Source organism: Microtus oregoni, unplaced genomic scaffold (assembly GCF_018167655.1).
Source record: "Microtus oregoni isolate MIOR12 unplaced genomic scaffold, Mior012 000061F_ref0000440, whole genome shotgun sequence".
NCBI lineage: Eukaryota > Metazoa > Chordata > Mammalia > Rodentia > Cricetidae > Microtus > Microtus oregoni.
In genome coordinates, this window is record NW_024543871.1 from 9,377,782 (window position 1) to 9,954,497 (window position 576,716).

At 42.5% G+C, this 576,716-nt stretch overlaps 8 protein-coding genes and 2 pseudogenes across 24 annotated transcripts in view; 4 read left to right on the top strand and 6 right to left on the bottom strand.

Moving 5' to 3' along the window:
- Positions 1–11,478, top strand: part of Gemin8 (gem nuclear organelle associated protein 8) — a 23,867-nt gene extending 12,389 nt beyond the window's left edge. Inside the window, exons 3-4 of the mRNA XM_041640034.1 lie at positions 833–1,289; positions 10,858–11,478. Of these exons, the coding sequence (XP_041495968.1) occupies positions 833–1,289; positions 10,858–11,114 (714 nt within the window). The 3' untranslated portion in view covers positions 11,115–11,478. The remainder of the gene's footprint in view (positions 1–832; positions 1,290–10,857) is intronic.
- Positions 11,479–64,542: 53,064 nt separating this feature from the next.
- Gpm6b (glycoprotein M6B) lies at positions 64,543–221,307 on the top strand. Of its 6 annotated transcripts, XR_005973258.1 has the most exons (9): positions 177,582–178,031; positions 186,673–186,792; positions 205,309–205,495; positions 208,176–208,332; positions 212,693–212,864; positions 215,570–215,643; positions 216,819–216,884; positions 218,284–218,414; positions 219,807–219,945. XR_005973258.1 is itself a non-coding variant. In XM_041640015.1 (8 exons), the coding sequence occupies exons 1-8, from the start codon at positions 177,971–177,973 to the stop codon at positions 219,954–219,956; spliced, it is 987 nt and encodes a 328-aa protein (XP_041495949.1). In that variant the 5' UTR covers positions 177,583–177,970; the 3' UTR covers positions 219,957–221,307. The 6 variants fall into 6 exon arrangements, 5 of the variants coding, with proteins under 5 accessions (XP_041495954.1, XP_041495949.1, XP_041495950.1 ...); XM_041640015.1 differs by lacking the exon at positions 218,284–218,414 and having other exon boundaries at positions 177,583–178,031; positions 219,807–221,307; XM_041640016.1 differs by lacking the exon at positions 219,807–219,945 and having other exon boundaries at positions 177,583–178,031; positions 218,284–219,419.
- Positions 142,822–149,924, top strand: LOC121439400 (annotated as a pseudogene).
- A 2,575-nt stretch (positions 221,308–223,882) lies between the features above and the next one.
- Positions 223,883–272,306, bottom strand: Ofd1 (OFD1 centriole and centriolar satellite protein). Of its 5 annotated transcripts, none has more exons than XM_041639983.1 (23): positions 272,110–272,306; positions 271,688–271,786; positions 267,949–268,149; positions 264,053–264,121; positions 263,941–263,971; positions 258,228–258,335; positions 255,461–255,597; positions 254,983–255,156; positions 253,018–253,124; positions 250,129–250,248; positions 248,636–248,709; positions 247,349–247,440; positions 245,891–246,080; positions 244,770–244,900; positions 237,450–237,561; positions 234,979–235,590; positions 233,981–234,155; positions 231,926–232,026; positions 230,009–230,122; positions 226,197–226,354; positions 225,434–225,586; positions 224,837–224,904; positions 223,883–224,007 (listed from the first exon to the last, which is right to left on the bottom strand). In XM_041639983.1, exons 2-23 carry the CDS (start codon positions 271,778–271,780, stop codon positions 223,965–223,967), a joined length of 3,063 nt encoding a protein of 1,020 aa, XP_041495917.1. In that variant the 5' UTR covers positions 271,781–271,786; positions 272,110–272,306; the 3' UTR covers positions 223,883–223,964. The 5 variants fall into 5 exon arrangements, with proteins under 5 accessions (XP_041495917.1, XP_041495915.1, XP_041495913.1 ...); XM_041639981.1 differs by having other exon boundaries at positions 272,184–272,286; XM_041639979.1 differs by having other exon boundaries at positions 272,059–272,235.
- On the top strand, positions 272,298–288,527 carry Trappc2 (trafficking protein particle complex subunit 2). Its single transcript, XM_041639984.1, has 6 exons — positions 272,298–272,469; positions 277,982–278,057; positions 279,848–279,961; positions 282,206–282,350; positions 283,027–283,112; positions 284,760–288,527. The coding sequence occupies exons 3-6, from the start codon at positions 279,869–279,871 to the stop codon at positions 284,856–284,858; spliced, it is 423 nt and encodes a 140-aa protein (XP_041495918.1). The 5' UTR covers positions 272,298–272,469; positions 277,982–278,057; positions 279,848–279,868; the 3' UTR covers positions 284,859–288,527.
- A 1,741-nt stretch (positions 288,528–290,268) lies between these two features.
- Rab9a (RAB9A, member RAS oncogene family) lies at positions 290,269–312,010 on the bottom strand. Of its 3 annotated transcripts, XM_041639974.1 has the most exons (4): positions 311,856–312,010; positions 304,160–304,244; positions 295,808–295,838; positions 290,269–291,320 (listed from the first exon to the last, which is right to left on the bottom strand). In XM_041639974.1, the coding sequence occupies exon 4, from the start codon at positions 291,287–291,289 to the stop codon at positions 290,684–290,686; it is 606 nt and encodes a 201-aa protein (XP_041495908.1). In that variant the 5' UTR covers positions 291,290–291,320; positions 295,808–295,838; positions 304,160–304,244; positions 311,856–312,010; the 3' UTR covers positions 290,269–290,683. The 3 variants fall into 3 exon arrangements, with proteins under 3 accessions (XP_041495908.1, XP_041495906.1, XP_041495907.1); XM_041639972.1 differs by lacking the exon at positions 304,160–304,244; XM_041639973.1 differs by lacking the exons at positions 295,808–295,838; positions 304,160–304,244.
- Positions 312,011–313,647: 1,637 nt separating this feature from the next.
- LOC121439449 (stabilizer of axonemal microtubules 1-like) lies at positions 313,648–315,075 on the bottom strand. The gene has a single exon (XM_041639945.1). The coding sequence runs from the start codon at positions 315,073–315,075 to the stop codon at positions 313,648–313,650; it is 1,428 nt and encodes a 475-aa protein (XP_041495879.1).
- Positions 315,076–318,879: 3,804 nt separating this feature from the next.
- LOC121439450 lies at positions 318,880–323,422 on the bottom strand (annotated as a pseudogene).
- An 11,269-nt stretch (positions 323,423–334,691) lies between these two features.
- Positions 334,692–338,311, bottom strand: Tceanc (transcription elongation factor A N-terminal and central domain containing). Its single transcript, XM_041640002.1, has 3 exons — positions 338,282–338,311; positions 338,075–338,193; positions 334,692–336,742 (listed from the first exon to the last, which is right to left on the bottom strand). Exon 3 carries the CDS (start codon positions 336,732–336,734, stop codon positions 335,652–335,654), a length of 1,083 nt encoding a protein of 360 aa, XP_041495936.1. The 5' UTR covers positions 336,735–336,742; positions 338,075–338,193; positions 338,282–338,311; the 3' UTR covers positions 334,692–335,651.
- A 22,733-nt stretch (positions 338,312–361,044) lies between these two features.
- Egfl6 (EGF like domain multiple 6) lies at positions 361,045–417,723 on the bottom strand. 6 transcript variants are annotated; one of them, XM_041639995.1, is made up of 12 exons: positions 417,345–417,723; positions 398,567–398,679; positions 393,045–393,137; positions 387,140–387,259; positions 384,305–384,424; positions 383,588–383,722; positions 381,120–381,242; positions 375,424–375,744; positions 372,518–372,595; positions 367,698–367,799; positions 363,882–364,150; positions 361,045–361,805 (listed from the first exon to the last, which is right to left on the bottom strand). In XM_041639995.1, the coding sequence occupies exons 1-12, from the start codon at positions 417,410–417,412 to the stop codon at positions 361,695–361,697; spliced, it is 1,653 nt and encodes a 550-aa protein (XP_041495929.1). In that variant the 5' UTR covers positions 417,413–417,723; the 3' UTR covers positions 361,045–361,694. The 6 variants fall into 6 exon arrangements, with proteins under 6 accessions (XP_041495929.1, XP_041495928.1, XP_041495932.1 ...); XM_041639994.1 differs by having other exon boundaries at positions 367,698–367,802; XM_041639998.1 differs by lacking the exon at positions 393,045–393,137 and having other exon boundaries at positions 367,698–367,802.
- Between the last annotated feature and the right edge of the window lie 158,993 nt (positions 417,724–576,716).

A 576,716-nucleotide genomic window follows, 5' to 3' on the forward strand; every position in this document is an offset into this window, starting at 1 on the left:
TCCCAGTTCAAAGGTACGGTTCATCGTGGCGGTAATATTGGATACAGTCGGGAGCAAGGGGTGAGGAATTCATGCTTCTGCTTCATTTACACTCTAGAATCCTTGCCAGGGAATGGTGCCACCTGGACTGGTCTTCCAGACGCAATTGACAGAATCCCCCACAGTTGAACCCAGAGATCTGATTCTAAATCCTGTGATGTTGTCAACACCAATCATCACATTATATAAGCCTCCATAACCTTTAGCTATAGTCCTGTGGGTAACTCAGGAAATATATTACATTTGCCCCCTGTTGTGGGTACAAACCTATTTGACACATTTTTCTTTTTATTTATGCTTAGTAGCATCCTTGTGGAAGTAGATATTCAGTATTAGTGTGGTGGTTTGAGTGGGAAATCTCCCCTGTAGGCTGGTGTAAATGAACACTGATCCCCAGTCGGTGACACTGTTTGGGGAGATTATTGAAGAATGTAGCCTTGCTGGAGAAAGTACATCACATGGAGTGGGCTTTGAGAATTTATAGCCTTGTCCCCCTTTCCGTTTACTCTCTAGTTTAGTTTATGGTTGAAGATGTGGTGTCTTAGCTTTCTGCTCAGGCTCCTGTGCCTGCTGCTTGCTGCCATGCCTCCCAACTGTAATGGACTAACTCTGGAAGCACAAGGCCCTCTTTAATGCTTTCTTCTAGAAATTGTTCTTGTTCCTGTTATTTTATCACAGCAACAGAAAAAGAAATGATAGCACTCAGTGAATAGCTGTTGGTTAGTCGTTTTAAACATTTGAAGATTCTCTAGAGGATGAATCATTTGATGTCTCTTATGTGTCCATTCCATAGACTTCAAAATGGAGAACTAGTGAATCTTGGTATTCTCACCCAGTATATGCAAGATATTGGCGACATTATCATCATGCAATGGTTTGGATGCGATCCCACCAGAATGTTTACAGGAAGTCTAGGAATTCCTGTTTCACTTCCCCATGGTTCTACCCTCAAGGAGTTCTTCCCTGGAACCCTGTTGCTTCTGAGGCTGGGCATCCTTGGAACTATCAAGGCCAACACATGGTCTGGCAGGAGCCTCCCTACAGTGTTTCCCATCTACAAAGCTCTGGGAAGCCTCTATATGATAGCAGTAGAATCCAGGCCACTACAAGAGAAGATGAAGCCCCATATGAAGAGGAAGAGATGGAGTCGGATTCAGATAATGAAATAGAATGTGACCTGAGCAATATGGAAATCACGGAGGAGCTCCGCCAGTACTTTGCAGAGACTGAGAGGCACAGAGAAGAGCGGCGTAAGTTCGGGCCTGTTACCTTGTGTTCTTTTGGCTGCCCTGCCATTTGCATCTCTTTTCTTCTCTAACATAAAAAGTTCTTAGAACTTTTTATTTATGTACAGTTAATCTAAATCTGGTCCTAAGCCCAGAAAAAACTGTGCTGATGTTCCTCAATTACATTGATCCAGAGTTTTTATATAGGGCTGTTCATTTGAGTTCCTAATGATACCTCTGCCATTTTTTTGAGCATTAGACACTCAACCAGATGGAACGTGCATGTATGTGCATGCCTGTATGCCCTCTAATCCACACAGCAGTCTCTCAAGGCATGGAACTCATTTTACAAATGAGAAAAGTGAAGGTTGAGGAGGTTAATTACACAGCTACTCATTTGCTGTTAGGATTCAGCTCTTCCTGACTGCACACTAGCGTGTATCTTTCTCTCTGCCATGCTTCTCCCTGACGCTACTGGATTTTCCAAATACTGTACTCTGACCATTTCTCAGGGACACAGCTCAGAGCTGGTCCTATATAGCTCCTTGCAGTGTAGAGTCAGTATGAACCTAAACAGAATAACAAAATGCCCCACAGATACAGCTTTCCTGTTTGGTCCACGCTACAGCTTACAGCATTACAATAAAGATCTTATCACTGTATGTTCAACAGCAGGAATTTTCCTATTTAACATTGGCAGTGTTCACTAGATCATTTATTATTGTTTCAAGTGCCCTTGAAGATTTACAAATACTTCTTTCCTATTACAACTAGTATTCGGTCTCAAGACACCTTTCAATATGGTCTCATTGTATATTTTATGTAGAATTTTCATTTGGTTGGTTTTGAGACAGAGTCTTCCTGTATGGCCCAGGCTAACCTGGAATTTCTGATCCTCCTGCCTCAGCCTCCTGAATACTGGGAGTAAAGATATGCACCACTAAAGCCAGCTCCTTGCCCAGAATTTTCTAATAAACAGAAAACTAGAAGTTTCAAAGTAGAAAAGTTTCATTTCCATTTTAAGATATCTGTGCCCTCTTAACAATAGATTAGCATTTATTGATCCCCAGTTGATACAAGGAACTAAGCAGCAGACTTTGGGTGAAAGATTTTTTTTTAGTATCTGTTACAATGAGAGGGGGGTCCTTTGTTTGCCCTGGCCACCCTGCTATCTTACACCCGAAATAATCACACAGAAACTGTATTCATTAAAACACTGCTTGGCCCATTAGCTCTAGCTTCTTATTGGCTAATTCTTACATCTTAATTTAACCCATTTCTATTAATCTGTGTATCGCCACATGACTGTGGTTTACTGACAAGATTCTAACCAGCGTCCGTCTCAGGCAGAAGGTCCATGGCTTCTCTCTGACTCTGTTCTTCTTCCCAGCATTCAGTTCTATCTTCTCCGCCTACCTAAGTTCTGCCCTATCAGGCCCAAAGCATTATATTCATTAACTAATGAAAGCAACACATGAACAGAAGAACCTCCTATACCATTTCCCCTTTTCTGTTTAAAAAAAAGGAACGCTTTAACATAGTAAAAATACATATAACAAAGCAGTTATCAAGCAAAAATTACAGTTACAATATTTATATCTACTTTATCTTTTATCATAACTAAGGAAAACTATAACTATAAATTCTTCAACTCCATCAAAGACTCCAGAAGGATATAATATTACCTAAGTAAACATGAAGTACATTATAAACAATTTCCAAAACTCTAGAATTGACAGAAACATCTTGCTGCCTGGGCAGTCATTCAAAGTTCTTCCGTACCATTGGGGCATCGATCGTCAGCCTACAGGTCCATAGTATCCAGCAGACTTTTCCACAAAGCAGGAAATTTCAAAGCCAGTTCTGCCTATATTGGCAGTTTTCAGTCACTTTCTTCTGTGTCCTGTAGAATGTTTCATAGACTCTTTCATGAAGCAGGAACTCTGAAGGATCATCTCACCTTTAGGCAAGTTCAGCAGTCATTTCTCTGCAGGTCCTGCATGTCCAGTGAAGCAGTCCAGGTAAGAGCAGTTTCTTGCCCTAATGGCTAACCACCTCCATAAGGAGTCTCTTCAATGCCCATCTTCCTTTTGAAGTAGCTTGTGCTGCCAGGAGCAGATGTGTCTCATTGTCATGAAAAGACCTAAATTTTTAAAACATTTATATGCCATATTCTGAAGGTCTCTGAAAAACTTGAAGAATACCTATCTGACTGAAATATATCTCTATACATCTAGAAAATCTAACTAACATGACTATAAGCTTGACTAATAAAGACGACTCTCTATTAACCTATATTTGTTAATTATACATTACATGTTTAAATGAGCTACACAATCACAATACCTTAAACAAGATCAGAAATACATATATATATAGCCGGGCAGTGGTGGCGCATGCCTTTAATCCCAGCACTCGGGAGGCAGAGGCAGGCGGATCTCTGTGAGTTCGAGACCAGCCTGGTCTACAAGAGCTAGTGCCAGGACAGGCTCCAAAGCCACAGAGAAACCCTGTCTCGAAAAACCAAAAAAAAAAAAAAAAGAAATACATATAACAAAATTGACCTTAAATTTGTATAATTTGTATAAGGTCAAAATCCATACTAATGCAAATTATTCATATCTATATCATATCCCCTTTAAATATAAACAAACAGTTATAAGCAATATTTGGGAATATGGGCATAGTTATTTTTCTCCAAACTTCTTCCTGCTATATTGGGGCGCTGTTAATCAAGTCTTTCATGGTGTATCCTGTGTGCTAGGTTCATCTCAGTTACCAGTTGGGCAAAGTAATTTTTTGAGGGTGTTCATGGCGACCTTTCAGGAGGTCTTGGTTCATGAAACCATATTGGTGTAGAAGCAATCAACAGGTTCTCATCTTCGGTGAAAACAAAAGAAGAACCTCCTTTCCAAAGCAACTTATCCTTAGATTCAAATTTGGAAGTCATGATACTTTATTAATATACATGCTGGTTTATCTTAGCAGCCCATATAATGAAATGTCTCTCTGTATTTAGCTCCTTCAAAGTCAAAAAATTCAAAGAAAACACAATAACAGACATAATTCAGACTCTCTGTGAATTTTCCATTTTTATGTGGCTTATTTTTCTTTACTCCTTTTAGTCTATAACTATCTGTACTCTGTCTCCTTAAAGACTTTACCCTCCTTTTTAAGCATTAACTTTATTTTATGACTCTCTATACCCTTTTCCTTCTCCCAAGCCTATCTAACACTGTGACCCATTTAGAGGTCTTTTATATCTGAATGTGTCCTATTGTGAATCTGTAATTCTTTACTGTCCAGGAGCACTTCTTAAAATGCTAAGGGCTAGAGAAATGGCTCAGAGGTTAAGAGCACTGTTCTTCCAGAGGACCCAGGTTCCATTCCCTGCAGTTCACAACTGTCTGTAACTCCACTTCTAGGGGCTCTAATGCCTTCTCATCTTCAGGGGCACCAGACATGCACATGGTGCACAGACACATATGCAGGCAAAACACTCATGCATAGTAAATAAAAAATAATAATTAAAAAAGAAACTATATCTAAACAACTTTGAAAGCAATACTTTGTTTTGCATAGAGTATGTTTCTTTTTTATTCTGTTTACCTATTGGGGGAATGCAGGTTAGAGAACATAGTTGCCAGAGTTGGCTCTCTTCTTCCACCATATGGGTCACAGGGACTGAACTCCTGTCATCGGTCTTGATAAATGCCCTTATCTGCCAAATCATCTCAGGAGACCCATGGAGTACATTTCTTTCCTTGGTCCCCAGAAATAAATTTTAGTTTTTCTCAAAATTCATACAGAACAGTCATTAGTCTAATTAAGACATATATCACAAATGAAGAGGTAAGGTGTTGGAGCATGTTCATATGTACTTGTAACACTATGACTTACAGCATGGGTTAGAGAACACAGGATTTTGCAAAATATTACTGCCAAGAAAAGGCAGGAACATGAATGAAAGTTAACATCCCCCATAGGAAAGAAAGCCCTTCAAAACAAATATTGCCCCTGTGGTCTTGGTGTTGTGCTGGTCAGGTCTTTATTAGATGTGATTCTATGGTGTATGTTGGCTCAAAACAAGGACATGTTCTCAAAGAACGTGATATTCTTAAATGAAGTTGAAATGAACTCTTATTTAAAATGAAGTGTAGAAGAGTGTCTGTGGCATACAGCGTACATACAGTTACTGACACAAACAAAGGGGCAGAGCCAGTGTCCAAGACAGTGGACGGACGACTGTTACAAGGTAGCTGTGGAGAACTGGAGTGTGCTCTGGACTTGGAGCAGTGCCACATCTATTAAGAATGAGAGAAAAGGTTAAGTCCACTTGGTGCTTAACTGCTGTGTTACTTTTACTAAAGAGCCCAGATGTGTTTGTGCATCTCACGGGAAACATGGGCTCCAAAATGTTCTGTATAGCCCATTTAAAGGATTTCCACTATTGTGTCCATAGTGACTGACCCTTTGGTCAGTGCACTAAGAACCCACCGCTTTCTCCCTTAGTCTGTCCTCTAGAAAACCTGGAGTATTTAACAAGGCTTATAGTCGAGTGTTTCCTGAGCTGTTTTGGTTTGGGTAATGGGATGAGAGTGTGAAATCACACTGACTGTGCACCATCCCACTTTATGCCTTCATCTCATTGGTACAGATGTTGCGAAGCTCAGAAAAGCAGCTATTGAGATGATGGATGTGGAAGGTCAGAGAAAGTGGAAGGGGGCGGGGTAAATGCACTTTCCTCATAAAAGCTAAAATGATGATTGCCCACTGACTTCAGGGTTACACTTGATGTGGAACAATGGACACAGAACAAGGACACCAATCAGATGACTGTGCTTGGCAAGTACCTGTGTTTTGAGTCTGTTGCTGATGAGCCAGAAAGGCATTGTTGATTTAGTCACGTCTGTGCTGTCCCTTGGTTATGCTAGCATCGTTAACTTTGGCAACATAGCAGAGAACTCTCATAAAGAAAGACATGTTAATCCTAGAAAAATGAGGAGAAATAACATTCCTTAACACTAATTATTGTAGTGCTTTGTCTCAAACTGTTCTGCCTTTGAGCTAATTATCTGTGGAATATTTAATGAGTGTTTTCCTGCTGTGTCAAATTTCCCTAAAGTCTGAGTAACTTCCTGTGATTATTTTTTCCCATTATGGATTATAATTATACATTAGTAATTTCTCTCTTTTAAAATCAAGTTTAATTGGTGGGGGTGGGGGGGCCGGAAGGTGTAAGTGTGTTGATATGATGCCAGAGCAGCCTGGAATTACAGGCAGTTGTAAGTCCCCTGCCTGGGTGCTGGGAACTAAACCTGGATCTTCTGCCAGAGCAGTTGAACTCTTAACCACGGAGTCATATCCCCAGTCTCTTGTAGATGCACAGACTGAGACAGAAACATGTCAAAACTCTGGACCCTAAACTTAGATGGAGTCCAGTGACATTTTCTTTTAAAATATATTAATGATTGGAGGATTATTTACACCCCACATGAAAATCCTTGTATTTGCTTTATAGGGTAGCTGTAGCAAATTACAGTAAATTTCATGATCAAATGGGAGAGGTTTATCTTTTCAAACCCAAAATCAAGGTGCCCTCAGGGCTACCTTCCTTTTTTTTTTTTTTTTTTTTTTTTGGTTTTTCGAGACAGGGTTTCTCTGTAGCTTTGGTGTCTGTCCCGGAACTAGCTCTTGTAGACCAGGCTGGCCACCACCGCCCGGCTTTGGGCTACCTTCCTATAAAGGCTCTGAAGCCTTGCTTGCCGCAGCTTCTGGTGTCTCCCAGCATGCCTTCACTTAGAGCAGTGTCACAGGCTCTGTCTGTGTACACGGCTTTCCCTGTGTGTCTCTGTGTCCTTTTCTGTCTCATATAAGGTCACTCTCATTAGATTCAGGGTCTGCCCTAATCTAGTATAATCCCATCAATCTCTTTAACTGTCTGCAAAAACCCTCTTTCCAAGTAAGCTCCCATTTTGATGCTTCGGTAGTAAGGACATGCTGTTTAGCCTGCTTCAGCCCTGTGTTGAAACTGCAATGGAATTTAAGTGCTGTTCTGATTTATAGTTAGTAAATTCCCTCGGCCAAATACCCTTAAATTAGTCAGACTTTCAGTGGCTGTGACAAAATACCTGTCAACCAGGAAGGAGAGATTGGTTTGGGCTCAGAGTTTCAGAAGGTTTAGTCCAAGATCAGTTGGATGGACTCGTGGCTTTGAGACTGAGAACAGGCAGAACACCAACTGGCAGTGGCTTGTGGGAGCAGCCACCTCAGTACATTAGCACTCCTGCCAATCATTTTATTCTCTCTGGGAGCCAGCCTGTTGCCACCCACATTCATGACAGATTTTTTTGGGTTTTTTTTGTTGTTTTTGTTTTTCCGAGACAGGGTTTTTCTGTAGCTTTGGTGCCTGTCCTGGAACTAGCTCTTGTAGACTAGGCTGGCCTCGAACTCACAGAGATCCGCCTGCCTGCACCACCACCGCCTGGCTTATGACAGATCTTTCTTCCTTGGTTGTTCATCTAGAAAAACACCCCTAGACACGTGCAAAGGGGGTCTTTACTATATCCTAGGTGTCCCTCAATGCAGTCATGTTGTTAATTAAGACTCACTATTACAACCCTATGAGAAAAAAAAATGCTGTGACATTGAGTGCTACTGTGTTTTGAGATTTAACATGACCTACTCTGTTATCCGTGCAAGGCAACCATTCAGCTGTGTCTCTGGTGTGATGGTGATGTCAGCTTCATTTGGATCATTCAGTTGAGCCTTCACCATAACTTGACAAAGGAAATGTGGAGGGTTACAGATGCTTTCTTTCCTTGGGAGAGAGGAAGAAGGCAATAATTAACAAACAGACTGGGCGGAGGCCTTTAAGCCCATTGTATCATACAGTTCTTGGTTCTCTAAGTCAGTGTATTCTAGATCAGTGTTTCTCAGCCTTCCTAATGTTACAACCCTTTAATACAGTTCCTAATGTTGTGCTGACCCCCAAGCATAAAATTATTTTTGTTGCTACTTCATAACTGCAATTTTGGTCCTGTTATGATTTGTAATGTAAATATCTGTGTTTCCGGTGGTCTTGGGTGACCCCTGTGAAAGGGCCTTGACCTCATGGGTCACAACTCACAGATTGAGAACTGCTGTTCATAGTATTTTCAGATACTAACGGATCATAAGTACACAGCCTGTTGGTGAGAGATTGATTTTGAACTAAATTTTTGAGTCTAAGATATAGCTCAGTTGGTAACCTTCTTGCCTGGGTTGCCCACAGCCTGCAGTTCCACCCTCAGCTCTGTCTAAACCAGGTGTGGTGGCACTTACTATAATCCCACACCTCAGAAGTGCAGACCATAAAATAAGAAGTTTGGAGTCAGTCACCTTGGCTACATTGCGAGTCTAGGCTAAGCCACTATTCCAATGCTTATTAAACACTGTCCCACCAGGCAGTCTAAGCTTACTTCAGAGTTCTGCCAAAAGAACCGGAAGTGACTGATTCTAGGACTGGGGAAGGGTAGTAAAAGAAGGGTGAAGGGTGAGCCCAGAGAAAAGACAGTCTCTGGCTGGGTTTCCACCCAAGCTCCCATATCTAAAACCCAGGGATCTCTATAGCAATAAGATGCAGACAGAGAGAGCTGTCACGTGCTTTTCCCTGATTCAGTTTTTTAATTTTTGTTCTTCCAGCAGAAGTGAGCTCAGAGGTGAAATGGCCATTTCCCCTGGCTAATTGGGGCCCAGTTCATTCACCATCATGTTCCTTTACCAGAACTCAGGTTTGGGGTATAGAATGTACATACCTCTGAGGACTGAGCAGCAATGCTAATGATTGAAACTTGGGAGAAAGACCCAAGTTTTGAAGCAAAATACTTGGTGACCTCTAATTTATTTGTGCAGTAGGCCAGTTTTTTGCATCTTCCAGTAAAGATCAATATACATCTCTTTTTTGTGGCTTCACGGGCTTTTGCCTTATTATATATTACTTCCACATGGGACAGTAAACTGCAGATGTTCTAGGACAACAGTGACCAGATGAATATATGTGGCCATAGCCATTTTTATTTATTTATGTATATGTGTGTATGTATGTGTGCATGTCAAATGTGCGGGGGTGCTCTCAGAGCATCTATGAAGCTTCAGTTCCAGGTAAGTGTGAGCTGCCCAGCTTGGGTGCGGGAATGAAATGTGGGCATGGTCTCCTTATACAGTTCTGGCTATCCTGGACTAACAATGGAGACCAGTCTGGTCTAGAACTCACAGCAGTCCACCTGCTTCCGCCATGGGATGGCTAGCATATTGAAAGGCTTGTTCCATCAGGTTTGTAAAACTCCTTGCCAATTCCAAGGTGTTAGTTATAAAGAACTAGATTTACAAGGGTGTCAGCGAATAGCTGTCTTCCCTTCACACTTGATTAGCTCAGTGCCATCTTCCCTTCCAGATACTAGGAGAGGCTGATTTATGCCGTTGTTTTATTCCCCTACAGCCATCTTGACTCCTAATCTCCAGGCGTTCCTCTTGGTAACAATAGCAGCTACAGACAATGTGCTTTCTGCTATCCATTTCCCTCCTGACAGCATCGCTTGCAGAATCCGTGTGAGCTGCCTCCATTTTACTCTCTGCAGCATTGCTTTGTTGACAATTTTATGTGGCTATTTACATAGGAATAAAAATTGTACTATTGGGACGTGTGGTTTAAACAAAAGTAGAAAAGGGGAAACAAATTGAATAAATGCTTACTTTACAGGAACTTACTAAATTGGCAGACTCGCAGGTTTCACCCGGGCTAAGCTGTGAAGTGACAAGTGAAACCCCACACCTAAAAAAGCAGATGGCTTATGTAGCAGATTCCTTGTGTGACAGGCGCAGAGGGGTCACCCCACATTCGTACCTCATCTGTGGCTGTAAGAACTGCTTCTTGGCTTGAGTTGTCAGCTCTGTGTGAAGCACTTGTCATGCCATACAAGTGTGGAGACCAGAGTTGGGACTTCAGCACCAGCAATAGCAGATGTGCGTGGCAGGCCACCTGTAATCCCAGCGTTTGAGAAGAGACACAGTCCAAGGAGCAAGCTGGCTAAACAGACTAGCTGCATCAGGGAGCTCTGGGTCCAAGGGACTGCGCCTTCCTTCGTCTATCCAGTGGATAGTAATTCTCGTGGGGGAACGTTACCTGAAAGCACACAAGGACTGCCTGCCATGCATGGCCCAGCAGATGGCCAGCGAAAGCCATGTGTTTTCATTATCTCTTGTATTTTTAAGGTCTGCTACAGAGGATTGGTGGATTGGAATGATGGGTTTCTTGGTGGTATTTTGCCAGTTCTGTCAGCAGCTAGAGGCCCCTAAGAAGTGAGCAGTGAGCTTCATGACTACTAATATAGATAACGAGAATCTGTAGGCCATGCCTCAGGATCTGAAAATTACCTCAGTGGTCCAGCAGGGTTCAAATTTACCACTGGAAAAGGCGACCAGAAGGACCTTAGGGGCCACAGGCGGCGTGTGAGTTATGGCTGCACATGAGTTGTGCCAGTGGCGGCAATACTCATCAGGTCCTCTCCTGCATGTACATATCTTTTATGGCCATGGTCTTATCCATCCCCAGGGCGACAGCAGCAGCTAGAAGCAGAGCGCCTGGACGACTATGTAAATGCCGACCATGGGCTGTACTACAACCACCACCGGTCCACAGAGCCTCCCTTAGAGAAGCCTGGGGAGCGGCGTCAAGCCGAGATGAAACGTTTGTATGGGGACAGTGCTCCCAAGATCCTGGCCATGGAGGCTGCTGTGCAGATGAGCTTTGACAAGTATTGTGACAAAAAGCAGCCAAAATACTGGCCTGTCATTCCTCTGAATTTCTGAGTCGTTGGCACAGGGACCTTGGGGAAAGCCTCCTGAACACAATTCCTCGCCTTTCCCTCCTCTGGATGTGTTCTCTTCATTTCTCTTGGACATTTTTCAGAGAAAGAGGCCTATATACCAACACAGTGGATAGGATCTGTCAGCCACTTAGAATTCTGTCAGCAGGAGGTACACTGTTGCCAACACAAGAAATGTCCCCTTTATATAAAGTGATAATCGTATATATTATACTGGCTCTTGATTAACTTCCTAATAGAGTTCAGTTCATGGACATTTTTGCCTAGAGATACAATGATTTGCATTTGTAATTTCCTTCTTTAAGCCTTCCTGGTTGTCACAAAAGCCTTAAGCCACATGTCATTTTTTTTTTGAGACCAGTTCTCACATAACCCAAGTTAGCCTCAAACTCTTAAATCCTCCTCCTTCCACTTCCCAACTGCTAGCTTACAGATGTGCACCCCATTCTGGGCTCTAATCCACATGTTCTCACTGACTGTAACCCTTTGGATCCGTCTGAAAATGATACAAGAGTACAGTAAGGAAAATGCCACTTGCTATTCAGCGAGGTGTCAGCCTACATGCTCTCTAAAAGGCCTGAGAGCAATGCTCTGGGCTTAGCAGGCCATGTGCTCTGTCTCCTAACTGCCTAACCCTGACTTTACAGCGTCAAAACAGCCATGGATGCTGAGTAAATAAATGAATTTGACTGCGTTCCAATAAAACTTTATTTGTAAAATACAGGCCATGGACTGGATCTGATCTGCAACTGCGGCTATAACAGAATGAAAATCACCCATCTGACATTCTTATTTTGTTTTCTGTTCAGACCTTGGATGTCAAACAGAATTAATTGATAGCAAGGAACAGGAATTCCCCAATCTGGTCACTTTTGCCACCTCTTGTTGTCAGAATGCACAGTTGAGCTCTTACTGCATATGGTAAATACCAATTTGATAAGCAAGGACATCTGTGAGAAGGAAACCTAAACATTGACGGTGCAGTCCATTTGTAGAAGCCAGCTACTTTTTAAATAAGTGATTAACAGTGCATTGCTGGGGGTGAGCCTGTGTTGACCTGAGAAGATTAGCACATCCATCAAAGGTAGGTGAAAAGACTTCATATCGATGTGTTTCTCCCGAGGAGCACATTTAGCTTCCATCCGGCCCCTGCCCTGAGACAAACATTCCTTTCAGCACCCCGGGTGTTTATTTGTTCCAAGTTCTCATTTTATTACTGGCTTTGCGATTTGTGCTTAGGTACTGTAGACAAAAATCAGAATTCACTTGCCCCAAGGTGACACAATGACTAACATTCTCAGTGTTCCATCTTTCTCCCTTTCCTTAGAAACTCCAACACCTAAATGATAATACGAATGTGACTCACGCACAAACAAGCCACTTAGTGTCTCAGCAGGAGATGCTTGGCTGAGAGCACAGCTTTTTCTGCCTGCCTCAGAGATGCTGCCGGGCCATTCCCCACTACTGGCTTTGTTACCTTCCTCTCTTGGTGCTGCTCTTTCTCTTTGATATGTGTGTCAATGCTTTCCTTTCACTGCTTTTGGGAAGACAATTGAGCAGTACCTATAAAACACAGTAAAAAGTAAGTCACACAGTAAAAAGTAAGTATTTATAATACACATTCTCTCTTTTGAAAATGCCATAAAATATCAAGGGGGATCCAGAATATAAAACTTCCAAATATAGAGAATTCCTTCCCTGTCCACTTTTGCTTCTGGATACCTCATGCCCACCTGTAATTTGTTCCTAGGACCATTTGTGATAGACTACACCTATTGCTGATCTCAGTAAATGGTTGTTGAATATATTGAGTATCCCTTCCAATTAGCTGCACTGTAGTCCTTTCCCTTAGGGAACTTGCATTCTAGGCAGGGACACAAACATGTACTATGTTAACTGCTGTGTGTCTGTACTGCTAGAGGCATCTGTAAAAGCAGAAGAGAGAGCTTAGGGCAAGGCAGTGGTAATATTTGCACCATAGTAAACTATGCCCATGTTCAGAGAGTTTGGAACAAGGGGAAGACTTAAGGTGAAAAAGAAGAGGGTCAAGTCAGCTATTTTGAAACAATATCCTCTGCCAAAATGACTAATAGCCAAAGTTATGTCAAAGTTGAAGAAACAATTGCTTTGTAGAGGTTAGCATAAAGGGTTCCATTTTGATGCTGACAGCTTTAGTTGTTTCTGCTCGCAGCAAGCTCCCAAACTGACACCATCCTAGAGCTACCAAGAGTTGTTTCATTAGATCAAGAGATGATCTTATTATATAGGGAAGTCCAAGGGATTTAAGAACTCCATACCATGAAAATCAAAAGCCAAGTATTAGAATTAATATTCTCTTAGAGCTGTTTTCTTTTTTTTAATATTTATTTATTTATTTATTATGTATACAATATTCTGTCTGTGTGTATGTCTGCAGGCCAGAAGAGGGCATCAGACCTCATTCCAGATGGTTGTGAGCCACCATGTGGTTGCTGGGAATTGAACTCAGGACCTTTGGAAGAGCAGGCAATGCTCTTAACCACTGAGCCATCTCTCCAGCCCCCTTAGAGCCGTTTTCTACCATAGTTTCAGGAGTTCATTTGGGAACCAGATGCAGAGACTAATACATATTGCATATCATACCACAAGGCCAGATATGTAACTCAGTTGTGAGATTGCTTGCCTAGCATGCATGAAGCCCGTGGTCCTATCCCCAACACTCCATAAACAAGGTGTGGTAGTGTGCACCTGTAACCCTAGCGCTGGGGAGGTAGAGGTAAAGGCAGAAGGGTCAAGAGTTCAAGGTCATCCTCAGCTACTTAATGAGTGTGAAACAAGCCGTGGCTATATGAAACCTTAAAGAACAAAAACCAATAAATCTGCGCAACGTGAAAGCATATAGAGTATTTCCAAGCCTATTATGGATTACCCCACAGCTAATCAGAACCATGGTAATTCAAATAGCATAACATTTCACACCTTTCAGATAGGCAAATTTTTGGCCAGGCAGTAGAAAGTCGGGAACTCCCACCAAGGAGTATAGAACCATATATTACTGCTGTGATGAAACACCATGACCAAAAGCAAGGAGGAGGAAAAGGTTTATTTAGTTTACTTTGTTCATCACTGAAGGAAGAAGTCAGGACACGAACTCGAGACCTGGGGCTAGAAGCTGATGCAGAGGCCACGGATTGCTGTTTACTGACTTCTTCCACATGACTTGGACAGCCTGCCTTCTTGTAGAACCCAGGACCAGCATCTCAGGGTTGGTACCACCTACCATGGGCTGGGCCCACCCCCATCAATCACTAATTTTAAAAATGCCCTACAGCAGGTTTTAATCTCAGCACTTGAGAGGCAGGTGCAGGTGGGTCTTTGTGAGTTTAAGGCCAACCTGGTCTACAGAGCAAACTTCAGAACAGCGAAGGCTACACAGAAACCGTGTCTCAAAAAACAAGAGAGAGAGAGAGAGAGAAGTAAATGCCCTCCAGCTTTTCCTGCAGCTTATCTTTGGGGTTCATTTTTTTAATTGCGGCTCACTCTTCTCTGGTGACTAAAGCTTGTGTTGACATAAAACTAGCCAGCATGGTCAGTTAGATTTTTTTTTAATTTCATATTTAATTTGTGGGGATTTGTGGCTCGGTTTCATGTTGCCCAATCAGACACCAAATTTGCTCTGTATCCAAAGATGACCTTAAACTCTTGGTCCTAATGCCTCTGTCTCCCTTACATCCAGATCAGTTTTCAACCCTGAGATTAGAGAGATGTTTATGCCCTGTAACAGACAGCCAAACGTCTCTGCATAAAGATGGCCTGCAGGACTTTAGCTCCAAGTGGGGAAGAACCAGAGTGCTAGAAGCCGTTTAGGATTGCTCTAGCGAAAACTTCTTAAATTCTGTTGTCCAGAAGGAGCAGGAGAGCTGGGAATGGTGAATCCCAGTACTGGGGAGGCAGAGACAAGTGGATCTCGGACTTTAAGACTCACCTGGTCTACATAGTGAGTTCCAGGATAGCCATGGCTATTTAGAAAGACCCTGTCTCGAAAAGCAATAAAATAATAATAATGATAATAGAAAAAATGAGCATGAGCTAATAATAATAAAGGAAGAGAGTGGGAAGTAGATAGACCTGGAGAGGGCTAGCCCTAGGCACTGAAGGGAAAAACCCAGGTCTTGCAGGTGTTGACACAGATCTCAGAGATGGTATGGTAGTACTTCCTCATCTGAGGCACTTGTCCAGTTCCTTTACATGGCAATGGGGGACTTGACTGATGGAGTGAACGAGCTTATGAAGGGAGGGAGGATCCTGTATTCTCACATTGTGATTCGTCATTCCAGGATCTTTATAATTGCGAACGCATGTGGGTTGGAGTGAACAACAGAACATCAGAAGCAGAAGTCTAAGACATGACTAGAAAGAGCGAAGGACAACCGCCTGCAGTCTCCAGAAATTAGACGTCAAGAAAATGGATTCTCCCCCAAGAGCGTCTCGAAGAAATGAAACTTTTCATATGCCTTGATGTTAGCCCTGTGAGACTCCATGCAGACTTCTGCCCTCAGGAAGCGTAAGAGGATCTGTCTTTGGCTTAGGTCATTACATTTGTGGCAGTTCTTCCAGAAAGGACAAACAGGAAATTGATATAGGAAGTGGGTGATTGATTGGTGATGCTATGTGCTGGGCAATTCATGTGCACTACATGATTCGATCCTAGCAAACCTCTGAAAATCAATTCTTTATTGCCCAGATAGAGAAATGAAGTCAGAGGATGTGGCCCCAAGCCGGCAAATGAGCCACATCAGGAGTGAAGATTGATCTGGGTTTTGAGTCTCTCTGAGCTCTTGCCTCTGGGTTACACTTTCCATCTGCAGATGGACAAAAAGATTTGAGGGAGCCCGAGCTTTCTGACATGGGAGACTGAATCTCTTGTCTGCACTGCCTGGGGTTGCAGAGTGGTTTGGATAGGCATTTGGTGAAAAACTAAAAGAGAAGTCTGAGGTCAAGGCAGAAACTCACCCACAGTGGATTTCGTGCAAGTAGAATAAACCATTTAGGATGACTGCAAAGTCGGAGAGGAAAGAGGGCCAACTGGGTAACATAAAAAGACCCAGTACTGCGAAGATAAGTGTCTGGAACAGAAACCTCAAAGCTGTTATATCAGTTTAAAAAAGCAAGATAGAACACACACACACACACACACACATGCTGAATGATTCCATTGATATGAAATGTTCAAAGTAGGCAAATCCACTGAGATAGAAAATGAGTTAGTGTTTGCCAGGAACTGGAAATTGGGTAATACTCTTGCTGGCAGGGTCCTGAAGCAGTCAGTGATGGACCCACATGGTGAAACACGGTGATTGCCCATGAGACCTAGCTAAGCTGGGTTTAGAGTGGACTTGCATGATCTAATCCATTCAGACTCCTAACCACCTCTTTAAGGTTCCAATATCTCTTAATATCTCATATGAAGGATTAATTTCTGACTGAATTGCAGAGGAGACAAGTTGCATTTGAACTGGAGCAGGTTTTCCGTGTTACACTTTGGACTTTGTGAGCAGCTGCTAAGCCTTCACAAAGGCCCGAACTGAACTAACCCATTTCCCACAATGATCTGCTTGAAAGCAATAACAGCACTGAGAATCAATGGGACCTACAGTGAAAGTGGCAGTGAAACAGGGGACAGAAGATAGATGTGAGAGATGGAGAAGAAATAACAACTCCATATTTCTAGGTGTTTCAGCCACTCAACCCATCAGAAATCTTGCTGGCTCTGCCTACATCTGCTATCACACGGCTGCCTCTCTACCTGCCTTAGTTACTGTTCCATTACTCTGAGGGAACACCATGATCAAGAATTTTATTAAAAGAAGCATTTCATTGGGGGCTTGCTTACAGTTTCACATTGCTAGTCCATGATCATTCTGGCGGGGAGGGAAGCAGCAGGTAGGCAGCCATGATTACGTAGCAGAGAGCTCACATTTGACCCACAAACTGCAGACAGAGAGTGAGCAAAATTGGGCCTGATGTGAGCTCCTCAAATCTTAAAGCCTATCCCAGTGACACACCTTCTCATACAAGACCCTACCTTCTAATCCTTCCCAAACAGCAGCACTAACTGGGGAACCAAGTATTCAAGCATATGAGCTTTGGGGGACCATTGTCATTCAAACCTTCATACTGTCCAAATGCTACTGTCCGTTTCAAATCGAGATTTTATTTCAATAGCTCCCTACCCACCCTTGCTTTCTTATAATCTGTTCTACACAAAACTCTCTGATTTGGTTGGAATGTAAAATGTCCCACATCGGCTCATGTGTTTGGACCTCTGGTCCCTAGGTCGTGATGCTCTTTTGGTGGATTGTGGTACATGTGGAACGTGGGGCCACCCTCATGGAGGTAGCTCAGTGGGAGTAGACTTGAAGGCTATACTTTTTCTGAGCCAACCCAAGTTCTCAGCTTCCTGTCATTAGGACAGCATTTTAGGAATGTTATTTATCAGCCTGTGCCTTGTGGGTGGTGTAGGATAGATGGTGATTTTTTTATAGGTGCCCCAAGTTGGAAAATCACCCTCCATCCTCAAATGGAATCTCCCAAAGCAAGGCAAAGCCTGAAACCCCACTGTTTTCCACAATATAGAGTAACTTAGAGCAGGGCAGAGTCTGATCTCAGTAGCCCTTGTCATCCATCCTCACTGAACAGTCAAGGAAATGGGAAAAGGTAGGAGTATACCTGATGCATTCTTAGCTGAGCAAGATGGTATATGCTTGTAATTCCTGCTATTGGGAGGTGAAGGTATAAGTAACCTCAGAAGTTCAAGAAGCTACCCAGGGATTTCAAGGCCAGTGTGGAATGTTTGAAGGAGGTGGGAGAAGAAAAAGAAACTAGGAGTCTAGACATCCTTTAAGGTGCATCAAAAGTAACATTGTTGTCTGCTGCGGAAGTGGACTGAATCTACAACTACCCATGCTGGAAGCTACCTCCCACGCTGGAAGCTACCTTGCCTAAAAGTCTGCTTCCTTCCGCTGCAGTAGGCATCCTGGGAGTTAATGCATTGATTGCCTACTCCGTTATCTAATCAGCCCACACACTGCTTGAATTTAGCACAGAGCAAACTCCTGTTTGTTTTTTTAACAGGAAAATCACCATCCTGAAATGACTTGAAGCAAACTGCAGTCTCAACAATTGCCTTTGAAATCTATAAGCTAAACACGAGGCTTTTCGGTTCTTTCAGTCAAGCCCCTGAAGGGCCTTTTCTCCCCAGCCTAAGCTTTTTTGTAATAAAGACAGCCAAGAAGGGAAAATCTTTAAAAAAAATGATTCCAATGGAATATTTCTGAAACATACTCTATTCAGTAGGAAAACAAAGTAGAAGAATATTATGGAATAAAGTCATTGTCTAAATGAAATAAAAAATACAAATGAGACAACTTCTCTGAAGGCATATTTAAAACATTATGGTTGAGCCTAGAGGTCAGGACCAGGACCCTATGGGAACCAATATTGTAGACTCTGACAGCATTGACTGTTCCTGTTCTGTGACTGAGACCCTTTAGAGCCAGTGTCCTCTCTTGTGCAGGACAAGTGGGAGTGCCCAAAAGTCACAGGAACTAAACAATGGGAAATTGGAGAAATATGCCAGTTCCATGACATTTGAGACAGCCTGATCCTAAGATGTGAATTCTGCTGTTTCCCAGAACTCCTGGGGCTAATAGGGCTCCCACTGCCCATGTGCAGACCCCTTCTCAGTGCTCCCTTTTCCAGCTGTCTTTTTTCCCACTCCAGAAGCAAAATCAATGACAGGTTATAGCTCAGGGCTGGTTCCCAAGAGAGCAGTGCTCTCCAGCAGAACGTTATTCAGTGATTGGAACATCTCCACTGTCCAGGGTGGTAGCCAGTAGCTACATATATCGCTGCCTGCAGTTTCCGGGTCACGGTTGCATATTTCAGCTGTTCAACAGCGTAGCAGACAGCACATCCATCATCAACCCCAGTTCTATTGGACAATACCGACTCACAGGCTGCACTGGTAACCAAACGTTGCATCAAGAAGCAAGCAGCTGGTACCGGCAGGATGGCTCAGACATTAAGAGCCTGTGCTGCTTGCTTGTCCGGAGGTCCTGAGTTTGATCCCCAGCACCCACCATGGGCAGCTGGTAACCAGCTATACCTCCAGCCCCAGGACATCTGATACTTTGGGCCTTGTGGGGCACGCACACTCACATGCACATGGCCACAAACAGGCACATGTACACAGAGAATTTTTAAAATGGGAAAACTAAAAATCTTTAAAGAAGCAGCACCAGCAAGGACCAGCAGGATGGCTTAGACAGTTAAGGTACCTGCTGCTAAGCCAAATGGCCTGATTTCAATTCTGGATACTCAGGTGATGGAAAGAGAAAAAGAAAGGAAGAAAGTAGTTGGGTGTGGTGGCACAAACCTTTAATCCCAACACTTGGAAGGCAGAGGCAGGCAGATCTTTGTGAGTTCAAGGACAGCCTGGTCAACAGAGGGAGTTCCAGGACAGAGATTCACAGAGAAACCCCGTCTCAAAAAGATAAAAATTAAAAGTAAAAGAAATAGAGGTTAAAATAAAGCCACGTAAAGATGAAAAATAAACAGAGAGTCTGGATACTATATGTTATTATGCTCTCTTTGAATTATTTGAATGATGAGGAAGGAGCAACAGCTGCTAAAAGATATTTGTTTATAAATGCTGCTAAATTAATCCAAGAGGTATTTTGAAAATACCTTGACTTCAAAATTGAAGTAAAAAGGTATGTTGCTTTGGAGAAGAGAATTTGCTTTTGTTTCCATAGGAAATGAGAGGCTGTAGATGCATTCTGAGTTAAGAAAAATCATGTTTGATCAAGGAAGACCCCCTGAGAAATCTCTGGTAGGAACAGATGGCCCAGATGTCTGAGTTCTATATCCAGAACAGATTCAAGATGCTGCGTGAGATGATCAAGACTCACAGGATACTCCAGTCATGACTTGATGATAATTATAAATTTTCTTTAGGTCTCCATAAGATTATCAGCACCCCCAACCAGCAGGAAGTAGCCTGGAAAACTACACCCACATTCCCCCCAAAATGGACTATGGATATTTTCCTCTGTTTAGAATATTGGTTACAAGTTGCTATGGATAATGGTCAGGAGAAAAGTTAAACAAAGGATGTTAGATTAGAGTTTTTGGTTTTTTTTAAAAAAAAAAGGGAAAGTGCTGTGGGACAATTGTCTTTTATCCTGTCACTTACATTATTTTTAATAAAACACTGATTGGCCAGTAGCCAGGCAGGAAGTATAGGTGGGGCAACCAGGTAGGAAGTAGAGGCAGAGCAATGAGAATTCTGGGAAGAGAGAAGTTTCATTCTGCAGTCATGACCCACATGCAGAGGAAGCAAGATGTGACTGCCTTGCCAAATAAGGTACTGAGCCACATGGCTAACATAGACAAGAATAATGGGCTAATATAAGTTAGAGTTAATAAGAAGCCTGAGCTAATGGGTCAATCAGTTTTATAATTAATGTAGACCTCTGTGTGTTTATTTGTGACTGAATGACTGTGGGACCGGGTGGGACAGAAAACCTCAATCAACAATACTACTTTTTAATATTTTCACACAACAGGCCAGCTGATAACTACACAAGTCTGTCAGGAGGACCAGGCTTCTGAACTTTATTTTTTTATGTAGCATCTTATTTATCTATTTGCTATTTTATTTGGTGTGTGTGCGGTGTGTGTGTGTGTGTGTGTGTGTGTGTGTGTGTGTGTGTGTAGAGGCCGGAGAACAACTTTCAGAAGTCTCTTCTCTCATTCCACCATGTGGGTCCCAGGGATAGAACTCAGCTGTTAGGTTTGACAGCGAGTGCTTTTACCTACTGAGCTATCCTGCTGAGGCTTCTGAACTTTAAAAGTCAAGAAGTACTTCTCTATTACTCTGTGTTCTGCATCTATTTGAGCTCTTCCTTTTATTATGAGCCCAGAGAGAATGGAAGGGCTTAAATTTGCGACTTGGCAGAAAGGTCAAAGAATGAAAAACCACCAAGAACAACATCTTTTTAAAAATGAATAGTATGAGTCAAAAATATGGTTTTAGCATGCAAGTGTGGATTTTCAAATAGTTTAGTTATTTTACTAAGGGAATAGTCAAATCCCATCTATTTGTTTCTCTGTGACTGGATATTGGCCTGGTTTGTGATTTTACCATTTAATGATAAATACGGGTCTCTCTTGTCTGTTTAACTGATGCTCATGAAGATGATAAAATCATGGCCACGTACAGTATCTGGATATTCTTTGATTCCATCTAACATATAAAATCTCCAAAACAACAAATCCATAGAGACAGAGTGGAAAAGAAGGGGGAAACAAATGCTAACGAATGTGGTGTCTCTTGCTAGTGAGTGGAAGGATTTGTTTACATAAGGGCCTCAGTCTATAGCCTGTGTGGGCTTCTAACTTGTGGTAATCCTCCTGCCTCTTCTTCCCAAGTGATGGAATTACAGATTTGAGCTATAACACTGAGTTCGGAGGTTTCCTTGTGAAATGATGGAAATATTCTAGAGTCAATTGTGGTAATTAGAGTTGCGAAGTCAGTGGTAGACACCATACTTAGTATGTATGAGACCCTGGGTTGGATCCCCCAACAATCCCCTAGAGAAAAAAATATGTGCTAATAGTTGCACAATCCTATGACTGGAAAAACCATCAAATGTTATAACGTAGCTAGCTGAGTTATATAGTATAAAATTATATGTAAATAAAGCTATCACTACAATTATTAAATAGTAACCAGATTTGGTGATACATGCCTGTAATCCCAGTATCGGGAGAAGGAGGCAGGAAGGTTAAGAGTTGAAAATTACCCTCTGCTAAGTTTAGTGTGCAAATTTAATGCTGCAAGAACCCATGTTTCAGGAAATAAAATATAAGAAAAAAACAGGGAAGATGGCTCAGCCATTCAAGCATGAGGACCCGAGTTTGATCCCTCAGAAACCATATAGAAAAGCTAGGCAAGGAAGCATGTGGTGATTTGAATAAGAATGACCCCAAAGGGTCATATATTTGAATAATTGGTCATTAGGGAGGGGTGCTACTTGACAGAGATTAGGAGGTGTGGCCTTGTTGGATGAAGTATGTCACTGGGGATGAGATTCAAGGTTTCAGAAACTTAAGCCAGGCCTAGTGTCTCTCTTCCTGCTGACTGTCGATCTAGATATAGAGCTTTCAGTTCCTTCTCCAGCACCATATCTGCCTGTATGCCACCATGCTTCCTGCCATGGTGATAGCAAACTAAACCTCTGAAATGTAAGCCAGCCCCAATTCAATATTTTCCTTTATAAGAGTTGCTGAAGTCATGATGCCTCTTCACAGCAATAAAACCCTAAGACACAGAATGTATAATCCCAACACTGGGGAGGTAGAGACAGGAAGTTCACTGGGGCTTGCTGGTCCTCAAGTCTAGCTTTGAACTCCAGGTTCAGTGTGAGACCCTGTCTCAAAAAAAAAAAGTTGGAGAGTTACAGAGTAAGAGACCCAACATCAACCTCAGGCCTACACACACACACACACACACACACACACACACACACACACACCTAAAAAAATAAATCGAATAAGGTAAGAACTACAAAGAAAGCATATCCATAGCTATAGAAGGAATTTTTTTTAATATTTTATTTATTTATTATGAATACAATGTTCTGTCTGTGTGTATGTCTGCAAGCCAGAAGAGGGCACCAGACCTCATTACAGATGGTTGTGAGCCACCATGTGGTTGCTGGGAATTGAACTCAGGACCTTTGGAAGAGCAGGCAATGCTCTTAACCACTGAGCCATCTCTCCAGCCCCCTATAGAAGGAATTTTTCTAATACTTCTGTAGATATGTAGAATCTTTGAATGTTGAAAATCTTCCTCAACGGTCCTGCTGAATGCAGACAATAGCCCCTCAGTTGTGTCTTACAGTACATTTCCTGTGGGTAAGTGTGAACTCTCCACCTGCTCCCACCCAGAACACAGCAACTGTTATCCATTCAAGAGGCTCTTTTTTAAGGTTTTGAGGGGGTTTTGTTTGTTTCTGTGGGTTTGGGGTTATTTTTTTTTTTTGGTGTGTGTGTGTGCGCGCATGTGTGTATGTGAGTGACATATGACTAGTACCCATGGAGGCCAGAAGAAGGCCCTGGAAACTTAGAGTTACAGATGGTTCTAAGCTACTGTGTGGATGCTGGGAATTGCACCCTCATCCTCAGTGCTCTTAACTACTGAGCCTTCTCTCCAGCCGCATCCAAGGGTTTCTATAACCAGGTTTGTTTTGTGTCTGTCCGCTTTCCATCACCATAACAAATCCCCAGAATAATCAATTTAAAGGGGAAAAGGTCTGTGTCGCTGACAGCTGCTAAAGTTTCAGTCTACACGTTCGCTTGGCCTCATGACCTTTGGGCGGTGCCCATAGCAGAAGCATATGGTAGAAAGACTGCTCATGTTGTAAGAAGCAAAGAGAATGCCAGCCATGATGACACATGCCATTAATCCCAGGCAGAGGCAGGCCAATTTCTGTGAATTCAAGGCCAACCTCATCTACATAGAGAGTTCCAGACCAGCCAGAATTACATAGTGAGACTGTTCCTCAAAAAAAGGAAGGAAAGGAGGGGGAAAGAAATAGAAGAAAGGAGGGAGGAAGGGAGAGAGGGAGGGAGGGAGGGAGGGAGGGAAGGAGGGAGGGAGGAAGAAACAAAAAGAAAGTATGCATACACCAGTGAGCAAACTTCCCCCTACTAGACCTCACCTAAGTGTTCTGCCATCTCCCTAGAATGCCATGGGCTTAACACCAAAACCAAACCTTTACATGGACTTTTTAAAATGCAATAAAAATGTTCAGTAGAGTCATTTATGTCATTTGTGCTCTTTATCCTTTACTGTATTACCTACCTACCTCCAAACAACTATCAATTTCATCTTGGAGCTAGGAGAGATCATTCAGATTAAGTGACTTCTAAGTAATACAATGTGTGTTAAATGTATAAAGCCTGTGTTTTATTCCTCTTACTCAAGAGTCACACTGGAAAAAAATAAGATAATGTCATCTCTCTCAAACTCAGTTTCCTTGTCTTCAAAACAGGGATAATACCGTAGCCTATCTAATAGAAGAGTTAAGATATTGGATGCTAATGTTCCAAGCCTTGGAGAATGATGGTTCTAAACCAGCCATGGTCCTAGTGATCCAGCTCTATATGATGACTTGTTAAGACAGATGATCCTTGAGTTTCCTTCCAATTCTGGATGGTCAGGAGAGTGTTACACTTGATAGAGCTTAACACCTGAATCACTCTGTCCACTCCTACCTTGTCCTATAAAATTATTAAATCCACCATGAAAGTCACTTGACCTGCAGCCTCAAACTTCTAAATTATGGCTCCTGGTTTCTAGAAGAAGGGTCCGAGGCATACCTTGCATGGGTGCAACATGGCTGCCTGTGTCTCCACGCATCGAAATAGTGTCCTGGGAAGCAGAGTGTCCATGACCCGACCCAATAAAGACAAGTCAGGACATCCCTATGTTCCCAAAAAGGAACTGAAAGCTGAGATGAGATCAAATCTAATAGAGCCTTGACATAAAGATAAAAGACAACTTAAAACTGTTTGAATTTACACTAGAAAAGAACACAGTCAGTTCTTTGTTACTTACTACTTGGCACTAATCCCAAGAAACAGCATTTGAGACCAACATATAGAAGGCACAATTTCTGGCTCATCGTGATTGTCCCTTGTATCTAATGTTCTTCTTCCCCTGGAGTAAATGTCATATTTGGTCTTAGCTAGGAGGTTAAGAACTGATCAGACTGAAAACTGATTTCTTTTAAAATGCTGGTTGCAGGGAAAGACTGCATTTCCCATTTCCCCTTGCTGCTAGTTGTGGCTTGTGATTACGTTCTAGCCAATGAGATGTGAGCATAAAGTTCCCATGGCTGCTGCCAGGCATCTTTGAAAGAAAGACAGCTGGCGCATGTACAGTAAAGCTTGTTCTTATCTCTTCCTTCTGCTGCCCTGAATTCTTATATAGTGCGTGGACCCTTGACCAAGCTTTTCAACCACAGGTGGGACATCATGCCCTGAGAAATGAACTGAGTCTGCCTCCTCAGGACCGGATGAAGCATAATAGCCGTATCATTTCTAAGTTACCCAGTCCTGACTTTTCATGGGAGGAAGTTTCATCTCCTTGAGCTGCTATGATTTGGTATCTGCAGTCTGTTACTTGCAGCTGTGCCTAATCAATTTTGATCAGTTGCCAGTCATAGTGTGAGAAAGCCCTTGTGAAGATGATGAGGATCTAGGCTTCTAAAAATGAAGGGAAGTGAATTGACTACTACTCTGGATTGTAAGTTCAAAGCTATCTAGGCTATATAGGGAGATCCTGTCTCAGAACAAAAAAATTTTGGATGTCCTTTTTTTTTAATTGTTTGTATTGAGCTATATATTTTTCTCTTCCTGTTTCTTCCTGTTTCCCCCCCATACCCTCTCCCATGGTCCCCATGCTCCCAATTTACTTAGGAGATCTTCTCTTTTTCTACTTTCCATGTAGATTAGATCCATGTAATTCTCTCGTAGGGTCCTCTTTGTTGTATAGGTTCTCTGGGATTGTGAACTGTAGGCTGGTTTTTCTTTGCTTTATGTCTAAAAGCCACTTATGAGTAAGTGCATATGATATTTGTCTTTCTGGGTCTGGGTTACCTCACTCAATATGATGTTTTCTAGATCCATTTGCCCTCAAATTTCAAGATGTCATTATATTTTTTCCATCGTATAGTACTCCATTGTGTAAATGTACCACATTTTCCTTATTCATTCATCAGTCAAGGGGCCTTTAGGTTGTTTTCAGGTTCAGAACAAAATTTTAAAAGTGGATAAAGCACTTGTTGCATAAGGACCTGAGTTTAAAAGTGGAGAAAACACTTGCTGCATCAGGACCTGAGTTTAGATCCACGGAACACACATAGAGCCAGACATGTTAGCACATATCTATAATCTCAGTGCCCCTATGGTGAGATGGGAGGCAGGGGCAAGAGAATCCCCTTAGAAGCTCACGGGCCAGCTAGTTTGCTGGACACCGAGACTGGCAAGAGACCCCGTGTCCAACAAAGATGGAAGGCAAGGACCAACATGCAAGGTTGTCTTGTGACCTCCACACATGTAGCTCTGGCACATGTGCACACGCATTCATGCACATGAAGAGAGAGAGAGAGAGAGAGAGAGAGAGAGAGAGAGAAATATAAAGAGAAACCGAAGCCGTGACAGACTGTGCCCATCACTGATTCCCAACTCCCATCCCCTGCCCACCTGTCCCACATTTATAGTAACTTGCTCTTTCCAAATTTTCATTTCCCTACAAGTAGTTAATCTCCTTTCTATTTTTGCTTAGGACCATTTCCTACGATATTTCAAGGGTCTTTTTTTTCCCTTTGAAGTACAGTAGAAATAGAACTAGTTGCCAAATAGAAACAACACAAGCAGCAGAGAATCTCATTATGCACGAAGCTCATTATGCAGGAAGTGAAACGCAAAGGGCATAAGAAGCAAGTTTCTGAAAAGAAACCATAAAAGGCATTGCTGCTCTCTCTTCTGTCACTCCCTTCCACATTCCCTGGGGTATGTGGCACTCCCTGCACAAGATTCTTTTTATGGTAGTCATGAACATATGTCATTTCTGTCTTAGAAGATAGTGTGTCTCTCTTGGTCACAAAAGACCATTGTTGCCCAAGTTATGAAGAGAAGAGTATTAATGCATCGTGTACATTTGCCAGAACACAGTTTTTTTATGTCATCTTTCCAGAAAAGAAATGGTTTTTGTTTTAGTTGGAAAACGAGAATTCTAACATATTATTTTGTATTTGTTTTTGTTTCATATAAGGAAACAAAATATACTCAGAAAATGTAGCTATAAAATAGTATCCCCAAAAAAGAAAGCTAGGAAAATTAAGAAAGGGCAATGGGGTAAATAAATGGAAAATGTATATGTATGAAAATCTCATGATGAAACTCATTATTGTGTAGGACCAAATCCTGAAGCCCACCATTGATTACAGGAGAAAACCAAGCTCATGATGCCCGGCAGCTTCCTGAAGTTCTTCATTCATACATCAAGGAGCTGGGAGCGCCGCGGATGTGCAACTAATCTTACTGTGCTGACATCGCTTATGTTTCCTCTAAGAACCCAAAGCCATCATAGAAAGAACAGCACAGTTGGCCATCAAAGTCCCCAATCCCAACACCAGACTGCAAAAGAGAGAGAATGAATAGATAACACATGTGCATGTTTTCTTTGTGCTTAAATAAAACCACTAACACGGAGAGAGGAAAAGAGAGAGCCTATGGGAGCCACTCCCTTCCCAGCAACCACAGGGGGTTCACTGGATCATAGTGTCTTTGTCCCTCTTCCCAATGTGGCCACACTGAATAAATTTCCCTTTTCTGTTTTCTGAAAAAAAAACAAGAAAGTCAATCAGTCCATAAAAATAATTATATATGGAGATGAAGATGCTAATACATTTCAATCCTGTTTTTCTACTGAAGTTTAAGAGTAAGTGTAAACTAAATGCAGGATCCAAATAACAGACATGCGAACATCAGCCTGATCACTGATAAGACGAATGTGACTTTAAATCACATTCCACTCAGCTGGTGTAGTGCTTTGCCTAGCATTCAGAAAGCTCTAGGTTGCAATTGGGAAGTGGAAGCAAGGGCGTCTAAAGATCAAGGTCATTGTCAGCTACACAGTAATTTTGAAGATAACCTGGGCTATATGAAATCTAGTGTCAACACACACAACACACACACACACACACACACATCTATGTTCAAATAGGCATTGTAGGCATTGCTATTTCTGTTTCTGGGGATCATGTCCCTCCTGTAAGCTCTTCTCTCTCAGTATCAGAAGGCTGTGTTTTTTCAGGCTAACAGTGTGATCATACCCTTACCTCCCTTGCAGATAGCTTGATCACGCAATTAGTACTTTTCTAACAAGAACCAAGCCAAACAATTGGGTGAGACTTCTTGGACCACTTAAAGAAAGTTTAATCAATGAAAAGTTGCTTATTTCATCCTTGCTTCCTTATTCCTGCTTGCCATTTGGTATTCTGATATAGTGGCTGCTGTTCCAGATGCCTCCCTGGCTCATGAGGCAACTTGAAAATGGAAGCATTTTCCAGGCGGATAAAGAAGGAAGGTATTAGAGTGTGTGCTCCTGGTCACCATGGAGGTGGAGCCACCATAGCAGCCAGCCCTAAAGTCCCATCTCTAGAATTATATTTAGTGATGACAGAGGGAAAAAAATCTGTCACTTTTAAACCACTTTTATTTAGTAGGATTTTCCTTATGGAGAACCACCTGCCTTAGGTCACCTGATAACCAAGGAGTCGATTCTTAACCCTAAACCAGCCCTCTCAGATCATAGTGTCTTTGGAGTTAATCATCTCCATGGTTGAATTGGGAAGTAGAGGTGTCGCTTTCATTAGGAGTTAATGATAACCTTTATATGGTCACCTGAATGTCAGTAAATACTTTATTTTTAAATTCTGATTCTAGCTTCCAATCTCTACAAAGTTCTTTCTTTAATTGTTCAGGAAGATCAAATTACTAGTGGTAAAATACCTTCATAATTGAAACATGATCCCAACTGCAGTTTGGAATGCTGTTGAATCTGGATTTGGGCTGCTATAATAAAGGTAACACATGCATCTCATGGAAACAACTGAGAACTATAAAGGGGCTATTAAATGAAAGGTCAAGTTTTCCCTACTCAAATGCGGGTCCAAGACCTAACACCCAGTGGTAACACTGTGACTCTTTCCAGAAAGTCTGCATATGTTCACTACATTGTCTTTATCCATGTATGACACACTGGCATCAGTTTACTCACAAATGGAAATATGTTGAAGTCTGGTTTGTATTCGCTGTGTCTTATATAATCTACTACATGATTACAGATGGATTGCAGGTTACATATCAAATAGCTATAGGGTACGGCATTGTATGGATGTGGAACCTTTTTATTAAACAGTATTTACTTATTACTGAACAATTCAGTTCAGGTTTGTTTTGCAGTGCTGGGGATTAAAATGCAGGACCCAGTGCGTGCTAAACAAGAATTCTACCACTCAGCTTGGGTTGCAAACTTGGTTTCTCTTTCCTTTCCTTTCCTTTCCTTTCCTTTTCTTTCTTTTTTCCTTCCTTGCTTCCTTGTTGTTTAAGAGCCCTTTATTTTGTGTTGGGGGCACATGTCACAGCATGCATGTGGATGTCAGAGGATAACTTGAGGGAGTTTGTTCTCTCCTCTCAACATGTAGCTCAATCCTGAAGATTGAGCTAAGGTCATGCATGAGTCGTAGCAATAAATACTTTTACCATCCCTCTAGCCTATAGTTTTGATTTTCTAACGGAGAAAATACTGTCATGTTCATCCTTAGGCATAAATCTTACTGTGTGGGTATGGGTGTGCTTTTATCCATTAAGCAAAAATGACCTCTATGATTTAGCTTTATCCACCCAGTTTTAATAAATACAAAAATGAATAAGCAAGCAGATATGAAGTTACACACACACACACACACACACACACACACACACACTCATTTCTTTGCTAAAGAACAAAAGTACCAAAGTGCATGAGGGAGGCTGATGATTTGGTTCAGTGGATAAAGGCATTTGTATCTGGCAACCTGAGTTTAATACCTGGAACCCAAATAAAGATAGAAGGACTTTAATCCTCTGACCTCTACACATGCACTGTAGCATGTACAATAAAAGTTATAATAATCAATAATTTTAGAAGAGAGGAGAAGAAAAGTGTCCCAGGGTGTGCTGACAGGAGGAGGGCTCTGTCTTTTGCCCTGCCAAAAGTAGTCCTGTTTCATGAATCAACGGAATTGTGGAAACGTGGCACTTCCTACAGAAAAGGGGAAACGAATCCCATGACCGGGGAAAAGTGCAGCATGGGAGGCTGGAACGAGACAGGAGTACATATTTAATTGTGTGTCTAAAGAAGGCTCACTGTGAAGTGTTGTAATAGGAGCGGCGGGGCTGCGTCCCATTCTTATAAACACTGCTTGGCCCATTAGCTCTAGCCCTTACTGTCTAATTCTGATATCCTGACCAACCTATCTCTAATAAACCGTGTAGCACCGGTCTTACCGGGAAAGATTCAGCTTGTCTCACCTGGCAGCTTGCTTCATCGCGTGTGTCTGCCCGGGAGAGGGGAGCATGGCGTATCTCTGAGCTCACTTCCTCTTCCTCCCAGCATTCTGTTCTGTTTACTCCTCCCACCTATGTTCTAACCAATAAAATGGGCCAAGGCAGTTTCTTTATTTTTTAACCAATGACCTTCCTCCATCAGTGAAGGTCACGTGTGCACAAAAGTGGGACGAGGGCGAGGAGCAGCTACATTGGTGCCTGAGAGAAGTGTGCTCACTAACAGTATACAGGCCCTAAGACAGGCATGTTCCTGGCCTATTCAGTGGACACCAAGGATACCAGTGTGACTGGAAAAGAAAGAGAGTCAGAGAAATCCCATAGAGTCTTGTCAGCTTTCCGGGGGACACTGCCTTGATGATGTGCTAAAGGACATTGAGCAGAGACAGGAAATTCATTCTTCATTTCAAAACATCCCATTGACTGCTAGAAGAAGCAGCATAAAAGAGCTTGGGGGTGTTGGGGCTGTAGCGCATTTGCTAGAGTGCTTACCTAGCATGGGAAAGGAAGCCTGGATTTGATCCCAAGCACCGTATTCCAGGCATGTTGGCACACATCTGGAATTCCAGCACTCATGAGGTAAATGCAGGGGGATCAGAAGCTCAGAGTCATCTTTGGCTACATAATGAATCCCAAGCCATCCTGTGCCACACGGCCACATGAGACCCTGTCTCAAAAAGATAAAGATCTAGGCGTTCCAGTGCATGGCTTTAATCCTAGTGCTTGGGAGAATAAGGCAGGCAGAGTTCTTGAGTTCAAAGTGGGCCTGGTCTACAAAGAGCTTTCCAAGCCAGCCAAAGTGATATAGTAAGACCTTGGATGTCAGTCCTTATCTTTCACCTTGCCTGAGAAGAATCTCTTGTTCATCCTGTGGATGGCAGGCTAGCTGACCTGTGAGCTTCTGGGGATTCTCCTGCCTCCAATTCCCATCTCACAGTAGAGTTAAAATGCTGACATTTACAGACATTCACTACCAGACTTAGCTTTTTCCTTTAGCTCTGGAGATTTGAACTCAGGTCCTCACACTTGCAAACAAGCACCTTACCTATTAAGCCATCTTCCCCGACCCTGTATCGCTGAGTCTATTTTTGACTGTATAAATTTCAACTCAACCACCCCACTCCGTTTTTATTCGTGTAGGTTCTTTCCACTTTTCTGCTGTTGTAAATAATGCTTTGCTGTTTATAAATAATGCTGCAGCAAAGACTTTTATGCATGAATTTTAGTCTCTTTTTCAGATTCATTTGCCCGAGGACAGAATACAGAGGTGGAATTAGCAAGTCAAATAGAGAACATGTTTTAGGCTTTTGATTGTCACTATCAAATTGCTCTTCAAAAAGGTTATACCTATATAAATTCCCCCAGGCTTATGAAAGTCATATACAACCTCAAAAGGGGGGAAAACCCTCATTTACATCATCCTCCTTTAAAAGGGGGGTCTTTTTATACTAAGAAAGTGCTAGAATTTCACACATCATATGCATGGCAGAGAGGGCGAAAACCAAGATTCTGCTCATGAAAGAGTCATTAGAGCTTTTAGAGCAAAGCTTCAGTTAAATTGTGGTACAGCTTGTGGATCATATGAAAGCAAGTGTGCTTTGGAGGCCTTGAAGCAGTCATGACTAAATATATGTGGTTGCTAAGATACTAAGCTGGAGGCTAGGAATTAACTTTTCACACCTTCTCCTCCAGTGAGTCATTTCAGGACTAGTCTTCTCCTCTTGTTAAATGGTATGGCATGGAAACATTTGGGACAAATTGGTGTTTGGCCAGAAGGGATAGAATTGCACAAAATGAGGACAAGATAAAAAATCGGAGGATGTGAATTCTGAAACAAAATGTTGCGCTGTAAGTCCATGATGGTCAGTCACATGATTCTTGGAATCAAGCAATGCATGATTATTACTCCTGGGCCAATATTATCTGATCTACCTCACAGAACTTTCATGAACAGAGCACATGCATGCTAATAAGTGACAAAGTGGTCTCAGATGTTATGACTGCGTTGAAGTCTTGGGCCCTCAGCTTTGGATACTCATACATAATGAGGGCCTCGGCAAAGGGTTGGTCTTGTCTTCTGTTGTAGCAGATTCAACAATCTGCTTCTGGGAGACTCCACTCAAAGGGAAAAAAATAGTGACTGAGATCTGAACCTCTAGTTAGACTGGCATTTCCTCAAGAGCAGGGGTCGTATCTTACTTCCCCACCTGACAGACTGTCAACAGCGCCTGGTGAGACAGAACAGCCTCAATCTCCGGACTTGTGTTGTAGCTCAGGATGAGAAGGAGTTTAACAGGAATTTCTTTGCTGCCTCTGGGCCTTCTGTCCTCCACCTTGTGTTTCCATCCCTCCTGGATTGCCAGTAAAGCGTGTCCCCCAAAGACTCTGTCCCCAAAGCACCCTTTCTATGCCTGTCCTGTGAGTGCTCCAAAGGTCTTTTTTTCCTGGCCGATTAGCCAGACTCTACCAGCCAATACTGATGTCTCCTTCCTTGGACCAATGTTGGTTTCTATCACAGGCTTCCAATGTGGGTCCCTGCATAAAGACATGGATGACGGGGCTGGGAGTCAATCTTGGTTCATAAAGTGCCAGAGTGCTTGCCTAGCAGGTCCAAAGCCATGGGTTCCATTCCCAACATTGCAAAAATACAGTGACAGTAGTGGTACAAGCCTGTAAACTCAGCGCTTGGGAGATGGAAGCAGGACAAGCAGAAGTTCAAGCTCATCTTTAGCTACTTAGCAATTTCAAGGACAGCCTGAGCTATTTGAGACACAAGACTGTCATGAGAGCATGCACGTGAGCATCTGTGTGTGAGAGTCATGCATGCATGCACATGTGCGTGACTCAGACACACACACACACACACACACACACACACACACACTGAGTACATTTTAAGTCTCAAGTCACAACAGGAAACAAATGCCAAATAAAAATGAAGCCATTTTGTATCTTACTTCCAGAGACAGTTTTAAGCCAGTCTATTTACATAGATACATTATTATATACCAACTGCTTTCGTACAAACTGATATCTAGTATTCCCTTGGTAACTTCAAATGCAGAGAATTGAATAACAACTTGAGGTTGCTGAGGCCCAACAGTAGATGCTAATTGTTGTGAGGTCTTGTATTTAAATTGAAAAGCAGAAGATGATTTTAAATGTGGTCTTCCTGAATTCGATACTAGAAACCTAATTTGATGCTTCTCGGGCATCTGGTGATCCTGAATAGCAGCATCCTTTCTAATAAATTTGAATGCCTGCGAACCGCCCCCAGAGATTCCAGTGGAATTGATCGAGGTAGGATATGTGTACATTTTAAATGTTCCCCAGGGGACTGTATATGCAGCCGGGACTGAGAACCAATGCTCTGAAGTGTCTGGGCCTAGGATGACTAATCTTTTAATTAAACCACAATGGGCTTCCAGGACGTGTATGTAAAATATCTTTCTTGCGCATTCTCTCTCTCCCTTTCTCCTTCCCTTTTTTGCTTCCTTCTTATCTACACAATAAATTGCTCTGAGATTTTGCTCTCTGCTCTTCTTCCACACAGTCCAAACCCAGAGTCTGATAGTTCAAATGGCAGTAAGCTGGCAATCGTTAACGTCCAGTAGAGAAACTGGCCTACAAAAGGATGAGGTAATGCAGTTAGCCTTCTACTTCATCTTGTTATGTGGGTGGCTTTATGGGAGAGAGGGCATTGGAGAGAACATTGGCATATGGGACTTTGACAAACCTTCGTGAGATTTCCCACTTGGAATAAGGCACTGCAGGGCGGGATTCCATCTGACTCCCCCCGCCACCCCACCCCCACCCCCGGTGGATGCCATGTGGCCAGGAAGTAGGCTAAGATACCCTAAACCAGTTCCCTCTTTTCCTTTTAAGTCTTCGGCTCCTTAGGAATTGTGATGCTTGGGTATCTCAGTATCTGTGACCCCAGAGGGCTTTTGCAGAAGCTCAGCCTTGCATGAAGGGAGTCAGTCGTGCTGAAGCTTTCACTGAGAGCTTTCGGCAAGCTGGGCTCATCTTTCCCATGGACCTCATCCTCACTGCCTCTTTCAGAAAGACAATCACTGAGCAGATAGTCAATGTATGTGGAAAAACTGCTCTCGAGATCCTCAGGACTTCAGTAAGCCACGGAAGCCCGTGACTTGCCTTTTGTCAGCTTCAGAAATGGTTAACCTCAAGACTCAAAGGCCTTGGAGGCTTTTGCCATTGGCCCACTTAGGAGTATGAGTTGTGAAGCCCAAAGACATAAGAGACAGAATTGTGGTGACACAGGTGCCCCTCTGGTATCATGTCGCTCCGAAAGCGACTTCCTGAGGTGTAATGATGAACCGAGAGGTCATAAAAGGCTTCTGGCTGCAGCGCTTCTTGGCAGCCACCTAGCTGGGCTCTATCCCAGGGTCCCTAAACTAATCATCTCCTTGGCAACCAGCATCAATGCAGGGATTCTGATGGACATAACTGCTGGAGGGGCTGAGTTGGACCATTTTCTCAGAGAATTGTGTTCTCCCAGGAGCAGATTCAACTGGTACTCCACTTGAATTTGATTGTTCCAGTCAGGGTTTTAACCATCCTGAAGATGAAAGTGAAAACCCAGGCAGATGGGGACACTTGTTACAAAATTGTAATGTTGTCTTTTATCTCAGTGCCTTGCCTCCATTTGCTCCCATTACCGGGTTTGTGCTGTTGCTGTATCTTGTGACCAATTGTTACAGTAAAGAAGAGTGCTGGCCCACTCATGGCTCCGTGGGTAAAGGCACCTGCTGCCAATCTTGACGACCTGAGTTCCCGCAAGTTGTTTTCTGACCCCCCCCCCCACACACACACAGTGGTGGTCAGGCAGCGTCCTCTGCACACACAAAAGAAATACATGTGATTAAAAAAAAAACTCACCTTCCTAGTCCTGGATGGAAGGGGGAGGACCTTGGACTTCCCACAGGGCAGGGAACCCCTACTGCTCTTTGGACTGGAAAGGGAGGGGAAGGGGGATGGGGGGAGCGGGAGGGAAATGGGAGGAGGGGAGTGGTGGAAATTTTTAATTAAATAATAATAATAAACAAAACCTTGAGTGCTATTTCCAATGCCCATAAAAATGGAGGAAACTAGTCTTAAGACATCTGCTAGAAGGTTCTGGAAGTAAGTTAATGGAAAGTGCTCAGAGTCAGATGTTTGTCTTCCTGCCCTACCCAACATCAACTGATTCTCAAAGACACATTTAATGAAAATCTAACAAACTAGATACATTTCTAACACGGGAACATGCCATTCTGCCTTTAGATAACAAGTCTTTTAATTCCAGGACAACCTAGTTCAAACTAGCTGGGGAGGGGGGAGCAGCCGAGCTCCAGGAGAGGCCTCTTGACATTTACACTCATTGCTGGGTTTGACATGTCACCAGCTTGCCAGCTCCCGATTTCTGTCATAGCATCAGAGTTTGGATTTAATCATCCACCAGAAATAAAGCAAGCATTCTCCAGGGTAGGTGGCTGTGGGGATTTAGAAGCTCTGCCATGAACTTTTAGAGAGCTGCGAGACAGAGCAGTCAGTGCAGTTTTCTATCTGTCTGACTCTGAATTTAATTCCAGGTGTATGACTTAGTGAATCCTGCATTAAGGAGATATGTAGACGTTGCTGACTGTAGTAACAATTCTTCCTTAGCACACTAGCTTTCGTAGGCATAGAAATCGCACCCAGGTCTCTGCACAGGCAGTCAGGATACTCAGGCTCTATCTAGCCTTGACCTTTCCACTCAGTTATCCAACCCTCAACACTTCTCTCAACCAGTCTGTCTCACTTTCCCTCTCCTCTGTCTGTGTACGTCTGTGCCTGTATGTGTGTCTGTCTCTCTCTCTCTGTCTCACTCGTCTCTTCCTCCCCATCCTTCCCCCTCTCTAAACTAAACAAGCCCACTCATACTAAATTTCAATGCTTCTCTACATAAATCCATTTTTCCCTCTGAGACAGGGTCTCCTGTATCCTAGGCTGACTTCAAACTTGCTGTGTAGCTGAGGGTGCCCTTGAACTGTTGATCCTCCAGCTACCCCTCCGAAGTGCCGAGATCACAGGTGTGCCTCACCACTCCCTGCTTATGTAGTAGTGGAGCTGGAACCAGGGCTTCATAAGCATGCTAGGCAAGCCTCTACCAACTGAGCTACATTCCTAGCTCCTGTACAATCTATTTCAAAACCTTACCAACATCTAAAATTCTGGCTGAATCCAAATGTCCAAAAGCCATTATACCAAATATTTTTAAATGAAATAAATGACGGATGTGAGTATACCTCAAGAGAAATGTGAGTTTAGCAATCACAAAGCCTGGTTTAATCTGCAGGGCCTTAGCTCCACCAGCCCCAAATCAGGAATATAAAGAAATGGGAAACAAACAAGAAAAATGTGTGTGTGTGTGTGTATATATATATATATATATATATATATATATATATATATATATATATCACTGCATAACTGGAGCTGTAGTTCCATTGATAGAGTGCTTGCATGAAACCCTGGGTTTTGATTTTATACATATATATGATTCCGGCCTGCTTTTTCTTAGCTCTATGGCCACCATATTTTCCTTTTATTTTAGTGAGCTGGATAGACATTTTTAAAAGGAAAAGGGGCAGAAATAGAAAGCAGAAGCACAGGAAGGAAAAAGGAGAAGAGGAAGAGCCAAATAGCGTAGTGGCAGAAGCTGCATCCCCCAAGCCTGCTGTTCCTTACTTCTGCCAGTAGCCCTGAGAGCTGTGACAAGACACAGCCCTGTGAGATCACGAGAGCCCACCCAGTAGCGGGTCCTGTTTTTAGAGACCCTAACCCAACTCACTCCAGCAAATATGTACTGAAACTCTTCTTCGTAGAAAAGGAGGGACAACCTCCATCCTTAGGACCTCGTGGGGAGACAGGGGAGACAATGTATTCCTGAAGAAACAAATTCAGGAAGGGAGACAGGGGAGACAATGTATTCCTGAAGAGACACTTTCAGGAAGTGGAGAATCTAGTTCAAGCCTAAGTGATAGAGGCAAGATGCTGTGGAGAACAAAAGGCTCCTTGTGGGCTGACAGAGCTGCGGGAGGGGTGTGGAGGAGAGGGTGGGACCCGATGAGCTTGAGGACTGGGTGGTCCGGGCGTGTGCAAGGGAGGCACTTTTTAATTCCTCCCATTCTTCATGTAGTAGTACTTGTATTATAGGTGTGTGCAGATACACACATGTGGAGCTCAGAGGAGAACTTTTGGGGAAGGACCCACTGTAGGCTGCTATGGTCCAAACCAGGTCATCAGACTTGCAACGCAAGCACTTTTACTCTCTCAGTCATCTTGACATCCCCAAATGCATCCTTTTTTTTTCTGAAAATGGCTCCAACAAGCATGCCACAAACCTTCGGAGGATAGTCTCCCATTTTTCTTCAGAAATTCTGCTATCATGTGTGTTTCTTTAAGACAGGGTGTCACTCTAATCTAGGCTAACCTGAAACTTATGATATAGCCCAGGCTGCCCAATAGTCACAGGAATCCTCCTGCTCTTCCTTGCTAGTTCTGGGATTACAGGCACACACCACCTGCCTTCTTCAGTTGTCATATTAAATCAACATGCATAACATGTTGTTAGTGAACGAATCAGCAGAGCTTTCCCAAAGGACTATTTGCTCAATGTTTGAAGAAGATTTCTGTGTCCTGTTAATGTAGGGCTCATTTTCTGAAAATGGTTTATTCTTTCTCTTTTTTCCACTAAGACCTCAAGCAGTTGGCAGACTCGTTCTCTCACTGGGGATTTTACATCGCTAGTTTCAAGATGATCCACTCATGTGAGTGATTTATTGCTTCTTTTTTCCACTCCTCCGTATCTGGCTTTCTATGTTTAGGTTGGGAGACCAGGGGGTTCAGAAGAGAGAAGACGAACTCTCGAATGTTATGGAGTTCAGTTTCACTTGGTGGAATGAGCTGATCCTCCAAGGCAGGAAGACAAATGGTTGGGCTTCCACTCTGGCGGCCAGTTTCTAAAAGATGCTCAAGAGAGCCCAGCATGGTGGCTCACTTTTACCACAATTCTCCTGCTTCCACCTCTGCTGATTTGAAGGCACCCTGGGCTATATAGCAGGGCCTCACCAAAAACCAGTGTAATGTCTAGACACACCACGAAAGTATGGTTTGAAGAAAGATCAAAAAGGCAAAGCCCTGCGGAATTGGGGCTGTAGTTCCATTGATGGAGCGCTTTTGTGAAACCCTGGGTTCTGACCCCTACCATCATATAATACTGGGTGAAAGCGGGGGGGGGGGAGTTCAAGGATATACATAGAGAATCTGTGGCCAACCTGAGCTACCTGAAACCTTATCTTTGAAACAACAACAGGCTGGTGTGCAAATGTTTGTAACAGCCTTAGTCATAGTAGCCTTGACCTGGAAGCAGATCAAATATCCGAAACAGATGAACGAATGGATAAACAAAGCATGACCTATCTGTACAATTGAATAGCAGGTGGCCAGCGAGAGAATGGGACTGATTGTGGTCGTGCTACAGCATGGCTAGATACTTTTTGAAAACTTCATGCTAACTGAAAGAGCCTGACACAGAAGACCACATTTTTAGCATGTTAATTATGTGTAATTATATAATAACGGGTTTCACATTGTTTTACTATATGTGTATATTTATGTTCAAGCTATATTTTATATATGTATATACATATGTGTATATAGTGTAGTTCGATCATATTTACCCCAATTCCCCTTATATGTTCCCCTCTAACTCCCACTGATCCCTTTCCCCTTGCTGCTTTCATGTATTTTTCTGTGTGCGCATGTGTGGTGTGAATGAGTTTCACTAGTGTTGCTTGTAGGAGCGTGGGCACGGGTTATTTACAGGAGTGTGGGCAGAAGTCTGTATTTGTGATGAATCTATTTAAGTGAAATATTCAGTAGAAGCAGATCTGCAGAAGCTTGAAGTATATTAGTGAGGTTTCTTTTTAAAACTGTATTTTTATTTTGAGCATATGTGTGTGCCTCTGTGTGCCTCTGTGTGTCTGTGTGGATGTATGGCACGTGCGTGTTTAGGAGGGCAGAAGAGGACTTGGCAGCCCCTGGAGCTGGAGTTACAGGCAATTGTGAACTACCAGCTGTGGGTGCTAAGATGCAAACTTTGTATTCTGGAAGAACATCACTCTCTTTTTTAAAATTATTTTATGCTATGTGTACAGGTGTTTAGCCTACATGTATAGCTGTGTACCACATTGGTGCCTGGTGTTCACCAAGACCAGAAGAGGGCATAAGATTCCCTGGAACTAGAGTTACAGATGAGTGTGGGTACTAGGAACTGAACTCAAGTCCTCTGAAAGACCTCTTACCTACTGAGCTATCTCTGCAACTCCAACAGGGGCTCTTGAGCACTGACCCATCTCTATAGTTTACGTGCTTTTGTTTTTGTAAACAAAATCCACAACATTTCAATTCTTTCCCTTCCAAACCCAACACTGACCCTAGGCTGATGTCTCCTGAGTAGAGAACTACGGTGGTGATTAAGCGCTACACAGATAACAGCAGGCAGCCAAGGATGTTGAGAACAGAGCGATAGTCTTCCTCAAGGAAGAGCGCACCTATTGGTTATCTGATACAAATGGTCAGTCCCGGGAACATACATACATTTATACATATCTGGGCTAAACAGGTTACATTTTTATGAAATATAAATGAATATACATATATATGTGTAGACATATATGCGCATGTAATAACAATGAAAAAGAGGTAATAAACTTGAAAGAAAGGAAAGGTATATGGGAGAGCTTGGAAGGGGGAAAAGGAGGGGGAAATGATGTAATTATGTTATAATCTCAAAAAATAATAAAAATTTCAAAAAATACATCCTTCCCCATTCCTTCATTACAGAGAAAAAAAATAGAGACTTTCTTCACCCTGGAATATCATATCATACAATGACCAGAAGGAAAAACCTTCAAAATGTTGTTTTTATTTCCTCTAAATCTTTGAATAAACTAATTCTTTTTTTTCCAGAGTCAGCCATAAAGATGTCTCTCTGTGTCTCTGCCTCTCTGTCTCTGTTTCTCTGTGTTTCTCCTTGGATCTGTTTCTCTCTCTCTCTCTCTCTCTCTCTCTCTCTGTCTATGTCTGTCTCTCATGTGTGGTGCATGTGTGCGTGTGTGTGTGTGTGTGTGTGTGTGTGTGTGTGTAATTTGAAGTCTAGGCACTGTGGATACCTAGTACGAACCACTAGTTCTGAGGACACTCACAAGCTGGAGAAAACAGCTTCCATCTGGGGGCCAAGCCAGAGTCCTACCTCTGGCTCCCACTGGGCCTTTTTTGGTAGCTGCAAATACTTGGTCCAATTACATTGGTCCAGGGTCTAGCATGATAGATGACTGATTATCAATCATAGAACTCAACTAAGATGAAATTGGGGTTCCTGGTTGGAGGTTCTGTCTTCCCTGACAGTGCTAAAGTCAGCTGCTTTGTACCTGGAACCCCAGAACTTTGAATGGGACCTGAAGTCATTCCAACTGCAATGTCTCGCTTGAATAAAATCCAAGACACCAAAAAGGAGGAAGATGCACGCCCCGTCTTCTAAAGAATCACTTCATCGGGCTGGAGAGATGGCTCAGTGGTTAAGAGCGTTGCCTGCTCTTCCAAAGGTTCTGAGTTCAATTCCCAGCAACCACATGGTGGCTCACAACCATCTGTAATGAGGTCTGGTGCCCTCTTCTGGCCTGCAGACATACATACAGATAGACTATTGTATACATAAAAAATAAATAAATATTTTTTAAAAAAAAGAATCACTTCATCTACACTTGAACGCATTGGCACAGGGAACCACTTCCTAAATATAACCCCAGGAGCACAGACACTGAGAGAAACAATTAATAAATGGGACCTCCTGAAACTGAGAAGCTTCTGTAAAGCAAAGGACATGGTCAACAAGACAAAACAACAGCCTACGGAATGGGAAAAGATCTTCACCAACCCCACATCAGACACAGGGTTGATCTCCAAAATGTACAAAGAACTCAAGAAATTGGTCATCAAAAGTACAATTAATCCAATAAAAATTGGGGTACAGACCTAAACAGAGAACTCTCAACAGAGGAATCTAAAATGACTGAAAGACACCTAAGAAAATGCTTGACATCCTTAGGCATCAGAGAAATGCAAATCAAAACAACTCTGAGATTCCATCTTACACCCAAAAGAATGGCCAAGATCAAAAACACTGATGACAACTTAGGCTGGAGAGGATTGGGATAAAGGGAACACTTCTGCATTGCTGGAGGGAGTTCAAGCTGGTACAACCCCTTTGGATATCAGTATTTCTCAAAAAATTAGGAAACAACCTTCCTCAAGACCCAGTAATACCACTTTTGGGTATATATCCAAAGGATGCTCAATCATACTACAAGGGCATGTGCTCAACTATGTCATAGCAGCTTTGTTTGTCGTAGCCAGAACCTGGAAACAACCTAAATGCCGCTCATCTGAAGAATGGATAAAGAAAATGTGGTACATTTACACAATGGAGTACTACACAGGAGAAAAAATAATGACAGCTTGAATTTTGCAGGAAAATGGATGGAGCTAGAAAACATCATATTGAGTGAGGTAACCCAGACCCAGAAAGATAAATATCATATGTACTCACTCTAAGTGGCTTTTAGACATAAAGTAAACAAGCCCCCAATTCACAATCCCAGAGAACCTAGACACTAATGAGGACCCTAAGTGAGACATACATGGATCTAATCTACATGGAAGTAGAAAAAGACAAGATCTCCTGAGTAAACTGGAAGCATGGGGACCATGGGAGAGGGTTGAAGGGGAGGCGAGAGGAAGCAAGGGGAGCAGAGAAATATATAGCTCAATAAAATCAACAAAAAAGTTAAAAAATAAAAGAATAAAAATAAAAGAATCACTTCATCCTTCGTAAGACAGTGTGGCCAGCTTCCTTTTAAAGTGGCCGGGAACTACTAGGGAGGAAGGTCTCTCTGAAGTGACCAGAGCATTCTCCAACCAGGTCCTGCCCTCCATGGCCAGCACCTACAGCATTCATTTATGCTAGAGAGCATTTGGAAGGAAGCACCAATTTCTTTCAGAGCCGATGAAAGCATTTGAAAAATTATTGTTGCTACAGGAAACCACTTAAAGAAAAACAAAACTAGCATCTTAATGATTTGTTAACACTGAGTGAGTATGAAAAACACAGGGTCGGAAATCAAATGACAGTGACCCTCCTGCTGCTCTTCCTGCTGCTGTGCATCAGAATAGCAAAAATCCTCACAATCTGTTTAGAAATCAGTCTCTGTTTTCTTTCCGTTTTCAGTCCTACGTAGCCCAGGTTGTCCTTGAATCTCTGAACCTCACCTCAACCTCTCACGTGCTATGATTGCGGGTGTGAGGAACCATGCATGGCTCAGAGAAGCAGTCTTGCTGGCACAAAGGATTGCAGGGCACCTTCCACAGCCTGTGCTGTCAGAAGGCCATGCTGATATCTCAGCATACAATGCTGGAAGAGAGGCATCCCCCTCCTAGCAATATCACAAAGCAGCTCTTGGAGCTAGTGTCATTTTTTTTTTTTTTTGTAGGCTGGAACTGGGTTGAGTAGGCCAGGATGCAGGGGAAACACATTATTACTCTGTCATGAAATCTAGATGAAAAATGTCAGGTTTTTGTGCTTGGAAAAGGTAAGTTTCTTATTTACACTTATACCTTCATAAACAAGGTACCAGTGGTGTCTCACCCTGAACTGCCTAGTAGCTGAGGATGACCTTGAAGTATTGACCCTCCTGCCTCACTTCCCTTATCTTAATAAACTCAAGCCAGGCGCACACCTTTAATCCCAGCACTTACTTGGGAGGCAGAGGCAGGTGGGTCTCTGTGAGTTCGAGACCAGCCTGGTCTACAAGAGCTAGTTCCAGGACAGGCTCCAAAACCACAGAGAAACCCTATCTCGAAAAACTAAAAAAAAATAAACTCACTGCCTCGGCTTCCCTGTGGCTCATGCTATAAGTCTTTGCAGCCTATTCAAAGATCCAGTTTTATCTGAGAGACAATCCCTGAGAAGGAAAGGATGTTCTCTGTATTTCACCAGCACCCTTGTCTCCGCCAGACCCACTGGATGAGAAATCCTGCCGGTGGAGTCCAGAACATTCCAGCTCCCCCTATGATGTGGTACAAGTCAGCATTTGATCAAGAGACTGGCAGAGTTTCACGTCTCTCAATGCCAGAAGTAGTAACTTTGGTAGAGTGCCTGTCTAGTATGCACCAGGCCCTGGGTTGGATCACCAGCACCACATAAACTGGATGTGGTGGTTTGAAGGAAAATGGCCCGAAAGGAGTGGCACTATTAGGAGGTGTGACCTTGTTGCAATAGGTATGGCTTTGTTGGAGGAAGTATGTCACTGTGGGCACGGGCTTTGAGGTTTTGTATACACTCAAGCCCTGCCCCGTGTCTCAGTTCGCTTCCACTAGCCTGCAGGATCAAGATGTAGTTCCTTCTCCACTCTCAGCTCCTTCTCCAGCACCATGTCTGCCTACATGCCACTATGCCCTGGCATGAAGATAATGGACTAAACCTCTGAAACTGTAAGCTAGCCACCCCAATTAAATGTTTCCTTTATAAGAGTTGCCGTAATCATAGTGTCTCTTCACAGCAATAGAAACCCTAACTAAGACGCTGAGTGTGGTCAACAAGCCTGTAATCATAAGACTAGGGAGAGAGAAACAAGAAGATCATAAGTTCAAGGTCATTTTCAAATATATAGCAAATTCAAGGCCAGCTGGGACTACATGAGATCCTGTCACTAAATATACAAATAATAAACATACATACTCACACATACATAATATATAATATAATATAATAATGTTCTAGCAGTGACTGGTGAGAATCAGACAAGGAAGCCAGAAACTAAAGGGAAGGGAGAGGAGTAGGAGGAGTAAGGAAGAGGAAATCAGAAAAAGACAGATGGAGAACAGTCAGTGACTATGAGTAAGACATGCAAAAAGCAAGGGGACAACTGCTGGGAGGCTCCGCCAAGGACTCTGTGGGAGTGGGCAAACGGCTTCACAGCAGCTGGTGGCTTCTGCCAAAGGCTTCTACCATGGCTATGCCATGACCCTCAGCCCCCATTTTGGCATCCCCTGTGTACACACTTGGCAGCTGACAAAGTGCCAGAGAGGGGTTCTGAATGTACGGAGACAAATCTTTCTATAAGAAATGAACACTAGACTTAGAACTCCATTCCAGAGCTCAAAGGCTTCATCTTGTGATAAAAACCTTAACGGAATGAGACAACCAAGAAAAGCACCATTCAATGCTAACCAAAAGGGGGCAGGTATCAATATTTTTATAAATACATGTACATAAAATTAAACCTATACCTCTTACCCATCAACATAGTAACATAAAGGAAACCAGAGAGAAGGCTCAGTAGGTAAGGGAGGGTGCTGCCAAGCCTGACACCCTGTGTTAGCTCCCTGGAACCAAATGGTGGAAGGATACAAACAACTTCCAAAAGTTGCCTTCTAACCTACACACACACACACACACACACACACACACACACACACACTGCCTTCTGAAGAAGCCATGCCTAACAAGGAAGATGAGATAGAGATCATCTCTATCTCTGTCTGTCTGTCTGTCTGTCTCTCTCTCTCTCTCTCTCTCTCTCTCTCACACACACACACACACACACACACTGCCTTCTGAAGAAGCCATGCCTAACAAGGAACAAGGAAGATGAGATCTCTGTCTCTCTCTCTCTCTCTCTCTCTCTCTCTCTCACACACACACACACACACACACACACACACTTCTGAAAAAGTCATGCCTAACAAGTAAGATGAGGTAGGGCCCTCATTGGGCCCTTCCAAGGTGACCCTGCTCAGAATGGGAAGATGCTATATAAGGGATAATGCCTGTACCACAAATACATATCAATGTATATTATATATTCATGCTTTAAACAACCTCTTAGGAGACATACGACTCCTCTCCCATTCTACAAAGACAACACCTACTTAGACAGAGTCAGGCCATGGAAAGTACCACATTGTAGGTAGTGCTAGAAGGGATTTTCAGCAGTTGAGCTTCTATCAAAGCAAACTGGCTATGGTGTGACCTCCCCCACCCCTAACTCTGCCTCAGCATCCTCACATCCACATGCGAACAGGCCTAATGCATCAACTGGTGAGCCATGGGCAGAGTCAGGATTTGAACTTCAGTCCACCTACCCTCAAAGCTTGCCTTCCCACTGATTCCATGAGAATCATTTCCTAACTGAGTGGGATGTGCAGGGGCCAACAGAGCAGCATCACCTCATCGCCCACCCTTCTTAACAGGATTTGTTACTTAAGCAGCTGCCCCAGCAGCAAAGTAATGGACACACATGTCAGGAAGGCAGACCCCAGGTCCCCACCATCAGAGAGGCTCAGAAAACCTGATCTTGGAAGCCACTGCAAAGGGGGCGGCTCTTCCAGAGAGGAGAGGGGTTTTGTAAGACCTCAATATGTTCATGCCACCCACACAGAGCCCCTTAGCACAGTGGAAATCAAATGCCTCATAGCTGCACGCCTACATACTTTTTTCATGGCCCTTTGCTTTGGTACAGAGATGTACATGCTCAAAGGTCGATTAGCATTGGCATTTTGTGCGATAAGCTTAAATCACAAAACCACTGTTTTCAGACCCATGCGGGGCTGCAGGGAAACACAGGACACAGGCAGGATAATAGGCATGCCATTCAATGGCAAAAAAGAACGCTGTGCTTCATAATTGCTTCGGAATCAGTAATTCAACAGTACAAAGGGAAAAAATTAACTGAGATAAATTTCCCTTTTGGGGATGTAATTATGATTATTCTAAAGCAATTATTATTCATTTTAAATATTGAGAAATTTCTCCCCAAATATGACCTGTTTGGTGATGGAAAGCTACTTCAATATAATTTAAATAAAGGATTTTGATTCTTTATGTTAAATTCAATTGCATTTTGAGAAATCAAAACAAGTATGAGGATTCTTGGAATTATGAATCACGATTACCTTGAGTTTTTTTTAAAGGACATTATGTTGGCTTACTGGCAAGCTAATGTTTCATCCTTGTGTGCGCTATGCTTTTATTTGTGACCCACAAAACACAAAGGATAATTTGAAACCCAGAACTAGGCAGGGGGACAAAGCATGAAAAGAAGTATGGTTGGGAGCAGAGAGGTAACAAAGAGGTTACTTTTCTCTTCCTTTGACAAGGAGTAAATAATAAAAATAAGTAAATAAGTATATGGAAAGAAAGAACAAAATGGAAGTGGCTACAATTCTGAAAGGGGGACTGAGTTAAAATGAATGCGGGGAAGAAAAAACAGAATAGCTATTCTTTATACGGCCAACACAACCCTTCAAGGGTACTATGGTTGAGAGACTTGGGCTCTTTTAATAGAGCCTGGTACTAGGTCTGTCTTCTCATCCACTAATTCATTCTTTCACTCAATAAGCATTCAATGAGAGCCTAATAACAGCAAGAGGAGGACATGGAGAAGAACTCGGCCATCTTCAGAGTCAGTCAGAAATGAGAACCTTTGCTATAACTTGAATATTTGTATCTGAAATTTCATATGTTGAAATCCCCAGGATAACAATATTGGAAGTTAATTAGTACCCCTATAAAGGGAGTCCTGTAGCCACCCTTAGTCTCTTCCACCACATGAAGACAGGAATGGAGAGATGGCTGTCTGTGAATCAAGAAGCAGTCTTCACCAACCAACTACTGCTGCCTTGAACTTCCAAGACAGGACTGTGAGAAATAAATATCTGTTGTTCATAAACCTCCCCCATCTGTGGTAGTTTATTAGAGCAGCTCAAATCAACCCTGACAACTTCAAATTCCTTCCACCTAAGTTCAGAATTTCAAGACTGTCAGTAACTAACACATTCCTGGAGTCTCTGGAACATTGTAGTCACCATCATCAGCCCTCTGGGCCACAGTGGATCAGGAGAACAGAATGGAGACCGGAGTATGGAAACCTTTACTTGAGGCTGCAAAAGTATCATAGAACAAAAACCCACTGGCAAAGAGGAAGGATGGAACATTCTCATCCCACACCAACAAAGACAATTGGCCTGTCACTGGCACAGACACCAAGGCACTCCTAAAAAGGCCATACTATGTGACATGAAAGCTTTCATACAGAATTTTCCACAGAGTCTTATTTCAATTATAAACTGTTTAGCCTATTAGCTCAGGTTCATTATTAACTAACTCTTTCAGGTTAAATTAACTCATAATTCTTATCTATATTTGGCCCCGTGGCTTGGTACCTTTTCTCAGTGAGACATTCTCATCTTGCTTCTTCTGCCTCTGGGTGACAACTGCATCTTTGCCTTTACTCATCCCAGAATTCTTCTAGTCTGCTCACCCCACCTATATTCCTGACTGGCTACTGGCCAATCAGCATTTTATTAAACTAATACAAGTGACAATTCTTTACAGTGTACAAGGAGAATAATCCCACAGCATTTCCCCTTTTTTAAAAAACAAGAACTCTGGAATCTACTTTGTTTAGCTTTTTTCCTGATTATCATCCATAACAACTTGTAACTAAAACAAAAACAAACATCCATAAATTTATTTTTTGGGAATGTGGGCATAGTTTTCTAAGCTACTTCCCTCTGATTTGGGGTGCTGATAAATTTATGGGGACCCATAGAAAATTTAGGATTATGGTCTAATCTTGAATGGAATATTCTGTGAGACTGGATAATCTCAGCCAGCTGTAAAGCAAAGGATATCGAGCCCATAGTTCATGATTCCTTAGCTTTCTGAGAGTCCAGTTTCATGGCAGAGTTAGAGGCAGGAGCCATGTTTATTGCACAACTCTGTAGAACTTCTAGGGTTCTATCATCACCAAGAAGCATGCTGCCTGCTGTTCATAAACACCATGTAAGTGTTGAGTGGCAGAACCTCTTAAAAGAGCTGCGAGGATTTTGTGGCTAACGCTGAGCCAGTAAGCCTCACTTAAAGGAGCCATGCCTCTGCTTGCCTCTAGCAAACAGAGCTTCCTGGAGAAAAGATGGTTACCAATAAACTGTGCTTGACTCTGTTCTTGTCTGTTTAGAATCCTTTTTTCTTTTTTATAAAGTTTTCTCATGCTTTATGTGGAAATTCTTGCCAAACGTTTGGGCACCATTTGTAGACAGAAGTTTATGAGTGTTTGAATGAACGTGTTTGGATGTTTACTGTTCATATGTATCACACCACGCGCATGCCTTGCTCCTATTGGTTTCTCTGGAACAGCATCACACAGCCACCATGTTAGTCCTCTGGAAGAACAGCAAGTGCTTTTAGCTGCTGAGCCATCTCTTCAGCTCCCAGAATTTTATTTTAATTATGTGTATATGTGTCTGTGATTCCGCATGGAGTCAGCTCCGCTGGAACTGGTGTTGAAGACAGTTGTGAGCTGCCTAGCACGGGTGCTGGACACCAAACTCGGGGCCTCTGGAAGAGCAATGCACACTTTTAACCTTTTGAATCATTTCTCCAGCCCTCAGAATTTTTATTTACTTTTGTGTGTATATGTGCGTATGTACACTCACATGCACACACCTTTTTGCGTGTGCGTACACCACTGGTCCTCAAAGGCCAGAAGAGGGCTTTGGATTCCCTGGAACTGGAGTTACAGGTAGTTAGAAGTTGACCGGTATGAATGCTGGGAATCAAACCTAGGTCCTCAGCAAAAGCAGCAAGTACTTTTTTTTTTTAACTGAAAAGGCAACCATTTATTTAGTTTCTGGAATAAATCATCCCGACTTTCATTTCCACTTCCCGAGGATGGTTAAGAACAGACAAACAACGGGAACTGTGAGGAATCACTTCCTTTCGCTGCTTGGCTATGTTAGACCACTCCAGTCCCACATTTCATTAGTTTGCTTAAGGAGATTGGGCCGACACACCCATTCCTTTAAAAAAACATCATTTAAAGAACACCAGATTCTTTAAATTTGCTAACTAATAACAAGGCCTCTAAAGGCCTTAGACTCATGGGTCATGATTAAAAAATTATAAAACTACAAGGAGTTGTCCAGTTATAAGAAGAAAAGCAAATAAAGTAAATTAGACATTAATCCAAAGTATTCCCAACTATCCATGTCCCTCTTTAACAGAAATCATAGTGGGCTCCCGAACTGAAAAGCAACTGGAATCATTGCGGTAACTACATGTGTTGAGCAGCAAGTACTCTTAAGCAGTTAGCCATGACTCCAGTCCTAGAATGGTACACTCTTTCTTGAAGTTCTCTCACCCTGCTTCCCACTCGTCACCTGTTTCTGATTCTCTGTTCCAGCAAAACAAACAAACAAACAAATAAACAAAAAAACCCCAGAACCTCCCCCCTCCCTCCCTCCCTCCCTGAGATGCCATGAGATTCCAATGTAAACTAGCATCAACAGGAAACAAAAGATTCACCAAGAGATGAATTGGAGCAAAAGTCTAAATTGCCAACAAAGGAAACATTGTAACTGCAAATGTCTTGTCATCAACTGCAAAAAACGAAAATCAGCCTTGATGCAGGGCTTCACCTAACTCTGCAGCTTCAAACACTTAAATGAACAAGAAAGCATGTGCGAACGATATTCTTCTCTACCAATCAAGAATAAGGACACGGGGGTGAGCAAGATGCCTCAGCTGGCAACAGTGCTTGCTGCAAAAGACTGGCAACTTGAGTTTCATTATGGAATCTACATGAAGTTGAGAGGAGAGAACTGACTCCATCACGTTGTCTTCTGACCTCCACATGCACTGTGACACACACACACACACACACACACACACAAATATTTTGAGACATGGTTTCTATGTATGGCCCTCCCTGGCTGTGCTGGAACTTGCTCTGTAGATCAGACTGGCCTCAAACTCAGAGAACCTCCTGCCTCTGCCTCCCGAGTACTGTGATCAAAGGTGTGCGCCACAAATGCTAGGCACTGAACTATCTATCTACATAGACTAGGCTGGCCTGGAACTCTCTATCTAGACTAGGCTGGCTTGGGACTCATCCCAGCAATAAATAATTTAAAAAGGGAAAGGAAGGAGGAAAGGAAGGAGGGAAGAAAGAAAGGAAGAAAGTGAGGGAGGGAGGGAGGGAGGGAGAAGGAGGGAGAGAGAGAGAGAGAGAGAGAAGAGAAGAGAAGAGAAGAAAAGAGGCTCAAAGGAGTTTCTGGAAAGAAACCCACAAGTGGCCTAGTCAGTGCTGCCTACTTTCAGTGGGAGAAGGACTGGGTATTGAACCTAAGACCTTTTGCATGCTAAGCGAGCACTCTACCACTTATATGCTGGAAATGTATGTGGGAAAGGAAAGTGTGGAAAAGCCCTTATGATTTCAGTCAAGCAGTCATCTATGAGCATTCATTCCAAAGCTAAGATACCACTTCATCCTGAGACTAAACATCTTCTGCAAAATTTTCTCAATGTGCCTCATATTTGCTGAGTTTCCCCACCCCCACCCCGCGGGGCAATCTTGGGCAATGTGTAGTGAGTGTGCTTATACAAACATTGGGTCGAGAGCTGAGCGTATTTGAAGAGAAAGAGACAGTCTCCCAGGATGAGGGCTTATGGAGTCATCACAGCAGCCTGCTGCCCACCCCCAACATCATTGCTTTTTTAAATCAAGCTTCTAGAATGAATAAGGATGCCACTCAACTTCCTGTCTGGCCTTCAGGAGGTGGAGAAGCAGAGCAACGAGCAATAACAGAGAGGAAACATTGTATCAAATGGCCTTGCTAGGGCAGCTCTTTGCCCTTGGTCACAGTGTGATAGGAGAACCTTCACCAGGACACTTGGAGTTCCACCATAAACTGCGGCATCGTGCTGGCTGTTCCTCTTTCCGAGGTTGGGAATGGACCTTGCTCACGCAGATTTTGGAAATCACCCTGCCAACAGGTGCTTTCACCAGCTGAACAGTTGCAAAAGCCTAGAACTCTGTGTGTGCTAAACAGAAGATGGCATTTTTCCACAACAGGAATTGTTCCATCCCTGCAGACAATGTGGAGAGATACGTGCTGCACAATTGAGGTAGTTGAAAACACCAGCGCCCAAAGCATGCTAGGCAATGGCTTGAGGTCAACCTAAAGGAAGAAAGAAAGCCAAGAACAGTAGAGAAAGATGGCAGAACAGTGAGCATGTCCAGGAGGAGAATCAAAATGGCAAAGGATGGTGTAGACAAGGCATTAGAATCTTTTTGACTTAAACGAGAATTTTAACAACTTTTTATTTTTAGGCTGGAGGTATATCTAATGGGCGTGTCTTAGCATTTGTGAGGTTCTGAGTTCAATCACTTGCACCAAAACAAAACGTATTCCAAACAGCACCAATTCCAATTCAGTGAACAAAGACTCGATGGTATGGTCAAAACAAACAAGATTCGTGCTCATAGGAAGCTTATTGTTTACTGCGTGAAACTGACAGAAAAAAAAGAATAGGAAAGGCAGAGAAGATGCCTCAAGTCTGATGATTTGATCATTAGAATCCAAAAATTTGCCCTCCAGCCTCTACATGTATGCTGTGGCACACGCAGACACATGGCATGAGCAAACACACACCCGTACACACACACCATCACCACCACCACCAACAGAAACAACAATTAGTCATTAGTGATATACTCAGTAGGATAATGGTGCGTACTCACAAGGTAGGAGAGAACCAATTCTCAAAAGTTCTCTAAGCCAGGTGTAGTGGTAAATGCCTCTAATCCCAGCACTCAGGAGGCAGAGGCAGGAGGATCTCTGTGAGTTTGAGGTCAGCCTGGTTTACATAGTGAGTTCAAGGACAGTGAGAGCTATGTAACGAGATACTGTTTCAAAAGCAAACAAAAAAGTTGTCCTCTGACCTTCGCATACGTACACACACACACACACACACACCCCACAAATTAATTGACTAATTATTAAAGGGGGCACAGTTCAGTGCTAGAGTTCATGCTTAGAATGAATGAGACACCAGGGTTATGTCCTCAGCACAAAGGGATGAAAGGAAGTCCGGGAGAGTCGAGAGAAACAAAGTTTAAATAGCAGTGAAGAGCACACAGAAATTGTACCCTTTGAGACAGAAAGAAAACAGGAATGTCCTGGTTCTCAGAGGCTCAGATAAGAAGTTACTTCAAGGAGACACAGCACAAGCATCCTGTCTTGCTCCTGCGCCCGTCATTTGTCCTTGAAAGAGAAATTTCAGCAATAGGGTGGGGGCACTAGGTTTACGGGGGAGGGGCTCCAGAGATTGGGAGGTGAGAAAAGTGTGCACACGTATGGGTGACTTTTCTGGGGTTTGCTAAGACGATCATATAGTGACGACAACATAAGGGGATCATCTCAAATGACCTGATTAAAAGTCATGATTCACAACCGACAAAAACAAGCAAACCAAAATGCACTGTTATTGCAGGAGCAGAGTCCTAGGGAAGGAAGAAATCAAACATTTAGAGAACTCAGAATGCAGAGAATGTTTTTTTGACAGGGCCTCATATATCCCAGGCTGGTCTCCACCTTAGTATATACCCCCAAATGACTTTGAGCTTCTGCTCCCCCTGTTCCCAACTCCCTAATGCTTAAATTACAAGTATATGCCACTATGATTCATGTACTGCAGATGAAGCCCGGGACTTTATGCTTGCTACTCAAGTACTCTATCAACTGAGCTATACCTATGCCTGAATTGAGAGAAGTGTTATAATTTGTTCTCACTACAGTCATGGTCTGATGGGGAACAACATACATTACATACTCATCTAACCCAAAGTAGAATTGCAGCCTTGGCAGGGTTTAGAAGAGGTACTTGGCACAGTGAAATGCCACTGTCGGCTGTCGACCCAGTGGACAGATCAGACAGGACTTCAGGGGCCAGGTGATCATCAAACTAAGCGCCAGATGCGGAGGGAGATGTAGAGAGACACAGAGGAGGTAGAAGTGCACAGAGGTCCTACACTGGAAGGTAACAGTCAGGGTGTAAGTAAGACTGGAACAGGAGAAGTCAGGGCAGGCAGCAGAAGATAAGAATTGCCTATAGGGCATGGCAAAGAGAGCTGAAAATATAAATTACTAGGAATATGGCTGTACACCCACCATGATGGCTGTAATGCAGAGGGCAGTAAATAATGAGGCAAGGAGGTAAAAACCTTACGACCTTTCTGTACTGACGATGAGAATGTCAGATGCCAGTGCTGTTGTCTAAGGCATCATGAACTTACCAAATGATCCAGCAGTAACAACAGACCCAAAAGAATTATAATCAGGAATTTGAACAGATCTTTGTAGACCGATGTTGAAAGAAGTATTATTCACAAGTAGCCGAAAGATAGATGTCTGAGGCAAGAAAATGTGTGACATTTATACAATGGAAAATATTCAGCCGTAAAAGTGGAACAGAGTATTGAAACATACTAGAGCGTGATGTGGTTTGCCCTTTGGCCTGCTGAAAATTCGCTAGAGCTACACAGTGTTAGTGTTTCTATCACAGTGTGAATATACTAAATGCCACCAAGTTTCACTTTAAAATATCTAACTCTGACCTGGTATGGTGGCGCACGCCTTTAATCCCAGCACTTGGAAGACAGAGGCAGGTGGATCTCTGTGAGTTCGAGGCCAGCCTGGTTTATACAGGAATTTTTAGGAGATCCAGGGCTATGTCGAGAGACACTGTCTGAAAAAAATAAATAAAATGTCTAATTCTATGGTATGTGAGTTTTACCATGAGAAAACAATAACAAAGAACCCGAAAAAAAAACATACTTTTAGAATGTTTCCAGCCTGAGACAATAGAGACTTCTATCTTGACCAGCAAGGTATGGATGTGCATCGAGAGCCCCTTCCTTGAAGACCAGCTTTGGGCAGTCCTGGAATGCTTGCCCCAGGATAATCCAGGATGCTGAGATACTTTTAAAACATCCCTGGAATTTTGTAAATAATGATAACTTTGACTTTTATAACAGTCAAGGAAGCTTTGGGTAGCTTGGAATGGTTTTTCTAAGACTTAATCTACACTGTGAACTGAAGTCCCCTCAAACACGCTGCACCCTACTTGGAGCCTTCAACAAAGGGTGATTCACTGATTAGAATTTAAAAGATTGTGGCACGGTTGCAAAATTGCAGGTCCAGAGAGAGTCAAGTTATCTTGGGATCTCTTTAGGCCCCTTAATAGCCTATGCTTGAGTTAACATCCCTGCAACTGCAGGTAACAATCCTTTCAGAACGTACAAACAGACCCCTTGCTCTCATCAGCTAAGAAAGTCATCAGATAACACGAGACCTGTAGCAGAGATTTCCCCCATTTTGCTATGGTAACCGCCTGCCTGATGTTCCCACTACTGTATTTTAGAAGGGTCTTGATACCAGTGAGGTGGTTCATTGCGGAAAGGTACTTGCTGCCAAGCCAGACACCCTGACTCTATTCCCCAGGATCTAGATGGTGGAAGGAGAGAGGGATTCCTGCAAGTTATCTGCTGCTACTAGCACACCACAGCATGTGTGCACGCACACACACACACTCACTCAAAATGTAATAAAAATGAAATGTATTATTTTTTAAAGTATCTCATGATTTGTTTTAACTGTAAAAATGAAACTGGGGTGTTTGAGGTCATCTGAATCTGTGTCCCCTGACCATGATAACGCGTATTTTGTTCCAGAATAAACTGGTTTATCTCCTTTGAGGTGACAGTTGTGGTTTTTGTTGTCGTTTTGTTTTAGTTTTTTTTTTATCAACATAGCAAATTCATTTTTTCTGGGCCATAGGAATCTATAGAAAGAATAAGAGATAATTTCCTGTTATCACGAGTAATCAGTTATATACTGGTTAATTTGAACTGCTAACTTGACACAACTTAGAATTTCAGAGAAAAGAGTCTTAACAGGGAATTATCTAGATCAGATTGTCCGGGGAGAATCTCTCTGGAGGATTGTCTTGGTTATTAAATAATGTCAGAAGACCTAGCCCATTGTGGGTGACACCATTCCTTAGACAGGGGATCCTGAACAGCACAAAGGAGGAGAAAGCAGCCAGGTAGTGGTGGTATACGCCTTGAATTCTGGCACTTGGGAAGTACAGGCAGGTGGATCTCTCAGTTTGAGGCCAGCCTGGTCTACAAAGCTAATTCCAGGATAGCAGAGCTGTTACATAGAGAAACCTTGTCTTGAAAAAAAAATAGAAGTTAGCTGAGAATGAGGAAGCAAGAACTCATTTCTTTCCTCTCTGCTCTTGACCGTGATGAAATATTTTACATTTCTGCCCTGACTTCCCTACAGTGATGGATTGTCACCTGAAACTGTAAACCAAGTCATTTTTTCCTTCCATAATTTGCTTTCTGCCATTATATTTTATCATAACAACAAAAATGAAACTAGAACAGGTTAAATATTTTGGAGCTGTATGAATGGTTCATTTTAAAATTTCATCTGCAGACGCAAGGAGATGCTGTCCCATTAGCTGTAGCCTCCATCCGGTTAAGCATGGTCATCGGCATTTGTTGCGAGTTCCTGACATGCTGCTGTGAACGGGGATCTAAACTCACACATGCGGGAAATTTGGCCATGGTAGAAAAATATGGAATATCACATGAAAGCTCCGAGAGCCCTGGAGACAGACATGGCCCAAACTGCTGGATTGAGATGCTCAATACAAACCACATTTTAAAAAAATGCTTGTCAATTGCTATGACTCACAGGAGCAACATGAGGTGACCTCTGTTTGAAAGGCAGGATCTGTTTTTAGTCAGCTTTGAAATCCAGAGCCCCCAGGCTGCTGCTCATTTTCCTATGCCCTAGTCCGTCTCACTTCTAACCTTGGACTCTGTAAGACCCAGTCACAGGATGTGACCATTTATCCCATCCTCTAAGCCTTAGCCCAGCTGGAGACCAATTCTAAAAGAGGACCCTAGGATGGACCCCTGGGAAGGAAGGCCTTTCACTTACCTCCTATAGCCCAGACCAGTAGTCCCACAGTCTGGAAACATCTCTAACAGTACCATGGCAGAGGACAGGGATGGGCCCTCCTACCTGTTCATAATGCTCAAAATTCTCCAGAGATGGCTAAATGTCTCTGGGGCCTCTGGAGGAGGGAGAGCAGGAGAGACTGCTGAGGGCAGGGTCACAAATCCCCTTTCGGTTGAGCTAACTCAGCAAAAAAATTTGCTGTAGCTACTTCCTGATAGTTGAGCAATGATTGTGTTCCTGTTTTTGTTTTGTTATTTTATTTGTCATTTTATCTCACCATCTGATAAACATCCTTTTGCATTCATTTTAACTTTAACAGTCGTTATTTACTGAGGAGAGTCTCAGAAGGGGACTTTAGTAGGTCAGGGACACTGAATATTTTTAAGTCTCTGATACACAATGCCAAGGGGCTTTCCAGAAAGCCTTGCCCAATTTATTCACCCACCTGCAGTGTATTTTGCTTTAATTTGTAAAGGCTTTGGTTACTTAACATGAAAGCATTAGTTTTATTTTAATAAAGCATTTAATAGGAAACTCAAACGTGTTGGTTAGTCCACCTTCTGCACTCTGGTTTCCCAAGATTTTCTTAGACTTTTGGGGTCAATTACTTGGTGAAATTAATCCACGACAGTTGCAAAGTGAGGGAAAGTTTCTATTAAAATGTGACTTCCCTTTTAAATCGTAGCATCCCATTGTGACTCCCACCAATATTTAGACAGCTGTTCTTTCTTTTCTGTAGTTTTAAAAAAAAGTCCAATATGTCTAAGCAATGAATCAACAGACCAAAGGGTTGACTATCACCTCAGTGCACAAACTTTCCAGTTCTTGGTCCTCAAGTAGCTCATGGAAGCAATAAACATGCTACTTCTGATTGGGAATGCCCAAAGCCTGTTCCGGTGTTTTTGCTATTTCCTAAAAGTCTGTTGAGATGTAGGAACCAACTAAAGGGCTCTTCCAAAAACCAGGACTTGACATGGATTCCTCTTGTCTTCACCCAGACCACCTTGACTTCCTGTCCTTCACAGGCCGCCTCAGGAGTCACCAGTGGTTGGTCGGAGTCACCAGTGGTTGGTCGGATTCCTGATGAAGAGTGCACTCAGCACTCAGGCGAAGGGATTACTCTGGTAATAGAAAACTGAAACCTGTGAGATCCCTGCTGCTTTATTGCCACACAAAGATAGAGGAGGAATGATTGTTCCCGTGGGATTGTGAAGAAAATGAGCCAGTGATCCGCCTAGCACAAATCTCTGTCCTTTTATGTAAAATATTATTAAGCTTTCTAGAGCAGTGCCTTGATCAAATCTTTCCTAATCCAATAAATTTCAATAGATGAAATGTTTGCTTCCTCCTCCCTTTCTCAACCCCAAAGCCTCTCTCTTCTGGCTTAAATGTCCCTTAAATGCACTATCTAGTGTTACTGTTTATGTAACCCTCTGTTCAAGTATCACGCTGTATTTCCAAAACCATAAAGGAACACAACATAAAATATCGGCCTCAGGAACTGCCTGGATCTTAGGGCTTTTCGAATACTTGTGTTGACAGGGAGATTCTTCTCTTTCTAAGGAAGCAGGAAGAATTTAAATGCTCGCCACTGTTAAACCATTAATTCGCCTAAAGATTCAGCGCAAGGCCTGAAACAGCTGGAACCTTTGGCTGGCACAAATCTGTGGTCTGCAAGAGCCTACCGCGGTGGGCTTCCAGGGATCTAGACAGCTGACTAACTATGGGCATGTCTAAATCTGATTCCACCCAAACTAACGGACGTCATCTGAGCTCTTCTAAATCACTTGTTACCCACAGGTAACTCCAGTCGGTGGTTCGTGTAAGGTCTTGTATGAACACGATGAATGTCCCGGAGTGATGTGGGAGCCCTAAACTTAGAACCCATCCACAGATGCCCTGATGAAATAGGTGATTCTAAAATGTCACTAGGATTGAGGCCCAATTGATTAAGTCACCACCTGCAGCTTGTTAATGGTACAAAAATGTCAGGAGTGTGGGTCGAAGCAGCTCTGCCCAAGGGCATCCTCGAAGCAGTGTTCCCATCCTCAGTTTCTTTATCTGTACAACGGGTAGTGGCTAAGACCTCAAGCCCCCCGCCCCCTTAACTGTACTAGTTTTCATCCGGAGCGAAGACTCACGCCCTCAAGATACTAAAATCCGATCGCCCAGCGCAGCCTATCTGGGCGCTGGGTCCGAGTACCCGGGGCTCCCGGGCGGGCAGCAGTTCCTTTGTTTCTGTGGCCTGCTTGCACCAAGCGGGGTAGGCGCTTTGTCTGCGAGCTGCACAACCAGCACGGAGGCCTGATCTTTCGGCGCCAGGAGACCCAGCATTGGGAGAACCAACACTGGGGAGAGAAGCGTTTGGTAGGCAAGGAGACCTAATCCGGTAAAAGAAGATCCATAGGGAGCATTTGGAAGAAGAGATGGGCCGACGTCAAGGCAAGAATTCGCCCAACAAGCTGAAAAGCAACATGAAGCTACCAGAAACAAGCGACCTCACAACGGGAGGACAAGAACCCCTTAATCAAGAGGAAGGAGAAAAGATTGACTTCATGAAAGTGATTGACACCCTTAAACAGCATGTAAAAAACGCCCTTATAGAAATGGATGAGAAATATAACAGAAAGTTTGAAGAATTGAATAAATCAGTGAATGATACCCTAGAAAACCAAGGAAAAACAATCAAACAGATAATGGAAACAGTTCAAGACCTGAAAACTGAAATGGAGGCAAAGAAGAAAACACAAACAGAGGGCCGTCTGGACATGGAAAATCTAGGTAAACGAATAGAGACTACAGAATCAAGCATAACCAGCAGAATACAAGAGATAGAAGAAAGACTCTCGGATTCTGAAGATACCATAGAGAAAATAAACACACTGATCAAAGAAAACAACAAGTCCAACAAACTCTCATCACAAAACATTCAGGAAATATGGGACACAATAAAAAGACCAAACCTAAGAATAATAGGAGTAGAAGAAGGAGAAGAAGGGCAGCTCAATGGTCCAGAAAATCTATTTAATAAAATTATAGAAGAAAACTTTCCCAACCTAAGGAAAGATTTTCCTATGAAGGTGCAAGAAGCATACAGAACACCGAATAGGCTGGATCAAAAAAAAACATCCCCTCGCCATATAATTATCAAAACACAAAGCATACAGAATAAGGAAAGAATATTAAGAGCTGCAAAGGAAAAAGGCCAAATTACTTATAAAGGTAAACCTATCAGACTTACACCTGACTTCTCCATGGAAACCATGAAAGCCAGAAGGTCCTGGATAGATGTACTGCAGAAACTGAGAGACCATGGGTGCAAGCCCAGATTACTATACCCAGCCAAGCTTTCATTCACTATAAATGGAGAAAATAAAATTTTCCAGGATAAAAACAAATTTAAACAATACGTAGCCACAAATCCAGCCTTACAGAAAGTAATTGAAGGAAAATCACTAACCAAGGAGTCCAACAATGACCACAATAACTCAGACATCTAGAGACCCTTCACCAACACAAAACAAAGAAGGGAAACACACAAACTCTACGACTAAAAAAAAATGACCGGAGTTAACAACCACTGGTCATTAATATCACTTAATGTCAATGGACTCAACTCACCTATAAAAAGGCACAGGCTAAGAGATTGGATAAGAAAACAGGATCCAACATTCTGCTGTTTACAAGAAACACACCTCAACCACAAAGACAGGCACCTACTCAGAGTAAAGGGCTGGGAAAAGGCCTATCAAGCAAATGGACCTAAGAAACAGGCAGGTGTGGCCATACTAATCTCTAACAAAGTTGACTTTAAACTTAAATCAATCAGAAGAGATGGAGAGGGGCATTTTATACTCATAACAGGAACAGTTCATCAGGATGAAGTCTCAATCCTGAACATCTATGCCCCTAATATAAAAGCACCCACGTACATAAAAGAAACATTGCTAAAATTCAAGGCAGCCATCAAACCGCACACACTAATAGTAGGAGACTTCAACACTCCTCTCTCACCAATGGACAGGTCAATCAGACAGGAACCTAACAGAGAAATAAGAGAATTAGTGGAGGTAATGAATCAAATGGACTTAACAGACATCTATAGAACATTCCATCCAAATAGGAAAGAATATACCTTCTTCTCTGCAGCTCATGGAACCTTCTCGAAAATCGACCACATAGTCGGTAACAAAGCAAACATCCACAGTTACAAAAAAATATTAGTAACCACCTGTGTCTTATCAGATCACCATGGATTAAAGTTAGAATTCAACAATAATGCTACCCCCAGAAAGCATACAAAGTCATGGAAACTGAACAGTCAACTATTGAACCATAGCTGGATTAAGGAAGAAATAAAGAAAGAAATTAAAGTCTTCCTGGAATTCAATGAAAATAAAGAAACAACATACTCAAACTTATGGGACACTATGAAAGCAGTCCTAAGAGGAAAGTTCATAGCACTAAGTGCCCACTTAAAGAAAACAGAGAAAGCTCACATTGGAGACTTAACAGCCCACCTGAAAGCTCTAGAAAAAAAAGAAGCAGACTCACCTAGGAGGAGTAGAAGACTGGAAATAATCAAAATGAGGGCTGAAATCAACAAAATAGAAACACAGAAAACAATACAAAAAAATCAATGAAACAAAAAGCTGGTTCCTGGAGAAAATCAACAAGATTGACAAACCACTATCCAAGCTAATCAAACGGCAGAGAGAGAATTTGCAAATTAATAAGATCAGAAATGAAAAGGGGGACATAACCACAGACACAGAGGAAATTCAGAGAATCATTAGATCTTACTACAAAAGCCTATATGCCACTAAATTGGAAAATGTAAAGGAAATGGATACTTTTTTAGATAAATATCATATACCAAAGTTAAATCAGGACCTGGTGAACAATCTAAATAGACCTGTTAGTCGCGAAGAATTAGAAGAGGTTATCAAAAACCTCCCTACCAAAAAAAGCCCAGGACCAGATGGTTTCAATGCGGAATTCTACCAGATCTTCCAAGAAGATCTAATACCTATACTCCTTAATGTATTCCACAAGATAGAAACAGAAGGGTCATTACCAAACTCCTTTTATGAAGCCACAATTACTCTGATACCAAAACCACTCAAAGACTCAACCAGGAAAGAGAACTACAGGCCAATCTCACTCATGAATATCGACGCAAAAATCCTCAACAAAATACTGGCAAATCGAATCCAAGAACACATCCGAAAAATTATCCATTATGATCAAGTAGGCTTCATTCCTGAGATGCAGGGCTGGTTCAACATACGAAAATCTATCAATGTAATCCAGCATATAAATAAACTGAAAGAAAAAACCATATGATCATTTCATTAGATGCTGAAAAAGCATTTGACAAAATTCAACATCCATTTATGTTAAAAGTCTTGGAGAGATTAGGTCATACCTAAATATAATAAAAGCTATATACAGCAAGCCGACAGCTAACATCAAATTAAACGGAGAGAAACTCAAAGCCATCCCACTTAACTCAGGAACACGACAAGGCTGTCCACTCTCCCCATACCTCTTCAATATAGTGCTTGAAGTTCTAGCAATAGCAATAAGACAACATAATGGAATCAAGGGGATTCGAATTGGAAAGGAAGAAGTTAAACTTTCGTTATTTGCAGATGATATGATAGTGTACATAAGCGACCCCAAAAACTCCACCAAAGAACTCCTACAGCTGATAAACAGCTTTAGTAATGTGGCAGGATACAAGATCAACTCCAAAAAATCAGTCGCCCTCTTATACACAAAGGATATGGAAGCAGAGAGGGAAATCAGAGAAGCTTCACCATTCACAATAGCCAAAAACAGCATAAAATATCTTGGGGTACATCTAACCAAGGAAGTGAAAGATCTATTTGACAAGAACTTTAAGGCATTGAAGAAAGAAATTGAAGAGGATACCAAAAAATGGATGGACCTCCCTTGCTCTTGGATTGGGAGGATCAACATAGTAAAAACGGCAATTCTACCAAAGGCTATTTATAGATTCAATGCAATCCCCATCAAGATCCCATCAAAATTCACCTGATTTTCGATAAAGGAGCTAAAAGTATAAAATGGAAGAAAGAAAGCATCTTCAACAAATGGTGCTGGCACAACTGGATGTCATCTTGTAGAAGAATGAAAATAGACCCTTATCTATCACCGTGCACAAAACTCAAGTCCAAATGGATTAAAGACCTCAATATCAGCCCGAACACACTGAACCTGATAGAAGAGAAAGTGGGAAGTACCCTACAGGAGCTGGGCACAGGAGATCGCTTCCTATGTATAACCCCAGAAGCACAGACATTAAGGGCAACATTGAATAAATGGGACCTACTTAAACTGAGAAGCTTCTGTAAAGCAAAGGACATAGTCAATAAGACACAAAGGCAACCTACTGATTGGGAGAAGATCTTCACCAACCCCACAACAGACAAAGGTCTGATCTCCAAAATATATAAAGAACTCAAGAAACTAGACTTTAAAATGCTAATTAACCCAATTAAAAAATGGGGCACTGAACTGAACAGAGAATTCTCAGCAGAGGAAGTTCAAATGGCCAAAAGACACTTAAAGTCGTGCTCAACTTCCTTAGCAATCAGGGAAATGCAAATCAAAACAACTTTGAGATATCATCTTACACCTGTCAGAATGGCTAAAGTCAAAAACACCAAGGATAACCTTTGCTGGAGAGGCTGTGGAGGAACGGGTACCCTCATCCATTGCTGGTGGGAATGCCATCTTGTGCAACCACTGTGGAAGTCAGTGTTTCGGTTTCTCAGGAAATTCAGGATCAACTTACCCCTGGACCCAGCAATACCACTCCTGGGAATATACCCAAGAGATGCTCTATCATATGACAAAAGCATTTGTTCAACTATGTTCATAGCAGTATTATTTGTAAGAGCCAGAACCTGGAAACAACCTAGATGCCCTTCAATGGAAGAATGGATGAAGAAAGTATGGAATATATACACACTAGAGTACTACGCTGCGGTAAAAAACAATGACTTCTCGAATTTTGCAGGCAAATGGATGGAAATAGAAAACACTATCCTGAGTGAGGTGTCCCAGACCCAAAAAGATGAACATGGGATGTACTCGCTCATAATTGGTTTCTAGCCATAAATTAGGGCCACGGAGTCTACAATAGGTGAACCTAAAGAAGCTAAGTAAGAAGGTGAACCCAAGGAAAAACATATAGTTATCCTCTTGGCTAAAGGGAAGTAGACCCAATTGCCGGGGAGAAAATTAGGATCTTGGGGGTGGGGTGGGATGGGGGTAAGGGGAGATGGGAAGAGAAAAGGTAGAAGGAGGGGGGATTTGGGGAATCAGGAGAATTGGGATAAAGGAAAGGTGGAGAGGGGAGCACGGAACCACAATTCTTAGTTAAGGGAACCACTTTAGGGTGAGCAAGAGATTTGACCCTAGAGGGGCTCCCAAGTGCCCAACATGAGGTTCCCAGTTAGTTCCTTGGGTAGCTGAGGATTGGGAACCTGAAATGACCCTATCCGAGAGCAATACTGACGAATATCTTGCATATCATCATAGAACCTTCATCTGGTGATGGATGGAGACAGAGACAGAGACCCACACTGGAGCACTGGACTGAGCTCCCAAGGTCCCAATGAGGAGCAGAAGGAGGGAGAACATGAGCAAAGAAGTCGGGACCACGAGGCGTGCACCCACCCACTGAGACAGTGGAGCTGATCTACTGGGAGCTCACCAAGGCCAGCTGGACTGTGACCGAAAAAGCATGGGATAAAACCGGACTCTCTGAACATGGCGAACAATGAGGGCTGATGAGACGCCAAGGACAATGGCACGGGGTTTTGATCCTACTTAATGTGCTGGCTTTGTGGAAGCCTAGCCAGTTTGGATGTTCACCTTCCTAGATATGGACGGAGGGGGGAGGACCTAGGACTTACCACAGGGCAGGGAACCTGGACTGCTCTGTGGACTGGAGAGGGAGGGGGAGAGGAGTGGGGGGAGGGGTAGAAGGGTGGGAGGAGGGGGAGAAGGGTGGGAGGAGGGGGAGGGAAATGGGAGGCTGGGAGGAGGTGGAAACTTGTTTTTTGTTTATGTTTTTTTTTCTTCTTTTCTTAATAAAAAAAATTATTAAAAAAAAAAGAAGCCAAAATCAAAAAAAAAAAAAAAAAAAAGATACTAGAATCCCGTTCCCCTCTTTCTGCACCCCCCCCCTCCTTGCTTCTCCGGTTTCCATGCCCCCTGCTCCAGGGTCGCAGTGAAAGCTGCTGGCTTGGCAATAGCGGGCGCGGCCACTTCCCCCAGCCTGGCCCTCGCTCCGGGCACACAAAGCCCCCGGCGCTGACGTCAGGGCCCCTCTCTGCACGGCCGGCCCCCAGGGCAGGCGGAGCTGCACCGCGCTCCCACCCCGGCCAGGAGAGAAGAGCCAAGCGGCCAGCCCAGCTTAGCCCAGCGCAGCCACCCCGGAGCCCGGCCCCGCGCACGTGCCCGCCAAACCTGCAAACTTGTGCCACCGGCTCTCGTGCGTCCCCGGGGAGCCCAATAGCCTGGAGCCCGCACCCCTCCCGCCAGTCTCCAACCATGGGTAAGTGATCGCGCTGGCCCCATGCCACCTCCCCGGCCACCACCACGGCCACAGCCTCGCGTCTGTCTCGAAGAGGGGCGCACCCCGCCCTACCCCCCAGCTCAGGTGGCGCTACCTGAGCCACCTGGGTCATCCGGTCCAGACCGGTGCGTGAGGGGAACAGAGGCCGTAGGTGGGAGGGGCACAGCGCAGGTGTCCGCAATGCCCAGGTGCTCCTCCCTGCCCCATCCATGGGAACGTCCCCACTCCAGCTGCACCCACACTGTACGCTGGTGCATGCCAAGCGCGGGAGCTAGAGAACTGGGTCCCGCGAGGGGTGGCAGGGGTGTGTGTGGTGGGTCGGGCAGCATGTCCAGGACCGCGGGCTCTTGTTTTATTTCAAGGGGTTGGTAGAGTGGCTTCTTGCCCATTTCCTGGGACGATCTCCCTGTCACCGAGCTCTCAGCCCTGAGTCCAGTCTTGTGTCGCCCTGCGGTCCTTCAATTCTTCTGAAGCCCAAGGAAACATGTCTGTACCCCCTAACGCGGGGATCTTCCAAGCTCCTTTCTCGGAACCCAGACCTTTGAAACTAGCGAAGTGGGAGGGAATGGGAGGGGACAGGATGGGACACACCACGAGTCTCTCTTTGTCCCTGGTTCCAACTGCCTAAGCGGAACCCCTGAGCAGGTGGAGCCGGTGAGAAAGTGGGTTCCAGTGCAATTGGGAAATGACTGCTAACAACAGTGAAAGACTCTGTTCAGAGACGTGAAAATCTTTCACCTGCCCGGAGGTGGGTGTTAGGCGGCGGGAGAATCCCTTCTGTCACTTCTTAACACCCCGAAATGCTGCCGTCAGCAACACGTCCTTAAAACCGGCACCATGGGGAGGAAAACTCAAGAGCTCCTTGGAAATAAGCCTTGTGCCGCGGCTCTCAGGGCTTCGTCTGAGAAAGGGGTTTCTCTCTGCTTCATTATCGTTCTCTAATGACAGCTCCAGCCACAGTGCCACGAGGACTAAGAAGGGACCCTCGGAAACGTTCTTAATGTGAAAAGCAGTGGGTTTAAGCACCGAAGGTTAAGAGCCAGGGCTTGGGAGTCACAAGCAAGCTCCCAGTTCTTGCCACTACACTCCCTCCTCTAAGTGTGTGGGGGTGGGGCAGCGATCTTTTTTTTTAAACTGATTATATTTGGGGGACGAGATAGAACGGAGGACACATCAGTTTCCACTTAAAAAGAAACCTGAAATAACTTTATATTTAAAGAATTTTAAAATATACAATGATCAAAATATGAAAGAAAAAATTTCATTCCAAAAAGTTAGATGAAAGCTAAGATAAGATTCTTCTAGAAAGAGTAGAACTGAGTGGCATGTAGCTCTGGTTCTTACTTCTTTCAATGTCCTCATGTGAGCAGTAACCAACAACTCAGTCTTCCCTTTTAAACGGGGTTCATACCCAAAAGTCAGCAGAGGGCTCTGGGGCAGCTTGGAGCTGCTTTAGCAATGCCTGCTGTCCAAGACCACTGCAGTTTCCCAGCCCTGCGGGGTGGATAGGGGAAAGCACAAGTTTTGCCGAAAGGAACTTCTTGTGGTGTTTGATCTCCAGACACTGAGATTCAGAAGTTGAATTTGAGCATTGGCTGAGCACACTAGCCTTCTGCACAGCGGTGTTTGAAGTACTCTGGTCTTTAGTGGGGGGGGGCTTTCTTTTTAAGTGGGCGTGGAAGTTCGCTGCAGTTCTCCCGAAACAAATATCCCGGCCAACACCCTGCTCTCAAGGAAGTACTTTGTGTCTTGGACAATTATTGGTTCTACACTGCAGTTGCCAATTTATGGTAATTTGCGCATACTTCATTGCTTCTGGCAGTAGCCTTGGTTTTCGTTTTGTAGTTTACATGAAAAAGCGAGCTCCCTTCATGCCAGAAAGGAAACATACTGACTTCCTTTACGTTCCCAGTAAATAAATACACTACAGGGCTGTTAACTGGCTTTCTTTTTCCAGATGTTGTTTCTTACTGAATGTACCCTTGTGAGTGCCCTATTTCAAAAAAGTGAGTGCTGGAAAATTGCTGACCATTGGCCCATTCCGTTGATTCTTCTACACACATCACTTCTTAACCTGGTATCAGTTACTTCACTGATAAAATAAATGAAATTTGTAAAGATAAATGCCCCTTTGGGTTTGCACTTTAAGCTATTTTTAAAAAAGAAAGAAAAACTTTTAAAGAAAAAAAAAGCAAGATAAAGAACAGTGGCCAGATATACGATTCCATCTTCAAAGAAAATGAGGTGTTTTGTTTTTGTTTTTGTTTTTTTGTTTTTTGCCCAGTCAATTGATTTTTGTTTCTGATCTGTTTTAGCTACCGTTCACATGTAATTCACACATTTTAAGCATACAAACTTGTAGGCTTTGATACAGAGTTGGGTAACTATTGCCCCTATTTTCACCCCCTCAACAAACCTGTGCCCATTAGCAGTTATTGCTCATTCTCTCCTTCCTCCAACCCTAGCAACCACTAACCTACTTTCCATCCCTATGGATTTAGCTCTTCCCGATGTTTCATGTAAATGAAATGAACCAATTAATGTTTGTACTGTATTGGACTATTCATTGACTTGGGTTATTGGGCACAATGAGAAGAGTTGGCGGGTTGTATAGATAGAGGACACCACCTAATTAAGTATGCTGTGACTAGTTCTTCTCCCACTGAAGGAGTGGTTCCACATGGCCCAATGTCTCTTATCCCTACCAGTTTTATTCTGTTGTATCTGATGGAAACCCATTTGGCCAACAAAATGTTGACTTTGTTTCTCCTCTCATCGGCTTGAAGACATAGTAATTAAACAAAATTCAATGTAATAAATTCTCAGAAGACTTTTGTGGAATATGGCTCATATATCTAGGGAGAAATGCTGACACTATTTCAGTATGTGAAGAGATCTGATGTCACAAACCATGAATGGAAATAATTATTTGACCCACTCTACTACTAGGGAATGTGTTTTAGTTTAAGACAGGCTGTCATTGTGTTTCCTAGGCTGTTTGCAAACTCATGGGTTCAAGTTATCCTCCTGTCTCTGCTTCTCGAATAGCTGGGCTCAAAGACCTCCGCACCCAGTTGACAGGAAATTTTTATGTTTATGAAATGAAATCATTTCACTACTACTTTAAAAATATTAAGTTATACATGGTAGCTCACAGTTGTAACCCCGGCACCTAGGAGATGGAGCTGGCCAGCATACGCTGAAGGAGAGCACTGAGTCCCACAAGCTGTCCTCTGACCTGCATGTGCTCATTGTGATAAGCAAATGCCACATGCCCATGCGCGCGTGTGTGCGCGCACACACACACACACACACACAGTAGATAAAAGTTACAAGAAAATCCAAGACTCCAAGCAGTCATTGAGACAGCTCTGCTGGGCTGATAAAAGAGATTGCCATACAAGTCTAACAACCTAAGTTTAATCCCTGGACCCCACATTTAAAAAAAAAAACTGGATTTGGTGGTATCTATCTGTAAATTCCAGAACTTCTGCCTTGAGATGAGAGGTGGAGAGAGGAGAATTGCCTGGAAGCTCAGAAACCAGGTAGACTAGAATACACATCAAGACAGAAACGAGGAAGATGTTGCCTCAACAAGATGGAAGCAGACAACCCACTCTGGAAAGTTGTCTTCTGGCTTTCACATGCATTTCACAGCAAATGGGTTCTTTCTCTCTCTCTCTCTCTCTCTCTCTCTCTCTCTCTCTCTCACTCTCTCTCACACACACATACATACACTTTAAAAAAATTTAATAATGGAGTATCACAAATCATCTGGAGATCCTGGTGAAAGGAAAGTGCCCTGGCTCAACCAGCCTGGGAACAGCCTTGGTGACATTTCTAAAGTCACATTGGCACTACCACTTCTGCTGCTGTTGGCCCAAAGCTAGAAAATAGAAAAAAAGCCTGGGAAAGTCAGGGCCCTGGTCCATGCCTCAGCTTACCCTCAGTACTGTATAATTAAGATACATCATTCTCACCTCTTCAACCTCAGTTTACTAGGAGAAAAAAAATCTATAAAATGACTTCCTTAAATCTTTACAAATCTACAAGTATGTAATTTAGGGGACAAACATGAGAGAGTAATGTTATGCTTGAAAAACAGGAGCAAACAGCTCCCTAATTGTTTAAACACTGTTTGGTTCTGTCAAGGCAGCAGCCAGACCTCATTTGTAGTTGGGTTTTATGCTGGCATCTTCCATGTGCCCGCCTACAGGATGGTGGCTGTTCTCCAAGGCGATGGATGGAGGAAGCCCCAAGGGTGCCTTCTTCAACACTTCCAGCTTTGGTGTCTTCCCTCTTGTCTCTACAGAGCTTTTCCTACCCCCCCTCCACACCCAGGCTGTGCCTCAAAAGGAAGCTGCACCCTGAAGACCCCACCATACAACATTTAGTTCTGGAAGTTGGCTCAGGATTTCAGATGCAATTGGAGACAAAAGAGTGGTGTACTGATGCATAACTGGGCAGGATATGGTCCCAGCATGTGCTAGGCAGCCTTCTGAAACCAAATGTCTCCTAAGGAGCCCACCCGGGGCCTCAGAGAGACTCTTTTCAAAACAGGCTGAAATTCTGAGTAAACCTCAGACCAAGTCCACTGAGAACTGTTTGTGACAAACAAGAAGCAATTGATTCTTTACTATATTTTTGCTCTAGCAACAGCTGTTGGCCAAACCACTTGGCCTCCCTGGGGGCTTTTTTTTAGAGGATAGTGACATCCGAGATCAAGCAGTAGGATGCTTTATTGAAAATGCCAAAGTGGTAAATCCTATAAAGGGCTGTTTCTGTGTCCTAAATGTTTTAGTTATCTTTAAACATTAATCTGCTGAGGTTTTGCTGGAGAGTCAAGGCCTTTCTTTGACCAAGACATCCTGATGGTGCTTGGGGTTCCTTAAAGTTTTCATCGTTGGCTTCTAAGGGCCAGTTTGGGATACTTTTAAAGTAAAATGTGACCTAAAGTTGCTCAAATCCAGTTTGTGTGCAGAATCCTTTCACATTACCCACCCACTTCCAATAAAACCTAAACAGTTTCTTGCCATTAATTATTCTGGCAACTATTTTCGAAGTGACTCATTTTGGACAAGACTTTGCAAAGCAATGGATCAGGTTTGAAAAGAAAGAAAACTTCCTTTTGAGACTTATATTTCATTTGTTTATGCAATATTAAATTAATTTGCATAATTATGATAACAAACCTAACTGTTATGACTACCTTTTGGGACAAAGACAAAAGACTTCCTAAGTACACACACTGATGAGAGAAATAATACTTATACTCTGGAGAAGATTCTAGAAGCCCAGTTTTGTGGACAGTAGTAAGTATGGTCTAGAAAAAGGAAAGAGGATGCAAGGTATTTTAGTTACCTTGTCTTGATGCTATGATAAAAATACCCTAACAAAAGCAATTTGAGAAAGGGTTTATTTGGCTCACAGTTTGATGGTACAGTCCATATGGTAAAGAACCCATGGCAACAGGAGCTTGAAGCTGCTGATCACATCCCCGCCACAGGAGGCAGAATGTGGGATGCTGGTACTCAGCTCACTTTCCTTTATATATATAGAATGATGCACTCACAGGTAAGGTGGATCTTCCCACCTCAACTTAATCTAGCTACTTCTTCAAGGATATGCATAGAGGCTATCCTAATCCTAATATCATACAGATATGTCCAGGGAGGCATGCCTTCTAGGTGAGTCAAGATCTTTTCAACACGACAATGTTAATCATCATACAAGGCAATGAAGTGAGTGGGGGTATGTAGGGTGAATGATATTGGTAAGAGCATTTCTATTGTATTTTGGGGCCATAGTCATTTGGATAATTGTAACACAATTGTACTGGTGATCATAGTCTCACACATTGATATATTTATTTTAATTATATGCCTCCCTTATTCAAAAAACCAACTGTTTCAAAGGCAGAGGTTATTCTATGTATTGTTGATGCTCAGTGTTAATTTGGATAATTAGCATATTGTAGAAGCTCCAGGTATATTTTTTGGAAAAAATATGAAGTTTATCATATAAGATTCATCTTATTAAGGATTGCCTGTAATAAACATATATAAATTATAAAGTATTCAAAATCATTAAAAACTATGATGAACCATATATTATCAAATAGCACAAATAACATCATAGTTTGGTAAAATTAATATTTGTATCACAGTATTTCATGGAGTAACAGAATTTTAGCACTGGAAAATGCCTTCATAGTAATTCCATTACTTCAGACATGCCCAGACACAAAAACAATTTACACAGCAGTTTGAATGTTCCTCCACTGTTATTGTTGTTCTTGTTATTGCTATTATTACTTTTTTTTACCTTTTGCTTTTCCTATTGTGATGTAAGATTTTCCTCCCTCTAGTGAAAAATCATTTCTTCTTGTCAAATGTTTGAAGTTCAGAAAAGCTAGAGAAGAAATACTTTCTTTCAGTAAAAAACATTGCCTTGAGAATAGAACGGCACCAAAAGTTTCACTTTTGCATTCTCAACAATGTTGGGGTTAAATCAGCATGTAGCACAGTGCCCTGCAATAAGCATGCACAGAATCAACTGGAAGCCTCTGCCTTCCTGTTAGTACCATAGCCTGACTGGGAGACTATTAAAGGAATGGGGGAGTCCTGCTCAGGTGCCCCAAGGCCTTGTGCTGTATCCTGAAACACAGACTCTGTTCTCCTATACCCAGCCGTTTTGCAAAAGCTGAAGATCAAGGGCCTGTAGGAAAAAAGAAAATGAATATTTAAGGAGGTGTCTGAGACAGAACATTCAGAGGCTGTGAACAGATAAGGAAAGGCAGGAGCCAGGACTGAGGCTGTTTTGTGGGTACCTTAAGGAAATAAGAATGGTCAGAAGTTGGGGAGTGGGGAGAGCTGAGCTGAGGCCAGACTACTTAGTGTTGTGCTTGGAAAGCAATCAATCATGACTCTGTTAGCCATAGAGAACTGTAAAGGGATTTTAAGTAGGCAAGTGACAGCTGAGGAAAAATGGCAGTCTCCCAAAGGGACTAAAAAGATGACCATTAAAACTGGACATGGCGATGCAATTCTGTAATTCCAGCTACTTGGCAAATGGAGGCAGAGGCAGGAAGGTGGCAAATTGAAGGACCATCTGGGCTACATAGGCAGTGTAAGGCCAGCCAGGCCAACTTAATGAGATCTTGTCTCAAAATAAAGTTAGTATTTTAATGAGGAAAGGGGATGGAGAGAAAGCTCAATCAATAAAGTGTTTGCCTTGCAAGCGTAAGGACCCGAGTTCAATCTGCAGAACCCATGTCAAGAAGCTGGGTGTGATCCCAAGGCTGGGAAGGTAGAAACAGGTAGGTTCCTGGGCTTCGCTGGCCAACCAGCCTAGCCAAATCACTGTCTCAAAAAACAAAATGAATAGTACTGAGTACCTGAAGAATGATACCATGGTTTCCTCTGTCCTTCACATACATACACACATGCACCTGCACATACATATGTTCCTATCACACACACACACGCATACACACACACATACATACACACACACACACACACACACACACACACACACACACCTAGAGGTGGTAGCTTGGGAAATACGTCAATGGGAAAGGGCTTACCTAGCATGCATAAGGCACTGGATTCCACCCCGCAGTATCCCCCAAATTAAAACAAAGCAAAACTAGAAAAGCTGCCACCAACAATAGAGAACGAGATTTCTTCTTATCTGGTTGCAAATTTCCAAATGAAAGCATAGACAGGGTTTTGAAAAGACTGAGACCCCGTTTCTTCTCTGAAGGTTCTAGGGGAAGCTTGCACTGAAGGTGTGCTGAGAGGAATGATGGGAAGGATGGAGCTACCCATGCAGGAGAGGTAGGAGTGAGCAAGGCTTATCAGTGGTATCCTAAAGTAACTGGACATAGCAAGGAGTAGGGGTGGGGAAGAATAAAAAGCAAGATTTGAGGTGAGATGGCTCAGCAGATGAAGGCACTTGCCACCAAGCCTGGCGATCTGAATTTCCTCTCCAGGACCAACATGTTGGAGGTTTGAGGATGGACTGTCTCAAGTGTCATCTGACCTCTGCACACGCAGCATAGTGTACACATACACATACAAACATGATGAATAAACGTAAAAAAATTCAAACAAGGAAAAATGATTTGTTGGGCTAACAGAGAGCCAGATGGGAGTGATACATTTTCGCTTATTATAAATGGGCGCAGAGAATCTTGCAAATCTATTATCTCCTCCCTTTCAAGGGCACAGAACGAAGTGTGAGCTGCCTGGGATGAAAAGCAATAAGGAGTAACTTTGCTGGGACTCCTTCATGATTTGGCATTGAAATAGAATACCATCCTTATCTAGTGACTTGGTTATTGTTACTTTTAAATATGTCTGCTGGTTTATCATAAAGGATTTCATAGAGCATGCATCTGAAGAAGTACATTGGGTAAAGTATGGGAGAAGACATGAGGAGCTTCCATGCCCTCTCTTGCTTGGTACACTAATGCCACAGAAACTCCATGGGCTTAGCTACCTAGGATCTATCTCCCTGTCTCTTCTTCATTGCTTTTTGTCTTTTCAAGTTTTTAAAAATTGGCATATGTTAATTATATGTAATAATGGGCTTCGTTAGGACATTTTTGTATGCATCTATGCGATTTGATCATATTCACATATGTCTCTTGTGCCTCCATCCCACTGGCGCCTTGCAGAATGCTTAGCAGCATTCCTGACCTCTATTCACCATATGCGGTGACATTCCCCTATTCATACCAACCAAATGTCCCCAGATGTCAGATAACCTTGATGGAATAGGGGCTGGGGATGGGGCCATACTGATAATGGTTTAAGAGTAAAAAGGGAGTGGAGATGTAACTCAGTTGGTAGAGTGTATTTCTTGAGTGCAGAAAGCTCCAGGTTCAATCCTCAGTACCTTATGACGATGGCACCTGCATATAATCCTAGCACTTGGGAGGTAGAGGCAGGAAGATCAGAAGTTCAAAGTCATCCTTGGCTACATAAAAATTATGCGAGCAGCCTGAGCTACATGAAATCTTGTCTCAAAAGAGGAGATAGGTACTGAAAACCTTTGTGCATCACAATATCAAAAACATATCAGAATCATGGCCTTACTGAGGACTTGGTAAACATATCTGTAAATCTGGAATCTCTGGTTTAAAAGGTCCCTTCTTTCCAGGGGGAATGCTTGCTTCTTGCTTCACACACACACACACACACACACACACACACACACACACAGAGAGAGAGAGAGAGAGAGAGAGAGAGAGAGAGAGAGAGATTAAGAAAGTTGGTTTTTGTTTTCATCTTTTTCTAGCATTACCAGAAAGGATTATACTGTAATGGGGAGCGTGGCATACCACGTGATCCGTGCCTTCCTTGAAGTAAAATGGCACTAGAAACCATCTCAATCTTGTGATGCCCTGCCCTCCCCCTCTCCTGGAGCAGGGTGTCTGTTTTACCTTGGTTACTTTGTCTAATGCATTAGTGCAACTTCTCACTCACAGGACTCTTATCTCTGAAGTTGGTTTTGCTTACTAAAGTTGTTGTTGACATTATCCTTGCTTCCAGTAAGTGAGAAGACGTGAAGGAGCTAATCACGACCTTAATTTGGCCTTTCCAAATTTAGACTTCATCCCCTTAGCTTGAACCAAATCTAGCCAGCTTAAGGCTTTAAGGCTGCCTTCCTACAGGCTGTCCTTAGAGTGCATAGTTGTGTCTTCATTATGTTTCCCAAGTAAAAGAGCTGGATACAAGACTGGCTTCGTGCTCGTTGCTTGGAGATCCTTCTCCTATAGCCCTTGGATCTTCCCTCCTACCCTCCAGTCTTAACCTACCACGGTGGAGGCTGTAAGTCATTGTTTCCCCAGAGATCTGATTGCAGTTGCAAAAGATGGCCAAAAAAATACAGAAGGCATATCAGAAGTGAAGATTGGAAGGAGCTTAGGAATTCTGTTCTTTTTTAAAAAATTATTATTTATGTGCAGCAGGTTACTGTTTTAGGTGGAGAAATGGGGCTTTTATAACCTTTCCCTGAAAAGGCTGTTTCAATGGTGGGCTTTCAAATTGGAGCTTGAATTCAGACATCTGTTCCTTCACACAGTCAGCAAAGAGTGGAGGGGTAATTAGCAAAGCAATGCAAGCACTTCAGATAACTTTATTGGATGCAGCCCCTTACTTCATATTGCTTCCTTTATTTTCTCACTTGACTTGCTCTGACCCATTCCATGGTGAGGAAAATAGAATCTCGAGGACTGAAGGCCTGAAACTCCAGTGTGTGTGAATTACAGCCATTTTGCAAAGCTGCTGTACTGGATTGCCGACACCTCTTTGGAGCCCTATTACATAGTGAGGGTTTGTCATAAACACTGTTTTGTAAGAGACATGGATATTACAAACTCGTCTGAAATTTGTTGCCATAAGATAGCCACGAAAAGTAAGTAGATCGTAAGTATACGAGTTAGATAAGTTTTTCCAAGTGCAGAATGTGGGGCTGGGCATATATCTCAGTGATTGAGTGCTTGCCTAGCCATGGCTTCTGTTCCCACCACTGAAAAGGGGGGGGGCGGCGGTCAGGCATGATCATGTACTTTTAAATCTCAGTTCTTTAGAGGTAGAGGCAAAAGAATCTCTGTGAGTTTGAGGCCAGCCTGCTCTGTATGGTGAATTCCAGGACAGCCAGGGCTACATAGTGAAACCTTATCTCAAGACAGAGGAGGGGATGATGGAGGGAAGGAGGTAGAGGAGGTGGGAGAAAAGGAGGAGGAGGTGGAGGAGGAAGAAGAAGAAGGAAAGGAGAAGAAGGAAGAGGAAGGAGAAGAAGAACAAAGAAGAAGAGGAGGAAGAAGAAAATTATTGGGAGCCCCTCAGAAGGTTCTCTCAAGGGCTCTTTCTGTCTTCCCCACCAAGGGTAACCACTAATCTCCAGCAGAATAGTTTTACTTGGTTTTACATTTTATATCAATTGAATAATAAAGTATAAATGCTGAACTTTTGTTCAATATTCACAACATTATTTTCAAACCCAGAAATGTTTTCTGTCCGTAAGACAGGCATGCTTCTAAATCATATGGTTAGAAGCAATTATGAAAAGCCTTTGTCTATAGAAATTTAGTAGAAAAAGGTATAAAGCATGGGTTTGTACCCTCTATTTTAGGTGAAAAACCCTACCACGGTAACCATGAGAGATCTTGGAACAACACTTGAAGAGAGATGGGCTGTTTGCATGGGAAAACACGATGGCTCTGAAGAGATTAGGAAAAGAATATATCCCCATGTGCCCTTCTCAGAGAGAAAGCGCGAGCTGAGGAGCTACACACAGAGAGGAAGCTGTCACTGCTAGGTTAGATCATTCAGGAAATGATCAATATGGATGCGTTCTGGCTTCAGGATATAAGGCTGTAATAGATGCCAGGGCCTCTCTCCAATGAGTTTCCTGAATAAGATGGAGTTGCAGGATGCGTCTGAATTATAACCATAATTCCTCAGAACCTGACGGTAATAGAGTAGAAGGCTGGGAAGTGGTCGAAGAGCTGCGATGATTTCTGATTTTCATCCCAAAAGTCAACAGGTAGAGACAGAATTATCTTTGACAAATGACTTCTTCGTGTGTTATTTGGACATACACATCTATAACCTGCCTGCCTCCCCTCACCGAGAAGTTTTATCTTCTTGACCACAATGAAGGTCAAGTACAATGGAGAGTTTATTGTCCCCAATTTTATCATGTCATCACGGCTTTCTAACTGAAGACTCCAGATAGTCTCCCACCAGGAACATGTGAAAATTTTAGCTTCGTAGTGTCTTCAGCTTTGGTGAAATTATATTGTCTTTAAATTATGGTAGGTATGAAATGGTATTTCATGATTTTTACATTGAATTTCCCTAGAGAGGTTTAAAGTGAGGGCTAGGTTCTTGGCTACTTGGGTTTTGTCTTCCATGCGTGTCTATGTTTTGGGTCCTAATCTTTAGGAAGGATGTGGTCAGTGTGTGTTTTTCCTGTGTATGACCCACCTTTAACTTTGCCCAACATGTCACACTGTACTGAGGTTTCAAGTTGTCATCAAGTCCCAGTGACCAATATTTCCTTTTACTACTTTCTAATCTGGGATTTTTATCTCCATCCTACTTAAAAATCAGTCTTGTCCCTGAGGTCAGGAAAAATGTTTTTCTGTCCCTCTGTTATTTTTTAAAAGGTTTTACAAATGTATACTTGAAATTTTCCTGTCTTTATCTGTCTCTGTTGCATGTGTGTGTGCAGACGTGTGTGCATGAGCACACTGCCATGCACCCCCCCCCCCCCCCGTCTGTGCTCTATGTGCTAGAAGCCAGTTTGCGAGCTTCAGGCAAGGGGCTGGAGGTTGAAGAAACACACGCAGAGACAGACCAACACACAGACCTCCAATCGCTGGTACAAAAGCCCATGGAGGCTTAAATACCCTGCAGTCAGTGGCCAACAGGAGAAAATCCCATCCTCTGATCCTCTAAGCTAGGCACAGCTTCCAGTGACTTCAATTAGAAGGCTCTAGACAGGGAAGAGCAGCTGAAGCCCAGGACTCAATTGGTCCCAACACACACAGAGATAGAGGGACTTCTATCACTTATTCCCTGACACAAGCTATTTCATGAATTTGGAGCTCACCGAGTTTAGCTTGGTATTTGATTTGGTTTGGTTTTTATTGGAGGAGGCAATTGGGCTGGAATCCTCTTATGTCTGTCCCACCCCTCCTTACCTCAGCATCAAAGTTCCAGATGGCTATATCATGCCTAGTGTTTAAAAATGATTTATTTACTTTTATGTGTCTGTGTGAATGCCTAGATGTATGTGCACTCAGAAGTCAGAGGAGGGAGTTAGTTGTATCTCCTGGAACTAGAGTTACAGAAGGAGCCACCAAGTGGACTTAGGTAACTGATCCCAAGATCTCTGTAAGAATAGCAAGTACTCTTAGCAACTGAGCCGTCTCTCCAGCTCACCACCTCATGCCAGCTTGGTATGTGCCTGCTGGGGATTTGAACTCAGGTTCTAATGTTTGCACATCAAGCAACTCCCCAGTCTTTTAGTCCTTTTTTTCCATAAAGATTTTTTTTTTTGGTATAGAGGCTGAAATGTACTATTTTATATAATCTGTACAGAAACCAACCACAGTGTGTAATTCATCCTTTTGTGTTGGTTTTATATTATGCATATATATTACATATGTGTGCATGAGTGTGTCTCTGTGCTAATATAAACAGCCTTGATTATATCCATTTAAAACAAGCCTGGCAATCTCACAGAAGCTTCTTCTTTTAGCTCTTATTCACTGAGCTATTCTTGGTCGTTGCCTCGAGAATTAGTTTTTCATGTTCCACAAACATACCTGAGTAGGATTTTGAGGGGGATTGCAGTAAATGTGCTGGTCGCATGTTCAGTGATTTTGAGTCTTCCCATTTGTGTACGTTGACCTCCATTTCACCTCCCAACAATGATGTCACATCCTCTTACGATGATCTGAAGGTCCCTCATAATATTTGTAGCTTCTTAAAAAGTGAATCAAATAAAGTCAAATCTAATCCCATGGAATGTCATGGTTCCCTTCCATACTCTTGCAGCTTTAGAAAATCCAGATAATGTACAAACTTAGTCAACTAAATGAATAAATTGTCAGTGTGGGAAAGCTGATTCTGCGTTACCAACATACTAGCCTGTTGGGAAGAGCTATGTGTGATAGCCGTGTGACAGTCTCCCTGCTTCAAGGCTTTATTTGTTGTTTTTAGTTTTTTGAGATAGTCTCATTTAGCCCAGGCTGTCCTGGAGCTTGATGTACAGTTATTTTTGGTCTTGAACTCTTTATCTTTTGGATTTTTATTTTTATGTACATTGGTGTTTGGCCTGCATGTCTGTGTAAGGGAATTGGAACCAGTGGAACTGGAGTTATAGACAGTTGTGAGCTATCGTGTGGGTCCTGGGAATTGAACCAGAGTCCTCTGGAAGAGCAGCCAATGCTTCCAACCACTGAGACATCACTCCAACCCTCAGTCTTAAACTCTTGATCTTCTGCCTTCACCAATAAATGTTGGGATTACACATGCGTACTACAATGCCTAGCTTTGAATGTTGTTTTTGTTTTTGTTTTGAGACAGAGAACTCATTTGGTAGAACAGGCTGACTTCAGAGTCACAGATATATGCCTGCCTCAGCCTTCAGAGTACTGAGTTTGAAGGCAGTGCCACTACTCCCAGCCATTGAAATTATTTTTAATGGAGCCAAGTGGAAATTTCATTGTCTCCCTTGATGTACACCATGTTCAATAAAAGGAAATTTTCTACATTCAACCTTTCCCTCTTTCTTGTATTCTGCATAAAAACTGGGAGTTAAGGCCCATATTTAGAGTCCTTGGGGTCTCAAACAAGGTCTCTTCATCACAAGATGATGAATTCTGTTGTAATGTGGGAATGACACTTTAGCTTTTAAAGTGTGACTCCACACTCACAGGCTCCTAGAGAAATCGTAAAACAAGTAGCTATAGTTGCAGGATATTCTCCACTGCCCACCAGAGCTCCTTTTCAGTAGAAAAGCTGTTTTGGATTCTCACTCTGCATGACAAGAGTTCTAAGTTCTTTGTAGAAATAACACTAATTAGAAAAATCAGCATGGCCAAGCAGCATGCCAGAATGGCCAAGATCAAAAACCCTCGAAAAACCAAAAAAAAAAAAAAAAAAAAAAAAAAACCCTGATGACAGCTTATGCTGCAAAGGATGTGGGGTAAAGGGAACACTTTTCCATTGCTGGTGGGAGTGCAAGCTGCTACAGCTGCTTTGGAAATCAGTAGGGTGATTTCTCAGAAAATTACAAAACAACCTACCTCAAGACTCAGCAATACCACTTTTGGGTATATACTCAAAGGATTCTCAATCGTATCACAAGGACATGTGCTCAGCCATGCTCATAGCCACATTGTCATAACTAGAACCTGGAAACAACCTAAATGCCCCTCGACTGAAGAATGGATAAGGAAAATGCAGCGCATTGCAGTACACAATGCAGTACTATACAGCAGAAAAAAAATCATTTTTTTTCTAAAATTTGAAATTTGTGGGCAAATGGACGTATCTAGAAAACATTATATTGAATGAGGTAACCCAGACCCAGAAAGACAATTATTATATGTAGTCACTCAGACATAAGGAAAGAAAAACCAGCCTACAATTCACAATCCCAGAGAACCTAGACACCAAAGAGGACCCTAATCTACATGGGAAGTAAAAAGAGAGAAGATCTCCTGAGTAAACTGGGAGCATGGGGATCATGGGAGAGGGTAAAAACGGAGGGGGGGGGAGGGAAGCAGGGAGTGGAGAAAAATATACAGCTCAATAAAAACAATTAAAAGAAGAAGAAGAAAGCAGCATATGTAAACATCTAAATAATAAAATAAAACTCCTAGGGGCAGCAAGATGGTTCAGTGGCTAAAAGTGCTTGCCACCGAAGCCTGGCAACCTGAGTTTAATCCGCAGAGCCCACTTCAAGGTAGAAGAGAAGAACCAACTCCACACATGCATGGCCTTCCATATAATGCATTTTTTTAACTTGAGAAGCAGAGGCAGGAGGATCGCTGTGAATATGGGGCCAGTCTAGGTTACATAGCATGATGCTGTCTCCAAAAAAAAAAGCAAAAGCAAAATCAAACAATGCTAAAAAGCTGGGAGTGGTGACACATGCCATGCCTGCGGTCTCAGCGCGGCAGACTCGGTAGTTCCCAGTTGGAAGAGAAAGGAAAAAAAAGGCAATTTTTCATTATATCTCAGCAATGTTCAAGTGTTACTTCAAAGTTCAGTAATGTTACTTGTGGGAAAAATGAAAATTTCATGGTCGATTCAAGATTACCTAGTTTCCCTAAGTAATTTAATGGAACACTTCTCCCAGAATATTTTATATAACCGTGTGCCCTGCTAAGAGGAGGCCAGCAGTTGGCCTGTAGCACGGACTTGATTTATTTCGGAAAGCAGCTTAGTCAGCCATCAAATGAGATTACGTGTGTGGCTGCTACCCATCACTTCATAGAAGTATTTCTAGTCTTCAACAAGGCCTCAAACTTTTACTTATTTACTTATTTCAAGGGCAACAGGAGCCACGAATGTAACTTTCCTAAAAGATAACATTGGAAATGTGATTTTTAAAAATTTTTATTTTGTTTTTATTATTTGGGGGTGGGATGAGACAGGCTTTCTCTGTGTAACAACAGTCCTGTCTGTCCTGGAACTCACTGTGTAGATCACACTGGCTTGAAACCCAAATGTCCACTGCCTCTTTAAAAATAGGGGACTGTTACTGTGTCATGCGCAGTGAAGATCCAAACCAAACTTGTGGATGCTTTCTGTGTTCATCTGTGGTCCTCCACTTACACACCTACCCGTGTTTAGATTTCAGCCACCTTAAAAGGCTGTAGCCATAAGAATCCATTCTCAGGGCTCACTTCTCTTATAATCTGTTTGCCATTGGACAGCTTCATAATATTAATATTTTACAATTTAAAATTGAAGTCGAGGGCCGTGGGTATCACTGGTAGAACGTATGCCAGGGGTACTGGTGGCCTTGGAATCGATCTCCAGAACTGCAAAATAAAAATAAATAAATTAAAATAGCGAAATAAATCAAATTGAATCTGGGCTAAGGGTATTCCTTAATGTTAGAGCACTTGTCTAGTATGTAGAAGGTCCTGGGTTCATTCCCCAGCACTGTATAAACAAATGGATAAATAAATAAAATGCAAGTATAGACTCAGGTGGGGTTCAGTGGTGAAGTATGTGTTCAGATAACACAAGACCCTAACTTCTGTCCATAGCACTATTAAGTAAGGACATATATAAGCAAGTTAAACTGAAGTCTGAAATTATATGTGAAAATTAGCTTCTTTTTGTTTTTTTGCCTTTCTATTTTAACTGTCAGGGGTTCGTGTAGACACAGAAGAATTACTTCTTTGTAATAGAACTACAGTTTCCTCAGTTTTAACATGGCAAATGAGATATTTAAAAAAAAGAAAACAGGTTAGGGATGTAGCTCTGTCTGCAGAGTTCTCACCTCGCATGCATAAACTTGGATTTGATGTACAGAACCTCATAAACATGGGTTTGGTAGAACACACCTGCAATCCTGGCAGTGAAGGATCAGAAGTTCAAGCTCATCCTCAGCTACTTAGGCAGTTCAAGGCCAGTATGGACTGTTATAAAACTTTTTTTTAAAAAAAAGGAATGACAGAAGAAGGAAAGGAGGGAAGTAGGGAGAGAGGGAAGGAAGGAAGGAAGGAAGGAAGAAGGGAGGGAGGGAGGGAAGAGAGACGGAGGGAAGAAAGGAAGGAAGAAAGGAGGGAGGGAGGGATGGAGGGAGAGAGGGAAGAGAGACGGAAGGAAGGAAGGAAGAAAGGAGGGAGGGAGGGAGGGAGGGAGGGAGGGAGGGAGGAGGAGGGGGGAGGGAGGGAGGGAGGGAAGGGAAGGAAGAAGAAAACAGCTTATGCCGAAGTAACTGCATCTTTCCACATAAACCCCACCCAGAAGTAGACATAGTCCCAGGTATCATTCTTTACTAGTAACAATGCCAGCCTACTCGGGCTAATTCCCCTGATCCTCTCAGGACTCTTACTATGAACATGGAACTGCGGCTTGTTTACTTTTGAGACAGAGTTTGCCTATATATCCCTGAGTGGCCTAGCAGCAGCTTATTTAGACTAGGCTAGACTTGAACTCCTTGGTGATCTTCCTGCTTCTGCCTCTTTAGTGCTGAGTTTATAGCCGTGTGCCACCATGCCCAGTAACAGCATTCTTTATGATTAAAAAAAAAAAGACAGGGGGACTGTGAGTCATGATAGCATATACAAATCCTTTGTACCCCTAAATATTTATGTATTATTTAACATTTTAAACCAACACTCACATAATTAACAACAATAAAAAAGATAGGGTAGAACACTGATGCAAACCAATTATTTTTCATTCATCACTGAATTCAAAGGTTTACCTTTTTATATTCTAAGAGCTGCTAATGAATAGTAGAATGGTTGGTTTAAGTATCAGGTTGCCCTGACTTTCCAGTTGCTGACGCAGCTGCTAGGCTGAACTACTAATTACACCGTTTTTGGACCTTTTAAAAAAATATACAAGTGTGGCTTTTTTAATTCAAATGTAGCCTAATTGTCCAACATGCTAAAAAGAGGGGGCGAAGCCATGGTCTCAATCTCACCCCGGCGTTCCTTCCAGCCACTTCTTCTTCTTCTGAAACTTTGTCCATGCTGTCATAGTTTCATTCTGATCAGTGTTCAGAAGACCCTGCTTGGAGTTGCCCTCACAAATCCCATCCTGCAGAAAGAAGCACAAGGGGCCACTCTCCCTACCGCAATTCCTTTGCAGAAGCAAAGAACTAAGGCCCTGGTGTCCATTCCCTGCAGATGCTGCTGTCTGCTTGGGGGCATACATATGGATACAATGTGTGGACATGCAGAGGAAGTTCTTTAGCTGGGGTGGGTCTCTTCTTTCCCTTAGAGTTAACGGATGCTTCTGCTGATGTACACAGTTGATGATAGGCAATATCTGCAGGAAAGTGTTCTCCCCATATATTTAGTTGAAATCATTAAATCTATATATATCATTTCCAAGTAATTATTAAATGGCAACTGCTTATGTCCATGCAGTTGAACGATTTCTAAAGATATTTATACCTCTTGTCAGTCAAGACCTAACAAAGAAGTGTACTTTCACAGAGACAGATTGTTTAGAAGTCTCATTTTAAATTACTCATACACAATTATTAACCAGTCATGAACAGTATTAGAAATGAAAATAATATTTCTCTCTGAGGGTGAAGAATAGAGAAGGATTAAAAGTTGATCCTCAGGCTGTTGAAATGGCTCCATGGGTAAAGGTGCTTGCCACCAAGCCTGCTGACCTGAGTTCGAACCCCAGGATCCATATGATGAAAAAAGAAAACCAACTCGTGCAAGTTGACTTCTGACCTCCACATGGGTGCTGTGGTGTTTGTGCCCCCCTAACACACACAGAAAGAAAGAGAGACGTTCTTTTAAGATTTAGCAAATTAAAATTTAAAATTTCATATTTCATCCTTGCCAGGTGGTGGCAGTGCACGCCTTTAATCCCAGCACTCAGAAAGCTGAGGCAGGTGGATCTCTGTGAGTTCAAGGCCAGCCTGGTCTACAAAAGCTAGTTCCAGGACAGGCTCCAAAACTACAGGGAAACCCTGTCTCGAAAAAAAAATCATCCTTATATGAAACAGCATGTAATTAGAAGCTTGTTCGTTAGCTAATCTACTTACATTTGTAGACATTTTTTTCTTCTTGTAGTGCGGAGAATAGAGCCCAGGGCCTTGTGCATGCTAGGCAAGCACTTCCCACTGAACCACATCCCCAGCTCTAACTTACTTATATTTGAAAGCAGGTACTTGCTCATAAAAGCATCATGGGAAAAAAATCATAAAACTCCATATTGTTCAGTGAGGAAAATCCGCAGGCATGACGAAGCACGATCGTAATATCCCAGTATTCAAGAGACTGAAGCAGTTCTATACCAGCCCGGTCAACAGAGGGAATCCAAGCCTCGCTTGGCTTACAGGAGAGCATGTGTCAAACAAGCAGGAGGGCAAACCAACTCTCTTCTTCCTTCCCACTACCATCTCTAGTCCACCTTTAAGGATCCCTGCCTAACCAGCGTGACACTATTTGAAGTCTTTATGAAGAAGAAGTTGATGTCTTTAGACCCTCACTCGAAGAGTTGTTATGTAGTAATAGGGGCGGCAGGGCTGCGTTCTCAGCACCCCCGGCCGCCTGCCCGGCTAGCTTATGCCCAAAATAATTACACAGACACTGTATTCTTTTAATCACTGCTTGGCCCTTTAGCCCTAGCCCTTACTGGCTAATCCTGTTATCCCGATCAACCCATCTCTAATAATCTGTGAGAACCGGTCTTACCGGGAAGATTCTAGCCTAGTCCATCCTGGGTCGAGCTTCATGGCGTGTGTCTGCCTGGGAGCTGGGAGTATGGCGTCTCCCTGAGGCGTCTGCTCCCGAGAGCAGAGCGGTGGAGTCTCTGACCTCACTTCCTCTTCCTCCCAGCATTTTGTTCTGTTTACTCCACCCACAGGGCCAAGCAGTTTCTTTATTGGCCAATGACCTTCCTCCATCATTGTTAATTGGTGGGTCCAAATAAGGAAGTTAGAGGGCTTGAAATGTTGAGGAAGTGACCAGAAAGGAAAGGGAGGTTTGCCTCACTGTACATCGGCTGCCTAAGGAACTAAAAGTTTTCTATGTTTCCATCTTCCTACCTATAAATGCTGCAGAAAAAGGTCGACTCTTGTCTTTACCCTGCCAGCTACAGCAGCACCTGCAGAGAAAGGCTGTAGCCAAGGCCCAAGCACCAGATGGCCACAGTAGCCATTTCGGGTAATGTTTCTACCTGTGTTGATGTCATCAAAGGCTTCTTTGAGGCATGGATTTCTTTGCTAGCCAGCCCCTCAGGTCTCCTGGTGCAGCCATTGCTTAAGGGCAATTTTAAGTGTAGGCTACGCACTTAAACCTTATAATCTTATCTAGCCTCTTAGCTTCAAAGTAGACTCCAGTAGTCCGGTAGCACAGACACTTGCAAGCACAGAGATTTTATTTATTTATTTATTTATTTAATGGGAAATGGGGGCATGTCATGACACACATGTCAAAATCAGAGGACAACTGTAGGGAGCCAGTTCTCTCTTTCCACCATACAAGTCCCTCTGATTATAACTCAGGTTATGAGTCTTGGATTCAAGTGCCTTACTTTGCCCTTTGAATTATCTTGCCGGCCCCAGAGGAGAAGTTATGATAAAGGTAGATGCAAAACAATAAAAATGTATTCAAGAAAGCATTTTTTTTTGGTGCTAGACTCCTAACAACTTATGACTGGCCTGTAGTTCTAGCACATACATGTGTATATACAGTTCTGCCGTCTTTTACACTGTAGCTGACCGTTGTCATGACCGTATTAACAAGTTTCACATTTTACTGATATCCACGTACTGCTCTTTTTGCAAGTGAACAATCTGCTGAAACAAAATATACAGCTGGGAAGAACCTGACCTTTCCAAAAGGGCATTTTCTGCATGTAGCAAATTATCATGGACAGTGTTGTGCAATTAGGAGAACAGAGAAGGCTGGGGATAAAACTGATAAAACCACAAGCTGTATAGGAGAGTCAGCCACATAGGTCGGTAGCTCCAAATGAGCCGACGAAACGTCAGCATTACACGGTGCTTCCTTCTTCATAAGCCTCTTGACACTCACTGGCATGCTCTAGGAAAATAAATGAGAGCGCTGGTAAGATGGCTCAGCCAAGAAAAGTACTTCCTGCTAAAGCTTAATGACTTAAGTTTGGTCTCCAGAAACCATGGTAGGAAGAGAGAACCGACTCCGATCTTAATTCAGATGCTCAGTGAAGTCTAGTCTCAGATGCTACTGGCTGATCCAGCAATCCATTTCATTCCTTGTATACATTTATCACCTGTGATGAGTATCTTGGGAGATCACAGAGACAGACTATATGTTATTATTCCGGTGGCAAGTTTGTAGTTAAATTAGCAAAGTGCATTTAGTTGATTTAAAAATATTACAGATTGATGGCTTGGAGAAAAGAGAAAGAAATCTCCCGATGTCATTTGTTCCTGTCCAGTGACCAGGTCTTCACTTAACTGGCATGTCACTTGATCATATGCAGTTTGGAGAAGTAAGTTACTTAATAAAGCACTGAAGATATTTAAATGGCCAGGAACGAAAGCAAAGGTAGTATTTAAAAAAAAAAAAAACAAACAAACTGCTGTCCATGTGTCCATGCCAAGTTAACAGAGTAAAACCACCTGAGTGGAGTGTTTCCTAAAAAGTAATAGACACGGCCATTGTGTCTTGAGTGTGACAGGAATCTTCAGCTCATGAGCCAACCCTGAAGCCACTGACTTTTCACGAGAGTCTGTGCAGTGCCTCATTTGCGCTTGTCAGTCTCTACCTCCCCTCTATTGTCACAAAGGTCCCTAAAACCTTAAATGCCCATTTAAGCTGGAGCTTCTTTCCACCACACACAAATTTATGAACAACTACATGTTCTTCTCAAACATATGTAAGCAGTAAAGAGTTCTGCGCTCTTTTCCACTCAGTAGCCTGGAATAGGTGCTGGCAGTGCCCATCTTAGGACAATACATGGGCTAATGTGGCGGGCATTGATGGCTCTGCCTTTTTTGCAGGACTGTTCTGCAAATAGCTGAGGTTTGACATTCATATTGTAGAAAAACAGTGAATCTTAGTTTGTGGCTCTATGGGTTCATATTGGTGAAATAACTATGTCCTACTTGGGACATATCCCTCGAGGGCAGCATAGGAGACAGATTCACTTCAGCTGAGAGCTTCTCTTTGCTCCACTTTGGCTGTTATGGAAACCTTTCATTGGCACTGTCTGTATTTCTGTGTTTACATCTTTCGAGCGACTCAAACAAGCTCCCTTGGTCACCGAGAAAATAAAATTATAGTCGTAACCTCCCAAGTCAGGCTTGGAGCCTACTGTAGCCTGCAGTGCCCTTCCTGTTCTGAACCCTTGGGGGGATGGGTAAGTGGAAGATGCACTTAATTAGACATATTGCAAATGCAGGAGAATGAGCTTTGACAAGAGTTTTGAAGTCCGGACAAAAGGACACTGCTGTTATGAGTCAACTTAATTTTCAAAGAAAATGAAATATACATGTGTATCAATTAAGAAATGAACATATGCACACACATACACATAAGGCGCATCTCCCCCCACCCTGTCATCTAGGAAAGGAATATATATTAGCTATTATACATAGATAATACATGGGCTAATGTGTGTTGCCTTCATGACAAACACAGCCATTGTTCACATATACATATATAATATGCATATATACCATACATACATCACACACATATATATGTATATATATGTAAATGGACTGAGCCCTTACTATGTGTATACACTATTCTAAATGTGTTCCTTAATCAGACATTGTAATCCTGACCATATTACACATGTGACAACTGAGATCACATAACTAGGAAATATCAACACCAGTCAGTGTTTGAAGGCAAGAACTCTGGCCCAGTTCTGTGGTCTTCATCTCCTCTTAGTGGAGGTAGTGCAGTTGATGCTATTTAATAGCACCATTGGTTTGGTTTGGTGGGGGTTGCTGCTCAGAACCGCAGGGGACCTATTAAGAGATGGGGGGTGGTAAAGAGGGAAACAGAGAACAGAGAATGCCCTGTCTCCTCCCTGAGTGCCAGGATTACAGATACACACCACCATGCCTGGTGTATTCAGTGCTGGGGATGGAACTCGGGGTTTTATGCATGCTAGGCAAATACTCTACCGACTGAATGAAAAGCCCCAGACCAAGAAAATACTTCTTTATGTGGATGCATTTGTAGTTACATTTAAACAGTTTTTACACTGTTTGTCATGGGGAGAGGTTTCCTGTGCACCACTGCCTGGGCTTGTGAGTCCTGGAGATGGGACTCAGACTTGGCAACCAGTGCGGTTGTCCAGAGTCATCTCACCAACTCTGTCATTATTGTGGATAAAAGCAAATTTTCTTTTTCTTTGAGAAACAGTCTTGCTATGTCAATCATGCTGGCCTTGAACTCTCAGCAATCCTCCTGCCTCCACCTCACTAGTACTGGGATCACAAAAACATCCCTTTGTGGATTCCATTGTAAAGATATTTTTCAACAACAGACCTAAGGGGAGACCTAAGAAAAGTGTCACATTTTGTCTAAGCAGTACTTTGCAGAATAGGATTTCCAAAGCAGGAAGGCATTATTGGGGTGGAGGGGCAGTTTGTTCCTAGATTACTATGGACTAAACCTGTGATTGGACTATTCAACCTTGCCTGTCTTGGTGTTGGTTTTCTCAGCTAGGAAAAGAAAAAGGTGCTAGGACACAGGGAGTGACGAATGTGTGTGGTTGCTGGCTGGGGAAAGCCTGGGGCTGGGAATCTCAACATCACAACCTATGGCAGTATTGCAGGTCAGCCAAGTGGTTGACTAGCATGAGGGACGTTCGCCTTTGTTCTATCCCAACACTTCTTCCAGCTCCTTGCAAACAGACTCCACCGTCAATGAGCACGCGCAGTAGGAATTGTTTTCTTTGCAAGAGCTCTTCATTGACATCGCTCCATTTTGCAAGACCAATATCCCAACCCTCAGCAGAGCCTGCTTGCTGATCTTGCCAGGCCCAGTACCCAGAAAAGCATGGAACTCAAGCTTGTTCAAACTTCTTGGTAGGATTTTCGTTCAACAGAGTTTGAGATGGGCCAGTGAGCAGTTAAACGGTCACAGAAAGAGAACCCGCTTTTCGAAGTGACATGGGAATGGAGATTTTAGGATAAAAGTCTAGGCTCTACCCCACACCCTTGACATACCAAGGAAAGAAATGAATAATGATAGAAAGCGAGGGGGGGTCACTGTGGCCACACTGGGAAGTGGACTAGGTAAAGAGGTAACGTGCCTGGAAGTGTCTTCTGGAGACTGACGTGAGTTTTGGACCTAACTAGAGAAAGAATTCTAATCAGGGGTGGGGATCTGCGTAATTAAGCAATCCCAGCCATCCTGGGAACAGATCCTTCCTGTCAGGTTATTTTCAGAAGTCCTTGGGACTACTTCAGGTTTAGGACAATTAGACAGCCTAGCCTCTCCATGAGGAACATACCTATGCAGAGTCAAGCAAGAATTATGAGCCAAAGTGAATGAGATGGGTAGAAAACGAAGGCAGAGGTTCGAGGTTTTCGTCCTGCATTTAGTTACCCTGTGGGTACTGGGAATCAAGGCTTTTCAGCAAAAGCAACTTCGCAGTTCCTGCTTCCAATCTGGTCGCAGCAGTGATCTTAAAGGGTGCAAATAACAGACATCGGCTGGCTTCAGTTGCTGTCTGTGCAATATGGCTCTCATTAGTCATTCCCATTTGAACTACTTAAAATGAAATGAAATGCGGTTCCCTGAACACATTTAAGGACTCCAGTGGCCACGTGTGGCTAAAGGCTACTAGACTGGACAACCAGAAACAGTACATTTGCATCATCATCAAAAAATGACACTAAGTGCCACTCCTCTCTGACAGTAGGCTTGCAATGGGAGTTGAGATGATTTTGTTTTAGCCTGGGATCGTAACGGCTCTGGACCATATCTAAGAAGCATTCTCAGCCTCGGAGTGCATATCTACACTATGACTGCTACTTCCACACCTTTGTGTGGAGCAATCCTGTGATGCCAATGTGTGGGTCAGGTGAAATTTTGTCTTTCGACTTGCAGATTTTCCAACCTGCAGCTTCATCATGCCGTCCATGTACCCAGGACTGATTTTCCCCTGGAGTGATTTGACTTGACAATGAGAGCAAATGCTCAGCCTGTATCCGACACAGTGACTGATGGAGTTCTTTGCATGAGAACAAAGGTGCATCCCGGCTATGCTCTGTTCTCAACTGGAGAACTTGGCGAATGCTAGTGCCTAAGTGTAGGTCCCACCCACAAAATATGGGTGTAATGCTCTAGGATGCCGCACTGGGCATGGGGAGTTTTTGCACGTGACGTGTGATACTGATATACAGCTGGGTGCATTGAGCTAGACTCTACCCAGTGATAAGGAGTGGCTGATTTTGAAGGGTGGCCCAGCCATTGCTTATTAAAAGGTTACATCAACCTGGATCGAGGTAGTTGCCGACTTTCACAGGATTCTGTCCAGATCCTTTGCTTGTTAGTTTTTTGAGATAGTATCTCACGTAGCTGAGGATGACCTTGTACTGCTCATCTTCCTGCCTCTGCCTCCTGAGTGCTGGGATTACAGGTATGTACTACCACATGCCATTTATCCAATACTGGAGATTGAACCCAGGATTCATGCATGCAAACACCCTGCCGCCAGTCAAACTGTAGCAATGCCAACACCCGATCTTTTTTTTTTTTTTGAAATGGGGTTTTTCTGTGTAACCTTGGCTATCCTGGAACTTGCTCTGTAGATCAGGCAGACCTCAAATTCAAATATCTATGTGCCTCTGCCTCCAGAGTGCTGGAATTAAAGGCATGTGACAGCATGTCTGGCTTTTTTTTAAAAAAAAAATCATTATTACAAGGTTTCTCTCTCTATAGCCCAGACTCACTTCAAACTCATGATCCTGCCCCTGCCTTCCAAGGGCTGGGTCTATAAGCATGCATCAGTACTCCTGACCCAGGTCTACATCATTGTCAGGGATGGGAATGCATGCCTAGCACATGGATTAAACCCAGGAATGATGACGACCTTAGGCTGAAAGGAGTACGCACTGGCTGACAGGTGCTAGAAGCAACATTGACAAGTTAGAAGGAAAGATGCACAGATCTAAAGGGAAACCCAAAAGGAATTTTTTTAAAAAAAAACAGCCTGATTACTTGAAATAAAGCCAATTGAACATTCCTAGGATATGGGCAGCTTAGTTGAACAGCTGTGTCCAGGGTTAGGTTCATTGACAGTTGCAGTAGTCGAGACAACCCTCAGAAACTCTTCCAGTTTTCCTCCAGGACGATCTGAGAAGTGTTTGGAAGTCTCCTGTGCTTCATTCTCCTCCCGCATGGAGTGGGAATAAGAAAAGACGCCCATCTCTTTCCATTATGGTGATAATTAGATGATTTGTGTAAACTGAAACTCCTGACCTACTCCCCCCGACTATGATTATAAACTCCAAAAGCCGTGAGCTCTGCATGCAGCTCATTTGTGCCGTGTTTGCCAAGTCTGCACAAAGCCCTGGATTCAATCCCCAGCCCCAAATAAACTGGGAATGGCCTGGTCACTCTTGTAATCCCAGCACTCAGGAGGTGGAGGCAGGAGGATTAGAAACTCATGGTCATTCTCAGCTACTTAGTGAGTTTGAGGACAGCCTGGGATGTGTGAAACCCTGACTTAAAAAAAAAATGAAACAAAGATTTGATTAGCATCAAGCTGGTCTTCATCCTTCGAAGAACAAAGAGCCTACTGAGCTAGCCAGCCGAATAAGTCATAGCATATATAGGAGTAGTGGGGTTCATGTTAATAGGGGAACTGAGTGAGAAGCAGATCAGAACTATGTGTAGCATCTTGACAAGTATTCTCTAGACCTACGAGTTCTAGGATAAAATGTTTTAATAACTTGTTACCATGGGAACACTGTCTTGGTAAATGGGGGTGGGCTGTTTATTCATTACTCAACAAATGTTTGTGTGCCAGCCATGTGCTTAGGAAACCGGATACTAACCCTTCTCATAAAGGACCAACATTTTTATTTGACATGTTTCTGCGGAAGACATTTCTAAGATTTATATTTCCACATGTATGCTTAACCAGATTTGATTCATGCAATTTTTTTTTACTTCAAAAATGAATTTCAAGTAGAAAATGTCAGGAGTGATGGTGTACCTGTAATTTGAACACTTAGGAGGGGGAAGCAGGAGGGTCAGGAATTTAAGGCAAGTGTGGACTATATGGGACCCTGTCTCAAAGGGGAAAAACACAGCCCAATAATAATGATAAAGCAATAATAATACTTTTAGATAGAGAAGCACAATAAAGGCATCACAGATTTTCTGTCTAGTCTTCACCAAGCTTCCCCTAACATTCGTTTACAAAACTGTAGAACGATGATCAAAGCCAGGAAATTGGCATTAGCACAATGCCTAACTAAGCCAAGATGTTTGTTTGGACACTAGCTTTTCTTCCAGCGGCCTTTTCTGTTGCAGCATGCAGTTGAGGCTCTCACATGACATTCGGGTCTCATACTCCCGCAGTCTCCTCCATCCCATGAGCGTTCCTCACTCTTTCTATGGCTTTCAACTTCAACTCTTAAAAAAAATAGAAAAGCAGACAGGCTCTTATGTAGCTAGTAGGCTGGTCTCAGGCTTGCTATATAACCAAAATTGACCTTGAATTTCTGATCCTCCTACCTCTACCTTCCTCAGTGCTGGGATTACAGGCATTTCCCTGCTCCATTTTATGCAGTGCAGGGGACAGAAGTCAGGGTTCCATGCATGGTAGGCAGGCACTATACCGAATGGGCTTCATCCCTGGCCCTTGACCTCAACTCATTTTGAAAGGTACAGATCAAGTATTTTGGAGCAACTCCTTCAAGCTGGATGTGCCCGATTTTTTTCTCATGGTTTGGGGTGTATGTTTGGGGGCACAAATACCACAGCGATGCTATCAGGGGACATGTCACGTCAGTATATCTCACTATCTCACTACTGGTGCTGCTAATCCTGACAGTTTACTTAAGGACACATCTGTAGCCTTGAGCTCGGTTTTTTTTTTTTTTTTTTTTGGCTTTGTATTTCAGAACATTTTATATTCACAGCAAAATGAAGAAGGTACAGAGATACAAATTGGGATTCATTTTTATAAATACCTTTAATAACAGACATCCTTTGTGTACCATGTTACAATATAAAAAATGACGTGGGAAATATTATGTCTGCATAAAAATGGTCTCAAATAGCCCATGCTTCTGACTCTTTGTGTGTCATTTTCATAATTTGCTTCCTTTCATCTCATGGGTGCTCTCAATATGCTTGCTTAAAGCTTTCCCAGTTCTGCTGCTGGCAATGATTGACAAAGAAGCTCCTCAAGCTGTTACAATTGTGTGCAGAGGGGGTAGGCTGTGCAGCCAGACTTCAGACAAGGCTCAGGAAAAGAAGCATGTTGACTTGAGCGTATTCCTTGAAGCATTTGGGTTTTTGCTTGCTTTTAAAATGAGTACACTGTTTACAGCCCATTTTATATTATCATCATTATCATTATTATTAATTATTAGACAGTGTCTTAGTATGTGACTGTAGATTTCCTAGAACTCAAACTGGTCTTGAACTCACAGATCTCTCTTTCTCCCCAAGTGCTGGGATTAAAGGTGGTATTAAACCATTTTAAAGTCTCACCAACTTGTATTGAAGTCTGAGTTTAAGGGTATGTGACATGTGACGAAGAGTAATTTACAGGCAGCATGGAAGCACATACCTGCAACGCCATCACTTGACAGATGGAGGCAAAAGGATCAAGAGTTCAGAGAATCTAGGCCACCATAGACTACTTGAGACTCTGCCCCAAAAGCAAGCAAGCAAACAAAATGAACTGAGTCAGACCAACCTAAATTAAAATTGCTGCTTTACCTCTCAGGAGCAGGTTCCTTAGCTCTCCAAGAAAAGCTCCCTGAGGTAGATGCAAGACTTAAAGAGAGGGCGCGAGTGGTGTGCTGGGGGCTACATGGCGATGCTTCTGGCAGGGACAGTGTAGCACGACTAGTGAAAGCCCAGAGACAGAAAAGTGAGCTTCAACTCCAGAACCAGAAAAGCAAGGCAGCTGAGCCACTACAGAAGCCTTATCTCTACCAAGGCAGGGCAACCGCAGACTAAGCAGACTAAGCCTCTCTCCTTTCATTTTATAGTCCCTCTAGTACTGGGATTGAAGATGTGGGACTCCCTAGGACTGGGATTAAAGCTGTGAGCCACCACCACCTGGATTTGTTTCTGCATTGATCTTGTGTAGTCCAGGAAGGCCTTGAACTCACAGAGATCCATCTGCTGCTGTCTCCCAAATCCTAGGATTGAAGGTGTGTGACACCACTGCCTGGCCTCTAGTGGCTTTAGCTTTATCTCTGATCTTCAGGCAAAATTTCTTTATCAAAATACAAATAATATACCGCTACAGTCTACTGCATATAGTACAGAAGTTCCAGAAGATTAGAATGCTATTGATGTGGGAGGTGTGTCCTGTGTTTGGAATTCCAACACTTGGGAGACTGGAGCAGGAGGATTAGGTGTCTAAGATCATCCTGGACTACAAGAGGGGAGTTTGAGGCTACCGTGGATTACTTGAGATCCTATCTCAAAACAAACAACAAAACAGTAATGGAGATAAAAAAATTTCTAAGGTCTAGTGACAGGTGTTATACAGCCATGTATCACCATTTGTGCTTGGGGTGAAGCTGGTATAAGGAAGCCTACCACAGGATATTGGATCGTTAGTTAAAAGCACTTGTTAGGCCATCTTGAAGACCAGGGTTCAGATTCCAGCATCCATGTAGCTCCTGTGCGTGAGCTATAACCCCAGTTAGAGGGGCAGGAGAATGGGGGCAGGGAAATCGTTATTTTACCTTCCTTACAGTGAATGCGCTTTAAACTACCATCGGCCTGGCCACTAAGGCCGCAGCCTGGGGGGAGTTCTGTTCCACCAGCCAATGGCTCTGGTGCTGCCACTAAAGGTTGTTTTAACTAAATGCGTATCGTTCTAATAAAACTTGAGATTCAAAGGCTAGGATGAAAACCTGTGGATTCAGATAGTCAGAGTAGCAACAGGCTAACTTTCTATCTTTGCTGGCCCTGAAAGACACTCCCTTCTTCCGGTCTGTGAGAGGCAAGCCTAGGACTCGCGGCCAGGTGTGGGGGTAGGTGCCGGCCTGTGTGAGCTGGAACTGCATTCAGTCTCCCCAGCCCTGGAATGCCAGCGCCTGAGCCGCAGCAGGCATCCCTACCCAGCACACTATTTCTGCTTAGTTTCTACTTAGGCTCAAAAAGGCTTGTCTATGTGCTCTGCTGTAAGGCAGAGCTTCTTTAAAGGAGCCATGTTTTTGGTTTGTTTTTTTAAATCACTGGGACTGCTAGCTTTATTTATTTACGGTAGTTTTTATCTTCTTTGTTGTTGTTGTTTTGGTTTGGTTTTGGCTATAGTTTTTTGAGAAAGGGCTTTTTGGTTTTGTTTCTGTAACAGCTCTGGCTGTCCTGGAACTTGCTCTGTAGACCAGGTAGTCCTGGAGCACTCAGAGACTCCCCTGCCTCTGCCTCCCGAGGGCTGGGATTAAAGGCGTGCGCTGCCCTGCTAGTTACTGTACTTTTCGTCGTCATTTTACAGAATTTCCCTTGTACTTACACAGCAAGAAGTTCACCATCAAATGGTGTGCCCGGCTAAGCTGGCAATAGCTTTACACACATTGCTTCATCTTCTCTTGGGCTTCGCTTCATCTCACACTAATCTGTTCACCCCGGTCCCAGGACCTTAAGGCTCTGCCTTGTATAGGCCATTCAGCCTAGTTGAGTAGTAAGCTGTAGCAGATAGCTTTAAGTAAATACACCTTCCAGTATCTGTGCAATGACAGTATTCGCAGAAGATTAGAGCATACAGGGTAAGGGCCCATCAATGGCAGTTTTGGTCTTTGATCTTATCCCATATGGCTCTTGTGGCCCCTTATGAGTTGATAGGCCACGAAAGGCTAAAGCAATTTGATTTACATCCTTCTAAATCTGCAAGTGGGTTGCAGAACTATTAGGAAGCAGTAACAGCAGAAGACGCTTGGACATTTCTTCCCTCACCTGTAAGTGCAGTTAGACCATACTCAACCTGGTAGTCTTGACTTTGTGCCCATCATTCCTATATTCTAGAGATATCTTCAGACCACAAAAGGACACTCCCCACCCATGACCCCATAAATACCATATAACTTGATTGTGGGGGCTCATGTCAATGTATCCTAGTTCTCAGGAGGTTAAGGAGGATCCATGGAGATCAAGACCAGCCTGAGCTTTACAGGCATGGACTTCCAGGTCAGCCTAGGCTACATAGTAAGACTGTTTTAAGCCCTTCCTCTCTTCCTCCCAATCCCCTTACGACCTAACATTATAGGAGTCATGTCTGAAGTATTCAAGATTTTTTAAATTGATATTTATGTATATATGTGCATCTGTGTGAATTTATGCTCTGTGTGTGTGTGTGTGTGTGTGTGTGTGTGTGTGTGTGTGTGTGTCAGAGGTCAGAAAACAACATCAGATCCCTTAGAACTGGAGTCACAGCAACTTTTGGTCCACCCGATGGGAGTGAGCTGGGATCCTGTGGAAGAGCTACAAGTGCCCTTAATTTTTAAACACCGAGTCATCTCTCTAGACCCCTGTATGAGGTTTTAAAAGCTTATTAAAATTGGTCTTTAAAGTTGACATGGAAATAATCTCACCACTGGAAAAGGCACATGAATTCAGGCAATTTTTCTTTTCCAAGAGATACTCTGGTTTTTTGAATACTAGATATTACTGATAAATTTCCAAAATATGAAGTTTAATGGGTTGGATATTTCTTATGAAATAAACCTCTTTTTAAAAAAAAAGACCACTCCATAATAAAGCTCTTGACTACCAGACATGAGGTCCTAGGCTCAAGTCCTGTTAGTGGCAAAAACAAAAACAATACCATGAAAAATGAACTAGATTGCTTCTTTGTCTAGTTAGTTTGAAAGATAGGATTATGTGATTGACTTGTAGTATATCCATTGACTGTAAAATTTCTTCTAGTCATAAATTGATAGTTCAGAGGAGTCTGTATAGCCTAGCTCTGAGAAAGTGTTGGTTTTTAAAATATGGACCAAATATTTGAAACCCAGCGGCCAATCAAAGCAAATTTGGCTCCCTTCCCCCTTAGCAATGGGAACATGGTGTCCTTGAAACAGCCGGACCTATAACTAGATTCCAGTTGAAGCTGAGCTTCCAGAAAGGGTCTTTAGAATTCAATTTGGCTATTAGCCCAGATTTACTCCAAATTGTAACAAGCTCAGCTTTGTATCCAGCATGCCCTGGCCCCCAACTTTGTAAGTGGTTAGGGGAGGGGAAGTAGGAGGAGGCAGTCAAACAAAAGACAAAAGCAGCTGCTGGGGAGAGAACCAGGCCGATGGGGGAGAAGAAAAACAGTTCCTCACAGCAGCTGTGCGCATTCTCACAGAAGCCAGCAGCCATGGATTTAGGTTGGATCACTGGGTGATTCTGACACTTTCAGGATGTTCTTTATCAGGGGGAAAATGAAATGCAGTCTGGATAGGAAGAGGGTGAATTAATACAGAGATGAAACTGTTCCAAGAGCCCGGTGAGGGTTAGATCAACACAGCTTTTACCTGCTTCCAAATTTCTGGGCTGGTGTTTACTATGAAACATGAAGGCTGGCTCCGAAGGCAATTATGGTTATGATTTTGTTTTCCTATCTTTTTAAGTGGGATCCCATTTATGTCATGAATAAAGGGTACACATGGCTCAAACGGAATCTTCTCAAGTCGAAGACCAAATGGGTTTTATTTAATTTTTATCTATGCCTATGAGTGAGTGTTTTATTTGCACGTGCATACACCTGGTGACTGTGGAAGCCAGAAGAAAGCTTCAGATCCTCTGGGTCTGGACTTGACAGAGGATTGTGACCCATGCCTTCTAACAGGTGCTGGAAATCAAATCCAGGTCCTCTACAAGAGCCGTAAATGCTCTTAAGCATTGAGTCATCTCTTCAGGTCCAAAGAGGGTTTTGCAAAAAAATATGGCCATCAAAGAGCAATGTGGTATAAATTGGGCAAACTGGGAGGGCATGCTGCACGGTCATACCCTTATTTTTTGGGACACTATTACAAGGAATAATCAAAATGTCTAGCTTTAGTAGAGTACTTGCCTAGCATTCAGGAAATTCCAGGCATAAACCTGGCAAGGTGGTGTGCGCCTGTGGTCCCAGCACTCGGGAGCTGGAGGCAGGGGGAGCAGAAGTCCAATATCAACCTCAACTACATTTAACGTTTGAGCCACACATGACTCTCTCTCAAATAAAATAAAGCTAGAATTATCCGATGACCATGGAAGAGGCTAGATTAGCTGGCTCTTCTTGGAAGTGCTTACTCATCTCCAAGGTTACAGATGGCTCATGTGCACGTAACACTGCTGTCACCATACGTCCTAGCACCACAGAGTCCTTCATTTTACAAGGTAGTACACATTGTCTCCTGGCATATTGCCACTGGGGTTAAATAAACAGAGTATTCAAATGAATTCGTAATAGAGCCACGTTTGCACAAAGCCAGACCTAGTGAAGGACATGGCACAACTTCGTATGACAAAGAATTTGACTTTTGTTTTCCTTGGTGCTGGGGTTGGTCCTAGGACTTCCGCATGCTATAGTGCTCTGCCACAGATCTATACTCCCAGGCACACAAGTTGTCTGATTTTTCTTGAAGGTATAAATAGGTTTAAAGTTGAAGAAGCCTATTCTGAGCCTTACTCCTTCTTGGGTTTAGAGAAAAACTGCATGAGTGGTGATCACCTGCTGTCTCAAGTTCAGAACTGATCAGGAGGCCAGGAGGATAGTTGAGGCCCTAAGAGCTTGGTAGGTTAAACCTTAGCAATCAGCTTGGTTTCTACAGACCTCCTAGAGTATCAGGATGGAGTCTCCCCTAGTCCTGGGGGTTCCGAGAGTTCCAGCTCACTGAATGTCCCTATGCCCCCCATGTATGACCCACTCAGCCTTCAAAGCACTGTGTGGGTCCCACTGCCCTTCCTCTGGCTCTGTTACCCCTGGTGCCAGTCATAGACACTCCCCACCCCCAGCCCCGCCTTGTTAAAATGGCATTACTTGCTTACATGTAATATTGAGGACCCAGGAAGACCATCAGCTCTCAAATTTAATGAGTCTGTGATTTGTTAATGAAAAGATCCCTTTATCCTGCACAGTGACACATTGATGTTGACCTTGGCCATCAGGATGACCTTAAGCCACCCTGACCATGCCGGTGTCTCTTCCTGGAAGCTGACCTCATGTTGGAGAAGGTCCAAGAGCCTGCACAGCAAAACCATAATGAGCAGGAGCTTAAGGGCAGAATGCTGATGTACCCATTCCTCTAACTATGTGCTTGGGAAGGGCCTCCCTTTATTCTCTCTGAACTTCAATTTCCTCGTAAGCAAATTGGGGATTGTACTTACTTGATAGGATGCAGCCAAGACTAAATAAGAGACTGACTCAAGAAAAAGTGGTTGGCCTGATCCGTGGAACACATTCAGTATTTGAGAGGTAGTATTTGCCTGGGCTGGTCAATAGTTGGATGCTAGGGTATTGCCTGATGTAAGTCCAAGTTCTGAGCCATGTGTACCCAGAGATGCCCCGAGAGCTCAATGTGAGAAAAACAGGTGGTGGTCTCTGTATCAAGGGACTCAGCTTGCAGAGTCACACCGGACAGTGGTATGCCAGGAGAGGATCCCCTGGACAGACTGATGTGATGTGACAAAGCATAAGGTAAGTCTGTCCAACACTCTCAGGATCCTCACATCTCTGTTGGTCATTTAGATGGCTCCACAATCACCCAGTAGAATATGTCTAGGAAGGTCTCACTTGGAAGGGGGGCTGGAGATAGTCACATTGGTAGAGTACTTGCCTTGCAAATATGAGGACCTAAGTCTGATTTCCAGAACTATAAAAAAGAAAAGAAAAAAAAGCCAAGCACAGATTTGCATGCCTATAATTCCAGAGCTGGGAGGGCTGAAAGACTGAGACAGGCAGACCCCTGGGACTTTCTGGCCATCAACTCCAGACCAGTGGCAGACCCTGTCTCAGAAAACAAGGTGGATGATATCTGAGAAATGATACCTAACATTGACCTCTGGTTTTCACATGAACCTATACGTGAGTGCACATAGACACACAGAGACAGGTCCCTCTAAGTTTATATCACATGTTCCTCCTTTTGTCTTGATTGAGCTGTATCTTCAGTGTGTTCTCTGAACTAAGTCCTGTGGGCTTCCTGTGGGCTCAACCTGTGGCACTGTAGATTATGTGGCTGAGGCACCAGTGACTCACAGGAATTATTAAGACCACTGGGATAAGGAGAGATGGGCTTCACTGTCATGGCCCAGCAGGAGCTGTGTGTGGGGGTCATGAGCCCTGACAGGTTCAGACAGGAACCTGAGGGTCTCTGATTTGCTGCTTGCCTTTAGGCAGCCCCTACAACCCAGCTTTCATGACAGAATAGAAGGCATGTTAGTTAGAGTAAGCATCAGAGATGAGACTTTTACTACCTCTCTGATCTTGGGCAATCCACTGACCCTCTCTATGTGCTTAGGTGACTGTCAAAATAGGGTAATTCCTTCCCTAAGCAATAAGTTAGGGTTAGGCTTAAGGGTTAATGCTTTGGGACAATGGTCTTGTATCTTATAAAGATTTGTCACTTGTATTTTAGTAAAATGCTGATTGGCCAGTAGCCAGGCAGGAAGTATAGGCAAGACAATGAGAACAGGAGAATGCTGGGAAGAGGAAAAGCAGTCTGAAATCATCATCCAGACACAGAAGAAGCAAGATGAGAATGCCTCGCTGATAAAAGGTAACAAGCCACATGGCTAATACAGACAATTATGGGTTAATGTAGGATGTAAGAGTTAATAAGAAGCCTGAGCTAATAGGCCAACCAGTTTATGATTAATGTAGACCTCTGTGTGTTTCTTTGGGACTGAACAGCTGGGGGACAGGGCAGGACAGAAACTGTATTAACAAATTAAGGGCTAGAGTTAGGGGTTAGGGGTTACAGTTAGGGTTACAGTGAAACAATGGTGATAAGTGATTTTATGAGCAAGCCACTTTCATTAATGGTATGAAAAATAAGCTGAGTCTACTAGCTCAGAGGGCTGAGATGGAGAAAGAATCTGTACAAGTTCTAAAATAATAATAATAATAAAGTCAATCTGCATTTATGGAATTAGCCTTTAGTAAGAAATTAAGTAAAGGTAAAAATTCATGTTTTGGAACTGGAGTATTTTTCACTTGTTTTTGAAGGCATCCATTAATAATGTGAGGCAGCTGGTCACATTGCATCCACAGTCAGGAAGGAGAGAGCAATGGATGCTGGTGCTCAGCTCATTCCTTTTTATTCAGTCCAGAACTTTAGCCCATGGAATGGTACCTCCCATAGCTAAAGTAGGTCTTGCCACCTCAATTAACATAATCTAAATAATCCCTATAGGCATGTACAGAGTCTTGTCTCCTAGGGGATTCTAGATCCTGTCAAATCGACCATCAATATTAGTCATGACATTTCCTCAGCCATGGCAATCCTAAGTCTAACAGAAAACCACACATACCCACGTGACATGGTCTTTCTGCTCTTACTCAAGCCTAGTGATCATGTCACAATTATAAACACAAACCAACCAATAAGTCTCTCTCTGAGAAGTACATACATGTAATGTAAGTCTGCATTGGCACCTTTGACTTCTATATGACAACTCTTTAGAAATTCCATGTAACAAAAAGCTCTTAAAATCAGAGGTCATCCAATGAATTTGTAATAAATAAAAATAAAGAGTTAGATAGATTTAGGCTTGCTGATCCCTTTCCTGGATGGGAAAGTTTCCTGGCCCTAGGCCCAGTAAGCAACATGTGTTCAGTACTTGATGGGTAGTTAGCATTTGGGGTTGGGGTAAGGCATCTAAATTTCAGTATCTAGTAAAAGTGGCCAAAGGACTGCTATGGGACATTGGTCTGGTATCCTGTCACTTGTATTATTTTTAATAAAACACTGATTGGCCAGTAGCCAGGCAGGAAGTATAGGTGGGGCGACCAGGCAGGAAGTAGAGGCAGGGCAATGGGAATTCTGGGAAGAGGGAAGTTTCATTCTGCAGTCATGCAGAGGATGCAAGATGTGACTGCCTTGCCGAAAAATGTACCAAGCCACATGGCTAACACAGACAAGAATTATGGACTAATGTAAGTTATAAAAGTTAACAAGAAGCCTGAGATACTAGGCCAATCAGTTTTTTTAATTAGTGTAGACATCTGTGTGATTACTTTGGTACTTAATGACTGCAGAAACCGGGCAGGACAGAAAACTCAGTCAACAAAGGACTTCAGTCAGGATCTCAAGATCTGCTCCAGAAGCAGACTTCCAGAATCCCCTGGATAAGCATGCACAAGTTTCTGGAGGTTGCCTTGTGACCTTGTCTATCTAGACTTCAGAACAATGGTCCTCGTTCCTGACAGATTTAAGGGAAGAGTGGAAAACAACTTAGATGGCTCTGAAGTTCCCTTTCGTAGCATGACAGGAAGAAAAAATTGGGCAAGAACTATATTTCAGACTCCAGAGAATGAATCTCCTTTTTAGACAAGGAAATGGGACATTCCAGATGTTCACACCAGAAAACTAAGGCATTTCGAAAGCTAGCGGAAACTCAAGGATGCAATGAAATTCTGCCTGGCTCTGTGGAAGCAGTCGATTTTCCCCACGCTTGCCTGTGTCTCTCAGCTCCCTATGCCTGGCATGTTTGTTTGCTAGTCGGTCTGTGTTTTCACAGCTGCCTTTGTGAGCACTTTATGCTGAGGCATATAGGACATTGCCTGCAAAGAGACAGGTTATAATTAAGTACTGCATCCGCGTTTGCATTCAACTCTTGGTTTTCTCAGCCTTGCTTAGGTAATTTCAAACTACGTTTTCTCATCCAGTCCTCAAAACAACCTCTTTGGAGAGTTAGATAATAAGACTCCAAGCAGGTAATGCAGGGGTCTGTCTAGAACCATCTCCTCAACTGCCTCCTGTGTTCAGCATATTGCATGACTTGGGGGTTTTGACTCTATGGAAACTGGGACATGGAATGTAATGTTACACACTGAAAGTGTCATGAAGAAAGCACATGGGCTTCAAGAAAGCTCTGCTTTGAGACTATAATTGGATCTGATTCTCAGCTAAAATATCCTTCAGAAAAAGAGGATATTTTCTTCTTATGGTATATCTGAGATTAAGAAATTAAGATGGGCATGTTGGCACAGGCCTTTAATCCTAGCACTCCAGAAGCAGAGACAGGGGAATCTCTGAGTTCGAGGCCAGCCTGGTCTACAGAGCAAGTTCTAAGACAACCAGAGCTACACATAGAAACTCTTGTCCTGGATAAAAAGAAAAAGAATGAAATTAAACAGCAACAGCTAAAAGATTTTAAGTTTTTTCACCACAAAGAGTACGAATTTGAGGGGATTATTGTTTCACTTGATTTGATTTGAACATAGTATAATGAACATTACAAGGGACCCTCATTAATATGTACACCATTTGTGATTTATTGACATCACTTACTTCAATACACCCTTACATTCCTATTTCGTAATTAATTAGCTTTTTTAAATAAGGTCTTGTGTAGCCCAAGTTGGCCTGAAACGCTAAATATAGTTGACGATGACCTTCAAACTCCTGATCTTCCTGCCTCTACTTCCTAAATGCTGGTATTACAAGTGAGCTCTCCCACCTTCGGTTTATTCTACCACCTTCAGTTTACTGAAGAGTCAAACCCAGGATTCTGTGTATGCTAGGCAAGTACTCTACCAACTGAACTTCATCTCTAGCTCTAGAGTGATTTTATTTTTTTTAATTTATTTATTTATTAAAGATTTCTGTCTCTTCCCCGCCACAGCCTCCCATTTCCCTCCCCCTCCCCCAATCAAGTCCCCCTCCCTCCTCAGCCCGAAGAGCAATCCGGGTTCCCTGCCCTGTGGAAAGTCCAAGGAACCCCCAGCTCCATCCAGTTCTAGTAAGATGAGCATCCAAACTGCCTAGGCTCCTACAAAGCCAGTACGTGCAGTAGGATCAGAAACCCATTGCCATTGTTCTTGAGTTCTCAGTAGTCCTCATTGTCTGCTATGTTCAGCGAGTCTGGTTTTATCCCAGGCTTTTTCAGACCCAGGCCAGCTGGCCTTGGTGAGTTCACAATAGAACATCCCCATTGTCTCAGTGTGTGGGTGCACCCCTTGCGGTCCTGAGTTCCTTGCTCGTGTTCTCTCTCCTTCTGCTCCTGATTTGGACCTTGAGATTTCTGTCCGGTGCTCCAATGTGGGTCTCTGTCTCTGTCTCCTTTCATCGCCTGATGAAGGTTAATATTCAGGAGGATGCCTATATGTTTTTCTTTGGGTTCTCCTTATTTAGCTTTCTAGAGTGATTTTAAAAAATTATCTAGTTGTGTGTTTGTGTGTGTGTGTGTGTGTGTGTGTGTGTGTGTTTCACAGGTGTGGAAGTCAGCAGACAACCTTTTGAAGTCAGTTTCACACCTTCCACTGTTATGGGGGTTCCAGGTATCAAACTCAGGTCACCAAGCTTGCACAACAATCATCTTTACTTTCTGGACCTTCTATTGGTTCTGAGAATGATCATTTTTAACCCAACCTATGTTGGTCACATTATAGCATTAGTGACTGTACAGGCCCCAAACTTTCCAATTAACTTCATGCTATTTAATGTTATTTTTCAAAATGAACTAAGAGAGACTCATTTCTTTATAGATGTTTTATAATGTGATGACATTTTACTTGTAATTTATCTAAAATCTGTACAAGAAAGAATAGCTCTATTTGCCAAAGGGAATTAATGACATTTAAAACCTGTAGCTGGGGATGGTGACTAATAAGAAAAGAGGAACACTTGCTGGGTGCCAGGTCTCCTTGGATATAGTTGCTATGTTGTGTCTTTATGACAACCCTTTTAGGAGATAAGTGAGAAACTGAGGTGCAGAAGTCATGACTGCTCAGAGCGGTGTGATCCCAGACTGTCCTCTGTCCCCACGGTTCTGCCTTTCCCATTCTGTACTTGTGTGTGTGCCCTCTGTGTATTGTTGATCACAGTTCATGTATTCAACAAAGCTAAATTGGCATCTTAAAAATTTGTAAATTATATTTATGATTTTATTGAAGGGAAACCTCATGGACCTTCATGTACCTGTGGAGGTCAGAGGACAACTTTTGTGAACTGGTTCTCTCCTTCTAACCTTGGTGAGCCCTAGAAATCAAGCTCAGGTCCTCAGACTTGGAGGTAGCACCTTTGCCCTCTAAGCCATCCTGCTAGCTCTAACTTGGCATCTTAGAAGACTTTGCCTTTTCTCATATTTTAAGCCATGTTTTAGTCAATCTACTGTTTCTTTTGTGGTGCAGTGAATGGAGCCCAGGGTATTATGCTTGCTAAGCAAGTGCTCTACCACTAAGCCATACTCCCAGACTAGCAACTTCACTTTAAATAGCAACATCTCAAGAAAGCACGAAGGCAAATACAATTTTATTATCATTGGTTCTTTTAAAAAATTTTTAGAGAGGGTCTCTTGTGTCCCAGGCTCTGCCCTTAAACTCACTGTGTAGCCAAAGATGACTCTGAACTTCTGGTCCTCCTGCCACCACGTTCCAAGTGTTGGGATTAAAAGCATGCACAACCATGCCTGGTATATGTGGTGCTGTGGATTGAACCCCCAAACCTCCAGGATGTTAGGCAAGCACTCTACCAACTGTTTATCCCTCAAACTGTCTTTAGAATTCCACAAAGTCTGAAGCAGTGGTTCTCAGCTGAGCACAGTTCATTGCCCAAGACCATTGGGTACCATCTGGTGATATTGGCAGTTGATGGTGGAACTCTGGGAATAGGGAATACACTACAGTGCTAGATAGCCTCCACCATAGAATGATGTGGCCCCAGGTGTCAGCAATATTGCTTCTTTTTTGAAGAGATCACATACTTATTCTCAATAACGCAGGACAGAATAACACAAAAACCACCTCTTAGGTCAGAGTCATCTTGTCCCAGCCTGTTGGTACCACATAGTTTATAGTGGTGAAACTTGGCAGTCACCATGAATAGATACCTTCGAGTGATTTAAAGTGAGAGAATATGCTAACTACAGTCTAAATAAACACAACTGATTAAGTTCAAAGGAAACCAGTTTGGGCAGCATGAGATCTACAGAGAGGCCTATGGATATTGCAGAGCTCATGTGGGTATCTTTGGGGAGAGTGGCTGCTCACTCCATATAGAATGTGCGTGTGGCTAACTGACCCGACTCTGCATCCATCAGTGTTGCTACTGGAGTGGTATGTGAGTGAGTCCAGCTGGACATTTTTTGGAACAAGTTTAGGACATTCCTTGGACTCTTGACTATGACTTGCAGCTGGGTAACCAAGTGGTGCATTGTTATGATCTGCAGACCTCAGATTCTCTGCAAGGATAGAAAGGCTCCAGAATTGTCTGTGGAAGAGTTTTCTCTTCCAGGAAATGACAAATACAGACCGATGCACAGAAGCCCATCTGCTTGTTAACAAACCACTCGGGTTCCCCCGGACATCCATATGACGGCATGTGGATGTTCCCACGCAGTGATAGGACTCAACTTTGTGGTCGAACCCTTTAAAACTACAACAGCAACAAGACATTGGAATAGCTTATCTAAAAATGAGTTGCTTGACAGCTTTCTTCTGTTCTAGGAGCAATTTAAGGGGCTAGGGCTGTGGATCAGCAGGTACATGGTTTCATAGCATACATGAAATCCTGAGTTTAAACCCCAGCATTGTCAAAAGCTAGGCATTGTGGCACACTCCTATAATTCTAGTACTTGGAAGGTAGTTGTAGACAGGATCAGAAGTTCAAAGTCATTCTCAGCAATTCAGCAAGAACACTTTGAACTATATGAGACCATGTCCCAAATCAAAACAAAAATCAACAATAAAAGAAGTGTAACATGCTATCACTTGCTCCTGAAATATATTTGTAAGTTAGCTCTAGTAGAGACACTACAGGACAATGTAATAATAAATCATTGTGAGCTAGAAAGTACCAATCCATTTGTGTAAAGGGGAAAAGAAGTGTTGGGTCATTCAAGATGTCTTTAAAGTCGGGCAGTGGTGGCACATGCCTTTAATCCCAGTACTCAGGAGGCAGAGACAGGAGAATCCCTGAATTCGAGACCAGCCTGATCTACAGAGCAAGTTTCGGGACAGCCAGGGCTATGCAAAGAAACCTGTCTCAAAAGAAAAACACACAAACAAACAAACAACAGAAAAAACCTTATTGACTGTGACTACCCATGGTTGGTGAAGCCATGGGTTCTAGAAGAAGCCATTTTGCTGCCACTTTCCTAAACCAATGTAATTTCTAGCTGGCCTTATAAGTAATTATCCTTATAGCCACAGGGAAGTGTAGGTCTCACCACCCATCAAAGAAGCTTCCCTTTGCAGTAGATGGAGAGCATTACAGAAATCCACAGCGGAGATGCTCAGCGCTAGTGGATGCAGCTATAACATAACACTTAACACTCAAGGCTCAGGAACGTCACGGAAGATGGGCAGAAAGACTGTAAGAACCGGAAGTTAAGGACATCTGCTGTGAGATAGTGTCTTCTACATATGGCAGGAAAGCTGTCCTTACAAAATCTCAAAAATATCGTCACCTAAACAAGAACCAAACGATGTCAATGCCAATCAACATGTCAGTACGGATCAGGGCAATCTCACAAGGCTCTGCCCTTAGATGAAGAGCTTCAGGCAGAACTGAAGTTCAACTTCTATATGAATGTAGAGGGAGAATCAGTCTTCTCCAGGGACAGGCTACATCAATAAATTATCTAATCCCAACTGGTCAGCACTAAATACATATACACATGAGGAGGACTAAAGGGATACAACAGGAGATATTTGTATGTGAAATAAAAAATAATTTATATAATAATTATATAACAACAATTAAAGATATGATAAATTTGAGTGGAGAGTATTATAGGGAGGAGGAGGGATAGAAATAATGCAAAAACAGTACTCCTGTATGACGTTTTCAAAAAATTAAATTTAAAAGACTAATTCTGTCCAGTGTCTACATAAAAGCTGAGCTAAACAGTGCATGCCGGTAACCTCAGCCCTAAAAGGGCACAGGCAAACAGATCCGCAAGCTCACTGACCAGCCACGCTAGCCCACATGGTGAGCTCCAGTTCTGTGCATAAATATAAGGTGGAGAATGCAGTCTGAAGTCAGCCCTCCATAGGAAAATGGGAACGTGTTCGTGCACACACACACACACACACACATACACACGAGAGAGAGAGAGAGAGAGAGAGAGAGAGAGAGAGAGAGATTTTAAATACACCCCAAAGTAGAATAACTAATACAAAAAAAACCTTAATAAAATAAAATAAAGTGCACGATTCCAGCATCTCTTAAGGCCAGTAGAATTTTAGAGACATGGCAAGAATGTGTGAGGCTTTAAGAAAATCTGACCTTTTCCTACCAATGAAGAATATATCTGTGGGACTGGCAAGATAAGCTATCTCAGCACATAAGAGTGCCTATGCACGCGTCTAGTGACTTGAGCTCAGTCCCTGAAACTCGGGTTAAAAAAACAAGAGCTGACTACACAAGGTTGTCCTCTGACCCTACCACACATACCATGACATGTAAACCCCCTCATGTGTGCTCGCATATGAGTGTGCGCGTGCACACACACACATGCACACACACGGAGTAATGGTACATGATTTTAAAAAATAAATAATAAATAGAACACTTAAGATTTGGACTAAGTGTGTTATGCTCCATTACAAGATAAAACACAATAAAACAAAATTCTCCTAACCATTGATTCTATCATGTGGAATAAATGTTTCCTATTTTTTTTGTTCCTGCAAGTCAAGTCAAATTCATTAGCTAAACCATCACAGTTACCCTTATTTAATATTTAAAGCTCTAGACCACCTTAGAAAGCTTATCTCTTTATACTTTCTATTAGAGAAAATCATATCAAACTGACAGTCCATAACCATTTTCTACACAGGAAACCACCTAGGATTTCCTAGGAGCCACTAGACTATTTAACACTGTATTCTTGTGTTTGTTGGTTAAAAGTAGCTCTCAGAAGAATGGAGGAATGGCTTGGTCTAGTGTAGCCTTTATTTCTATAGGACATAGTTGCCATGTCTCTGTCCCGTATGAAAAGAGCACCTTCACCAAGATTCCAGCAGGGGTGGCTCTTCTCCCTGTCTTCCAGCTACGCAGAAAGGCCATTTATCTTCTATTTTTAAGATAATTTAATTTATGTTTTATGACTATTTAATTTTTTCATAAGCATCATCTCAAAGATTTTTTTTTTTTGGTTTTTCAAGACAGGGTTTCTCTGTGGTTTTGGAGCCTGTCCTGGAACTAGCTCTTGTAGACCAGGCTGGTCTCGAACTCACAGAGATCCGCCTGTCTCTGCCTCCCGAGTGCTGGGATTAAAGGCGTGTGCCACCACCGCCAGGCTCAAAGATTTTTTTGTTTCATTTTGTTCTGTTTGAGACCGGGTCTCTTTCTATATGCCAGGTTTACCTGGAATTCAATATGTAGCCCAGACTGGCCTTGAATTCGTGGAATATTCTGTGCCTCAGCCTCCCAAGTGTTGATTAAAGGTGTGAGCCTCCATTCCCAGTTCAAGAGTACTTATTGAATTCTGAATTCTAATATTTTTTTAAACACTATTTGTATCACAGCCTTTCTGTCCCATTAGCCACATATGTCAAGATCTTGGCAGATACTTCTTCTAGAGAAACGGGGTTTTTGAGGTCTGGAAAATCCTTTTCCTTACTAGTCACTTTCCAGAAGGAGTTGTTAGTAACTGCCTATGATTTTTTTTTCTCCCAGAATGATAATCTGCTGGGTTGTGTCCCCTTTCCCCACCAGTTTTTGATCCATTCCAAAATACACATGGATTTGACCCAGGAATTTTGCTAAAAGAATATTATTCCTCTCTGGGGAAATGAAAGCTGACTGTTTCAACACAAGTTAAGTCAACTATAAATGAAGAAAAAAAAGTGCCAGAGCATCATGCTCAGGGGGAAGTTGGACTCATTCATTTTCCCGTGGCTTTTGCCAATGTCACACAGAGAGGCAGGGTCATAGCAGGAGACAATGAAGAGCTCACTGGCGCCCCCTGGGCTGTTGTGATTATGTGGGTAAATTCAGAAGCCCTAAAGAAGGCAAAACAAGGGCCAGAAGGCCCCAGTAGACACTCTCAAATTAAGATCTGGCCCGCAATGAAAAGAAAACCCCAAATGAAAATATTTGCATGGCAAGGAATGGCAGGCTCATTCTCACCAAGATGATGTTAACAGTCCAGGGAAAATATTGAGTGTGACTTACATTACTGTCATTATGTTCCCTAGGGCTGAGCAGTTGTCAGAGAGAAGGGAGAGGGAGCATGCGGGATACTCGCTTTGATTCTCTGTGTATACAAACCCCCATATTTGAGCAAATTTTTGTTTTATCCTTCAAATAGATTCAACGCAGCAAACCCCTTTATTCCAAGTGCCAAAAGTAAAAGTGAGGTGTTTCTGTAGCTAAGTGCCCTGCCTTGTGTATGACCAACCTTGGATCTGCTAAATTCTTTTAAAAAAAATTAAAAACATTTATTTACTCATGAATGTGTGTTCATGTGTGTTTGTGTGCATGCCACAGCAAATGTATGGAGGTGAGAAGACAATTCGGGTCTGTAAGTTTTAGTGAACATCCCGCCAAATCCAGGTGTGTAATTTAGGAATGAAGTCTTGTTAGAAAATGACTAGCTCATATCAGAATTTGGTTAACTGTGACCCATGGACGCATAATCTGGTCCACAATAAGTTTCTGAACAGTCTGTAAACTAAAAATGATTTTTACCTTTTTAAATGGTTGGGGGAAAAAATAGAAGGGTTGGGGAAATAGGTAAAGGCTCTTGCCACCAAGCCTGATGAACGGAGTTTGAACCCCGGAACCCAAATCATAGAAGGAGAAAAACAACTTCCAAAAAAAAAAATCATAGCCTCCACAAACACACCATGGCATGCCTATACCCCTGCACATGGGCGTGCCCCCCCCCACAAAATAAATATATAAATGTAATAGAAAGTTCAGTAGAAAAATAAAAGAATAGCCGGGTGGTGGTGGCGCACTCCTTTAATCCCAGCACTCGGGAGGCAGAGGCAGGCAGATCTCTGTGAGTTCGAGACCAGCCTGGTCTACAAGAGCTAGTTCCAGGACAGGCTCCAAAACCACAGAGAAAACCTGTCTCGAAAAAAAAGCAAAAATAAATAAATAAATAAATATTTATGAAGCATAAATTTTAGGAAATTCAAATCAAAACCCAGTGTCCATAGTAAAGTTATATTCCAACACAGGTCTTTTTCTTTTTTTTTTTTCAGTAATTCAAGCCTTTTTTGTTTTTTTTTTTAATGGAATCTTTGAGATCTCCCTATGTTGAGTGATCTGGTCTTGAACTCTGATCGTCCTATTCCAGACTTCTAATGGCCACCATGCCTGGCCAGTTCCATTTATTTGTGGATCATCTCTCTTTGACTGTGTTTTTGTCAAAATGAGAATGTTGTTGCTGTAATACAAGCCACATATGGCTCAAAAAAAAAAAATCCTAGTATCTTTACTATCTGGCCCTTTACTGGAACAGTTTGCTGGTCCCCGAATTAACTGATCCAGTTCGTGGTCACCTTATGTTTTATTAGAGAACTCTCCAAAGGCAATCGCAAATTACCATTTCTTGTAGACAACGGGCTGTTCCCTGAGCTGAAAAGTAAACGCTTGCTCTGAACAAGGCCATACGAAAACATAAAGACATGACTACAACTTCAGCCTTGAGTTCTTCAATTGTGTGTGGGTGTGTGTGTGGGGGGGTGTGTTTGCAAGCATTGACATAGACGTGCACATAGGAAGGCCACTCCAGTTTTGTTTCTTAGAAGATACCCATCTTGCCTTTTTTTTAAAAAAAAAAAAAACTTCTTTACTGTATACGTTTGTGTGAATGTGTGCTGTGTGTGCAGGTGCGTGTGGGCTCCTGTGCCTGCATGAATGGGTATGGAGTCGATAGATGGACAACAGGAATCCCGCTCTATCACTTACTCCTCTCCGACTGTAATTTGTCATGGAGATAGAGTTATGCTGGTTGCCAGCAAGCCCAGTGATCACCCTGGCTCTGTCCCCCACAGCACTGGGGTTATAGACATAGGTGACCATGCCCAGCTTCTTTCATGTGGGTTCTGGGAATTGAACTCAGCTAAGATTGACCTCCGTTTATTATGCTTGCAAGCCAAGCACTTCATCGACTGCGCTTTCTCCCCAGCCACTAATTATTCAGTCTTAATACGAAATATTCCAGCCCTCCTCACCAACACACTCATTATAACTGTTTTTAAACTTTGTCTCCTCTTGAACCCTACTATGATGGCACTGAGAGCTGAAAAAAAAGTGCCCAATTGGAATACTACCTCTTTCCTTCAGTACTATGGTCAAAGAGAAGGTACGAACTGGTATTTGGCAGGAAGAGGTTTTTTTTTCCACCTCTTTGAAGGTTTAATATTTTTAGCCTTAAACTCAAGAGAACTGAGTGATTATTTCATTCTTCTAGGCATCCTGAGAACTTCTGGAAAGTGGTGTCTCTGTCATGCATTAAAAGCCTTCAATGTGGTATGGTTTGTTTGTTTGTTTAGTAGCTATTTCCCCAGGAAATAATAGCTTTTACTATTAAGACAAGGTCTCCTTATGTAGCCCAGGCTGGCCCAGAATTCTCAATCCTTCTGCTTCAGCTTCCCAAGTACTAAGATTATAGACACTATAATCTTATAGTACCATGGACCAGGCTCAGGGAACATTTCTTGATCGCCTCTGTCTGCAAGGGTAGATGCTACACATGTCTTGGCCAACCCTGGGGTGAGATTCCCCTGAGCAGAGTAATGAGAACTATGGTTCCTGGCATGGTACTGTGCTTGGTAACTTCTCACTCCTCTGGATCAGGATGAGCAAGTTGTACCCATTATGCTGCGTGACTTGTTTTTGGAGAAAAGTATGCATCTCTGTGTGGAAAATTGTTCTTTCACATTTGCATGGATTTATCCGAATCTGCTGAGTGCAGTTGACTGCAGGCCCAAGGAACAGTAACACAGCCTGTGTGAATCTATGGCTAAAGATATTGCTGCACAGAAGGAGTTTCAGAGAACAGGACGGAAAGGAGACTTTATTCCATACGTACTAGATACACCTTATTTACTTAGGCCCCAGATTTTGTCAGAAGCAGTGATTAGTTCCAACCGTCTCCAAAGAAGCCAGACTGGGGACAATCTTGGAAGGCCACCTGGCACACTATGAGGGTGTATTGAACGTGGTCGCTAGTTCTGGAGAGATCTTAGTTACAAAGGATTCTGCCATAACTCACCAAATTAGTCAGTCAGCACCTCCTCACAGAAACTTGAAGGCAGCGTGAAGGTGCTGAAGCTAGAGGGTGCTTGTGTCTGCAGGGACATTCTTGAAACCCTTTTGCCGTGCCATCTTCACGTAACCACACCACCGCAGCCATTTTGAACATTTGTCTTTGCTTCAGAAAATGGCCCCGAGAAAAAGAAATTGTGTCTCTTATACCTGAAAGCTATGCCAGACAGCAGGCTCAAATGTTCCTTTTCCCGCCCCTGACAGGAAACGTTTCTTTAGTTCACAATTTGCTGCCCAGGTCTAGAGCACAGCCTCAGAAAGAAAAATGTGCAGTGCTTGGTAGGCAGAAATTTTTGCCCATGGACATTCACAAGGCTGCATTGTGGAAACAGAAGCCGTTCAAATTGTTCATTGTTCCGAGGCCCCCTACTTTGGCAGCCAGAAGCGAATTCATTATGCGGTGATTGGCATAGTTTTCTCCTGTTTATTTCATGCCATGGGTACAGCGATGCTGAAACTTCTTACTTGTCCTCTTACCTTTCCCCTCCAGCACCTCCTGCCGCTTTCCAAAACCTAGCCACAAGCTGAATTGTGCCTGCCTTTCCTGAAGTCACATGCACTGGTTAGGTGGCGATATTTTCTCCAACTCCAAGAAAAACACACTTCGTTCTCACATCTGGGCGAGCTAGGCGGCCAGTAAATATTTATTAAGCACCCACCGAGTTCATAGCAGTGTGCTGGGCCCCCTCTGGGGGACTGCGAGCTCAGACAAATCGTAAACACAGCACGTTTCACCAAAGTGTGGCCGCCTGAGCTTAAAAGGAAATTCAGAAGGCGCCCATTCACAGTTAGCAATTGTTGTTTTGTATCCGAGTTGTTGTCCGTAGCTGGAAAGTGAGATTAGCATGTCTGTCATAGTCTTCGTATGAATTCCAGAGCAGCCATTTCTGCCGTGGTTATGGGCGTTTGGGTCAGCGGGGTTCTGGTTGCCAGTTACCGTTCTGCAGTTTGTAACTACTTTCCAGGTCGGATGGGGAGGCTGCGGTGGAGGGATTGGTACACTTGTACACCGTGTGCTGTCAGTTGGGACGAGGTGGGATCACCTGGGGCCCTTTCGGAACTGCTCCTGCGTCAGGAAGCTGCCTCAGCAGGTTAAAGGCGCTTGTTGCCAAGTCTGACAGGCAGAGTTCCATTCCTGGAACCCACATGGTAGAAGGTGAGAGCCAACTTCTTTCTGCAAATTGTCCTCTGACCTCCACACACTTGCACACATGCTAAATAAATGCAATTTTTAAAAAGATAAAGAACTCCTGGCCCAGCTCCACCCTCAGGGATTCTGCATTAATTAATTCTCTAAAACAGTGGCTCTCAGCCTTCCTAATGATGCGACTCTTTAATACAGTTCCTCATATTGTGGTGCTCCCAACCATAAAATTAGTTTTGCTGCTACTTCATAGCTCTAACTTTGCTATTGTTATGAATCGTAATGTAAATATCTGATATGCAGATGGTCTTAGGTGACCCATGACCTCTGACAAAGGGGTAGAGACCCACAGGCTGAGAACCACTGCTCTAGTGCAACGGCATGGGCAGAAGGTAGTTTAGAAGTGCCTCCTGTTGGATCTAGGGATGGGGCTAGAGAATTAATCCTAGCACAACAAAACAGGGTGTGATGGTGCACACCTGTAAACCTGTGTTCAGGGATCCAGAAGTTCAAGGTCATCCTTGGTTGTATAGCAAGTTCAAGGGCAGTTTAGGTACCTGTTACCCTGAGATGAAGGAGGAGGGGTGGGGGGAATCTTGTGATTTCTTGACCATTGACTGGTTGGACCATAGACCATATGCTTTCTGATTCTAATCCAGAAGCATCAGGATGTCCTATCTTCTCATTAGAATCGGTGTATTTGCTTGCTAGCACTTACGACTTCAAATCACTGGCTTTGTGTTCCCGAGTGGTGCCTTTCCTCTCGAAACCATCACTTTCTGACAGCAGGCACCAAGTCTGCTTTGTTTGTCACAGGATCCCTAGTCCCTAGGAGCATTCCTGGGATTTAGCAACTGGCCCACAAATATTTGCTGGCTGGATGAATCCAGCAGTACATCTGTTAAGCTCCTTAGGGACGGGAACTCACTTACCCATGCATTTATATTTAATATCTCTGTCTTCTAAGCCCTCTGGCTGTGGGAGGAGCTTGGAGCTGGGCAACTTGTGGTTCAGTACTATTTCATTTCCATGACGTCATCTTCTGGAGACTGGCAGAGATTAGACTCACCTGGAGTAATTTATGCCCATTAATGCCCAGGCCACAGGCCACAGGCCACAGATTCTCATTCCATTGACCTGAGGGCCTGCCAACCATCCAGCCTTTATAAAGGAACCCAACAGATGCCAGGGTTTTGAACGGTCACCTAGCTCCGTGCTTCCTAGAGTGAGGTCCCAACTGTTTCAGGAAGATGTCAGGGCTTCTTTAAAACACCTGAGTCCCACACAGGTCCAGTGGACTTAGCCAGCGGCCTCAGGTGAATTGTTTGTGTGTTAAATCAGGGACACCTACAGTTCCCTTTCTTGTTAATGCCGTGCTGTTTTGGTTGGCCCGGAGAAGTGGAGGTCGGCTGGCCGCGCTGTGAAGGAAAATGTTGTGTATTTCTGGAGGCCACAGACACCGGCAATGCAAATTAAAAATAGTCCACAGAGAAAGAGGTATTGTTGCCATCTGAAGCAGTCGTGATTCTATTTTAAATAATTGGCTTTGGAGACAAAAGAGAAAAAGCATTTTTTTTAATTTGCCCTACTTCATTTCTAATCTCAGCTTGGAACACCATCATGAAACAGGAGAAGGGAAGAACCCAAATAGATTAAACAAAGTAGCCTTAGCCTAGGTAGAAGAAAAATAAGAGGCAAAAAGGGCCATCTTTTTCCTCCAGAGAGTAGAATGAATTTCCTGTTTGCTTTCACCAGAGGCCAGAACAGTGTGTGCAGAGCTCCCGAACAAAGCATGCTCAAGAAATGGCCGAGAGGCCTGAGTTGGAACTGTCAGATCCTGGCTTGGTGAGAGAACAGACGACAAATGGAGATCTTGATTTCATTCCCCAGGGCTAAAGGGAATGCGCACATTTCTATCCTTTGTGGGTTCCTGTGAAAGAGTTTCTGCATGTACGTTAGAAGATCTGTTAGGACGGAGAATATTTTTCTAGTCCGACCTTGTAAGCAATGCCTTTCTTGCAGAAAGTGGGCTTTGCAGTAATCCCCGGCTGCTTACAGAAATATTTGAAGACTCTAGGCGCTGGAGAGATGGCTCAGATGGCAAAAGTGCTTGCTACCTAAGCATGGGGGCTTAATTTCCATCCTTAGCAACCCTTGAAAAATATTGGGCACAATAACATGAGTTTGTAATCTCGATGCTGCTAAGGTAGAGATTGGTGGATCCCTAGCTTTCCCTAGTCTAGCCAGCCAGGCCGGCATGTTTATCGTCAAACCCAGAGTCCCACTAACAGACTATCTCAAGAAACGAGGTGGCTTGCTCCTACAGAATGATCTCAAGATTGACGCCAGCACCCCCCCACACACACACATCATGTACATACACCCACAGATATGCACACAGGAAAAAAAAACCCTGAAGCATGAGCACACCTTGCCACTTTTCCTTAATGTTGATTCCCATCGGGAGATGATGGGAGAGAGCATTGCAGTCATAGAAAAATGGCCCCTGAGTGTTGAAAGGGGTAGTCAAATTCAGGGCTGCCATGTCTGTTTTTCTGCCGGCCCTCATCATACATGTGAAATATCAAGCCTGCGTGTAGCATCAGCTACGTGAATGAGGGCTTTAAGCCTGGTAAAACACCATAGAATCATAGGAGGGCTTGAGAGAGATCACTTGGGAGCAAAAATGCTGCGGTCAACTGTGGGCTCTCAGTGACTGTTAGGCTGTCAGGGAGGTGAGCTGACTGTCCTGTGGTTGCACCCCAAGGGGCTCTGATTGATTGGACCTAGGGGTAGAGCAGCAGCAGCAGCAACAGGATGCTCCCCCAAGTGACTCTAAGGCAGCCAATATTGAGAATCGCTTCTTATACACCACTGCCCTTCTCTCCTCCATTTTCAGTTCCCAGGGAAGTAAGGTAAGAAGGGATAGCAAGCTAGTGATGGAGAGTGCCTAGTGACATCCTGATTCTCTCTTTAACCCCTTGTTGTCTTCACAGCCACCAGGAGAGAGATGCAACAGAGTTTGTGGTATAACTGAGACTGAGAAGATTCTGTGCTGTCCCCTCTAGCAGTCTCACCTCTGTCTTCCCTCTGGGGAGCCCCCAAGTTCCCTGGAAGGAGAAACCCAAAGACTGATCTCTTTTCCCTGCGCTCATGTCATTAGATTCTGACTTATACCAGAAACACAAGCACAAAACATTCACGAGTAGGTGAATAGGCATGCGCAGGAGACACTTGCTGGAAGATGAAGGGCACCATTTCCGGGGACACTGGCAGCCTAGCACCCAGCTCCACACCTTAAACGAGAAGAGTGAAAACTTCTGTATTGTGACATCATTTTCTTCAGTGATAATGGCTTGGGTAGAGACTGAAGGAACGGGGAGGAAGCTGTGTTCCATGTTGAGAGCTTGGTAAAGGAGTGACATCACCAGGAGAGTGATGGCTGGCTGGCTGGCTGGCTGAGAGCAGTGTGGCGCCTTGCCTGGAGGCAAGAACGGGAAGTGTAAGATTCGGAATGACAGGATTATATAGGGATGCTAACCGTTCTGGCCCCGTGATGTCAGCAGAGCTGGGAACTTATAAATAGTACCTATGTGTGAAGCATTTTTCACATGCTCCCGCAGCGCAGCTACATCCTGATACATCCTCTGCTGTAAACATAAAGATGGAGCAATGTACTAGGAACAGGCAACGTTCGCACATTTCTCTAGAGAAAAATGTTATGGACCCCAAGAGGATCGATTTAGCTCCTAAAGGCATCAGGTTAAATTAATCATTGATTAAATGGGGAACTTCGGGGTGAGCTTTTGCTTGCTAATTCATTAGCAGAAATTTGAATACATTTGCCTCCCTTGAATATGTTGAATACTAATTCTGCAACGTCTTTGCGGCTCATAACCCAGAAATCAAGAAGCATTTTATACTCATGAGTCAGAAAATCAGGAGGCCAGGGTAGACAGCTAGGTCAAATTTTCACCTCTGTTGCTGATTTAACAAATTACACATGTGATACAGAGGCAAGCATGTGAATTCTTTTGGTTTGTACTCACTTTCAGTTGTTTTAGTTTTCAAAGAAAAGAAAAACCTCATGTGTTTGTGTGCTTAGGGTTTGGGTTTTGTTTTTGTTTGAAGACAAGGTCTCCTGTAGTTCAGGCTGGCCTGGAACTCCTGATCCTCTTGCCTCGTTCTCCTGAGTTCACAGGTGTATGCCATCACGCTCAGCTCAAAAACCTCAGTTCTCACATTAGAAAGCAGAGAGGGTAAAAAACTAAAACCACTCCAAACTCAAGTAAAAGATCATGTTGGACTTTGAAGTATAAGACTAATCTCTTCTGGTTCACCAGAGTCAAACTTACACCCTGACTGTACTGAAGGGAATGGAAGTTTTGGACCCATAATAGTACACATTTATGGATACAATAGTATTTTGATAAAGGTTTCTTGTGTGTACTGACCTAATCAAGGTAGTTAGCATGCCCACCACCTCACGGTTTTACTAGGTATTTTGAAATTTCCAAGAAATGAAGTATATTTGTCCTATTGTATTATGGACAGGGTTTGTCATCTTGACACAAACTAGAGTCACCCAGGAAGAGGAACCCTCAGTGGAGGAATTACCTTTATCATATTGGCCCAGGTATATACCTGTGAGGCATGTTTTTTATTAATGATAAATATGGGGATGTCTAGCCCACTGTGAGTTGTGCCCTTTTAAGGCCAGTTAGTCCTGGGCTATATAAGAACACTGGTTGAGCAAGTCATGAAGAGCAATCCAGTAAGCAGCATTCCGCCATGGTTCTGCTTCAGTTCCTGCTTCTGAGTTCTGCCCTAGCTTCTGCTTGATGATAGACCTTAATGTGTAAGATAATTCAAATCCCTTTCTTTCCTGGATTACTTTTGGTCATGGTGTTTATCACAGTAATAGAAAGTAAGGTCCAACAGCCATTTAGTTTCAACTTCTAGACATTTATGTGTTTTCTGCTGTTTGCTCAGCTTTTCTTCTGTTTCTTCTCAGTGATGTTGGCTGAACTCAAGGTCTCCCTACATGTAGTTCAGGTTCTGGACATTTATTTGAACATTAAAGAGTTCCTTTTTTCTAAGCAAGTGCTCTCCCATTGAGCTACACCTCTCTCCCAATCATTCCTTTTTCTAAGATAGCAAGGATAACTAATGGGCTCTTTGGCAGTTGTGTTAACTAATATGTCAGTTTGGGATAAAAGTCCATGAACTTTCATATTTTAATGATGCCATATTTTTAATAAACCAATCTTCCCCGTGTACTTGAGGATGACAGTATACTTATGCCTGCTTTATAGACTTATAAGAGAAATAGTGCAGGAACTGGAGAGGTGGCGCAGTGGTCAAGTGCACTTGTTACTCCTTTAAGGGGACCAATATTTGGTTCCCTAGTGCCTATTTCTGGTTGCTCACAACTACCTGTAATTCTGTCCCCAGAGCAGTCCAGTGCCCTCTTCTGGACTCTTTGGGTACCTTTATACATGCGGTGTACATAAATGCATTTACATACACACAAACATAAAAGAAATAAAGCTTTTTCTTAAAGTGAGGACTGTTTGGGTCTCAGCATCCACACAGGTAGATCACAACTGCCTGTAATTATAGTTGCAGGGGGTCTAACACCCTCTTCTGGCCTCCCCAGGGACTCCATTCATATGCACTGGCAACACTCATGTGCACAAACCCCCTACTCCCACATGCACATCTACACATAATTGTAAAATGTTTTTAAGTGGTACAAATAGGTTATTAAATACCCTGTTCTGGGAACCCAAAGCCAGAAAACTAGACTCCTTCCCAAACAAATTACTCAATGTCTCTTTAAGTGAGATGACACAAATTATGTATACATACTCAACAGATGTTGTTTTTCTCCCTCTTACTCTCCGTGTCCTTCCCCCATAAAGATTTCAGGGCAGACCAAATGTTTTCCTGGATCATGTCATCTAAGCCTTTCTCCTACTTAGATCGTTTCATGTTTCAAATGCTATGCAGGCTAGACGTTGTATATTTCCTTCTGTCATTGATTTATATCTTTCTTTCTGATTTCGAGTCTTTGGCCAGGAATGCAACCTCAGTTATCTAATGTCTTGGAAAAAATTCATCCTACTTTATGATATGATGTATTATAGTTTATAACTCTAAGGATAACAAATGTGATACTATAGAGACACCATTTCTTATACTGTATTTCCCAGATCTTGTGTGTGTGCACATGCGCTCACATGCATATTCACATGTACCTCCATGTACCTAGAAACTGACTACTGATACCTTCCTCAGTCAATTTTCACTGTATTTTCTGAGACAGGGTCACTCACTGAACCTGGGGCTCACCTATTTGGCTACGCTGGCTAGCCAGCAAGTCTCCATGTCCCCAGAACTTGGATTACAGGCACCTAGCCTTTTATATGGGTTCTAGGGATCAAATGCAGGTCTTTGTGCTCGCTTGAAAGGCACTTTACTGAGCAATCCATCTCTTTAGCCCCAGTTCCCAGATATTTTAAGGGCAGTAAATAGAGACAAGGTCAAATCTACAGACTCTTGAGTTTTGGGGGTTTGCAGCATCTCTTGGTGGACCCTTAACAATATTTCCCCGTATTTAAGAACAGTGTAGAATTCTATTCAGGCAATTGAGTGTTCTCTGCTTGAACCAGATGAAAGCTAGAAACCTGGATTCTTTCATTTCATACATTTGACAAGTTAAAGAAAGCATAGTGAACTTACTTGGCATTCAGTATCAGGAGTAATCTGTGGCTGGAGAAATGACATGTTGAGTAAAGTTCAACATGACACAAGCATGAGGGACTTGTGTTCACATTCCCAGAACCTACATAAGAAACTGGGCATGGTTTCTTGTGCCTGTAACTCCAGCACTCGGTGGGCAGGGGTGGAGGTGGGAGGATCAGGAGTACAAGGCCATTCTACATAGTGAGTTCGAGGTCAACCTGGAATGTACAAGACCCTGTCTTAAAAATAAGATAATAATTTTTTTTAAAAAAAGATTCCCTAGCACAATGACTTGGTTCCCAGCCTTACAGATTTTTATTTTTTTGTTGTTTTGTTTTGTTATGTATATGGTGTTCTGCTTGCATGTCTGCCTGCATGCCAGAAGAAGGCACTAGATCTCACTATAGATGGTTGTGAAGCACCATGTGGATGCTGGGAATTGAACTCAGGTCCTCTGGAAGAGCGGGCAGTACTCTTAACTGCTGAGCCGTCTCTTCAGCCCCAGCCTTGGAGATTTGATTTTGTTCCTGCCACCTCCGAGCACTGCTCTTTTCACTCTCTCCCTCCTTACTAGGTTTTCTGATGAAACTAATTCAGGGTTTCTGTTACGTTTCCATGCCCCTGAAGACAACCTTGGGATCCTGTTACATTTGCTTTCTTGATTATCTCAATGGACTGTTCAAAATCTCAAAAGGGCTTCTTTCTAGAACAGTATGCGAAAGAGAACAAATGGCAGTGAGAAGCAGCTCGGCTGGTGGGTGTTCCCTTTAGCTTCCTCGAGACTGAGAGAGGGGTCCGTTTAGGGGAGGGTAAGGAGGAAGTGTCCTCTCCTGCCCTGTGACCCAGGCCTTTCAATGATACTGAAGTGCACAGCTGGAACTTTCCGACCCAAAGAATGGTCTTGCCTGTGCATACACATGAGCTCCAACCAGCTCTCCAATTTAGGAGTAGAGAGAGTCTTCTGAAAGCACCCCGGGGGCTTATCCATCATGCCAAAAGGGTGAGACAACATCATGGCATGTGCATGATGTCACCTCCCATGCTTCCAGACAACGGCCACACTCAGTGTCGGATATGCGGCACTCTGTCATGGCCACTTAATTCCCTTGGGAACAACTCTTCTCTTGTTCGCTGTCATCAGTTCTTTAGGTGGACAGTTTGGGATCTTGATCTCACACAAGCTGGCTTAAGATTCCTGGTGCATTTGAGTCGGCCCATGGGAGCCATCTTGACATACAGTAGATTGTTCCAGATTCCCCCAGAACATCTCTCTGGATCCATCTCTATTCGACTACATTTCATTTCTGTGTGTGCCCACATGCATCCAAGTGCCTGTGTGTACTCACATGTATGCCTGGGAACATCAGAGGATAACTGTCGGTGTTGTTCCTTAGATGCTGTCTGCCTTGTCTTTTGAGTTCCTGGCCTGGAACTCACCAAGTAGGCTAAGTTTGCTGGCAAGCACCATCGATCCTCCTGCCTCCCCACTCCGCAGTACTGAGGTTACAAGCATGCACTTGCTTTTTTTTTTTCTTTTCTTTCTTTCTTTTTTTCTTGCGTGAGTTCTGAGGATCAAACTCGGGTCCTCATACTCACAAGTACTTTACTAACTGAGGCATCTGTAGTCCGGTGAATGCTCTTACTGGACAGACTCTACACGTGCCTTGGAGTCAGCCCTGGCCCTTTGGGCTTGCATGACACTTTGATGGTTTTCCACCTGTACTCCAGCCATCAGCTTCTCAAGGACAGAGATGGGTACCACCAGTTCTCTGTGCTCACAGGCACTTATTACTATTTTTGTCTTTCTATTGTTGGGCTATTTTAGTAACAATTGGAAATTGCAAAAATAGTTTGTGGGGGCTGGGGGTGTAGCTCAGCAATAGAGCAAGCTCCCAGATTCAAAAGTTGTATCCCCCAGAACCTTCAGAATGTGTTACATGCACTCCGTGTTCTGTAGGTCTTTGTCAAATCTAATTATCCAGGGAATGGAGCATTCATAGTCTTTATTTTCTCTGATCCTTAATTTGTTCTCCTTCAACCCCAGAAAAGTATAGCCTTTTTCTTTATGGTAATGTTTTATTTTATTCTCAGACAGGAGCCTTATTCTTCATTTGTATCTGTTTACAAGCCATTAAAACAAAGACTTTGTCTCATAATATCTTCCTTAATCTCACACTTTTTGAATAAGAATAGCATTAATATATTTGTTGTAAGTTGCTGGCAGCTGAAGTTGAGATGTGTCATTTGCACAACCTGTGCTACTGAGTAGTCTCGTGTGTTGTTGCTCCCGGTGGAAAAGATGACATGATGAGCTTTGTTATTCAAAGCAGCCCAGTCGTCTCAATGTCGTGTTTAATTTTTAAAAGACAAAGTCAGTTTAATGAAATGAGAACGTGCTATTTTGGTGAGGGAAATTGTGAAGAAAAGGATACCACAGAGATGGTACTTAAACAAATGCATTTATTATTATTATTACTTTATCTCAGGTTTCTGAAACAAGACCTCACATAGCCCAGTCTGGCCTCAAACTCCCTCTTCATCTTTCTTGCCTCTACTTCCCAAGTGCTGAAATTAGAAGCATCCATCAGTGCTACCCTTAGGAACTAACCTTTTAAATATGTTAGTTTTTGATTATTTGTTAGTCAAAGATCTCTTGAGCATATTTCCATGGTCCTTACATAGGATGGAGCATCTCGTTGTAATCTGTCACTGGAATCTAGAACATGTGGCAGGCATTGTTCTAATTGGTCCCTTTAATCCTGAGCCTGCTGTATGCAGTAGATACTATCACACCTTTTTGAAAAAAATAAGAAGGAGTTAAAGAGATGGCTTATGAGTTAAGAGCACTGACTGCTCTTGAGGAAGACCTGGGTTCAATTCCCAGCACCTGCATAGTGGTTCACAGCCACCTATAACTCCTGTTACAGGGAAATCTGATGTCCTCTTCTGACCCCCAAAGGGACCAGGCACACCTGTGCAAAACATCCACACAATTTATTTTTGAAAAAATAAAGATGTTTTAAAAAAAAGAAAAGCTGGGCAGTGACCGTGCACGCCTTTAATCCCAGCACTTGGGAGGTAGAGGCAGGTGGATCTCTGTGAGTTCGAGGCCAGCCTGGACTACAAGACCTAGTTCCAGGACAGGCTCCAAAGCACAGGAAAACCCTGTCTCGAAAAAAAAAAAAAAGAAAAGAAAAAAGAAAAAAAAGTGAGATTATGTTTACATAACATAAAGTAGATCATTTTAAGGTGAAGAGTTCAACTGTGTCTAGTAGATACTGACAGTCTTGTACCACTCAAGTTCCAAGACATTTTGATCTCCCATAAAAGAAACACTATCAGTATTCTTTATTAGTAGTAGTAGTAATTGAATTTATTCATTAATTTTGCATCCCGACCAAAGTATCCTCTCCCTCCTCTCCTCCCATTCTCCTACCTCCCCTCCACCAATACCCATCCATTCCTCCTCTGTTTCTGTTCAGAAAGGGGCAGGCCTCATCTTAAGGCTAAGGAGACATATGCAGTGGATCAGTCAGTGGACTTCTTATGCCTGTGTGATGGAGTTCACACGGGAACCTGAGCCACCCTGTATCATTTTAAGAACACCAAGCTTGCAGTAGACAGTCGGCTCAGTGATTATGAGCACTGATTGCTCTTCCAGAGGACCCAGGGTTCAATTCCCAGCACCCACATGGTGGCTCACAACTGTCTGTAACTCGAGTTCCAGGGGATCAGATGCCCTCCTCTGGCCTCCAAGGGCACCAGGCATGCTTGTGGTACACAGACATACATATCGGCAAAACACCTACACACGTAGCATGTTTAAAACTTAAAGACCGTTACACTCAAATCTGAGCACTCTCTTGTATCTCGAACAGCAGCAACAAAGCACTTCCCTTCATAGTTGCCAATGCGAAGCAGGTGATGTGTCTTGTGGCTGCTAACCCTCAGAGTGACAAATCATCTTATGCTATTTGCAGGGGGAAATCGGGCAAACCCTTTTCTCCTTTTGTTTCCTTCCGAGTCTCTTTCTGCAGCCATCATATGGGGCGGTAATTCTCCAGTTCCTGGCATTTTGCCTCTGCGTCTGTCTGCATTAGAATTTTACCTAACATGTATATTTCTGAAGCTTTCAATACCTTCCCCATGGCTGGGGCTAAGTCAGTGCGGAAGAGTCCTAAAGGAGTGTGCACTCTGAGTCATAAGCTGAGGGCACTTGCTTGCCTTGCCTGGCTTTGGTTTTATACTGGACTTTTTACCGAGGTCAAGTTCAACTGTTTCCACTTCTCATTCTAGTTCTCTCTTCTCTCTGTCAAATCCTAAGGATCCTTTTCACCCCTGATTCTTTGTTCTGTTTCTCGCTTATTCCAGTCCTCACTCACATCCCCCCTGCTCTACTAACACCCTCAATGTGGGCAATCTTTGTCCACTTTCCTGTCTTCCTTTCTTTACAAATCTCCCACACCCACCTTTGGGTCTTCCCATTCATTCTGCACTCCCTGGTTTTTGCGTTGATGGCTTTAAAACTCACAATGCTAGCCCTGTTTTCTTTTTCACCTTCCGCCTAGGTAGCCATGCATCCTGGATACCCTGGAAAGACCAAATTTATTTTGCCCCTATGGAATTATTATTGAAAATATCCCTGTCACTCTCAAAAGTGACATATAGTGAGCTAGAGAGATGGCTTGGCAATTAAGAACACTTGTTCTTGCTGGGGACCTAGGCTCGGTTCCCAGTGCCCACGTGACAGTAAACAGCAACGTGTAATTCCAGTTCCAGGGAATCTGGTGCCCTCTTCAGACAAAACACCAACACAGAGAAAATGGAAATAAATCTTTGCTTTATTTGTTTAATGACTGATAGAGCTGAGCTGATGGCTTAGATGATTAAAGCGCTTCTGCACACATGAGGACCTGAGTTCAAAACCCCAGAACCCACATAAAAGCTGAGCAAGGTCAACTTCTGTGTGCGTATATGTGCATGCCTATAACCCCAGTGCTGAGAGGTGGTAGAGATGGGAGTATTGATGGGGCTTGCCAGCCACCAGCCTAGCTTCAGATTCAGTGAGATATTCGGTCTTGAGGGACTAAGGCAGAAAGTGGTGGTGCAATCCCTCTGCCTCCTAGGGAAGTAATAGAACAAAACATCCGATATCTTCCCCTGGGATCCCCACAAGGGCATCATCATACATCATCCCCAACCCCCACATGGTTATTTTCTGTCAACCTTTAAAAGTCTTTAAATGTTTAGATGAAGAATTCCAGAAGTTTTAAATTGGATTCCATTTTGAATAGTAGAATGAAATATTACATATAGTCTTGGACCTGGAAGGGAATCATTGTCTCCTTAGTATATTCAGTATCCATTATTAGGCACATGGTAGCCATTTTAGTTGTCAAAATAACTCTCGTGGTATCATAGTGTTTGTTTGCAAATTACTCTTATTTTCCTTAGTAATAATGATTATGGTATGTGCCAAAGAGAAACACTTCTTTAAAACAAAAGGTAAAAATCCTCAGCTCAGTCAGGAAAGACAAAATCCATATGCTGAGGTTGCTAAGATCTACTCTTGCCATGAAATTAGAAAGAAAGAAAAGGAAATTTGTATTAGCTTTGCTATCACACTGTAAACTGTAGAAGTTCTAGCCAATAGTGAAAGACAAGTCCTTAATTAAGATGGAAAAGGTGCTACACTGTATACAGGTCCTGTCCTGTGCACCTTCTGGGGAATTCATTGGCAGTTTGAAGCATGCGCCTGCTAAGTAAGGGACAAGTGAATGGTTGATGTACTTTGGCATCTTCTGAGCCCCAATTCTCCTAACAAAGTCCATAGAATGTGAAATACCGCAGATGGGGAAAAAAAATCAAACTTCTCAGTGTCTTCCCTAAAGACACTTGGGTTTTCTCTGTCTTAAAGGCTCCACTGATCATCTTAATTCACACACAAAAATGAGCAGTTATATTCTTAAGCTTTATATTGTCTCTGGCCCCTGGCAGATATCAAGTCAACATGTTATGCCCATGAAAATTAGTTCTACATTCAACTTGTCAGTAGAGAACCTTAGCAGACCCCACCTTAGCCAGGTGATCAAGGTGCATGTCAAAAGTAATATGAATCAAGAACACTTAATCAGTATCATTCACTCCTGATACCACGCGCTGCGATGTCAAAAGCATCCTTATTCTGACTTCCCTTCCAATGCACAACCTCAACCAAACAAGAGGAAATGTCACCTAAAGCCAGGGTGTGCCCAATCATCTTGAAGAGAGTCAAGGTCATAGAGAAGACTGAGAGACTGTCAAATTGACGTAGACCAAAGACACGTGAAAAGTAAACCCGGTGTAAGATCCTAGGATGAAAAGGGCATGCTACTTGAAGAACTGATAGCTGCTATAGTTGAGTTGATAGCGCTGTACCAAGCTTGGCTGTCTAATTATGAGGACTGTTGAATAGCAATGTAAATGTTAACGTAAGAAGCTCAGTTAGTAAGGGATTTATCAAAACTCTAATGGCATTTACCCATTGAGACAAAGTCTCACTTTCTAGCCCAATTTGGCCTTGAATTTGGAATCCCTCTTCCTCCCAGATGCTGGAATTACAGTGCTTGGTTCTGTTGTATGATTAATAAAAATGCAGAGACAGATATTGGGGTTTAACCTGAAGATTAGAAAAGCAAAGCAGCCAGCCACTGGCTCTTACCTCTACCTCAGACTGAAATAGCGATCCTGACTTCATGAATTCTTAGAATAGACTACTGAGAGCTGTCTCCTCTCGTCTTATACTCCTCTCTAGGGCCGGGATTAAAGGCATGCGCTGTTACCTCCTGGCATCTATGGCTAACTAGTGTGGCTGCTGGGATTAAAGGTGTGTGTCACCCCTGCCTGGTCTGTGAGGCTGACCAGTGTGATTGTTTTACTCTCTGATCTTCAGGCAAGCTTTATTTATTAAGACACAAATACTATACCACTGTATGGCTCTCTGACATTTTGACAACCCTCCTGAAAGGCTAAAGTGACCACAAAACAAAATAAAAGTTCTTTAAAAAATTGGAAGGGTCCTGTGTTCTGAGAGGAAAAAAAAAGTAAAAGGGGAAAGAATTGTCTCAAAATGGAAATTAAATCAGATAAACAGAGATCAAAAATTGCAGGTCCCACATTTTGTCACAATTTCATTTTTTAGCAATTAAAATAGAATTTATATGCCACATAATTCACCCATTTAACTTGTACAGTTCACCCTGTCTTTGGATAGCCACAAGGCTGTGTCCACATCACCACAGTCTAATCATATTTTTTTAAGATTTTTAAAATTAATTATATGTCTATGGTAGGTATATGCACATGAATGTAAGTGCTCACACAGCTCAGAGGTGCCAGATCCCCCTGGAGCAGATGTACGCCACCTGATGCGGGTGCTGGGAGTCAGACTCAGTTCCTTGGGAAAGTGGTATGTACTCTTAACCACTGAGCAATCTCTCTAGCCGCACCACAGTCTAATTTTAGAACACTTTCTTCCCCCTAAAATAGAGGGCTGGAGGTGCAGCTCAGTGATAGAGCACTTGTCTGGTACTCTTAAAGCCCCGAGTTCTATTACAAGTACCTCAGAAAGAAAAAAGAACCTCATTCACTGACATCCGACTTGCCTTCTCCACTTCTAAACAGCTATAAGCAACCGCTCTTCCCTTCCTGTCTTCGTGGGTTTTTTAATTCTGGGTGTTTAAGTAAAATCATATGTCATCTCTTGCATCTGGCCTCCTTCACTTGGCACAATGTTTCTTGCGGTTTATCTATGTCATGACTTCTATTTCCTTCCTTCCCATGGTTCAGTAATTCATTGTGTGGGTATATATGTACTACGCTCCATTTAGCCCTTGATTATGTGATAACTAATCTTTGTCTTTGGGACCATCAGCACAATGACCTTTGATCAAATTCTTCTGGAGAATTGTCTCCTAGCTTCCCATGCTCTGTGTGTCTGTTGTCTCAGAAGATAGATTGTTGGGGATTGGGCAGCTGCACATTTCCACATTTCTTAGCATCCTACCCAGTACTGCTTGCTGTCTTAGATACATACTTAACCACGTTGGAAAGTCTTGAGAATTAAGGTAAGAAATGCTTCCTTGGGGTTTCAGAAATGGGGGTGTGGGGTGTCTTATTTTACGTGCAAATCAATAATCACTTTGGGGAATTCTGCAGTGAATTGCTTTCTTGAAGAAGTGTGAGAAAGGAAAGATATCAGTTGCCCAGGAATGCTATTGCCAAACTTTGTGGAAACAGAATGTTTTCTGTGGAAACAGCATACATTGCTTTCTAGGTCATGGAATTTCCCCTCATTTGACCCAAGGGGTAAAGGAAAACTCTTATGCAACCATCATATTTTAAAAGTTAATCTTTTACTTGTGGGCTGATTAATAACCAACACCAGACAATTTTACCAAAGAAGAGATGACTAAGAGCCTATATTTTACTTTTAGCAAGAGTGGATTTGCATATCTAATTCATGTTCTATTAACGGAAATAAATGAAATGGAAGGGGGGAAAGCCCAGGCTTGTTTTGGAGCTGAGTTAAAAGTTCCATAGTTCCGTTCAGTTGTGAAGGCAATCTTCTAAAGTCGAGACCAGAATAAACCCTGGAAACTTTACTTAAATGTTGGCCCTTTATTTTCAAAATCTGGAATTTTCAGCTATTGTATAAAAGTGATTTTTAACACAAAGCATTTCCTGTCATTTCAATGACTCCTTCCAATAGTACTTTAAAACATACTTGCAAGCAATTTAAATTTCCATGAAGAATTTCTCACTTCCTGGAAGACTCTTCGCCCTACTTGAATTTTTCTCAGTGCTGATGCTTCACTTACGCACAAATAGAGACATTTCACAGAGTGTGGAGTTCAGGAGATAAAGTGTGCTGGGTACTTCTAATCCACCCACATCCTCTTCTGTATGGTTGCTAGACTCCTTGTTAAAGACAATACATATCCGGAATGGAACATGGATATCAGCATTCCTAATTGGGTTTCAATGTAAGCTTTGGTTGACCTTCTTGAGTGATGACACCATTTGAACTTACATAGATGTTTGCCCAAAATAAGCCCGTTCAATTGTTTTCTGGGGCTGTTGAGTCAGCCCCAAATCTTCTGTATTAATTACTTTTCTATCACTGTGACAAAACACTCTAACCAAGGAAACTTACAGAAGAAAGAATTTGTTTGGCTTCTGGTTTCAAAGAGGTGAGAGTCTATGTTGGGGGTGGGAAGTGTGGCAGCAAGCTGAGTTCTCGCATCTTCAACCATGAAGCAGAGATAGCAAACTCAAAGGGGTGCCGGTCTTTAAACTCTCAAAGCCACCCCGAGTGACATACTTCTGCCAGGAAGGCCACACCTCCTAAGCCTCCCCAAACAGTGAGGTCAGTTGGGGATCAAATATTCATATGCCCAAGACTATGAGAGACAACTCATTCAAACAACCACACCTTTTCCCCCACCCCGTTTTGAAATCATGCATTTAGTTCCTAAGACCCAGACATTTGTCCTCATGACATTCAATCTTTCTAGTCTCCCCATTTTCTGGATTTCCAGGATCCTTTAGGTACCCAGTTAATTTTGCAATGCCATAGGTTGGCCTTCCTTCTTGGCTTCAAATTCCCTGCACAGTTAATCATCAAAGTACCAATAATGTAATTTTAAACATCGATACATGTTGTGGTTTAGAACACTTGGTTCCCAACTGGTGGCTCTGTTTGGGAAGGTCCTGGAACTTTTAGCAGCAGCAGGGAGCCTTGCTGGATGAAGTATTCACTGGGAATGAGTCTTGCTGTTTTATAGTCCAGCCCCACTTTCTATTCCCTTTGTATTTCCTGAATGCAGCGACAATGTGGCCAGCCAATGTCTTGCTCCTGCCATCATGCCTTTGCTAGCCGCTGCCATGTCTTCCCTGCCATGATGGGATGAAACTTCTGGAAATGTGAGCCCAGATAAACGCTTTGCCCCTTCCATTGCTTTTGTCAGGGTATCATATCATAACAACAAGACAACAATTGAGGCACATAGCACACAGAAATACTGGCATCCCACTCAGCCACCTCATGCTTGGATCACTGCTTCCAGACACAGCTTGGAGATCTTTTAAGCAGCAATCTTCCTGAAGGAATTTCTTCTGAATTCTCTTTTGAACAGGGAAGCTTAAAGCTTTGGTAAAACCCTGACAGTGCTTAATCCTGATTGAGTGGAGCTATGCCTAGGAAAGATGGGGAGATGGCTCAGCCCATAAAGCTCAGTCCTTCATGGAAATACATGCTTATAATTTCAGTGCTGAAAAATGGGGCAGGTGAATCCCTTGGGCTTGTCTGCAGCCAGATTAGCCTACTGGGCAAGTTCCACATCAATGAGAGCCTCTGTTTCAAAGAAACAAGGTGGGTGATATCCAGGGAATGATTGCTGAGGTTGTTTTCTGGCTTCTACACGCACGTGTACACTTGGCTGTGGACACACATATGCATACATACACATTGGGGTGAACAGGTTTGCTTAGAAGATTTGGAAAACATGTGTCTGTCTATGTTTGTGAGGATGATTCCAGAGAGGATGCACTAAGGAAGAAAGACCTCCCCTGAATGAAAGCAGCAACCATTTTATAGACTGGGCGCCCAGATGGAATAATAGGAGAAGAAGGAGGAAATGCAGACATTTTTTTCTCTCTGCTTCCTGGCCACCATGATGTGAGTCTCTTTGTTCTACTGCACCCTCCCTTCATGATCTTCTGCCTTACCACAGACCCAGACAAAGGAGACTGGGTAGTCATGGAAATCAACCCATTAAATCTCTGATACTATGAGTCCAGATACCACCTTTATTTCCTTAAGTTGTTTAGTTCAGGTGTTTTGTACAGGAAAGAAACTTGACTAATATACTTATCCAAATCCCGATAGCTTGTCCCTAGAGTATTCCCTGAGCATAGCAAGGTAACCTTATCAAAAGAAACAAAGAGAGGCTGGTCTGGCATCTAATTTCACTGTACCCATTCCTAAGTACTCATACAACATTTCTCAAAAGTCGCTTGTAGACTGTTGGCTAGAATGTCTATCAAATTCCCTACTCTATGGCTGTTAAAGCATATATCTTCCTTTCCCTCTTGCAAATTGCAGGTGTTTTCCATGCCCCACTCAATAATATAGGGAAAGATTTAGTTACTTCCTTCAATGTCTTCACTGGAATGCTTAAATTTGTTCATATCTTCTAATCATTTTGAGACCTCAGATCTCTTTCTTCAATTAGTTTTTCCCTATTCTTTTCTGGCCAAAGGTCATTGTTTCTTGTCCAAGCAGACAATGCTTTTGTTATTTTGTTTTATCTTATTCTGTGCAACAGGTCCTCATAGAACCCAGGCTGGCCTTAAATTGACCTTGAACTTCTGAATCTCCTACCTCTTCCTCAAAAGCACTGATCTTACAGGCATCTATCCACCCGTATTCAGTTTATACAGTGTTGAAGGTCAAACTCGGGGCTTCATCGTGGTAGACAAGTACTCTGCTAACTGAGCTACGTCCTTGTTTGACTATTTATATTTGCATTTATTTTTAGGAAGTGGTCTCCTACTTCCCACTTTCCCTTCTTTGAGTTTCAGAGTGTTTGGTTTTATATTGAGGTCTTTGATCCTTTTGGACTTGAGTTTTGTGCATGGCGATAGATATGGATGTATTTTCATTCTTCTACATGTTGATATCCAGTTATGCCAGTACCATTTGTTGAATATGCATTCTTTTTTCCATTTGATATTTTTTGCTTCTTTGTCAAAAATCAGGTGTTTGTAGGTTTGTGGATTGATATTTGGGTCTTCAATTTGGTCCCATTGGTCCTCCTGTCTGTTCTTATGCCAATACCAGGCTGTTTTCAGTACTGTAGCTCTGTAGTAGTGTTAGAAGTCAGGGATTGTGATGCCTCCAGAAGTTTCTTTATTGTACAGGATTGTTTTGGCTATCCTGTTTTTTGTTTTTTGTTGTTTTTTTTTTTTTTTTGCTTTTCCAGATGAAGTTGAGTACCATTCTTTTGAGGTCTGTGAAGAATTTTGCTGGGATTTTGATGGACATTGCATTGAATCTGTAGATTACTTTTGGTAAAATTGCCATTTGTACTATGTTAATTCTACCTACCCAAGAGCATGAGAGATCTTTCCATTTTCTGGTGTCTTTTTCAATTTCTTTGTTCAAAGATTTAAAGTCTTCCACTTGTTTGGTTAGAGTTACTCTAAGATATTTTATGTATTTACATTTATTTATTTGCTTGTTTGTTTATTGAGGGTAGATGTGCCAAAGTGGCCTATAGAGGCCAAAGGACAATTTACAGGAATCAGTTTTCTCTTTCCATTATGTGGGTCCCCGGGAATCGAACTCAGGTCACCAGGCTTGACAACAGACACCTTTAGCCTTGAAACCATCTCACTGGCCCTGTTCATTCTTTCGGATTACAGTTTACCAGACGCTCTCACATGCATACGATCTTTACAATTACCCTGTGAGTCAATGGTTTTGTGGTCTGCACTTTAGAGAAATAAAGAAGCGGAATCAAGCATCTATTTAATACCATAGGAAGCTGAGGGGATTCTTCCAAGCCAGGAGGCCTTTTTGTGACAAAGTCTGATGCCTGCTAGCATTTTCACCACATAGCCTTTACTGCATGTGGCATATATTGCACTGAAGAAGGTTGTGGAAGCTCGTCTTTCTGACTTTCTTCCCTGAAATTCTTGTTTAACCTTTCATTCCTGCCATTTATAGAAACACGGTGGGGAAAGGTGATTACCACAAGACACTCCAACACTCCGGCCTTCCATTTGCTTTTCTGTGGGGCACTTTGATGACAGCATCTCCAGGGCCACACATCTGAGATAATTCAGGTCTCTAAAGCAGCTGTCCTTCAAGAAATTGATCCTGGGCCAGACAGATGGCCAAGCAAGTAAAGCCACTTGCTGTCAAGCTTGACTAGCCCAGTTCCATTTTATCCCTGAGACCCATATGGTAGAAGGAGAGAACTAATTACCCTGGGTTGTTCCATAAGTGCACCATAGCTCTCTCTCTCTCTCTCTCTCTCTCTCTCTCTCTCTCTCTCTCTCTCATAAATAAAGTTCAGGTACAAATTCCACATGCAGAAATCTATCCGGCCCACCTAGTACGCTCATCTTCCACGTCACTATGTGTCTTAGCTCTGAGTGATGTCTGTTGTGACATCAGTTGCAGATTTCTTTTTTAACTGGGGCCCTGAGTGAAGGACAGGGAAAGAATGATTGTGAAAAATTAATAATGATGAGGAAATTGATCCCAGGGGCCCAGGAAGCTGGCTAAGAGGCTAAAGTGCTAAGTGTGCAAATTGGCCCATGTTTGAATACCTTCCACACATGTAAAAAGTCGCAAATGGTAGCATATGCCTGTAATCTAAGCACAAGGGAGGCAGAGGTAGGAAGAGCCCTTGGGCTTGCTAGTCAGTCAGTCTGGCAGAATTGGTGACCTCCAGGTTCGGTGAGAGTTTCTGTCAGAAAATGAGGTGGCTGGACACGGTGGTGTTTTGCTTGCCTTTAATCCCAGCACTGAGCAGACAAAGGCAGATGGATCTCTTGAGTTCCAGGCCAGCCTGGTCTATATAATGAGCTCTAGGCTAGCCAGGACTACAAAGTGAGACCCTGTCTCAAATGAACAAGAAGTAAGGTTGGGAGTGTAGAGAGTGATTAAAGAAAATCTTATCTGTAAACTTTTGTCCTCCACCTGCACCCTCATGTATATTGGCGGGAGGAGACCTCCATCCACTAAACAAATTTGCTTTTTAAAAGAACCTTTAGAAGATTCTAAAGTCAAAATTATTCCCTTCAGAGCCCCTTGCCTGCACCACCTAGCTTGAGAAGTGTGTCTGCCTCCCCCAAAACAGCGCCCAAGGCACGAATGTGGCAGCGCTCCCTTGTCTGCCTTATACCAGAGGGAACTGGCACTATGTCAGCTACTCTGCCATTTTGCTAAATGAGACCCTACACAGACCTATTTCACTGGTTTATTGCCATCACTATGCAAGCCTTTTGAGAGATGGGCTGAAGGCTCAGAGGTCAGCATCAACTCTTCCAGCATTTGTCAAGTCTCTTGCTGATTCCTGTGGTCCTTTGTGCCATAAAGTGGGAAGTCAAGAGATAGGCCACCTTTTCCATATCACTTCATTGGTTCCATTGAAAGTTTTTCTTCTCTTTTGCTAACCTTGCTTTGCTTTCCAGAAAGAAATGGACCCTAGCCCACTAGTTTTCGGAGCAGTAATAAGATACCACAAAAAATTGCCTTAGGGCTGGGGAGATGACTTAGTGGATAAAGCAGTTGCTATGCCGTTGAGAGGACCTGAGTTCAGATCCCCATAACCCGCATAAAACCTATCATAGTAACCAGTGTCTGTAATCCCAGCACTCTGTGGTGAGATGAGAGTTAGAGTCGGAAAAATCCCCAGAGGCTCATAAGCCAGCTAGCCTGGGGTGTATGTAGCAGACCCTGGCTCGGACAAGGTAGAAGACAAGACAAGGACTAACACTCAATGTTGTCCTAACCTCCACACTATGGCACTTGCACGCGCACGCATGTACACACACACACACACACACACACACACAAACACACACACACACACACACAAAGGAACAGAGCTTATTTTAGTAAAAACTATGTGTAGCACCTACAAAACTGCAACCCAAGTACTTCCCCTCTTGCTTTTACCATTTCACTGCAAGCTTTAAAACAGACAAGGATAGACCAAAGGGAAATTGGTTCTTTGTTGTTTTGCCAAGGACTCCATCCCTTTCCTTTCAAAAACACCACATATCCTGGAGTTTTGAAAACTGCTATAATTGTCACAGGGCAGCTCATTCTCTGGGAATAAAGTGAGTGAATTTCCCATTAGGAGATCATGGTTAAAATAACCTATCGGTGCTGGGACCAAATAGAACTAGAAAGTGTATTCAAAAGCTGCATTCATTGAGGAGGGAGAAAGAACAACCTTTGTCGTAATGAGTTCTGGGAAGCAGCCAGCATGGAAAAGGGGCACACAATGGCCAGCTTGGTTGGCATCAGAATATACACAACCAGCTTGCTTTTGCATGTGGCATTGGAGCTCCTGTTTTTCTTTCCCCCTCTGAGGCCAAATCCTTGCGGTCTTCAAGAGAAATTTCTGCATTGTAGTGTGAGCTACCATTTTTATAGGAGATGGAAATAGTTCCTATGGACTAAGCAACTTAAATGGAGCTTGGCACATTTGTATTTCAAATGATTGTAGTGCATGGAGAGAGTATTTGTTTTAAACCTAGAAATGAGATAACTATGTTGATGTGAAACTAATTTTTATGGCTCATATTTTTTCAAGGATGACCCCTGGAGAAGGTTTTGGTGGAATTAATTATGTAGCATGTGAAAATGTGCAAGCTCCCTGATCATCAGAACGGAGCAGAGGCCATCAGTGCTGTCTGCCAAAGCAAGATCCCCTGTACTGGTGGGGTTGAGGGTGGGAGAGGGTGATTACATTATGGCTCAATGGCTTTGTGTGATTATTCCAATTCTTAAAGCAGAAGTCAAACAGATAGCTCTTAGGAAGGGATGGTCATAATTTTCTCATTGAATATTTTCCAGTAACTCTATAGTGTTCAGTGAGCCCTTGATAACTGAAGGGTATTAGTCTCAGTATTCTCCTGGAGACCAAATCCATAGATGCTCACGACCCTTATAAAATAGCATATTAATATTTGCATATAAGATGTTTAAGATTCAGTTCAGATGATATAGATGAAACTCAAAGTAATAGAATTGGTGTCAAGTAGAACTCAGTTAAGGGAGTGCTGCTGCCAAAATTCCCGCAAGATAAATAATATGCTAACCAGGCCTGTTAGAGATAAGAGAAATTATTTAAGCACTATTATGTAAATGCTTGTTCTGCGGGATTGACAGCCATTAGGCCCATCCCTAAAGACGACCATCCCTCTGACAGCCAGCTCAAGGAGGCAGAGCAGGTTAACAAATACCATTAATCCTGCCTGTTCTGCCATTAAGTCCCCTCATATCATGAAAAGCATAATTCTGCCAGGTGGCCAGTGCACCCAGGTAGCAAGTATTTGAACAGAACAACACTGGTGTACTAAAGCCATAATTCTGGTAGTCTCTTTGCTGTGTAAATGTTCCGTCTGGTCAAGCAGCTAGACTTGCAGTCTCCTGTCTCTATTTAAATTGTTCAAAGTGTAACCTGGACCAGGGACCTAAAAGACATTTAAGGATGACAGTTTATGTGGCATGCATAAGCCTAAAGTGCTTGTGTGTGTGTGTTAGTGAAATCTTTTATTCAAAGCCAGCTCTTCCTTGGACAGTAGCCACAGCTAACCACACACTTTATTTCAGTAAAGAGATTTTCCTTTATTAATTTCTAAGTGTAGAGAGTGATTTCTCCCTGGGAAGGCAGATTATTTCTATGACACAGGCACTAGAATAATATATGGCCCTGGGTTCAGTCTGTACCATAAGGGAGATAATATCTATATATCATATATGTCTGTCCCATATTCTCTGTATCACTTACAGTGCACAACAATGCATGCCCATATTCCCATATTCTCTAGATCATTTATAGTATACACTACTGCATAAAAGCCATGAAACTCATTCTGTAGTTTAGGGAATAATGATAAGAAAACTTGTTTTATTATTATTTACCAATTTGCTTATTTTGAGACAGTTTTATATATCTCAAGCTGGTCTTGAACTCTCTGTGTAACCTAGGATGAACCTAAACTGTTTGATCATCCTACCTCCAACCCAAGTGCTAATACTACAAGCATTCGCCCTTACATGCATTTTGTGTGGTGGTAGGAACCAAACCCAGAATCTTTTGCATGCTAGGCAACCACTCTGCCAACTGAGCTACATCCCTAGGCCTAGAACAAAAATTCCATCTGTGTTCACTACAGACAGAATTTTTTTGCATGCTCAGTTGCTGCTTGTTGGATCTATACATGAATATAGGGGGCTGGCTATTCTTGCATTTATTGCTAATGCTTCATATCATTTATGATGCCCAACGGTTACTGTTATGATTTAATGCTTTGAAAAATAGGCTTAGGCTTTAAGGACTGTACGTCCCGAGTGCTGGAATCACAGAGCCCAGTACTTCATGCATGCTAACTGAGTACCTACTGAGCTACAACCCCAGCCTGCTTCTCTGTGGCTTTGTAACGTCTCAATACCAGTAGGCACTATGCTTTTGACCACATAACAGTTTGCTTCATCTACTGACTTGAGAACACAACCTGAGAACATTGTGGATAATTGTCACCACTTCTGAGTCATGGACTACTGGAGAATCTACTGACTTTTCTTCCCTTGAAGAGTGTCAGAACAAATGGAAACAGAGTTTGGCTATAGTTTTTTCGGGACTTGTATGTATGAAACCTATAGTGGGGTCTTATTTTCTACATATATGCCCTTTATTTATGTTTTCATTTTTGGTATTACTATTTGCATATGCTTCAGTTAATCAAATCTGTTCAGGTTATTTTTTTAATTATCAAGTTCATTAGAATGCCATGAGGCTAAAAATAAATTTTTCTTATTTGTTGAAACATAATATAGAGTCCTGAGAGTGAGTTTGGAAACACAGTGTTCATTATTGACTTTTTAAGTACTATAATATTTTTCAGCATGATCGCCAAAACCAGAGTTAAGAGCCAAAATAATAGATATCGATCAGCTAAATTAAAAAAAATGTTTTATGTATATGAGTTTTCCCCTGTATGTATATATGTGTACATTGTGTTCAGAGCCTGCAGAAACCAGTACTGAGTACCAGATCCCCTGGAGCTGGAGCTATAGGTGATTGGGAGACATGGGTGACTGAATTCAGATCCTTTGCAAAAGCAGTGTGTGCTCTTTACCACCGAGCCGTCTCTTCAGCCTCTTGGTCGTCAGTTCAAATTTTATCTGAGTGATTTCGAACATAAAATCTAAACTAAAAGCATATTTATTTATTTATTTATTTATTTATTTAGGACAAGGAGTCACTATGCTGTTTAGGCTGGTTCTGAAGTCCCATGTTCCTCCCTTAGCCACCCTAGTAGCTGAGACTAACACAGGCACCAAATATAGCCAGCTGAAACAAGACAAAAGTCCCACTTCACTTAGAGAGGTGTACGTACGTTGAGAAGTTGGTCATTCTGCTGGTCTCATATCCAGTTAGGAGAAAACTTGACAGTTGCCAAAAATGCTTATCTGACAAGATCGAGAGGACAAAAGTGGATGATTAGCACACCAGGAACAAAAACTCTTCAATTCCTTCCTGCGGGATTTTCAGATATGCTTTTCTTAAGTGGCTCTCTTTAAAACTGCAAAACTAGCCAGACCTGTTGGTGTAGCCTTCAATCCCAGCAGAAGCAGGGGACTGCCTTTGAGTTCAAGGCCAACCTGACTTCTCTAGCGTAATCCAGTCCCTACCTCAAAAACAAAACAAACAAAAAACCCTCAAACTAAACAAACTCCTTTGTAGTGTTTATAGGAGTACTCTGCTTTTCCTGGGCTTCAGATGGGAACCACTTTTTAAAACTAAATCTTTTGCCATCACAGAGATTACTCTGTAGATAACCTCAGTGTGTACATATCTACATATTTATACCCAAACATGGACCTGAACTCTGAACCCCAGATTCCTTTCTATTTGAAATGAACGTCATCTTTTGCTTTTCCCAGAGGGAGTTCTGTAATATTTGTGAGAAGTGTTCTTCAAATCCACAAAACTCAAGTGATTCAAGGAAAGAAAGAAGTGGTTGGTGACGGGGGTGAGGAAACTCTAATATGGATCACCTTGTTTTTCTTGTCAGATTCCAGGCACAAAATCCACCTGGCCCAACGAGGAGGCTCGTCCCAGTGAAATCATTTTGTTTTATGTGTTAGCATGGAGGATGTCTGTTGTCACTACTTTTGTGATCTCAGTTGCCAAAGTGAGGAGACACAGATTTTGTTTTCTTAACCTGGGGCCTGCGTGAAGGACAGCGGTAAAAGAGAGAAGAAAGGAACGATGCGGCGTTATCCATTTCTTTCCGCCGCTGTGAAGCCTGATTTCCAACACCGTTGAGTACGCTGTGGGTGGCAGGATCGTGTGTGGGAAAGAGCTTAGTTATAATAGCTGACATTTATTGAACGCCTGCTATTCTAAGCACATTATATGTATTAACTCATTTGATCCCCATGACAACCACGTGGATCAGCAGAGTTCAAATCCTAACTCCTCCATTTCCTTGTGGTATAAAGTTGTGCAACTTCACTGTTTTGGGGTGAGCTGAAACTACCAGACCTGAGGGTTGGTGTTAGCATGAAATGAAAAAGCATTTGTAATTGGGTTTAGTATATGAAAGAATTCACTGACTGATGCAAAAGCACATAGAACTCGGTTTACACTAAGATTTATACATTAATGTTCATAGCAGCATAATTCATAATGCCTGCAAACTTGAAACTATGCAAATGTGATTCAAAAAGTGTAACTGTTCCTATGGCATATCAGTTCTATAGAATGCTACTGATCAATGAAAGGGAAAATCAGGGATCTGGGAAAGGTGGTGAGTTGCAGAAAGGCACTAGGGTACCATGCACAGAGGGAACTGTTTTGTATCTTGATTATTGTAATTATAACACTGCATATAATTACTAAGTTTCATTAAATTATACACTTAAAATAGGTGAAATTTAATGTATGTAAATTATACCCCAAAGCTAGAAGTTGCTACAAATTATAAAACTGCTGAACATTAGTCTTTCTTGTATTTTGGAAAAGGTGAATGAAAAACCTTAGAATGAATATTTTTTTAGAGACTGTTTGCATTTTCTAAAGAACTATTCATTTTATTTTGAAGTATCTGTGTGTGTGGTATGTGTGTGTGTCTGTGTGTGTGTGTGCCTGTGATGTGAGTACAGGTGCCTATGGAGACCAGAGGAGGGTGTTGCATCCCCTAGAGCTGGAGTTGCAAGCAGTCACGAGCTATCTGATGCGGCTGCTAGGGGTCCTCTACAAGAGTAGCATGCACTCTTAACAGCTGAGCTAGCTCTCCAGCCCTGTTAGAATTGTTTCTAAGGGGAATTAATACAGATGCTATTGAGACATCTCCATACACCAGTATACTATCAAAGGTGCAAAGCAGGAAGCCAGAGGGACGTAGAATAATCTGTATCCTTTCAGAAACTATAGGGAAGTTGCATCAAAACCATCATGAAATCCCATGAGAATTTCAGGTGTGTTGTTACTGGAGTCCTAGAAGACAAGACTGACTGGGCGTAGGGATAGAGGTAGACACATTAGGTCCAAAAAGGAAAGGCAGAAAAAGGATTGTAATCCTAAGTAGCTATGAACTTCAGAGAAGAAAGCAGACAGAATGATCGTGGCCACTACAAAAGATACTCATATGGGAAGGTGGACACTCCACGAAACCATCCTTACCTCATGCTAAAGTAGGAAATAGATGGTTTTGTGTGGTGTCCATGAGTACTGAAGCATCAGGGTACTATTTCTGTAGCACAGATGTGATGAGCATCTCATACAAACACGTTTTTCGAACCACTAGTAAATGGTGCTCCCTCTCCTCTTGACTTCTTTTGAATTGTCAGCGTCCCACGAGACCAATCGAGTTCTTTATGCCTTCTGGTGTACTTCTGGCTTCCGACTCATCGAAGATAAGCTCAGTCGCCAAATGAATAAAGTCACTAACGAATTATTTTTTTTTTGGTATTTAAAAAAAGTAGCCTATAAATCAGAAGGTTTCCTTATGGCATCTTCACATTAACACACACACACACACACACACACACACACACACACACACAAACAAACAGCTGTCTTCCTAAAGGGTATAAGAGATAGTTTATTCTGGAGCCATTTTGGTAACCATGGCCTGGGAACACAAATTGAGGTTACTACGACTTTTATTTTCCAACATGGAAGCAGTTTCGTGAAGTTTTTATAGTTTTAAAGAACAAAAAGAGTCATAGATTGAAAAAGCAAGCTAAGAGGTGCTACTGCCGCTTCTAGTAGTTTCCAGGCACTGCGGGGCAGCTGGGACCGAGCAGTCCTGAGGCTGTGGCAGCGGCTGCTTGGGAACTGGTATTGGTGAGGGATAAGTTAGCTGATGGCCAAATGGGGTGAGGGAGATCCACGCTGGCTCTTGAAGGAGTGGACAGATCCCACCAACTTCAACCACTGGCACTGGACAGAAAGGGATGCTTCAGATCGGTCCACAGAAAAGCTGAAAACTCAGTTCCTGGCAGTTCTAGTAGATGAGGAGGGCAAGCGTGAGGCAAACTTACTTTCTTTTATGAGTAGACCATCAAGCTCAACTGGACAGGTACCTCGAAGTCAGGAGTGCAATACAAAGGACCTGTGGAAGTCCCCAGTTTGTCTCCTGAAAACAGTGTGGATGAAGTGGAGATTAGTGTGCGCCTTGCCAAAGATGAGCCTGACACAAATCTCATGGCCTTAATGAAGGAAGAAGGGCTGAAACGTCTAAAAGAAGCAGTGGGGTTTCCATCAGCACCGTCAAAGCAGAGTTCACTCAGGGCAGATTTTGCCCACAGTGAATGCAGAGTCGGTAGGCCAGCACTAAAGACTGAGGTATGCCAGGCTAAGTCTGCTCCTTCAAAAAGCCAGGCCAAACCTGTTGGTGTCAAAATCCTCACTTGTGGCAGAGGCGGAGCGGCGCGGCCCGGCGGCCAGACGCGCAGAGGCGGAGCGGCGCGGCGGCCAGACGCGGCGGAGCAACACCACATACAGGAAGAGGCTTTCGGGGACCAGCGCAGCGGCAGACCCAAGCGGCGGGGACAGGCGTGCAATAAGGAGAGCAGTTCGCCCTACTACAATTGAATCAAAGAGGTAGGCTTTTGGTTGGCCAGGTCACTGGCACAAGGGGAGCCTGGTCCTGTCCTGAAGATCCTTCGGAGGGGTGAGAGGGTTCTTGGCCTGCAGCAGGAACCACGAAAGAGAGTGAGGGCATTTTGTAAGCGGAGCCCTTGGCCAGCAGGGAAACCTGATCCGGTTTTTAAAGGACCCATTGGATAGGATCAATAGGAGGAAATGGGCAGGCGCCAAGGCAAGAATTCACCCAATAATCCGAAAAACAACATGAAAACATCAGAACCCAATGATCTTACAACAGAAGTATTTGAACAACCTAACACAGAAGAAGTGGAAAAAATCGACTTTATGAAGATAATAGAGTCCCTTAAACAACATGTAAAAAATGCCCTTATAGAAATGGATGAGAAGTATAACAAAAAGTTTGAAGAAATGAGTAAATATGTACATGATACCCTGGGAAACCAAGAAAAAACCATCAAGCAGGTAATGGAAACAGTTCAAGAATTGAAAACTGAAATGAAGGCAAAGAAGAAAATACAAACTGAGGACCAGCTGGATATGGAAAATCTAGGCCAACGAGCAGAGTCTACAGAAACAAGCATAATCAATAGAATACAAGAGCTAGAAGAAAGACTCTCAGATGCTGAGGACACCATAGAGAAAATAAACGAACAGATCAAAGAAAACAGCAAAGCCAACAAATTCTCAACACAAAACATTCAGGAACTATGGGACACAATAAAAAAACCAAACCTAAGAATAATAGGAATAGAAGAAGGAGAAGAGTCACAGCTCAAAGGCCCAGAAAATATTTTCAACAAAATTATGGAAGAAAACTTTCCCAACTTAAAGAAAGATATTCATTTAAATATTCAAGAAGCATACAGAACACCAAACAGACTGGATCAAAGAAAAACATCTCCTCGCCATATAATAATCAAAACACAAAATATACAGGTTAAAGAAAGAATATTAAGAGCTGCAAAAGAAAAGGGGCAAGTAACTTATAAAGGTAAACCGATCAGACTTACACCTGACTTCTCGATGGAAACTATGAAAGCCAGAAGGTCCTGGATAGAGGTTCTGCAGAAGCTAAGAGACCATGGATGCAAACCCAAACTACTATACCCAGCCAAGCTATCGTTCATTATCAATGGAGAAAACAAGACATTCCAGGATAAGAACAAATTTAAACAATACGTAGCCACAAATCCAGCCCTACAGAAAGTAATAGAAGGAAAATCGCAACCCAAGGAATCCAACACTGCCAACACTGCCTATAATAACCCAGGCATCTAATGACCCTTCACGAGCACATCTCAAAGAAGGGAGACACACAATCTCTACTACCAAAAGCAATAAGAATAACCGGAGTAAACAACCACTGGTCATTAATATCACTTAATATTAATGGGCTCAATTCACCTATAAAAAGGCACAGGCTAAAAGATTGGATACGAAAACAGGATCCAACATTCTGCTGTTTGCAAGAAACACATCTCAACCACAAAGACAGGCACCTACTCAGAGTAAAGGGTTGGGAAAAGGTGTTTCAAGCAAATGGTCCTAAGAAAAAAGCAGGTGTGGCCATACTAATTTCTAACAAAACTGACTTCAAACTAAAATCAATCAGAAGAGACCGAGACGGTCACTTTATACTCATAACAGGAACAATTCATCAGGAGGACGTCTCAATCCTGAATATATACGCCCCCAATATAAAAGCACCTACTTATGTAAAAGAAATATTACTAGAACTCAAGGCAGACATCAAACCACACACACTAGTAGAAGGAGACTTCTCTCTCTCCAAGGGACAGGTCAATCAGACAGAAACCTAATAGAGAATTAAGAGAATTATTGGAGGTAATGAAGCAAATGGACTTAACAGACATCTATAGAACATTCCACCCAAATAGGAAAGAATATACCTTCTTCTCTGCAGCTCATGGAACCTTCTCAAAAATTGACCACATACTTGGTAACAAAGGAAACCTCCACAGATACAAAAAAATATCAGTGTCCACCTGTGTCTTATCAGATCATCACGGATTAAAGTTAGAAGGCAACAACCACGCTGCCCCCAAAACCCGACAAACTCATGGAAACTGAACAGTCAACTACTGAACCACACCTGGGTCAAGGAAGAAATCAAGAAAGAAATTAAAGTCTTCCTTGAATTTAATGAAAATAAAGGGACAACATACTCAAACCTATGGGACACAATGAAAGCAGTGCTAAGAGGAAAGTTCATAGCACTAAGTGCCCACTTAAAGAAAACGGAGAATGCATACATTGGGGACTTAAAAACACTCCTGAAAGCTCTAGAAAAAAAAGAAGCAGACGCGCCCAGGAGAAGTAGAAGACTGGAAATAATAAAACTGAGGGCTGAAATCAACAAAATAGAAACACAGAAAACAGTCCAAAGAATCAATGAAACAAAAAGCTGGTTCTTGGAGAAAATCAACAAGATCGACAAACCCCTATCCAAACTAATTAAACGACAGAGAGAGAACACGCAAATAAATAAGATCAGAAATGAAAAGGGGGACATAACCACAGACACAGAGGAAATTCAGAGAATCATTAGATCTTACTACAAAAGCCTGTATGCCACAAAACTGGAAAATACAAAAGAAATGGACATTTTTTTTAAATAAGTATCATATACCAAAGCTAAACCAAGACCAGGTGAATGATCTAAATAGACCGGTTTCTCGCGAAGAATTAGAAATGGTTATCAAAAATCTCCCTTCGAAAAAAAGCCCAGGACCAGATGGTTTCAATGCAGAATTCTACCAGAACTTCCAAGAAGAACTAATACCTATACTCCTTAAGGTATTTCACAATATAGAATCAGAAGAGTCATTGCCAAATTCCTTTTATGAAGCTACAGTTACCCTGATACCAAAACCACAAAAAGACCCAACCAAGAAAGAGAATTACAGACCGATCTCACTCATGAACATCGACGCAAAAATTTTCAATAAAATACTGGCAAACCGAATCCAAGAACACATAAGAAAAATTATCCATTATGATCAAGTAGGCTTCATCCCAGAGATGCAGGGCTGGTTCAACATACGCAAATCTATCAATGTAATCCACCATATAAATAAACTGAAAGAAAAAAACCATATGATCATTTCACTAGATGCTGAAAAAGCATTCGACAAAATTCAACACCACTTTATGATAAAGGTCTTGGAGAGAATAGGGATACAAGGGTCCTACCTAAATATAATAAAAGCTATTTACAGCAAGCCAACAGCTAACATTAAATTAAACGGAGAAAAACTCAAAGCCATCCCACTAAAATCAGGAACACGACAAGGATGTCCACTCTCTCCATACCTCTTCAATATAGTGCTTGAAATTCTAGCAATAGCAATAAGACAACATAAGGAGATCAAGGGGATTCGTATTGGAAAGGAAGAAGTTAAGCTTTCATTATTTGCAGATGATATGATAGTGTACATAAGCGACCCCAAAAATTCTACCAAAGAACTCCTACAGCTGATAAACAGCTTTAGTAATGTGGCAGGATACAAGATCAACTCCAAAAAATCAGTTGCGTTCCTATACACTAAGGATAAGGAAGCAGAGAGGGAAATCAGAGAAGCATCACCTTTCACGATAGCCACAAATAGCATAAAATACCTTGGGGTAACCCTGACCAAGGAAGTGAAAGATCTACTTGACAAGAACTATAAGTCTTTGAAGAAAGAAATTGAAGAAGACACCAGAAAATGGAAAGACCTCCCTTGCTCTTAGATTGGGAGGATCAACATAGTAAAAATGGCAATTCTACCAAAAGCAATCTATAGATTCAATGCAATCCCCATCAAAATCCCATCAAAATTCTTCACAGATCTGGAGAAGACAATAATTAACTTTATATGGAAAAACAAAAAACCCAGGATAGCCAAAACAATCTTATACAATAAAGGATTGTCTGGAGGCATTACCATTCCTGACTTCAAACTCTATTACAGAGCTACAGTATTGAAAACAGCTTGGTATTGGCATAAAAACAGAGAAGTCGACCAATGGAATCGAATAGAAGACCCTGACATTAACCCACAAACCTATGAACACCTGATCTTCGATAAAGGAGCCAAAAGTATACAATGGAAAAAAGAGAGCATCTTCAACAAATGGTGCTGGCAAAACTGGATGTCAATCTGTAGAAGAATGAAAATAGATCCATATCTATCACCATGCACAAAACTCAAATCCAAATGGATTAAAGACCTCAATATCAGTCCGAACACACTGAACCTGATAGAAGAGAAAGTGGGAAGTACTCTACAGCAAATGGGCACAGGAGACCACTTTCTATGTATAACCCCAGCAGCACAGACACTAAGGGCCTCATTGAATAAATGGGACTTCCTGAGGCTGAGAAGCTTCTGTAAAGCAAAGGACACTGTCACTAAGACAAAAAGACAACCCACTGACTGGGAGAAGATCTTCACCAACCCTGCAACTGACAAAGGTTTGATCTCCAAAATATATAAAGAACTCAAGAAACTAGACCGTAAAAGGCTAATCAACCCAATTATAAAATGGGGCACTGAGCTGAACAGAGAATTCTCAACAGAAGAAGTTCAAATGGCCAAAAGATACTTAAGGTCATGCTCAACTTCCTTAGCGATCAGGGAAATGCAAATCAAGACAACTTTAAGATACCACCTTACACCTGTCAGAATGGCTAAAATAAAAAACACCAATGATAGCCTTTGCTGGAGAGGTTGTGGAGAAAGGGGTACAATCACCCATTGCTGGTGGGAATGCAAACTTGTGCAACCACTCTGGAAAGCAGTGTTTCGGTTTCTCAGGAAATTCGGGATCAACCTACCCCTGGATCCAGCAATACCACTCTTGGGAATATACCCAAGAGAGGCCCTATCATACAACAAAAGTATATGCTCAACTATGTTCATGGCAGCATTGTTTGTAATAGCCAGAACCTGGAAACAACCTAGATGCCCTTCAACGGAAGAATGGATGAAGAAAGTATGGAATATATACATATTAGAGTATTACTCAGCAGTAAAAAACAAGGACTTCTTGAATTTTGCATACAAATGGATGGAAATAGAAAACACTATCCTGAGTGAGGTAAGCCAGACCCAAAAAGAGGAACATGGGATGTACTCACTCATATTTGGTTTCTAGCCATAAATAAAGGACATTGAGCTTATAATTCATGTTCCTAGAGAAGCTAAATAAGGCGAATCCAAAGACAAACACATAGGCATCCTCAGGAATATTAACCTTCATCAGGCGATGAAAGGAGACAGAGACAGAGACCCACACGGGAGCACCGGACAGAAATCTCAAGGTCCAAATCAGGAGCAGAAGGAGACGGAGCACGAGCAAGGAACTCAGGACCACAAGGGGTGCACCCACACACTAAGACAATGGGGATGTTCTATTGGGATCTCACCAAGGCCAGCTGGCCTAGGTCTGAAAAAGCATGGGATAAATCCGGACTAGCTGAACATAGCGGACAATGAGGAATACTGAGAATTCAAGAACAATTGCAGTGGGTTTTTGATCCTACTGCACGTACTGGCTTTGTGGGAGCCTAGGCAGTTTGAATGCTCACCGTACGAGACCTGGATAGAGGTGGGCAGTCCTTGGGCTTCCCACAGGTCAGGAAACCCTGATTGCTCTTCGAGCAGATGAGGGAGGGGGACTTGATCGGGGGGAGGGGGAGGGAAATGGGAAGCGGTTGTGGGGACGAGGCAGAAATCCTTAATAAATAAATAAATTTAAAAAAAAAAACTACTAAAAAAAAAAAAAAAAAAAAAAAAAAAACAAAATCCTCACTTGTACATAACTTTTTTTTTTTTGGTTCCTGTCCTGGAACTAGCTCTTGTAGACCGGCTGGCCTCGAACTCACAGAGATCCGCCTGCCTCTGCCTCCCGAGTGCTGGGATTAAAGGCGTGTGCCACCACTGCCCGGCTCAAAACCCTCACTTGTAAGATCTCCCTTAGAGAGACCTTCCAGATGTCACTGGACACGCTCTAAAGAATGTTTATCACCTAGGAGCCGGTGCAGGCCTTTCCCTAGGCTCCTGCAGCCTTAGGAGGTGTTCCACATGGTTGACGACAATGTCACGGGAGAGTTTACTGATCTGGTCCCTAAGAAACACATCGTTATGGAGTAGCAGTTTTAAGTCATGGCTAGAGGGGCACTTTGCTACCATCTCCTTGACCTTTGTTGGCAAGAACCGAGAGACAGAGCTGTGCATGGAAGGCCAGAGCAGCATCCCTGCTCCTGAGGAAGAGCAGATGGGGCAAGGCTGGCAGCGGTATTACTTTGAGGGCATCAAACAGACTTTCGGCGGTGACACTCACTTGTTTTAGGGCCAGCAGCAGGGTTCCAGCCTGTTTGACACTTCGGTCCGGCCCGCTTGTAATGGGCTTGTGATCACAGCATTGCACCATTCCTGGTGCTAACTTGGGGCTGGGCCCCCCTTCCACATACACCTTGGGTTTGTGCATGTTTTCTGCTGGGTGAGATCTGAGGGTGATTCCTCTTTTATGTGTACATACGCTAAATAAACGGAATTTTAAAAGAAGAAAGAAAGTCATAGATCATTAAAATACGGTGGTGGGTACATCAGCGAGGTGGGCATAGCCATGATGGGGGAAGGTTTTCTATGGGCCCAAGATACTGTCCGATGGCATGCTTGTTGGTGGAAGCTAGTATTTTGCTAAGACAATAGATGTCAAAAGGTTTCTATTAGTCACAGATATTAATTCTAACCCAGAGGTGAGCAAAGAATGGCTGTTCTGGAGGATAAGAACTAGCTGAAGGTAAGGTAATTAATACGTCTCTGGACGTTTCCCATCCCAGCCTCTCCACAGTACTAAAATTCTAATCAATCACTTTCTGCAGTTGCTTTCTTTAAAAAAAAATAATTTTTTATTGATTCTTTGGGAATTTCACATCATGCACCTAATTCTGCTCACCTACTGGTTCCTTCCATATCCTCCCCCTCACCCCTGCAGTGCCCCCACAAAAGAAAATTTTAAAAATCAAACCAAAACATAGTAAGCAAGCAAACACACAAACAAAAACAAGAATAAAACAGAACAACTACAAAAAAAAATACTGCTCACTCCTCCATTGTTCCCACCAATCCAACACCTCTTCGTGCATCCTGGTGGCACTGGGAGCCATGTGTCACATAGCACACCCTTTTGTCCAACCAGCTCGACTACCAAATGTTCCATGCAATGAGTCACTGGGCTGGTTCAAGAACACTGGTTTCTGGTACACCACCATCATTGGATCCTCACTGGAACTCCTCTGGGATAGCCTGTGGCCACCCCAAGTCGTGGAGATCCTTCAGGGGTTGTTCCACAGGACCAGTCCCTTCATGAGCTCCAGCAGGTCCTAGATGAGGGAGGGGTTAGGGTGGACCTGGCTGCAAACACAGTTTATTTTCAAGAGGTTTCCTTCACAATACATACATAGTTTTGGTTGACTGTTTTGTTTGTTTGAGTTCTTTGAGGCAGGATTTTGTGTAGCTCAGGCTAACCTCAAAGTGGCTATGTAGCTGAAGATGACCTAGAACTTCTGATTCTGCTGCCTCTACCACCCAGTGTTGGGGTTATAGACATGTACCACAATGCTTGGTTTATACGGTCCTGAGAATTGAACTTAGGGTCCCCTGCATGGTTAGGCAAGCATTCTACCAACTAAGCTATGTTTCCAGCCCCAATTCCTGACCTATTTCTTATGGTGTGCCCATACTGTACACCGACAGCACATGCAAGCACACATATACACACAAAAGGAAAAACACCTTCCTGGTCTGTGTGCTGTGTGCTTCGTTAAGGTGCAGACTCCAGAGGAACCTGGTATTGCGAGTCTCTGGTGTCCTTGCACCCCCCTACTGTCCAGTGGGTGCTCAAAAAAGGCTTAGTGAAAGAATGCATTTAGGTTGTTTCCATTGGAGATGACATGCAGCTGTCAGACCCATCTTATAAAATAAACCCAAGGGTTTCCTTAAGAGCTAGGAAGAGGCACTATATGGGGTGATGGTGTCATCACCAAGATACAAAGGAAGTAAGAGCTAGTTTATTCTAGAGCCAGATATGAATAAGCACGGCTGAGGAACATAGATGCAGGTTTCCCAAAAGCCCATGTTCCAATGTGGTAACATATCATGAAATATTTATAGTAACCAAACAAGAAAATCATAAATTAAGACTTTTGGCTTGGCATGATGGCTCAAGCCTTTAATCCCAGCCCTCAGGATGTAGAAGGCAGGTGGATCTCTGAGTTTGAGGCCAGCCTGGTCTACAGAGTGAGTTCCAGGATAGCCAAAGTTACGTAGTATGATCCTTTCTCAAAAACAAATAAACAAGAGAGATTTTAGCAAATAATTATTGCTTCTTTCTGGATTGTTTTGCCTCACTTCTGCAAGGCAGAATAATGAACAACTCCCATAGATGCCCTGGCCAATACTCCCCAGAACCCGTGAATCTCCTACCTTACACAGCAAAAAGAGACTTTGCTAGAATGTGATTAAACGTCTGACTGGGTGAACTGTCATTGCAGGGGTCCTGAGGAGGCAGGAGAGACTGAAGAAAACTGGTAAAGTGTGTCTTCCCAAGGCTTGAGTATTTTGCATTCATACCTTGGGCTCACCTGGGGGTACTGACTAGCTGGATCTGAAGGAAGAACTGTGGATGAGCAGGCAGCTTTACAACTTAATGGCCCTCCTGAGATGCAAAGTAGGTAGTAGGACGGGGATGCCCAGCCTGGCTGCCGCTACCCCTCCCCCAGACTTTGAATAGGAAGGCTGACTGATCCCTTCATTGTCTGGATTCTCTCTCCTTCATCACCTTTGGTCTACTTGACTAAAATATTAGAATCCATTGGGAGCTCCTTTTTAGAAGCATGTAGATAATTAGAAGATGTTTGCAGAGAAACCACAAAGACTTGGAGGAGAGCCCATCTGTGGGACAAGCAAAAGCTACAATTATCCCACCATAAGCAGAGATGGCTAAATGATGGTTTAATTGTGATATGTAAGAAACTGGACAGGCAGCAAGCAGGAAAATGGTAATTACCTATTAACAACGGGGGATCGCCACAAGGATCCCAGTGTTCAATGGGGTTCTTTGACTGACAGGAGACGCAATGGGCCCCGGTGTCCATCTTGTTGCATTCCTTCATTTGCTAGACTTTGAAACCAAAGCCAAGCATGACCCCCGAGGAGGTCATCAAATAATGACAGAGGATGCTCTAGAATTGGGGCTTAACCTTGTGCACTGAGAGAACCATCTCAGTTGGAGGCTGTGCTGTAATTATAAAGATTTGGGGGCTGCTCCTGGCTTTGGAGTGATTTAAAATAGAGACGGTCTCCTGAGAAGCTACCTGCTCTTGGCTTTGGTCACATGGGTTATACTGGTGGGGGAGGGGGTGCCACACTCATCGAGGAAATACTTAGAATTTGCGTACTTGATCGTGAGCCTGCTATTTAGTTATTTTGAATATTCTTACTAGCATTTTGGAAAATGAATGCATTGAACTCTTCTTCCTCCTAACAGTAAATGTAAAACAGTCCAAATGCCTTTTGAAGGAGACTGGCTAAATAAGCCATGGTTTAGTCCTGTCACGAATTTCTACACAGCTCTGAGAGTGAATAAGCTACCGGAACATGCAGCAAGACAGCAGAGTATCTCAAGAGAACATTTCATAGAATTCCACTTCTAAAAAAGCTTAAACTGAGCAGGCTTATTAGTGGCATTGTAAGTCCAGGTCAAGGGCTAGGAAAATGGCTCAGTGGGTGGACAAGCATAAGGATCGGAGTTCGAATCCCCAACACAAATGTAAACCACCCAGCATTGTTGTACTTGCCTGTAACCCTAGCATTTTCTATCCGTGCATGTAGTCTATTAAGCCTTGATGATTTCGGAGAACTAGGCATTCGAAATAGCTGCACCAATAGAGAATCCCTAGAAAAATACTTGCTCTAAAGAGAAAAATGCCTGTTCAGGAATTTGTGTATTTAAACCCCTACTTCCAAACCGAAGGCTATCTATTCTGTATCCTGCTTTCTCACTGAGCTGGTACAGTCTTTCATGAAAATCCCTGAAGCCAGTATTAGCCCTGTTCCCTCTTGGCCCTTTGTAGTGCTGAAGAATGAAAGAATGGGGTCATTTTCTCTCTCTCTCAAGCAGCAGCTAGCGATAAATAGTAATTTTGTTCGGAGACAGTTTTGTCATGCCGGGCACATTTCCCTGCGGCAGCCTGGAGTGAGCTGCGGTTCAGTTCAAATGGTGTGAAGTAGTTCAAGGCGAGCAGCTGGCCAATCAGAGTTGATCCCACGGAGCCATGGTTTGCCCAAAGCCACACTCACTTCCTGCCTTTGGTGATATACAGTCAAACTAACTGGCTGGCTGATCTGAAAAGACTTCACCTTGCTAGACAGTGCAGGGAAGATTTGGCATGGCAGAGCTATCTCTAAAGGGGAGTGTGTGTGTGTGTGTGTGTGTGGTGTGTGCATGTATGGGCACTTGTGTCTGTCTGTCTCCTTTACATAAGAGAATTTAGGTGATGAGCTATTCTCTAAAGGACAAGGACATTCTCCCCCTCATCACCAACTCCCTTGTCAAGCTACTTTAGGTTGCCTAATTGTGGTGTGGGTATGGTTGATGCTGAGTGCTGGCTTTCCTTCCTAGATTCTGGAACCTTGCCATGGGTAGGCAGAGGATGCCTGTGGGCCCAACCTGCCTCTTAAATGGGCTTCTCTGGGTAGAACTTTTATATAGGAGACACGTTTTCATTGCTGGGGCAAAGCATGCCAGGTATCACCTTTCCTGGGAGGGAGAGAGCAGAAGAAAGTCTGCATATGGGTCCTCCTCGTCTCTGCGCCATCTTTGCCCCTTAGGACCCATTGGTACGCCCTTATGCATTTGCTGTAATAAACACTGCCTGGAAGTTCAAGGTGCTGGGTCCTGTGAAGCCTTCTATGAAAGCATTGTGCATAGGGTAGTCTTGGGGACAAACATAAGAAACAGTGTTTCAGCTTTTCTTTCTCCTAGCACCAATGTGGTCAGAAGGTACCCAGGTGTGCCGCTGAGGAATCTAGAACAAAGTGGGGAATGGTGAGTCCCTTGGGATCACAGTCATAAATTCGCTGACTCGTTGATCCAGGAACCCCACTTTTCGATGTGTTCTGTACCCATTCCCATACCATGTGATGCCTATAAAATGTGAAATTGTAATCTCCATCCCCAAACTGTAGTAACAAAACACCAGAATTCTGTTTGTCCTGTGGGAGGTTAGGAGAATTTGGAAAGGTGCAGGCAGCTGTGGGAGAGTGGGGACAGGCGAAAAACATAAAAAGCAGGGTCCCCAGCAAGGCAAAGTGGTGCACACCCAGAATCCCTGGACGGAGGAGACAGATGCAGGATGCTTGCTGTCTGTTTGAGGCTACATAGCAAGACTTTTGTCTCAAAAACAAAAACCCAACCAAGCAAAATCAAAATAAGATATTCAGTAATAAATCTAGTATCTGATTGTTATCTACGCAATAACTTTTTTTTTTCTTTTTGAGACAGGGTCTGCTATCCTCCTGCCTCAACCTCCCAAATACTGGGAATACAGGTGTACCCCATCACATGAAGCTTCCGCTGTATTCTTTATTAGTATCATTTTGTCAGTTGTGCCAATTAGAACAATTTTAAAGACTAAATAACAATGGTTAAATGTAAGTGACATGTACCATCATCAAACTAGCATTCTCGGAGATAAGAAGTGCACATTTGCTTGACATGATGGAGCATACCTTTAATCCCAGCATTTGGGAGGCATAGGCAGGTGGATTTTTGTGAGTTCAAGGCCAGTCTGAGCTATATAGTAAGTCGCAAGATAACCAGAGCTACTTAATAGACGCTGTCTCTAAAGGGGGGGAGGGGTGTACATTCTTCCAACTGTTACCTATGCTTGTACCACAGCACATGATTCAGCCACCTGTTTTAATAACTAAACTTTTGTTGAAGCATGACCATGGCCACTCTTTCCATCTGCTTTTGTGCTAGAATTAATGGTAGAAATGAGAAGTGGTAACAAAGATCATATGGACAGCAAAATTTCAAATATTTCCTATCTGGTTTGGCATTTTTTTTATTATTTTGTTTTCATAAGAAATCGCCTATGTGCTCCATTATTAACTAAAGTATCATTATTGGATGTGTGCTTGTATTTTGTTGTTGTTGTTGTTGTTTTTCAAGATAGGGTTTCTCTGTGTAGTCCTGTCTGTCCTAGAACTCACTCTGTAGACCAGGCTTGCCTCCGACTCAGAGATCTATCTGCCTCTGCTTCTGCCTCCCAAGTGATGGGATTAAAGGCATGTGCCACTACTGTTCAGTGTTTTGTTATATTTTTAAACATTTTTTATTTTCATTTTAAGAACATTGTATTACACTTTTTATTGTTTCTATATATGTGTAGCGATTAGTGTGCCACTGCATGCACATAACGCTCAGAAGACAGCTTGAGAGAGCGGCTTCTTTTTTGCCATCTTGTGAGTCCTGGGGATTGAACTCAGATCATCAGGCTTGAGAGCAGCTTGCCTTTACCCACTGAGTCATCTCCCAGGCCTATTATTTTTTAGTCGTGTGTGTGTGTTCATGGGGTTGAAGACCAACCCTTCTGTCACTAGTTCCGTCAGCTAAACTTCACATCCTGCAGGCTCTACAACCTCCCAAAAGCGCACTACCAGCTGAGGACCAAGTGTTCAAAGCCATGGGCCCTCAGAGGGAGGGCATTTTACATTCAACCCAGAACAATCATGGTGTTGATGACTTTACCACTTCTATGCAAGGGGAATTGCTAGCTTTATTGTCTTAATATTACGATGACTGTTAGGAGAATCCAGAATAATCGATTGCACTTAGCTTTAAGCTGATTATACTCAATTGTTCAATCATGCATTTGTTTATATTTACAGTGCACTCATGCATACATCAGCCTCAAGGAAGTGACTCTGTGCCCAAAAGAACTGAGATTGTACAGCAATACATGATTATGTCCAAATGAATGGGGCAGGAGATTGGCGGTGCTACAGGCGTTCCCAGAATACTGGAGTTGTAAAGAAAGGACTGGGGGACATCCAGACAGCTCTATCCCTGACAATCTTTCTAATCAGCCCTTTTTTTTCTCTAATTCTGTTAGAACACGTTCCAAGAAACGATCGTCTCATTACTATACCAGCGCTTTACTTATTTCATTCACATCTGTTTGTATGCATCATTTTGCTGGTTTGAGACAGTGTGTTGCTATACAGCCCTGGATGTCCTGGATCTTGTTATGTAGTCCAGACTGACCTCAAACTCATAGTATGCCTCTTGCTGAAACTATAGCTATGCACCACCATGCTTGCCTGTGAATGCGTGTGTGTGTGTGTGTGCGTGCATGTATTTGAAATAGGATGTCATGCAGTCTAGTTTGGCCTAGAACTCACTGTGTAGCTGAGGATGCCTCTGAACTCTTAATCCTCTTGCCACCGCCTCCCTAATGTTAGGATTATGGGCATGAGTCAGCATGCCCTGACTTCCCTTTATATTTTTTCTTTCAACATCTTTGTCACTTTTTGCCTTTTGAGAAGTGGGATGTGCCTGTGTGTGCCCCGGAAGTGTATGTTGGATGTCTTTTGCAATCTCCTTCCATCATATTAAAATGGTGACTTATTGTTATTGTATTTGGAGGTTAGAGGACAACTTTGAGGAGTGGATTCTCTCCTACCTTGTTTGTTTCTTTGTTTGAGTTTCTGTTTTGTCTGCCCTACGATGTACCCTAGACTGGCTAGTCCGTGCGCTACCAGTTAATTCTCTTGTCTCTGCCTCCCATCCTGCCTCAGGAGTGCCAGGAATCCAGATGTGTGCCACTACACCTGGCTTTTTATAAAAGTCCCAGGTTGAATTCAGGTAGTCAAGCTGCACAGCAAGCTCTTTGACCCACTGAGCCATCTCACCGACCCCCACCTTATTTTCTTTCTTTCTTTTTTAAAATTTTTTCCTCCCTTATTTTCTGAGACAGGGCTTCTTACTGAACCTGAAGCTCATCAGTTTGGCTCCATCAGATGGCCAGCCAGCCCCAGGGACCCTCCTGACTCTGCCTCCACAGCAGGGCAGTAACAGGCCTATACCTGCAAGACCAGGCTATTTACATGGGTACTAGGATCAGGCCTTCGGTCTTCATGCTTGCACTCCAAGTGCTTTACCAAGTGAGCCAGCTCTCCTGCACCTTTGAACTTTTCTGTTAGGTTTCTGTATTACTGACATTCTCTTACACACCCTTTCTATCCCAGGGGAGTGCCCTTTCTGAGGTCCATTTAAATATGATCATAGGATTATGCTTTCATAAGCCAATAAGACTATCATAAGATAAGCCCCTCTCCATCCAGAATAGCCTCCACAATCAGAAAGATGAGTCCCAAGGCGAAATTTTGTGAGGCTGTTTGGGGTGTAGAAGAGCTGGTCAAGGGACATTCGTAAGATGCAACAGAAGTTGGAGTTTCAGGAAATGTGTTTGAAGTTCTTGATTTTTCTGGAGGGGGTGGTAACCGCCTTAATATCTTTGTAATGGCCATTGAATATTCATGTAGTTCTAGGCTTAGATATAGGAAAAAATGTAGGTGTTTCTTTTCTACTTCACCTTTGATGTCTTGAAACAAAGGTGGTTAAAAACTTGCAGCAGAGTCTGGGGGTGTAGCTCAGTGGGGGTGTATCTGCCTAGCACGTACAAAACTCTGGGTTCCATGGCCAGCACCATTTCAAAACAGAGTGATAGGAAATTCTAATGAACAATTAATATTTAAAACACTGTTTTAGTAAAGTTACTTGGAAAAGAACCTTGATAGACAGTGAATGTTAAAGTCATCATTTGGAGGGCCCTTTTGGCTTTACTACAAAGTCCAATATTGGGAATTACTCATTTGGCATGATCTATAGGGGCCATTTTCTAATGCAGTAACATTAATCTCCTTGCAGCTGAGTGGCTAGTGGATTAGCAAACACATTTCCTGTAAAGAGATGGCTATGGAGAGGGCCTGAGTAAATGCTGAGAAGGGGGCTGAATCGAACCATAATTCATATATTCAATCTATGGAAAATGAAATGTAAATGGGATTAGTACTGAGTTAGAATTTAGATAGGGCGTTTATACATCTCTTTGAGAAATAATACACTGGAATCTATAAAGACCAGAGATCCTTATTTGTTGAAAGGAGATTTTGAGAGACAAAGTCATTGGCAAATAATACAATGTAATTTCAGAAAATTTAACTGTAATTTATTTAATATGTTATTGATGATTGTTAGGTTTTTTGAAAATTACCTTTTCTTCCATTTTTTCCCTCATTTTTAGCATTATTGCAGATTGAACCCAAGGCTTTGTTATAAGAGGCAAGAGTTTAAGCCTCAAGCTACATCCACTGCCCCTTTAAAAGTTGGTGTGGCATGGGCTACTTAAGACGTTGTCTCAATAAAAAGTAGTGGAATGCTAATGACTTAAATAAAACACTCATAACTAGTTGGCACCTGCAATCTAAGTGACAGTTAATAATTGATGCAAAGAAAAATCAGTTTTGCACTCTCAATCTTTGCAGGGAAAAATAAACTCTACCTTCTGCATGTACTGGAAGCATTTGGACTGTTGGAAGAGGGAAGATGGAAGTCTATTTCTTGCCAACGAACAAAAATCCTGTGAGCTGGAACTTGGCAATTTTTCCTAAATAAATAGACTTGGAAGCCTTTCAAGTGCTCAGCTTTCTGCTGTGAAAAAAGAGACTATCCTGGCTAATAGCAGGAGACACTTGAGTAAATGGAGGCAAACTCGATCCCAGCTCTTGCTCTCTCGGTGTTGCTTCATGTTAAAACAATGGAGAAACTTAAATGGGCAGGCAAGATGGCTCAATGCATAAAGGTACTTGTAACTGTGCCTGACGACCTGAGTTTGATCCCAGGGACCCACATGGAAAAAGCTGAGAACTGATTCCCATGAATGCACACACACACACACACACACACACACACACTTCTTAGATACAACACCAGAAATATAAGGAACAAAGGGGATAATAGATACATTGGCATTTTTATCAAAATTTAAATCATTTGTATTGCAAATGATACTATCAGAAAATAGAAATGCAATCCACGAATTAAAAGAAAATATTTAAAAGAGAGTGAGTGTAGAGCTTGGCAGAGTGGCACATGCCTTTAGGGCCAACACTCAGGAAACAGAGGCAGTCAGATCTTTGTAAGGTCAAGGTCAGCCTGGTCTACATTGTGAGACCCTGTCTCAATAGAATTGAATCTATGAGACTTGCATCAAGAATGTATAAAAGGAGCTCACAATTGGCAACGCAGAATGAAAGTAAAAGATTTAATACAACACCCCTAAAAAGATACGCAGAGAAGTGCATGAAAACATGTCCTTTGGGACCCACAGAACAAAACCACAATGAGATATCACATCACACCTGCCAGAATCAAACATACAGAAAAGAAGTGTTGATGAGGGTGTGGAAAATTCAAAACTCTCACACTACTGGTGGAAATGGAAAAAATGTGTAGGCTAGCCACTTTGGAAAACAGCCTGACAGACTCTCAAATGGCTAAACATAGAGTTCCCATATGGTCCAAATATTCTTCCCACCTCTAGGTATATACAACAAGGAGAATTGAAAACTTGGTTCCCACAAAGGCTTATCTGTAATGTTAATATTAATGATAGCCCAAAAGTCAAAACTCAAATGAAGGAACAAAATTTGCTATGTACTGCAATGGAATGTGACACAGCAATCAGAAAAACATGCTAAGTGTGGGTGACCTTTAGAAATCACGCTAAGTGAAAAAAGATGAGAAATTATGCCAAGTGTAAAACGCCTGCAAGTGTTTTTTTTTTTTTAGTTGCATGTTAAGTGTCCAGAAAAGGCAATTTTATAAAGAAAGTATTGCTTCTTTGTGTCAGAGCTAGCAGGAAGGGTAGGGGCTGAGTGCTGGTGGGATTAGGCTTTCTTTTAGGGGGAATAAAAACATTCAAAATCAGATCATGGTGCCAATTACAGTAAGCAGAAAGCTGGGAATGTGTTCACAACAGTGTATACAGTTCGGTGAATTATAAGGTATGTCTGGACTACCTTAGAAAAGCTGTATTTGGTTGGTTTTGTTTAAAAATGGGCTCTGGCTCTAATCACACATCATAACCAGCAAGAGAAATAAGTTGGGTAAATGTTAATAGCGCATGAATCTGGGCTGTGCCCACTGACTCATATTTTAATGCAGGCATAATGAATCTCTAATTATTGCTCCTGTGTAGCTGAGGCTGATGCATTTGGATAGATCTTTTTGACCATGGACATAGTTGTTCTTTAATCAGGTCAATAAAACAATTGCTGCTGACAGATGGATGTGTTCCCTGTTCCACAGTGAGGTCGTGTAGGGCCCCCTGGGCTTCACAAACCATAGGTGGAAAATGAAAGCTACTTAGCAGCATTTCTATCTATTGAGCTCTAGGGATACAATGCATTAGATACATAAATGTGCACTGTATTGTTTGCCAAATTCCATCTGTTAATGAAATGATATTTGCTTAACATTTTTTGTTTTGTTTTAGCTGTGTGTGAGAGACAGACAGACAGAGTAAGCAAGTGAAAGCTAGACGACACCCTTGGGTGTCATCCTCAGGAATGCCGTCTACCTTATTTGAGATAGCATCTCTCATTAGCCCAGATCTCATCAATTAGGCTACACTGGATGGCCAGTAGGCCCAAAGATTCTGTCCCTACCTCTCCAGGGCTGGATTAAGAAATGGGCACCACCACTCCTGTCTTTTTTTATGTGAGTTCCAGAGATTAAACTCAGGTCCTTATGCCTGCAAACCAAGCACTTTAGCAACTGAGACACACAGACACGCACACACACACACATACACACACACGCACACACACACACACAGAGAGCCCTCTTCATTTGTTTTGAGATGGGGTAAAGAGGATCTTGTTATGTTACCCAAGCTATTACTGAACACCTGGATTCAATTTATCCTCCTGTCTCACCCTTGCAAGTATCTGCGACTATAGTACATGCCTGGATACTTAACAGTTCCCGGATAGAGATGATGGTGTGTGGTTATTTTGTTACATAAGATATAGAAATTACACGGTAATTTTCAAACAAAGGGCATAAGTTTCTATGACATGGCACCAGGGGGGGGGAACATAGAGAAATCTTAAGGAACTATAAGCCTGACATACATAAAAGATAATGCATTATAATGAGATACGTTGGGGGAACATAGACAATGAGAACCAAATCATGGTTTCACACGCACCACGACCCTTGAGTTGTACCTTGAAATTGAAGAGACATATATCAAGTTGGAAGGCAAGGAAGAGTGAGGAGAAAACTGGTCCAAGAAGCAGAGGCCAGAGGATGCACGAAGGTTAATTGTGAGGAGCCCTGGCAGTGGAGCAGACACCCTTGGTTTAGCAGAGAGGAGGGTAATTCATGTGTGCCACTGATAGACAGCCTGGTCTCATGGGAAATATTTTCATTGCAGATGAGGGGGAAAACTCCATGAAAATGTTTATTTTGGGAAAATAAAGTTTGATTTTTAGTTTCAGGTAGGCAATTGTGGAAATCGCAATTGGCCACTGTTAATGATACAAGTCTGAGGTCAGAGAAGGTAAAAGAAAGGAGTAAAGAGGGATTTGAACTATTGACCTCCTGGCCCACATCTCTTTAGTACTAATGTGGATGAGTTATGGTTGATACATCTTTTATAGAGAGCATGCATGAGCTGTATAGAGGGACATTGTCTACCTTGAATGGTTGTTCCAAACTATATATTATATGGTGGTATGGGAATATATTACTGCAACCACTAAGCAGATGTTGAACTACACCCATGGAAGTAGAAGCTAGCTAACTTCCCAATGCGGCTTAGCTGGTAAGTGGCAGAGCTATGATTCTAAAGTGTTGGGAGAAGCCGGGCGGTGGTGGCACATGCCTTTAATCCCAGCACTTGGGAGGCAGAGGCAGGCGGATCTTTGTGAGTTCGAGACCAGCCTGGTCTACAAGAGCTAGTTCCAGGACAGGCTCCAAAACCACAGAGAAACCCTGTCTCGAAAAACCAAAATAAATAAATAAATAAATAAAAATAAAGTGTTGGGAGTAAAGATGCCTTTGATGAGAAGGAAAGCATTGGGGTTGGGGTATATGGGAGGCATCTGATGGGGTTAGGGATCAAGAAGAGCAATGTAATCCCAGCACTAAAGAGAGGTAGAGGCAAGGAATAACTTTATAAATGTAGGGCCAGCCTAATCTACATAACTAGTTACAGGCCAGCCAGGACTACATAGCAAGACTATGTCTCAAAATCCCCAAATGGAAACCAACAAGATGGCTCAGCGGGTGAAGGTACTTGCTGCCAAGCCTACTGAGCTGAATTCAATCCCAAGGACCTACATGATAGAGAGAGAATAGCAATTCCCACAAGGTGTCTGCCTCCATGCACTGCGGTATGCATACACACACGTACCCAAATAAATAGAAGTTTTAGAAATTTGTTTTTCACCAAAATGTACAAATAACAAAAAGAGAAATGTGGAGCTGGAGAGACAGCTTAGCAGTTAAGAGCACTTGTTGCTCTTGCAGAAGACCCCCATGGCAGCTTACAGTTGTCTGTAACTCCAGTTCCAGGAGATGTAATGCCCTCTTCTGACCTCTGTTGGTACCAGGCACACATGTCGTGTGCATGTATGCATGCTGGCAAAACACCCATACACATAAAATAAAATAGCCTTAAATTTTTTTTTAAGGAATTAAAAGTGAACAAATCACAAAAAAAAAGAGGAATGGTTACGTGTTGCTCTTTGTGGAGGACCCAGATTCCGTTCCCAGCACCCACATAGCAGCTCACAACTGTCTATAACTCCAGTTCTAGGGCATCCAGTGTCCTCTTCTGATCACCGGGCATGTATGTGGTGCACATATATACATGCAGGCAAAACACTTGTACACACACAATAAATCTTCAAAAAATGTTTAAAGGAATTCAACCTTACATAGTTTGAGTTTAGAAGGCTATAATATATTTAAATGGAATAAGTATACGCATGTGTGTACAGCGTGTTCCCACGATTTTATGTACATGGGAGCACATGCGCATTCACAAATATGTTTATTACATATCAATGCATATATTTTGCCTATTTATGTATCTATGCATGCATATGTAATGTAAGTGCCAACATATATATACGCAGACACTTTCATTTAAAGATTTATTTATTTTATTGAAAATAGATTCTTTTCTCATATAATATATCCTGACCTTATCTTCCCTTCCCTTCACTCCTCCCAGACCTCCCCACCTCCCTTCTCCCCCAGATCTGTCCCCTTTGAGTCCCTTCAGAAAAAAAGCAGGCCTCCAAGAGACAGCAACGAAGCAAAATATTTTAAATCCTTTTAAATTCAACATATTCTAAGTTAAATTTATCTTTCCTGTCCTAATTAGACTCTTTATCTTTTCATTCCCATGTCAGCTGATATGTTGTGCACGTGGATGTGGGTGCATACATATACAAACATCTATGTGGCTGTTCGGTAAATAAAAGAATGGAATTTAGAAGAGAAATCTTGTCCTCAAATCTGGAGTGGAGGCGCTGGGGCCAGGAAGAATCATTTGACTCCATAAGAAAAGGTGATTTTGCGTGTCTTACACATGCAGAGATGGACGCTAGGGAAAATAAAGGGGGCAGTCCAACCAGAGAAGGTAGCCACGGGGAGGGGGAGCAGAATTGCCTCTCCATGGGTAGCTAGCTACTCCAGGCATAACTCAGCTGAAAGTGGGAGCCTAAGAGCCATCAGTGTTTGGCGAGGTTTTTTCAATATCTGATTGGCTCTACTCTGCACCGAGCAACACATGAAGACCACTGACATTCTCTCATAGAAGAGGCTAGGGAAGGTCATTAGACACTCCAGTCGATCCTTCCTGCACTTCCCAGCCATTAGTGTGTGATTCTGCACTAAATATATGTGTTGTCATGGTCTCTGGACATGCTAGAGTATAGAAATGTACCCCAGCTTTGCAGCTATGGGGAAGTCTCCAGCTTCATGAAGCAGCTGCTGTGAGTGCACCCCCCCCCCCCCCCCGCCCAGGCTTTGTAAAGAATGCTCAGTGAACTCACTGGATTCCCAAGTTGGATTGGGGTGCAATTGTACTTTGGGTAGCTGAGGGCCTGGACCCTCTGTAAAGGCGGCCACCCTTTTAAGGACTCCCTCGTGGTTTTGAGCTGCCATTAAAAGCTAAGAGGTCTTTAAAGAATTCATTCTGAGTCAGATAAATCTCCATTTTTCTCTTTTCAAACTGAGAATCAGTCCTTGAGAGAATTAATATTTCGTGGCATGGGCCATGAATCATTTCTTTTGCTAGTCCTAGAAGTTTATTTGATTGGCTTGCTTGTGTGTGTGAGCTCGTGGGGGCGGGTATATGCTCACATGTGGAATTTTAGTAACTGAAGAATAATGCATTCATGAGCAAGCAGCCATTAAGACAGGCAAAAGTGCTTCTCAACTGAAATTTCACAGGACTCATTGGAGGCTGTCTTTGCATTTGTCATGCGTACTTGTGGCATATTCTATGTAGGTCACAAATGTTAGCTGAATTCTCGGTTTGTTTTGGTAAATATTGATGGCAGTATGCTTTATGCGTGAAACAAAAATATAGGTTTATTGTCTTAATTGCAGTAGTTGCTAGTGTTATTTTTTTTAATGAGGGCTGGAGAGCTGACTCAACTATTAAGAGCATGCACTCTTGTTCTTCCAGAGGATCTAAGTTTTGGTTCCCAGTACCCATGTTGGGGGGGCCATAACCACCTAAAACTCCAGCTCCAGGTAATTTGATGTCCTTTTCTGAGCTACATGGGTCCTTACAGTCACATGCTCACAAACACACATACATATACACATAATTAAAAATAATAATTTTAAAGTAAAGCACTTGACTGCATCTTTTGGTTCCTTGGGTTTTTTTTTTAATTTATTTATTTATTAAGGATTTCTGCCTCCTCCCTGCCACCGCCTCCCATTTCCCTCCCCCTCCCCCATCAAGTCCCCCTCCCTCATCAGCTCGAAGAGCAATCAGGGTTCCCTGACCTGTGGGAAGTCCAAGGGTTTTATGTTCTGAAGAAGTTAAAAGCATGATAACTCTGCACTATGGAATTGGGGAGCTGCACTCACACATACTGTTTGGGTTAACGGGCCACATGAGTGAGAGAGATTGCAGTCCATAAGGCAGTCCAGTTGTCCTACTCTTTAGAAGTACACTTGATCTCACGACAAAGGACTTGCTTAGCCATTCATTTCGTGGAACATAGACCTTCTTTGCACAACACGCGACTGCAGCTTTGGCCCCATCCTTGCATAGGTAGCAATAAGGACCAGAGCCTGTTCGCTTCAACCCCTTCACTCTACAAAGAAGGCACTCACTTCTGCACGCGGGCGTTACTTGGTTGAAACTATAGATTTCGTGTTTTACTTAAATTAAGGCTGGCGTTTCTTCTGTTTGGTGATCTGTTTACTTGCATGGTGAGCATACTTTAACACTTCAAGTCACAGCCTGAGAACAGCAGTCATATTTCAAATGGTTGAAATTGTAGTGGGGTCAAGGAAATCAAAGTGAAAAAGGCAAGTCAGCCACCTGTTAGTGATTCAAAGTACCACCGGCCAGTGGGTGCATGCCCAAGCTTTAGCTCACACAGATCACAACATTGTGTGTGTGTGGGGGGGGTATCTATGGGTGCTATAAGGGGCAAGTTTGAGAGCCATATTAATCTAAGTAGCATCTTGCATTTGGTTCTGAGTCAGCTTTGGCATGGCCCTACTGCTCTAATTCAAATCACAGGAGCTTGGGGGTAGCAGCCAGGCGTGGTGGTGCAGGAGTGTAATCCCAGTGCTCAGAAGGCAGAGGGAAGAGGAATTCTTTCAAACTCAAGGTCATCCTGGTCTATATAACATATTCCAACAGCCAGGGCTATGCAAGGAGACAGACCTGTCTCAAAAACAAATTGAATGCAATGAAATCATGAGCACGTATTTCTATAGACTAATTTCTGGATTTCCCCCTATGAAACGTATTAAGCATGAAGGTAACAGGCTTGACAGTCATCTAATTTCTTTTTAATATTTTCACTAGTGCTAGCAGAACTAGTGGGGAAAAATAAGTTACATTTTCGCAACTAATATTAACTATTTTACATAATTCATGTGTTGACTGATCTGTCCTTGGGTGTGAACATGAGTTACCCAGAGCTTCCATCTGTAAACCTGGCAGAGACGGTACACATCAGGTCCTCTAACTAACACTCCAGATTAACACAGACCAGCTGCTGAACACCTGCTTAGAGATAAAACTGGTTAAAGAGGTTTAAATCATCACAATGGAGTCCTGTCATCCCAGGCCTTAAGATGCTGAGAGGCAGGGGGAGTGTCACAAAATTGAAGACCAGCTATGCTATATAGTGAAACTATGCCTCACAAAACCAAAACGAAACAGGGAAGGAAGTAAACATCTTAAATTCTCTAAATATATTAGTACTTCATTTTCTAGCTCAGTGTCATGTTTCTCTGTCAATCCTTGGCATCAAGTGCTTAAAAAGAAAAAAAAATGGCTTCAAACTCATATTTGGGTCCGGGATTTGAAGAATTACCCAAAACAAGAACTTGCTTTTTTGTTCTATTAGCCCAAATATCAATGAGTGTTTCTTCTTGGGCTGTATTCTTATAGCAGCTTAGATTCTTTGAGCACCTTATCATCTTAAATGCTTAGACATACTTCATATTCTCCTAAAGCAGCCATTCCCAGCTAGAAGCAGGCTAGCCCTGTGTGCTTCAGTAAAGCTATTAGCCTTTCTAACCATTTGCTCTACAGAAAGGCACACAAATGTGCCTAGCGACCTTTTCTTAACTGTGTACATTCTTTCTGTTCATATCCCACTGCCTCTGCCTTGTACTTGGCTTTGGTTTCCCTGAGTGGGCGGAAATAAGTGGGCTCTCAGCTGGGAGCTGAGATTTGTCCATAATCCAAGTTTGTACCCTGAGAGTAGGTGGACCAGGTGACCATTATCCATCCATTATGTTCTGGCGGAGGCGGGTTGACAAGCTCGGTCCTACAGCTCACTGCCTTTGTGAAAAAGCATTTCACACCCAGTTCTAGTCACCTATGCACCACAACAACTACCTCTCGTGGAGGGTTCCTGGGTCTCCTGGAAAGCCTGTAGCTTGCATTCATTCACTTAATCCTACGACGTGGTTTACCAGAGTTTTATTTTAAAAATAAATTGGCCAGCTGTAGTGGTGCACGCCCTCAATCCCAGTATTCAGTAGGCAAAGGAAGTCAGATCTCTGTGAGTTTGAAGCCAGCCTGGTCTACATAGTGAGTTCCAGGACAGCCAGGACTATCCAGTGAGACACTGTCTTGAAAATGACAAAACAAACAAAGATCATGGAGTATTGATTTCCAAAGATTTATGCTGTCTTTTTCACAGTGCTCTGCTTTGGCCCAACAGGGTTTGATTTTTGAAAAGTATTTTGTAGAAATGTATTAAACCTGGGTTTTGCAAAGAATGTATATTTGGGGAGGAATTCTCTTTACCAAGCATAGACGTCGTAGATTTGGTACTTGTGCCTGACTCCAAGAGAATGCTTGGTAACTATGTATCAGATAAAAACAAGAGCATTGGACTGTAGTCAAGAGAACTGAACTCTCTAGTTTTGCCTTGTCCTGACTGCAGGCTGGGGAAGGAGAGAAGAAGCTTACCTGCTCTTAATTTTTTGTTCCTGTTTTGGATTTTTGTTGTTGTTTTGTTGTGTTTGGTTTGGTTTGATTGGGTTTTGTTTTGTTTTGTTTTGTTTTGAGACAGGGTTTCTCTGGTGTAACAGCCCTGGCCGTTTTGGAACTAGTTCTGTAGACCAGGCTGGTCTCGAACTCACCAAGATTTGCCTGCCCCTGCCTTCCGAGTGCCAGGATTAAAGGTGTGCTCCACCACCGCCCAATTGTGTGAGGATTCTTTGTACATCACGTGTGTTTAAAATGAGATCAGAAGAATCATGCAAAGTTCTCACAGTTTTCTGTGAAGAAATTCTAAATTGATTCCCGTGTCTTTATTTCACATGAACAGGTGGTAAAATGAAGGTTTCTACCCTGCCCTCTCGAGGCTGGAGGTGATTTTTCCACATCCATGGCATAAACCAAATACAGAGATGAGTGATGGAGAGCTTAACACCTTACTCTGAATTGACAGCTACCGTCTCGTAGCCACTTTGAATGCACCGTCGCCTATTCTTTTTTCACTGGAGTTTATAACTTAGTGATGCTGCCAACAGCAAGCTACCCTCCCCCAAACATTTGCCGGGATTTCGCCAAATGCTTTGAAGTCAACACAGACGTCAGCCATCTGCCTGATTCTATTGTTATAAATCTGCATGTTGACAGCTTACTAGGTTAGGCCTCCACAGGTAGGGCTAGCTACAGAATTTTCAGAGCTCAGTGCAAACTGAAAATGTGGTCTGTTTGTTCAAAGTACAGAGGAAGCATCTGGAAATTGTAGCTTAATTGGTAGACTGCGTGGCATGTACAAGGACATAGGTTTGATCCCCAACATTGCATAAATTATGTGTGATTGTGCATGCCTGCAATCCCAGCATACCAGAGTAGAATACATAAGACCCCGTCTCTAAAGAAAGGATTTCAAGTCCTTGATATCAAAGGTTCTTTTTGAGATAGGGATAGGATACATGATGCATACCCACAAAGCTAGCTCTGTTTTTGTGATTTCTGACATGAAGAAATCCAATTGCGTTTGAAAAAAAATTGGAACTAGAGGCACATCTAATTTTATTGTAGATATGCAGGTGTTAACAAGTGTCCCCACCCCCAGCTTCCAGAAACAAATTCCATCTATCTATTAAAGAAGAAAAATACTCTTAGAGGCATGCTTTCTTTTAATCTCGTGGCTTTTTTCCTATCATTCCCACTTATGTATGAGGTATTCTATCCTTGGGCATCCTCTTCAGGTAGGCCTCCCTGGGAATGGTTATGGGGGTGGTTAGGACAAGATCAAAGAGTGGTCGAGGGCTGGGAGGGACTGAGGATGGAAGTGTCTGTAGAAATCTGATTTCTACAAGGGCCCAGAGGTGAAGCCGGGCATAGTGGCTCAAGCCTGTAATCTCAGCACCCAGAAACAGAGGCAGAAGGATTGCCGGGAGTTCCGTGTCAGCCCAGGCTAGAGTGAAAGCCTCAGAAAACAACCCTAAACTATAAAGTATGTGGGAGGCCCTCAAGGACAAGGAAAGATCTAGTAGGATATGCGATCACCCACTAGTCCTTCCTCTGCACCACTCTGCCATGGGACTGTATGACAGTAGTGGGAGCATGAAAACCTTCCAAAATAGAAATAGCATTTTGTCAGTACCAAGTAGGAGGCATGGTGAGGCTTTGCAGCATCGTGCTAGGTTAACAATAGCCCGGTGGAGGATGCTCCTGCATGAGTTCTTCCCATAGCTGATGGAAGTCAAGGCTCAGGCAAGGTCAGGTGACATCACCAGGCTGGGCATGGGAGAGCTGGCTAGAACAGATGGTGGGCAAGGATGTGGCTGTGAGATCATCATTCTGTTAGTGAGGTACCCAGGGCCGGGTTCTACAGAAGCAGAGAGGCAGGTAGAGTGCTCTGGAATACAACGTTTGGGGGAGAAACTAGTATAAGAGGCCTTTCTTGTTTTTTCTTTTCAGTATTCCTTTTGCGTTTGTTTTTCTGTTTGTTTGAGACAGTATCTCAAGTACTCCAGTCTGTAGGTAAGGATGACATTGAACTTGTGATCTTTCTGCCTCTACCTCCAAAGTGCTAGGACTATAGGTGTGTGCTACCCTGGCTACTTTATGAGGTGCTGGGGCTTCATGGCTTCATCTATGCTAAGTAAGTACTCTATTAACGGTGCTACATTTCCTATCCAAGAGAGCTGTTTCAAGAAAATTACCTGAACTCTTGAAGTTAAATAGTTCATGATGTTGAACACCTTTGTGCAAGGGCCCTTGTTTAGTTTTTTGTCTTTCAATTCTATCTGCCAGATTCCTGAATTCCCAGCATTAGCATCTGAGAGCCAAGGCTCTGCTCAAACTCTGGCCTTAGCCCAAGTTCCTTTGGTTCCCTCTGCTCTTGGTGTCTCTGTCCAAGGAAGATGGCAAGCCCTGCTTTCAATATTGTCCTACAGGCAAAACAAACGAAAGAAAGAATGAACATGGGTCAACTTCCCTCCACAATGCTGGCGCAGAGGACACCTGGCTCAGCAGTTCCCAGCATTTCACTGCTCTTGTAGAAGAGCTGGGTTCAGTTCCCTGAACTCACACTGTAGCTCACAACCATTTGTAGTTCCAGTTCCAGGGGATGTGATGCCCTCCTCTGACCTCTGGAGGCATGCCTGTGGTGCATGCACACATAGACAAAGCACGCATACCTTTTTAAAAATAAATGAAAAAACATTTTCCAAGAAATAAAAACAGGGGCTATGAATGTATCTCAGTTGCTGGAGTGTTTGCCTAGCGTACGCAAAGCCCTGTGCTCAATGGAAACCTGGTGTGGTAGTACACACCTCGATCCCAGTACTCAGGAGGTGGAGGCAATATCAGGAGTTCAAGGTTGTCTTTGTCTGTGTAGCAAGTTTAAGGGCAGCTTTGGATATAAGAAACCCCTTCTCAAAAAAAAAAAAACAACCCTAACAAAAAACAATCATCTGGCTCTCATTTTTTTTTTCATTTTTAATTAGATGTGACTGTCTTGCCAGGATCCACTCCCCAGTATACTGACATAATAAGGGTATTCTCTCTCTCTCTCTCTCTCTCTCTCTCTCTCTCTCTCTTTCTCTCTTCCTCCCTCCCTCCCTCCCTCCAGGAGCCTCTGATATTCTGAAAATTTAAGGTCTGTTAATATCCACAAGTTACCCAGACTCAGGCCAAGACCATCATCCTCCCACTATGTCACCTATTGGGACTGGTTGTCCCTCCTAAGACTATGGCATGGATGCTACCAGGTAATGGATGTACCCTTCTCCCCACAGGACAGTCACGGCCACCTTTTTTGAGTGCTTTGAGTCTTGGAATTGGATAGACATCCGTTTTCCTGTTTCCTCTGTCCTTGCTTCCATCTTAGAAGGAGAGCTGTCCCAGCTTGCCCCTATAGCTGGTGCCCACTCTCTTGTCCTCTTGATTCATTGTCCCTTATCCACCTCCACTTACATCTTAATCTTTTCCCATCCCAGCTGCTTTTGCAGATCCAGCATTTGGTGGACTTGCTCTTGGCCACGTTTTTTTTTTTCCTTTATCTGCTCCATCTCTCCCCTACCTTCTCGGAGTGCATGTCTTTAGTAAGATGGCCCACACTTTCCCTCTCTTCCTCACTTCTCAGTCCTCCCGTGATCCTTCTAAAAACTGGTTTCCATTCTAGTCTCTGTGATGCCACTGGCAAGGAAATTGGAATTTTCCGTTTCAGTGGTCTTTGCTACATCCTCCCTGTCTGACTGCTTTAACTGTGCTACGTCCCCCGCTTCTCAAAATTCTCTCCCCCTGCGACAGGCCCCTGTCCTGGCTCTTCTCCAATACCCTTGGCCTCCTCTGAGAGTACTTCTCCCGAGGCCCCCCTGAATTTAGGTGGTACTTGCATGGTGTTCTTCTCTGCGCCTTCTGCTTTGGCATCGCACCCACTCCCACTATAATTTGTTCTTCCCTGCTGCTAGCACCCAATTCTTCATTTCCAAATCCTGCCTAGACTGAGCAGTTTTACAGGCATCGCTCACATGGCTTCCAAACGTGATTGTCTTTCTCAGTCTCTCTCACCTGGTGGGAGGTGAGTCTTACATTATCTCCCAGGTGCCAATATACTAAAGGCTTAAGCGCCCAGTACCTGTGAAGGTACCATTATTGGGAAATAGTCTCTGTAGATATAATGAAGAGGGGATGTGGCCATAGTTGACTGGGGTAGGCCCGAGTCCAATGTGATTGGTATCCTTATAAGACACACAGAGAGAGCAGCGTGTGGTGACATGGTGGAGGTTGGAGCGTAGTATGAAGCCCAGGAAAGAAGGAAGGTCTGACCGACACCTGTTGGAAGCTGGCAGAGGTGAAAAAGAATCTGTCTCATGGTCCCTTCAGAGCAAATACAGCCCTTTCCTCACCTTGGCTTTGCACTTTTACCTTCCAGAACCGTGACAGAATAATTTCTATTGTTTAGAGCTATCCAGTTTATGCTCCGTTGTCATATCAGCCTTAGAAAATCAGTATATCCCCTGATCTCCTTGTGTTCCCTGTGCTCTCCACACTGACTTCCCCCATCTCTTGTCTTGATGCTCAGTTGGTCCTTTCTGTCCTAGCTGGGGACTGAACCTTAATCGTTTCCCTGTTGGTCATAGTTGCCCTGACTCTGGTCTCCTATATGTACTTCAAATTCCCCTCTCTGTACTCTTTCAAAAGTAGTTTACTGTGTCCCAACCCCTATATGCCTGCTGCACGTTTGAATGCCCTGGGTGAGATTTTATTTTTTTTTTATTTATTTTTTTTTCAAGATGCCAAAATGGACTTTATTTTTTTTAATTTATTTATTTATTAAGGATTTCTGCCTTGTCCCCACAACCGCTTCCCATTTCCCTCCCCCTCCCCCGATCAAGTCCCCCCCCCTCATTTGCTCGAAGAGCAATCAGGGTTCCCTGACCTGTGGGAAGCCCCAGATCTGATGCCACCACACAAGCTGACTAACCAGTCACAGCATCTGGGGGTGGGGTCTATTGTTAAACCCTCCCAGGTGACTCCAGGGTACAGCCAGCCTTTAGAACCATTGGCTAATAATGTTAAAGTAACCACAGAAAACTAGATTGAAGGCAGTGATTTCTGGCTGGGAGTGACTTTCCTCCCTCAGAAACACACATCTAATGCGTGGAGGTCAGGGACCATCCTTTATGTCCAGGACATCACCCCAGGAGAGAATGACCCCATGCTAAGTGAGGCTTAGCTGACAGCGAGCAGCCTTGATTTGAGAGAGAGGAAGGAAGCCACAACACTGAAATCGACTTTGAGATAGAGGTCACCCATCCTACTTCGGAATGCCACAGCGCCCCCTGTGGGGAGCCCATTCCTCAACTGGGAATGTGGTAACTGCCCATGCTGCACCTGGTGTCACCACGTCGAGCCCTAGGCTGTGCATCCCAAACTTATTCTTACCCTCTGTTTGAACATGTGGTTCTGTGAAGTTTCGTTGTCGCTGTTGTTGTCTTTGGGACAGATGAGCTGACTGTTGCCAAACTCAACAATTGCTGTTTGGGCAGCTCCTGAATCTTCTAAGGAGGCTACTGCCTGATACTAAATGAACAGCCGATGAGGCTGGAAAGGAAGGGGAAAACTCTTACTCTCAGCATTGTGGACATTAGCCAAGGGTCTACTTGGGAACAACCTCTGCCATTAAAGAGAACTACGATGGGTGATGGCTCACCCTTACAAAGATTCATCTTTTTTTTTTTTTGTGGTATTGAAAATTGAAGTCAGGGCCTCGCGTATACCAGGCAAGAACTCTATCACTGAGTTATGTCTTCAACTCAGACTTCACAATTTTAAAGTCATTTTACTTCATGTCATATATGTGGATGTCTTGCCTGCATGCCTCATGCATTCCTAGTACCCCCAGAGGTCAGAAGAAGGGGCCAGATCCCCTGGAACTGGAGTTACAGATGGTCATGAGCTGCCATGTCAGCTCAACTCAGGTCCTCTGGGAGAATAGCTAATGCTCTTAACTACTGAGTCATCTCTCCAGTCCCTAGCTTCACAATTTCTCACGAGTGTTCGGAAACATCATCTTATCTGATCTGTACTTTCAGCTTTCCTGTGAAGTTCAGCAGATAGATATAGGGAAATAATAATAAGTAATGAACTCAAAAGGCATTTTCCAAAACTCACATTTCATGAAAAATAAGAAATTCAATGATTTTTTAACAACCAAAGGTCACATGTGCCAAAGCACACACAGAAGTCAGAGGTAAAAGTACAACTTTCTCTCCTTTCACCACGTGGGTCCAAAGAATCCAACTCAGGTTGACAGGGCTGGCAGTGAGTGCTCTTACTCACTGAACTAATGTACCAGCCCTCTTGATTTGTGTGTGTGTGTATGTGTGTGTGAATATGCTTGCATGCGTGCATGCGTGTGTGTAGGCGTGTCTGTGTGTGCTTTCATGTATGTGTGCATGTGTGTGTGCTTGCATGCATGCGTGTGTGTGCTTGCATGCATGCATGTGTGTGTATACGTGTGTGTGTATGCTTGCATGCGTGCATGTTGTGCAGACGTGTCTGTGTGTACTTGAGTGTGTGCATGTGTGTGTGCTTGCATGCATGCGTGTGTGTGCTTGCATGCATGTGTGTGTGTATACGTGTGTGTATGCTTGCATGCGTGCATGTTGTGCAGACGTGTCTGTGTGTACTTGAGTGTGTGCGTGTGTGTGTGCTTGCATGTGTGCATGTGTGTGTGTGTGTGTGTGTGTGTGCACGTGTGCGTGAGCATGAGCAGAGGGCAGAGTTCACCGCACTGGCAGCCCAGGCTGGTCTCAAGTTTTAGGAGCATCTCTGTTGTTCACAGGGCTCAAAGAGATCTTTGAGCTCAAGCCGCCATTTCATATCCCGTTCGTTCTATATATTCAGCTTTTCTGTCAAAAGAAATATGGATGCAAACCTCAAAAGATATTTTAAACATGAGTTCTATTTTTTTCTTCTTGACAGGATCTCTGTTGCTTCTTTCTATTCTTTCTGTATCATATGTTTTAGCATAAAGATCTGCGAGGTTTTTTGAAGCTGCTTGTGAGCTGGTGCAATGGGGATTTCCAGAAGCGCCGTCATAAATCATGGTCCTAACAAAAGTAAAATTGTAAATAAGGTAAAATCATGAATTGCTTATTTACCTGTAGAAATAGACATTTTGCCCAATGGTTTTGATTTGTCACGTTATTGTAGAACAACGGCTGTCCTTAAATTTAAAATGCCTGTCATATTTTTCCTTTTCACTTGTATTAATATTAAAATAATGTTCCTAAGGAGGTTCAGTGGTAGGTGCCTCCCCTTAGCCAGACCCTGTCTCTTACATAAAAAGCTATTAGTCCGAAGGAAGAGCCAAAGCAATTAGTTTTGATAGTTCTAAAATTAAATGACTTTGTTAGGCACTTTATAAAAGATCCACCAAATTGTTACTCACGATTATACTTTTAATTTTCAATTACATCCATTGATTTCACTATATGTACACACATGTGTCATGATATGTATGCAAAGGTAGGAAGATAACTGTGGAAGTCAGTTCTCTTCTCCGATCATGTGTGTCCTGGGGACCAAGCTCAGGTAATACCTGGTAACAAGAGCAATCTTATGGACCCACAAGGAAAACTTTTGTATGCTGTATCTTTCTGTCTGAATAGACCTAAGTTGTTCTTACACAACATGTCTTAAATTGTCCCATTAGTACACACTGTAAGTTTTCCCATGGAGGTACCCCCTCCCCTTTCCAGAGGCTGAAGTTTTGTGTGGTACATTTCCAATCCCTTCACATGGAGACAATATAATTGGCTGAAGCCATATTTCGGGGGAATAGCTGAGTAGCTGCGTGTGGGCGTGATCTTCAGGGACAATGGCTAAAGTGGAAAGTGAGATGGAAAATTAAAAGAAAGTGTCGAAGCCGGCCAAACTGGTTTTCAAAGTCTTTTCTTGTTCAGCACAGCAGAAATGTTGAATCTAAAAGGGCGTGAGAGATTATCTAAAACCAAAGCTTTAAAGGATCCGGCTGCTACAGGATTTTGATTTGGGATCTTCCCACATTGTTTTGAGGTACTGTGAAAAAGCCCCAGAAAACTCAGACTGGTTTTAGGAGAGGTGGTTTCCAATTTTTCTTTTTAAAAAAATTGTGTGTGTGTATGTGTGCACGTATGTATCCGTGTGTGCGTGCACACACACACACAAACACGTGCATCTGGAGGTTATAGGACAACTTGCACTAATCAATTCTCTCCTTCTACCATGGGGAGCCCAAGTGATGGTCAGGCTGGAAGCAGGCACTTTTACCTGTTGAGCCTTTAATGTTTACTCGCAGGTGGTGTCAAGCAGACTGTGGTGGGTCCAGGATTCCCTTAATCTGTGGTCATCAACAGTTATCTTTGTAGGTGACTTTAGTTTCGAGCATTTTTCTAGTCGGGATAATGAAGGTGAGTGCACTAAATGCAATTGTAAAATGTCTTTGAAACTGGTAATGTTTGGAAACTTGTAATCAAAATAAAAATTTCAATTCTTATGGTGAGTTAAGTACCCTCTTAAGATTTTGACTGAAGAGTTCTAATGAATAAAATGCCATGCAGATGTATTTTTAAAAAAAAACTTTCGAATTTCATCTTAGAAACCACCAAAATATCAGTTAGACACACTTTCAATATACTGAATGTTGAATAAGCATGGGTCCCTTTTTAGAAATTGGGTTTAAGCTAAAATTTCTCACCTATTAATATAAAGAAGTCAGTTTTAATACTGAATTGCTCTGTTGCCATTTTAAATCTGTTTGGAATTTCTTCCCTCTTGCAGACTTTTATTCTCTTGTCTTTAGTATTTTTTTTAAATCAGCCCATCTAGTGATTTGTGAAACATAAGTTTTTTTGTTTTAAAAAAAAATAGACTAAGGGCACATCTTTTGAAGATTCTTTGCCAGGGCTTGCGGATAAATAGGATAAAAAAAAATGATGCCCCAGAAAAGGAAGGCATAGGATAGGAAAACAGGCGTTCTCCTGAGAGATAACATATAGTGTGGCCTGACCAAGTCACGTGGTGGGAGGGGGCTCTTTTCTTTCTCCTCCACATCCTTTCCTCTGATGTCACAAGTCTATTATTTCCTGGGAGAATTAATTAGTATTCATTGGGTTGCAGTTGGCAAGAAGAAAGAAGGGAGGAGAGAGAGAGAAAGAGAGGGAGAGATCTTAAGAGGGAGAGAGCAAGGAGGAAGAGCTTGGTGGGGGAGCAGGACCTTCCCGGGGTACACTGGGAGTGGGGGCACAGAGTGGCTGTTTTATAACTGGGATCCTCGGTGACGTATGGTCGCCTGCTCCTTGGCAGCTGTCTTTATGGACCAGTAGGCAGAGCGAAATTGACGCTGACAAGACTTTTGCATCTTGGATGGCGCTGTAATCTACTGTAGTGAAGAACAGAGCCTCTCAATCAGACGGGTGTAAAGAAGAGAGACGGAGGGGAGTCCAAAAGAAAAGGAAGAGGAGGGGGAAAAGTGTGTGTTGGGGGGAAGCAGGGAAAAGCATTTTTGGTGGATGGTATGAAGCCAGCCATGGAAACTGCAGCCAAGGAAAATACTGAACAAAGCCAAGAGAGAAAAGGTACCCAGCGCTCTGACAATAGCCTGTTTTAAAGCTTTTCACTGAGGGTGCTTAAAGGGGGTTATCTAGGTTTTATCTCTTGTAAAAACAGCTCTAAAACAATACCCGGTGGTGTGGTTTTGTAAAGGGTGGGTTTTGTCTTTCTCCTGGGGGCTAATGTTAAATTAATAGTGTAGCTTCTCTTGTATTTCTGTTGCAAGTTTTCCTATGTAACATGGTATTTCATAGAAAAATGTCTGTAGTTTTTCACCTTGGGCTGCTGGAGTAGGAAAATTGTCTCTCTCTTTTTGGTTTTTACTAAAACGATTAATCACAACTTAGGTCCTGTGTTCTGCATGCTACATTCAGGGATTAGGGGATGCGTTGTTCTGTGCTGATGCTAAGGAGGAACTGGAGAGACATGCATGATAAATATACTTTGATTCCAATAATGCCGGAGTGATTTAAATATGCTGTAAGTTTCTTATTCTAACATGATTGTTCTTTCCATGTATGAGACTATGACATGTAATAATCATTTATAGTCAGAGCTTGACATCAGCTTTGTCCGCTAGCACTGACAGGAGGGAAGAGGTCTTTTGCTAATTGTGACTTAAAGAGTTGGAGGAAGAAAACTGTCCAAGGGTTCCAACCTTTAAGGAAGTCTCAGACCAAGTCACAGTTTTGAGATTCCGACTTTGGAGAAATTGACGTTATTGCACCAAGAAAATGGCAGAAACGAGACGCTATGCCTGAGGTCAAGTTTGATGCCCCGTAGAAACAGCTCAGCCACTGTTAGGTTAACGGTGTCTGGCTCCGCTGTAATTGATCTCTTCACTTCAAGATAAAAGCTGTCATATAATGTACAAAAACATGTTTTATAACTGCACGGGCTCAGGATTAAAAAAAAAAAATCTATCACGCTAAGGTTCTTTCTCACGGCTTTTACACTCAATTGCAGTCCCTAAATAATAGTAATTCTTCAGCCCCATTTTCTTTATGAATATATGGGTTGAGCCACCTGAAATTGTTGCTGTTGACCATTTTAAACACGAAAAGCCCATCTATATGCAGGTCAAGTTCACAGCACATTGGGATAAGGGCTGCTTGTTTTCACACAGATTTTTTTTCTGCCTATCTTAATATTCCATATTATATCCATCCTAAACAGACCAATTTCATTTTGAAAATCTAATTTTAGAAGCCTGATACAATTCACAAATTTATCATTTAACCACTTTAACCTACAATTCAGGGGCAACAAGTACATAGCAATTTAATTTTCAAGTTGCTACTTTAGTGTAATTCTTATATCAGGCCTACCCCTCCCCTAACAAAAGGCACTGTCTTTTCTTGAGTATGATTTTTTTTCTCATTTTTTTCTAATCTATGTGAATGGTCAAATAAGAGAAACTCGGGTATATTCATCAAGTTTCATTTCCACTACAATTAGATAATAAGTCGATTGCATATGTGATAATGTAGTAGTATCCCGGAGGAAATGTACCACAGTTCAGAGCCTTTTTCTTTTAAAGTGGATGATTTTCCTTTATGCGTGTTTTTGTTGTTGTTGTTGTTAATGCTATGTTTGCCTGTGGCAGATAAAAGCTCTGTGACCTCTACGAGACTGTCTGTGTCCGCAGAAATGGATCTTTTTTTTCTCTCTCAAAAACAGAAGGCATTCAATCTTTAGTACACGACTGTGTGACCTGTTCCCTTTTGGTCTCAGGGATGGTCATTACATGGCATCATCTACATATTTAAGGGCAGGTCTACAGGTTTCCACTGTGTCCCCAGTATTTGAAAACTGGCTAGCTATCCTTATAGCGGCACAATTAGAAGCAAAATACCATTTTCAGAGGAACTTTAAAGGTGACCAGGATTCATAAACACCAGTTGTTAAATTAGTCAAAAATGGCAAGCTACTAAGCTAAGGTCACATGTGTGGTGCAAGTTTGGATAAGAATCTGGGCCAGGAAGTTTATTCTTAATCTGCAGCAACAAGGATTGTGATGGCTGTGTGGACCCCCGCTGGAAGCATTCTGGAAGATGACTGATCTTGAGTGGGATGCCCAAGTTCATATGCTAGCTTCCCAAAGTCCAAACTCGCATAAGTACATGTGTCATCCCCTAGTCTGCTGACCCATTGTTATAAAACAGTAGCCACAAATGGTCCTGTGTGCTTATCTCTTCTGTATTCCTTCAGATGTGATGTTGGGTGTCTAAAACCTATGCTTAGCTCATTGACATTAACATTTACATACTTAACGATATTACTTATAAAATGAACTGTGTAATTTTTGGAGCTTGGAGAATCTTTTTCTTCTTCTTCTTCTTGCTTGCAAGACTTCTTCGTTCCTAAATGTTATTTATCCTCTACATTTTTCTTACTCACAGGTTTGTATGCATATGTGATTTGTGATTCCCAGTGTTCCTCTTTCCCACTGGTTTTCAGTTGTTGGTGACAGGGGCGTTGCCTGTCTGTTAATTTGGGGTGTTGTTGCCCAATGGCTAACACCCCACAGCTTGTGAAGGAATAGCTTTGGATAATTATTACGGTGTCTATGAAGAATGGAAGTTAAACTAAGACTTATAAACTGACCTCAGCTTTTGCTGGTTGGTCTCTGTTCCCAGAGAGAGTTTACATAGGGGAACACATCCGAGCTATTGCAACTCACTAACTGCCACCAAGAGATCTGTTTCTTTAGAAACTCAATCAGAACCGCTTTGTTCTTATTTCAGACAAAAATGATCCAAGTCTTAACAAACAGGAAAGCGTTTGTGTTTTTGCGGTGCTCTCATAGTGTTATCCCAGAATGCTGCTGAGCAACCAAAATTCACACATCTTCAGGGGTAGACAGTAGTTTGCTTTTTTTTTTTTTGTTTTGTTGTTTTTTTTTTTTTAAAGAAAGCAGGTTTTCTTGGATGAGTATAGCAAATGCAAAATTATTGCAAGTGACAGGTTTTAGTAAAGTGGCAGAATTGAGTAAACAGATTCAGCAAAGATGGAACGAGCAGAGAAAATGAATAAGGCAATTAAAGGAAGTGGATGATGGCTCTGCTAATAAAAAGATGGAAAGATAGGTTTCCATTTGTTTCTGTGGAGTATCACTTAGCGTCACTTCATTTGCGAAAACAGATGTGTCTGGAATTGCTGGAAGCAGGTCACTATGGGGGAGAAAAACAATTGAATCCCTCACAACTCTGAAGCTCTATGATGGGGGAGCAGTATCTGTGCTGAAAATTATTTTTATTACATGTAGGAAATTGGAATCTCCCAGAATAATTATAAGCAGGCTAGGTCAGTTCCTGTAAACCATTGCTGAAATCAATCCCAGAATCCAAGTATCAAATTCAGTTTCTAGCCATGTAGCAAGGGAGAAATGTGGTAAATTGGAAATAATGTTTGACTGAAAGCAAATTGAAGGACAGAGTCGGAATCCAAGACGAATTCGAATCAGTGACTTGTTTACAGTATTAACAGATTCATTGTAATCTTTCTGCTTTTTTTAAATTTAGCAAAACATGTGCATGTTGGCTCTCCATTTTTTGTTTAGAAGAAAAAAGCAATTCTCTGGAACATTTAACATGTTAACATTATTTTGAAGGACCCATGACATTCGTCCTGACATTTGCAAACTTGTTTATATGAATGTGATACCAGGAAAGTTTTAGATGCTGTTATTCTCAGTAAGAGTTTGCCAAGGTGAGCATCTGAAGCGATGGGCCTGGGGAACAGACTGTAGCAAAAAGAGGCTGTCCAGATGGTGGGCGACATATGTCGTAGGTATGACATGGCATTCTTTGATGGTTAGGGGAAGGGAAGGGTTGTGGGTTGTTTTTTTTTTTTTAAGAAAATTAAAATGTGGAGAAGGATCTGAGCAAGTTAGTCTGGCTGTCCCATTTCTGTTATCAGTTCCATGAACACACTTTCACAACTTGGCCATGTTATTTCTCCCTTGAAATTGAGCATAAACCTCCATTGTGCCAGTAAGTTGGAAGATCATATTTTTCTGTTACTTGGGAATACAGATCAGGTAAGGGTAAGAGATCTTAGCGACACCATTTCTTAGTGTCACCATTTCTTAGTCTTGCTGTATCCAAGGCCATGCAGAACAACCAGTGCCTGCACGATGTCCACTCCCCGTCACCAGGACTGGGGATGAATTGGAGCATTCCAATGACACCTTTTTCTTCTTTTTCCTTTTGACCAAATACGCATCCACATGAGCTAATTGGTCAGGAGAAGGGGAGACTCTGGGAGGGAGGAAGAATGGGACACACACTGGCTTTTGAGACAGGGAGGCTCCACTCCCAGCTTTACAAGTGTTCTTTGTTGCTCGCCATTTGTCAGTCATTTATTCATTTCATAATATGTGCCTTTGAAATCGCATCCTTCCTCCTGTGCCCTCGGCTCCCGCTCGAGGAGTGAAAGGCTGCTCACCCATTTAGGCATCATTAAAAGTAGCATCACACGGCTTTTATTGGTCACAAATAAGCAAGGGCAATGACGGAGACTTGTGATCCTCAGCCATCTCCATGGTACTTCTCCTAAGAGAGTGAATAAGAGACAATCAGAGAATGCCTTGTTTACAGGCTGATTTTATTAATTATATTAACCACGTGTATACCAAGCCCTACCTACCGTTTGATGCCAGGGCATAGTGAACCTTTCATACAAAAGGCCAGGTGGCACATTTTTTTACCCTTCCCCGCCACAGATCTCTGCTTTGCCTGCTCACTTCTGCCATCCTAGCATGAAGAAGCAGCCACAGATGTATGTGCCCAAGGGCATGTAACAGTGTTCCAGTCAGATTTTCTTTTTTTTAAAAAAAAAAAAAGATTTATTCATTATATACACAATGTTTCTCCTGCCTGTACACCTCCATGCCTGAAGAGGGCACCAGATCTCATTACAGATGGTTGTGAGCCACCATATGGTTGCTGGGAATTGAACTCAGGATCTCTGGAAGAGCAGCCAGTGCTCTTAACCTCTGAGCCATCTCTCCAGCTCCCAGTCAGATTTCTTTACCAGATGAGATGGTCTGCAGCCCTGTCTGGTATTCTGGCAGAACCTTGTCTTTCCCTTCACACTTTAGCTAAGGGCTACAAAACAGACACTGACAAGCACAGCTTTGGAAAAGACCTCGTTCAGTGAATATGGCCTTCCTCGCCAGCCATATTTGTCACTTGGTTGTTTCCAGTGATCATTTGTAAAAGCATTCCAGCCTGGCAGTCACTTGTCCCTATGTCATATTGTCAAAGTTAATGGGGGCTACGGAAGGGAGTAAAGACATTGCTTTGCTTTCCTCGGTTTCCCATTATTGATGTCATGCTCCCACGTTGGTGATGACCACTTACAATCATATGTGTCTCCATGAGCCACCATAGCCACCATCATGTATTCTGCTTGTATGTGGAATAGGCCATTTCCTCATACTTGCGCATGCCTAGACTCAGCAAGGCGTTTGACTCCTAGGTGTCTGGATCCTGTCCTTGGGATTAAAGTGTGTAGTCTGATGTCACGAACACTGCAGATAACTCTGTGTTTAATGTCTCTGCTTAAGTTTGACTCAAAAGCGCAGCCTAGAAGTGAGTTTCCTTTGTCTCATATCTAAAGATTTGCTCTTGTAAAAGGGCTCTCCCGGAGTATTCGTCCAAGGGATTGGGAAACGGCTGTGCAGTTGTCTCGTCTCTAGATCTGCTGTGGTCATCGCATTTTCCCACTCTATGGAGCATCTCCAGAAGGCATAGCTGCCATATTTTTCTCAGAGAAATTGTCACAGTTTGGGGGCTAGAGAGATGGCAGGCACAGTGGATGTGAGCACTTGCTGCTCTTGCAGAAGATCAGGATTTGGTTCTCAGTACCCATATGGTGGTGGCCCCTTCTGGCCTCTGTGGGCTCCAATTTGCATGTGGTGCACAAATATACATTTAGGCATGCGCATGTGTGTGTGCGCACACACACACACACAGAGGTTTTTTGTTTTTTTTGTGTGTTTTTTTTTTTTTATTTTCGAGACAGGGTTTCTCCGTAGCTTTTTGGTTCCTGTCCTGGAACTGGCTCTTCTAGACCAGGCTGGCCTCGAACTCACAGAGTTCCACCTGCCTCTGCCTCCTGAGTGCTGGGATTAAAGTCGTGCGCCACCACCGCCCGGCTACAGAAGCAATTTTTAAAAAAACTTGCAGTTGAATAATCCGTGTATTTCCATTATCTTTGCTCCGTGGCCACTGCCTGAGTGCCCAGAGAGCTGCAGACATTCCCATCTTTGTGAGGATATGAGGACAGGGCATACACAGGCCCTCGGAATTGCAGCCACAGATATCACACACACACATTTATGCGACAGTGTTCTTGTTAGACTTTAGTGACTAAGAGAGCCATCAGCATGTTGTGGGTCCGTAGCGCCCTAGGGTGTCTTTCACTTTCAATGAAATATGCATCCAGCAATCATTTATTGGGAACCTATTGTATGCTGCACGTATAGAGATAAAATTTAGAACAAGATGAGGGTTGTGGGGGTAGATCAATGCTATAATGCATGCCTCGTATGCACGAGGTTCTTCGGGGTTCGGTCTCTAGCACCCTCCCCCACACTCACAGAAAGAAAAGAAGAACTCCTATCAGAAGAGATTAAACTGCTTAAAATCTCTTTTTTTTCTTGAGAGGTCAATATGAAGGGCTCACGGTCAACTTTCCCAAAAGGAAATCAGCTTATATTAGGTGGTGACTGGACCCTGTGATCCTTTTCACTAGCCTGGTTAGGCTTCTTTCTAGCTTGAGAATTTAGCATAACCTTTATCTAAGAGAATGGCTTTGAAAAATTAGATGAAGTTTTTATTTGTTTTGCTTGGGTTTGGGTTGTACCAAGGCCCAAATGCAGGGCACTGCCTGAGCATGCTAGGCAAGTGCTCTAGTGTTGAACTATCCCCTCAGTTGTGAAAATCAGAGGGCAAATTCCAGGGAAAGTAGTGTTAACAGGGGACCGGGACTATTTCTTTAGGAACCGCAGAAGTACTGCTCACTCCCACATGGAACTTAGAACAGCTCTCATTGGCCTTAACTTGAGAAAGGAGGAAAAGATAGAACTTCTCTAGGCCCCAAGAAGGATGGGGTGGGGAGCAATTGATGCTAGGGTTTTGAAAGTGCGCCCTCTGGAGGCTGATTTTCCAACTGCATAGCCAGCTCCACCTCCAGGTTGTGTCCCTGGGCAAGAGATGGGCCTCTTTTTGAATTCCATTTTTCCCTTGTCAAGACTGAATAATAATTTCCTAGGGTGACTATACCTAGTGCAACAGCAGGCATTATGTGTGTAACACTAGGACTAGCACACCGTAAGCATCCCATAAATTATAGCTATCATTGCTATTGACAGCCTAAACAGAAGCAGCAAAAATAGCTTCATTGTACACTCTGTTCTTACTTGGGAACCTTTATTTACTTAATAGCTTTTGGTGCTAGAAATTTAACCCAGAGCCTTACATATGCTACGCAAGTGTTCTATCGCTGTACTACGCTCTCCCAGACCTTCTTATTCCTTTTAAATGGGACACTTTTATCTGATCTTCAATCCCAAAGGGCCTTCTCTAAAGCATCACTGACCAAAGTGTGTCCCAATCTCAAGTAACGCTGGGAATTTTCCAAGACTGCTGAGTGGGACTGTGATAGTTGTAAGGCTTGGTATGCTTTGTGGTGTCTCTGGTGAGGGTGGGCATTTCCTAGCCTCGCAGTGTGGTTATCATCTGGTCTTCAATGATTTGAGGCGCCACACAGAACATTAGAACCTCATCTTCTCATGGAATCGTTACCCACATCAATGCCAAAGACTTTTTTTTTTTAATATTTAAGATTTTGTAGTACCTCAGAGGATCACCACTTCACACATTTTATGGAATTTATAGGCATGGATGGCCCACAGTGACATTTTTAGCTTCTTAAGAGTTTCAGGATTAGAATTCAGGTAACTGTGACAGGAAGCCTATATTCCATGCCAGACAAATTAAAACATATTGTTGTTGTTTCTCCAATTCCCTAAGAAGCAGGAAATCTATTACCAGATGAAGACCTGAGGCCTGGAAAACCATTTGTTAGCATAGGAAGAAGCAATTCCTTCCCTAGAGCACACTGAAAGATTATTGAAATAGAATCCAATTCAGAATATTCTAGACTCTGTGATATCTTGAAATGAAAATGAATTCAACAGGCCCCAGAGTCATTTGCCAAAGTTCTAGACTAGGAACTGGGTTCCATGATGGAGAGTGAACTACTGTTCACTTTTGCTTGTGCAGCTGGTCTTAGTTACAGTGTTCTGTTGGTCTGAATGGAAAGAAACTTAAAGTAACACATTATGAGAAACCACATTTTTACCGTGAATTGTAGCATCCCCAAATGAAGATTTTAGGGGAGGGGATAATACAGAAAATCGAAATAAAGAAAATGTTGGTGATTTGTGTAAACTTAAATTCAAAATTGGAGGACAAGAGTCCAACCGATTCTGAAGCTTATGTTGAACTGATAAATTGAATCTGAAGGGTTGCATTTTGATAGTGTATTTTTAACTCCCCGTTTTCCTTTACTACATGGTAAGACAATACATAGAAATGCTGATAATAGAATCGTTGCTGGAGATAGACACTGACTCTTTGCCGCTGAAATTGGCAGTGAACAGCAGAGCTGAAATGGAAATTGGCAGGTACCACTGGATGTACCCAGGCTCAAAGAACCATCAGTACCGTCCTGTGCCAACCCTGGGGGACAGGGCTGGCCCCTTGAGCAGTCCAGGTAAATACAGCCTTGGGGTGAATTCCAAAAACAACTCGACTGTTATCTTGATTGTGATTTATAATGGCTCTTTCAGTTTGGTGATATTTTATGTTTTGCTTGGTGCATTCATTTGTTGACATGGGTGTGGGTGGAAACGGCCCTTTAATAATTTTTGAATCATTTTCATTTTTTCTTTCCCCCTATCCATTCCAGCCATCTTTCTCCACCTTCTTCCCACCTTCCCTCTCTTTCCTCCACCCACTTCTTTGTATCAAAGGAAACAGTGTACAGTGAGCTATGCCCTTGGGCTAACCACAGACTTCCAGATGTCTGACTCAGTAACGGGGGAGGAGGTCGGTACGTATCCACCACAGGGATCAGAGCTGGGTCAGGATTTCAAGGAGCCTCGCCTCTGAAGGTCTTGAGAACTCCTGCCTACACTCTTCAGTGATGCTGCTTTGTACCACCCTCCATTAGCATCAATCCATACTTTCGGGAAAACAAAACTCAAAGACTGTGAAATTAAGATCAGACAGCTATGTATTAGAGGCCCCACCAGATAGATCCTTTGAGTCCAGTCTCCATTTTCCTTGCACATGAAGGACACTAATCTCGGTGGCCATTAGGGGGCTATGTCTGAGAAAAATGTCAGGGATGTCAATTTGGAGATTTGAGATGGAGAGGTTACTGAGTAGTAGGAACTTCTCCATTCCCTATTCCCAAAGCCCAAATGTGTCTTAATGTTCAGCTCAATTAGCTCAAGGTAGGAAGGTAGCTTAAGCTACGTGAGATGTGATACAAAGGACCAGTGACCGGTCAGATAAACTCAAGAGTAAGCTTAAATATTGTGCTATCAGCCGAGCAGTGGTGACTCACGCCTTTAATCCCAGCACTTGGGAGGCAGAGGCAGGCTGATCTCTGTTGTGTTTGAGGATAACCTGGTCTACAGAGTGGGTTCCAGGACAGCCAGGGCTCTTTCATACAGAAACCCTTATCTCAGAAAAAAAAAGTATTGCTATCATTTTGTCTCAAGGTGTGATGTCATTTCTCCCAACTGAGGCATGTACTTATTTCAGGGATCAACCAGAAATGGCAGTAGTAGGGGTTGGGGTGGTGTCTCAGTGTCAAAAGCACTGGTTGAACAATCATGAAGACTAGAGTTCAGATCCCCTGCACCCACGGAAAAGCAGATGGAAGTATGCATCTGTCATCCCAGTGGGAGAGGTGTAGAGACAGGTGGATCATTGGAGCTCAAAGCCAGTTGGTGAGCTCTAGATTTGGTTAAAGACCCCGTCGCAAAAAAAAAATAAGGGAAAGAGGAAGATTCCCAGCATCAACCTTTAGTCACCATTTGCACGCATGCACCAATGCATGCACACACACACACACGCATGCACACACACCTAAAAAGACAACAAAGAAATGGTAGTGTGGTCAATGACTCTAGAAAGAAACATCTTGAGGGATAACATAAAACATCCTGTTGAATGGTTCTCTTTCCTTTAAGACCTAAAATGAAACCATGCGGCTAATTATCATGAAATCTGATTTTAAATTTAGCTCTATGTAATGCACTCCATCATTCCACATAGGGCTGTTAGGGTGGCAGCTGTTGCTGCTGCTGCTTCTCTTCCTCCTTCCCCTTCTTTGAGACAAAGTCTCCTGTATTCCAGGTTGTCCTTGAGCATCTGAAGGATGATCTTGTGCTGGGATTACAGGTGTATGCCACCACACTCCATTTGCGTGGTGTTGGGGATCAAACCCGGGGACTCATTCATGCTAGGCAAGCCTTCTACCAAGAGAGCTATAGTCCCAGCCCATAGGTGTTTGTTTGTTCTGTGTGTGCCTATAAGGTAAAGAAGAATGGATCAAGCATCCTTTGGCACAACTCCTTCAAAGAATGTGGTGGTGAGGGCTGGGATCTTGGTTTGGAAGTTGCTGTTGCTATTCTCTGTAATACTACCATACAATGGATTCTTGTTCAGCAATGAAAAGGAATGAAGGACCGTTACACACTGCGACATAGCACACATGTAAAAGAAACCAGACACAGGAGGCCAAGCACTGTAAGACTCCATTTGTATTGAGTTTCCAGAACTGGTAACTCCTTAGAGAGTGCATGCCAGGGACTCAGGGAAGTAGGGAGTGGAGATGAACTAGAGAAGAGCACCCAGGATCTCTCTCGGGTGATGAAATGGTCTAAAATTAGATTGTGGGGATGATTATACAGCCCTGGATTAATTCAAAAGCACTGAATGGTAGCATTTAAAATAGATGAGAGCCTCACACAGTGGGCTACACACCCATAATCCCGGAAGTTGGGAAGCGAAAGCTGGATAATTACCACCAATTGACTACATAGTTCCAGTGACATATAGTAAGACCTTACCTTTTAAAAAAGTGATTTTTCTAGTATATAAGTTATACCTGAAAGCAATGTTTGCTTTGTTTGACCATACATACCCCATCCCATTAGATATATGTAATTCAGGGGTAAATGAGAAAGGAGTATTGTTACCCACTAGGAATCACAAGCTTCTGCTTTTGAAACAGGATATTTATTTTAAGAATAAGTGTTGGCAAGATGGCTCAGTGGGTAAATGCACTTGTGCACTTGCTACCGAGTCTGAATAACCCTAGTTCAATACCTGGAACCTACATGGTGGAAGGAGAGAAATGACCCTGCAATTTGTCCTTTGACCACAGTGTGTGTGTGTGTGTGTGTGTGTGTGTGTGTGTGTGTGTGTGATACAAAAAAACCAAATAAATATAAAGGACAGTTTAATGACACCAAGGCAACTGGAGATCTAGACAGAGCTTTGGGTCATTCCTGGACACCAGACACTAAGCTGTGTGGTGAAAGATAAACACTGTCATCTTCCTAGAGGACAAGGTGCCTCTGTCCGTGGCTCTGGAGCAGTCTCGAGTTTTACAGAAGAGCACCATGTGTGTGCTTTTCATCTGGAAGTCCAATCTCTAAATGCAGGGCCTTTGAAGCTGCAGTTGTAACTGAGAAACAACAACAACCCCCCCCCCAAAAAAAAAGTAAGGCTTCAAAGACTTTCCTTAAATTGGTTTTTGGGGAACCCTGATGAACTTGGGTTTGGAGGGTGCTGCTGTTCAGGGCAATGCCATCCCACTGGCAAGGTCTCACTGCCACTGCAGGCAATTGAGAGCCCAGCCCATGAAGCTCCGTTGGCCATTAACTCAAGGTTCAGCACCGAGGAAGTTGAGTCCAACCCCAGTTTGCCATTCTCCCCTCTGGGCTCCAAATTAAAAATTACTATTTTTTGAATTGTAGGCATAATGAGAGGTTCAGGCTGCTCATAGAATCAGGTTGTCGGTGATATTGCAAAGAAGAATTCTGGGCGCCGTCAGGCTCTTGCCTGCAATAAAGAAAATCTTTGCACTTGATTTGAACATGAAATTTTAAAGAATGATCTTCCAAGATCCTGAAGTGGTTTGTATGTATGCGCTGTTTTAACTTTCATATGCATTTACATCAATCCTTGGCTTCTCTGGTGCTAAATAGATGTCTGAAGTCCCATTTGTAACTAGAGCGACATTACCCCGGACAGTGTAAAAGATGATGGATTAGGTCACGGAGGGAGGAAACCTGGCGCCCAGCCATGTCTTCATCTGCCCAGGAGATGTCTCCCTGGGTTTTGTTGGCTCCAAAATCAACATAGTTTTGCCATCCCACACTTAAATTCTAAAGCAGATGGTATGAGAAGGAGAAACCAAGAATTCCATATGGCTCGTGTGTCTTTTCTTTCTTCTTTTCTTTTTTTCCCTTTCCATACATAGTCGCAGTTTCTTTCCGGGGTGGGAGGGGGACAAGGAGGTGTTGACTGACCTGGCTGACCAGGAAGTCTTTGCCAAAGAAAAATGCCTCTCTCACCCATACAGTTACTAGCAGAGACCACCTTACCCCAACTTCATGTTTCCCACCAGAAAAATCAGGTTCAGTCTTTTGCATTGATTCCTCTCCCATAGCTTTCCTTTTTCTTTCTTTCTTTCTTTCTTTCTTTTTTTTTGACTGTAACTTCTACAGAAGTTACATTTTTAAGACTTGGTTGTTACTCTTACCATTACCTCCCCACCCTGCCGCCCCCAGACAGGCTCTTCTGCAGCCCATGCTGGACCTGAACTGTCTATGTAGATGAAAGTGACCTTGAACCCCTGATCCTCCAACTTGAACCTTTCAAGTGCTGCCACAGTTTTGTTTTATTTCATTTTATTTTTAGTTCCTTTGAAACAGGGTCTGACTATGTAGTCTTAGCTGTCCTGGAGCTCTCTATACAGACCGTTCTGACCTCAGACTCGTAGAGATGCACCTTCTTTTGCTTCCCAAGTACTGGGATTAAAGGCATGTGCCACCACACCTGGCTCTGTGATAGTTTTAAATCCATTTTTTTCCTTATGAAGACACGTGAGTAAGAATGATGGACGGGGAAGTTGTGGGGAGCTTGGGGGAAAGACACAAGTGTATCCCATCTTCCTCAATATGTGTCCAGGATGGTTCTTCAACACAGGCTGCAAACTAGCCAACTAAGAATGGCTGTTTATCTGTAAATCTGACGTTTGGACTTCAGTCTGAGAAGTAAAGACCTCCACTTACTTCACCAACCTCCAATTCTTTTTTCTGAATGTTGGCCGGTGGTGGCTCCCACCTTTAATCCCAGCACTTGGGAGGCGGGTCTCCGTGAGCTTGATGCTCGCCTGCTTTACAGAGATAGGTCCAGGACAGCCAGGGCTACACAAAGAAACCCTGTCTTTAAAAAAAAAATCAGCCAAATGGAAACTACTCTGATGCTTGGATTAAAATTCCATAGGTAAATCCAGATGTCCAAACAAGGAGCATGACCTCTTGTTTGTGTAATAGGATGACGAGTGTCGGGATAGGCAAACTTGAGGATGGGTTGGTGCCCAAGCTAGGCAACTTGCATTACCGAGAATGGATCCCTAAGTAGCTGTGGAGGGTTACTGAGAGTGAGTGCCTGAAGGCACCTTGAGGTCACTATGGTGATTCAGTTCACACTCCCAGAGGCAGTTCATCTGCCCCCTTCACTGCTGACCTTGGAACTTCTCCCTCAGGATCTGCTTCAACCTGACATGGGGGAGGGGTGCTACTGTCCCTTAGGACCACACTTTCAGAACTTAAGGATGTATGGCCACTCTGTTTTAGGGTCGTATCTTCAAACACTTTAAATGTATCTCAAGAGAGAAATCCCTTTCTTACTATTTTGACATGCATCAGGAACATGGTACCTGTCTTGGGTGGGGTTTCCTCCATCATTGGAGGGGGTGGGCATGTCGTGTAGGTTCTGATGGCACTTGTCACTCTGTTCCCTAGAGTGTAGGTAACTGTAGCTTTCTGAGTGTGTACATCAGAAGCTGGGGAAGCTCTCTGCCTATGATATGCTTCTAGCCACTTGGGGTTTTCTGGTTCAGTGGACGTGAAGACGATGAGAGCATATCGTAGCTCTGATTCACTCTCTGAAGTCTTCTGCTTTCCGGGATTTGTTTGCTTCTTATTTTTATAAAATGATATCTGTTGTACAGTAACTATTCCATGGCTTAATTAGAAAAAAAACTATAATTAGTCATAAAGAAAACTCTCCTTGATTGTTTACAAACATTCCAATTTGGGGCTGCTATTTGGCCAGTACGTGTGCGGCACTTGTTTGTGTCACAGTGGCCCAGTGAGTCCCCATGGCATCAGCTTACCTGGCCTCTTACTCTTGTGTATGCTCCTTAGCTTAGAGTAGGCAAGGAAAGAAAGTAAAAGCGGGGAAGACAATCAGCCCTGGATGCCAATCTGGAGCTGTCTGTCAGGCACAGCAGATAGTGTGAGGACCACAGCTTAGATCAGACAGAATGAGCTTTGCGAGTAGTGGTCTCTGCTCGCTTACTCCTACTGCTGCTGCTTCACAGTTTTTTTTTTTTCAGTGACAAATATTTCATTTTGCCTTGGCATCTTTTGACCCTCTTGGAGGTAAGGGGAGCTATGGCTACCATGGCTGGGAAGAAAGCATTGGCAATGTGAGTCATCCCACCTCTTCCTGCTGTGTCCTTTTGGTCATTCCGATTCACTTCCAAATAAGTCCCACACAAAACCAGTTTCTGGGTCTGTGCCAGGATGATACTAAATGGAATGCTCCCCCTCTCAAGAAGTCGTTTCGATAGGTTGAGCCTTTCTCTAAAACTTATGCTTAGATTTTATCTAGACATTTCCAAGGAGTGCTTTTGCCCTAGGAGAGTAACGCCTGTGAAGAAATGCCTGCCTAATAGGAGACACATGGCAATAGAACTCTCTCACTTTCCCTTATTTTCCTGTGCTTCCCGTGCAGTTTCCTGGGGGAAACTAATGGAAATTTCCATGGGGGGTTTGATACCACCCATTGTGTTTTGATAAAATTGTATGTGAACCAGTCATACCCATTACAGATGACCTGTGGCTACTTGCCCATAAGATAGATAGATAGATAGATAGATAGATAGATAGATAGATAGACACATACATACATATATACTTATGTACGTATATATACACACATTGCTTTAAAGTGGCAATAACAAGCATACATCGATGCAGCAAAATACCTGATAAAAGCAGCTTGAAAGGGTTTATTTGGGCTCGTGATTTGAAGATGTAGACCAACCGTTCTCAAGCTGTGTGTCAAGACCCCTTTGGTGGTCAAATGACCCTTTCACGCAGACCACCCAAGACCATTGAAAAACACAGAGATTAACATTATGATTCATAACAGAAGCAAAATGACAGTTAAGAGGTAGCAATGAAAACATTTTATGGCTGAGGGTCAGCACAGCATGAGGAACTGTATTAAAGGGTCACAGCATTGGGAAGGCTGAGAGCCGCTGGTGAGGCCATCATGGTGAAGAAATCATGGTAGCAAAAACATGAAACAGCTGGTCCCATTGAATCCCTAATGGAGGATCAGAGAGAGTTAAGCGGGTGTTGTACACGTTTTCTTTTATATTCAATCCAAGACTGCAGCCCATGGGATGTTGCTACCTTCCCACCTCAGTTAACCTAATCTAGAAACCCCTGCACAGCCCTGCCCAGAAGTTTGGCTCCATGATGATTCTGGATTCTGTCAAGTTGACCATCACCCTGAGACTATTTCAAGGGTTTAAGTCTTTGCTTCCTTGTGTACTAAGTATGATGATATTTTGTCATGCCCAAAGATCACCAAGCCCTCTTTAATCCCTTCCTTGTTGCTCCCTCCCCAAATCAACCTCTGCTTTGCCTTCTCTCTGGATTCCTGTGCTTTTCCTAGAACGGCCTTACAAACATGGCTTCATGTAAGTTCTCTTGCCCTTTCTCATTCCATTCCCACAAACTGGCATGTGACATTGATTGCTTAATAGCTCTGTGGCTTTGTCTGATTTTCATCCTTCCTGCTTCCCTTGAAGACGCCCTGTCCCCTTTGAATAAAACTCAGCAAGGCGGATTCTGCCTCCACCCACTGAAGACTTCAGCTTTGCACCCACTCGGGCCCAGCCCACACACCAGTGCCAGATGACTCTCACAGGCACATCTCTGATCATGTCACTTGCCTGCACACAAACCTGCCCCCTCTCCTGCTTGCAAATGAAGCCGAAGCTCAGGCTGGCTTGACTGCCTCCTACAGTTGGAGGAGGGCCCACCTGCCTTTCTTTCCAACTTCTCCTAACACTACCCTGGTGTCCTTGAGAAACTCAGCTAAACCTTGGCTCCCACACCACGTTGAGACAGCACTCCTTCCCCAGTGCCTATCATGGAAACATATGTGCTTCCCAAGGCCTAGCTACACAGTCTATCCATAGACCCATTTGACAGTAGCTCACACTACCCAAGGACATCTATCCCGTACCTCCCTCCCCACGTCCCTATGCTGCCTCTCTTCTTACTCTCATGGAAAGTTCTGTACTTGTGTGTTACTCCCTCACCATTCACTATTAAGGACCAGTGTTGGGAAGGGCTAATGAGTGTCTTCTTTCTTGGATTTATTTCCCAGCCTCCGAGCTACATCCTCAATTCAACCTACATATTAAAACAATAATGAAACCCATCCTATGTTATCCTAAATAGCATTTTCAAAAGATATTTAGTGAGAAGAGTAAATACTGTTGTTGTTTTTGTTTCATCTTTCTAATATGGGACTTAATGTGAGGCAGCTAGATTCTGCCTCTGCCTCTGTATTCATTCAGTGCTATCTTGGCTTCTCTTGCTTTAATTTAGATAGATGGAGAAAACTCCATCTCACACAGGTATGAGGTTGGAGGAGAGTTTCAATGGCCTTTTAAAATAATTTTGGAATTTGAAATTCTTTTCTGCCTTTGACAAGATTAACCATCAAATAGCAGTTTCTTTGTAAAGGAATATCTTATCACACTTTCTGCGTGGTGCTCAGAGGACAGCTTGTACAAGCCATTGCTCTCATTCCACCGTGTGGGCCCCAGGGATGGAACTGGGTCATCAAGCTTGGTGGCAAGCACAACTTGACCCATTGCTTTATCTCCCTGGCCTAAGTAGTAGTTTCTTAAAGAACGGTTCACAGTGTGACATCTGAAACCATATCGATGACCCTTTTGTATCCCGATCTATTAAAATTCATTGCTGTAACCTGGACTTTGATTGGCTCTTATATTCAGAAATGTTTTTTGTAAAGTTACACACTTATTATTTGGAAAACACTAGCAGTGTGTATGTGCTTATGTCTGAATTCCCAATATTGACACATTTTATTAAACCACATAAAATCCCATGTCTCCATATCACTGCCAAGACTTCATCCTGAAGTCGTCTGAGCTAAGGAAACTGTCATTCTCACTGTGGCAGGTACAAGTTTCCCCAAGTTCATTGGCAATGGATACCATCAGCTGCTTCCTTTGAAATGACAAGCTGTTCGCTTAGTTCACTTCCCAGAAAATGTCTTCCAAATAACTATGTCTGAGTAACTACAGCCTGTCAAAGCTTCTTTCTAGAAAATGAAAAACAGCGTTCCATGAGAAAAGGTGCTAGGTGGGTTTGTAACACAATCGAACCAGAATTTCCCCAAAGGTTACGGACATCCGGTGATGTGCGATGTCTATCCCAGCGCTCTGCGCTTCCTCCGCATTCATGGTACAGAACGTTCTAATAGGCGGTCTCGGGGTTGTGATTAAATAAAAGTCCCATATTTTAACATCTGTGGCACTGTAGATGGACGGACGTCTGCTTTGTACCGAGGATGCTTTGGCACGAAACCAGCTCCGCAGTTTGCTTTCTCCTGCCGCGATGCTGAGTGCTGAAGAATGTGCTTACTGCACTTCGGAGCCGCTGCCTGCTTTCTGCTGCGGCATCAGCGCTTTTCCTGCGCAAAGGTCACTAGAGCGGCAAAAGTAAATATCGCCTTCGTGATGTTCGAGAGTTTGGACCCCGCGGGCCTCCTGAAAGGGCCTCACAATCTCTCAGGGCTCAATCTAGCTCCTTTCAAAAGCTCTACCTTCCTGGCTTGGTCAAAGGGTGGGGGTGGGGGTGGGGAGCTGGCAGACGTGCACCAGAGAATCTTCTGGGAGCTGGTCAGAAAAACAGCAGTTTGCTTATCTCCGTGGAATTACACAGACTGAAGTGTGTGTGTGTGTGTGTGTGTGTGTGTGTGTGTGTGTGTGTGTGTGTTGCGGGGGATGCACTTGTGGATGCCAGAGGACAATTGCAGGTATCATCCCTCAGGTACCACCCATCTTGTTATTTGGAGAAAGGTTTTCCATTCATCCTGGCGCTGTCCTAGTAAGCTAGCTAGACTGGCTGACGAGCAAGACCAGGGGAGCGGCCTCTCTCTACCTCCGCAGCACTGAAATTAGAAAACTGCACCTCACATTTTCACATGGCTTCTGGAGATTCAACTCAAGGACTCATGGTTGAGCGGCAAACCCTTTACTGCCTGAGCTTTCTAGCCCCTAGACAGAGTTCTGCATGGAGAAGTGTGCCAGCCGCTGTTTTTCTCCAGTGGAGCTCTGAAGGCTCTTCCCAAAAAGGGTCCGGTGTAGTTATCCATAGGCTCTGCCTTCGGGACTTGACTTAAACGAATGTGGGCGACCATGTGCTAATAAAGCTTTATTTATGGGTGCACAAGTTTGAATTTCATATACGTTCCATATGTCACAAAATATTTTTTCAAGCCTCCCCCTTCTGTCCCATTTAGACAAGATTGGGCACACTTAGGGGTAGTATGAACACAGAACAAAGGAATAGCCCAAACTGGCCTTGAACTTGTAATCTCACTGCTTCATCTTCTTTGTCATTTGGTTTCTGTCCTGTACTACCACAACTGGCTATCTAGAAATGCAAAAATCATTCTTCATTTGTAGCTGTAAGAAGAGCAAGCCAGATTTGCCCCATGGGCCAGTTTGTTGGCCTGTGTACTGTATCCTTGGTTTTCCATTGAAATCACTGGGAAAGCGGAAAGGCTCGAACAACAAACTCTGCAGTTTCTTATCAACAGGAAATTCCAATCTAATTGATCCAGGCCAGTGGAGCCTAGACATTAGGATTTCCAGATAGTGCTAATGTGCTAGAAAGAGCAAGAGCTGCTGTTCTAGCATGCTAAAAAAAAAAAGTAAATTTTATTGTAAACATTTTTTTTCTTTAAAAAAAAAAGAAGAGATGGATCAGCAGTTAAAAAGCATTTGCTACTCTTTCAGTGGACCCAAGTCTAGTTCTAAACATAGATATCAGGCAGCCTACAACTACCTGTAAGTCCAGCTCCCGGAATAGATGCTTCTAGTCCCCATGGGGCACCTGCACTCACGTGTACATACATGCGTGCATGCATGCATGCATACATACATACATACACACATTTTTTTTAATCTTAGACAACTGGTGAAAAAATCAAATCCTAAGACCAAGGTTCCAGCATTGTAACCTCAGAGCCGGGTTCTTCACCCTTAGCATCAAGTGCAGGCACCGCCCTCCAAGTATATGAACCCCAAACTAGCTCCAGACATTGCCCAGTGACTCCTGAGGAAGAAGAAGGCCCCTGGTTGACAGGTCTAAATAATGTGACTTTTTGTTTAGAATATCTCAGGCATTCTTCTCTTGGACTATATTGACATTCAGGGCCTGATAAGACTCTGTCGTGAGAAGCTAGCTGTCTTGTACACTATAGAATATTTACAGCATCCCTGACCTGTACCCACTAGATGCCAGTAGCATCCCTACTGCCAGCTGTTACAACCTAAAATATCAATAAACTGCCAGATGTCCCCCTGGGGCACAACCATCCCCTCTGAGAATGCTATTTAGCATCCCGGAGGCTTCTGCACACTGTCGTTAACTGTGCAGGATTTTAGCTGCTTCCATTTCCCCGTAGCTGGTGGTCTGAACATTGCAAAAATAACTCCTTTCCTTTTTAATTTTGTATCTTGGTAAGGGGGCAAGGCATGCCCTGGGTAGAGGGGAGTATGGTGTATGTATGTGTGTGACATTCATTCCCTGGGGAAGAATCTGAGCCCTTGTTCCCGCTGGCCCTCCTTCTGAGCCAGCATTAAATCTGCAGCCAAGATCATGGATGACTTGGGCAAATCACTTGGCCATTATGAACTCACAGCCATGGCAACGGCCATCAGCAAGCCCGAGGACAAAAGGTGTTTTATTCTGTTGTTCTGCACAAAAGGTTCTAGGGATGCGGGGGACAAATGGCCATTGACAGTGAGAGGCATTGATGTGTACTTTTTTCTCATTTCTATGTGCTTTATATTTAAACTGTCTTAGACCAATAACAGTGGAGCTTTTGTGTGAATCAAACCTAAAACTATCTTTACACAGAGACCTCCTAAACAAAAGCTTAAGATATTAGCTCAGAAGAGGTTTGGGAATTTGGTGAAAGGGATTGAGAATTACTAGTAAAAACATGTTTGAAACCCTGGCATTTTTTTTCATTTTAATATAAGATCACAGCAATAAGAACTGTGGGGGGCAGCGCTTTTCTTGTCCCTCCGGTTTGTGGTAACTAATATAATGAATGCTGATTTGAAGCTTGGGAAAATTCAATTCTGTGGGTTTGCAAGTGTACTGAAGCAAGACATTACTCTTCCTTAACGAGCATTGGTTTTTCACAGCCTGGTCCTCTGCTGATACAGAACGCCACCCCCATACTTCAAAACACTTGCCTGGGACTTCCTAACCGGGAAGCTAGGCTGAACCTGAGGCCCACTCCCTTTGCCGGTATGCACACCTGGCACCTTGGTGGGGGTGAGGGGTGCATGTAAGACAGCTTTCTTCAGTGGTCCCAGATCTATTGTTTCAGCCCCTGCCTGCATCCGGGTAAAGGTAGTTTTAACTGTGAGCAGTGCTGAGGCTATCAGGGCTTCCTTGTTTCCCAGAAAGCACCGGAGTTGCAGTCTTTCAAGACAGCAGAACAATTCAGAACATTTTCATTTTGTTTTTCTTCCTGGGAGCCCCAAAACTAGCCATTTGGTCTAGAAGTGGCTAGAATGTTGTGATCAAATCCTAGGAGGCCTTTTTTTTTCAGGGGGTGAAGTTCCAGGTGCTATGTGAAAGTAGGCATTTTACGTGGTCTCAGAATACCACATCTGATCCAGAGGAGATGGAATTGCTGACTTGGATGGCTTCTCCAGCCTCTGCATACCGCTCCAGGAAGAGGGGGGGCTCGCTTAGCTGATTGGTAGAAGCTACCCCCAAGATTCTGCATAGCTCTGTCACTCCGAAATTCCCCACTTCTCAAAGCTACAGTTGTTCCTCCCAGAACCACCCTGTGCAAGGCACTTCCAAATAGCACACGTTTCCTCCCTCTCCCTCTGCTCCTGTATCACTTCTTGGCTTGGGGGCTAAGAGTAAGGGAAAGAGAGTGCAGCCTGGACCGGCTTTGAATTCACACTTCTACTACAGCTTCCTGAGTGCTGGCATTAGAGACGTCAACTGCTAGGCCCAGCTCTTAGCTCTTCTTGACCCCTGGAAGTTTTTGTTGCCGTCCAGTAGAAGCTGTTGGCCTCAAGTTTAGCGTTGCTGAGTTGCAAGTCATCTTGCATGACCCCGATCTGTTTCCCTGCTCTCAAACATTGAATGGCTCTGTGTGATTCTGCGGATGCTTTTGTTGACACAGAAAAGCAGCTGTTACCTCAAAGTGAGAGCTCATTCTAGAAACGAATGTGACTCACCATGTCCCAGGAACACAGATTCAGACCCCTAAACACTACATTCCAACATGGTAATAGTTTTCATTTTTTTTTATAGTAACAGAACCAAAGGGTTTTTTTTTAATACGTAGGTGAGGCTGGACTGTGGTGGCACACACCTTTTATCCTAGCACTCAGGAGGCAGAGGCAGGTGGATCTCTGTGAGGCTACAAGAGCAACTTCCAGGATATGGTCCAAGGCTACGTGGAAACCCTGTCTCGAAAAACAAAAAAGAAAAAACCCAAAACCCTAGGTGAGAACATCAGACGGACAGATGGCAGTCGAGGGTCCGAGAAGCTATCTCAGTGCTTTGGGTTGGTAGAGGCTAGAATCTAGTTGTATATTTCAAAAGGATCTACCTAGTAAATCATAGAGGGAAACATTATATCAAACACAAAGGTGGCCAATGACAGTTAAGAGGACTAAAGATAGACCAGGTTTATTTGGCTTTGGACCTGCAACATTCCAGGTCTCTACAATCAGGGAAACTAATCAATCAGTCAGTAGAATCTTTGTCTGGAGTGGGGTGGGTGGAGGGCTTTTGAGACAAGGTCTCACTCTGTAACCCCTGACTGGCCTGGAACTCACCATGTAGGCCAGGCTGATCTTGAACTCACAGAGATCCCCCTGCCTCTGCCTCCTGAGTGCTGCAATTAAAGACGTGTACCACCACACCCAGCAGGAATCTTTTAGTACATTCAAGAATTAGTAAAGAGACCTGATGGCCCCTACATGATCAAGCACCTATATACGGTTATGTTCTTACCACTCCAGCTCTCGGTGAACTGTCTCTGGCTCATTTCCCCCTAGTGGTCTTTGAATGGACCTTGTTCTCTCCCGCCACAGGATTTTCCTTCATGTTCTTCTCACTCCCTGGATCACTCTCCCTCTCCATCTTTCCCTCCCTTTACCTAATTCATTCTTGGGTTTAAGTTTGAGACACCATCACTAATCACCTCCTGAAACCTGAGTTGTCCCCACTGTTCCTTTTCCTCACACTTTTTCATTTAAAATGGTTTAATGACTTCCTCACCCTCCATAAACTGCAAGCTTCAACAGAGTATAGATCACACATATCTTAGCTCACCACTGGGTCCCTAGCACCTAGCACAGGACATGAAAGGCATTCAGTAAACACTGTCTACCCTTTGAAAGGCATGGAATAGCTGGCCAGCCTTGATTTGGTCCAGGATCCTGCCTCACAACAGGTCCAATAAATAATACTGTATTCCAAAAGACCCCAGCACTTGTAATAATGGTCAAGGGAAGGGACTTCTTCAGTTGGAGTGAAAGCCAAGCTGTGCCTTCACATAGACCTATGCTATCATAGCTGCTTCTTCAATGATTTAGAAATTCTACCATTAGCCAAGGATAGTTCTTCATAGCCTGCTTCCACCATCTTTATATGTATATTGTTCCATACACTCTGTCCAGTTGTCTTGTTTCAGGCAGAAAGCTAAATTTCATCTTTGTTCTTCCTCCATCTTGACCAAAAGCAAGAACTGTTTTATGGAGTTCGAGTTCATTATGGTCGAATTTGGCTTGGCGTAGAAGAAAGCAGCTGGAACTGGCCCAGTAAGGAACTTGTATCAGGGTAACTGACCTCAAAGTTAGGCTTCCAAGAGTGTTGAGGGCTTCTATGGTAGGTGATATAGGTACGGTAGAGAGCAATCCAATTAGGAGTAGCTGGAAAGTCACCACACAAAGAATTTTAGTTTTTTAGATAACTGGGCAACATAGCTAGATTAGGTTCTATGTCCACCTGTAGTAGTATTCCTTATCAGTTTTTTTCCCATGTCACATATAAAAACTTTCTAGTTGCATTGTCTGGTAGAGTCTGTAAGAGTTGTATCTGTGTGTGAGGAATAGAGATGATGAGTGTGTGGTTTCAGTTTGGAGGGAGTCATGGTTCCCAGCCACAAATGAAGCCGTCTGCTGGAAATGCATGCTGGTCAAGATTGGCATTCGCTGATGTGGTTGTGATTTCCCCCAAGTCCCTGAATCCCTGGTTTCCCCTGCTGTGACAAGGCTAGATCCACAACACTCAGTAGATGCTGTCTCTAAGAGTGAGAAATTGCAAAGAAACATTAGCCTTGATCGAGTGTTGAATTTGGGACTGAATGCCATTGTTCTTATAACCCCACTTGTGTTTTTGAGCCTGGGAGCAGCTGTGATAGTTCCTTTGAAAAAAGGCAGAATACTCTAAGCCTCTGGATGAAAGAGCCTTTGAAAGCAGCCACGGTGGATTTGGGAGGTTGTGCTCCATTGTTAAGGGCTGAATGAATATGCTATACTGTAACACTTAAACCTAACTCCTAATGGCAAGAAAAGATGTGGCTTGTTAAAAATATATGTGCACCCAAACTATCCCGAAATGAAGGAGCGCTTTATCAGGTTATATATCATGATCATCACATGAGTGAGGAAGCCATTGCTGTACAAACCTTCCTGCCCCATCTCCAGTATGAATTACTTTCCCTTCTGGTTTCCCCCCTTCCTCTTCTCTGCTTTCTGCCACTGGTCCTCCGGTAGTCTGTATCCTGACCCTCGTGATGCTACAGTTCTGACTATGCACCACTAGATAGCTGTGAATGTGATTCAACACAACACAATAAAAGTTACTTGAAACATGAGGGTTTATTAAAAGTTTGTTTTGTAATTCAGTTGTGCAATTCTTGAGTGTGAGCTTTGTAAATGACAGGCTTGTGTTGTGGTGTTCAAAGGGTGCATGTGCCTGAGCGAAGTTTATTCTCTGATGCAGTATCAGACTGATCTTGAAGGTGAAAGTATCTTATTTTGGATGTGTGTGCCCAGTGCTAAGCACAATGCTTGACACTCACCCACTAAGTCTTCAAAAGTACCTCATGAATGAAATCCAAGGGGATTTCATTGGGTTCAGTTAGGACCCAGTTCATATTAGAGACAAGCAAATAAATGGTAAGTCTGAATTTTGTGATAATGAAACATGGTATATGTGCAACGTCCATTATGGCAGCCACTAGCTCTGGTGGTTACCCAGGGAACGTGGCCAGTGTTACTGGGGAAATGAAGTTCTCTTTTCACTTCATCGTAACTCGCTTAAATTTCAATAGCCACATGTGTCAGTTACTGCTTGCTCAGCTGGCACGGTCCTGCAACCATACAGCTCTAATAAAGGCCAGATACAGCAGCAAGCATCCACCCTGTCCTTCATGTTATCATAGAAACGGAGAATAGGAGGGGATGGATTGTTAATGATCCAAAACACATTGCTCTATCTTTTCTTTATCTTTTGGGACAGATCAAGGCCAAGGATGTTGTTTCTTTTAGTTTTAGGAGGCTGGAGAGAATTTGCATTCCTTCCACTCAATCCCCAAGAAAGTCATGTATCCAAAAAAAAAAAAACTGAACAACTCCAACATCCATGTTCATGTTCACAAATCTCAAGTGTCCAGACTTCTTTAAGGAATTAACTTGCTAATGAAGTTGGAACCGTATCATGCACTGGCTCTATTTTATGAGGCTTTGCATATCTGTTTCAAAAAGTTGGACCAGCCGGGCGGTGGTGGCGCACGTCTTTAATCCCAGCACTCGGGAGGCAGAGGCAGGCGGATCTCTGTGAGTTCGAGACCAGCCTGGTCTACAAGAGCTAGTTCCAGGACAGGCTCCAAAACCACATAGAAACCTTGTCTCGAAAAATCAAAAAAAAAAAAAAAACAAGCAAAAAAAAAAAAAGTTGGACCTTCCTGAATAAAACTGGTTGTCATTTTGAAATAGGAGGATGCAAGGCTCCTTGGGAAAACCCTGATATTTTGCATTTTCTAATGAGCTAAAGGGCAGTTTCAGAAAGCAGAGCAGCCAGTCACTTTCTGTGGTAGAGCGAAATGAATGTTGCCTTCACATGGTTCTGCTGGCTTTGCCATCCCTGAATCCTATGAAGACCATTTGATGGGAAGCCTTTTAAGTGGCTTAGTGCGCTTACCCCGAGCTAATGAATTGCCCTTAATTGCTGTTGAGCATGTTAATGCATTTAAAGTTGAATTTGCTCTGACAGGCCATTTACTGGAGGGTCTGGATAATATAAACATGGATGGGAGGTCAGAAGTGCTACAGACTTTATCCCCAAGGCCAGCACTGTGATAACTAGAAGATAAATGTCTCTAAACTAAAAATGTTACCTGGCCATGGAGGTCAGGCAGACCTTTATGAAGACCTTTATTTCAAGGAAAAGTTTCTCTAAAAAAGAGATAAAGGGACCAGATAGTTTGCTCAGTGATTAAGAGTACTTCTTGTTGCAAAGGGCCTGGTTTCCATCTCCAGCACCTACAGGGAGGCTCTTCACCTCCTTTGGCACGAGGCATGCAATGCACAGAGGTATATGTACATGCAGGCAGAACACTCATCCACATAAAATAATAAAAATAAATCTCGTTTTAAAATTAGATAAACGTCTCACCTTCTCTATACCAAGTGTGAAGTCTGACTCTGTCTCCTTCATTTCACTTCATAGAGTCTCATTTTGTCCTTTTCCTCCCCTCTTCTGTTTCTTTTTTTCCCTTCAACTACTTAAAATCCCCTACTGGGTTTGGGTTTCTGACTCTAAGCATGTGGCATGTGTGTTAAGATGAAAACTGGGGAGGAGGAGGACTGCAAATGAATTGCTTGTACTGCCTAGGTTGGAGATGGGAAATTTTTATTAAACAGCTGAGGTAATTTCTGGTATCATTTGGAAGCAAACTTGGGTGGACCCTCTTGGATGGATGTTGGCGACTTAGTACTTCAGTACCTTTGAGGCCCTTCCCGAAATGATCCCCTTGGTATTTTTCCAAACCTGGCAACAGTCTAATTACCACATTGGATTCTTCCAGGCTCCCAGGACAACAAGGGCTTGGGGAAAGCCATCAGGTGCTACAGCAGTAGATGTACTTGAAACCCCAGAAGGCTGGATTTCGAGAAAACCGGACTGTGGCTTCTCTTCATGGAGACACAGTGGCTCTACAGTCCTCTCCTTTGTCTTTCTCAGTAGAATGGGTGCTCCTATTATCAATTGGACAGGTGCCCCTCTGCCTCACAGTCAGTCAGGAAGCTCTCAACTTAGGTTATGTCTCATAAGTGACAGTTGATGGCTGTCAACTCACTACTTTGGGAGACTCTGAATTACAGGTGCACTTTCCTTAGGAGTACCAGGGTCCTCACTCACAGAATGTGATACCATGGCAACTGCCCCTGTGGTCCTTGGGGTGTTCACATATTAGTCATAGAGCTGAGAAGGGTGATGGAGTTAGATATGTATATGCAAATGGTGGCGTTCATGAACACCAGAGGCATCCCTGCCCATCATGGTCGCCTTTTTCTCCTTTGGTCTAGGTTGCTTCGAATGCTGCATCAAGTGTCTGGGGGGAGTTCCCTATGCCTCCCTGGTGGCCACCATCCTATGCTTCTCGGGAGTCGCCTTGTTCTGTGGCTGTGGGCATGTGGCTCTCGCGGGCACCATGGCAATTCTTGAGCAACACTTTTCTACCAACACCAGTGACCATGCCTTGCTGAGCGAAGTGTGAGTATCCTCTTCCCTTTAGACATGTATTTAAGATGCAACCATCTCAGTGTTTTTTGACAGGCTACCCTGACCTCGAGCAAAAAATCAACACCTTTGATTAAAGCTTGCTATATTCAGGTAGAAAAAGTCCACAAGGGATTGGGATGTTGTTGAGCTGGTAGAGTATATGCTTCCATGCACAAAACACTGAGATCCATCCCCAGCTCTGCAAAGACTGAGCATGCCTATATTCCCAGCACTCAGGAGTAGAAGCAGAAGGCTCAAAAGTTCAAGTTCATGGTCATATTTATTTGTATACAAGAAATTCTCAGAGAATACTTTTTTAAAATATTAGAAGTTCAAAGTCATAGCAAATTTGAGGCCAGTCTTGGATATGAGACCCTGCTTCATGGAATAGAAAGGAAATGGGGGGGGGGATCCATGATACAAAAAAAGGAAAAGGCCAAGAATGTAGTGGGTATTTGAGGCCCAGGGTAGATTCTCCTTTGCATATGACAACGTGTACATAGTCCACACAGCAGTGGTAGATGTAGGGACTGTAACACAGCGACAGTTGTCATTGTTCCCATGTAACAATAACCCTCTAGTTTACCCCCTGAAATGGATGCTCTGTGGAGGACTCACTCAAGTCTAAGTCAACAGGAACAGTATTTCCACATCAATTCCATATCTGAGCAGGAGATCTAAGCCCAGAGCATCCCAATGCAGCAAAGGGGAAGTTCTGGAAACAGCACTGGCCCTCTGTCTTCCTACTCTGCAGTGATTCTCAGGGGAAGCTCAGCAGGTCTCAGGCTTGATTTCATGACTGCAAACGCCACTGCCATATGTACTTGCTGCAAGTAGCTTCCCCTTGCTCGATTCCTTGGGTCTTTTTGTTTAAGTTCTGAAGGTTCCATGTTTGTGGGTTGTACTTGTGAAATAACCGTCAGAGTGGCAAAGGCATAAATGACCATTTGTGGGATCACGATGAAATGACTTTTAGTTTGGACATTGATGGTCTTGCTATGGCCTTGACTGCCCTTGGCCCTGCTTCTGCCTCCAAATACTGGGATTACAGGTATCAATTACCAGGCCTGGAAAACTTCACATTTTAAAATCTGTTCACGAATCGCATCTAAAGAAACGAGCAAGGATGAGAAAGCTGCATTGGGGGGAAATCAACCCATACAAATGTGCGTAACGAATGCATGTGTGGAGGGCTGGGGCCATAGCCTGATCAGTAGCATGCTTGCCTGATATGTGTGAAGCTCTGGCTTGGATTTCAAAGCACTCCACAAACAAGGTCCACACACCTGTAGCGCCAGTGCCCAAGCGGGTGGAGGCAAGAGGACCAGAAGTTTAAAGTCATCCTCGGTGTTGAGGCATAAATATGTATTGGAGCCAGATGAGAGTGGCCATGGCTCAGGAACACAGATGTAAGGTCAGCCCAAATTCCATGTCCCAGCATGAAAGCAGCTTCGTGTTTTATAGTAACAATCAAGAAGGTCACAGATCAAGTCACTCTTCAAATGCATTGATGCAAACATCAGAGAGGCAGGTTACAGCAAAGCAGCGACCCTCTGTTGATGGCCTCAGGGACTATCTGATGGCACTTGTAGCTTTTGGTTGGTGGAAGTTAATGCTCTACCAAGTTAAGACATTCCAAGGATATTTTTTTTCTTTTTATCTGTTAGTCATGGGGCGTTAGGTCTGGCACAGAGGTGGACAAAGAATGGCTATTTGGGGGGATTAAAGATAACCCAAGATAAACTGCAATTAGGATCTGGACCTGTCCAAAGTCACTAATTACTAACCACTTAATAAGCCTTGTAGAAGCTCCAGTTTGAAATGGCAGTATCTTTCTGTGAACCTTTGCTTACATCAGTTATGTAGCAAGTTTAAAACTCATCTGGGATACATGCCATCTTGTGCTTTCTTGAAAAAAAAAAGATGTACAGAAATCTACAGAAAAAAATATCAGGAAGGGAGTATTAACCCAATTAGCTAGTGATCTTAATCCACGGCTCTCAAACTTCCAAGCAAGTTTACAATCAGCCCATGTCTCACTGCAGAGAAGCTAACGAAATCTCTTGGAGGTGTTGTCCAGGTACCAGTAGCTTCTGAAACAACCCAGGTGATTTCAGGGGGAGCCAAAGCCTGAAGATCTGCCAAAGTTGGGAATGAACTTTCTGTAACTTGCCTGTAAGGGGACAATCCCAGCACTTGTGTAACAAAGATCTGCACAGATTTCTCCTTAGAGATACCCTGAGGGCTGACTTAGGTATTTTCTCAGAATAGCATCAACTACCAAGCCTGGTTGGGAAGCATTTTGATATGTTTGGAAAAGCATGCTGTCTACTGAACCAGGGTTCAAACACCTACTTTGGCACTGTGTGACTTTGAGTGGGTAGCTTGACTCCTCAGTGTTCATGCTCCCTGTAAAAGGGAGATATAAACATCCATCACACAAGACTCCATCAAAGGAAATGCTTGCCCGTTGCTTGAGAAGGCTGGCTATCTCGCCCACAGACCTATCATGGAAAGACCTGGGCTGCTAGAATGGGCAGAGATGTCCCTACGGGCTGCTCTATGGGCTGCCCTATGGGCCTTCTGAGGCCACCAGACATGGCACAGGAAGGGTGTCTCGTGTCCCTACTCCACAGTGCTTCTCACGTTTGCAGCCATCTTCTTTTCACAGGATCCAGCTGATGCAGTATGTCATCTATGGGATTGCATCCTTTTTCTTCTTGTATGGCATCATTCTGTTGGCAGAAGGCTTTTACACCACAAGTGCAGTGAAGGAGCTGCACGGTGAGTTTAAAACAACTGCCTGTGGCCGATGCATCAGCGGAATGGTGAGTACTAAACCTGGGTACTCGGCAGAGCCATGCGTGGCTGCGTTTCTTTCTACTAGGAAACTAGGAGCTGTTCAGGGAGGGTCCATGACACAAATACTGTTCTTACCAACATAGCCATAGGGATTTGAAAACCTTTGTGTTGTTGAGAAAATTTGTGACTGGTAGTATTAAGCCAAATATTTCCCTTTTGCCGGGCTCTGTTCTAGAGGAAGATAAATCTTCAAAGCCAGGGTTAAGAACTGTTCAATCACGAAGGTAAAACTTGACATATGGTAATGCGCATGTGTGTGTTGCCCTGGGAATCAAACCCAGAGCCTTCTGCATCCTAGGCAGGTACTGTACCAGCGAGCTACGTCCCATCACTTATACAGGTTTTACACATGATATATCCCTATCCAAATGTTGCCCAGACAGCTGGACGTGTCGCTAGTTATTGGAAGAATGGTCAGATGTAGAGAAAATATTTGGAAGTTGAGAAAAGTACTAATGCTGAGGAAGAACCGTGAGGCATGATGTGGGCCCTCCCAGGAGGAAAGCATCAGCCCGCAGGCCAGGGCTGTGGGCTTCCTACTGTATAGTAGTGATGTGATTGCACCCCACTGCAGGGGAGGTGGAAGATAGTACTAGGAAGGGGAAGATGTGGGTCTGACTTCCAGCACCAGGGTAGTCCGCTGTTCACAGCAGTTTCTGTGAAGGAGACATGCTGATTGGGGTGGAATTCTTTGTGACTTGACGATCTGAACCTGGCCATGAATGATATTATAGGTGTTATTATATTAAGTTTCTTAAGGTAAATGTGGGGCTGGTGGGATGGTTCAGTGGGTGAAAATGCTCACCGTGCATACATACTATTCAGCCTGAGTTCAAACGTGAGAGCGCACAGTGGAAGGAGAGTGGGCGATGGTAGGGTTTGGTGCTATTGGGGTGGATGCTGGTAGGGGTGGGTGCTGGTGGGGGTGGGTGCTGGTGGGAGTAAGTGGCACCAGGCCAAGGGACAGGAGCACTGAAGTGCAAAATCAGGAAGGGCTTTATTAAAGCCAGAGCAAAACAGAGGAAATTGCTTCACATGAGATCAGGAAAGAGGAACCAGTGTGAGCAGGGGAGGCTCAGAAAAGTCCAGTCCCATGAAGTCTGAACAGGAAGAGTGGAGGTGATGGGAAAGACCACCACTTGGAGGAGGGGTAGGGAGCCAACACAAATGAGCCTTGAATTTCAGGTTGGGAATGGCATCGGTAGGCAAAGACAAGTGGGGTCGTGACAGCATCAACTCAGTAATCCTCAGATCTGGCCAGTCACCTAGTGGTATGGAAGAGGAATTTGGGAAAGTGAGGTTGTAAGAGGCCATCTCAAGATTCAAGTGAGGCAGACCGCGAAGATGCCAACTGGACCCTGACATTGGAGTAGAGGAGGGGATCTGGGTGTGGTCATGGGTGGGATAATGAGAGGAGGAAATGAGTGACAAGTCTGGCTCCAGTACTATGCTAAGGAGCTGTGTGCCATTAGGGTGGAGAGAAATTGGTCGCTTCACTGTGACCCATGGGGGCTTACTACAACCTTGGAGGATCACGTGCAGTTAGCCAGTGTGTCACCTACAAGCTTGAGGCCGGGGCTTCTGAGAATGGCTGGGAGTTACCTATCTAAAACTGTGAGCAAATTTCCATCAAGGTTTGTGGAGGAGTCCCGAGGTACCTCACCATCTCCTGGGTAGGTTCAGAAGCCACTTACAGACAAATAATGCCTCTGAAAGTTCAAGAAAGAAGGAGCCAAGGAGCTGGATGCCTGCCAAGGGTCCAGACCATTTGCTGTATCAGGTCCAGTCTGTATGTCATTCCTTCCATTAATGGCCTTCTCACCATTATAGGAGCCCACCTCCTGAAGGCTCTTGGCAAATGGTACCTGAAGATGCCTGGACAGCCTACAACCTTGCCCTGACCTCCATTCTGCTAGTTCTGTCCAGGTGGCACCACAGTCGGATGGTTGTGCCTCAGGCTCCTGCTTTCTCTTGTGCCACTGTCCTCCCACAGGGACCAGCCAGACTTCACTTCCCTCAGCATAAGATAAGGCCATGAACAGCCTTACTGAAAGGAGATAGCACTGTGGCCACTGTTAGGGACGATATGGCTGTGGCCCCGCCTCAGCCGTCTCTTTTGGCTGGTCTGGGACCTGAGACTTGCTGATTAGAGCACACTGGATAGGTAGTGGACTCCGGGATGTGCCTTTCTCCGACTGCCCAGCACTGGGGGTACAAGTGTGTACTACCACACTCGGCTTTTTATGTGGCCACTGGGGACCAAACTCAGGCCCTCACGCTTGGAGCAGCAAGCACTTTACCAGGTGAACTATGTCCCCAGCCCCGCTTCAATTTCAAAAAGGCTTATATTTATTTAGTGGGGTGAGGGCCATAATAGCATATATCACATATATATCACATGATGCATGTATGGATAGCAGACGGCCACTTGCCAGGGTCAGTTCTGTCCTACCTTGTGCTTTCTAGGGTTTGAATAGGTCACCATCAGGCTTGGTAGCAAGTGCCATCTTACTGGGCCCCCACTTCGGTTTTTAAAGGCTAGATTGACAGGGAAAACAAGCTGCAGGGTTGCTGGTACTGCAGCAGCAGCAGCAGCAGCAGCAGCAGCAGCAGCAGCTGAGGAGCAGAGGAGGAGCAACTGAGGAGATGGTACTGCTGTTTGCTGAGGAAGACCTTGCTTTCCCCAGACCTTTATGGGAAACACCTACTTGCCTGGGGCGGGGAGGCTACACAGGATTTATCTTGTTGGGAGGAACAGCTTCCGGAGGGTGCATTCTACCAGCATTGGTGTGACCTCTGGGACCAGGACCCTCTGTAGGAAGTAAAGACTCACCAAGGTCAAGAAACACCAGCCCCTTCTCAAGTCCCTGTGGTGTTATTAGAAAGCCCGTGAAGGGGCATCAGTTTTCTGTGGCTAGGGAAAGAACAAGAAAACCTATTCTGGAACAGGCAGCTTGGAAGCCTTAGGGAGGAAGAGGAGGTGTGACCCTGAAGTGTGTTCATTTGAACAATTTTAGCAACGCAGGTGCTTCAGAAACTGACAAGGTCCTTGAAAGAACAGGACAATATCCTGTATCTGCAGTTTCCCAGGGTGGCCAATAGGGGGCAGAAGTTTGAACCTGATGTCCAGGTCATTCTCCCTCTGGAGACTCTCCTATGGCATAAAGTTAGGTGAAGATGAAATAGAAGAGGAAAACGAGAATCTTAACAGATTCATTGTGCTCATGACTGTTTGAGACTTTGGTCAAAGTTCAAGATCTAATACTTCTAGTAAGTTCTCTGGATCAGGAACTAGCAGAGTTCCTTTGGAGAGAAGACTCCCTTGGTAGTTGCTATTTTCCCAGACCCACAAGCAAGGTAAAACAAGGAGAAGTACTGAGAAACCCACACAATGTTGTGACTCCGTGACCTCTAAAGACATCCTGGACCTAGCCCACATTTAGTAGGATGCTGGGAGTTTTCAGAACTGATGTTTTGAAAGAATATCTCATAGGCTGGCCCAAGTGTGCTGGAGTGTGAGCCCAGCTTTATGCAAAGTTGAGGTAGGAAAATCAAAAGTTTAAACAACTTAATGAGACCATTTTTTCAAAATAAAAATATAAAAAGGGAACTGAATGTTTATCACAGTGGCAGAGCATTTGCCTAGCACATACAAGGCCCTGTTTCAATTCCCAGTACAAACACAACACAAAAACAAACAACAACAAAACACAAGCCTCACTCAGGCCCGGGAACTAACTAGCTGGAGGAGTAACATCACCTCTTGGGTTCTCACGACCTGGATTGTTACAAGAGGAATAGGAGGGGCAAGAGACATGCTCAACTGGACGGTCTTGAGTTTGAAACTCATAACAGTATAGAAAATACAGGCAGGGGGATCCAGCTTGGAATCCTACCACTGGGAAGGCAGAGACAAGAGGATCCCTGGGGCTCAATGGCCAGCTAGGCCAGCCTACTATTTGGTCTGTTCCAGAACACTGAGATACAAAAAACAAAAAAAAAATAAAAATAAAAATAAAGGAAAGCACCTAAGAAAGAGGAAGTCAAGTTTCTCCACAAAGTGGGGGGCTGAGAAAGTCTGCAGGTCTCCTCAAGCACTGGGGCACTGCCACGCTAGATTCTCCTTGTGGGGCTTGACAGCAGTGCCTCCCCTGCTCCTCCATGCTGAGCAGATGTTTCTTCCTCACTTGCATAGCCAGGCCAGGTCCCTGAATGCATCTTGTATCCCATGGGTCCCACACTGGGCAGAAAAGTGCTGCCCTTCCTCTGAGATCAACCTGCCCATATCAGCGAGATTCTTTCTCCCTCTTCTTCTTTTCTACCTAGTTCGTTTTCCTCACATATGTGCTGGGAGTGGCCTGGCTGGGTGTGTTCGGGTTCTCTGCAGTGCCCGTGTTCATGTTCTACAATATATGGTCAACCTGCGAAGTCATCAAGTCCCCACAAACCAACGGGACCTCCGGTGTTGAGCAGATCTGTGTGGATGTTCGGCAATATGGTACCTCCTTTCAATCCTGTCCCCGTTACTCCTTCATTGTCTTGTGCCTGTGTGGGGGTTGTAATTAGCAGGTAGACCTCTTTTTCGTTATCATAACACATTTCCTGCCCTCATGAATTCTTCACACTCTGCTCTATTTTCTGGAGGCAAGAAGCCCGGGACTTGCTAGAGGATGTTATTTGAGATTTGTAAAAATATTTTTCAAGAAGCTGGGTGGTGGCGCATGCCTTTAATCGAGCACTTGGGAGGCAGAGGCAGGAGAATCTCTGTGAGTTCTAGGCCAGCCTGGTCTACACGAGCTAGCTCCAGGACAGGCTCCAAAGCTACAGAGAAACCCTGTCTCAAAAAACCAAAAACAAAAAAATTTTCAAATTAGGTGCATACTTTAAAACTAAGTCTTTCATAACTGAAAACTACTTTATATAATGCAGTTCAATAAAAAAAAACTTTTAGATACCCATTGTAAGAATATTTTTCAGTTTTTCTTTTCTGCCTTCTTCTTGTTTTTATTCTTATCTCACTATGTAGTCCAAGCTGGCAATCTGACCTTGAACCCATAGCCCCCTTCAGCCTCTTGAATGCTAGGATCCTGGCATGTGCTCCCTTGCCCAGATCTTTTCACTATCACTTTTCACCTAATACATTTGCAAGCCTGGCTCTTTAAAGGGAGTCTTTTTTACATGACCAATTGCTTCAACTTATCTGTACTGAAAGAAACATAAAATGCAGATGTATTTCAGAGTCGCCATGATGGACTCTGGGAGAGCAGCGTTCGGTAGTCAAAAGCTAGCTCAGCTAGTTTTTTCTCACAAATGGGATCCTTGGAGAAATCCTCAAAGTCACAGAAGGAGCCACTGGGACCTCTAACCAATTAATTTGGGTGGAAATTGACTTCCTTGCTGAGGAAAAGCCACATCCTAAAGAGGGAGTATAATTACTGCTCTAGATAGGATGGTAGAAAATGTGTTCTTGCCAGAAAACAGGGAGGAAGAGAGCTTTCCATTAGAAATGAATACGGAATGTGTCCCGGACAAAGATGGCGCTTTCATTTTTACATAGACTTTCTGATGGGGCTTCTTCTCAACATCTTATCTTACAGCCTGGTATAAAACCTGCCTAAAAGTACCCACAATAGATCTCTTCTCACAAAGATTCGGCCTTAAGATAGATTTAAAGGGCCTTGGGCTCGTTTCTAAAGTACTCATAAAGCTGGGTGTGCTGGCACCTGTCTATAATCATAGGTGTCAAGAAGCTGAGGCAGCAAGATTGCCAGTTCCTGGCCTGCCTGGGCCACCGAGTCAGACCCTGCTTCAGAACATCAAGTTTCCCTAAAGGAATATGTGCAATAATCTCTGCGCTCCTTACAAAGAACTCTTGTTGCCATGGTAATGATTTTTTTTAAAATCCTGTCTCTCCCCAGCTGGTTATTTTTAAGAGTACTTGTTTGAGTTAATATTAGAGATGGGAGAGAATGAGGATTTAACAAAAATCCCTTACGTCCTGTGAGAAGGGGAAACCGAGCCGTACTTAGCATTTAAGCACATCCCATGTATTAAAGAGGGAAAGGAACAGTAACCCAGTGGGCAGTTGTCACTGCAGAGAACTCAAGAGTTACAGCTGGAAGAGTCCACCCTGTGCTCCTGTGGTCAGGACATGTGACCTAAGCACTACTATCATGCTTCATGAGGGGGTTTCCCTGCAAATTCAATTCACTACAGAGTAAAAAAAAAAATCTAGGCTTGAAAATGTGGGCCAGGCATGGCGATGCACACATTTAATCCCAGCATTCAGGAGGCATAAAGGCAGGCAGATTTCTCCAAAACCAGACCGGTCTACATAGCTAGTCCCTGACCAGCCAGGCTACGTAGATACACACCTTATCTCAAAACTAACTTAAGATAGATACATACTCTATCTACAAAACCAAAATAAGCCAGGCAGTGGTGGTGCCTGCCTTTAATTCCAGCACTCAGGCAGAGGCGGGTGGATCTCTGTGAGTTCAAGGCTAACCTGGGCTACAAAGAGATTCCAGGACAGATTCCAAAGCAACACAAAGAAACCCTGACTGGGGGCGGAGGGAGGGACTAAAATAAAATCTGACACTTACAAATACCAAACTCCATTGACAAGGTACAGTCTGCTGGTGAAAAATGCCCAGCTGTTGAAATCTCACATGGACTAGGGAGAGTGTCTTTGTTCTTGCTCTGTTGCCCATATAGAGCATAGAGCATATTCTTGGTTCCTCATTGCCTGAACCTCAAATACAAGGTACCTTGATTGAAAAGGAGCATAGCTAACAGCTGTAATGAATCCAAAGTTGAAGGCCGGGCGATGGTGGCGCACGCCTTTAATCCCAGCACTCGGGAGGCAGAGGCTGGCGGATCTCTGTGAGTTCGAGGCCAGCCTGGTCTACAAGAGCTAGTTCCAGGACAGGCTCCAAAACCACAGAGAAACCCTGTCTCGAAAAACCAAAAAAAAAAAAAAAAAAAAAAAAAAAGTGGAAAGGTCTACTAACATGAGGTGAGCTGACACTGTAGCAAAGTGGTTGAATGTGTGTAGCCTGTGCAAGAACCCTAAATTCCATCCCTAGCATTGCGGGTGGGAGAGACCACCACTAGCACAACAAAACTAAAGCAGCCCGAATTGAAGTCAAGGCGCTGGGTACTACATCTTGTGCTCATGGTCTGCTGGGGTTCGCTTTGCAGGTATCATTCCTTGGAATGCTTTCCCAGGCAAAATCTGCGGCTCTGCCCTGGAGAACATCTGCAACATGAACGAGGTAAAGAAGCCACAGTCCCAGCACCCGACACGTGCTGATTTACACCTTGAGCTGAGAAACAGGGCTCTAGATGGTAATCAAAGTGCTATGAAAGGCAGGTCTTCCATGTGAACTGTTGAACTCTGTGTAACCATCACTCTGCTTTCCACTGACAAAATTAATGTTCACTTCATATGGTACAGTCCATTTAGGAAGGATCCTTAAGACCGTGAACTTTTATTCTCTGCAATAATTTGTGATCCCAAACCTAAAAATCTGAGGAATGATTTTTAGGAATATTTTCAGAAAAAAAAACACTTGTCACAGGCAAATTTAGTTAATTCTATTTTTTTTCTTTTTAAAAAAGTCTGTGGCTGGAGAGACGGCTCAGTAGTTAAGAATACCTGGTGTTGTTCAGGAGGATGCAGGTTCAATTCTCAGTACCCATACTAAGTAGCTCACAACTCTCTGTCAAATTCCAGTCCTCCAAAGACACCAGGCATACATGTGGTGCACTATTAATATATATGCATACAAAACATCCATACCCACAAATACAATTAAAAACAATAAAGTATCCTAAATTTGTGTGTATGTCCTATATTTTAGTAAGAGAACAGAGCTAATCGTTTCTATTTCCAGAACAACTTGTTCTGAGGCCCTTCTTTCTTCATTTTAGTCCTTATTTTGCAACATACCCTAACACTCTGAAATCAAACTTTCTTTAACACTATTTGTCAGCTGTGGGCTTACAACTGGTTATGAAACAAAAATCTTCAATGCACTGGTGAAGTGTATATATCTAAGAAAACATTGACATCTGTTTGGAAAGCACCAAGTTAGAGAAACAACTGGCCTCTACCCTATCTGACTTGTCCATTTGTATAGCCATAGCATGCATTGTTGGCTCAGTGCAGAGCCTCCTAACCTTGGCTGTGCATTGCAGTCATTAAGGAATCACACTCCATCCATAGTTGAGGCCCAGACCTTCGCTATTCCAATGTGATTGATCTGGGGTGCAGCCTGAGAATCAGAAAGGCTTGAAGCTCCCACAGTGATTATAAATGAGCCAGGGCTCCAAGGACATTTGAGCCTATACCCAGGCTAGCAGCCAAGAGCTGTGAAAGAGAGGAAAGCAGCATGTAAGGCCCTTCACTCCACACAAAATGTTCATGGTGTACCCTATTCTTTCCTAGTTCTACATGTCCTATCACCTGTTCATTGTGGCTTGTGCTGGAGCTGGTGCCACCGTCATTGCCCTGGTGAGTAACTATCCCAGAACTACCCTAGTGGAGCACTCCACCCCCTGCCTCCAAACCAGATTTCCCTTTCAGCTTTTACCAGGAGAAGCAGCAAAGGATCCGTGTGTTCAGCTGTGGCTAACTGTTCCCTCTGTAAACTTACCCAGTGTCTAGTTTGCAGGAAGTAGCTGCTTTGGCACCAACTGATGCAATTTGAACACTGGAAAGAAGAGGGTACCAACACCTGCTGACTAGGCATAGCCTTATGGCATTTAGCAATTATTCCATGGCTTCATTCATGGACAGACTCACGTGAGGCACTGCCCATTTCTTTGCAAAGAAATCTGGACTTCTAAATAGAAATATAATATACATATATAAGTGATCTCCTTATGTGCAGAAATAATATTCTAAAAAGTCAATTCAAATGCTAAATTGTATATATTGAACACAGCATGTTGGGGAAATACCGAGTAGCCTCTGGATCACATTATTCCATGTAGATTTCAGTGTAAGACACCTTAGTTAACTCATTACTACTGACTTCAAGGCCAGCATTACTATCATGCATGCCTGGATAAAGGTTCTGTCACACACATTATCTCTGGATGGCACTAGCACACCTTTCTTAGGAGCTATTTTAGCAGAACTGGCACCAAATAGTATGCTTGTTTACAGTGTGAGCACAGAGAAGACAAGGAAGCCTCACCTCAGTAGACTTCAGCTAGAACTGTGCACACCAGAGGACTCAAATCTTAGCTGCTCTGCACATGGCCAGTCATGGGGGATGAATACTGTTTTGGGGGTTACATATTATACCATGTAGGTGAACTTGGAATCTGCACATAATGAGAATCAACTTACAAGTAAATGGGCTTTCATGCAGGTATGTGTATAACTGGTGGTGGTGGTGGGCTTGGTTTTATGACTTGTAGAAAAGTAATTTAAGATCAGGAGAGCAAGGAGATTTCAGCCGCTTGAGGATGGCTCATCCCCAGTTTTCCTAACCATTAAGTCATTCCTTCCCATGAAATCACCATGGTGACCTGTTCTCTTGGCTGAGCAACAGGCAGGAAGACTAATTGCTGCTGAGCAGGCAGTTTGGGAAAGATGAGAAGAAATAGGGCAGTGAACTTCATCTCTCATACTGCTGACCCAGCTCTCTATCTTGTTAGTCTTGAAACACATCCAAAGCTTTTTAATAAGCTTACTGAGGGCAGAGCCAAGGACTTACATTATGTATGTGTGATCAGAAAAAAAGTCATGCGCAAGATGAGAAAAACCATCTGCTTTGATTAGAAGGTGGGGAGAAGGCCCTTTACCTGTGAGCTGGCACGCAGGCCTGCCCCAGTTTAGAGGTGTCGCGCCATCAGCCCCCACTGCCTGTATCTTACTGTCCTGTTTTGTTCTCTTCCACCAGCTGATCTACATGATGGCTACTACATATAACTTTGCGGTTTTGAAGTTTAAGAGTCGGGAAGATTGCTGCACTAAGTTCTAAATTGCATAAGGCTGATAAGGAGCATTAGAGAGCTCGCTCGGCTCTATAGCGTGAATATCACTGACCCTCCAGACTAAAGCAGAGTCTAGCTTTCTGCAGTTTGGCTACAGTAACTTGTAAATAGCTTCAGTTAACTCACTTTGCATGGTAGACTAAATAATATGACTTACTGTAAGTGGATGACAAAAGAATGGGGTCTAGTTCCACAGTTTGAAAAGGATTGTAATTTACTGACACTGGTGAGCATCCTTTGAAAAATAATTTTCTTGAACTTAAACTTAGAGCACTATCTCTAAATGAAGTATTAACACCGTGAAATACCTGCATTTTCCATTATTCTCGCTTGCTTGATAACCAGCCTTAATGACGGAAAGAAAACAAGTGCTGAAAATGGAAGTTATAACCTAAATTTCATTTTGACATACTCTTTTCTAGAAAATATTTTCCAAGTATATTTTAAATTCCATTTAAGAGGTTTTTATATCCATGGTTCATTCATACCAAATAAATGCCCTTTCAAGTAGGCCATATAAATTTGAAGAAGGGTGTCACCCATTTGATTTTTCTAAAAAATGATTACATATTTCTGGTATAACAGTCACTTCTTCAGAACCCACAAAACTAGTAATTTCAAATTGTGAATAGTGACTGTTCCCTCATAACTAGGTTCTTACGTGGCATGTAGGATTTTAATGGGAAGAGAAGTTGGGTCCAGATCTGAAGGTCTCATCTATGTTGAGAAGGAAGTATGATATAAGAAGAAAGTATGGCATTTAAGGAAACTGAGCTGTGTAGATTTGTTTCAGGAAATAGGAAAATACACAGGAAGGATGTGTCTTGTCACATAAACTGTAAAGAATGACAAGGACTTTTATGTGAAATGAACTTAGAGGAAATGAAGTAATGGCAGTTATAAAAGGAAGAATATGGGTTTCACTGCGAAAATGTGTAAACATATAGACTGCATACTTTCAATTTTGGTTTTAACATTTAATTTTTCCATGTTAAATATATAGTTCTATAATTACTCAAAATAAACATTTTTCACACTTGTAGGCCTTTGGGGGATTTTTTTTTACCCACAGACAAGTCTTTATCTTACATTTTTAACCTAAAAAGCAATGTTTCTGAACCTCTACATTTGTCTTTAAAATTACTCTCAAAGTGGTGAAGAGCACTGCCTTGTATTTCATTTTCACTTCTTAACAATAACTCCGGCCATTTTATTCCCAAGTTTACTATATTTGCATACTAACTTTTCTTCAGCCTCTTAGTGTGAAGCCAACTAGTAGAGCACCCTGTGCGTCTGCCACCCTGCTAGCAGGAGAGCATTACTAGTGAATAACCCTCGCCCCGCTCCAGCTGACCCGTCTAATCTGACTACCAGCTCGCTTTGCCTTCTCACATGCTCACTAGCCATCATGCTCACCCTTCTTTTCCAGATCCACTTCCTCATGATACTGTCTTCTAACTGGGCTTACTTAAAGGATGCAAGCAAAATGCAGGCTTACCAGGATATCAAAGCAAAGGAAGAACAGGAACTGCAAGATATCCAGTCTCGATCAAAAGAACAACTCAATTCTTACACTTAAAAGCGTTTGCCAGAGTGTGTCAGCCGACGAATTTACAGCTCTGACAAATCATCAGACAGCTGCTCTGCAGTACAGATGTGTATCCCACCAAACAAATGTAGACATACCAACATTTCACTGTCTGTCTCAAGCTGCTGGGGTGGATCTCTAGGAAAACCTTCCAGTGGGTAAATCATTTTCTTTAGAACAAATATTGGAGGTTTCATGTTAGCCATTTTAAAAGGCAACACTTTTGAAAGAAAGACCGTTCGTCCTTTGGAAAGTCGTGGCATGTGCCCATGACTGCTACAGCAGTTCTAACACAGGCTTACATCATGCTTCTTGATGCGGACCTGTGGCATGCCAGTATCAAAGGATGTGACTCTAGATTTTCATATGCCACCTGTCCTCAAGCGTTATCAAAATAGAATTGGTGTGAAGTTCATTTCTGATAGCTGACCTTTATTAACCTTTGATAATGTCATTCCTTCAAACCTGTAAAAATTAGCATCCCCAATGTCTCACTCATTCATTTCCCATGCCACTCAGAAATCTTAGTAATGCTAAAATGAGCTGCAATTATGCTAAATTTATCAGTGCAGAAGCTGGATTCTGACTCGAGCTCTGCAAAGTCAGCTTTATAGTAGCTCACATCGTAACAAAATGATAGTGACGATTCGGTGATCACCATTCTTGTTTGGAAATAAATGTCAGCTCTGCCTTAATATTTGCTTTAAATTTTTAAGAATTTATACTGTAAGCAGAGACCCAAAATCCCTTCATAAAATTCTGTTCCATGAATATTTTTCTTAAGAAGTGTTACCTTGTTAAAATGACCACCATTCTAAACCATTTTTAAGTGGTCTGGATAGTGAGTTTACAGTTTCCTACCAACTATCTAAAACCTAACTGCAAATTGACCACAGACCTCCTACTTTTATAGACTTTAATACATAAGTAATTTAAATTAGGATTGGTATTTGTTTTCTTATCTAAATCTTAATTTCCTGGAATAATAATGTTTGATGTTCAGCAAGAAAACTGCTTGAGTTTAAGCCATTTTCAAAAGAAACTTGCCTTCTAACTCATTGTGTTCCAGAATATTAAGTGACTAATAGGTACTGGGTATTAGTGATGGTAAGTTTTGTGTTGTTCTTTCTGGAATGATCCATACATATAACTGTGGGGTGCATCAGTGCTTTTCAAAGGGGCTGCATACTATAGGGTTAACTATGTATATTCATGTTAAGAGTTACCTTGTGGTTAGGCTGTTTCCTGGATTTTAAAACATATACATGTGCAGAAATGTATTCAAATGAAAGGAAGCATACCTTTATCAAGATGCTATTAAAATCGAACATCAACTATCGTACTTCATTTGGACTTTTTTCTTTTGGTCAATGCCGAAAAACGCCTATTTGGGTTCTTTTTAATTGGGAGACGCCCTCTTCTGTGTAGAACAGTTGTTCCAAGATAGCTTAGTGTTTTGTTTTCCTGTTGCATGACAGAGTCCATATTTTTTTCCAGCAGTGGAGGTGCTGTTAGAGTCCAGTGTTCTAGAAGAGGCAGTGTCTAAAGCCTAATTTTACTTTTCTAATTCTGGTAGCTATTGCCAGGAATTAATGAACGTTTTGTTGAAGTAGTCTAATATTTTTTATGTAAAGAGCATTAAATTTTGCTATGTATAAATTTTTGTAACCTAACAGTGAATCAATATTTTCTATCAGTGCCAAGGGCTTCCTGTAGTTCTATTCAAGTGTTACAATAAATATTTGTAGATAATAGTCAATACTTGTGTATGCTTATTTTAAAGATCTATTTAGGTGGAAATAGTTGTGGATGTACTAAAGAGTAATGAAATAAAATTATAGCTTCATTTGCTTGCCGTTTTACCATACATAAATCCTATCTTTCTCTGTTCGCAGTATGGTGTCATTTTTAAATAATATACATCAAGATTTCACACGGGAGAATGCTATGGGTTTTATTTTGCACACACATACAAATCTGTTTTTAGCCTGAACAATTTGAGAAATATTGTAACCTACTGAGCCCTATTTTATATAAAATGCTACTAGTGGCACTTAAGAGGTCTATGAAAGGCACAGGATTTTCCTAACTAGTTTCTCCAATAAAAAGCTATCCGCCTATAGGATTAACACATGGCTTAATCTTCGGCAAAGTAGAAATAATGGGGGAACCTTAATAAAGGTCTATTTGCTGGTGACTCATTTTCAACCCCAAAGTCTAGGGGGAAAAGATCTATTTGGGACTAGAATAACAACTCATTCTAACAGTTATTCTTTGAAGCAGCACTACAGTTGTTACTTGAAATTTTATTCTATAATTTGAAAGATGACTGTCAGTATGATTATGCATTTTGATTGTCTACACCTGACCTTTCTTAGTGAGACCCAACCTTTGGCAGCATGGACACAATAACATCTCTATATGAGGTGTTGATTCTGGATCACTGCCATTCATTCGTACTGTAGAACAATCAGGAGCCCAAATGCAATGAAATTTGTCTCACTTAATACCTTCTGCTTAGCTTGCATTTTGTGCCATTGGATAAGCCACAGGAACCTCCTGAATAAACTCTAATGGTTTAGCAAAATCACAAGCAGTCTTAATTGACAGTAATTCCAGACAAACATAGGAACCTCCAGAAGGCACAGGTTTTTTCCAATTACCTCTTGTAAAACATTTTACAAGATAAAAATGAGCCAGGCGGTGGCACACACCTTTAATTTCAGCTCTCAGAAGAGGCAAGCAGATCTGAGTTCAAGGCCAGCGTGGTCTACAGAGTGAGTTCCAGAACAGCCAGGGCAGTTACACAGAGAAGACCTGTCTTGGGAAAAAAAATGAAGTAAAAGTTACAGGGGAAGCCTACATACTTAAAAAATCAGTAAGTCCACTCATTATAAGTAAGGGTCAAGGATATTACAGTAAAGATGATGGCTTACTCCTACTACAAAATATCTTAGACCAGGTAACTTATAAAGAAGGAAATTTGGTCGTTTTGTTTTTTGTTTTGAGACAAGGTTTCTCTGTGTAGCTCTGGTTGTCCTGGAACTTACTATGAAGACAAGGCTGGCCTCAAACTTAGATCTGCCTGCCTCTGCCTCCCAAGTGCTGAGATTAAAGACATGCACCACTACCACCCAGCTAAGTTTGGGGTCTTTTTTGTTTTGCTTTACAGTTCTGGAGACTTGAGAAGCTGAGTAACAAAATGCTGGCAATTTCAGTGGGTCAGGCCTTGGCTTATACAGCGATCAAGTTCTTGGTACATCTGGAAGGGACAGCTGCTGTCTCCCCAAAATCTGAGAGGCAAATGGGCCTACAGTGAGGTCATTTATTCTATTTAAGAGGGTTCTGGTTTCATGCCTTGATCATCTCCTAGAAGCCCTCCTCCTAATATTATCACACTAAGGTTTAAGTTCCAACATATGAATATCAGCAAGTCCTACACATTTAACCACAACAGATGGCAAAATATCACTTATAGGCATTACGATGGAAAAAAAAATTGTGTTCATGTCTAGGGGGAAAACTCTGCTGGATGGATGACTTCCTGTTTTACACATCAGAGCCAAAGTACAGAGCATGAGGCACTCAGCTTAAACTTAGCAAAGGCAGGCCTGGGAGCAGACAAGCTAAATTTTCAAATAGGTGGAATAGGTGTAACTTAAGACAAAACCAGAGAGGGGAGTGTCATTTTAGTGTAATGAATAAATTCCATAGCTAAAGAAAGGAATGTGAATGAGCTGCGTGCCTTGAAAGGGAGGCAGAGGCAGATGAATCTGTGTGAGTTCAATGCCAGCCAGGGCTTCAGACTTGTCTCAAAACAATAAAAAGGATGGTGGAAGGGTTCAACTGTTACTGTTGTTTCATACATTATGGTACCAAATTAAAACCACGTTAAAAAAAATCACTACACACAAATATTTTATTGACAATTTTAATTACAGAAAAATAAGAATACTATTACATGACTTCTTGTATGTAAAAGCTAGACAGCTAATGTGATTACCAGATGTCATCTTGTTCTTCATGAGAAAAGTCTCGAGAACTAAAAAGAAAAATCAGATATTTAAAAAATTCATTCCAACTTCTAGATCAGTTGTTTTCAACCTGTGGGTCATTATGGGGGGAATGTGTGGTGAGGGGAGTTGGTGTCAAATGATCCCTTCACAGGAGATGCCTAAGACTAGCAGAAAATACAGGTACCTACATTATAATTTATAACTGTATCAAATTAGTTATGAAGTAGCAACAAAAATAATTTTATGATTGGCAATCAGCACAACATGAGGAATAAAAAAAGATGGCAGCATTAGGAAGGTTGAGCATCACTGTTCTAGACCATCACAATGTTCGTACTGTAGGATTGTATCAGGGCCAATTTCAAAGAAAATCACAATGTACTTTTAAAAGCCAGTATTGTTTTCATTGTGTTTTTTCAATGCCGGGTGTCATGCATCCCTGGCTGGTCCCAAACTACATAACCAAAACTGACCTTAAATTTCTATTTCTCTCGCTTCCACCTCTGGGTGTTGGAATTATAGGCATGCAGCACCACACCTTCTTTAAGAGGTGTTGGAGATTGAACCCAGGGATCCCCGCATTCTAGCTAAACACTACTAAACTGAGCTAAATCTCCATCCCTTTTAAATTAATTATTTGAGAGACTCACTACGTAGCTCAAGTAACTTCAAACTCTTGATCTTCCTGCCTCAGTCTCCTGAATGCTGCGTACACTACCATGCCCAACTTTCAAAAGTCAGTTATTTTTACTGATTCAGTAATTTAAGGCAAGCCCAACTACTTGATAATTTTTAGCTGACAAAATGAGCAATAATGGTTCGCCTGAAGGACATAATGTTTGAGGGAAATCATACCTTTCATCCTTGTCACTAGGTGCCATCGTGTCCACTAGTGAGTATTCTATGGATGATTTTTTTGAGCTCTTCCACAGGATGGGGAAAGAAGAATTTTGAAACAAGTTAAATGTCATGAAACAGAGGCTTTTACACCTGATCTTAGCAGAAACCCAAGAATTGGTACACTTTGATTTCTCCAATTATTCTGGAAATATATATAAGAGCCTAATAAAAGGCCTCTTTAAAGTCAAATTTAGCAAGCACATCAAAATAATCTAATGCATGCATTTTCAATAATCATAATTCAGATGGAATAATTTTTCACAATTCATAACTCAATGATACATCACTACTGCTTGTTTTCAAATAAGACATCCCAACTGATACAAAATGACAAATCAGAATCTTTTCAATGTTTTACCTAAACCAAAACCAAAATTTTGTCAACAGTGTAATATATGTTTAAAGATTCATGGTTCCATTTCAAATATTCACTTTTTAGCCTTTAATCTTTTGTCTTCAACAGAGAACACATGTTCCAAGGTGTTAGACTAAGCCTCCCCAGTGACTACCCTCTGTTCTGCCACCCCACATTACTATCCATAGCACAGGCACCTTATCTGCATTTGATTGCTCCTGTCTCTGCTGGATGATTTTCATGTATTTCTCTAAAGGATTTTCACCAGGAGCTGATTTGTCTTTCTGTTCTTGAACACTTTTTTCTAATTCTTCTTCTATTTCAACCTTCAGTGATTCTTCAATCATCCTCTGGAAACAGGCCAGTGCCAAAATAAGAAATACATGAACATGTTTTAAAAGCTTCTCAGTGTCTACAAATCATAGTAATAGGATCCTTACCCTGGAAGTACAACTTGCATACCAGAGAAATATGTATATATGTGTATTTAAATGGAAGTCACTGCTACCATCAGACAAATTTATCATTTCAAGGAAGGAAGGGTAGCCAAAGAAACATTTCTAAGGCATGTTAAGTGGCCAAAGTAATCCATCTGCCTAGCAATAAAATCAGAACATGGAAGGCAAGGAGAGAGGTAGACAAAGAAGATGTGTGTGAATAGAAGTCACTGAAGACTGACTAGAGGCACCTCCTTGCCTTAGCTCTTCCAGGCTGGATAGCTGGCTGTGTTGGAATATGTGTACAGGGGAAGTTACACAATAGATGAGAGTGCATGGGAGCGACTTTTCAAAACTCAGATGCTCAGAAGGCAAGCAAAACAAGGAGAGGAGAGGGAATGCCTTTCAAGTTACCTGCTGCTTCTTTAACCTCACAGCACTACTGGCTCAATCCCTGAGCTCAACGTACTTGCTGAAGGTGTACACTGGAGAAACTTGTACAGGGATATAAGTGACACATTACCCGCTCCTGCTCCAGTTTTTCCAGCTCTCTTCTTTCCCTCTCTAGAGCTTCTTGCCGTTCATACTGCCTTTGTTCTTCTCTCTGCCTCCGTTCTTTCATGTGCAGCTCCCACAGCTGTTGTTCTCCTTCTTGTTCTCTAGTTTGGCTCTGACCAGCACCTAACAGGACAAAAAAAAATGAACCGAGTAGCTGCCAATATGATTTTTCACATTTGGTCTTCTGCAGGCCTGCTTGATTTTCTACTGATTCTGATGACCTATTCTAAGCTGTTGCTCTATTTTATTGTCTTCCATCCCAGACTGACCCATAGCAACATACCCGACTTTTACTTTCCTGGATATAAACCAGCACGCCACAAACAACCTCAACTGTTCTCCCTCCATCCCATATCCTCTTCACTCATCTCTTCTCTCCCTGCTTCAGCCTCTCCATAGCAAATCCTGCATTTCTGCCTTCACATTTGAGTACAATCCTTCCTCTGTCTTCAGAATCATTAGCCCCTATTTCCACAACCATTTAAAAACCCTTTCTCCTTACTCCTAAAAAGATGCTCAAGTCATTCCTGGCCCAAACAAAATAGAACTCCCTCCTCTGCTTCATCCTTGTCACCACTCTAGCTATGTCACTAGTTACATCTCTATGCACTGAACCTGGTCCTTCCTAGGGACCATCTTTTTTCAATTTTTATTGTACAGCTGGTTTTGCTTGCACATGTGTCTACCATGTGGATGCAATGCCTGAGACGAACAGAAGAGGGTGTCAGATTCTCTTGGACTGGAGTTACAGATGGCTATGAGCTGCCATAGAGTTGATGGGAATCAATCCTGGATCTTCTGGAAGAGGTGGCAGTGCTTTTAACGACTGAGCCCATCTCTCCAGCCCCTCCCTAGGGACATTTTAACCCCCAATTATTTCCATGTTTTTCTTCATTCCCAACCATTCTCCCCAGCCTCACAACCATGTTTTTAGTGGACTTTCTGTCACAGGCATAGAGAAATTCCACAACACTAGCCTTCTCCTCCCAAAGTTATACTGTTTTTTTTTCATCATCTTTGTCTAGATAGGCCACAAACACACATAAGTATAGCGCTAGCAATCCAAGAATCTGAGTCCATACATTCAAGGGAAGGCCAGGCAACATACTTATCCCATGTCCACTGAGCCTCCAGGGCTTGTGTGATTGTACAATTCATCTTGCTGCTATAGAGACACTTCTTCTGTGAGGTCCTCCTTACCCTCCAAGTGATACATAAACATGCCAGTGAGTTACTTGCCAGTATCTTATACCTTCTTTCTAGAACATCATGTATGTTTATTTTTCCCCACTTCTATTTCTTCTGAGCAAGGCCCGTTGTCCTAGCTAGAGTTTCTACTGCTGTGAAGAGACACCACAACCACATCAACTCTTACAAAGGAAAAACTTTTAGTTGGGATGGCTTATATTTTTAGAGCTTAGGTCCATTATCATCATGGTAGGACATGGTGGCGTGAAGACAGACAGGGTGCTGGAGAAGGAGCTGAGAGTTCTACATCCTGACCCATAGGCAACAGGAAGTGAACTGTCACACTGGGTGTGGCTTGAGCAAATATGAGACCTCAAAGCCCACCTCCACAGTGACACACTTCCTACAACAAAGCCACACCTCCTAATAGTGCCACTCCCTATGGGCTTAGAGAGGCAATTATATTGTCCGCTCCCTTTCCATCCTTAAGTCTCAATTTCAAAGATGATGATGCTGGCCATTCTTTTAGCTCTGGCCCATGACCTACATTTTTCACTCAAACAATGCCAATCAGCGACAATGTCACAGGTTTACCAGAGGACTTCAGACCCTTATTCCAAATGCTTAGCAGGAATGGAGTTTTGCTGACAAGAGAATGGCAGCACAGATCTGTCTGTCTGTCTGTCTGTCTACCTACCTACCTACGTCATAAAATTAAAATAGCAGAGATTCACACTTCCACAGGCACAACTATCCTGTCCCTCCTTGCTGATGGAGGAGAGGTTAGTTCAAATGGTTCTACTTTCCCAAAGGGAATAGCAATAACAAAATAGGACTGTGGCTGAAAGAGAGGAAAAAGAGGAACCAGAAGAAGATGAAAAGGGGAAAGGGGAAAGAGAGAGGAAGTGCAGAAACTTCTTTGGGCACAAAAGCCAAGACCAGAGGTATATGTATTAGGTACTTCAAGAACACCACATTTTGACCTTCTTTGTGCCTAGATGAAGAGGCAGAGATGAATATAAGAGAATGTCTCAAGCGATCAACACATACCCATGCTCTTACTAATTATTTAAAAAGCCACCAATGTGGTCTTCTATACATCTCAAGGCAGCTACTCACTGATTCCCCTTAGCTATTATTTTGGTTCCTTTCCTCAGTTCTGTAAACATGGCTGCTGTACCTTCTGTGCCTTCTATCAAGGGCATGTGTGATGGTCTGCTGGACTCCTTCACTGCACCCATCCCCTTTTTTTCCAGAATCTCCATTAAGGCAGGAGCTTGGTTTGGCTTACTGATTGTATCCTGCCCCTAGGCAAGTGCCCAACAGAGAGAAGGTGCTTGGTTGAGTTTAGTTAAATGAATTACTTTCCAAAGCACACTTACTCGGCAGTGAGTATAATCAAAATCACTTGCTCCTTTCAATAGTTCCTCATCTTCCTGAGTACTGTGGCTTAAACCAAGAAACTACTATGGAGAGACTGCGTGTGTGGGTGGGTGGGAGGTGATGCTGGCGTCCCTGTTTGGACAGCACTAAGAGGCGGCTTTAAGTAAGACATTTCCTTTCAAGTTTGAGGCCAAGAAGAAAAGGCCTGGCTGTTGGGTGGGCTGAAACAAAGCACAAACCTCCTCTCAGTTCTTCTCTCTGCTCCCTCTACCACCTGACAGAGAAGTGGAGAAGCTGAAGAAGAGAAAGAAGCATTGGCCAGGCAGAAGTCTGATGACCAGTGACAATGTAATGATACCAACATTTCTGAAGATTGAAATATCTATCCTAACTTATGACATAGGGGAAGTAAGACACCCAATACTAAAATGTTGTGATTATACTAAAAATATAAAATGATACTTGACCATTAATTCAGGTTTTTACCACAATTTCTATGGATAAGGTTCTTTACGAAACAATTTTGGCAGAAGTCTTAAGGGAAAAGCATAATTGCATTGTTCGACTCTGACAAAGTGAACATTTTTTAAAAAGACTTAATGAGAAGTCTTACTCTCAGGTTTCCTTAGCAGTTTGTACATGGCCACATAGGAAGACTTCCTTCAGAATGTCATTAATAATGATAATACCACAAGCCCAAATCTCTGAATAATGTTTATGAAATTCCGATAGGGCCAGAGAGATGGCTCAGCAAGTAGATGTACTTGCTACCAAATCCAAGTTTGATCAATGACAACTGACTCCCACAAGCTGTCCTTTGACCTCCACAAACAAACGCACAGAAACAAATAAAACCCCAAACAAACAAAGGAACAATTAATGTTCCTGGAGAAATGGCTTGGCAATTAAAGTGTTTGCTACTCTTCCAGAGAACCAGCATTTGGGTCCCAGAACCTATCACTAGGTAGCTCACAATTGTCTGTAACTCTAACTCCAAAGAGTCCAATGTGTTCTTCTGGCCTCCCCAGGCACCTGTACTCTCATGAACATATACAGACAAACACCAGTGTACACAATTAATGAAATAAATAAGTAAATGTAATAACAGAAGAGCTTTAGAAATCGGGAAACAATTTACAGAGTACACAAATCAGCGTGCAACATGTGGCTATTGGTTACTGATAGTTTAAGAAAAGAATCACTTACCTGGGCAGTCATATGAAATTGGTCTGGAAGACACAGTAGCTGCAGCAAGATCTATGCTAGGCATGTCACCAGCAGGGTAGAGTCCTTCTGCTTCAAACTGTTCTGGCTTGGTCCCTGCATTCACATGAGGTGTAACTAATTATGCATGAGTCCTTAGTAACAGCAGAAAGTGAAAGAAGGGCTATGTAGTGCAGGGATGGAGGGTGCTTGAGGGTTGGGGAGTAGTGGAGATAGATCTAACCATGGAACACTAAAGCTGCACTAAAAGCAAATGGGGGCCTTCTCCCACAGGGGTCTTAGTACAACCACTTACAAGATGCTCAACTTTCAAAGTTTCTTTCTATTTTAAAAATGATATTCAGTTACAAAACTAGATTCATCATTCAACAGAGAATTCATTTTGTTTGCAGATAAAATCCTTTGAATTCAATTGTAATATAATAAATTCAATTTTAATAATTTGAATTCAGTATTAATATTTTAATGACCAAAAGCAGTCAATATCCTGGCACAGATGAAGGAGGGATTCAAAAGCCCCACTACTTAACTGAGGAGCTTTGGTAGCTGAAAGCTACTGGAGTAGGGAAGAGAGGTTTCTTTTTAAGGGAAGAGGCTCCTACTAAGTTGCCCCTGCTCTAGTGGATGACCCTACACCCATGCACATATGGACAACTCTGACTGGACTCACTGGGTTATGAAGCTGGGAGGGAGACATGACAACAGGGAGTCAGGAAGAAGTTTGAGGGGAGTAGGCAGTGGCTATAATCAAAATACATTGTATATACATGTCTGAAATTCTCAAAGAATGAAAAAATTTAATGAATTAACAAAGTCTATTAACTAGAGTTAAAAAATTCACAAAATTTACTAAAGCTTTCCATTTAACTATGCAAAATGATTCTTTCAGATTTGAAATGAAACAACAAGCCCAAATGATAGAGCATATACAAATGTAAAGAATTCTCAAGCTGGAAAGAGTCTCAGAGGTGAAGGACCCTATACCATCCAAGGCATGGTTATAGCTAGGCCACCACTTTCTTGTCTCTCATCTTAATTTTTGTGTGTGCATGTGGCAGCCAGGTCAATGTTTGGTGTCTTCCTCAATCACTCTCCACCTTACTTTCTGTGAGAGAGTCTATCACTCAACCCTGAAAGGTCAGTGATTTGGCTAGGCTGGCTAGCCAGTGAAGCCCCATGCATCCTGCTGTCTCCAGCTCCCCAGTGCTGGGCCATAGGAGTACACCACTGTGCCCAGCTTTTATGCAGGTGCACTTTACAGACAGAGCCATTGCCCCAACCCCTCATTTGAACATTCTTTCACTTCCATTCTATCAGTATAAGCTAAAGAAAGTATTTCATTCCACAGAAAAGAAAAAGAATGAACAATGAGAAAATTACTTATTTTTTTTAAATTGAAGTAACCCCAACCTTGAAATATTAAAAATTCACTTTATGGCCTTAGTTTTAACTTGGAAACTATGTTATACCATTTTTTTCCAAAGGAAACTCAAATGCAACCTAAAATTCTTTGTGACAGAAAAATGAATCAAGGCTGGAAAGATTGCTCACCAAGTAAAGATGCTTCCCAATAAGCTTGACTACCTGAGTTCCATGCCTGGGACCTGACAAGAGAACTGACTCCTACAAGCTCTTCTCGGATCTCCACATGTGTCTATAATTCCAGCGTGACTAAAGTGGGATGGAAGGCCAAGCCAGGAGACTCTCTGTTAGTTAGCTCACTGGCTGTATAGCTTGGCATACCAATATATAATGATGAATAAAAACACCCTGGCCTTAAACAAGGTGGAAGATAATGTATGACATCTGAAGTTATCCTCTCACCTCCACACAGGTGCCACAGCACATGTATAACCATGCACATACATACACACACAAAACCTAATATTCAAAGCTTACATCTGAAAGGTGGTCCATACTCCTCATTATCTTTCAAAGATTGTTTGTCCACATTTGAAAATTCGCTTTTGTCTTGAGTTTCAGTTTGTCTTTGATAAAAGCTGGATTGAAAAAATAAAATACATGAATATAAAGTGTTACTAACATAAAAGCCAAGAGAATAGAGTGACAAAAGTTTTTTGGTTGCTGAAAATAATTTACAAAACTTCCAATTTTTTGGGAGGACTGGTTCTCTGTGATAGGCCTAGAACTCACTATGTAGCCCAGACTGACCTCAAACTCATGGTAATTCTCCTGTCTCAGTCTCTTGAATGTTGGGATTATAATAGGGATAAGCAAGCATGCTCTTGAAACTCATTTTTTATTGATTTATATAGAATGGCTCTACATGCCAGAGAGATGGTTCAGTAGTTGCTTTTCCAGAGGACCTGGGTTCAATTCCTAGCTCCCATGTGACTTTTCAAAATAGCCTGAAACTCCACGTCCAGGGAATCTGACAACCTCTTCTGGACTCTGCAGGCACCAGGTATGCTTATGGTACACAGACATAGAAGGAGACAAAATACCCATGCACATTAAAAAATAGTAATAAAAATGGCTCTAGGACCCAGTTGTAGTGTGTGTGTGTGTGTGTGTGTGTGTGTGTGTGTGTGTGGTGGGAGTGAGAATGGCTCCAGAGGACTGAGCTTGCCACCAAGCACTGTTCTTGGCAACTAATCTATATTTACTCAGCCACGTCCCTTGTTACCACCCCACGCCCTTAAGTAGTCACTGTTCCATTTAACAAAGAATATTGTACTCTCAATACCATTCCTCAGGTAGTTTTCCACTAACCACAAGACATTTTCTCAAAAGACAAATTCCATATGCCATCAGCACGAACCAGCTGAAAATGTAACTCCACAAGCCCAACTATGTGTCAAAGTGGGCTGACTTTTTTACTGTAGGCCTCCATGCTCTTTTAGGCTTGCTCATAAAAAAAAATTCAATACAAACTCTGCATGGGGACTCAGAAAGGCAGACAGGCTGGAAGAGCACTACAAGTTTGAAGCCAGCCTGGGCAACATAACAAATGAACCTGTCTGAAAAAAGAAGTACAACATAAAAATATTAAAGAATATAAATGCTCTAGGATCATGATTGGTCCAAATTGCAGTTTTCAAATCTGAACAGGTGGCCATTCCTAAACATCAGGTGCCAAGCTGGAGCTCAGAAGCAGGGACTCGGATCCCCTGCTGTGGTCTTGCCACTGAATCACAGACTCAATGACCCACTGTCCTAGTTCTAAAAAACATGCATGTCTTTCTACTTTGACAATCATACCCTAGAGCCCACTTACTTCAGAAATTATTTTAATGATACACAAACTGAAACCTTGTTTATCTTTAAATGCCAAAACATTTTTTGTTGATGTTTGTTTTTGAGATGGTCCTGGTAGTCCTGGAACTTAATATATAAACCAAGCTGGCCTTGAACTCAGAGATCTATCTGCCTCTGCCTGACTGCTGGAATTAATGGTGTGTGCCACCATACCCACCCTCAAAACATATTTTTTTTATTTATTTATTATGTATACAATATTCTGTCTGTGTGCCTGAAGGCCAGAAAAGGGCACCAGACCTCATCACAGATGGTTGTGAGCCACCATGTGGTTGCTGGGAATTGAACTCAGGACCTTTGGAAGAGCAGGCAATGCTCTTAACCACTGAGCCATCTCTCCAGCCCTCAAAACATATTTTTAAATGATATTTTGATATGTGGAAGTTCTCCAGTTTTAAAAAATGAGCCAAATTTATTTACTCTCACAAAGTTTATTTAATTTGTGTATCTTTATGAATTAAATTCATTCACAGACCTATAAATATTTTTATTTATATAATTATTTGCCTTCATAATTTAGATTACTTTTAAAGATCACAAATTATTTTATAATCTAACTGTAAATTCCAGATTGCCACATGATCTTTAATATTGCCTTAAAAGGCCAAAGAAGTGAAAGTCAAAACAGTAGGTCAGTAGCGTAAGTCAAGAGAAGCTGATGAGAAAATAACTTACCAGGCATTTTTCTGTGGAGCGCTGGAGAAAGAAGGATCAGAGAAGCTGTGCCTAGATGGAACAGGTGATGGCTGGGCTGTTGTTCTGTCAGGACAAGGACTAGAGGAAGCAACATGTGACCCAGCTGCTCTGTCAAGACAAGGGCTGGAGGAAGCAACATGTAGTCTACCAAGACCTACGAGGTAGAAGGAATTGGAGCAAGTATGTCACAAACTGCATAGAGAGGTATCAAAGTGGTTTTTTGGTTTTGGTTTTTGGAGACAGGGTTTCTCTGTAGCTTTGGAGCCTGTCCTAGAACTCACTCTTGTAGACCAGGTTGGCCGCGAACTCACAGAGATCCACCTGCCTCTGCCTCCCAAGTGCTGGGATTAAAGGCATGTGCCACCAATGCCCCACTTCAAAGTAAATTTTTAAAAGCTCTATTAAGTTGAAAATAAATCCTATGCCATCCTTGAAAATAGCCAAGCTTGATGTATGAGATCCATAAAGGCAATGATTCAAGATGATTCAAGCACCAAACTCAAACTGTATAAGCAACATGGAACATACAAATCAGCAAGATAAAGGCCATGTTGTTCCTGCAACACTTTTTTTTTTTTTTGGTTTTTCGAGACAGGGTTTCTCTGTAGTTTTGGAGCCTGTCCTGGAACTAGCTCTTGTAGACCAGGCTGGTCTCGAACTCACAGAGATCCGCCTGCCTCTGCCTCCTGAGTGCTGGGATTAAAGGCGTGCGCCACTACCGCCCGGCTACCTGCAACACTTCTGTATGCTAAAAAAAAAAAAAAAACAAAAACAAACAAACAAAACTCTAGTCCTTAACACCCTTTGTGCTTCAAGTTCCACACCAACCCCATGACATGGGAAGGCTACCATTGCTAACCACGGTATGGCAAGATGAGAATACCAGCACTGATGGAGCAGGCTCCTCCAAGCTATCTACTCAGTAAACTGCCTGAGTCTAAAGCATCTATGTCACAACCCTCTGGACAGTGGCTTACCTTCCAGATACATTTCATTATCAAGGCTTCTTCTCGATTTTGGATGGGGTGTAGAGGAGAGGCGTGTGGAGGAAGAGGTCCTGCGATGCCGTGAAGCTACACTGCCCATGAACGCTCTGGACACGTCACTCTTTTCTTCCTTCAGCACGTCCACAAGAGGCTGTTCAGAGACAACTCTGTCCTCTGCAGAAACACATCTGTCCATGGAACTGGAAGCTATGCTTCTGAGAGCTCCTAGTGAGTATACAGATGAAGGACACTTTGCTGGCTGAGGACTCACAGTAGGATTCCGAGTAACTCTTCGATGGTAATTTCTGAAAGCCTTTTCCAAGCGTTCAGCCTCTTGCTCTAGCTCTCTCACTTTGGCTTTAGTGCTACTGGCTAAGAACTCAAGGTCAGAGTCTGGGGAACCAGCCTCTGTTGCTGTATTTGCATAAGGTAAGACCCTTGACATAACTGCACCTGCCATAACCTTGTTCTGTTCAAGAGGTGCATTCAAGAAATCCCCACTTGTATCCTCATTGTGAGGTGCCATCTTGCCACTCACTAAACCACTCAGGGAATGAAGGGTCAAAGACTGCTTTGGATTTCGGAACACTTCATTCTCTAAGGCTGCAGGTCACAAAAAGAAAATATGAGAAATGAGAAGAAAAAGCTGTGAATAAAATTAAATTATGCTCAAAAATATTTTTAAAGTAGTAAGAAGAAGCTTGTACATTAAACAGTTTTTGAAGCCATAGTCATAACTATTAACATTGACTGAAAGCTAACTTCATGTCTCAAGCCTTTATAAACATGATATAATCTCACAATATGTTAAAAATGAGTCTGAAATACCTACATCTAGATGAGAAATAAAAATATATAATTTTCTTGATACAAAGTAGCCAGATCCGAACTGTAGTATATCCATCTACTAAATATTGTTTCATGAATACTCACACATTTGACTCCAACATAGTTTCCCCCAAAGCTTAAGTGTCAGATAACCTGACCACAAATTCTCACTGCTCTCCACTTAGAAAGGGGATAGTCTTCCTGAGATGGGGGCTACATGGTCAACAATTCCTAGAGATGCTGAGATTTTCTAGCATAAATCTTGTACCTATGCTGCCTCTTACCATGCAACACTTCCTTATGATGCTACAAAGACAAGTGTGCAATGGGCTAAGTCCATGTGTGTGGACAGCAGGAGGGCCCTAGTTTCGCTGATCTACTTCCACATTACAAGACTCCTATATTTTCAGTGGCAGACAGTCTGGCAAACAATTGCTAGTGAAAAATGAGAAACTGAAAAAGAGTTTCGAAATGAAAAATGAGATAGAAATAAAACCAGTGGTGGTGGAAAGAACAAGGGACTTAATGAGAAACTTGAGTCCAAGCTGGAACTAAGGAAGGCTCAGGTCAAGGAAGGATGAAAAACAAGCTGAATGGGCAACAAATACACACTGGACCCAAAAGCAACAGAAGAAGAAAGCAGGAGAGAGTGAGAAACATCCACAGTAAAGACATAGTAACAAATCACTAGCAGTAAGTAGTGCCTGAGGGGCTTTCATATACCAGCTCATGCCCAATATCCATTCCATCATTCCATCGTTGCTCACTGTGGCCCAGGAGATACCATTATCCCCACTATAAATTAGGAACTTGAGAAAGTTCTAAAGTGTTATGCCCGAGATCAAACAACTTCAACTAAAGACCAAAACAAAAATAGGTCTCCAATTCTGAAAGTAATTCTCTTTGCACCCAGCTATCCTGTTTCTCTTATATATTTACACACAGGTCTACTGAAAACTATATAAAAATATGGGAAAATCTGTTAGCCTTATCAGGGTCACACACACACACAAAAGAAAGAAAACATTGGGGCTGGAAAGATGGCTTAGCAGTTAAGAGCACTGACTGCTCTTCCAGAGGACCCGGGTTCGATTCCCAGCACCCACATGGCAGCTCACAACTGTCTGAAAATGTAGTTCCACGAGATCTGACACCTTCACACCAACAAACATAATAAAATTAAATAAATAAATTAATAAAAGTTTAAAAAAATAAAAAAAAGAAAGAAAGCATTGAGTTGGCAGGGAAATAAAGAGGATTAAGGCTGAAAGGAAGATATACTGACAGAAGGGAGAAGCTGGAAAAAGGAGTAGGATGGATATGATCAAGATACTTTATACAACTATAAAATATTCTAAGCATACTGAAAAAGAGCTGGATGCAGTAGCACACATCTGCATTCTTATTATAACAGCAGGGAGCTCACAGGTTACCTATCCTGGAAGGCAGTGCAACCATCAAAACAAGAGACACATTGCCTCAGCAAGGTAGAAGCAGAGAACCAATTCAGGTAAGTCTTGTGATCTCCACCGGAATGCCACAATATTCTGGTGTTCTATGTGTCTGTTTCTCTCTTTTTATACACATACCCAAACACAATTAATAAGCAATTTATTTTTAAAAGAGTCTCCAACCTGTCTGAGTTTGTTTTAGTTGTGATTTTAAATCAGCAACCTGAATGGTTAACCTTTTAACAGAAGCATCATAGTCTAATATCTGGGCCTTTAAATGTGTAGAATGTTCAATCTGAAAAAGAGCCAAAGAAATAAATACAAACCAATTACAGTTTGCTTCAGAAAGAAAATTTCTCTTATTGTGCTTCTATTCTTTGTTTTGCCAATTCGAAGAAGCATTTACACCAAAAACCAATAGGAAGAACTCTATTAAAACAACATCCAAACAAGTTTTGGTTTTTTGAGACAAGGTCTCTGTGAAGCCCTAGCTGTCCTAGAATTCACATACACACCTGCCTCTGCCGCGTGAATGCTGGGAGGAAATGTGTGTGCCACCTCCCCCTCCTTCCCTTTTCTTTTTTTTTTTTTTTTTAATAATTTTTTTTATTAAGAAAAGAAAAAAAAAACATAAACAAAAAACAAGTTTCCACCTCCTCCCAGCCTCCCATTTCCCTCCCCCTCCTCCCACCCTTCTCCCCCTCCTCCCACCCTTCTACCCCTCCCCCCACTCCTCTCCCCCTCCCTCTCCAGTCCACAGAGCAGTCCAGGTTCCCTGCCCTGTGGTAAGTCCTAGGTCCTCCCCCCTCCGTCCATATCTAGGAAGGTGAACATCCAAACTGACTAGGCTTCCACAAAGCCAGCACATTAAGTAGGATCAAAACCCCGTGCCATTGTCCTTGTCGTCTCATTAGCCCTCATTGTTCGCCATGTTCAGAGAGTCCGGTTTTATCCCATGCTTTTTCGGTCACAGTCCAGCTGGCCTTGGTGAGCTCCCAGTAGATCAGCTCCACTGTCTCAGTGGGTGGGTGCACGCCTCGTGGTCCCGACTTCTTTGCTCATGTTCTCCCTCCTTCTGCTCCTCATTGGGACCTTGGGAGCTCAGTCCAGTGCTCCAGTGTGGGTCTCTGTCTCTGTCTCCATCCATCACCAGATGAAGGTTCTATGATGATATGCAAGATATTCGTCAGTATTGCTCTCGGATAGGGTCATTTCAGGTTCCCAATCCTCAGCTACCCAAGGAACTAACTGGGAACCTCATGTTGGGCACTTGGGAGCCCCTCTAGGGTCAAATCTCTTGCTCACCCTAAAGTGGTTCCCTTAACTAAGAATTGTGGTTCCGTGCTCCCCTCTCCACCTTTCCTTTATCCCAATTCTCCTGATTCCCCAAATCCCCCCTCCTTCCCTTCTACCTTTTCTCTCCCCATCTCCCCTTACACCCATCCCACCCCACCCCCAAGATCCTAATTTTCTCCCCGGCAATTGGGTCTACTTCCCTTAGCCAAGAGGATAACTATATGTTTTTCCTTGGGTTCACCTTCTTACTTAGCTTCTTTAGGTTCACCTATTGTAGACTCCGTGGCCCTAATTTATGGCTAGAAACCAATTATGAGCGAGTACATCCCATATTCATCTTTTTGGGTCTGGGACACCTCACTCAGGATAGTGTTTTCTATTTCCATCCATTTGCCTGCAAAATTCGAGAAGTCATTGTTTTTTACCGCAGCGTAGTACTCTAGCGTGTATATATTCCATACTTTCTTCATCCATTCTTCCATTGAAGGGCATCTAGGTTGTTTCCAGGTTCTGGCTATTACAAATAATACTGCTATGAACATAGTTGAACAAATGCTTTTGTCATATGATAGAGCATCTCTTGGGTATATTCCCAGGAGTGGTATTGCTGGGTCCAGGGGTAAGTTGATCCCGAATTTCCTGAGAAACCGAAACACTGACTTCCACAGTGGTTGCACAAGATGGCATTCCCACCAGCAATGGATGAGGGTACCCTTTCCTCCACAGCCTCTCCAGCAAAGGTTATCCTTGGTGTTTTTGACTTTAGCCATTCTGACAGGTGTAAGATGATATCTCAAAGTTGTTTTGATTTGCATTTCCCTGATTGCTAAGGAAGTTGAGCACGACTTTAAGTGTCTTTTGGCCATTTGAACTTCCTCTGCTGAGAATTCTCTGTTCAGTTCAGTGCCCCATTTTTTAATTGGGTTAATTAGCATTTTAAAGTCTAGTTTCTTGAGTTCTTTATATATTTTGGAGATCAGACCTTTGTCTGTTGTGGGGTTGGTGAAGATCTTCTCCCAATCAGTAGGTTGCCTTTGTGTCTTATTGACTATGTCCTTTGCTTTACAGAAGCTTCTCAGTTTAAGTAGGTCCCATTTATTCAATGTTGCCCTTAATGTCTGTGCTTCTGGGGTTATACATAGGAAGCGATCTCCTGTGCCCAGCTCCTGTAGGGTACTTCCCACTTTCTCTTCTATCAGGTTCAGTGTGTTCGGGCTGATATTGAGGTCTTTAATCCATTTGGACTTGAGTTTTGTGCACGGTGATAGATAAGGGTCTATTTTCATTCTTCTACAAGATGACATCCAGTTGTGCCAGCACCATTTGTTGAAGATGCTTTCTTTCTTCCATTTTATACTTTTAGCTCCTTTATCGAAAATCAGGTGAATTTTGATGGGATCTTGATGGGGATTGCATTGAATCTATAAATAGCCTTTGGTAGAATTGCCGTTTTTACTATGTTGATCCTCCCAATCCAAGAGCAAGGGAGGTCCATCCATTTTTTGGTATCCTCTTCAATTTCTTTCTTCAATGCCTTAAAGTTCTTGTCAAATAGATCTTTCACTTCCTTGGTTAGATGTACCCCAAGATATTTTATGCTGTTTTTGGCTATTGTGAATGGTGAAGCTTCTCTGATTTCCCTCTCTGCTTCCATATCCTTTGTGTATAAGAGGGCGACTGATTTTTTGGAGTTGATCTTGTATCCTGCCACATTACTAAAGCTGTTTATCAGCTGTAGGAGTTCTTTGGTAGAATTTTTGGGGTCGCTTATGTACACTATCATATCATCTGCAAATAACGAAAGTTTAACTTCTTCCTTTCCAATTCGAATCCCCTTGATTCCATTATGTTGTCTTATTGCTATTGCTAGAACTTCAAGCACTATATTGAAGAGGTATGGGGAGAGTGGACAGCCTTGTCGTGTTCCTGAGTTAAGTGGGATGGCTTTGAGTTTCTCTCCGTTTAATTTGATGTTAGCTGTCGGCTTGCTGTATATAGCTTTTATTATATTTAGGTATGACCCTTGTATCCCTAATCTCTCCAAGACTTTTAACATAAATGGATGTTGAATTTTGTCAAATGCTTTTTCAGCATCTAATGAAATGATCATATGGTTTTTTTCTTTCAGTTTATTTATATGCTGGATTACATTGATAGATTTTCGTATGTTGAACCAGCCCTGCATCTCAGGAATGAAGCCTACTTGATCATAATGGATAATTTTTCGGATGTGTTCTTGGATTCGATTTGCCAGTATTTTGTTGAGGATTTTTGCGTCGATATTCATGAGTGAGATTGGCCTGTAGTTCTCTTTCCTGGTTGAGTCTTTGAGTGGTTTTGGTATCAGAGTAATTGTGGCTTCATAAAAGGAGTTTGGTAATGACCCTTCTGTTTCTATCTTGTGGAATACATTAAGGAGTATAGGTATTAGATCTTCTTGGAAGATCTGGTAGAATTCCGCATTGAAACCATCTGGTCCTGGGCTTTTTTTGGTAGGGAGGTTTTTGATAACCTCTTCTAATTCTTCGCGACTAACAGGTCTATTTAGATTGTTCACCAGGTCCTGATTTAACTTTGGTATATGATATTTATCTAAAAAAGTATCCATTTCCTTTACATTTTCCAATTTTGTGGCATATAGGCTTTTGTAGTAAGATCTAATGATTCTCTGAATTTCCTCTGTGTCTGTGGTTATGTCCCCCTTTTCATTTCTGATCTTATTAATTTGCAAATTCTCTCTCTGCCGTTTGATTAGCTTGGATAGTGGTTTGTCAATCTTGTTGATATTCTCCAGGAACCAGCTTTTTGTTTCATTGATTTTTTGCATTGTTTTCTGTGTTTCTATTTTGTTGATTTCAGCCCTCATTTTGATTATTTCCAGTCTTCTACTCCTCCTAGGTGAGTCTGCTTCTTTTTTTTCTAGAGCTTTCAGGTGGGCTGTTAAGTCTCCAATGTGAGCTTTCTCTGTTTTCTTTAAGTGGGCACTTAGTGCTATGAACTTTCCTCTTAGGACTGCTTTCATAGTGTCCCATAAGTTTGAGTATGTTGTTTCTTTATTTTCATTGAATTCCAGGAAGACTTTAATTTCTTTCTTGATTTCTTCCTTAATCCAGCTATGGTTCAATAGTTGACTGTTCAGTTTCCATGACTTTGTATGCTTTCTGGGGGTAGCATTATTGTTGAATTCTAACTTTAATCCATGGTGATCTGATAAGACACAGGTGGTTACTAATATTTTTTTGTAACTGTGGATGTTTGCTTTGTTACCGACTATGTGGTCGATTTTCGAGAAGGTTCCATGAGCTGCAGAGAAGAAGGTATATTCTTTCCTATTTGGATGGAATGTTCTATAGATGTCTGTTAAGTCCATTTGATTCATTACCTCCACTAATTCTCTTATTTCTCTGTTAGGTTCCTGTCTGATTGACCTGTCCATTGGTGAGAGAGGAGTGTTGAAGTCTCCTACTATTAGTGTGTGCGGTTTGATGGCTGCCTTGAATTTTAGCAATGTTTCTTTTATGTACGTGGGTGCTTTTATATTAGGGGCATAGATGTTCAGGATTGAGACTTCATCCTGATGAACTGTTCCTGTTATGAGTATAAAATGCCCCTCTCCATCTCTTCTGATTGATTTAAGTTTAAAGTCAACTTTGTTAGAGATTAGTATGGCCACACCTGCCTGTTTCTTAGGTCCATTTGCTTGATAGGCCTTTTCCCAGCCCTTTACTCTGAGTAGGTGCCTGTCTTTGTGGTTGAGGTGTGTTTCTTGTAAACAGCAGAATGTTGGATCCTGTTTTCTTATCCAATCTCTTAGCCTGTGCCTTTTTATAGGTGAGTTGAGTCCATTGACATTAAGTGATATTAATGACCAGTGGTTGTTAACTCCGGTCATTTTTTTTTAGTCGTAGAGTTTGTGTGTTTCCCTTCTTTGTTTTGTGTTGGTGAAGGGTCTCTAGATGTCTGAGTTATTGTGGTCATTGTTGGACTCCTTGGTTAGTGATTTTCCTTCAATTACTTTCTGTAAGGCTGGATTTGTGGCTGCGTATTGTTTAAATTTGTTTTTATCCTGGAAAATTTTATTTTCTCCATTTATAGTGAATGAAAGCTTGGCTGGGTATAGTAATCTGGGCTTGCACCCATGGTCTCTCAGTTTCTGCAGTACATCTATCCAGGACCTTCTGGCTTTCATGGTTTCCATGGAGAAGTCAGGTGTAAGTCTGATAGGTTTACCTTTATAAGCAATTTGGCCTTTTTCCTTTGCAGCTCTTAATATTCTTTCCTTATTCTGTATGCTTTGTGTTTTGATAATTATATGGCGAGGGGATGTTTTTTTTTGATCCAGCCTATTCGGTGTTCTGTATGCTTCTTGCACCTTCATAGGAAAATCTTTCCTTAGGTTGGGAAAGTTTTCTTCTATAATTTTATTAAATAGATTTTCTGGACCATTGAGCTGCCCTTCTTCTCCTTCTTCTACTCCTATTATTCTTAGGTTTGGTCTTTTTATTGTGTCCCATATTTCCTGAATGTTTTGTGATGAGAGTTTGTTGGACTTGCTGTTTTCTTTGATCAGTGTGTTTATTTTCTCTATGGTATCTTCAGAATCCGAGAGTCTTTCTTCTATCTCTTGTATTCTGCTGGTTATGCTTGATTCTGTAGTCTCTATTCGTTTACCTAGATTTTCCATGTCCAGACGGCCCTCTGTTTGTGTTTTCTTCTTTGCCTCCATTTCAGTTTTCAGGTCTTGAACTGTTTCCATTATCTGTTTGATTGTTTTTCCTTGGTTTTCTAGGGTATCATTCACTGATTTATTCAATTCTTCAAACTTTCTGTTATATTTCTCATCCATTTCTATAAGGGCGTTTTTTACATGCTGTTTAAGGGTGTCAATCACTTTCATGAAGTCAATCTTTTCTCCTTCCTCTTGATTAAGGGGTTCTTGTCCTCCCGTTGTGAGGTCGCTTGTTTCTGGTAGCTTCATGTTGCTTTTCAGCTTGTTGGGCGAGTTCTTGCCTTGACGTCGGCCCATCTCTTCTTCCAAATGCTCCCTATGGATCTTCTTTTACCGGATTAGGTCTCCTTGCCTACCAAACGCTGTCTCTCCCCAATGTTGGCTCTCCCAATGCTGGGTCTCCTGGCGCCGAAAGATCAGGCCTCCGTGCTGGTTGGGCAGCTCGCAGACAAAGCGCCTACCCCGCATGGTGCAGGCAGGCCACAGAAACAAAGGAACTGCTGCCCGCCCGGGAGCCCCGAGTACTCGGACCCAGCGCCCAGATAGGCTGGGCTGGGCGATGCCACGCGCCAAAAGAGGGCAATGGGGGCGAAGTGGGGAGGGCTCTGGACGGAAGCTGGGTGGGCCAGGAAGAAAGAGGCAGCACCCGGGGAGTAGAGGCCCTGCAGAGAGCCCAAGCAGGACAGGGGGCCAAGAAACCCCCGAGCTCCCCGTCCCAGGCTGGCGCCGTGGGCCAGAAACTCACCCCAATGCTGGGTCTCCTGGCGCCGAAAGATCAGGCCTCCGTGCTGGTTGGGCAGCTCGCAGACAAAGCGCCTACCCCGCTTGGTGCAGGCAGGCCACAGAAACAAAGGAACTGCTGCCCGCCCGGGAGCCCCGGGTACTCGGACCCAGCGCCCAGATAGGCTGCGCTGGGCGATGCCACGCGCCAAAAGAGGGCAGTGGGGGCGAAGTGGGGAGGGCTCTGGACGGAAGCTGGGTGGGCCAGGAAGAAAGAGGCAGCAGAGAGCCCAAGCAGGGCAGGGGGCCAAGAAACCCCCGAGCTCCCCGTCCCAGGCTGGCGCCGTGGGCCAGAAACTCACCCCAATGCTGGGTCTCCTGGCGCCGAAAGCTCCCTTTTCAATTTAAGTCTAAAAACAGCTAGCTATTCTACTGCACGAAGACAGCAATTACAGAGACACAGTGGATGTGTGTATGCCACAAAGCAGGAATCAAGAAACTCATGGTGGGAATTACCAGGACCTCTGAGAAGTTTACAGCTAGATGAATTTACTTTTCATTCAGTGCTATTATAGGAATATAAAGTCAGAAACATCAGAGAATTTTCTCATATGAGAAAGGCTCCTTTGCAATGTTGGGGGAGAAATTCTTTGTATTCAAATAAATCTGATTTTCGCTGGTGTGGCACATTGAAAGGTTCTATAACTACTACAAAGTAGACTGGCATAATACCCACAAAAAGAAGGAACAAGACTCACTTCACTCTGTAGTTGTTTCTGCAGGGCTTGCCTATGAGTTTCAAATTCCTGATGTTCCAGTGCCATAGCATGTTCTGCTTTCTGTAATTCTTTCTGAAAAACCAAAAGCTCAGGAGGTGGCTGAGTTATACCTAAGGTTTAAGAAAAAAAAAGAAAAACATTCCTAGTTATTATCAATCTTAAAATTGCTTATTTCACTTTTTAAAAAAGCAGTTCTTTAAAGAGGTTTAAATTTTCCTTTCTTTGTACACATGCAATTAATGTTCTACCACTTCTACTAAATGGCCTAAGAACAATCCTGATTCACAAATTTCAGAATAAAATCATTTAATTCATATTAATATAACTTTATTCCTCCAGGAGCCCTCTAAGTTAAAGAATTCTTTCAAATTCTTAAATTAACTCAATAGCCTATCTCTTCCCTCTACCACATGCAGATGATATTTTAAGAAAGAAGTCCCTATTTGTCACCAGTCAGTGCATGTCCCTGGTTTCACCCCATCTGAACAGCAGCCCATGGCAGTCAGGCTATAGAAATAAGGCTGATGGTACTCTCCATTTGGGTCACCCAAGAACCCCATTAATAAAATGTGCCTTTGTAGGGTAATTATAAAGGAGAAGGTAGTAGAAACAGAGCCACAATGTTAGTGCTCTATAAGGACTAGGAGGCTTGGGAGAGGAACAAGTTTCCAGAGGTACACTGAGTAGGCACAGGCACAGAGGACTAATGGGAGGCCTCCAGCAGTGACTGTGAGTTCTCTTGTCTGAGAAGCACAGTATATAAGCAGTCCAGACTGCTGGACCTGGAGATCAAGGCTAAGAGTAGAAATAACTATAATTCAACCTCCTCTCCCGGCCTCGCTCCAAGTGCTTACTGGCTCAACCAAGGCAATTAGTCAGAGGGCTTGAACCCGGAAGTCACACACAGAGGCAGCTATTTAACAAATATTACTTAAAATGAAACTACTAATTATATAATAGCAAGCAAAAAGAAAGCAGCTCCAATGTAAGGATCTTAAAAGATTCTCCCAAAGTAAGCTTTCCTTACAGATACGAAGTTGTTCTATAATCCCCACCTAATGTAAGTTACAGAAACAGACAGATCAGAAAAAAAGACATACGGTCTAGGAGACGTAAGTTCTCATTCCTAGTCTCTTCCAGTTGCTGTTTAAGTAATTTATTTTGTGCCTGAAGCTCCACTTTCTCTTCTTTCAGTAATGGGTAATCACTCATCTCTTTCATCTTTTCATTCAGCAAGTGGTTTTGTTTTGACATTGCCAAAAACTGGGCTTTGACAGACTCTAGCTCCAGCTAAAATTGAAAAAGGAAAACTTACATCTAAATAACTTTCACAGCACTGTAAAGGTAAAGGCTGGAAGGCTGTCTGAATCTAAGATCATAAATGAATGACAGTGACTACCAAACAGAGGTCAGGCCTTCTGCACTGGTGATAGGCCAGAGGAAGCTCAGAGTCTGTATCAATAGACCTCTGTCCTATGAAGTAATGAAAGAGTATAGAGTCAATTCTCAAATGCTAGCAATACATCAGCACAACTTAACAAGACATTTTTAAAACATGAACAGATAAAAGGTGGAAACAATCTCTACTGCTGTGAGGTGCTTTCCTTTCCTTAGGTGTCCCATATCTGGATATGAAAGCCTACACAAATCTCAAGGCTGCAAAGGTAAATTTTAACCTATAGTATCTACTTCAGTTTGGGTTTTTGTTGTTTGTTTTGTTTTAGACAGGTCACATTTAGCCCTGGCTGGCCTGAAACTCAGATCTGCCTGCCTCCTGGGTGCTAGCATCAAATGTGTGCAGCACTACACCCAGCTACAATCTCCTTTAACTACTTAAAGTTTTAGTTTTGGACATTACATGACAAGCATACCACTAAAGATAGTATAGTATCAGTGGTATGTAAAAATTTTACTTTGTCTAAAGACAGCCTGTAAAAGAATGATGTAGTGATAGAAAATTGTAATAGCTACCAATGAAAAAGAAGAGGCTAAGATAGAAGCTAAGATATGCTCGCCATCTATTATGGGTAGTTCACCCAACTCACCCAAAATTCATGCATTGTTAGAAATATCGCCAAGATTACACTCACATAAAGGCATATAAGCAGTAACAGAGGGAGGTACTATTCGAGCAGCAGGACTCTTAGATACAAGTTCTTTTCCTATGTCCCTATGTGCCTTTGCTTGAAATTAGAGCCTACTGCATCAACTGAATCTATCACCTTCTTAGTCATAAAATAATCAGTTCAAACACGTCAAAAAGGCCTATGGGGCTGGAGAGGTAGTTCAATGTTAAGAGCACAAACTGCTCTTCCAAAGGACAGAGGTTTGATACCTACACACCTACATGACAGCTAAGAACCCTCTGTAACTCCAGTTCCAGGGGACCTTATGTCCTTTTTCTGCCCTCCATGGGCACTATACACACAGGCAAAGCTCCAATGCACAAAAATAAAAATAAATAACTCTCCAAACACCCCTATGTTCTCTGTAAATAAAAATAGTATTAAACCCTTAACATGTCATTAAAAAAACTAAAAAAGGAGTTTTACAATTACCTCAACTTCTTTCATACGATTTACAGATTTAGTGAGGTCTTCCTTTTTTGAATTAATAAGTGTGAGTTCCTCTTGCAAATGAATTGTTTTTTCTAGGGAATAAAAAAGAACCAATTAAATAGTGATTTCCTACTGAACACAAAAAACATTTAATAATTCATGGTCACTCTATGAGACCTAAATAACTATTGCTGCATAGTCTAAAGCAACAAGTGTATAAGTCAAAATTTAGTGGGCAAATAAGAAATAAATCCCATTACCCAGTGAATGATGAGTTAACATGTGTCATGTATGTTCACATGCCAACCAGTTACTACACCTGGGAAGGGTATGGGATCTGCTAACGGCATCTACTTTCTTTAAAAAGCAAAGATCTGTAGTTTTCCTTCTGTAGTTTTTCCTTCCTCTAACACAAGTCTATGCAGATAAATATCAAAAGAAAATTTCACAAATCTAAGTACACAATAGTGTTATCCTACAAGAGATACATCTGCTTCTATAAGACATGAGCAAAAGGAGTCACACAGTTGGTATCTAGTTAATAGCAAGTAAGCAGTTTCAGTTTATTTCAAAAAATGTTTGAAATTTCCAAAGTTCATATTCTTTTCACAATTTCTCACAAATATCTTAAAATGTAAAATATCTGAAAATTAAAAAATTATTCAACTTTCATAGCCTCAGATCTATGTAAACTTGAGAGCTTAGGAAGTATAATGACATGTATGAAAAAAACTATTAAACCTGGTCAGAGGACAGAGAAAGTAAAATTTTCTATAAATGGGGCTGGAAAGATGACTCAGTGGTTAAGAGCAGTGGCTGCTCTTTTAGAAGACCTGGGCTCAATTCCCAGTATCCACATGGCAGCTAACAATTTGTATCAGCTCCAGGAGATCCAATGCTCTCTACTGGTCTCCACAAGCACCACATGCACATGGCACACAGACCTATGTGCAGGCAAAACACCCATACACATAAAATAAATAAATCTTAAAAAAAAATCAATGAAGAGCCAGTGAAATGGACTGGTGGGTAAAAACACTTGCTGCTAAATCTGACAACCCAATTTCAATGTTAGAGACCCACGTGGTAGAAGGAAAAAAACCAAGTCCTATAAGTCCTCTGATCTTCACATGCACACCATAGCAATACATCCCCTCCCTCTGACAAATAATATGTAAATAAGCATTCTGTAAAAAGCGAAAGCTGTATTTAAGAATATAAAACAGATGCAACTTAGAAGGATAATAACCTATATCAGATCTAAAATAAGCCAGCCACCCAAATCACCTTTATTCTTCCTTTCCTCTTCTAGTAGTTTATTTGTTCTAGCAATGTAGTCATCCTTTAGTTCCAGTTGGTATCTGAGAATCAGAAAGACTGAAATGAGGTCCTTGTCATCTCCCTGAAAAAGATCACTAACCCTAAGGAGCTTATCTAAGGGTGCCAACATGGCTGAGGAGAAACTTCAAAAGTTCTAAGGCCAGGTAACTGAATTCTAAACATCAAATGTCCAGTAAAACCCTGCCTCTATCCTATAAATTTGGCCCCAAAACTTAATCACACAAAATGAAGAGTGTTATCATAGGGTTACTGAAAACAACTCCATTTCAACTAGTCTCAACTGGTCTCAATTGTTACAGAGAGCATTAAAGGAAACAAAGCAAAGCTTAACTAGCACATAACAGATTTTACATCCCCAGAGATAGCAAGGCAGTCAGTCACTTGTAATCTGCCTGCACAAGCTCCCCAACCCCAACCAGGATAAGAACTTGTGCTCTTAGAGTTTATGTGCAACTGAGATACTACTGGTATTTTATCCACATCAGCAATAGCAAAAGGGATGTTTCCATGAAATTTTACTTATTTTCTTCAGTTGTCACTAGTCAGAGATGGATGAAAAGAAAGACAAACCCTCCTGTGATGAACATCCTCCACCCCTACATTTGCTAAAACCAAAGACAAATATTAAAGGCTATTAGACGGAGCATGTACAGCTGCCACTGAGAAAAGCTGCCATACAATTGTCTTTGCTCTAGGATTCTATTCACTGGTACGTAAAATTAGGACTAGAGAAAAGCTAAGGTACCTGGGCATAATGGCACACATCTGCTATCACTGAAATTGGGAGCCTGGAGTCAGGAGAGTAAAGAATTTCGAGTCAACCTGGACTACATAGCAAAAAGCAGGAGGGAAGGAGGGTAGACCAAAGTAACCATAGCTGTCATATTTTCCCTCCCCTGTATCATCTTTTGCTTTATATAGTTCACTTTAGTTCCTTTTGATCCTGGATTTACAGTGTCTTGAGGGAATACAAAGCACATACATGTTCACGATCCAATTCTACCTTAGTAATTTGTAAACTGTTATTAATATGAACGTCTCAGTGGCAACATGAGAAAGATGACTAAAGTGATTAGAATTCCAATTTTACAGCTAATCAGCTACACAAGCTAAGCAAGTCATATGGTGCCCTAAAGTTAAAGGGAAAAAGTATACAATATAATACATATTTACACATGTAAGGTTAAAGTAAATCACAAGCCTTCACAGCCAGAGAAGCTATGAATAAAAGCATTTGATGTAATTCTCTACACTGGATGCTTTAAAAACCATCTTAACTCAAGTACGCATGAAAAAGGTTTGATTTGTCATAGAAAATAGATTTGCTCAAACACTAAACTTTGACATGTAAATATTAGCCGTATATACATCATCTTTTGTTCACATTTTTACCAACTTAATTTAAACATACTACTTCTTTAAAAATGCCAAACAATTACTTTAAAAGTTCAGTTTTGAGCTTCTGATCATAAGTCTCCTCAATGTTCTTCAGATTCTGTTCCCGTCTCTGAAGTGCCTCAGCCTCACTTTTATATTTTTCTTCTTGGAGCTTCTGGGTCCTGAGATGAATAAAAAACATATAAAACAAACAAAGTACAATATCTGATGTAATAAATTTGAAGAAAAATATCTGCATGACAACAGACTGAAATATATGTAACTGTACTAATAGGAAGTGAAAAAGACAGAAGTCTTCCTATATTTTACAAACTGACCTAGTTTACAATATATCAGAACTAGGGAGGGAGCAGGATAGGGGTCTCTGGCTTAAAGAAGCAGGAAGGAATCAAGCCAAAGTACTTCCTTATAGGAGCTAATTAACACTTAAAAACTGGCTAGGAGGGCAGTGTAAAGGCACTTGTTGCCAAGCCTGAGTTCAATACCCAGGATCCACATCTTCATGGTAGAAGGAAAGAACTGACTCATCATAAGTCGTCCTCTAACCTCTATGTGTGCACTGCTGTGCTGCACATTCACCCAGTCACACACCAATAAACAGATTCATTTTAAAATTAAATACACACAAAAAAATAAGCAAACTGGTTACATCATGACCACAGTGCCCCATGCCTATAATCTCAGCACTAGACAGCAGAAGCAGAAGGATCATTTCAAGTTCAAGGCCAGCCTGGTCTACATAATGAGTTTCAGGTTGGCCAGGTTTTAAAAAAGTGAGACTATATCTCAAACTAAAGCCTATCTAGAGATGGTAAGTGGTCATAATCAATTCAGGGGTGAAGAAGGATGTTATAAAAGCACAAAAAAAAGTTATCTTATATACATAACTTTTTATAATACTTATTACAACTGTTGTATCTATTTCACTAGCCCATAGATACTCAAGGTAGAAGATAAGCTTTCAACATTTAATAATCCATTGATTAAATATGAAGAGAGGGGATGGAAGAAGGGATTTAAGGAGGGAGGGAGGGAAGGAAGGACCATATCCTTGCTATACGTTGACTCAACAAGTTCCTCCTAGTGAGGTTAGATGAGCAGTACTGGCAGTTCTCCACTTTCCAGAGTGCTGCAGAGAACAAGCCATTCTGAAAAGCACTACCCAAAGCTCACTGGTCTAAGAACTGGGTATAAACTCTATGTATCAGCACCAGCACCCTCTGCTGGCTAACCTGGAAAGGCATGCACCAGCAAGTACACTTAATTTAGCCGAATGCTTAGGAGGGCAGAGCAGGAGTGGAGGTAAAAAAGTTAGGTAAAGAAGAAATCAAATGAACTGAGACAGTGACAAGTTCTTTAATGCACTAGACTCCTAGAGTACCTATTGAGTGCTAACAGTTGATTCTAATGGGGAAAAAAGGTTATATGCACACACTACAGGTGGTGGGCTTGCTAGCAGTCCCAGGTAAAACTGAAGGATGAAGCATCCTGAACACTTAGAACATGTTAAGTAGCACCCCTGCCCCCATCACAAGAAATGGTTCCATGACAAGCCAAGTTAAACCACATTTCCTTATTGGAGTACAAAGTGGGTAACTGGAGCAGGCCAGGATGCCTGAAGTTCAGCTACATATAAGAAACTATCAGGTATGATAACTGAAGGCAGCTGCAAAGCAAAGTATATGCTGAAGCATTAGGAATACCTCCAAGTTGTCTAGCCTCAAGGCAGTCTGATAGAAATATTTCATCACGGTGCCCAACTTGTTATCTAATAGTTTACAAATGATGGAGGAAGGTCATTGGCTAATAAAGGCACTGCCCTGGCCCATTTTATTGGTTAGAGGATAGATGGGAGGAGAAAACAGGACAGAACGCTGGGAGGAAGAGGAAGTGAGGTCAGAGACTCGAAAGCTCTCCTCTCAGCAGCAGACGCCTGAGAGAGACGCCATGCCCCGCTCCCGGGATGAAGCTCCGACCCAGGATGGACATAGGCTAGAATCTTCCCGGTAAGCGCACCTTGGGGTGCTACACACAGATGATTAGAAATGGGCTAAATTAATATGTGAGAATTAGCCTAGAAGAGAATGGGCCAAGCAGTGTTTAAAAGAATACAGCGTCCGTGTAATTATTTCGGGGCATAAGCTAGCAGGGCAGGCGGATGGGGTGTTGGGGACGCAGCCCCGCCGCCGCCCTTATTACTTCATACAAAGAACTCCAAGCTCGCCTCCCTACAAGCTGTACCTTCTAAAGCAGTTGATATCACCTTCACAGCCAGGACTCTCCCTGGCAATTTTGCTTTGTTTTGTTTTGTTATTAGGTGGGGTATCAACACAATGAGAAATAGCTCTACCCAAGTCAGACTATTGTATTTCCTTTCTTTGAGTACAGAGCATGTAAATGTAGCAGGCCTGAAAGTCTGATTCAAGAATCCAGGCTGACCTAGAACTGACCATGGAGCTTGAGCTGGTCTTAAACCCCTGGAAATAACCCTGACTCACCCTTCATAAGTGCTGGGATTACAGACATACACTACCACACTAGGTTTCTATTTGGCTGGGGAGATGGCTCAGTAAAGAAAGTGCTTGCTGTACAAGCATAAGGACCTGAGTTCAGATCCCCAATATCCATATAAAAGCCAGAAATGGTAGGGGTGATCAAAGAAAGGCATGGATGCACAGAGCTTGTTGTTCAGTAAGTCTAGACAATCAATGAGCTTCAAGCCAATCAATGAAAGACCCTGTAAAAAATAAGGTGGTGATTGATAAAGATGTCTGACATTGACCTCTGACCTACATAGGCACATATGGGTGAGTATACTTGCATATACCCTTGCAGATATTACACACAAAATCTTTTGGAAAAGGCTAGAAAATTTAAACATAATACTTAGTACAACTTTTGCACATCCAAAAAGAACATGTATTACTTACAATTCAAAAGCTTCAATTCTTTCCTTCAGCTCTGCTTCTCTACCTCTAAGCAAATCTATGTCATTTAGTAGAAGTTGTCTTTGAGCATAAATTTCTTTCGTTTCAATCTGCATAGGAAAGCATTTATTATTAACAAGCAAGCAAAATAAAATAAAAATACTGAAAGTTACAGATATTTAGGGTAACAATTTCTCCTTGAAGAGATTTCATCAAGATTTGCTTTTTAAGTCTATATTATAGTTTGCATAAAAATGTACTTTCTTGTAAACAAAATTAGTCCCTCAATGAATGATAAACTACACTGTGCTATATTCCTAACATCCCTAGTCTAGTTCTTTAACAACCCTCATATTCCCTTACTCAAAAATTTGATAAGTTCTGAATCAGCAGGAAAAACATTAAACATGTGCAGTCAGCAATGAATTCCAAAATAGAATCTCCATGGTGATTGAGGATGGTGCCTAAATGTTTCAGTTTATGGGTCATCCAGTGACCATCCAGTGAACAAAACAACACCAGGAGCAGAAAAGTTCCTTGTCTTTAAGGATCTCATAATTTGGTTGAGGGAAAAACAATCACATGAGGATGTAATGATCTCACACATGAAATATATAAAGACCACATGCAGGAAAAACACCTGTATGAGATACTCAGTGAGCTGGGGAAGAAGTCACTGAGGTGACATGAAGAATAGTACAGCCTTAACAGGGAGAGATGTGGACAAGCATCCAAAGGCATGGTATCTTCAACACTTTCATGTAATATTAACTAAATAGGGATCTAGTCAGTCACCTATGTTGAAGATAAAGTTGTTAATCTAAACATAACCCAGTATCTTAAACATCTATGCTTATTCTCGTAGATGAAATTAGTCCATTTCTCAGATATGCTAGACACATAGTAGAGGGGTCCTATTTAGTACCAGATAACAGGTCATATTTCTGTCATGTGTGTGGTCGTAGTGATACAAAAATAACAAATGCATCATCCCTTCTGTAGATTGTCATTTTTCAGACAGCATCAGGTCAGGATCAACACAAGATCCATATGTGCATAATAAACACGTAAAACCTTAAAAAAAAAGAAAGAAAGAAAAGAAAATTCCGAGCAATGATGAACTCTAGGGGGAAGCATTTCTATTTTGAACATTTTCTGACAACTGTTCTGGATGCACACTGAAAAGAGTACTCCAAGTCCCGTTTGGCTGAAGACACGCTCTTAGCAAACAGGTTTTCCTGAAGGAAATCTCTGCCTGCAATGTGACTGGGCTACTCTGAACAGCCTCTCAGACCCTACTCCTAGATCACTCTGAGACTGCCATATATCCTCATTTTCCCCAGAATGGGGGCCCCTCCCTTTCTTTCCTGGTTCTGTCTTTTCCCTCTTCATCCCCTAGCAGAGCCCCAAGGTCTTTAATTCTTGACGCTGTCTTTCTCAAATCAAGTGAAGCTTGTCAAAACAGCATTCCTCAACTGCCGCTACCTTCCCACCCTCAAGGAAAGGGAGGAACAGGTACTCAGAAATGATCAATCCTCCCCAGAGTCAGAACAGAAACCTCTTGTCCAAGAACATGGCTTGCTCTTCCACTTTCAAGTTGATGCCTCAGTTGGGTGTTGTAATGGTAATATCCTCTCTGCTTTAAAGAGCTGCTCCCCCTTGTCCAATAGTAACTATTTACTTCCAAGCCTCTCCCTGAAGCCCTCTCTCTCTAATTTGCCTAACAAGATAGATGCTGTTTGCCAAGTGTCTCCTAATCCCAGGATGGACATTCACTCCAGTTCTTTCTTTTCTGCCCTGCAGAGCAAAGACTATGTGGGCTTGTCTGAATTGTCTCTCTGCACTCTTGACTACTACAGTTCCAACTGCTTCTCTAGAGCCTTGTTCTATCAGCTGTCCTTTCTGGATCGTAAACGAAGCCACTAACAGCAAGACATAGCCACCCAGTAAATTATTTCCAGATATTACCTCTCGGTGCTTTTTAATTCTTTCCAGGGTGTTTTTTTCCTGAGAAATGAGGGCTTCATTTTTAGCTTGACAAATTCTTTCAAATTCATTCCGGAACTCAGCCATTTCTTTTTCAAACTTTCTTTTCTCTTCCATCTTAACTTTTGTTATTTCAGTTTCTCTAAAATACTTCAACTATGAATGGAGCACATAAACGGAAAAAAGTTACTAAAAAATAGTAGAAATTCACTCTTCATTAGGTTACTAAATAATGTTCTGTCCAAATACATCTTTAATCCATTTTTAGTTTTATCTCATTTACTGTCCTATAGGATTTGGGCAAACATGTGAACAAATGACATCAATGGAGAGAAATGTACATTAACGGTATAGTACTCTACTCTTTAATAAAAACTTTCAGATATTTCCCCACAAGATTAGGACCGTAGAAGATAAGTGAAAGTAGCTCTCATTAATAGCAGCAAGAAGTACAGCTTACCTTTTGACACATTTCTACCTGAAGCTGGTGTTGTATTTCTCTCTTATATTCATTTAACTTTGTCTCTAAAGATTCTAGCTTGGGACGGTGAGGAAAAGCATCTGCAAATTGTTCATCGATAAGCTGAAACTTCTCAGCTATTAAAAAAATAGCACAGCCAATTAGGAAATATAAAATCAACTCAGTCAAGTATGCAAGAGGCCCAAAGCAGACTATACTAAAAGGGAAGTGTAGAGATGCCTGCTACCTACTTTGAAATATATTCAAGAACCATATAAGTCTGGATAAGTGGAGAGATAAGTGATAAACAAGTATAATTACAAATGTCACAGCAGCATCTATGCAAGCAAATAGTCTCTCTAACAATGTTTCAACTGTTCTGAATGTTTGAAATGTCAATAATAAAATGACAAGTATAAATCAACCTCTTCTCAGTTTCTAAGTGCAGAGACCTTTGGACTTGGATTAAAGTTGACACATGATCAAAACAAGGATTTTAAAAGTATAAAAACTATGTACTTTAACTCTTGCATTTTACAGGTAAGGAACAAAGAGTTTGAGTAACTTCCAGAGGGTCAAGCAACTACTATACAATCAAGCCCAACTCAAGGCCTCATGCCAGATCTCTTTCCAGGAGGCTCTTGGTCCTTAAACCAACCAGATAGCCAAATCAACCATGAATCAGAGGATAAACATGAATGTAGAGTACAATCGCATGCACAACAGCACATATGGGAAGAAAGAGATAGCAGGAGTAGATTAAAACATCAAGCGTTTGCAGCAGGCATAATTGTGAGCATGTTTTCCAGCCACTTCACTTATTTTCCAATGAGCCATAACCACACAGTCTGATACAGGACTTTCCAGCCACATGTAGTCACTGAGTATTTGAAATGAGCCCAATCTGAGCTGTGCTCTAGTGAATATAAAACACTAGATATCCAGGAATTACTACAAAAATGTACATAAAATATCTATTAATATTTTTATACTGAGTACTTGCTAAATATCTTGAATGTTTTGGGTTAAATGATTAAAATGAATTTCACCTGTTACTTTTCATTTTTTTAAAATGTACCCACTAGAAAATTTAAAATTTATCTATGTGCTTTGTAGTACTGGAAAGCTCTCCTTTGCAATTAATACATAATGTGTTGCTAATGGTATTTAAACTATACTTAAGGGCCTAGTTGTAGAATATATCTTTGTAAATGATGAATTCCTTGTCTTCCTACAAGTTAAAGGCACTACTAAGTGAGGACGAACCAAAAAGGTGCGTAAGCACATCACTATAAATAACTGCTTTCCAGCTTTTTTGACACAAAACAAAAAGGTAGTGTCTAGTTTGCTTTCTATTGCTGTGACAAGCACCATGACCAAAAGCAACCTAGAGAAGAAAAGGCTTATTTTCAGCTTTTATTCCAGGTCACAGTCCATTACTGAGGGAAGTCAGCAGGAACTCAAGCAGAAACACAGAGGAATGCTTATTGCCTTCTTTCCTGGCTCATAATGCCAACTTTTATATACAGCTCAGGGCCCCTTCCTAGGTGACGGTGTTGCCCACAGTGGGCTGGTCCCTCCAACATCAATCAAAACAATTCTCCACAGATGTACCCATAGTCCAATCTGATGGAGGCAATTGTTTAATTGAGGACCCTTTATATTTAAGGCTAGGTTGTCTCAAGTAGAGTTGATAATAAAAACTAGCTAGCACAGGTAGAAGGATATTATAGAAAGGCACAGAGTATAAAATCTCTAGGCCTTGGACCAAAGACCTTGAACTCTACCCAAATGGGAGTTTCCAAATTGCTCTCCCCTCTGAGGACCTCAGTTTCAACTATTAAGTGAAATGATGAGACAATGACTTCTCTCTTTGCAAAGCAAACAGTTTGTAACAAACTATGGTGGTTTGAATAAGAACACCACCCCCCAGGCTAATATATTTGAATGCTTAGTCACCAGGAAGGGACATTATTTGAAAGGATAAAGAGGTGTGGCCTTGTTGGAGTAACTGTGGCCTTGCTGGAGTAAGTATGTCATTCAGGGGGGGCTTTGAGGTTCCAAAAGCCCAAAATAGGCCCAGTGTCTCTCTCTTCCTGCTGCTTGTGGATCTGGATATAGAACTCTCAGCTACTTCTCCAACACCATGTCTGCCTATGTGCCACCATGTTCCCTGCCATGATGATAATAGACTAAACCTGTAAGCCAACTCCAAAAAAAGAAATTCTTCACAACACTAGAACACTGGCTAAGACACATACTAATTTAATGGCTATAAAATAAAGTCAGAGAAGACATGAGATGAGTTTCCTAGTTAAGACAGATTAACTTCCACATGTAAGGAAGAACCTGGTCTTGGGATCCCTATATGAATGATCAGTATAGCCCTGCCATTCAGGATATATTATGAGAGTGGAAAGCAATTCCTGGTACATCCAGCAACATAATTTCAGACAAAAATGAATCTCCTTGTCACCTACATACAGGTAGCATTTTTCCAGATCAGGGAAAAATCACATAGTATGATAAATACAACAATTTTCTTCTCCCAAAAATAAAACAGGTCAAGGGAGTTGGTAAACATCTGAAAATATCAGTATTCCGAGGAGGCAGAGGCAGTACAATCAAAAGTTTGAGGCCAGCTCTGTCTACACAGTGAGTTCAAGTCTAGCCAGGGTTATAAGTTGAGACCCTGCTTGAAAAAATAATCAGGCAAAAACAAAATAATAACAAGATCCCCAGTAAAATTGAAGAAGGCTATAATTACCTAGGGACACTTTGCTAGGAAATGTGTCACTTGTTTGCGTTTCCACGTCACAGCTCTCTTTAGTTTGATGATATTCTGCCAATTCCTTTAAGAAACTCATAAGAAAACCTATAAAAGCATAATACATAGTTTTGTTTCAGAATATCATTCAACCATTGCTTTATTGCTGTTTATAAGTCTTGCTTTATAACATCATTTGATTACCAAGGAAAGGTCCTTCCAAGCATGATATAAACCTTAAAATGAATACAGAAATTGCTATAACCACAAAAATTATAAATTTATATATGTCATAAAATAAAGTCAAAAGACAAATGATATACTGGAAAAGATTCTGCAATACTGAGAGGCTCATTATAATGCCAAAGAACTCTTAGCAATCATCAAAACAAAAAATAGGAAAAGGCCTGGACAAAATTCACAGAAAGAAAATTTACATGGAAGATAAACATAATCACCTTTTAAATATTAAACAAATGCACAGAAACTCATAAATAAATATAAATTAATAACATAAAAGACATTTTCTACATAACACTGTGAAGATTAAATCACTGGTGTCAAGTGTTGACATGGGGAAAGCAATTTGTCAGTGTCCCTATATATTTCAAATGTTCATTATTTTAACCTAGTTATTTTGAGTTTACACTGCTGTACTAACTTTTGATAAAGTCACAAAATGTGCATGATGCACACTTATTGCTTCTCATAGCGAAAAACAAATGACTGAGTCTCCATCAATAGGGAATTAAATATGTTTTTAAAAACTGGCCTAAACAAGGTGCTGCCTTAGCGCAGTAGGCACTGCGTCGGTCTCATAAAAATGATCTAAACAGCTAGGCAGTGGTGGCACATGCCTTCCTTTAGTTCTAGCACTTCGGAGACAAAGCTAGGCAGATCTCCATGAGTTCAAGGCCAGCCTGGTCTACAGAGTTAGTTCTAGGATACCCAAGGCTACACAAAGAAACTGTCTCAAAAAAAAAAAAACAAAAGCTTCTCAGTTTAAGTAGGTCCCATTTATTCAATGTTGTCCTTAATGTCTGTGCTTCTGGGGTTATACATAGGAAGCGATCTCCTGTGCCCATCTGTTGTAGGGTATTTCCCACTTTCTCTTCTATCAGGTTCAGTGTGTTCGGGCTGATATTGAGGTCTTTAATCCATTTGGACTTGAGTTTTGTGCACGGTGAGAGATATGGGTCTATTTTCATTCTTCTACAGGTTGACATCCAGTTGTGCCAGCACCATTTGTTGAAGATGCTTTCTTTCTTCCATTGTATACTTTTAGCTCCTTTATCGAAAATCAGGTGTTCATAGGTTTGTGGGATAAAATCCGGGTCTTCTATACGATTCCATTGGTCGACTTCTCTGTTTTTATGCCAGTACCACACTGTTTTCATTACTGTAGCTCTGTAATAGAGTTTGAAGTCAGGGATGGTAATGCCTCCAGAAGATCCTTTATTGTATAGGATTGTTTTGGCTATCCTGGGTTTTTTGTTTTTCCATATAAAGTTGATTATTGTCTTCTCCAGATCTGTGAAAAATTTTGATGGGATCTTGATGGGGATTGCATTGAATCTATAAATTGCCTTTGGTAGAATTGCCATTTTTACTATGTTGATCCTCCCAATCCAAGAGCAAGGGAGGTCCATCCATTTTTTGGTATCCTCTTCAATTTCTTTCTTCAATGCCTTAAAGTTCTTGTTAAATAGATCTTTCACTTCCTTGGTTAGATTTACCCCAAGATACAAAGGCAACCTACTGACTGGGAGAAGATCTTCACCAACCCCGCAACAGACAAAGGTCTGATCTCCAAAATATATAGAGAACTCAAGAAACTAGACTTTAAAATGCTAATTAACCCAATTAAAAAATGGGGCACTGAACTGAACAGAGAATTCTCAACAGAAGAAGTTCAAATGGCCAAAAGACACTTAAGGTCGTGCTCAACTTCCTTAGCAATCAGGGAAATGCAAATCAAAACAACTTTGAGATATCATCTTACACCTGTCAGAATGGCTAAAGTCAAAAACACCAAGGATAACCTTTGCTGGAGAGGCTGTGGAGGAACGGGTACCCTCATCCATTGCTGGTGGGAATGCAATCTTGTGCAACCACTGTGGAAGTCAGTGTTTCGGTTTCTCAGGAAATTCGGGATCAACTTACCCCTGGACCCAGCAATACCACTCTTGGGAATATACCCAAGAGATGCTCTATCAAATGACAAAAGCATTTGTTCAACTATGTTCATAGCAGTATTATTTGTAATAGCCAGAACCTGGAAACAACCTAGATGCCCTTCAATGGAAGAATGGATGAAGAAAGTATGGAATATATACACGCTAGAGTACTACGCTGCGGTAAAAAACAATGACTTCTCGAATTTTGCATACAAATGGATGGAAATAGAAAACACTATCCTGAGTGAGGTGTCCCAGACCCAAAAAGATGAATATGGGATGTACTCACTCATAATTGGTTCCTAGCCATAAATAAGGACCACGGAGTCTACAAGAGGTGAACCTAAAGAAGCTAAGTAAGAAGGTGAACCCAAGGAAAAACATATAGTTGTCCTCTTGGCTAAGGGAAGTAGACCAAATTTCCGGGGAGAAAATGGGATCTTGGGGGTGGGGTGGGATGGGGGTAAGGGGAGATGGGGAGAGAAAAGGTAGAAGGGAAGGAGGGGGGACCTGGGGAAACAGGAGAATTGGGATAAAGGAAAGGTGGATAGGGGAGCACGGAACCACAATTCTTAGTTAAGGGAGCCACTTTAGGGTGGGCAAGAGACTTGACCCTAGAGGGGCTCCCTAGTGCCCAAGATGAGGTTCCCAGTTAGTTCCTTGGGCAGCTGAGGATTGGGAACCTGAAATGACCCTATCCTAGAGCAATACTGATGAATATCTTGCATATCATCATAGAATCTTCATCTGGTGATGGATAGAGAGAGAGACCCACACAGGAGCACTGGACTGAGCTCCCAAGGTCCCAAGGAGGAGCAGAAGGAGGGAGAACATGAGCAAAGAATTCGGGACCACGAGGCGTGCATCCACCCACTGAGACAGTGGAGCTGATCTACGGGGAGCTCACCAAGGCCAGCTGGACTGTGACCGAAAAAGCATGGGATAAAACCGGACTCTCTGAACATGGCGAACAATGAGGGCTGATGAGACACCAAGGACAATGGCACGGGGTTTTGATCCTACTTAATGTGCTGGCTTTGTGGGAGCCTAGCCAGTTTGGATGTTCACCTTCCTAGATATGGACGGAGGGGGGAGGACCTAGGACTTAACACAGGGCAGGGAACCTGGACTGCTCTGTGGACTGGAGAGGGAAGGGGAGAGGAGTGGGGGGAGGGGGAGAAGGGTGGGAGGAGGGAGAGAAGGGTGGGAGGAGGGGAAGGGAAATGGGAGGCTGGGAGGAGGTGGAAACTTGTTTTTTGTTTATGTTTTTTTTTTCTTCTTTTCGCAATAAAAAAAAATGGTCTAAACAGTTGAAAGGACTTCTGCTCCATCACCCAAGTTACAATCTTTTATCCCTCTCTACTAAAGATGTTAAAATTCTATTCCCCCAACTGTAACTTCTTTTACATAAGCAGAATCATACGGAAACCTCACAACTCCCCCTTATAAACACATCACTCCCCTATCTACAAATTATACACAAATTATCTAAATTCTCAGTCACAGAGTCAGTTCCTTCTTTCCACCATGTGGATCCTGGGGATGGAACTCATATAGTCAGGCTTGGCAACAGGCTCCTTTATATGCTGACCCATCTCGCTGGCCCAAATTTCCCATTCTAACAGTGAGAAAGTTGGCTCTTACTATCTACTACCTATAGACTTAACTGCAATTTCACAATTATTATTAAGTCCTTCCATATAAGTAACTATCACCTACATTACAGTCCAATTCCTTCAGCTGCTAGGCTCCACTAATTTACAATTATGGAAGCTCAGCCCTCCATAAGCCTAAGTGAGAACATTATAGTAACACTGTTTGGCCACAGTCTACATCTATCCAGAGATCACCTAATATCCTAAATTTGAGTTGTAGCTCTCCTTGTACTGATTTTTGCCAAAATTAACAAAATGGTTAGCAAAGAGCTCTATCCAAATTTTGGTACTTGGATGCTTAACACAAATGCTACTCCGTTTCTCTGACTTCCAGAAATGTTACCACATTAAATAGCTACTAGTCAGAAGTTTTTTGAACCAGAAGCATTTAAGTACATTATGGACTCATGGGCAACAATCTTTTAAGGCTATTACAATTATCTATAGTAAAGTCGATTATTTCTAAATATTGCTTCAAATTCTAAATTTCCTTCTCAATATTTTGGCAACAACTATTAGTGGCATAGTTTAGGACAGTGCTTTATAATATGGCAGCCATGTGGGCAGCTGAATTTAAATTCAACTAAAGCCAAGTTCACTGTTCAGTCACAATAGCCCCATTTCAGGTACCACATGAACTTAGTGACCACCTCATGAGACAGTAGAAATAGGCATCTCCATCAAAACCAGAGTTACACTAAATAGCACATGGCCTTGAAGTTCAGAATGTAGGGTCTATCTATTCATATACTTAGCAGTATGGGATAAAAGAGAGTCATTTTTATTTTGTATAATAATTCACTTGTATGTCTAAATACACTTTATTTTGTTGTACAAACTTATCTAGCTTTACCCTTTGCGAGCTGTTTCACTCTGGAATGTGGGGTCAGTTGCCATAATAAAATTCAACTGGGATGATCTATGTTGTAGGAAGCCTAGAACATCTTGTAAGCCAATTAACTTACTGCAAACATCACTTCCAAGAGCTCTGGCAAAAAAGTCAAAAAGTAATGGCTAGCTGAAAGTAGACATGCAAATGTTTGTTCATTAAGTTCCAAGCTTATGAACTTTCTACCAGAGATGACAAATCAAAAATCTAAACACAAAAGGACCACTGTGACATGTCACAGGCTACTTAAAAAAAGACCAAGAGATTAACTATCAGTAGCAGCTAAGTTGCCAGTTTATGTTCAAGACACAAAGCCTAATACCAAGTCTAAAGTATGGTTTGGCAACCTTAGTAATATCAAAGCTAGGGTTGAGGTAATTCATCAAGAATGTATGAAAGATTAACTATCAGTAGCAGCTAAGTTGCCAGTTTATGTTCAAGACACAAAGCCTAATACCAAGTCTAAAGTATGGTCTGGCAATCTTAGTAATTATCAAAGCCAGGGTTGAGGTAATTCATCAAGAATGTATGAAAACTTAACTTACAAAAAAGCATTAATATTTTAAAGAAACTGATACATTTAACACTTCATAAATTACATTTGAGGGGGATATCTAATATACAAAAATAGCTAATGTTACTAGCTTTTTTTATGGGGCGGGGAGCTATTAAGCAAATGTTCTAAACATTAAGTGTTCTGTAAAGAGTATTTTTCATTTGCTAGTTGGGCTCTTGAATACTGTCTGCAGTGTCCTTACTTGATTATCAAAGACTTATTAAAAACATAGAATGTGGGGAAATAAGGTATCTTTATCAAAATAACATATGAACAGTTGCTTATTTAAAAGCAAGCCATGGTCAGCAAGGAAAATCAAATGTTCTGATTCTACTTAACTTTCCTATTCTTCTCATTAAACCACAAGTTTTATATTTTTGTAAGAAAAAACATATATAAAAATCTTGCTATTCTCCACAAAAATGAAGTCTCCTACCTTTTTGGTTTTCTTTATCAAATCCTGAAATCTGTTAAAAGAAAATATTTTACCTTTATTAAATTACTCACTTATAAGTAGCAAATCAAAGTTGCTCATGAAACACTCTTACCAGTGATTTGTACAGACTGGATGAGGGGTTGATTCGAATGAGCTGTAATAGATCCTGCATAGTAAATACCTTAAAGAGAGAAAAAAAGCTTAAGTATACAAATTTGTCTACCAATAAGTTTAAATGATATATTACTGAATATAAAATTAAGACTCATTTCGATTTAAAATAATATTATATATAATTAACCTAGTAATGCAAAAACAAAGCTTTTATGTTGCCAACAAGTTACAATAAATATAATGAGGTCAGAAGGATCAAATAATTTGTTGCTTTTTAAATTACATCTATTTATTTTTGTGTGTATTGGGAGGAATGAACATGCTATGGTGTATATGTGGAGACCAGAGGACAATTTGCAGGAATTAGTCCAATCCTTTTACCATATGGGACCTAGGACTCCAATTCAGGCCATCAAACCTTAATAACAAGTGCCTTTTTCTGCTAAGCCATGATGCCAATCCAGATAAAATTTTTTTTTTTTTTTTGGTTTTTCGAGACAGGGTTTCTCTGTGGTTTTGGAGCCTGTCCTGGAACTAGCTCTTGTAGACCAGGCTGGTCTCGAACTCACAGAGATCCGCCTGCCTCTGCCTCCCGAGTGCTGGGATTAAAGGCGTGCGCCACCACCGCCCGGCTCAGATAAAATATTTTTAACCAAGTAATTAACCTCCAAACACTAACAGAAATGAAAGAAATCATGAATGCCTTACAGATAACACTCAGCTATTTGGTGAACCAGGGGATTTATGAATGAATTTCAGGGTCCTTACAGCTATATAAAAATGTGAATAAACTTCAGCTTTTATTATTCTAAACTATGAATGACTATTGTGTACCTGAAATAGTTTTAATCACACAGCTATTCTTGATATACATATTTCTACTATAGTATGTATTGTGCACTAGCTCTATCCTTAGGACACTGAGAAAATATATTTTCACATGGTTTCCCTTTAAAGAAGCTCTGGTTGGCATTTACGTTATTAGAAACAATTAATGATATGAACTGGTTTAATTATTACTGAGAGGGTCCCTGCAGGTGTCATACTGCACAACGCGATCGGAATGAAAACCCGGTACAGACTGACTTCGCTGACCTGGATCACACTTAGAGAAGTCTAATAACAGGTAGTTTATTTCCAATGTACTTAAGCCCAGGATAATTTGGAAAAAGTTTCCCGGTGTGATGCAATCTCTGATTCAAAAGGAAACACAATTACATTGAAACTCAACTCAGGGCACATGTCGTTTCTTCCAAGAAGATAGGTTCTAAAAATATACTACCTGTACTTAGCCTTAAGGACCTAAGGGTCTGGCCTGGTCTCTACAGTCCTGGTTGTAGGAGCTTGATATGGCATGGCCCAAAAAATAATGTAGATCACCAGGCCATCAATCACTTGCAATTCTCAGCTTTCTGGATGGAAGAATGTGTTTTTCATTTTTCCCATTAGAAAGACAATCATGTAGACTTAACATTCCTGGTTTCTCTGGAGATCAGTGGGCTCATGTACCTTCATGTCATGCTTCCAACATATTACTATAATTATATAGCTATCACACAGTAATCAAAATTGTAAAATGTGTCATAAGAAAGAAGATGAGCTAAAAATGAATTCTTGTTTTAAGACTTGTTTTAAGACAGGGTCTTACTATGTATACCTGGTTGGCCTGAGACTCACCAAGCTGGCCTAAAACTTGGGATTCTCCTGTCTGTCTAGTGCTGAGAATACAGATGTATGCCACCATGTCTAGATTAAACAATAAATTATTTATGCTGACAAGTTGAATATAGTTAATAAAGTATACCATATTTGTTCATCAGAATACTAACATTGCTCTTATTTCTTAAAACTTTGAGACAATTGCAGAACAAACAAAAACAAAGACACACAGAGAAAACATCAGGAATGAATCCTAATGTAAAACATAGACTTGATTGACAATTTGGTGCCAATTTGGAATCACTGACTACAATCAATGTATCCCAAGATGAAAAATGATGATTGTGTAGGACTCTGTGCATGTGGGAAAGATAAAGTATATGAAAACTATTTTCCACTCAATTCTGCTACAAGCCTAAAACTATTCTAAAAACAAAATTCTATTTTAGGTAATGTACAAGTATTGAGAATGTCTGACTTTAAAATAATTAATAAAATGTGACTATAATGTTCAACAGTGACAAGAATTAGTTAAAATCATTAGAGTAGTAAGACGTAAGGAATGTGCTACTATTATAGATTTTCTTAAATTATGTATTTTGCACTTCTCTTATGCAAAGCAGAGAAACACCTGCAGCCATCTAAATGAAGAACATGTTAGAAAACAAAATGTTCATCTTGGGCACTAGGGAGCCCCTCTAGGGTCAAGTCTCTTGCCCACCCTAAACTGGCTCCCTTAACTAAGAATTGTGGTTCCGTGCTCCCCTATCCACCTTTCCTTTATCCCAATTCTCCTGTTTCCCAGGTCCCCCTTCCTTCCCTTCTACCTTTTCTCTCCCCATCTCCCTTTACCCCCATCCCACCCCATCCCCAAGATCCCATTTTCTCCCCGGAAATTTGGTCTACTTCCCTTAGCCAAGAGGACAACTATATGTTTTTCCTTGGGTTCACCTTCTTACTTAGCTTCTTTAGGTTCACCTCTTGTAGACTCCGTGGTCCTTATTTATGGCTAGAAACCAATTATGAGTGAGTACACCCCATATTCATCTTTTTGGGTCTGGGACACCTCACTCAGGACAGTGTTTTCTATTTCCATCCATTTGCATGCAAAATTCGAGAAGGTTCCCAGTTAGCTCCTTGGGCAGCTGAGGATTGGGAACCTGAAATGACCCTATCCGAGAGCAATACTGACGAATATCTTGCATATCATCATAGAATCTTCATCTGGTGATGGATAGAGATAGAGACAGAGACCCACACAGGAGCACTGGACTGAGCTCCCAAGGTCCCAAGGAGGAGCAGAAGGAGGGAGAACATGAGCAAAGAATTCGGGACCACGAGGCGTGCATCCACCCACTGAGACAGTGGAGCTGATCTACGGGGAGCTCACCAAGGCCAGCTGGACTGTGACCGAAAAAGCATGGGATAAAACCGGACTCTCTGAACATGGCGAACAATGAGGGCTGATGAGACACCATGGACAATGACAGGGGGTTTTGATCCTACTTAATGTGCTGGCTTTGTGGGAGCCTAGCCAGTTTGGATGTTCACCTTCCTAGATATGGACGGAGCGGGGAGGACCTAGGACTTACCACAGGGCAGGGAACCCGGACTGCTCTGTGGACTGGAGAGGTAGGGGGGGGGAGAGGAGTGGGGGGAGGGGGAGAAGGGTGGGAGGAGGGGGAGAAGGGTGGGAGGAGGGGAAGGGAAATGGGAGGCTGGGAGGAGGTGGAAACTTGTTTTTTTTGTTTATGTTTTTTTTTCTTCTTTTCGCAATAAAAAAAAAATTAAAAAAAAAAAAGAAAACAAAATGTTCTGCCCTGCAATGCTATTTAGAAGCAACTCACCTTGGGCAAATCACTTCACCTGTCTACATTCTGCGTCATCATTTGTAACACATGTGCTCCCTGCAGTGTACCTAGCACAGTGCCAGTTTCACAGCGAACATTACAGAAACAGCAGTTACCAGTCTAACTTAAACCACATGGACTGTAACATCACTTTCAACTCCAAAACATTTTGTGATTCCACACACCACTATTTTACAAAAGACTGAAATACTAAAGCATTAATAACAGTCACATTTGATAATCATTTGTGCACGGATGACATAAATCAAAGATGAACAAGAAATGAAGCTAGCCAGTCAAAAGACAAGCAGAGGAATTAGATACCACTTTACGGTTATTAGAGGAAGAAACTGTCAAGAGAAAATTCAAAAATACCAGAATTTACCTTTTCTTTTGCCAAACCACTTTCTGGAAAGAACACAGAAAGTGAATATTCATAGCCACATCTTTGTAAGTGATCTGCCACCAGCGAGTTAGAAGCGCCTATTAGGAGGGCACTCCCTTCCACTGAAATGGACGGAGGCTTCACTTCTCCACTCAATACAGGATGCATCAATTCATGAATTAGCTGTTTTCGGAGTTGTGTCTAGTGAGAAACAGAAAAAAAAAAGAAAGACAAAAGGAGATACATTTTACCAGAATAGAAACACACACAGATCTGCCACATTAATTGAATTCTTTCTTTCACTTTCAAAATGAATCTAGATCCATGGGCAAAAAGTAGGAAGCACTTCTTTCACAATTTATCTTATCCCTAAGTGGGCTTGAACAAAAACTTTCTCTCCCCAGTTCCTACACCCACCATCCATAGACCATAATTTGACATCTCAAAAAGCAATTTCAGCTGTTTATGATGAAGAAATTAAGCCATATGAAAAATTTTGCCACTTCATCTCAACTGTGGATTGTGGCAGTCTACGATTCAAATAAACTGGAAAATTCAAGATCATCCTTGGCTCTATAAATAGTTCAAGACCAATCTGGGCTACAAAGACCCTGTCTCAAAAAAAAAAAGTAGTTAAAAGTATCTGTTTTATAATCGTGGGAATTGAAGTTTAGATTCTAGTACTTATAAAACAAGCCACCTGGGTGTTCTGCCAACACAAGGGATCAGATAGCCTGTTCTGGTCTGCCTGCATATACAAACACACACACATATACATGCACTCAGGCAGACATATATAAAATAAATCTTAAAAATATACAGTAGTATGAAAGGGCACTTTTCACAAAATGGGACGGAAACTCAAAGTATGAGAGAAAAGATTTGTGTCACACACATCTCAGAAATGGATTAACTAGACCAAATATAAACAAATGATTTGACAAGTTTCATTTAATATATACCTAAACTGGATATAGTAGAAGATGCCTGTAATCCTAACACTAGAAAGGTTGGGGCAGGATGATCCCCACAAGATTGAGGCAGGATAGTGAGACACTGTCTCAAAAAACCACCAATTATGACAAAACCCACAAAATAAACAAAAACACCCTATACCTAAATGACTTTGTAATTGACTATAAATACAAATTCATATCAAATAATAAAACAATATAAACTAAACCACTAAAAATTCTATAAAATTTAAAAGTTGTAGCTTAATCTATATCAGTCATTGAATTTAGAAAGTAAAAATTAGGGGCTGGAGAGATGGCTCAGAGGTTAAGAGCATTGCCTGCTCTACCAAAGGTCCTGAGTTCAATTCCCAGCAACCACATGGTGGCTTACAACCATCTGTATTAAGGTCTGGTGTCCTTTTCTGGCCTGCAGGCATAGACACAGACAGAATATTGTATACATAATAAATAAATAAATAAATAAATATTTTTAAAAAAGAAAGTAAAAATTAGCTAAGTTTGAGAAAATGTCATCCAGTTGGGCTAATAAACTAAATAGCCAGCCATGCTATAGCTGGGAAGTGAACAAGGGCTACAGACAAAGATACCCATTGGTCAATACCAAATAAAATTGAGATGTGAGGTAAAGGACTATCAAGTCTAATTTGCAATGTGACATAACCAGAAATGAAAAGATTCTTCTATATTATAGATTGATAAAATGTAATCAATCCAGGTGGTTGAATCCAGTATCATTAATGGGGGAGTGAGTTGACAAAAGATAAAGCCTTTCTAACATTTCAAATGAGAGAGCTGGGGAGAGGGCTCGTTGCTAAAATACTTGCTGTGCAAACATAAGAAGCAGACTTCAATCCCTAGCATGTACATCAAAAGCTAGGCATAGTGCTGAATGTTTGTAATCCCAGCCCCAGGGAGATGAAGACAGGAGGACACCTGTCTTTATTCACCTTGATAGCCAACCAGCCTACCCTTATCAGTGATCCTTGATCACAAAACACAAAGTGGATGGCTCATGAAGACAGAAATATGCAAATATGCATATGCAACTACATACACAGGAGCCAGAACACACAAGGGCACACATCCCCAAAAGTAAATATTCAATGACGTGAGAATAAAAAAACTTAGTTTGACTATATAAAATTAGGCATCAATATTTTAAAAGCCAAATAGAACACAAATCAATAGATTCTATTAAGAGAGCTCTTAAAATATTATCACCCTAACCATTCTCATGGAAAAACAGATATAAACGGGCAGAAAAGTACAATGAACTTAATAGTCAAAGAAATGATCGAAGCAATGAGATTTTTTTTTTCAGTGTTACACTGTTAGAAGGTGTCAGGGCAACACTGAAATATATCACCAAACTGCTTGTGAAATATAAACTGTAAAAACCATTTCAGACCCAGATACATACACTGGTAAAAATGTTCATACCCCAGGGCATAATGGCACTGGCCTGTAATCCCAGCACTCAAGAGGCAGAGGCAGAACATTGCAAACTGGCCAAAACCTACTTATGTCTCTTTCTCAGAAATGGGATTTCTCTATGCTAGACAGAAAATGACAGGCACAATAGATCATGTGTAGACTTTAGTAGAAGCTAAGCATTCAAATAGTAGAAAGTTACCTGTGTGATGTTTGACTAACCAAGATGAATCTGTTGCCGCTAAAAGCAAGGATTTCAAGCAACTTGAGCAAACAAAGAAAGGCTCATCATATAATGTAAATTTTAAAATGATACATACACCTTATACCAGTTTATGGTTATCAAAGATGATTCTCCCTTCTGCTTTCTTTGTATTTTCTATACAAGTCTTACGTATTTTATGAAGTTAATAAAACAATAACAGTGGGAAAAAAAATCAGGCTCGCCTTTCCTTAATTTCCAATTCTAAATATAAAATGTATTTTTGAAAGGCATATTGTAATGAAATACATTGAACTAACTCTTCCACACTTTGCTGTTACCCAAATTTAAGGTGCACTAGTACATATTTGCTACTCACAGTAAATGTTCACTCTAATATATTCTATTTTTATTTAATATTATTGACACAGGGTCTGACTACGCAGTCATGACTGACCTGAAACTGGCTAGCTGGCCGAGGCCGCCCTCAAATCAAGAGATGTGCTTGCCTCTGCTTCCCAAGTGCTGGAATTAAAGAAAAGCATGCGACAACACACCTGCTACCATTCCAGTATAGATTTAAAAAAATCCATTTCTCAAAACTGTTACACAATAAGCAATAACTTCTTCATATTTGTCTATGTAGTGTCATCAAGAGACTCTAAAACCACCTATTCTGAAAAGTGTACATCTACGGAATTTCTTGTTTTTTAGTTAGCAAAGAAATAACAGGTTTCATTTTGTGTACACTGTTGTGCTCTGCTCATATTCACCTTCCCGTCACCCTCCCCACCCTGTCCTGTCCCCACAATTGTCCCCCTTCTGCTTTCATTACATATACATAACAGGATCAAATCTAGATTGTAAACAAGATTTGTAACAGCACCTCAGACTTATTACAATGTTTTCACTATATACATGCTATGTGCTACCTTAATGTTGGTTCAATAAATCTATTATATGGTTTTTAAGACGACTGAAACTCAACATTTTCAAAATGTAGCTCACCGATACAATCTATATTTTAGTGATTTTGGAATCCAAGCTCTGGCTGAATTTAAATGTGGAACTACCTACTGTCAGAGGTTACACTGGTGAAACTAAGGACAGCCATGCCTACATCTGATACCTTAAGTGTGTCCAGTATACCCCGATCCTTAAACGTCTGGTACAGCTTTTTGCGCAGTTCATCTTGACTCAACACATCACACTTGAGGGACATGGCGGACTGGAAGAGAAAATGATGAGTTACCTAGCGGCAAAGGAGACCTGGATTTCAGAAATCAGACCAGTGGCCTCCTGGAAAGCCCTTAGATGCTTAACGGAGCTCTAACGAACATAAACAAGGGACTTGCTTTCTTACAGACCCCTGGGAAGTGGCAGGTGGAATTACCTGAGCCATCGTTATCTGCTTCCTCCCGAGCTCGCCCCTCTACGGCCAGGCTCCGTGGTCAGGGCAGGCCGCGGGTGGAGAGGGAACCCCTGACCTCCGAGACCAACCTGTTTCTGGGGACCCGGGGGAACAAGGGAGCTGAGCACTCAGCCCATTACCCTGGGATGCAGGCGCACTTCCTCCTGCAGGGCGAAAGGGTGGGCGGGGCCGTGACCCAGGAGAGATCCCGCACCAGAGAAAAAGGGAGACCAGAAGCGGCCGCTCAAAAGACAGTTTTCACTGCACCACAGCTCGCCAACGTCGCTCTCTCGCTGTCTGCCGCTCCAAAGCACCGGACAAACGTACCCGCCGCGGGTTGGAGCACTGTGACGCACGCACGAGCTCACGCCGGACGCTCCCGCCACGTCTCGCGAGAGTATGGCCCCAGATCTCGCGTGAGTGACTCTGGGTTCCCCGGCTCAAAGTACCAAGCGCGGGTTTCCTAGGCGGGCGTTTCTGCTGTTGGCGTCTCCCTACAGGTAGGATTTGGAGGTAAGTGGAGGGCGGGTGCTCCGGGTCCGCGAGGGACGTCCCTGACCCCGCGTGACGCGGATGTTGTGTTGTACCTCTGTCCTGCCCTGACTCGGAGCATCAGAGCCAGCCTCCGGGGCCGCTTAATTACAGTTCTTCCAGTAGACACAGCCCCGGTTTCCACGTGGAAACGACCTCCACTCTCTTGGAGGCTTGGCGTTCTCGAGGTCAGTCAGTTAATCCAGTGTGTCTTTGCTGCAGTGCCACTGCAGTGGTCGGTTCCCATGAAATGCCAGTAGTACCCTATCTCCGCACACACGTGTCTCCGGACTCTTGACAGATGCTCTCAGAAGCAAAAATCGCATCTTGTTGAGAACCACAGAGTTTAATTTTATAGGAAAGAAAAACCCACTGTTTATGTGCTGTGAGAAAGATAAAGATGAGCCAAGTGCCCAGGATGCCTAGCTCAGATTATAAAGATCCGGTCGTGGTGGCTCGTCTGTAATGCCAACACTGGGAAGACTGAGACAGGAGTATTGCTTAAAGTTCGAGGTCAGTTTGGGCTATGATGTGCCTAAAGAAGAAAACGTAAATCTGGGACTGGGGAATGTAGCTCAATTGGTTAAGTACTCGCTTGTCATACACAGAGGCCTGGATTAAATTTCAGGCACTGCATTGAAAACCAAAAACCACAGTATTCGTGGAGGCAGAAGGATCAGAAGTTTAAGATTATCCTTCACTACATAGAGAGTTGGACACCAGTCTAGCATAAATGAGACCCTATACCAAAAAAGAAAAGAAATAAGGCTAATTGGAAAGAAAAGAAACCAGAATCCCCAGAAGCAAGAGTGAAAACCATTACAGCCAGTAATGATGACTAAGAAGTCTTGAGGACGGGATAGTTTAGCAAGAAAGCTGATTGCAGGTGGAAGTGATTGAGGACATCTCTATGGGGAAAGTGTGATTTTATTTTTCAGTGCCTTGACTGGTAGCATTTGGATAGTGAACAAAAAAAGATGAGCATCACAGGAAGGGGGGAATAGGCAGAGGACTAATGCCAGGGCTCACTTGGGGCCCTAGAGATTCTAGCCTGGCCCTGAGTTATGTGCTGGGGGTGTTAGGTATCTAAGGTCTATGAAGATGCTATTGGGTCATTGTTAAAGCTAACAGCACAAAGGAGTACAAAGAGTTTTGATGTGTAGCTGTACAAAAATAAAAGTTGAGGGGTGGCAAGAATATTTAGCAGACTATTGGAGTTGAACGAGCTTTGGTTTTTTTTTTCATTTTTTTGTTTGTTTTGGACAATTAAGAAGTTGGAGTGTAAATGATGAATTAAGGATGCACACAGAATTAGGGACAGCATTTAAGCGTGAAGGATCTTGAGTGGATATAGTCAAAGTGAGTTTGAAGTAAGTAGACTGGCCCACTCCAGCAGAAGTGAACAACAGGATTGAGAAGCAACATAGGGAACAATGTAGGAGGACCCATGTTGAATACTGGTACATGATTACATAGCTGAGAGGCATTAAAACTTTTGAGCAGAATAGTGAAATATATTCTAAAATGATGCTGATGTGTTATGAACACTGTTTTAAAATAGCATCAGTGCCCAAAGATATTTGAACTCTTCTCCACTGTCTTTGATCCCCAAATTAAAAAGAAGTAGATTTAGTGGTCTCTAAAAGTCAACCTACACTCACTTGGGAATGAGGGCATTGCTTCTGACTTTATAGGGCCATTTTCCCATTGGAGATCTGTCAGTAGTGTTCATATAGCTTCTCATTGCACCAGATATGTTCCGTGTGACACCAGTTTAGTTTTACAGCCCTTATTCATTTGTGGAACAAATGAAGTTACTGCTGTCAGGAGCACAGGGAAGTTTCTAGATACTGTAGAGAGATGTGCTATAAAAATGGATGGCTTTGAACTGGGGTGTGTGAATTTTATCTGTATTACCTGTAATTTAAAATGCATAACTTGGAAAGGATTTCTAAGTTCATCCTCCCACTTGCACTGACGGTCTAACACCATCATGCATTTTAGCGTCCTACTAACTGCAGATGACAGCTCTGGGTTTGTCCTCTAGAGCCATTTAGAATAAGTCTGTCAAGTCCAGAGTTAGCAAGTGCTTGGCCTCATGCACATTCTGTACCCATAGCTGCCATGAATAATTGATCCCAGTCATTCACTGCTGACCACACTGTTTCTCAGCACCAACTCCTGGCAGTCATACTATCTGATTAGGTTTCTGCCCCCATCCTAACCCCTCACTTTGAAATAGGGCCTCTCTGTGTAGACCTGGCTGTCCTCAGTCTCATGTGGATGGTTGTGTTGGCTTAAACTCACAGAGCTCCACCTGTGTCTGACTCCCAAGTGCTAGAATCAAAGGTATATGCCACCACACCCAGAAGTGGAAATATCTTTTATTCCTTAATTACCTGCTAATAAGCTCATAATAGCTGTCTTGTATTTGAATGTGGTAAGTTACCTTCAAGTGACTGAATAAGTGTTAGGCATGGTAGGTCAGGCCTACCATCTGAGCACTCAGGATACTGAAACAAGAGGATCATGAGTTCAGAGCTGATCTGGGCCACAGTAAGATCCTGTCTCCAAAATTAAAAATAAAATAAAACCTTATTGGTCCAAATGCCTATGTGGACTAGGTTAAGGTCATTCTCGAAATCTCCCTGGAGACATTGTACCATAAATTGACATAGACACTCAGTGTTCCTGGGTATTAATGCTAAGTCATCTGTAAGTCACCCCTTATTCAGCAAATAATGAGTGCTTGCTGGCCCTTTGGCACTGTTGTAACCCTGGGGATACCATAGAGAATAAGAACAGTGTGTCTGTTCTCATTGAGGGTGCCTTTCTATCACCAGTGCGTTCTTACATAGATACTAAAATAACCCAGAAAGTTTGCTACCCACCTGCTACATTTCCTTTGCAAAGCAGAACAGTTTGATGTTGTTTGTTATTAGTTTAAGCAGAGAATTTGCATGAATAATAACTCGTTTTAGTGGTGGTGGTTTTTTGTTTCATTTTGTTTTTTTTTAATTTATATTGAATGAGCTACTGTACAGAAAAGGGTCCTAGCATGGTATCTGACCAAAACCAGCCAGGCAATACCTATTTGTGTTGGTGTTTTTGTCTCTGGATATACCCGGTTATAGCTGAGGACATAACACTTTTACCTGTTTTTGAAAATAGGAATAACATTTACCTATCTCTTAGCATATAGAGCCTTTCTGTGCCTATGATTTCTTTATTGTCACGTAACAATAGATGTAGATTTGTTGCTCTAAGCTATATAATTTGCCAGGACCTGAAGACTTGTTTGAATTGAAATACCTAGGTCTTGAAGTTTGCATTCTGCCCAGCCTGGCTTGTTACTGAGAAGTCACGCTTTGTAACAGAAAATAGAAATTAAGCAGATTTTCATCTTCAATTATTTCAGTGTATACATAGTGCTAGAAGCCCTGCTTTTCCTAATGGTGACCTACAAAGGCATTTGCTTTTCTTAACATAGTTTACACACTTCAGTTCTTTTTGTTTGGTTTGGTTTTGGTTTTGATATTTCGAGACAGGATTTCTCTGTGTAACAGTCCTGGCTGTCCTGGAACTTGCTTTGTAGACCAGGCTGGCCTTGAACTCACTGAGATCCATCAGGCTCTGCCTCCCAAGCACTGGGATTAATAGTGTGTGCCACCACTGTCTGGTTTTGGTTCTTTTTTGATTTTGCTCTTTTCTGCTGTGTTGTCTTTGAATCCATGATCTGCCTGCCTTAGCTTCTCCAGTGCCAGGATTGCAGTGCCCGGCTTAATCTCTGTATTTGAGGTCAGCTTCAGGGGTCTCCAGGACATTGAAGAAAAGGAGCAGACACCAAGGGGAGGAGGGGTGCTGGAGAGATGGCTCAGAGGTTAAGAGCACTGGCTGCTTTTCCAGGGGTCCTGAGTTCAATTCCCAGCAACCACATGGTAGCTTACAGTACATGCCAGAACACTGCATACATAATAAATAAATAAATATTTTTCAAAAAAGAAAAGGAACAGACACATACATTGGTCAACATAGATACTTTTAAGCACAGCTGTTACTTTGTGCTTGTTTGTTTGTTAGTTCCCATTTTGAGATAAGATCTCACTACATAATCCAGGCTGGCCTCAGAGCCACAGTGGCTCTCCTGCTCCAGCCTCCCAAGTGCTGGGGAAACAGGCATGAGACAGCTTGTATTGTTTTATATGTTGGAACTCTAATTAGTAGTACTTGTTTTGTTGGTTGAGAAGGTGCAGAGGTTTTATAAAGTTTAGAATAGTTGATCTAAAGTTGAGCTATTCTGTATTAGAAGTGCTAGCCCCACACAGATACTTAGTTTAAACCAATAAATTAAAAATTCAGTTCTGCAGTTAAATTAGCTACATTTCAAATGCTTACTGGCTTCCATATTAGACTATATGGTTGTACAACATTTTTACTTTGGCAGAAAGTACATTAGTGTGGACAACATAGGTTTGTGTCACCTTTGCCCAGTGACACCTTTATCCAGTGCGAGGTAAGCCTGAGAATAGTTGCTAAAAGGTTGTAGGTGAGTCTGGATGCTGCTGCATGATTTCTCTTACATATGGGGTTTAGGTTGAATAACATTTGCACATAAAAGTAGAAGTGGGGACTATTTGAGAGAGCATATTAGTAAAAAGGAAGCAATGAGAAGGTGGTGAGGAAGTGGGGATGATTGAAGTGCATTGTGCATGCATGAGGATGTCCTAGGAAAGCCATTGTTTTGTGCATTTAATATGTTCCAAGGGAAGGAAGCTCCGTCTCACTGCCCAGATGGATAAGTTGTAAGAGAACCCTCATGTCTGTCTTTTGGTTCCTATTTTTATCTCATGCTATCCTTAGACACTTTGCTTCTTTAGCATCTGCACATCCCATAAAGGACCAAGTGTGGGGCATGATGTGGGTTATCTTTCTTGTGCATGCACTTCCTTCTGCTGCCTGCAGGCCCCCTCCTATGCTGTTGCTGCTTATATGTGTGCTGAGTAAAGCAAATCCTTCACTTGACCTACTGCAGACCTACAGCCTTGCAGCCTATTCTAGCAAGAATTCATGCTATAATTGTTTACTTGGTTCATATTCCAAGCTCTCTACCTTTCCTTTTCTCTGCAACTACTACCAAGTATCCCTAGCTTTGCATAGCTTTTCTGTCAGACCTGCTTATCTTTGTTACCCACTTTTATTTTTGGGCCCTTTTCTTATCTAAATACTTCTGGCTGTGTGTGCTAGATAGTCTCTGTTGCCGATGTTCAGCTCTTTCATTGAAGGGCAAAAGCAGTTTTTAGACCATAGTAAAAGAATGCCCGAGGTTAAATTTTTGCCTGCAATCTGCAAGTGTAGACCCCTGTCCCAGCTAATGTTCTAAATCTTAACTGTGTCCAAAGAGTCTCTTACTTGTCTCCCACAATCGTAGCCTCCCATTTTAAACTAAAAGTACTAACTTTGACTTGCTTTTTCCTTCATTAGGAAATACGTTTCAGATTTCTTTGGATTTCATTGATTTTTGTTCTGTGTGAATCAGCAAAAGACCCAGAGAGTCTTGGTGAGTTGTGATCTCTCATGTCCTTAGATATCCAGGAGGCTGGCTAGGGGTTGACTAGATCCCCACCCCAGGTTGAGGAGTTACTAGTTGTCACATCCTAGTGTTGTCAAATATTCTTGAATGTTATTCTAGATAACACTTAACCAAGCACTCATTGTTAGCCAGACATCCTCCTTTAGAATTTCATGCTTTACATATGTTGGACTGTGTAGGAAGCTTCCTACAAGTATCAGTAAAGTAGCTCTAATATTACCACTGTTGTATAGATGAGGCAACAGACACTGGCGCCTGTGGTCACATTGCAAGTAAGAGTCAGAGCCTGGCTTTCTCTAAATCCAAAGCCCTTGTACTGAAAGTACAAACATACTAAGATCCACCCATCTGCCAACCCAGCTTTCTGATAATTTATGTTGAAAGCCATGGAATAGAGCTGGTGCAGTCACTTGGCCACCAAACCTGACAACCTGAGTTTGATCCCTGGAACTCATGGAGAGAGATGACTGACTCCCATACACATGCAAGTCATGGCACGTGTGCACACACATCCAGACACACACACAATAAATAAATGTAAAATTTTTTATGTAAAACCATGGAATACTTGGTTTCTGCCCACCCTACCCAGTTTCTGTTAGTTTTGTTTGTTTTTGTTTTGAGATAGTCTCTCTCTTTTATGTAGCTCTGGCTGTCCTGGAACTTGCTATAAAGAAAATTTCTGGAAATCACAGAGATCTACCTGCCTTTCCCTACTGAGTGCTGAAATTGAAAAGGCTTGTCTACCATACCCAGTAATCTGTTTCCTAAATTAGTGTATTAGAGACACATAGGCCCTTGCCATTTAATTTGTAGCATACAAATTAAATTTTCTGATAGAAAGAAGACAAATGCACTGTATAATTTGTAAATAGATGGTACATTATCTCTTCTATGTAAAAATGGTCTGTGGTATAGCTGGGTTTTAGCTTCCTCTGAGGGGTACCTCCTGAACATTTCTGGGGCAGCTAATTATTTCCTTTGCCTTTTCTACTTTTTATTGTACTTAGCTAATCAACAACCTCTTTTAGTGTTTCCAGGTATTAATATGAACATTAACCAGTATAGTACAACTTAAGCTCAACATACTCCATCATATACAAAGACCCTTGAGTTGAATATTTCAAATTTTTCAATCATGAGAATACTTATGATATACTACAGGTTTCCTATTTTCCTTCAGAAGATACAGTACATAGTACATTGGGTTCTAAAGGACACATCACAGATATTTAATGTGTAGAAAGATATGTGCCTATGCTATATACCAGAAAGCAGACCATGTTGTCAAATTTAAGTAAGAAAACTTTTTTTAAAAAAAAGTAAGCCAGGGGGCTGGAGAGATGGCTCAGAGGTTAAGAGCATTGCCTGCTCTTCCAAAGGTCCTGAGTTCAATTCCCGGCAACCACATGGTGGCTCACAACCATCTATAATGGGGTCTGGTGCCCTCTTCTGGCCTTCAGGCATACACACAAGACAGAATATTGTATACATAATAAATAAATAAATATTTAAAAAAAAAAGTAAGCCAGGCGGTGATGATGCACATTTTTAATCCCAGCACTCGGGAGGCAGAGGCAGGCAGACATCTGTGAATTTAAGGCTAGCCTGGCCTATAGAGTGAGTTCCAGGACAGCTAGAGCTGTTACATAGACAAACCCTGTCTCGGAAAAAAAGGAAAACTAGAACTCTGTACTTTATGTTAATCATTTTAGGTCTTGGTATTGAGGACTAAAAATATTATTTAATTTGATTAGGAGTTTTTTATATTGAAGACAATGTCTGGAAGCTTCTACTTTGTAATTGTTGGCCACCATGATAATCCAGTTTTTGAAATGGAATTTTTGCCACCTGGGAAAGCAGAATCTAAAGTACGTATGCAATCTAAATTTCATAAGAATTTTTATGTTGTTTATAATGGTATGAAATAATAGTGTTTTAGAACTAAAATAGATCTAGAGAGATAAAGCCACTGAGATACAGCAACAATTAAATAAGGCTTTCTCTGGAGTTCCACGGACTGTTAGAAACCAGCTAGGGAAGAAATGTTGCCCACTATGAAATGCTTCTTAAGCATAAAGAAATGTACCCCACCTGTCAGGGGCCTGGAACAATTTTGTTGCCTCAAAATGCCACAGTAGTCCATTCAACAGCAAATCTTATTTTTCAGCAGAACAGACATAGATCAGTTTACACCTGAGGATTGCACTGCTTACATTGTCCCCATTCTGCTGGTACCCAGGCTATATCAGGAAACTCTAAAAGCAACAGCAGGGGTGACACTTTCTTGTGGGAATGGTTCCAGAGGAACAAACTTTGGTTCAAGAATATGATGCCCATCATTCAGAGTAAGCCAAGGAGTTGGTTTTTTAAAGTCATATATATATGTATGTGTGTGTGTGTGTGTGTGTGTGTGTGTGTATTACAATCTTAAGTAGGAGATACTTTTCAACTATTCAAATTGTACCAACAAAATAACAAAGAAATTTGTTTATGGTATTTTCTGCCAGTTATCGGTTCTGTTATTTCAAAGCTTTGTTTTTAGGAAAACACTTAAGCTTTGTTTCGAGGCAGTGGCAGCAATTGCCCTGTGCCAGTTGCCACTTAAATCTAGTTTCTGTGTACTCCAGAGACCTATTAGGTAGCAGCACATGAAAACACCTTCTAACTTGACATGGTCTTAGCACTCTCTTTGGCTGCCATTACCTTCTTAAAGCATCTCCAACTGGCCTCCAATTAATGGATGATTCTCTGTCCTCAACCTCCTTCATGCTGAGATTGCAGGTATAAGGCATCACACACAGCGAAACTTTTTCCGAGGACATCAAGAACACTGGACTAGAGGCCCACTCTACTCCAGAATCGCCTCGTGTTAACTAACCACATCTGCAGTGACCCTCTTTCTAAGTAAGGTCACATTCTGAGGACCATATGAGTTTCCTCAAGGAGAGACTAGCAGTGGCTCTCAGCCTTGCTAATGCTGCCACCCTTTAATACAGCTCCTTCAAGTTGTGGTGACCCCCAGCCATAAAACTATTTCATTGCTACTTCATAACTTTCATTTTGCTACTGTAATGTAAATATCTGATATGCAGATGATCTAAGAAGATCTCTGTGAAGGGCTTGTTCAGGTTGAAAACTGCTGCTCTATACTATATAGAGTCTATTTCATAGCAGGTAGCTTTTTGAGAAAAGCACTGTGAAAGAGAATTCTATAGGAGTAAGACTACATCCAGGTTGGGAATGTTCTCTACATTATAGTGAGTCATTCCCTACCTTCTTTTCAGTTAGGCCATTTTGCCCACGAAAAGAACACTCCTGATTGTGATAGGATTGTTTCTGCTGTTAACAGATGACAATTCACAGTTAAGGCTGAATATGACCTCCCCACCCCCAATCCCAGATCCCCAAACCATGTAAGCTCTTGTTCTGCAAGAGGCCTATCATAGGTCTTCACAACTGTCTTTACTGTTTCTGCTCAGGAAGCCTGGCTCTCCCTGTTGCCTCCAGCCCTTGAGGCCCCATATGCATGTTATCCCTTTGTAGCTTTCCTTGACATCCATTTTGATCTGGGAAAAGTGCCCTCTTTGATCCACATCTGCATCACTTTGTGTGTTTCTCTTCTAAAAAGATATGGGCTTCTGGAAAGTAGGCTCTGCCTTATTTTCCCCCTAAAAGTAGTAATCTCTTTACATATGATTAATTAGTTATAGAATTTGGTAATTGCCTTCTCCCAGCATTCAAAATATAATGTTTTAATAGTCAAGACTTTATTAATTGGCTCTTCCTGTTATGAGTGATAGATATCAAGATGATAAAAACATAATCTTTTATATCTCATGATACCAATACACATAGTAAATGCTAAGACTCCTCCCCTAAGAAAAATATGTATGTACAGAATGAAAACCAGGCATTACACCTGTATTCCTAGTACCTGGGAGGCTGAGGCAGGTTCAGGAGCTCCAGACCATTCTAGGCTACATAGTAAGGCCATATCTAAAACAAGAGAAAACACACACAATACACACAGATTGACAGAATTTCAGAATGAATTGTCTGTGGTACCAGTGCCATATGGAAATGTACATCTTTCTCCATTCTCTGTCATTTAGGATGATCACCGTCATCTGAACCAGTTTATAGCCCATGCTGCTCTTGACCTTGTGGATGAAAACATGTGGCTTTCTAATAACATGTACTTAAAAACTGTGGACAAATTCAATGAGTGGTTTGTATCGGCATTTGTCACTGCAGGACATATCCTTTCCTTATGTTATTGTTTGCTTTCTGTTGCTATTATAAACATCATGATCAAAACCAACTTCAAGAGGAAGGGGTTTATTTAGCTTGTACTTCTCAAACTACACTCCATTGTTGAGGGAAATCTGGGCAGGAACTGAAGCAGAGACCATAGAAGAATACCGAATGCTGGCTTGCTCAGGCTTATATTCATCTACCTTACTTATACAGCCTAGGCCCACCTGCCTATGGATGGTACTGCCTACAATGGACTCAGCCCTTCTACATCAGTTAGCAGTTAAGAAAATGCCCCTCAGACGTTACCACAAATACTTAGCCAAAGGCTGAGTTAGAAAACAAGAACTTGAAACGTAAAGGCAGTCTCTGATTTTGAAGACTTCTAAGAATCAGGCTGCCATGAAAATTTTTCACTTACATTTATTTTTTTTTGTAAACATGTTCAGCCAATAATTTTAAAACTAGGTTTATCTTAACCATACCAAGGGCTGTTTTACTTTATTTCCTAACTTTAAAAGAGTACACTCTCCTTAAGCTAAATTGACTTTAAGCCAGTTTATGTATTCAGCTTTGCCATCACAAAACACAGTTTATGTGACCAATGTGAAGGTTATCTTATCAGATGATTGTTTTTAATTTTTCATTTCTAGTAAAGATTGTGCCTTAATTTTTTCACATATGAGATTTATTATGCTTCATGATGTGAGGCAAGAAGATGGAATAAAGAACTTCTTTACTGATGTCTATGATTTGTATATAAAGGTATGGTATACTCTATAATTTAAAATAATCTGATTTTTTAAGTGAGAGGGCTAGAAACAGTCCAGATTAAGGCATAGAAGAACATTTCTCTTATCATTAGTAATTCTGCTTTAGTGTTGTCTAACATATGTTATGAAGTCCTTATATTAGCTAGGGAACTGATGGATTTTAGCTTTATGTTAAAGCAAAGTATTCAAACCCTAAATTAAAAGAATTATAAGGCACAGTGGCAGATGTCTGTAATCCCAGCACTTGAGAGGGTCATGAGTGTGAAGCCAGTTGGGCTACCCAAGAATTTGAAAGAAAAAAAATGACTTCCACTTAATAGCAGTATAGTGAGACTATTTTAACTGAACCTATTTGACATTTACCATTTGTTTACATAATCCAAAAGGCCATATAGATTAATCCACATAATGAATACAAGGTAGATTCAAGATCCATGTTAACGTATATAGGTCATATCAATCATACTACCATTGGTTAGCTGCGAGTACTTTTTTTTGTTTTTTTTTTGTTTTGTTTTGTTTTGTTTTTCGAGACAGGGTTTCTCTGTGGTTTTGGAGCCTGTCCTGGAACTAGCTCTTGTAGACCAGGCTGGTCTTGAACTCACAGAGATCCACCTGCCTCTGCCTCCCGAGTGCTGGGATTAAAGGCGTGCGCCACTACTGCCCGGCAGCTGCGAGTACTTTTCAAAACAAAAATACTGGAATACAGAATTCCTGAAGAGGTGCCAGGTAAGGTGATGCATGTCTATGATCCCAGCACTTGGGAGGTAGAAAGGGAAGACCAAGAATTCAGACCCAGTCTCAGATATTCGGTGAGTTTGAGGCTGCTTTGGATTGACCCTATCTCAGACAAACAGGTGTGATAGTTTACACCTAAATTCCAAGCCTTACCACACAGGAAGGATTACAGTGAGTTTACTGCTAATCTGTGTTAGAGTTCAAGGCCAGGCCAGGTTACAGAATGAGTTTGAAACTCTGTCTCCCAGAAAAATTTTCTTTAAGGAGGCATTTTGTTGTTTGTTTTTAAGATTATTGCTGATTTGCCTATTTGTGGGGGCTGGGGAGAGGTGGCACCTGCCATGGTTTACATAATGGAGAGAGTTCAAGGTAGCTTGCAGAAATCAACTCTCTTTTCACCACTCGTGTCCTGGGGATAGAAGCCTGGTTGTCAGCTTGCCTTTAGGCACTGAGCCATTTTATTTTATTTTATTTTTGAGATAGTCTCCTGTAGCCCTACCTGGCCCTGAACTCACTGTGCTGCTAAAGCTAGCCTTGAATCCTGATCCTCCTGCACCTCCCATATGCAGAAATTGCAAGGGTATGCACCCACACCTGGCTAAGATGTTAAAATTTCACAGTGGGTGTCCTTTGAGAAGCCCACACAAATGCCATGGGTGTGCCTTACTTCCTGGGTGTCTCTTTCTCCTTAGCCCTCATGATTACAGTCTATATTTAAGTTCCCTTTTAACATCCCAATTCTGTTTCTAAAAAAAAATAATAGAACACTTTCAATGAGAATTAAAAATGAGACCCAGACTTTTGTCTTTGCTAAATTTTAACTGAAAATGTAAATTTCTTTAGCAACTGTAATTCATGAGCCTCTTTGCTTTAAGAGGCTTACTAATACCTTCTTTTCTAGTTTGCAATGAATCCATTTTATGAACCCAATTCTCCTATTCGATCAAGTGCATTTGACAGGAAAGTCCAATTTCTTGGGAAGAAACACCTTTTAAGCTAAATGGAGAAAAACTCTGAAATAAACAGTATCACTGTCGTGGGCTATACTCAGGAATGTGTGCGCTGTAAGTAATTTGAAACAGCCTAGTACTTAAAATTGTACATTGTTTTCATGTTGATTATCAGCATTAATATTTGCTTGTCGAGTGTTATTTATAAAGAATTCTTTACCAGTAATTTAAACATTTTTATTTAAAAGCTTGAGAATGAACTTTTGCCTTTCCTGATTGAGATAATTTGATCTTAACTTATTAAATTCAAAAGCAAATGTCATACTTAATATTTGTTAGACTTAAAACTAAAAGCTTCTGCAGACATGAATGAAATTGAGTTATTAATACTTTTAGAGATAGTCTTTTTAAATGCATAATACACTACAGTACCAAGAAGCTGAAGCAGAAAGCCTCTGCCATACCAAGTGTTCCATGCCTACCTGCCTGTCGGGCTGAGAATAGTGATCGTGCTATGACTCTCTAGCCTAGACCCGTGTACACTGCATCAGTTACAGGCCACTGCAAAATGTATTCCCTCTGTTACCTTATATTCCTGTTTCCTTTCTCTTAATAAACTAAAAGTTGAATGTACTTGTATCTGTACTTAAAAATGTAATAGAGCTTTGGTATTACTAATAAAAGCCTGAGTTACACTGACATTTGTACTTAGCCTTTTAGACAGTATACAGAGCGGGAGGTGGCAGGTGTGGCTTCTATGAGAAATTGGTTTGATTTTACAATAGTATATATGCATGGAAAATCAAGTAAACCAACTTTCCATGTATACACTGGGAGACTTTTCCATTCTCATTTTTGAGTAAGCAGTTCTAAGTCTTCTTGGATCTTTTTGTGAAGTTGTTACCATCGCTCTTTGAGTTCTTAAATAAAAACTTACATTCAAGATTGTAGTAGTTAGATGCCTATTTCTAAAATCCAGCCCAACACCAATACTTTTTAAATCCCATTTCCCTACTGATGTCTGAAAACTAATGTGGTAGGTACATCTCACCCACAGATCACCTCTCAACTAGCTGTCAAAGGCACAAGAGGTGTTACTCAGTAGTTAAGAGTATCTTCTGTTCTTGCAAATGACCCAGGTTGGCTTCCCAGTACCTAGGTGGAGCAGTTCTAGAAGGATCCAGTGACTCTGGCCTCCTTGAACACCTGTACTTACAGGTACATACTATTAAAAATATTTTTTTAAAAATTTGAACAATGCTAATAGGAGAGACCCAAATATGTACTTATCATGTACCACTTGTTTCACCCTCAGTGAGCACAGAAGCCACACCCAGGAAGGTGCTATAATTCCAGACAACCAAACAGCATCATATTATAGCATGAAGTCAGGGTGAGACTTGGTTTCTAGCCCCAGAGAGCAAAAAGGTACCTTGCAAAGAGCCTTCCTTTTCTTCAGGCTTAGGAGGGCAAGATGGGAGCTAGGACCATTCACTTTGTGTGAGTATATTGCCAAATTTAAGTACAAATTTTCAGTGTGACTGTCAAGTAGCTCAAGGGGAAGGAAGTCCAGCAATGACTGAGACTTCAGTGTTCAAACAGAAAAACTGCATTCCAGCCATGGAGCCGGAACCTGTGTAAGGGGTAAAAGCATTAACCTTATCTGACAAAGCTTAGATCTGATAGGTGATGTCCCTACCAGATGTGAAATTTTATGTTGGCACAAAATTTATAGTATACATTATACTCCAAAGGAGATCCAGATAAAAATACACAAACCTGTTTGTGTCCTTTCTGTAGCTGGAAATCCCTAGGGTACATCACTCAGTATCACCCATGTTTTTGTTATTTCTCATATATAGGCATCATTATGTCTTTGTCCGTGCTACTACCTGTGGCTTTTTAAAGCTTTTTATTCATTTGTGTATGAAGTTTGGAGGGAGAGTACATGTGCCATGGCACAGGGTTTCTCTTTGTAACAGTCCTGGAACTCACTTTGTAGACCAGACTGGCCTTGAACTCACAGAGAATCTGCCTGCCTCTGCTCCTCAATGCTGGAATTAAAGGCAGAGCCACCAACACCTGGGGTGTTTTAATTTTTAAGACTCTCATACTTCCTAGACAGTCCATATCATCTCAGAAACCACAGACTGGCTAGACTTCCCCTTTTACTAGGAACTTGTATTGGTCCATTTTTTTCTATTTAACACTTTACTGCTGTTGGAGAGAACATGGATCATAGTGTTATTAATATGGAAAGTTAGTGTAGAGATTAAGACAGTTTAAAGACAAGGAACATCTGGGATGTTTTCATTTCAACTACAAAGCTTCTCAGAAGGGTAAAAAGAGCATAAATATTTCTACTCAAATAGCCAAATGCAGCTTATCTGTTTTCCAAATTCAGTATGTGCCTCTTAGAACAGAATTTAATCAGACCGCTTTGTTCCTACACAGCTTACCCTTAGCTAACTATGACTCCTGTAATGAAAGTCAAACACCATATGGTGACTGCCAACAGGGCCTCCCTCTGCAGGAGCAGTGAAGTACAAGTTCGACACAGTTCCCTCTATCTGCTTTCTTCCTGGGCAGCTGCTTGTCACTTCCACCGCCATACATAACCTGCTTGGTTTCCCATCTTGTGCTTTTCTGCTTTGTCCATCTTTGTCTAGGTAATGCCAGCCAGCCATCACTGCACCCGACTTTATTCAAACAAAAGAAAAACTCTACCTTCAGCTACCTTTTCATTCAATGTTAGCTATAGTTTAATGCCAAGGCTAGCCCTTAAGATTTTGTTCTCCTCTTCCTCATGGTTTATACAGTTGGAGCATATGTAATTATGTTAGCCAGTATTCACTTACTTCTTTAACACAGTGTGAAGCTGGGTACTCTTTCTCCAGATATAAAACTTTTCTTTTATCACTGCTTGCTCTAACCTTTTGAAAGCTGACTTTGAAAACCAACTAGTATAACCTTCAGTAGTAAACTGAAAGTTATGAATAGTTTTTAAAGTTAAAATGAGGTGGGGTTTTGCATACCTGGAATCCTGGTATCTAGAGATAAAAGCTAAGTCAGGGCTTTAATGCCAACTTTAGCTACAAGAGATCCTGTATCATCAAACAAAAGCAAAAACACTAAGACATTCTATCTACAAATAAAAATACTGCATGGTCACTACATGGTGAACTCAGCAGCTATGATTACTGCATAAAATTTGGTCTGTTGACAATCCATTAAAGAGGGACTCATGAGCCCCACCCCTCCCTGAGATTCTGTAGGCAGTTAATGATTCCTTGGGGAAGAGGAGTCATATTTCTCAGTTGTATAGGCACTGGTAAAGTTGCCCATGATAATGTAAATAGCTATGTTCAAGAAAGTAGCCCTAAATGTTTGTTCACGCACTCGCTTGTGCATGTGTCTGTGTGTAGTAAAAGATGAATAGGCTGAGTTATGTCCCCCAAAATTTATGTTGAAACCTTAACCTCCAAAACCTGTGATGGTGTTACCAACTTAACACATCTAAAAATTATATGAGAAGTCTTAATAGCATATCACCTTATGTTGAAGTGAGAAGACTCACCCACCCACTGTAGGCAGCAGCACCATTCCCTAGGCAAGGATTCACTCAACACTGGTGTGGGGTTCCCAGGAAACTCAGGAGAAATAGCTATGGCTGTATTCTCCTTCATATCTATAATAAAATCCTTCTCAATCATACCTTGGATTGGTCATGTCCTCATTTCATTCACCAGGTGCTCATAACCCAAGAGGGCCATATATGAGCTCCCTTCCAGGGATTTAGCCTCTCCTAACAGAACCAAGCTGCTGATTCGACTTTTCTATATATGTGGACCATTTACTTCTGCTGATTTCTGCCACCTACCATATTTGATTCCAAATTCTAGAGACTACCTCTTCAGCCATGTTTTCAACTAGCATGCATATTTTCATTGCTCTTTCCTGACTGTTCTCTGAAGCTCCTGCCAACTGACTTTCCTGCCATGATGAACTACAGCCTAGAACTGTGAGTCAGAATAAACCTTTTCTCTTTTCAGTTGCTTTTGTTAGAATATTTAATCACAGCAACAGAAAAATTAAAAAAGACAACCTCGAAATGTGACTACCTTTGAAGAACTGATTAGGCCATTTGGGTGGGGATCAATACAACCCTTTTTTGTATTGAGACACGGTTTCTCTGTAGCCCTGGTTTTCCTGGAACTCACTCTGTAGACCAGGCTGGTCTCAAACTCAACTGAAATCCACTTGCCTCTGCCTCCTAAGTGCTGGGATTAAAGTCCTGTGCCACCACTGCTGAATACAGCTCTTAACAGAGGATCAGGAGTTCAAGGCCAGCCTAGAATATGTGAAACTATCTCTAAATCTATCCTCCATCCAGCTACATGTACGTATGTACCAACATAAATATGTGTACAGTTTGAATTGCTCCAAATTTAAAGTGTTCCCATATGGCAAAAACTGTCCCTATTACGAAGTTACTTTCAAAAACTTAAACTTACTGCAATGATTTGTTTCCTCCTAGTTTCCAATGGGTGGGGTCAAGAGAGACATTGATTAGTTTCTCACATTCTATACCCTCCCCCAATCACCAGCCTAGCAGTTCACTCTCCTACTCCAGTATGTCCTTAATTATCATGGGGAAGGGTCTTACTCATATTATACCAGCAGTCAGTCTAGGTTATGATTGATTTGCTTCTCTGGGCCAGGACTGTTGTCACTGATACCACATGTGAAATCAACTCATGAAAGAATTTATGAGAGGAGAGAGCCTCTATTGAGAAAATGGCTCAGCAACATCAGACAGGCCTATAGGGTGAGGAGGGCTCAACCCATTGCGAATGAGGCCTGGTGGTCTTGAGTTCTGTAAGAAAGCAGGCTAAGCAAGCCAGGAAGCAGAACTCCCTCCGTGCCCTCTGCATCAGATCCTGAATTCCTGTTCCTGTCCTGACTTCCTTTGATGATAAACAGTGAAGTGGAAGTATAAACCAAATAAACTTTCCTTCCCAAGGTGCTTTTTTGGTCATGGTGTTTCATCACAGCAGTAGTGACCCAACTAAGGCAGATCATTGCTGCAAGTTGTCTTTTTTAAAATAAGTTTCCAAAGCAAATCATTAAATAGTGATAGAGAGGATACAAAAGAAATACCTATGTAGATATGGTTGCCTTCACCCTCAGGAAGTACAATCCTGGGCTGAAGATAAAGCTCACCTGTCATGCATTAGATGCGGCAGCACAGGCTCATGCTTGTAATCCCTCACTCAGGAGGTGGAGGTAAAGCCAGAAGTACAAAGGTCAACCTAGAATACATGAGAATCTTCTAAAAAGCTAGCCCCTATGTTGGGAAGGGGATATGTGTGTGCCACACAATTTAATAAATAAATGTGAGATAAATTCTTACAGAGATAATGAAGTCATCAAATCAAAAAGCATCGCGACATAAAGAAATGCATTAGATTTTAATCTTTAATAGTATTATAGGAATTTACTTCCCTGGACCAAGAATAGAATGCTAATTACATAAAAATATACACATACAAAAGTAACTCTCCATTTTCTTGTGGGGAAAAACAACCTAAGTGTAACTTCTAGAATATTCAAGGCTTTTGTTTGAATTACAGTTCAATTCTTGGTCATCTTATTAGCACTAATTTTAAATTAAACATTAGACAACCATTACGATTTATAAATGTAAGGTGCCATTACCAAGTAAATAGATTTCCTCCAGAGTGAATGTGTCCCTTCCCCCACCAACTAATGAGTCAGCAATCAATATTCGTTAGTTGAATTTTATTAATAGATGAACCCTCCTCTCATGTGGGTGTGGGTGTGTTAGAATGCAACGACCATCTCTTTAATGACATCAACAGCAAGATGAGTTTGGCTTGGGCTTTCGGTGCAGATTGACTGTGTCTGTCTGAATCAGGTGATCTGACCTATCTTCTGTAGCCAGAACTCTTCGAACTGCCTCCTCAAAGGCAGCTGCAACATTGGTGGAATCTTTTGCACTCATTTCAAAGTAAGGATAGTCGCCGTTGTCCCTGCACCAGGCTTGGGCTTCTTCCGTAGACACCTGCCGTTCATTTATATCAATCTTGTTGCCCAAAATCACAAAAGGAAAGCTTTCAGGCTCTTTCACATCTGCATAATATATGAATTCTTTCTTCCAGTTGCTCAAATTCTGGAAGCTTTGTGAATCATCAACGCTAAAAGTAAGCAGGCAACAATCAGAACCTCTGTAAAATGGTGTCCTCAGGCTTCGGAATCGCTCTTGACCCGCCGTGTCCCAAATCTGCATGGTAACAAAATGTCCATCCACCTCCAAATCTTTATTTAAAAATTCCACACCTATTGTGTGAAAGAGCTGGGCATCAAATTTATTGGTTACATATCTGTTCATAAGAGAACTCTTGCCAACTCCACCATCTCCAAGAAGAATTACTTTAAAAAGGGACGATTTTCCTGTCATTATTAATAGTATGAGTTTTGACTTCAGAATCCTGTTTAAAAAAAAAAAGGTACCACCATTACATGCCTTTATACTGTAGCAATCCACAAAATTCTAACAAAATCAGCATTTAAGTGAAATAAAAATGCATAGCCCTGATTCCTCTTTGCAAAAGAACTACCTAAATAATGAGAACTGTTATTTACTGTCACTTAAGACATGTTCCGACCCCTATCCATTTTCATTATTCCCTAGAAATAACAGAGAAGTCTCACCCTTGCTGACTGTGAAGCTGGACTTGAGACCAAATATAACCTCAAAGACCTTTCTCTGAGCCATCACCTCCAAGCCCCAGCCACCCTAAACAGATAGAGGTGGCAAGCATGCAAAGTCCATAAATTTCTTTGAAGTTAACAGCCCCTCAATCCCCAGTTCACTGATATATGTTCCTACTGTCCTTCCCCTTCTCACTTCAGATACAGGCACTATGGAGCAGGAAATTCAGAGCCTTCCAGAAGCTCACTGATTCAGCTAAGAAATAAAAATCTATCAACCACAGACTACAAAGAGTTCACTGTCTTCATTGGAAATACTATTTTGAGTTGTTAAGATCAGTGTCAAAAGCATGAGCATAAGGCTCAAACTCATCTGGGCAGCTCCAACTCTTAGCCAATGCGTGCCCACTCTGGTGGGGGAAGTGCATACACATATAAGCAAGCATGGAGGACAGAGTTCAATGTCAGATGTCTTCCACTGTTTTTATTTTTGAGCAGGGAAGTAGAGTTTAAGACAAGGTCTCTCACCTAAAGCTCCACAGATTTTGCTACACTGGATGGCCAGCAAACAAACCATACATCCTCCTGTCTCTGCCTCACCAGTGCTGGGATTATAGGTACATTTCCATACTCAGCTTTATACATGGGTACAGGGGATGCCGACTCAGGTCCTCATGTTTCCAAAACAAGCACTTTAGCAACTGAGCCATCTCCCCAGCCCCACATGACATTTATGTATAAAGTAAAATGAAAATCAAATCAGGTGAAAATGTAATTATACATACCCTTTAAAGAAGTCCTGATGTAGAATTTAAAAACTTTCATACACTACAGGAGTCAGTCAGGGGAGAGGAGTGATACTTCTGATACCTACGACTGATGGCTACATCTGAGTGCTGATGGAAAACACTGTCCCTACTTGATATATTGTTTTAATTCATCGTAAAAAAAATTCAAAGCTGGGCAGCTGTAGCATAGGCCTTTAATCCTAGCACTTGGGAGCAGAGGCAGGTGGGTCTCCGTGAGTTCAAGGACAGCCTGATCTATAGAGCAAGTTCTAGGACAGCCAGAACTACACAGAGAAACCCTGTCATATACAAAAAAATAAGCATACAAAAAAACTTCTGGGTGGGAAAACACATAAAACCTAGCCTCACCTTTACCAATTATCAACCTAAGGCAAATCCTGATTGCTCGTTAACTCCTATTCTCCTTTGTTTCTACTTGAGTTGAAGCAAAATCATCTAATATGTAAATACTTAAGATTTAAGTATCTGTTAAGTATATTAAATTTTATGAAAGAAAATTAAGTTTCTTATATGAGCACTGTCAAAAATATTTTTACCTAATAATAAAGGCCCAACATGGGCCTAGCTATATGTGGCTGTTGAGCACTTGATAAGTGCTTGGGAGTTGGCCTTTGTGCATGCTAAGCATTAAAAAACCTGCTACATTTCTGTCCCCATTTATTTTCAGCTAATTTAAATGGCCACATTTAAAAAGCCCTTAGCTGGGGCTGGAGAGATGGCTCAGAGGTTAAGAACATTGCCTGCTCTTCCAAAGGTCCTGAGTTCAATTCCCAGCAAACACATGGTGGCTCACAACCATCTGTAATGGGATCTGGTGCCCTCTTCTGGCCTGCAGCATACACACAGACAGAATATTGTATACATAATAAATAAATATTTTTTTTTAAAAAAATCCTTTAGCTATATTGGACAACAGAGTTCTAAAATAAGAATAGTCATTAGTTTGTCATGAAAGCGAATATTGTTGACTCCCTCAGTGGGAAAATAGTAGAGAAATGAAGAATAATTGCTTTATCTACTAGGATAAATTTCTATTACCAGTGTAGTAAATATTGTCTGTCTTCTTATTAAATGTGAAGGTATCCAGTATTACTGAATACTTTTGTAACATAAAAGAATTCTGCATTTCTAACTCTATGTTCTACTATAGGTTAAAAAAACAGCTTAGTGAGGGAAATCAAGTCAGTAGAAAAAATTTAATAAAAATGATCAAAGAACTGGGTGGTGGTATATATTATGCCTGTAATCCCAGCACTCAAGAGACATTGGCAAGAGAAGCACAAAGTTGAAGCCATAACAAGCCAAACATATCTTATGTTTATCCAGTTTCACAATTATATCAAGAGGCGCTGGCAAATGACTGACCAACCCCACCTAAGTTTATGTAAGCACCCTCGAGGATGTCCACAGTACATTGAAATCATGTAATGATGTATTTCTTAGAATGTGTCCCCATTGTGCTGTATTTCAACATAGGGAAAGCATCTGAAACTTGCCCAAAATTATTAAAATTATTTAATGGTTTATTCTCCAGACTTAAAGAACCAAACTCAACTTTGACTTGGCCATCCCACAACTGCTGTGTTGTTTCCTCTCAGATTAAAACCTAACATAGAATATTTACGAGGAGGTGAAATACCCCCACAGAAGCTCACTAAGACAGAAATTAAACAATTTGGAATAGTTTAGGAAGTCCTTGAAACTCACCAGATTCACTAGGACCCGAGAGAGAGAGAGAGAGAGAGAGAGAGAGAGAGAGAGAGAAGATTAAAGAAGCAGAGCCTAGCTAAAGTGCTTAAAACAATAGTTCTCAATGTGTGGGTTAGAGGGTACAAAGTAGCAACGAAAATAACTTTATAGTTGAGGGTCACCAAAAGGAACTGTATTAAGGGGTTGCAGCATTAGGAAGGTTGAGAACCACTGGCTTAGAAGAAACAAAACGTGGCAGAGCTGCCTAGAAAAGGCTCAGATCAACCTAAACACCAGGAATGGACACTCCAACCTGTTGTGCTACCTGCAGGCTGTGCAGTGAGCTCCAGGCAGGTTTTCTACCTTTCACAAGCTGTCATCAATGATGGGAAAGGGATTCAGCTGTCTACGTGCAGCATTTCCGCTCCTTTAAATAACCAATCAACCCATATTCCTGTAAGAACTCCAGTAAAACACACTGATTCACCAAGCTAGTCTTTAGCGTCTGTTGTCAATTCCCTATCTAGGTGAGTGGATGTTTACTTGCAGGAATGCCATGCAACAACTCACTGTCTATGCCTTCAACCAAGCACACACTGCTCCCTCACCTAAATGCTGCTTCTACTCGCACCCCAAACCCAACTGCTGTGCCCTCAGACCTCCTCAGCTTGGTCACTACCTCTACTGTAAACTCTTTCCCATCACCCCCATCAATGTTGTTCCTGTCACAGTTTTTAACTGACAAAAAACACAAAAGCTCCACGATCTATTGTGAGAGGAAGACAGACTTACATAATTGTAGCGATCCTTTTTGTCCTAATTAAATGGGATTTTCTATTCATGACATTTTAAAAGAAATTTACATTCGCAAATTCCACACACCAGGTAATATTTTTGACATGCACATTGACTGTTTGGGGGCTCCCAGACAATCCTACTTGGGAATATAGGGGCCTTTGCTAACATTATTAATACACACCACCTCTTTGATTCTATCCTTAGAGCTGTACACAAATACACATGGTGTTATAAGTATATAAACCATCTTAGTCCCAATGATATTTAAGAGAAGCCAACCTCACTCAATCCACCTATTAATATAATCACAGCACGCTTATGGACATAAAAATGTTTCCTGTTCTTTTCAATTTGTGTGTGTGTGTGTGTGTGTGTGTGTGTGTGTGTGTGTGTGTTAAGTGTGTAAGGGGGTGGATGCCCACAAAGGCCTGAAGAGGGCAATATAGTCCCTTGAGCAAGAGTTGCAGGCAGTTGTGAGCTGCTTAATACATGGGTGCTGGGAACCAAACCGCAACAGTACAAATACTTTTTTAAAATTAATTCATTTTTTTGCTCTATTTTCCTGACAGGGATTCAGCTCTGGCTGTCCTTCTGTAGACCAGGCTGGCCTCGAACTCACAGAGATCAGCCTAACTCTGTCTCCCAAGTGCCAGGATTAAAGGAGGGTGCCACCACATCCAGTTTAGTACACACTATTAACCACTGAGCCCCACTATTCTTTTCTAAAAGCAGTAAAACCTTTGTGATTTCTTTAGCATAAGCTAAAGTAATAAAAAACCTCCTACCATGTAACTTTAAAAATTAAGCTAAAAGTAAATGTAATATAAACTCTGATATTCCACAGTTGGAAAGACTGTCTAAAAGCAATAAACTAAAAGCAATAATCTTCATCAAGTTTTACAGCTAAATTCTACAAATAAAGACCTCTGAATAAAAAAGGCTTAATAAGGTAAGGTCATGAACCTTACCTTAGTAGTTCAGTTCAAGCATCATTATTATCTGCAGGAAAAAAAAATCAAAGCTCACATTAGTGATATACGTTTGTTTTGATGATTTTTTTTCTTCTATGGCGTTACAGATTGAACCCAAAGCCTTGTATATGTTAGGCAAGCTCTACCGGTTAATTAGATAACCCCAGCCCTTTTACTACTTTTGAGGTCAGGTCCCACTACATTCCCCAGGCCGGCCCTGAACCTGCCCTGTAGTCTAAGTCGGACCTTGAATTTTTAATCCTCCTACCTCAGCCTCCAGAGTAACTAGGATTGCAGACCTGTACCTGTTTCATAATTCTAAGTGTAAAAAGAATTAACTGTAAGAAAAATAAATTTGACTATATCTACATTTTTAATTTAAAAATACCTAAATGTTATCTATAATCTACCTCAGCTTAAAAAAAAACAGCCCTACATCAAATACTGTATTCTAAGTACTGTTTTTCCTCTGTCGAGAGTTTTACCTGCCCACCCTTCTTTTCTAACTTTCATATGCAGACATAGCTATAAAATTATACTGGGAATTATGCTTGCCCAAATTTTATTTAGGTGGCTGAGAACCATGTCCCAGATAACAGGAAAAAGAGGAGACAAGGGAGAAAGAGGCACCAATATGATCCATAGAGTTAGACCAAGATCTGGAGGTAGTGCAGTGTCATGAAGCCACTGGGGAGCTAAAGCAAAAAAGCAAAGTCTTCCTTCCATGCATGAATGAGAGCAGTGGCCGGAGGGAGAACATGTTCCTAGACCAACCAAGCAAGGGACACAGCCTAAGTGTGGGCAAACTTAATTCCCTGAAACCAAATGGGAACAACAGGGTCAGCAACATCTACCTCCAAGGGCTACTCAAACATTTACTCAGATAACTGCACACAGTTTTCACCAGTTCTAGACTTCCTAGAAAAGTGTAGGAACTTTCTATGGAATGAGACCATGAAGTCTCAAATAGGCAATTTTACAGATAGTTTTATGGCTATAAAATGCTATAAGCAGAATAAATTATATGCAGACCTTCATTAGGAAGCCAAAGAGCCCCACACTCACACACCACCTTCTAAAAATATTTTTTACTATTTATATGTATATGTGTTATGAGTGTATGTGGGGGAGGGGGAGTGATGGCTGAGGCCAGAAAAGGAAGCTGGATCCCACCAACTTCACAAGGCCCACAGTACAGTTATTGGCAGTTATGAGGCAACCTGACACAGGTGCTAGGAATTGAACTCAAGTCCTCTGGAACAGCAGCAGGTGCTCTTATATGATGATCCAGTTCTCCAGCACCTCCACCACCATCACCATTTTTAAAAGAAAGGGTATTTTTGTGAAAATTGTATATAGCAGTCCTTAACTTACATATTCAACCAATTAAAACATGACTCTTTAAAATGCCAACATTTAGGATTAAGGATAAAACAGCAGCTAGCACTGATAGAGCCCTGTATGCCATGTGCCCTGTGACCCCACATTTACTTCTCAGGTTTCTTATCTGTGGTGGTTTGAATGAGAGCAGCCCTTACAGCCTACATGTTTGATGCTTTGTCCCAGTAGGTAGAGCTGTTTGGTAAGGCTTGGGCAGTGTGGTCTTGTGGAGGCAGATATGTTCCTAAGGGTGGGCTTTGAGATTTCAAAAGTTCAGCCATTCTAGTTAGTCTGTCTTTCTCTGCTTGTGGATTAGATAGAAGTTCTCAGCTACTGCGCCAGTGCCATGCCTAACTGCCTGCTGCCATGATAGTCATGGACTCACCTTCTGAAACTGTAATCAAGCCCCCAACTAACTGCTTTCTTGTATAAGTTGCCTTGGTCATGGTGTCTCTTCACAATAGAACAGTATTTAAGCTATAGCTTTTCCTATTACTGCCTATGATAGGCTTGAGAGCTTACTATATATGATGCAAGATCACAGCTAGTAAAACAGTTAAGCTGTTAATATAGCAGAATACTCCAAAGCCCAAGCACTTAACCCACTGGGCTATTTCAAGTGCAACTGCTTTTTTTGGGTTTTTGTTGCTGTTGTTGCTTTTTGTTTTTTGTTTTTGAGGGGCTTACTGTTGTCGCTGTAGTTATAAAGGAAATAAGCAGGTGGAAGCAGTAAGTCTTTTCACTTCTTCATTTTATTCCAAGGTCTGCACAAGAACAAGTTAATTCAACAGAACTAGTAGGCTACTCTGCCAATATGCAACATAAAGTATACCTGAGTATGCTATGGGTTTTTTTGTTCTTGTTGATTTTGTGAGGTACAGTCTCGTGTAGTATGGGGTGGCATCAAACTCAGTACTACTTAGCTAAGGATGAGCATAAAACCTCTTGCCTCTACCTCTGGAACCAAGATTATAGGTGTGCACTATCATATCCAGTTTTGTGAGGTGCTGAAAATTAAACCCAGGGCTGCATGCATGCTAAGTGAGACTCTACCAACTGAGCCACACCCCCCAACCAAATATACTGTATTTTAAAAAAAATGTTTTAAGTGAAACCTGAGTCAAAGTCTGCAGTGTTCTTCATTATCTCTACAGAAGCCTCCAGTTTCCTAAGATGGGTGAAAGCAGATTTCCAGCACATATTTAGACAGCACCTATTATGCACCACACATTAATGATGCAAACCACAGTTCTGCCCTGACAGTAACACCTACATGAAGTCCCAACTATAGCAGGACCTATAAAGAACAATCTGATGTGCTTCTTGACATTAAGAGAAAAAAAAACCAACCTACAGTCCACAACCCCAGACAACCTAGACAACAAAGAGGAACCTAAGAGATACATAGGAAAGATACATAGGATACATGGATCTACACAGGAAAGAGAAAAAGACAAGATCTCCTGAGTAAATTGGGCATGGGGGGTGTGTGTCACGGGAGAGTGTAGAAGGGGAGGGGGAAGGGAGAGAGGGAGGGGAGCAGAGAAAAATGTATAGTTCAATAAATAAAAACAATAAAAAATAATAATAATAATAGGGTACCCTTCCAACATTTCCCCTGGTGAGGGATACAATGTAAAAATGTGAGGTTCCCTTACTCAGGCCTAGGCCTTGCCTGTCGGTATCTCACAGAGCAGTGTGATGCCAGCCACCATCAGGACTTTACATACAACATGACCCTACAGTTGGCTTGGAAACACACTTCAACTGCTGAGCTGCAGTTAAGGAAAAGGTATCTTTCAGTACCAGAGAAAACCAGGTTGTGTTACACTATGTTGATAAGAGTCTGAATGTACATTTCTAGTGTGTTATGTTCCAACCACAGCTCAATGACCATTTTAGCCACACGATGCCTTTAGGAAGCAGCCTTATTTAACCAATGTCTGACTCCAAGAGAGAGGGTATCTGATTCAGAAAAGAAAAGAGCCAGAACCAGGACAATGGACCAACACATGCCAAGGCTCTGCCTAGGAACCCTGGTGCTGGCATGGACTGGGAGACCATTAGGCAGGTGAAGAACTAAGTTGACTGGGAAGATGGGACTGAAGGTAGGGAATCCTGCATAGAAGGATTTCTGCCTAAACTTTAAGATTAAGAAAAGCCACCAAAATACCTTCAGTAGTAGAAGACTCGGTAAGATAGAGCCCAGAAAAGTAACTCGCTACCACAGAAACAAATAAGCTGCAAGTGACAGGTGGGAGAAGACCTCAAGTGGAGCCAGGATGGAAACCTCACAATCTGTCACACTGCCAATAGTGTCAGCTGCTCTCAAGTACGAAAACTGAGGTGGTTGTGTCTTGTTTGATTCTCCCCTCTCCAGTAAGATGTTCACCATAAGACTTCCATCTTCTTGTTGCTCGCCCCCATCCCCACCCCTTTTTCTTACATCCACTTAACCAATGCATCTAAACCTCACCCCCTCAAATACTTCCAATTCCAACTGAACCTCTTTAGATGCTCCTAACATCTGCCAATCAGAATTTAGTACTCAACATGTCTACCATGCCTTCTAATAAAAATGAGATATGCTTCTTAAAAATATTCAAACAACACAAACATATACCATTATAAAAATGCTCATATTTTCTTCTTGGTTGTCAACTTAAAAGGTCCATATTATTCTACAACCACCTTCTCCCAAAATGAAAGAAAAAGAAATTTTGTTTTAAAAAGGGTTTAGCTGAGCCAAGTAGAAATTATTTTCCTAACTAAGGCTGCTGGAGAGATAGCTCAGTGGGTTAGAGCACTACTGCTACCCAACCTCCCAAGTCTGCCCCAGTATCTGTGCCACTCACACTCCCATCCATGCAAAACTCTCTCTCTGCCTCCAGGGGATTGGCTATCTTTCCTTGGGCTGTGATCTTGGTCCAGGAGGCACCTTTCTACCATAATAGCTACAAAACTCAGCCATCAGAGGCCTAGCTCAGATCGCCTCATCCAAGAGGCCTCCATGACACCTTTGTCTTCTTTGTACTGTCATTCCCACCCTCACCTTAATTTTTCACTTGCTTACAATGCTCCCAGTTGCACGTCTGTTTTCCAGTTTACAATGTCAACTCCCCAGGAGGTACACAAATATCTATGCCATTCATTCATGTGGGGGTTAGTTTTATGCCAACTTGACATAAGCTAGAGTCATTTTGGAAGAGGGAAATCTCAGCTGAGAAAATGCTCTGTCTAGACTGGCTTGTGAGCAAGCCTGTGGTGCAGTTTCTTGATGGGTGATTGAAATGAGCTAGCACAGCTAAGTGTGGGAAGTACTACCCCTGGGCGTGGTGGCCCTGGCTGCTATAGGAAAGTAGGCTGAGCAAGCCATAAGAACAGTAAACAGCAGTCATCCATGGCTTTGTTTATCAGTTCCTGCCTTGATGTGACCTGAGTTGTAAACTGAAATAACTCAGTGTAGGTTAATTTGGTATGGAGGCAGATGGGGAAATGAGCAGTGATGAGAAGTTTTCTCCCCAAGTTGTTTATGGCCATGGTATTTAATACAGCAATAGAACCATAATGAAGACATTTGTCCTATTTTTGTCTGCCACATTAAATAAAATGTTCTGTGCATGGTGAAATGCAAATAAATACTAGAATAAATTATTTCCTTTTTATTTTTGTTATTCTATTATTGTTTCTATCTATACTTACATACATGTAAGTTCTTCCTCTTATTTTTGATATCCACTAAAATATGAGAGAAAAACTTATGCTGGCAATTCTAATGAGAAAATCAGTTAAGACACTATTTACAGATATCAGCAAGGAGTGGGCATGCACATGCTGAAAATCTAGCACATTCCTCTATAAGGTACTAAAGGGAGAGCAAGCTCCTTTTGGTAAACCACTTCGAAACTTCAAAAACTCACACTCCCTTTGCGGCTTCTCACTCCTGAATATTTTAATTGAAATTTATCACTCCTGATTTAAATTTAGGAAGGTTCTTACCTCTCCCCAAATTCACAAGTTCCTTTTGCATTCATTCACCCTGAATATACTAATTAGAGACATAGCTACCATTTCACTTAATTTCATAGCTTAAGAAGCTGAGCTTCGGGGCTGAAGAGATGGCTCAGCAATTGGGAGTACTGCCTGCTCTTCCAGAGGACCCAGGTTCGGTTCCTAGTACCCACATGACAGCTCACAACTACTCTGTAATTCCAGTTCCACAAGATCTGACACCTTTACATCAATGTACATAAAAATAAAGCTAAATAAATTATATAGAAAGAAGGTCATATTTATTTAAGAAAAAAAAGAAGTTGGGCTTCAGACAGTGCAGGGCAGCACATGCCTGTAAAACAGTGAACTCAGGAGTTGAAGAGCTTAGATCACAAGTTCAAGGTCAGCCTGGGCTACACAGTGAGCTCAAATTTGACTATGAGAGAAGGGGGGCGGGGGAGAGAAAATGAATGAGATGCAAGCCAGGGAAGTCAGGAAGTCTAATGGATGCCAGCTATATAGCAAGATAACAAACCAAGCAGAAACAAACAAACCAGAACTAAGGAAAATACCACAAGAACAGGCCAATTTGGAGGTTTAAGATTTGGCTAGGTTGTGCTGGGCAGTGGTGTGGGTGGTGATGGTGCACACCTTTAGTATCAGCACTGGGGAGACAAAAGACAGGGAGATCTCTGTGAGTTCAAGGCAGGCCTGATCTACAGATCTAGTTCTGGGTCAGCCAGAGCTGTTACACAGAGAAATCCTGGGCGGGGGGAAGGGTCAGGTGCAATAGGAGTATCTAGCACTGACTACTACCTCACAGAAAGGAAAGGTAAATAAAACAAAACAAAAAAAAACTGGAAATCAAAGCATAAATAGCCAGCACTCGAGGGAGGCAGTGGCAGGCGGACCTCTGTGAGTTGGAGGCCAGCCTGGTCTACAAGAGCTAGTTCCAGGACAGGCCCCAATGCTACAGAGAAGCCCTGTCTTGAAAAAACAAAAATGTAAACCAAAGCATAAATAAAACTACCACTGACAAAGCACATACTCTATTTAAGTAACTCATTTCAGTAAGTACGCTTTCTGGAAAATGAAGCATCTAATATAAATATACATTAATTTTTCATTAAGAGCACTGCTGTAGTTAGGTATGGCAAGAGGAGAAAAGATTCAATTAAGCAACTAAATAACAGATAATTCAGAGCTTTCTGTATTGCTAGAGATGTCCAGCAAACCACATGTGGCCAATGAACATCTGAAATGTGGTTAGTCCGCTTAACTAACTGAATAACTTCATTTTCATTAAAGCATTCCACAGCACTAATGGCTACTGTATTAGACAATGGAGGTCTACAGTGTGATGAATGAACATGAGAGGGCCAACCCCTAGAATCCCACGTGGGCTCAAGATAAGTATAATCAAAGTGTGAGAGGAACCTGCATGCTTGAGCTTTATACTGGAAAGATTAGAAGAGCTTGCACCACATTTGTGGTGTGGTGTGCCATGTGTATGTGTGCACGAGGGCACTGCACAGAGAAAGCACAGAATAACCTTGGATGTCATCCACCTTATGAGACAGGATCTTTCATTGCCTTAAACGTCCACCAATTAGGCTAGAGAGCCCCAAAGATCCTCCTGTCTCTACCTCCTAGTGCTGGGATTACAAGTCTTTGTTACCAAGCCTGGCATTTTTGCCTGGGTTTTAGAGATCAAATTCAGGCCTTCTCGCTTGCCACTAGGCCTAGCATTAATTTTTAGTGCATTTTATTTATTTACTTGTGTGCATGTGTGTGTGTGTGTCACAGAGGACAATTTGTGGTTCTTTCCCTCTACCACGTGAGTCCTAGGCATAAACCTCAGGTCTCTGACACTGAATCACCTTACTAGCCCATAAAACAATGCTCCCCCAAAAAAGAAAAGAGTAGGCTAGTTTAAGGCTGTTTCTTCAGACAGGGCCTCTTTATGTAGCCGTGGCTGTCCTGGACTTCGCAATGTAAACCAGAGACAGCACAGAGGTCCACCTGCCTTTATTTCCCTGATAGTTGGGATTGAAGGTGTGTGCCATGATGCCCACTGTCAGGTTGAATTTTAAAAGGCAAAATGAAAACAGAAAGAAACAGTGGAAAAGCCACAGGAATAATGGGAAGTTGGTGTGGTATCCCAGACCTGTAATCTTTACGCTTTGGAGGCTGAGGCAAGAGGACTGCAATTTTGAGGCTAGCCTGGGCTACAAAGCAAGACCCTATCTAAGAAAAAAATACTAGGAATTATGGCTGAGAGTTTAAAGAAGAAAATTAAATTATGAAAAGAATGAATTTAAACATGTATATTGGAAAAATAAAATCAGCAAAACACAAACCAAATACAATCTATAACATACTAAAGTGACCAACGTAATTTGTCCTGAGTCCATTTTGTTTGCTTAGACAGTTCTCAGCCAAGCCCCCACCCTCCCTAACAGTCACGTCTGCCTTAGCAACACATTTGAGATTTTCATGGCCTTGACCGTGGTCCAGATGTATTAACTGAAATAATTGTCATATTATGCTCTGCCAGAAACGAAAATTTCAAGCTTACTCTGACCCTCATCTAACTTTGATGTGGGTTATGGTACACTACCTCTGAGTTTCAACACCAAGAGACTTTGAGGCGTGAGGCTGCTCTTGGTCGCTGACTAATGGTATATATAGTAATAGCAGCTGTTTTAAGACTCAACTAGATTAGAGGCTCGGAAACTCCACCTACACACAAGAGAAGTTGTAAGCAGTCCAATGCCAGACATGTAAGGATCTCTTCTTAAGTTCTGTTTACTGGATGTAACTGATACCTCTCCAGTGGCACCCAGTTTAACCCTACTGAGATGCTGGAATGGACTCTTCTCACAGGAAATCTTCCCAAGCTTAGACTTCCTCTACCCTTCACTGCCTAGTTCCCCATCTGCCTCCACACTAGATTAACTCTCCAGAGTTACACACCTCCATTCCCTGGAACATCAGCGAGTCATCAGGAAATGACCATTAGCCAATCCAATGGCTTCTTTCCACTTCTCAACACGGGGCCCTAAGGTGAATAGAAGAGTGAAAGGGTGCTTTTGGTTTTGGAGGGATGGTTTTTGTCCCTCCACCTGTGGCCATGGTAACACACAGCAATATCCTTGAAGATGTGCATGCCACAGAATCTTAGAAGGGTAATCAAGTTTTCCAAAACAACTAAGGAAAGGGAGGCCCACTTGACAAAGTATCTTGCTAGCACCACACATTTACCCAGAGGCAAGGTGGGATTCTTTGTGTCTTAAACAGGACTAGTCAGTCCCCATTAATGCCTCAATGAGGCCTAAAATGCACATGACCCTCTCCCTCTTGAAAATGTTCCTAAAATAGTCCATGAAACTATTGACAAGAGGCTGCCTCTGCTTCTCACTTATATCAGTTTTCTTCAGCCCGGTGGCTCCCTTTCTCAACAATCTTTCAAAGACTAATCTGAGGTTGAAGTCCACACATCTTCCCACTAGTTATAAACACCAGTGATTCCTGAAGTCCACGTCACTCTCACACCTCAGGGCCACACAAAATTTCCAACCCCTTTATCAGGACAGTACTCAAATTTAATATGTCAAACCATGCTATTTATCCAAGACCTCTCTCTTCTGTCTTATCTACCTGAGTCAACCTTACAAAGAATTCTGTCTACTTCCCTCCCAACCTATTAGCCATTGTCTTATTGAGTTAACTATCAAGTGCTACAACTACATCTTAACAGCTGCTACTACTACAATCTATGACGTATCTGCCTTACTTTCTTTTCCTGTGGCTATAATAAAATATTCTGAGTAAAGCTACTTAAGGAAGAAAGTTTTTGACATACAGTTGAGGCGGAAGAAAGAAGGCTACAGCCCACCATAGTGGGGAAGTCAAGGTAACCCAGAACCTGAAATGACCCATAGCTCATCACAATGAGGAGCATTTATACAACTCAGGATCCCAACCAGAAAATGGTGCTCCCCACACTAGAGGGCTCCTCCCACCTCAGTTAGACAGAGGCCCATCTCTTAAGTGGCCTCTCCATTTTGTCACAGTATCTGAGACATGCCCCTTAAAACCTCCTGTAGATCAGACACCATCCCCCATGCTTCGCAGATCAGCAGAAAGCTAACAAAGACTAAATACCATCTCCAGGCCCAAGTAAACATGGTTAAGTCAAAAGTGTTATCCTCACCCCCACCAAATGACAGAAAGGACTCAAAAAAAAAACACAGCCAAAAAAAAAAACTAATCTAGAGACTGGGAAGCTAACCCTACAGTGGGGGCAGTGTGAAACTCAAGAAGAACTGACTGACAGGGAAAGTCAGCCACAGGACTAAAACGTACCGCTTAGCTCTCCAGCAACTTTCCAACCACCTAGATAGGTAAAGGCTGAAAGCTAGATCACTCTGGGAAAGAACAGCCACCCCTCCAATCCTCCCAGCACACTCAACTTCCTCAACAAGTGCATATAATAGAAAATAGCGAGAAAAGAGGTTGCAAAGCAGGGATGGAGGGGCAGCCTGCATAGGAAGCCTGGCCTGTGCTTTCCTTTGCAGTCCCTGCTCTCCTCAGGCCAGCAACCCAACTACCAGCATTCCCAAACTGCAAGTCCAGAGGAAAAGCTTTCAGACTGACTGGAAGGGGAGTGGTAGGGAATTAAAAACCAACTTTAACACCTTGTTTCCTTACCGCTAAACCCTTAGGTTTGTAAACACTAATGGAAAACACCAACTTCTAATGCTATGGTTCCTAAACTATACGGCTTCACAAGCGTAGGGCAGGCTACTCTAAATGCTTAAAGGAAACAGATGCTGGCATCCCTATGGTACTGTGTTCAAGGGAGTTCACAATTTCAACACCACATTGCACACATTCCTTCTGATGACATAACTTTGTGAAGCTGAGTTTGCCCAGGATCACAGAAAAAAAATGAAAGGCAGATTAAAGAATGGCAGTTGTCTGCTGTTCCAAACTGTTTTTATTTTCCAATCTTATTTAAGAATATTAGAATTTGACCAGGTGGTGGTGGCACCAGCACCCGGGAGGCAGAGACAGGTGGATCTCTGTGAGTTAGAGGCCAGCTTGATCTACAAAGCGAGTTCCAAGTCTGTAACACAGAAAAGCCCTGTCTTGGGGGGCGAGGGGAGATAATAAAATTCACTCCAGATTACTCTGCTTTCACCAACATGCAGCCCCATAGCAAGGTCTTTGATTTGACTTCCTGCTACACTGTGTATGTATTTCAGGTACACTTACCAGATCAAATATACAAGCTTGAAACCACAGACTACAGCAACAATGTAAGCTAAAGACAGCAAGCAACTCAGAGATTTCCACTTGGTTTTATTCTACTTTGTTTTGGAGACAGGGTCTCATTTTGTCCAAGCTGGCCTGGAACTTCTTTTGTTGCCAAGGATGGTCTCTAAGTCCTGCTCTCCTGTCTCTGTCTCTCAAATGCCTGGATTACAAGTGTGCACTACCCTCCCTGGCCTTGTGGCCCTGTTAGAATCATTCAACACTACGACCTTTTGGCATTCTACTTATCAGGATGTTGAAATAAGTGTGAGGCCTTTTCACATTTCTCTAACACTGCTAACACAGCTATGAGCAGCAACCTCCTGGAAGCTCTCTTAACTTCTGTACCCGAGCACCTAATCCAAATCACAAAAACCTGGGATTTTTGTAATCACAAAAACTAGTTCAAGCCGGGCGGTGGTGGCGCACGCCTGTAATCCCAGCACTTGGGAGGCAGAGACAGGCGGATCTCTGTGAGTTCAAGGCCAGCCTGGTCTACAAGAGCTAGTTCCAGGACAGGCTCCAAAGCTACAGAGAAACCCTGTCTCGAAAAAGTCCAAAAAAAAAAAAAAAACTAGTTCAGTCCTTATTACTGTTTGACTATTATTTACCCTTAGATTAAAAGAAATGCCGTCATAGAATGAATGCATGCAATCATTCCATACTGTTTCCCCAGTCCCTGTCAACACAATGGCAAGCATTTATAATGCTTTCAGCCTAAGACAAAAGTGGAGTCTGTGTCCACCAAGTATGAAGCCGCCTGCCTGCTTTACTTCTCTACACTTCTTCTGAAACACGCTCTCTCTACCTCATATAGAGCTGTTATCTTACTTAACACCTTAACTACATCTCCATGTCCTGTCTGTGTCTCCAATGTAATGACATTCTACAGTCTGAAATCATCAGGGTCAAAAATTAAGAAACCAAAGTGGAAAAATCCAGAATGTGGAAATACCCAAAGCACATCACAATATGTACAATATCAAGAGTCACATTGAGAAACAGATTTCTCCTCCAAGTTATCTAACCAGCCCAGGCACCCTGAGGCAAAGCAGGCTTGGAACTGCTACAGGCCTGCCGGATACCCCTATCACCACCACCCACATACCTAGGTGGCTCCAGGTGTCCTGCTTCAGGAATCCTTTCATTTGCTTCCTGACTTCCCACCAAACTTCCTGAGGCGTTTTCTGACTTCAGTTCCTCCCCTCCCCAACAGCTCTTTAATAAATGGTCTCTGTGGATGACCTGGTAGTTACAAACCCTATTTTCTTACACTAGCTTTTATTATCTACATAGCTTTCAACTTAGCCTCATTGGGCACCACTTCTAATTGGCTTATTTCCTCCTGCTGCTTAACCAACAAACTGCCCAGGGCAGAATTATGTGGCAGCTAAATATTTGCTGTCGTTACCTGATATATATATATATATATATATATATATATATATATATACACACCTGTAGGTAGACATTAGGAAGTAATGTATCTTTTTACAAAGAAAGAAATATAAGTGACCTAAGTATGCGAGAGTAGCAAGACAAGTAATGATTGAGCAAGACTCCCTGGCACCAAGTCCTCTTGACCCTTCTCAGAAAAACAAAACAAAACCCACATACCTTTTTTAGAATGCATATACGGGCAATCATTTTCAGGTGATATGAAATTCAACAATCCTGTTCCCCCCCGCACACACACACCACAGCAGAGAGCATCTGGTAATCAGTAGAGAAATCTATATTCACTAGCTTAAAAACAAACTGTGCAGAGGCAGGAGTCAAAAGCCAAAGATACAGAGCTGGGGCGAAGGCTCCATGGGTAAGCGAGCATCCTGTATAGGCAAGAGGCCCCGAGTTCAAATCCTCAGAACCCACAAAAAAAGCTGGATATGGTCTCATAAACACCAGGATTACTGCAGGTTACTGACCAGCAGCCTAGCTCCAGGTTCAGTGGGAGACTGTCTCAACGGAATAAAGGTGGAACATAGAACTGAACACTCCGCATCCCTCTCTGGCCTTCACACACACGTGTGCATCCATACCATACATACACATACATTCTCACAACCACAAAGCAACCTAGTGACCATGTGAATGTTTCCCCAGGAAATCCTAAAGAGATTTAACCCTGCACATGCGCGAGTGCATGCGCACACACACAAACCCATTCCAAAGGCTCACCTAACAGTAATAACTGACGCTAGAACGGAGCATCATGAAAGGCCTAGTCTCAGACTCAGACAATCATGGAAAAAAACAGGCTGAAAAACACCAAAAAGAAAATTACTCGGCCTGGAGAGATGGCTCAGCAGGTAAGAGCACTGGCTGCTTTTTTAGAGGATCTGGATTGGATTCCCACACCCATGTGACATTTTATGTCCATCTGTAAACTCCAGTTCCAGGGGATCCATTACCCTCTTCTGGCCTCCATGGGCACTACAAAAGAAAGTACCCAGGACACACATGCAGGCAAACACCTATACACATAAATACAAAAATAAATAAATCTTTAAAAAGAAAATTTTGCAAATGTTATTTTAAATTTTTATCATTGTATTTCTTGATTTCAACAATAAAACACCTGTCTAACTATTATCTACTGAGGCTAAATTTAAGCCAGACCTTATGTAAATTAAGAATAGCTTCTCCAGGCAATAAGACAGTGAGCTGGATTGAGCTGCAGGCCAGCCTCTTGGTCTACTAAGTGAATTCGCAACCAGCTGAAACCACACAGTGAGACCCTATTATGGAGAGAAAAAAAAAGACAACTAATTTCTGGATGTAGTTTAGTAATCACGCACACGCCTAATTCAACTGTACAAAGCTTTCGAGAGCCCAGAAACTATTTTCCACTTCATCTAAGTCTGCCCAGGAAAGAATGTCATGAGACAGGTACTCCTTCCTGTGCTGGGTGTGGATGTGTTGTTTCCTTCATGAGCACCTGACCTCTGTTCCCGACTAGTCCAAACAACAAATTCTCTTCTAGGACCACGCCAGAACCTGGTCTTATGACTGTGACCAGACTGCCAGCTTCCCCACTACTCTTCCTTCTGGCCAGCACCTTTGTACCAGTGTCCGACAAGCAGTTCAGAAAATATCTGTGGATGAATGGAATAATGAAGAAACAGGCTTACTAAGTCCATTGAAATGGTTCCCAATAGTGTCAAAGTTTTTGTCACTTTTGTCTTAGAAAAAAAAAAGGATTCCAAAACTTCTGTGGTAGTGCATCCCTGTAATCCCAGAATTTAGGAGGCTGAGGCAGCAGTTCAAAGCCAGCCTCCGATAATGTACAAAGTTTGAGGCCAGCTTAAAAATAAATCAAACGAAAAACAAAACCATGAAACCAAAAAAAAAAAATGAATTGTTACCAGGTATTCATATACCTCTTAATAAAGAGAATTTTCACCCAGGAAGCTTTTAAAATAATAAAAATGCTGTCCTAAATAGTAAAATAGACACTGTGCTTAAAGAACTATAGAAGCCTGGTGTGACCTGGAATGTGAACCAAAAATGCTTCCAGACATTTTTCAAATATCCCCTGAGAAGATAAAGTTTCCTCCCGGTGCAAACTACTACTCTAAAATGCCCACAAACATACTTTGAAAATCAGCACTGCTCCCTCACTCCCTAGGTGACCTTGGAAAGGAGATCTAACCCTCCCAGGTCCCAGCAGATTCATGTCTGTAAAACAGAACCATTGCTTTGCAAACACCAAAAAAAAAAAAAAACAATTCATGTGATATAGAGTAGGACCTTCCAATAAATAGTAAGAAACTGAAGGAGGTAAAAAAAAAAAAAATTCGAGAACTAAAAGAACTTCAGGCCTCCAGAGTACTATAGTATAAAATGGAAGTGGTTGGATAGGGGAAAATGTAAAAAGGATCTCTGGAAAGGAGAGAATACCACCAATGTATTTCCGTCTCCAACAATGGATGTTCTAGTTTCCGCTTGTCTATGCTAACCTTCCAGAAAGTAAAGCAAAAATGTCCTTAAATCCCCAAATGTTCTAAGTCAATAAGCCTCCAAACCATAAACGTTTCAGTACAGCAAGAGACTACAATCTACATGAAAACCCTGAAAGCAAGAAACTGCCACACCACTGTTAGACATGGCACCCTAGTGTAAGATACTTTGGAGTTCTACACAATTAGTGACAACTTCGACCTGAGATGATAAAAGACAAAGAAAAAGCAGATTACTTAAGTCCCTAACTAAGGGAGGAACTGGGAATTGCGCTCAGGTGTAGAGAACTCTTGCTTAGCAAGCACAAGGCCCTAGGTTTGATCTCCAGCAATGGAAAGAGAAGAGTATAGAAACGAAAAAGGAAAATAGTCCTTAGTTGAAAACCCCGGGTTTCCTTCAACTCGAGTTGAGATTTCAGGCAGTGTAGGGATTGTCCACTGCAGTGGAACTAGCGAGGAAAAAAAAAGACAAAAACTTGTACAAACAAAACAAAAACCAAATTCAGTCTGTTGATTTTGAGGACGTGTGAAAAGATTGGTCACGTGCCAATCTGGAAACTTGCAAAAAAGTTATTCCTCAAAAGAAATATGATCACGGGATGTGTCATCACTTACAAAACAAAACAATAATACACACACCAACCATTTGGTCAGCACTTAAAAAGTCTCATCTGGTCTTTTCACTCAGCAAGATGGAAGAAAGGAAGAAACGCGATTCTGAAACCTCTGCCAAGGTCTGAATCAGACAATGTTCCCAACCGCCTACATGGTCTTTGCCCTGTCTTTATCTTCCAAGCTCCCTTACCTGCGTGGGCCAAAGACATTAAGTAAATGCTCAACCGAGTAGGATGTCAGAGGTCGCCAAACTCAAATAACACGAGCGTCCTTGCTTTCCCCAGCATTAGTCAGTCACTCTGGCGCAAGGTTTGGTCTCGTGTGCGTGGGTGTCCCCGTGTTGTTAGGGGAAAGACTGGTGTATATGTGTGTACCCAGGTGTTTGCGTATTTGTACGTGTGCGCATCTCTCCACCATCCAATTTCGAAGTGTTTGGGGGGTCTGAGTTTGGGGATATCTCCCTCCCGGGATGTTTTGTGAATTTCTCTTCCTCTATGCGTGTGGGAGGGTGAGGGTGTGTGTGTGTGTACGCGTGCGTATATGCCCCGAGTGGTTGGGTGTGTATCCCTCTTCCTATGTATTTGAGTGTGCGAACCCGTCTTTCCTCCTGCATCAGTCATCAGACTGGGGGACAAACCGCCCGTGTTACCCAGCAGTCTACAGACCCGCGCCAATTTGGCGCGCCCCTCGCCCTGGTGGCCCTCGGCTCCTGCCCTGCGCGCACCCTTAACCAGCTCCGGCCCGGCCCGGCCCCAAAAGGAATGCTGATCCCCGCTCACCTTTCAGCCACACACAGGACGCCCCGGGAGCTGTTGGCCAGCCCGCCTGGGTGCAACCAGGGAAGAAAGGGAGCCAGAGACACGGAAGGGAAGAGAGCGCTAATCAGCCCAAGCTCCAACAGCTAGCGACTTGAGCAGAAGGACCAATATGGCGGCCGGCCGGGGCGGGGCCGAAGCGGAGAGGCGAGGCCTGAGCAGTGGGGCGAGGGGGCGGGGCCTGAGTCGGCGGGGCGGGGCCTGGAGTGGTAGAACAGGACCCGGCGCGGGGACGGGGCCTGCGTCTGTGGGCGGGGCCATGAGCTGAGGGGTGGGGCCAGAGGCTGGGAGACTGAACCCTGAGGCAAAGACCCTGATGCTGGTCCCGGGAATGTAAGGACAAAGAAGACTGGAGCCAGAAAGTCTGGAGTCTGCTCTCCCAACCGACTTCTTTGCAAAATCGCAGTTTTCCTTTGTGCCAGCTGCTGCCCTGGTCTTCTGCCTGCATTTCTTCTACCCTGTTCACGAAGTAATAGCTACTTTTAAGTTTAAAGTAGAAAGCGATCATACAAGCACAATGGCATAACAGTATTGCACTATTAAAAATGTGCAAATGAGCAACGAACAGGGAAATGAAAAAAGAATATGTTTGGGAGATTATAGAAAAATAAAAGTTTTTCTAAGTTTTTTAGGTTTATGTTTTCTCCTCCCTTTATTCCAAGTTCCTTTCTACCACTGCCCCCCCCCCCCGCATCCAGATCAATCCCTTCTGTTTCTCATTAGAAAACAGTCTTCTAAGGAATAAAAATATAATACAGCAAATCTAACACATTGGAATAGGACAAAAGAAAAGGAAATAACCCAAGAAAAACGTAAGAAATAAATATTAACTCCACTAGTTTACACACCCAGTAATCCCATAAAAACACAACTGGAAGCCATGATATATACACAAAGACCCTGTAAAGAAAGAGAAACATGAATAAATAAATAAAATATACAAATGAAATTTAAAAATTTTACCACATACAGCTTAGTAATTTTTTCTTTTTGCTAATTTATCTACACCAAAGCTAATGTATTAGTGGGCTAGGCATTACTTTTATGCATATTTTATGAGGTTTTTTTTCTATTTTCAGCAAGGAATACAAAAACATCTATACATTCTCAGTATTCCAAACCAAAGCAGTACTTGTGTAGTTTGCCTAGAAACTAAGGTGAGCATATTTCTTGCAGTAATACAAATACTAAGATACATTTTAAGTTGGATAATTTCACTATGTAAGTACCAGAAATTTGATCAGCCTAAGAAAGAACTAAAGGGCTTAGGGTATAACTCGGTAGTCAAGTATTTGCGTAGACTGTATCAATGTCTGGTTTTAATCCACACACTACGAAAAATTTTAAAGAATTAAAAAACAAAAATGAATCATCACACCATTTTACTTTTTCCCCAGCATAAATTTTATTATTGACACTTCAAGCTTTTCAAATGATCACATTAACAAAATACACCTAGATCAGAGAAATATTTTCTTGAGACCAGCTTTGATTTCATAAGCACAAAGCAAGGGGCATTGGTGGGGCTAGGGAGGTACAATACAGGAAGGATTAAGAGGAGTCAATCAGCTGGTAATTCCATGCTATTTTTTAGGTGATTCTTATTTCTTTCAAATATCCTGAAGTTGATGATAAAGTTTGTTGTCTTGTTTACATTGTTGTTTTCATTTTGGGGAATTCTTTTGTGTCCAATTAATAATCCTCAGTTGTTTGCTTTTAATAAACTGTGCAAATTCAATTGCTAAACAACCATTTCTCAATGGCAGGCTGGGACTGCCATCTCTCTCTGGTTAGGGCATTCCGCATCACCAAAGCCACGATGGTTGCTCTGTTGAGAAGCAGGCCTGTAAATTCTATGCCCGACAGCATCCACCTCCTCAAAGATGTAGCCAGGGGGTTCAGAATATGAAGCTGGGCACCTTTGAATTTCCTTCGGAGTAAAACTGGTAGAATAGGTGGTCTGGCCTTCTACTGGGATGTTTACACGAAGGCCGGACCAGGAAGGCTTGCAGCTTTTAGTATTGACAGGTGTATGGGCCACATAGTGGGCGCGATTGGTGGTCATGTAATCCATAGGCTCATCAAAGAGTTTCAGCTGGGGAGGAGGTTTGAGTGGCTCTCTGCGGACGTTGGCCCACTGTTTGTAATCCTCTTTGGTGGTGGTGGAGCCTTCAAAGCGGTCGCTCTTCTTTATGTGGTAGACTGGCCGGCAGGGCTGGGCAGGAATACCATTAGTGCACTTGAAGTCAGCTTGCGAAGTTGTTAGAAGATCCATCTTCCCTTCAGGTGGGATATAAGGGATAGGCTCTTTGGGGACTATTTGCGGTGTTGGCCAAGCTTGGAATTTATCTCGAAATTCGGTGTTGGTTGGAAAAGGTATGTCTAGCCCAGAGTACTTGGACACAGGTTTCCAGCTCTTCGCAGGCTCCCCCATCAAACCCTTGTAAGAATCTTTGTGGGTGGTAAGGCCGTCAAAAGGGATTTCACATGGTTTATACTTCTCCGTCTCGGACACATACCGTTTCTCCAAAGGATGGGCCACATAGGTCGATTTGTAGCTTGTCATATTCTCCAGGGGAGCATTACAGAGCTTTGGCACATTTGGGGGTTTGTAATTCACCATATCCACCAGATCTTTTATGGGGTAATCGTCCTGGTGTGTGGTTCTATGATCGAACCTACAGGACGAAGGACAGTATGTTTCCTGTGGACGAAATGGAGGTCTCCTTTGCTGGTTCCAAGGTAAATAATGGGCTTTGTACGTAGGCACACTCTCCATTTTGTCGGTACACGGCTGTCTGTTGTCTCGAGGTTTGATGGGGCTCACTCGACTGGCAGGATGGTAGTTGTAGTGTTGGTTATACGTTGTGAGGAAATCCATTTCATCTTGGCTGGGAGTGAACTTTTCGGGAAGATGGTGTTTCACCGATACGATGTTGTGACGCCCAAAGTCTCTCTTTGTTGTAGACAGGCCTTCCATTGGTATAGTTCCTTTCTGGTACTCCACCTTAGGTTTGAAGGGCTCTCGGGGCATGTAAGATTGATAGGTAGGATACTTCTCGGTGTATTCGGAGAAAAAACATGGTTTCTCTGTCTTCTCATAAATCTTGGTGGCGGGATGTGGGCAATGATGCTTGCCACAGGAGCAAAGGTCGCAGATGCACTTTCTGTTTATGAGTGCCATTCTCCTGACATCACCTCACATCATATATCCGGGCATGAGCCTCTACAGGGTCCCCCAACCGGCCCGGTGGGAAGACCGCCAAGCTTCAAGAGGCTTGGCAGAAAGAGGTATCTTCTTGAAAGAAAACAAGCGCCCTGCTGGCACAGTTCGCTAGCCCTGTTTCCTTCCCAAAGTTTGCCTTGCGCGAGCGCGAGCGAGAACCACACCCTGCGGGAAAGGATCCCCTCCGGCTGCGCAGCACCTAGCGGTGCAGCCTCTGCTGTGGCCAGGACCAAACAGCTGAGTGGCTGACCTGGTCTCCTAAGGCCTCCGGAAGCCACGGGGCCCAGACTGGGGGTCCTCTGTGACGTCTCTGAGTACTGAAGGGGTGGCAGTGCTGTCACAAGGACTTCTTATGAGGTCAGGATTTTCATTACCTCACTGGCAGGCCCTTGACAGGAGTTTCCCCGCATTGGCTCTTGAAGAAAGATGGAAGACGGGCTGGCTGAATTTGGAGAGCTCGGGAGCTCTCAAGTTAGTAAATGCATAATCACATGTAAAAAATACACGGCCAGCACACTGGGTGGCACTTTCTATCAAGCATGGTCCACCTTCTTACGGAAACTCACTCCTTGACTTCCATTTACCTGGCTTTCAATACAGGTCCCAATTCCTTTCGCTTCAGGTGTCTGTTGTCTGTTGCAATTCCTTGTATTATTTTTAGTCTGTGTTTCATCAATGAGCAAAGTTTAGAATTTCCAGTGTGGAGCTAATAGGATTAAATGAAAGTTCTGACCCTCAACCATTATTGAACATTCCCTTGTATGCGGATCCCCCAAATTCCATAGAATGGTTGATAGTGGTTGACAACTAGGGAGTTAAAAGTCACTCATATGCGTGCTCTGTCAGCTTATCCGTTGTCCAAAACCAGAAAGCCTGACGTGAGGGGCCAACACAACTTGTACCTCCCACAGGTTTGAGTAAGCACCCCACCGTTCCAAAGCCTTCCAGGGCCTGCAGCATAGACATACTCACTTCCCTTGAAGTGAGTTTTAGATTTGCAGGAAGTGAACAGTCAATCCTCATTAATACTTACTTGTTCAACAAAGCCCCCATTATGCTAAGTGCTTATCTGAGGACAGAGCAATAAAGGGACACAGAAGAAATTGGGGGTGGGCCATGCACCCAGCACCATCTTTCCTTCGAGAGGACTCAAAGTCTATACAGTTCGGCTGGCTTTAGTTTGGTGAATAAACTAAATGCAGTCCTTTTCCTAGGAACGCTTAAAAAGGAGTGGAAGAGACACAGCGAGCAGCTCAGCAAATGTGTAGCTACAGATAAGACTGAGGGCCTTGGAGGAAATAAAAGATGCAATAGGTGGTCATGCAAGGCAATGCCACTAGAGAAGGCATGCATGAGGGTTGACTCCTTTTGGAGCCCTGAGGATGAGCAAGCAACAATAAAAAGGGCTCTGGGAAGAGAGCTACAAGTGAAGTATATAGTATAAAGCAGTTTCCCAAGAACCTGGGCCATAGCAATCCTAAATGAGAAAGTGTGCAAACTATCACTGAAGCCTCTTGACTGATGACAACTTAGATTGCCCAGGAAAGTCAAAGTCCTCTGTTCAATACCGACCGCTGCCCTCTCCCCCAACTGGCAGAATGGAACAACATTAAAATTCATAAATGAAATGAAGACTTTTATCCCATTGCTGATTTACCAATGAGTATTAGTTATAAACTGAACTTAATCTTAGAAGGGAGATTGCTACCTGAATGTTGTGGTTACAATTACAAAAGAAGGATATTGGGTGTAATTGCATTTGAGTATTTATAAGCAAAAGAGCAGACGATACCCACAAAAAAAATTTAGTTGAATTAGTTTGGCAGAAAGATTTTGGGTAAGTTTTACTCAAGAATTGAACTCTGTTATAATATTCTTTTGAGCGATAAGAACTATTTTTAAACAAATTTATTAATTTCTATTTTATGTGTTTGAGTGTTTTGTCTGCTTGTATGATTGTGTATCACATGTGTACGATGCCTATAGAGGCCAGAAGAGGATGTCAGATCCCCTGGAACTGGAGTTCAGGATGGTTTTCAGCCACCCTGAGGGTGCTAGGGTTCAGACCAAGGTCCTCTGGAAGAGCAGCCTGTGCTCTTAACTGCTGAGCCATCTCTCTAACTCCACGTAGACACTTTTAATGGTTTTAAGAACTTTTCTATGGTTTGAACTCGGGGTCTTGCATACATTTGGCAAGCACTCTACCACTGAACTACACACCTAGCCCTCTTTTTGCTTTTTAGTTTGAGGCAGGGCCTCACTAAGATGTTCTAGCTGCCCTCAAAGTCACTCTGTAGTGCAGGCAGATACTGTAAACCTCGTGCCTCAGCTCCCCAGGTGTCTAGGATTAAAGACCTGCACCTATAAGCTCAACAAGGAAAAAACATTAAAAACAAACTTTGGAAGTCTTTTCTATGGCATCCAAGTGTAATGTTCACCTTAGATTACAATGGTTATTGCAAGATAGGAAGCCAGTACCTAGCAACTATTTCTTTTAGAAAAAAAAAAGTCATCCTTAATCTACACAGACATAGCCGAAATGTCTGTGCTTCTCCAAGTATTCCCAGAGCCTTCCTCTTTTGCCCTCCCCTCATCACTCTGTGTGGATATACCATACCTGTTAGTGCCTATCTTCACCATTTTGGTGCGGGAGCTGAGGCTGCTGTTGGACCCTAGTGTCCAATCACCGAGGAGGAGGAGTCGCCCCAAGAGACCATCTCTCATCACAGCCGATGTAAAAGCATGAGGATTTTATTAATTCTGTCATGACAGGGTCTTCCAGCAGTCAGGAGGCTAGAAGACTCTGAATGTCTGGTACAGGCTATTTTTAAAGGGAAAAAACACAGAAGGAAGGGGTGTCTGGGGGTTGTTCTTTAACTATTATGATTGGCTTATTCAAAAAGGCTATTACCAATAATTGGCTGGAGAGTGGTTGCCAGATCAGATGAGGTAAAGGGAAACTTCTGAGGGTCACTTTGCCTCTTCCCAGGGACTAAGTCAAAACATCAGTAACTGAGTCAACACCTAAGGGTTATCTTGCCCCTATTCAGGGAGATGGAAAGTTCCCAACATCTCAGTACGTGCATGCATAGCTGTTATGTCCTTGGTTCCCAGAGGAGGAGGGGAAGTACTAAGAGTTGTCAGAAATGGCTTCAGAATTGTCTTAAAGTTCTACACTGCTATCACACTCATATTCCCAATCTTTTTTTTGGGGGGGGGGCAGGGCACCAGATTCTTTCTCTGTATCCAAGATGACTTCCAACTCAAAGCAATCCTCCCACTTCAGACCCCCAACTACCGCGATTATAGGTATGCACCACCACTCCCATCTTCATAGTGCCAACTTCTTATCCGCCCCCCATCCTCCTACCCTCAACTTCCCTCCATCCACACTGGAGCATAAATACTCCAACCTCATAGACAGCTTGGTTCAAATTGCATCCAGGCTCAGCAGAAATAAAATCCCTGGTTAGAAATAAGCGGTAAATCATTCACCCTACTTGTCTAACAGCAAAGAAGGAACCTTCACTGGTGCAAAACACAATCTGGAGTATCCCTGTCTTATATTTAGTGTCCATTACTCAATAAAGATCATCAGACATGCACAGAGGAAGAGAAAAGTGGCTAATGATCAAAAGAAAACAAAGCAAAAGGATTTCCTACATTAGGATAAATATGTATGTATCTCAGCAGTTTAAAGTGGGGGGACGTACTGACAATTCAATAGATATTAAAAATAGGGGTCTGGCCAATAGGCAAGCATTAGTTGGAGTTCAGGAATCCTGCAGAGGAGGAGGAGACAAGAGGTCTGTAGGAGTTAGAGAGGTCAAGGACACCACAGGAAGGTTCACAGGATCAATTAACCTGGGCTCATGGGGGCTCGCAGAGACTGAACCGACAACCAGGGAGCCTGCAAGGAACTGACCTAGGCCCTCTGCATATATGTGACAGTTGTGTAGCTTGGTCCTCTTGTGGGACTCCTAACAGCAGGAACAGTGACTGTCTCTGACTCTTTTACTGGCTTTTGAGACCCTACTCCTCATACTGTGTCACCTGGTCCAGCCTTAATACATGGGGAGGTGCTTAGTCTTACTGCAACTTGATATGCCATGTTTTATTGATATTCACGGGAGTCCTGCCCTTTCCTGGATAGAAACAGAAGAGGAGGGAACTGGAGGGTGGGAGAGGGGAGGGGAGAGACTCGACTGGGAGGGGATGTGGAGGAGAGGCTGTGGCCAGGATGTATAATAAGTAGATGAATAAAAAATAAAAATCAATAAAAAGAATAGGGGTCTTGGGTATAACTCAGAGTAAAGTAGGAACCTGTATGTTTGAGGCTCTGGGTTCAATCCCCAGCATCTCCCCGCCCCCACCACATACAGTATAGTTAAAAATATGCATCCAATAAAATTCAACAACCACTCATGATAAGTAAACCCTCAGCAAACCAGGACTAGTTGGGAATCCTTGAACCTCATAAAGAATATCTACTTGAAACCTCTGCAAACATTATCTTTGATTAGAATCTATAAGCAGGCCTTTTAAAGAATAAAAAAAACAGAACTGTCTGCTGGCATCAGATTTCTCAACACTTCCTGGGGGTGCTAGTGCACAGAAGTAAAAAGGAAGTATGAGAATTGCAAAGGGATACATTTATTTATACAGGTGATATGGCTATGAGCCAAACGAGTCTATGGGAGATGTCTGAAAGAAAATGGACCCCATCCCCCACCCCCAAGAGAGTGGCTCTAGTAGGAGGTCTAGCCTTGTTGGAGTAGGTGTGGTCTTGATGGAGGAAGTGTGTCACTGTGAAGGCGGGCTTTGAGGTCTCCTATATGCTCAAGATACCACCCAGCATCAGAAACCACTTCCTGTTACCTGCAAGTCAAGATGTATTAACACTCAGCTCCTTCTCCAGCACCATGTCTGCCTGCACACTGCCATGTCCCATCATGATGATAGTGGACTGAACCCCTGAACTGTGAGTCACCTGATTAATTAAATGTTTTCCTTTACAAGAGTTGCCATGGTCATGGTGTCTCTTCACAGCAATAGAAACCCTAATTAAGACAAGCATTAAAGAGGCTGGATAGATGGCTTGGCAGTTAAGAGCACTAGCTGCTGTTCCAGAGGATCTGGGTTCAATTCGCAGCACCTACATAGTGGTTGAAAATCATCCTTAACTCTGTTGTCCTATTCTGGCCCCTAAGGGTACCAGGCACACATGTGATACATAGGAATACATGCAGGCAAAACACTCATACACAAATAAATCTTAAAAAATAAAATAAATAGTTCAACAAGATGGCTTGGTATAAAATACTAGCAAAACTCAATTCCACATGTACAACTAACAAATGCAGAAAACACAAAAATTTGTAAAGACACCAGTTCTTTTGTTTGTTTGCTTGACGTTTTTGAAATGCGGTTTCTCTATGTAGCTCTGGCTGTCCTGGAACTCCCTTTGTAAACCAGGCTGGCCTTGATACTAGAGATCTGCCTGCTTCTACCACCCAAGTGCTAAGACTAAAGGCTTGTACCACCACTGCCCAGCAAAACACCAGTTTCAATGAGAAGATTATAAAATCTTAAGACCTAAATCCAATACTAAAAAAGGTTCAGTGCCTCTGTGGACCGGATCTTGGTTGTCCAAATCATTAACCATTAAGGATACGAGTAATTATCTAAATTTAAATATAAAATCATCTTTGGTGGTGTATGTCTATAATCCCAGCAGCAAGAGGAGGATTAGTCCAAAGCCATCAGCTACATAGTGAGTATAAGGCCAGACTAGGCTATATGAGACTTTGTGTTTAAACACACACACACAGAGATAAACACATGACACATGCATGCGTGTGTGTGTGTGTGTGTGTGTGTGTGTGTGTGTGTGTAGGTCAGAGGACAGTCTTGGAGAGTCAGTTCTCTCCTTCCACCATGAGGGTTCCAGGGATTGAATTTGGGTTGCCAGGCTTGACAGCAAGAACCTTTAACTGCAGATGCCTTGTCTTTAAAATAAAATGCACTTAAATATAAATCAATTAAAAACTGAATAGTAAAGTGTAGTGGTGCATGCCTTTAATCCCAGCACTTGGGAGGCAGGGACAGGCAGATCTCTGTGAGTTCGAAGCCAGCCTGATCTACATAGTGGGTTCCAGGCCAGCCAGGGCTATGTAGAAAGACTGACCTTTCAGAATTCATTTCCTTGAGCATATCACTCTCTATTGGCTAGTGACTACTCACTTCTAAGTGAAGCTATAAACAATGTCTATCACTGTAGGAAATTCCACTGCCTGGCACTGGACTAGAGGCTATCCCTCTAGCAGAGAAGTTCTCAATTAGAATACAACAATTCATAATATGTCTGGGGGGGATTGGTGTGAAAGCTAGAGGTCAGGCGATAAAAATGAAGCACAGAGAACAGGCTAAGTGTGAAATCCCCCAGTGTTATGAAATTGTGTGAAAAACATATATTAGAAGTAAGTTTTTATCACATATTAAATACACAAATGTTATACCATATGGTGTCTGTATTTGGGAAGGGGAGGAAAGACGTTTAGGGGGAAAGACTGATCCAACTTACTAAGAATTCCTAATTTTAGTCTTCACTAAATATGATGGTTTTAGTGAGCACTTCATTGCCAAAAATATATAAAACTAGAGAAAAATATCGCTATTTCCTTTTTCTCCAAGGATAGAAAGATCTTATGACTTTTATCTTAGAGATAAGAATATATTACTTTTAAAATGCCAACTTTTGCATGTGACTAGTAGAAAAAAAACTGTAAAGGTTTATTTCTTGGTTTTAGGTTTTTATTTTTAGACAGGGCCTCATTATACAGCCCTGGCTAGCCTGGAGCTCACTATGTACAGCAGGCTGGAACTAAAGGTGCTCACCATCATGCCCTCCCCAAAGTAATTTTTGACACAAAAATTTGAAGGGGTGTAATTGTAACATGCACATGTTAAAAGTACCTATGTAAATTCTCCTAAGGTACTTGAACTAAGTGTCAGTATAAGTTCCTTTTATTAGTAAAATATGGTTTACATTTTGAGTTAAACACACACCAGTCCTGTGAAAATCAGATATAAAAGGTGGTCATGTAACTTATGACTCCACTTTTTTTTAATTTATTTTTTCACTCTACAGTTTATTGGGTTTAGAACTGGACCAAGTCACACGTATACAAAACAAAGCATACTATCCCAAAGCAGAGTAGGGACTAAGGGCTGGGGATCTGTTACTGGTCTTTGGGGGAGTTCTGAGGGGAGGGGTAAGCAACCTTCCCACTGCAGAGGTGTGGCCACAGGGTAGAAAGGAGAGGGAGCCACTTGGCTTTGGTCACAAAACTCAGGGCCTGGCACTAAGCTGGGACAGACAGATGGAAGAGAAGCCTGAGAAACCACCCTGCCCAGGAAGCCAGGGACTGTCGGCAGTCCCACTGTGGCGGGTTCAGACCTATACTCAGGGGCTGCTGTAAAGGAAAGGCAGCAAGGCAAGAGGGAGGAAGGACACTGACGAGTGGTCACTGGGGAAAAGGGTGGGTGGGGAGGTGGGCCACCTGCCACTAGGCAGCTAGGCACCCACCACTTGGGCCAATGTATCGCACCGCTCTTGCCGGTTTCATCAACTGTGCCTTTGCCCTGCTTTTCAATGACAATCTTGTCAGTCATTGCAAACTTGCACTCAGACACGCCACTCAGGTAACTCTTCATCACTACCTGGCCTGACACAGGGGCACCTAGCACCTGCCCCTGTGGGGACATAAGCAGGTCTATGCTCTGCAGAACATCTAGGAAGGCTTCATTTCGGCGATTCTTGATGCCTTCCCGCCGCCAGCCAGTCTGCCCAGTCTCTTGGCTGACGATCCGGGATTGTTCTTCTTTTGTCTGATGTCGACTCTTGATGCCCTGCTGAGTGATGAAGGTGTTCAGTGTACCTGTCTCTGAGTTCTGTGGGTAGCCAAAGTCCAGCATCTCATCCAGCAGCTCGTATATGAGCACAAAGTTGTTCTTGATGGTTTCTTCACTGATCTTGCCAAAGTAAGCAGCCATTCCACCGCACATCTTATAGAGGAATTCGAAGACCACATTGACATTCTGCTTGGTGACTGCTGCGGACCGCTTAACAAGGAAGAAGCTGGTGCAAGCGATGTTTGTGACAGGGCTGCGCACCTGCTGCCGTGCATGGATCACATTGACCCCAAAGGCATCCACTGCATTCCTCCCTATGTCATCCCTGTAGACCCGGGAGATGTTTAACACCCCCCCCCCCGTGATTATAGATGAATAAACCTCCAATCATGGTGGCGGCTCAGTCTCTGTGACCCATTGCTCTGTCTCTGTGACCCATTGATCTGAGAACAGACCTAGAGTCAACAGCCCTCAAAGACCGGCCTGGCCACTCTCGGATCCCAACATGTCTGTCTGCCCCCTGTCTGCTCGCCTCTTTTTTTTTCCTTTTTTTTTTTCAAGACACAGTTTCTCTGTATAGCCCTGGCTGTCCTGGAACTCACCTTGTAGACCAGGCTGGCCTCATCTCAAACTCAGTGAGATTCACCTGCCTCTGCCTACCTAGTGCTGGGATTAAAGGTGTGTGTCATCACTACCCGGCTATGACTCCATTTTTTTGTGAAATGCTTAGGTTAGGCAAATTAGAACCAATATATATAAGTCAAGATTTATAGTTAGCCAGGGGGCAGCGGCACACACCTTTAATCCCAGTACTCAGAAGGCAGGGGCAGGTGGATTTCTGACTTTGAAGCCAACCCAGTCTATATAGTGATTTTCAGGACAGCCAGGAATACACAGAGAAATCCTGTCTTGAAAAAATGACCAGCCAGGGGTCTGGAGAGATGGCTCAGAGGTTAAGAGCATTGCTTGCTCTTCCAAAGGTCCTGAGTTCAATTCCCAGCAACCACATGGTGGCTCACAACCATCTGGAATGAGGTCTGGTGCCCTCTTCTGATCAGCAGTCATACACACAGACAGAATATTATATACAAAATAAATATTAAAAAAAACAAAAAAAACCCCTGACCAACCAAACAAACAAACAGATAAACAGACAACCATACAAAAAAGATTTATAGGTGTCCGGAACTAGTCGGGGGAGGGCAGGTAACTCGGATGACTGTTACCCGCTACCAGACTTCTTGGGAAATTAAAAGATTCAACAATCCTTTCTGGTAATTGACAACAGCTTTGTGTACAGTGGTTTTAACCCACCGAACTAGATTTAAAAAACTTCACATGAACATTACAAACAACCCATAACTTGAAAAGTAGTGTTTCGGGGGCTGGGGATGTAGCTCAGGTGAGAATGTTTACAAGGCCCATGGCACCTGTCCTTCGCACCACCCAAAGTAGCCACGGTGTCACAGGCCTGTCCTCCAAGTGCTTGGGAGGTGGCAGCAGGAGGATCAAGGTCATCCTTAGGTGCGTAGTGGATATTAAATGGCTAACCTGAGCGACACCAGACCTGTCTCAGAAAAGTAAAAAGAAAAAGGAAATTGTGTGTGTGTGTGTGTGTGTGTGTGTGTGATTTAGGAAGATATATTTTCAAAGAACTGCTTCTAAATTTGTTGACTTATAGCCAGGTAAAGTCTCTCATGAATACTAACAGCTAAGTTACAGGATCCTCCCACACATTCAAAAAAAAAAAGAGAAAGAAAGAAAGAAAGATAGATCACCAAACATTTTCAGTCTGATAACTTCTTCCAACAGCATTCCTCATTAAGTAATTTGCAGGGGTTTCTGGTGAGAAAAATAATGAACAAATGGCTTGTTTTGATTTGGTTTTGTTTGTTTGGTTTGGGGTTTTTTGTTTTGTTTCCAGACAATGTTTCTCTGTGTAGCCCTGGCTATCCTGGAACTAGCTCTGTAGACCAGGCTGTGCTTGAACTCACAGAGATCCACCCTTCTCTGCCCCTCCAGTGCTGGGATTAAAGGCAGGCACCACGAGCCAGGGGCTCAGTATCCCAGGCAGGCCTTGAATTTGCTACGCACACGAGGCTGGCCATGAACTTTTGAACCTCCACTGCCTAAGAGATGGTATCATTGGCATACACAACCATTTCTGGCTCAGGAATTTTCACTTCTGCTGTTCTCCATCTATTTCTGTGACAATGCTCTTGAACACTTAGACAGTAACTATATTAGAAAGGGTAAGATTATAAAACAATTGCAAATTAATTTATATTGGTTTGGAAATATGTGACAGAAGACTATAATATGTGTGTTTACTCAAAGTTTCTACATGAAAAAGAAAAGCAAAATGTCCACCGTTTTCTAAGTCTCCATTCTTTCGAATTGTTTTGCCTGCCACCACGGCCTGGCAACACTCATTTCTTGAGTGTTTTCTGTATATTCGAAACTATTATAGGGGATAGGAATGGACTGCGAGCCAAAGAGGCAAATCTCTGAGCCACAGAGTTTACAATTAGTGAAAGAGACAGGGAATCATCAGTATTGGTGATGAAGGCATTACATTTAGATGGTGAATAAGCTCTTTGAAATCAATCAGAAAATGTAGTAGGTGATACAGGAAATGGTCGGGGAAAGCAAAAGGTGGCAACACTCATTAAGCTAGGACTTGTGAGAGGTAAGTCAACTCATTAGAATTCTGGAATAAGAGCATTCCAAGCCAAAGCAACAGCTAGTGCAAAGGTCCTGTGGTAGGTGTGTGCCTGGCACAGTCGAAGAGCAGCAAGGAGGCCAGTCTGACTGGTTCCAGTCCATAGCAAGGTATATGGGAGTGGTGGTGGTGATTTAGTTAGCAAGGTGCTATAGATGGTTGTTGGCTCTAAAAACCAAACTTGGGTCTTCTAGAAGAGCAGCAACTATTTTCCTTATTCGAGAGACAGAGTCTCACTCTGTAGTCCTGGCTGTCCTGGACCTCACTCTGTACACCTAGTTGGATCAAACTCACAGAGATCCTCCTGCCTCTGCCTCCTGAGATTAAAGGAATGCGCCACTATGCCTCGTTTCAGCAAGAGATTGCTGAGCCATCTCCCCAGCTCCATATTAAACTTGGGCTTCTCGATATATATATATATATATATATATATATATATATATATATATATATGAAGTATAATCAATAAAATGGAATTTTCTTATTATTAGCAAACTATTGTGAAAGAAAGCAAGGAGCCAATGTGGGCTCCTTGTCAGAGTTTTCAGTTCAAGTAACACGAGGCAGCCAGGGAGAAGCAGGAGTTAGAAGACTGGAAGGTGGATTTTAAACATGTTAGGATGGTTATTACACATCAGTGTGTAAAACTTTCAGACAATTCTGAGGCCATTACTGAGCCCTCAGTCTTAGTACCTTAGTGCCCCCTCTCCGGGAATCTAACAGCTATACAGGCACGTACTGAATATCACCCTATGTCCTTGTGGATATTCTCCAAATAGAGCCCCATTCCTAGAATTGGGACAAGATAACCCACAGATGTCCACAGATGTTTCGACTCTGTCCCTGGAAAGGGGTCAGAATGACCCCCATCTGGCAACTGCTCTGCAGCCCTGGCTCAGACCACTTGTTATTAGAAGTCCCCTGAATAAGCCAATCCTACTAGTTGGAAAACAACCCCCGAGTTTCCCCCCCCCCTTGTTTCTATGGATTTTTGCTTTAAAAAATGGCTTGTAGCAGGCATCCGGGGTCCTTGGCATTGAATGCTATTGAATGTTAAGTGACCCTACCGTGGCAGAATTAAAATCCTCTTGCTATTACATCAACTGAGGTGTGAGAGTATATTCTTGGGGTGACTCATCCTCAGTAACTGGACTCCAGGGTTCAACTAGTGGAGAGTTCTCAAGTCGGCCTTTAGATTTATGGGTCTGGGATTAAGTGGGGAGATGCAGGCCTGGGAAAGAGTGGTAAGTCCTAAGAGTTCTAGAGGCCAGGGAATTAGATAAGATCACCAAAGGATGGTTTGACAGAGATGAGATAGCAGGCTCAAGATGTGGGGCATTCCACTGCTGAAAGGTCAGGAAAGCAAACAACTGGCTGAGCTAGAGTAACTCAGGGAAGGGAAAAACAGAAGAGCAACCTGCTCCAGCCATGAGGAAAACTATTCAACAAAATGAAGTAAAAACTTCGGGTGTTGGTCCAGGGCCGGTACCTCATTTCAGCACTCAGGAGGCTGAGTTTGGGGGAGTTACATGAATTTGAAGCTACACAGTAAATTTCAGGTCAACCTCTGTGCTGAATAAGAGATCCCTAACACACACACACACACACACACACACACACCATTCATACATACATAGAGATATTTGAAAATACATATGTACATACATGAAAACTATCAAATGCTAATGATCGGTTTCAAGGCTAAGAATTGTCCCTTGACGTCATGGAGGGTGGAGGCTGTTGGTGACTTAGGCACGTGGAAAGAATATTGTCAGCTAAGAACCTCCATCCAAAGGGTGGGGGGGGGCACATTCCTTGTCTGTCGCTGCGGACAGGCAGCCTCTCACGGAGTGAATCCATACAGGCACGACTGAGCACTCGGTAGGTCTGGGATGGAGCCTGGGCCTCTCTCTACTTCTTTCCAGCAACCCCAGGGTCCACAGTGTGAGAGCTTCACTGTGGCGGCCTGCGTCTGCAGTGTTAGGTGACAAGGTTCTTTGGTGAACATAGATCTAACCAGGAACATAGAATGCCAATGGATTGCGTTGGTTCTAAAGGATTTTCTACTTTTCCAGGGCTTATCCTGGTGTGCAGAGGCCTGGTGTGGTAGCACACTCCTTTTATCCCGGCACTCAGGAGGCAGAGGCAGCTGGATCTCTGTGAGTTCGAGGCCAGCCTGGTCTACAGAGTGAGTTCTAAGACAGTCAGAGCTACATAATAGAGAGATCTTTTCTCAAAAGTGTCTGGGGCGGGGATGGATCCTCCACTAGGCCTGTGAATCTGGGTGCAAGCAAGAGGGTCTTCCATGCAGAAACTAAATGCCAGGGCCCAGGGAACTAATTATCCTGGCAGCTTCAGAGGTGCTGGGAAACTTGGTGTTTACCTGGCAGGGGTCTGGCTGTGGTGGCCCTTCAAAGCCCCCATTGAGGAAGATTGTCGTTATTTCTCCTCTGGCATGTATGGATAATTGGGACTCTGAAGGCTCAGAAATATCCGACAGAAGTTCCACTTTCCTCTTAGCTAATCAGGTGTTTTGTTACCAGCTTTATTGAAACAGAGTTCATTCATCGAAAGCATGCAAGTCAATAATGACCAGCCCTATTCATAGAGGTGCGTGTCCATCTCCACAATCTAGTTTGTTTTTTCAGGTTTTGAGCTAATTAAATGCATTCATCTTTGGTACTGGCGATTGAACCCATGAGCATGCAATTCACAAAGGCCCCAAACCACAAAATTGTATAACTTAATGGCGTACCATGTGATGTTTCCATATGTGTTTTAAGTGATGAAATCAGGTTAGAATTATGTATTTTATTAAGCATTGCATTTTTTGAATAAAAGCATTCAAAATCCTTTCTGTAACTTAAATATTTAAAACGTTTATTAATGTATTCATTGTGTACGCGCATGAGCTCCACAGCAGTGCATGCAGGTCAGAGGACAGCTTGCTGGATCACTTCTTTCTCTCTTCTTTATGGGCTCCAGGGATAGAACCCATGTTGTCAGCTTGCTTCGCAGCAAGCACTTCTACCTGCTGACCCACCTCATTGGCGCTAACACAGTGCCAATGCAACAACTCAATGGGTTCTGAATTTGTCTGTTTATTTGCTGATGTTGCAGATTGAACGAATGTAGGGCCTCATGTATGCTAGTAGCTCTACCACTCAGCTTTGTCTCCAGCCAGTAACTTTTTTTTTTGAGGAAGGACTCCTGGCTTGAACTTGATAAGTAGCTGAGGATGACCTTGAACTTCTTATCCTCAGCTTCTACCTTTGAAAGACTTGGATTACAGGTGGGTGGCACCATGCCGTGTTAATGTGTTGCTGAGGATTGGACACAGAGCCTCGTGTAGGCTAGGTAAGAATACTACCAACAGAGCTACATCCTCAGTCTTCTTGTGGCTTTTCAAGGTAGTGCACAGTTGCTATCTGTAGTTACCCACAAGGAAATGGAAAACAAGACTTCTTTCTCTTGATTACAATTCAGTACCCTTTAATACTAATACAATTTTAGGGCTTTAATACTAGGTTTTTCTTTTTTGGTAAAGATTTATTTATTATGTATACAGTTTGTCTGCATGCATGCCTGCATGCTACAAGAAGGCATCAGATCTCATTATAGATGGTTGTGAGCCACCGTGTGGTTGCTGGGAATTGAACTCAAGAATCTGGAAGAACAGCCAGTGCTCTTAACCTCTGAGCCATCTCTCCAGCCTTTTTTTTTTTTTTGATTTTCGAGACAGGGTTTCTCCATAGCTTTTGGTTCCTGTCCTGGAACTAGCTCTTGTAGACCAGGCTGGCCTCGAACTCACAGAGATCCGCCTGCCTGTGCCTCCCAAGTGCTGGGATTAAAGGCGTGCGCCACCACCGCCCGGCTTGTTTTTGTTTTTGTTTTTTTGAGACAGGTTCTCTCTGGAACCCGCTACATAGACCAGGCTGGCCTGGAATTACAGAAATCCACCTAGCCTTTGCCTCCTGAGTGCTGTGATTAAAAGCCTGTGCACACCAGGCCATCACACATTTTTATTACTTCTGAAACATCGTGTGTCACTTCTATCTCATTTTAAAATATGTTCCCTCAAGATATACAGAAACTTCCTGCTCAACCCTTTGTGAGGAGTCTGCTGTGAGCAAAAAGTCCATCTACTGAATGGAAACAATACTGCAGAAAGAGACATTTCTGCCTGAAAAGATGCTAAAACTAAGACAAGCCTACCCAGTGGCCTCATGAATAGCAAGACATAGCCCACTTAAATTGCGGGATCAATCCTTTGCTGTTAGACATGAGTGGATACAGACTCCAGCTTTCTTCCACTGAGCCGTGCCTGTCCGATATGAATTATGGCCAATGCAGATTGGATAAATGCCATACTGTGGTCATATTGTGGCCAAGGAAGGAAAGTGAAACCACTTTTGTAGTTTGGGATCCTCCATCATTTAAGGCAATGGTTCTCAACCGGAGGGTCTTGATCCCTTTGGGGGGTCGAGTGGCCTTTTCACAGGGGTTGCCTAAGACCACTGGAAACAGATATTTTCATTATGATTTGTAACAGTGCAAAATTACAGTTATGAAGTAGCAACAGAAATAATTTTATGGTTAGGCATCATCATAGCATGAGGAACTGTACTAAAGTGTCACAGCATCAGGGAACTTGAGATCCACCGATTTAAGGAGAGGCACAGTAGGTGGAGTCCAGTCAGAGGACTCAGGGCCTCATGGGTACTCTTGGAAATTTCTTAAATTTTTGTTTCAATCCACAAAGGCAAATTTGGTGAATTATGATGCCATTTGGTATCTTTTATAAGCAGCTGCATCTATGTTTACATCATTTCAGAAGTGGTTATATTTTGAAGATAAAACATGGTTTCTAAATGAATAATATTTCAATTTGCTTCTTACTTCAGTAACTCTTCCATGCCTGTTTTAGATTTTCAGAAATGTGTCATTATTTGAAAAGGATTAACAGGGCTAGGGATGTGGTTCAGTCAGTAGAGCATTTGCCTAGAATGCACAAAGCCCTGGGTTCCATCTTCAGTACCCCATAAAACCAGGCATGATGGTATATGCCTGTAATCCTAGCACTGGGAAGGTGGGAACAAAAGGATCGGAAGCTCAAGGTCATCTTTGGTTATGGTTTCGTAGTGTGGTCAAACCCTGGTCTACATGAGAAGCTGTCCCAAATAGTAATAGTGATGATGATGACAATGACAAGAACCTTGAACTGATTCTCATATTCAGGTTTCGTTTTATTATTTTTTTTTCAAGACAGGGTGTCTCTGTGTAGCCCTGCCTATCCTGAACTTGCTCTGTAGACCAGTTTTAAACTCAGGGATCCACTTGCTTCTGCCTCCCTAGTGCTGGGATTAAAGGTATGCACCACCACTGCCCAGCTCATTTTCATTTTTAAAGAAGGCAAGAATATACATCCAGCCGGGCGGTGGTGGCGCACGCCTTTAATCCCAGCACTTGGGAGGCAGACGCAGGCGGATCTCTGTGAGTTCGAGACCAGCCTGGTCTACAAGAACTAGTTCCAGGACAGGCTCCAAAAAACCACAGAGAAACCCTGTCTCGAAAAACCAAAAAAAAAAAAAAAGAATATACATCCACGAAAATTCATATATGAACTTTGAGGCCAGCCTCAGCTACCTTGTATTCTATTTTAATTTTTAACATTTTATTCTAAAATCACTTACTTTTCAAAATAGCAGATGGCCACATGATGTCACAAAAAAGGATTCAAGGAGGTTCCTGTGTGTCAGAAGAGTTAGTGCCTGGCAAGGCAAAATGTGTAATCCTTCCAACACCAAGTTTCTGGCAGTGTGTGGTAGCATCTTTGGCCACCTCACTTTAAATATGAATAGGATTACATGAGGTTGCCATTGGTTCGTCCATCTGATTGTGGCACTCTTCTGAGACTAAAAAGTTACTGCTTACAACCTGGGTGCTTACAATAAGTACCTCTGAGAGACATAAAAAACTGGGGCAAAATATTTTACATTTACTGGGCATTATAAAAACAAAGCAATTTGACCTAAAAGAGGAAGGTCCAGACCCTTTGAGCAAAGGCAATGGAGTACTGCCAGCCACAAGCTTTCTGCCTGGCACTTAGAAATGGTATCTGGAAATGAAAGAAGGCTCTCATCACAGGAAATACCCAGGGAAGAGACAGAGCCACAATTGTACTCAGTTCTTCACGTTAAAAAAGTATGGACAAAGGAGACTGATTCGGAAAAAGCCATGGAGAAAACCTTCCCACATTCAGGTATTAAAATGGATGTTTTCACCCTATGTAGTTACCATGGAGACTGGGGCACAAGCTGACATTTTGCACTGTTATTTGACTATTGGCCACAGGGAGGAAATTTTTGATTGGACATATTTTATGAAACAGTCATTTGCGAAATTGCTAAGGGTTTCATCAACTATCAGGATCCAGACAAACCATTCTATACTTTTTTATTTACAAAAATTTATGCACATTCGAGTTTTGTCTGCATGTACATCTTTGTGAGGGTGCCAGATTCCCTGGAACTGGAGTTATAGAGTTATGAGCTGCCATGTGGGTACTGGGTATTGAATCTAGGTCCTCTGGAAGAGCAGCCAGTGGTCTTAACTGCTGAGCCCTCTCTTCAGCCCTTTCTATACATTTAACCATTGTCAATGGCCACTTAACCGATGTTCCCACATCCATCCTTGTTTCTCTCATCACTCAACAAAGCAGCTACAATCATCTTCCTAAAAGACACTCAGGGGGCTGGAGAGATGGCTCAGTGGTTAAGAGCACTGCCTGCTCTTCCAAAGGTCCTGAGTTCAATTCCCAGCAACCACATGGTGGCTCACAACCATCTGAAATGAGGTCTGGGGCCCTCTTCTGGTCTTCAGGCATACACGCAGAAAGAATATTGTATACATAATAAATAAATAAATAAATAAATAAATATTTAAAAAAAAAAGACACTCAGATTCCATGACTACAAATTGCCTAGCTTTAGTGGGTTTTTTTTTTAAACACAAACCACCCTATCCCCCCAAAGTCCTCATTGTTATCATGACCTACAACGGAACTCATGAACTCTTGGCTCTTTTACACTGTCTCTCATTTACATAAGCTGTTCCTTATAATCAGGTACCTTCCCATCTTGGCATTTTCAGAGTCGCTCTTTGTTCCTGTAAGGGTAATTTTAAATTAGAACCTACCCTACCAGCAACTGTAAAGAAACTCCTCTTTCACACCATTAATCCCAGCACTCAGGAGGCAGAGACAAGCAGATCTCTGTGAGTTCAAGGCTAGCCTGGTCTACAGAGCTACAGAGCTAGGACTACAAAGGCTACACAAAGAAGCCCTGTTTCAAACAAACAAACAAACAAATAAACAAACCCCTCCCTCCATCTCCCTTTCTCTCTCTCTGGGATAAGACAGAATGTAAAAGAATTATCTATACTCAGAAAATGTAACTGTCTCGCTGACCAAAAGAATAAAACCAACAGCACCATTTCCCTAGTTGCAAAACTAACTGACAAAGCTTATGGGAAGTGAGGAAGACTGCACACATTAAAAAAAATCTTGGAGAATAAGAGTTTTTTTTCCATTTCAAGTGCTTTCATTTTGGTAAATGTAGCTTATAAAATCTCAGTATATAATACTCATACATAGATACATAGAAAACCCAAATACCAATACTGACTTGAATAAATTAAGCATGGTTTTCATGTGCTGTGTGTAGTCTTGCACAACCAACATTTAGGTTTTAAGGTCATTCCAAGTCACATGAAACCACACTTTGTGAAACTTTTGAGTTTTTGATGACTCTATAAGTTTCTGTTTAAAGTACTAACACATTGCATTATGATGAACAGTCCTGGAATGCAAAATGGAGAAAATACAACAAAATGTAACTCAGACTTGACAGTCTCAAGTTGTTTTCTTCAAAACATATGAAACAAAAATGTCTGCTAGTTTTATGCATCCATTGGGAAACTGTCATAAGGAGGTAAAAAATATACCTAAAGAAAAGCCTACAGATTCCAATGAAGGAATATTGGGGATTTAGAGGAAAGTAACTGAAGAAAACATGTGAACGTACGTGGAACTAAGAAATAAACTCTTTATTATGATAAAATCAATAAATGGTTTACACCCCAAATTACAGCACTCCAGAAATTAAGGCTAGCCAGTCTGAGTTTCAATCTAGCTTAGGCTACAGGTTGGTACCAGTCTTATAAAAACAGAAACTACTCATGAATGTCTGGCAAACAACAAAAGATAAAATGGATATCTAAGCACTTGGTAAACTGAAAAAGGAGTGCATATCTAAGCTTCTGTGTGGATGCATAAATTTTTTACATGTTAAAAAATCAAAACCCCAAATAACATTCTATCATTTTTAAGGAAGAAAATTAGCCATAATCATACAAATGGCTTGCTGTATTTAAGCATATAAATCAGTAAACACTGTTTAGAAAGGCCTTAGAGGAATGATTTCCTCTTCAGTTAGTAGGTAAATAAATGTTGATAAATTCAAAGGTTGAGGGAGTGAACTTCCTCTGACAACTAGTGCCATTTTCATATAAGCAGGATTTTAACACACATGACTTTGAAGAAATGAAGATTCCTAACATCAAGAAACTAGTTATCATAAAGACTTTATGAAGAGCTCACACAAAGAAAAAAATAAATGCACAGCTCATTTAAGTGCAAAAGCAAGCTCTAAGTCAGATTCTAACTTACAGTGCAACTTTTCATAGGTTAAGAGAGACATGTAAAAATGAGAAAATTAAGGACAAAAGAATAAAACTCTAATCATGTAAACTTAGAGGCTCCAAACACTATTTGCTTAGCGCCCATTTCCAGGAGTAGACTTTTTCTAAAGTCAGTATCAAGTCATTCTCAGACTGTGAATACTTTAGTTTTGACAGTGTTTCTCTACATAACCCACGGGTTTCTGCCTTAGCATTCGCAGTGCTAAGATTACAAACTTGAATCACCACAGTGCCTTTTTAATATTTTTTGAGACAGGGACTTTAAAATCTAAACTGCCCCTGAACTCATTTAAATCCTCCTGCTTCATCCTCCCTAGCATTTGGATTACAGCCATCACACTTGCGTCATAAGGAAGCTGAAAAATATGAGGCAGACTACCTATAGTTATGTAACCTGGTTAAGTCACTGAGGCTCTGTGGGCCTCTTTCCTCATCTGTAATATCTCCAGAATAACATTCATTTCTTCAGAACTATAGAAAGGTTCAAATGAGACTATTTACATGCAGTTCTCAACTCTAACTGCAACTTAAACTGAGAAATAACCAGAGCAATGTTGATGCCTGGGTCCCATGCCATAGGTTCAGACTGAATTATTCTAGGCTTGACCCTTGGCACCTGTATACTTTTAATGCTCTCCAGTAAACTCCAATGTATAGTCACTCCTGAGAGCCACAGGCCTGTAGCAATATCAGTGCTTCTCAAGGTATCTCAGAGGATGATCTGGGGATTCTGCCAAGATGCAGATCAGGATTCAAAGGAGTATAGGGTCAGAGTCTGTCCCTCTAGCATGTTCTTAGGCCATGTGGTACTACATTGCCACTCTATAAATGGCCACAAAGTACAGAGTGATAGTCTTCTACTCTTCCAAAACAACTTTTAGCAACAATGACCTTAACTTTGGCAAACAACTCTGGTTCCTTGTTCCAAGAACTGGAGTAGAACAGTATACCCAGCCAGGTGTGACAGCGTACACTTAATATTCCAGCACTCAAGAGACCGAGGCCAGCTTTGGCTACATAGTGAGCTCATTCACAAACCAAAATCCCAGACAAAAAAATAACGGTAAGATTCTATAAAAAATGGGCACAAAAGGGTTATACATGTAAAACATATGACCCTGAAGGGATTATATACAAATTACAAGCACACCCAGTTGTTATGGTACCACTGTTCCCCACATTCATTACAAATGACATAGGTCATTTGTTCATCTGGGTTTGAATTCTGCACCCAAACTGGAAGGAAAAGTGTTCCTCTGGCAATTAAAGTGACCTTGCAGTTGTATTCCTCACAGCGCTTGCACTTTATTTTATCTGTCTGTGTGCCGTCAACTGTGTGGGGAAGGTGATGTTCCTGAATACTGGCTTCTGTGTAGAAAGCTCTCAACTGCTTCAGTTCCTCATTTGCCATGTCCAGGACAGTCATTTCAGCAAATTCTCTTGTAGACATGGTTCCAGACAGCAGGCTTTGTTGTAAATGAGAGTTCCTGGGGTTGTTCAAATTGGCAACTTTGCTTCGAATACAAGTTTTGCATTTTTTGATGTTGCTTGAATAAAGGGTAAAAATGTACTCTTCAATTTCTCTTGCAAATCTCTGCCACAAATGAGTTTTCATGCCATTTGTGGAAAAACGAGCTAACGCTGTGTAAAGAAGCTCTACGCATTTAGATCTAAGAGACACTAGGGGATCTTGTAACACACTTGAGCTCTTGCTAGTAGATTCAGGGTTAACATCCCCCAAATATTCTTCATTAATTTCCATTTGAGTGGTGCTACTTTCAGACTCAATTGCTGCAGCGTGCTTTTTTTCAGCATCTTGAGATGCCAGCCTAGAGAGAGAACTGCAGAGACCTGCTATCTCATCATAACTAAAACCTGATGCCCCATCCTGGCTCACCTCCTGAGAAACTTCTGCATGTTTTTCTTCATTAACATTAGAAGGGAATAATTTAAGGCTTTCCTTTGTTTTGAGGTGTGTACTCTTATAGAAAGTTCTCCACTTTGCCAGCAGACACTTGGCCTTCCTTTTCAAAGCCCTGGAGGGGCAGTTTTTGAGGACTCTGTATACAGCTCTGACTAACTCTGTTTCCTGGAGATGTTCCTTAGACACATATATCATTTCAAGTTCAGTCAGATGTTTGCCAATATCCTCAAAATACCTTTTAGCCACCAGCTGCTCAATCAGGGAAGCCTTGGCAATGATACGTTTTTTGTCAGACATCTTTACAGCTGCAAAGAAAAAAAAAGATGGTTCAATCTTTTTAAGTTTGCCTTTACTAGTTGCAGCTCTTGGAGTGTGAACTAGCACTTCTGCCAGTTATCCATGTGATGTTTTCTGAAAGAGTAATGTGATATAAATGGGTGTGGCAGATTAGATAATACAGCAATGTGAACTAGTCAACTTTCAAGACTTCTATTCTCAATAGCAGAAGGGAAAAAATGACTGCAAAGTTTCAGCAGAACATTCAAAGACTTGATAGAATATCAGCTAAACTTTTCCACCTCCACTGTACAAGATACTGTACATTAGTATCTTTCTAGATTAAGATTATTCAGGAACCTAGCATGTGTACACCTGCAATCCCAGCACTTGGGATGGAGACTAAAAGAACATGAGTTTAACACAATATTTAGATACAGAGAAAATTTGAGGTTAGCCTGGAATGCATGAGAACCCTGTCTCAAAAAAAAAAAAATCAGTTCATCTTGGGTGGAATCTGATAATCATTGGGAATAAAATCATGCTCATTTAAGCAACCATAAGACAATGCTGAGCAAACACTGGGCTATTTTCTCCTCATATTCAGTTATGAGACTGATATACCTAATGCCTTTATAATCTTTGTACTGATATTTTTCTGAATATAAAGAAGGAAATAAAAAAGAAATGGGATACTAATGTTGGAACCAATGCAAATAAACAGATACTACAGGTTGGGAAGCAGGTCTGGTGAACTCTGAAAGTCAGCAGGATACAATGTGCTGACATTTGAGCTGTTGGAAAAACAGAGTCACATCCAGATGACCCACTTATTCTTTATTTGGAAATACTTTTAAATTTAGAGAAAAGTTGTGAAAAATAAGAATACCGGTATTTCCTTTATGCAAACTCACATGCCATATAAATGTAGTTTTAAAAATCCCCTATTGTGGGGTCTTTTTTTAAGTTTGAAGAAAATTATTTTCTTTTTTTATAATTTTACATGTATGGGTATTTTGCCCACTTGCATGTATATCTGTGTACCATATACATGCCTGGTATCAGTGGAGAACTTGGGCATTTGTTCAGTTCTCCAGCCAATTCTGATTTAAACCACACACAAGAACTGACCCCTCCAACCTACTTCACCAACAGGTTGCCATTAGTTCCAAAAAGAGTTGTAGTCTTGCTCCTGGACTGAATACACAGAACCTCTCTAACTTCAGACTTTGTTAGGTAAGTCCTATTATATAAGAACCCATTAAAAACACTGCAGTGTACAATTCAAATTAGAAGCTTTTATGATTGTAATGTAGTAAATGTTGAAATGTATACAATTCCTGATATTCTCGAATACTTACCTCTTAACAGTAGGAGGCAATGAACATTTACTGAGCAAGTCTACGACGCTATTCACGCTCAGGTTACCTCAATTTGCACAATAAGTCTGGGAGGTAAATTTCATCTAACAACAGAAAATCTGTGAAAAACACAAAATCACTACAGTGTTCTCATGTTTACCATATTTAAGAACATTTTTTTCTACAGTTCCCACAAAGAAGTAGTACCTCTTTTATTCCCTTGACTACAGCTTCCGAAGAGTTTACGAGATTCTTTCTTCTGTTAAACAAGTGACAAAGCGTCCAGGATGCTTCCTCTCCTTTCAGCGTGTGAGCTTCAATTCTAGTCACTATATTAGCAACTTGCTTGTACTCATGTACTGTATGTAAGTCCTGGAAGACAAAGTCCACCTCAATTCCTGTTCTTTAATAAAATCATTCAAAAATTTTCTATCATAAAACTAGAAAGGGGATAATGAGAAGAGGGCAGGGGAAATGAGAGTAAGGGAATCCATCAGAGGGGGAAGAGAACATGGAGAGGTAGTGGGTGATGGAGATAAATTAGAATAAAATATAGTGACTTCTACAAATAAAAATGCCATAGAAAACCTATTCTGAGCTGGGTGGTGGTGGTGCACACCTTTAATCTCAGCACTTGGGAGGCAGAGGCAGGTGATCTCTCTGAGTTCGAGGCCAGCCTGGTCTACAGTGGGAGTTCTAGGAAGGCCAAGGCTATAGAGAAACCCTGTCTCGAAAAACCAAATCAAGCCGGGCGGTGGTGGCGCACACCTTTAATCCCAGCACTCTGGAGGCAGAGGCAGGCGGATCTCTGTGAGTTCGAGACCAGCCTGGTCTACAAGAGCTAGTGCCAGGACAGGCTCCAAAGCCACAGAGAAACCCTGTCTCGAAAAACAAAAAAAAAAAGAAAGAAAAACCAAATCAAACCAAAACCAAAACAAACAACTCCCCCAAGACCACAAACCAAACCAAACCAAACCAACCAAACAACAACAACAACAAAAAACCCTACCATTCTATATGGTAACAAAAAATTTTATTTTATTTTTTTTTAAATATTTATTTATTTATTATGTATTCAATATTCTGTCTGTGTGTATGCTGCAGGCCAGAAGAGGGCACCAAACCCCATTACAGATGGTTGTGAGCCACCATGTGGTTGCTGGGAATTGAACTCAGGACCTTTGGAAGAGCAGGCAATGCTCTTAACCTCTGAGCCATCTCTCCAGCCCAACAAAAAATTTTAAAATCCTAGATTTCAAAAGCCACTGTGGGCTAATCAGGTAGGTCTTAGCAATCTCTTGGATATGGACGCTGAAAAAAGTCTAGTTCCTGGAAGTGAGGGAGTATTAACAAGCTGACTAAGTTTACTGATCATCCTGTACCTCTTCAAAATGGGGTGACTCTGCCACCTTGGATTAGTATTCAAATTAAATGAGATAGTCCCTTTTTCTGGAACGCCCCAGACAGGGTTTCTTTTTTTTTTTTTTTTGGTTTTTCGAGACAGGGTTTCTCCGTGGCTTTGGAGCCTGTCCTGGGACTAGCTCTGTAGACCAGACTGGCCTCGAACTCACAGAGATCCGCCTGCCTCTGCCTCCCGAGTGCTGGGATTAAAGGCGTGCGCCACCATCGCCCGGCTCCCAGACAGGGTTTCTGTGTGTAGCACTTCTGGCTGTCCTGGAGCTAGCTCTGTAGACCAGGCTGGCCTTGAACTAACAGAGATCCACCAGCCTCTGCCACCCTAGTGCTGAGATTAAAGGTGTGGGCTACCACTGCATGATTTAAATGAAACAGTTTTAATGACGGGCTTAATCTTTATAAAGGGACTGACAATGATATGAATTTACAATAGAAAGTTTAAAAATTTGCCGGGGGTTGGCAAGAAGGCTCAGTGAGTAAAAGTTCTTACCACCAAGCCTGACCATGTGTATTCAATCCCTAGAACATAGCAGAAGAAGAGAAATGACAAGTTGTCCTCTGACTTCTACATGGACAACATGATACATATACATTCACACACAATAAATAAAGGTAATTTTAAAATAAATAATTTTTCCAGGCATACTGGAACACACATTCCTAGCATTCAGGAGGCTAAGACAGGAGGGGGGTTGTCAATTCCAGACAGCATGAGTTTATAGTGAGATAAAAACCATTTTTTGTAATTCTTTTTATTATGTATACAATATTCTGCCTGAATGTATGCTTGGATGCCAGAAAACGGCACCAGATCTCATTACAGATGGTTGTGAGCCACCATGAGGTTGCTGGAAATTGAACTCAGGACCTCTGGAAGAACAGCCAATGTTCTTAACCTCTGAGCCATCTCTTCAGCCCCCCTAAAAACCAGTTTTTAAAAGATTTAATATGTATCATACCAGATGTTGTTCCAGGACAGGAGGTCAGCAAATACTTTCTGTAAAAGGACAGATAGGAAACACTTTAGACTTCTGGCATGGGGACTTTTCAACTCGGCTACTTTTGTAGAAAGCACAACAGACAGCAAATACTGAATGGAGCTGGAGTAATGGCTAAGCAGTTGAGTGTGTAAGGCTCTTGCAGAGGACCCGAGTTCAGTTTCCAGCACCTACGTGTGATGACTCACGACTGCTTTTGTAACCCCGGCTTCGGGAAAATCTGATGCCTCTGGTTCCCAGTGGCACTGGCCCTCATGTGCACACAACCACACATCTATCTACATACAGTAAATATAATACAACACACGGCTGGGACTGGGGAGAGGGCTCAGTTGGTAAACTGTTTGCTGTGCCATGGGGACCTGGGTCTGGATCCCCACATCCACATAAAAAGCTAGGCTCATGGTGCAAGCCTGCAATTCTAGCAATGGGAAGGGAGAGATATGTGACTCTTTGGAGTTCACTGGCCAGTCTAGTGGAACTGGTGACTTTCAGGTTCAGAGACAGTCTATCTCAAAATCTCAAAAACCAAGTGGGAGGGACAGTAATTGAGAAAGACATCTAAATTGAACTCTGGCTTCCAGGCAAGCATGGGGGAAAGGGAGGAGTGGTAGTGCTGAAGATGAGGCTAAGTTTGTAGAGTGCTTACCTAGCAAGCACAGGGGCCAGAGTTTGCCCCTCAGCATGACATAAAGCCCTAAAGCCCGCGTGGTGACTCACAAGAGACCCTGTTTCAAAGCAGAAAATGGGCAGTGTGTATTTGGCCACAGGACATTGTTAATGCCTTTCTTAGAGCAATCCTGTCCCACAGAAAGATTTCAAGTCACAAAAACAATTTTTCAAATTGGATAGCAATCGTGTTAGAAAACTGATGGAATTAATTATAATTTTACTTGGCACAGTATATCTAAAATATTTTTTCCTTTAGAGAAATGGGATGCTAGGGATCAAACCCAAGGTCTTTTTTCTTTTTTTTTCATTGAGAAAAAAAAATTTCCGCCTCCTCCCAGCTTCCCCCCCTCCCCCCACTCCTCTCCCCCTCTCCCCACTCCTCTCCCCTTCCCTCTCAAGTCTGAAGAGCAGTCAGGGTTCCCTGCCCTGTGGGAAGTCCAAAGTCCTCCCCCCTCCGTCCTGGTCTAGGAAGGTGAACATCCAAACTGGCTAGGCTCCCACAAAGCCAGAACATGAAGTAGGATCAAAACCCCATGCCATTGTCCTTGGCTTCTCAGCAACCCTCATTGTTCGTCATGTTCAGAGAGTCCGGTTTTATCCCCTGCTTTTTCAGTCACAGTCCAGCTGGCCTTGGTGAGCTCCCAATAGATCAGCCCCACTGTCACAGTGGGTGGGTGCACCCCTCTTGGTCCTGACTTAAACCCAAGGTCTTGTGCACACTAAAATGTGCTCTACCACTGAGCTACACCCAGGTCACACCCCAATACTGTCCTTTCAAAATCTGATATCAACAGGTGTTTTAATTTTTGTGTGTTAATAATTCTCAAAAACTCTGATGTGCTTTACATTTATAACACATTCTAATTCAGATCAAATTTCTTGTCAGTTGGAGTTCAGTCCCAGAACATATGATGCAAGTATAATGCTTATACATTTTTACTGTTAACGCTTGAGTATGTGTATGCACACATATATACATACAAATATAAAGCCTGGCGGTGGCAGCGCACGCCTTTAATCCCAGCACTTGGGAGGCAGAGACAGGGGGATCTCTGTGAGTTCGAGGCCAGCCTGGTCTACAAGAGCTAGTTCCAGGACAGGAACCAAAAGCTATGCAGAAACCCTGTCTCGAAAAAAAAAAAACCCCAAATACATGTGTGTGTATGTATGTATGTATGTATGTATGTATATATATGCATGCGCGGGCATATATAAGCTTTTACAGTAAGAGTAGGGTCCTAGAATGTGTTGCCTGGATGTAATTACACGCTTGGAAGTATGGAATTATTATGGGATGGGCGTACACACATCTGCACCAAAATAGCCTAAACGCGAAGAAAAAACGCCAGGAATGCTCACAGTGAAAATTTCCAGAAGCTTAGGGAACAAACCAGCAGGAACCCATCCTTTAAGTCTTTAAATCTCTCTCCAGAACGACAGAGAAAATCGAACCTTCTAGCACTAGGTTAAACCTAACAGTCGAGCTTTCCAGAAAGGCCTTGGCCCTGAGGGAACAGGAGAACGGGGTGGGGGAGGGAAGCGGGGGAGGAATCGCTGGCAGGGGCATTGCTATGTTTTATGCAGCCGCAGCCGCATAAGGATCCAGGGCAAGGGAGAGGGAGAGGACCTGGCCGGCCCAGAGACTCCGGTGGGTGGGGTTGAATACTAAACAAAGCCAGAAGAAATCCACCCCCGGGGGACGTCCCTGAGACCTAACGACGAGTAATGGCGTCCGAGCAACCTTAGCTACCTAGCTAAAAGGGAGGAGGGAATTCAACCTTAGAGCCGCCCGGGCAGAGGGCGCGCCGGAGCGCCTCTGCGAGCGGGGATGGGCTTCCACTGGAAACCGGAGTTAGCCCTTCAGCCGGGGGCCGAACTAACGGAAATGGCGGTAGGCCAGTCACCAAAAACCGCGCTCGCCGCTCTAACGTCCTCAGCGCCGCCGGAAGTGCAGGAGCCGCCTCCGGAGGGAACTTCCGGGTCTTGGGGCCGGATGACGTAACCCCCACCAGCCCTAAACATTCCCGCGCGGGAACACGGGCTTGGAACCCGGGCTTGGAACCCGCCGCTGACGCGCCCGGGAAATAGCGCGTTTGCAGAGCGATCCAGAGCGGTGGGGGGCGGGCTCCTAGCTGTGCCCCGAGGGAGGGGCTGAGGCCCGTAGTGAAGCTAACCCAGCCGCCATTTTTCCATTGGCAAGGTTTGCTGATGGTCCCTCCAAATTATTCTCTTTATTTTCTGTCAAAACAGTAAAACAGACGAACAAAACAAAAGCAGGCGGACTGTGGTGATGGACGCCAGTAGGCAAATGCTGAAAAATAAAAACTGGGACAGGAGGATCTCGAGTTTGAAGCCAGCCTGAGTCAAGCTCTTTAAAAAGGCTGAATGCGATACTCGCTTCCCTAAATAAATAAAAATAAAAACCCCCACCAGAACAATGAAATAAATTATGAGTGGCGACCTGTAATAATAAGCATTTTTTTTTAAAAAAAAAACTAACTCATCAATAGAAAATAAAAATGGTTGAACGTGGTGGCCTATAATCCAAGCACTCCAGAGGGCCTAGCACAAAATGGAGTTTGTTTTGTCCCTTCATTAGGAGACTGTCCACAAGTTCAGGACTAGCCAGGGTTACATAGTAAAACCCTCTCTAAATAAATAAAAGGCAGCAATTAGTCTAACAAGCATTGCTCTGTTGCTTGCATCAGATGAATGAACGAAAGTAATAAACATTCATTAGTCATGAGCATCCTGAATTCACCTGTGCATACTGTTAGCCTGCAAGGATTCATTCAAACTAGTGGTGATCGAACTAGAGAATGTGGCGGTCTCCTTTGTCAACCTCCAATTCCAAAACACTTTGGGGGAAAGATTTCTGGAAGCAAACTCTCCTGTTCTGTGCACTGGGTACCTTCAGAAAGCAGGGTGCTTCTGTGATGAATGGAATAGATTTAACCTTAGGAGAGCAGGGCAAGCGACTCATGCTGGTAAGGATAGGGGATGCCTGATTAGTTTTGCTTTGGATTATGTTAATATCAGGGTATGATTACAAAAGAATCTTGGTTTTGGTTTGGTTTAATACAGAATCTCGCTCTGTAGTCTAGCCTGGTTTAGAACTCACTATGTGGTCAAGGTTGGCCTCAAACTCAGGATAATCCTCTTGCTCTCCAAGTGCTGAGACTATGACGGTATGCCACTCTACCCAGTCTAGAAGTCTTGGTTTTTGCTATGGTCCGTTACTCTCAGAAAATAGCCCCATTTGATGTGAAGCTCTCAGAAATTATTTGTGTTCGACAAAACATCAAGGTCTTGACTGTTGTTTTGACACACCTGGGAAAAGGGAGTTTCCGTTGAAGAACTGTCAGATTGGCCTGTGGATGCATCTATGGGGTCTTTTCTCAGTTTCAATTGCTGTAGGAGGACTCAGCCCATGGGGGGGGGGCAGTATTAGCCTTAGGCCTGGGCTGTGTGTGAAAGGGTAGCTGATGTGAACATGGGAGCAAGCCAGTAAGCAGCATTTCTCCACAGTTTCTGCTTCAAGTTCCTGCCCTGACTTCCTTCAACCATGGACTGTAACCTTAAAGATGACATAAATCCTTTCCTCCCCAAATTGGATTTGGCCATTTAAGGAAAACTATCTGTGTCCAGCTCAGGGTTCCTGGGACAAAGTTCTGAGCAGTTTATTTGCCCCAGAGGGACAGAGGGCAGGGATAAGGGACAAAGACAAGAGATAAGGACAAGGAAGAAGGGGAAGGGAACAAGGGAAAGGGGGCAAGGGTATTTGCCCCAGAGGACAAAGGACTGCCTCTAGACAGAGAGGAGACAGATGTGGCATGTGGCACATAGGCAAAAGGCAGTTTATAAAGGTGAAGGGGGAAACCCCTGTTAGGATGAGGTGTTTAATTTTAAGTGTGCGTGTTAATTAGGTGAGCCATAGGGGGCTTTTGGTTGCTGGACTTCAATACTTTCATAGCTGGACAAGGAAGTAACCAAATAAGGAAATAGACCTTTGTGGCCAGCTTTAGGAGTGTAGTCTCTTTGTAACTTGGGAAGAAGGGCAAGGCCTGCCAGAACCATGCTCAACATGCTCAAGCTGGCCAGAGACCCTTCAGTCTCTGTGCCCATCACAGCAACAGAACCCAAAGTCGGATGTAAGCCAATCAGATTTTTGCTGAAGATCTGACAGCATGGGCTTGTAGGCAGAGGTGGGTAGTGTAGAATGGGGAACTGGGCCAAGCACTGAGGGCGATTGGATATCGAGGGGCAGAGGCTGTGGGTCAATTCAAGTATCAGGACTCTGCTTAAGGCCTAGGAGAAGTTTTAGGAGCCTGACTTTGAGTCTGGTTTACAAAGAATCGTTATCACTCTTTTACTGGTGAAGGAGGTTCAATCCCCAGTAGAGCATTAAAACCCCAAACCAAACAGTTCTATTAAACTACTAAAAACTTCCCTGAAAAATTAGTGTAAAACCTAAAAGTTAGTTCAAAACCTGCCAGTAGCACCTTCAGGGACATTATAACCAACTTCTTATGGCCCTGCTATACTGAGGAGAAAAAAGGCATTACTCAAAAATGTAAAAAACAAAGCCAGATATAACCCAGACTCTCCTCTGGTGTGAAGGGGGGAAAAAACCCTCAAAACTAAAACACAGTATATCACCTACAATGCCAGCTATAATTACCAGGAAGAGCTGCCATGGTCACTACAGTTGCCACCTGGGGCTATTATGTGTTTAGATACAACTTAAAAGTCAGTTCCTCAGTTATGCTGCCCCGATGCTAAGTTCTCAGCTACTATAGCTAATGGGTACTGTGATGCATATTTAGCACAGATAGACAACAGGTCCATCACTGCAGAAAGATCTGCTGAACAGTCCTGGCTTGGCTCATCTGGAATGACTCTTGAGATAGGGATTCTCTGAGTAGCTCTGACTGTCCTAGAACTCGCTCTGTAGACCAGGGTGGCCTTGAACTCACAGAGCTCTGCCTGCTTTTGCCTCCTGAGTGCTGGGATTAAAGGTGTGTGCCACCACTGCCTGGGAGGGCTTTGGTGTTTTTATTTGAAGGTTTATTTATTTTGATTTTCTGCATATCAGTGTTTTGCCTGGTTGTGGATTTGTATTTACGTGAGTAGTTGGTACCCACAGAGGGCATCAGTCCCAGATTCCCTGGAACTGGAGTTGCAGATGGCTGGGCATTGAAACTGAACCCTCTGCAAGAGCTGCAAGTGCTCTCAAGCAAGCAAGCCGTCTCTCCAGCCCTGGGTCTTTGTTTAAAGAATCATCTTTCAGCTGTTTCAATACTCTGAGATTCTCTTGGATAAATTTGATTCCGTGCCGTGGAAATTCCTTTTCAATTCAAATCAGGTCTCTGAGTGGCAACGTTGATTTCCTGAGCTCTCATAGACAGCCCCTTCCTGTAAATTCCCAAGGAACGGAGGCAACGATCCTTCCTAGGGCCTCTCCAGAGGCTAGTGTTACTTATTACTCAGGGAAAGGTTGCAGATGTTGTCCATGGAAGGAAGTCAGAATAACGGCATCTTTAGGGGGTTCTAAGGTGGTGACTGACGTTCATTTCCTGATTAAACACTAGGGCCAGGCTTTGAGCTTAGCTGGGGATATTTGTAAAGGTCAGAGAACATAAAGGATTGGATTTTTTTTAAAAAGAGCTATTCCCTTCAAATCTCAAGAGCTGCAGAATAGCAGGAAAAGGCAACGAGTAGAGAAACACAAACTTCATGATTAGCTGCTGCAACAGATACCTCAGACATACAGAGGTCAAAGGACACAGAAACAGTGACTCTTCCAGGAAAAGTTACTTTTCTGCAAGATCAGACTGTGGCTTGATGGAGGAAGGTCATTGGCTAATAAAGGCACTGCCCTGGCCCATTTTATTGGTTAGAGGATAAGTGGGAGGAGAAAACAGGACAGAACGCTGGGAGGAAGAGGAAGTGAGGTCAGAGACTCCACAGCTCTCTCGGGAGCAGACGCCTCAGCAGAGACGCCATGCCCTGCTCCCTGGCAGACACACGTGATGAAGCTCGGACCCAGGATGGACTAGGCTAGAATCTCCCCGGTAAGCACACCTTGGGGTGCTACACACAGATGATTAGGAATGGGCTAAATTAATATGTGAGAATTAGCCTAGAAGAGAATGGGCCAAGCAGTGATTAAAAGAATACAGTGTCTGTGTAATTATTTTGGGGCATAAGCTAGCCATGTGGGCGGCCGGGTGTGGGGGACGCAGCCCTGCCGCCCCATATTACTACAGTGGCTAGCTGGTGAGCCAGGCAGAGGCAGGTGGATCTGTGAGTTCAAGGATAACCTGATCTACAGAGTTCCAGGACAGCCAGGACTACATAGAGAAACCTTGTCTCGGAAAACCAGACACAAGTGATTCTTACCTAGGAGCTGAGGAGTGGGGAAGTGGATCCTACATAGTCCTTTCTCCAAGCTCAGAAGGGTAACTGGATTTCTGGCTATATTAAAATATACAATTTATATACAATTGAAAGTTCACAAATAACATTTATTTATTATTGCGTATGTGTGTGGAGGTCAGAAGAGGACAACTTGTGAGACTCAGTTCTCTCTTTCTACCATGTGAATTCCAGGAATCATACTGGTGGTCAGGCTTGGGGGCAAACACCTTTACTGCCACCACCACCGTGTGTGTGTGTGTGTGTGTGTGTGTGTGTGTGTGTATGTTCATGTGTATATATAGCATAGGTTAAAGACTTTTCACCTTTTTGTTTTGTTTTTTTGATACAGGGTTTCTCTGTGTAGCCTGGCTGTCCTGGAACTCACTCTGTAGAGCAGGCTGGCCTCAAACTCACAGAGATTCACCTGCCTCTGCCTCTTGAGTGCTGGGATTAAAGGCTTGTGTCACCACACCTGTCTAAGACTTTTCACTTTTAAAAACTGTGTTAAGTGATTATTTCATTGTTGTAAGCCCTTTATTTTGGAGGCAAGGTCTCACTCTGTAGCCCAGGCTGGCCTTGACTGCACAGTGATCCCCCTGCCTCAGGCTCCTGAGTGCTGTGTTTTAGGTGTGCACCAGCAGTTCTGGTTTGATACAACCCTTTCACATTTAACAGTCACAGAGTTGAGATTTCACTCTTCTCTTGTTGAGAACTAAATGCAGTAAAGTGGATACATCTTAAAGTTCTATCTTGGTAAAATAGTGTCTTCTGGATGAAGATTTGCGCTCAGGTCCTTCCCCTCAACCACAGGATGAGGGCTATCTGACCTCTGCCTCTGAAGATCTGTATAGTCTGTCTTCACCTTATCAAAAGACAGGCTTACAGGGCTGGGAAGGTGAGTCAGTGGGCAAAGTGCTTCTTGTACAAGTGTGAAGACCTGCATTCCTGTCCTCAGCACCTCTGTAAAAGCTAGGCATAGTGCCACACATCTGTCACCTCGATGCTGGAGGTGGGGCCTTGCCTAGTCACTGAGCTCCCCGTTTAGTGAGTGACCCTGTCTCCAAAAGTAAGTTGGAAGGGCCGGAGAGATGACTCAGTGATAGCAGAGAACCCAGGTCCATTTCCCTGCTGTTTGGGAAGTTTGGAACTTGCAGAGTGCAAGCCTTGCTAGAGGACGTACGTAGGTCACTGGGGGAGGGCTTTGAGGGCTTATAGACTTCGTTCTACTTGCAGTTGGCACTATCTCCTTTCCAGGTGTGCTTTAGGTGTGATCTCTCTGCTTCCTGTTCCTGCTGCCAAGCCTTCCCTGCCATTGTGAACATCTACTCTTCTGCAGTCATAAGCCCGAATAAAGCTTCCTTAGGATGAGTTTGGTTATGGTAGCTGATTACAGCAACAGAAAAGTAACTGGTAAACTCTCAGAGCTCATGGAGGTCAGGCTGAGCCTCAAACCAATGAAATTACAATCTCTCGGTCAAAATCTAGTCATTGCCATGTTTTAACAGTTCTACTGGACATTCAAGATTGAATGCCACTACCTTCATTTGTTGTGATTCTGCCCTTAACTTCACCCCAAAGTCTTTCAAGAATTACTGATGGGGTGGGGGGAGCCTGGAGAGATAGATAGCTCAGTAGCTAAGAGCATTCGTTGCTCTTGCAGAGGCCCTGGGTTTAGATGCCAGCATTCACATGATAGCTTGCAACCATCCTTAACTTAAGTTCCGGAGGACCCGCCACTGTGGGCGCCAGGCATGCGCAGGGTATGCGTACAGAACAAGCAGGCAATACATTCATAGACATAAACTTTAAAAAGAAAACCACTGTTGTAAAACATTAAGAGTTGACAGGCAATGCACAAATCCCTTAGAGCGCAAAACATAGGACACATTCTTCTTGATACTGAGTTAAGATAAACCTAGAGATGCAAAGTCTCACCCCCACCCCTGCAACCCCCTTTGGGATTTCATTAAGAAGCCAGTTCACCCCTGGAAATAACTCACTAAAAGCGCCCTTGGTGTGACACCTCCCCTAATTGAGCTCTGGAGGCTCTCTTTACACCAGAAGAACTTTTCCTCAACCAGAAGCTCCCGGCTCCACCCCTACAGATGCAAAGTAGAACAGAGGTAGGTGGGAAAGCCCTGAACTGGAGAACAGGAGCCTACTCTGGCCCAGCGGAATTCCAGCATGCTTCTCCACGGGATAATGAGGGGAGACTAGAAATCAGCTGCGGCTTGCTGCTTCTCTAACTGTAAGTTTACTAACAAACTTGACTTATGCCGCCTAGGCGTTAGGGGTGTGCGTGGCTTCCACATTCTATCACAGGGCAATTTACAGTGAGAAACCCGCAGGGGAGCTATTCAGGAAGAGGACAGAGTGAGTTCAAGATCAGCTTAGTTAAGGTAGTGAGACCTTACATTCAATTTTTCAAAATAAGGTTAAAAAAGAGGGCATGATATATGGTGACATGCACGAGACCCTAACCAATCCCTAGTCAATCACAACATTTAATAAATACGAGAAAAAAGACCCAGTTTTAGTTTTGGAATGTCCAGCTGGAGAGATGACTCAGCGTGTAAAGGCCCTTGCTGCCAAGCCTGGCAGTCTGAGTTTGGTCCCTGGAGCTGACATAAAGGTGGAAGGAGAGAACCTACCCCACAGAGTTGGTCTCTGGCCTCTACGCGGTCGCCATGTTTGTTGTCAATTGTTTGAGCTGGTACATCGCCTGGAATGGATAAGCCCGCGAGTAAACCATTTGCATGATGGGATCTAGGTCGTGGACTTTGATGGGGCAGACCCAGCTTTAAGTTTACCTTTTAAACTGTTGGTCAGGGTATCTGTTTACCTAGGTAAAGAGCTCCTGACCTCAGCCTCCTTTGTGACGTGACCTTTCTTTCTTTGAAACAGGGTCTCTTTAAATTTTTTCTCCATTTTTTTTTTTGATTTTTCGAGACAGGGTTTCTCTGTAGCTTTGGAGCCTATCCTGGAACTAGCTCTTGTAGACCAGGCTGGCCTTGAACTCACAAAGATTGGAACTTCACGTGTAGCCAAGGGCGGCCAGGAATTTTTTTTAATCCTTCTTCCTCTACCTCCTGAGTAGCTGGGATTACAGATATGTACCACCACCACCACAACACACACACACACACACACACACACACACACACACACACAATTAAGTATATTTTAAAAGCATTTCTACTCTCATCTAACATTAGTACTTACATCACTCATTTTGTTCAAAGGTCTGACCTTCCCTCTGGCCAGCAAAGAGAGAAGAGACCTGTGAGTCAGTTTCTTCAGTGCCTTCATTTTACGCAGGCCTTCCATTTTTTCTCTTTTGTTCTCCTCAAGATCAGTGTGGGCGGAGAGGAGGAGGAGAGAGTGTACCATTTCTTATTTGATTAGAGTGTGTGCCTGAATGGAAGCGCCACCCCACAAAGATAGCTGTGTCTGCTTCATGACCCTGGAAACCATGCATGGGACCTTAATTGGGAAAATGTCCTTGTACTTAAGCTACCATAGATTGATGGCAGCCAAATAAGCAAAGAAATGATGAAGGACCCATAGATCTGGCTTCAGTCATAATCATAAGATAAAAATTCAAGAGCACTTTTTTTCCCACAATTTTGTTGCTAGACATTATTCAAAGTACCCAAAATTGTCAAGAAAATTAATCAAAACTCCGTTTCATCAGAAAGATGTAGGAAAAAGTACAAGAAGAAATGAGGCAAGGAGATGCTATTTCACTTAAATACCTCCTCTTGTCTGGTCCGTTGACTGTCCCGTTGCTATTTAGAAATCTGAGCCGAGGCCCAGCATCTGGGATTTGATTCAGTCCGTGTGGCTGGTTTCCAGGACTACAGACGGCAGCCAGCAATCCCGATCCCAACGTGTGGTCTGCTTCACGGAATGGCTCACTTACTTTGGTCGCTGGGCTCTCCTTTTAAAGGGAGGTTGTTTTGTAACAGTTTTTTCAAACAGCGAGTCATGAGTGCCACAGGGCAAGGGGCTGTGCTTCCTTATCTATCTGACTATCTTTCTTTTTTTCTAAACCATGTAACCTCATGGTACTTTCTCCCAGACTGATAACTGTATGTTTCACCCATAGCCCTCACTGCACGCCTGGAGCCAGGCAGTCCCTTCATCGGGAAGAAAAAAAAAAGATAAAGAATGGCTGTGTTCACTGCAGTCTTTTGTGGAGACACGTTTGGCCAGAAGTGTACTGTTCTGATTCACAGGGTGAGAGAAGTGCTTCTCGGCTCGCCCTCATTTTCTCCGCCTGGTCTTCTGGCTAGAATGGACAAGGTCTCATTTCCAGCTTTTTCATGATGGGATCTAGGTGGTGGACTTTGATGGGACTGAGCTAGCTTGCCCACTTTGTAAATGGCTTCTCTGGTGCTTGTTTACCCTAGGCAGGGGTGGCTCCCTGACCGCAGCACCTTCTGTGACTTTTCTTTTTCTTTTTGAAACAGGATCTCAAGTAGCCCAGGCTGGCCTTGAACTCCATACATAACTGAGGATAACCTTGAATTTCTTATTCTCTTTTTTTCCACCACCCAAGTGCTGTGATTACAGGCATGCACCGCCATGTTCAGTTGATTTGGCACTGGAGCTGGAATAAAGTTTCTTGTATGTTAGGTAAGGATTCTATGACTGAGCGCCAGCCACCCCCAGCCAGCCCCCTTTGAGGATTTGGACTTTTGAGCAGAGTACCGTGGAGGTTACATTACCGTGGGGCAAAGATGACTTCCTTAGCAGGCCATTCCTACAACGGCTCATTGTACTGCTTCTCCCACTGCAGTTAACTTCCAAGGCTCTGCCTAAACCCACACACGCGCACGCGCGCGCACGCACACGCACGCATACGCACGCACGCACTACTGTCCTTGCTGTAAGTTCCTTGGGGTCTGTTTCTGTTGCTTGCTACCAGTCCACACTGACGCAGCCTTTTTGTGTGGCTCTGGGATTCCAGGACAAGAAGATATTGACGTTTACCACGGAGCAGCAATTTCTCTTTGGATTAAGGCATTGGATGCTACTTGTATGAACTATTACTCAAGAGGAGTTACACTTGAAGCTCTTCTCTTCTTCACTTGTCAGAGACCAGTCAAACTCGACATGGAACAAGTAAGCCATTAGTAAGGCTGAACTGAGAGAGAATGAGAGATCTGTAAGACTGGGTTAGAAGGGGGTTGGGACCCAGAGAGAAGCAAAAGTTCACGAAAGGGAATGGGAGGCATATGGAGAGAGAGAAAGAGAGAGAGAGAGAGAGAGAGAGAGAGAGAGAGAGAGAGATGCATGTAGATGCCCATCTGATGGTGTCTGCCGGGTGGTCGTCATGCTAGGACAGAGACTGCCACCAGGGGGTGCGGCAGTGAAATCTGAGAGAAGATTACAAATGCTGCAGTTTGAGAGTCCTGCTCTCAGCAGGAGAACGGTATGACTATAACTGACACTCATCTTGGGAGAGAAAACACTTTTTTCTCTTCCTTTTGTCTCCCCCTCCCCCTCTTACTTTACCTCTTGGCTTTTTTTTTTTTTTTTGAGACAGGGACTCTCTGTGTAGTCCTGACTGCCCTGGAATTCACTATGTAGACCAGGCTGGCCGTAAATTTACTTGTCTTTAATCCCGGCCTCTGCTGGGATTAAAGGCATAGACTGGTTCCCCTTTAGCTTTTAGAGTCAGTGTCCTGTAGCTCAGGCTGGCCTTGAATTTGCTAGGTGGCGAGACTAACTTTGAACTTCTGATCCTCCTGCCTCAGTCCCTTGTGTGTTTACAGGAAATTTTAGAAGGGAAAACAGAATACAAAAGGGACTCTAAACACTTCTCTGCAAGACCAATAGATAGGGAGCAGATGAGAGCTCTAGATTCCTATCAGTGGGATTATTTCCCTGGGCCTCAGTTCCTCTTGGTATTACACTGGTATTCCTGACTAAGTAGCCAGATGATGTCCAGGGCCCACTGGTGGGGGACCTGGGGACACATTCCCAATGTAAATCGTTGGTTGCTGGATTATATATGAATCTGCGTGTAACTGGAGTCGCAACCTGCCTGGCGTTGAAATGTGGATTCACTCCAGGTATTTCAATCAAGGAACAAAATTGCACATACATGACATTTTGACAGGGGTTGGGTTGGGAGCAGAAAACTTTCGTTTCTAAAAGCAATTTCTACTGATGTATTATATTACATACATAGAAAAGTCAATGCATGAGCCATTAAGTGAACTGTTCAATACTTTTCACATACTGAACATGCCCACTCAGAAGCAGAAATCACGTATACATGCACAAATATAGAAACATACATACATACACACATCCCACACACCCCTCAAACACTAGAGTTACTTGTTTTCTTCAAGTTTCCCTGGTGGTCCCTTCCAGCACCTTCCCACAATGGTAAACCCCAATTCCTCTTCCATTGATTAATTTTGCCTGGCTTTGACCCTTCTACAACTTATAAAGCATAGAACACACTTTCTGACTGCACTTGATGTGTGCTGCCTTTTGGAATTTATTTTTATTTTATCATTACTGTTTTTGAGGCAGGGTCTCATTATAGAGCCCTGGCTAGCCTGGAACATGTCACGTATTCTACCCAGCTGGCCTTGTACTCGGAGATCCTCCTGCCTCTGCCACCCGAGTGTTGGGATTTAAAGTGGGACATGACATCCAGTTGGGTGCTCCGTTTGAAAGGTCGACCTGGGTTGCTGTGAGCAGCATTGGGCTCGCTGTTCGTTCTCATGGCTTCATAGCATTTCATGGGACGACGACAGCAGTTTATCCATTCTGCTCATGATGGGCATTCTGGCTGCGCAAGCTGTCCACTGGGGCTGTGACCAACTGGTGCTGCTGCTATGCATTCCTACTGTGATAGAATTCAGATTTGTTAACACTGTTTGGGGGGGGAGCATAAACGGTGCATAAATACAAGTTCACAGCGCCAAATCTGTATGGCCTTTGTTCCAGAAAAAGGTGAATTCAAATGAGGTTTGAGCCACACGGTCAGTGAAATCAGTATGCAGGCTCTCCAAAAAAGTTGCGGAGAGGGAAGAAGTAACTATTTCTTACTTGGTCATATTTAATCCAGGACCCTTCATGCTGTGGGACATGAACCCAGAGTAGGAGATTCTATGACAAATGGAGGAAACATTAGCCTAGAAATGGAAAAGAAATCCTTATATGATGTTCCCAAATTGGCTAAAGGTATATACATGAGAGAATTATTTTTCTTTGACTTTTCACTTGTAACTTTGCTATCTTTTTGTCATGCCCTTACTGTTTTTTTATTTTTTGTTCTTTTTTATTGATATTTATTGAGTTCCACATTTTTCTCTGCTCTCCTCCCTGCCTCTACCCTCCCTCCTTCAACCCTCCCCCAAGGTCCCCATGCTCCCAGTTTACTCAGGAGATATTGTCTTTTTTCTACTTTCTACTTCCCATGTAGATTAGATCTATGTAAGTCTCTCTTAGTGTCCTCATTGTTGTCTAAGTTCTCTGGGATTGTGTTTGTAGGCTGGCTTTCTTTGCTTTATGTTTAAAAACCATCTATGAGTAAGAACATATGATAATTGTCTTTCTGTATCTGGGTTACCACACTCAAAATAATGTTTTTTGCTCTGTCCATTTTCCTGCAAAATCAAGTTGTTATTTTTTCTGCTGTGTAGTACTCCATTGTATAAATGTACCACATTTTTCTTACCCATTCTTTGATAGAGGAACATTTAGGTTGTTTCCAGGTTCTGGCTATGACAAACAAACCTGCTATAAGCATAATTGAGCACATGTCCTTGTGGCACAATTGAGCATTGTTGGATATATACCCAAAAGTGGTATTACTGGGTCTTGAGGAAGACTGTTTCCTAATTTTCTGAGAAATTGCCACACTGATATCCAAAGGGGTTGTACCAGCTTGCATTCCCACCAGCAGTGCAGAAATGTTCCCTTTTCCCCAAAACCTCTCCAGCATAAGTTGTCATCAGTGTTTTTGATCTTGGCCATTCTTACAGGTGTAAGATGGAATCTCAGAGTTGTTTGGATTTGCATTTCTCTGATGACTAAGGATGTTGAACATTTCCTTAAGTGTCTTTCAGCCATTTTAGATTCCTCTGTTGAGAGTTCTCTATCTAAGTATGTACTCCATTTTTTATTGGATTATGTGATCTTTTGGTGTCCAATTTCTTGAGTTCTTTGTATATTTTAGCGATCAGACCTCTGTCTGATGTGGGGTTAGTGAAGATCTTTTCCCGTTCTGTAGGCTGTCGTTTGTCTTGTTGACCATGTTGTTTTCTTTACAGAAGCTTTTCAATTTCAGGAGGTCCCATTTATTAATTATTTCTCTCAGTGTCTGTGCTGCTGGGATTATATTTAGGAAGTGGTTTCCTGTGTCAATGCGTTCAATTTTATTTCGCACTTTCTCTTCTATAAGGTTCAGTATGGCTGGCTTTATGTTGAGGTCTTTGATCCATTTGGATTTGAGTTTTGTGCATGGTGATAGATATGGGTCTATTTTCATTCTTCTACATGTTGATATCCAGTTATGCCAGCAGTCAAGTGTAATTCTGTTAGGTCTAACTTTATATGTTACTTGGCCTTTTTCCTTTGCAGCTCTGAATATTCTCTCTTTACTCTGTATGTTTAGTGTTTTGATTATGATGTGGCAAGAGGACTTCTTTTTGGATCCAATCTATTTGGTGTTCTGTAAGATTCTTGTATCTTCACAGGCATATCTTTAGGTAGGGAAAATTTTCTTCTATGATTTTGTTAAATAAATTTTCTGTGCCTTTGAGTTGAACTTCTTCTCCTTCTTCTATACCTATTATTTGACCTTTTCATTGTGTCCCATATTTCCTGGATTTTTGGGTTAAGCTTTTGTGAGATTTAATGATTTTTTTTAACTGATGAGTCTATTTCCTCTATTGTATCTTCAGCACTTGAGATTCTCTCTTCCATTTCTTGTATTCTGCTGTTCATGCTTGCATCTGTGGTTCCTTATCTTTTTCTCATAATTTCTGTTTCTATAACTCCTTCGGCTTGTGGTTTTTTTTTATTGTTTCTATTTCAGTTTTCAAGTTCTGAATAGTTTCTTGTTTTTGTTTGATTTCTTTTTCTTGGTTTTCTTTATGTCAATTCCTGATATCTTTCAATTTTCTGTTTATCTTTTCTTCAATTTTTTAAGGGAATTTCTCATTTCATCTTTAAGAATTTCAAACATTCTTTTGAAGTTATTTTTTAGATCATTTTCTTCTGGTTCATCCATATTTGGTTGTTCAGGTCTTGCTTTTGTAGGGTCTTTAGGTTTTACTGGTGTTGTGTTGCTCTTTGTGGTGTAGTATGTGTTCTTACCTTTTCTACTCATCTTTTCCTCTAATAGGTGTGGTTGGGGCTGTCTGAGATTCTGTTGAATAATCTTCTAGGTGCCAGTGAATCCAAAGCTCAGATGGTTGTTCCTCATGGTACAGTCGGTGTCACAGTTCTAGTTAAGGTTGGTTATACTGTGTTCCTGGAGATAGCTCAGCACTCCTGTGCTTTGCTGTGCTCCCTTGGAGTTTGCTGTTTCAGGCCTACTCTGGCCTTGATTGCTGGCTTTGCCCCATTCCTATAAATCCTCATCTGGATCCCCTCCTGCAGAAGTCCCTGGCTTGGAGTTGAACCTGTTCTGGTGGAGATGGCTGACTCTGGATCTGGTCACTGCCTCAATCCTGATCTGCCAGTGTCCTGGGACTGGGTTGGCTTCTGGGACTGGATTTGCTCCTGGTGGAGCTATTTGCTCTCTGTCCTAGGTTCTGTTCCATTCCCATTCTGGTAGAGATCCATATTCAATCCAGAGATTGACTCTAATGCTTCAGTGTCCCAGGACTGGGTTGGCTTCCGGGACTGGATTTGCTCCTGGCTTCTTCTCCGGAATGAGCTTGTCCCCAGGTAGCTCCTTCTGAGCCACTCCTGTGGAATTTGTTGCCCCAGGTGGAGTTCCTTGCCTTGGGGCAAATGTGGCTTGAGTTACTGGCTTTTACGTGTATCTGTAAATCCCGGTCTGGATTCCCTACTACAGATGTGCCTGGGTTGGAGTTGGACCTGGAAAGGTTTCTGGCACCAGTTTACTGCCTTGGAGGTCCCATACTCGGTGTGTGCCTAGACCAGCAGATGACCTTCCTAGTCCCTCAGAGGTCCCAGCACATTCTGACCAGCAGAGGTTCCAGGTTCCTACCTATTCCCTTTGATGTCCCAGACCAATGCCTGGACCGACAGAGGTCCTGGCTCAGGCCTACTACCTCTGAGGACCCAGACTGAAGTCTGGCCCTGCCAAGATCTCTGGTTCCTGCCTATTCCCTTGGAGGTCCTAGGTTCACTCATGCCCAGACTGGCAGAGGTCCTGGCTCAGGCCTAGTTCCTGGGAGGTCCTAGACTCATGCTCAGACCCACCAGGGTCCTGGCTTAGGTCTACTTCCTTGAAGGTCCCAGATTCGTGTTCGGACCCCCAGAAGTCTCTGGCTCTGGCTTCTTCATTCTAGGCCACATCCTCACCACCACACTATCCATCTCCTATGGCGTAAGTTGTTAAGGCTAGAATTTTTTGAAGCCTCATTATGTCAAGAACATAATTCCAAAATGCTTGTAAACAGCCACTCCAAATCTAAGCTCTCATCTTCCACTGGAAAAGGATATCTTATTTATAAATTTGTAAAAAACAAACCTGCCAGGCTCTGAACAATGCCAAAGTCCATGATAACATACCATTTTATGATCAGAAAGAATACAGCGGCATCTACACAGCACAGGGTATTTTGGATGGGGAGAGAACACAACTTTTTGGCATTTGTGATCATGGTCTGTCTGAACTGAAGAGAAAGGTGGTTGAATACAGTTTTATGTTGGCACTTTTTATTTGTTCTTTTTGTTTGTTATGTTTTGTTTTTTGAGACAGGGTTTCTCTTTGAAACAGCCTTGGCTGTCCTGGAACTTGCTCAGTAGACCAGAGCTGGCCTCAAACTCACAGAGATCCCCCTACCTCTGGCTCCCCACTTCTGGGATTAAAGGTGTGCACCACCAGGCCGGTTTTATTTGTATTTTCTAAACAGGATCTCATTTGTAGCCCAGGCTGGTTTCAAATGTGCTGTGTAGCTAAGGATGACCTTGAACTTCTCTCTCTCTCTCTCTCTCTCTCTCTCTCTCTCTCTCTCTCCCTCTCCCCCCTCCCTCCCTCCCCCCTCCCTCCCTCCCTCTCTCTCTCTCTCTCTCTCTCTCTCTCTTTCTGTAGCTTTGTGGAGCCTGTGCTGGAATTAGCTCTTGTAGACCAGTCTGGCCTTGAACTCACTGAAATCTGTCTGTCCCTGCCTCCCGAGTGCTGGGAATATACGCGTGCACCACCACCACCTGGCAACCTTGAATTTCTGATCTTCCTGCCTCTTCTCCTATCCTGGGATTACAGATGTGCTGAATTTATCCACTGCTGAAGATTGAATTTAGGCCTTTATGCATGCTAAGTAGAACTCTAGCAGTTGAGCCACATCCCAGCCTCTGCCGGCAATTTAGATATTATACAGTCTAAGCACGAGAAAGCCTCAGATTTGTCAAAGGACTTAATCTCACGTGGAACCTTTATACTGGGGCTCGGGAGTAGTGGTGCACTTGTTCAGAAGAAGCAAGGCCCTTGGTTCAATCCCTATAATGGAAAGAAACAATTAAATAACACTCCACTACCTAATACCAACGAATTGAGAGAAATTTATGAACGCTCAATAAAAGCCAGTTTTTTAAAACAGACATGTATCTTGCTATTCACTATCTTTGCTTCTATTCTGTCTTGGGGCAGAATTAATAGTGTCAGGCTGAAAGCATTTATATGAAATGATGCTAAGTAGTCATTATTCAATTCAGCCTGTAAATTTCCCCCAGACTCCTTAGTATTCTAAAATGCAAGACCATTTGTTAAAAAGCCTGTGAAGCATAGTAACAAATTATAACATGATAACATGTTCGCGAGTGTTCCGGAAATTGTAAATGCCTTCACTTCATGTGTGTTTCATTTTGAAGAAGTTAAATCACCTAAGTACTGTTTTAAAGTCCTACTGGCACAGACTTTAAACAGCAGGCCTGAGTTCCAGGAAGGTCTGTTCATCTTCCCTCAGAGAAAGCGAGCCCTCTCCCAGGAGCACAAGCCTTGTTTTCAGTGTCCTGGAGTGGTAAGGAGCCAGTGTTCCTCTAGTTGTCATATTCATCGGCTAGATTCCAGAGAGTGATGAGTGGTGGGGAATATTAGTTTCAGGTGTGTGACTTTTGTTTCCGCTGCATTTGTTTAACTCTGTGAAGCTGTGTTACCCTGCCTGTCTACAACACCTGGTGGGTCTAATAAACAGCTGAATGGCCACTAGCGAGGCAGGAGCCAGGATAGGGGGGACTGGCAGAGAGTAAGTACAAATAGAACTGAGAACGAGGAGAACAAGGAGCAAGAGAACGAGAGGAGGACTCCAGGGTCCAGCCACCCAGCCACTGAGTAAGAAGGAAAGTAAGATATACAGACGTTAGAAAGATAAAAGCCCATAATTTAAGATTAAGAAAAGCTGGCAAGAAACAAGCCAAACTAAGGCCAGGCAATCATAACTAAGAATAAGCTTCCATGTGTGATTTATTTGGGAACTGAGTGGTGGACTTCTCAAAAAACCCAAAAGAGGCCGGGCGGTGGTGGCGCACGCCTTTAATCCCAGCACTCGGGAGGCAGAGGCAGGCGGATCTCTGTGAGTTCGAGACCAGCCTGGTCTACGAGAGCTAGTTCCAGGACAGGCTCCAAAACCACAGAGAAACCCTGTCTCGAAAAACCAAAAAAAAAAAAAAAAAAAAAAACCAAAAGAGTTAAAACTTGGACTACATATGAGTCTAATGGCAGGTGGCTAATCTGTATGAGTGTCTGGTGCTCTTTGCACAAACGCATTGTACTGTGGGTTTTTTTTTGCCTGTACTGTCTTTTCAGGGATATGTGTACAGTGAACAGCTTCGGAGAATATACACAGTGTCTTCCTGGAAGACAGATTTAGCACTCTTTCTCTCTCTTTCTTCACTCCTCTATTGAACAAGGTCTCCTGTAGCCCAGGTTAGCATCAAACATACTGTATAGTCAAGGATAGCCTTAAACTTCTGATCTGCTGGGGTTACAGGCAGGCAACACCACTCCCAACTTATGAGGTACAGAGGATTGGACCCAGGATTTGGGGCATGCCAAGGCAAGCATTCCAGCAAGCCGCCTAAGCCCGTTTTAAGCAGTTTCTGTGAATACAAAGTATCTAAACAGAGAAAAGAACCAAAGTTATGTTTTCCAGAATCACACACATAAGTAAACATAGAATCACTAACATATCCTTTTATCTTCCTATGACATAAGGTGATTAACTGGTTATGATTATAAAAAATTAAATATGCAAGTTTGACTATAAAAGAGCAGAATGAGCCATTTAGCCAAAAAATGGTTTAATGTCATTGTTTCCAAGAAGCACCTTAAAAGTTAAACAATTAAACATTTTAAAAAATGATTTACTTTATCATTTTATGTGTATGGGCCAAAGTGTACCCATGTGTACCACACACATGTAGGTTTTCATGGAGGTCAGAAGACGGCACTGGATCTTCTGGAACTGGAGTTGCAGATGGTTGTGAGCTGCCATTTGGGTGCTGAGAATTGAGCCTGGATCCTCTGCCAGAAAAGCCTGTATTCTTAACCACTAGGCCATCTCTCCAGCCTCCACAACTAACCATTTATCTGTACTATTTTTTCCTGTTGCTGTTATTCTAGAAATGTAATTTAGAAGAGTCCATAAGCTCACATAGGAAAAACAGATTTACTAGGTAGGGGGAGATGAAGTGGTATTTCCACATTTTATGACATACTGTGGAGAATTCGGAAACACAGGAGAAGGAAGGCACAGTGGTGCGACATAGAAAGCAAGTCTTAGTATGTTTGAGACAAGAAAGAAATCTTACGGTATTTCTGTTGGAACATTACACACTTTCAGCTTATATTTACAAATGGAAGAGTCCTATGATATTATATAAGAAGAAACCCCAGAAAAAATGGCATAAAAAGCCACATATAAAGAGGTTATAAAGAAGGGCAGTGGGATTTAGCCCTCAACAGATAAAAAATCATCTGGACACAAGCCTGCCACCAGTAAGACACCATCCACTGCAATTTCTCCAGTCTTGCCTTTGCCACGTTCTGCTTCAAAAATGACCTAGTAATATAGAGAGAATAGAAGGTTACTTCAAAACAGTGATGTCATCGGACTATTGAACAGCTCTTAGCACAGACTAAATTTGTGTCTCTACTGTATAGAAATTGCCTTTCATATTGACTGCATAGCAATATCTTGGCTATATAAGCAATATGTTTCCCACATGTCAACTCAGAGTGAGGGTTCTGTTTAGAGAAGACAAGGGTCACAGCTAACTCTGGAGGATTTCTCAAAGTCCTGTGTCTGGTAGTGGTGTCACCCGCCTTTGATTCCAGCCCTCAGAAGCAGGAGGATCTCTGTGAGTTTGAGAACAGCCTAATCTACGCGGTGAGTTCCAGGACAGCCAGGGCTATTACACAGAGCAACCCTGTTTTGAAAAAAATAAAAAGTCCTGCTCTGTAATTCAGAGCAGGAAACTTTTGGAATTTACATTTAAGGAAAAAAATCTTTGTTTACTTTTAAGTGTGTATGTATGTGTGCGCGCGCGAACAGATGTTCGTAGTGCAGCCAAGGATGACCTTGAACTACCACTCTTCCTGTGTCCACCTCTGAGTACTGGAATTGCTGGCACGCCCCACCAGGCCTGGCTTATACAGTGCCGGGGACTAAACACAGGGTTTTGTGCATGCTAGGCACTCATTCTACCAACTGAGCTACACCCTAGCCCCTCTCTGTTCTTCTCCTGTGTGATTTTTGACCTTTCTCTCTCAAGAACCAGCTCTTGCCAAGGCCCTCCAAACTCAGTAACCTCTTGATCATTTTATCCTATTTGTTCTTTATCAAGTTCATGAAGCAACTTCCTCTTTGAGCAGTTGCCTTTTCCTTTATTAAGCCTACTTCTACAGTAAAAGATTAACTCAGCAGGTCTGAGTTACCCAAAACCTGAACATTTGAAAGACAGTTTTGTCCTTGACTGCTTACTGAGAGTCAGCTTCTAAGCACTTGAAACTGCTTGGTTAAAAGTATTTTTGTTTACCTGTAACCTTTCGCCAAGCCAGATGGTTTATGCTCAGAATGTGATTTATGATGGGGTCCTTGGGTTATATGATATCAGTGTAGCGTCTGGAAATGCTGAAGAGTGAATAGCTAAGGTCAGACATGCCAGCAATCCTGCGGGCAGACTGGTCCACATTAGCAACTTTGAGAGCTTGGAGAGCTAGCTCAGTGATAAAGTGCTCGCCTTGAAAGCATATGGCCTGAGTTCAGTCCCTAGAACTCATTTGAAAAAGCCCTGTGTAGTGATGTGCACTTGTAATTCCAGTGTTGAGAAAACAGGCAGGTCAATCCCCCAGGCTTGCTGGTCAGCTACTTTGTCAGACTTGACAAGTTCAAGGCCTGTCTAAAAGAAACGAGGTGTACAGGGCCCAAGGAACAATACCTGAGTTGGCTGTTCTGTGGCTTTCACATTAACATACAGACATGTACACACACACACACACACACACACACACACACACACACACACACCATTGGATGCCAAGGCCTGGTGAGCTTCCCTGATGTGCAGTACTTTGTGAGTTCTGTCATTTGTCAAATGTGGATGTTGGGAGAATTAAGATCTGCTCAGGGGTTTGTTTACTGGGCAAAGAAAGCTACAAGCTTCTGCCTGGTCATTCCTGACCCCTGTGCTTACATCCCATTTACTTCTTGCTGACTTTAATGTATATAAACCACAACTGAAGTTTTTAACAGCCTTTATCAGTTCTATTACACCTCCTAAAAGATCATCCCCCCCAAGAGTAGGAATTCCCCAACAGCCACCCCTTCAGTTCAGTTAAAATAACCTTAAAATAATCATATTCTGGCTGCCACTTATTGAGCTAAGTTCCATAGAATGAACGAGAAACCCTTTTCTTGCTTGCTTATTTGTTTTTAACTTATCCAAGCATGCATAGCCTGCTTGGCATGGAACATAGAAGGGCCAGACACACCAATAGGTTCTTTGGGAAGCACTGGACAAGTACCCTCATTAGTCAGGCCTATCTTTGTACTCCTGAGACCTAGCGATACCACCAAATACTTTGTTGAATCACTGAAAAAGGAAAAATGCAACTATGGGATTCCTTCTCCACTTACACTTTTGGTAGTAGTATCAATTCCTTGGTACAACTGGATTTTCCCTGTTTTCCATCTCTTGTCCTCATTTTTCGTCTCTTCCCATGCCAGGGCATTGTTGCTATTTTTCACGAACACTCGAAGTTTTCCTACTTTGTCTCCAGCCAGCCGGTAATCAAAGAGCAAGCAGAACTTGCTTTGGGGTGTCAAGTTGGGGAGGAGAAGTTTCAGTCGGCCAATATCCTTCTTGTGCCCCGCCAGTGCCGGGACGGCCATATAGTAACCAATAGCTTTAAGAGAGCAAAAGACCGTGAGAAAGGGTCTAACTCTACTACATAAACAAACTAGAAAAATGAACAACCGTCTCCCATAGGACATGCTGAAGTCCTTTCCATTCGAATGGAACAGTCATGCAAAAGTGAGTCCTATGGATTAGAGAGTTAAAATCTTTTCCTATACAGAGAAGAGCTCTAAGGGTCAGAAAGCTGAGGAATTTTCCACATTCACAAGCAAATAAGAATATAATGGAATGGTCACTTAGCCCCTGAAGGTAATTTGCAGCTAATGAGTTCCAGAACATTTCCACTTTGAGTATTTGAATCTCAATGCATTTTCCACGGAATCAAGGCTAGGTAGGGATTAGTGACTTGTGTTGTTACTGATACAAAGCACTCTAATAAAAGCAACTTAAGGAAGGATTTATTTTGGCTCACAGTTCAAGGATATGGCCCACAGGGGGTGGTGGTGGTGGTGGAGGAGGAGGTCATGGCAGCAGGAGTTTAAGGCAGCCAGTCACATCGCATCCACCGTCAGGAAGTAGACAGTGAACACTCACGGTCAGCTCGCATTCTCCTTTTTATCCAGTCCTGAATCCCAGCCCAGGGAATGGTGGTGCCTCCATTCTAAGTGGATTTTTCCATCTCAGTTTAAAGCTAGATAACCCCACATACACATTCCAGAGGCTAATCTACTCTAGATAATCTTTCATAGGTATGTTTATCTCTTAGGTGATGTTAGAGCCTGTCAAGCTGACAATTTTAACCATCACAGGTATGATGTCCAGCTACTTAGGTGGATCCAGAGAGAAATGTCTCATAAAAATATACTTGACCTATATTGTTCTAATGGCTTCTTGAGGCTCAACCATATATTTTCTTCTATGTTTGCAGGACTTCTAAGTACCTTGTAACCTGGGGAAGTGGACTTTCTGTCTATCTCTATTCTTTTCATTGTGACTTTGGTGAATCCTAAAGCAACTTTTTAAGAATTATTATTTTATGCATATGGGTGTTTTGTCTACATCTATATTTGTACATGTACGTGCCTGGTGACCTAAGGAGCGAGGAGAGGACATTGAATTACATGGAACTGGAGTTACAGATGGTTGTGAACTGCCATGTAGTTGCTGGGATTTGAACCCAGGTCCTCTGGAAGAGCACCAGTGTTCTTAATCCCTGAGCCATTTCCCCAGACTCGGCTAAAATAACTCTTACACAGCAAGGTCTGAAGAAATAATTCAAAAAAGAATTCCCAAAGTTGTTGGGAGGAAGACACTGGGGATGGTGTGTAGTATTCTGGTATAACTTCTGGAGATGCTTGCAGGACCCTGGCTGATGCTGCCTTAGTCTTCACTGGATCTAGACACTGGTGGGTCCTCTTCCCTAGCAAAAGCATAGTTCTGCTAGGTGGGCAAAATGACCCTTGATAACAACTATTTGGAAAAGGAGAATGCTGACATACTTAAAATATTTCTGGCCATATACGAAATCTTTTCTGTAAATCTACCTAAGTGGCCAGACTTGCATTCTCCTGTCTTTCTGGCTCTGTTTAAATTATTTAAAGTGTAACCTGAGGCTGGGACCTGAAAGAGACTAAGGATGACAGCATATGTGGAATGGTAGCCTAAGGTGCACATAAATTAGCAAACTATGCTATTCAAGGCCAGCTTCTCTTTGGAAATCAGCCAGAGCCAGACATGTGCTAAGAGTCTTATTCTTTATTTATCTGCGTGTGCGAGCACTGATTTCTCACTGGGATGGTATATTATTTCTACAACAGCTGCACCACAGTCTGTAACCACTGTAACCGCAGTGGCTAATATTGATTGTCAGTCCAACAGGCTCTGGAGTCACCTAGGAGACAAGCCTCTGGGCACGTCTGTGAGAGATTGTCTAGAGTAGATTAGCCGCTGGAATGTCTACGTGGGATTATCTAAATTTAAATTGAGGTGAGAAAATCCACTCAGAATGGAGGCAGCACCATTCCCTGGGTTGAGTCCAGGATTGGATAAAAAGAAGAAAGTGAAGCCAATCTGAGCATTCATCAAGTTAAACTCCAGGATGCCCAGTGGAGTTTAAATTTCAAGTAAACCGTATGTTTAAGACTGCTAACAAGTCTATGTCAAATGAAGGCATCCTGTACTTTATCCAGTCACTCTATCAGCTATACTCTTGCTTCTGTGACCTCTTCAATCCCAGCTAAAGGCTTGCCTTCCAGCTTTCATCCTTCCTTGAAGCCCTCCAATATTATCAGCTCATTCCATTTTTTTCTCATCTACATTTATCTCTATAGGGGAAGACAAGACCGTCTTGAGAACTGATGGACATGTCGGAAGAGAGAAGGTGTGATGTGAGTGCCTCAGATGCTGAGAAGCCGGGGGGGGGGGGGATCATTTGCAAATTGGGTGTTTGCAAATAGAAGACATCTCACTGATGAGAATTCAATGCAAGGCAGTGCTGACTAGGTGAGCTGTCAGTCTGGGACTCCCCATGCGCTATAGCTCTGGCGGCACCAATGTCTGCATTCACATGATGGTAGAAAGGAGGAACTCATGTTAGTTATCAAGACAGTTTCTCCAAAGATGTATTATCTCTTCTTAAAGTTGTCCATTGCCTTGATTCTTTATGGCTGGCCCACCAGAACAACTGCTGTGTGGGATATATATTCCTTCTACCCCAATTACAGGCTCTAACAGGAATTCTTGGTATAGGATAGCAAAGCTTTCTGGCTGCAGGTATGGGCATGCAATGAAATATCTTCAGAAGGAATTTTTCCTAAGAAAGGATCTTTTAACCCAAGGCTGAGCCTGTACATCCCCAAAGAAATACGATTATACTAGCGAGGAACGGAACTCGGAGCTGTTTAACTGTTGTTGCAGTTATATGGCCAGCTTTCAGGAGAGCAGGATTCCATATATGTTCCACATTGTGTCTGCAAGTCAAATACGTCATCCAAGGGGAAGCCAGGGCCTGTCAGTAGGTCTGAAGCAGACATTACAAAAGGCAGGAAGTTCATGGCTCAGCGCTAATGGTGAGAACAATCCAAGGCCAGGTGGTCACAGAGATTTCTTAGGTAACCCAAAGGGAAGCTGAGTCTTGGAGTTTAGGTTATTAACTTGATACTCATCGTGGTTTTGATCCTTTGAGAGGTGACTCTACTATAGCTCCAGTGTAGACAGAGGTCCTATTATCTTTAAAGATTTGCTTCCTATCAAAACACAACATAAAAACTACAGAGGACTGTGGCTGGTTAACTGGGGGAAAAAGGAGATCTCAGAGACATCCCCACCTTCCTCTCTTTCCCATCTCCCTCTTGTTCTCTTAGAAGAGGGTAAATATAAAAGAGGGATGCTGGGACACATTTCCTGGGTCATAAGATAGGGGTGAAGAGGAAATAGATGCTACACCAGTTACTCATTCATCAGAGGCCACCTCAGAAGGTCAAAGGTTCCCAAAGATGACAAACAGCCATGATCTCAGCAGTGACAGGAATAACCCTACAGTAGCAACAGCCTTCTCTCTACCTCTCCGAGAACTTGTAGCAGTGAGATTTAAATACCATTGTCTCGGCCAGCAGGATTCCAGTCGAAATCATCTTCTCTATCCTGTTTCCAATCACAGACCCCGTGATCAAAGCTGCAGTCAACTGAGATGTTTAAGTCTGCTAAAAAAAAAAAAACCCACAAAAGTATATTCAGAACCATTAAGATCATCACAAAAGCAGCTCATTTGGAGCTCTGGAATGCTGGGATGTCATGGGTTTAGCTGCACAGAATATAGATCGTGACAATTGACATGCTTGTAGGGGTAGTTTAAGCCAGATGCACCATCTTTAGACTTTGACATTTTATGAGTATGAGGGTTTTGTCTGCATGTACATCTGTGCACAACAAATGTGCCTGGTGCCCATAGAGTTAAGAAGAGGACATTATATGGTTAATTGTATGTATATTTTGTCACAGATGGTTGTGAACCAGCACGTGGGAGAGAATAGAAGCTGGGCCCTCTATAAGAGCAGCAAGTGCGCTTAACCAACTGAACCACCTCTCCAGAGCCCCTATTTCGAGTAACATCTGTATAGCCATTCTCAGCAAATTCTGTTGTAATCTCAGAAAATAAAACAAAAGGAACCAAAAAGATGGCTCCATGGTTAAGAGCCCAATGACCCTCATTAGTGAAGCAAAACAAAGAATATAACTGGTTGTTCATAAAATTCAGGCCAGAGTTAAAGGACAGAAAACAAGTGTCTGTGGAGCGCTCAGCCATAAAGCATCGAACTCACAACCCTTTCTACAAGGCTCAGGTATTTTGTAACAGTGAGGACAAACTGGCCAATACACACATCAAACCAGCATTTCCCTTGACCTACATGAGCTCAGAACCAGATAGTTATGAATAGCCCCTGTGCTCTTAAGGCAGTGACTCTCAACCTTCCTAGTGCTGTGACCCCTTAATACAGTTCCTCAAGTTGTGATGATGTGATGACCCCCCAACCATAAAATTATTTTCATTGCTACTTTATAAAGTATAATTTTGGTATGAATTGTAATATAGATATCTGTTTTCTGATAGTCTTAGGTGACCCCTGTGAAAGGGTCATTTGACCCCCAAAAGGGTTGTGACCCACAGGTTGTGAACCACTGCCCTAAGGTCTCTGAAATTATTCAAATGATCCAAACTTAAATGGTTCCCCTTGCCCCTCCCCGTTGACTTTCCTTCTACATAACCCTTATGGACCTTGGTTGAGTTTTCCACTAGCTCCTGATCTTGCTCAGTGTGTCCCCTTTTCTTGTGAGTGTACGTAATAAACTGTTGTCTCAATGGCATAGGCCTCATGTTGCCACTTAGTCACCTCCATTAATTAAAATCTAACAGGCATTTCATGATTCCAACATTCCTGTTAGAAATTTATCAGGGACATATTGCATCAAATAGGCTGACCTACTGGCAGTTTCTAAATTGTATTTTTTCGTTTGTTTGTTTGCTGTGATGGCAGAATGACTGTGTAGTGCAGACATAACAAAGGAATATGAGCGGAGTCAGCTAGTGCTAGGTACTGGTTTTGAACTTTTATGTAAAGCAGAGGTCTGCAAGCCAGCACTTTAGCCTACTGTCTACTTGTTCCTTTACTCTATAAGGACAAAGGAAGCTATGCGCTCCAGAGACCATATGCCTTACAAAACCTCACGTATTTGCTCTCTGGCCCTTACCACAGAAGAGTGTGCTGACTCACGATGTAAGATAACCAGGACAGAGCACTGTGAAAGAGGGCAAAGACCAAGACGTTTCTGATTTAAAGCTAAGGCAGCCCCCTTTCTCTCCAGCATAGCCCTGACTGGCTGAATCTCACTACATAGAGCATAATGGTTTCCCACTATATAAGCCCACTTGTCGCTGCCTCCAGAATGCTGGCATTAAAGGTGTTGATGATCATGTTAGACCAACCTGGTATTAAAACTTTTTAAATTACATTTTAACTATGCATGCGGGGGTCAGAGGACAGTCTGTGGAAGTCAGCTCTGTCCTTGCCCCATATGGGTCCTAGGGATCAAAATCAGGTCGTCAGGTTTGGTGGCAGATGCTTTGACCTTCTGATTCATCTTGATGGCCCATAAGTTTTGCTTTTTCTCGACTCATTGTAATTTGCCTTTTTTCCCCACAAAGCCATGTCATCTAATTTGATTATTGAAAATATCTGTCATTGGACCCTCAATAAATCTAAAACTCCTAAGTGGCTTATCCAGGCTCCACAGATACTGAATGCTGGAACTGAGTCTGAACCTAGATCAGGCTGAGATCCATGACTGTCCATTTTGCAGAGGCCCAAGTTTGGCTTTGGGGTGGGGCAGCATTGACGGGGGACAGGATAGCCTATCAGAGGCAGCATGATAGGCATCTTAATGGGAAAGGGGCTCTCTTTTAGAACCTGGAGAGGAGTTCCGTTAAGAGAGATGGCCTAGCACACATCCCAGCACTCAGGAGGCAGAGGCGGCTGGATCTCTGTGAGTTTGAAGCCAGCTGGGTCTGTAGAGTGAGTCCAAGGACAACCAGGACTACACAGACAGACTTGTCTCAAAAAACAAGAACAAACAAACAAAAACCCAAAAGGACAAGAAAAAAGGAGGCACCCTAAAGTACAAGAGATATAGCAGCCATGGCAGCATGTGGGTGGGATGTTCAGAGGAGCAGAAGTCTTTAGAGAAGCCCCCTTGGGTGCCTGATAGTGGTGGCAGTGGTGGCACACCTTTGTAATCCCAGAACTCTGGAGTCAGAGGCAGGCAGATCTCTGTGAGTTCAAGACCAACCTGGTCTGCAAAGCAAGTTCCCAGACAGCCAGAGCGACACAGAGAAATCATGTTTCAAAAAACGAGAGGGGAAAGGGAGAGGGAGAGAGACACTCTGGAGAAAGGGGCTAGTTTGGCTTTTATGTTTTTTTTAACTGATAGGAAGTTTCATACCATGAAGTCCAATTCAGCATATCCTATGTGATAAAGAACATGGAAGAGTTAGGTCCTGGGTAAGACTGTACTTTATTGGCTGTTAGGCCAACAACACAGCATGGCATCATAACTCTGACCCAGAGGGAGAGCTGCAGGGATATATGCCTGTGAGATCTGGCCTCTTACAGTGCCTGACCGGCATCTTAATGGGATCAGCTTCTTAAAGGGGCAGACCCATGATCTAGGCTCTAACAAGTAGAGTAGGAACTAGTTGGAAAGAGGAATAGAATCAGGCAATAGGGATGAAAATGATCAAAATACTTTATAAGCATGTATAAAATGTCCTAATGAAACTCATTATGTATAATTAACATATGATAATAAAAACCTTTAAAAATGACCTACTATTTAAACACCGGTGGTTAGGGGTAAAGGGATTTCCTTCTGGCCTGATATAACCATCTTTTATCATGGAGGAAAGGATGCTGAGCTAACCAACAGAGTACTTGGTCCTGTAGTTATGACAACAAAATAAACAGAACAATACAGTGATGAGTGGGTCTATAGCAATAGTAATACAGTCGTTAACAGTCCTTAGTAGCGGGAGGGGGTCACTGGACTCTCACCTAGGATTCCAGCCACCTACTCCCTCTTGACCCCCTCCCTTCAGCTGCACATAGTCTTGGGAGACACTAGAGCAGATAGGACCTGAAAAAAGGCAGGGCTCCATGATGCAGCTTTAGTGATGTCATCATCATCTTTGTTGAAATGGGACCTTTCAGTGACACACTATTTCTCATTCACTCATACTTCTTTGAAGTAAGCCTCATAAGCTCGTTGTTTTACCAACTTAGACGGGTGGGAAGGTTACTTTGGTCTGTTATTAGTGCCACCTCTAGAGAGAATGAATATTTGTTTACTCATGTCTCCCCAGGGAGAGTAATACACACTGGTTCTGCACCCTGTGGTGTAGCGAGGTTTCTCTTGGTTGCTTACACTGAAGCAGTAATTTCGGGAAATGAAAGATGATGCAGGAGTGAGCACGGACTCTCTAGCTGCTTTTCTCTCCCTCCCAGGGGCTGAGAAAGTATGCTGTGCTGTGTTCTTGAAGCCCCTCCCCCTCATAAGGTAAGTTGATAGAGCTATCTAGAGCCTGTCTCCAGGCTGGCGTGTAGGCCAGCCTCAGCTACATCATGCAGGGTGAAGCTGGACTTCCCAGCTCCCAAACCTCTAAGAGTCTGAAATCCCCTTTGTTCTCCAGCTTTAAGGGAAGGCTCTTTCTTCCTTCAGGGTCCCTGTAGCCATGATGCTATTCTCTCCTGAGTTGAAAGATCTCTCCCACTTCATGGCTCATCTAAGAAAGGTCTTCCTGAAGGGTGATCTCATGTCAGCTCCTTTCCTTGAGTCTGCTACTGTTTTAAATTATAGAATACTTAGAAAGAAGCATTAGTTACTGTGAACAAAAGTTCCGGAAAGGAGCCAAACCAAAGGCTACTTCAGTGACTGAAGATGTGGATTCAAATTTACGTTTGCGCTATTTTTAGCCCCTTTAATAACCATTCATTGCCAGCCTCCATGTCTGACCTGACATCCTTGTGACTATCAGGTGAATCCTTCTGAGATGTATTAACTTAGCAGACTCCCAGATTCTGTCAACCCCAAAGCTAAAATGTCATCAGATAGTGTCTGGGGCCTATAACAGAGGTTCCCCCACTTGGCTGGAACCTATCAACCTGGTGTTCTCATCATTGTGTCTTGAAAATGATTTGATTTGTGACCTTTGTTCTTTACCGTAAACGTCTAGGAAACTGTTGCTCCACCGAAACATGATGGTTGAGGCCCCTGAAATCTCTGTACCTAGGCCGGGGTTACTCATCATTTATTCTCTTTGAGAGGAGAGCTGTGGCTTTTTTTTTCTTATTTTTTTAAAAATCATTACCTTTGTGTTCCAGTTTGGAATTTAGTTCTTTTCTTTGGACGTAAACCAGATCCAAATCCTCTGCTTCATTTACCTTAGCTGATAAAGAACCTTGATTAGTTAAGAAATAACCAAACTCCCACATGCACCAAAGAGTGAACTTAGTGTCAGAACCTAGAAGGTTTTGTCATGGAATATGATGGCAAAAACGGGTTAGATCTCCTCCTCCCTACCAGTTCTCACCCAGTTTCCTCCCCTGGAAGACTGTTTTTTAGAAGTTCCCTCGAGAGAGTGCAACATTCACACTCCGGACTCACCCTTTCTCACCAGGTTTTGGAAACTCATTTTCTTGAAATTTTCCTTAGTAAGGGGGATTGTGCGACTGGTCTACTGTTTCTGACCAAGATGAACCTGTGTCTGCCTAGTTCTTGATTAATTCCACTTGGTTTTTGTGTATGCTCTCACCAGTCAAACAGCCACGAATACAAGATAAAACGGAGTACCCAGAAAGTAGGAAATTGGGTCTCAGTGTGGGGATTTGGGGTTAACACACAAACTGTCTTGGAGGGGCTGAGACCTATGGTGGGTTCTGTATAGCAACCTTTGCAGCAAGGATATAGCAAACAGGTGTATCAGCCAACCATTTCATGCAGAAAAACCAAGATCTGTGTTGTAGTGTTTTGCTGCTTCTGTAATCTTTGTATTTTGGCTTAAAATTCCTTTTGACACAAAATCTCATTATGTAGCCTTCGCTGGCCTGGAACTTGCTATGCAGACCAGCGTAGCCTTAAATGCAGAGAGATATGCCTATCTCTGCCTCCTATATCCTGGGACCAAAGGTGTACATCAGCAGGCCTGGCTATTTTGGCTTTTAAAATCATAAACATACAGCTGTGATAGTCTCTTTCCATACAGTGAGCCTATGAAAAGTGCCTTCAATAAATAAAAAAAGTGAGGTGAGAGGGACTCACAAGGCCTCACCACTTCCTGAGGTTCTATTGGCAGTTAACAGTCACTGGGAGAGGGGAGAGGGAGAGACATTTTCTCCAGTGGCTTTACCACTGGTTAGTAAGTTGCTCCTATAACAATCCCTTCATCTTCCCTCTAGTGACTGTTGATGTTCTCCCATAGAAGGAGAAGGTGGAGGGGGGTCATTGGACCCTCACCTGAGTTTCCAGCTGCTCCTTCCTACACCTCCCTAGCGTTTGTATATACTTTTGCCCTAACTGTATGCCCAGCGGTCTTGATAGAGTATACAGGTTGCAGGTGGATAATTGATGTACTCCATCTATGTGCTATGGGGCAGTTGTCATTGTGCAGAGATTTGACTGAATGGTAGTGTGGCTGCTTTGGGGTCACTCACTCCTGTAAGCAGCCCATCGCTCATGCTTAGTAAGTAAGCCCAACAGACTCATTGGTTACCCAGGATAGACTATAGTCCAATCATCCTTTGTGCTATTGTTGGGGTCTTATAAGGAGGGGTTGTTTATATCTCCCCTGAGAAGAAACTCAGATGCATAATGGGTTACAAAAAAAAAAGATATGAGAATAAGAAGGAGACTAGTTGGGAAGAGGTAGGGGATCAGCAGGAGTAAAAATGGGACAAGAGAGTATAATATGACAAAAATATATTCTATACATGTATGAAATTTCATTTGTATAATTTATATAGGCTCAGAAAATCATTTTATTTGAGACAATGGTTTGTTTGTTTGTTTGTTTTTTTTTAAATATCCCTGTCTGTCCTGGAACTCACTCTGTAGACCAGGGTGTCCTCAAACTCACAGAGATCCCTGCCTCTGCCTCTTCACCACAATGGGCATCATAAAAACTTTTCAGATGCTGGGTATGGTGGCACACATCTTTAATCCCAGTACTTGGAAACCGAGGTAGGCAGATATCTGAGTTCAAGGCCAGCCTAGTCTACATAGGGAATTTCAGGCCAGCCAAGACTACATAGAGAGATCCTGTCTCAAAGGAAAAATAAAACCTTTTAAAAAAGAAGTAAAAAGGGAGTGTTTGGGAGATCTGGTGATGAAGGTCTCTGATTTGGTGGGTATCCTGCATGAAAAGTCTGGCGGCCATACAGCTATGCTTTCTGGGTGTTGGCAGGGAGGGGCTGTGCCAGACCGGAAGCACCCAAGTAAGGGAATAGGACAGGACTTACCCTCCTGTTTTCCAGAACAGTAGTTCCTGTTTAAAACCCGTGGAAAAATTCTCTAGATCTTACCTAGGCCCTTGTTTCTAAGCACTTAAGGGCCAAAATCTTCTCCTTTTTCTAGTTTAAAAACATTTAATCACATGTTCTTCATATGCTGATCCTAACCCCAAATGTATATATGTCTATATGTGTATATATGTATATATGTCAACAGACATAAGTATGGGTATAGTATAGTATTTAGAAATAAGACCAAGAAAGGGTAATATTAGGTGAAGAGAAGGACAGAATACAGGCGAAAGGACAAGTGATGAGAAATGACACATGAGTCATGAAAGAGAGGATGTAAAGCTATTTTGTCCTAGTTTTAACTCTGTTATGTTTTTTCTTTTTTCTTTTTTTTTTGTGGCGGCTACGTGAATAAAAACGTAATTGGTAGTGAAACCCCAAGTGATATGCCACAGCTTCAGAATGGCCATGATAAGTGTATAGAGTTTGGGACTACACGAATGTTTGAGTGGCCTCCTCAAAATTGCTGTGTGATGTTTTTATTTGTGATATAATAAAGTGATTGTATTAAGCATTTTTTTATATAAAAAGTTTGCATGTTTCAGACTCGGTACACCGAAAGGAAGCTAAGCCATCTTTCTTTTTTTTTTTTTGCCATCTTTCTTAAGGCAGAAATTGTTTACTCTTGTTTGTTGATTTGGCATGAGGAATTATGTTTGTTTTTGTAGAATGCAAGAATAACAAAAGCAATACTTACAAAACACATCTCCTCGAAGGTTTCGCTCCTCTTCTACCTCGTTCTTTAGGACTTCGTCTCTTTTCTCTTCCTCAAGTCCCTGTCTCTTTTTCTCTTCCTTCCTTTTTTGTTCTCCATCAGAATTCCCACCCCTGGAAATGTTCTCTTCAGAGCTGAAAGGCAAGTTAACCTTAGGGATACGTGTAGTGGTGGGTCTTGGGGTGACATTTTTAAGCTTCACCTTTTTCTTCATATTGTGCTTGTGAGCCAGTAACTTCTTGATTCGATCTTTGATGGTCCCAGGTCCTCTGAGGATTTCCTTCACAGAATTTTCAGGAATAACTAAACCAAAAAGTAAGACAGGAGACTAGGCATTTGATTGAACTCATGCTTGAACAATCAACCATTTTAGAAGTGTCAAGGTGCTTCCAGCCCCAGATAAGACCTCTATAACACCCCGTCCTAATCTCAGGGAGCATCATGGAAGAGGGGATGGATGCCGTGAAACACTGTCCTTCGGACATGACATGGCTATTGCACTTACGAACTCACGGTAGCTATGGTAACCTGCACAAGATGGATCCTATCAATATTCCATTACAGATGGAGGAGGGCCTTATGAGGCTCCATCTTCCTGAAGAGGTGTTGGCAGTTGATGGTTATTGGGGGAGTGTATGTCATTTTCTTCAGTGGTGTAGATATTGGTAAACTGCCCATGCTTCAGTAACTACCTCCATCCCATGCTCATGCAAACACCTCTAATTAGTTAAACTCAGTCAGCCACCACCCTTCCCCTAAGAAAAAACAAAGCAGCGACAACAACAGACTGAAATTAGGAGGGAGACTTCAGATAAAGGGGTTCAGCAGGAATGGCATGAGAGGCTATTGGGGGCAGGGTCAAAAAATGACCAAAATCTACTAGATACATATATGAAATTGCCAAAGAATAAAGAAAATAAATTTAAAAATTATCAGGCTTGATAGTCATCATTGCTGGGCCACTTCTAGCTGTACTTCCTGTGTCCCTTGCAACATACCAACTTCGCAAGTGAAAAGCACTGATAGACAAAAGAAGGGGTAAGTGTCAGAATTGCCTGTCTTTAAAATTTGGCTACAAAATGGGGTCTGACCGGTTCTGGGCGTAGTCACGACTTTCTAAATCACCAGAAAGATTCAAAGATTCTTACCCTCCAGGAGGCTTTCTGATAAAGAACAAAGATACATTCTTGTCCCTTCTCTTAAGAGTTACTTCAAAAGGGGCTTTCTGATCAGCTGGAGAGGAAAACACCCCTCGGAAGGGCACTCTAGTCCAGAGTTTTTTTTTTTTTTGGATAGCTTTCTTTGGCTGTCCAGGAACTGAAGATCTGGTTGGCCTTGAACTCACAGGGATCCCCCTGCCTCTGTCTCTCGAGTCCAGGGATTAAAGGCACGCGCCACCACTGCCCAGCAAATAATGGGTTTTCATTATGGCATTTTCACTCTGTCTCTGAGACTTTTTTTTTTTAAAAAGCACACACCGGAGAGATGGCTCAGCCACTAAAGGCTAGGCTCACAACCAAAAAGCACATAATTTACTTTAACATGCTGGCCAACCCAACTGGTCCTTTAGTACATTGTCCACTCTGACCCTGTGAAAGCATTTTCCTCCTTGACTGCCCTTTTGGCCATTGCCCATTCTTAGCCCCGATAGTGCCTCATGTTATTCTGAGCTAAACCCCAGCTGTCTCTACACTACACTGTGTGTCTTACCTGAATACGTTCAGGGTCAATGATAAAGACCAGGGAGCCAAGAGAAAGGCCAGAGCTAGACTTTGGTAATGGGGAAATACTAGCTAGTGTAAAAGAACTCAGAGGCAGAAAGGGGCTGCTTAGGTGGATACTGTAGTTTTGTAGATGGGTGAATTAGTGACTTGTCCATGGGCGCTTGGTTAGCTAGCAGCAGAGGGAGGACTTGAGAGCAAAGCACAAGAATTCCTTCTATTTTCTACCATGTCCACGATGGGCTTATTTCTATGTTAAGGCTAACAGTTCTTTTTCTCTAGACTGTCTCACGTTCCTTGAGATCTGTGATTCAAGGATATATGTCCCTTGTTCTACGAAGAAGTCAAACTGATGTTAAAAATAAGTGATTAGTGTTTTTAGAAAATTTCGTTTTTAAAATATCTTTGTGTGTGTGTGTGTGTGTGCGTGTGTGTGTGTGTGTGTGTGTTCACATGTATGAATGTGGACATAAGCATGCCATGACGTGTGTGGTGGTTATAGTAGAACATCAGGTGCCTTTCCTCTCCTTCCACCTTGTTTGAGACAGGGTCTCTTGTTGTTTGCCACTGAATATGCCAGGCTAGCTGGCCTGAGAGTTTCTGGTAAGTGTCCGGTCCTCAGTTTCCTGGCTTACTATTGTACAGATATGTGTCTACTATTTCTAACTTTAATGAGAGTTCTGGGGATCTGAACTCAGGTCCTCAGGCTTGTATGCCAAGCATTTTACCCACTGACTTGTCTTTTCAGCTCATGAATGATTAAAGAAACATATTAGGGCCAGCAAGGTGGCTCCATGGGTAAAAGCTCTTGCCTCACAAGCTTGGCAACCCGACTTTAATCCCCAGGCCCCACACAAATGCAAATGAAGGGCACTGCCGCCACAAGATTGTTCTCTGACTGCCACACTTGCATCAGGGCATGTTCACCCCGTGCCACATTTCAGGTGCATGCAAACAATAAACAGAAATTTAAAACTTAAAAGTACTAATCTTTAAACCAGGTCTGGGAATGTAGCTCACTTGCGAGCATACTTGCTTAGCATGTATAAAGTCTTGGCTTTGCTCCCCAGCACTGAATGAATTGGGTGTGTTGGCACATGTCTGTAATCCAAGCAGGAGGTTCGAAAGTTCAGTATGATCCCCAGCTACACAAGAAGTTTATGGCCGACTGGGAATAAGAGAGATTCTCTTCCAAACATATAAATTGAAACAAACAAAAACACTCAAAGATACCGTGAAAAATAATCAAACATATTTTCCAGTGTTATATTCTGGGCTTATGGTTAGCACAATATGTGGACATTTGTTTATACTGTAACTATTATTTCATTTAGTATTAAACAATATTAAGGGATAAATGCTGCTATACCTATTTTTGCACATGTGGTAACTGAGCCATTGTCAGTCAAATACTTGTTCTCAGTCAACAGGTATGAAGTCAAGGCGCTAGGAGTCAAGCCAAAGTAATCGTATTCCGAAAGCTGTGCACATGGGTGCTAAAAATTAGAAGTTTGTTTGACACAATAAATGCTTGTGTTGATTTATAATTTTAATGCACTTGGCTACAGTACAGAAAGCAGGGGCTGCAAACAATGCCATACAATTGTGCTACCTCATTAAGCTCTCTCTCTTTCTCTCTCTCCCTTCCCTCCCCCTCCCTTCCTCTTCCTCCCTCCTGCTCCCTCTCCCTCTTTCAGATAGGACCTCATATAGTCCAGGGTGGTCTCAAACCTACCATATAGCCAAGGATAACCAGACCTTTTAATTATGCTTCTATTTCCTCAGTGCTGGGATCACAGGCGTGTGCTACTACGCCCAGTTTATGGAGTACTGGGGATGGAACTCAGAGCCTTAGGCATGCTAGGCAAGCACTCTACCCCAACTGAGCTACATCCATGGCCCCTCTAGGCAGTTATTCCTAATTCTTCAATTCTTAGCCATGGAAGTTAGGAGATCGTCATATAGAGGTGAATTGCCCTTTTAAAGAAACAGTTATTTTCTTGGGGCTCCTGTTTTCCTGCATGGCATTTTTGCAATTATCTTTATACAATTTCACAGTAGAACATCTGGCCCTCAACAGGGGGTTGAGATGACACTAATAACAATACTAACCACAGCAAACTTTACTGAGCGTCTATTATGTGGCCAGCCTGATGAAGCTTTCTCCATACGTCATCTCATTTCAACCCCAAGACAAACTTCTCAGAAATGTATTATTCTTAGTTTGAGCTACCTTTGGCACATCCCCAAAGAAGGATTTGGGTATAGGTGGTTTATTTGGGGTTCCAGAAGGCACAGTAGGGGAAGGACAGTGAGTCAAAGAAGGTATCAGGCAGCCCAAACTATATTACAAGACTTTATTTCAAAAAAAATAAGGAAAAAAGTAAACAAACAAACAAGGCCAATGAGGTGGCTCAGCTCTTTAGAGGCTCTTGATGCACAATCCTGGGTTAATCTCCAGAGTCCACAAAAAGGTGGTTGGAAAAAACTGAGTCCAGAAAGTTTCCCCTGACCTCCACATGCATGCTGTGGTATGCATGCTTCCACAAACACCATGCACGTGCACACACACATACACACACACACACACACACACACATATAATAAAAAGTAACAATAATAAAATCAAAACCAACCAAACAAACAAAAATACAATAAAACAAAGCAAAACAAAAACAAGTCTAGTTATAAGTCTAGCCAGGGTTACAAGAAGGATAAATCTAGTAGTTGCTGGTATTGTTATTATTATTATTATTATTAATTATTTTATAATTATTACAGCTATTCTTGATCTTATGAAGCCCAGGTCAAACTCCCTATGTAGCCAAGGATGACCTTGAAGTCTTTATCCTCCTGCCTCCACCTCTTAAGTGTTGGGAGTACAGGCATGAGTCATGCTGACTGGTTGGCTTTAAACACTGCAGGACTCTGTTTACCAGAGGATGGCATGCACTGTGAGCGTAGATAGCTTGTCCTGGCAGGTATTTCAGGTACTCCCTGGGGTTCCTAGTATTCATTGCCACCATCACCAATCATCACCATTACTACTGCTAACATCATCATCATCATCATCATCATCATCATCATCATCATCATCATCATTTTGGCCCTTGAAGTCTGCCACTTCCAAGTTGAAGTAGTAAGAGGTAGTATCTAATTGCCTGTGCCTCTTTCCAAGGTGCGAAATATCCTAAGGGCTTGAGTTAATACCCAAGTACCATAAGATGGTGGAATCTCAGTTTGCCTGGGTCCCCACCGCAAGTAAGAAATCTTCTGAAGCATCTCTTTATACAAAGTACTCATGGGAAATCGCTTTTCCTGTTATTCCAGGTTAACAGCTGTGACATTTTCTAGTTGGACATCTGACTTATACATTTATAGTTTAAACTTACTGTCATTAAAGAGTTCATTGGTTGTTCTACACACACACACACGAACATAGGCTTTAGGATGACAAGAAGAAATGACAAGAACAAATCCTAGTTTGTCTTGTTTGATGTTCTGAAAAAAATCCTGACGAAAGTATGTTGTGACCAGAAAAATAAGATGTATTGTGTGTTTGTGTGTTTTCCTCCTAGGATTTATTTGTTTTTGCGACAGGGTCTCCTGTGTCCCAGTCTGGGCTCAAAATCATTACGTATTAGAGGCTTAACTTGAATGTTTGAGCCTCCTGCCTCCACCTCTTGCAAGTGCTGGGATTACTGTGCGCGTTTATTCAGTCCTGGGGGCAAGGCTTTGTACAGGTTAGGTACTCTATTAATTGAGCTACATCCCAGCCCGGGATCTTTCAGTTCTGTGTCTATAACTTTTGTGAGTCTCAGGAGTACAGCCCAACTAGGAAAAGACACAAGGGTGATTCACACACACACACACACACACACACACACGGTGGGGGGATCTGGAAAGAATGCTTTGGGGGGGCCAGATAGGAAATTTTCATGACCAAATGCTACTTACCAGAGCACTGAAGTCCATTGCCCCTATATCCCTGCTTGCATTTGCACTTGAAGGATCCTGGGGTATTGAGGCAATTGGCATGGAGGCTGCACACATGGGTATTCAGAGCACACTCATTTATATCTGAAAAGGGGAACATTCCAGTGAACAACTTTATGATAAAAGGGCTTGCTGAAAGAGTAGCCTTTTCACTTGAGCAACTTCGAGACCAACCACTCAACACCTCAGCAAACTAAGTGCGGCCTGAGAATGGAGAGGTGTTCAAAACCAGAGGCCCTTTGGCCCAGAGCCCTGGCTTTGCCTGGCGCCTGTCTGGTATGTAGGGAAGGTGCATGCAACTCACCTCCCCCGAGCAACTTCACGGCCTGCTTATTATTAATGCTATTGAAATCTGCTAAGATGTTTGGAGTTTCTTCTTAACATCTTCATCTATGTAATCTGGAACTGAATAACACTATCTGGAAAACAAATGCTAGATTTTGGATGGGTTTGCTTTTCATCCTTGTAATCCGAAAACTAAGTAATGATATCAGAAAATGAATTCTAATTTTGGATGGCCTTTAAACTCCTCACAAACAAAAAAGACGGGATCAGCCAGGAACCTCTGACATCATCTGAATTCACGGGCATGGGCATTTTGCTTAGAAGCTGCAAGGGGAAAGGGTCAGGCTGGTTTGAGCTCGCCTGTTGGATTCAGCAGTGGAAAATTGGCCAGATTCCACCCAGGTGGGAGCTGCAAGTGCTCTACTCTGCGCCCCATGTCCTGCATATGCTTTTGTAGATGTAAGCAGACAGAACAGTGTATTGTTTTGAACTCAGTCATAAAAGGAGCAAACCCGAGATTTGCTTCCTTGTGCAGCTACGTGGATTCCCAACTTGTTGTGTGGGGAAAGTCCTTGCAGTGTCAGGGAACTGGGGAATACTGTACCACTGTCATTTGATTGCACGACTGGCTGGGTCAACAGGAGAGGGTGAAGAAAATTTGAGGGAATAACCACCGAGGCCTCCCAAAATGCTTCAAAAACCAGCAATGGGGTGTTGCCCCACCATGAAGGTACAAGACATGTCCAAAGAAGCCCTAAACACAGGATTTAAATCATTTTCTCCACTGGTTAGCTTTCCATGTCATGTGGAAACCTTTGTCACCCATGTTATGTGAATAGAGAGCTAGAGGTAACCCACATTTCTCTTCACTATAGGACAATATATTAAGGACAACTGCTGTGGGATATTTGTACACTGTGTGAAGATGTATTGCTGGGATTGGTGTAATAAAAAGCTGAACAGCCAATACTAGGCAGGAAGTATAGATGGGACTTCCAGCCAGCGAGAGCTCTGGGAAGAAGAAAGATGGATTCGTCAGCCAGACACGGAGAGGAAGCAGGAAGTACAAGATTGAAGGGAGGTAATGCTATGTGGCAGAAAATAGATTGAGACAATTGAGTTAATTTAAGTTATAAGAGCTAGGTGAGACAAGTCTAAGCTAAGGGCCAAGTTTTCATAATTAATAAGTTTCCATGTTGTTATTTGGGAGCTGGTGGTCAACAAAAAAGCTCTACAGGCAATGGGTATGCAAGACCCCACAAGCTCTTGAGGCTTGGGATCCCTTCCCTAAGAGATACAAATGTTTGGCTTCATACAGATGAGACTAATAGTTGACTAAGAACAGTGTTAGCAGAGACTGAGTTTGACACTTGAGCTATGGGGAGGCCAAAAGAAGAGGAAAGGACACGTGCCTTTTCATAGAATTTTCCTTTTAAAAAATGGATGCGTGCGTGTGCGTATGTGTACAGATGTGTGTGTGCCTGATGAAGGCCTTGACTGTCCTCCTCTATAATTATCCACTTTTCTTTTTGAGGCAGAGTCTTTCCCTAAGGCTCCTTTTTTTTTCTTAGATAGGCCGGAGCCAGCAGACCCAAGTGATCCTCTTGTCCCTGTTCCCTAGAACTGTGGTTCAGGTGTTTTCTGGGAGAGTTGGCTTATTATGCGGTTGCTGGGACACAAACTCAGGTCCTTGCGTTTGTAGACCAAATACTTGTAACTATGGACCGAGCTCTCCAGTCACCTTCATACATTTGTCTAAAGCCAATAGAAAACATTAGGAACAAACCCCCAAAGTCTTCTTAATCTTACAGCAAATATAAATATTTATTGCTCCCATTCTTGGATGTGTAATTGGAAACAGAAGCAAATATAAACTAATTGAAAACTTACAAAATTATAAAAAAAGATCTCACAGGTAACATCTCAATATATTTGCCTCCATAATAATTATATTCATTTGTTTAAGTCACTATGGACCTAGCTTCATAATTAATTTCACTGGGGTTACCTAAATGCTGCAAACTTAATATCAAGGTTTTCTGTGTTGTCTACCTGGCCAGTATAGTAGATTGAACGGACATAAAAAATAGCTGTAGAGAAAGCCGTGGGGCTCGGGGGCAAGGAAAAAAAAGTCACTATCTTACCTACGCAATCATACCGGCGACTGACATATTTCAATTCAAAACCAATGTGACATTTGCAGTAGTAGCTTCCAAACGTGTTCACACATCTTCGATTGGAAGGGCAGATGGCTTTCCTGGAAGCGCATTCATCGATATCTAAGGTATAGGAGCAGAAGCTGTCAGTGACTGCAGGAAGAGTACTCCAACACATGCGCAGGTACTCACCTTAACCCCCAGCATGCAATGCTCAAGCACATGCAGCCTCCTGGCCTAGAAAACTGATTATCTAGTGAAAAGTGCCTATGTCACTTGTTCAGGAAGTATTCTAGGTTTTTATCAGGCACACGCACAGCTCTTTAGTTCACAGGTTCACATCACTGTGCCTGTCTTTCCTTGGAGGTGTTTCCTGGCTATAATGTCATTATCTATATTCCCCACCCCCAACACGTGTATCCTAGATTGGTCTTAGACTGGCTATGTAGCCAAGAATGACCTTTAACTCCTGGACACAGCAGAACTTGGACTTCCCATTCTTGTGGCGTGAGTTTTCCCTTATAATAAGCAAAAATATAATTGTTTATCTTAAGCTGGCCTGGTTATTTCCTGAATCAAGTTACCTTATACAGTATCTGTTCAGCACAAGCCTTGTAATGAATGAAAATGGAGTTCAGTGGAGGGAGAATGGAGGGGAATGAAGAGGAAATGGGAGAGGAATAGAGGCTATGCCTTCTGTTATACCTAGGCACACTCTTCCATTTGGACCCAGGCGGAGGCCAGAGGATGGACACACACATCGTGGCCCTTCCTCTGTTTCTTCGCAGCTGTACTGGCAGTTTGTCCTGGCACATGTCCTAGAGTCTGCAAAAGTAGACAGAGATTAACTAAGGAAGTCTCTCCCAATTCTGTGATGTGAATTGTAATATGTCTTAGGACAGGATTCATGGTCTGAGTCCCAAAAGGAAACCCACAAGGAATCCGGGCAAGCGTGTTGTTGTGGTGGCCCCTGGGGTGAATCTCACTCGTGGTTTGTTTCATGGAGTAACACATTGCACTTGACTATCTCTAGACAAAACCTATAGCTCTGAGTGCAACCCTATTTCTTTTTATTTTTTTAATTTTTTTAAGATTTATTTATTTATTATGTATATGGTGTTCTGCCTGCATGTGAACCTGCACCCCAGAAGAGGGCACCAGATCTCATTACAGATGGTTGTGAGCCACCATGTGGTTGCTGGGAATTGAACTCAGGACCTGTGGAAGAGTAGTCAGTGCTCTTAACCTCTGAGCCATCTCTCCAGCCCCCTGCACCCCTATTTCTTAAATTGCAACATCCTCTTATATTTCTCAGACTGGCCTTGAACTCACTTTAGCTTTAAAACTTTTTTTTTTAAATAATACTTCATCAATTATTTGGGAATTTCATATCATGGACTCCGATCATACTTCCCAGTCCTCCCAGGTCCTCCCCCACATCCTTGTAACCCCCCTCCTCAAGAAAGAAGAAGAAAAAGAAACAAACCAAACCAAAAGAAACCAAGACTCCAATGAAGTTGATTGAGATAGGGTCTCTGTTGCTTTTCTACTATATACTCCAGGCTAGCTGGCCTGGAAACCTCCAGGGATCCTTCTGTCTCTGCCTCACAGCTTCCTGAAGGGTTGCTGGAATTATAAACCCTTGTGCTTTTTGTTTTGTTTTTTACTAGGGTTCTGGGGATTTGAACTCGGGTCCTCATGCTGGCAGGTCAGGTGCTTTTACCTCCTGAGCCATCTCTCAGCTCCCTCAAAATTTCTTATATTCTCTGACCATTGACCACAACCATGATTTTGGTAAATATACTCCATCCACCCAGCTCCAGAAAACACTAGTCATCTAGAGGGATCAAAGACAGTGAAATGGGCCAGGAGGAATAAAACCAGCACCCAGGAAAGAGGCCAAGGACATGGTTTAAGCTCTAAATGGAGAAACAAAGATAATCCTTAGAGGGAAAGAAAGAGTGTGTAGGGATGGAGACCGAAGGTGGGAAGCAAACACCTACTGATGGTTATAGTACTCATTTCTTTTCTTCTCTTTTTAGTTATCTTCTTTGAAATGTAATCAGCAAAATTAACATTACTCTCTTTCCATTTGGGGAAAGATATCTCTTTGGCATTGCCTGAGTTCTACTGGAAGGTTTCAGATCCATTAGCATCGATCTTTTTAAAATAAAAGTTCAAAGCGATGGCTGTAAAAGCCTAGATAATGGGTCCTCTTTGGGGAGGCATAAGAGAAAAGTTCTGGCCAAGTTCTAATTGGTGGTAGTCACAAAGGTGCTGTACAAGAATTCATTAAGCTATCAGATTGTTTTGTGTGGGCGTCTGTTTATGAGAATAAGGATATTTGAAAAAGACACCGTGAATGTTTGTGTTATCTCTTAGGCTTGTTTACAACGGGAGGATCTGAGTACATGGTGAGAAGGGGCCAGGACAGAGAGGAGCCAGGAGCAGTAGGCAAGACTAGATGAGATGACCTTGGCAAGCCTGGGGTGGACTGGAAGCCTACTTGACTGCAACCCTAGGAAGCTGGCTGAAGGCAGCAGGTTTATGTTTGCTGGGGGTCACAGGGCAGAAGAAAAGGAGAGGGCAAGAGGGGAGGGAAGGCATGCAGGGAAGGTGGGTTTGCTTTTCAGCTGCAATGTGACACTTAAAAGCCTCTTCTCTCAAGAAATGAATGGATGGAGACTCCCACCCTCCCACGGAACCCGGGTCTCTATCACAGAAAAGCTTTTCTTCTCAGGAATGTGGGTCAGAATGCACTTCCAACGAGACACTCTAATCTCAGGGAGTAGGGGCGTGAGAAAGGTAGCTGGTGGGAAGGATTGATGGCCTGGGATGATGCAGACATTTATCACCTCCCTTTGCTCACTACATCTAGTTTCATGGTGAAATCCAACTCGTCTCTACACACAGAGCTATGTAATTGATTTCCCCCACCCCCTTGAGTCTGTATTTTTCATTTATAAAATGAGTATCTAGAAGAAACAAGTCCACAGAGACAGAGGAGGCAGATTTGTAGCTGCTAAGGGCAATGGGGGTGGCTGCTAATGGTGATGTTCATGACCATTATTTTTTAGAGGCAGAATCTCATGTATGCCCACGTTGACTTCAAACTTGACTTGTAACTCAGTTTGACTCTGAACTAATTTCTTATTCTCCTGCCTCCACCTGAATGTTGTGATCACAGGCATGCACTGGCATGCCATGTTTGTGTGGGGCTCGGGATCAAACCCAAGGATTTTTACACGCCAGGCAGGCCTCTACCAACTGCGCCATATCCTCAACTGTAGACATATTGTTTTTGAGAAATGTTTCACTATGGAGTCCTGTCTGGCCTGGAACTCACTGGGTAGATGAGACTGGCTTCAAACTCACAGAGCTCTGCTTGCCCCTCCCTCTCAGATGCTGGGATTAAAAGTGTGCACCACTACACCAGGATAACCTTAAATATGTTTTTTAAAAGGTGCCCAAGTAAGTCCTTTCCCACACACCGACTACCAAAAGGCAAGCTTTTCGCGTTGAGTGGCTGCTGAAACTTACGTGCACATGTGGAGTCGGGTAGAAGCATGTGGCCACTGAGGCAAAAGCATTTGTAGCTGCCGTGCGTGTTCACGCACCTGTGCTGGCATGGCCGGGGTTTGACTGCACACTCATTCACATCTGCAGGGCCAGTCAGAAAAGGGAGGAAAGTTAACGAGAGTCAGAAATCATCCATGTGCGAGAGACTGGATGCCGATTTTCAGAAGGACACAGGCTCCCTGCTTCTATCCTTTCAAACTGTCAAACGTCTTTCCACTTGGAAAGATTGTTGAGGATGTGGAGCAAATAGGGCAATCATTCACCATTGGAGGGAATGGAAAGTATTACAGGTACTTTGGAAAACTTCAAGTTAGAAAGAGACCTACCTATGAGCTAGCAGTTGCAGTCCTAGACATGTTCCTAATAGAAATGCCTGCTGTCCTTTCACACCAAGAAAACACACTAGCATATGTATAGTTCATACTAGCGTATGTATAGTTGGAGTGATTCAAATACACCTCAACAGGATAGATATATGATAAGTATGTCGTAAGCAGTTAAATAGAAGAAACTACAACTATAGGCAACAAAAGAAGATTTTCACAAGCAGAAATTGAGTAGAATAAGCTGAGTATCACCATTCTACTGTGATAGAGGAAGTAAAGTCAAGATATGCTTTTCTCTATCTGTCTGTCTGTCTGTCTGTCTGTCTATCTATCTATCCATCCATGTATCATCCATGTATCCTACCTGTCTCTATCTATCTATCTATCTATCTATCTATCTATCTATCTATCTATCTATCTATCTATCTGTCATCACATGATAGCCCAGGCTGGCCTTGAACTTGAGGCAGCCTTCAGGCTTCATCCCCTCCAGTGCTAAGGATCACAGGCACAAGCCACCCACCACCATCCACGGCTATGCTTTTCTTGTTGATGGAAGAAATACTTAGATGTGTCAGAGGCAGGAACTGTTGAGTTTCTGGTTTTGTTTTGTTTTAATCTGGGTTTCAATTAGAAAGGTATTGTGGCAATTTATCACATATATTTTTTATGAAAACATTTAGTGTGTGTGTATGTGTGTGTGATCTGTATGTGAGAGTGTGGGCACATGGTTGCCATGGAGGTCAGAGGAAAGCTATCAAGTGTCAGTTTTCTCCTTCTGATGCAGGTCCCAGGAATCAAACTCAGGTTAGCAGGCTTGTACAGCAAGTGCTTTTTACCCGATGAACCGTCTCACTGGCCCAAGTTATACATTATTAATACATGTACACTTCTATATGATGCTACTTAAAGAGTTAGAAACATCAAATTTGAATATTTCTGTTTGTACGACTTCCTAAACAGCGCATGCCAGGGAGCATTGCTGTGATTTTGGTTGACTCCAGACTTACACCCAGCGTCATAGCTCATATCATTCTAGAGAAACCCTGACAGGCAGTTGGTAGTGAGGTTGCAGCATATTTAATTGCATGTGAAGGTGCACATGGGGTGTTTACAGAGCTACATGTACATGATCTCAATTGTAGATGAATCAACAACCAAACAGAAATGTGTAGGGGACAGAAGCCCGGGGTGAACGCTCTCAATGCTAGCCATGCTTGTGGCTAATCAGTTTGTTCAAAGATGTCTTTTTCCTGTGCTTCTTAGTATATTTCGTTAAAAAAATTAAAGACTAACAATAAATAACATTTTTAAGAAAAGAATAAATAACATTTCTTTTAAAATAAGAACATGATAAAGGAGGTGGGCTGGGGTGTAGCTCAGTTAGAAGCATGCTCACCTAGCATCCACAAAACACTGAGTTCAATACCTAGTGCCACAAAATCCAGGCACGGTGGTGCCTGTAATCTCAGCACTCAGGAGGTGGATATGGGGGTGGGGTGGTGGGGGAAGATCAGGAGTTCAAGGTCATCCTGGGATACTTGAGACCCTGTCTCAAATAGGAAAAAAAAGGTACAGGAGAAAAAACTGTTGGAAGACATTGTGATGAAAGGATCTGTGTTGTCTTTGGCAATCTGATTGTGGAGGAGGACTCATAGCATAACTCCCATCAGGAAGAGACAGAGAGGGGAACAGCAGCAAATTCCACAGAAGAGAAGACAGTTCTGAAAGGCAGCAAGCAGAATGCGCCCTTGAAAAGTGAATCAAAGGCTCTTCCTGCCTTTGGAAAGTTCTGTGGATGCAGATTTTCTTTTTCTTTTCTGTTTTTAAAATAGTCTTTAAAAATTTTACATACCAATTCCAGTTCCCACTCTCCTTCCCCTCCTCTCGCTCCCCCACCTTCCCCTTACCTCCCCCCAAACCCCCCCACCCCGCCCCGTGGATGCAGGTTTTCTATCACCTGAAGAAGCTTCCTTCTCTATTGCTTGTCCCCTCGACCCTACCACCTCCCTTACACAGTCCAATCACCGTATTGGTTTTTTTAAAACTTTCGTTTATTTTATTTTGCAAAAGTGTGTGCATGCAGGTGTGCGTGTGTTCATGTGCCTATATCATCTCACTGGCCCCCAACTCCACCCTCTTTTAATAGGGGAATTGAAATACGTTGACTGGACATAATGGAAAACCCAGTGTATCCCATCATTTGGCTTCAAGTTCTCAGTGACTCACTCATGTCCTAGAAAGAGGATTTTTGGGAAACACATTAGTTGAGGCCTGAGGCCCATTGCCATGAGTTGTTTTTGAACACGTTGCCATGGGGCAGGGGGACTGTCAGGGGAAGAGAGAAAACCTTAAAACTTGAGCCAACTGGACCACTCTCTCAATGTTGATATTTTACTGGAACTTGAGAACTAACATGAGAAATAGGTCTTCTAGTGCAAAGGGTTCCAGAAGCGATCTAGCACCTGGTAAGAGAGATCTAATATGTCTAATATGAGATTTTGCCGATGAACCTGGATTCTCAGTGTTTGCTGTGTGTGCGGCTTTGGGTTCATGAGTATGAATCAGGCCAGCTGCCATTCCCAGGCTTTGAAGACAGGAAGAGAGAGTTCAGCTATTAGGCTAGGTTGGCCAGCCAGTGTGCCCGAGATTACAGTTCTTTCTCATCACACCCAGGTCGTTTTGTATGTGGCATTTGGATCTGAACTCTTAACTGCTGAGCCTTCTCTCTGGCCCTCTGGAAGTTTCTCACGAGAGCAGTTAAATGTGATTTGCTGGTTGTGCTTGACCTTATCTCAGGATGAGGGGCACTTTGTTGAGGCTCTCTTTCTGTAAGGGTGGCTGAACCTCTCTTGACATCTGAGTCCAGATCATTCCTTTATGTGGGGCTGATCTGTACTGTGGGTATTTAGGAGAAGGGATGGGATTTGTTCAATAGATACTACTAGCAACCCCTTCCCTAACTGAGCTCCAGCATTGGGGGGTGGATTTTGTTCACTATAATTCCCACAGTCTTGCAGCATCAACATTTATTGCCATTTGGACCAAGCTATTTTTGTTGGTACAGGGCATTTCTGGGCACTGTAGAGTGCTGTGGTGGTTTGAATAGGAATGGCCCCCATAGGCTCATATATGTGACTGCTTGGCCATTAGGAAGTGGCACTATTAGGAGGTGTGTCTTTGTTGGAGGAAGTGTGTCACTGGGAGTGGGCTTTGGGGTTTCAAATGCTCAAGTCATCCCCAGTGAAACTCTCTCCTCCTGCTGCCTTCAGATCTAGATGTAGAACTCTCAGCTACCTCTCCAGCACCATGTCTGCTTGCATGCCACCATGCTTCCCACCATGATGATAATGGACTAAACCTCTGAAACAGTAAGCTAGCCCTAATGAAATGTTTTTCTTTATAAGACTGTGTGGTCTTGGTGTTTCTTCATAGCAATAGAAACCTTAACTAAGACAGATGTGTAGCCAGTAGATGCCAGCCAACAGCACCTCTTCTAAATGGCTTTCAACAATGCTGTCCCTTGGGTATGGTTCCTGAGTTTGGCAACTAAAAATATAGGACTATCAGTTAAGTTTGACTTTTAGGTAACTGGTATGTCTTAGCATGCATACGTCCCATACAATTTTACTGCATAAACATACTATAATAGAGTTATTGCTTATGTAAAAGGTAAAATGAGAGTGGACCTTATAAAATGATCTAACAGCTCTCTCTACAAGACAGAACTTTTGTTCTAGACTTTTCTTGTTTGTTTGAGACAGGGTCTCAGATAGCCCAGCCTGTTCTTGAGCACATAACTGGCTTCAAACTCCTGAGCTCCTCTACCTCCCATGTGCTGCGATTATAGTCATGTGCCCATACCTGGCCAATGTTCTAGATAGTAAAGTAAATCCTTAATTAGCACCAGATAAATAGATTAAGACAAATATCATAAATTAACTTTTGAGATATATCTGTTGCTGGGCTGTAGGTAAAGTGCTTGCCTAGTGTGTACAAAGTCTTGAATTCCATCGCCAGCATTGTATATACTGGGCATGGTAGCCCATACATATACTCCAAACACCTGGGAGACGGTAGCAGTAGGATCAGGAGTTCAAGATTCATCTTAGGCTATATAGCAAGCAAATCTGTTTCAAAGCAAAACAAATCAATGTGGTGTCACATACCTTTAATCCCAGCACCCAGGAGGCAGAAGCTGGCAGATCTCTGTGAGTTCAAGGTCATCATGCTTTACAAAGTGACATTTAGGATGGCTAGAGGTACATAGTAAGACACTTTCTCAAAAGCAAAATCAAACCCTCTCAGAAATGTATATGCTGGGATAAAAATATGCACACAATTCCCCAGTTCCATTTTTAGATACATATCTCACAAAAGCAATCACTCCAGACTGAATGGCCGCGAGTGGATAGGAGTAAAACGTTTGATGCATTGTTTGGAGACAATGTAAATGGTGATGGTAAGAAAGCATTTGCTTCCTGAATGCCAAATATCTTCACCCTAAGAACTGGGATAATGACGTTAAGAAGTTTGAGCACTGTGCATGCTGGCAGGTAAGGGTGCCCAGGAGAAATACTGATGCTTGGAGGGTCCTGGAAAAAGCCTCTGAAGATGGAGAGCAAACTGTTAACTTTGGTTCTAATAAGGGTTTGGGGTAGAGCCTCTCTCTGCCCCACCCCCTCAAATGGGTCTCATAGATGCCAGTCTGGTCTAGAAATTGATGTGCAGCTGAAGATGACCTTGAACTTTTCTGAGCATCCCTGACTCCACCTCTCAAGTGCTAAGGGTTACAGATGTCCATCACCATGCCTGGTTTTTATGCAGTGCTGGGGATTAAACCCAGGTCTTTGTACATGCTGGGCAGATACTCTACCAACTAAGTTACATCACTGGCTCATCCTTTTTTATTTTTATAGTCTTATGAATTGTTGTTTTTAATAAAGAATGTATATTACCTAGATAATTTTAAAAATAATAGTTATTTTTAACAAGGCCCTTTGTTGTGGGATCTCGTCTTTTATTATTAATAAAGAAGCTGCTTTGGCCAATGGCTTAGCAAAGTAAAGCCAGACAGGAAATCCAAACATATATATTAGGCAGAGTCAGACTGCTGAAGTAGAGGAGAAAGACACCAGCCAACCACCGAGGAAACAAGACATGGAGAAAATGAGGTATACCACAGCCCCATGGTGATATACAGATTAATTATAAATGGGTTAATTTAAGACATAAGAGTGAGCTAGGAATACTTGAGCCATTGGCCAAGCAATGTTGCAATTAATATGGTTTTTGTGTGATTAATTGGGTCTGGGTGACTGGTAAATGAAAGGGCAGACTCTGATTATAGCCTTTTATTGCATATTTTGAAAAAAATCAGAAGTTTCACACTTAATTAAGGAGAGATAGCTGAAAACTCTCGTCCTTAAACCATGTTATGTTCAAGATTTGACTACCACCCTGTAAGAAATTCAATACCATCTTTCCTCCCTGAACCCATTGTAATGGAATTTGTCCCAGGATCCTGGTGTCATACTGACCTTGACTGCAGGTCTTCCCGGTGTACCCTGGAAAGCATCTATATTTATTCAGTCCTACACACTCACCGAATTTGCATCTGGGCTCACACACAGCTGTGAAAGGAAAAGAGATCCTGAAAATGGTTTACGCAGTGATAATGTGCACAGGCAGGTTGCCTCCTACATGGTAGAGAAGTCTTTGGGAATGGACTGAGAACCTGTTTCCTCTCTACTCTGCTTTGACCTTTCTGACACTGGGCAGGGATTTCCTTTTGAAGAAAACAAGCTCTCACACCCACTATGCAGCATAGGTAAAGATATTGTACTCATTTACTTAGTATGGCCATGTCTCCCCTACCCCCAGACCACACAGCCAACCATTTCTGAATGTCAACCCAAAATAATAATAAAGAAAGAAGAGTATTTGAGAGAAAGACACATCAGAGTAACATGGGCAAGTTGTTCCCTCCATTCCAAGGTCCCTCCATTTCTTGTCATTGTCTCTTCCCATTTCTTAAGTATTTCTCTATTTTTCTTTCTTTGTGTGTGTATGTGTCTATGTTCACATATGTGTGGATGTGAGTATACATATATGTACTTTAATGTGAAAGCTAGATGACAACCTTTTGTGTCTTCAGTTGGCATCTACTTGTTTCAAAAAATTTTTATTTATTTGTATTTGGGTGCCAAGGAATGCATGTGCCATGATATACGCAGGGGAGCGGTCAGAGAACAACTTGCCGAAGTTGGTACTTTTCTTCTACTATGTGGGTCCTGGGGACCAGACTCAAGTTTTCAGACCTTGTGGCAAGCACCTTTACCCATTGAGTCATCTTGCTGCCACCCAAAACTTGTTTCTTGAGACTGAGCCTCTCAGTGGCCTTCAGGACCACATACTAAGTTAGACTGGCTGTCCAGGGAGTCTCAGGGATTCAGCTGAGTCTGCCTCTACAGTGCCAGGATTGCAAACATGCACAACTCTACCTGGATCGATCGATCTATCTATCTATCTATCTATCTATCTATCTATCTATCTATCTATCAATCAACATGGGCTCTGCGGATCGAACTTAGCTGCTCATGTCTTTGTGACAAGCACTTTACTGTCTGAGCTATGGGCCCCAGCACTACTTAGTTTTCTTTGGGATGACCAAGACAGTTTTAGTGTCGTTTGTTATCATTAAATCTGAATAGCTCACTCTGATGGGCACTCAGAGCATAGTGAGGATGGCAGTTATAGAAGCCTAACCCAGGCAGGATTTGTTTTCCTGTTGTGAACTTATAAAGTAGGCATTTGTTAAGTCTTTCTTCAGTGAACAAAATGGTAGGCTAAAACAAGAGAGCCAGAATGTTGTAGCTGAGTTGGGGGTAAGGAAAAAATGATCAAAGATGATGGCAAGTTTGAATCAGGCTCATGGGAAGGAGATGAGCAAAATGAGCGTGAGAACTTCTGTCTATTGCTGTGTTCTCAGTGTCTTTGGGCAATCACTTAAAATTCATTTTTCTCCTGAAGCATTTTATATCATTTGTGACTATACTACATATGGGAAAATAGATGCGTCACATGCAAATATATGCCCCACACAAATGTATCCTATATATAAAAATATGCAACTATACTGCAGTCCTAGGGGTAGAACCTGGAGTCTTGTGTATGTTAGTCAAATGGTCTACCACTGAGCTACAGTCCTAGCCCTTGTTTTGTTTTTGTTTTGAGACAGGGTCTCTCTTTGTAGCCTTGAACTCATGATCCTTCTACTTCTCCTTCTTTAGTCCTGGGATTAGAGATGTGTGCCCAGAACACATATTTTTTTCAATAGTGAATAAAGCAATAGACATAGAAATTATAGCAGGGAAACATTTTGGTCTTGAACAAGTCATAACTAAGAAGATAAGGAGAGGAAAAAAGCTCGCCCAGCAAAATTTTTCCACTTCTAGAGACTAAAGAGATGGAATTTAATTTTCAGTGTCTCCTGTTATAAACATGGATTTGGCGATGCAGCTTTAGGTTCAGGTGTTAGAAAAAATAAATCTTCAATTGTTTTTTAAGGCCCAAAGACATGTGATTGCTCCCTGGAAGCTCATTTCCGATGTGATCCAGACAGGAAAGCCCAGAATGAATGCCAGATAGCACACAGGAGAAATGGTGAGCCATAGCCTTGCTTTAAGGTCGGAGCTTCAGAAAGATGTTTTCAATTTACAGTCGCTTTGGATCTGTGACCAGAACAGCCAATCCACCAAAGGGAAATGCAGTTTGTGTCTAAAACAGCCAGAGGCTGAGGCCCACTTTGCACAAAGACAAACTCTCCTCCTCAGTTCTCCTTCCCCCGTTCCTCCATTTGCAGTTTTTCAGCTGGAATGTGTCCTTGGCCAGCACTTCATTCCAGGTCACTAGAGTGACATATATTTTCAGGTTCATGATGCAGACTTGATCAGACTCCACCACTGACAGAAGATTTAGACAGGGGCAGAGGCCAAAGGCTGGGGGTGGGTGGGCTCCAGTGTGCCTGGGTGCAGGTAATTGAGAGAAACAAAGAGTCAACAGTAAATGGAAGAGAAGGTGTGTGTGGACTGGGAACTCCCAGCCAGGGTCTGGTAGTGCTTGTTGGGGCAGGTTATTGTTGTTGTTGTTGTTGTTGGTGGTGGTGGTGGTGGTGGTGGTGGTGTGTGTGTGTGTGTGTGTGTGTGTTTTGCTGTATAGGCTGAAGTCTGACTTAGGGATAAGGAACCTAGGAAGAGGGAAATAACTATCCCTGTTATTTTGTGCTTCTAGGAACATATGACCTTACCAACAAGAAGGGAAGTGCTGGGGTGGGGATGGAGCTCTGTTAGTACAGCACTTGCCTAGAGCTCAGAAAGCCTTGAATTTGATCCCTCACACTCCACAAACTGGGTATGGTGGTGTGTGGCTGTAATCCTAGCACTCAAACAGAAGGATCAGGAGTTCAAGATCATCTTCAACTATGGAAAGAGTTTGAGGTCAGCCTGGGTTACATGAAACTCTGGAAACCATCTTCAGCTTGCCACATCCACATACTGAACATTTTTCTTCAACTCTCCCACCGGGTCTTAGCCTTTTGCTTCACATTCCTCCGTGCTTGTGATATATAAGATGGTGATTGGCTGGGTATACTGTGGCCAGACTACTCTGATCCAATTGAAGAACATCCCTCGCACAAAGCCAGGTTTCACTCTCCTTTACTTGCCAGGGGTATGCTGGGTCTGATCGAGTTTTATGGCAATAAGTGTTGAGGTTCGTGAGAGTGTAAAGAATTACAAGTCACATGTCTCAGGTGACTTTTACCACTTTCCACATGACTGCCTTCAAAGAAGAATGTTTTATGCCATTTCTGGGTAAAGAACAAATCTATGTTTAATACTCCTATCACCTGGTGCTTTGAAGGACAGAAGTGTGACACGAACTATTGCATTTTTTTTCTGTGTGACAAGCAGTTAGTACATGCTTTAGTGCCTCGACTCTGCACCTTCTGGGGGATATTACCCTCTCCACATTCCAGGGGAGGAACCAGAGCCTTAATTAACTTCACTACCTTCTCCAAGTTTACCCACATCAGTCTAGTGTATGATATCTTTGATCATAACACATTAAATCAGGCTGAGGACTGAAGCATGCTAAGCAAGCATTCTAGCAGCTGAGCTACATCTGTCTGCCCTTTTAATTGACACAGGGCCCAATGCTTTAACTTCCTCTAACTGGATGGACAATGATGGTTTTCATTCTTCCCTTAGCATCTCAGCACTCTGGCTATTCCATTATGAAGAAGCCCTGATGGCTGAAAGTTTTGAATAACAGGGAATGTGTGGAAACTGTACCCATGTCTTCTGTTGTTTCATAGATTTCAGATATTATCAAGTTCTGTCCTCCTCTAGAGTCAATCTATATAGTTCAAAATCTTGTATGCATTCTTTGACAATTTTTAACATATATACAATGGATTTTGATCATAGCAAGCTTCCATTACACCTCCTCTTGTCTTCTTCCCACTCCCACTGAACCCCTTCTTCTCCCCCAAGGGTCTTCCTTCTACTGCCATGTCTTTTGCCTTTTTAGACCCTGTGGTGATTTGAACAAGGGTGGCCCCCACAGGCTCACATATTTGAATGTTTGCTCCTTAGGGAGTGGCACTACTCCAGAAGGACTAGGAGGTGTGGCCTTACTGGGATAGGTATGGCCTTGTCGGAGCAGGTGTGTCACTAGGGGTGAACTGTGAGGTTTCAAAAGTCCAAGCCTGGCCCAGTGTCTCTCTTCTTGCTGCTTTTGGATCCAGATGTAGAACCCTTAGCTCCTTCAACACCATGACTACTTGCATGCCCTCATGTTCCACCATGATAAGGAATTAAACCTCTGAAACTGTAAGCCATCCCCAGTTCAATGCTTTTCTTTTATAAGCATTGTCTTGGCCATGGTGTCATTTGCAGAAATAGAATAGTGATTAAGACTGACCTACTGAGTTTAATTAGGGTGTTTTCATAGACATGGGTAGTTATGGGAATATTAGCTGGGGCACAGGAAGCTTACCAGTGCTCACTCTATTGAAAAATAATGACTTCTACCACCCTAGCAGCTATTAATCTAGCTATTTGGACCAGTTAGAATAGAGGGGAATTGGATCAGAGACAGGCCTATGAGGTGATAATGTGATTACTTCTAAAATAGCTAGCATTTTTTTAATTTATTTATTTATTAAAGATTTCTGTCTCTTCCCCGCCACCGCCTCCCATTTCCCTCCCCCTCCCCCAATTAAGCCCCCCCCCCTCAGCATTTTAATGCACTTATGGAACATTCAGACAAGTTATTACCCCATTTAACAGACAATATACTCATGATCAGACATTTGAGATCAGAATTCTACCATAAGGTAATGAAGTCTATCCCAGATAATGTAACCAACTGCCTTGGAGAAACGCAGGTTTGATGGTTCTCTATCACAAATATTGGTCACTTCAGAAATCCACATAAAAATCAACACAAGACAGAAATCTGTGTTGATCTCAGCTCTCAGAAATCCTCTGGAAATTATTATAGGTCTCTCACATAAGCTTCTAACACAGAATCTGAGAAATCATGCCTTAGTCTGTAATCTGCACAAAATAATACAAAAAAAACCACAACACATTTGCAACCATGCCTGTGCCTGCATTTCTTGCCCTTAGAAACTGCTCTTAAGGAATTTTAAAATGGGAGTGGCATATTACTTGGCTATTAGACTAAGACTAATTAATTAAAATGTGTATTTCACTAGAATTCATTTGGAAAAACCATAATTAGAAGGAGTTAATTGGTATGGTTTTGACCATCTCAGTTTCTACAGATTAAATCAAACCAAAGCCAAACCAAACCCCAGTTACACTTACTCAGAGAGTAGCAGAAATAATGATGGACAGGAGTCTCCTAAAATAACTCCCATCTAGCATGATAATGTCAACCATTCTAGATGGGACCTTGATAATATTTTGGTATTAGTGTCACAGATTGAAAACTGACCCAATCACAGGGTGGTCTGAATTTTCACAAAAATTACCTTCACATACTCCCTTGCTGTTTCTTTTCCAGCCATAACAGCAGGCCTTCTTAGTTCCATAGCGACAGACCCCAGGCTGGCGTGCCAGTGCTGGCAACCCATAATCCCTTGGACTGTGGATAAAGAAGCACATGTTAGTATTGATTGAACAGAGATAGCCACAGAGACTCTTCCTTGCTGCAGGAGCAGCAGGAAAGACGTTAAGTATCTGTGTGATTTCCACAGACCTGAGGGAAGTGCTAGATTTTGCAGGGGACAAAGAATCTGAATTTGGGAGTTGGCAGCCTGTCTTCTATCCCTTGCCAGCTTCCCTCTAGTTTTTGGCCATTTCCTTTTTGCCTAGGATTAAAGAAATTGGTTACAGAATCTATAAAGGTAGATTGCATGAAAGTGACCAAAAATGGACATTTTTGAAACTGGTAGAATGCCACTTCTCCAATCTGCTTTGACTGGGCACAGTGGCTTCGCAGTTCTGATTTGTGTCAGTGACTCACTGGCTAAGTGGCTTTGGCTCAGACAACAGCTCTGTACTTTTACTTCTTGGGCCACCTGGGAGTCATTGAATGGTCTGGAATCGCCATACACTACGGACTGTGGGAGACCATTCTGCTAAGTCATCTCAGGTTACAGAGGAGGGAACTCCAACAGCATACAGTGGAGGCATGTCCCCAAGCAGAGCCAGGTGCTACGGATTTAAACTTACTGTGCTTCATAACAGCCTCTTGGAAACACATTTTGCTAAACACTTAACTATTGAGCAAGAACCAGCAAATATTTTCTCAAAGGGACTTGAGGAAAATATTTCAGGCTTTGCAGGCTGTAGGTTTCTGTCTATGTCCAAAAGCAGCCATAGGCAATAGCAAACAGATGGGTGTGATTGTTCCAATATACTTTATTTCTGGGTTTGGGAAGCTGGTTAAGTCAGCCAAGTGTCTTTTGTAGTCAAGACTGGCCCTGAACTTGCGGCGTGACCAATGTTGACTTTGAACTTCTGATCTTCCTGCTTCCTCCTTCCTACTACTGAGGTTACCTGTGTGCAACACCATTTCTGGTTTTGGTTTCTGTGTTGCTGAGGATTCAACTCTGCGCTTCCTGAGGGTCGAGGGAATTATATCCACATCCCTAAACATAGTATACTTCTATCCCACCATCAGCCATTTGGAAATGTTAAAACTGGTTTTGGCTCATATGTTGTATAAAAACGGGGTCACCTTGGTTTGTGGGTTATAGCTTGCTGACCCCTGATCTGAAAAGTGAGTTCCTGCCTCCCAAGAAGAGCCCTACGTGACACTCCCAGGTAAGAAGTTCCTTGCCTGTTTACCTACTTGATGTCTTGGGCTTGGGCAGGACTGATACCAGGATAGAAGAAAAGTCATACAATTTATGGAGGGCTACATTTGATATTCCTCATGCATATGAAATACAAGTGTCAAACCATTTCTTGAGCTCTTTAACAGATAAGCAATGCACATTTTACCAGGTACAGGATTGAATACATGCTAGTTTGGAGTATCTTAGTCCAAGCCAGGCAGTTAAATGAGCTTGCCCATTTCTCTCATGATCTGCTTTTCCTACAAACTTTATCAGAGATAAAAAGGTAGAGTTTGGGACATCTCATTCACCAAGAGCACAAAATGTGAGAGAAAATAATGTTTTGCAAGACAACTTTTCTTCCATTTAAAAAGTTTTTCTCTTATGTGCTTTGGTGTTATGCCTGCATGTATTTTGTGTGAGGGGCTGACTGTCCTGGAACTGGAGTTGTACACAGTTGTGAGCTTCCACGCGGGTGCTGGGAATTGAACCTAGGTCCTCTGGAAGAGCAGCCAATGCTCTTAAATGCAGAACCATCTTTCCAGATCCCCACCTTTTTATTTTTAATAGGAACGCATAATTCAGCTACTTCGAGCAAGTTTCTCTGCACCTCTATAAGACTGATACTGAAGGCTGGATGATTTTTGTGTGTGTGTGTGAGGTGACTATTATGGGCATTCTAAGATATTTAGTAGCATCTACAGTTGCTGTCTATAGTTGTCAATAGCACATATCCCCAAAGTTGTGACACTCAATAAAACACCTCCAGCTTAAATGAGTGTGGTGATGTACACCTGTAATACTGGCAATCCTATAACAGTCTGTAATGAGAGACAAGAGATTCATAGACCAGAAAGAGATACACAGCAAGTTCCAAACTGGCTAGAGTCATAGAGCAAAATGCTGTCTTAAAAACACAAATGACTTTGCCAAAAAAAAAATCCCCCACAAGGCAAAAGTGTCTTCTATTAAGTACCATTACTTTAAAGTAAAGTGTTGTTGAGCTTTTTCTGTGCTTCAGGCTCTTACTTGGCCACACGGATGGAGTAGAGGACAAAAAAGAGCCAGCCTTTGATTTTTAGTTCACAGCCTATGGCAAACAGATGCACTAGAGTATAGAGCAGCCTGGTAGCTACCATTCAAATGCTTTGAGAAAGGGCTGTTGCCAGTGCTCAGTACTGCACACATGTCTAGTTAAGTGGAGTGAACACTAGGCTAGTATTCCATCCCTGCATCCACAGACCTGAGAAAGACCTTTGACTGAGAAATATTGCAACTATATGTCATAACCAAGTCCATATCTTCTTAATGATTCTACGAGGGGTAGGTACCTTGCTCTTTTTTTTTTTTTTTTTGGTTTTTCGAGACAGGGTTTCTCTGTGGTTTTGGAGCCTGTCCTGGAACTAGCTCTTGTAGACCAGGCTGGCCTCAAACTCACAGAGATCCGCCTGCCTCTGCCTCCCGAGTGCTGGGATTAAAGGCGTGTGCCACCACCGCCCGGCGGTACCTTGCTCTTGACCCACAACTTAACTAATAATGGGCAAGGAAGACACTGTAGAACACTAACACAAACGGTTACTGAACATAAAAAGCTGTTACTCCATACATGATGTTATGAAAAAGTTTTGATTTTAGCATTTAAAAAATTGAGATATGACTCACAAAATACAAGATTGACATGTTAATGTACATGTTTCCAGTCAGTGAGTTTTGGTATTCTCATTATATTGTGCACATACCACCTAGTAACTAATTCTAAGACATTTTACTCACCCCAAAAGGAAGTTATTTCTTTTTTCCTTTTTTAATTGATTTTATTGAGCTATATATTTTACTACGCTTCCCTCTTCCTCCCCCTCCCCTTCTGCCCTCTCCTATGATCCCCATACTTCCAATTTACTCAGGAGATCTTGTCTTTTCCTACTTCCCATGTATATTAGATCTATATTTGCCTCTCTTAGGGTCTTCTTTGTTGTCTAGGTTCTCTGGGATTGTGATTTTTAGTCTGGTTTACCTTTGCTTTATGTCTAAAAGCCACTTATGAGTGAGTACATATGTTTGTCTTTCTGGGTCTGGGTTATCTCACTCAATATGCTGTTTTCTAGATCCATCCATTTGCCCACAAATTTCAAGATGTCATTATTTTTTTCACTGTGTAATACTCCATTGCGTAAATGGACCACATTTTCTTTATCCATCTTTCAGGTGAGGGACATTTAGGTTGTTTCCAGGTTCTGGCTATGACAAATAATGCTGCTATGAACATAGTTGAGCACATGCCCTTGTGGTATGATTAAGCATCCTTTTGATATATACTCAAAAGTGGTGTTGCTGGATCTTGAGGAAGGTTGTTTACTAATTTTCTGAGAAATGGCCATACTGACATCCAAAGGGGTTGCACCAGCTTGCACTCCCAATTGTAATTCTGATAGGTTTACCTTTATATGTTACTTGGCCTTTTTCCTTTGCAGCTCTGAATATTCTTTCTTTACTCTGTATATTTAGTGTTTTGATTATTATGTGACGAGAGGACTTTTTAATTTTTGGATCTAGTCTATTGGGTGTTCTGTAAGCTTCTTGTATCTTCACAGGCATATCTTTCTTTAGGTAGGGAAAGTTTTCTTCTATGCTTTTGTTAAATAAATTTTCTGTGCCTTTGAGTTGAACTTTTCCTTCTTCTATACCTATTATTCTAAGATTTGACCTTTTCATGGTGTTCCATATTTCCTGGATATTTTGGGTTAAGCTTTTGTGAGATTTAATGTTTTCTTTAACTGATGAGTCTATTTCCTCTATTGTATCTTCAGCACTTGAGAGTCTCTCTTCCATCTCTTGTATTCTGCTGTTCATGCTGTGTCTGTGGTTCCTTATGATTTTTTCATGATTGCTGTTTCTATAATTTCTTCGGCTTGTGGTTTTTTTTATTGTTTTTATTTCAGTTTTCAAGTTCTGAATAGTTTCTTGTTTTTGTTTGATTTCTTTTTCTTGGTTTTCTTTACGTCAATTCCTGATATTTTTCAATTTTCTGTTTCTCTTTTCCTCATTTTTTAAAGGGAATTTTTCATTTCATCTTTAAGAATTTCAAACATTCTTTTGAAGTTATTTTTTTAGGTCATTTTCTTCTGATTCATCCATATTTGGTTGTTCAGGTCTTGATGTTGTAGGGTTTTTAGGTTTTTTTGGTGTTGTGTTGCTCTTTGTGGTGCAGCATGTGATCTTACCTTTTCTATTCATCTTTTCCTCTAATAGGTGTTGTTATGGTTTTGGTCCCTTTAAGAGACAAGCCACGCCCACTCCCTCCCCCATCTGCTGAGGCAGGCTGATCTTCAGCTTCCAGCCTGAGCTTGCTCTCTTTTCCATCTTCCTCTCAGAGAGGCAGCTTTGCTTCTGCCTCTCTCCCCACTTCTCCGCTTTCCCCCTTCTCTGTCTCTTTCTCCTCTTCTCTCTCTCTCTCTCTCTCTCTCTCTCCCTCTCCCTCTCTCTCTGTCCTCCCTTCACCCTTCCTCCTCCATAACCCCCTGAATAAACATTCAACCTCACCCTGCATGTCGTGTCTATCCATGTTTCTGTCTTCTGCCCGCCCGCCATGTGTCTCCCTGCCTGGGACCAGCCATTGCTCGGGGACCAGCAGCCGTCTCTGCCTGGGGCCCACTGCCTGCTGCCACATGGCCCGCCACCATTGCCCTGAGATCAACAGCCATCTCTGCCTGGGACTGGCTGCTCCCAGGGACCGCTGTCTGCCGCCATATAGCCTGCCACCATCGCTCAGGCCACCGCTCTGGGACTGGCTGCTCCCAGAGCCTGCTGCCTGCCACCACATGGCCCGCTGCCACCATTTGGGACCTACAGCATTTCTGCTGCCTACTGCCGCGGGGATCTTGCAACATTTTTTAAAAAACAATATTAGGTGTGGTTGGGGCTGTCTGAGATTCTGTTGAATAATCTTCTAGGTGCCAGTGAATCCAAAGCTCAGATGGTTGTTCCTCATGGTACAGTTAGTGTCACAGTTCTAGTTACCTCGTTGGTTACACTGTGTTCCTGGAGATAGCTCAGCACTCCTGTGCTTTGCTGTGCTCCCTTGGAGTTTGCTGTTTCAGGCCTACTTTGTTTGGCCTTGGTTGCCAGCTTTGCCCTGTTTTGTAAATCTTGGTCTGGACCCCTCCTGCAGAAGTCCCTGGCTTGGAGTTGAACCTGTTCTGGTGGAGATGGCTGACTCTGGATCTGGTCACTGCCTCAATCCTGATCTGCCAGTGTCCTGGGACTGGGTTGGCTTCTGGCTTCTGCTCCAGGTGGATCATGTTTGATCTCTGTCCTAGGTAGCTGGTTCTGTCCCACTCTGGTTCTGGTGGAGATTGCTGAATCTGAGTCAGGTCGCTGGCTCCATACTGATCTGCCAGTGTCCTGGGGCCTGGGTTTCCTTCCTGACCGGATTTGCTCCTGGCCTCTGCATCTGGTGGGGTTTATTTCCTCAGGCCCTTTCTGTCCCAGCTAGCTCCACTCCTGTGGAATTTGTTGCCGAGGTGTTGCCTCAGGCAAATGTGGCCTAGGTTACTGGCTTTTACCTGTATCTGTAAAATCCCGGGTCTGGATTCCCTCCTGCAAAAGTCCCTGGGTTGGAGTTGGACCTGGAAATGTTTCTGGCTCCAGTTCACTGCCTTGGAGGTCCTAGGCTTGAGTGTGCCCAGACCCACAGAGGACCTGCTCATTTCCTCAGAGGTCCCAGAGTCAAGCTTGGACCCACAGAGGTTCCAGGTTCTTGCCTATTCCCTTTGATGTCCTAGACCAATGCCTGGACCCACAGATGTCCTGGCTGAGGCCTATTTCCTCTGAGGACCCAGAGTCATGCCTGTCCCACTAGCTCTTATAACTTAATTTAACTTGTTTCTTTTCATCTGTGTTCTACCCTAGGGCTTTTTACCTTTCTTTCATCCTGTATGTACTATTTTCTTGCTTCTTCCATGTTTGGCTGGCTGGTGACTGACTGACTGACTGGGCCCAGGTATGTCTCCCTTTTGCTTCTTCATTCTCTCTTCTCTCCCCTCTCATCACCTAAATTCTTCCTCCTACTTATTCTGCCTGCCCATCAGCTCCATCTATCCCTTTGCTGCCTAGTTATTGGCCATTCAGCTTTTTATTAGATCAATCAGGTGCCTTAAGCAGGCAAAGCAACACATCTTTACATTGTTAAACAAATGTAGCATAAACAAATATAACAATGGGAGGGGAGGGGAGAGAAATATATAGCTCAATTAAAACAATAAAAAACAAATATAACACATTTTTTACCTCACAACAGGAGGTTGAGGCAGGAGGACAGGAGTTTAGTGAATTCAAGGTCAACCTGAGTGTCCTAGTTAGTATTAGGATGTCAACTTGATACAAGCTAGAGTCATCTGAGAGGAGGGAACCTAAATCAAGAAAAGGCCTCCAGTCCTGAGTTCAATTCCCAGCAACCACATGAGGGCTCACAACCATCTGTAATGAGATCTGGCGCCCTCCTCTGGCCTGCGGGCATACATCAAGGCAGAATGTTGTATACGTAATAAATAAATAAATAAATCTTTGAAAAAAAAAAGAAAAGGCCTCCATAACTGTAAAACATTTTCTTATTAGTGATTGATGGGGAAAGACCCAACCCATGGTGGGTAGTGTCACCTCGAGCAACCCTGGGTTCTATAAGAAAGCAGGCTGAGCAAGCCAGGGGAAGCAAGCCAGTAAGAATTATCCCACCATGGCCTCTTCATCAGCTCCTGCTTCCAGGATCCTGCCCTGTTTAAGTTCCAATCCTGACTTTTTTCAATGATGAAAAGTGATGTGAAGGTGTAAGCCAAATAAACCCTTTCCTTCTCAACTTTATGGTTATGGTATTTCATCACACCAAATGCAGCCCTAACAAAGACACTGGGACATATGAGGCTTTTTCTAATACGAAACCCCCAAGCCAACTAACCAAACCAAACAAAAAAGGAGAGTCTGAGAAGATGGTGCAGTTGGTAAAGTACATGCTGTGCAACCCTGAGGACCTGAGTTAGGATCCCAGCACCTTTATTAAAAATGTCAGGAGTTGTGGTGCATACCAGTAACCCCAGAACTGGCAGGCAGAGATAGGTGGATCTCTGAAGCTAGCTGACTCAGGTAGTCTGGATGATTTGGTGAACTCCCAAGTTCAGTGAGAGACCTGGTCTCAAAACATAAGATGGAGAACAATAGCTACTTAGGGACTTATGCAACAGGAATTGTACTAGACACTGAGACTATCAAAGGTTATAAAAGACCAAAGAACTTAGAGCCTAGTGGTAACAATGGATAAGTACAATAATTGTATTCTAGTATATGAACTGTACCAAAGGGTGGAGTTCTCAGGAGCTAGGGGAATATATAGGAAGTATTTGGTAAGAATGGGTGAGTGATGGGTTTTCTAGAGGAAATGAAGGAAACAATATGAAGTCTGTTGACTGGCAGAACCTAGCCTGGCGAAGTGGGAAGGAGGCTGGGGGAAGGAAAATGTTTCAGGAAGAGAGAATGGCTGATGCGAAGGATACAGCTACTAAGATCATGTGGACTGGTGGCTGGCAAATTTGAGCCTAGACAAAAGCATGTCTTTAGCATCAGGAGGATGAAGGGAAAGCTAGGAGGCATGGTGATGGAGAAGGGGTAAAGAGATAAGCAGGAACCAGAAAGAAAATGTTCACGGAAAACATTTTGTTGGTTGTGAAAGCATCAGAGAGTTCTAGAAAGGTTTTAAAAAGTGAAAAACAGTAATGATTTTGCAGTAGAAGTGTGGGTATTTTAATGAGCTCCAGTCATTTTTGCAATGGTTAGATATGAAGTAAAACGAAAGAAGATAGAAATTTGTTTAAATATGTTCTATGTTAAACGCCTAATTAGAAACCAGTACAGCATCTCCGGTGTAGGTGGTCAAGCCTATCTTCTATGTACAAGTCAAAGTCAATTAGTCTAGATTGGAAATAATACTATGCAGAAATACCATGTGGGGTTAATGAGTAGAAGAATTACCAGAAGATGCCATTCACATGGTGTTTGCACATTTACGGAGCTCCTCAGAAAAAAATGCTTTCTAAAGCTTTATTGCTTTCACATGCCTGACCAGGCACAATGGGGAACCCAAGAAATCTGAGGTATATTAATTTGTCTCATATTATCATTTTGATGATTAAGTGCCACTCAAAGAATGTTCCAAAGTGCTAATGGCTAACACTGGGGCCATCAAAATCTTGTGAAAAAAAAATCAGGATTCCTTCCCTACTACAAAAGATATATCTTCCATCACAAGTGCAGCTTAGCAGTTTAGCTCTGTAGGAAGATTATAACCTTAGACCCAGGCACAGTGACCCAGGGCTGGAATCTCTGGAAGCCTAAGCAGGACAAGCATGAGTTTGAAATGAACCTGGGCTATATAGTGAGTTCCAGAATAGCCTTGACTAGGCAGGGAAACATTGTTTCAAAACCAGTAAAAAAACATTAAAGCTGGAGAGATGGCTCAGTGTTTAAGAGCACTTGCTGCTCTTGCAGAGGACCCAGATTCAGTTCCCAGCATCCACATGGTGGATCATACTAACTCTAATTCCAGCCCCAGATGATCTGATGCCCTCTTCTGACCACTGGAGGGACCAGGTACTTAGGTGGCATACATACATACATACATACATTCAGACATAAAATTCATACGAAAAATAAAATAAAATCTTTAAAAAAGTCCAGTTTTACTTTCACTTATTTAAAAATGCAGATGAGGGACTGGGGACATGGCTCAGTAGATAAAATGTTTGAGGTTCAGAGATTTGGATCCCGAGAGCTTAAGAAGAAAGACAGGCAGGCATGATGGCTGCTTGGAAACCTAGCACTTGAAATCTAGAGAGGGCATTCCCAGGGCAAGCTTGCTAGCCAGACTACTCAGACTTGGCAAGTCCTGGATTCATCAAGAAACCCTGCCTCAATAATTGCACCCACACTCATGCCCAGCCATGTGCCCCCACATTGCAACCATGCATATATATATACACACACACACACACCACATGCATACAAATGCAAAATGCAAATGACAGTTTCTTAAGAATTAACTCGTGATTGAGAATTGCATAATAGATCCTGATACTTAGACAGTAACACAAATCAAAGCATAATAGTTTGGCCAGTGGCTGTTCCATGAGTAATAGCAATATGTCCTCTGCACATGTCCTGATACCCTGAACGAGTACTCTAGGAATAAACCACCCGAGGACATAAAATATACCAGAGGAAAATGAGCCAATAAACTAGCAACATGCCTTGTTATTAGGGCGAGGTCTGTGCATTCAACAAGTTTGGAGAATACACTTCAAAGGGCCAGCCACAACTGCCATTTTACTGGTTTAATCATCAGATTCTACATCTGGCCATGAAAATGGAAAAAAAATCACTTGAGTGAAAAGTGTTTGTAGGTAGAATTGCTAATAATTAACTTGCTGATTTATAGATTGTCATAGGAAATTGATTTATTGCATCAAGAATCCAGTTCTGTGTTTTGTGTTGCAAGTTTCGAAAATGTACATGTGCATCTATTTAAAATTACAGAAAGAAAGAAAATTGTTCAACTACTTATATTTAAGTGGAAACAATATGGTTTGGGGGAAGGAAGGAATCCAGGACAAGCAGGCATGACATGCATGATGATAGCGCAGTATATGGCTTGGAAACATGAAATTCAGAGTGCTCAGAAAAACAGCTTGTTTTACTTCTCCCTGGTGTCGAATGGCATTTCAAGGTAATATTAGCAAATAACCTGAATTATTTTCCCAGCATCCTCTCCTCCTTTTTCACTCTAACTTATCCATCATTAATTCAATAATTCTCCTACTTGAATACTGAATATCTAGTGTATTGCAGGTAATGAAATCACCCCCTCCCCCCGTGTGTGGGCTTATCTGTGCAGGTACCTGTTGAAGTCAGAGTTTGGCATTGAGATGTCTTCCTCTCTTGCTCTTCTTCCTTATTTTTTTGAGAGTGGGTCTCTCACTGAACCTAGTCTTCCCCGTTTTGGCTAAACTGCCTAGCTAGTGACTCTCAGGGATCTATCTGTATTCCCTACCCTGCACTGGGGTTATAGGTGTGTGCCATTCTGCTCAACTTTTTGTATGTGGTTGTCAGGAATCTGAACTCAGGCCAACATGGGATCTGAGCTCAGGCCCTCATGCTTGTACAGGAAGCATTTTACCTAGCCTGGACGGGCATGCCACCCCCCTCATCCTCTGTCCCTTCATCCCTTTCCTTTTCCCTCTCTTTACCTTTCCATTTCTCTCTCTTCCTAAACAATGTTTATCAGGTATAAGACCCAGAGGACCCAGAGAATCTAGCCTTGAGGCAGGGGAACGCCAACATGGGTGATCAAGTCTTAGTGGAGAGCAGGCTTGAAGCACAGAGAGTTTGAGCTAAATGCTGACTTTCCCAGAATTCCTTTAATGCATTATACACATTGCTGTCTACATTGATCGCATTAATCAGAACATCACTGTCTCCGCAGCTGGAGTCAATTTAGAAACGTTCCAAGGATTGTGTAAGGAGTGTAGTATTTCTGCACAGGATTCCTTATTTTCTGCAAAAATAGAATGTGCCAGGATCTTTAGTATGCTTGCTGCTGATCAGTTTACAAAAAACATCAGAAAATTCTCCAAGTCAAATTGAGAAGTTACATTTCTTTTGCTGTTGTCTACATATATTTAAATGTTCTATAAATCAAAGTTTTTCTAAATACAGATAACTAGGGCAAACAATGGGGTGTTTCTTTTTTAAGATTTATTTTTAATGATGTATATTTGTGTGTGTACATGTGAATACAATACATGCAGAGGCCGGAAGAGGCTGTTGGATCCCCTGCAGCTGGAGTTATAGGCCGTTTTGAACTATACAATGTGGTGTTAGGATCCAAAGTGGGGTCCTCTGTAAGAGTAGTACATGTTCTTAACTGCTGGGCCATCTCTTCAACCCATGAGAGTATTTTTTGTTACTGATTTTTTTAAAAAAAAATCTTTCACCTAGTATGACAAGGTCATTCATTGTATATAATTGGTTAAATTAACTTTTGAGTTGTCATCCATCTCTGTGTTTGAACTCACATGTGACACATGTGTGCACAAATCTCTGTGTGTGCATGTGGAGGCTAGAGGACAATCTTAGGTGTCATTCTTCAGGAGCTGTCTACCTTATTTGTTTGAGACAGGGCAGCCCACTAGCATGTAGTTTTCCAGTTACTAGCTGGCTGGCTGGTGAGGTCTAGGAGACCACATGTCTCTGCCTTCCCTGCACTGGGATTACAAGCATGTACCAGTAAACCCAGCTTCTAAACTGTGGGTTCTGGAGATGAACAGGTCTTCATGACTTCAGTAAGGCAAGTATTCTAACCACTCAGCCCTCTCCCTAGCCCTGAGTTCTCACCCATCCTTAAGAGACAGTAAAAGTTCAGGTTCCCCCAACGCCATACCACTCTCTAGATACATACAGGCTTAAGATCAAGAGCTCACCAAGCTGGTCCTGGGGATCAAACTCAGGTTGTCAGGCTTGACCCCAAGTACCCTTACCCACTGAGCCATCTCATTGGCCCTGAAATCACACTTTGATGTCAAGTACACAAAGTTGGGATCAAAAGCACTAGGAATAGAACAGTCACCTAGGGAAAGTATAGATCAGGAAATCCAGAACTTTGCATCTCACAGAATGGAGCCTGGTAAACAAGGCAGAGGAGTAAACAGCATAGGGGAAAACAAGTCAGAATGTATGGGGAGGGGGTTTTGAATTGTATCCGCAGACTCTTTGATATTCCTTCTTGCAAAAGGTGAGGCTTGCTCACCATGCTGTGATGGCTGGGTTCTAATGAACAATGAACTGTGGGAGTGATGGAGGGTAACTTTCCTGATGAGGACACCAAAGGCACTGTGACTTCTACCTTGTTTCTTGGCTGCATCAGAAACTTCGGGGTGGGGGTGGGGCGGGTCAGCTTACACACTAAGGACAGTCATGCCACTACTGGAGGAGTGCCCACATGGAAAGGATATGAGGCTTCCAGTCAACCACCATGAAAGTGTGCCATCTTGGAAGCAGATCCTCTAGACAAGGTCAAGCTTGCAGATGACAGCGGCACTGGCCAAAGCTTGCTTCCAAGCTTGTGACAAACCTACCTGCCTTTCTGCTGTGAACCTAAAATTGCTCTCAATAAAAATAAAGTCCATAAAAAACAGCCCCAAACCCCAGGGCAGCTAAGCTGCTTGGATTTCTCCATCTACAAAAACTGTCTGAGACAAAAATATTGTTTTAGTAAGCTTTGAAGCACTCTGTAGTCCAGTAACAGAGAGCAAGGAGATATGGCCAGCAACCGAGTAAGAGATATACCGAAGAGCGAGCTGATGATGTTTGCAAAGGTGTTCATTGCTTTTGGTATATTCGTGTTCTAATCATGCACTCATCAAATCTGAGATGCCAAGGACTATGAGTACATGGCTGGTGCACCCGTTAGGAAAGGGAAAGGATGCTTCAGATTAAAGGATGGCTCATCATCATAATGACAATCCTGAGCAGTTTTGTCATGATTTGGGGCATGAAAGTCATGACTGGGTTCTACTGAAAAACGGCAGAGCCTGCAATGGCCTGCTTTACCCTCTATTACTCTTGGCATGAAGTCCAAGCTCATTAGCTTGACATCCTAGCTTTCTTGAAGCCTCCCTTCTTTGGTTCTTGACAGATACTGTGAGTTCATGACGACCAGTCTACCCTTTGTACCTGGAATGTGTCTTTCTTCCACATTCTTCTTTTATAGGCATATATCCATCCATTTATTACCTTATTTCTATGCAAAATGACCATTGATTAAACTCTGACTTCCTTTCTCCTCATTTTAAAGCTGATAGATGCACATTCATCCGTTATGATAGTTCAGATGCCATGTTCTTTTCTTTTCTTTTCTTTCTCACAGGATCTCAGGTATTCCAGGCTGGCCTTGAACTTGCTATGCAGCTGAGGATGACCTTGAACTCCCAATCCTCCTGCCTTCACCTCCTGAGAGCTAGGATTCCAGGTTTTCAATACCACACCCAGTTCATGTGATGCTGAGGCTCCAACCCAGGATTTTGGGTACGCTAGGCAAGCACTCACTGAGCTACATCCCCAAACCCTGAAAAAAAAATTCAGATAGAGCTTCTCTGTGCAACAATCCTTGCTTTCCTAGAACTGCTTTGTAGGGCAGGCTGGCCTTGAACTCACAGAGATCCACCTGCCTCTGCCTCCTGAGTGCTGGGTAAAGGCGTGAAATTTATTTTTTAATTATGTCTTTTATTTTGGGGGGATTAGAATATAATTATATCATTTCTCATTTCCCTTTCCTCACTCTCAGTCCCATATACCACTATTTGCTCTCTTGCTCTCTTTAAAGTTCATGGCCTCTCATTTCATTAATTGTTGTTACATGCATATAAATATATTCCTAAGTATAATTTTGTATTTTGTGTATACACAATATAAATAAGTGGTATAATATATACATATCTGTTCCTCTGAAACTGCTCACTTATTGTTTATGCACAAGTAACATTATTTGCCTTTTTCATCCCCTTTCCTTGGTCTTTTTTTTTTTTTTTAAAGTTTCTTTGGTCTCTTCAGCTGACAAAGAAACAAAGAAAGACATTTTTTTTTCTGGCCCTACGAAGTGCTCCAGTGGGGGCGGTAGATAGATATGTATCTCTGGCAATCAGGAGAATGTTTGAGCATGCCAGTGTTCCATTAATGTTGTTGAACTGGACCAAATTAATTTTAACTCCTTCTGGACTCTGTCTTCATCATTACAATCTGGAGATTTGAAACAGTTGCTCTCTGTGTGTGGTATATATAGTCACACACATATATGTGTGTACACATGTGTGGCTGGCGTCTTCAGTCACTCTGTAAATGAGGATGCTTTTTAAAAGACAGAGTCTCTCACTAAACCTGGACGTCACCGATTCTGCTAGGCTGGCTGACCAGCAAGTCACTTCAGCTTCTCCAGTGTGGGGACTGCAAACATGCAGCCCTGTACCCCAGCTTTTATGAGGACGCTGGGCAGGGAACTCAGGTCCAGGTCCCCATGTTTGCGCAGCAAGCACTTTACTGTTCCCCCCCCCAGTCAAGTCCCCAGCTCTAAAACATTTTAGGTTGTTGAAACCAATACACTTGAACCTGTCTGGGAAATCATCTAATAGAACTAATCAGTACTACTGATCCCTTTGGACAAACTCCTATACGGAGTAGAAAGAAAGATTGAGCTATTTGTGAGAGACACCGGGAACTTGAAACCTGACACTTCTTTACTGTGACATTCTGAGTAATTCAATCACATACCCTTTTGTAATTTGGTTTCCGTAAAACCCATACCACCTCAGGGCACCTGTCTGCTTTGCTTCCGCTGTCTCCCCGAGGGTTTGTGTTCTAGAAGTTGTTAACAGGAGAAGACAATCCTAAGGGGTCTCCTGACTCTTTAGCCCAGTGACAAACAGGTACATCACAGTAGACAGAGAGCTTCATGTACTCTTTCTCCCCCCTCCACCCCCCGAATTTAAAATTCATTATGATTGCAGGTGTGTCTGTATGTGGCTAATGTGTGTGGGGGCTCCTGTACCACGGTGTGGATGGAGTGGGGGGTGAGAGGTTAACTCTGTGGAGTTGTTTCTTCCCTTCCACATTTATGTGGTCTCCGGGATTGAACTCAGGCCCATAGACTTGCAAATGCTTTTTACCTACTGATCCATCTCACTAGTCCCCTGCTTCATTTCTTGACATTCAAGAACCTTTGCTGTTGACAGGCGTCAGTTTTTCCTATGGACATAAAAGGCAGAAAGCACAAGAACCTTCCACCCCAAATCCCTTATTCACGTCACCAGAGCCTAACCTTTGCTCATTTGCCTTTGGACACACAGGTCTGATGCTCACGTCCAACTGACCCTGCACAGGATTAAGTCATAGTGGTCACTTGCTTTTGTCACTGTCCCTTCCCTTCCTGCTGTAGCCTTTCCTGTTGTCCTTTCCTCTTCCCTTCCAGAGCACCCCAGGGGTCCAGCCATGTCTTTCGGCACCAAGATTGCCCCTGAGAGAAGATGATGGGAATATTGGGAGGATGGAAAATGTCCCTGGATCATGATGAAGGAGACTTTACAAGTGTGGACAAAGTGTTTTGAGATTTTCTTGGATGTTCCACACACGGGCTTCCTATAATCACAGAGGGATTTTATAATGGGAGGAAGACAAGAAAGAAGGCAAGGTGATAAAGGAAGGAGAGATGGGAATTATTTCCACAAGCTGAGATGCTCAAAAAACAAGGCAGATTCTCCTTTGGAGCTTCCAGAAAGGACTAACATTACCAACACCCCAACTTTAGTCCCACAAGACACATTTTAGTCTTGTGACTTCCAGAACTGTAAAGCAATGCATCTGGCTTTTTTTGAAACAGTGAAGTTTGTGGGTTAGTAGTATTGGAGACCTTTCCCTACTAGGGTTCCAAAAAGCTTCAACTCTCCATGTAGCCTGTGGTTAGCAGGAAGCAGTCCCCTTGGCACGAACCCCGATGTCCCTTCCTCTCTTACACATTTTTACTTGAGTTAAATAGGGAAAAGTTGTGTAGCAGATATATATTCCAAGTAGAAATTTGCTTCAAATTTATGTTCAAGAACAACACTGTTAATAATATATTTATCCTATGTGCCCAAAGGAGTGGAGTGTTGGAACTAGAGTTCTAAGCAAATCTTTCTGACCAGCATGCCTACTGGAAATACAATAACCACATGTGGCCTGTCTGATTTTCTGGTAGCTTTTAAAATGAGAAATAAATAGTAAAATTAATTTCATTAGCATACTTTATCCAGTGTGCTTTATCTACAATATTACAATCTCAACATGTAACCAATAAAAAAAAATCAGTGAGCTAGTTTCTATTCTTTTTCCCTCTATACTAAATCCTGAGAGCCCAAAGAATATTTTTTATTTACAGCACTTCTTACCTTGTACTGGCTACATTCCTGGCACACGGTCACCATCACGTTTGCTGTTGCATATACAGTAGGTTCAGGGCATCTTAAACAGTCCTGATACCCAAAGGGCATAAAAAAGTGCAAGCCAAGCCAAATTCTGATGTATATAAGAAGGTTAATATATAACTAATGAATTATTCATTAGCTCAGTGGTCACTGCTACCTCGACACTAAGCAGCGCTTAAAGAGGCATATAGTTTTCCAGGCCATACAATTGTGATAGTGTTTCAGTGAAAAAGAATCTGTACTTTCTTATCTCATTGCTTTTTAAGACAGGTTCTCAAAGGCTTTATGTAGCTGAGAATGACCAAGATGGCTTGATCATCCTGCTGCATCTATCTCCTCTCCCACTCCCAGGGCTGGGATTACAGTCACGCACCGCTACACCTGGTTTATTCCGTGCTCAACCTCGAACCCAAGACTTCATGCATGCTAAGCAGACACTCTACCAAGCGGCCTACCTACATCCTCAGCTCCCTTTTTTGTGTTTTTAATTAGAAATCTGTATGTGCCAGCTATAGGGTTTTTTTTTCCTTGTAAATTTCAGTGAAACATTAGGGAACAACTAGCATGTAGGGACACCTCTTTATCCCTCAGTCTGTGCCTTGCCTCCTCTGTAAATGCCCCCCCCCCAAGATGGAGTCTGGAGCTAAATAAAGCTGGCCCTGGGGCAGCTCCCAAAGTGCCTACCACTTGACATTTCCAAGCATGTGGAGCAGATCAGCAGCACAGGGGCAGCGAACCTGACACTGTGAAACAAGCCCACTTAACATCTTGAAAAGCACTGCACGGCAGACCCTTCACACAGATTCTTCAGGCTAATATATATATGTTTCTGGAGGGGGGATCCTTTCAGCTTTTAATTTAATTTGGAGGTACTTTGAAAGTGGATCTTCTAGAGAGGCTTTGCCTGCTCCTAAAGAACTGTTAATCTCATCGCCACGAAGCACTTGGTCTTACTTGAGCCAGCTCTCTAACAAAACACAACCCTTCAGCCTTCAAGGGACCTGCGATTGGGTAAATTGCATCTGCTTGCATTTTTATCACGGGAAGGAAATTGAAACTTGCAACCATACAGTCTAAGAACCTGGTTTGAGGGTTGTTCTGTTTGAACTTCAAAATCCCCTAATACCGTGGCAGACCCTGATGAAAGAGTTTTTCCTGTAACTGAAAGTCAGGCTCACCTTTAAGGAGCTGAAGCCAAACCAAGGTCCGCCCCCTTCCTCCTCTTAGAATCAGCACTGAAAAACCTTACACAGCTGGGAAGAAACTTGCTTCTCAGGGGACTTTGGGAAATACCTGGAATTTTTTTCCAGAGGTTGTCCCAAGTTGGCTGTGGGTAGGTGGTGGTGGTATCCATGTTGTTTCTGGCATCTTATAGGGGCCAGTATATTTCACAGAGATGCTGCGAAACCTCCCGCAGAACACAGGCAAGCCTGCCGCTCCATCAAATGAGTATCTTAACTCGTTAAATCTGCCCCAAAGAAGCCCTGTGTGGATGTGCACGGGCGGGGGCGGGTTTCCAGGGAGTCTTCCTGAAAAGGCTGCCCCACTGCACTTTAGAGGATGATGGGCCACATTGACTGGGATTGTTCCTGCTCTGTCACTCCCTGGCTTTGTCTCTTTGGGCGAGTTATTCGACCTCATTTCACCTCTTCAAGACAGCGATGGTAATGATAATAGCTCGAATACACAGGGGCTAGGGCTTCTGGTGGGTTAAAGAGCTGAATGTGCTTAGTCTGTCAGACACACTATGCCTGTGGACGTTTACTATGTGGCTCTGGAACTTTCTCGGGGAAATGTTTCAGGGCTCAGAAAAGCTCCCGAATAGAAAGAAGTGGCAAAACCAAGAATGGGTTCAGCTGTCATTTTAACCAACGCGAACTTTCCAGTTCATCACCCCGAATGCAAAGGCAGCTAGAACCGGAGCCCAGAAACGAGCTGCTTCAGTGCTCAACAGTAAATGTGTAAGTGCGCGGTCTGCATCCTCCTGTTTTTTAGAAATTTCTACCCTAGCGATACTAGCGATTGGCAATTAGTGAGCATCCTTCAGGGACGGTGGAAAACGCTAAACTCGCACCGGCGCTAGGTACTCATGCATCTGCACTACACGGAAGTGGCTGCATAGCAGCAAAGCTCGAGAACAACCACGGTTCAGGCGCCCAGCTTCCCTCCCTCTGTATCTGCCGGGCAAACTCAGCCAGGTGGGTGCGGGATCCACAGACCACCCGAGGCGAAGCCCCGCCCAAGGGGCGCAGGGAAGAAAGTCAATGGGCACTCGGGTCTGGCATCCTGGTGAAATCCATCCCAATCAGGCACCTCAACCTCAGCACCTAGGTGCCCCTTATATTTGTGGGTCAATGAGAAAGGGCTCCAAAGGGAGTGTTCAAGCCAAGGGAAACGTGGTCAATGCAGACACTCACCTGGTCCCTACTCCACCTGCCCCCCAGGGGAGCAGCAGCAGGAGCGCCAGACCCCAGGGCGGCTGCATATTGTCGGGGGGATCTTGTTCCTTGTCTGTGCCCCTCAGGACCTGGGACACACAGAGGCCACAGCCTCTTCTCTGCTCTGCTGATCAGGACCTCAGTTTTGCACACAGCTGGCAGGCTCCGTGGCAGCGGGCGCGAGGAGACAACCGGACTGGAGAGCTGGGGAACGTTTAGAGCTGCGAATGGCTGGGGTCGCCCTGGCGAGAAGCTCCATTGGGTGAAGCGCCCCGGTGCACCAGCGAGGGCGGGGCGGGGCGGCCAGCACATCTGGCTGGGACCCGCCTCCAGGACGACCCGCGAGGCCTCTACACTCTACTCTCACCCTTAACTGCCCCCCCCCCCCACCCTCCAGCTTCAGTTCACTGTGGCTGCTCAGAGGCACCTCCGATTGTCCTGTGTTTCAGGCTTGGGACAGTATGCGCTGCTGAGCTCCAGGGATTGAGATTTGAGAAGTAAAAGCAGGACCACAATATACAAGTTCATAAGCACACTGCAATCTCATTTCAATGGAGGTTTTATGGTTGGCTAGGTTTTTTTCCACACAAGGCAAATCATAGGGTGTTAGAGGTCAAAGATCACCAAGTCTTGTTCAAACTTCATTATTTAACCAGTGTTGTCTTCTTATCATTCCCAAATGTGACTCCAAATGATATTGTAACGTAATAACCAGTGGCAACTTGACACAAACTTGTCGTCTGGGAAGAATGAACCTTAAATGGGAAAATGCCTCTACCAAATAAGCAAGGCTTTAGGGATATTTTCTTGATTAATGGGTGGTATGGGAAGGTCCAGCTCACTGTGGGCAGTGCCACCCCTACATAGGTGGTCTTGGAAGGTATGAGAAAAAGTCCTGAATGGCATTCAACAGTGTATCTGAATCACCTCTAACTCCAGGCTTCTGACTTGAGTTTTTGCCTTGCTTTTCCTTCAGGATGGTTCAGAATGAGGAAGCGAACAAACCCACTTTCCTCCCTAAGTTGCTTTTGGTCATGGTGTTTAATTACAACAATAGAAAGCAAGCTAAGCAGAAAGGCAGAAACAAAGAAACTGTGTGAGTTCAGAGAATGCTTTCAGGCGCTGATGAGTTATTTATTTTGACTCATAGCAGAAGGAATCAGTTTCTCCTTGTCCCCACATTCACATCCTTTGACATGTAGGCACAGCTCATGACCCCACGCCTTGACACTGGACTTGCTTTGGTAACTTGCTTTGGCTGATGATGTTTGGGCAGAAGCACAGTGTATCAATACTAACCCCATGTCTAAAGACCCCAGTGCCTCTGTTTGGGATATGAGAAGACATGCAAGTTAGCTTGACAGCCTAAACCGGATGAGGAACAGGTGGAACACAGCTACCTACCTGGCCCATTAGCAGACCTCCAGCTCAAGGAGGAGCTGCTGATGGAGCCATGAAGCCTCTGACCCAAGGTCAACAGCACAGACAAGCTACAAAGACTTGTTGGGATGGAGTTTCTTCTTGTTTTTTAAAACAATTTCTTTTGATGGGACTGGAGAGATTGCTCAGAGGCTAAGTACAGTTGCTGCTCTTCCAGAGGACGAGCAGAGACCAAAGAAAGAATTCCACCTTCTACCTAAGTCTAACTGAGTAAACCTTTGTGTTTATTAAGTTTATTTAGAGAAACATGGGGGAGACTCAAAGCCATCACAGAAACAAAACCTGCATCCCCGAAGCTCTCTGTTCAACCTGCAGCAGGCTCCCCTGAGGAAAGCATCCTCTTCCCACAATTGTTTACTAGTTTTCTTGTATTTGGAGACTGACTCTCACTATGTAATCCCTGCTGACCTGCAACTATGTAGAACAGGCTGGCCCCGAACTCATAGAGATATTACCTGCCTCTGTTTAAGTGCTAGAATTCAAGGTGAGCACCACCACAGTAGACTTTGTGTACTGGTTTTTAATAACCTTGGGGAGACTTATCAATTTTATAACCTTCAAAGCTTCCAAAGCCTGTGAATTTGGTTTGACCAGCCTTCTTCTGTGCATGGTGAATGATTCAATTGAGAGATAATAGCTACACGTCAGGTTCTGAACTCTATACCTAAAATATTTTAAAGGAAATGGGACACATATTTCATCTTGGTGTGGGTTTTCCCACAGGTAGACACTGGGACAAGGATTTAAATGGAAATAGTTTGTTTTGGTGGCATTCAAGAAAACAATAAATATGTAGGTTTTTTTCTTTTTGCTCTTGGGGGAGCAGCACCACCCAGCTCCCAAATAAGTACATGGAGATTTATTCTTATTTATGAATGCCCGGCCTTAACTTGGGTTGTTTCTAGACAGCTTGTCTTTAATTATTCCATCTACCCTTTGCTTTTGAACTTTTATCTTATACCTTTCTTTACTTCTTACTCCATGGCTTACTGTGTAACTGGGTGGAAGGCCCTCATCATCCTCCTCTCCTCCTCTTCTTGTTCCCTCTTCTCTTTTTTTCTATTCATTCTCTCTGCCTGCCAGCTTCACCTATCCTTTCCCTGCCTTGCCATTGGCCATTCAGTTCTTTATTAGACAGATCAGGTGTTTTAGGCAGCATAACATAGTTTTACAGAGTTAAACATTGCAACATAAAAGAATACAACACATCTTTGCATCATTAAACAAATATCCTGCAGCACAAATGAATGTGGTACATCTTAAATTAATATTCCACCACTACAATACAAGGTGTGTATCATGTCACTGAACCTTCATGCTCCTGGAATCCTCGGAGAACACTAGTCTCCAAGGATCTTACCCTAATGTGAGGAGCCTGGAGTAGTTACACTCCATCCCTATTCAGCCATGGCCTGCCAGAATCTATCAAGGTGCTATCTTAGATGTTCCGTTTTCTGTGCAGAGAGCAGAGTGGCAGGGAGTGACTCAGCCAAAGGACGCTAGATACTGGTTATTTATTGGGTGTCTGACTGGAAAGCAGGGGCTGGGGGGACATGAGCAAGATGCCATGTTACCTGTTACCTAGTCTGGAAATTCAGTTGAACTGAAAATTATGAGTATTCCTGCCACTTTCCCCTAAAGGCTCAGATACTGATTCTTTATCCAACTACCCATTCCTTCAGAGAAACAACTCTTCCAAAATTCTAAACTAGTCACCTCGTATAAGGGGCTCATCCTTTATTCTTAGACTCTCCATTATAAAGCTCAAAGGAACATCTTGCATTGATATTTATCTGTCAATTTCTAGTTTCTGGCAATTCAGTTTTCTTTGTCCCTTCATTCCTTCCATCCTTGCTCCTTTCATTAGTTTTCAGAGCAAAGCTATCTTCCATAAGCTTAAGTGCGGCGTACATTTGAGCAGGTAGCTTCCGGCGGTCAAACACTTCTAGTCAATCCATCTTAAATCCTGGGGAAGCTTGGACAAAGGAACTATTGGCCATATGAGGAACAGGGAAGGAACTTGGAAATGAGGTAATGGCAGGTGAGATGTCAGATGCAAATTGCCACCTGGAGGCAAGCGTTTTGAATAACCGCACTGGCACTGCTGACTTTGAAGGGAAAGTTGGCAGCTGATCTTTTGGAGGCTGAACTCCATTCTACAAAGGGAAAATGATCTTTGATCAGAATACCATAAAATCACCTGTGCCTTGTATAGGAATTTATCTTTTAACTCATTTAGATCTCTGTGAGGAACAAGTTTGATGGAATATTTTTCCTGAACACACACACACACGGGGGGTGGAGAGAAAGAGGAGGGAGGGAGAGAGACAGACAGACATATGAAAGAGACAGAGACAGAAACAGAGACACTAGGCCAATGTTTTCAACCTCAATGTCAATTCCAATGATCTGGGGATCTCCCTGAAAGACAGAAGTAGTAGCATTTCATTTGTATTTTAATAAGTAAAGCTTACCTGAAGATCAAAAAAGTAAAACAGCCCCACTGGCCAGCCTTACAGACCAGGCCGCAATGACACACACCTTTATTTTATTTATTTATTTATTTATTTATTTAGAAGCATAAGGCTCCAGGATCCCAAGCCTGGAAATTACATCTTTATTTATTATATGGCCCTATTATATCATATTTTTATGTGGTATCCCAAGAATAATTCTTCAGAGACCAGTGTGCATTTCTTGGTATTACGTCTTTGATATAAAAAGTGCTAAAATTCCTCTCCTTGCTCAACTAGCCCTGACCATAGTACTTGGTCTTTTTGGTTTTTTTTTAGCTTCTGACATTTATTATTTATTAATTTATTTATTTATTTATTTATTAAAGAGTACTCACTCATATTTGGTTTCTAGCCATAAATAAAGGACATTGAGCCTATAATTCATGATCCTAGAGAAGCTAAATAAGAAGGTGAACCCAAAAAGACATATAGTCATCCTCCTGGAGACAGAGACAGAGACCCATATTGGAGCACTGGACTAAAATCTCAAGGTCCAAATCAGGAGCAGAAGGACAGAGAGCACAAGCAAGGAACTCAGGACCGCGAGGGGTGCACCCACACACTGAGACAATGGGCATGTTCTATTGGGAACTCAACAAGGCCAGCTGGCCTGGGTCTGAAAAAGCATGGGATAAAACCGGACTCGCTGAACATAGCGGACAATGAGGACTGCTGAGAAGTCAAGATCAATGACACTGGGTTTTGATCCTACTGCACGTACTGGCTTTGTAGGAGCCTAGGCAGTTTGACACACACCTTTCATCCCAGTAGCCACACTAGTTTGCCATGGACACCAGGTGGTAGTGGTACACGCCTTAATCCCAGAACTAGAGAGGAATATAAAACAGGAGGAGGCAGCTCTCAGTCTCATTCTGAGATTCCTGGAGGCAGGATCACAATTGTTGGACTGAAGTCGAGGTAAGAGCCAGTGTCTGGCTGCTTTGCTTTTCTGGTCTTCAGGTTGAACCCCAATATCTGTCACTGAGTTTTTATTAATCATGCTTCATCAGATACTGTTGTTAGGTGGGGCTAAGGTTCAAAAGCCTTTATAAAAGCTTCTAAAAGACACTCATGTTGTTTGCTGGAGGGTCCCATTTAGGGTAGTGGCAGCTACAGATCATCTAGATTGGTAGAAAGTTCAGCTGTATAATGGCATTGCATGGAAAGCTTTGCCACCACAGATGCCTGGGCCACAACTCCAGAGAATCGAAAGCCTGGACTATGGCTTGGGTATAGAAACACGCAGAAAATACCTAGGTGATTCTCATGAACAGCCAATGTTGAGTGCCACTAGTATGAACAGCACCAACTTTTTTTATTGCCTAAATAAAATTAATGCTTTTGTGTTTCCAGCACACAGTCTTTCCCCTCATCATCCATGATGCTTTCTTTCTTTTAACCCCCTCGTGTGTGTGTGTGTAGGCATGTGTGTGCTATAGCATTAGTGTAGAACTTAGAGAACAATCGGGAGTGTCTTTCTTGTTTACTACTCTGTATGCCATGCTAGCTGGCCCAGAAGTATGCAGAGAGCCTTTTGTCTCCACCACTCACCTTACTATAGGAGCTCAGATTATACATGTGCATCACTATACCTGGGTTTATGTGAATTCTGGGGACTTGGACCCAGGTCACTTGGGCAGCAAGTGCTTTATTCACAGAGCCATCTTACCAGCCCTGGAACAGGTGTGTGGTTCCCTAGAGCTTGCTTATGTAGACCAGGCGGGCCTTGAACTTGCAGAGATCTCTTACCTCTCTCTACCTTCCAAGTATTGAAATCACAGAGATATTCCACCATACCTGGATTATTGATGCTGTTTTCTTGATCACCCTTTACATTGAAGACACCTTCTAATCCTTAATCTTCCATGTTCATTGAAGCCCATCAACATGTTCGACAAGTTTGCCATGTTTTCTGAGTCAGTTTCTTGCCACCTCTTCTTATTGGATGAGTGGAGTCAATGAAGAAGAGTATGACAAAGGGAGTCTGCTGCCCTCTCTGTCTTGCAGCATACATTGGATTGGTTTCCTTCATCCTGTGTCTGCGGCAGAAAACAGCTACCAGTCACTTCATATTTCTTCCCTTCCTTTCTTCTCTCTTTCTTTCACCTCTCTCTGATCTTTCCTACTTTGTTTGCTCAAGTGTCTTTTTGGATCCCTATTAAGTGCTAGACTGTGGGCTAGTTAGTGAGAACCACGTAGTGGCAAAGTCCATTGGATACTTCCTGCTTCTCCATTTCCCAGGTGAAAGTGAGCTGGACCAATTGACCTGCAGTTTATAGAATGTTTGGTCTACTTTGATAATGATTATTACCTCTCATAGAAGAACAAAATCTAAATCAAGACTGAAAGCAAAAAGGAAATGACACTTGGATCAATTCTTCCTATCAAATTTTGATAGCTCTTAGAACGTTCCACTTGGTATATGAGGAAGAGGTGGCTGATAATTGTGCAGTGATTACTACATGAGAGATAATTTATAGAGAGCAGTGATTTAATGTTGACAACACCTACACCAGGCAGATGATATCACTCAATTTTACAGATGAGAAATGTGAATTTTATGGCATCTCAATATCTTACTTAAGATGACCTAACAATGTAATGGTGTGGGAAGTCCTTCTGTCTATGTGTTGCTTTTAGTGGTTAATAAATAAAGAAACTGCTTTTGGCCTATAGCAGAGCAGGGCAGAACAGAGCTAGGTGGGGAAAACTAAACTGAATACTGGGAAAAAGAAGGTGGAGTCAGAGAGAAGCAATCAAGCTCCTCTAATGACAGACAAGCCCGAAACCTTGTCAGTAAACCACAGCCACATGGTGATACACAGATTAATGGAGATGGGTTAAATTAATATGTAAGAGTTAGCCAATAAGAGGCTAGCACTAATGGGCCAAGCAGTAATTTAATTAACACAGTTTCTGTGTGGTTATTTTTGGAGTCTGGGCAGCCAGGAAATAAGCAAGCAGCCTCCTACAACAATGTAACATTATAAAGATGTGAGTTTTGGAATTCAGCTCTTCACAGTGCCTGAGTTTGGGTTCAAGCACCCATATGATAGCTTGCAACTATCAGTAACTCCAATTCCAGGGTATACAGTGCCCTCTTGTGGCATTTGTGGGCACCAGGCATTTATGTGGTGCATATATGTACATGCTGACAAAATACTCATACATATAAAATGCATCTAAAATACAGAGAAAGGTTTGAGCTTTGAACTCAGACCTCACTGGAGATTAATTTTGAAACCTAATTTCATTCTTTTGGGAGACAAAGTCTCAATGTGTAGGGGTCAAGTCCTACCTTGAATTCCTTTTGAAGCCCAGGCTGACCTCAAACTCACAGCAATTCTCCTGCCTCAGTAGTGTTATAGAAATGTGCCACCATATCTGGCTTCTATCTTTAAATCAGGAGTGTGTAATCTGGTAATGCTGGAGTGATGTCAATTTCCTATCAGAAACATATTTGATCCCATGTGCTGGAAACAAAAGAAAATAGTGGGATAATATTTTATGTGTAGGGAAGTATGTTTTAGTGAGAGACATGACAGTTTTCAGGGGCCCATGAATCTTTGAGCTTATCCAACCCATGGCCCTTAGGCTACATGCAGATGATGATAACTAAGAATGGAGCCCAAGACAAAGTTGTATAGTTACTGAAAACATTATGAAAATTATTTTGCAGTTTTTTTTTTTGGTTTTTTGAGACAGGGTTTGTCTGTGGTTTTGGAGCCTGTCCTGGAACTAGGTCTTGTAGACCAGGCTGGTCTCGAACTCACAGAGATCCGCCTGCCTCTGCCTCCCGAGTGCTGGGATTAAAGGCGTGCGCCACCACCGCCTGGCTATTTTGCAGTTTTGTGTGCATGGGCCTATGAGGCATGTGCATGTACACATTTGTGTGTTGGTGTATGCACACGCATGCTAGATTTCAACACTGGGTGTCTTTCTCATATACTCTACATTTTACTTAATTATTTACATAGATATTTTTGATAAAACTTCTCCTCACTGAATCTAGAGCTTATAGACTCAGCTTGACTAGCTGTTTAGCAAGTCCCAGGGATCCCCCTGCCTCTACCTCTCCGGTGCTGGGATTATTTATTTATTTATTAAAGATTTCTGTCTCCTCCCCATCACCGCCTCCCATTTCCCTCCCTCTCCCAAATATTTATTTATTTATTATGTATACAATATTCTGTCTGTGTGTATGCCTGCAGGCCAGAAGAGGGCACCAGATGTCATTACAGATGGTTGTAAGCCACCATGTGGTTGCTGGGAATTGAACTCAGGACCTTTGGAAGAGCAGGCAGTGCTCTTAACCACTGAGCCATCTCTCCAGCTCCTCGGTGCTAGGATTTTTGTATGCTACTGTGCATAGCTTTCTATACGAGTGTGCGGAATCTGCTCTTATGCTTGCATGAAAAGCACTTCACTGACTGAGCCATATTCCCATCCCTGCAAATTTTTTTTAAGTTCTGTAACTCAATTGCCTGGTTCTTGAGTGTGAACTTCATAGTGTTGAAATGTCAACACTTTTGTCACTAATAGAAAGATTTTCTTGTTCGTGAATGAAATCTTACTGCCTGGCTCTTAGCTCTCTTGGTTTTGGATATGTAGCTGTCCAACTGAAAACCCTCCACAAGCAATGGCTTGGATTTTGTCTTGGATGAAGTAGGGTGGTGGATTATAGGCCTAGTCCATTCTGTGTACTTCATGCCTCACTGTGCATAAATACCCCTTGCTGCTTTCCTGCCCACAGTTGAATGTTGGAACTTGACCTCCTGCTGCAAGGCTTGTCTGTCTGCGTTTTCCTGTGGAAATCCTCTATGATGGTTTGTGACAGCCGGAGCCAGGCAACCTAGTTCTGACAAGTCACTCCAACTTGATTTGGAAAGATTTGCTTGAGAAATGTTCTGTATATTCTGCAGACTGGAATGACATTTGTGACCCTTTAGAATCACTTGCAATATCAAAATTTACCTGAATGAAATACTTTTAAAAAGTGCATTTCTATTTTCAAAGACTTCTCATACATAACATATAGGCACACTCATTCCTTTAGTCCACATTAATTGTCCCCTCACTAATCCTGTGCTGGACACTGTTTGGGTGGGATCGAAAGATGAATGACATATAATCCTTTGCCCTGGGTGGCACAAATGCAAACACATTATTAGAATTCATGGCATAAGTGTTAACAGAAGTACTTCAGGGTGCCTTGGAAACGAGGAAGGAAGAGGCTCAATCCTTTGTGTTTCATACATTTAAGTGTTTGCCCCTGTTTTATCCTTTACTTTCATGAACTATTTTCTAGCATGACTTCATTTAGAAAGGAGGAAAATAGGAAATCCTGAAAATTGCCTTCGCTCAGGTGACTTGTTGCGAGCATGTCCTGACACAGCACTTGTGCTGCTTGACTACACCAGACATCTAGGGGAACCAGGATTTAGCTGAGGCTTCTGCCAACTTCCTTAATTTGGACAAACCAGTTCACTTCTTTCAGCCTCCCCCGCCACCTCTCTCTCTTCTTCTTTCTTCTCTCTCGCCCTTTCTCCCCTTCTTCCCCTCTCCCCCTCTCCCTCCCTCAGTGTGTGTATATATGATATACATATCTGCTAAGGATTCTGGGTCAATAAATAGTTCCTTCCAATGTTCTTTGACTTTTTGGTCTAAAAAGTGGGGAAAAAACTATTATGATCCCCCTAACTGTATTTTTTTTTTTTTTGGTTTTTCGAGACAGGGTTTCTCTGTGGTTTTGGGGCCTGTCCTGGAACTAGCTCTTGTAGACCAGGCTGGTCTCGAACTCACAGAGATCCGCCTGCCTCTGCCTCCCGAGTGCTGGGATTAAAGGCGTGCGCCACCACCGCCCGGCTTCCCCTAACTGTATTTGCAATTACAAAATCAGGTTAGTTTCAGCAAAGAAGGGATGTTTGTTTATTCAATGAATGAGTGAACCTCCATGTTAATTAGCTCCTTTAATTCCACTGAAGTAGTGTCTTCGATAGTGCGTTGTAGGCAGGCACAGTGGAACATACTTGGAATCCTAGCACTCAGGAGACAGAGGTGAGGTGATTGCCACAAGTTTGAAGCCAGCCTGGTTTACACAGCAAGTTCCAATCAGCCAGAATTACACAGTGAGACCTTCTACTCCCCCAACCCTGCCTCAGCAAAAAAAAAATAGTGGTTGGTAGGTGCACACTCTGACTGCACTGTGGTGATTAGGCCAAAGTGGATACACTGGCTGTATTGTTCATCTCTAGGGATGTGGAATTGATGCACTTAAGAACTATAGTCATTCAGGTGAGGTACAGAGTTGTGATGGGAGAAGCCCAAGGCACGTTTAACCTCAAGTCATGACAGGGAACTGATGAGGAATCATCAAGAGCAAGGCCAATGTGTTAGGAAGGAGGAAATACTTGGAGACTGGGTGACTACGAATATATACATCTATAGCTACACATCCACATGTCTATGGATGAATCTAGCTGTTGATGCATCTATATATACAGAGAGATGGGTATCTATGACTGTAGGTCTAGCCATATAACTATCCTATCTTTTTATATCAATGCCAGTATTTCTATACTATTATATCTATACATGTGCAATCATATCTTCACATCACTTCTTTATCTCTGCCACAAGATCCATAGTTACCTATAGGTCTATAATTCTACCTCTCTCAATGTATCTACAGCACTATATACTACATATTATATACTATATACTATATGTATAATGACCTGCAGCCCTGTAATTATATCACCACCATTCCATCTACACTTTCATGTGCATATTGCTATGGCTGTAATAACACCATCTATGCCTCAACATACAAGTTTATGTAAAACGTGCTGTAGTTTTGAAAGGCTGAGTTTCACACTAGGGACTATGAAGCCTCTTATAGTAAACAACATTATTGCCTTACAATGCCTCTCTAGCATTTCCCCATGATGATCCAAGAGCTTACCTTGGACACTTGAAACTGCATCCAGGGGATATCTATTTAGTCTCTGAAGGCAGCCCTAACCCTATGATGAACAGAGGTTTGGTGATCAAACATCCCAGCAATGTCCCTTCCTGTGGGGAAACCTCAGAAGCATATTCAGCCCTGGTTGCCTGACTTCCTCAGTGGGACTGATTTCCAGGCTCCACCTGAAAGAATGTGAGAGCTCACCTAGCCTTCCTCTTGTTCCTCTATTTCCTGAGATCACCTTCCAGAGACTGCCTTGCCTTTGGGGGACCACCTCCCCAACAAGACACTTATGTATACTAGTAAAGTCATTTCCATCCAAACACTGAATTGCATCTTGTAGGAAATCTGGAAAGAGAATCCCTCTTTAAATCCATTTAACATAAATCTTACTGTTTGGGTGAGCTCTGAAGTTTCTCATAGTCAAGTTGAACACAATAGGGTACTTGCTCTTTTTCAGATGTATCATTAGCTATTTAACAAGACATGTCCATTTATCTATCATACACTGAGTACCAAGGGAATGGAATCTATGCCTGTCCCCCTCTCATTGCCCGGGTGTACTTTTTATTTTACTAAACTTGTAGACATGGTGTGTTGGTTGTATGGTGTCAGAATGGAAAAAAAAAACCCGTCTTTTACATTCTGTCCTTACTTCAGCAAAGTGTATCATAAATTCACCACATGATAGATTTATGATGTATGTAAATTCCAATATTTCCTTCCTTCATCAAATGTGTTGGATAAGAATTAATGTAACTGAGAACTTTTTTTAGAAATACAATGTGATAATAATTATGCCCCCCTTTTCAAACAGAAAAAGAATATTTAATAGCATTTTGCTCATGTTGAAGTCTTTGGCTTATGCAAATTAAATACCCTGCATGTACAGTTAGGTTCCATTAATATCATGAAGACAATTTAGATGGCTACTTAAGCTTGGAGATCCATATGACACCATAGATCTGGGCTTCATGGTGCATGTCTAGCTATTCAGGAGTCAAAGGCAAGAGATTTAAAAAGGTTCAAGTCATGTCTGGGCTACAGAGTGAGTTCAATGAGGCCAGTCTGAACAACATAATTTCATTTTATCAAAATGAAAAAGCAAAAAGAGGGCTTGCTGTAGCTTGGTGGTAGAGAACTTACCAGCTTCAGTACTATAACTAACAGCAACACAGGCCTGATGGGAATATATGACTGTTTAAAACTTAAAGTTTTCTTTTGTTTGCTCTTTGATTTAATATATTTTTACTTGATGTCATTCTTTTTTTTTTGTTTGTTTCTCTGTGTAACAGCTTTGACTGTCATGGAACTAGCTCTTGTAGACCAAGCTGGCCTCAAACTCATAGAGATCCATTTGCTTCTGCCTCCTGAGTGCTGAGATTAAAGGCGTGTGCCAGCACCACCTGGCACTTAATGTCATTCTTATGGTGGTCACTTGAGGAAACAACAAGGGACAACAAAAAGCAGACAGTAAACAAGTAAGCTAATATGTATTTAATATAGCTTTCATACATTTAAAGCTTTATTATTATTATTATTATTTTAACTGTGTGTATGTGTGCATTTGAGTATCTGTGGGTATCTGTGTGTGGTAATGTGTAGGTGCCCATAGAAGCCATAGGTGTCAGATACTCCTTCTGGAGCTGGAGTTTCAGGCACTTGTGAACTACCTGATAGGGGTACTAAGAATTGAACTCAGGTCCTCAGGAAGAATATTAGATGCTCTTAATCACTTAACCATCTCTCTGACCACCCATAGCTCTTATATTTAGTTATAAACCATTAGAAAGTAAGTCAGAGATAGTGTTATAGTTTGACTTTACCTTTACAAAAGCAGTATGGAGATTTTAGTGAAGTTGCTGTTCCATGTCTGACTTTATAAATCATTTATTTAAACCACATCTGCTTTCTAAAACATCCTTAAAAGAAAATTTTACAAAGTATTTTTTACTAACCAAGTATTCATCTGGTCTCTTTTGAGATATTAATACCACACGTGTGTCTTGCAAATGTGTCTTGGGAGCTCATGCAAAATGGCTGCCCAAAGTCTAATGTTACCAACTCTGGGATAAGGAGGGATCTTTCAACATTAGGAAACAAGGGAAAGCAACACAAGTGTGAACCTTCAGCATGAGATATCTTATTCCTGCAGGGAGGAAAAATATTTCTTTTTTTAAGTCAGGGTCTCATTATGTAGCCCCAGCTGGTGTGGAACTTGATACGCAAACCAGGATGGCTTTTACCTCCTAGAAATTCACCTGCCTCTGCCTCTGGGATTAAAGGTGTGGGTCACCACATCTGGCAGGACAGATATTTTTAGAACAGTGGTGGTGAATCATTGAGTGTTATTTCTAGTGAAACTAAGGAGCTAAGAAGAGTCTCCCATCCTCCGCTCATTATTCTTCTTGACTTGAATCAGACACAGGACCCAAACCTGCTAGGGAGGGGCAAGAAGATTTAAGCAACACAATTGAGGTGAAGTCCAAATAATCACCCTAAATTTCCCACAATCTATTTTTCTTGGATGAGGATCTTGGGCACACATTTATGAGAACAAGTAGGGGTGACCTTCTAAGATTCAGAAGTCAAATGATTTATCTAAAATTGCTCTGAATTCTTGGTAAAGGTGAACCATTTGATGATACCTTTCTTCACGAGTCTACAAAGGTCAATGAAAATATTTTTAGTGTATAAAATATCCAGAAAGATCTTATTCAAACTTGAGTGTAAGCAGAAATCCATTCTCAATGCCTCCGGCGAGTCAAATTCTGCCATTCATGATATTAGACAATCATTCCCTTTTTATCCAACTCAAAGCCAGTCAAGGTCAAGTGACACCTGTGTTCCGTTCTTAATCACAGAGGTTCCAGAGTTGAGAAATGATGCTTTACAAGCTTTGGAAAACAAGCCATAGAGGAAGTAGATACCACTTTATCTGGTGTTTTTTATCTCTGTTTTGACTTTGTTTTTGACAAAGAACTTTCCTAGCTAGATGAGACCCTGTGAATACAAGATAAGGTAGGTAAGGAGTCAGACAGGACGGAACCAAGGAAAACTTCAGCTATAAACTGCTAGCCTTGTTTTCCTGGTTAAGCAAGAATTTAGGCCTTAGGTAACCATGGAAACTGCAGCTGTTATCTATGGCTTAGTCTCCTATGAGTCAGGATACTCTTTGCAAACATCCCTGACGCTTCAGTTAGTTAGGTTCTTTCCACTATGCCAGAAAAGCAGGTTCCTGGGCACTTTCCCAACTGCCACAGGGGCACACCAACAAAGGGTCTGCATCCTCTAAAGACCCTGACTTTACTGCAGTATCATTTGTATTGTGACTTGGATCGTGGGAAGAAGCACCCTGAAAGAGAGATCTGGTCCATTGTAATTAAGAAGGGGAAAAAGGTCATTTTACCTCCATGAATATGCAATCAAGCTCATAAATATGCATTAAACCTTCCTAAAAAAATATACAACACAAAACTAAACTTTCTGCTCCTCCCATTTGAGGACAGCCCACTCCATTCTTTCTTTGAAGTGCATGCATGTTTCCCGCTTCAACTGTCTCTCAGCTCAATCCTTTCTTATGGGAAGAGGAGAACAGAGAGCCATCGGCTTCCTATAGCAGATAACAGTTTGGGATTTACTAAAGGTGTAGCTGAGATTAAAGCCTGGCCTTTTATTAGTTGTATGATGAGTTAAGTTTCTGTTTCGCACATTCTTCAACCAGGACATGGGAAAATCCTAGGGTCATTTGCAACGAGTCACTCTCTGACAAGCCCTTAATTTGGCACCTGGTACAAGGTAAGGCCCTGCCAGGTCAGATATCAGCGGGGATGGAACCTATTTTTATGTGAGTGGGAGAATCAAAATGGTAAGCAGAACTTTGGAACCCCCCAGTCCAGTGCTATTTCTACAGTGCTCCCCACCAAAGCTAATATTGGTTTTAGGATGAGAGGTGGTCTTAAATAGAAGTTAATCCCTCAGGTAACTGTTGCTTATAATAAAAGTATGCAGTTTGAAGAGCCTAATATTCTGCATAGTAGCACATATAAACCAGTGTTTATTGAAAGAATTCTGTTAATACTTTCTTACATAAAAACGCTTATGAAAGTGGCATGTTTTGTTTAGCCTCCTGTTTTCCATAATCCCTCTGAGATTTCATTCCACAGCTATGCAAGATCTGAAACATAGCAATGCCAGTGAGAAAAGTCAGTCCAACAAATGTTGAACAGCATGGGTTTGCACAGGGAAACATTCGTACTTTAATAAAAAGCAAAACATTGTTTAAATCCTACCCATCGTGATTTTTTTTTTGCTCCTAGCCTTTGGTTATCTTTAATGACTTCATGACTTTGCAAGTTATAGTTGACCAGTAGCAATGAATATCCTGTTCTGTGGACATTCAAATGGCCTCTGTCTCCCAAGGCCAGTTAGAGTTCCAACTTGCACATTCGTTTTGGTGTTTGTCGTCAACCTATGTGTCTGTTCAGTTTCTCCTCTGAGCTTGCTGAAACATCTCCAGTTCATAGTGATCTTCCCTCCTTTGTCTCCTGGAGCCTGGGATTACAGCCAGGCCACTCTCACCACCACAATTTAGTGCTACCTATTTCTGGAAGAGTTTTAAAATTTAACCAAAAGCAAACTTATCTCCTTCACCTGTTTTTATTCAGATAGAAATAATGGATTCTTGCATTCAAATGAAAACAATAGGGCCACCCATGTTGACAGGGGAAGGCTATTTATAAAATGGCAATGACAGGGGTAGGTTGAGTTTTCATCAAAGAAGCTGGATAGGACTAGCATGATCTGGTCAGAAATTGTCCTGACTGCCCTTTGATGTCCATGTGACCGACCCAAATCGAGATGACTCTGTAGGTAATTGAGACCCAAGTTATTTCTCTTTGGAGGTGGATGGGGAAGGCTAGGGTTTCATTATATGAAATGAAAATCTCGAGGTTTGAGTCTATATGATGAAAATTTCCTCCAAGTTTACCTATGGCTTGGGGTTTAGCCCCCAAATCCTGTTTTTTTTTCCCCCTCAGTCTGAGGCAAACTGGGATGGTTGGTTGCTCCAGGTTTGAGTTACCAAAAAAGCTAATGACATTGAATATAATCATTCTAAGACCATATGATAAATGTCTTTCTGGGTCTGGGTTACCTCGCTCAATATGATGTTTTCTAGCTCTATCCATTTGCCTGCAATTTTCAAGATGCCATTATTCTTTTCTGCTGTGTAGTAAGTACTCCATTGTATAAATGTACCACATTTTCCTTATCTATTCTTCGGTCAAGGGACATTTAGGTTGTTTCTAGGTTCTGGCTATGACAAACAATGTTGCTATGAACATAGTTGAGCACATGTCTTAGTGGCACGATTGAACATCCTTTGGGTATATACCCAAAAAGTGGTATTGCTGGATCTTGAAGAAGGTTGTTTCCTAATTTTCTGAGAAATCGCCATACTGACATCCATAGGAGCTGTACCAGCTTGCATTCCCACCAGCAATGCAGAAGTGTTCCCTTTACCCCAATCCTCTCCAGCATAAGTTGTCATCAGTGTTTTTGATCTTGGCCATTCTTGCAGGTGTAAGATGAAATCTCAGAGTTGTTTTGCATTTCTCTGATGGCTAAGGATGTTGAGCATTTCCTTAAGTGTCTTTTAGATTCCTCTGTTGAGAGTTCTCTGTTTAGGTCTGTACAACATTTTCTGAAATTGGATTATTTGTTCTTTTGATGACCAATTTCTTGAGTTCCTTGTACAATTTGGAGATCAGACCTCTGTCTGATGTGGGGTTGGTAAAAATCTTTTCCCATTTTATAGGCTGTTGTTTTGTCTTGTTGGCCATGTCCTTTGCTTTACAGAAGCTTTTCAATTTCAGGAGGTCCCATTTATTAATTGTTTATCTCACTGTCTTTGCTACAGGGGTTATATTTAGGAAGTGGTCTCCTGTGTCAATGTGTTCAAGCATACTTCCCACTTTCTCTTCTATGAGGTTCAGTGTGGCTGGCTTATGTTGAGGTCTTTGATCCATTTGAACTTGAGTTTTATGTATGGTGATAGGTATAGGTCTATTTTCATTCTTCTACATGTTAGTTATGCCAGTACCATTTATTAAACATGCTTTCTTTTTTTCCATTTTATATTTTTTGCTTCTTTGTCAAGAAGGTTTGTAGGTGTGTGGACTAAATTCCACATCTTCGATTCAGTTCCATTGGTCCTCCTGTTTGTTTTTTTTTTTTTTTTTTGGTTTTTTGAGACAGGGTTTCTCTGTGGTTTGGGAGCCTGTCCTGGAACTAGCTCTTGTAGACCAGGCTGGTCTCGAACTCACAGAGATCCGCCTGCCTCTGCCTCCCGAGTGCTGGGATTAAAGGCGTGCGCCACCACCGCCCGGCCTCCTGTCTGTTTTTATGGCAATATCAGGCTGTTTTCAGTACTGTAGCTCTGTAATAGAGTTTGAAGTCAGGGATTGTGATGCCTCCAGAAGTTCTTTTATTGTACTGGATTGTTTTGGCTATCCTGATTGTTTTGCTTTTCCATATGAATTTGAGTACATCCTTTCCAGGTCTGTGAAGAGTTTTGCTGGGATTTTGATGGACATTGATTGCATTGAATCTGTAGATTGCTTTACTCATAGGTGGTTTTTAAACATAAAGCAAGGAAAACCAGTCTACAATTCACAATCCTAGAGAACCTAGACAACAATGAGGACCCTAAGAGAGACATAACCTACATGGGAAGTAGAAAAAGACAAGTTCTCCTGAGTAAATTGGGAACATGGGGACCATGGGAGAGGGTTGAAGGGGAGGGGAGAGGAAGGGAGGGGAGCAGAGAAAAATGTTTGCTCAATAAAATCAATCAATAAAAAAACTCCAAAAAAACAGTCATTCTAAGTCTTCCAGGATATTCATATAATTTGTAAAAAGGGCACAGGCTTCAGAATTTGACTTGGAGTCCAATTCTTACATGCTACAATACTCCAGGTGGTTATGAAAATTGCTGCATGGGCTCCAGATATGTTCCTATCTTATACAATGGTTCAGAGTTAGGTGGGTAGCAGCAACAATATAGATCACAATAATCATCCAACAACCAACCAACAGTAACAGTACACATTGTGAGGAATGTGGATTGTTTACTGGTCCAAGGGTTTTACTGAACTACGTTAATCTTTTCATAGCCACTGTAAGAGGTGAGGTATTGCTGCTTAATTCTGTGCTGCAGATGAGGGAACCTAGGTATAGAGGAGTGAAATGACTGCCCCAAGGTGATGTTGGTAAACGTCAGAGCCAGAGTTCTGATCTGGAGACTGGGGCTTGGTCAAATTGGAGAGGCCTCTCCAGGATTACCGGGCAGCTAGAAATACACTCTATAGACCTGCTAGAAAAGAAGAGTCATGGTTCAGAATGTAAGAATGATATTCACGGAGAGAGCCCTTCAAGAAAGACACGAGAAGAATAGGAGCACTTTCCCCAAAAGTGGATAAAACCTTGGATTTGATCCCTGGCTCTACACAAACTAGCAATGCTCGTACATGCCTGTAATCCATACATTAGGTTGGACCAGACGTGCAAGGTCATATACATATTCCAGGCCAGCCTGGGATATATACAAGACCTTGTCTCAATAAAACAAAACAACCAAATCAAAACAAAAGGCAAAACAATGAAACAGAAGGCTAGTGACTGGAGGTCTTATAGAGGTGTGAACCTTTCATGAAAGGATTCATTCCTTTGGCTCACTCTTTGTGAAATAACTCAAATCACATAGGGCTTGTGGCAGAGTCAGGGGAAACTTCAAAATAGCTCTCCCTTCTGAAGACCTTGCAGTAGCTGACTGAAACTAGGTATTTTTTTTTTTTGCATTTGGGCTATGGCACAGCAAATAAAATGCACGATATTAGGATATTAGGAACATTTAACTGGGGTGCTTTGAAAGAAGATTACCATGTTCCTGAAAACTCAATAGTGCAAAGTAGGAGCAGTAGTATACATTTAATTGATATTTTTGACAATTTCAAACATTTGCAAAGGTACTGAAGCTTCAGGAGCCTGTTACCCAGCTCAGCTATTACAGCCGTTCTATTGTTAGTCTCTGGATTATCATTGTTAGTATTTGCTGCAGAGTTTTAAAGCAAATCTAAAACTCATCCTTTTATCACTAAATACTCCAGTGTATATCTTCTAGTAGATAAAACCTTTTAAAGTAATAAATTCAAGTATTAGAGCCAACAGAATTAATAAGCATTCTTAGTATCAGCTACCAAACTGTATTTAATCCTCCCCAGTTGTCTCAAAATTTTTTCTGTGGTTGGCTCTCAACAAGATCCACATATTTCTTTTGGTTGCTGTGTGTCTTGGGTTTCTTTTAATCTACACAAGCATTTCCTGTACACAATGTGTTGCAGCACTGCTGAATGCTAGCTGTGGGCATGCTCACAGTCAGGCAGCTGCTAAGAAGTGCAAGATTTATACATGCAATTACACAGTTGTGTTTTCATGCCTCCTGGAGACAGAAGGCATCTAGACAATGGGATCAGTAGAAGCTGAGACTACTGCAGAGCAATTCCTGGGGATTTTACAGTGGAAGAGAAAGACTGATAACGATGGAGCCTGCATCTCAATCTAGGTATTACTGAATGTGGAACAAGTAGAACCACATGTTCCCTGTTAGGAGGCAGTAGGAAGTAGAGTGGTCCCTTGACATCTGCATAGAATTGGTTCTAAGATCCCCCATGAATACCAAAATCTTCAGATGCTCAAGTTTCTTATCTAAAATGGTATTTATTAGTATTAAACCTATATACTACCTCTTTAAGCTATCTCTACCTTATGTATAATACCAAATATAGTGTAATTGCTATATAAATAAGTATTATTTTAGGGAACAGTATTAATAACAGGAATAAGAAATTCAGGATATACACATCTTTTTGAGTATTTTTCACCCACACTTCATTGAATTAATGGATGGAGACTGAGATGGTTTGAATAAGAAGGACCACCATAGGCTGATATGTTTGAATGTTTAGTCATCACAGAGTGGCACTACTTGAGAAGGATTGGGAGATGTGAACGTATTGGAGGAAGTGTGTCATTAGGAGTGGGTTTTGAGGTTTCAAAGCCCGAGCCAGGCCCAGTGTCACTCTCTTTTCCTGCTGCTGATCCATATGTAGAACTCTCAGCTATTTCTCCAGTACCATGTCTGCCTGCATGCCACCATGCTCCCTGCCAAGATGATAATGGACTAGACCTCTGAACTGTAATCAGTCCCAATTAAGTGATTTCTTTTATAAGAACTGCCATGGTCATAGTGTCTTCTTTACAGCAATAGAAAACTAAATAGGGACCTTACAGGTATATGAAGGGTTAATTTTTTATTGCAGCACTTATGAAGTTTTCTTGCTTCCACTGAAAGAGGTTAAACACATGGGGCTAGGATGATGGCTTACAGAGAGTGTTTGTCGTGCAAGCATGAGGACTTGAATTTGATTCCCTAGAAGCTATATAAAAATCCTGGCCTTGAATGAGTACATAAGCGTGACTGCAGTGCTGGGCGGGGACAGGGGTGGGGTTGGGTGGTGGAAACAGAGACAGGAGGATTGCTGGTGCTTGTTGGCTATTGGGTTAGCTCCAGAGTCAGTGACAGACTGAACAGGACACAGAGTGATAGACCTGGACACTCGACCACCTCCTCTGGCCTACATTCATGTACACAGATGTATGGATCACCATATTCATATATATAGCACACACACTCTCTCATACACATAAATACACAACAAAATAGTAGGACATAAAAAAAAATCTATGGTGGTGTTGCATGTGTCCCACCCAGTTGACAGTTAAGATTAATCATAGAGCTATAGAGATAGCTCAGCAGTTAAGAACACTGGCTGCTGTTCTAGAAGTCCCCAGTTCAATTCCCAGGACCCATGTGGTGGCTCACCACCATCCATAACTCATTTCCAGAGGATCCTGTACCAGGCATACACACAGTTCATATACATACACGCAGACAAACTTTGTATTAATCAGGCTTCTGTAGAGGAACAGAATTTATAGAGCAGAGGTTCTCAACCTGTGGGTTGTAACCTGTTTGGGAGTCGAACGACCCTTTCACAGGGGTCACCTAAGACCACCAGAAAACACAGTTATGAAGTAGCAATGAGCATAATTTTATGGTTAGGGGTCACCACAACATGAGGAGCTGTATTAAAGGGTTGCAGCATCAGGAAGGTTAAGAATCACTGTTATAGAATGTGTGTGTGTGTGTGTGTGTGTGTGTGTGTGTGTGTATGATTTATTAGAGTGGTTTACATGCTGTGGCCCAGCTGGTTCAACAATGGCTGTCTACCCATAGAATGTCCAAAAATCCAATAGTTGTTCAGTCCATGAGGCTGGATGTCTTAGTTGATCTTCAGTCTATGCTGGAATCCTGAAGAAGTAGGTTCTAATGCCAGTGAAGGAATGGATTTGCCTATCGAGAGTGAGGGCAAATAGGCAGAGGGCAAGATTCCTTCTCCCATGTTCTTTATATAGGCTGCCAGAAGGTGTGTCCCAGATTAAAGGTAGACCTTCCCACCTGAAAGATCTGGATGAAAAGTGGCTCTTCCCACTTCACATGATTTAATTAAGAAAAAAAATCCCTTACATGTATGGATTTTTTAGTTAGTTCCAGACTTCATCAAGTTGACAAACAAGAATAGCCATCACAAATACATAATGTTCATATATGTACTTTTTAAATCTTAAAAAAGTTATTCTTAACTTCCAGATGGAACAAAAGTAGAATCCACATAGGAGTTGTTCAGAGGACCACATTTTGGTGATCCCTGCTCCAGAAAAGAGCAGTCTCCCTACCCAGTTAGAAAATTCCTTCACTGTCTAGGACACATTCCCACATCCTAGCAGGGCAGGCCCTGGTGCGTAACCTAAGAGTTATGTTCATCCTCAATCATGACGCTTTGTCCCTTTCTTAGAGGAAGAATTGCTACAGATAGACTCTCCCCTTGAAGCTTAGATTGAAAGACCAAACTGGCTGACGGTTGGAAGAATTTTAAATCAAAATAGTTAAATTGAAAGCTGAAGGAAGATAGTTCTAAAAATACGTAATGAAGCTATCTCAATTGTCCGTGTTTTCTTTGAACTTGACTGGAAATAAAAAATACACTAGAAATTGAACCTTAATTGAATGGCCAGAGTATTTCTGGAAAGATGATTTGGGGAATACTAAAAACTATTTAATATTTATCTGTGGAAAGTTCTAGAAGACAGGTGAAATGAAAATTTTATTATGTATTTTTATTTACTTGAATATTAAACATTCTGGGTGCTAGAATTTGAGGATAATATGTAATGCTATGTTGTAACACTGAGTCATTTTAATATTTGTTTTCTTTTTCTTATGTAGCAAACATAGCGAGTTCTTTAAAAATTCCAGCCATGAATTTTACATATAGAGCAGGGAAGTTATTTTAACTAGAAATAAAATGCCAAAATACAGCTGCAGGTTTTAAAATATCAATTTGCTTTCCTTGGTTTTTCTTCTTCCTCATCCTCCCCCCTTTCCTCCTCTTTCCTATTCACAGAATTTTGCTACATAGCTTGATCTCAATGTAGCCTATGTTGGCCTTGAACTCCTGATCATCCTGGCTTAACCTCTGGAGTGCTGGGAAGTACAGGCATGTACAAACACAGCCCGACAGCCTCCGCTATTACAAATGCTGATGTTCAAAATCAATTGTTTAAGCAGCTGGAAGGAGTTCACTGGAGCCACTGGGGTTTAGGTTTCCTGAAAGACTATATGCCTACAATGAAATATAGTGGCAAGGTTGTATTTTTAGACTTCAGGGAGTTTAAGAGGTCTTTTAGGGAGTTTGGCATAGCTGAGATGGGGTTGCTGTTTTAAATAAAGCATTGCCTTTGATAGCAGCCCATACTTCATATGCTGTAAAGGTATTATTTTGAGTTTAGTCCTGTGAAGTTAAGGAATGGAGTCCAAAAGAAAACAAGGTCCTGGGAAGACCTCAGGGGCTTGCTCTGCCTTCTTGGAACTGGGGAGCATCACCCTGTGTGCACCTGTGTGGGGCTGGATTTTGGAGCAGGAAACAGGACAGACACACATGGGGCTCAGAAGGAGCTTCTTGCATGCACAAGGTATCAGGTTCAACTGCAACAAGCAAGCAAGCAAACTACAGAAGTTCCTAACATAGACGCTTATGTGACAAGACTCCTGGCTATAATTTACAAGTAGAATGATTAAGGCTTACTGCTTCGGCCAAACATATTGTCTGAAATGGCCATAATGCTACTGAAAATATGAAGCACAATGATAACCTTTGGCAGTTTGTAACCTAATTGTAAATCTCTTTGAAGAAACGGCCTTTGCTTCAAAGAGGAAGAGGCCCCTCTGGCTCCTGATACAAACACAAAGGCTCCTGAGAAGAGACACGGCAGACTGGAAGATCTTGTGGCTCAGCAAGCTTTTAAGGGGTTTCCAGGCTATGCCTTAGGAATGTGCCTCCACTCCTCCATCCAGGCCTTTAGCAAATCCTGAGGTACAGGGGCAGTACTGGCCAGGAGCCAAGCGGTCTCCAGCCTTAACTGGAGAGTGGGTGAAAATGAAGTTGGGAAAATAGATTCCGTGCAAATCTGCCTAAAGCTTCATATTTCATTGAGGAAGAAAATGTAAACTCCTTGCCATGGTCTCTACGGTGATCCCATCCTGATGTCACTTCCTGCCACCTGCCCTCCCCTGCTGTGATCCACACACTCTATTCCTCCCTTTTTGTTCTGCAATCAGAATGCTTTCTGAGTCTCTCTCTCTCTCTCTCTCTCTCTCTCTCTCTCTTTCTCTCTCTCTCTCTGTGTGTGTGTATGCATGTATGTGTGTGTGCACACATGCGCGGTGTCTGCAAGCACAAGTGCCTGGCTGCATGTGCCCATGTGCGTTCAGAGGTCAGAGGAGGATACTGGGTGTCCTGATCTAGTTTGTTTTGTTTTGTTTGTTTGTTTTTTTTTTTGAGACAGGGTTTCACGGTGTTAGTCCCGGCTCTCCTGGAACTCAATCTGTAGGTCAGACTGACCTCGAACTTTCCTTTGGAGCCTAGAAATGAGGTCTACCTTAATTAGTCATGAGACACTCAAATTCATGCCATTTTTGCTTGTTAATACATAAAGAAAAAAACATATGTTTTATTGAGTGACATTTTCCCTCTTTCATACTTTGTTTTACATGGAGTGCCAGGAAATCTTCTCCTTCATCAGGAAATAGACCATCTATCATTTTCTGGACTAAGTGTGATGGGAATGCTAGCTTCATCTTGGAAGTATTATAAGTATAAATCACTGGCTTTAGAATGATGTGGGGGAACTGCATGCCTCTGGCCTAGAGCCGAAGGCTTCGTGTTGCTGCATTTATACATTAGCAATTTAGTTCTTCATTTCGTAAGTGTTCACAATTATAACCAGGGTGAGCTCCTGGATGCAATTCAGTGCTATTTTACCTCGTGGTTTCTAATACTTTCCATCTGTTGCCCTAGAAATATTCTCACTCCCTCTCTCTCTCTCCTTAAAAAGTCATCAGTCCTGAAAGGCATTTGGGAGAATTTAACTTTTTTTTTTTAAATATTTATTTATTTATTATGTATACAATATTCTGTCTGTATGCCTGAAGGCCAGAAGAGGGCGCCAGACCTCTTTACAGATGGTTGTGAGCCACCATGTGGTAGCTGGGAATTGAACTCAGGACCTTTGGAAGAGCAGGCGATGCTCTTAACCACTGAGCCATCTCTCCAGCCCCCGAATTTAACTTTTTGAATGGAAAAACATTATAGTATTACAGATCGTTATTTTTCTCCTCTGAGCTATTTCGTTGCTTAACATATATGTGGACTATTTAAACAGACCATCTTTAACTGAGATCTTTCAATCATTGGTGATAAAAACTTTTCATTTAAAAATTTTTTCTAGGAGCTAAGTGGAGGCAGAAAGTATGAACTAGATTTTATTAGGGTCTACATTATTGGAAAAAAGAAAGGCACTGGAAAGAAAGGGTGGATAGTGGGTCAAGGCGATGGTGGAGAGGATCAAGACTTTTACTGTACATATGTTTTTGTCAGTACTGGGCCTCATGCACACCAGGCAAGCGTGTTTCATGTTTGCAATCGCAGTGCTGGGGAAGTGGAGACAGGAGCAGTTCTGGGGCTTGCTGGCCGGTCAGTCTGGCCTAGTTTGTGAGTTCCAGGCCAATAAGAGACTCTGTTTCAAAGGAAGTAGAAAACATTCTGAAGATGACATCCAAGACCGTTCTATGACCTTCACATGGACATGCACACATAGGCATGCAAACCTGCACACAGAGGAACATACACACAGAGATGCACATATACACATAAAATAAATAAACAAACCATTAAAAGAAGGTCAGTGGTGAGACAGACAGTAGATATGCTTCCATGGGAGACATATGGCTAATCAGTGAGTCAGGGACTCCTGGGCCAAGGGGAAGCCTTTTAGGAATCCTTTCCAATGTGCCTGTTGCTATAATTCCCCCAAATCCTGCAAATACAGCTCTCTCTGACAACTCCAGTCCATCTCAGAAAGACAAGTCCCAGATTGCTCCTTAGTTACGTAGTTGTAAGGGAGTCAAAAGACACGCTTAAGCTCACAGGGACTGGATAGCCATCAGCATTTCCCAGACTGTACCAAAGAGTGAAAGATGGAATTTTCTGGAATTTCTTAAACCTGATATAATAATTAGGGAGTTTGCATTTTAAGTTCTTAAGAAATATTTGTATTAGTTCTTTGAGCATTTGCTATAATGTACTTTTGATCATATTCACACTTTCCCCCCAGCTTCTCAGTATGCAGCCTTGACTGAATGGTACTTGCTATATAGCTCATATTAGCCTCAAATTCACAGTAATCCTCCTGCCTTAGCCTCTGGAATTTTAGAATTACATGTAGGTGGAGCCTGCTCCTTCGTTCCCAGCCTGCGCACCAGTACAGGTAAGCCACAAACCTTGTGGTAAAATATAAAATAATGGAAATTGGATAATTTAAGATATAAGAGCTAGCTAACAATATGCTTATGCTTAAGCTAATGGACGAACAGTATTACAATTAGTACAGTTTCTGCGTGATTATTTTGGGTTTGGGTAGCCGGGAAACAAACGAACAGCTTCTGCCTACCAATATGTGCAGAATCTAAATCATAAAAACACAATTGTCCTACTTACGGTTACTATTGCTGTGTTGAAACACCATGGCCCAAAAAGCAAGTTGGGGAGGAAAGAAAGGGTTTATTCAGCGTCCACTTTCACATCACTGTTTATCATTAAAGGACATTAGGACAGAAACCCAAAGAGAGCAGGAACCTGGAGGCAGGAGCTCTTGTGGAGACCATGGAGGGGTGCTGCTTACAGCACCCAGCCAGTAGCTTCTCCCACATAAACAGAAATAACTGGGGGCGGGGGAAGACTAAGATTTGTTCGTAATCAGGACAGTCAGAACATCTGGATGAAAGAAATTTACTGTCCCCATAAGGCTCGCATGAAATATAAAACAACATGTGACAAAACTCACACCCAGGCCAACAAACAGAAGCAAGATCTAAAGAGGGCTGGGGTTTAGGCTTGGTCTGCCCCAATGGCACAAAAGGTGCAAGAATTGTATGAAGGGGGATGCCTGTGAGAGAAAATACAGACAGAGCTAGTCAAGGCTGGAACCATCAGACCTCAGGGGACATGTGGCCTGTGTGAAGTAGAGAAGGGAGAAAGGTTGCTTGAAGCATCCCAGCAAGCTGTGAAAACCAAGAAGGGGTGGCAGAATGGCACGGGTATCTTGGTGTTCAGGCCATCATTAGAAGAAAGTATTTTTCTTAGCAATGGGTCTCTTAAATCACCCACCAGACTCAATCAGCAGCAGACATGGGACTTGGGTGTATATGCTCTTGTTGGGACCATTTGGAGTCCTGGCCTCCAGCTGCTCTTCCCTGCTAGAGATCTTTACTTTCCTTCTGATTTGAGATACTAAAGGCTGTGTCAAAGTTGTATACCAGCTCTGCTTCCTGAACACGTGTTGCCTTGGCCTTGAGGATCAGAGGCTAAGGTTTTCACCTGTTGGCCCACCTGACTGCTGGGTATATAAGCCTCCATGGTGCTGTTCAATAAAGGGCTTCTTACCAGCGACTAGAGGTCCGTGTGTTTTTGTGTGTTTCAACCTCCAGCCCCTTGCCCGAAGCTCGTGAACTGTATGGTAGCGCATAGAATGCAGACAGGCATTGTGCGCTGCACGCTCTGATGGATTCCAGAGACAACTCCTGGGCCCCTGGGTTACTTAGATTTTCTGCAGCTAGAGGTCTGTAAAATACATCCAGATGATGGACATAGGCCAGGACAGATATTTTTCTTACATCTTTCTGTTTAGAAAATACCCATTTTTATTTGAGGAGAAATTCAGAATTGATGTAAAAATCAGTCCATCTCAAGTCTGGAGAAGATGGCTTAGTTGGTCAAATTGTTGCTGCTCGAGCGTAAGGACTGGATTTAGGATCCCAAGCACCTACGTGAAAGGAGGTGCATGCCTGTAAGCCCAGCACTGGGAAGCTGGAAAGAGGATGGGTCTCAGAGCCTGCTGCCAGCCAGTTTCTGGCGGCATTGCTGAACTTCGGGTTCAGTGAGAGGACCTGTCTCAAAAAAAAAAAAAAGGTTTTGTGTGGTTCAGAAAATGATCTAGGATAACTGAAGCTTTGGTGGGGAGAAAGATGGGGGGAGGGAAGAAGAAAGACAGACAGACAGAGAGAGAGAGAGAGACAGAGAGAGAGAGAGAGATAGATAGACTGAGACAGAGGTAGAGAGGAGGAGGAAAACTCCATCAAATTAGATATTCACAGTATCCAGCAGAAAGCAACCAAAGGGGGCAGCTGGAGTTCCCCGCTGAAAGAGTCTGGGCACAGAGATAACACCATCAGATGGGGCACTCACCACAACAGACAGGGATAACATCATCAGATGGGGCACTCACCACAACAGAGAAAACACCATCAGATGGGGCATTCACCACAGCTAGCAGAGTCAGCTGGAGAATTTGAAGCAGTCTTCTGAAGTTCCTGATTGAGCTTTTTGCTCCATAGCTGAACCTCAAGCTTTTATTCCCCGCTGCAGGCACTTTTATACTAGGGGATAAACACTAGGAACACCTGTTGGACACAGTTCGCCTTTTGGCTGTTCTCAAGGATACAATGTTTTACTCTGGGGCTGTTCTGGTCTCTTCCTGAGGCCATCAAGAGGTTCAGAACAGGTTCATTTTCTCCAACTGATTAAGAAACAAAGAAGCAGGAAAAGTTTGAAAGTTATGCAAAACCGAGGTTTGCTCCAAGGGGACAGTTTTATTAGATTTGAAAAGAAAACCCCAGGGCAGGCAAGCTGGGAATGGTAGCAGCTGCTTAGAGGAGGAAAACAGAGAGGGAAGAGAAAAAGCTACGCTGTTTGTTTTAGGCTTACACGGAGATTAGTTACAGAGTGGAGAGGCAGCTAGCCACTCGGCTTTAGAGAGAGTGAGAAAGCCGAGCATATCAGAAAAAAAGCAGACTTATGCTCTGGCCAGCACTGGCAAAAAACAACAACAACAACAACAAAAGATAAGAATAAAGAAATAGTTGCAGATTCAGCAGAATGTGACGGATCATAGGGACTGTGATAGGGGCTGGGAATTCTGCGAGGAAATGTTCATTATCTCATTATAGCGGTAATTATTCCACCCATCTCTTCATCATGGCTTAAGATGAGCCTTCCTTGGAGAGTGCTTCCTTAGCCAGGTGTTTTAGTGGCCTCACTCTGTTAACTTGTTTACAGTTGGGTAGCTCGGGATGCTAGATTCCACCCAGGACAGAGATTTCATCGTCTCAACCAAAAGGAACTAATTTTCCCTTAATGGGTCTTCACTGTTTCTGTATCATTCTGTCCTGATATCACAGAATTAGGGGCCCAGCCAGCCCTAGACCTTAAATAGCACTCTGAGACAAATATGTTTGTGTCTGAAAGGGGAGGAGAGTGGCTATCTCATTTCCTGAGCAAACTTCTTTGAGCTCAAACAAGCCTCATGCTTGTACCACCACCTTACCCACTGAGCCATCTCCCCCAGGCTCCACAACTCCCCCCCCCTTGTGTGTGTGTTTCTTTTAATTTTTTTTTAAGATAGGGCTTCTCTGTGTAACAGTTCTCACTATCCTGGAATTCCCTTTGTAGACCAGGCTGGCCTCGAACTCAGAGATCCACCTGTCTCTGCCTCCCGAGTGCTGGGGTTAAGATTGTGGCCAGCTAGTCCTCTTTTTCTTAATAAACTGTCTCTGGTTCTACCACTGCACACGTCCCTGATCCAATTTCTTGTTCTGAGATACAACAACCTAGCACCCTCTTTCATCTTCACCTATGAAGATGTGTAAACATGTGTAAATATGGCTCAAATGTGGCAAAAGACCAGGTCACAAACACAAACAAAAACAAAACCCAAACAACAACAACCAAACCAAACAAACAGGGATGCCATGGCAAGCTCACGATGGAGTGGTGAGGGTAGTTTCCTGGCCAAGACTGAGAGTGTGCATGAGCTAAAGAACAGACCCAGTGACGAGTGAAACCCCCCCCCCCCCATCAGCTCAGTCTCTCAGGAGCCTATTCAAGGTCTGAGAACTGGGGCAGACCTGCCCTGCTCCCACAAAATCTGGCCTAGTTCTTCTGAATGGGACTGCTGTATTTGCAAACGTTTGGCCTGGAGTCTGTCTACTGTTTCACGGTTTGTTCTCATTTGTAAGAGAAGCGGAGATTAGGAAACCCAAGTGTAGTCAGGAGAATGGACGACGGTATCCACCTGTGATGTGAAATGAGCCCCCAGGGCGAGATGGAAATGTTTCTTGCATGTGCACTGTCACGCTTGTCCCTACACTGCTCTCCTGCTGTCTGTAACAGGGACGCTCAGAAGCCACTTCTCAACCATTGCCAGCATCTTACCGTCTCTCCGCAGTTCCACCGAAGTCTCAACAGACACGCATTTTATTTCCTTTCTGCACCCAGAGCCATGGTGGAAGAATTTAGACTTGTAACCAGAGAGAAGAGTCGGGAATTTGTGGCTCTCTGCTTCGTCATTTCAAATAGATTCAGGGCTGTTTAGTACTGAATCCGTTTGTGTGTAGATAGAGAAAACACAAGAAGTACAAACAGATATGCCGTAGAAAATCCCCTTCCTTCTTTCTTTCCTTCCTTCCTTCCTTCCTTCCTTCTTTCTTTCCTTCGAGTACCAGTGTGGACCTCTACTCCAGCTTGTGACAGAACCGGCTCTTTACAAAAAGCCCCCCACCTTTCCTCATGACTTTGACAAGACTAAGACAGCGCCAAACACACTCTTTAAATCTTCATTGCTTGCCTCAAAACTGAACGGTCAACTTTTTTTTTGAACTATTTGTTCAAATCGGGCCCAAATATTTTCTCCTTTTAGGTCCTGGGACTTTGGCCCTGATATAAGTTGTAGAACTGAGCTTGACCCAGCTGAAATGACCCAGTCTTGTGTCTCGAAACAATGAGATACAGAGGCAAGTGGATCCTAACAGGAAAAGAGACCATGTATTGAAGGATTGAGCTTGTAAATAGGCCTGAACTGTAGCCAGGTTCAGGCTCTGAAAGAGGTTGAGCCAGGGGCTCTGAGACCTTTTCTGAGTCATTTATGTGCTATGCGTTCTTTTTGTAATGCTTTGTTTTGATGAAGGTAGCTTACAGTGGGTAGGGTTTCCAGGGTTCTGTGGGTTTCTTTCATTTGTTAATCTTGATGTCCCCCTCTCTCTGCCCTACCCTCCTACCACAAGCGGACCCTCAATCACTGAGACCTGCTAACAGGCTTTGCCAGCAGATGATTCAGTGAACGTCCCTGGCTGGGCAGTCTCTTTATCTGCAATATCGGACAAGAGTTCTATTCATATCATTACTAACATCATATTATTGTTACATATGAATTTTGTTCACACCAGTTCAGTAAGCGCCAAGACGATACGGCAGAATTTCTAGGCGTCAGATCTACAACAACGATGTATCAGATTTCCACCAAGGCATTTTGAGTGGAGCTTAGATGTATAGACACACATTCTCCATCCACAGGGTTTCTCAGCTGGGTAGGGCTTAAGGAACCAGATGGGATCTGGATTCTGACCAAGTCCATATTTTAGCTGTGTCCCAAGACACATGGGGAGGTAGAGGAGGGAGGCTGCACATTATGAATGTCCTTTTCTTTGTTGCCCCGACTTTGATCAGCAGCCATATCTGTCATGTTGAAGCAAACTGTCATAGCACGAGGCTGTCTAACTGGAAATACAGAGTGGCGCGCCAGCTGTGCTCACTGGGGAGTAGAATTGGAATTCATTCTTTCTGAAAAACTCTTTTGAGGAGGGAGGAGAATGTTTAGGGAAGCTTGCCCAAACAGTACAGGGACGATCCGGTGCTCTGGGGCTACAGCTTCTGCTTCAGAATCTAGTGAGCGAGTTAAGAATAGGTTAGACAAGGCCCTAGGCAAGGCATTGCAGATTTAGTCCACAGTGATACCATGGTGACCTTGGAGAAAGTTGCCCACGTGGTTTTCGTGCCTGCATCTTACTACGATCTCACCAAAGTATCCATTCTTCCTGAGGTTCCCACCCTACTGATGTTGCGGGTCCACTACAAGCTTGCTGTTAAGATTTATTTTAATTGATGTGTTTGTGTGAGTGTATATGGGTACCTGAAGAGGCCGAAAGAGGGCAGTGGTCCTCTGGAGTTGGAGTAAAAGGAGATTATGAACCACCTAATATTCAACATGCTGGAAACTGAATTTGGTTCTTCTGGACGAGCAACAAGTGCTCGTAATGTTGAGCCATCCAGTCTTTCATTTTCTTCAAATTTTTAGTAATTAGTTCTCTCCCCAACCCTGTGTGTGTGTGCCTTTGTCTCTCTCTGTGTGTGTGGCTTTGTCTCTCTGTGTGTGTCTGTCCGGGTGGTATGCACACGTGACTTCTGTTGTCTGTTAAGAGCAGAGGCACTAGCCTCTAGAGCTAGAGTCGCAAGCAGTTGTAAGCTGCCCTATGTAGGTGTTGGAAACCAAACTCAGGCCATCTGCAAAAGCAGTGAGCACTCTCAACTGCTAAGCTAACTTTTCAACTTCAGGTTTCTGTTAATATCTAGGGGGACGATAGTCCAATCTTGGGGGGACAGGCGGCAGTAGAGAAGTTGCGTGCTTCTTTCATTCACAACATCTCTCCAGTTGGTTGAAAAAGGATCCCACATATCCCTCCCTCCACCAAGAACCACACCACTGCAATTTACACTCAGACTAAACAATCCGTCAAAAAATCTGTTTAACTGCACAAAGCAAATCTATTTTGAAGCCAATTGTGTCTTGAAAGTCTCAGAACTGCTCATCTCGATTGGTCTCACTAGAAGGCCAAACAGTGAACTCCTCTGTTATTCCAGTTGTCGGTGAGACCCTTGTTGGCCACTTTTGCACTGTCCTCTTTGCTAGGACAGGACTTCTTAAAAACTGCCGTTTTTCCTGGACACTGACTTGTCTAGGTACCCAAGTTTCTCTCTTTGGGTTGGCTGCTTGGAAGTCTAAAATCAAATTTGTGGCCAGAGCACGTATCCTGAGCAGTCCACTCGTGGTTGCTTCTAGTTTTCTTTCCCCAGTTTTGTCCCTTATCCCATTTTTCTTTCTTTTTGAGAAAGAAAGGCTTTGTTTTGGCTCACAGTTTGAAGGGATATGGTCCACCATGGCAGAGAAGGCTCTAGCTGTGACAGTAGGAGCTTGAGGGGCTGGTCACACTGTGTCCACAGTCAGGATGGAGAGAGAGGGGTCGAGGAGGGGGGACTTATGATTAATGTAATCTTCTATGTAGAAATATTCTTTCAACCAATATATTTTTTAAAAAATCCTTTGAGCCAGGTGGTGGTGGCACATAACTTTAATTCCAACACTTGGGAGGCACTGTGAGTTTGAGGCCAGCCTAGTCTAAAGAGTGAGTTTCAGAACAGCCAGGGCTGTTATACAGGGAAACCCTGTCTTGGAAAAAAAACAGAACAGAACAAAACAAAATAAAACAAAGGTCCTTTGCAACGATTGATCCATTTTCATATAATATATAACAAAGTAATTGATAGCTTTATTTGTAATGACTGACGTATTTACACAAACTGATGTTTAAAAATATAAATTTTATTTGTCTTTTTTTGTTTGTTTGTTTTGCATTCTTTTTTATATTTTTTATTTTTTTTTTAATTTTGTTTTTATTGAGAAAAGGAAAAAAAAGTATCCACCTCCTCCCAACCTCCCATTTCCCTCCCCCTCCTCCCACCCTTCTCCCCCTCCCCCCAAACTCCTCTTCCCCTCCCTCTCCAGTCCAAAGAGCAGTCAGGGTTCCCTGCCCTGTGGGAAGTCCAAGGACCACCCACCTCCATCCAGGTCTAGTAAGGTGAGCATCCAAACTGCCTAGGCTCCCACAAAGCCAGTAGGATCAAAAACCCATTGCCATTGTTTTTGAGTTCTCAGTAGTCCTCATTGTCTGCTATGTTCAGCGAGTCCGGTTTTATCCCAGGCTTTTTCAGATCCAGGCCAGCTGGCCTTGATGAGTTCCCCATAGAACATCCCCATTGTCTCAGTGTGTGGGTGCACCCCTCGCGGTCCTGAGTTCCTTGCTCGTGTTCTCTCTCCTTCTGCTCCTGATTTGGACCTTGAGATTTCTGTCCGGTGCTCCAATGTGGGTCTCTGTCTCTGTCTCCTTTCATCGCCTGATGAAGGTTAATATTCAGGAGGGTGCCTATATGTTTTTCTTTGGGTTCACCTTCTTATTTAGCTTCTCTAGGATCACTAATTATAGGCTCAATGTCCTTTGTTTATGGCTAGAAACCAAATATGAGTGAGTACATCCCATGTTCCTCTTTTTGTGTCTGGCTTACCTCACTCAGGATAGTGTTTTCTATTTCCATCCATTTGCATGCAAAATTCACAAAGTCCTTGTTTTTTACTGCTGAGTAGTACTCTAATATGTATATATTCCATACTTTCTTCATCCATTCTTCCATTGAAGGGCATCTAGGTTGTTTCCAGGTTCTGGCTATTACAAACAATGCTGCTATGAACATAGTAGAGCATGTATGATAAGGCCTCTCTTGGGTATATTCCCAAGAGTGGTATTGCTGGGTCCAGGGGTAGATTGATCCCAAATTTCCTGAGAAACCGCCACACTGCTTTCCAAAGTGGTTGGACAAATTTGCATTCCCACCAGCAATGGATGAGTGTACCCCTTTCTCCACAACCTCTCCAGCAAAGGCTATCATTGGTGTTTTTGATTTTAGCCATTCTGACAGGTGTAAGATGGTATCTTAAAGTTGTCTTGATTTGCATTTCCCTGATCGCTAAGGAAGTTGAGCATGACCTTAAGTGTCTTTTGGCCATTTGAACTTCTTCTGTTGAGAATTCTCTGTACAGCTCAGTGCCCCCATTTTATAATTGGGTTGATTAGCCTTTTACGGTCTAGTTTCTTGAGTTCTTTATATATTTTGGAGATCAGACCTTTGTCAATTGCGGGGTTGGTGAAGATCTTCTCCCAGTCAGTGGGTTGCCTTTCTGTCTTAGTGACAGTGTCCTTTGCTTTACAGAAGCTTCTCAGTCTCAGGAGGTCCCATTTATTCAATGAGGCCCTTAATGTCTGTGCTGCTGGGGTTATACGTAGGAACTGGTCTCCTATGCCCATGTGTTGTAGAATACTTCCCACTTTCTCTTCTTTCAGGTTCAGTGTGTTCGGACTGATATTGAGGTCTTTAATCCATTTGGACTTGAGTTTTGTGCATGGTGATAGATATGGATCTATTTTCATTCTTCCACAGATTGACATCCAGTTTTGCCAGCACAATTTGTTGAAGATGCTCTCTTTTTTCCATTGTATACTTTTAGCTCCTTTATCGAAAATCAGGTGTTCATAGGTTTGTGGGTTAATGTTAGGGTCTTCTATTAGATTCCATTGGTCGACTTCTCTGTTTTTATGCCAATACCAAGCTGTTTTCGATACTGTAGCTCTGTAATAGAGTTTGAAGTCAGGGATGGTAATGCCTCCAGACGATCCTTTATTGTATAAGATTGTTTTGGTTATCCTGGGTTTTTTGTTTTTCCATATAAAGTTGATTATTGTCTTCTCCAGATCTGTGAAGAATTTTGATGGGATTTTGATGGGGATTGCATTGAATTTATAGATTGCTTTTGGTAGAATTGCCATTTTTACTATGTTGATCCTCCCAATCCAAGAGCAGGGGAGGTCCTTCCATTTTCTGGTGTCCTCTTTAATTTCTTTCTTCAAAGACTTAAAGTTCTTGTCATATAGATCTTTCACTTCCTTGGTCAGAGTTACCCCAAGATATTTTATGCTATTTGTGGCTATTGTGAAAGTTGAAGCTTCTCTGATTTCCCTCTCTGTTTCCTTATCCTTAGTGTATAGGAAGGCCACTGATTTTTTTGGAGTTGATCTTGTATCCTGCCACATTACTAAAGGTGTTTATCAGCTGTAGAAGTTCTTTGGTAGAGTTTTTGGGGTCGCTTATGTATACTATCATACCATCTGCAAATAACGAAAGCTTAACTTCTTCCTTTCCTATACGAATTCCCTTGATCCCCTTATGTTGTCTTATTGCTATTGCTAGAACTTCAAGCACTATATTGAAGAGGTATGGGGAGAGTGGACAGCCTTGTCGCGTTCCTGATTTTAGTGGGATGGCTTTGAGTTTTTCTCCGTTTAATGTTAGCTGTCGGCTTGCTGTAAATAGCTTTTATTATATTTGGGTATGACCCTTGTATCCCTAATCTCTCCAAGACCTTTATCATAAAGGGGTGTTGAATTTTGTTGAATGCTTTTTCAGCATCTAATGAAGTGATCATATGGTTTTTTTCTTTCAGTTTATTTATATGGTGGATTACATTGATAGATTTGCGTATGTTGAACCAGCCCTAATTAATTTGTCTTAAATTAATTAGTAAAAGATAGTCTGCTATAAACAAACAAAATGACAGATATTGAATGTGGAAGTACTGATGAAATATTGGTGATTTAAAAAGAATATAGGGGTTTTAGAGATGGCTCAGAGGTTAAGACCTGGTTTTGATTCCCAGCACCCACATGGTGTCTCACAACTATTGGTAACTGCAGTCTAGGAGGATCCACTGCCTTCTTGTAGCCTCCATGGGCGTCAGGACCACGTGTGGTGCACAGACACACATGCGGAGAAAATGCCAACACACATTAGATACATAAACTGATTAAATTAAAAAAAATATGACTGATAGTTGGTAAGTTCTATCATGTGTTTACTTGAGCCAATGGCATTAATTCATAGTTTATATTTAGGGTCTCTGAATGAGGATTACTGGGGAAACTGAAGCATATTTTAAAAAATTATATAATAGCCCATAGACCCCAATTTGTACTGTGTATGTACTTCTGGGTATGGGGCTATCCACTGGTGCTTCTTAAATTTAAAATGACTCAAGTTTGTCCATTCAGCTGTATCCAAACTGATGATCTCTTTTGAGATTCGGAACCTTTGAGGATGGACTTACCTTCATTTCTGCCATCCTCTTGATATTAATGGGGATCTTGTAAACAAAGACATTCAGTTTTGCATACACGAGCCTGGAAGGACACACACACACACAAACACATACACACACAGGAACTGTATTTTAAGAAATGTTCTTCTGTGTTCCTACTTTTTCTTGACTGTACCCTGACTATGGTGAGGATGCTGTATGTGTTTTATTTTAAAAGTTTTATATTAAAATCTCAAAAATAGAAGAAAAAACAGAGACGAGCCATTATAGGAATATCTATCTGCCTTTAATTTGGCCTTAATAATAATTTTTTTCTGCAGTGTGGTGAGATCCTTTATGGCATGCTATAAAATGAGGCCCCAATTTCTTCAGCCCCTAAAATATCTAGAAGTATTCAAAGCTGCTTTCAAAATGCCAGAAACCGCAGCATCTGAGGCCCAGAGGAGAGGCCTGGGTCTCCCATATGGGAAGGTTGTTAAAAATCCATGTCAGAAGTGCATGCTTTTCCTTAACTCCAGGAATCCTGCTTTCATTTGTGTGAAATGTGTCCTGGTGGTGATGGGCCATGCGAAGCTGGTTAGGGGTTGCTGAGCCCCAGGGAACTGGAGGCTAAGGCAGAAAAGGCATTCTGCTGGAAAAAATGCAATTTAAATATGGCGAATTCGAAAAGCTTAGTTAGTGAGAGACCCTTTCCATTCTATGCCCAGCCCTGCCCTTCATGGGAAAGACCCTCTTAGAGGTGTCTGGGAAGAAAACAACGAGAAAGAAGCCTCTGCGGGCGTATTGAGTGAAGAAGAACGAACACAGAATGTCACTTGCTCTCAGACCAGTGGTGTCCAGCAGACCTTTCTGCAAGGATGGATATGTTCTCTATCTGTGCTGTCCAGTATGGGAGCCACTAGCCACATGTAACTATGAACCATTGATATAAGGCTATTGTTATCAAGAATTGAATATGCCATTTTATTTCGTTGCTGTGTGAGTGTAGTGGTTGGGCCTTGAGATTTCATGAGGTTTGTCTCAAAGAAGGTAGGCCTTTTGGGGGTGTATTCCTAGACATTTCCCACATGGCTAAGGCTATGGTCCCTGGGGATTTGTAAACTGAGTGTGCCATGCTCTGTCTATCTCGCCACTCTTGCTGTCTGTCTTTCCTCAGCAGGGCAGTGTGCTTTTTCCCTCCCACTCTCCTTGCAAAAGAGAAGCAGTCAACCGGGCTGGGCTGCCTGCCAGAGCTCTCCCTACCTTCTCCTCTCCACTTGGAGAAGAGGAGGACTCATCCTTAGGAGGGGACGGTTGAGCCTGAGCTCACCAGCTGCAGTGGTGATGTTGGCGGTATAGGGGAGATGGCGAGCAGGCTGTATTAACAAGGCTGAGTTAGGTTCTCCTAACCACCGGGTGAGTGACAGCTGGAAGCATCTCAGTCAGCAGCAAGCCAAGGTCGAGGCCAGGATGTGAGCTTGATGGCAGCTCTTCTTCATTTAGATGCGGCCAGGGATGCCAGGCTGTCAAAGATCAAGTACAGGAACAGGAAGAACTTCAGCTTGGGTTTGCTCAGTAATTCACTGTGGCACCTAGCAAGTGGCTTCTTGAGTGCTCTTGAGCTCAATTAGGAACTTGGCCCAGAGTACAAGCTGTGGGAAACCACTGTGGCCACATTGTGCAGCCCCGGTTTGGGTCCCCTCGTGGTCTGCACACCACAGAATCAGATGTTAGCAGCTGAAATCTCAACCTAACATGTTTGGAAAAGCACATGTTTATTATCTATGTAGTAAAACAAATTCATAAAAGGCTGGGGATGTAGCTCGGTGTTTGGAAAAATCTGAAACAAATGAATATTATTCTCAATGCATAATACCTATGAAAGTTAAATCAAGACCAGGTAAACAATTTAAACAGACCTACAAGACCTAGTGAAATAGAATCAGTCATTAAAATTCTGGTCTACAAAGGGAGTTCCAGGACAGGCTCCAAAGCTACAGAGAAACCCTGTCTCGGAAAAAAAAAAAACAGAAAAAAATTCTCCGACCCTCCCCTCAAAATAGCCTAGGGTCACATGGTTTTAGCTCGGAATTCTACCAGACCTGCAAAGAAAAGTTGATTCCAATATTCCTCAAGTTATTTCACAAAAGAGAAACAGAAGAAACATTGCCAATTCATTTTATGAGGCCACAATTACCCTCACACCCAAACCACATAAAGACTCAAAGAATTACAGACCAATTTCTTTTATGAACATAAGAGGAAAAATACTTAATAAAATACTTGCAAACAGAATCCCCAAACACATCCAAAAGAGCATCCACCATGATCAAGTAGGCTTTATCCCAGAGATGCAGGGATGGTTGGTTCAACATATAAAAATCAGTAAATGTAATCCACCATATAAACAAACTGAAAAAGCCCCACATGATCATCTCATTAGATGCTGAAAAAGCATTCGATAAATCCAACACTCCTTCATGATAAAAGACCGGGAGAGATTATGGATACAAAGCACATATCTAAACTAATTAGCAAGCCTATAGTCAACATCAAATTAAATGGAGAGAAACTCAAAGCAATTCCACTAAAATCAGGAACAAGAGAAGGTTGTCCACTCTCTCCATAGCTATTAGGTATAGTTATTGAAGTTCTAGCTAGAGTAATAAGGCAACTAAAGGAGAGCAAGGGTACATAAATTCAAAAGGAAGAAGTCAAACGAAGTACTGTTATTTGCAGATGACATGATAGTATACATAAGTGACCCTAAACACTCCACCAGAGAACTCCTACAGCTGATAAACACTTTCAGCAAGATGGCTAGATTAACTCAGAAAAATCAGTAGCTCTTCTTATGTATAGATGACAAATGTATTGAGAAAAAAAATCAGGGAAACAACACGCTTCACAATAGCCTTAAATACTATAAAATATCTTGGGGGTAATTGTAACAAAACAAGTGAAAGACCTGTATGGCAAGAACTTTAAGTCTTTGAAGAAAGAAACTGTAAAAGATACCAAAAGATGGAACGATCTTCCATGCTCATGGGGACTAACAGTAAAAATGGCCTATTAAAAGCAATCTGCAGATTCAGTGCAATTCCTATCAAAATTCCAACACAACTCTTTACAGACCTTGAAAGGCCAATTCTCAACATCATATGGAAAAACAAATGAAAAACCCAGGAGAGCCAAATCACCACAAAACAGCCAAAGCACTGCTGGATATTTTACTATTCCCGATTCCAAACTGTCCTACAGAGCCATTCTTATAAAAACTGCATGGTATCAGCATGAAACAGACATGTTGATCAATGGAATAAAATTAAAGATCCTAACATAAATCCATACACATATGGACTTCTTATTTTTGAAAAAGAGGCTAGAAAGAGACACTGGAAAAAGACAACGTCTTCTACAAATGGTGCTGGTCAAACTGGACGGCTGCATGTAGAAGAATGAAAATAGACCCATATCTATCACCCTGCACAAAACTCAACTACAAGAGGATCAAAGACCTCAACATAAAACCAGACACACTGAACCTGATAGACGAGAAAGTGGGGAATATCCTTGGACACATTGTCACAGAAAATGACTTCCTGAGCAGAAGATGGAGAGCAAGGCACGTAGACCAACAATGGGACCTCATGAAATTGAGAGGTTTCTATAAGGCAAAGGACATGTCAACCAGACAAAGTGGCAGCTACAGACTAGGAATTTGTTTTTACTAACTTCACATCCTATAGAGGACTAATAGCCAAAAATATATGAGGAACACTAGAAAATAGATATCAAAAAAATCAAATAATTTAATTTCAAAATGGTGTATAGTTCTAAGCAGAGAATTCTCAACAGAAGAAACTCAAATGGTTAAGAACCACTTAGAGAATTGTCCAACATTCTTAGCCATCAGGGAATTTCAAATCAAAAGTATCTGAGATGCCATGTTGCACCTGTCAGAATGGCTAAAATCAGTAACACAAGTGTCAGCTCGTACTGGTGAGGATGTGGAACAAAGGTTAACACTCTTCCACTGCTGTTGGAGTGCAAATTTGTACAGTCACTAAATAATCAGTATGGTGGTTTCTCAGAATATTGGGATCAATCTACTTCAAAATCCAGCTATACCACTCGGGTATATATCCAAAGGGTGCTCCATCTTACCACAAGGACACTTGCTCAGCCATGTTTAGTGTGCCTTTTTCCATTTTAGCTACAAACTGAGAACACCCTAGCTGTTTTTCAGCTGAAGAATGGATAAAGAAAATGTGGTACATTTATATAATGGAGTATTATCCAGATGTTAAAAAGTGGCATCATTTGAGGGTGGGGAAAATGACATCAAGAAATTTGCAGGCAAATGGATGTAACTAGAAAATGTCATTCTGAATGTGGCAACCCAGATCCAGAAAGATAAATATGGAGTGAATATTAGTAATTAAGTAAATGATAACCAAGTTACAATCTATAGAACCAGAGAGGTTAGGTAAAGAGAAGAGGTCTAGGGGGGAAGCATGGATCTTCTTGGGGGGGGGCGAAAACAGTTTATATGGGCAGACTGGGGGCAGGTTGGTATAAGAGTTAGAGGATCAACATGGGGAAGGTGGGAAGGAAAGAGAGAGTATAGGGAGAGACAGCTGGAATTGGTTGGCAGTGGAGGGGTGATGTGAAAACCTAGTGCAGTGGAAACTTCCTGGAATCTCTGAAGGTGATCCTCACAAGGACTAGTAATGGAGGTTATGGAATCTCAACTGGCCATCTCTTGTCGCCATGTGAGGCTTCCAGAGGTGGAATTGTGTTATTGGCCGATGGGGTCTCATGGAAATTCCAAAATAACGCAGGCTACTGCTAAGACAAAGGGTTGCTCTCCATCACCTGACAGTGGGGCACCATTGCCAAGGACCACACCCACACAACTCATTCAACATGGAGAAATCGAGCTGGTACCTACATTGAGTCTAACCCCTAAGTTCTAGTCTGTTTGGTGCAGGAAGGTACTCTGAAGATTACCGAAATAGAAACATGGACACTAACCCAGTCATTGAAACTTTGACCTACAATCTGTCATGCCCAAAAATATACTAGGACAACAATGGCACAGAACTTGTAGAAGTAGCCAGCGTATGTCTGATTTGACTTAAGGCCCACTCCATGAGAAAAAAAACCTGTACCCAACACTGTTTGGGAAAGCAAGAACCAGAGACTAGGTAGCCTGGAGACTTAGAGTAAAACCAAACACTACTTATCTTGAAACCTGGGTGTGGCCTTAACCTAGTTCAGTTGAGGGAGGGTACAAAGACAGGAAAAATTAAGAGGGAGTGGAAAGGGAAAGGAGGCCTGTTTTAGTTAAGGTTTTTTATTGCTGTGAAGGGACACCATGACCATGGCAACTCTTATAAAGGATTTTATAACTCTTATAAAACATTTAATTGGGATGGCTCACTTACAGCTACCAAGGTTCAAGTCCATTGTCATCGTGACAGGGAGCATGGTGGCATGTGTGTAGATGTCAAGCTGGAGCTGGCAGTCCTTACATCTTGACTCAGAGACAACAGCAAGTCAACTGACAGTCACACTGAGGGAAGGCTGGGCAAAAGAAACTTCAAACTCCACCCTCACAGTGATGTACTTCCTCCAACAAAGCTCGCCATACCTCCTGATAGTGCCACTTCTTATGGGAGCCATTTTCTTTCAAAGCACCACAAGCCCCTCAATCTGAAGTTTGGGTGAAATCTATTGCATGTGGGAGTCAAGAATTCCAGCAGTTACCATCTGCTGAGAAGGTTGCCTACATGGAGAAAATGTTCCTTTTATACAGTAATCTTTCAAATAAGAATGGCAAAGAAAGAAGCAATGAACCTGCTTAAAGTAGAAGCGCATATAACCTTTGAGTGTGTCCTTACTCCTTTCCCAGCTATAAACCTGAAGTTTTCTTGGAATTTCATAAACAAGACCATACATTTTATTTATAATAAAAGCATCTTAACTTTACCTTAAGTTCCCATGCATTCCTTGTGACCAAGGGTTTGAATTTCTCAGGTATAATTCTATCCAATACACATTAGGAACTACCTAATCATTTAATTGATCCTTTAATGTTCCTTAGCAAGTGTGTAGTATACACACACACACACACACACACACACACACACACAGAGGGAGGAGGGAAGGAGGGAAGGGGAGGGAGGGAGGGAGGGAGAGAGAGAGAGAGAGAGAGAGAGAGAGAGAATATGTGTGTAGACAGGAGTCAGTCTCAGATATATTTTCTCAGATGCCATCCATTTTCTTTTGGGAGAAAGAATCTCTCACTGATCTGAGTCTTGTGGATTAGGCTGGACTTGCTGGCTAGTGAGGTTGGAGAAAGCATCTGCTTGTTAACCACTCTCCAGTACTGAGATTATGAACATGATCCTAGTCAATGAGATAACTGTCCACCCTCCACATGAGGATGGATCATGAGTTAAACCCTGTTGAAGAAAAAATAGCAAGTTTCCCCAGAAAGAAAGCATGTTGTTTGTTGAAAAATTGTAAGAGGCCTGATACAGTTTCTTTAATTCTTCTAGTTCCTTTTGGAGGCTTGTCAATTTTATGCAACCGAGGTAGCAAAGAATTTGGAAAAATATGGAAGAAATTTTGATGTCAAAATCTCAGTACATCACTCCTGAACTGTTGTTAAAAATTACGTGTCAAGCCAGGCAGTGGTGGTGCATACCTTTAATCTCAGTCCTCGGGAGGCAGAGGCAGGTGGATCTCTCTGAGTTTGAGGCTAGCCTGGTCTACAGAGTTAGTTCTAGGACATCTAGGGCTGTTACACAGAGAAACCCTGTCTCAAAAAACAAACAAACAAAAAACCCAACTAAAAACAAACAAAAAAGAAACCAAACCAAACCAAACCAAAAAGCAAAACAACAACAGCAAAACTATGTCACTGTCACATAGAGATTAAATATGATCAATGGGAGCATTTTGTTCATGTGTACTTGTGATTTGTCAAGGGGCTTTACTAACAAGTTGTCTTCTTTCTTTGTGCATTATTTTGCAACAAATAGAAACGAGAGTTAGAAACTTACACCAACTTAGTCCAGTAGCACAGAATATATGTCAGAAACCCATATCTGCATAAAAGTGTTGATAAGACAGCACTCTGAAATCTTGGCAGTCTATAATTTAATTCCAGGAATACTGAGAACTTTCCTTATGGACCTGGAATGCTTATTTAGGAATAGCTGCAAGAATTTTTTCTTTCGTTGAGTTATCCTAGGATTCCAAATACTTGATTTCCACCTCAGGAAAGCAATCTCCAGCATTTGCTAAAACCTTCATCTTTGTGTGCCCTTGATAATCAAAGACTTCTTCCAGTGGGATCAAGTCAACTTTTGAAATTGGGAATCGTCTGCATGAACATCTCACTTACACACCCACAAACAGGCCTGTCAATTTTCGTAAGGGAGGATTGGTTGGTGTGGTGGTTTGAATAAAGGGGGTCCATATAAGCTCAGATATTTGAGTGACTGGCTATCAGGGTGTGGCACTACTTGAAAAGAATTAGGAGGTATGGCCTTGTTGGAGTAGATGTGGCCCAGTTGGAGAAAGTATGCCACTAGGGGTGGCCTTTGGAGTTTCATAAGCTCAAGCCAAGCCCAGTATCTCTTTCTTCCTGCTGCCTATGAATCTGGATGTAGAACTCTTAGTCACTTCTCCAGCACCATGTCTGCCTGAATGCTGCCATGTTCCCAATCATGATGACCATGAACTAAATCTCTGAAAATGTAAGCCAGCCCCAGTTAAGTGCTTTCCTTGGTAAGAGGTGCTGTGGTCATGGTGTCTCTTCAGAGCAATAGAACATTGACTAAGAACAGTTGGTATCAGTTCTTTTTGTTCCCATGACCCATAGGATGACAAAGAAGTAGGCCTAGGTAGATTCTATACCCATGGGCCAAGCTATACTCTGCCATACTGTGTCAAATCTGAGGTACCCAGAGCTTAACATTTCCCACAACTTCAAGCAAATCTGCCTGTGATGGTTAGCACTGACTAGCAACTTGACAGGGTCTAGAATCACCTAGGAGACAAACCTTTGGCTGTGTGAGGGAGTTTCTTTTATTTTTCATTGTGTATGTGGTGTAGAGTGGTGTGTGTGTGTGTGTGTGTGTGTGTGTGTGTGTAGCATATGTTGGTGAGCATAAGCATCCATGTACATGCCAAGGCCAGAGGAAGATGTTGGGTATTCTCCTTTCTTTCTGTATGCTTTATTCTCTTGGGAACCTGAGGCTTGCTTTTTTTTTATTAGGTGCGAGCCAGAGAGTTCCAAGGATTCATCTGCGTTTGTTCCTAATGATGGAATCACATATGTACAGGGCTATTCCCTATGTTCTTTTTTTATTTATTTTTTATTGCTTTATGAATAATACCATTCAAAATTTCTACTTCCTCCCCTCCTCTGAGGGAGTTTCTTGATTGGTACAATTCTCCTGGACTGGGGTATGGTAACTACAAAGAAGAAAGGGAGCTGAGTACCAACATATTCTTTCTCTCTCTCTCTCTCTCTCTCTCCCTCTCCATCTCCCTCTCCCTCTCTCTCCCCCCCCCCCCTCTCTCTCCTTTTCCCTCTTCCTCTGTTTCCTGATCATGGGTGCAAAGCTGCCTCCAGCTCCCACCCCCATGCCTTCCACACCACAATGGACTGTACTCTCAAATTGTGAAATGAAATGAACCTTTCCTTCCTTAAGTTTTTTTTTTTTGCCATAGAAACCAGAAAAGTAATACATACACAGCTCAACCTCTGCCCCGAGGAGAGATTTTATTAGGAAGTTGCCCTCAGAGAAAGAAGACATCTCTAATTTCCAAGGGGATAAACAAACACGGCTAGGAAGACAATATGTGCCGAAGGTTGACAAGTCTGTTTCTTTAAGATTACAGCCATAGAAGAGACCTATGGAGAACTGTCTCCACAAACCACCATTTGTGCCTTGTGCCTGCTCAGATGACCCCTCCCTAAAACGCTACTCACTTGCTACTCCTCTTTTATTTTTCTGCATAGCACCTACCATATGCCAATATCACACTACAGAGTTAGTTTTTTAGAACTGGGTGTGTTTTTCCAACAAATTCATTATAAACAAGCCCCTAAGAGATCAAACTGATACTTCCATTGGAAATAAGGGTAATTGCACTTACCTGTTCAGAAGAACAAAGGGTTTCTGGTTGTTAAACTGCTATCTCTCAGCTCTAAACACACCCTTCTACATTCCTGCCCTGCCAGTTGCTTCCTATTAACTTTTGCCATAAAAGAGACACTGTAGGGTTGTGGAAAAGATAGGCTGTGTTTCTTCCTGTTAATTGAGATTTCTGTTAGGGAATTGCTTTTCTCCTACACATTGTCTGAACATTTTCATCCATCCTCTTAACCATAACATAGGCATCAGGTGATTTTCTCCCTCAGAGCTTTTGGTGTAGCCCCATGGAGACCTTCCTTCAGTCTCTTAGACTCAGACAATTCAATCACAGGACTTGTGTTTTCACTGCGTATTTCATTTGATAAGTGACAGCGTGGCTATTGAAGATTACACGGTGGGGTGTCAGCATAGAAGCCTGAGGTCCACTCAGCGTGGTTCCAGTGCATAAGTCTTACATTACAAGAGGCATGCATATTTCTCTGCACATCACAAAGAAGTGATCTGTGCCAGATGCCACTCCACTTTATTTGAAGTTTTTCTTGAGAACAGACATTTCTCATGGAAAAATGTATAAAAGTGGCAGAAAAGGGAAAACTCTTTACAGAAGTGCCAGGAAAGGAGACCTTTAGCACAGCCTTAAGTTCACAACCCCTAAGCTTTGGGCTACAAGAAGACTTCCTCAACCATGTTTTCTGGCTTTCCTCCAGGCAAGGTGACCTAATCAGAGCTGGTCTCCTCCGGGGTCCAGGGTGGTGAAGCCAAAGTTCGTATTTTACCTGAAAACAGGCAGCACCCATTCTTTTCTTACAAAATATAACTCGAGGGACAATGAGGCATACTGTGCCTCTTGAGAAAGGAACACGAAACCACCTATAAACTTAAAATCCATTCAACTCCAGTCCAGGTAAGCCTCTGGATCCAGATGTCACTGGGAGAGGGAAAAGGGACAAATGTCAGGGATGAACTGAACATGCCAGGAAATAGCAGAATTGAAACACTGGGGAATCCAATAGCTTGAATTTGAACAGATCCACTATAAGAAAAGAAAGGGGCAGACAGAAACCTATGGCTTTAAAGACAATGAAAAGACTTGCCACGTGCTTACAAGTGAACATGAATCCAATGTCTAGAAAAGTCAACATAATGCCTGATTTGGGGACCGTGAATAAGACAGAAGCTGCTGGAATGACTGGCAAAGTTCTGCTTCTGGACTGGCCCTGGGGGCTACTGGAGTGTGTATCTTCTGCATATTCACTGAGATGCCTTGGTTGTCTGTGGTTTCTTTTACAGTAAAGATTAAAAGAGCAAAGAGCATCAGTTGCCCATCGGGTACAATCAGTTGTCCTTGCTGTTGCTCAACAAAACTGACCTGGTACTTAGTGGCTTGGGGTTCTCTCACTGAATGTAAATATTTTACAGACCTGCAAACTGGCAGACAAAGTTCTTCTGTGACCAGGATGAGTAAAGGCAGAGACAAAACTTCTCTGTAGACACATGTGATAAAAGCTGAACATAATAAGGTAACAAAACAATCAAACAAGCCTCTCTTATGGCTTCTTCTACTAATAATGGCTTTAATCTGAATAATGGCATTTAACCCTATAGTAATTGTTATTGTTTTTTGTCTCTTTAAGAGACAAGCCACTCCCACTCCCTCCCCATCCACTGAGGCAGGCTGATCTCCAGCTTCCCGCCTGAGCTTGCTCTCTTTTCCATCTTCCTCTCGGAGAGGCAGCTTCGTTTCTGCCTCTCTCCCCACTTCTCTGCTTCCTCTCTCTCTCTCTCTCTCTCTCTCTCTCTCTCTCTCTCTCTCTCCCCCTTCTACCTTTCCCCTAACCCCCATAACCCCCTAAATATGTTTTGTCTGTTCACGTCTCTGTCTCCCGCCAGCCCGCTAGTTGTCTCCATGCCGCCACTTGGGTGACTTTCCCAGGACCCGGTCTGCCGCTCACCGCTGGGAATCTGCACCGCTCTGGCAGCTCACTCTGCCGTGCGGCAGCTGCACCACGAACATTTTAAGAATAAAGGTAATAGAAGTACCCTCATTTCTCAACAGTGTCTCTTCTAAAGCAAATCCCCGCTCTCTAATTCTTCCTCCAAATCGCCTAGCACAAGCCTGCATTCTAAAGCCATTCCTTTCCCTACTTTTTGTGTGAGTGTGGGACCATGTGTGTGTTTGTGCGGGTGCATATGTGTGTGAGGTGTGCATGGGGAAGCTGGAGGTCAACCTTGGGTATTTTTCCTTAGGAACCAGCCACCAGAGGATCATGTGGGATCTCTCATTGGCTAGGAGCTTGCCGATTATTAGAATGCTAGGCCATCAGGACCCAGGGATTCTCCTGGTTCCACCTCCTCAGTGCTGGAATAATAGATACATGCTTCTATGCCCAGCTATTTTTTAAAAAAAAAAGATTTATTTATTTTTATTTTTATGAGTGTTCTACCTGCATGTGTACCATACGTGTGTGGTGCCTGTGGAGGCCAGAAGAGGGTATTAGATCTCCTGGAATTGGAATTTCAGGGGTTTGTGAGCTGCCATGAGGATGGGGGGAATCAAATCTAGGTCCTCTCCAAGAGCAGCCAGTGTTCTTGACCACTGAGCCATCCCCCCCCCCCGTGGCCAGCTTTTAATGTGAGCTTTGGAAATTGAACTCAAATCCTCATGTTTTCAAGACACTTTACCAACTGAGCAATTTCCCATGACCATATTCCTTTCTAGAAACCTTTGGATGAGACATTCAAGTGTTTCTCATGTTGTACAGTTTCCCACGTGGCAAAGAATGCTCAAACCATCCTACATGGCTATGGGTGCGTTCCTGGTGGTCCTGAGATGGGGAATCTTTAACAGAGTTTTAAAAACACAATGGCATGAACTTGAGAGAATTAAAAAAAATCAGGGACTAATAGCCCCCTATGTCTGGGAAAGAATGTCCCAAGCATGGAGAAACTTCTCCAAGTCATTGTGCATGTTTTCTGTGACTCAGGGTATTCAGTGCTTTGTGTTGAAGCATTTCTATTTTCCAACTCTTTGGGGAACTGGAGGACTACCGCTGCTGTTGAGTGTAGGATGGAAAGCATGCCGAAAACATCTGTGTGCAAGCTTCAGAAACCCCTGGCGTAGCCGCTGGCTTCCTCCGTCGGGAGGGAGCAGACTACTTCACACTAATCAGCTAGTCACTCCAAACCCACCAAATGATTGCCAGATTTAGGGTTCTGGGCTCATGGGAGTCCCAACGCAGCCCTCTCCTGAAATGGCCACATTCATTTCAGCTCAGAAATCCTTTGTGCACATGTAATAACCACAGCCCCTCGTGTCCGTGAAGCTTTTAAAGCCATGCGGGAGCTGACATACACTACACAGTATCTCCCCTTCATAACAACCTGGAGAAAATGGAAATCATCTTTCTGGGCCTCCTTCACAGGCAGAGAAAACAGAAGTGGGAAATAACAATGTCACCAAGGGAACAGGCTAGGCCCACAAACCTTTTGAAATTGCTCTGAAATGGCAAGCCTTGATAAATTACTTCGGGGTTGACCTCTTGTTCAAAAGAGTCTCACTTCATTTCGGCGCTTTGGCTGATGAAGTAAGTAATAGACTCATGGTTAAGGAGATGGGGAAGGTGCTATCTCTAAGGATAAGACTGGCTTTTTTCTAATTATGTTTTCTGGTTCTTTGGCCAACTCTTTTTCTTAAAGAACGTGTGATCTCCAAGAGGATAATGCAAACTTCTGTTTTGAATATTGTAAATGTAGTTCAAGAGAATGCAGGAATCCCAGGGAAACATGTTGAACACATTATCACTCCCTTGTTCTTCAGGGATTTGTGAACACGAACCCACATAGTAAATTGTTTGAAAACAGTATGATGGTACAACATTTGCTTCTAGACTTTTCTGTTAATTCAAAGGGTGTGGTATGATCAGGTCATACACAAAACATAGTGTACATGTTTTGTGGAACATCCCATAACTTCCTTGAACCTCAATGTCCTCATCTGTGCAATGGAAGGCTTCTATTCTGCCAAGCACGCTGTATCTGGTCCACTTCATCAGTAGGATGTCTTCAAAGGCTGGGCTGCAACTCAGTTTCTTGAGCGCTTGCCAGGATCTGCCTAAGCTGAACATGCTAGCACAGCCTGTAATTTCAGCACTTGACGGGGGTAGAGGCAGGAGGACCAGAATTCAAAGTCATCCTTTGCTACATAGTGAGTTTAAGGGCAGCCTGGGCTATATGAGACCATTTTCAAAAAGAAAAAAAAATGTATTTTTTTCTTTATTCTTCATCCACTCCAAGAAACCAAATATGAATCTTAATAACAGAATGAAGTGTGAAGGAATGGAATTCGTGAGTCTACTTTGGTTTTCCCTCCCCCCTGAGACAGCATTTTGTGCATCCCTGGCTGGCCTTGAACTCCTTAGGCCTTCAACTCCTGATCCCCTACCTCTGCCTCACAATTGCTGGGTTTACGGATGCATATCACCACACTTGGTAGATGGGCTCATCACTTCGAATCTCACTCTGGTCTTTAAAGGTGGGGCCTTTGAGGGGTTTGGATTGTCACTAGATAGAGGCCCATAGTTGAATCCTGGGAACTTTAAGGAGGAGAGACCAATGGAACGGAGCCACGCACGCACACACAGCTACATCCCACACCTCTTATCATGCATCATTCTGGGAGTCTGTTTGCAAGAAGGCCGTCATGAGATGTGAACCATTGAACCTTCCACTCTATCACTTAAATAAATCTTCCTTCTTTAAAATTCACCCTGGCTCTGCCTAGGATCCTAGCCAAAGGCCAAATGAGTTGGCAGAGAGGAGCAGCAGGGGAAGAGGAGGCTTCATAGGAGAAGCAAAGTTTAAACAAAGGTGGCATGAAACCAAAGGGTTGGACCAGAGTTCGGAACCAATGAGCCACAATGTCATAGTAAAGCAGCTTTTGAGGAGCACATCTTGTCCTTGATCATTGTTGTCTATAGAAAAAAAGAACACAGGAAGGAAACACCGCGTTCTCCTAGCGTTCCAAACCCTGTGACTAGGAAAGTCAGTATGTACTTGCTCTTACTATCCTCAATGATGTTTGCTGACTTCTGTTCTCTGCTGATTATGGGCTTCGGACTATGGAATCCTAAAAAAAAATGGATCCATTCGTGTGTTAGGACTAGGTGGGTTCAAAGCAGTTTAAGCTCCTGGGACCCCACTAATTGCTAGCCCTACTTGATGGAAAGGCAAGTTTTTTTTTTCCCATTCCTTGGGACTCTGGGAGTTGGTCTTTGATCTCATTCTTCACTCCCTAACATGGTCTTACTTTTACTAGAGTTTTTAAGGCAAAAGCCATGCCTCTCACAGTCCCAATAGGGTAGTCTTAGCCACCTGTCTCAGTATGCTAATCAAGGAGACAGACAAGCAATTGTAAGGAACAGAGATTTAGTCCGTGTGGCCGATTGGGAAGAGGAACAACAACAAAAAAAGATGCAGTGATCGCCCTAAGTTTGTCTTCAGTATCCTGACATGAAGTTTATGTTTAGATAGAAGAAGTCTGCGTTAAGTTTCAAACCCGGAACAAACTGAGGTGCCTATTTGACATCTTTTTTCTTAAAATTTATTTATTATGGATACAATATTCTGTTTACATATATGCCTACAGGCTAAAAGAGGACACCAGACCTCATTACAGATGGTTGTGTGCCACCATGTGGTTGCTGGGAATTGAACTCGGGTCCTTTGGAAGAGCACGCAATGCTCTTAACCGCTGAGCCATCTCTCCAGCCCCCCTATTTGACATCTTAAAGCTGGACATGGATGCCAGGTTCTCCCAGTATCCCTCAGTCCCTACCTGTTGTTGGCTGGTAAACCCTGCCCTGTACCCTGAACTCTCCAGCCCAGGGCCTGGGCTGCTCTTCCCCCAGAGGCTCTTCCTCATATAATCCAGACAGTTGGTTCCCCACCCTTTTTAGACCTCTGCCCTCCTGGCTGCCGTACCTGGTTTTCCTCTCTCCCCTCTCTCTTCTTTTTCCCACCGCCCCCATGGCCCAGCTCAGTCTGGTCATGTCCACTCTGGACTCTCCCAGATGCCTCTGTTTCTGCTCTCTCACGTGTCTACAGTAAACTTCCTTCTCCTCTATACCTAGGAGCAGCCATGTCTCTCCCTTTTAATTTCATTTTTTTTCATTCAGTATGCATAGCAAAACAGTCCAGGTGAGCATGTGATTAGCCAACCATTGTGTTGTCTCTGATCTGTTGTACGGGGTACAGTAAGCTGTAGATCTCTGGGGGTGTAGTCTTGGGCTCATGGATAGCTATCCCTCTGTGCCTTTAGCCAAAGTCCAAAAACAAAACAAAGGCAGAGATACCAGGTTTTGGTACTGTTTTATATACCCCAGGGATCTTTGTGAGTACGCAATGCTTTTTTAAAAAAATATTTTTGCAATATCATTAAGCAGCCAATTTATTAGCCGCTTAGCACTCCTGGCCTGTGGGGCTTTGCTGCAAATCTTGAAACAGCTGCCTGGCTGCACATTCTCTCTCCTCGGATAGGTTAACTGGCGGTTCAGTTAACTCTCCAATTGGGGAAAGTGAGTCAATTCCGCCCTTTGTGTTCTCAGGGCCCCCAAAGAGGAAGGGATAATTGTGTTTTACTTAGTCATCCAAGCGCCCCCTGAACCGGGCCTGGACCTCGACTGCCTATGACCGTACATCAGATTCCATGATATTAGCCCCTGAAATTAGGAACAAATGACTGCAAATGTCCTCTGAATAATTAGAATGCCACATCCTAAAAGCTGGATCCGACTAGTTCTCAAGGGCTTGGGTGGTCCTCCACCAGAGCACTTAAAAACAAATCAAAGCATTGGCTTTAAACACATGTGAGATTATTTTGCACTTTGAAGGATTTGAACCCTGCAGTTGTGACAGGAAGCAGAATGCTGGCAAGAGTGGAGGAACACATGAGGAGGCCCCCAGCCCCAGCCCTGAGGCTCATGAATGACTCATTCCTGTTAATATCTATTTCTAAGGATAGAAGAAAAATGATCTCCTTTCAACCTTGCCTACATTTTAATGACTGTTCCCCAAGGTAGAATATTATTCTAATTCACATTGATTTGGGTTTGGCTTTCGTGTGGCCAACAGATGTGTCTGTGGGTTACAAAAATATGTTTTCTAAAATAAAACCAAGCTTTGGTGACAGAAATTAAAAAGCACATTCCTACACAGCACCCCCAGCAAAACATTCTCCATGCTGTGCTCTTCGGGTCTCAATTAAATATTGGGCAAGGGCCATGTCAATGGAATAGACACATTGACAGAAATTAGTTTTCTTTCTTTCTTTTTGGTTTTGGTTTTGGTTTTGATTTTGGTTTTTTTTGAGACAGAGTTTCTCTGTGCAACCTTAGCTCTTCTGGAACTTCATCTGTAGACCAGGCTGACTTCGAACACAGGGTTCTGTCTGCCTCTGCCTCCCAGAGTGCCGGAATTAAAGACGAGCATCACCACTCCAGCTAGGAATTAGGGTTTTAAAAACATCTTTTGAGATTCAAGTAAATTACTGGAAGAGACCACTGTCAGCTCTCCATTGGGCTCGGTCTTTGAGAACAAGGAGAAATCAGGACTGGGGAATTAGACACTCCAGACCCATGCAAGCATGGGTGAGCTGCGGGGATCTGGGTGGGGACTGAGTTTCTTAGTTACTAATAGACCACCTGTGGTGAAAAACTGAGAACATTTCGCTCCATTCATTCATGTTTTCTCATTGCACATACAGTAAGGTCTGAAGCACATGGTTGTCCAATCAGATCTGAGGTACACAACCTGTGGTGGTCTATTAGACATCAGACAAAAAAAAGAAACCTTACTGCATGGGCTTGTCCCTCTTGCCAAGGCCCAATTAAGGCAATTTGCAGTGGTAAGCATAAACTTTCTGGAAGTTCACAGTGTCTCAAAAATTACTTTAGTTTATAACACAGGTCAGTTATTGAGATCTGTAATAGGTTGTCTATGATTCTGTAAGGATCCTGTTCAGACTTCTCAGTAAGAGTAATTAATGAGTCATTTCCGCTGTTGTTTATCTTTCTCACCGACTTGCTTTTTTCTTTTCCTGTTTGAGGTAGTGTTGGATTTCTGATCTTTCTGACTCTCTCTCTCTCAAGTGTTGGGATTACAGATGTACCCTTCCACTCCCAGTTTATATGGTACTGGGGATTAAGCCCAGGACTTCCTGTGTGCCAGGCAAGTACTCCACTACCTACATACACGTCCAGTTTCAAATATTATATTCTTAAAAGTTGCTAATATATTTTCAGCACAAAAATAAGCATTCAAAATGATAGACATGTTACCTTGGTGTACACAATTCCATTTAATGTACTCACAGGAAAAATAAATAACTGAGAACATTTTGCTCCATTCATTCATGTTTTCTCCTTGCACATACGGTAAGGTCTGAAGCACATGGTTGTCCAATCGGATCTGAGGTACACAATTGTGGTCCATAGGGCCTTACTCAACTCACTGCCTGCCCACCCTCTCTTTTGTTTTGCTGCAAAGACCCTCACTGTTGTATGTGCTTTGCCCCAGAAATACATGGGAAACTGGCTAATTCAAGTTCTATTTATAGCTTAATTTAGATGGTAAGGATTTAAGACGTCTAAATATCGATTGCTATTTGATATAAGCAACCAGGTATTGTAGTAATTGGAGGCGGCGGGGCTGCGTCCCTGGCACCCCAGCCGCCTGGCTAGCTTATGCCCCGAAATAACAACACACAAACTGTATTCATTTAAACACTGCTTGGCCCTTTAAGCTCTAGCCCTTACTGGCTAATTCTGATATCCCGATCAACCCATCTCTAATAATCTGTGAGAACCGGTCTTACCGGGAAGATTCTAGCCTAGTCCATCCTGGGTCGGAGCTTCATGGCGTGTGTCTGCCCGGGAGCGGGGCATGGTGTCTCTGCTCCAGTGGGCAGAGCTGTTGAGTCTGAGCTCACTTCCTCTTCTTCCCAGCATTCTGTTCTGTTTACTCCTCCCACCTATCTTCTAACCAATAAAATGGGCCAAGGCAGTTCCTTTATTAGCCAATGACCTTCCTCCATCAAGGTATGAGTCCATTCTATTTGCATATAGCAGAATAACGTGCCCCGAGCTAAAGAATGAGGAAGCTCTTTATTTGGAATTGAAAGATGAAGAATTCCAAGCTATCATTCTACCCCCACTTCCCTGGGACTGAAGAATGGATTCCTTCAGTTGTTGGAGAGGCTGGCAAATGATACTTTGCAGTTCAAGTTTCCTCTATGAAAAAATTCATAACTGAATAAAGCCCCTCTCCACCATAGGCATAATTTTCTATTCCACCAGCTAGCTCCCAAATAACCACACAGAGACTTATTATAAGTGCTCAGCCGATAGCTTAGCCTTACTAACTAGCTCTTACAACTTAAATTGACCCACATTTCTTATCTACATTCTACTATGTGGCTTGGCACCTTTCTTCAACAAGGCACCTTTATCTCCTGGAAACTCCGCCCCTCTTCATCAAAGTGATCTCTCCCTGTCCACAAATCCCACCTAAGCTCCTCCTGCCTAGCTATTGGCCATTTAGCTCTTTATTATAGCAATGAAAACAACAATCTTCACAGTGTACAAAAAGATTATTCTACCACACTCCACAGTCATGATCTCTTTCATGGGCACCCCTCTTCTAATGACTGATCAATTTGGGGATATATATATATATATATATATATATATATATATATATATATATATATATATATTTGCATTTGGGACAACTCATCAGGATCCTCATGAGTCCAGAAGTCTCCTGGGATCATCTAAATCTTCTTTGTGAATGCCCTGAGCTTAAATATTAAATACTCCTTCTACTTAAGAAATCGTGATTCTTAGGAATCCTGTCACTGGAGTTCCTATATACAAATCTTGCACTCAGCAAGCAAGCTGTGAAAATGGTTAGATGTTTAAACCAATTTATCTGTTGTTACTAAAGAGTCGAGAAAAGACTCTAAGAACCCGTGTCACAGTCTTGCCTGTCTTCACGATTCAATAGCCCCTAAGAAGTACACATGCCTACCAAAATGACACTATGCTTTCCTTATTCTTTTAATAAAACGTTTACTAGAGTTTGAGGTCAACCTGGTCTACAGAGCGAGTTCCAGGACAGGCAGGGATACACAGAGAAACCCTGTCACAAACAAACAAAAAGCGACTGGAATAATTTAATTACATACAACAATAGGTTTTAACATTACGTTTCTGTAAATGTACATAATATATTTGAACACATTTATCCCCCATTACTGTCTTTTGTCCCCTTCCACACTTACTGATCCTTTCCTCTTTTTAACTAGCCCCCTTTCTACTTTCATGACCCCATGAGTTTCACCAGGATTGATTTCAGGACCATGGGTGAGGGGTTATGGACAGGAGCATGGGCAAATTACCAAGGGCTGCACAGCTAGAGAGAATCTCTCTCTTTCCCCAGCAACCATTAACTGCCTGTAGAGCATCAGGGAGGGGTGGGGTCTCATGAACCCCTTATTCTTTAGAGAGATACCTCTACTTTGAAAAGGAATTTGTCATTCTGCAAAGTATGAGAAAATGAGTGCAGGCCAGAGTGACTTGCGTGGCTTACCCAGGTCACCTATAGTCCAGCAGTTCTCAACTTATGAGTCACCACCCCTTTGGGGGACTGAACAGCCCTTTCGCAGAAGTTGCCAAAGACTATTGGAAAGCGCAGATATTTCCAACACAATTCATAACAGTAACCAAATTACAGTTGTGATGTAGCAATGAAAGTAATTTTTGGATTGGGGGTCACCACAACGTGAGAAGCTGTAGGAAAGTTGGGAACCACTGCCAGTAGTTACTCCTTGAGGAAAGTCATCAGTCCCTAGATGTCATTCATGCTCATTCCTGTCTGCTGAAAGAGAAATAATCCTGCAGCTCAGAGGTGCCCCATACTTGCCTGCCAAATGTTTTTCCTTACATCTAACCAAAGGAGACTAATCTCTGTTCGTTTGCTATGTGCTGTACAAGAATGAAGGTTTGGGTTCAGATCGCTACCATCCATGTGAAGAAACTGGGTGGGGAGGCAGGCACAACTGTAAGCCTCGTGCTGCAGTGGGAGGCAGAGTAGCAGAGACAGGAGCTGCTCTGGCCTTCGTGGGCCAGTCGGTCTATCTGAATCAGTGAGCCCTAGATTCAGTGAGAGAAATCTGTCTCATAAAACAAGGAGGAGACATTTAATGGTCTCTGCATACATGTGCACACACATGCACACACACCTGAGTACACAAGCTCATGTGAGAGAGGATGTGTGAGTGAATGCATGCATGCTCACGTGCGGGCACACACACACGTATACACAGAGTGAGGATGAGGGGAAGGATTCTTTATGTGAATTTTTTGTAAACCTTTTTGTTGTTTTTATTGAGCTACATTTTTTCCCTTCCTTCCTACCCTCTCTCCTTCTACCCTCCCTCTGCCCCCCATGTTCCCAATTTACTCAGGAGATCTTATCCTTTTCTCCTTATGTAGATCCATGTATGTCTCTCATAAGATCCTTTTTGTTGTCTAGGTTCTCTGGGGTTGTGGACTGTAGGCTCATTAACCTTTGTTTTATGTTTAATATCCACTTATGAGTGAGTACTTATTATATTTGTCTTTCTGGGTCTAGGTTACCTCACTTGGCATAGTTTTTTTTCTAGTTCTATTCATTTGCTTGCGAATTTCAAGATGTCATTGTCTGATGTGGGAGTGTCATATATCAATCTGTTGATTTCATTGGTTAAGCAATAAAGAAACTGCTTGGCCCTGTGGGTGGAGTAAACAGAACAGAACGCTGGGAGGAACAGGAAGTGAGCTCAGAGTCTCGACATCTCTTCTCTCGGGAGCAGACGCCTGAGAGAGACGCCATGCCCCGCTCCTGGGCGGACACACGCCATGAAGCTCCGACCCAGGATGGACTAGGCTAGAATCTTCCCGGTAAGACTGGTTCTCACAGATTATTAGAGATGGGTTGATCGGGATGTGAGAATTAGCCTGTAAGTGCTAGAGCTAAAGGGCCAAGCAGTGTTTAAAAGAATACAGTGTCCGTGTAATTATTTTGGGTAAAGCTAGCTGTGGGGGCGGCCGGGTGCCGGGGACGCAGCCCCGCCGCTCTTATTACTACAATTGTTTTTTACCCCTGAGTAGTACTTCATTGTGTAAATGTACCATATTTTTTTTTATCCATTCTTTGGTTGAGGGGTACCTAGGTTGTTTCCAGATTCTGGTTATTATAAGTAATGCTGCTATGAACATAGTTGAGCAAATGTCCTTTGGGTATATACTCAACAGCTGTATTGCTAGGTCTTGAGGTAGGTTGTTTTCCTAATTTTTGAAAAATCACCATACTGATTTCCAAAGCATCTGTACAAGTTTGCACTCCCACCAGCAATGGAGGAGTGTTCCCCTTATTCTGCATCTTCTCCAGCCAAAGCTGTCATCAGTGTTTTTGATCTTGGCCATTCTCACAGATATGAGATGGTATCTCGAAGTTACTTTGATTTGCATTTCTCTGATGGCGAAGGAAATGGAACATTTCCTTAAGTGTCTTTCTGAAATTTGAGATTCATCTGTTGAGAGTTCTCTGTTTAGATTTGTACCGCAATTTTTAATTGGATTATTTGGTATTTTGGTGTTTCTTGAGTTCCTTATATATTTTGAAGATCTTCCTCTGTCTGATGTGGGGATGGTGAAGAGCTTTTCCCATTCCATTGGTTGTCATTTTGTCTTGTTGACCATGTATGTGAAATTCTTAAGTTTTCTCCTTTCCCCAGAAAATAGTCCTGAAATTTATCTCAGAAGTGACAAGACATAGGAGACATTTTTATTCATCCATTCAATCAATCATTCACTTATCCACACCTTGATTCATTAATTCAACAGTTACTGACAAAATCTTCTATATAGCACACTTGGAAAGAAGATGCAGATATTTCTATCTCTTTCTTCTAGAAAACCTACTTAATACTGCTGCCTCACCCTCAAATATTATTTTATCTATTTACCTCTATTTTTTTCCTAAAAGACCAGCCCCCAACCAGTGTCTCTACTGCATCACCCTTTCTTTGATTTTTAAGACTCTGTACATAGTTTTGCACAGTCTCTTCTACTCTCTTAATTTTTATTCTGCCATGTCATTGTGTTCAAGTAACTAACATTACCAGGAACAAACAGCTGCACATTTTCAGGGCCCTAACCCAACAGACGTACATTTCTTGCATATGCCAGAGAGCGATGCAGGCTGAGGATGGTGCTGGGCAGCAGTACTCTGAGGTGGCTTATGCCACAATTTCCTTCTAAACCTCTGTCTTAGAGCCTTTGCTCTCAGCCATCTACCAAGCTTGGAGAGGCAGGAAAGGATGCTGTGGGGAGTTTCATGAATAGACGGACATCACTGCCTCTCCTATCCCGTTAGCTAACCAAGCACCTGTCACTCGACTCAACGAGCTGCAAGGAAGGCTAGGAATTATAGACGGCACATGCTGGAAATATGACCAGGAAGCATCGTGATGGAATCTCCCACACTGAATGTCTTCCTTACTGCCAACCCCACTGGCTGCCTTTCAGCCCTCTGACTTCCCTGTATTATTATCCAGATTTCTGTTTTCTTTGGGTCACCTGCCTCCTGCTCTTTCCTTTCTGCCTCAGTCTGTCTGTGTCTCCCTTAGATGCAACCTTTCAGCTTGTCTTCCTCTGCCATTTTCACATCTATGTCCACACAAAACAATGACAAAATAATACAACCTTTCTGTGTTTGTGGAACAGGATCTGGTTCAGGCTGATCTTGAACTCACTAGACAGCTAAGGATGGCCATATCCTTCTACCTCTACCTCTTGAATGCTGGGATCACAAGCAGGCACAAGAACATCTGGTTTTCCTTACTCATTATTATATCCCTCTCCTTCTTTCTCTTCCACCTCCTCATCTTTGTCTTCCTCGTCGTCCTCGTCTTCATACTCCTCCTCCTCGTCGTCCTCGTCCTCATACTCCTCCTCCTCGTCGTCCTCGTCCTCATACTCCTCCTCCTTGTTGTCCTCGTCATCCTCGTCCTCCTCCTCCTCCTCCTCCTTCTTCTCCCCGTCCTCCTCCCCTCCTCCTCCTCTTCCTCCTCCTCCTTTTCTTTTTCTTCTCCTCCCCCTCCTTCTCCATGTTTTTCAGTGGCTGCAACTTAATAGGAACTCAGTAAATACTTGTGAATTGAATGAGATTTGTGAATGGTTCTACAGCACCAGCAAGCTCATAGTACCCTCTCACATAGCTAATTTTAAAGGCATCATGAGTGGTATATGAATCTGTGAGTATCCTTGTGCTGTGGAAACTCACAGAAGGTCAAAATTCTCTTCTTGCCAAAAGGGGTAAAGGAACCTGTCAAGGATAAAGTAGGAGCAGAATGGATGGGTGTATCAGCCTGTTTTCTTTTCCTATAAACAAATGCTATAGACTGGACAATTTATAAAATTTAGAGGCCTAGTTAGCTCTTGACTCTTAACCACTAAGCAATCTTCCCAACCCCTTATTTTTAAATTTTTGAGGCAGAATTTCATGAATTCATTATGTCTCAAAGGAAGGCCTATGTATCTATGGATAATTTTGAACTTTTGATCTCTTGCTAGGCAAGCACACTGCCAACTGAGCTGTATCTTCAGCCCTGGATAAGACCCTTATTTGTAAAGATCTAGCTGATGAAAAAGAAGCGGACAGGTTTTAAGGTTATGCAGTCTTGGGATTTAATACTGGCTCAGTTTTTAATCACTCAGTTGCTGTAAGACTTTGAAACAAAGCACAAGCTTCTTTTTTTTTTTAAAGATTTGTTTATTTCTTATGTATACAACATTCTGCCTCCATGTATGTCCGCATACTGGAGGAGGGCGCCAGGTCTCATTACAGATGGTTGTGAGCCACCATGTGTTTGCTGGGAATTGAACTCAGGACCTTTGGAAGAGCAGCCAGTGCTCTGAACCACTGAGCCATCTCTCCAGCCCCAGCACACAGCTTCTTTAAGTCTCACTTGTTAAATGGAGATTCTGGGCATTAAACAGGAACACTCATTAAGACCACCAATACCGTGAATACATAATCATTAAGTAATCACTGGGATCGCTGCAAACAAGCTAGGAAACAAACCCTGCAGGCTGCATTGCAATGGCAAGGAGAAGAAAGTCAGCAGTCATCTTCAAGCTTCAGAAATTGTGGTGTCTTAATTGAAGCTTGGAAGAACAATTCCAGGAGGAGGTTGAGAAACCACATTTTAAACATGTTGAGCTTGAGTGGGCCATGAAACTTCACCCAGAACCTTCTAAGAAGTCAATGAGCTATATTAATCTGCAGGACTGTTAGGCTGAGGATGCAGTCATCATGTAGAGGGAGCTGTAAATGTTCTAAGAATGGATCACGGACCGTGACTAACATTGCTTTCCCTTAACTCTTCGGAGTAGACATTGGACAGCATATAAAAGGTACATAGGGGATTAGAGCTAAAAGAGAAGGCAAATGAGAGATGTTTGTGTGTGTATGTATGTGTGTGTGTGTGTGTGTGTGTGAGAGAGAGAGAGAGAGAGAGAGAGACAGACACAGAGAGAGGAATCTAAAGTGTTCATAAGGAGAACAGGCTGATGGTAGTATCCATAGATAGAACAAGTCTCTAAGAAATGGACTTAACATGTTCTGTGTATTCTATATGAGGGCGGTGCTTTCGAGAGATCAGCTTTGGTGGGCTGATTAGAACAGAATTCCTAACTCTGCCTGTAGAGTAAAAGGGGAATGAGGAGGGAGCAATATCAAGTGTACCGGACCCCTTTAAGCTGAGAAGATGGGGTGGTGACAGTCTGCAGTATATGGATCAGGGGAGGATTTTGGAGTGGCAGCCTTCAAGAAATGGACAGGACAAAGAACATGACAATCGGGGAAAAGTAGATGGAAACAGACATTCCTAAAAGGTTCCAGATAAGAAAGCAGTTAGGACCAGAAGCCTAAGTCTGAGCCTAGGAAAAGATCTGTCATTTTCGAGTTTCTCATGCTAACTCACTCTAAGTGCAGCTGGTGGAATTAGCTTCAGAGGGTACAAAGTACAACGGCAGATCTTGGGTCCAGATTTGGCGCTTCATCGGATGCATTTGGTAGGACAGTGGTGTGAGGGAGTTGCGTATATTGAGAAAATGTTCAGTGCCCGCCATGTAAATCATACTAGGTAGAGGAATCAAGCATGGGCTGCTTGATTGCAGGAAAAAGAAGGGTTTTCTATAAGCATGCAATGGATGCGTTCTGGTGACGAGGCAAGTGTAGGAGTGTGTGCTGGGGCACATTGGGATTTAAACATCTGGATGGTATAATGATAAGGTAGGCCAGATCCAGAGTGGGGTTGGGGTTGGCTGCTCAGAGACTACAAGTGAAAGGCATTGTTGGGCTTTTTAAAGAGATGCTTTCTAGACTTTCACCATATGAAATAACTCACTGAGGAGACTCCAAGGGCCACTGCAATGTCTTCCTATGATGAATTGTTATTTTAGTACTGGTGACATTTTCATATTGGAAATACAGGTCCTATTACTTGGGAGAGAAGTTTGATCTCAGCAAGCAACAGCCTTCCTAGCCAGCTATTCATCTTTGCTTCATCGCTGACTGTCCACACAAGGCTGATATGACCAGGACAGGGACAATATGTTCAACCAGGGCCTTTCAGCACATTAGGAAACACATCTGAGGGAAGCCTTAGATCGGTTTTGCCTTTTTCAGGGGTCTAGGGATAAAAGTTATAGACTCTGCTTGATTGCTAATCGTTGCCACTTGATTCATTCAGCACCAATTCAACCCCTTCCATTGAGACATCTACATTGTATGTGTTCTGTCCTGTCATAACCACTATTTCAGTGTTAAAATGGTGGACCAACTGGGGGAGATGGCTCAGTGGGTAAAGTTGCTAAGCTCACTGACCTGAATTTGAATGGATTCTTGCAAGGTGCCTTCTGGCTTCCACAAGTCCTCTATGTGTCTGCATGGCCACCCAAGTACATAAGATAAAAATAAAAACAATAATGTAAAATGATGTGTCAACTTGTTCTAAGAAATGGCACTTGCTTAGGTATTGTTCATTTCTTATCTGCATTCATATCATGCTACAATTGTTGTCTATCTTCTTTTGCTTAGTTTTAATTGATGGTACTTGCATTCTGATGATATCTTTATGAGAAGACAGAGAAGTTATATAATGAAAGGTCTTACGTCATCCCTTCTCAAGGGTTTAAAATTCTGGAAGCCCGTGCTGGCCTAGTAAAAGAGTCCCTCCTGCCGTGCAGCAAGGGGGACATCTACTGGGCCAAATTCAGACTTGTTTATTTGGAAAGCGCCAGCAAGAATGTCGTCCTCTTAAAGATTCTGTTGCCCTTGCGTTTGCTCTTGTTACGTAGTTTAGAAATATTTTCACGTTGTTCATGTAGAGGCATTAGTCAGACTTGGGCAAGGGGGTCAAGCCAGAGTTTGTTTTCTTCGGACTCGTTCATAAGACAGGGCTGAAAGGAAACTATGGAGCTCTGCTGAGTACAAATGACGAATTTTAAGAGGGAAGCCTGGCACACTTAGCCAAGTGCAAGGCTCATCCGAGTATGGGTCTCAGGAGACTATCTGGCATCACTCCACGAAAGCAGGTTCTGGGAGAAAAGGTTTAGAAGAAGGAGTCTCTGAAGGGAGAGCATGGGGCTGACAACTTAATAACTTCATAGCCTACAAATGGCCCAGTGTTGTGGTTCACTCTAAGGGAAGAGGAACTGAGAGGAAAGGAAGATATAAATTTGGGCTGGGGATGTGGCATAGTTGGTGGAGTGCCAGTCTAACATGTGTGAAGCCCTGGCTTCAACCCCAGTACCCCAGAAAGCAGCTGTGGTGGGACACATGTGGAAGCCCAGCATTAGGGAAGTGGAGGCTGGAGAAACAGAAATTCAGGGTCATCCTTGGATGCACAGGGCAGCCTGGAATAGTGTCAGAAAGGGAACACTCCTGCATTGCTGGTGGGAGTGCAAGCTGGTACAACTCCTCTGGATGTCAGTGTGGCGATGTCTCAGAAAATTAGGAAACAACCTTCCTCAAGACCCAGTAATACCACTTTTGGGAATATATCCAAAGGATGCTCAATCGTGTCATAAGGACATGTGTTCAACTATGTTCATAGCAGCTTTGTTTGTTATAGCCAGAAACTGGAAACAACTTAATGCCCCTCGACCGAAGAATGGATAAGGAAAATGTGGTATATTTACACATGGACTACTACACAGCATAAAAAAGTGACATCTTGAATTTTGCAGGAAAATGGATGGAGCTAGAAAACATTATTTTGAGTGAGGTAACCCAGAAACAGAAAGACAAGTATCACATGTACTCACTCATAGGTGGTTTTTAAACATAACGCAAAGAAAGCCAGTCTATAAACCATAATCCCAGAGAACTTAGACAACAATGTGGACACTAAGAGAGACTTGCATAGATCTAATTTACATGGGAAGCAGAAAGTAGAAAAAGACAAGATCTCCTGAGTAAATTGGGAGCATGGGGATTTTGGAGGAGGGTTGAAGAAGGGAGGGGAGAGGCAGGGAGGGGAGCAGAGAAAAATTCTGAGCTCAATAAAAATCAATAAAAAAATGATCTACAAATGAAAGAGAGGCCTGAGTTGGACCTCAGGGACCACCCAGGCGTTTCCCATTATCACTTTTCTCCTCCTTGATAAGGATTTGGTGATGAGTCAGAGTGGGTGAAAATGAGGGGAAAAGACAACCCAAAGATCTTTTAGATAGCATGCCCTAGAGCAATGCTTCTCAATCTGTGGGCCACAGGTATTACCTAAGGCCATCGGAAAACACAGATATTTGCATTATGATTCATAACAGCAGGAAAAATCAATGTTATGGAGTAGCAATGAGAATAATTTTACAGTATGGTTGGGGGTCATCAGAACATGAGGAACTATATTAAAGGGTTGCAGCATTAGGAAGCTGAGAATCCCTGCTCTGGAGGAAGGGACCATGCGGACACACATTCCTGTTCTCTTTTCACGTCCTAAGCTTTTTTGGACTATCAGTTTTCTTCAGATTGCTGAACGAGGAAGGAGGAGGCAGCAAGTGAGAAGAAGCCACTCTTTTCTTCATGGCGAGGGGTGGCATGGTCAGCTCTGACCGAGTGCTTACTCCATGGCAGGTACTGGTTCTCAAGCTCAGTCCTAAGCTCTAACTAAGTATATGTGCCAGGTCAAGGTAGGTATTCTGTCCACAGTCATGGAATGTGGGTCTGTGGTCATAGCCATTTCAAAGTTTGTCATTTCTTCCTTCATTTTGTATCTGTCTCCTTTCCTTATACTTAGGGCCACAACCCTGTTCAACTCTTCCTGGAGGCATATTAATAATTTAAAGGATGTATGCCTAAAGTGAGTACTCTACCGTATTCAAAACTAAAGACACCAAAATGAGAGTCAATAAGGTAACCGGGTGTCGGTGGCACACACCTTTAATCCCAGCACTCGAAAGGCAGAGGCAGGTGGATCTCTGTGAGTTTGAGGCCAACCTGGTCTACAGAACAAATTCTAGGACAGGAAAGGACCCTCTTGAAAAACCAAACACCAAACCAAACCAACCCCCCCCAAAAAAAAGCCAAAAACAAAACCCCAAACAAACAATAAACAAAGCGCAGAGTAAATATGATATTTTCAACAGCTTGTCAACTGCCAATTCTTCCAGTATTTTCATCCAGACCCCTGGGGTGACACCTAGAAGTCTTTGGTCATTGCTCTGTACCTTTCTGGGACAGTGGGGCAGTGAAAGCTTGTAGGTATATTGTTCTATGACGACACTGCCTCTCTCCAACTAGAAGCAATAGTCATATGGGACCTCCTGTACTATCATGGGTCTGTCATATCCTGGAAATCAAATGACGATTGTCCTGGGAACAGTGGCAACTTCTGTGGCACCTGAGCAGGACAATTTCCCTGACACAGATAAAGCCTCATCTTACCAGAGCTGAGACAGTGTTTTTTTCGATTACTTTTCTCACTGCTGTGACCAAATGCCTAAGCAAAGCAGCTTATGGAAGGGGGCAATTATTCTGGTTCTCACTTTGAGGGGGAGTGGCTCTTGGCTGTGGTGGCCCAGGCATGGCACAAGGGTAGATCAGAGAAAGGCTATTAGAAAACATCATGGCCCACTACGCAAAGATCCCCTTCTTTCAGGGAAGCTCCATCTCCCAAAGGTTCTAACCCAGCCCCGCCCAAACAGTTCCACTAGATAGGTACGAAACATTCTAATGCATGATCCTATGGGAGTGACATTTTATATCCAGATCATAACGACGATCAACCAGAGCACAGTTTGACCAAGACTCTGTACATTATCTCCTGCCACCCTCCCCCATGGATATGGAGTTCATGCTAATATTACTAAAGATGTATGGAATGCTTCATCTCTGTCTTCCCAGCCTGGCTGTATTCTTTAAATTGCTTTCTGATATGATGGCTAATCGTTACTGACAACTTGGCTGGGTTTAGAATTACTACCAAAGCAAACCTCTGGCTGTGTCCACATGGGGGTTTCCAGAAAAGCTTAATGGAAAAGATACCACCCCCCCGAACTGGGGGGTGGTACTGTTCCATAAGCTGGTGGCCCTGTTTGAATGAAACAGAAACAGAGCCAAGCTCCGGCATTCATCTAGCTCCTTCTGGACTGTGGAAACTATGTGGCCAAACTACCACATGCTCCCGCCACCATGGTTTCCATGACATCCTGGACTGTATCCTCAGATAGCCAGCCAAAATAAAGTCTTCCTCTCTTAAGTTGCTTTTTGGTCATAAGAACAAGAAAAACAATATATCTTCATTTTACCATTACTTTCCTTTCGGTTTTGGGATTAAGTGGTCTGGACTTAGTTCCTACCCCCCCCCACCAACCCCAGAAGTCACCCTTTTTTGACTTAGGACTCTGGTAACAGCTCAAGATTAGGGGTAAGGTTTGGGTTAGGGTTAGGATGCGGGTCCTGGGTCAGTAGCAGCTAGAAGAAGGGGTCATCTGGACATGAGTTACATAGCAGAGGGGATGGAGGCGAGATCTGCTCTCTTGACAGCTATCATCCTCAGTCCCATGAGTTTCCTTGGCAGCTTCGCCAGCAAGGGTGGAGAGAAGATAAATGCGCGTGCATATGCAACTGCTGGCAATGTTTATTTGAAGAAGGCTATGCTGCTGCCTTTTGTTGTTGTCAATATCGACTGTGCATTTGTTTTCCTTTGCTTACAGTCAGGCAATGAGTGTGTTTTCCTGTAAGACATCTTTTACTGTCAGCTTGTTCTCATGACATCTGGTGGCAACAAACATGTTGGGAGAGAGAAATAATTTGCTTCATTGTAATAGTTCTGTGGCACGGGATTCCACCGGTGTCTGATGCCACTTCGTCTCCATTCCTGCGCCACTAGATGAAGCCGTCTTTGTTGGATGTGTGTGTATATATACACACAACACACACACACACACATGCCAATGTCCAGTGTCCTCTTCTGTTGGTCTCCACCTAAAATATTGAGGTAGAGCCTCTCTTTTGAACCCAGCACTCACTGATTCCTCTGGTCTAGTAGCTACTTTTCTCCTGGGAACCGGTTGTCTCTTCCTCTAGGGTTCTGGGTTCCAGGTTCACCATGATGCCCTCCCAGCATCTGCATGAGTCCTGGGGATCTGAACTCCAACCCTCGTGCTTGTGCCAGAGGCACTTTATCCACAGAACTATCTCTCCAATTCTCTGATGCAGCATTTTCAAGCCTTGCTTTCCATATTCCCACCCATGTGGCCCATCACAGTGTCTTTCCCTACGCCCATATTCATGCTCACTCCCACCTCTACCCTTTAGCAACAGCCATTACCTTTCTGCCTCAGACTACAGACTCTGCCTGCTCTGCTCTTCCTGGGCGGCTCTGGGTAGCTTCTGTGGAACTTTAGAAGCATGAAGCCCATGATGCGAGCATGAAACTCAAACTGCTATGACTCAAGATGGCACAGGGGGTAAAGATGTTTGCCACCAAACCTGGCACGCTGAGCTTTATCCCCAGAACACACATGGTAAGAGAAAGCTGACTTGCAAAAATTGCCCCCCTGACTTCCATGCTCAAGCTTTGACACATGCATGCCCTGTGCCCCAATAAATGAATGGGATAAAATTTCAAAAAGGAGGAAGGAAATCTTCGGCCTAGCAAACTCATGTACCTGGCAGTAGCCATTCCACTGTTGCGAGGAAGGTTAGCTGAGAAAATTGACCCTGCCAAAATGCCACAGTTTCACGTAACTCCGAGTGCCAATATAATGTATGGTTTTAAACTTGAGGTGTGCATGCAGGAATCGATTTGACAGAAGGTAATGCCAGTATTCAAGGCCTAACCATTATTAATAGTTAACCGGGTGGTGTGTTTTAGGTGTGATGGACAGTGCTCACATACACGCTGCTGTGTGTTAGGTGTGGTGGACAATGCTCACATACACGCTGCTGTGTGGTGGACAATGCTCATACACGCTGCTGTGTGTTAGGTGTGGTGGACAATGCTCATACATGCTGCTGTGTGTTAGGTGTGGTGGACAATGCTCATACACGCTGCTGTGTGTTAGGTGTGGTGGACAATGCTCACATACATGCTGCTGTGTGGTGGACAATGCTCATACATGCTGCTGTGTGTTAGGTGTGGTGGACAATGCTCATACATGCTGCTGTGTGTTAGGTGTGGTGGACAATGCTCATACACGCTGCTGTGTGTTAGGTGTGGTGGACAATGCTCACATACATGCTGCTGTGTGGTGGACAATGCTCATACATGCTGCTGTGTGTTAGGTGTGGTGGACAATGCTCATACATGCTGCTGTGTGTTAGTTGTGGTGGACAATGCTCATACACGCTGCTGTGTGTTAGGTGTGGTGGACAATGCTCACATACATGCTGCTGTGTGGTGGACAATGCTCATACATGCTGCTGTGTGTTAGGTGTGGTGGACAATGCTCATACACGCTGCTGTGTGTTAGGTGTGGTGGACAATGCTCATACACGCTGCTGTGTGTTAGGTGTGGTGGACAATGCTCATACATGCTGCTGTGTGTTAGGTATGGTGAACAATGCTCACATACACGCTGCTGTGTGTGAGGTATAGTAGATGCACACTGGCATTAAGAAGAAGCAGACAGGTGGAGGATAATTTTAGAGGAAAGCATTCTGGACTCAACCGCGGTGAGACTTAGGCTGAGATCTGGTTGTTTAACCTGAGTAGATAGAGTCCTTTGGTCAAGCATGAATTCAGCTAAAAAGGGACCACATGGCAAGTACCATATAGCATGGACCATGTGTCATTGGCAGACAATGGTGGTGATAACACTACCTCTCATTTTTGTGGATCTTTCTGCCCTAGTCTGGAAGGCTTTTATGAAGCATAAAATAATTGCATGTTCTCAGACAAGTGAAAAAAACTTGTAGAGTGGTTAATAATTTCTGGGTGACTTCTAATATAGAATTCACCTTTGAATGTAAAAATTGGGGAAAAGAGCAATGACCAAGGTATTAATACCTATGGCATTTGTGGCCATTTTCATCAGTCAATCATGAATTATAACTGTGATTTAAATTGGCCCTGAAAACTGCATTTGGATTGGCTCTAAGGCAAATGAAGGTCTGGGTCAGTTGTTCTATGCCGCAGTCAGCAAGCTGCCATATCCCCAAGGTAGCACACTGAGTTACATAACCAATCTTTCATCACAGTGGGTCACATGTGTTTATTTTAAATTCTTATCTTCACAAAAACGCGTAAGTTAAGCCATTTGACTTTTCAGCTTCCCAATGTGGAAAGCATATTTTCTTTCCCAAAGAAACAAATTGAAGTATGCAATAATAAGCTCACATGGTCTTACTGGGAAAAGAACAGGGACGTAAATGGAGGTTCTGGGCAGACCACAGTGCCTCCGAAAGATTGCCCTGTTCCTCAACAATGGCTCCATCTCTAGGCAATGTTTTGGACATGGAGAGTTTCCAGGACTTCTCCTCCCATGGTTTTCTCAGCAGTAGCATGAAATGGCCTGCTGGTGACTCCCATGCTACCCCTCGGGTCTTTCTCACACGATGCAAAACACAGCCTTATTAAAACGGTCTAAATCCCAGGGTGTCTTTTCTAATTATTGGAGACAATATTGCCTAAATCTGTTTTACGTGAAGTGTGACAGCTGCCTTTGAAATCAAACCAGAAAATCTCAAACGACAGCAGAGGGCGCTCTTCCCTCGACCAGTGAATTACCAGGCCCACCACTTGGAGAAAGGATTTTTTTCTTTCGGGGTTGCTGGAACTGACGCTGAACGCACATTCCAGAATGAGGCGACACACCCAAGACTTCTGTAGTCTCCTGGCTTCACTTTCCTTCTCTTTCTCAGCACTTGGCGACCTTAAATTTGGAGAAACCCAGAGTAAAATGAAGGGTTGAGGGAGCAACTTTGAACCCGGTAGGGATACCTGAGCACAGGATTTGTGGGTTGTTTCCCTAAGGCTTTACGTGTTTCATCCCGCGTTGGAAGCCTAGCATCTCTGCGGGGGCCCTAACCGGCGTGGTGGAGATCAGCGGGGAGTCTGCTCCAATTTCGCTCACCTAAGGCGAAGACAGCAGGAAGCTATCAAGCCCAGATCCTCCACAAGCTTACCCTCTTGGGTCATCCGCAGCACTGCTTGTTTGGGACTGACACGGGCCTTTGCTGTCAGCAGGACATAATGAATGTCACACAGTACAGGCTGGGCAGAGTGACGCTTCAGAAGAACCAGTTCAGAGGATTATGGGGGAATAAAACCCACATAATTTCCCCCATAGGAACAGGTGGCCCTGCAGGAAGTGCAAACCGCAGATAGCCAGCAATACCACCAGAAGGCAAGTGGGAGACATCATTACAGAAAAATGGAAGATTCTAGATATTTTCCTCAGAGACCAATAAAAAGCAGTGTGCATGGAAATATCTAATCCTTGGATCAGATATTTTTCTGTATTTGTTCTAGATAAAATGTCTGCTTCGTTTATTGAATTCCCTTTATTTTTGTCAGCTCATGTGGTTTGGATGTGGCCTTTCATTCTTTCCCCACTCTCCCTACAAAGAGGGCCACAGCATTCCCAAATAAGGTAATAGGTTCCTGCCTGTCATTGCATGTGGTCATGCCTGGGCTATGTGTGAAGGGAGCCAAGGAAACAGCAAAACCACAGCCTTGTTTGGAAAGTCTCCTGCTTTCTGCCTGGAGAAACGTGAGGATGGCTTCGGTGACTCATTCCCGGGGAAGTGAGCGGAGGGTGAAGTTTGGCTTTTCTGTCTTCCAGCCTACAGGCTTAGTGGGGAGGGCTGTCAGCCAGAGCAGGGCATGCATTTACCATCAATCACCCTGAACTCTTTCTTTGGTTTGGAGAGACAACATATGGGAACTGTCATCTGTCACCATTTTCTTCCCTGGAACTGCCTACTATTCTCTATCTTTTTTTTTTTTTTTTAGAATGACATCATCTGCTAACATCGACACAATATGCCAGGGTGGTTGTCACACCCTATGAGAGGACCATCTATTTCATCTCTAATCTTAGAATGCTTGCTTGAAAACAATAGCTCTCCCTCAAAATCGCTTGCCCCAAACTTGTTCAGATGCTGGTTGGTAGCTGCTGGGGATCTGAGGTTGCAATTGTCAAGACTTGTTGAGGTTGCAGGTGTGGACTACAGATCCCAGCAGGTACTGCACCCTGGGGAGGCAGGCCACCGAAGAGGCCACACCGTAACAGACTAAGTGGGCTTTGGAAACTGTAGGTAAGATGAACAGCGCGTTCGGAATGGATAGTTTACATGCATGAGAACACGCTTCAACTCTTACGTGCATATGTGTACACATCTGGAGGTCAGAAAAGAGCTTCAAACGTGCCTCATGCACTCTATGCTTTTTGTCTGAGATCAGATCCCTCACTCCCCTAGAACTTCACTAAGCAGACTATGTTAGCTGGCTTGTGCACGCCAAGGATTCGTCTGTTGTCTCGTCACTGCCGCCGTCACAGCCAAGCACCACCATGCCCAGCTTTTTGGCAGGGGTTCTTGGGATCTGAATTTAGATCCTCGTGTGCAAGTGCTTTCCCAACAGAGTTGTCTCCTGGTCCTTTCTTCATCTCCTAAGGCTGTGATTATTAATATTTACTTATTTTTATGCATATGGGTGTTTGCCTGCACCATGGTCATGCAGTGCTTGCAGAGGCCAGCAGAGAGCAGCACATTCCTTGGGACTGGAGTGGCTGATGGTTGTGAGCCTCCAAGTACATGCAGGACATCGAACTTGGGTCCTCCAGAAGAGCAACCAGGGTTCTCTTAACAGCTGAGCCATCTCTCCACCTACTACCCCTAAAGCTGCATTTAAAACTTTGCTCTGAAGAAGCAATTAATTACTCCTTGGTGGCTCTACGTGTTCATCAATACCGTCTCTCTTGCCCGCTCTGCCCCTTTTAGCATTTCCCTCCACATCTGTAAGATAATCATCAATATAATAAGAGCAGACTTCTAGTTCTTTGATTTTTACTTAATATCCAGCACTTACATACTATAGGTGCCTGGCTATCGTGTGCTGAATGGGAATCACTGAAATAACCACCCTTCCTTTTTGCTCCGACAAAGGGTGAAGACAATCTAGCTTTACCTTTTCCTTTCATTTACAGAAGCTAGAGAGTGGGTAGGAGTCCTGCTTTAAACGATTTTTCTGGTTCAAGGTAAGAAATGCACACCAGATTCTAATGCTGTGCAAGGCCTTTGTGTTCTTGGTTTCTAAAAACAGAAATGAAAGCTGTGTGGCTCTGGCCATTTGCTAGCACTTTCAGCTGTTTTCTAGGTATGACGGGTCCCAAGAAAGGTCTGTTCCCTCCACTCCCGCCCCCACACCTCCCATCCCACCCCCTCCACTCCTTAGAGAGGGTAAGGCTTCCCATGGGGAGTCAACAAAGTCTAGCACATTGTTTGAGGCAGGACCAAGGCTCTCCCCACTATATCTAGGCAGTGCAAGGTATTCCCCCAGAGAGAATGGGTTCCAAAAAGCCAGAACAAGCAGTAGGGATAAATCCTGGTCTCACTGCCAGTGGCCCCACAGTCTACCGCAACCATACAACTGTCACCCACACACATTCTGAGGGCCTAGTTTGCACCTATGCTGGTTCCCTCACTGTCAAGCCAGAGTTGGTAAGCTCCCATTAGCTCAGGTAAGCTGTTTCAGTGGATATCAGCATCATGGTCTTGATCTCTTTGCTCGTGTTCTCAACTCCTCCCTCTCTTCAACTGGACTTTGGGAGCTCAGCCCAATGTTCCGCTGTTGTTCTCTGCATCTGCCTCCATCAGTTGCTGGATGAAGGTTCTATGATGACATTTGAGATAGTCATCAATCTGACTACAGGGCAAGACCAGTCCAGGCCCCCTCTCCACTATTGCTTAGGGTCTTAACTGGGGTCATCCTTGTGGGTTCCTATGTCCATAGCAGCATTATTCATAATAGCCAGAACCTGGAAACAACCTAGATGCCCTTCAATGGAAGAATGGATAAAGAAAAAGTGGTATATTTACACAATGGAGTACTACTCAGTGGTAAAAACCAATGACAACTTGAAATTTGCATGCAAATGGATAGAACTAGGAAAAACCAGTGAGGTAACCCAAACTAGAAAGATGAACATGGTACTTACTCATAAGCAGAAACTAGCTGTAAAGCAAAGGATAATGAGCCTATAGTTCACCACCCTAGAGAAGCTAAGTGACAAGGTGAACCCTAAAAAAAAAAACATATGTAGATCCACCTGGAAAGGGGAAATAGACAAAATCACCTGACAAAATTGGGAGCATGGGGGTGGGGGGAGAAGTGAGGGTGGAAGAGGAAGAGGAGGGAAGAAAGAAAAAGGGAGGAGAACTTGAGGGAACAGGATGGTCCAGATGGGGGAAAAACAGAGACAGAGAACAAGGAAAGAGATATCCTGACTGAGGGAGCCATTATGGGCTAGGAAGAAAAATGGCACTAGAGAAATTCCCAGCTCACTTCCTTTACGGGAGTATATGATGCCTTTCCCCCTGTGAGTGGAAGAGCCAAGCCAGAGGCAGTTGTCTCCTAGGGAACTGAGAGTCCTCTTATTTTGGAAGTTCTTGTTTGTCCTTAGGAAATGTGTGTGTGTGTGTGTGTGTGTGTGTGTGTGTGTGTGTGTGGTGTATGCAAGTATGTGCAAGTTGATTTCCATCTCCGACCCTCTTTACTCTCATTGATGATCTTCAAATTTTTCAGAGTAGTTTGGACTGTAACTCTTAATTTAAAATTTTTATAGACCTGCCCCTAAATGCATATGATTGTACCTTGATCTTACTTAGCCTGTCCCCCAAACTCACTATCTTTCCCAACCCCTCCCTTCCTCAATGGACCTTTTTCTCCTCTCAAGTCATTGTCCTTCATGGCATATAACTGTATGTATATGTTTCTAAATATGTGCGTATACATACATACAGTTAAATCTAGATCCTAGAATGAGAATAAATATGATATTTTGTCTTCTCCCTGAGAACAGGCTCTGTCTTGATGGAGACATGGATCTTGGCTAACAGCCCTAGCATCTCTGAAGGGCAGTCTATATGGAAAACCCTGGGCACAGCATTCTGTACTCATTTGTACTTTGCAATCACCCTATTAGGAAAGTACCATATTGTCCTTGATTTCAAATGGAGAAATTAAGGCAGAGAGGATCCATTGTTCTAGGCACCCCTGGAATGGCAGAGCACAAATTTGGACCTAGGCATTCCTAGAGCCAGAGCAAATACATGTAACTATCAGGCTGACCACATTTCAAATACCCAAGGAACTACGGGTAAGGTTGTTTCTTTACTCTTAATGCCTTTCTCAAAGGATTAGAACAGTCTGCTGTAGACTCCCCATCGAAGTTACTCTGTATTGCTATTTTTAATCCTTCTGTGAAGACTGGCAATACACACACACACCATGCCAGTGTGTGAAACGATGGATCTGGTAGGAAAAGAGAGGCCAGCTTCTTATGATTCCCACATATGAAGGAAAGCTGCCATCTTTGTATCCTTTAGTCACTCAGAGCAGTGAGGACAAGGCCAGGATGGCGGGGCCCTGTACTAGGAGCAGGGACCCAAAGGAAGGATATGCAAAAGGAATTATCACAGCCAGCCAACTCCCACCACTGTGCGAAGACCCCGGAAGGGAATGGCACGGCACTCCACTTTCTGAAACAAGAATAGTATGATCTCTGTGCCTGGGAAAAAAAAAGGAAACAGAGAGTCTGAAAAACGCGGCATTAAAACTCCTAACAGGGTAATAGGAATGAGGCAGCTCCACTTAGTCAACCAACTTGGAACTTTGCATAATTGCCGAGAAGCTGGGTTGAAGGGTGTAATCAGCCCCTCCCCCCTCTTCAACCCATCTCCTCAAGCCCACTTCGGTTACTGTAACCCACCATTCTCTGAAGTGCCAAAGACCAGGTACAGCTGAGCCTTTGGGTGGATTTCTGTGACTCTTTCTTTGTGTTGGCAAGAGGGCAAACATCCCAGTGAACTTCTGTGCAACCTCAAGGAAGAAGCAGGCTGAAGATAAAGGAAGTTCAAAGGACATGAAAGAAAATGACATGAAAGTCAGGTCAAATAAACAGAAAACTTAATAATAAGAAGAAACAGAGCCAAAGTAAAGCTGGACTGCAGTCTCAGGCCCCCTTCTGATGTCTCCTATTCTGGGAGGTTGGATGTCAATAGGAAGGCCTGAATCAGTCTCTGTGAGCTCTGTCTCCAGAATTACAGCCGGGCTGCCTCTGCCTGGGAAAAGCTGCTTCGCTCTTTATTCCTGTTCATAGAAACGTAGTTCTTAGTCACTCTTGTGAGACGATTTCAGAAATAGCAGCTCAGCGACACATCGGCAGGGGATTTGTTGACAAGCTAAACCTGTTAGACGCCTGCTTGCTCCACTCATGGAGACAGTCGGTGCAGGATGGAAAATGGAGAACTAGGGCGTCCCTAGCACATTGCTCTACCTGGCCTTACTCTTGCTTTGCGGTGCCAGCATTTGATGAATAGATTTCATTTTTAGGACCATAAAGAACCTTCTGGTGTGTTCAGAACGCTCTTTCACTGAGGCCAGTGGCAAATATTCTTTGTCAAGGACCAGAAAATAGATTTTTTTTTTTAGCTTTTGGAGGCATGCAATCTGTCAGAAGCCCTGAACCTGGGGACGGCAGCACACAGGCAGGGACAGACATTACAGAAACAAAGCAGAGAGGCAGTCTCCCATTTCAACATGATTTACAACAATGGGCTGCATTTAGTGTCTCTGGGCAGCACCGCTTCCTTATCTCGACTAGAGGATCACTTCCTAAGCACCAACATACAGACTATTTGGTCAGGTGATGGTGCGCTGGAGAGTTTGCCCAATGGGATCAGCGCTGTGCCTCTATCTGAGCACATGAAGTAACTTTCGTTTTTTTAATAAGCGCAAAGCCACAAAATCTCTGGCCTTTAAGTTGTCATATGTAATTGACAGGCTGCTAATGCAAATAGCCTGCAACAGGCGCAATGATTTCTGAGTTTATTTCTCCTCTATCTCTGGCTCTTTCTCCATCTGCATTAGGGATCCACATTCTGTTTCCAGTGAGCCTTCCTTTTTTTTGGGGGGGGGCAGGGTATTGTGTATCCCAGACTCGCCTCAAACTCACAGTGTAGTTTGAATATGACCTTGAAATTCTCCTTGTCTTGTCTCTATCTCCCCGACTGCTAGAATTACAGGTGTGTGTACCACCGCATGTGGGAGTTTTGAAGACGTTGGAGCTATAACATATCTCCAAATCCAAGTGAGAAGTGGCATACCTTTTATCCACCGGTACACATCCTGGCCTCTTTGTAATCTCAGTGTAACTGTATCTGTTACAGAGAAACTATCTGGGAAGAGCCAGTGCGAGCCAGGCAGTGTTTGAACTTGGCAGAGGCAGGCATTTGCTGGTAGGAAGGGTTGCTGAGGAGATAATGGGACCCAAGCGCCATGACTCAGAGGGGCTATCATTGCAATGTGTGCAAGCTTAAACCACTTTTCAGAGCCCACTGTCCTTATCAGCAGTGTGGGGATTCCTGACTGAGGAGAAGGGAATGCAGAGCTTCCTGTTTGTGGCAGAGTTCTCCCCCTGGTTGCCTGCAGCATCTTCATGGAGGGAGGCCCGTGCGATAAGAGAACAGAACAACGAAGTCATTACTGAAGGCATTGTGCGAATCGCCTCGAAGAGAAAATTTGGTAAAAAATTTGGCTAGGTCAGCTAAGGTATCAAATAGAAACGGGGAACTTACCTGCCCAGTGCCTTGAGGGACAGTTTGGAAAAATAGCAGCTTTCCAATAAATAGCAGATGTTTTTTGCTGTTTGTCCCAAGAGGTTCTGGCAGCACCGGAGTGACAGAAACACGGGTGATGTGCTAGAGTCCTGGCTCTAGCTGCAGTCTGTGAGCAGATCTCGTGAGCTCTTTGTCCCTTGGTGTCTGGAGGTATCCAGCTTAAATGATGATAGTTAGGTCAGAGCAACTGGGACAAGTAGAGGAATAGGTGGCAGTCACAATGTAGTGATTACAACAGCTACCTGAAAATCAGACAGCTCGAACCCAAACCCTGTCACTGACAAGCTGTGAGATCTCAGGGCCCGGTACCTGTATCTTTTGAGTGGCCCTAGTAATGGAATTTTCCTTATAAATTATAGAGATGTTGAAATGATGTCTTGCATGTAAAACCCCACTCCCATACTGTTTGAGTGCTGCTTAAATGTTATCTGTCCCCATGGTGCCTCGGGTCCAGAGCTATGGCTAAGTTCAGTAATTAGGGGGTTGTTTATCCTACACCAGGTACCCAAGAAGGGTACAGAGTCCAAGTACTTCTAGTACTTTCTCCCTGTTCTTTCACAGCTTGTTAGCTATACTTAGACAATTCCCAAGGAGTGAACATCTTCTGAGAAAATGAAATGAACAGGGAGAAAGTCTTTTTAGCTTGTTTTTTGACTTGCCATAAGCCTAAGAACTCTCGATGTGCTCTCTATCAAGGCCATTTTCTTTCTCCTCCCAGAATCTGCCTTTCCCCCATGCCCATTTCCATTAGGAAACAATATTTGGTTGTTCTTTTTCACTTGTAGATAGATAGACAAACTTGCTAAAATATCTTCTGGGAGGATTTATTTTGGGTGGAGCAGCTGCAGGCTCCGAGGAGTGTTGATTTCTCGTGGGCAGCTGTATTAGTTACTATCCTTGCCACTGTGACCAAATAGCTGAAGAAGCTTATGAGGGGATTTATTTCGGCTCACAATTTGAGAGGGGCCAGCCCATCCTGGTAGGGAAAACAGGGTAGCAGGAATATACAGTGCACCTTGCTTGTATTTTACAAGTCAGGAAGCAGAAAACTCATTCAGAAGCAGACCTACCCTCTAGGGACCCACTTTCTCTAGACAGTCCCCACTTTCTAAAAGTTCCACAGCTCCCCAGACATCAGCACTAGTAACCTTGAAGAAAGGTAATTATTCCATGTGGTCTTGCCTAATGATCTAGGTCGGTATCTTTGGGGCAGAATTTCTGAAAATATTTTATGTCCTATCTGTGCATTTATGAGTCAAAATCCTCTGTCCATGGAAAAAAGGATACTAGACCCCCTTTCCATTAAAATAGGTGTGGTGGTAGCCTTTGTGTTGTCGATCTAAACTCTGCCATTCATTGCTTTGCCCTTAGTAAACCTTAGTGCATTTATTTTAACTGGGAGAAAAAGATCTTCCGCTCAGGTTTGTTAAACAAATCACACTTTATTTACCTCAAAAATAAAGTAGTTGGTAAATCACAGGGAAATACCATGGGGTTATTTAATGTCTAGGAGACCCTACACAGGAGAATGCAGTTTCCTATTTGAACAATTGCATGAGCCAGGGACTTAGAAGTTGCTTTTGCTGGAATGCATTGACCCTATGTTTGGGCCTACAGGATGGAAACCTGGCATCTCCGCCTTCATTTTGAGTCTGTCTGTCCTGTTCATTTTATCTGAAGGTACAAAGACAAGTCATTGTTGGAAACCTGGAGTCACCTTGGATTTCAGAAAGTATAAGGCCTCACAGGACAGACATCTGCCCAGATGAGGACTATTATCCATGGCCCCAGAACAGAAGTGGTCATCTTGAATGAACCAGATGGATCCCTTCAAACAGCTATGAGGTCTTCCTTGGACAATCTCACAGAACTAGAATCGAGACAATGATGAGCCAGACCTCATCTTGACCAGGGCTGAATTATACAGGTCTCCCACAATTCTAACTTATGTTCAATATCAGGGCAAAGGTCATGCCAATACCCTGAAGATGGATTTGCAGTGGCAGGAGCCCCTTATTAGTTCCTCTCCCCAGTGTGGTTACCTGGAATGCATTTCTCTCTGCTTTCCGCAATTACCCATCTCTTTAATTGGTGTAGTGGGGGACAGGTGGCTGAGACTAACTTTCAGGGAGCTGCTGGAGCCCAGACTTTGCTGTAAAAGCTCTGGACTCTGGTTACATAAAGAGCCTTGGATTTTTCCCAGGACAGATTTTATGAAGTCTTTATTAATACAAATGAATAGTTTGAAAATGATTTCTTTATGGGCTCACGCTAATATGACTCCTTTGGGATAAGTAGGTGGTATGATTCTCGTGTTGATGAGGGAATAGGAGCATGGAGCTGTTAATTGCCTCACTGGAAGGCTCTTGCTAGCAGCAGGCCTGAAGACGAATTATAAACACAGGGTGTGTTTCCTTATAATTTCAGGATGCTGCTGCTGCTGCGGGACTGACGATTTTACCCATTTTTGTTTCACAGTATGAGCCTTAGTGCTTTTGGAGTAGATTTATCTCTTAAATATTTGATGTACATGCCTCACTTTGAGATCTGTCCAAGACCATCCATGTCTCTTTGAGAGCTGATTATAATGATCAGGATCATCCCTTTGGGGATCAGGTGAAGATCAGTGTATACAGCCATTCAGCCAAGAAGGCTTTTCTGAGTATCTGATCATGTTCCCATGAGAAACTGGATGGGTAGGGCTTTTTCTGGGGTTCTTGATAACTGTGACCTACATCACTGACCTAGACAGCATGCACACAGCCAGTCATCCTTCTTGCCTAGCTGGACAGCTTCAGTAAGCTTCATCAGCTCAGGCTGCCTGGTATCCCTGGAGAGGTTCCTACTCAGGAGACTCTCTAGGGCATTCCCCCATTCTGACCTCCACTCCCTACTCAGAAATCCCTCATAGCAGACAGTGGGGTACTTGTTGCAAAGCAGAAATGCAGCAAGTTCAAGTCTTTCCTAGGATCTAGACCTTAGACCTGACTGAATCAGGGGAGGTTGAAAGAAGAGGAGATGAAGGAGAATGATGAAGATAGCAAGATGACCCCACACAAGGCCATGGGCCGTGCTCGTTGTAAAGAAGGTATATGTGCATTTCTGGTTTGGTGTCTGATTTAAAAAGCATCCAGCAATCACATTTTGCTCTAGCTAAATTCTGAAGCACAAATGCTCTATGTCTAGTGAAAGTCAAAGGACCCATACATATTTGTGGCTCTTTGGACAAATGAACACTGTCTTGAATCTCTCTCTTGTTTACTTTCTTCTACACAGATTATTTTTAGTTGGAGCACTTTTCTCCACGGCCGTTCTGTGTCTTCCTCCACGGCCGTTCTGTTCTTCACATTTCAGAAGGTCACCATGATCTAGTAACTATTCCATTGCTGCCCAACCGGCTTTAGATCATGGAACCTTAAGGCAGCTGCGTTTGCAGTGGTTCTATTCCAAAGAGTCAATAATTCAATGTTAAGATAAGGATGTATTTCCCAGCTGTTGAAGAGATGGAACATAATTTCAAGCTGATAAATCAGAGTACACTTTGGGGGAGGGATCACCATGATATTTAAAGGAAATGAATAGAAGGTAGGATAATTTTGGGGTGGAAGTACTGTTTTATCATCCCCAAAGTTGTGACCTTTCCATTAAATTATCATTTTCATGTGGAATTTACTGTTGGTTTAGGCCTCAAATTCTGTGGTTGCTTAGTGACAACTTCCCAACCCAATCACATTGACACTTGATATGTCCTACCTCACACGGAGGACTGGGAGTTGGGGATTAGTGGTCGTCTGTGTATTGTTGGTACCTGGGTTCTGACTATCAAGGTTTATTGTGGTCCTGATTTTTTCCAGCTGGTCCTCTTGTTACCTATGTATTTCGTAAAGCAATGTAACAAGGCGATCCTGGGTAGGACTAGACCTTAATTGCTCCTGTTGGGGAAACTCAGTGAGAAAAATATGTTGTTAGATGTTGGGGTTGGGGATGGAAATGTCCTTCATTTGGTGGAGTACTTGCCTGGAATGTAGGAAACCCTGGGTTAGCTCTCTAGCTCTGTGTAAGTCCACAGGGGAGTGGTACACACCTGGAATCCTAACACTGAGAAGTCAGAAGAAGGAAGATCAGACATTCAAGATCATTCTCAGCTACAGGTCAAGTTTAGGGTCAGCCTGTACTGCATGAGACCCTGTCTAAAGAAACAATGGGTAGGGTCAGAGAGATAGTTCAGTCAGTAAAGTGCTTGCCTTGCAAGCACGAGGACCCAAGTTCGAGTTCCAGAATCCATTTAAAAGAAGTTGGGTGGGATGACATTGGTTTGATGTCCCAGGACTGGGGAGATGGAGCTAGGTGGTTCCCTGGGGTTCACTGACCAGCCAACCTAGTCCATCTGGTGAGTTCCTAGCCCATAAGAGACTATGTCTCAAAAAAGAACGTGGAAGATACTTGACGCCCTCTGGTCTCCTCATGCAGATCCACATGCATCCACAGGAATATGCACGCACACACACACACACACACACACGCACGCACGCACGCACGCCCGCACGCCCGCACGCCACAATCTTTTAGTGCTACAGACACAAGACAAGCAGTACCTGTTTTTAGAGGAAAGCTTCGGAGACTAGAGTTCCTGGGAAATCCCTGCATTTTCTCCATCTGACTCTACAAATATGTATTTTCCTTGTGTCGTTTGGGAACTTCTTTCAGCTGTGTTAGTTCTCTGCAGACTTCACAGGTTTCTGGCGGACAAGCTGCTACTTTCCTCAGTCAATTTAAATGTTAAGTTGTTTCTCATTTAGATTTGTGTGTGCTCTTATTTTAGGAGCTGTTCATAGAAGACTCAAAGTGGAGACCCTGGGGGACATTCTTTTTCAGTCCAAACCATCACCGTTACATAACATTGCTCTTAGGAAATACGATTACACGATTTCTAATGGCATCAGACCTATGTTACTAGAGATTAGTCTTGCTGAATTTAATAATGGATAGGGTTTAACTTTAGAATAGAAAATAGGGATTGGGAAAGGAGACCTTGAATGTGAATGATGGAAAATGTTCCTCTCCCATTCCTCCCTTGGCTGGGTCAATCGTTGTTTTCTATATTGCTCTATTTAGCACTTGTTCTCCAAAGTAGAGGTATCTCCCTCACTTGGCAATGCATTTTGCCCCCTGGTATGATGCCTATCACATGGCAAGCAACAAATAGAGATTTGTTGAATCCCTGTCAGAATGAATAAACGCTGGTTAAGTTTTGGCCAGAATATAGTTCAATACATGGCCTTGATTTCTGTCTTGGTGAGGGTTCTTATTGCTGTGGTAAAACATCATGATCAAAAGCAACTTGGGGAGGAGATGGTTGATTTCGGTCTATATTTCCACACCACAGTCCATCATCCACGAAAATCAGGGCAGGAACACGAATGAGGTAAGAACCTGAAGCAGACACCGCAGAAGAGTGCTGTTTACTGGCTTGCTCTCTATGGCTTGCTTAGCCTGCTTGCCTATCATCCAGGACCACATGTGCAGGGGTGGTACAACTTTCTGGGTGCTGGGCCCACCCGTATCAACCATTAGTCAAAAATAATGCCCTATGGGTTGCCCACAAGCCAGTCTGGTCATGGCATTTTCTCAGTTGAGGTTTCCTCTTTCCAAGTGACTCTAGCTTGTGTCAAGTGGGCAGAACAGTATAGCCAGGACAATTTTAAAGCTTTCTTCTTATTCTCATTATTCTTTAGATACGAAGTCTTAGAGAGAAAACATGGCTCACCTTGTCAATCCATTCTTAATGGCCTGGCATTTGCGTTCTATTTCCCGTGCATTTATCTGTGGCTGCATGGAAATGAGTTGGTTTTACCTTCCAGTAAGTCATGGTGGGACCAGCGTTCCACAATGGACACCATGGTTCCTTGAAACAAAAAAGAGGGCACCTCCAATGTTTGAACAACTATCTCTCCTTCCCAGTAGGAAAGACTTTGCATCTAATGCTAGATCCTGAAGCAAAAGTTTACCCAGGGGTCAATGTGTCCCACCTGGGCCTGTTTCTTTCTGGAAGTGGCTGGTGCTTTCGTCTTGCATGGAGAAGGTTGGTTCAGTGCAGAAGGAACTTGGAGGGTATTCTCAAGGTAGTACCCCATGTCTGCTTGTGACTAGGTAATTCCAGCTCATTCAAACAGAATGAGTATTTTCTTGCTAAATAGTGCAGCTCATTCAAGCCCTCGCGTTGGTCCCCACTTCAGACTTTTTCAACTCTTGAACTTGCCCTTGGTTCACTGTGGAGGGTGGGCCTGTGTCCCTAAAGACTTCCCACATTCTGTTGTTAAACAGCTGTTTCCAGAGGCCTGTTATACTCACATCCACATAAGTCTGAAAATAGCAGCCTGTCCCTCCCTGTACAGTCTGTGCTTTCAAAGGCACAGTGTGCTCAGTTCTGCCGTTCATTTGCCTGTAGTTCGGTTTTCTCTTGCTTACAAGCTATTTGCAAAGCTCACCATTATAAGCAATGGAAAAATATGTATGCACACATCTCCAATAGATGCAAATCAGGGAAATGACCAGATTTATTAACACTGTCTTTTTCCAAAAGTGTTGACTCTTCCAGCTTAAAGAAAATGGTTTGGTTGGTTTAGAATCTGTAGCAGAGATGTTCCCAGCTCAAAATGGCTCCTGGCTAATGCGGCAGCTTCTTTCTCCGATTTATGTCTTTCAAAACTTTCCTTTTCACTGATTCTTTCTACTTTTTAGTTTCTTTTTAAGATTTGCAATGAAATGTGTATAATATAAAATTAACAATTTTAAAGTCAACAGTTCAGTGGCATTTATTATCTTCAAATGTTACAAAATCACAAACTCTAGTTATATTTTTATTACCCCAAACAAACCTCTGTGCCTATTAAAAATCAATTCATGTTCCTTCCCCCACTTCCCTGCTTACTCATTCTCCCTTTTGCCTCTGGGATTTTACCTATTCTAAGCATTTCACACAAACAGAATCATATGTGATGCCCGTGATCTGGTTTCATTCATTTTGCATAAAGTTTTCAAGGTTCATCATGTTGTGGTATGTGTTAGTATTTTGTTCTTCTTAATGGCTGAGTGCTATTCTGGTCTGTGAATATATACACCACATGTGTTTATCCACTCCTCTATCAATGGGCATTTGGATTGTTTTTGGTTTGCACATTGTAAAGAGCTCTGATAGAAACAACGTTATACAATGAAGCTTGATTTTTCTATTCTCTGGAATACATACTGTATTCATTTGTTTTCTGTGACTGGGATAAAAAAATATACTCTGACAAAGGCAACTTAGGAAAGAATTTGCTTGTAGTTCAGAAAGGGATACAGTCCATTGTGATGGGAAAGGCATGGCAGCAGGATTGTGAGGCTGGCCCAGCAGACAGGAAGCAGAGAGGGAGAGAACAGGAAATGGGGCCAGGCTATGAAATTTCGAGGCCCACACCAGTGACCCACTTCCTCTAGCAAGGCTCCACCGCCTATAGGTTTTACAGCCTTCACAAATGACAGCACTAAGTGGGGACCAAGTGTTCAAACACTTGAGTATATCAGGGACCTTTCCTATTCAAACCACAACAGATGCTTCAGATTGGTTCTGTGGGCTATAGTGTGTCTTATTTCTTTATTGCTGTGATAAAAACATGGTGAAGGCCGGGTGGTGGTGGCGCACACCTTTAATACCAGGACTCGGGAGGCAGAGGCAGCAGGATCTCTGTGAGTTCGAGGCCAGCCTGGTCTAGAAGAGCTAGTTCCAGGACAGGAACCAAAAAAGCTATGGAGAAACTTTGTCTCGAAAAATCAAAAAAAAAAAAAAAAAAAAAAAAACCATGGTGAAGAGAACTTACAGAGGCTTTTTCATGTTTCTGGTTCCTGAGGAATAAGAATATATCATGGCAGGAAGTCATGGCAACATGGCTGGGGCACAAAACCGAGTGCTTAAATCTTGAACCAGAAGTACAAAGCAGAGAAAGCAACTGGAAATGGTATGGGGTTTTTAAACTCTCAAAGCCATCCTCCAGTGACATAGCTCCTCTAACAATGCCACAGCTCCTAAGCATCCCCAAATAGCACCACAAACTGGAGACGAAGTATTCAAATATGTGAGCCTATGGGGAACCTTCTCGTTCAAACCATACACGGTGATTCTCTATTTAACTTTCCGAAGAATCCCACACCACTTTTCACAGTGTCTGCACCATTTCGCATGAATTTTTTGTTTACTAGCATCCATGTGTGTGAGTGTGGTATATATGCACGTGTGTACATGAATATGCATTCCTATGTATGTGCATACTCAGAGGCTAAAGGAGATTCTTGGGTGTCCTCTATCATTCTTCGCCTTATTTCTTTGATTCAGGGTCTCTCTGCAAACCTGGTTCACCTTTTTTTTTTTTGGTCTAGACCGGCATCTAGTGAACTCCAGGGGTCCTCTTATCTCTTTTTCTCTAAGTGCTTGGGTTGCTCAGCTTGATACACGGGTGCTGGGATCCTCACGCTTGAGGGCAAGCGCCCCCAGCCATTCATTGAGCCACCTCTCCAGCCTCTGATTTGAACACTAAGCTGCACTTTGCTTCCTAAAGGCCATTTGGGTTGCTATGTGCTTTCAGTTGTCCGCATCTCAACAAAAGGCGGCTTCATTCTTCCAGTGAACTCAGCCCAAACTTATTGGAGTTGTCCTTGTTTCTTTTCTTTGCTTCCTACTCTACATCTAGATCATTAGCATAGTCTCCTTAGTCAACTAGCAAAATATGGATATCTTAAAATTGATGATTCTCTTAACTGCCGAGGGTAGCAGCCAGTGAAAAACACATCACATATCTTACTAACCCACATTCTTATGTCCTTTCTTGTTTTCCTGTCCCCTCATTAGTCACTCTGACTGCCCTCGGGGCTCTGCTTAAGGAGGGTCGTATTGATATGCTCATCTATGAGAGCAACACCTTCCCACCTTACCTTGTCTGTGCTCCCCACTGCCACTTCCCCAAAATGTCCCTAGCATTCCCTACCTTCCTACAAGACTGAGTTTCCCCTGAGTGACTGAATAAAGATAAAGTATGCCTTTCACATACATTTTGTGACTTTCCTTTACCATTGAAGATGAAAGGGACTGAACACGTGGCAGCTTCTGCTTCCTGGGGGCCTTCGAGGTCTGCACTGTAGTGCTCTTTTTGAATTACCCAGCTTATTAATTTTTAAGCAGGAGTGCCTCCATTTATGTGATATGGCCCATTGTGCTCTTGAGCTAACTCATTAAGGATTCCCCAGTATGCATTCCGATAATGACCGTAGTACTTAGAAGAAATCATTTCAAATTTCCATGTGGCATCCCAGAGGATTAAAATCAAACCCAGCGACTCATGGGAATGTCACTGACTTTGTGATCTCAGGCTCTCGGAGTCAGTTTGGTGATTAATGATCCCACGTCACAGTATTCCAGGTGCTGTGATCAAATCAAGCGACAGAATTTCCCGTGAGAGAGCAGTGATTCTTTGCCTTTCCTTTTGTAACACAGTGAACGCTTTCAGGCATCACTGCTCTTCCCTGATTCTTACTTGGGAGGAAGAATCTGACCTCAAGTTAAACCTCAGTGCCAGGAACGGCTACATCTTGCTGAGTTGATGATGGTCAACAGGGTCCCATGAACCCTCCCTAAACATCATGGGCTATTATTGCCAAGGCTGCTGGTTGCTCTCAATAACCTGATGCTAAGACCTTAGTGCTGAAGACAACAATTGCTTATGCCATCAAACAAGGAAAAGTTGAGCTGGTACCCAACTAAACACTTTACCCCTACTGAGTAGTGTTCACAGTGCTAGAAGGTACTCTTCAAACTGCCATAGGAGAAAGGTAACCATCAGTGTCAGCTAGCTACAAACCTTGCAACCTGCAACAATGACCTGCCTGCATGATACACGGATGAAACAGTTGCACAAATGTTGTGGGAGTAGCCAACCACTTTTACATTAGATTTAAGGCCCACTGCTGAGATGGAACGAACCCATACCTGATACTGCTAAAGTGGCTAAGAACATGAGACTAGATAGGTTATGGGCCTGATGGAAAAGCCATTATTATTATTCTACTAAAAGAACATAGCAATAAAATTATTCCTAATGATATAGTGATATAGCCATAGATCTGTGCCTCACTCAGTTCACATCCGGGAAGTTTCTTGCAGTAGATGATACTTAACACAGAGACCTACCAATGGACAATATGCAGAGAGCGAGAGACTTTGGAACATTCAGCTTTAAATGGGATGCCTTCATCAGACGTTTCCCCTCAGGGCAGGTCTCATGTCAAGTGTTGGTCCACACAAAGCAAACTCCATTTTTTTTTTTTTTGGTGTATGCTTTCTGTTTTTTTTTTTGTGTGTGTGTTTTTTATCTTATTGGTTTGGGGTTTTTTTGCTTGGTGTTTTGTTTTCTTTTGTGGGGGGGTAGGGGCACATGAAGCTGGGTACGTAGGAAGGTGGAGTGGGAGAGGGAAAATATGATCAAAATATAGTGCAAAAAAGAAGAACCTGGCCTTTATATTCAGGATCATCTGCATGTTATGGGTAAAACACTACAGAAAACCGGATGAAAGTACTGAAGAATTCCCTGACCATACTATATTCAGCAGATTAAGAAACTAGAGCCTGCAGCTGGAGAGACTGGTTAAGAGTGTTTGCCATCTGAGCATGTATACATATGGTAGCTTGGGGCCAGGGAAAGATGGTGGCCGCTTACCACAACCTCTTTGCCTGAAAATTGATCAGGTAAGGCTCTACCATACTGTTTCCATTCTAGAGTTTCTGTGGGATTTTGGAGAGAGATGGGAAAGATGGAGAGGGAAAAGATGAGGGTGAGACATCCAGCCTCTGGGATTTTCCCACAACAGCATCTGTGCTTTCTCCCAGTCCTATTTTCCTATCTCTTTCACAGGTTTATCCTACAAACAGCCCCTTGCCCAATACAAAGATGACAAGCTCAAGAACCATTAGTTTCAGCTGTTTTCTAGAAAGCCTCATCCAGGATAAGGATTAGCAAATTCACATTAAAGACATCCCTCTCATGTGATCAAATATAGGACTGGGCATAAAGCAAGAACTCTCAGTGAGAATCTCCGCCTGAATTTGGCTAGCCCATTTCCCACATTGTTGAATGCCTTAAGAATACGATTCTCACATTCCACCAGTGAATTTGGAAGGGTCTATGACTGCATGGCATTTAATTTTGTGAACATTGATTTTAATAGAAATGGGGAGACACCTGTTGTCCTGGCTAAAGCAAGTCCAATTGCAAGTGTAATCTGCAGTTGGATTCTGTAGAGGTGGCAGAAAACTAGAAGATCCAGTGTATTGATCGGAGGCATCACTTTGCATTTAATTGGGTCACTGGGTCTCTGGGGGGCACATATGGAATATTCATAGATCTGTCTCTTAAGAGTTAGCTCTTTTGTAGGAAAGGCCATAACATATCATTCAAGTCTAAACTCCAAAGGTGCTGGCTAATCTCCTTCCCAGCCCTAAAATCATGAGTAAGGGATCCCTTGGAAGCTCTTCATCTTGGAATGGAAACAATATTCAATGGTAAGTCTGTTTCCAGGATGCTTTCCCATGTCCTTGGGCTCTAGAATTCTTAGTTCCCACAGAGCAATATACAAACGGCCACACGTAGGACTCTGGATGTACGGCACTTGAGACATCCGCTAAGTAAAACTTATCTCTGCATCAACCAGGCAACATTTTTCCTAATATTTTTCCTTTGATTCTCCAGCTTGTCCTAATATAGGCTCTTAGGATCTGTATGAAAAAATTCTTCTAGACCCAACACAATGGAAATGAATTGTCAGCAGCCAGGCAGGAAAGAGCCACAGGTAGCTTTCTCCAACCCTTTAAGACGTCCCAAGGCACATCTATATTTTACTAGCCTCGATCCTCACAGGACATGCAATGTAAATGCTGTAGCTCACTGTTCTAATAGCCTTTTTTGTAGACAGACTTTTCTTTGGGCCACCAGCTCATACACAAAAACCTAAACAGAGACTTTTTATTAATTACGAAAGCTTGGCCTATAGCTTAGGCTTGCCCCCATTACCTCTTACAACTTAAATGAACCCATCTCTATTCATCTGTGTGTTGCCACGTGACTGGTGGCTTTTTCCCCTCCTCCTGCACGTCTGTTCCCTCTGCCTCCACTGGTGTCTCTGCCTTTCTTCTTCCCAGAGCTTCTCTCTGTTCAGAAGTCCCTGCTGTACCTCCTGCCTAGCTATTGGCCATTTAGCGTTTTATTCAACCAATCACAGTGATGGGTCTTCACTCAGTGTAAAGGACTATTATACAACACTTTTTCAGAAACCTGAAAGTCTCACATTGCAAATGAGGTGAATTTCCTTTTAATTAACCCTTTTCAGAACTATCTATCTGTCATTTCCAGTATGAAGCATTACAAAGAAAAGGGAATACTTTGGTGTACATACATATACTAACAAACACAGATACACTTGCACATAGGCACATACACATATTTTTGAGACAGTGTCTCATCTATCCCATGTTGGCCTCATACTTGCTGCCTAGCCAAGGATGGCCTTGAACTTCTGATACTTCTGCCTCTGACCTTCCTATTGCTGGAATTATAGGCATACACTACCACACCTGGTTTATGTGGCTCTGGGGATAGAATTCAGGGTCTTGTGTAATCCAGGCAAACACTCTACCAACTGAGCTCCATCTTTAGTCTCATATTTAGGTGATTGATTCTTTTGTTTGTTTGTCTTATTTTTATTTTATTGAGACATGGTTCCACTCTGTAGCCCAAGCTGTCCTGGAACTCACTAGCCTAGTCTAACCTTGAATCTATGGTGATTCTCTTGCCCTTAACCTCTCAAATGCTGGTCTCAAATGTGTAAGCCATCAGTCCTGATTTGAGAAAAATATTAATGGACATTTACTTTGAGGATGTGCTGTCTACTCATTTCCAGATACTCATCATTTTTTTTTCTGGTTCACCACAGGGGAGATGGACATGGGATCATATTGTTGTAGCCTCTCTGCGAAGCAACCTTTGGTGGGAGGTACAGCCAGAGCCACCTTTCTTAGCCTTTGACCATGGGTTTTATAAACAACAACCCTGTCACACAGCAATCACGTGTATTTTAGGTGCAATGAAGATGTGTCCTGTGTGAAGACCTGTCCAGGAGTGATTTTTCAGCTCTCTATTCTGGGTCAAACTTCCACCTCAGGATTACTGTCATTTTTTTTCTTAGAAAATGAATCGAACATTGACTGAGACGTTAGAAAGCACAGAGCCAATTTTTTGGTTTGTCTTTGGGGTAGAGCCTGAAGGTTTTTTTCCTTGCTTGCTTTAGCCCATGGACATTTCTATAAGCTCTGGCTTCTTAGTTTCATATTTCTAGCTCATCTTAATAAAGTCTAAGGAACCATCTAGGGTATTTTATGTGCCAAATTAGAGAGTAAATATGAATATTTTAATAATTTTCAATCTCGGGAAAATGTTTTTGTATAAAGTGAGGGAAAGCACAGCCAAAGGCATCTGGAAGAGTCTAGTGCAGGGAAAGTAGACTAAGCATAAGAGAGAGAGAGAGAGAGAGAGAGAGAGAGAGAGAGAATGCTATGGCCCAAATAGCAGGGTTATATAGGAGAAGTTTGGGGTGGGAGAGAAGAGTCAGGATGCCAGCATAGACTCTGTAACTATATTTACTCTTCTGAGAGAACCTGGACGACAATGTGCTCTTTGGTATGCTAGTAGACGCCACAGATAACCAGTTGTAACTTTGGACAGATAAGGAAATGCATTGCTCCTTTGGTAGAGGGAAGTGGATGTTAGAATTTGGGGGAGTGGAGTTTACTTTGGAACAGACAGTTATCAAACTGCTCCACATTCATCTGAAATCAAGGCAAAAGTGCAAAACAGGTCATGCAGTAACTTCCATCCTGAAATGGGGGCCAGTATTTACAGGGACAATTAAAATGGCAAACCAATGGCAGGCCTAGAGCCTGGGCTCACTGAGGAAGGGAAGATCCTATTTTACAAACATCTAAGAGAAAATGAACCAGGAAGCAAACATTTCTTTTGACTTAAGAAAACATTACCAAGTTTAAAGAGTAATGAAACCAAAGATGGCAGAGTTGTTGGGGAAACATCCCATGATGTTTTACAACATGGATCTTCTGGCTGCTGTCCTCTTTTTTTTTTTTTAGAAGTCTTTCTGTATAATCCTGGTTGTCCTGGAACTAGTTATGTATATACCTAAATGGCCTTGAAATTATAGAGACCTTCTTCTGCCTCCCCAGTGCTGAGATTAAAGGTTTGGGCCACCATCCCTGACTTACCCCTCCTTTTAACTAAACAAAAGCCTATCAAACAGCTAGAGAACATATAGTTCCACGGCATTCTGTGGTGGATACTAAATGATTATTCTTTATCTGGTTGGATATTTGCAAGAAGTGGCTGGATCACTTCAGTACAGCCAGGTTATCTTCTTCCTATCATATTTACTTTCAAACGATTACTGGAGGATCCAGACTCAGTAGGAAAAGAAGTCTGAGTGCCAAGTGACAGAGGAAGGATGGAGATCAGGATGCTGATACACAAACTTCTGAACATCCTTAAATTACATCTGAACCCATAGACTTAATACAGGAAGAAAAACTTAATACATAAACTTAATACAAGAAGAAAACCATACTGACCTATGCGTATCAGTTGTTTATTGCGGCTGTAGGACCACATAACAGGTCATCCCTAAATACAGTGGCATTAAAAGCCAACTTATTATTACTTTTTATTTTGTGCACAGTTGTGTTTTGCCTGCATGTATGCCTGTGTGATGGTGTTGGGTTCCCTGGAACTGTAGTTACAGACACGTGTGAGCCACCATGTAGATGGGAATTGAACCCGGGTCCTCTGGAAGAACAGTTAGTGCTCTTAACCACTGAATTATCTCTTCAGCCCTAGCAAGGCTTTTTTTTTTTTAAATTTATTTATTTATTAAGGATTTCTGTCTCGTCCCCACAACCGCTTCCCATTTCCCTCCCCCTCCCCCGATCAACTCCCCCCCCCCTCATCTGCTCGAAGAGCAATCAGGGTTCCCTGACCTGTGGGAAGCCCAAGGACTGCCCACCTCTATCCAGGTCTCGTAAGGTGAGCATTCAAACTGCCTAGGCTCCCACAAAGCCAGTACGTGCAGTAGGATCAAAAACCCACTGCAATTGTTCTTGAATTCTCAGTATTCCTCATTGTCCGCTATGTTCAGCTAGTCCGGATTTATCCCATGCTTTTTCAGACCTAGGCCAGCTGGCCTTGGTGAGATCCCAATAGAACATCCCCATTGTCTTAGTGTGTGGGTGCACCCCTCGTGGTCCTGAGTTCCTTGCTCATGCTCCGTCTCCTTCTGCTCCTGATTTGGACCTTGAGATTTCTATCCGGTGCTCCCGTGTGGGTCTCTGTCTCTGTCTCCTTTCATCGCCTGATGAAGGTTAATATTCCTGAGGATGCCTATGTGTTTGTCTTTGGATTCACCTTATTTAGCTTCTCTAGGAACATGAATTATAGGCTCAATGTCCTTTATTTATGGCTAGAAACCAAATATGAGTGAGTACATCCCATGTTCCTCTTTTTGGGTCTGGCTTACCTCACTCAGGATAGTGTTTTCTATTTCCATCCATTTGTATGCAAAATTCAAGAAGTCCTTGTTTTTTACTGCTGAGTAATACTCTAATATGTATATATTCCATACTTTCTTCATCCATTATTCCGTTGAAGGGCATCTAGGTTGTTTCCAGGTTCTGGCTATTACAAACAATGCTGCCATGAACATAGTTGAGCATATACTTTTGTTGTATGATAGGGCCTCTCTTGGGTATATTCCCAAGAGTGGTATTGCTGGATCCAGGGGTAGGTTGATCCCGAATTTCCTGAGAAACCGAAACACTGCCTTCCAGAGTGGTTGCACAAGTTTGCATTCCCACCAGCAATGGGTGGGTGTACCCCTTTCTCCACAACCTCTCCAGCAAAGGCTATCATTGCTGTTTTTTATTTTAGCCATTCTGACAGGTGTAAGGTGGTATCTTAAAGTTGTCTTGATTTGCATTTCCCTGATCGCTAAGGAAGTTGAGCATGACCTTAAGTGTCTTTTGGCCATTTGAAGTTCTTCTGTTGAGAATTCTCTGTTCAGATCAGTGCCCCATTTTATAATTGGGTTGATTAGCCTTTTACGGTCTAGTTTCTTGAGTTCTTTATATATTTTGGAGATCAAACCTTTGTCAGTTGCAGGGTTGGTGAAGATCTTCTCCCAGTCAGTGGGTTGTCTTTTTGTCTTAGTGACAGTGTCCTTTGCTTTACAGAAGCTTCTCAGCCTCAGGAAGTCCCATTTATTCAATGATGCCCTTAGTGTCTGTGCTGCTGGGGTTATACATAGGAAGTGGTCTCCTGTGCCCATGTGCTGTAGAGTACTTCCCACTTTCTCTTCTATCAGGTTCAGTGTGTTCGGACTGATATTGAGGTCTTTAATCCATTTGGATTTGAGTTTTGTGCATGGTGATAGATATGGATCTATTTTCATTCTTCTACAGATTGACATCCAGTTTTGCCAGCACCATTTGTTGAAGATGCTCTCTTTTTTCCATTGTATACTTTTAGCTCCTTTATCGAAGATCAGGTGTTCATAGGTTTGTGGGTTAATGTCAGGGTCTTCTATTCGATTCCATTGGTCGACTTCTCTGTTTTTATGCCAATACCAAGCTGTTTTCAATACTGTAGCTCTGTAATAGAGTTTGAAGTCAGGGATGGTAATGCCTCCAGACAAACCTTTATTGTATAAGATTGTTTTGGCTATCCTGGGTTTTTTGTTTTTCCATATAAAGTTGATTATTGTCTTCTCCAGATCTGTGAAGAATTTTGATGGGATTTTGATGGGGATTGCATTGAATCTATAGATTGCTTTTGGTAGAATTGCCATTTTTACTATGTTGGTCCTCCCAATCCAAGAGCAAGGGACGTCTTTCCATTTTCTGGTGTCTTCTTCAATTTCTTTCTTCAAAGACTTATAGTTCTTGTCAAGTAGATCTTTCACTTCCTTGGTCAGGGTTACCCCAAGGTATTTTATGCTATTTGTGGCTATCGTGAAAGGTGATGCTTCTCTGATTTCCCTCTCTGCTTCCTTATCCTTGGTGTATAGGAAGGCAACTGATTTTTTGGAGTTGATCTTGTATCCTGCCACGTTACTAAAGCTGTTTATCAGCTGTAGGAGTTCTTTGGTAGAATTTTTGGGGTCGCTTATGTACACTATCATATCATCTGCAAATAACGAAAGCTTAACTTCTTCCTTTCCAATACGAATCCCCTTGATCTCCTTATGTTGTCTTATTGCTATTGCTAGAATTTCAAGCACTATATTGAAGAGGTATGGCGAGAGTGGACATCCTTGTCGTGTTCCTGATTTTAGTGGGATGGCTTTGAGTTTTTCTCCGTTTAATTTAATGTTAGCTGTTGGCTTGCTGTAAATAGCTTTTATTATATTTAGGTAGGACCCTTGTATCCCTATTCTCTCCAAGACCTTTATCATAAAGGGGTGTTGAATTTTGTCGAATGCTTTTTCCGCATCTAGTGAAATGATCATATGGTTTTTTTTCTTTCAGTTTATTTATATGCTGGATTACATTGATAGATTTGCGTATGTTGAACCAGCCCTGCATCTCTGGGATGAAGCCTACTTGATCATAATGGATAATTTTTCTTATGTGTTCTTGGATTCGGTTTGCCAGTATTTTATTGAAGATTTTTGCGTCGATGTTCATGAGTGAGATCGGTCTGTAATTCTCTTTCTTGGTTGGGTCTTTTTGTGGTTTTGGTATCAGGGTAACTGTAGCTTCATAAAAGGAATTTGGCAATGACTCTTCTGATTCTATATTGTGAAATACCTTAAGGAGTATAGGTATTAATTCTTCTTGGAAGTTCTGGTAGAATTCTGCATTGAAACCATCTGGTCCTGGGCTTTTTTTCGAAGGGAGATTTTTGATAACCATTTCTAATTCTTCGCGAGAAACCGGTCTATTTAGATCATTCACCTGGTCTTGGTTTAGCTTTGGTATATGATACTTATTTAAAAAAATGTCCATTTCTTTTGTATTTTCCAGTTTTGTGGCATACAGGCTTTTGTAGTAAGATCTAATGATTCTCTGAATTTCCTCTGTGTCTGTGGTTATTTCCCCCTTTTCATTTCTGATCTTATTTATTTGCGTGTTCTCTCTCTGTCGTTTAATTAGTTTGGATAGGGGTTTGTCGATCTTGTTGATTTTCTCCAAGAACCAGCTTTTTGTTTCATTGATTCTTTGGACTGTTTTCTGTGTTTCTATTTTGTTGATTTCAGCCCTCAGTTTTATTATTTCCAGTCTTCTACTTCTCCTGGGCGCGTCTGCTTCTTTTTTTTTCTAGAGCTTTCAGGTGTGTTTTTAAGTCCCCAATGTATGCATTCTCCGTTTTATTTAAGTGGGCACTTAGTGCTATGAACTTTCCTCTTAGCACTGCTTTCATTGTGTCCCATAGGTTTGAGTATGTTGTCCCTTTATTTTCATTAAATTCAAGGAAGACTTTAATTTCTTTCTTGATTTCTTCCTTGACCCAGGTGTGGTTCAGTAGTTGACTGTTCAGTTTCCATGAGTTTGTCGGTTTTTTGGGGGCAGTGTGGTTGTTGCCTTCTAACTTTAATCCGTGATGATCTGATAAGACACAGGTGGACACTGATATTTTTTTGTATCTGTGGAGGTTTCCTTTGTTTCCGAGTATGTGGTCAATTTTTGAGAAGGTTCCATGAGCTGCAGAGAAGAAGGTATATTCTTTCCTATTTGGGTGGAATGTTCTATAGATGTCTGTTAAGTCCATTTGCTTCATTACCTCCAATAATTCTCTTAATTCTCTATTAGGTTTCTGTCTGATTGACCTGTCCCTTGGAGAGAGAGGTGTGTTGAAGTCTCCTACTACTAGTGTGTGTGGTTTGATGTCTGCCTTGAGTTCTAGTAATATTTCTTTTACATAAGTAGGTGCTTTTATATTGGGGGCGTATATATTCAGGATTGAGACGTCCTCCTGATGAATTGTTCCTGTTATGAGTATAAAGTGACCGTCTCGGTCTCTTCTGATTGATTTTAGTTTGAAGTCAGTTTTGTTAGAAATTAGTATGGCCACACCTGCTTTTTTCTTAGGACCATTTGCTTGAAACACCTTTTCCCAACCCTTTACTCTGAGTAGGTGCCTGTCTTTGTGGTTGAGATGTGTTTCTTGCAAACAGCAGAATGTTGGATCCTGTTTTCGTATCCAATCTTTTAGCCTGTGCCTTTTTATAGGTGAATTGAGCCCATTAATATTAAGTGATATTAATGACCAGTGGTTGTTTACTCCGGTTATTCTTATTGCTTTTGGTAGTAGAGATTGTGTGTCTCCTTTCTTTGAGATGTGCTCGTGAAGGGTCATTAGATGCCTGGGTTATTGTAGGCAGTGTTGGCAGTGTTGGATTCCTTGGGTTGCGATTTTCCTTCTATTACTTTCTGTAGGGCTGGATTTGTGGCTACGTATTGTTTAAATTTGTTCTTATCCTGGAATGTCTTGTTTTCTCCGTTGATAGTGAACGATAGCTTGGCTGGGTATAGTAGTTTGGGTTTGCATCCATGGTCTCTTAGCTTCTGCAGAACCTCTATCCAGGATCTTCTGGCTTTCATAGTTTCCATCGAGAAGTCAGGTGTAAGTCTGATCGGTTTACCTTTATAAGTTACTTGCCCTTTTTCTTTTGCAGCTCTTAATATTCTTTCTTTAACCTGTATATTTTGTGTTTTGATTATTATATGGCGAAGAGATGTTTTTCTTTGATCCAGTCTGTTTGGTGTTCTGTATGCTTCTTGAATATTTAAATGAATATCTTTCTTTAAGTTGGGAAAGTTTTCTTCCATAATTTTGTTGAAAATATTTTCTGGGCCTTTGAGCTGTGACTCTTCTCCTTCTTCTATTCCTATTATTCTTAGGTTTGGTTTTTTTATTGTGTCCCATAGTTCCTGAATGTTTTGTGTTGAGAATTTGTTGGCTTTGCTGTTTTCTTTGATCTGTTCGTTTATTTTCTCTATGGTGTCCTCAGCATCTGAGAGTCTTTCTTCTAGCTCTTGTATTCTATTGATTATGCTTGTTTCTGTAGACTCTGCTCGTTGGCCTAGATTTTCCATATCCAGCTGGTCCTCAGTTTGTATTTTCTTCTTTGCCTTCATTTCAGTTTTCAATTCTTGAACTGTTTCCATTACCTGTTTGATGTTTTTTTCTTGGTTTCCCAGGGTATCATGTACGTATTTACTCATTTCTTCAAACTTTTTGTTATACTTCTCATCCATTTCTATAAGGGCATTTTTTACATGTTGTTTAAGGGACTCTATTATCTTCATAAAGTCGATTTTTTCCACTTCTTCTGTGTTAGGTTGTTCAAATACTTCTGTTGTAAGATCATTGGGTTCTGATGTTTTCATGTTGTTTTTCGGATTATTGGGTGAGTTCTTGCCTTGGCGCCTGCCCATCTCCTCCTATTGATCCTATCCAATGGATCCTTTAGAAATCGGATCAGGTTTCCCTGCTGGCCAAGGGCTCCGCTTACAAAATGCCCTCACTCTCTTTCGTGGTTCCTGCTGCAGGCCAAGAACCCTCTCACCCCTCCGAAGGATCTTCAGGACAGGACCAGGCTCCCCTTGTGCCAGTGACCTGGCCAACCAAAGGCCTACCTCTTTGATTCAATTGTAGTAGGGCGATCTGCTCTCCTTATTGCACGCCTGTCCCAGCCGCTTGGGTCTGGCCCCGCTGCGCCGCGTCTGGCGCTGCCGCCGTGCCGCCGCTGCGCCGCGTCTAGCAGCAGAAAACGTGGCCTCTAAACGATGGACTGGTATTCAGACCTAACAAGGAATAAAATCCTGGCCTGCCGGGCGGTGGTGGCGCACGCCGCCTAGCAAGGCTTTTTTTGTTGCATTATGAACACACTTGTGGTCATGTGTATGGAAAGTCCTTGCCTCTGCTGATTTGCTGCCTGTCTGCTGCTCATTGGCTAGCCTGGCCACGCTAACATGGTGGCCTCAAGGCTCCAGAAGAGGGGTTGGAAGCTGTAAGTCCTTTTGAACCAATGCTCAGAACTGACACATAATCATCTATTTCTCTGTCTCTGTCTTTGTCTTTATCTGCGTATACACATGAGATAGCATGTGTCACAGAACATGCAGAGAGGTCGTAGGACAACTCTCAGAACCAATTGTTTGGGACCTAGGGACCAAACTCAGGTTCTCTAGTTTGTGCAGATTTACCTAACTACTGAGCCATCTTGCTGGCCCTATTTTTTGGATTTTTTTCCTTTCAGGAGCAAAGGTAGAAATTAATGCTTCAGCTGAAATAAAGTAGCTAGCCTGTGGATCTTCCCATGTGATGAATTACATGAGTAATGTTTCCATCTGTACCTAAAATACATAAGCATATGACATATGGTGATTTGAGGAGTCAGATGGGGGCTTCAGACAGGAAACACATCCTGTATGTAAACTGCAGCTGGTATGAATAGATACTCCTCGTTAGCAGGGGACGGAACCATTCAGCGCATAAAGGAGGCAAGGGTCAGCGGCTGCTTTGGTGTCTCGTGCAATCCGGGTGCATCCTCCCAGAGCCGACTGCAGTCAACGCTGCAGTGGAACCCAGCTGAGGGAATGCAGATGCTCTCAAGAGCAGGCTTTTCTCTAGCAGGAGAGAAAAAGGGCTCCACACTCTCTTGTGTTTTCTGGTTAATAAACATGGTGCAGGAAATTTCACTTTTGCAGGGACAAACAACCTTCTCTGGACAAATACCCAGAGAGGATTATTTTGGGGAACAGTTAGTAAGTGGACACATTCCTTCCAGAAGCAGGACATCTGTGCTAAATGTTTTTCAAAGTTATATTTTCCAAGGGCTTCTAAGCATCTTTATGAGAAACACTAAATTCCAGGAAACTGCTGTCAAGGTTGTAAGATGCTTACAGGCCCATTGCCCACTCCACATAAGCAGAATGAACTGGGCTGGCCCTCGGAGTCCCAGGGCATCAGGGGTCCTTGTGTTTCTAAGTCTCCTGGTAATGATTAATATTAAGTGCCTACTAGAGAGGATCTAGAATCATCTAAGAGACAAACTTCCCGGCTTATCTGTTAGGGAGTTTCTAGATCAGAGAAACTAAGGTGGTTATTAACCCCAACGATTAAGAACAAGATCACTATTTAAAGCCACATTGGAAGCAAGCTTTAATTAAATACTAGGCCAGGTGGATGGGCTATGACCAGGTCCATCTCTGGGTTTCCAGAAAATGGCCCCAAATAATGGTTTATAGTGACTTAAGTATTTCCCATCCTTTGCAGTATTGGGCAAGTACACATCCTGATACACCACCAACCTATATCCAATCAGGAGCTAGTGTGCATCCTGATGTATTTCCTGTCTGTTAATCTCCTGCCCATCTGTGATCAAACACAACTGGTGCAGACGGGTCACACAAACTCCTTTAGAGGAATGAAAACTTGTGGCTTATGTTATCTTTCATACACAATAGCCTCCATTGTGGAACTGTCTGTCCTTGGGCAAGGGGCCCGGCGGCTCAGAGGCATTTTTTGTTTCACGGATCTCTTTGGCATAGTAATTAAAACTTAACATGTAACTTTGGCTCTCACATTGGAAGACTCACTCTAAACATGGGTGGCATCATTCTATAGGTTGGGATCCTAGACTGAAAGAAAAGGAGAGAGAGAACTTAGCAGCAGCTTCCGTCTCCCTTCACTACCTGATTATAGACACAATGTGACCAGCAGCCTAATGCTCCTGCTGCTGTGACTTCTCCAGCTCTAGGAATTGTACCTTCAAACTGTAAGCCAAAAGAAACCCTTCCTCCTAAAAGTTGCTCTAGCCAGGTGTTTTATCACAACAAGAAGAAAGATAACTAACCCATTCCTCATCTGTGAATGGGTGGGACCGGATTTTATCTATTGTTGTACCACAGGGCACTCCTCCAAGCTCTGGCTTGGCAAAACAGACATTTCTGCTCAGTGGTTTCCAAGGGCTGGTAATTGAAGAGCACTTTAGTTGAGTAGTTCTGACTCTCTTCTGAAGTTGCAGTCAACACATCAGCTGGGGCTACAGTCAGTCATCTGAGGGCTATCCTGGCTCTGGAGAACCAGATTCTAAACTGGCCACTCATGTGCAGGGGTCCTTGGTTCCTCATCATGTGTAATGTCTGGAGAGCTGCCTGGATGCATGAATGTTCTTATGACATTGCTACTTGAAGAGGCAGGAAAGGAGGCTCCCTTACAACCCAATTTCCTTCAGAAGTAACATATCATAGTTTCCTTTGTGTTCTTTTGGTCATGGGAACTCTGCTGTTATAATAGCGGAGAGGAATATAGTAGGACTATACTAAGGTGCGATACCAGGCAATAGGAACCACTGGGACATCTTGGGTGCGGTCATCTTTCTTAGTTAGGGTTTTATTGTTATGACTAGACACTATGACCATAGTAACTCTTATAAAGGAAAATATTTAGTTGGGGCTGGCTTGCAGTTTCAGAGGTTTTTGTCCATTATCATCATGAAGAAAAGCGCGGCAGCATGCAGGCAGACATGGTGCTGGAGAAGGACCCGAGAGGTCCACATCTGAATTCACATACAGTAGGAAGAAATGTGAGCTACTAGGCCTGGCTGGAGCTTCTGAGACCTCAAAGCCTGCCCCCAGTGACACATCTCCAACAAAGCCACACCTACTCCAACAAAGCCATATAGCCTAATAGTGTCACTCTCTATGGGCCTATGGGGCCATTTAATTTCAAACCACATCATCACACATAGATTCAATGGCCTTTACAGTTCCTTCCTTTGGAGTGGTTCCATGGACTTGTGCAGAAGTAACACACCACGCCACACACACACACACACACACACACACACACACACACTCACACTCACACCCATGTGGCCCCAGGAGGTTTAGCTATAAACTGCCTTTAATAGAGGGGACTTCACAAAGAGAAAGGGCAGCTTGCGGGCAGGTCCATCCACTGGTAACTATTCTGATCTCACAAAGGTTGGTACAAAGAGAAGCTGTACTTACTGGAAGGGGAAAAGGGGGTCTCGTAGAAGGGAAGTCCAGTGTATGACCTGTCTCTCTCTCTCTCAACATCAGTCTGTCTGTCTTTGTGTCTGTCTGTTTGTCTATCTATCTATCTATCTATCTACCTACCTATCTGTTGAAGAAGGGAATATGTATCTAGTTTAACTCTGGTTAGAGAAGCAGCCTTGTTGAAAAGGAAGAGCTTGTGTCTGCCAGTGCTTGAGATCACTCAGCATCCTATTTTTGCAAAGCGAAGAAGTATGAAATATATGCTTTCATAATTCCTCACGCACAATTTTATGACCTAAATGCTTTGAAAAGCCAGAAAAAAAATCTCCTCTCATTAGTGATTTGCTAGCAAAATTTGACTTCAGTTGTCCCAGAGCTTCTTATAGTCTCTGTTCTCATTTAGAGGAAATCTCCATGTGTTTCACTGCATAAAAGCTAATGCGGTTGATTATAGGATGCTACCCCAGAGCCCGTTGGGGAACTTAATAATAGACACTACAGACACTGCATTGCCTTTCATAAAGTAGAACATTATTTAATGCTGTATGGGTGGGCGCTGCTTTTTTGCAGTTAGTGCCAACTAGGCAAGTTTTGTAGAAATGCCAGTTGTCTGACCCTACAATAGAAGATTAACCCTATTATTACATGATCTAAAGCATTAAAAATTAAAATGGGGATATTTTTCTTGTAAACATATACCTCATCAATATTTTTCTTTATTTTTAATTGATTTATTTATTCTTGTCTCCTAAAATACATCCTGACTGAAGTTTCCCCTCCCTCCGCTCTTCCTGATCTTCCATCCTCGCCACCTCTCCTCTCCCTCTGATCTATTTATCTGTTTCAGAGGCCACCCAGTTCCTTACTCAAAACTCTTTGTCCAGTTATGTTTTGATGTTTATATTTACATATTTCGAAGCAGGGCTGTGCTGATGGCTCAGTTACTAGCTGAGCTGGATTTCCAGAACCAATGTAAAACGCAGCCAAGCATGGTGCTGTTTATTTATAGTACTCTCGGTGCTGGAGAGGCAGAGACAGGCAGATCCCTGGTCTAGTCCACTTGGCCAACTCTATGCCAGTGAGAGATTTCTGTCTAAAAAAAAGAAAGAAAGAAAAGAAAAGAAATGGTAGACAGCATTTGGTGGATAAGTTTTGAGGTTGTCTTCTGGTCTCTACATGTACATGCACACACACAAAAGAAATAATTGTGCAGGACATCACATACAATATAACTTGTTGTTGTTTTCAAGACAGGGTCTCACTGTATAGCTCTGGCTGTCCCTGGAAGCCACTTTGTAGACCAGGCTGGCCTTAAACTCAGAGATCTGCCTGCCTCTGCCTCCTGAGTTCTGGGTTTTAAGGCATAAACCACCATACCTGGTGAGAAATAACTTTTTAAAACCCCGTTTTCTTTTGATTGGATGTGTGTGGCCTTGGATAAATTATATAACCTGTTTTCCTCATCTGTTAAATGGGGCTGTTTGCCCCTGGAGTTTACCAAAGTATGGTAGATGAAAATGCTGTTCTATTGCCTTCAGCCATCATCTTTATTCCAAGGTCTGCAAACCAGCGCCGATTAGGAGCAAATTCTGTGTATTTGGCCCTTTTATATTTTTCTAAGTAGTTAAGATCCATCCATCCATCTTGCTTTAAGTGTGTTGGCTTGCTTTAACCCACTCAGATAAGATGCAACGTCGCATAAATGCTTAGTGGGAACTAGACCAACAAACAACCATTTACTTCAGTTCACTCCCTTTATTCCATGAATAAACTCAAACTGATCTGAATTTGCTACATGTCTTGAATCACAAGACAGCCCCATCAATCAAAGGAAGTGTGCATGCTGGGAGGAAGAGTGAATGCATTTTAAACCAGTTAGGTCTTTCTTTTGCACTGAATTTAGAATGCAAGCTGCCTGGCATCCAATGGCACTTTCTTAAATGTGTGAAGTGGATTTTGACTGTTAGCTTCCAGTTAGAGGTCAACATTTTAAAGGGATCAAAGTTGAGACTTGCAAATTATAATTCTTTTTGTATCTCCCTCAACCACTGTTATACAAATTTCTTCTTTTCCTGGTAATCATCTATGTGTTAAGTATCCTATTTGGCTCCAACCTACCAATGAATAAACCATTTCTCCTTTCCCTTCCTGCCTTTCTCTCCCTTCCTTTCTATCTGTTTCTTCCTCCCTCCCTCCCTCCCTCCCTCCCTCCCTCCCTCCCTCCTTCTCTCCTTCCCTCCTCCCTCCCTCCCTCCCTCCCTCCCTCCCTCCCTCTCTCATTCCCTCTTTTTTTCTGAGATAGGATCTCAGTAGCCCAAGCTGGTGTTGAATTTACCGTGCAACCAAGGATGACCTTGAACTTCTGATTCCCCTGCCTCTACCTCCCAAGTGCTGGAATTACAGACTTATATCATCATGCCTGTTTTACATGCTGTGTTGGGGGCAGAAGCCAGGACTTTGTATATGCTAAACAAGTGTTACACCATCAGCCCTTGGCTTTCTTGCTCTCTTTTACTTCTTTTTTTTAAATTTATTTATTTTGTAAATTTATTTATTATTATTTTTTATTTATTTATTATGTATACAACATTCTGCCTCCATGTATGCCCACGCACCAGAGGAGGGCGCCAGATCTCACTACAGGTGGTTGTGAACCACCATGTGGTTGCTGGGAATTGAACTCAGGACCTCTGGAAGAGCAGACAGCGCTCTTAACCACTGAGCCATCTCTCCAGCCCCCTAAAATTTATTTATTTATTTATTAAAGATTTCTGTCTCTTCCCCACCACCGCCTCCCATTTCCCTCCCCCTCCCCCAATCAAGTCCCCCTCCCTCGTCAGCCCAAAGAGCAATCAGGGTTCCCTGCCCTGTGGGAAGTCCAAGGACCACCCACCTCCATCCAGGTCTAGTAAGGTGAGCATCAAAACTGCCTAGGCTCCCACAAAGCCAGTATGTGCAGTAGGATCAAAAACCCATTGCCATTGATCTTGAGTACTCAGTAGTCCTCATTGTCTGCTATGTTCAGTGAGTCCGGATTTATCCCAGGCTTTTTCAGACCCAGGCCAGCTGGCCTTGGTGAGTTCCCGATAGAACATCCCCATTTTTTCAGTGTGTGGGTGCACCCCTCGCGGTCCTGAGTTCCTTGCTCTCGCTCTCTCTCCTTCTGCTCCTGATCAAGGACTTCTTGAATTTTGCATGCAAATGGATGGAAATAGAAAATACTATCCTGAGTGAGGTAAGCCAGACACAAAAAGAGGAACATGGGATGTACTCACTCATATTTGGTTTCTAGCCATAAATAAAGGACATTGAGCCTATAATTAGTGATCCTAGAGAAGCTAAATAAGAAGGAGAACCCAAAGAAAAACATATAGGCATCCTCCTGAATATTAACCTTCATCAGGCGATGAAAGGAGACAGAGACAGAGACCCACATTGGAGCACCAGACAGAAATCTCAAGGTCTCTTTTACTTCTTAATTTAAACATTTTAATAGTTCAAAAATGAGGAACATTTTTTAAAAAATTATTGAAGTGACCTTCCATTTAAAGTACTTTTTCAGTCCATAGGTGGCCTCTCTCGAGAATTTGCATTAATTGTATATGTAAAGCAATTGAATCACCTCCTTCCCATCTTCATTTCATTTTTTTCTATATTTACTCTTTGCAGAGGGTTGATTAAATGCAGAGCCGAATGTCTTCCACTGAATAAAGCCGTTTCATTGCATTGCAAGCAGAAAGTCTGCTAGCCTGAAATTCAGTGACCAACTGCTTAAGTACAAGTTTCGTGTTACACTTAGTTTATAAGCTTGTTGCTCCTGTGAACTCTCCATTTCCTGGGATTTTAAAATTTGAAAAGTGGAGTGGTTAATCATAATGAACAACTTGAGAGGATATAGACTTATATAGGACACAAACCTCTGGGCAAGTCTGTGAAGGAATTTCTAGGTTGAATTACTGAAGAAGGAAGACATACCCCAGCAGTGGCGGCACCTTTCCATCAAATAGGGTCCTGGATAGAATGCAAATCAGTGAGCTGGGGACTTTCATTCGTTTTCCTCTGCTTCCTGACTATGGATGCAATCTGTTCAGCAGCCTCACACTCCGCCATTATGTCTGCTCTGCCATATGAAAGATACCCTCAAACTGTAAGCCAAAACAAACCCTTATTTCCTTGCATGGCTTTTATATTTTGTCATAGTAACTGTTATGCCTAAATACGTGAAGTCCTCAAAAAGCCAACAAGGAGACTGAGTCCCATATGCAAAAGCAAAGAACCTTTATTTTATGCAAGTTTGCAAACTCGGTCTCTCCGCACGTCCTACGTATTGGAATAACCGGAGAGCCCCAAGCTCAGTTAGAATTGGGTTTTTATAGTAGTAAAGGTGGGGGTGAGGGGTTTCTAAGGTTCAGGACTCCTGATTGGCTGATATTTGTCTAGAGGTGTCCTGGTGAGTGTGTGCTGGCAGGCGGTCCTATCTACAGTGGTTGGAACGTTAGGCATTTCCTTTGGATGGGCTGTTTTTGGGTGGTGCTCGGTAATCTCAGTTTGTGGTTCTTCCAGCAACCAGGTATTACTTCAGGGTAAACTACTGAGACTCAGGTCTCTATTAAACTTATTGATGTTCTTTCTTCTATTTCTTGTATTCTATTGATTATGTCAGTTTTCTGGTTTTGGTAATTTACCAAAATTTTGTATGACCTATCATTGGGGGAAGATGGAGAGATGTGTGTATGTGACTTCTCTGTATTGACTTAAAGACTTACTATGAATATCTGACTACTTTAAAATAGAAAGGAGCAGTAAAGTTGTATTTTTTAGAATTGATGAAATTAACTACTATTGCTGACCTGGTAATTGCTTTAGTAAGTACCCCTTATTTTCTTTTGGGATGGATTAAAGATGGCTGCATGAAGAAACAGACTACCTACTCACCTTAAATTGAGTTCAGCTTTGTGACTTGCTTTGACCTGTAGAACACAGCAGAATGCCACTGGGCAATTTCCCAGACTGCGCCCCAAACGTGCAGCTTCCAGGTGGGGGTTCACTCTCGTGCTATGGTCATGGTCCCTGTTGTCTTCCTGGCAGTGGTTAAAATAAACTTATTTCCTTTCTGTAAAAAAAATGGTGCCACTTCATCCCTTAGAAATGATAAGAGAATTCTGCAATGCCCTAAATTAAGTTACAGACCAGAAAGTGGAGAGAGGAAGCAGATAGGATGAGTCTATTTTAACTGACAGCTTCAAGCTAAATCAATAAAGAAAGCGGGAAAAAAAAAGCCCACATCCCTCCCCTGTACACTGGAGATAAGGCATCAAGGCCCCATCATGCTCTGCTTTTAGAACCAATCAGCCAAGTAGCAGCAAGCCCTTCTCTCTGTGGACAATCTCCTATTCCCAGGCCATTTCCTGCTTCCCATGCTCTAGAGCCAGCTAGGATTTAGTGTGGCAAGAACTCTACCAACTGAACCGTCTCTTCAGCCCCAATCTTTTTACCTTTGGCTAGCATCTGTCCATACCAAGAGACCCTTCATTTTAGAGACCCCTGTGTCTCATAGGTGGATTTAACAGAAAAGCCCCTTAGAACAAGGTCACCATACTGTCAGGGGACTAATGCCACAGTTTATAAGGCATATTCTGCCTGCTCCCGGGATGCATGTACCCCAGACAGCTAAGAATTTGTCATGGCACAAATCATAAATTTACTTAAAACAGGAGATTGGAGGGGGAGCAAGTTTTATTTTATAGAAAAGCAGCTTTATTAAGGCATAGTTGATATGTACATACTTCAAGCGTACAGTTTCCTCATAGATTTTGTAAATGCGTATGTTGTATGTTGAAGCATATTCTCCCATAACCCTTCCCTTTCCTAGTCTCACCCCTCCCTCGATTAGTCTCGTTGGTCCCCTCCCTAGACTCTTCTAATTACACCCTCAGACCCCCACATGATTTGGTCTATCTTTGTAAAATCTAGGAACCACAAATGAGAGAACCAATAGATATTTGTCTCTCTGAGATGACTTTAATTCACTTACTATGATTATCTCCCGCTGTATCCATGATCCTGTGACATAACTTCAGTTTTTGTAACTGGAAAACAGTCCACTGTGTAGACAGCTCATCTTCTTTTTGCATTGCTTTTTTGTTGGATACCTAGGCTGTTCTCATAGCTTAGCGATTGTGAATAGTGCTGCGGTGTAATTATCTCTATGACGTCTGATGGTTTTGGAGGGTCTCTTTTGTTGTTGTTTTTCATTCCTGCTACTGAAGACAGGACCTAGGGCTTTTGGTTTGCAAAGCAAGTGCTTTACCATAGAGACAAACGCCCCAATGCTGCAATTTCTCTTGTAATTTGGTGGTGTGGTTCTTGAGCAGGACTTTGTAGATGACAAGGTTGGATCACCATGTCAAAAGGCTGGGCGCTTCTGAAAGAACTCAGTGTTCCAACTGGCTGAATGTACAAGGGGCTACCTTGGGTGCTCTAGTCTATCCAAGGTTCTAGATGTTTCTAGCTTCCAGGAGGTGAAACTTGGGATGCATTTATCCCCAAACACTCTCAGACAGGTGTATAAGACATCTTGCCAATTCTAGCCACTGGCGCCTCCAGGAGACAGCAGGCTCAAGGCTATCCCAAAGGCAGCAGAAAGAGCACTTGGTGGAATTCAGTCAACTCCCACAATCATGAACAATGAGACACACTTAATACTACCATTTTTAGCCATCAAAAACCATTTCAGAGAGTCATCTGAACAATTCAGAGAGGATTCTGGGTAAAAGGTCTGGAGTGGGCCTTCCAGCTCAAATCAGCGCTCCATTTCCTGGAAGAGCTTGTTGAAAGCAATTGGAAGTCACTCAACAAGAGAAGGCTGCGGCCCAGGTGCTGCGTTCATCAGATGCTCACAGCCTGTGCTGCTGCTTCCCAGCCCCTCTGGGCAACAGGGATCTAAGGGGCGTGCCCCTGACCTCCAGGACTCAGACATTAGGCTTATGAACGAGGATGCCTTCATTTTCCTAAAAGCAATCTTTTTTTTTTTATGCCAAACAAGTGAGATGCCCGATGAAGGAGGGGTGTCTGATTTCTGCAGGGCATCTGCCTTGAGGAAGACAATGTTCAGAAATTGTTTCCTTTCATGTGGCGATTTCCCTGACAGCTGACGGGATGGTCTCTCTCTGACACAGCCGTGAGGCTGAAGAAACTGTTGAACAGGAGATGTGCAAGGGCCACCTTGGAAGATGCAGTAGCTACCTTTCAGCAGCGGGTCCTAGTGCTGTACACCTGCGTGCAGCCTGCAGAGGGAATGCAAGCCACAGGGAGAAGGAGGTGGGGGTGCGTTTGCAGCTGTATGGTTCAACCAGAAGGTGCTGGTACAAAAACGTAGATCTCTTTGGACTTCCAAGTAAAATCCTCTCTCGCTCACTCAGAGAGAAACCAAAGCCCCACCAAGCCATCACACTGGTCCCCTTGATGCCTCCATTTTCTTGCTTTCTGTGCTGCGCTGCACCTCATTCACCATGGTTCTTTTGAAATGCTCACTCCAGAGGTTGCCTGGTACCCACTGTCCTGTCTGTATGGAGTTCTATTCCTCCAGATGGCCCCTACCCTGCTTTCTTATTTTCCCCAGATGCTCAGATGTCCCTGTCTCAGTGAGGCCCCACCCTTGGCGCTCTTACCACCCCCTCTACAGCACAACCTTCTGACTTTCCTGTCTCAGACAGTTCCCTCCTGCCTTCTGACCAGTGGTTTACATCCCTTGCCTAAGATATAAATTCTGGACAGAAAGGGAATCTTGCCCAGTTTAATTAGATGCTAGACACTACCTAGATGAGATCCTAAGATAGCAGACACTCCAAAATTTGCTTTTCTTGAATAAATAGTAGCATGAAATGTGAGCCACTGAGACATTGAAAGGGAAAGTCTGTGTCCATGTATAATACCATAGCCTAATATTAGCCTCATGAGGCCCTGAACACTTGAAATGTTTTAAAATTGAGATGTTCTGTAAAAGTAAAAACACATGGGATTTTTGAAGACTTGAAACTAAAATGACAGCAATTATCTCATTAATCATCCTACTATTGACTATCTTATCCAAATGACAATATTTTGATTATACCACGTTAAAGCAAATGTATTATTACAATTATGAAATTGTAGAGGTTGGTAGATGGCTCAGTGGGTAAGAGTGATTCCTATGAAAGCATGAAGAACTAAGTTTGAATCACCACCCTGCATGTAAAAAGTTGGGCATGGCTGTATTGAGTGCTGGAGACAGGTGGATTCTGGGAGCTCACTGGTCAATCAACCTAGATAGAAAAAATGGAGAGCTTCTAATTTATTAAAACACCTGTGTCTTAGTTGGGGTTACTATTGTGATGAAACACCATGACCAAAGAAACCTGGGGAGGAAAAGGTTTATTTGGCTTACACTTCCACATCACTGCTAATCATTGAAAGGAAGTCAGGGCAGGAACTTGGAGGCAAGACCTGATGCAGAGGCCGTAGAGGAATACTGCTTACTGGTTATTCCCCATAGCTTGCTCACTTTGATTTCTTATAGAAATCAGATTCACCAGCTAAGTGGTAGTCCCACCCACAGTAGACTCCCACACCAATCACTCATAAGAAAATGCCCTATAGCCTAAGGAAGCTAGAGAACAACCGTTGGGACCAGGGTGGCCCAGTGAAAGTGATGTGTGATTAACTGTTTTGTTTTGCTTTTCTCAGGTAGCCCTGGGTGGCCTAGATTTCTCTATATGACCTCGGATTCCTTATTTTCTCATCTCCTCCTCCTGTGGATTACATGAGAGTTACCATGTCCTGTTTCTGATTGGTTGTTTTGTTTTACTTTTCTCAGGTAGCCCTGGGTAACCTAGAATTCTCTATATGACCTTCTTCTCATCTTCTTGTCTCCCCTTCCTGTGGATTACAAACGTGAGTTACTAAGTCCTGCTCCTCTGGGACTAGAGATAAAGTCCAGGGCTTTGTGCATAGATGAGTGGTCTACCAACTGAGCCATATATACCCTCCCACAACCCAGTTTAGTTATAGATATTTGGGTTGCCTTGGACTTTCTTAGATGGCTGAGTAGAGAAGGCAAAGAGCTGCAGGTAAGGTATCACGAAGGATGTTCTCTCAGGGTGCAATCTGGATGTCTTTGCCCTAAGAAAATGCATCTTTGCCATATGTAGTTTGGTGAGGTTTAGAATCTAGGCTTGTTTACCTTCCTCATAGCTCCGGATTTTATCTCTTCAACTGTATGCCTGCTTTCAATGATGAAGATAATTTAAAACCAGGGCAACGAATATTTAGATTTCATAAGGGGTGACAAATCCTGGCATTTCAAAAGGTCACAGAAACAATTTTCATTTCATATTTACTTGGTTGGCATAAATATGCATGACATGTTCTCAAATGCTAGAATTCCATTAAGTTCCTAATAAATATCTACTGGCAACAAAATGCTAATTGATGATCTAATATATTTTGAAACAAACAAATTATCTTTATAATGAGGAGTTTGCAACACCCACACATGGCCTGAACCTTCTCTTCTTGCTCCCATAGTTTTGACAGTATTCTCCACAACATACAAGAATATAGTGCGTAGGAGACCTTTCTTAATTTTGTCTTTCTGTACTTGCCTACAATTAGTTTCCTAAGAAGGTACTTAGATAGGCCTCAGGTATCTTGTGACATGAGCTGTATAACACTAAAGTTCCTCTAGTGAAATCTGGGTTGGGTGACAGATTTGCCTGTCAGTAGCTGCATTGCTTACACTGGCAGAATGAACCCTGTTTCTGTTCATGAACAAGGGATGAAACAACTTTTCTTGTAGGACAGGGCTAGGGTTAGAGTTTCTGCAATAGGCTATGCTTTTCAGCACCCCCTCTTTGAAGTGACTTAAGAAGTAAAAGCTTTTAGATTCAGCTTCCTTCAGACTTCTTTTCCCTACGTCCTGACGTCTTATTTAACTGTCAGCTAAAAATAAGCATTAGGAGGAGAAGGCATCCAAATCAACTGCCATGTCCCTTATGGATCTGGGTGACACTGCTGACTCTAGCCTCTAAAGCAGGTCACTGTGATTTGAGTGGTCATGTCTAGTCCTGGCCAGGAAATAGAGTTCCTAGCTCTGCCCCCACCCCTGAGACCACTCACGGAAAAAGCTACCAGATTCTAATCTATTGCCCCAACTCTCCCCTGGCTAGGTACAACATGGCTGGATTCCAAAGTGATTTTTGACTAGAGTAGCTAAGAGAATTGCAAATAAATGCTTGCTTGAGATATTATTCAAAAAACAGAAAGAATACAATTCTCCCTGAGTATTTATGATTAGATGAGCATCTAAAATGCAATGGTACTTGAGTTCTCAGAGACTTTGTGTGTGTGTGTGTGTGTGTGTGTGTGTGTGTGCATGTTCATGTGGGTGCATTTGTATGTGGGGGGTACTTATATACATGTGTGTGCAGGTGCATCAGAGGGCAACCTTAGATGTCATTCCCCAGGTGCTTTCCACCTTTTGCTTGAGAAAGGGCCTCTCATTTACCTGGAATGTGGCCAAGTAGGATAAAATAGCTGTCCAGCAAGTTTCCAAGATCTGTCTGTCTTTACCAACCCTTCCATTGTGGGAATCCAGGCGTGTCCCACTGCCTTTGACTTTTTCTGTGCTTTCTCCTGATCCCAGATAAGAGCCTCACCCTGGCAAAGCTTTACCTACTAAGCCTCCTCCTCTTCCCTAGACTTGTTGTTGTCTAAACTAATCATTCCTAGTTCAGGTGCTCCTATATGAAGAATGCGCATGCCCTTAATGGCGTGAGTGTCACCATGGATTCTTTGCTGTCTGAGTATGGTAGGATGGTTAACATCCTTTACCCACTTGATACCAGGAGCTCTTTCTTCAAGTTGTGACAACGAAAAATGCTTTCTCCTCAACATCGTGTCTCTTGGCAGTTGTGTTGGTCAAACCACCCCCGATTGAGGACCACTGGAATGGCTATTCATAGAGTTGTATAGACACGCTCCCAGAACATGGGCAGAGTTGCTCTAGGAATTCAGACAGCAAGCGAGCTAGTTCAGCCAGCACAAAGCTTGCGCTTGGTAATTTCAAAGCCACTGCTGTGAATAGTTTTTAAAACCCCGTCGTACCTCTCTGTTTTCAAAAACTCCCAATCAGCTCTGGTTCTTTCCCTCCCGTGAGGATTTCCAAGTGAAAGCAACCTGTTTAAAGCCCCCAAGAAAGTCAAGAAAAGCCTCATCTGAGAGTTGGAACGGCTCGTTGTTTAAAAGTAATTAAACTTGCCTGCAGAATCCTCTCCTCTGCCTTGGTAATTCTCCAGGCTGCTGAAATACCACATTTGCAAACATACACCCACGACAGAACCTAACCAGTTTTCTCTTCCATTTAGGCTCACCCACACAGGCATCTTGTGGAATCAGTCAGAGGCAAAGGTGCTCCTGGGGCCCCCAGAGAGGGGACCACATCCCTTCAGTGTATGAAAACCACACAGTAAAATCTATTGCTGAATGATGACAAAGGTAACAGATTCGGTGGTCATATTGATAGGCGTTTGTGACTTCTGTACTGGAACCCACTACACTGGGTTCATCCCTTCTTCACTCATGAAAAGCAAAACCTGTCACATATTTTTAGTCATTTTTCCATGTCCTCCTCAACATACTGGAGCCCAATTGTTCAGAATTCACAGAACGTACTTGGAAAGTCACTTTACAATGCTTGTTCCCATGCCTTGGTGAAAGTGAAACATACCCCCAGCAATGCTGAAGCCTGCATGGACAGCCCATTGATGTGGGGTTTCATGGTCTGAGTTGATGAGGATGAATGACCCGGTCTTTTCCCCAAGGAACAGATTCCAGCAAGTTACGAACTCGGATTGCTGGATTCAGAGTGCGGAGTGTTAACCATTACAACATAGCACCTGGTGTTTAGTACTTTTCTTAAAATTAAAATTACATTTATTTATTTAACTTATATGTGTGTGTGCACACGTGCATGCCATATTGCATGTGGAGGTCAGAGGGCAGCTTGACAGTTTTTTCTTTCTACCATATGGGTTCCAGGAATCAAACACCCTGGCAGGACTGGCAGCAAGTGCCTTAATCCACTGAGTCGCCTTGCTGGCCTATGCGGTCTGGGTTGTAAGTCACAGTTATCTTTTACTTACATGGATAAAAGAAGTTGTTCAATGTATTTTTATGATTTTTATCAGTGTGAAACATAAATGCACATGTGTCCGTGCACACACACACACACACACACACACACACACACACACACAGCTTTTTTGCTTAATATCAAAAGAAACAATGATGTAACATTGGATAGCCAAGATTAGAACATATCCTGCAATGCTCAGAATGACTTTGTTCTTTTGTCTTTTTTATTAGTATATATTATTTAATGCTGAATATACCTTCTCCCCATTTCCCTCAGAGGGCAATTTTTTAGAGAGCGAATGTGCAAATTTTGGTTTCGATGCACTATGAGATGACAGGTTCAACTTCTTGACTCCAAATATTTCAAGATCAGGAAAAGACCCCTTAGAAACACAAAGCTCTAGTCGTGGTGATGAATACTGACTATGAGCTCGGCAGGCTTTATAATCAACTAAACCTCTGGACACACCTATTAGGGATTTTCTAGATTGAGGTGAGAAGTCTCACCCTTTCATGGGCTGGGTTGCTAGACTGAATGAGAAGGAGAAGGTGAGCTGGGCACCAGCATCTGTCTCTCCACTTTCTGACTGAGGACTCCCATACCGGCCCCATGCCTTCCTGCTGCAGTGGACTGTATCCCCTGGAATTGGGCCAAAAGAAGCCTCTTTCCCTGAGCTGCTTCTTGCTGGATATTTGATCATAGCTGCGAGAGAAGGAGCTAATAAACACAGTAAAATGTTATTTCTGGTATGCCAATGTCTCTGTGGAGGAGGAATGGGTCAAAAGCATACGTAGATGATCTACGCTGAACCTGGGTCAAGAAACCAGGAGTGGGGGAAGACGGTGGCCATTACTTGATTTAGGAGTAGTTCTCCCTGCCAAGCAAGGAAGATTTAAATCTTCAACTAATCAGTCCCAGCCAAGATACAAGAATGCGTAGAATTGACATGTATGTAATGTATTTAGCAACATTTATCAGCTAAATGCTTTGCAGGCCTACTTTATGTTTTGGGATAGGATCTTGAGTAGGTTGAAATTTTACTGTGTGGTTGGTGCTGCCCTTGAATGCTTGCTTGTATTCACTTTCCAAGGCTATACCCAGTCTTTGGCCTTCTTTCCTCCCACTCTAATCTGATATCTGTCTTCTTTCCTTCTCCACTCCCTACCCTTCTCTTTCTTGCTTGTGCTGGGGATTAATCCCAAGGCTTTGTATATACTGGCTGGCCTAGATTAATAGTCTTTTAAGTGAGTTTTCTTGCTTTTTTAAAGTTTCCTTATAAAACTAAATTTTATCAAGTCTTTTATAATACTACTTTATTACTCCTTTATGTGGCTCCCAAATCCTATTGCTGACTCTCTGTCTGTAACAGAAATATTCCAACTCTTTCTCATTCTGTTGCCGTTCAAAATCCAAGGCGTACTGGGCTCCATATCAGAGACTCTAAATTATGTGGGCCCTGCTGCTAGTGTTACCAGAGCTGTTGGAGTGAGAGCCTGGGTCTTGGCAACCGAAACAAGCCAGGCGCATCCACCCACCCTCAGTAGGCTAATTAGACAAAGTAATAGTTAAGAAGGAGGAATAGGAGATTCACTCAATGTGTGCACATTAGGAAGAGGAACCAAAAGGCCTAATGATGCCTACACAAGTCCATCTTTGGGGCCCTGCATAAAGTGTAGGTCTACACAGAAGGTCAGAGGTCTGAATGGCTAAACCTTCTTAGCCAAGGTGTGGTTCCATTCATCATTTACCCGTTATTGTCTGGGCTCCAGTCTTTCCTGCAAGGTAGACTGGCAAATGGGCTGTTAGAACCGTGTGAAATTTCTTCCTGTAGACAAGCTTCCTGTCTGTCTGGCACCAGGGCTCCAGCCTTTTCCTCCTCACAGTGTGAAATTCCTGGAGAAATTCCAGTTTCTTAGGGTTCATTGTTTCAATAGTCTGACAAGCAAAGGAAGGGACACACATGTCTCTTTAGACTGTGTCCCTGAGCGCCAGGATGAGTGCACTAGCTCTCAGAAAAGACACTTACGTCATTCTTCAGTTTAAGACAGGTTGAAGTGGACCTCTGTACCCATGATGCCCACCTTCTGCTTCCCTGAGTTGTATTCTAGGAACCACTTCCAAGTTTAAGGTGGCGGGGCAGGATGGATAAGGTTGGTACTATCCTAAGCTCCCAGGGCAATCAGCACTCTACGTACATACATGATTTTATGTATCTGTATAAAATCTATAAATGGTCTTTCTATCTCTGAAACTGACCTAATTTGCTTAATACGATCATCTCTAGTTACATCCATTTTCCCACAAACAATCATCTCATTCTTTTTTAGGCTAAAGTTTTCATTATATGCACATTATTTTCCCACTATTGCACACTATTTTCTTTTTGTCTGTTGTTGGACACCCAGGTTGGTTCCATACCTTAGCCATCAGTGTTTGTTCATGCAAACATTTGCTGCTCCTTTCACAATGTCTTCGATTTCTTTCTGCCACAGAGTTGCATAGCTTCTGCTTTGTAAATGGTTTTTCTAACTAGCGCACTTGCTCAAGCCAGCTTGAGCTTCTGCCCATCAAGTCACCATTAATTACCACTTTCTTGGGAAGACAAGAATTTGCTTCCTACCTGTAAGGCTGACTTTCCCTTCAGTGCCTGCAAGAAGAAATGGAGGGTTTTGCAACTGGGGTTTCTTGCGGACTCAAATCCACAAGTAACAGCTCAGCTTGCTTTCTGCTCTCAGCTTGACAAAGCTTTATGAAAAAAACAAAACAAAACAAAACAAACCAGGCTGCTCAACAGAAGGATGCAACTGGTTGGTTTTCATTAGACCTGCCGCACACCGCCCGCCTGCATGCTTTCTTTCCTCCTAGGCTTAGAGCTCCTAAGAAGGGCCATGCTTACAGTTCCTTCAGTTCTGGGAGCTGCTCCAACAAGTGAATAGACTCTAGTGAAAGCCTTCTGAAGCCCTCACATACAGCTATAAGTTTGCCAAGCACAACCCACCTATGTAGTATTTAGCAGGTAGAAGTGGCACAGAATTGCGAAGAGGAGCTTTCAACCTGAAATTGTTATGGGACTTACTCTGTGATCTCTTCTTGACTTCCTCATCCTTGGGGTCACTGCTGAATGAAGTCAGATAAGACACTGAGAATGGTGTAGAAAACAGGCAGAATTTATTACAGAATAAGCACTCTCAAGGGTGACTATCAAGGGGATCATTAAGAAGGAATATATTTTTGTGAGATGAGAATAAAAAATGGCTAGAGAGCCCACCATGCCACATACATAGGTAGTCTTTATAGTATTTCCTGTAGTCTTTAGAACAGACAGCTTTCCTGGAGGCTGTTCTCCCATTCAAGTGACTTACAGGTTCATTTGGACTAAGTATTAAGGGAGGCGGGGCATGGTTAAGTCTGTTATTCCCCAGCAAGCCTCCTGCAAGATGACATTCTTACAATCAGCAATGTGGTTCAGAAAGTTCTATCTCTACCCCGGGCCAGGGATGAAACTCAGATGGTGTTCTTTTGAGCAAATATCATGGAACAGAGCAGATTAGAGTCAATTAAAGAAAGAAAAACTGTATCTATAAAAGCCCCTGGTTTGGTTTGGAGAGATGGCTCAGTGGTTCAGAGCACTGGCTGCTCTTTCAGATGGCCTGGGTTCAATTCCCAGCATCTACTTGGAGGGTCATAGTGTTTGTAAGTCCAGTTTCAGGAGCTCTGGCACCCTCACACAGATATACATGCAGGCAAAACACCAATGCATGTAAATAAATAAATACATCTTTTCAAAAAATGTTAAAAACTTTTCCCTGTCTTTCCAGGAGGAAGTAGTATTTCCATGGTGGGCATACATACATGCAGGCAAAATACTGATGCATGTAAATATATAAATAAATCTTTAAAAAAATGTTTTAAAATCCCCCCAGTCTTTCCAGGAGAAAGTAGTGTTTTCAGGGTAGGCCTCAAGAAAGTGCTGCTGTCTCTGTTTTTCTCCTTTTTGCCTAACTCATGGCTAGGCAGTCATACGGTATTTTAAGTCTTTAGGAGAGTCAATGTGAAACTTCCTGCTTCCTTAAAAATCGTGTCTTAACAGGCTCATAGAAGGTGGGTCCTAGAGCTCATTATGGGGTGTGTGTCCTTCCTCAGTGATCGTGAAGCCTGTAAATTTCTAAGTAATTATCTCTCAGTATTTGATGGTACCTCCAGGTAGAGAATGGCTCAGTTGAATCAGGGGACACTGACCTGGTGTCCACTGGAGATTCACTCATAGAACTGTGGGGTGGTGGTGGTGGGGGACTTGATGTGGGATGTCCTTCTGTATGTTAAGAATATGGTTAATAAAGAAGCTGATTTGGTCAACAGCCAGGCAGAAGAGAACCAAATGGAAAATCCAAGCAAAAAGATAGGAAGAAAGAAGGCAGAGTCAGGGAGACACCAGCAAGATGTGAGGTAACAAGCCACGAGTCTTTTTTTTTTTTTTTTTTTTTTGGTTTTTCGAGACAGGGTTTCTCTGCGGCTTTGGAACCTGTCCTGGAACTAGCTCTGTAGACCAGGCTGGTCTCGAACTCACAGAGATCCGCCTGCCTCTGCCTCCCGAGTGCTGGGATTAAAGGCGTGTGCCACCCACGCCCGGCCTACAAGCCACGAGTCTTATGGTAAAATATAAGCTTATAGAAATGGGCTAATTTAAGTTTTAAGAGCTAGTAAATAATAAGCCTGAGTAAATAGGCTAAACAGTTTGTAATTAATATTAAGCTCCTGAGTAGTTATCCAGGAACTGCAGGTGGGAAAGAAGCTTCCAGGTACAGGAACTTTTCCTCACACATTGAGAATTATAAAATTGTTGAGTGTCTGAGAGTAAAGGGTAGGCAAATACTTTGTTTTTTTTTTTTTTAAGTACATCACTACATCTGCGAGCTTGCTAGGAATGCAAATTCTCAGGCTCTGCTGTAGACCTGAAACAGAATCTGATTTTTAATGGGATCTTTTTTTGTAGGACAGTTTGAGAGTCACTACTTTGAACCAATGTTTGCAAGGATCGAGTGGGTGGGGGATTTTGTAAAACGACAAAAATATAGCTGTGAATAGAGTTTGAGAGCAAGCAGAGTGAGCAGTGGGGTGCTATCTCAGGAGTTAGACATAGCCCCAAGCCCAGGAACAACCACCAGATTTCAGAGCTTCCTTTAGGCCCTGTGTGTTACAATGACTAAAATGCCTTTCAAGGCTGGGACCATTATCATGACTCTAGTTTCAAATTCAAAGGGAGACAGAAAATGAAGTAAACATGAGTTCGAATTTGATGGTCAAAATACAGCAATGATGACTTGCCACTGTGAATGGGAGTTATTTCTTTTTGATGCTTTTAATTGTTGAAATTATAATATAATTACAACATTCTTCCCTTCCATTTCTTCTCTCTAAACCCTGCCATGTATACCGCCTACTCTTCTTCAAGTTCATGGTCACCTTTTTTCACAAGCAAGCAAGCAGACAAACAAACAAACAAGAAAGCATACAGAGTACCATTGGCATGACTATGTGAAGGATAATATAACAGGAAGATGTCAAAATGAACCTAGCTACCAATATCGGCACTCATTGTGAATTATGGGTTTGGTTTAAAACATAACAGACCTCTGATTAATTCTCCTGTTCCCTGTTCTTAGCCAATAGCATTAGACAGAATAAATGACTTAATACATATACCATTTGCTTTTAAATTGCGTCTAAAGTGAGTGAGGATTGGTTGGATCTATAGGGAGGCCCTCAGGTAATAAGAGGCCTATACAATAAGTCTTTGGAGAAGAAGTAGAAACAAGGGAAGGGTTAAGGAGGGATGAACTATGGTGGGTGTGAGACAGAGTTTGATTTCTTTGTATTTTGAGCAAGAATATGCATACCTTGTATATGAAGACAGTGGTAGAATGTGAAATAAAATTGGAGTTATTTTTGCAATCTTACCATTGTTGGATTGTTGTCATGGTGAATATTCCAGGTCAGGCAGTACTACACGTTTTTGCCTTTAATTAAAACATCAGTATGACTCAGAGGCAAACAAGGACTAGATGTACCCTAAGGTGGTCTTTATTTTTCCCTCTTCCTTTCATTCTTTTTAATTGAATTTTTTCATACAGTACATTCTGATCTTCACTTCCCCTTCCCCAGCTCCTTCCAGATTCTTCCCACTCCCCACCCCACAGCTCCACTCCCTTTCTTTTGCACTTTAGAAATCAAATAAACGAACAAAAACAACAATGGTCAAAGAAAAAACACAATGCAGCCCAGACCGGTGTTGAATTCATTTCATCCTGTTAACTCTTCAAAACAAACATTTATGGAAACCCACTTTGTAGCTGAGAAGCATTTGTGGAGATTAGAGATAATTTACTCAAGTGGTAGGAGGTAGGACAGGGATCAGAACCAAACAGTAGATAGTAGAGTTCATTTGAGTAATTACTACTCTCCATCACTTCATGGGTAAACAATTCCATCATGTCTTGGAAGTCAGGTACATATGGCAAGAGAGTATGAATTAGGCATGGAGTCAGCAAGGTCAGAGATAAGCGCTTATATCCTTGGGGAAGAGGAGACGAGTCTGAATTCCCCCTTCCCTCTTGTTTGCTCATTCATAGACAAGTCTGGAATTTTCTTCCAGTTTCCTTTCCCTCATTTTGTAATGCCCAAGGTGTTTCTTTTCTAGTGTTTTTACTTTTTAAAACAAAAGAACACACACACACACACACACACACACACACACACAGAGAGAGAGAGAGAGAGAGAGAGAGAGAGAGAGAGAGAGAGAGAGAGAGAATGAATTACCTGAACTGGTAGTGTTAACTGGTAGTGTTCTTTCTTAGTCTGAACAAAAGGCATAGCTGTTCTCTTTTTATATTGCATACACACACACACACACACACACACACACACACACCCCACTCCCTGGTAAGTTATTTGAATTAAAAATATCCCCCATAAGTTCAGGTATTTAAACATTTGGTTCCCAGTTGAGGGAGTGATTAGGGAGGTAGTACAATCTTGCTGGAGAAAGTGTGTTATTGATGGCAGGCTTTGAGAGTTCATACCCTCAACCCACTTCTAGCTCCTTCTATCCTTTTCATGTTTGTAGTCAGTTTTCCTGCTCTGGCTCCATACTGCCATCCCACGCTCACCATTATGAACTCTCGCAAAAGTACCATAAGTCCAAACACACTCTTTCTTTATAAGTTGCCTTGGTTGTTGTATTTTATCACTGAAACAGCAACATAGAGATATCCCTACTCATGACACTTAAGATTTGAATGCAGAAGGCCAGCAAGATGGCCTAGAAGGTAAAAACACATGTCACATAGGCCTGGCAACTTCACCCTATAGCCCTCTTCATGGGACAGTACACAGCATGAAAGCTTGTTCTTTCAAGGTTGGCAAAGGTCATAGAGTCTTGCAGTTTGACACATTTAAATCTTATTTTTAAATTGATTGTGTGTGTGTGTGTGTATGTATGTATGTACACACACAAAATACACATTCTATGGCCCATGTATGAAAGGTCAGAGGACAACTCTATGGTGCCAGTTTTCTCCTTCCATCTTTTTGTGGGGTCCAGAGATTGAACTGTGGTTGTCAGATGAGAATGCAGCCTCAGCTGAAACATTGTTTTCAATCTTTCAGGCTGTCCAGCTAACCTATGGCTGTGTTCCTTACCCACAGAAACTGTAAGGCCACAAATTGATGAGGTGTTAAGTTGATGCATTTATAATAATTTGTTATTCATCAAGAGCAGAATCCATCTGGATACCAAGAATAACTTACCAGCTGAAAAGAGTAAGGTATATATACACATACATACATACACATACAAATACATATCTGGGAAGCTGGGGACTATTGTAAGTGGGTTTTCATTGGAGGTAGAAAATTGCTCATCTTTTGAAAGGCTGAAAGACCCTCAGAGTGGTCCTTCCCTCAGGAGGAGACCCCTAACCCAAGGAACAGTCGAGACCACTGGCTGTAATTAGCAAGAGGTTTATTGGGTGGGCACAGGTACCTGTGGGCAGCAAAGTCCTTTCGGAGGACTTGTGCGCCTGCAGGCTGGGAGAAGGTCTTTTTATAGGAAAAGGGTGGCAAAAGCAGGCATACAGAAGCAATGCATGGTTACAGGGATCTCATTGGTCAGTTCAAATGAGGCGATGGGTTCATTTAGGGGACAAGTTTCCAGGAGACATGAAGGTCTGATATAGCAGATTTGGCCCTATCTAGGGTACATGTAGTTTTGCCCAGAACTGTTCGTTTCCCTCCTAGGCCTGGTGTCTGACCACAGATATCCTGTTTTGGCCGCCTAGGAGTACCGACTTTACCTTGAACTTACATTTGTTTGTGTGAAAGCCTTGCAAAATGGCATTACAGCAGCTAAGCTGGGGTCTTTCAAGGCTATGTGTGATTTATATTTTATCATTAATTTTCTTTGTTATTGCTTACTAATTAGATACTATTTTTGTTGGAACTTCAAGTAAAATGACCCTAGCAAGATTGTTTTTGTTTATCCTCAGGGATTATCCTTTGTTTCTCAGGGAATGAAAAAAGTCCAATTGGTTATGCAAGTATGATAGGCATTTTCATAAAAAATACTGAATGAAGCATTAAGAAAAAAATATCAGGGCCTCGGGGAAGAAAAAGAACTAAGGGGAGCTGAGGGGTAGAATTATTTGAGCTGATCAGGCTGGAAGCCGGCCCTTCAGTGTTCAGCTATCCATTATATGTTGTCTCTGGGCTTATTCAGATCTGGAGTCTACTCTAGGAGAAATCATTCACTGTCTTGTTCAATGTGTAGTGTAGAACAAGAAAAGTGTCTCAGCTCAAATATAGACAAGGAAGTGCTGTAATTTGTTCAGGAGACTCACTGGTGATAGGTAGAGGTCAGGGGTCAATCACATGGAGCCAGAGAACATTTGTAGGGAGTCTTGTCACTCTCAGCTAGCATGATAACAAAGTCCTCATGCTTCGATTCTATCAGAAAAGCTCCTTTAGAATGACCAAACCATATGCAATTTCTTTTTTCCTGCTCAAACTACTTTTAAAAAGTTTTTGCCATACCTAAAGGAGAGCCCATGTCCGTCTGTTTCAGAGGTAAGATGTGGCCTTATTCATGAATTTCTAAGAAAAGTAAATGAGATCATTAAAAGCAACTTGTGAATATTTTATGTTTATTTCTAATTATTCGGTCCCCCTTGGAACACAGTGAGACTCATAATGTCAAGGTCTGCATGGCAGATTGGCTCTCAGGGACATCCCAGTCCCTAGCCCAAGATGTCAGTCTTAAGGTGGTTCTTTTCTTCTTTTCTCAGAAGGATTCCTTTAATTACTTACTAGATGAATATCAACCATCCTTATTCTAAGGTGATCCCTTCGCCAAGCTATAGATTTGATTCAATCTTATGATGTATGGCCACTTCCTACATGGATAACCTACAGACAAAACACACTAAACCATACTGCTTCCTGAAGTACAACTTTGCCAGTTTAAATAACATCACAGAAGATGAGAAGGCTTCCTGGAACAGCCCAGGATGTGTAGACTTTGGCATACATTCAATCTTATGCTAAGCTGATGTAAATATGCCTCCCTAGGCTTTCTTTTGGCTGCCTGTGGGTAGCTCCTGAACAAAGCTTTCCCCTTGCCAGGTATGTGAAAATGCTGCTAATCCCAGCACTTGTGAGACAGCTAAGAAGATCAGGAGTTCAAGGCCAATCTAAGCTACACTGGAAATTCAAGGCTAGCCTGGGCTACATGAGACCCTGTTTCAATCAGAACAGAACAGAACAAAAACAAACAAAAACAAACTCACAAAAATAAAATAATAAAAAAGACTGCAAAAGGCTTCTTCAAATGAGTGATTTTAAATATATATGTATACACACACACACACACACACACACACACACTTCGTAAACATTTTAGGGAGAAAATAGTTTTCTAAAGTTATTAGAGTTCAGGGTGATTTCCTTGTCCTTACATGTGTTTGTCAGTTCTGGTCTCCAAAAGCACAATTTGCATTGCTTCTGACCCCAGTAGACTCTAATAAGTGCTGACCCTTAGCACTCTGAAATACTAGCAGAAGATAGGAAATTAAAAGTTTCTTTAACATAATCAAATATTTCAGCCAGGCTTTCTTCTCTGACGTGTCTTTGTAAGTGGAGAGGTGAAATAATAAAGACTGATCATTCCCAGGTCACGGAAAATTGACAGGAAATGTAAGTTTGTTTTTCTTTTTATGGTTATGTTTTTCACTAAACCACACCAAAGTCCTGTCACATGCATTAAGATTTGCATCTCATTTTGTTATGATCAATTTATATGTTATAATCAGCTTTGAAGGTCGGGGTTAACACACATAAAATATTCATCTCATTTGGTTATAATCAACTTATAATTAGAAAAAGAAAATTTCTTGGGTTTGAAGGTTGATGGTCCCCTAAAATTTGTGTGATTGAACCTGATACTCAATGTGATAATATTGGAAAGTGGGGTTTTGGGGAGATAGTTAGGCCATGATGTCATTATGAATGGAATTATTCCTTATTCCACTTTTGTTTTGAGAAGGCACAACTGCAGAGATTCATTGTAGGAAGAACAGACCATCACGAGACACTGACTGTGTCTGCAGCTTGACCATGGATTTCCCCACGTTTGGAACTGTGGGTGGTACATTTCTATCGCTAACGAATGACGCAGTCTAAGGTATTTTGTTCCAGCAGCCTAAGCAGTTTGAAACAAAGAGTACCACAGAGAAGATGCTAACAACTTCTTATTTTCATTTGCTTTCCCTTCCTTGACCAGTAGGCAATTTGCATGCAATCTCCATTTTGCTAGAGTCACTGCTACTACAGGCCAATTGGACTGTTAGAGAGGTGGTGCGTGGGTTTGAAACCTTCTTTCTGCCGAGCATCTCAAGTGCTAGCACTAAACAGACTATTTTTAGAGCAAGTTAAACGACAGCTTTCTAGCATCTCCTCTTACACAAAAAGGAAAGCAAGCCTGTCATAAGTACATAGAGAAAATTCGAAGCACAAGTTCCTACACTGTAGTAGTAACCTTCCTCTCTGAAGCGTAGAATGCTGTTGGCAGTTATGGGAGTGGTGGTGCATTGGTATTTCTGTATTGGCATGAGGAGACAACTTGGTGGCATCTGACTTACCCTCTGTTGCTCTGATCTCCCGGTTCACAGCACATTGACTGTCAAGCTTCAGGACCCAAGTACACAGCCCTCCTAGTAACTGCAATCCCTTTGCCTACGTTAGCTTACCCTGTTGTATGGCTTCGCTGAAGAAGTTTAATTTCTTTCCATATTATTTTTGTCATTGTCGTGGTTGGATACCTGGTAAGAAACAACTTAAGGGGCAAAAGATTTGCTTTGGCTTATGGTTTGAAGGTCCGTTGTAGTGGGAAAGACATGGCAGTGACTGAGGGACTTGCACCTGCATCCGTGCAAGGCAGCAGGAGGCTACTTACTTGTTTTTATCTTGGTGGACCAGGAAGCAGAAAGATGGGATTTCTGGCAGTCAAGTGGCTTTCTCATTTTATTTCGTCTGGGACCCCATACCATGGAGTAGTGCTACCCACATTCAGGATGAGTCTTGTTCTCTCAATCAATCCTCTCTTGAGATGCACTCATGGACACACCCAAAGGTGTGCCTCACTAAGGACTCAGGCTTCATTTAATCCAAACAAGTTGCCAGTGAAGATTAATTATCACATCCTCTTCTGGGGGTTACAACCGTTTTTGGACATGTGGTTGGTTAATGCATGACTCCTTCAAGAAATGGTAAAGTCTTGGAGAAGACAGATCAGGTTATAATACATAGAAGTACTGAAGAAATACTTGCCGTATAGAAGAATGAACAAGTGTTTGGGGGATTTGGTTTGTCCACTGGTCAAGGAATTGTGAACAGAGAATCTAAACAAGAGTTAGGAAGGCATTATGTGGACAAAAGTAACAGGTGTCAGAGAAACATTGTTGGGAGGACAAGGGATAAAAGTGGGGGTAACGGGAAGAGGCAGACTGAAGTGAATGAGAAGAACCCAGGAGACCATTTCAGATGATGGTCACAGAACCTCACGCACCTACAGAAACTTATGATATCAGCTGGGACTGAACCTCCATTCTGGGCCCGTGAGCAGGCAGTAAGGTGGTTTTAGCTTTTGTTATGTGACCGTGCCTATGAATAATCAAAAAGGCCTTTAGTCCTTCAGGAACTGGAGTTTCTGGTCCTTAGAGATCAGGAAGAGTGAAATGAAGGTGAGCTGAGCCAAAGGTGGCTCTCTAAGTCAATATATAAACACTTATGGTGGGCCCAGGCACTGTAGGATATTTTTGTGTAATAAAGACAAATACACAAAGAAACGGTTTCTCTCTCAGTGAATCTCTATCCTCACTCAGGAAAAGAAAAGTTACAAAATGTGTGTTTGCTTGCACGATTACCCATTTTTAAAAAGTGTGTTATGCACATACACATATAGCATGGGCGCATTAATATTAATGTTAAATAGGTTTAAAATGCTTTTAAAGCAAGTAAAGGGAGAGATTTGCTTTCTCCTTACAGGAGGGTAGTAATATTAAAGTCTTCATATGCATAGTGACATTGGATTGTGTAATGGTCCTATTTGTATGAGGAACTGTCAGCACTGGGAAGTCCCGAATCTTCCAGCATCCTCCATAGGCTGAAGGGAAAGTTCTCACATTAACGTTGGCAGTCCTGTACCCCCTGTTTCCAGCACTAAGGTTCTGCTAAATCCTGAACCTCTCTCTGTTCTTCACCCTTATTCATGATTTCATCGTTACTCAATTCTAGATTGGGGCACCTTGTTTGAGCCTTCATCCAAGTGTTCCCAAGTCAAGGCCTTTGCTCTAATAGACTTTACTGAAAGCCGTGGACAGTGGTAGCGTGTGTGTGTGCGTGTGTGTGTTGGTTACAGCATAGACAAGGATAGCAAACAACTAAAATGATATATTCACAGACTTTAAGCTTAAAACTCCTCTTCTTGGCACCAACAAATCTTCGCCAGCTGCTGCCATAGCCACAGCCAGTATCTTGCTTGCTGTGTTTCTGGGATCTCTCTCAAGATTTTTAGAGAGTTTTCTCGTCAGCTTGTAGGCCCCTCCATGTAAACTCGAAACATCCAAGTGATTTTTCTTATTATCCCATTTTAAGCTGTGCAGGCAGCTTAGAATTCCCTGAGACCTTTGGTTAGTAGTCCATTATAGCTATCAAGGAATAAGTTTAAATACTATTATGCTGTCTCTCTGGGTTGAAATCCTAGGGTGAGCCTTTAAAATAATGATTATTTTTATCATTACTCATCAGGAACTGTATAATATCAAGTGTGTGTGTATGTATATATATATATATGTGTGTGTGTGTGTGTGTACGTTTCTTTATACACATACATATACATATATGTATACATACACACATATACACATACATATATATGTGTATATGTAGTAGGCATTGCTTAAGAAGGAGTTAATAAGGGAACAAGTAGGCTCAAGGGTTCAGGGTTGAGGAAGTAGCAAAAGTGTGGATGAATATGCATGTTCATCTAATAAAACACTAGAAGAATATTGCAAAATAATTACCAAAACTGACTCATGTCCTACAAGGAAATAAATATGTTGCCATTGAGGTTATTTCTACCCAACAGAAATCATTCACAACTTGTCCATCTTCTGAAAGTTAGCATCTAAACTTAGCAGAATCTTTGGGCCAGTTAAAAGTTAAGTTTTGAAAGGAATAGTAGCATTAGCTATTTCTTTCTTCTTACTGACAAAATACAACTTAAGGGAAGGTTTACTTCGGATACTGTCCATCACGATGAAGAAGGCATGGGGACAGAACTGTGAAGCAGCTAGTCACGCCGCCCCTGCCATCAGAAAGCAGAGAGAGGGAAATGCTGGAACTCCATTCTTTTTCTTCTTTCTTATCCAGTTCAGGACTCTAGTCCATGAAGCAGCATTAAAGCTGCCCCCATTCAGACTGGGTCTTCTCTCTTTACCTAAACTATTCTAAAAGTACCCTCATAGATATACTCAGAACTGTGATTCTAAATCTCATCAAGCCTAGCTCATTATGCATTAAGTTTCACACAAAACCATAAATCCTGTATAATTATAAAATTATAAAATAATTACATTAATGAAGACATAAGCATGATGTCATGAAAGGTGCAAACATGAAGTAAAAGAACAGAAGCATATATAGGGCATACAGAGAAAACGAGGAATATTGAGGCAAATTTATTAATAGATACACAACAGGTCAATATTCACAGAACAAAGATCAATAATACTGCTCGAACAAATTTATTTGCATTTGCTTGAACAAGCATAACTTTGAATGTTATTGGCTTTGCATAATGTACTGAGTTGTAAAATAGTTTGTATCAGCGAAAGCATTTAAGAGCCTAGGAAAATAGTACTGGATAGAAAATAGTGCTAGGTAGTACATCCAGAAAGCTTTCTTTGTTTAATTCAGTCTTCCACTATTTTTCCCTGAAAGATTCTAATCAGTAGTAAGTGGTGTGTTAATGGACAATATCCATCCATCCCCTCCTCCCAGTCAGCGAGCATCAGCTGGTCCTTACAGGAGTTGAATATATAATGTTCTAGGGTAACTTTAAAAAGGAATATAATAATCATTTTGCTTTCTGCCCATGATTTCAATACTTACTCTTAAAAACAGTTTGTACCATACATGTATTCCTTTTAGTACAGGTCACTACAGATTGTGAGACTGGCAGGGGAGGTGGTCCAACATTTTGTGTCACTGTAGCCTAGAATGCCTGTTTCCCAAGGTCGCTGGCTGTAAAAGCAACCAGACTGCCTTCCCTTGGGGTCAACTGACTGCTGTATTGTATACCCTTTCCAGGACCACAGGTGCCTGCTGTATTGTATACCCTTTCCAGGACCATGGATGCCTGTCTTCTCCTCTTGGGGCTCTGACTATGTTCTTCAAAATATGGCCATGTTTTCCCCAGTGTCTGAAGGATCTAAGAGGAAGATGAGAGAACTAGGAATCTCTGTCACCTTTTCTGCCTCAGCTGGAGGTCGTTTTGTATATGACAGAAAATTCCAAGGTAGTGCTATGGGTGACAAAAAAAGAGGTATAATATTTATAAATTCCTGGTTCGGCTCCCACTCTTGGGGAAAATGAAAGAAGACTCTGGTCTCATAAGCTGTTTCTGCTTTAGAGGAGGTTTCCAGGGGATGAAACTTCCTGAGACAGTTCAGTTTTCTAGGAAGACAAATAATGAATCCTTGCTTAGCTTAGCAACGGCTGAATCCTCGAGGACTTTCTGCGGATGAAACTAACGCAGCCAGTACTGTTGCCTTCCAGAAATGGCCTCTCTACCTGTGTCTCATAATTCCTTCCTTTCAACCACAAAGCATCTCTGAGACAACATGGGGAGTGGCTAAGGGCAACTTTGGGCCCTCTAGTTTTTTTGAGGGTGTGGAACAGTGCTGGGTTTGGAAGAAGTTCCATTTTGGTCACAGATTCCCTTAGGGCAACCCCCTTCAAGCACAGCATAAAAAGGCGGAAGACTCAAATCGGAGACCACACCCAGTGCACCATAGAGGACGGCTACTCTTTACAAAGTCCTTCCTGGCAAATTCAGACAAATTGTCCCAGTGGCAGGAGAGAGGTGATATTTCAAACCTGGCACCATAGTTGGGGTTGCCGTGTCTTCTCTATGCACCTCTCTTGGCAACCCTGATAAGTTTCTGACCTGTTCTTTCAGATCGCAAACCCTGCTTCTAAAGATCTACCTCAGAGTCATGAGGCAAGTGGGCTGGGCCATGCCTTCCGCCCGTTTGGTTTCAGCTGCCAGAGACTACCTTCTTGCCGCTTTCAACCTTCCCCATCAAGTTTCCCACTCATAAACTTAAAGGATAGGGCACATGTTATGGTAAGAGATACTGACCTAGTATTTTCTAAGTGGCAACGCTGTTCCAAGTTCTTTATATGTACAGGTTCCAAGGCTTCCGTGGGAAGTCTTCAGGGTAGAGATGCTTAGGTTGAGAGGTTTGGAGGGCTTTTTTACTGTGGAATACCAAATCATGGTAGGAGTTAGGACAAAGAGAGCCTCACTCAGCAGAGTGAGTCAGAGTCAGGGTCATGGATCTAAGGAAAGAAAATGTCTATATGTTCTTGCTGAACCAGTAGTCAGCTCTGAGAACACTGAGGCTTTACAATAAACTTTCCATAGTTGCTGAGCCCAGGAGCTAGAATTCCAAAGCTCTGACTCGTCCAGACATCAGCGAACCATCTCCTCCTCCTCCTCCTCCTCCTCCTCCTCCTCCTCCTCCTCCTCCTCCTCCTCTTCTTCTTCTTCTTCTTCCTCTCCCTCTTCCTCCCCCCTCCTTCTCCTCCTTTTTTGGCTTTTTTAATTTTTTAGACAGGATTTCTCTGTAGCTTTGGAGCCTGTCCTGGAACTTGCTCTGTAGACCAGGCCGGACTTGAACTTACAGAGATTCACCTGTCTCTGCCTCCTGAGTGCTGTAAATCTTTTTTCTTTTGACTTCTTCCTCCTTCCTCCCCTACTCTGGAACTTTGGGCTGGACTTTGAGCTCTTCCTACTGGTGGGGTTTTCTGAGTTTGTACTTACCACATGGTCTCTTGACCTGAGATCCCCACGTACATTCAACTTAGCCATCTGGTTCACCACCAACTGCATGCCTAAATTACATGGGCCACGCCCAAGTCAGTCCATTCCTGGGTTATTACAGAACCTCTCTGATCCAGAATGTTATTTGACTAACTCATTTTTGAGTCCCCTCCTGGGTTTGGGGAGCTATTTCTTTTCTTCTCAAGAAACTTTGTCTCCTTGCGCATCTTCTACTATCTGTGTTCATGATGCTTGCTTTGACACAGGAGATAGGTAACATCAGTACCAGCCTTGACACTGGGTTATCACTCTTTTATAGTCGAACATAACCATGCTCCTGTAGCTACATACATAGACGTTCATACCAAGTGGAAAGAATGAAGTCAATAAATAGCCTTCCATCTGTTTAAATTAAGCTTTGCTTCCAAGGAGCCACGAGAAACATTTTGTTTCCAGAAGGGCAGGTTGGTACTAATCACCTTTTGTCAGCGTTACCACCAAGTACTTTAATAAAAGCAACTTAAGGTAGGAAAGACTTAATGAGGCTCGCAGTTTGAGGATACAGCCCATCATGGTTGGTTCAGTCATGATAGTAAGAGCTTAGGGCGTTCACAGACATGAGGCCAAGGGAAATGAAGGTTGGTTCTCAGCTTGCTTCTCCTTTATCTACAACCCAAGACTGCAGCCCATGGGAATGGTGCTGCACATGGTTAGGGTGGGTCTTTCTACCTCCAAAAATTCAATCTAGAAAGTTCTTCACAGATTGGCCCACAGGTTAGTCTCTTAGTAGTTCTAGATCAGCCAAGTTGTCCATCACACAGGGGCTGGCAAACTCACCGCAATTCACGAGGAAGCAGTGTTAGCATGGCTCCATAAATCCTAAGAGAGTCCATCTGAAACCAAAGCCACTGGATGTAGAAGGGCTTTTGAACATAAGCAGTGCCATCCTGAACCTTCGTCCTTTACTTCTTAGTGGTGAGGTGCCCTTTTCGTTCGTTCCAGAGTACAAATGCAGGTGCCTACAGGGTAAGCAACAAAGTAACCCGAGTGAATGAAGCTACTTGGAGGACCACCTGCCTATTGGCATGGCACCGGATCACTACAGAAAATCGAGAAATTTGCTTTGTGCTGTTAGCATCATTTTGAAATATCAAAATCACGGTAATGAAACACCGTATCTAGTTATAATTTTGTATTTGATGTGCGCTTGCAGACTTGGTTGGCTGATATTAGCTAAACCTGGCCACCTTTTGGGATCTCTTGTTTTTTTTTCCCCATTTTCAGGACCAACTGATTTCTATTCATTTACTATGAAAATATTGTTTTTGGATATAAGGTTTCACTAGTTTAGGTTGGCCTTGAACTCTTGATCTTCCTGCCTCCACCTTCCAAGTGCCACCACACCCTACCTAATTTGAAAACTTGAGAAACCATCTGGAAGACATTTTTCTTAGTTCATTGAAGTGTTGGGGGTGGGTGGGAGAGGATGAGTTAAGAGCATGGTCGCGCTAAGGCACCGATTTAGAACAGTTTATAGAGCAGCTCCCACTGCCAATGCCAAACTTTCTCGAACAAGCACAATCTGAAATTCAGCCCTCATTATCTAATCTGGTTCTCTTGTTGGGAAATAATGAAGTAATTGAGAAAAATGCCGGGCTTGATTTGCTGAAAGACAACTGCAGATGATTGAAGTGATTTCAAGCTAGGTATATATATTTCTGCATCTGCAGCCCCTTTCCTCTCTCGCTCATCATTTCCTCCTAGCCCTAGATTATTTTTCTGTGAAAGAAAATGAACCACACTATGCCACCCTTCTTTGAATACATTCTTTATGTGGTTATTAGGTCTTTTGAAGTTCTAGCTCTTTCTCTTAGTCATCCATGGAATAAAAATATCGGTCTTCATATGTGTTTGATAATGCACACTGAAGGGAGGTGCAAAAGCCGGAGCAGGGAAGGGAGGGAGAGAAGCGGCAACTCTAGAGGCACCTGTTGTACCAGAGCAGGGTTGCTGCTTCCCCCTTCTTGGCCATGACAGCTCCCTCAGCTTTGAATGATTTCGGTTTGCCCTGTGAAGTGAAAGGAGAACCCTCAGAAAGGGTAAGGCCTCCCATGGAGAGTCAACAGGCCTTGCGCATTCAGTTGAAGCAGGACCAAGCCCTGCTCCCCCATCCAGGCTGAGCCAGGCCTCCCACCATATGGAACGGGCTCCAAAAAGCCAGCTCATTAAAACATGTCTTTTTATCCTGCTCTTCCCCAGCTCAGTTTTGGAGCTGGACCTAGTGGCGTATGGCTAAATATTTAATAACCAGTTCCCCAGAAGTAAAACTCAACAAGCACCAAACCAGAGCAACCTGGTTGGTAGCCTTTGCCAATTTCCAAGGCACAACAACTATACCACAGCTGGTTTCAAAGCACCAGCAGGATAGAATTGCTGAGGTGTGATCAGATGGGCACAACCAGCACGAGCAGGCAGGAGTAAGAAGACAAAGGCTGGCTTCTGTTGGGACTGGGGAGATAGCTTGAGGACCTGAGCTTGCATCCCTGGTACCCACCTAAAACGTTGGGCCTCGTATTATGTGCCTGTAATCACAGCACTGGGCAGGAAGAGATAGGGAGATTTGGGAACTTGGTGGCCAGCCAGTCTGGTCAATTGGTGAGTTCTGGGTTCAGTGAGCAATGATGTTTCAAAAAATAAGGTAGATGCCAATGGTTGGCACACACAGAGAGAGAGAGAGAGAGAGAGAGAGAGAGAGAGAGAGAGAGAGAGAGAGAAAGGGAGAGAGAGAGAGAGTTACACATCCCGCCAAACAAAGCAGCAAGTCAGATTGCCTCATGGGAATATCCAGTTACTATCTGTGGCAGTTTGAGTGAAAATGGCCCCCATGGGCTCATAGGGAGTGGCACTATTAGGATGTGTGGCATTCTTGGAGTAGGTGAGGCCTTGTTGGAGAAAGTGTGTCATTGGGGGCAGACCTTGAGGTTTCAGATACTCCAGCTAGGCCCAGTGTCTCTTTCTCCCTGCTGCCTGCCAATCCAGATGTAGAACTCTCAGCTATTCTCCAGCACCATGTCTGCCTATGTGCTGCCATGCTTCCTGCCATGATGACAATGGACTAAAACTGTTTTTTTTTTTCCCGAGACAGGGTTTCTCTGTGGTTTTGGAGCCTGTCCTGGAACTAGCTCTGTAGACCAGGCTGGTCTCGAACTCACAGAGATCCGCCTGCCTCTGCCTCCCGAGTGCTGGGATTAAAGGCATGTACCACCATCGCCCGGCTAATGGACTAAAACTGAATTGTTATCCAGCCCCGAATTAAAAGTCCTTTACAAGAGTTGCTGTGGTCATAGTGTCTCTTCACAGCAATAGAAACCCTAAGACACTCTTAAATTAAAACAGCTAAAGAAAAACTGCATAGAACCTTTGCAAATATAATTTCCCCCATAGGGGCTATAATCATTATTATATTCTTTGGAGAGTCAAAACTTGCTCAGTACTCAAAGTTTTTTTTTTTAAGCTTTAGAGTGCATCAGTTATTGCTTTAAAAATGTGTTTTATATATTGATGTGGGAGTAATTTCTTATTAATAAAGAAACTGCCTAGACCCATTTGATAGGCCAACCCTTAGGTAGGCGGAGTAAACAGAATGGAATGCTGGGAGAAAGAAGCTGAGTCAGGGAGTCGCCATGATTCTCCCACTCCAGACAGACGCAGGTTAAGATCATTCCTGGTAAGCCAGCTCGTGGGCTACACAGATTAATAGAAATGGGTTAGATCAATATGTAAAAGCTAGCCAATAAGAAACTGAAACTAATGGGTCAGGCAATGTTTAAAAGAATACAGTTTCTGTGTAATTATTTCGGGTAAAGCTAGCCGGGTGGCGGGACACAGCCCGCCGCTCCGTACTTCAACAGAGTGGCGCCCAACATGCTAATGAACTCCACATAAAACCTGAGAGGGCTTAAAAAGGAGAGAGAGAGAGAATTTAAGACAGCTTTTTGCTGTTTGTGGGTTGCGTGCCGCAAAAAAATTGTCCTAACTCAGCAGCAGGAAAAAACTGGCTGTTTTAAAATGTCGGCTTTCTGGGCTGTGCCGCCATTGCGATCTCTGTCTGGCTCCTGCAGGAGACAGAGGTTTTAAATGGAGCATTTGGAATAATGTGCTACGGCTTGGTTGATGGCAATGTGGACTGCTGTGTGCCTGGAACTGTATGTGGCTCAGGGGCACCAAATGGCTCTGAGGCAGGAGCGGCTAGGCTCCGACATGATGAACTGTGCTGGTCTCAGGCAGGAACTACCATAATTACCATAAAAATAGCGCAGTTAAGGTTTCGACTGGGCAGGAAACAGGCAGTACCGTATTACCTGTACATGGTGCAACTTAAGTTTTTAAGAAGTGTTTAACATTTTAAGAAATGCTCCTGGATAGTAAAAAAAAAATGTTACAGATTCACAATAAAACAGATTCAGACATAAAAGACCACAATGTTGGATGAGTGTACGTAGGCTTGAGAGAGAGAAGAAAAGAATATAAAGAATAAAGTTAATGGTTTAAAAAAAAAAGGTAAAGTCTTTAAAGAGACAGAGTACAGATAGTTAAGAGATTAAAAGAAATAAAAAAAAATAAGCCACGTAAAAATGGAAAATTCACAGAGAGTCTGGATAATGTACATTGTGTTTTCTTTAAAATTTTTGATTGTGAAGGAGCTAAGTACAGAGAGACATTTCATTATATGGACTGCCAAGTGTAACCAGAACGGATATCATGAGGGTATGACTTCAAAATTTGGGTTTAAAAATATGATGCTTTGGAGAGGGTCTTCTTTTGTTTTCACAGAGGACCAAACCCTGTGGATTTCTTCTATTACAATTTGGTATGATAGACCACGCCCTCCTGAAAGGTTGTTGTGAACATCCTCAAAAAATTACTTCACTCAACTGGCAACTGAGATAAACCTGGCACACAGGTTACACCCTAAATGATCTGATTAGCAGTGCCCCCATTCAGCAGGAAGCAGTTTGGAGAGAAAAAACTGCGCCCATGTTCCCAAAATATTGTTTGTAAATGTTCTTTTACATTTAAAGGGGGAAATGATATAGGTATGAGTAATTTGCATTGGTGTGGATTTTACAGTCAATTTTGTTATATGTATATGTATTTCTGATCTTGATTAAGGTATTGTGATTGTGTAGTTCATTTAAAAATGTAATGTATAATTAAGAAATATAGGTTAATGGTTAATCATCAATAATAGTCAATCTTGTAGTCATGTTAGTTAGATTTTCTAGATATATAGAGATACATTTCAGTTAGATAGACATTCTTCATATCTTTCAAAGACTGCAGAATATGGCATTTAATGTTTTAATAACTTAGGACTTTTCATGACAATGAGACATATCTGCTCCTGGTGGCACCAATCTACTTCGAGAGGAAGATGGGCATCAAAGAGGATCCTTATGGAGTTTGATAGCCATTTGGGCAAGAAACTGCTCTTGCCTGGACTGTTGCATAAAATGGACACAGAGAACCCGCAGAGAGAGGACTGCTGAACTTGCCTAAAGGTGAGACGGTCTTTTGGGGTTCATGACTCATGAAAGAGTCTGCGAGACATTCTGTAAAACACAGCAGATAGTGACTGAACTGTCTTTGAAATTTCCTGCTTCATGAAAATGTCTGCTGGATACTATGGGCCTGAAGGCTGAAGATGGATGCCCCAACCGTACAAAAGAACTTTGGGTGACTGTCCAGGCAGCGAGATGTCTCTGTCATTTCTAGAGTTTTCTTATTTCTTGTTTACTTAGGTAGTATTATATCCTTCTGGAGTCTTTGATGGAGTTGAAGAATGAATAGACAGTTATAGTTTTCCTTAGTTATGATAAAAGATAAAATAGATATAAATATTAAAACTGTAATTCTTGCTTGATAACTGTTTTGCTATATGTAATTTTACTATGTTAAAGTTAAAGCCTTTCTTTTTTGTTTAAACAGAAAAAGAGGAAATGATGTGGGAGTAATTTCTTATTAATAAAGAAACTGCCTAGACCCATTTGATAGGCCAACCCTTAGGTAGGCGGAGTAAACAGAATGGAATGCTGGGAGAAAGAAGCTGAGTCAGGGAGTCGCCATGATTCTCCCACTCCAGACAGACGCAGGTTAAGATCATTCCTGGTAAGCCAGCTCGTGGGCTACACAGATTAATAGAAATGGGTTAGATCAATATGTAAAAGCTAGCCAATAAGAAACTGAAACTAATGGGTCAGGCAATGTTTAAAAGAATACAGTTTCTGTGTAATTATTTCGGGTAAAGCTAGCCGGGTGGCGGGACACAGCCCGCCGATCCGTACTTCAACAATATATTATGGTCATAAAAGATTCAAACTATATGAAAAGAGCCAACAGCCAATTTGGCTTTATGTTCAGAACAATGAACTCATCAGAGTTATTTTTATGGGCACTGTCACTTGGCCTGGAGCCACGGGTCCTAAGAAAGCCTGACTGTGTTTTGGTCAGTATCCTGCCTCAACAGCACCAAGACAACACCTCCAAAACACTGCGGTTTGCTTTTGCATGTCTTCCATCAATTTAACTAATTACTGTTTAACTTACTTCTGTAAACACTAGCAAACAAAATGTCTCAATGAAAAACTTCTCCCTAGAAGAGCCCGTCTCTAACTGAAATATGATGGGAGGTATATATTTTCGTGTTTGAAAAGCCACATTAAAAGAAATAAAGAGATGAATTTAAATGTAATGGTCTCTTTTCACTTAGCCCAGTATATCCAGAGTATGGTTTTTCAAAGATGCAATCAGTATAAGACATATTAAAGCTTTTGTATTTGGGCAGTGATGCCTTCACAAACGAGTGACTGTTTTACACTTTTCCCCCAGCACACCTCAGTTTGAATGTATGCATTTCAAGTGCTCGGTAGACACCTGTAGCTAGTGGCTGTCATTTTGGATGGGATTAGAGTTAGGGTTTTTCCCATCTCTAAGAAAGCCCAGCATTATAGGAACTATGATTGGCACTTCAAAGATTGTGGCTATGGGAATTCCCTAGGTAAGGGAATCTCCTTTGTAGGATGAGCAAGCCTTCTACTTTCCCTCGGACTGAGAGTTGGCTCAGTACGTGGGAGTTCAGCCACTAAATCAGGGAGAGTCCCAGGGAGGCTGAGCTAAACTGCCCACAGCAGGTTGAGGGGGAAAATTTCAGTGCTCCTGGGAGATCATCTGTGTTGCTTTCACTCAACACAGCCTGAGCTCTCTCTGTTTGAAATCTTCATGCTCTCTCAGGATGGCATTCTGGGAAGTGTCTTTGGAGATCAGGGAACAAGTTTCAGCACTCTTGAACGTTTTGTCTCTCTGACCTTCTGGCTACTTGTCTGGCTTCCTATATCACAGGAACATGTCTCCCTACAAACCTTCCAGATGCCTCCTACCCAGGGAGCTATGTCGTGTCTTGGTATCTGTTTTCATTGTCTACCTGACCTGGGGTAAGGCTCATTATTTTTTAAAAAGTCAGCTTGAATGTGTGCCCTGATCTTTATAGAGCCATATAATATTTATGATAACCAGTGCTTCTTTTTCTAAAAAATTTTTATAGCCACCGACTTAAATTATTAATTGGATTTTATACTTTATGAAATCATCCAACAAACATTTGAATACAAACTCGGGATTATTTAAACTTTCCATGGTTTAAATAGCCTTAGTTTCTTTAGTATCAGACTCCATATTGGTAAGTGGTAGTAGTAAGAAATGTAGCCTGTTCCACAGGATACTGTAAAGACTAAATGTACATTGAAAGTTCAAGAATGACGTGAATTGCTTCAAAGAGGCTTGGTATGCAGCACATGCTAAGTTCATACTATGACTACTAGATCTTTCTTGAGGTCAGGACACACATCTGAAACATTCCCATCACACTTTCCTGGAAATGTTCAAAGCACTGCCTGTCTTAGTTTGGGTTTCTAGTGCTGCGAAGAGACACCATGGCTATGGCAAATTTTATAAAGGAAAACATTTAATTGTGGTGGCAGCTTACAGTTTCAGAGGTTTAGTCCATTATCATCATGGCAGGAGATGGTGTCATGCAGGCAGACGTGGTGCTGGAGAAGGAGCTGGGAGTTCTACATCTTGATCCACAGGAAGCAGGAAGTAAACTGTCTCACACTGGATGTAGCTTGAGCATATATAGGACCTCAAAATTGACACCCACAGTGGCATACTTGCTCCAACAAGGCCACATTTTCTAATTGTGCCATTCCCTGTGGGCCAAGCACTCAAACACATGAGTCTGTGGGGGGGGGGCATTCCTATTCAAACCACCATACTGCCTGCTCTAAGAAGGTTAAGTACCTAACCAAACCAATTGTCTGAGCCCAGCAATCCCACATTGCCTTTTGACTCTAGCCTTGACTTGATAGCCAGTTTCTGAAGCCTCCTAAATGTAATCCACATGCTGCCTCCATGACCAGAGCAGGAATTGTTTGTCTTATGTGCTGGTTTCTGGCTTATCTGGCAACCAGCTCTGAAACAGGAAGTTATCAAATGATGTGCTCTTTGACTAGACTCTGCGTACTACCTCCTATTGTTTTTCAAGAGACTTTGCAAACAGTTGGGTTCTGGATTTTTCCAAACTTCAGTAGAATCAGGGAAGAAGGAAAGCTTCCATATGGGCTTTGAGTTGCATAGGATCATCTCAGATTACCTGACTATTGCAGATTCCGTCTACTTTTGCTATGTTGGAGTTTTGTTTTGTTTTTAGCTAAACTCATCTTCTATGGTAAAGAGTGCCAGAAACTTACTTGCCCAACTTCGGTTGTGTCTAGACTATGAGATGCTATCCTGGCCAGTGGGAAAAAGGGAAATACCCTCTGGGGAGTTCCAGGACAAAGCCTCTTCATCCCTTTCTGATTATCCCTGCTACTTGGAGCTGAGACAGCCTGCATAAGAAAGATCATATCAGAGAATCATGAGAAACATAAAGAAGATGAACTCATATGGAAAATAGAAATAAAGACAGGAGTAGCTGCTGCTCTTGATTATTGAAGTGCTGAATAAATTTTCTGGAACCTTCTGCCTCCAGGACCTCTTGTTTTTTGAGATTTATTCGTAGACCCCTGTTGCTTAAGTCATATTTGGTTGGCTATTTAGTTTCTGTTCTGGCAATATCCTAGCTGACATGAATGGACTCTTTGATGGTCCTAAGAAGATTAGCCCTCAATAATTAGGCATAATCCCATGTTCTTTTTTCAAGACTCCTGCTGCTAAGAGCCAACAGTGAACTGTCATTTCTAGAACTTCTCAGGTACGTCCCCACAGGCAATGCGAGGTGATGAGTGTGAGTGTAAACTCGGAAGTCAGATCTTGGCAAGTGTGCCCTTCAGTTCTTTAGTTAAACTCTTGTTTTATTTTCTTCATCTATGAGCTGACGATGATGATACTATATTTATAGGGTTTCCTATATAGTCAGTGCATCAACAGCACTTTCAGTGCCTGCCATGTAGTACACACCATGAACTAGAGGGATTCTGCTTATGTCGCTCTCATTTTGCCTTGTGTTGTCACTAATACATAGGTACACACACACAGACAGAGACAGACAGACAGACACACACACATAGAGGTAGGGGTATGGGAGAATGTTATCCCTTAGTTCTGGGACCCATTGAAGGTACCAATTTGAGTGTAATTAGTGTATATGAAATTGCATAGTAATTGCATATAATACACATACAGCCTTCTGTTTACTTTAAATCACCTCTAAGTTCCTTTCAATATTTAATGCAATGCAAATGCTATGCAAATAATTGCCATACTACGTTGCCTTAGGGAGTAATGACAAGAAACGGTATATTCAGTTCAGATGCAACTTTTTCCTCAAATATTTTGTATCCACATTCATGGAAACCCATTTGGAGGGCCAACTGTATACATGTCTTCTTATTTCACTGCTCTCTGTTTTCAGTGCCTGTTTTTTTTTGTTCACCCCAAAGACAGACTTCACGTTGCACATTTCTTGGAGCCAAGAGGTGTGGGGGCATCATCAACTAGCTTTGTTTCAGTTTCCCTGGAAAAGGACCTTAAGAATGCTGTTTATTTAGAACACGATTCAGGGAAATTTCACCAGTGCGGTAGAGAAGTGCTGGAGGAAGGGGAAGAGAGGCAAGAAAGCAAAGCCAGGTGGTAACAGCAAGCAACTTCCCACTGTGGGCAAGGAACAGCCTGTGTTGTTTCATCCCCTTAGGAGATCTCAGTGTCCCTGCAGCCTCTCAGAGTACTGCCCCACCTCCCAGGGACAACCTTGCCGAGCTATTCAAATGCCATGGCCCTCCAGACTTTGGTCCTGAGCTGCTGAGGATGGTGTGAGGTATTTGTTCTCAGGCCTTTTGCCTTTGTGGGTGGGCAGGCCAGCCCCAGCCTCCAGAGAAAATTGACACCCGGCTGAAAGACAGGCAGGCACACCACAATGAAAAGGCCCCATGGGCCTCCCTAGGCTCAAGTGGGACTGGATTAAACTCAGTGAGCATGGTTCCTCCCCACCCTCCTTGGTGGTGGTGGGGGGAGGGATGTGGCCAAAGCTACACGGTCCAAGAAACTTTGCTAGGTCAGCAACAGGACACAAAAGCTAGTAAGAAATTGAGTCTCACAGTTCGGTGGCAGAGGTAGACATGTTCACAAATACCATATTAATAGTGTTTATCACGTGAGAAACAGAAGATGGGAAGTTGGTTTCTTTTCACCTAGGAGATTAGGAAACGGGGAGACTGTGGGAAAACAGACCCCTCGTGTACGGTTGCTAAGAGCAGCAATTTGGCACTGGGTTTCGGAGACACAAATGTGTTTACCTTTTGGCCCAGTCATCTAACTTCTGGGAATTTATGCTACATGTCTGCCCACACAAGAATAAAGTAATGAATGCACCAGCTTATTCCTTCCAGCGTTACTGTGGTGACATAATATTGGCAGCAATCAAAGTGTCCATCAACAGGGACTTGTTAAATCCATGCTGACATACCCACACAATGGAGTACTATGCAGGTGTATAGAAGAATGAGGTCACTTTGCCCTGAATCTATTGTTACTTTGAAAAAAAAACCCTAAGATAAAAAGGCATAGTATGTGTGGTGAGACTGTGGGTTTCAGGGCTGAGCATGGCGAGAGCATGATTGTGAACTAGCAACAAGGTTTCTTTAGGCAGCTCTTGGCCAGGATGCTAGGACTTTTCTGTCTCCTTAAATAAGTTCTTATAAATTATAGGCCTGGAGTATGCTGATCAGAAAGAAAAAAAAAGATCTTCTTCACAGCTGGAGACATCCAGAGATAGCAACAATAGATCACCACCCAAAAGGGGGAGAAAGCAAGGGGACTTCATGGGGAGAGAGGAATTGAAGAAGGGTCATGCATTTGCGTGGTGTCACCCAGGAGCAAAGCAGGAGTTTTGAGGTCAGAGCGCTTCGATAGGTATTGGTGGTGTTACTAGAATTCTTAGGGTAAAAGCATGGGTTCTGGCAGCTCTGACGACACAGACTCAGCTACTTGCCTTTAATCTGCCAACTACAGATAGTAATACAGTTACTAGAGAATGGCAGAGAAAGGGGGGCAAGTACATAGATACAGTGACCTCCAAGTCTATCTTTGGACATAAAGTTTGGTTTAAAACAGTGCTTCTCAACCTTCCTAATGAGGTGACTTTTTAAATACAGTTCCTCAGGTTGTAGTGACCCCAACTGTAGAATTATTTTCCTTGCTATTTCATAACTGTAGTTTTGTAACTGTTATGAATCATAATGTGACTATCTAGTTTGCAGGGTATCTGATACCTATGATACTCCTATGAAAGGGTTGTTCGACCCCCCTCCCAAAGGGGTCTCAGCCTACAGGTTGAGAACCACTGGTTTAAACAGGGATCAAGAGGTATGCATAACTAAGTAGTTCCTTCAAGGCATGGTTCTGTCCATCACTGACCCAATCTCGGCTCAGCTCTTGGCTTCCAGTCTGTCCTGAATAGCTTGCTAGCTAAGTATACCAGCAAAACTCAACCACTTATCACACAGAGGACTTTCACTTTTTTATTGCCAATATAGGCACATTGAACAGTTAGATTGCAAAGCAAACACCACAGAACAGTGAGTGGTCCAACTTAACTCTAAAATTTCTGTACCAAGTACAAAAGAAAATTCATTTTTGTGAGAACATACTTACTAGATATAACTACTTTTACACACACACATACACACATACACAAATTTTGTGACCAGAATATGTAAAGAATATCCTCAAACCAATAAAAAATAAAAATTGCCCAAACAAGCATGTTATAAGGTATCATATCCCAAAGATTGATGATACTGAGTGTGATGGTGCTGGCTTGTAATCTCTGCTTCTCAGAAGATTGAGGCAGGAGGATCACAAGTTCAGTGGCAGCAAGGTCTAGACAGGGAGTTCAAGGCCAGCTTGATCTACTCAGTGGGCCCCAGTCTCAAAATCAAAAGTAGGTTAGAGTTGTAGCTGGCATGATTGAGACTCCAAATTTAATCCTGAGCACCACAAAACAAAGAAAGAAAGAAATGAAATAAACTAACTATATGATTTGTGAGCATGCGAAAGGGTTCTCAGTGTAAGTAGGCATCAGAAAAAATATAAATAAGAACCACAACGATATCTCTTACATGATAAAATGTTTTCTGTATTATAGGTGAAACAAGTTGTCCCAAGAACTCATGTATATTCATACCTAAGCAACTTGTGATAGATTAACAGAGTGTAAGCAACCAAGTCATTTTTATCAAAGGGTTCTGCTGATAGGCAACATTATCTGGTTACAAAGAAAGGACAATCATTTCATTATTATATATATCAAAAGGTAATCATAAAAATCTTAGAAGAACGACAAATACACTTTTATATATGAGAAACAGCTCTATTCTAAATCTTCAGGGTGCATTACCACTCATCAACTGTCTTTTAATCAGGAAGCTGAGGGCAAAAAGGAGTACAAGGAATTAATCACCACCCTTGTATTCATTGTGATAATTCACTTGAAAAGTAGAATGTAACTATATTGTAATTTTTATATTGCTTGAAAGATTTTGCTGGTGTATATGGGCTGTAAGGGAAAAATCAAGTTAGTTAAAAAGAAGACATCAAGAAAGACAGAAGGGATACGTCTGTATAGAGGTAAGAGAATAAATAAAAAGGACAGAGATAACAGAGAAAAAAAAAAGAACCACAACGAAAGACCAGTGCCGTTATATACATAAAAATAAGATTTTTTTTTCAATTGACACTCTCAAGTTGGTGAGGCTGTGAAGCTACTGAAATTCATATGCTGATGGTGGAGTCAAAACATGGTGCGACCCTTTGGGGGTCAGTTTTCTTGTTTCTGATAAAATCCCAGTGTTACACGTCTGCCTTCGCATTGCTGAATAAATGATTCAAAGACTTAGCTAGTTCCAATCTTCCTCCATCGCTGTGCTCTTGGAGTGTGTCTTTCATCCAACAATTACAAGTTCTATTTCCTAGCTGGATTACCAAGTTTTATATAACTCCAAATGTCCCTTAGGCTAAACAGTCACCACGTATCATTTCCGGAACTTATTTTTTAATTTATTGAATTTTTCCCACTTATTTTACATCCTGACCACAGTTTCCCCTCCCTTCTCTCCTCCTGTTCCCTCTCCCCTCCTTCCTTCTGTCCCCTACATACACTCCTCCTCTGTTTCTGTTCAGAAAGGGGCAGGTCTCCCATGGGTTTCAACAAAGCGCTGCATATCAAATTGAGGTAGGACTAAGTTCCTCCCTTTGTATTAAGGCTGAGCAAAGCAACCCAGTATAGGTTTCCCAAAGGCAGCTCTACCCAAAGGATGCTGAATAATACCACAAGAACACTTGCTCAGCTATGTTCACAGCAGTGTTATTCACAATCAGCCTTTTCAGAACTTCTCACAGCTCACCACATAGTAGACAGAAAGTATTAAACTAGTGAATTACTCTTATTTCAAAGCAGGCCTTAAAACCTGTACCAATCCTGATTCGCATTGCTTATAGCGTCCCTTAGGAAGGGGACATTTTCATCGAATGACAGATGCCCAGACACCTGTGTGTGAAGTGCAGCAATGGGAACTTGAAAGGGATGAGCAGTGTTTGATCTAGCATGGAACAGTCATCATGTAAACAGGTCACCAGCACTCTGGCCTATCACATTTAGTATAAAAATTGAAGCAGCCATGGCAGGGGCAACTCTTAGAAGCCTGCAGAAAAATTCAACAGAAACTCTTGAGTAGTCAGACTTTCTGGTTCTGAGATAACAAACTCCAAATGGCACGAATGAGTGAACATATAATGTTCTCATTTTTCAGAATCATCTGTTTGTTGGCATGAAGAGTGTGGGTGGGAGGGAGGGATGATGCCAAAAGACAGAAAAAGAAATTTTGAAGAAAAGCTGTGGAACACAGTAAAAGTCTTTCCCGGAAGGCCTCTGGCTCCAATCTCTTAATTATTTTGTTCCATCCTTCCTCCTGAATACAGAATCTCTGCAATAATTCTGGAGCTGTCAGGGCAGCTTGGTCCAGCTTGAACTAAGAGTAACTCTTTGTTCTTGAATTGACAGTGTACCAAGAACAAGGAAGCATTTTGCATGGAACAATTCTGCAATGCCTCCCGGAAAGAAATGGTCTCTCTGAAAGAATGTTTCCATCTTTCATTTCAAGGATGCTTTAATAATGGAAAGGATTTAAGCAACTAACTGTGGAGGACTAAAAATCCAATAACACTGTCTATCACGTATTCTGTTTACATGAATATTTTTAAATACTCAAGAATCTTTCCACCAAGGCTGATTTTGTGTTTTCCAAATAAAGAGCATTGGACTGTCCCCTTACATTTCGATTTCTGATTTTCTAGTGTTTCTTGCTTTGCTGTACCGTTTTCACATTTAATATTGGATGTGGAAAAAACCCATTACTCTTTGCTTCTTTAAGAAGCATCACATGAATCTTGCTGCATTCATCACAATTACTGGTTTAAGGAAACTTTTTGGATTCTCATCCTTGATATTTCACTGCTAAAATATTTTTTAATACAAATACAGACCTTTCGCATCGAAGTATTTCCAAGTGATAGCTTTGGCTTAATTAGTCTGAGTCATTTTTGTAAACACAAATGTTCATCTCTACTTTATAAGCTAAGAAAAACTTTAAGAATTGGTCAACTTGCACATATTGATTCCCAGCTTTCTGATTGCAGCTGTGTGACAATGTTCTCTCCCGGTGCAAGCACAGGAGCAGCCCTGACATCACCAACTGTTTGGGGCACAGTGAGAAGCCCCAGTTGGTGAGGAGGTGAAAGGGTATTTCCTCTGAACCTATGGGCAGGGCAGCAACACACTTCGCTTCTTGAATTGCTTCTGTCCATGGAGTGTAATATGTGCTTTATGCTGCTTGTGTTACCCATTGGAAAATAATGACACTATCGTACAGAGTACTTTCAATAAAGTTGACAGGCATAAAGAGATCTCCAACAAACACCAATGATTTGGGGTGAGCATACTGGTAAGGAAATAATGCTCCGGAGAGTGAGAGAAGAGCCCCTTCATTGAGAGCATTCTGCATTTTCTTGGCTGTGTGGATAGGAGGGAAATGGTGCTCCGTTAATGCTTGGAATTGGTTAGGTGACAACTTACTGGAGCTTTTAATGGCCTCAAGGTCAAGGCAGTTTTGGGGCAAGCAGTAAAACAATATTCTCAGCTGATTATTGTGTCAGCGTTGCAGCCCTGTGGTTGGTAAATTGACACGATGTCCATATGTAAGTACATAGCTTGGTGCTTGATGCACGTATGTAGGATGAGAACAAGGCAGGACTCCCTCCCTTCTTTGCTTTCTGTGGCAAATGTATGTCAGCAGACTTAACTCTATAATGCAATATTATTCACTATATTGTGTTGTTTTTAGATCCACAGAACTTCCTCATCTGTGGAATGGAAACTCTGATTGCCATTTCTCCATCCTGTCTCTTCTCTTGGGGACACCATTCTACTTTCTTCCTCTCTGGATCTGACTATTTTTAGATTATACAAGACACTTGCTCTGTCAATTTTGCTGGTGCTGGATCTTGTGCCATTTTTTCCTCACTGGCATTTACCCATAAGCCTTGCACTAGTTACTTTTTTTTGTTCCTGTGATAAAATACCCAAGGAAGTAGGTTAAGGGGAAGAGGTTATTTCTGCTTATAGTTTAGGGGGCACAGTCCATCACGAAGTTGGGAAGGCCTGGCAGGTGGAGAGGCTCTTGCAAGGTGGCAAGAACTTGTGATGCAACTTGCTTACATCTTTGTGAATCAGGAAGTAGAATGGGATGAGAAACATGGCCAGAAAATGACTTGCAAAAGGCCAGTGATGTGTATGAGTCCTGATGTTCCAGAATCTTCCACAGCAGCACTACTACCTGGGAACTAGGTGTTCAGACAAAACTAGACCAAGCCTGTAGTACTTCTCATGTTCCTTTAGTTTCTTAGCCCTTCCACAGACTTGCTGTATGCTTTTGTTTTTATTACTTATTTCAGTTTTTGAGATTAGAATATAATTACATCATTTCTCCTTCCCTTTCCTTCCTCTAAATCTTCTCATCTGTCCCTTCTTATTCTTTTTCAAATTCATAACCTTTTTTCATTAATTGTTGTTATAACATATACACATATAATGCAATATATCATATATATGTAATACATATATTATATACATTCCTAAATACATAAATACAACATTCTCAGTCCATATAATCTTACTTGTATACATGTTTTCAGGACTAACCATTCAGTATTGGACATGCTCTCCTCTGGGGAAGGCTGTTTCTCCAACTCTCAGAATTTCTTCGTTGTTTGTAGTACTTCATATGTGTTAGATGCTTTATGCATTTTTGATTTTGGCCATTCTTGCAGGTGTAAGGTGGAATCTCAGAGTTGTTTTGATCTGCATTTCCCTGATGACTAAGGATGTTGAGCATTTCCTTAAGTCTTTTTTAAACTGCCTCTTCTCCAGTGTTCCTGGGTGTGGGAATTGTTTTGTAGATACATCCATTGGGAGTGGGATCCACTACTTTATGTGTTCTTTTTATATGTGAATTCTAGTGTATGTGACTTTACCACCTGAAGATGCAGCGTGACAAAGAGAATTGTGTCAACGAAGAAGAGTAAGTTTCCAGAATGTCTTGAAATATATTTGATCACTATTGACTATTCACTAAACACAGATCAAATTCCTTACACAGTCAAGAATTGTAGGAAGAGAAAAAGAACTGAAAGTGACCCTGCCTCGGCACTGTGTAAATCAGAAATTCAGATGTGTTCATTGATTCACTGTCGCCGCCACCTCGACCCACAAGGATGACGTGACACCGGAGCTCTTCCTGCTAGCAGTTTATTCAGGACCTTTTAAAACAATTGTATCTCTCTCTCTTTCTCTTTCTCTCTCCACCGGGCAAACCTCTCCCAGCCCTTAAAAAGGCACGGGCCGCCAACCCTGGATTGCCAGGTGGGCACTGCCCATAGGTTCACGCATATGCAAGCAGCTGACAATCATTGCATTATCACAGAGAGCACTCGCTTTCGGGATTGCAGAGGGCAGAAGCCAGTACCATCAGGTGTGGCTCCACGCAGCTCTCTACATTGCCATCAGGTGTGGCTCCACGCAGCTCTCTACATTGCCATCAGGTGTGGCTCCACGCAGCTCTCTACATTGCCATCAGGTGTGGCTCCACGCAGCTCTCTACAATTCACCTTTAGGAGTAAAAGCAAGTCTGGGAATGCAAATGAGAAAACCCCAAGAGGGCAAGTGGTCACTGTGGGACAGCTGTCTTTACTGCCATCTAACCAATATGATTTCCTAGGCTTATTGAGTTTCTTCAGTCTATCCTGTTTTAACCTACAAGATAGAAAGGAATCAGAAATAGTCCATGGCCTCACCACCCTGATCTCCAAAGTTAAGCAGAGTTGGGCTTGGTTAGTACTTAAATGAAAGAACAAAAATATTGGATCATTTTGTTTCAGAAAGAGAGTCTTATTGCATTGACTCCTAAGGACCTACTTGACCCATGTCCCCAGACCTAAAAACTCTAAGGGGTGTTGAATTTTTAGATGTTGTGCTATGTTCCTAAGCAAAACAGAGGTATCAAACTGGGAGATTTTTTTTTTCTCGGAGACTCATGACTCCTGCCACCTGTCAAAACAGGCCCAGAGGACATCCCTGTCCACATCTTCCATCTTTCAAATTTTCCTCAAAATGATATGGATGACAGCCCTGGAATTCTGTGTGCTGGTAGCATTCTGCGTTAGGAATGCTTTGCTATCTTTTAAGAGACTAACTTGAGGCAAACAGGAAATTGAGCAATGAATGACCGTTCCTAATCCTTGTCTAAAAATAATGGATTGCTGAGGTGGTGCTAGAAGTTTGGCCTTTTAAATGTACACTCAGTCCCTAGCTAATTACTCTTCGATGCAGGAGGACACACGGTGCAGAAAAGATGCTTCCCAGGTGCCATTCTGAGTTGAAATGGACTTCACGGCCCATCCTGCAATGTAGTCCCAGGGAGTTGATTTTTGAGTTTGTCTCACTGGAACTGACCTCTCAGTTGCCTCCTCCCACAATCTTGCCCTTTTCCCATTTTTCAATTTGCCCCATTTGTGGGCAGATAGCAGCTCTTTGGGAGTGGATAGGGCTTGAGACAAGGAGCCAGCCCCGTCTCCTAATGCCGTCTGCCTTCATGAGGCTTTCAAAGTACACAGACATGTTTTTCTTCTTTCCCTTTCCTTTTTAAAGTAGAAATAGCAGACTTATGAGCAGTTAAGAAAGAATCCTTTATAAGTAAAAAGATTTTCGGGAGAACAAAAGGATGGATTGATTCCAGATTACAGGACCGGAAGATGGTTTGATGCTCAGGGATTGAGTTGGAAACACTGAATGTGTAGGTGATGGTCACATTCAAATGATGAAGGACGGACATGGTTAGATTAGAAGGTGTGGCCTTGTGTGTGTGGGTCATGTGCCACTGGAGGTGGGCTTTGAGGTTTTAAAAGCTCTTGCCATTCCCAGTTAGCTTTCTTCCTGCCTTGTACTTGTGGATCAATGCAAATTGTCAGCTATTGCTCCAGTGTCAGGCCTACCTGCCTACAGCCATGTTTCCTGCCATGATGGTCATGGGCTATAACCTTCTGGAATCGTAAGCCCCAAATGAATTTTTTCTTTGGTTGCTTTGGTCATGGTGTTTTGTCACAGCAACTGAAAAAGTACCCGATACATAAACCTTGTGTGGAGTCACTTCCTTAGGACCTAAGATGCTTTAGGAATGTTCAGGAAGACATAAGAATTCCCTGAGAAACATAATCATGATATCATTCACATGACATAAGGAAGAAGGAACAATAAAACCCTCTCTCCAAACTGGAGAGACAGGCAAAGTGCTTGCTCCATAAACATAAGTACCTGAGTTTGAATCCCCAGCAACCACATAAGCCAGGCACAGTGGTGTACAACTCTAATTCTAGCAGCAGGGTTGGGGACAGGGACAGGAGGATCCCTGAGGCTTGCTGGACATCCTGACTACCGAATCTGTGAGCTCCAGGTTTAGTGAGAGACCTTGTTTCAACAAGCAAACACGGTGGAGACTGATTGAGAAATACACCAGGTATTGACCTCCTATCTCCACATACATATGTACACGCATGCATACATGTATGTACACATATGCCACACACACAAAATAAATAAACAATTACAAATAAGCAAATCCCATGTCTCCTGGGTGTCTGGTAATTTCTATGGTATTGCAACAAAAGAAGGTACTATTGGGACAAACAATAATTTTGTTGAATTTCGAACTGCTATAAAATGAGAGTACAGGGGATGAAGAGTTAACATAGAGTGACAGTTTTGGCACAGAAGTGAATGCCTGAGTGTTTGTGCACTGCACACACACTGGCTCTGTGATACTCCCGTTTCACATATGTTGATTCAGTGCTACTTTCTCACATAGTAAGCGAGTCTATCATGCGGAGAAAGCCAGTGGGAACAGAAAGGGTTGATTTATTTCTTGGTTAGCATGCTCCACTGAGTACTCTATCCTTTAGAAAAGAACAAGTCTCTGCTTGGGAAGAGCTGTTTATACCACAGAGCTCCACTTCCATTTGCATAGTACCCTCAATTTGTACATCACAGAAATAGAAGACTTTGGAGGCAAAATATTGTCAAGTTGAAAATACATAAAGTCAATGTTTAAACAGAAAAAGGGAATTATTTTCTCTACAATTTTTATGAACCAGTACTAAATACTCCTAGGTTCAATAGCAATTGAACCCGACATTCAGTTTTGTTTTATTTTATAGACAAGGTCTCATGTGAATGGGGCTAGCCTTGAACCCCTAATCCTCTTGCCTCCTCCTCCAAAGAGCCAGGATTACAGATATATGCCACCACAGCTACATTTTGACACTCACTAAAAAATAGTTATTCTGGGAAGCTTTCTGGGACAGATTCATGACACAAAAGCCATCCTCCCTAGTTGCCAATGGCCAGAAACACTGGCACAATAAACAGCCCCAAACCCCTGAAATGGTTTCATATAGCATAAATATCAGTATACTTTCTAGATAAATCAGCCTGGCACTTGTTTTTGTCACTTCAAGAAAATAATTGGCTGACATCTTTTGAGTTTGAAGATGACTCTGAGCAATTAAATTATCTTTGACAGAACCGCTTGCAGCAACTTCGTATGGTTGACAAGAAGCTCTCTGAATAATTGAATTGCTCATTTCCCTGTACACAGAATTTCACACATCAACTGGTTTACCATTGGGCTACTGCATAAATAATGACAAATAAAAATGAAGCAAAAAGATGGCATAGTCCAGAAATCTAGCTGCTTGGATTTTTGAGTCGCCCCAGGTCTAACATTGCTTCTGTGGTATGGGGGTCTGAATTTGAGGATTCATGACATTGCTGGGCATGACTCTTGCACAGAAGAATTTGGTAAGGACTATCATGGCACCCACAGGACAGTGTGGTTTGAGTCAGAGGAGAAAACTGAGAAACGATGGCAAGATGTGGAGAGATGGCTAGCTGAAGAAGACGCTGTCTTTCATTCAGTGTGTCTGAATGGTCCACCGATTGTATTCACTTCAGAGGAATGGAGCTGCACGGGCCTCCCTTAGCCTGTAGGCTGGAGGTGTGTGTGTGTGTGTGTGTGTGTGTGTGTGTGTGTGCGTGTGCTTACAGTGCCTGATGTTGTGAGGGTCTTTGTGGCTCTTGCCTGAGAGGATCTGCTCTGATGTCCTCAGGAACACGATGCTGTTGGTGGTTCTTGTATTTGGGGCAGCTTCTGTGGTGGTCAGGTGGGTGGCTCCGAGTCCCTCTCTGCCTGTAGACAGGTCGTGTCATATTGACTCCCCATCTCATTAACAAAGGAAGGCCTTTAGAAAGAGGCAGAATAAGTTGACTCTTACCTCAATCCTCTGGATTGGTTCTACTTTCTAGAGGCCTCCCTGTCTCCCAGCTACCAGCTCTTTTGTATCACGCAGTTTATTTCAGTTCCCAGAGTTTATTTTTCCTAAATGGTCGAGGCAGGCTCTCACAGCTTGGGCACTGCTACTGATATTTTTTATGCAGAATCATTCTTTGTTTAGAGAAACTTCCTGTGCACTGTGGGATGTTCAGTAGTAACTCTGGCTTCAATTGACTCGATGCCAGGAGCAGCAAACATTTTTTAGCATATGTATCTCACATTTTTGGGACATATGTACACTAAAATTTATTTGTTAGTTATTTGAAATTCAAATTGAATTGGATATCTATATTTTATCTGGTAACACTTCTTGTGTGTGCATGCATATGTTTGCATCTGTGTATACAGGTCTATATGCATGTGTGTGTGCATGCATGTGGAAGCCAGACGTCAAACTCAGATATTGTTCCTCAGGAGCCATTTACCTTATTTTTTTCCGAGACGAGCTTTCTTCACTGACCTGTAGTTTGCCTATTAGGCTGGACTGGCTGACTGGTGAGTCCCAGGGAATCTATCCGCCTGTTTCTACTTCCCTAGTTCTGGAATTACAGGCATATACCACTGAAGCTTATCTTTAAAAAAACCTAGATTCTGGGCTTGAACTCAGGTAGGTCTTCGTGCTTGTGAGGCAAGCACTTTATTTACTGGCCTATTTCTACAGCATTGGGAGCACTTCTTAAGGGACAAACATTGTCTGGCTTGAGGATACTAGGTTTATATATGTCCACTTTGCGAAATCAAAGGAATCACTCTGTAATTTGTAAAATAGCCACTTGAACAAGATGGAAGGAGAAAAGAGCCTCAGCATCAATGGTTACCTGGGATGTACAAATCAAATGCACCATGAGATACTGTCACTTCACCAGGGAGACACAGCCTAGCACTGTATGATGACGCAAGCAGGCCTGCTTTTCTTCCTGTCCGGCTCCCACATGGCTAGCTTAGCCCTAGAAATAATAACACGGAAACTGCATTCTTTTAAACACTGCCTGGCCCGTTAGTTCTAGCCTCTTATTGGCTAATTCTCACATCTTGATTAACCCATTTCTATTAATCTTTGTAGCACCACGAGGTGGTGGATTACCAGGAAGATTCTAACCTACATCCATCTTGGGTTGAAGAATCATGGCGTCTGTCTCACTTCCCTTCTTCCCAGCATTCTGTTCTGTCTTCGCCGCCTACATATGTTCTGACCTATCAGGCCAAGTAGTTTTCTTTATTAGTTAACCAATGAAACAACAGATAGATAGAAGACACTCCTACATCATAGCACAGCTGCTGGGGACTTGATCAGTCTTCCCAAATAGTGCTCTCCGTTCTGGTCAAAGCTGTATCCTTGACTATGCAGCAGAAACACATGTCATGGCTAGTCACAGTGAAGTGAGTTAGTGAAGTTTGTAAGATACACAGGAAAAGAACAATACAGTTCAAAACATAGGTACAAGCTTCTCAAAAGAGGACAGCACTTAAGTGTATTCATAATGGCTATATATCTAAGTTTCCCCTTTCTAAGTTACATTTCTCAAAGGGTGTAATTTATTTAAAAATGTTAAAAATTAAGCTAAAGCCCTTGAGAAAAGCTATGTGGAAACCTACTACTCTAGAAGCTTCCTACAATGTATAAAAGGAATTGAAATGGAATTACCATATAATGAGTAAGACAATGCCCCAAATAAACATTATATTTTACCATGGAAACCCATTCCTGGTACTGGGGGTTTTACTTATGGAGTGACACTGAGTGTATTAAACACACTCACTCCATGGCACATACTCAGAAGTAGTTGGCTAACACAAGACAGATTCCATGATTTTGTGTGTGTGCTTCTTTTGCTTGTGGCTTGGAAATTTTTGTCCTTTTTGATTTTGTTTCCTTTTGTTTTCTTTTCTTTTTTTTCTTTTGAGAGAGATAAAATGAAGTTGGGTGGGAAGGGTAATGGGAAGCATCTGGGAGGACTTGGGGGAAGGGAGAGAACTTGGTCAAAATATACTGTACGAAAAATTCTAAAAATAATAAGAAGGAAGAAAATGTAAACAGAATCAAAATTAAGCAAAAATATGACCATTTTACTCATTTTTCTTGAATTCGCATTGGTAAATGAAATTGTAAGATGGTTTTATGAGGTACGCTCTCAAGGAAGCATGAGAGCAATAGCTCAAGAAAACAGAGTAGGAATGTTGGTCTCATTTCATTTCTTTCTTTCTCTCCTTTCTTGTCTGTCTATGTTAGCTTTTTTCAATTGTATGTGGAGAAGGCTGCTTGAGGCAGGGTCTTGCTATGCAGCCCAGACTGTCCTAGAACTCACAGTCCTGCTGTAGCCTCCAGAGTTCTATATTTACATAAGAGTACTTCTACAAAAAAAAATTAAACAAAGAACGCCTACAGAATAGGAAAAACTTTTGGTAGCTATTTATGTGACAGAGAACTAATACACAAAGATTTTTTTAAAGAAGTCAAACAACCGATCAATTAATAAGCTAATTAAATGAGGAGATAGTTCTCAAAAGTGAAATACAAATGATCAATAAATACATGAAAAAGTGTTTACCCTCAGTAGTCACCAGAGAAAAGAAAATTAAAACTACCCAGATTCACCTCATGCCAGGCAGAATGGCAATCATTAAGAAAACATAACAACAGTGCTGGCAAGGCTGCAGGTGAAAGGGAACCCTTATACAGTGCTCGTTTGAATGGAAACTAGTGTAGATATGCATGGAAATCAGTATGGAGGCTCCTCAGAAAACTAAAAATAGATCTCCCATATGACTTAGCCTTACTACTCCTGTGAACTTACCAGAAGGACTTCAACATGTCAAAGTGATACTTGCACAACAATGTTAATTACAACACTGTTCAAAACCACTGAGTTACCAGCCTAGGTATCTATATATGAGACAATACTTAGGTTTTATAGGTAAAAAAATCAGACCTAGGTCAATTATCTTTTCCTTTTATTCATTCGAATCTTGAATATATGTTCTTAAAGTGTTTCCCATGGGCATTGTCAGGACTGTGATAACCGGTTCCCATATATAGGATCATGTTGTCTTGAATGAAATTAGCAGGAATAGAAGTGCTCATTATTGAATTTATACTTTATAGCCAAAGTATTAAAAAATCACCAGGAAGTTTAGAGTGAACTTAGAAACTCCAATTTACTCTCTAATTGCAAAATCGTATCACCAAGGATCACTAAAATGATACAAGTTTAAAGTGTAAAACGTTAGACAAGATTTCTTTTTCAGTTGATGTGATGGTACACAACTATCAACCCCAACACACTGAAGGAAGAGGCAGCATGAGCGCGAGTTCAAGGCCAGCCTCGGTTACACCTGATCTCAAAGAAGAAAGAAATCCTTTTCATGTGCATGTTTAAAACCAAATACAATCATCAACAGAAAAGGCTTTATTGAACACTTTCATACTCATCTCAGTATAGATTGTGGGAGAGCAAGGTCTAGAGGCCCATTTTAAATCACAAGGCCGTTCAAGTGATTGTGGCTTAAATGATTTCTGCAGCCTTAGACAAGAGGAAACATAAAGGAGACAGGGGAAAGGTTTAGTGGTGACAAGTGTGGACCCATGTGATTCTAAAATTACTTATTCATTCAGTATGAAATAATTACTTCGTTAAGGCAACCCTTCAAACGCGTGCTATTAAACCACAATGTTCAGGCTCTAGTTACTCCAGGGGAAGTAGAAAAGCTTGGAGATTGAATTCATTTTTCTCCTAATTGGCTCGTATTGGCATCATATAGCTGGAGGAGCGAGAGAACAGAAGGTAAAGAGGGAGGCTGCTAAGCTTCCATCTTACATGAATTCTAATGACTTGCAAAACTAGCTCTTTATAAATTAATGTGTTGAGGATCTCATTCTGGCTCCCTTGGGTTCCTTGATCCTTATGATCTCTGTTGAAAGAATTTCAGCAAGATCCACAGAATATGGTATAAAGATAGGCACAGCTGATTGCAGAGAAAAGTGGGACATTCTCCAGGGGGAAAGAGAGAAAGGCAGATGAAAGAGGGAGAGAGGGAGGGAGAGAGGAGAAGGGATGGAGGAAGAGAGAGAGAGAGAGAGAGAGAGAGAGAGAGAGAGAAGCACAGTGCCCAAGAGATAATTATTTTGATTTCCATTTTAGACAGGTTGTGTGTCAACTTTGAAGGCCCTGGAACATACATCTTTCCCAAGGGGTGTGTTTCTGTTCAGGTGACTGACAGACCCATTTGAATTAACTTCCACAGAGGGGGCAGTGTATGCCTTTGTTCTTTATCATAAAGCCTTCTGCTAGACAGGAATCTTGTGGGGTTTAGGGCTTCTGGAAGCAAGTTTACGTAGTTATCTATTAATGACCTTGGACAGTTCGGGATGTCACATCTCTTTCACAGGAGCAGAGACAGAATTCAGTCCATATTCCTCTTTCCAGTAATTATCGCCTGGAGGTTTTATTATTGGTTTTACAAATAGGTGGTTATGAAGCAGGGGTCCATCCCTACTGACCTTCAAGCTTGCTAATATCATCTAGATCCCTAATATTAGGATAACAAAAGAGTTTGTTAAAGACTCTGCTCTTTCACTTGGGTGTTCGGTAGCTGGAAACGACACCAACACGGCGGTGTTGGCAGTGGTCTCATTTCAGCCTCATCCAGTTCATCCAACTGATGACGGCTCCCGCTCACAGGAGATCATCTCCTGCCTCCTGGCAGGTGAATGTCTGAGTCATCCAGAGCAGATGGCCTTTGTCTCCTGAGAGGTCTCAGGGGGAAAACTGCCACTTGAATGAAAGCTTTCAAACAGGAACTGAAGTCCGTTTTAACCTATGCCTCACCATCTCCCAACTCTTCAAATAGGTCTGGTTTGTCATCATATCCACCTAAGAAAGACGAAACAGCATCGTGGAGAATCATGAAATTGTGTTTCATTTGTAGCAGTTTAACATCAGGCTCTTCATTGCCAGCTTTATAATTATGTTGCTTAGATAATACCATAATAGTAATGATCACTTATGAAGTAACATGCAATGCATGGTATATGACAATAAATATATTTTACCATATTCTGAACAAGAATATTTATTTTTTTTAACTTTTTTTTATTGAGAAAAGAGGAAAAAAAAACAAATTTCCTCCTCCTCCCAGCCTCCCATTTCCCTCCCCCTCCTCCCACCCTTCTCCCCCTCCCCCCACTCCTCTCCCCCTCCCTCTCCAGCCCAAAGAGCAGTCAGATTTCCCTGCCCTGTGGTAAGTCCTAGGTCCTCCCCCCCTCCGTGCATTTCTAGGAAGGTGAACATCCAAACTGGCTAGGCTCCCACAAAGCCAGCACATTACGTAGGTTCAAAACCCCGTGCCATTGTCCTTGGGTTATCATCAGCCCTCATTGTTGGCCATGCTCAGAGAGTCCAGTTTTATCCCATGCTTTTTCAGTCACAGTCCAGCTGGCCTTGGTGAGCTCCCAATAGATCAGCTCCACTGTCTCAGTGGGTGGGTGCTCCCCTCGTGGTCCCGACTTCTTTGCTCATGTTCTCCCTCCTTCTGCTCCTCATCGGGACCTTGGGAGCTCAGTCCAGTGCTCCAGTGTGGGTCTCTGTCTCTGTCTCCATCCATCACCAGATGAAGGTTCTATGATGATATGCAAGATATTCGTCATTATTGCTCTAGGATAGGGTCATTTCAGGTTCCCCATCCTCAGCTGCCCAAGGAACTAACTGGGGACCTCGGCTTGGGTATCTGGGAGCCACTCTAGGTTCAAGTCTCTTGCCAACTCTAAGGTGGCTCCCTTAACTAAGAACCGTGCTTCCGTGCTCCCCCATCCAACCTTCCTTCATCCCAATCCTCCCCCTTTCCCAAGCTCCCTCCCATTCTCCCCCTCTCCCCCCTCTCTCCCCATCTCCCCTTACCCCCATCCCACCCCACCCCCAAGATCTCAATTTTCTCCCCGGCAATTTTGTCTACTTCCCATAGCCAAGAGGACAACTATATGCTTTTCCTTTGGTTCACCTTCATACTTAGCTTCTTTGGGATCACCAAGTGTAGACTCTGTGACCCTTGTTTATGGCTAGAAACCAATTATGAGTGAGTACATCCCATGTTCATCTTTTTGGCTCTGGGATACCTCACTCAGGATAGTGTTTTCTATTTCCATCCATTTGCATGCAAAATTCGAGAAGTCATTGTTTTTTACCGCAGCATAGTACTCTAATGTGTAGATATTCCACACTTTCTTCATCCATTCTTCCATTGAAGGGCATCTAGGTTGTTTCCAGGTTCTGGCTATTACACATAATACTGCTATGAACATAGTTGAACAAATGCTCTTGTCATGTGATAGGGCATCTCTTGGGTATATTCCCAGGAGTGGTATTGCTGGGTCCAGGGGTAAGTTGATCCCGAATTTCTTGAGAAACCGAAACACCGATTTCCAAAGTGGTTGCACAAGATTGCATTCCCACCAGCAATGGATGAGTGTTCCCCTTCCTCCACAGCCTCTCCAGCAAAGGCTATCATTGGAGTTTTTTATTTTAGCCATTCTGACAGGTGTAAGATGATATCTCAAAGTTGTTTTGATTTGCATTTCCCTGATTGCTAAGGAGGTTGAGCATGACCTTAAGTGTCTTTTGGCCATTTGAACTTCCTCTGCTGAGAATTCTCTGTTCAGTTCAGTGCCCCATTTTTTAATTGGGTTAATTAGCATTTTAAAGTCTAGTTTCCTGAGTTCTCTATATATTTTGGAGATCAGACCTTTGTCTGTTGTGGGGTTGGTGAAGATCTTCTCCCAGTCAGTAGGTTGCCTATTTGTCTTGGTGACAGTGTCCTTTGCTTTACAGAAGCTTCTCAGTTTTAGTAGGTCCCATTTATTCAATGTTGCTCTTAAAGTCTGTGCTGTTGGGGTTACACATTGGAAGCAATCTCCTGTGCCCATCTCCTGTAGGGTACTTCCCACTTTCTCTTCTATCAGGTTCACTGTGTTCTGACTGATAATGAGGTCTTTAATCCATTTGGACTTGAGTTTTGTGCATGGTGATAGATATGGGTCTATTTTCATTCTTCTACAGGTTGACATCCAGTTATGCCAGCACCATTTGTTAAAAATGCTTTCTTTCTTCCATTGTATACTTTTTGCTCCTTTATCAAAAATGAGGTGTTCATAGGTTTGTGGGTTAAAATTCGGGTCTTCTATACGATTCCATTGGTCAACTTCTCTGTTTTTATGCCAGTACCACACTGTTTTCATCACTGTAGCTCTGTAATACAGTTTGAAGTCAGGGATGGTAATGCCTCCAGACAATCCTTTATTGTATAGGATTGTTTTGGCTATCCTGGGTTTTTTGTTTTTCCATATAAAGTTGATTATTGTCCTCTCAAGATCTGTGAAGAATTTTGATGGGATCCTGATGGGGATTGCATTGAATCTATAAATTGCCTTTGGTAGAATTGCCATTTTTACTATGTTGATCCTCCCAATCCAAGAGCAAGGAAGGTCCTTCCATTTTCTGGTATACTCCTCAATTTCTTTCTTCAATGCCTTAAAGTTCTTGTCAAATAGATCTTTCACTTCCTTGGTTAGAGTTACCCCAAGATATTTTATGCTGTTTGTGGCTATTGTGAAAGGTGAAGCTTCTCTGAATTCCCTCTCTGCTTCCATATCCTTTGTGTATAAGAGGGCGACTGATTTT

Coding starts and splice junctions, on each gene's coding strand:
- Egfl6 (XM_041639994.1), bottom strand. CDS start 417,412: ATGCAGCCGCCCTGGGGTCTGGCGCTCCTGCTGCTGCTCCCCTGGGGG. Junction 387,260..393,044: donor CGGGAAGACCTGCAGTCAAG/GTCAGTATGACA, acceptor CTGGCCCTGCAG/ATGTGAATGAGTGTGCAGTC. Junction 383,723..384,304: donor AAATGGAAGAGTGTGCCTAG/GTATAACAGAAG, acceptor CCTATACCTTAG/ATATCGATGAATGCGCTTCC.
- LOC121439449 (XM_041639945.1), bottom strand. CDS start 315,075: ATGGCACTCATAAACAGAAAGTGCATCTGCGACCTTTGCTCCTGTGGC.
- Gpm6b (XM_041640015.1), top strand. CDS start 177,971: ATGAAGCCAGCCATGGAAACTGCAGCCAAGGAAAATACTGAACAAAGC. Junction 186,793..205,308: donor TGGCCCCTTGAGCAGTCCAG/GTAAATACAGCC, acceptor CCTTTGGTCTAG/GTTGCTTCGAATGCTGCATC. Junction 216,885..219,806: donor GTGCCACCGTCATTGCCCTG/GTGAGTAACTAT, acceptor CTTCTTTTCCAG/ATCCACTTCCTCATGATACT.
- Ofd1 (XM_041639978.1), bottom strand. Junction 255,598..258,227: donor TCCTAGCAAAGTGTCCCTAG/GTAATTATAGCC, acceptor TTTTTTTAATAG/CTGAGAAGTTTCAGCTTATC. Junction 224,905..225,433: donor AGCAATCAAATGCAGATAAG/GTGCCTGTGCTA, acceptor ATCCTGTGGAAG/AGCTCAAAAAAATCATCCAT.
- Trappc2 (XM_041639984.1), top strand. CDS start 279,869: ATGTCTGGAAGCTTCTACTTTGTAATTGTTGGCCACCATGATAATCCA. Junction 282,351..283,026: donor GGCATTTGTCACTGCAGGAC/ATATCCTTTCCT, acceptor TAATTTTTTCAC/ATATGAGATTTATTATGCTT. Junction 283,113..284,759: donor TCTATGATTTGTATATAAAG/GTATGGTATACT, acceptor CTTCTTTTCTAG/TTTGCAATGAATCCATTTTA.
- Rab9a (XM_041639973.1), bottom strand. CDS start 291,289: ATGACAGGAAAATCGTCCCTTTTTAAAGTAATTCTTCTTGGAGATGGT.
- Tceanc (XM_041640002.1), bottom strand. CDS start 336,734: ATGTCTGACAAAAAACGTATCATTGCCAAGGCTTCCCTGATTGAGCAG.